This window comes from Pleurodeles waltl, chromosome 5 (assembly GCF_031143425.1).
Source record: "Pleurodeles waltl isolate 20211129_DDA chromosome 5, aPleWal1.hap1.20221129, whole genome shotgun sequence".
NCBI classification, from domain to species: Eukaryota; Metazoa; Chordata; class Amphibia; order Caudata; family Salamandridae; genus Pleurodeles; species Pleurodeles waltl.
This window is the reverse complement of record NC_090444.1, coordinates 1,198,348,450-1,198,925,165: the sequence shown is the minus strand read 5'-3', so window position 1 is coordinate 1,198,925,165 and position 576,716 is coordinate 1,198,348,450. Positions and strand designations below refer to the sequence as shown.

The 576,716-nt window shown below is 44.4% G+C and overlaps 1 protein-coding gene across 1 annotated transcript; it reads right to left on the bottom strand.

Moving 5' to 3' along the window:
* Nucleotides 1–331,959: 331,959 nt before the first annotated feature.
* Nucleotides 331,960–572,842, bottom strand: FOXO3 (forkhead box O3). Its single transcript, XM_069235453.1, has 3 exons — nt 571,141–572,842; nt 407,180–408,607; nt 331,960–339,229 (listed from the first exon to the last, which is right to left on the bottom strand). The coding sequence occupies exons 1-2, from the start codon at nt 571,657–571,659 to the stop codon at nt 407,213–407,215; spliced, it is 1,914 nt and encodes a 637-aa protein (XP_069091554.1). The 5' UTR covers nt 571,660–572,842; the 3' UTR covers nt 331,960–339,229; nt 407,180–407,212.
* Nucleotides 572,843–576,716: the final 3,874 nt, after the last annotated feature.

Sequence of the window (576,716 nt, the reverse complement as noted above, 5' to 3'; positions counted from 1 at the left end):
AGTGTCTCCTTGCCAAAGGCCCTTGGAGAGCTATACCAAGGTACATATATTCTACCATGTCCTGACTAAATTTGTGCAACCTGTGGCAAAAAGTGCTGGAACAGGTGCTGTGAAAACATGTTTGCTACATCCATGTACTGTAGAGAGCCAGCACCTCTGACACATATAGTGACTAACATCAGTGTGTTTGTGGTCATGCAAAACATTTCCTCAGACCCACTAATCCATAGCAGCCCACGTTGGCACCTGTGCAACATTCTATAAATTCCACATCCTCAGCATACCATCAGACATGATGTCGATACCCAAGGATAGATGATGATGTAGAAATTGACACACATGCCATTTGTACATGGCTTAATACATATCAAACCCTCTCAGACACAACACTGTATGTACATATGTGACATACAAGGGGGCATTTAATGGTTGCATTGGGGTCTTCAAAAGTGGAAACCTCTCCAATGGTTTATTTTGGAGGTCCGCCTGCAAGATATGACAGGAAAACATAGTTTTATGATTTGTGAACAAAACTTAGCATGGACAACTGTTACGCATTGCACTTGTTTAGCTGAGTGACCTAGTCAACTTAGTGTTCGGAATGACCTACAGCCATCTACAACATGTCAGTCACACAGACATAGGTAGCACCCAAAACATATATAGCAATGTGATTTACCCACACATACATGTCTCTGATTCATATGTACACTTACGGATGGACAGGACACTATTAATTGTGCAAAGCTTAGGGGCAATTAATAGGGAAGTGTTGCTGCACCCAGTGCAGCGCCACTTTCCTTGCGCTCCTTAGCACCCCCCTACTGCCACCATGTGTGTGCCGTATCTAAGATAAGGCGCACCATGGCACAGGGTAGGGGGTAACGGTGTCATAATTGTTGATGGTATTGATGTACAGTTCAGGGTTAGTGCCAAGAATGTCATGCACCAGCCATTGTGTATGCAAAGGGGGTGTTTGCCCATTAGGGGGAGGCTAAAGAAATAGCACACTGGAATCTAAAGGTACATTTAGCTTCATTTTGTTTTGCACATTTGAACGTCTGCTCAGAACATGTGTTAAAAAGGCGGCACACCATTATATGTTGATGGCCTACTATGTACTGGTCAAGGTTTTAGGCAGATAGACGGGAATGACCCTGAACAGTACATCAATAGCATCTAAAATAATGACGCAAATGCCCCCTACAAAAACAAAAAGAATGCACAGTTCCAGAGGAAAGGCAGGCCCACACTACCAATTAGGGGAGGAGTCAGCTAGTACCTGCAAGCACTATGTACTCAGAACAAGAGCCCTCACTCACCATCCGGGAACATGCTTCATCATTGGGCTCTGCCTGTTGTGTTGTGTTGCCCTAAGGTGCATATTTGCAGCTTCCTAGGCCACATCTCAGTATTGATTTTGCTTCAGGGCTAGGATGTGGGCTCCCTTTAATCCCTCCTTATCAAGTATGCCGGCCTCAAGGGACACAAACTTACATTCAAGAGCCTTCAATTTATCCCTTTTTAGTTGTTGCCCTTGCGCCAACATGGTGAGACCCACCCGCTTGACTAATGTCTCATAGGCCACCCACACCATGAGTGGAGACTCGATTGATGGTCTTTTGCGGCTAACATCCATTCTCTTTTTGGCTCTTTAAGGTACCAAGGCCTCAATATGATGCAGGTGGTGTTTGTACTCTTGCCCCACCCTACACCAGCCACAGGGGAGAATAGGCAGAAATACCCCAGGTTAAGCTAGTGGCTTTAGTGACTTTTAACAGCTGGTGAGTTGGCATGAGAAAGTGGTCAATTCAGGAAGGACTGTCATGTACCCCCAAGTAAAAGGATGAAGTGCTGGCTTGCTGGGTTAAGGGTACACCATGCACATCCCAGTCCCTGGGCAGTGTGGAAGTCTGCTAATGGTCATCTGACTGAGTCCAGGGGCCTGGGGGGATGTTGGTGTATGCTATCACTCGGCGTTGCGTTGAGGTCCCCTCACATGATCACTACTGCATCTGGAAGACTGCGTATCAGAGTAGTCAGGGCTGGTAGTACAGAGTTGTGAAGTCATGTTGTGATATCTACTGAAGGCATATTTAAGTTGCCCCTTCGCAGGTCCAAGAGAGCACCACATAGGGACCCAGCGGATTGGGCCAGCATTCTCCTCACGAACATTACTACTCCTGTAGAGGAGGTGGTATGGCCCACATTAGCAGCCTTATTATTTTCCCAATGGTGAAGGGCATTACACCTATGGCCTAGGAGGTGAGTCTCTTGTAGGAGAACCTTCTCAGGGAAATCTGGTTTGATGTACTGGGGCACCACTCCCCATTTGACTTAGTTGGGTAGGCCCTTGACATCCCAGGATACTATAATTAGGGTTGACGTACTAACTTCAGAGATCCCACTGTATGGTTAAAGGACCACATACAGGGGTGCCAGCCCTAAGCTGTTTGGGGTTCAGACTGTGACAGTGAATATATTGTGTGCCTCAATTATTTGACTGGCCGTATGTATCTTGCTTGAACATTAACTACAAAACTATCCAATTAACCCCCTGCAATCATCACTTTCCCCTCCCTGCTACACTGCGCTGCAGATTCCAAACTGCCCACCTCCCGAACTGAGCATAGCACCTGTTGCCCCAACCAAACATACTGCTAACTAGTATGCATCACTACCACCGTCTGGCCTCCACCCAGCCTCTCGACCCAAAGGCAGAAATTGTGGACAATGGTAACCCAAACTTTACCTATATGCAATGGAGGGGCAGAGCGAGCTGCTTGGTGACTCACGTCCTGGTATCGGACATTTATGAGTCTTGCTATGAAGGGTCAAGGATGTGCTCCAGGCTTCCATGGTGCACCTGGGATGTGGTGGGCTCCCTCCACTTAAAAGATTTTTGGGAGTCCACGTGTTTGCAGCTGTTTCAGGTAGAGATCGTCCCCAAACAGGTCCATGGCTGGACCCTCGGTATTTTGAGGTACCCCTAGAATCCATAGATCATTTCAGCAGGACCAGACCGCCAAGTCTTCCAATGTCTCTCACAACTGTTCTACTGTGGCTTCACGTCATTTTTCATACATGGCCACATGCTCACATTTGCTTTCTACAACCTATGAAACATTCCCACTGAGTGTATTTTGTACTGTGATAACTCATTGCAGCTGAGAGTAGAGGGAAGGTAACAATCAAGCTTTCTATGTCATTCTTCACAACTACAATTTGGGAAGGGTCTGTAACTTGTTAGTACATTGCTTGACTTACATGCAAATTCCTAGTTGATTGGGTGTAATACACCCAGACATTTGTGTGTATTGGTCCCTGTATGTAACTCTCTTCTAATACATGTGAGTGGCACTGAAAAGTTTGTTTTCAGTACTCACATGTGATGTTGTCATTCAGACTTAGCTAGGTTACCTAGCAGACACAAACCTGCCATTGTAGGTAGTTGCTAGCCTTTTCCTACCTAACCTATACATCTGTATATTTCCTGGATTGCTACAGGCATATGTCAAGCCGTGACACTTGTGTGATATGTGTGTTACAATGTAAATTGTATTTGCTAAAGACAATGCCTACATTCCACCAACACATTCATGTGTAGTCAATTATTTAGGTGATGTTTATTGTTCCTGACTATGGGGCAGATTAAAGTAAAGTGGCACAGAAGTCAGTGCAGGGCCTCTTTTCTTTCCACCCTTAGCATCCCCCTACCACAACCACATGTGTGCCGTATTTTACAGACTCCACACCATGGGACAGGGTAGGGGGCAATAGCATATGAGGTATTTGATGCAATTGGTGTACTGCTCAGGCTCCGAGCTAAGATTTAGGCCCTTACCATGAACAGTACTCAGGGTCCCATTGGTACCAATGGTGTGCCCCTTTAAACAGCTACTCTGAGCAGGTATCAAATATGGTACCCATATATGGCACAGTTGTTTTTGTTAGGTTTCACTGCACTATATTGTCCCCCCCTTCCAGCTGTACACCCCCTTACGTACTCAATGTCTGTTATAGGCATTTTGTGGCACAAGGAGTAACAAAGTGGCACAATTCCTGACTTGTGCCACTATGAGTTTCTGCTGCTTAGATAATTGCATTGTTGGGCCACATTAGCGTGAGATGTTTGACACTAATGTTGCACAAGGATGCACTAGGCCCTCTTAAATCACGGTCAGTGTCCCAAAGTTGTTTGCGACTGTTGTGGTGTAGTCATGCTCTCTGAAAAATGTGCAAGTTACAATAGGTATGTGATGGTGTAAAAGAGTACGCCATGTACATTCTGAGTTTAAGTGATTTTATTTGATTATTTACATGGCGATTGTTGGAGTACAGCTCTATGTGAAAACATTTAGCACTATTAGTTCTCTTCTGCGTACTCCAGCAGGAGTATTTTGTTGCTCCCCTTCCTCCAGTTGTACACCATTGTTGTCATCCTTATCATTGAGGACATCTACTTGGTCATCCGATGGGACATGTGTGCATAAACAAATATTGTGCAAAATTGCACACACAAGGATGATTTTGCAGACAAGAGGTGTTGCACATAACTGTCCTCCTCCTATAATATGTAGGCACCTGAACCTTGATTTAAGGAGGCCAAATGCTCGCTCCACCATTTCTGGTCCTTATTTCAGCTTCATCGTAGACCTGCTCTACATCGGTTGTAGGATTTACAAAAGGTGTCATGACCCATGGCTGGATGCCGTAACCTTGGTTAGCTGCCAAGGAATGTGAGAACATGTATCAATCATGCACATTAGGCAATTGCTAGGTGACATGGGCTTATTTATTTTGAGTGGAGTGTTGTATCATACTAACATGTGGTATTGTGTGTGTTCCTGTTTGGATGTATGGTTCATTGGTCTGGGATGGTGCACTTTCCGATCATGGGTTGTGGTGTAGGTACATGATGATTGTAATTGGAATTTGTCTGACAGTTCACCCATGCCAAATGTGTACAGTATTCTTTATGTTTGAGCCAAGGGACCAAAGATACAAGGCCCTGGAACCAACTAGGCAAATGATCACAGTGCCATGTTTAGAAAGTGCCACTAGCCATGCTGTGCAACACTTAGGCCCTCATTACAACCCTGGCGGTAAATGCCACCTACCACCGTGCAGACGGCCACCAACATACCGTGACCACTGCGGTATTCCACTGCAGGTATTATGACCCACACAGAGAAATCCACCACTACACAGACACCCACACAAGTTCACCAGACCAAAGGTCAGTGATAAACTGGTGATAGCAAAACCCACACCGTTACGCCAACAGGAATACGGCAACAGTATCATGACCCATGAATCACCGCGGCGGTCTTTCAACCATGGTAAACCATTGGCGGTACACACTGCCACGCTCAAAATACACACACACTTACAAAACTACACCACATTAGACAATACAAACTACACACACCTGACACACATACACACACCACACCCACACACCCAATCCAACATAAAACACATACCCACATTACCCACAACCCCTTACAGTGAAAAAAAAAGATAGCAAGCAGAGAGAGACAAGCCAGGAGCACCCACTCAATCAGAGGCACAAAACATCATCACCCATATACCACCCACACACCTCACAACACAAACCCCCACACATCACCCCACGCATCCTCACACATATCACTCACACCACATCCATGGCACCCCAAAGACACCCCAGGTTTTCAGAGGAGGAGCTAAGGGTCATGGTGGGGGAAATCATCCGCGTAGAGCCACAGCTATGCGGATCACAGATGCAGCAGACGTCCATTGCAAGGAAGATGGAGCTATGGCGGAGAATCGTGGACAGGGCCAACACTATGGGATAGCACCCCAGAACAAGGGATGACCTCAGGAAGAGGTGGAACGACCTACGGGGGAAGATACGTTCCGTGGTTGTAAGACACCAGGTAGCCGTACAGAGGACTGGCGGTGGACCCCTACCTCCTCCCCCACAACTAACAACAGCGGAGGAGCAAGTCTTGGCAATAATGCATCCTGAGGGCCTTGCAGGAGTAGCAGGAGGACTGGACTCTGGTAAGTGAAATCTTTACCACTATCACCCCCCACCCTGCATGCCATCAGAGACTGTCAGAGTCACCAGATCCTCGGGGTCTGTGCACGTTCCCAACACTTCCACCACAAGACAGCTCCAATACTCTGATTAGATTTATCACAGAGTCTAAGAGAGTCCAAGTGGGGAAAAGGCGATTAGGACGGGAACAGCTGGGAAGGAGACCTGTAGGAAGCAAAAGGTTAAAACACAACATCAAAATTACATCTCATGAATTCAGTACCATGCTACAACTCTAAGCTTCGTCTTTTCCGAAAAAACACGAACAACCCTAGAATAGTCCTAAAACTGACTAGGCTTTAGATGACCGAATACCTGAGGAGGAAACAGTAAAAGTTAAATAGGACTTTCAGATTCAAGTACTTTCTTTAGCATGAGAATCCAGAAGTCTGAGAAGAAGTACCTGGCCAAGACACACCTGTGGGACTTTGTTCTTTCTTCTCAACCTTATTCTGTAACTGACTCACCCTCTCAGCTAGACTATTTGTCAAATCCTTTGATGATACCACTTCTGACTGGAGCTGGGTGATAGCCTTGACTAGCTCGTCCAGTGTGGCCATGCTGAGAACATACACAAACCAGGAGGATAATAATTTGTGGGCTCACTATTCTGTCAGAGTCACCAGATCCTCAGGGTCTGTGCACGTTCCCAACACTTCCACCACAAGACAGCTCCAATACTCTGATTAGATTTATCACAGAGTCTAAGAGAGTCCAAGTGGGGAAAAGGGGATTAGGACGGGAACAGCTGGGAAGGAGACCTGTAGGAAGCAAAAGGTTAAAACACAACATCAAAATTACATCTCATGAAATCAGTACCATGCTACAACTCTAAGCTTCGTCTTTTCCGAAAAACATGAACAACCCTAGAATAGTCCTAAAACTGACTAGGCTTTAGATGAGCGAATGCCTGAGGAGGAAACAGGAAAAGTTAAATAGGACTTTCAGATTCGAGTACTTTCTTTAGCATGAGAATCAGGAAACACTCTGAGCAATTTCTAAACAACCATATGAATCTCCTTTTATGAATACATATCAGGAACACACAGCATTACATCTAAAATTTTGGTATTGTTGTGTTCATCTCAGAAAAAACATTTGGAAGTAAATTGCGCACATTGCAGATTTTTATATGAGTATTAAACACCATAAAGGTTTGTGCACCATGAAATCACACAACGTAGATTCAAGGAATAAATCATGCGACGTGTCAACTTGAAATGCTACCAAGAAAATGTCTTAGAATGGTAGCGCACAGTAACTTACATTATTTATACACGAGGAAAGAATTGCGCGTCTTGCCGATTAAAATGCCACCATACAAATGCCAAGAAATAGAAGCACACAATGAACAACATGAAAAGCACTCAGGGAAAGAATCGCGTGCCTTGTCGATTCAAATGCCACCATACAAATGCCAAGAAATAGTAGCACACAATGAACAACATGAAAAAACACTTAAGGAAAGAATCGCGTGTGTTGCCGATTCGAATGCCACCATGTAAATGCCAGAAAATGATAGCGCACAATGAACAGCATGAATTACACACGAGAAGTGAATCGCGCGTTTCGCCGATTCGAATGCCGCCATGTAAATGTCAAGAAAAGATAGCGCGCAATGAACAAAGTTAAATGCTCATGAAACGAGTTGCAGGTCTTGCCAACTCGTAAAACATCATGTAAATGTCAAGAAATATCAGCGCGCAATGAACAATAATGTAATAACGAAGTCAAATCTTTATGGAATAAATTGCGCGTCCTCCCTATTTGCAAACCACTATACAAATGTCAAAAAATGGCAGCGCACAAGTCATCTGTTATTCATTTAAGAATTAGAAGCAAGAATATGAAGATTCTCAATTACGGTGTTTGGAAATGTCCAAACACCGTCTTACCGCCTGGAAACAGTGATCACCAATGAGAGATGAGTGCAGAAGACTGGAAAATCCAAATAGGCCGCCGGGACAGGAGCTCAGGAAGAAGCTGCTGCTCTGCACCGGGACCTCTGAATAGTGAGCACTGGAAGTTGGGCTGACTCTCTTTTATAGAGTCTTGGCCCAGCCTAGAACAACGCCCAGGCATGTTGCAGGGAAAGTCTCCAGAAGGCCCTGGAAAGGGACCACACCCTAACACACTCTGAATGTCTGCAGCAATACATTGTAAATGTACAGTATTTATAAGCACCTTAAAAATGAATCTTTTGGATGGAATTCTGCAATGCAAAAGGTTAAACAATAACATATCATCACAATGCATAAATTACTTTATCTTGCAAGTGTTGGGTTTTTGCATTCTAGATGCCCGTAGAGCGCGCACTGTCCTGGTGTTGACAGTACTCCCCTCTCCCAGGCGCGCTCTAGAGCCTGGTTTATCTGGATTGAGACGATGAAAGCGTCTCACAAGTACTGGAGCATGAACATCAGATGCGGAAACCCATGAATTACTTTCAGGGCCATAATCTTTCCATGAGATTAAGTACCATAGGTTACGCCCTCTCAGTTTAGAGTCCAACACTTTCTTGACTTCATATTCTTCTTCCCCCTGTACTAGAACAGGAGCTGGATGAGGGCGGACCTTTTGGACTGCCTTTTTTAAGAGGGAAGTATGGAACACTGGATGAATCCGTAATGATTTTGGCAATTGTAGTTTATAGGTCACAGGATTGATTTGCTGAAGAACAGTGTAAGGACCTATAAATTTGGGGTTGAACATGTGCTTCTTCTTGAAGTCTATATGTTTTGTGGAAAGCCACACTTTGTCACCAGGTTGATACTGCGGTCCCTCACAATGTTTCTTGTCATAATGCTTTTTGTATTTTTTTGGGGGCTTTTTCTAAATGTTGTTGAATCAATTTCTGAGTTTGATGCAAATGTTGAATCATTTCTGACACAGCTGGAGTGAGAGAACTTTCTTGAGGAATTGTGATGGGCAAGGTGTCAGGATGATAGCCAAACAAACCAAAGAAGGGTGTAACGCCAGTAGACGTGTGGAAGGAGTTGTTCTAGGCTAACTCAGATAACCAGAGCATAGATGTACATGAATTAAGTGCTTTTTCAGCGTAAGCACGTAGGTATTGCTTCAAAGTCTGATTTAGTCTCTCCGTTTGACCATCAGATTGAGGATGGTGGCTACTAGATAGGGTAGATGTCACTTGGAGTGTTTTACACCATGTCTTCCAGAAGTTGGAGGCAAATTGCGATCCCCGATCGGAGAGGATCACTTTTGGCAGTCCATGATAACGAACCACTCTATTCAGTAAGATAGTTGCCAGTTCACTAGAGGTGGCTAATTTCTTACAGGCAAGGAAATGTCCATATTCCGTGAGACTATCTACTACCACCAGAATTACTGAATGCTGTTGAACCACTGGCAGACTTGTAATAAAGTCTAAAGAGATGTGTTCCCACGGACAACTTGGGGTTGGGAGTGGGTGTAACAACCCTTTCGGTTTTGAATGACTTGTTTTAGTGAGAGCACAGACTTCGCAGTTGTTTACCATTGTTTTTACATCCTTTGTTAAGGTAGGCCACCAAAAATAGCGTTGGATTAATTCAAGAGTTTTAGGAGTATCAGGGTGACCTGCTGTAGGTATAACATGCAACCAATGAAACACTATCTTGCGAAGTTTGGTAGTGGGCACGAACAAACGAGCATCGTGAAAGGGTAATCCTTGCTTGATTGATCTTTTCGGATCTGCTTGGGCCCACGCCTGCCATTTTTCAACAGTGAATGAATTGCGGATGTCTTCAAAGAAATCTTCTGTTTTTATGATACATAGGGCCTTGTCAGGAGCAATGATAGCTCTGGAGGTTTGAACTGCAGGCAATGTGGTAGACTCTTGGCGGGACAAGGCGTCAGCTTTGCGATTATCTTTACCAGGCCGGAAGGTTACCACAAAATCAAACTCGGCAAAAAACAGCATCCAGCGTAATTGCTGAGGAGTCAAAAGTCTGGCAGAACTCATGAATTGAAGATTGCGATGATCAGTATATACTGTGACTGTATATTTAGCTCCCAACAAATTATGTTTCCATTCCTTAAAGGCGTCACGAATCGCCAGATGCTCTTTTTCAGCAATGACATAGTTCTGTTCGGCTTCGTTCAACTTCCGAGACATGTAAGCTACAGGATGAAGCTGACCAGTGTCTTTGTTTTGTTGTGACAAGACTGCTCCTATTGCCACATCTGAAGCTTCAGCTTCCACTATGAAAGGTCGATTCGCATCTGGATGAGTCAAGACTGGGGCAGTGGAGAAAGCTTCCTTCAAAGTTGAAAAGGCTTGGTCTGCTTCTGGGGACCATACAAATTTTTCTTTCTTTCTTAATAACTTAGTAATTGGAGCCACTGTCTGGGAGAAATGATTGATGAACCTCCGGTAAAAATTTGCAAAGCCCAGGAAACATTGTACATCACGAACAGTCTTTGGGATGGGCCATTCAGATACAGCTTTTACTTTCCTTTCTGCCATCACCATACCTTGAGGGGTAAGGATAACCCCTAAAAACTCAACTGTGGTAACATGAAACTCACACTTGGTTAGTTTGCAATATAAATGGTGTTTACGAAGGGCTGCCAAAATTTTCTTGACATGTTGAACATGTTCATTCTCATTGTCTGAGTAGATCAAAATGTCATCAATGTAAACTATGGCAAAGATAACGAGGTACTCTCTAAGAACGTCATTTAAGAAAAATTGAAATGCTGCTGGAGCATTGCACAGACCAAAAGGCATGACGGTGTATTAAAAAAGGCCATATCTTGTTTTGAATGCCGTTTTCCATTTGTCACCCTCTCTCATTCTGACCAAATGGTAAGCACCTCGAAGATCAAGCTTCGTGTAGAGTTTTGCTTTCTTTACTTGTTCCAGTAAGACCGGAATTAGAGGCAAAGGATATTTGTTCTTGATGGTGATTTTATTCAAGCCCCTATAGTCGATACAAGTTCGAAGCTCTCGGTTCGCTTTTGGAACAAAAAACAAAGGAGAAGCTGTGGGAGACTTAGAGGGGCGGATGAAACCATTCTCTAAGAATTGATCCAAGTATTTTCGTAAATGTTGATTTTCATGTTCTGACAGGGCATACACACGACAGTTGGGAAGTATCCGCCCTGGGACTAGATCAGTTTGACAGTCATAAGATCTATGAGGAGGTAAGTTCTCTGCTTCCTTCTCATCAAATACATCTTCATAAGACGAATACTGTTTGGGCAACTGAACTTCTTTCTCTGCGGCGGTAGCTATGTGAGAATGGCGAACTTCCGATTCTTGAGTCCTTTGGAGACAATGTTCTTTACATAGCACTGATGAGAACACGATCTTTCGTTCTGCCCAATTAATCTCTGGATTGTGATGAGTTAACCATGGCAAGCCAAGGATGATCCCATACTAGGGAGCATGGATCACGTCAAGGATGAGTTTCTCTTTATGTTTCTTTCTTTGATTTTTACCTTCACAAATTATTGTCAAGGGGACAGTCTGAAGAGTTATCGGACCTCCAGTCAAGAGTTTTCCATCAACTGCCTGGATGGTTTCTGGGGTCTTCTTTTCAATACATGGGATCCCCCATGCACGAACCAATTGGGCGTCAACAAAGTTTCCGGTAGCCCCAGAGTCGACTAGAGCCTTCTTGAAATAGGTCTTTTTCATGACCTGAACTCTTATTCCCAATTTTAGATGTTTGGATTGTGAAGGATCCACGGTGACACCCAAGAGCAACCCTTCTCTGCAACTTGGGTGCTTTAGATTTCCCGACTCGACTGATGCATTGGTTGCAACTTTCTGAACTGGGCCTCGCTTGCTCTTTGTTTTGATTGGACAATCTTTGGCGAAATTACCTTTCCGCCCACAATACAGACATTGCCCATTTTTTCTGCGTAGGTCCTTTTCATCTTTGGTCAAAGGTCTCCTGATGGTTCCAATTTCCATCGGTTCCAGCGTTCTTTCTCTCGGAGTTCTTGAGTCTTTGTTATCATGAGCATGCCAAGAATGTTTTTCAGTCTTTTTACGCGTTCCTTTTCGTTCATTTAAACGATGATCAAGCCTCAAGACAAGGTTTATTAAATCTTGACAGTTTGCAGGTTGTGGGTCGATTTGCGCTAAGATGTCTTTTAGCTCCTCTTTGAGTCCCCTGTAAAACAAGGCTGCTTGTTTTTCTTCAGGCCAGGAAGTCTCAGCGACCAGCCGATTAAAGTTGGCTAAATATGACACTAAGTCCTGATTCCCTTGGCGTAAGTCTAATCATTCACGATCTGCTGACTGTGTTACAGTTCTACGATCGAAAACTCTCTCAAATTCACGAACAAAAGTTTTCCAGTTGTACAACAGGGGACTATTTTTACGCACAAGAGGAATAGCCCAGGTAGCTGCATCTCCAGGCAGATATGACAACAAGAAAGCTACTTTAGACTGGGCATTGGGGAAGCTATGTGGTCTGCAGGTGAAGTGAAGTTCCACTTGAACCAGAAAAGATTGCGCTTTCAAGGGATCACCTGAGAAGCGTTCTGGGGGAGCTAATGGAATGGCTGAAGGAACATTGAGGGAAATGTTAGTCGGATTACCTCCAGAAGTCTGAGAAGAAGTACCTGGCCAAGACACACCTGTGGGACTTTGTTCTTTCTTCTCAACCTTATTCTGTAACTGACTCACCCTCTCAGCTAGACTATTTGTCAAATCCTTTGATGATACCACTTCTGACTGGAGCTGGGTGATAGCCTTGACTAGCTCGTCCAGTGTGGCCATGCTGAGAACATACACAAACCAGGAGGATAATAATTCGTGGGCTCACTATTCTGTCAGAGTCACCAGATCCTCAGGGTCTGTGCACGTTCCCAACACTTCCACCACAAGACAGCTCCAATACTCTGATTAGATTTATCACAGAGTCTAAGAGAGTCCAAGTGGGGAAAAGGGGATTAGGACGGGAACAGCTGGGAAGGAGACCTGTAGGAAGCAAAAGGTTAAAACACAACATCAAAATTACATCTCATGAAATCAGTACCATGCTACAACTCTAAGCTTCGTCTTTTCCGAAAAACATGAACAACCCTAGAATAGTCCTAAAACTGACTAGGCTTTAGATGAGCGAATGCCTGAGGAGGAAACAGGAAAAGTTAAATAGGACTTTCAGATTCGAGTACTTTCTTTAGCATGAGAATCAGGAAACACTCTGAGCAATTTCTAAACAACCATATGAATCTCCTTTTAAGAATATATATCAGGAACACACAGCATTACATCTAGAACTCTGGTATTGTTGTGTTCATCTCAGAAAAAACATTGGGAAGTGAATTGTGCACATTGCAGATTTTTATATGAGTATTAAACACCATAAATGATTGTGCACCATGAAATCACACAACGTAGATTCAAGGAATAAATCACGCAACGTGTCAACTTGAAATGCTACCAAGAAAATGTCTTAGAATAGTAGCGCACAGTAATTTACATTATTTATACACAAGGAAAGAATTGCGCGTCTTGCCGATTCAAATGCCACCATACAAATGCCAAGAAATGGTAGCGCACAATGAACAACATGAAAAGCACTCAGGGAAAGAATCGCGCGTCTTGTCGATTCAAATGCCACCATGCAAATGCCAAGAAATGGTAGCGCACAATGAATAACATGAAAAAACACTCAAGGAAAGAATCGCGCGTGTTGCCGATTCGAATGCCACCATGTAAATGCCAGAAAATGGTAGCGCACAATGAACAGCATGAATTACACACGAGAAGTGAATCGCGCTTTTCGCCGATTCGAATGCCACCATGTAAATGTCAAGAAAAGGTAGCGTGCGTGCAATGAACAACAAAGTTAAATGCTCATGAAACGAGTTGCACGTCTTGCCAACTCGTAAAACATCATGTAAATGTCAAGAAATTTCAGCGCGCAATGAACAACAATGTAATAACGAAGTCAAATCTTTATGGAATAAATTGCGCGTCCTCCCTATTTGCAAACCACCATACAAATGTCAAAAAATGGCAGCACACAAGTAATCTGTTATTCATTTAAGAATTAAAATCAAGAATATGAAAATTCTCAATTACGGTGTTGGGAAATGTCCAAACACCGTCTTACCGCCTGGAACCAGTGATCACCAATGAGAGATGAGTGCAGAAGACTGGAAAATCCAAATAGGCCGCCGGGACAGGAGCTCAGGAAGAAGCTGCTGCTCTGCACCGGGACCTCTGAATAGTGAGCACTGGAAGTTGGGCTGACTCTCTTTTATAGAGTCTTGGCCCAGCCTAGAACCACGCCCAGGCATGTTGCAGGGAAAGTCTCTAGAAGGCCCTGGAAAGGGACCACACCCTAACACACTCTGAATGTCTGAAGCAATACATTGCAAATGTACAGTATTTATAAGCACCTTAAAAATGAATCTTTTGGATGGAATTCTGCAATGCAAAAGGTTAAACAAGAACATATCATCACGATGCATAAATTACATTATCTTGCGAGTGTTGGGTTTTTGCATTCTAGATGCCCGTAGAGCGCGCACTGTCCTGGTGTTGACAGAGACCCCCACTCTCACCCTCACTCCCATCACTCCACCACCTCACACATACCCCAGTATCACAACCCACCCATCCCAATACCAAGCCCTGCATGAAACACCAATCCATGCACCCCCATCACAGACCTGCATGGACACCCATCAACCCAGCATGCCCAGTAGAGAGAATCACCCAGCCCACAAAATCACCACGCACACAAAGCAAAACTGACAGGGAAATCACAATCATACAGGGAAACACACCTATGGACAAGATGGCACACGCAGATACAATAACACTGCATTTGCATCCCCTCAGGACCCCTACTCAACGTCACCGGAGAGGAGGTGCCAGCTACATCCATTCCCCCCAGAAGAGGCCCACAGTGACGACAGCAGCTCTGCACTCCTGGATCAGGATGACCAACCTGGCCCATCAGGGACCTCTGGACAGTCAGTTACCCTGCCACAGCCCCAACCCACCACAGAGCCTCCCTCCTCAGGAAACACCACTACAGCACCCACCCAGCGGGCCCATGCCACTGTCCCCAGGACACATCAGTCAGCAGTGTATCCACCACTACAGGGACCCCAGGCAACCTCACAAACCCAGGACGATCAGGGACCTGGGGTCAGTGGCAGTGGGCACACGGTTCAGGGCACAGAGGCACAGGACAACAGGGAAGCTGGGAGGACTGCTGTGCGACAGGGGGAGGACAGACCCAGGGAACTGACTCTCCAGGAGGCACTCCCCAACATCCTGGAAGCATACCACCATTCCCAGGAGACCATGGGCCAGATACTGCCCAAGTAGCAGGAGACCCAGCAGCTGCAGGAGGGACAGTACCTGGGGATCAGAGAGGATCTCAAACACATCTACACCATCCTGGTCACCATTGCAGGGGTGCTGGCTGACATGGCCAACACCATGAGGGAGGCAGTGGTACACCAGCGGGCCCCTGACACTAGCCACACCCAAGACCAGCCCTCCACCTCTGCCGGCGCTAGTGGACAGGAGGCCCCACCACTGGAACAACAGGCCACCAGCACCCCACCCCCTGCAGAAGGATAACCACCACGCAAACTGTCCCTGCGATCCAGGCAGGAGCCAGAGAACATTGCCAAGACCCCCACCAGGAAATAAGACTCTCCTGATTGTCACCCTTCTGTCCCACTCTGTCACCCTGTCCACCATTAACTGCTATGACTCCCCTTCCTATGCCCCCTTGGACAAGGTATCTGTAATCCCAAAAGACTGGACTCTAACTCGACAGTCCTCCACCACCACCCCAGCCCATTGCACATCCCCCTCTACTTATGAGCACTTAAATAAACACCCTTGGAACAAAGAATAATCTGGAGTCTGTCAAATGATTCACTTATGTATTAGTACAACATTATCAAAGCATTGCAAGTCATATGTACAGTTACATTTACATTGGAATGACCTTTAGTGGGCAGCAGTACACATACCAGGAGCCAGAGTGGGCTACAGAGATCTGAAAATAGAGATGCCAAAGGGTACAGTAAGTGGCCATAGACATAGGGAAATCAGGCTGCCATGTACAATGTCCAACACAAAACTGAAAAGTGAAGTGAAGTTACAGTGTCTTACCTGTGTGTCACTGGAAGTACTGCTGTATTATATTTCTTCTGTTTTCAACATCTTCTTACGCATCCTCCTCTTCCTCACTGTCCACAGGCTCCACAGCTGCCACAAGACCATCTCCAGGCACATCCTCCCGCAGAAAAGGCACCTGGCGTCTCAAGGTCAAGTTGTGCAACATGCAACATGCAACAATCATCTGGCACACCTTCTTGGGTGAGTAGTACAGGGATCCAGATGTAGGCACCGGAACCTGGCCTTCAGGAGGCCGACGGTTCTTTAAATAATCCTCCTTGTACGCCCATGTGCCTCATTGTAACGTTCCTCTGCCCTTGTCCTGGCATTCCTCACTGGGGTCAGTAGCCATGAGAGGTTGGGTTAACCAGAGTCATCTGCAAATATCGAGGGACAACTGTTAGACACACGCTAACCCTTAGGGACAACCCCATACCCAGACACCTACTTATACTGGATTGGGACCTTGTGCTCACCTATTAGCCACACCCAGTGACTCTGGAGTTGGACCATGACATATGGGATGCTGCTATTCCTCAAGATAAAGGTGTCATGCACAGAGCCAGGATACTTGGCATTCACATGGGACATGTACTGGTCCGCCAAACACACCATTTGCACATTCATAGAGTGATAGCTTTTTCTATTCCTGAAAACTTGTTAATTTCTCGGGGGGGGACAAATGCTGCATGTGTACCATCAATGGCACCAATGATGTTGGGGATATGCCCCAGGGCATAAAAGTCAGCTTTTACTGTGGCCAAATCCTCCACCTGGGGGAATACAATGTAGCTGCACATGTGTTTCAGCAGGGCTGACAACATTCTGGTCAACACGTTGAAGAACATTGGCTGAGACATCCCTGATGCCATGGCCACTGTAGTTTGGAAGGAACCACTTGCCAGGAAATGGAGCACTGATAGGACCTGCACTAGAGGGAGGATACCTGTGGGCTGGCGGATAGCTGACATCAAGTCTGGCTCCAATTGGGCACACAGTTCTTGGATTGTGGCCCGATCAAGTCTGTATGTTATGCTAATGTGTCTGTCCTCCATTGTCGCTAGGTCCACCAGGGGTCTGTACACAGGAGGATGTCGCCATCTCATATTCAACCTTAGTGGTTGAAGCCTATGGAAGAAAACGGTGATCAGAGGGTCAATATTCACACATGTATTGCACTAATTATGCATATTTTCCTTTACAGAACCAGTATGTGAATCCGAGAGTCAGTTGCTGTGCTGCAGTTAGCCATGCCTTGTGCCCCCCTGAAATGGCGACTGCCTAACCTGTGAGGAGGGACAAGTGAAAATGAGGTAATTCCGCTGGCATTGTGCGCCGTTGCGGTAGGCGGTCAAAGACCGCCGCGCAACTTCGCATTGGTTAGCATTGGGCCCTGTGGGTTCCAGGAGCCAATGGCGATGTACGCCGGCGGTGGCGGTACACACCGCCGCGAACGTGACTGCCATTTTCTATTTGGTAACTCACTTGCTACCTGACCTTCAACAGGAAAGGACCTACACTGCAAGTGCTGCTGTGTCCTGTGTCTGGAAGCGACAATGGCTCATGTGTTTGGGGAAAGGGCCTCTGAATTCACTGCGGAGGAGTTGGAGAAACCTATCCCAGTACACGTTACTATACGGTCCTCCAGACAAACAGGTGAGTACCCAGTGAGCATGATGCGTGGGCCATGAATATATGGATTGCTTTGTGTGTAAGCCACATGTAGTGGGGGGCTGAGGCATCCTGGCCAGAGTGCTACATGTATGGTGTTCAATGTATGTGCGTCAGAGGATGAGAGGGATCTGGTGGGCCATGAGTGTGACGGTCCGGACGGTTGACTAATTCCCTTTTCTGCTGTCTTTTCCATGCAGGTCAGAGCCCACCAGAAAAAGGGTATTTGGAGTGCCATCGCCAAGGAGGTGTGGACCCTGGGGGTCTTTGACAAGCGGAGCACCCCTGCCGCAAACGGTGTGAGGACCTGCGCCGCTGGGCAAAGAAGTCGGCGGAGGCCCAGCTGGGGGTGGCCTCCCAACGAGGAAGGGGTGCCCGTCGTACCCTGACCCCCTGATGTTTCGCATCCTGGCGGTGGCCTATCCAGAGTTGGATGGGCGCTTGAAGGTATCACAGCAGCCACAAGGGAGTGAGTACAGATTCAGAATCATGACTGTGCGCGCGTTAAGGTTTACCTGGGTGGCAGATGTGGGCTGTGGGTGGCCCTAGGCCAGGGCGAACATGGCAGGATAGGTTCCTTGTTGGGCAGGATCTGAAGCACTCCTACCCCCAATAGTGTTAGTGGGCATCTACTACTGGGCAGGGTCCTGTGTGTTTCAGGTGCGCAGCTAATGGCGGTAGGCATTGTACCCCATGGACTGGTGACTATCTTAGTAACTGGTAGTGCATGGCCTAGTGCATAGGGCTGCTCCCTGTGTGTTTTGTATGCCAATGGTAGTGATGTTGCTGACATTGACCAAGTGTATCCTCTGTCTCTCACCCCCCTTTTTGTTTTGTCACCCTGTCATTGTGTGCATTAGCATCATCTGGCGGAGGAGCAGAGGCACCAGCGACGGAGGGAGCTGCATTCCACATGGGCCTGGAGGCCAAATCCACTGACGGTGAGGGCACCAGTGGGATGGAGGGCGAGGGGAGCACCACGACGGGGACAGGAGGGGAGACCACAGACAGCGACTCCTCCTCCGATGGAAGCTCCCTGGCGGTGGCAGACACCTCTGTGCCCACCCCAACAACAGGTACAGCCGCCACTCCCCATACCAGCACCGCCCTCCCAGCAGCCCCTCAGTGTGTTTCCTATGCCCGCTCACCCAGGAGGGTGGGCATCTCTTTTGCCCCAGGCACCTCAGGCCCTGCCCCAGTCAGCCCTGCTGCCCTCAGTGAGGAGGCCATTGACCTCCTGAGATCCCTCACTGTTGGGCAGTCAACCATTCTGAATGCCATGCAGGGTGTCGAGAGGCATTTGCAACAAACAAATGCATACCTGGAGGGCATTCACTCTGGCGTGGCGGCCCAACGGAGAGCATTTCCAGGCTCTGGCCTCCTTCCAGATGGCAGCCCTTGTCCCTGTCTCTAGCCTGACTCCTCCGACTTCCTCTACCCATTCCCAATCCCCTCAACCCCAGCCTATCCCAAGCACACCTTCAGACCAGAATTCACCCAAATCAACACACAAAAGTGGCTCAGGCAAACACAAGCACCACACTTTATCTCACAGGTACTCACACAAGCACAATCCCCATGCAGACACACCAACATCCACTGCCTCCACTGTGTCCCCCTCCTCCTCGTCATCCACCTCCCTCCCAGTAGCGTCTCCACTCACACCTGCATGCACTACATCCTCATCCACTACCTCCATCACCAGCACGCCAATCACAACACACCCCTCACTGGCAGTCACCACCCCCACATCCATGCACACATCCCCTGTGTCCTCTCCCACTGTGTCTGTGACCACCTCCTCCCAAAGTACACAAACGCAAGCACCCACCCACCCAACAGCCATCCACCTCCCAACAGCATCCAGACCATGCACCTGCCCCCAAACTCAGCAGACAGACACCTCCTACAACCACTCCCTCTTCCTCCTCTCCCAAACCATCTCCCTCTTCCCGCCCCAGTGTCTCTAAGAAGCTTTCCCTGGCAAACATTGACCTCGTCCCTACCCCTTCTCCCCATCCTTACCCTCAGGCCAGGGTGGCCAGAACCCAGCCCAGCACCTCAGCCACCAAGTTGACGTCCGCTGTGGTTCCTGCAGCTAACAGAGGCTCAAAGGGGGCAACCGTCAGCCCAGCCAGTGTGCCACCAACCCCTGCCATGGCCAAAACCATTCCCCCACCTGCCAAGGTGAAGAGGGGGACAGCATGCAGCAAGGGGAAGGAGCACCAACCACCCAGCAAGGCCACCTCAAAGACTCCAGCTGCCAGACCCAAGGTCACTCCACCATCTGCCAAGGTGAGGAAGGGGCACAAGACACCAGGCAAGGCACTTCAGCGGTCTGAGGCTGCAGATGAAGGCCTGGTGGCTACCAGCACAACCGCCAGCACCACCACCTGCACCGTGGCCAGCACCGCCAGCAGCCCCGCCGCTAGCACTGCCGCAAGCACCGCCACCTGCACTGCCGCAAGCACCACTACTGTCACCAGCAGCAGCCCCAGTGGGCAGCTGTCCGAGGCTGCAGGAGAAGGGCTTCCCCCGCCACTGGCAGCACCGGCACCTGCACCACGGCCAGCACCGCCACCTGCACCGCCGCTAACACTGTCACAGGCACCGCCGCAAGCATCGCCACCTGCACCGCTGACAGTAGCCCACTACCAGCAGCTGCAGCTCCAGTGGGCAGCCGTCCGAGGCTGCAGGAGAAGGGCTGGAGCCTCCCACCACCACTGGCAGCACCCCCACCAGCATCGGCACTACCACCAGTTTGCAGCCTTAGCCGCCGAGGGATGGAGTCTAGCCCTGCCTCCATGGACTCTCCTGCAACCTGGTCCCTGCAAATCTCGTGCCTCAGACACCCAGGTGAGGGACTGTGAACTGCCACACCACAAGTGTTGCATCACTGGGCTCAAGGCCCCCTCCAGAACCAGTGGAGATATGCATCCACTCACCCGATCCTTGGCAGGATGAAGCACACTGGGCAGAAGGCCCCCTCTAGAACCAGTGGGCAGACAACCCACTTGAGAGACTGTGGCTTTGCACTCCCAGGAGCGAGCAGTGGGCAAACCACCCACTTGAGAGACTTGAGAGACTGTGGCTTTGCACTCCCCAGGAGCAAGCAGTGGGCAAACCACCAACGTGAGAGACTTGAGACACTGGCTTTGCACTCCCCAGGACCAAGCAGTGGGCAAACCACCCACTTCAGAGACTGTGGCTTTGCACTCCCCAGGACCAAGCAGTGGGCATACCACCCACATCAGAGACTGTGGCTTTGCACTCCCCAGGACATCGCTGTGGGCATGGAGCTCCCTCGAGGAGCAATGGCGTTGTCCCATCTTCCGGCTGAGGTGCCTGTGTGTTTTCGACCTGATGCCCCTGCAGTGTTCTCTCCGCATTGAGGCAGGAGTCAAATGTGGCCTTGGCCCATGATTTATGGCCCAGTGCCCCACGGACATTTTGAATGGACAATGTACCACCTTATGTACATATTGTATATTTTTTTAAATACTGTTTTTCTATTTATTACATATAGCCGCCTATTTCTAAAATATCACTGACTTAACTCTATTCCATTTGTCCTTGCGTTCTTCCAGGGGGTTATGGGGTATAAATGTAATGTTGATGCATGTGTTTGTGTGTATGGTGTTGTGGGTGAGGGTGTTTGTGGGGGTGTTGCTTGTTGTGTGTTGAGTGTGTGTGTCACTCTCTTTTTCCTCTCCCTCTCCCCTGTGTATTAGGTGCAGTACTCACCATGGTCGTCGCCGTCGCCTTTTGTATTTCTGGTTGATGAGGTGTTAGACCAGCATGGGCAGGACCTGCAGCTTGGGCTCCATGGCGTCCTGGTTCTTCGTTTGTGTCGAGCGGTTAGTGGTTTCCCTTCCAAGTCCTGTTTCCGCCGTGCTTTTGATGGCGTTGGTACCTCCCTGGAAAAGCTGGCGGATAGGCGGGTTATGATAGGGTGGGCGGTACATTGTCTTCCGCCTGTCTGTTGGCGTTTACCGCTGCGGTGTTTGTTGCTACCGCCGTGGTGGTCGGAGTGTTAAAGTGGCTGGCTGTGCTGGCGGTTTCCGCTGTGGTCGTGATCCCATTTTTTTTTACTGGCGGCCTGTTGCCAGTATTACCACTGCTTTAACACCGACCGCCAGGGTTGTATTGAGGGCCTAAGTGTACCTTAACAATACATTATGCCTGTGCAAACCATCATGTATGCACAGGGTGTGATCCCCCATTGGACTAAAGCTAAAATGGTGCAGAGGTATAGAAGATGTTCCAATAAATATATTTTATCTGTTACTTTTGACGCATGCACAGAGCAAGTATTAAAATGGGGCACACCATTGCTTTAAATGTGAGCCTATGTACTGTGCAGGATTTGCACCATACATTTGGCATTTATCCTACATAGTCCATCGATTGCATCCATCATGTTGACACTATTGCACCTAATATGCACCATGGTCTGCCATATATTGACTACGGCACACACCTGTTGGGTGTAGGTGGGCGCTAAGGTATCCAAGTGAGGTAGCACTGCTTTAGATGCTGTCCTTCTTTTCTGACATGTTGCCTTCACTTTAGACCTACAGAAGAATGATGTAGTAGACGTGTTCCTATTTTGTGTGTTGTGTGCCATGTAACAGGTGCATGACCCTGTGTGTTGCATGTGAATCCCACCCCTTTGCCCTAGGAATACCTCCCTTGAACAAAGTTTTGTTGCTGGCAATTGCTGGCTGGCATACATTTGTGCTTGAGATTCATATACCTACTGTGGGACAGTTATATGGGATGTATTGGGATGTATGCATGATTTTTCAGACAGCTGTGGGAAACGACAGGGCATGCTGTGCTTTTCAGCAGTGCACCGCATCAGGAGTCCAGCCCTGCAATGTTCCCTGTATCCTCATTCATGTGCATTTCTGCCCTCTCACCGGACATTGTCAGTGGTACATCTGGCACAGTCCATTGTTGATACCCTTGTTTCATGGTCTAGAGATGTGGGATTTACCGGTGTGTTTGTTGGTGTGCTATTAGATGTCCATTCCTGCACATGGTGATGTTGTATTTCAATGTGTGCTGCTATTGTACCACACGAGGGAAAGTTGTACACAATGAGTAGACCTATCATATTTAGGTGATATGTAGATGGTGATGGGACCACCCGGGTGGCAATAGATATCAGTGCTGCTTGAGACTTCTACAGCATAGTAAATGTGGGGAAGTGCCAAAATGTGAGTTGTTTGAATGCCCAATACAAATCACAAAGCAGAGTGACTCCTTGATAAGTGTTTTATGTGTGTAGGATATGTGTTTTGTTGTGAACCTGTGGACACGTATTTGTTTGAGTCCAGCTTTTGTATTCATAGGGGACATTGCTCCACCTCTCTGCTCAGCGCTGTGTCAGTCAGGTGGTGCCAGGGACTTGTAGATATGGGTGTATATGAGGGTGATGTGTATTGCGTGTAGTGTGGCATGTGGCTTATGTGTTGTGGTCTATACATCTGTGTTTCCCTGTCCGTGTATGTTTGATGCTGTGTTTGTATTTTTTGTACTACAAGTTTGTTGTGTTGTGTTGTGTATGTTATGATTTGTATGGTATCTTACCTACAAGTAAGGCCATTGCCATATTGCCCATCCTGGAATTGTTGGTTTATAGTGCAGTGGCTGAAGATGTAAACATCATGGACGCTTCAGGAATATTTAGCAAGGGTGTTTGTGATAATTCCACGGTGTTCCATGATGGTCCACATATTCATGAAGTGGGTATGTTTGTGGTTCCTGTAGAGGTGTTCGGTTGCTACAGGAGGGACAAGTTGGACACGGGTGAAGTCCATAGCACCCAGCACATGCAGGAAGCCAGCAATCTGGTAGAAACCTTGCTTGGTCTCCTAATGCATTTCCTGGGTGTTGGGGAAGCTGATGTGGTAGGGTGTGAGTCCGATGATGGAATCCAGAACCTTTCTAAGGAAGGCAGAGAGGGACGGTTGTGAGATCCCACCCACTTGTGCAGCAGTTGTCTGGAATGAACCTGATGCCAGCAAGTGGAGGACAGACAGAAGTTTGGTCATGGGTGAAATTGCTGTGTGACTCCGCACTCTTGCTGTGATGTCTGGCGCTATGTGGTGGAGCAGGTATATAATGGACTCTCACCTCAGACGGTAGAGTCCGATCACCTCTTCTTTCCTGAGGGCCAGAATGCTTTTACATTGCGAAAGATCCTCTCCTGTCTTCTACGCTGCATTTGTGGCTGCTGTGGTGGTGTTTGCTGTTGCTGCAGTGGTGCTAGTAGCACTTGGCGTCGTCGCTGTCGTCTTCTACGGGTGTCAAGCTGTAGGATTAATGCTTCCATAGTGTCCTGTTACTTTCCAATGCTCCTTCTATGTGTTTCCCTTATGTAGTAGTGCAGGGGTTTCATTTTAAACCAGGTCTGACCAGGCATTAACATTTTTATGCTAATCAGACTTAGCGTCATTTTTTTGGAGCCGGTCCTTTGCGTGCATAGTTTTTCCATCAGGTTGCAAATTTGGCACTAGTGGCCTGGCGTAATTTTTTAGGAGGGGACACCTACCTTGCATATCATTATCATTAAACAACGCAGGGTGGGGGGCACTCCCACAAAATTACACTAAGTCAAAAACTTTGATGCTAGACTGCTCTAACATCAAAATCTAAATATGCTGTTACGTTAGTGCCACTTTTGTGTCAAACAAATGGCGCAAACACAGCACTCACTTTTCTTAAATCTGGGCCTTATTGTTTAAAAAAATATTGTTGATTTTCGGAGCTTCATGATAAGCTTTGGTTTTAGTCTCGACAAGAGAATGGCATATAGCTAGTGTTGCACAATTATACATCTGATCACCCTATTAGTGATGCTAATAATCTTAGCTGGCTTGCTATTGTACTTCCTTTCTCCAGTAGGATATGACACCACAAATGTTGAATTAACTACAGTACATCATAATTCTAGAAATAATATACTGACACACAGGAAATGTTTAGCTAATTAATTTTTATGATAATATTTACACAAAAATGTTAAAAGAATTTGTGAACATGATAGAAGTTATAAATTCCTATGTTTGTATCTTTGTTCCTTCTTCTGCAGGTGAGTGAGTTACTTACTTACAGCTACCAATATCTTATGGCCTGTTGTGAAGTAAGATTGTTAGAATTTTTAACAAACTTGAATTTTATCTCTCTACCTGTCGGATTTCAATGTCTCACTGGAAGTTCTTCTTTTTTCTGAGAATAAAAATTCTAATAAATGTCTTAAGTATGGTACCTATTTTAAAATAATTGTGCAAACTAAGCAGAACATTTGAATTACTAACTGATGTGAGTAGTGTAAGTAATGAAGAGCTTGAGTTAGTTAAGGAAGACAATGAAAGAAGAGTTAAGATTTGGAGTGATTCCATGGATATACTATAATAAAAGCACATATTAAGGATGATGAAGAATTTAGATTGTCAAATTTGCATTCTGGACTGTGAATGAAGCATAACTGAAATGGTGAGTAGTGCATGGTGTGCCATGAACCTACAAAGATTGGGACAATTGAGTATGTAGTTGAAAGTTACGTTATAAATGGTGATTTTTCTAATTGACAAAGTGCCAATTCTGGGTGGGAAATATAATGTAGGTGGTAAGAATACTTACTTCGATTTGCCAGGCTATTATGTTGGATGTTCTTGTATTCCTTTAGTGTTCCTTTAAGATTATCACTTGACTAGAGTGGATGACGTAGTTAGTTTGAAGAGAGTAAAACGTATGTTCAAACAAATAGTTTTAGATATATTAAGAACCATTATTCAACCTATAGGTGTAGCTACGAAGGCTGTGAAAGTTAGACCTTTGGAAACACGTGTGTCAGCTTGCTTCTAATGGAGCTGGTGCATCAACTCAAAATAATTCTGAAGTAACTGCAATGAAGGCAATGATTATGCAAAACCGCTTAGCGCTGAATATCCTTCTTGTGAAGAAAGGTGGTGTTTGCAAGGTACAGAGAGTAAAAGAATGCTCTACCTTCATACCTACAGTGGGGGTACTAATACATATGTATAACATATTACTAATGTTATCCATGAAGTTCAAGGTTTGGAAGAGCATGGTGTATGACAAGTTTTAGGTTCCTAGTTTAATGAGATAGAAAAAAGTTTTAACAAGGTTGGTGAATGGATTGCTAATTTGGGAGGAGGAACATTGAGACTAATGCTAACCCCTGCAACAATGGTAATGATTAGTTGAGTTGTCCTGTTTCTCTTGTTAAACTTTTCTGGGTGTTTACTTCAAGGTGTAAGGGCAAAGGAGAAGGTGATTCATTTAAATAAAATTGAGATGAACTTGTGACAGAAGGTATTAAAGATTGTGTTTACAGCCAGGTAAAGCTGATGGAGGAGTCAACATGGAAGAAACAAAAAGTGATCAGACTGTGTCATAATTTTGACTACTCAACCATTATTGTGTGTTCAGTGATTATAAAATGATCACAGGGGATTTGTGAAAGATTTTTATGTGTTTATATTTTTGTGCATCAACAGTTAACAGAACATATTTCCCCACTTGATTATGCATTTAAACACTGATATAGTATTGTTGTTTTTTAAACAAATTATGATGTGTTTTTCTAACATGTGCCATCTAGACCTCAGATTAGACATAAACACCATTTTGGCCAAGATGGAAGTCACCCCGCCACTCATGTTTCTTTCCCCCTGCACACTTTACTCCCCACAAACCTTGCAGCATTCAGTGCAGCTGAGATGTACTAGTTTATTTCCACTGCTATTGTTATTCTACTCTTGATGAACTTTCATTCACAACATAACACATTGCCAAAGTCCTTCCACTGGTTCTTTGTGCCTATTCATTCAAATAACATGTTATTGTTCATGTATCTAGTTTTGTTCTAGCTTCTCCAGTCGACATTTACATAGAGGGTGCTGAATAACTAATCGTGTTGTGGGACAGTGCTTGAGTGTTAAGGCAATGTGACATATTGCTGAATTTGCTCACACCACAGTGAGTCTACAGATTCCGTCATTTTATATGCAAAATTCATGTTTTAAAAATCCTTGTTTTTCACGGTGAGTCAGAAGATTTCCCTGTTCTACTAGGGATGCTGTCTTTTTTTCCCCAATTTTGCTACCCAGGTAGGATTTTGGATATTTTTTAATTCTCTGGATGATTTCATTGAGAAACTTAATTGCATTGATTTTGTAACTCTAGTTTTTGAATTCTGTAATAAAACTGTGAGGAAATGGGGTGTATTATGTGGTGTGATTGTGCAGCCTCACCGTGTAATGCACTTACCAGCCCCTTTAGGTCTAGTAGGTTTTGTCTGTAAAACTCTCAGCTGGACCCTGGGTAGCTATGGCCCTGAGCCACAAGACTTACATAGAGGAACAAGGGTTAAGCATTTAAACAGCTCCAAACAATTGAAGAAGAAATTGACACAACACTCAAGAAATCCAACACCAATTTATACAAATAAGCTGTATTTTTATAAGAATTTAGGGCCAGATGTAGGAACATTCTGAATTGCACCCGCAAATTGCAAGTCAGACCGACTCGCAATTTGCGAGTCGCAATTCAGAATGTTGGATGGTGTCCCTAACACCATCTGCGATTCGCAGGGGGGTCGCAAAGGCCCACCTCATGAATATTCATGAGGTGGGTCGCAATTTGCGACCCCCTTGCGAATGGCGGCCCTCACAGGGATGGTGGCCGGCTGCGGACAGCAGACCACCATGTCTGTGACAGCTTTTTAATAAAGCAGTTATTTTTTTTGTAATGCAGCCCGTTTTCCTCAAAGGACCACTGCCTGCTCTGAAAAAATGTTTGCAGTGCCATTCTCAACGGGGAAGGGGTCCCATGGGGGTGTCCAGCACCCTCGAAAGCTCACTGGCTTTCCATCAGCCTTTTCATGGCGGGGTCACCGCCATGGAAGGCTGGCAGAACGTGGGGTTGTAGTCAGCCAGGTGACGCTAAGTTCAGTGCCATGGCTGGTTACAAGCCCGACCGCTGTCACCCTGTCGGGATCTATGATTCTATGATCTGGAGGGGATGACAGTCTTTAGGCGGTTCCGCCCGCTAAAGTTATAATGTGAAAAATTGATTTCTTTACTTGGCATGAGAGCTCCATTTTGTCTAACAATTCAGTTCCATTTGTTCTGTGCTACGAACAAAATAGTATGCCTCAGCCCTGCTCAATTTTTCTTTCTTGCAAATGTGCTGGTTTCTTAGAGTTGCTTCCGAAACGTTGCAGATGGGCTAATCACCCCATGTTCTAGAAATGTTATCTCTGTGTTTGAACATCCTGTTCTTGTGGTTCAAAGGTGTTACAAGAAATGTTGCTTGAAAGTGTTTTGGAAATTATGACGCTTGTATAGTGTGGTAAAGTGGGGGGGTTTTGCAATAAAAGACATCAAAGGCTGAGGGAAAGGCCAGTTGCTTTAGCCAGAGTGTGTCCTTTTTGACACTCTTTGGAGGTGACCCGCTGCAGTGAATAAAATGCTATCTTGAAGTATAATCCGAACCATTGTATTCTATCTTTTAGAAATTCAGCCTCTTACAAGAAGAGACTCTTAAATTTATTTCACAGTAATTTGGCAGTCAGACTGCCTGGAGGGCAGCAGTCCGAATGTCAATGTGAGTGTGGCAGTCCTCGGACTGCCACACTTGTAATGAGGCCCTGAGCCCTAGAGCAGGTATACCCTATGTGTAGTGAACCTATTGTTAAATATGTGTATTTGAAGGTGACCCGAAAAGGGAAAAATGTGGAGAAATGAAAGCCACTAAACAGGTCAAGTATTCTGACTGCATTTTACTCCTGTAAGGTACTGGAGGAGGTTACGTCAAGAGATATTGAAAACGTAGCCTTCATCCAGTCCAAAGCAGGTAGAGAAGTAACAAAAATCAATTTTAGTTCTACAGTTTTTGTAGATTTGGTATGAAAGGCTAGTGATGCTCTTAATAAATTAGGATTAAGAATATTGCAGGCAAATGAGGTAGAACCTCGCCGCCCAGAACTTCCTCTGTTGGCAAACCACACTGGCTTAAATAAGGAACAGCTCAATTTGGTGATAAGGGAAGAGGCAAGTCTCTCCTGATCCCGGGTGGTGGGGTATAATCATGGTACCCTAAAGGTAACAATTCCTTCCAGCCAAGAGGGAGAGTGATAGATCTGATCCCTCTACACAATAGGTTTTCACATCTAAGCGTTGATAGGAAGAGTGAACCTCTCTTGGGGAGGAGAAGTAGACTAGGTAGTTGCTGCATCCGCCAGCTTGGGGGTTGTTTTTTGGAATGTACATGGGTTGGGGAACTTAATAAGATGAACAGATCTCACACAACTATGGGAAGGAAATGAGATAATTTGGTTTCAGTAGACCCGGTTGGCTGGTGATTCATTTCACCAGAGTGGTTATATGCAGTTTGTAAATGAAGGAACTAAAATAGGGTTTGGGTAGTGAAGAGGTGGACTAATGACACCGGTCTAAACTAAATGCAGTAGAGGGGCAAGAACCATTGAGACAAGTAGTGATTGGCTACCTGCTTGTTTCATTGTATCTTTATGAGGGTTGCCTATGCAAAGTAATCTAATAGTTGCAAATGTCAACATAAATAAAGAGAAGTACCGGAAAGAGGCGTGGGAGGTGTTCCAGAGGGATCTGATAGGATTGACAGAGCTCCCAGGTTGCCCCTGATTCGCCTTTTAGGTGACTTCAATCTTCGTCTTGACCCGGGGCAGGCTGAAGCTGGGGCTTTAGATATGTTAGAGAGCTATGGAATTCCCAACACAATTTTCCCAAAATATGTTCAATCTAAGTTTGAAGGTAAATTACATACTTTGTCCTTGAGTCAGGGTTTTAAGGCCACCTTTAGTGGGACTTACCAGCTGCCCAAAGGTTTTTGTATAGGGCTGTAGGTCAACCAATCTGGTATAGTATTCAAAAACCATTGCTGAAGTAACTAACCGCTTGGTACCAGCAGTAAGGCTATGCACTAAGAAAGTAAAAAAGGATTTATCTTGCCAGCCTTCTAAGAAGCAGTGGTTTGATAAAGTGCGTGTATTCGCTATGGACTCCATAAATGCAAATAGGGCCTATACTTGTAAGAAAAGGGAGTATGATGCCATGATTAAGACAAAGAAGCAGGCCTTCTTCTAGTCGAATCGGGACCTTATGATTAGGACCCTACAGGAAAAGGATATGAGGAAGTTCTGCAAGTTGGTCCAAAAGGTATGTGGTAATGCTCCCACCCCTCCTCAGCAAGATGCATGGTGCCAGAAACTGCCTGGGTAACCTTTTTAAGTGATATTTAAACGGGCAGGGAGGTAATGTCTTCAGCGTTGATCAATCAGTTGGCTGGCTGTGTTTTTATGCTGGAATCATGTGAAATCAAAATGAATGTCTTTTATTATCCGAAGATTGGAAATCAAAAAAGGAGAAGCAGTACATTGGACAGTGTTTGATTGATCAATGTTGAACACATTTGACGGTGCATCATTACTTTTGTGTTTTTGCATTTGGTACAACAACTTGGAGCAGCAGGTGTATGCATAGTATGCACATCACTTTCTACAGCAATAATTGGGGAGGCAGAGTAGAGGTGCGGGTTAAAGCTCACTGCTTGCCTTGATGGTCAGCAGTAATCTTAGGACAAACTTCCATTTCAGCACCCTGGATTAACTCTGCCCCTATGAAAATCATATCTATCGTTGAGTATTATTTGTGAAGTGAGGACTAGAAATTGTACCCTGGATTTACAGGATGTAAACCCTCCACACATCAATCATCCCATGTAAACGGTTAACTTCCAAAATGGATACTCTTGTTTTAGCCATACGTAGGTGTGCTTGATAATTAGAAGAGTCTATCTCTTAGCTAATCATGCAATTAAAATTACCCATCAAAATTAAACCCACTGCCCAATCTAATAATTCCAACCAATAGAATAGTACATAGACCAGACCTAAAAAGGGTAATTTCTGTGCGACATTACTGCCGTGACTGACATGTGAGCAGCTGTAGTGCCTGCCTCTTCTATTTACTGACAAAGACAAACAACCATGTGGGAGAATGTCCAAAGTATGTACAACAGCTACCAGTACTATAAAGTAATAAGTGAGAGTAATATTGTCTAGTTCTTAGTACATTGTTACTTTCTAAGTGGCTCACCTAGAGGCATGAGTTTCCATGTGCAAGACTTTCTGTGCAAATGTCAATAAATATCTAACGTTCATCCTAGAAGAAAGCAATCCAGTGAAGCAGTATGTAAAGCATCTCAAACATATCTGTTATCTGGGCTTGTATTCTGTCCCAACTCCAGGACCCCACAGTTCCTATATTTTCTACTTTGTGCACTGTGAATTTATGGCTGAAAAGCACTTAGGAGGATATTGGGAGGGAAACAAGGACAGGATAGCGTGTCAATTTTGCAAGTAAAATCCACTAAGAACATGTGCAGTGATGCCTCTAATAGGCCAGCATATGTCACATGGTGACTGGGTGGAAGTGGTTGCACAACAGAAAGAGTCATGGACAACTCAGCTTTTGGAACATGTTATGTGCTTGGAGAGCCTAGGCCCTTGCCATTCTATTCTGAAATCTTCAATGAAGCTGACAGAATTTTAAGTGGAATGTCAGAAGGCTGTGTATTAAGCAGCTATAATGATCTGAGCTACTTATCTGCTGTGACCTAGGATCTCCAGACAATAAAGTGCCTTGATCTTTCCGTACCATGTCTACAAATTGGTGACAAGCTGTCTGGAGCTCGAACCCATTTGTGAACCTATTTCTTCACTTTGCTGCCAGACTGGTGAAATTTATATTCTCTGGATAAACTCTTATTTAAATATTTACCTCATTGATATGCTGGTTGCATGGGGCAATAAGTGTTGTCTCTTATCATTGTTCTGAGTTGCGGTTGGCTGATACGCTGAATGATATTGGGCTGCGATTTTTGGGAATTTGCTGCTGTTGCCACACAAGCCGTTCCTTCCTTTCGCATCTTTTGAAAATTCCAGGAGTCGCAGCTGCGAGTTACCTGCTGCTAGCCAGGCAAGTCTCTTCAGGAAGCCATGTGGACCACGTACTCTATGAGGTAACGCTGGCCGACCTAATCTGGGGATTATCTTGGATTGGTACAATTGCAAGGGAAGTGCAGATCGGAGCATGTTGTAATATGATGTGCCTTTTTAAGAGAATTTTGAGTGTTGTCATGGGAGCCGAGACATTCTGCCTCAGACGGTTGTAAGGAGCTGGCTGAGGTAGAGGTCACATTTATTTTACCGGCTTATTAAACCATGCTGTTAACAAAGATACAGCGTTGGTGTGTCCTTCACAACAGAGCAAAATCTCCATGTTCATAGGAGAGCGCTCATCGGAGTGGGAGCAGTTATTTAATTGAGCAAGTTAAGTAGCACTCAGTCAATAACCACAAAGGAACATTATCTACATAAATTCAGGTGGGATAATACGGTTTCATCCCATTGCCATTACTTTGGTTGCATTGGATTACAAGTGAGAACATTCTGAATCATGCAGTTTTGTGAGTAACATATGCTGTTAATAATTTTGCCAATGTTTCACTCTACCCTATTCTTCTGTGTGCATTTAAATAGAGAAGTGGGGACATTGACCTAGACCTAATGGTGAAGAGTGGATACTGAACAATTCTGTTATGAGTACACAGAATTTCAGTATTAGTCCACTGCAAGTTTTCCCGATTTAAGGTGCTGAACCTTTGTTTAAATGGCCAGAATTGAAAGAATATTTTTTTATTACATTGCTGCTGTGGATGATGACGGGAGGATGTCTTCAGATCAGAAGAAGAGGATCTTACTAAACTCATTGGGTCATCAAGGATTTATAGTGTGTATTGATATGTTCAAGGCACTAGTTGTGGGTGATATTAATGTATTTGACACAGCAATTCTTGATTTTGATGCCTATTTTGCACCTAAAGTGTGAATTAGCATTAATAGATACAGCATAAACAAAGTAAAAGGGTAAACAGTGGATGAGTATGTACTGGACATGAAGAAATTGGCCATTGATTGCATGTTTGGAACTTTACATGGTGACTTAATCTGGGACCAAGTGTTAATGCATGCCCGTAATCCTGCCATTCTGGAATGTTTATGGGTGAATGGTGATTCTACCTTAGAAGATGTGTTAGCAGTTGTCCCAAAGGCAGAAATTTCTAGAAGGTGTCCCGCTGCATTAATAAATGGAGAGAGAAGGGGAATCAGTGAATAAAATTTGTAGTGCTAGCAATAATGATGATTTGAGAAGAAACTCTATTCAGTTCAAAGAGAACCTGGCGGTGAAGAAAAAAAACAAATGCTATTGTTGTGATAGTAAGGATCATCTGGCTTGCAGAGTGAGCGGTCCAGCCCTTGTCCTGAAGTGCAGTAATTGCTCTGTACTGGGGCACTATGCAAGGGTGTGTAGGAAAAAGAAAAGTCGGGTCAGGTGTATCTGTGAAGAAACTAAACATTCAGAGGCAGTTGAGTCCAAGGATGAAATGTCAGGATTTAGCAGTGTTATGAGATCACGCCACTGGTTTTGAATGTCAATGATATAATCTGTAAAGGTAAAACAGAGTGTTGGATGAGAATTGGAGGTGTTTCGCTGAAAATTTTCACTGATTCTGGTTCAATTTACACTAAAGTAAATGGATATTTATGGAAAGAGAAGTTTGTTCACCATACTGGTGATAGATTATTTGAGCCGGACATACAACCTGAAAGGAATTGCAGGGAAAAATTGATATGCTGGGTTTCAGATGGCTGACATTTAAATTCAAGAACAGGTACATGCAAGGTAAATTGTATGTAACCAAAAAAGGGCCATCTGTACTCAGTTGGTTTGATTAAATTAATTTGCAGATTGTCTTGGACCCTAATAGCAAGGATCAAGTTTTAATTATTGATGAAGAAGTGAATGTAGGGAATTCCTTGTTAATGAATTTTCAGAACGTTTTCAACAAAGCACTGGGTAATCTGATTGGTTGCAAGCACAAGATTATTTGGAAATGTAAAGCTTATCCAAAAGTTCACAGAGTAAGGGACATCCCTATGATGATAAGAGAGGAGGTCTCCAAGAAACAGAAAAAATTGGTTGCCTTTGATGCAATTGAACCAATAGAGGTGTCTGAATGGATTTATCCAGTTGAGGTGGCACGGTGTACTAATGGAAAAATAAGGTTGTGAGTGAATTTACACCACTTACATAATATTGTTATTGAGAAATTTTAATTGCTAAACATCAGTGAAATGGTAACATGCTTGAAAGGTGCAAAGTGGTTTTCAACCATAGACTTGTCATTCACTTTTCACCAGATTTCATTTGTGCCTGAATCCAGGAAACTCACAGCAGATATCACATCTGATAGTTGTTTTCAATTTAAATAAATGCTGTTTGGTTTAGCCTCGGCAGTCGCTGTCTTTCAGAGACTAATGTTTAAGCAATTTGGTAAGAATGATGGTATAATGTTCTTCCAGATCGATATTCTCGTATTTGGTGAAGATAGAAACAAGCATGACGTCAGATTGGAAAAAGTCTTGAGGATCTTGAATTGAATGATTTGACAGAGGAATTCTGCTGAGAATAGTGTAACATACTTAGGACTCGTCATTGAGGAGGATGGTGTTAAACCCCAACCATCTTTCGTGAGTGCAATTAAAGAAGCATCAATAGTATATATAACAGTGGTAAGCCATAAAACCACAGGGACATAGGGAAAATTTGTATGTCATTACAATGCCCCTAGGGGCATCATTAAAGACAGCAATTTGTTCAATCGCATAATACTTTAAGTAATGTATTACAATTACAAATGAATTATAAAACAGGAGATATGACCTACAATAAATAAATAATGTATCTACTACCAATTCTTTAGTAGCAGCAGTTATGATTTATAAACAAAAAGTGCTCAATGTGCAAAGTGAACACACAGTGCTCATGAGGTTTGAGTTGACGGTGCAAGATAAAAATATATAAGTACAAAAAGTGTGAAAAGTCAGGATATTTGAATATCGTGCATGAGTAGATGAGAAGGAGCTAAAAAAGAATTGATTGCTTCTTTGAGAAAAAGCACAAAAAATGAACATTTATAATGAAAAGAAAATCAATATCAATAAAATAACCGCTAAACAGGTGCCATTTCTCAAGTACCTGTGTGAGTTCCAAAAGGATACTGTAAGAGAAAAGAGAAAAGGAAGTTGGGCATTAAAAGAAGAGGTTAGCTCAAAAGACTATTCGTTCTCAGCTAATACTAGATTTTAATGCTGGTGTGCGAGCCACATTCTATCTTCAAGTGAAGCCTCGAATTATTCTGCTGAATATATCAACAAACTCATTAGTGGTCCATCTGTGCTAACACACACTGTGACCTCTGCCTTTACCACAACAGATTCCCCACAAGCTCTTTTAGACAAATTAGAGAAACTGAAGAAAAAACAGATTAGGACTGTATAACCCGTATTACACATTTATAGGTTATCAGAAAGCAGTTGTTATCCCTTTGGGCATTCAAATTAAAAACACAGCAGCCATCTTCACTGACAACCCCAAGCTCAGCTGTAGGTTTAGTCATTTAGCCACCACGTTTTCCTGGAGCTGGATGTCCTGATGGGATTAAATATTGAATCCTTATACACAAACATTCCACACTGTGAGGGTGTTGAAAAAATCCAAAAACTATTGGATACAAGGCCATGACCTATACACATTCCTACAGATTTCATCATTTAACTCATAAAAATTACCATTATGCAGATGTATTTTCTGTATTCTGATACATTTTACCTCCAAAGGAAGGGAATATCGATGGGCGCTTGTTTCATGCCTACGTTTGCAAGTTATTATGTTGATGACTTCGAGACCACCCACGTTCTGACACCTAATAATCCCAATATGAAAAAGATACAGTGATGACATTTTACTGATTTGGAGGGGAGATGTTGAAACTCTAGTCAACTTTGTGAACTGGTTGAATGGTACCAATCCACATTTAATCTTTACGTTTGAAGCAAGCAATTTGCCATTCCTTGATCTATCAATACTGGCACACAATGGACAAACTAGCACACCTTTATATTGTAAACCAGCTGAGAGAAACACCTTAATGTTATATACCAGTAACCTTGTACATGGCTTGTGAGATGGTCTACCCTGAGAACAATTTCTATGTATCTGTAGAAATTGCAAGTTGCAAAAAGACTATTTTCGTGAAGCTGACATTTTAGCCGCAAAAATAGCAGTAAGGGACTACCCCAAATGCTTATTTTCAAAATCCTTGACGTGTGCATGGTATTGTCCTAGGGACAAACTCTTTACCCCCAGGGAACAAAGACCCAATAAACATACTCTTTTTGTGTTTAACTATTGCCCATCTAGTAATAAAGTTAGCAAAATAACCAAGAAAAATTGGAATATACTCTGGTTCCATAATTTATTTTCTGACCCTGCTGTTTTCAAACAGAAGAGGATATAACCTGGGTGACTATTTGGTCCATGCCATGGCATGGATTCCTAAAGACAAGACTAATCAGCAATTGATCACCACTAGTTGGGGGTTTCCCCCATTTTTGGGCCACTACAAATTCCAAAAATGTTCAATTTGTGCACAAACTATGAATAACAAGGAATTTAAACATGATTCAATAAATTTTTCTCCCAAACAGCTCACCAACTGCAGGTCCACTAACATGATATACTCCATTTGGTGCCCATGTGGACTGCTTTATATATGCAAAACATGCAAATAATTAAAACTTGCATAATTCAATACAAAAGCTGTATTTATTGTGGCACTTAAAATGCTCGAGTGGTTTCTGACTTTTTGACACATAACCATTCTGAAAAATACTTTCTATGTCAGGAACAACCCTGCCTCCCAATACGGAGTGGCAACTTGTTGCAATTGCTTACACATTGTGAATGCCACTGGATTTCCAAATGCAACACAGTAAATAATGGTTTGAACACTTTGGATGAATGTAACAGCATGACCACCTTATAAGAATTATGGACTCCTTGATAATTTTTCACAATTGTTATTTTGCTGACACATGCTGACACATGCTGTCTTGTTTGGCTTCCTTAATACGCTTAGCCCTACATCACACAATACAATTAATACAGCCCTTTAGAAACCTTGGCATCTAACTTTGGTATTATTGTAGTATTGGTTGTTGCATCCTTAGTCTGTAAGCCCTACTTAGATGGGATAGCTAATTTTCCACTTTCACTATTTATGAAGTTTTCTTTGTTCCTTTCTCTGACTCTCTTTTGTTGTAATGATTTACTCCATGATTTATTTATCCGGTTCCCCCCTCCTTTTTTTCCTCTGATATGTTTATGTGTTACTGTGTTTTGTGGTTTCTTTTACCTTGTTGACACTTGAGGAGCAGGGCGATGTACATTCTAGTTATTTATTTGGGGTACCATAGACTGCTCTCTATGACCCTCATACAGTATGGTGAGAACTCTAGTTCTTTTCTTGTCACACTGTATGCCGTATACTGTGTCGCCCGCCATGCTTTTTATGCCTGTTTGGGACTTCAATCAAGCTTCCCCTGATTTCTACAGAACAGACTATGAATTATTTCCTGAGTAACAATATTGGTCAAAGTCCAGACACTCCACTGTACCCAGCATCCATTATGAGTAGTTGCATGGTCTCCACATAATGGGTAGATTCTTGTTCTCTTTTAAACTATATAATTAAGTCTCAGTGCCCATCTTTTTTACCTTTTCTGCCCTATAAGGTCCTGTTTCCATAAGTGCATAAATAAATTTCACTTTGGTGTGACACTACTTGTGCACCTTTTCCTCCTTTTAATTCACAATTTCCCTTTTTCTTTTCCCTTTATCTGTTTGGAACTCACACAAGTACTTGAGATATGCCCTCTTTTTTAGCTTTTAATGACTTGTTTGAGGTAAATACTTTTCATTAGAAATTCATAAGGCAATCAGTGTAAAAAATGATGAACGTGTATCTAAATACATAATAAATGGATTGCATATAAAAGTGAATAATATGACAAGGAGAGGAATTTTTGATTTCATATAAAAAGAGAAACAAGAAAAAAGAAAAACTGGAAAGAAAATAGAGGGATAAGTGGAGAGGAGAGAAGGAAAGAGGGGAGGCGGAAAGTGGAAAGAGATTAAATTAAGAAATAGAAGAGTGCACGAAGAGGAGAGTAGTAAAGGGTAACCAATACAACTTTCACATTTTACATAAAGTAGAAGACGATACTGTAAGTATTCAATATTCATCACATACAAAATTCCACCATGAAAATGCAGATTATTTAGAGAAGTCTTTCCAACAAGAAAGGGTTACTTTAAACACTAGTGCATTGAAAAGATCCAACAATAGAGGTCTAGTAGGCAAATTATCAATACTAGGTGGTAGAGAGCCTAGGAAAATATTCTATATTGTAAGTGGAATATTACATGGAGTATTTTTTAATCATTTCAACCAAACAAAATTCCATAAATCTTTAACACAGCAACAATTGTATAACATGTGAATTAATGAACCATCATATTTAGCACAAGACCAGCACAGAGGCGAAACAGAGGGGTCAAATTTAGCAACCTGTTCTGGTACAATAACAGCTCTGTGGTAAATAAAAAAAGAGTGATTGTGTAATACCAAGAGCTTTAGACGTTGTAAATAGTTTAAACCATATTCAGTCCCAAAATTGGTAAGCAAATGAGATAGATGAGTCATCTAGATGAGTCATCTTCCCATAACAATTCCAAAACACTTTTGTTTCTAATCGAGGTTGGAGATAGTACGTTTTTATAAATAAGAGCAGCTCTGGGAATAGGACCATGTAGAACATTACAGAAGGGCTATGACTGGTACTAGTAACAAGGAACTAGGATCTATGTGATGCTTGGAGAAAATGTATGTAATGAAAGTTTGCAATAGAATCATCTTTCACAAATTGATGTACATAAATAATACCCTTTTCTCTTCAATGTTTAAAATAGAAAGATCTATAATGTATCTTAAGACCTTTATTTTACCAAACTGAGGAATACAGGAACCATTGCTGGAATGAAAACTGACCAAAAAATATTCTTTTTAATAAAACGCCAGTATTTTAAGATGGGAATTTTGGAAATATTGATACAATTTGACATATGAATAATATCTTCGAAAGAAAAATCCTTTAGTAAAGACTGTTAAAAAATAATCTACATTGGTGTGTTGCTCTTAAAAATCATTAATCATAGCACAAACGTGTCTGATTAACAATGAAGAATGGTATAATTTAAAATCTGGGACTCTGACACCTCCCTCAAGCTTTGGGTATTTAAGTTTAGAGGGAGCAATATGTGGAGGGGTTATTATTCCATAAAGGTATTAAACAAATGGAGTCAAATTGTTTAAAATATGTGGCACAATCATAATTTTGATAGTATCAAACCTTCCATACCATGATAAACATAACAGAGACCAAGCCAAGAATAAGGCTTATATTTTGGATTTCAACATACCAAAATATGACAAAGTGTTTTTAGAATAGTTGGAGCAAAATAACTACCAAGATATTTAATGTTTGAGGGCCACCAGGCAAAGTTAGTGTTGGCAAACATGTATTGATAACACTGAAGATTCAAGAGTAAAATCTCAGTCTTATTAAAATTGAGGGCCTCATTTACAAGGTCACTGGGAAAGGGCAGAAATGCTCCATATCTACAAGATACAGCACATTTATTTTCTCTCCCCTCGCGCTGGCACACAAACTGCTGCCTAGCGCCAACACAGGAACCCTTGCACCATGGTACAAGGATGCCTGCATTGCGGGATGATTGATTTTGTGCAGGAAGGCACACCTTCCTGCATAGAAACAATCCCAAGAGGAAAAAACGAGGAGAAATAAAGATATTTCTCCACATTGCTTCATTATTATACCACCCCTGAGGTGGCGTAGGAATCTGAAGCAGTCCCATATTTGTAAATATGGGAATGCATCAGATTCCTTCAGGTTTCATGGGTGTTGCCTGGGACCATCCCAAGCAACACCCATGGAACGCCCCTTTCACGCAATGTTATGCATGAAAGGGGTCCATATTTACAAGGCCATGAAAAGCCACGCAAGATGGCCGTGCATGGCCATGTAAATATGGGCTGGCACACTGTGCCACTAGAGCATAAGAAAAACTATGCTCCGGTGGCGCAGTGTGCCTCTAGGGCCTCGTAAATGAGGTCCTGAGTTTGTAGCCAGAAACATTAGAGTACAGGGACATTTCTTGTAAAATGGATCTAGAGACGTGAGAGGATTGAACATATACACTAGGATAACATCCACATATGCAGATATCTTAACCTCTAGAGAAACATGTATGAAGCCAGATAAGGTTCCAAACATAGGACAAATAACAAAGGAGGGAGAGGGCAACCTTGCCTGGTGCCACCATGTAAATCAAAACAGGGGGGAAAACAAACATTAACATAAACAGTAGCCCAGGGTTTAGAGTATAATAATTTGATAAAGGAAATGAATGGTTCCCAACCTTTCGACTTTTGTGGACCCTCACTTTCTCATGACAGGAACCCAGGGACCCCCACTAAATCATTATTGGAATTTAGGGACCCCCCACTGAGTCGTTCGTGAAGGCTGGTGACCTAATCTGTTAATATTATTAAATTTTCTAAGCAGTCGTGGACCCCCTGAAGAAGCTTTGCGGACCCACAGGGGTCCCAGGACTGCAGGTTGGGAACCACTGTACTACGTCATAGCCAAAACAATGAAGGTAGTGAACATGAATTACCATTTAATATGGTCAAAGGCTTTTTCAGCATCAAGTGAGAGGGCAGCAAGTGGTAATTAAAATTTTCCAGCCAGGTACCTTGAGAAACCTAGCAAACCTGTACATCTTTGAAAACTAGACACCTAGGGGTATCTAGGCTGGGCTGACTTGCATGGCTCTCACCAGTTTTTTTTTAACCAGAATCCTTTGCAAACCTCAAACTTTGACTAAAAAATACATTTTCCTCACATTTCTGGGATGGAAAGTTCTGGGATACGTGGGGAGCCACAAACATCTGTACACCTGGCAATTCCCGAGGTCTCCTGATAAAAATGGTGCCTCACTTGTGTGTGTATGCCTAGTGTCCATGACAGGAAACAATCCAAAACACGACATGGATGCATCGCATTTTCCCACTAAAAACTGACCCTATTTTCCCAACGTGGGTAGCAGTAGATTTTGCACCCTAGCTTAGCCAGCACCTAGGAAAACCCAATAAGCCTGCAGATTTTTGAAAACTAGCCACCTAGGGGTATCCAGGGTGAGCTGACTTGTGAGGCTCTCATCAGTTTTTTTTTAACTAGAATCCCTTGCAAACCTCTTACTTTGACAAAAAACACATTTTGCTTACATTTCTGGGATGGAAAGTTCTGGAATCTGCGGACAGCCAACATCTTCCTTTCACACGGCATTCCCCCGAGTCTCCTGATAACCATGATGCCTCATTTGTGTGGCTATGGCTAGTGCCTGTGACGGAAAAGGATCACAGCAAGGTCAATGGGAGTTCCCTGGCGTAGGCTCCTATTGACCTTGGTTTGACCCGTTCCTGTAGTGGGCACTAGTCCCAGCCACACAAGAGGGGCAGCATTTTTATTAGCACAAGTGGAGTAATGCAGAGTGGTAGGAAATGGAAGGAGAATGTGTGATTTCAGTCAGAACTTGAAGTTACAGAGCATTGTCAGTAAGAAAACCTGGTGGGATCCACACAAGGCACACCACCCCAGGTTCCCCTATTTGTCTAGTGTTCAAAAATGTCTGTGGTTCATAGGCTAGCATGGGTGGTGCCATAGCAAGGCCCTAAATACAGCACCTACCGCTATAGCTTCTCTGTCAACATAGCGATTTATAGCCTTTTTTGTCATTTTCCCTTGGGCCATCCACACCAGTGGGGTACCGATATTATCGGGAGATGTGTGGCAACTCACGGTGGTAGCAAACCTGTGGCTACCCACAGATTCCATGTCTTTCCGTCACAGAAATGTGATGAAAATGTTTGTTTCTTACCAAAGTTTGACGTTTGCAAGGGCTTCTGGGTTAACTTACATAGTGAGAGGCACACAAGTCATGCCCCCTTGGACTTCCCTGGTTGTCTAGTTTTCAAAAAATGTGCAGGTTTTCCTAGGTGCAGGCTTAGCTAGGGCCCAACATCCACAGCTAACCACATTGAAAAAAAAGAACAAAAGTGTTCTTAGTAAGGGTCATCTTCACTTTTTTGCTGGTAAAGAAGACTCTGTCACCCTGGTGGTGTACTTAATGTCTGCCATGCTGAGACTACTCCACCTGCCAAAGTTAAAATTTACCCCCAAGCTGGCGGTCAGTTCAAAAACATTGACAGGAGCTGACAAAATGGCGGTTCTTGTCAATGCCATTTTACGTTTGATGCACTACTCCATCATAATTACTGAGCCGTCCTTCAATTATTTAAAATAATTTTTAAAAACCAAATTCCAATGTTGGGTTTATTTTTGGAAAAACAAATGCCCCCTCACCTTGGATCCTGGAAGTTATGTCCCATGGCAAGGTGGGCATTAGACCGTTATCACTGCCTCTTACCACCATGGTTTTCCAGGTGGTGACCAGCAGTGACAACTGACCTGTATGTCTGCACATCTACATTGAGTAGGCAGACACACAAGGTCAGCCGCAGATGGCCCTCACACAGTCAGATATGGGAGGGATGCAACCATGCTACAGTTGGAGTAGTCTTCCCTACGGTTATACCAATGCACTGTCCACATATGTATCATACGGCCAGACCATTATCTTCATGGCAAGGATACTCTTTTGCCATTACCACCACAGATATAAATCTGTTACTAATTTTTTTTAAGTAAATCCACCACTTACACTGGTTGGTTTTAGCACCTCCAGAAATATTAGCTTCAAAGCACAAATACTTATTAAAATATCCGAATATTGAAACGAAGTCTACTGAAGGTGAGCCATAAAGCTGCGTCAAGACACCAACCTCTTTATGGTCCATTCACATGCCATTCAGGCAACACAGACAAGACTTTCGTGCCACTGACCACAGGCCCAATCCAACAGATTAGTGCACTCATATCAACATTCCGCTGCCATGCAATGGCCCATCACATTCATACGCCACAGGTCAGACATGTTCACAGTTGATGCAGCCACAACCTTCACAAATTAAAAAATAGTTTGACTATATTTTTACCACCTGTCAAGTAACCGCCTCCATTCTGAACATTAACGATCGCATGACTAGTGAACCTTTACTAATAGCTCCCATGACAGCCACATGAAGTTCAGAAAGACATGTCTTATGTGCGTCTTTAGTGCACTCACTGTGGTAGATCCTAGTCTTTCATTTTGTGGATGCAAGTTGTGGGTGTCCAAGTAGGCCTCCGAGGCTTCATTCCTTGAAATGAGTGAGCATATCTACCTGAAACTAAGGCAAATATGCTGGGTAATACTGCCTAAGGTCACTAAAGTAACAAGCCAAACAAAGGTCTCGTATGACTCATTCACTAACACTTCTGCTTGCTTTGAAAGTGTGCAAACTCAATTAGCAATTTGTATCATAACCACTGCCATTGAAAAAAGGGTACAAGACACAATGGCCCTTATTATGACCCTGGCGGCTGGTGATAAAGTGGTGGTAATACCGCCAATGGGCTGGCGGTAAGTACTGCACAGTTATGACCATGGCGGTGATATCTCCCATAGACAGCCAATGTACCACACCAACCACCAGGGCGGAAACAACAGCCACTACGGCGGTAGCCGCCAACAGCCAGGTGGAAGTCAAAGTTCTGCCCACCATATTTTGACCCTGCAAACCGCCACCTTTTCCGGGGCGGTACCAACGCCAACAAAAGCCTGGCAGAAACAGAGCACAGAAGTGAAAGGACTCACCATTGGAGACACAGGGAAGAACCACGCCACCATGGAACCCGAACTGCAAGTTTTCCCGATGATCTTCTACATCATGCTCCACCACGAACACCAACGCCGGCGAAGACGACGACGGTGAGTAAAGCCGCCTGACACACAAGGGAGGGTGGGAGGAAATGAGAGTGACACACACACACCCAACACACACCATATACACAACCAGCTGCACTACAAAAATAATTTGACCCCGAAAATCGTCAGAATAATGCAAGGACAACAAGAATTGACAAAAGTGATTGTAATCAGTTCAACATCAAAATTAATAATCCGATTAAGCAATGAAACAGATATGTACACATGTATAATAAAGGGACACTGCCCAGTCCAAAGTTCTAAGGGCCCACATGGCCATAGGGCACAGTCGAAGGCCCAACTCGAATCCTGACCACATCCGGATAAAACACTGCAGGGGCATCAGTTTGCAAATAGACAGGCACCTCAGGGCCCGACCCCTCCTGAGGTGCACCTCAGCCGGATGCGGGAACAAGCCCACTGGTTCTGGGGGGGCAACATGCCCATTGCTCTTTGTCCTGGGGAGTGCAAGGCCACAGTCTCTTGTGTGGGTGTCTTGCCCACTGGTTCTGAAGGGGGCAACATGCACATTGCTCTTTGTCCTGGGGAGTGCAAGGCCACAGTCTCTCGAGTGGGTGTCCTGCCCACTGGTTCTGGAGGGGGCAACATGCCTATTGCTTTTTGTCCTCGGGAGCGCAAGGCAACAGTCTCTTGAGAGGGTGTCTTGCCCACTGGTTCTGGAGGGGGCAACATGCCCCTTGCTTTGTCCTGGGGAGTGCAAGGCCACAGTCTCTAGAGTGGGTGTCTTGCCCACTGGTTCTGGAGGGGGCAACCCGCACAGTAGCCCCTGGAAGGTGAACTACATGGCGTCCACCAGTGGTGCTGGCTGCATGCTGGTGGTGGTTGGGGGAGGCTCCTGGGCAGCCCCTGCACTCACTGATGGCTGCATGCTGGTGGTGGTTGGGGGAGGCTCCTGGGCAGCCCCTGCACTCACTGATGGCTGCATGCTGGTGGTGGTTGGGGAGGCACTTGGCCATCCCCTGCAATCACTGATGGCTGCCCATCCGCGGCTGGCAGTAGGGGTCCCATGGCAGCTGGTGGTGGTGGCAGTGTTTGCCTGGCAGCTTCTGCTGGTGTGGAGTGCCTCTTGTCCTCCTGGTCATGGTTTGGGATCGATTACCCTTCCTGGCAGGGTTGGATGAACTCTTCCCCCCTCTGCCTGTTGGTGCAGGCTCCTTCCCCTTCCTCACAGCTCATGCAGGCTCCTTCTCCTTCCTCACAACTGGTGCGGGACTCTTCCCTTTCATCCCAGGTGGTGCAGGCTCCTTCCCCTTCCTCACAGCTGGTGCCAGACTCTTCCCTTTCATCCCAGGTGGTGCAGGCTCCTTCTCCTTCAGTGTTGTTGGTCTTGTATCCCTGCCACTACAAGTAGGTGGTGCTACCACTGTCCTCGTGGACTGTTTGGCTGAGGTGCTGGGCTGTGTCTTTGGCACCCTGCCCATACATGCAGGACGGGGGTAGGAAAGACGTCAATCTGGGAAATGAAAAGCTTTTTAGGGACGTTGGGGCAGGAGGAGGGTGGAGTAAAGGGAGTGGAGGATGAAGGAGTGGTTGTTGAAGGAGTATATCTGCTGGATTTGGGTGCAGGTGCATGGGCTGTATGCTGTTGTGAGGTGGATAGCTGTTGAGTGTCTGAGTGCTTGCGTTTGTGTCCTTTAGGAGTGGGAGACAGACATGGTGGGAGAGGACACAGGGGATGCATGCATGGATATTGTGGAGGTGTCTGCCAGTGAGATGTGTGTTCTGCTTGGTGTGGAGATGATGCTGTTAGTGGAAATTGATGTAGTGCATGCAGGTGTGTGGCCGTAACCTGGTGGGAGGTAGAGAAGGAGGAGGAGGGGGAGACAGTGGAGGCAGTGGATGTTGTCATGTCTGCAACTGTATGGTGTTTGTGTGAGTGCCTGTGGGATGAAGTGTGGTGCTTATGTTTGCCTGTGCCACTCTTGTGTGTTGTCTTGTGTGCATGTTCATCTGCCTGTGTGCTTGGGATGGGTTGGGGTTGAGGAGAATTGGACTGGGAAGTGGAAGTTGGAGGGGGGACGGATGAAACAGGGACAATAGCTGCCACCAGAGAGGAAGCCAGAGCCTGAATCGATCTCTGTTGGGCCGCCATTCCACTGTGAATGCCCTCCAGGAAATGCATTGCATTGCTGCATCTGGGCTGCCAGCCCCTGGCATTCACAATGGTTGATTGCCCTACAGAGATGGTTCTCAGGAGGTCAATAGCCTCCTCACTCAGGGCAGCAGGGCTCACTGGGGTAGGGCCTAAGGTGCCTGGGGCGAAGAAGATGTTCACCGTCCTGGGTGAGCGGGCACGGGCAACTCGCTGAGGGGCTACTGGGCGGGCGTTGCTGGTATGGGGGTGGCAGCTGTACCTGCAGCTGGGGTGGTCACAGAGGTGTCCACCACCACCGGGGAGCTCCCATCGGAGGAGGTATCAGAGTCTGTGTTGTCCCTCCAGTCTCTGCCTTGGTGCTCCCCTCGCCCTCCGTCCAACTGGTTCCCTTGGCATCGGTGGACTGTGCCTCCAGGGTCCTGTGGGATGCAGCTCCCTCTGTCGCCGGTGCCTCTGCTCCTCTGCCAGATGATGCTAATGCACATAAGGACAGGATGACAAAACAAGAAAGGGGGGAGGAGACAAAGGATACACTGGGTCAATGACTGCACCAACACCACAGTTGGAGTACACAGCACCCTCACACACAGGGAACAGGCCTACACACTATGCCTTGCACTACCAGTGAAATGGCTAGTCACCAAGGCATGAGGAAGGGCACACACAGCCACCTGCAGCACACCTGGGACCCACGCAGCCCAGCCTAGAAGTGAATACTAACAAGCTAGGTAACCAGTATTTTCCATTCAACCTTTAGCCTCCAGAGGACCTACTCTGCTATGTCTGGCCTGGCCTTAGGGGCACCCACTAACATACAACCACCACCTGGATACCACCCCACCAGCCATAAGTTGTAATGATAGCCACTGTACTCACCCCTTTGTGGCTGCTGTGATGCCCTGTAGCGCCCATCCAGTTCAGGGTAGGCCACCGCCAGTATGTGGGCCATCAGGGGGGTCAGGGTCTGAAGGGCACCCCTTCCTTGTTGGGAGGCCATCCCCAGCTGGGCCTCCGTGGTCTTCCGTGCCCAGCGTCTCAGGTCCTACCACCGTTTCCAACAGTGGGTGCTCCGCTTGCCATAGATCCTCAGGGTCCGCACGTCCTTGGCGATGGCACGCCATATTCTCTTCTTTTGATAGGCGCTGACCTGTAGAGGCAATACAGACAGGAGAACACCAGTAGACTTACAGTCCACCCTGTCACACAAGTGGCCCACCATACCCGTTTCCATCACCATTGGAACACACATAGCCCAGCGCACACCATGTACACCACCAAGAGGAAATCCACCCCCCCTTACACGATGCCTTCACACACAACTCCATGCATTCATGCCACATGCATTGTGCACACAGTGTACTCACCTGTTGGTCTGGAGGCCCATACAGCTGTCCGTACTTGGGTAGGACCCCATCCACCAGTCGCTCCAACTCCTCCGAAGTGAAGGCTGTGGCCCTTTCCCCGGACACACGGGCCATGGTAGGTTCCAGACACAGGTCAGAGCAGCACATGCAGTGTATGTCCTCTCCTATGGAAGGTCAGGAAACAAGTGAGGAATGTGAAATAAAATGGCCGCCCCATCCGTGGCGGTGTATACCGTCACTGCAGACGTAGATCCCCATTGGCCCCTGTACCCCATAGGGCCCAATATAAACCAATGAGGAATTGCCCAGTGGTTCACATCCGCCTACCGCCACGGTGCACAATGTCGGCGCATTACCTCACTTCCACCTGTCCCTCCACACAGGACAGGCAGTCGCCATTTCAAGGAGGGTGAACAGGCCTATCGATAATTTCTGCATCACAGGATATATAGGCACATACTTTTAAATTACACTGTCCCAAAACATGATTGCACGATGTGGACTGCTGTTGTGATATAGCTGTTCAAACTGTGACAGCCTACTCACTCTTGTATCCCTTAGATACCTACCGCTGCGGATGAATAGGAGATGGAGACATACCCCCGTGTACAGACCCCTAGTGGACTTGGCTACACTGGAGGGCAGGCACATTATACTCACTTATAGACTGGACAGGGCCACAATCACAGAGCTGCGTGCCCAGTTGGAACCTGACCTGATCTCAGCTATCCGTCATCCCACTGGGATCCCCCCTCTTGTGCAAGTTCTATCAGTGCTCCCTTTCCTGGAAACTGGTTCTTTCCAAGTGACAGTGGGCTTGGCAGCAGGAATGCCACAGCCAATGTTCTCAATAGTGCTGGCAAGAGTCTTGTCTGCCCTGATAAAACACATGTGCAGCTACATTGCTTTCCCCCAGGTGGAGGATTTGGCCACTGTAAAGGCCGGGTTTTATGCAATGGGACATATCCCCAATATAATTGGGGTGATTGACTGAACACATATTGGGTTTGCCCCCCCCCCCTCAGCAAAATGAACAGCTGTACAGGAATCGTAAGAGTTTCCACTCTATGAATGTGCAGATGTTGTGCCTGGTGGACCAGTACATCTCCCACGTCAATGCTAAGTATCCTGGGTCGGTGCATGATGCCTTTGTCCTAAGGAATAGCAGCATCCCAAATGTGGTGTCCCGACTACAGAGTCACAGGGTGTGGCTAATAGGTGAGCCTTTGTCCCCACCCAGTGTATGTTGGTGTATGCCTATGCTGTTGGCCAAATAGGATAGTGTGTTGCTAAATGTTGGCCCTCAATATTTGGAGGTGACTCTGGTTACCCAAACCTGTTGTGGGTGCAGACCCCTGTGAGGAATGTCATGGCAAGGGCAGAAGAACATTAGAATGAGGCAATTGGGCGAACCAGAAGGATCATTGAGAGGACCTTCAGCGTCCTGAAAGCCAGGTTCAGGTGCCTCCATCTGACGGGTGGATCCCTGTGCTACTCACCTAAGAAGGTCTGCCAGATAGTATTGGCATGCTGCATGTTGCACAACCTGGCCCTCAGACTCCATGTACCTTTTCTGCAGAAGGAGGAGACTGGAGATGCCCCTGTGGCTGTGGACAACAGAACATTAGTGATCCGTCAGTACTTCCAATGACACACAGGTGAGACAGTGCAACTTCACATTTCTATGACTATTAGTGTATTCTGTGTGGCATTGTCATGCTGGTATTACCCACTTCTTTCCCCTAGTTACTGTTAACTATGGATATTCATTTTACAGATGTTGGTGATATGACAACAATGTCCTGATGTGATCACAACAGCCAGCATCGGGTCATTCATTCTATGCTCACACGATGTACATTTCATTTGCAATGGTTGTAGCTGTTTCAATCAAAACAAATTTGCAATACATGAAATACTAGTAGTCGAGTTTTATCCAAGGGTGTTTATTGTTGTGCTAAAATTTAGAGAGGGAAGTGCAATGGAATGGGATGATGATGGAAGAAAGTCCAGGGTATTGTTCCAGTCTGTTTGTAGCACAGGTGCAGTGTCCATGGGGACATAGGAAGGGGAGCAATGGCAGTTCAAGGTGGACAAGGTGACTGAGTGGGATACAAGGGGGACAATTAGGAGAGTCTCATTTCCTAGCGGTGGTCTTGGCAAGTGTCTCTGGCTTCTGTCTGGTTTGCAGGAAACTTTTCGGGTGGTTCACCTTCTACAGGGGGATGGATTCTGGTGGCCTGTGGGACCTGTGGCGAGGCCTCCAGCCCACTAGCGGCAGCAGAAGTGGAGGGCTGTTAAGATGACTGGCTAGTGGTAGGTGCCAGCTGGTGTGCTGTTGCCTCCCTCATGATGTTGGCCATGTCTGCCAGAACCCCCGCCATGGAGATCAGGGTGGTGTTGAAGACCTGCAAGTCCTCCCTGATCCCCTGATACTGTCCCTCCTGCAGCCCCTTGTTCTTCTACATGTTGTCTAGGATCTGGCCCATCGTGTCCTGGGAATGTTGGTAGGCTCCCAGGATCTCAGTGAGTGCCTTCTGGAGAGTCGGTACCCTGGCCCTGTCCTCCCCCTGATGCACAGCAGTCCTCCCAGTGTCCCTGTTGGCCTGTGCCTCTGTCCCCTGAATGGTGTGCCCACTGCCACTGACTCCAAGTCTCTGATTGTCTTGTGGGCGAGTTGTGGCCTGGGGTCCCTGTACAGATGGGCACACTGCTGATTGACGTGTCCTGGGGACAGAGGCGTGGATACGCTGGGGGGTGCTGTGGTGTTGGGTCCTGATGGGGGAGACTTTGTGGTGGTCTTTGAGTGGGCTTGGGTGATCGGCTGTGCAGTGGTCCCTGATGGGCCAGGTAGGTCCTCCAGATCCAGAAGTCCAGTGTTACTGTCATCACTGGGGGCCTCTTCTTTTGGGGGATTAGATTGTGGTGGCACCTCCTCTCCATTGACATTGGCTGGGGTACCTGTGGGGATGTAAATGATGTATTGTGCTTCAAGTGTATGACATGTGTACTTCCGTAGCTTCCCCTCTATGGTTGGTGTTACCCTGACAGCTTTTGCTTGTGTATGTTGGTGCATTGTGGGATTGTTAGTTTCCCTATGCTGTGCATGCTTAAGTGATGGTCGTCCGTGCAGGGCTGGGAGGGGTGTCCACGCATTGGTGCAGCATGCAGGGCCTGACAATGGGATTAGTGAGATGTGTTGGTGGAGTGTTTGGGATGTGGTGGAGTGGCAGGAGTGCGGGTGAGGGTGTGTGATGGCATGCAGGTATGGGGGGTGATAGTTGTTAAATGATGACTTACCAGTGTCCAGTCCTCCGGCAACTCCAGCGAGTCCCTCAGGATGCAGTAATGCCAAGACACGCTCCGCCCATGCTGTGGGGGAGTAGGTGGGGGTCCACCGCCAGACCTCTGTATGGTGAGCTGGTGTCTTGCTGCTATGGAATGTACCTTCTCCCGCAGGTCGTTCCACCTCTTCCTGATGTCGTCCCTTGTTTTTGGGTGCTGTCTCACGGCATTCACCCTGTCCACGATTCTCCACCATAGTTCCATCTTCCTTGCTATAGATATTTGCTATTCCTGTGCTCCAAAGAGTTGTGGCCCTACCCTGACGATTTCCTCCACCATGACCCTTAACTCCTCCTCAGTGAAACGTGGGTGCCTTGGTGGTGCTATGAGTGTTGTGTGATGTGTGTTGGTGAGGGTGTGTTGGGTAATGTGGTGGGGTGTGTGATGTGGAGTGCGTGAGGGGTGTATGGTTGTATGTGTCTAGTTGGCTTTGTGCTCTTCATCTCAGTCTCCTGGTGGCAATTGCTGTTCGTAAGGGGTTGTGGGTAATATGGGTGTGTGTTTTATAGTGGTGTGGGTGTGGTATGTGTATGAATGTAAGGTGTGTGTATTTGGTATTGTCCAAAGTAGTGTTGTTTTGTATGTTGGTGTCCATTCTGAGCGTAGCAGTGTGTACCGCCAATGGTTTACGGCCGTTGAATGCCCGTCGTGGTGATTCATGGGTCATAATGTGATGGGCATTGTTTTGTTGGCGTGACGGTATGGGTTTTGGGACCGCCACTTTATCACTGACCTTTGGACTGGCAGATTTGTGTATGTGGCTGCATTCTGTCGGATTGGTGTGTGTGTGCGTCATAATATGGTGAACAGATATTCACCAGCGAGGCGGTAAGTTGGCGGCCGTCAGCGTGGTAGTAAGCGGCATTCACCGCCAATGTCATAATGTTATGTTATGTTATGTTATTTGCACTTGTAAAGCGCCTGACTACCCGGAGGCCTCGCAGCGCTAAAGGACAACAGGAGCAAGAGAAGGGAACTAAAGTTTAAAAAGCCAGGTTTTAATCGCCTTTTGAAAATTACGTTTGTGGCTAGTTAGTCGAATACTAAGAGGGAGGGAGTTCCATAATTTGGCACCCCGATATTCCATCGTCGCACCACCCCATCTAGCTTTTTTGACTTTAGGAAGTAAAGCTAAAGCTGTAGATGCAGAATTAAGAGCTCTTACGGGTTTGTAAAAGGTAGCTAAAGTTTTTAACACATGAGGTCCTCTATTATGTAGTGATCTAGTGATAATGAGGGCCAATATCTTGTGTGATGTCTGTTTTCACATCTTTAGTATAAGGACAATACACATTTCATTATAAACCCAAATTAGTGCAGGTCTCAGACAGTGAACAAGTATTTATAAACAACAAAATAGATCCAGGATTTGTAAGCCGTGAGGTATCAAGGTGCTGAAGTGTAGGCATGGGAAGATTAAGTGATTAACCAGAATCGCAGGATGTTGAGCCACTGATGCCGAGATTCGGACCGGGTTCCCTCAGCTCTGACGTCGGCAGCTCAGGCTGTTACGCCACATCTTCTCCCTCTTAATGCAACAACATAGAACAAGACACTGAACAAATCCCAAGGTTGCACAGGATTTAATATCAAACAAACATAAGCAGAGATCCCCTTTGTTCAGTTATGGTATTTCCTGGTGAATTATAACATGTTTTGAAAGTAACATAGGGAGGCATGTTGTCTTTTCAACGCATAATTAGTCTTCAGGTCTCATCTGAACAAAAGTCATCTGACTAAACTTCCCTAGAAACCGTGGAATCTGGCGACCTTCTGTAAGGCATCCTGTAAGCAATACGTCCAAGAATGCTTCAAGACAGAGTCTACAATGTATATATATACATACTTACATACATAGGGAAAACACACATTACCCAAAACAATGGCCCAACAGCGGAGGTCAACCGATTTGTCAGGACTCCTGACAATTTCACTTTGTTTGTCTGTTTTTAATAAAAACATATTTTTTCACCCTCCCCTGGAGGCGTGATCACATTCCCCAGGGGAAAACACACGTTGCACATAAAAGATAAGGGCCCAACATGGGGTCGGCCCATTTGTCAGGAGGGCCAACCCACTGACAATTTCATTAATCTTTACCTTTTTTTTTATGTAACCTTCCCTGACGGTGCAATTGCACCTCCCAAGATAAAAAAACACATTTAAAAAATATATATACCTCCATAGGGGAGGTGGGCCCGTTCACCACGAGAGCTGACCCCTCCCCCCTTTTCCCCAAGAACGGGTCCCTAGTTTCCTGGAGGGTTTTCCTGATTGTCGATTGTGGTGCGATCCACAGTCATGAAGTCGTTTCAAGGCGTCCCCCTTCTAATGAGGCTTCCCAGAAATGCGAAGAGGCCATTTACAGCCCTTTTTCCACACTAAAGCAAGAGGAAAACACCTGCCTCTGTCTTCTCGCTGCTCCACTGGGGAATCTGTGATGTCAGAGCAAGTCACAGATGGGCGGGATGGGGTTCAGGGGCAGACGCCGAAGCGTTGTTGGAAAAAAAAGGAATCCAAGGGAGGATGCTTTTTGACCCTCCCCGGTGTCAGTCAGTGGCCAACAAGCACACCAGAGAGGGTATGCGGGTGTCGGCCATGGCAACACCTGACTGAAAGGGGTTAATAATGCCCCTTGGGGCATTGTTGTGAGATACAATTAGAGAAGCTTCAGCACCAAAGAATGATGTTAGGTCATATTTGGGGCACACCAAGTATTGAGCCAAATATTTCCTGAGATTTGCTAAGAAAACCTATGATATCAGGCAGTTATTGAGAAACACGAATACATTTGAGTGGACCCCGCAACGTGAGGAGGATTTTCACAATATCAAGCATGAAACTGTTAATGCTGCTGATATTTTACCCTAAAGATGAAAACATTATCACAGATGCTAGTTATGTACTTTTGGGTGCCATGCTGACATACAAAGACACTGACGGAAGAGTCTCCTACTGAAAAAGTACCCAATTATAGAGATGGAAGCCCTAGCCTGCTCTTGGGCTGTTGATTGTTTTATAGCTTTTGTGTGGGGGTAAGCTCCTTAGTATTTGGTGTGTTCATAAGACACTTGTTAAGTTAATAAGGACTGAGGGTATAGTTATTGTGTCTGCAAGAATAGCCAGGTTATCAATTAGGATGCAGGATTTTGTTTACAACATTGTTTATGTGCCAATTTCCTGTCCAGAATGCGTGCACAATTGGAGAAATATGAGAATGATGTATGGAATGATTTGCAGATTTCTTTGACTCAGGACTATGGGGCACTACTGTTAAAAAGGGGGATTCTAGGAAGGATGTTTTTTCGTAAAATATCTCTTAGGTCATTTGTGACAAATGGTAGAAGAAGGAGTCAATGAATGCAGTAGTTAGGCCCTTTAGGGATGTTAGATCAGAGCTGTCAATGAAGAATGGCATTACAGGGAGTGCAGAATTATTAGGCAAATTAGTATTTTGACCACATCATCCTCTTTATGCATGTTGTCTTACTCCAAGCTGTATAGGCTCGAAAGCCTACTACCAATTAAGCATATTAGGTGCTGTGCATCTCTGTAATGAGAAGGGGTGTGGTCTAATGACATCAACACCCTATATCAGGTGTGCATAATTATTAGGCAACTTCCTTTCCTTTGGCAAAATGGGTCAAAAGAAGGACTTGACAGGCTCAGAAAAGTCAAAAATAGTGAGATATCTTGCAGAGGGATGCAGCACTCTTAAAATTGCAAAGCTTCTGAAGCGTGATCATCGAACAATCAAGCGTTTCATTCAAAATAGTCAACAGGGTCGCAAGAAGCGTGTGGAAAAACCAAGGCGCAAAATAACTGCCCATGAACTGAGAAAAGTCAAGCGTGCAGCTGCCACGATGCCACTTGCCACCAGTTTGGCAATATTTCAGAGCTGCAACATCACTGGAGTGCCCAAAAGCACAAGGTGTGCAATACTCAGAGACATGGCCAAGGTAAGAAAGGCTGAAAGACGACCACCACTGAACAAGACACACAAGCTGAAACGTCAAGACTGGGCCAAGAAATATCTCAAGACTGATTTTTCTAAGGTTTTATGGACTGATGAAATGAGAGTGAGTCTTGATGGGCCAGATGGATGGGCCCGTGGCTGGATTGGTAAAGGGCAGAGAGCTCCAGTCCGACTCAGACGCCAGCAAGGTGGAGGTGGAGTACTGGTTTGGGCTGGTATCATCAAAGATGAGCTTGTGGGGCCTTTTCGGGTTGAGGATGGAGTCAAGCTCAACTCCCAGTCCTACTCTGCCAGTTCCTGGAAGACACCTTCTTCAAGCAGTGGTACAGGAAGAAGTCTGCATCCTTCAAGAAAAACATGATTTTCATGCAGGACAATGCTCCATCACACGCGTCCAAGTACTCCACAGCGTGGCTGGCAAGAAAGGGTATAAAAGAAGGAAATCTAATGACATGGCCTCCTTGTTCACCTGATCTGAACCCCATTGAGAACCTGTGGTCCATCATCAAATGTGAGATTTACAAGGAGGGAAAACAGTACACCTCTCTGAACAGTGTCTGGGAGGCTGTGGTTGCTGCTGCACGCAATGTTGATGGTGAACAGATCAAAACACTGACAGAATCCATGGATGGCAGGCTTTTGAGTGTCCTTGCAAAGAAAGGTGGCTATATTGGTCACTGATTTGTTTTTGTTTTGTTTTTGAATGTCAGAAATGTATATTTGTGAATGTTGAGATGTTATATTGGTTTCACTGGTAATGATAAATAATTGAAATGGGTATATATTTTTTTTTGTTAAGTTGCCTAATAATTATGCACAGTGATAGTCACCTGCACACACAGATATCCCCCTAACATAGCTAAAACTAAAAACAAACTAAAAACTACTTCCAAAAATATTCAGTTTTGATATTAATGAGTTTTTTGGGTTCATTGAGAACATAGTTGTTGTTCAATAATAAAATTAATCCTCAAAAATACAACTTGCCTAATAATTCTGCACTCCCTGTATTTCCGGGAGTAACAGGATTTTTCTTCCTAGTGGGTTACGAAAAATGATTTTGAAATTGTGTCACGAGGGTGACTTTGGCATTGTCAGGACAAAATCAGTGATCAAGAAATTGTTTTGGTGTCCAGGTGTGGATTTAGCTGTGAAAAGACACCTAAGGGAATGCATGGGCGCTGATAACTCTCTCCGCACATTGAGACCCCCTATGAATGATGGCTTTACTCCCAGACATTTTGGGAATCTGTTTTTGTGGCCACACCACAGAGATATTTTATCGCCCTTATGGATCTCTTTCTGAGGTGCCGGTTGCAGAAGTTGTTGGGAAGGCTGATACTGATTCATTTTTGTGTTTCTTGGATAAGGGTTTTGTGCATGGAGGAATTCCTGCTACAGCTTTGACTGACAGTGGCATGCAGTTCTTGTCTAATGCGTCCAGAAAATACTTTGATAAAAGTGGAGTGAAGCATAGGAGTACACCTTTATACAATCCTAGTAGAACTGTATTGGTTGAGAGATTTAATTGTGTGATCAAAGGCGTTATTCATTCATCTATGGCCAACAATGCTGATTAGATTATAAAGCTAAATTAGGCAGTGTAGGCATATAGACTAACAAGTAATGAAGCAACAGGTATTTCCCCTTTCCTTGTGATGAAAGGAAGGAATCCCAGAAACAAGTATAATCCGGGGTGATGTTAAGTACTGGTGTGAAGCAAAGAAATGGTGAAATGTCACCAGAAAAATAAAGAGTATTTTGATAATAAACACAGTGCCAAACCTGCACACATTAGATTTGGTGATTGGGTTTGCATAAAGGAACCTGGGAAGGTAACAAAAGTTAATAGTCAATTTTATGAGCCAGAAGATGTAGTGGAAGTATTGCATAAAGCGGTTCGTCTGAGTAATGGCAAGGTGCGGAACCTCAAACGAGTGTCTGTGGGGTCAAATGATGTATGGAAGAGTGTTCATTGGAGTTCGCAGCATGATGGTTGGCTGGTTGATGAAGAGGAGGAGTCTGAGTTGCTTGGGTCAGAGGAAGGTGATGGAGTGGAAGAATCCTATTTTGGGCCTGAAAATGTTTCTGAGTGGAACTGTCCCTGAAACCAGTGGAGCTAATGCTTGGTCCAGTGTTGGGTCTGGGTGTTCTGGGGTCGAGTCCGTTACAGTGTTGGATGGTGGTGTAAAGAAAGTGGCAGGTGAGTCTGAAGACACACAAACTTATCAACTAGTGGTAAAAGGGACAGGAGACCTCCCAAGTGGGTGGCGGATTATAAATATATATAGGTATATATATATATATATATATTTATATATATATATATTTCTTCCATACACATGCTCACAAACGAGCTCCAAGCGGCCCAAGAGGGGTGGTGCAGCAAAAGACCGGCAGAGCACTCCGGTTAATCTTTTCTCAACCACAAAATTATTTTATAATAGCAGCACTCTCAGGTCAAAAAGAAGTAAGTTTATTAAACACAACGCGTTTCGGCTGACTAGCAGCCTTGGTCATGTGACTTGGTCATTATTATAAAACAATTTTGTGGTTGAGATATATATATATATATATATATATATATATATGGTGAATGTATATAAACAATATTTGTTTATCTTGTTTGCGTTTGGTTAGTTTGGTTAATACTGTTATAGATGATGGAAAATGTAATTTGTGCATATTAAGTTTTATTTTTGTTATTCCTGTGACTCATTGTTAATGGAGATTTTTCAGTTGTTATGGAAGAAAGGGGAAGCGTTGTGTGTTTAGAGTGTCTGGGGGATTTGTCATTCCATTCTGGAATCTCTAGTAAAGCTGACAGCATTCTAAGTGGATTGTTGGAAGGGTGTTGGTTGAGGAGCTCTAAGGATCTGAGGGCTGTATCTGCTGTAACCTGGGATCCCCAGACTATGAAGTGTCTTGATCTGTCCTGTGTGTATCGTGAATTTCTCACACTACGGAACAACTGTAGAGATGCAAAATGCAGTGACACTGTCATGAAGCAGGGGGAGTTATGCCCCAAAGCCTTTAATACAGTCATAGGCGGTCATAACAACATTGGCAGAAAAAGCCACGTACCGCCGTGCAGAAGACCACCAACACACCGCCGTGGAAATCCGCCACAGCTATTATGACCCACAGCTCGGAATCTGCCAAAATTCAGACACCCACACAAGTCCGCCACACCAAAGGTCAGTGATAAACTGGCGAAAACAAAACCTCCACCGTCACGCCAACAGATATACGCCCACACTATCACGACACACAAATCCACGCGGCGGTCTTTCAACCGCGGTATTCCATTGGCGGTACACACCTCCGTGCTCAAAATACACACACATTTACAAAACACAGCCACATTGGACAATTCGAAATACACACACCTGATACACATACACACACCACTCCCACACAACCAATACAATATAAAACACCCACCCACATCACCCACAAACCCTTATGACAACAAATCACGAACGAAGGCCAGAGAGAAACACCACCATCAACAACACTAGCATCCACAGGCACACAACACCATCACCCACTTAACTTCCACACACCGCACACTACACACCACTACATATCAGCACACTTATCACCCCACACACCACCCCACACATCACTTACACCACCCCATGGCACGGCAAAGACACCCCAGGTTCTCGGAGGAGGAGCTCAGGGTCATGGTGGAGGAAATCGTCCGGGTAGAGCCACAGCTATTCGGAGCACAGGTGCAGCACACCTCAATTGCGAGATAGATGGAGCTATGGCAAAGAATAGTGGACAGGGTCAATGCAGTGGGACAGCACCCAAGAAATCGGGATGACATCAGGAAGAGGTGGAACGACCTACGGGGAAGGTGCGTTCCGTGGTCTTAAGACACCACCTGGCGGTTCAGCGGACTGGCGGCGGAGCCCCACCTCCTCCCCCACAACTAACAACATGGGAGGAGCAGGTCTTGCCGATTCTGCATCCTGAGGGCCTCGCAGGAGTAGGTGGAGGAATGGACTCTGGTAAGTCAAATCTTAACTATTACATCCCCCACCCTACCTGCATGCCAGCACATACCCCCACCCTCACCCTCACCCCCATCACTCTAACTCCTCACAAATGTCCCAACATCACAAACCACACATCCTAACACCAAGCCCTGCATGCAACAACAAAGCATGGACACCCATCACCAAAGCATGCCGACTGCACATACCCATACACCCCCCTAAACCATCATCACACGATGTCCCACACAGGAATGGAAGCACTGGGGTACACAGTCACCCACCCATTGCACACCATGACACACACAGATGTAATAACCATCCTTTTATACCCCTTCAGGACCCCTACCCAATGTCACCGGACAGGAGGGTCCACACATGTCCACACCACCAACAGAAGAGGCCCACAGTGATGACAGCACCTCTGTCCAACTGGATCTAGATGACCAGCCCGGCCCATCGGGGACCTCGGGACAGTCGGTTCCCAACACCCAGTCACAGGCCACCACAGAGCTTCCCCCCTCTGGAAACACCAGCACAGCACCCACCCAGCGGGCCCATACCTCCGTCCCCAGGACACGTCAATCAGCTGTGTGTCCATCACTACAGGGAACCCAGGCTAGCTAGCCCACCACCCCAACAACAACAGGGACCTGGGGGCAGTGGTAGTGGGCACACGGTCCAGGGGACGGAGGCCCAGGAACACAGGGAAACTGGGAGGGCTGCTGTGCGACAGGGGGAGGACAGGCCAAGGGAACCCACTCTCCACGAGGCCCTCTCCTCCATCATGGGAGCCTACCACCACTCCCAGGAGACGATGGCAGAGGTACTGGCCAAGTTTCAGGAGACCCAGCGCCTGCAGGAGGAACAGTATATGGGCTTCAGGGAGGAACTCAGAACCATCAATTCCACCCTGGACACCATCGTAGGGATGCTGAAGGAAGTACTCAACATCAGGAGGGACACTGTGGCACTACAAGGGGCCCCTGACACTAGCCTGGACGATGAACTGCCCACCACCTCCGCCGGCGCTAGTGGACAGGAGGCACCGCCACAGGACCACCACACCAGCACCCTACCCCCTGCAGAGGGAGAACCACCTCGCAAACGGTCCCTGAGATCCAGGAACAAGACAGAGAACAATGCCAAGACCCCGCCAAGAAATGAGACCACCCTGATTGTCATCCTACTGTCCCACTTTGTCACCCTGTCCATCCTTAAACTGCCTCAGCTCCACTTCCTATGCCCATGTGGGCAATGCACCTGTGAGACTAATAGACTGGACTCTGCCATGGACATTCCTCCGCCATCACCCCTCACCATTTTACAACCCCCTCCAATATTGAGCACTTAAATAAACACCCTTAAAGCACAAAACAATCTGGAGTCTGTCTGTGATTTCGGAATACTGTATTAGCAATAACTGTGTCAAAAAGCTTTTTCATTGGTAATGTCAACATACCTATGTCACACAGCTCTAGTCCATGAGGAATCAAAGCAGATGTCACACAGTGGGACCCACATCTGTGAAATCGTAAGGGAAAGTGACAACTCAGTGACCATACACTGGGTGAAAACGACAGACAGTAGAGAGGCAGTAGTGTTTAAGTACATGTAGTATGCAGGTCTGTATTCTTACCTGTGTGTCACTGAAAAGATTGCTGGATCACTGAGTCCCTGTTGTCCATGTCTTCTTCCTCTGCTTCCTCGTCTTCACTATCCACAGGCTCCACAGCTGCCACAACACCGCCATCTGGACCATCCTCCTGCAGAAAAGGCACCTGTCGTCGCAAAGCCAAGTTGTGAAGCATACAGCAGGCCACGATGATCTGGCACACTTTATTTGGTGAGTAGAATAGGGATCCACCTGTCATATGGAGGCACCTGAACCTGGCCTTCAGGAGGCCGAAGGTCCGCTCAATCACCATCCTAGTTCGCCCATGGGCCTCATTGTAGCGTTCCTCTGCCCTTGTCCTGGGATCCCTCACTGGGGTCAGTAGCCATGACAGGTTGGGGTAACCAGAGTCACCTGCAAATGGCGAGGGACAACTGTTAGACACACACTAACCTGGAGGGATAACCCTAGACCCACACAACCATTCCCACTGACTAGCTTCCAGGTGCTCACCTAATAGCCACACACGGTGCCTCTGGAGTTGACCCATCACATAAGGGATGCTGCTATTCCGTAGGATGTAGGCGTCATGCACTGAGCCAGGAAACATGGCATTCACATGGGAGATGTACTGGTCTGCCAAACATACCATCTGTACATTCATCGAATGATAACTCTTCCGGTTTCTGTACACCTGTTCACTCCTGGGGGGGGGTACCAAAGCCACATGTGTCCCATCAATGGCACCTATGATGTTGGGGATATGTCTCAGGTCATAGAAATCACCTTTCATTGTAGGCAAATCCTCCACCTGAGGGAAAACGATGTAGCTTTGCATGTGTTTCAGCAGGGCAGACAACACTCTGGACAACACGTTGGAAAACATAGGCTGGGACATCCGTGATGCTATGGCCACTGTTGTTTGAAATGACCCACTTGCAAGGAAATTGAGCACTGACAGCACCTGCACTTGAGGTGGGATTCCTGTGGGATGGCGGATAGCTGACATCAGGTCTGGCTCCAACTGGGTACACAGTTCCTGGATTGTGGCACGGTCAAGCCTGTATGTGATTATCACATGTCTTTCCTCCGTTGTCGACAGGACCACCAATGGTCGGTACACCGGAGGATGCCGCCATCTCCTCACATGTCTCAGCGGATGGTCCCTATGAAGGACAATAGCGAGCACAGAGCCAAACAACTCAGAGGTACGTACCCACAGCTTACACAGAACACCATTCATAATCTAAAAAGTGGCCTTTATGTGTGTTGACTCTAGGCCTAGGTATGTGTGACGCAGTTGAAATTGGAGGCATGTGGGCCCCTGAAATGGCGGCTGCCTGACCTGTAAAGTGGGACAATGGGATGTGAGGTAACTGCGCTGGCGTTGTACACCGTCGCGGTAGGCGTCGAAGACCGCAGCGCAATGCTGCATTGGTTAACATTGGACCCTATGGGTCCCAGGATCCAATGACGATGTACGCCGGCGGTACGCACCGCCGCGGATGTGACCGCCATTTTCTATCTGTTCAATCACTCGATACCTGATCTTCGACAGGAGAGGACCTACACTGCAAGTGCTGATGTGACCTCGGTCTGGAAGAAACAATGGATCGAGTGTCTGGGGAAAGGGCCCCTGCCTTCACATCGAGGGGTTGGAGAAACTCGTGGACTGGGTCCTCCCCCAGTACACGCTACTCTGCAGTCCTCCAGACAAACAGGTAAGTACACTGGGAGCATGCTGTATGGGCTATGCCTGTGTGGCTAGGGGTGGATGTAAGAAGGAAGGGGGTAGAGTGCGGCGTGCATGAAACGACGGTGAGTGCATGTGCCACATGGCAATGGTAGGGATGGGGGCCAATCACTTTGACGGTGCAGTTGGTAATAACTTTCTCTTCCCCTTGTACAAATCATGTAGGTCAGCGCCCACCAGAAAAAAGATATTTGGCGTGCCATTGCCAAGGACGTCCGGACCCTGGGGGTCTACCACAGACGGAGCACCCACTGCCGGAAAAGATGGGAGGACATTTGCCGCTGGAGCAAGAAGACGGCGGAGGCTCAGCTGGGGATGGCATCCCAACGTGGGAGGGGTGCCCGTCGCACCATGACCCCCCTGATGTTCAGGATCCTGGTGGTGGCGTACCCAGAGTTGGATGGGCGCTTGAGGGCATCACAGCAGCCACAAGGGGGTGAGTACACTCACATTCTGCTGATTTTGCGCGCAGTGGAGGTGTCTGGGTGGGGGAGGTTGGCTGTGGGTTTCCTTAGGCCAGGGCGAGTTCCGTAGGCAAGGTCCCTCCGTAAGGCAGGCCATGTGACACCCCACCGCACCTCTGTAGAGTGCCGACTACACCTAGTCATGCCCCTGTGTCATCCATGTGTGCAGATGTCGTCCATAGCCTAGTAGGCCATTTCCCAGGAACTGAACAGTGGAGCCCAAGAGCACGGCGTAGTGCAGGGGGCTTCTGTGTCTGTCATGTCCGGCAACGGTAGCGGTAATGCATGCACTCAACATGTCTTTCTTCTGTCATCCCCCCCCTTTTTGTGGTCTCGCAGTTCTTGTGTGCATTAGCATCATCAGATGGAGGAGCAGTGGCACCGGAGCACGAGGGTGCTGCATCCCACATGGCCATGGAGGGCCACACTACGGAATTGGACTTCACCAGTGGGACGGAGGGCGAGGGGAGCTCCACGGCGGGGACAGGAGCTGAGACCAGTGACACGGACTCGTCCTCTGATGGGAGCTCCCTTGTGGTGGCGGCAACATCTGTGCCCCCCCCATCTACAGCCGCCACCCACCCCTTCCAGCACCACCCTCCCAGTAGCCCCTCAGCCTTCGCCCCGTGCCGCTCACCCGGGAGGGTGGGCATCACCTTCGCCCCAGGCACCTCAGGCCCTGCCCCAGTCACCCCTGCTGCCCTCAGTGAGGAGGCCATTAACCTCCTCAGGTCCCTCACTGTTGGGCAGTCTACCATTTTGAATGCCATCCAGGGTGTAGAAAGGCAGTTGCAACAAACAAATGCATTCCTGGAGGGCATTCATTCTGGTCAGGCGGCCCTTCAGTGAGCTTTTCAGACTCTGGCCTCAGCACTGATGGCAGCCATTGTCCCTGTGTCTAGCCTCCCCCCTCCAACTTCCTCCACCCAGACCCAATCCCCTGTACCTCAGCCTATCCCAAGCACACCTACAGACCAGCATGCACACACGTCAACACACAAGGTAAGCTCAGGCAAACATAAGCACCACACATCCCACATGCACTCACACAAGCATCACACACATGCAGACACACCAACATCCACTGCCTCCACTGTTTCCCCCTCCTCCTCGTCTCCCTCCTCCCTCCCTGTCTCGTCTACACTCACACCTGCATGGACTACCTCTACAGCCACTACTACCATCACCAGCACACCCCCCACCACACCCCGCTCATGTGCAGTCACCACCCCCACTACCATTCACACGTCCCCTGTGTCCTCTCCCAAGAGGGTGTCTGTGACACCCCCTCCCAAGATACACAAAAGCAGGCACACACCCACCCAACAGCCTTCCACCTCACGACAGCCTCCAGCGCATGCACCTTCACCCAAAGCCAGCAAACAAACACCTCCTACAACCACAACCTCTTCCTCCACTCCCAAACCCCCTCCAGCTACCCATCCCAGTAAGTCCAAAAATCTTTTCCTGTCCAACCTTGACCTCTTTCCCACAACTCCCCCACCCCGTCCGTCTCCTAGGTCCTGAACTAGCACCTCAACCACAACATCTCCGGGACCAGTGGTGCCTGTAATCACCGGAATCTGGAGTGCACCGGCCACCAGGGCCGCCAGTGTGGCACGGAGCCACAGCACAGACAGTCCCCCACCTGTGAAGCATCAGAAGTTGGCCAGTGCTCGGCGGGAGAGGGAGAAGACTCCAGCCACCAAAGCCGCTCCCAGAGGTACAGGTGGGAGTGTGGAGTCAGCTGCAACACCTTCCAAGGTGGGGAAGGGGCACAAGAAAGTCAGCAAGTCTCGGAAGAGCAGCATGGCGGAGAAGACCACCATCATCCCAGCTGCCCAGGAGGCCACCGCCAGCACCAGCCCAGCTGCCCAGGAGGCCACCGCCAGCACCAACCCAGCTGCCCAGGAGGCCACCGCCAGCACCAACCCAGCTGCCCAGGAGGCCACCGCCAGCACCAGCCCAGCTGCCCAGGAGGCCACCGCCAGAACCAGCCCAGCTGGGCCATGAAGGACCGCCAGCAAAAGCCCCGCTGGGCCATGAGGGACCGCCAGCAAAAGCCCCACTGGGCCATGAAGGACCGCCAACAGCTGAGTCACTGCAATGGACACCGCTGCTCCAAGCACCACTGAACAGGGCACCGCTGTCTCAAGAACCGCTGAACAGGGCACCGCTGCCTCAAGAACCGCTGAACAGGGCACCGCCGCCTCAAGCACCGCTCAACAGGGCACCGCCGCCTCAAGAACCGCTGAACAGGGCACTGCCAGCTCATGCACTGCTGAACAGAGCACCGCCGTCTCATGCACCGCTGAACAGGGCACCGCCACCTCAAGCACCGCTGGTCCATGAGCGCCAAGGGCACTGACGCTACTAAGTCCATCACGGGCAGAATGAAGCACTCTGGGCACCATGCCCCCTCCAGAACCAGTGGAGATATCCATCCTCTACCTCTGTCCTTAGCAGGATGAAGCACTCTGGGCACAATGCCCCCTCCAGAACCAGCGGAGAGATCCATCCACTACCCCAGTCCTTAGCAGGATGAAGCACTCTGGGCACCATGCCCCCTCCAGAACCAGTGGAGAGATCCATCCACAACCTCTGTCCTTAGCAGGATGAAGCACTCTGGGCTCAATGCCCCCTCCAGAACCAGTGGAGAGATCCATCCACTACCTCTGTCCTTAGCAGGATGAGGCACTCTGGGCACCATGCCCCCTCCAGAACCAGTGGAGGCTGTTATCCACTTGAAAGACTGTGGCTTTGCACTCCACAGGATGGAACAGTGGGCAGCCCACCCACTGTAGAGACTTGAGAGACTGTGGCTTTGCACTCCCCAGGATGGAACAGTGGGCAACCCACCCACTGCATGGACTTGAAAGACTGTGGCTTTGCACTCCCCAGGATGGAACAGTGGGCAACCCACCCACTGTAGAGTCTTGAGAGATTGTGGCGTTGCACTCCCCAGGATGGAACAGTGGGCAACCCACCCACTGCATGGACTTGAGAGACTGTGGCTTTGCACTCCCCAGGATGGAACAGTGGGCAACCCACCCACTGTAGAGTCTTGAGAGATTGTGGCGTTGCACTCCCCAGGATGGAACAGTGGGCAACCCACACACTGTAGAGACTTGAGAGACTGTGGCTTTGCACTCCCCAGGACTGGACAGTGGGCATGTGGCCCCCTCGTGGATTTGGCTTTGTGAACTCAACCGGGTGAGGTGCCCCCCCTTTCCCTTCCCCTGAGGTGCCTGTTTTGTTGCTCTCTGATGCCCCTGCAGTGTTCTCTCCGTCATGGTCGGGGATCTTGTGTGGGCCTCGCCCATACCGTGTGGGCCCAGTGTTCCACTGACTTAATTGGAGCACTACCTGGACTACTATGCTTGGTATATATTTTATACATGGTGTATATCTATATTTTTGCCTACTTGATTTTAATATATTACAATGGTTACACTAATTTTCTATTGTCTTTGCATTGTTCCGGGGGGGTTGGGGGTGTAACTGTGATGTATCAATATGCATTAGTGTGTGTGTTGTAGTGGGTGAGGGTGGGGGTGGGGGTGTTGCGTGTGTGTGCCCCTGTTTTTTCCCTCCCCCCTCCCCTGTGTCGTAGGTGCAGTACTCACCGTGGTCTTCGCTGCCGCCGTTCGTGTTCCTGGTAGAGGAGCAGGAAGACTATCGCAGGGAGAATTTGGAGTTCCGGGTCCATGGTGTCCTCGTTCCTCATGGGGTGTGTAGAGGTGAGCGTTTTCCCTTCGGAATCCTGTTTCTGACGTGTTTTTATCCACGGTGAGTCCACCCCGGAAAAGGTGGCGGATTGGTGGGTTGTAATAGTGTGGGCGGCACATTGTCTCCCGCCTGTCTGTTGGCGGTGACCGCCGCGTTGTTTGTTTGTACCGCCGTGGCGGTCGGAGTGTTATAGTGGCTGTGTTTGTTGGCGGTTTCCGCCACGGTTGTAATTGCAAAATTGTTACCGCCGGCCTGTTGGCGGTCTTACCGACACTTTAACACGTCCGCTATGGTTGTAATGACCACCATAGTCCTGTATTAGCCTCAAGGTTTAATGGCGAGACCCATGCAAATAATAACCTGAGAACCCTCTTGTAAACTAGAATAATAAGTATTGCAAAAGTTGGTGTATGTAGAAAAATTGACAGTTCTAAAACTTGGAATCCAGGTCTAGCACTGGGATTTATTACCACTTTCGTACCTGTGCATATCTTTATTGACATAATGTAAGAGCAAAGGCAGAACTTGAGAGCAAATAGTATGTTATTGCGTTTTATCACTCAATTACTCTAGGTCGGTCATTGGTTGTCAACTATACCAATGTAATCAGGCAAATATGATACAATCATAAATGTGTGCATGAAAACTGTGCTGGGGCCTATTCTGGGAATAAATCATTGTCTTTATTTAATACTTAGAGACTGTTTCACACTGGTGCAGGTAATTTATCGGAGGTGTAGGGAGAGCAAGAATTGCCCATGAACAAACAGTTTGGTAAATTAGAACCAACACAGCAGCACAGGACTGCTTGGTTGAAGGCATTATCTCACCCACTATTGCACGTTTGGATAATCAAGACATGAGACCTGGCTCCGTCTACCTTGAGGTAATATCCAAGATGAATTGGGTTTCAGTTCACTTTTCATATCACATACTTTTTTGTCTCGATCCTCTCAATCTTGGCAAAAACAGGACCAGAGAAACAAGTACAAAAAATGTTTGCCCAAGCACACATTATTTGGTCACATGAACAGGCCAGTATTAAAAGTTATGGCTTTGATTATAACTTGTGCAGTAGATGTCAACTGAGATGGGGTAGTTATGATAGTGAAGCCCAAGAATACCCACCCAGGGAAGTGTCACTGTATTGGGACCCTGCCTGTTTTTTTTTTAAATGCAGTGGTTATTACCAGGATTTGTAAAGCGAAAAAGCCAAAACAAGATGCCTTGTTTCCTAATTCTTGGCTAAACCTATGAAATGGACCACAAGTAGGTATGGGACGAATGATATCTGCCCACCAAAAGAGTACTGCTCACCTTAGTGAGTATCCTTGCATTTGCTGGAGAGCTCATTGAATTGAAGACTTACTCTTGCAGGTGGTTACGTTTTTGGAACTTGTATATAGTGTGACCCAGTATTCACAACCTGATGTTGGATCAAATCTAAATCTAAATCTTTCATAGAAGCGAGGGACCTTAGATAGAGAAGGACAGTATGGAATGAAACCACAAAAATATTTATGGTCATTTTACATTTATGGTCATCATACTTATATTGCACATTCTGCTAACTGTTAAGGCTTCTAGGCAGGGACATCGTAAGGATTTTGGGGTCCATGGGCCGATCATATTTTTGGGGCCCCTGTTCGGATCAGCTTTGAATTTATTATTCAATTTCAGCTATTGAATGCCGTCTTCGACCAGGTCGCTGACAGTGCACAGGTGCACTTGTTCACATTCTAAATGTGTTTGCGTCTTATATTTAAGGATAGTGACCTGTGTTTTCAATATTGTAACACAGCAGCAGCTCACTGATATTACTGTAAATAATCTCTGTAACACCCTCCCAGTTGACATATATGAGGTCCTATTGGGATCTAAAAGGCACTTTTTTTATGGATGTTGCATGGACCATAAACACATTTCTCTGCGAATTATCTGTAGTAGACTCACACATCACCCACATAAAAAATAAATTAAGGGAAAACGGTATTTAAAACAGTTTAGGAATTATACAAGGTCATCAGGGAAAGGCTCTCACAGAACAGAGCCGACTCTATTGTGCCTCTTAAAAGGCTGGGATCCTGGGCCACAGCCCACTGCCCATGCTTTAAAACTTCTCTATTCTAGGCACACAGTAAATGAGTTGGAATGCATTGCTACATGGCGATAGTACAGTGATTGACTTTGGCTTTTAGAATGCCCAGAGAGGTGGTTCACCAACTGTTACATAATTCATGACATGTTTCTTAGATCAGGTTACATAGTTGCATAGCTAATGTAGTCGAGTCGCATATTTACATTACACAGTGCATGCATAGTTCAGTACTTCTGATGTCAATGTCTGGGCTGTAGTGGTTAGAACGACCGTGACAGTAGGCATTTGTGAAGCTTAAAATATATCATATAGGGGCGACATAAAAAGAAATATATATTATAAAAGCAAGCAGTAACAATAAGTGGCTAATGTACATATGCGATACATAAGTCAGTAGTATGTATGAGGATACAAGTGAAGGAAACATGGGTGGAGTGGGGTCGATTATATCACTTTGTAAAAATAAGTCGAGAGCCTTTTCATCCAATGAGATTAAAGTAAGGTGCATTCACAGCGGCCCTCATTATAAGTGGCCTTTTAATTCTGATTGTGCCGATAACACCAGTTACAATCCTCATCGGATTTTTTTTAGAGATCCACGGGAACACTGTTAAAACTATCTTAAATCTGGGAGTGAAATCTGGCCCATAATGAGGAATTACAGGGGAGAATCAGACACGGAATTAACAATTACCCCTGTAATTCCAAATTTCTTAGTGGGCCCTCAGGGTCCAACTCGCAATGTGCTGGATTATTAACTCCTCCAGAGTTACTGGTACTCGCCGTATCAGTACCTCAAGGGGTAGGAAAAATCTGGCCCATTGCCAAGCCACTCATAATGAGGGCCTTAACAAAGTCTTAGAATCTAGGCATTTACTTTAATGAAGGTTTTAGGTGTTTGTCCTTTTTAGGTTGAGCATAGCAGCTCGCAGCGTTGCTCTTCTCAACATGTTGTAATCTATTCTGTGGGTTTAACAACATGCATCACTTTCATTTATTCCTTGGCCTGTCTTTCAAAAATCCCTTGATGTTGTTAATAAATGCTTTACGTTTGTCCCACCTAGAGGCTGTTTTGTTACCGCCTTGGAGACTGACCCTCTTACATGTATTATTGCACGATCGGGCATACACCTTAGTTTGGGCACAATTCTTTCCTTTTATCTCGCCCCTTCTTTCTCATGGTGGTATGTTGTTTCTTTCTCTTCCTTCTTTTGAGCCATCTTGCTGTTTCTTTGCAAAGTTTGCGGGGTCTTTTTTATTTATTTATTTTTTCTTGCAGTTTTATGTAGCGTGAACTCAACACTAAGGCCCTCATTCTGACCCTGGTGGTTCTCTACCGCCAGGGCCAACGGGGGCGGGAGCACCGCCGACAGGCCGGCGGTGCTCCCTTGGTCATTCTGACCGCGGCGCTTTGGCCGCGGTCAGAACGGGAAAACCGGCGGTCTCCCGCCGGTTTTCCACTGCCCCTTAGAATCCTTCAAGGCGGCACAGCTCGCTGCGCCGCCGAGGGGATTCTGACCCCCCCTACCGCCATCCTGTTCATGGCGGGAAAGCCGCCATGAACAGGATGGCGGTAGGGGGGGTCGCGGGGCCCCCTAACAGGGCCCAACTAGGCTTTTCAGTGTCTGCGATGCAGACACTGAAAATCGCGACGGGTGCTGCTGCACCCGTCGCACGCCTTCCACTCCGCCGGCTCGATTCCGAGCCGGCTTCCTTGTGGAAGGCACTTTCCCGCTGGGCCGGCGGGCGATCTGAATCAGATCGCCCGCCGGCCCAGCGGGAAAGTCAGAATACCCCTCGCGGTCTATTGACCGCGGGGCGGTATTCAGGCGGCTTCCGACGGGCGGGCGGCAACCGCCGCCCGCCTAGGTCGGAATGACCACCTAAGTTATTAGAGCACTTTATTCATATTTTTGCAGTTTTATATAGCACAAACTCAATACAAAGGTATTACAGCACTTTACATGAGCACCGGCTACATTACACAATAACACATTCATTTTTGGTAGCAAGGGGAGATTAAGGGCCTGATTACGACCTTGGCGGATGGGATACTCCGTCACAAATGTGACAGATATCCCACCTGCTGTATTATAAGTTCTATTACATCCTATGAGATAACGGTGGGCGGGATATCTATCACGTTTGTGACGGAGTATCCCATCCGCCAAGGTCATAATCAGGCCCTAAGTGATTCGCCCAAAATTACAGGATGTTGAGCCAGCACCGAGACACAAACCGTGTTCCCCAGCTCCAAAGTCAGCAGCTCTGGCCCTTTCACCACATCCTCTCCCCCAGCATTCTTTGTCTGGCATATGTTGGGGCAGTGTGGGAATAACTCGTTTTTTTAGGTTTCGTCTGCATGCGCGCTTGCGCGCATGCTTGCAAAATCTTTTGTTAGTGAAAAAAAAAACTCAAAAGGGGCTTGGATTCAGCCCCTGACTTACCTGAACTTACCATTGGCTTACTCCAATGTTTCTCTGATTTACCTGCTTCGGATTGGCCAGCACTTCGTCTTCACGTCACTTCCTGTTGTCGTCTTTGTCTTCTGCACCGATCTTGCCGTCGACTTGCCTTTGGACCACGTACTCTTCCGGTCACTTCTTATTGGACACTGGCCGGTGGTCTTCCCCTGGGCACGACACTGTAGGTACTTCTTTTTTCTCCTTGCATGCCGTCTTCTTTCTTCGCTGACGTCTTTTTTCTTCGCTGACATCTTCTCTGTCTTTTTTCTTGTTTGCTGTCTTCTTTTTTCTTCCAGCATGCCACCTTCTTACTTTGCTGACGTCTTCTTTCTTCTAAGTCTTCTTTCTTCATTGCCGTCCATCTTCTTCTTTCTTTCTGCATCCCGTCTTCTGTCTTCTATCTTTGCTGTCTTCTTTACCACATGCCATCTTCTGTCTTCTGCACTCTTTTCACATCTGCACTCTTCTCACGTTTTCTGTCTTCTCACGTCTTCTGTCGTCTCACGCCTTCTGTCTTCTCTCTTATCCTGTCATCTCTCTTCTCCCGTCTTCTCTCTTCTCCTGCCTTCTCTCGTCTCACGTCTTCTGTCTTCTTGTGTCTTCCAACTTCTGTCTTCTTCCATCTACTGACTTCTTCTGTCTTCTGTCTTCTGCCATCTTCTGTCTTCTTCCGCCTGTGAGATAGCATGTGCTCCTAATAACCTCTGAGGATCACCAACCAAGCACATAGGTTAGTTCTAGGCAAGAAGCAGGCGAAAGGTGTTGTCTCCAAAATGGTAGAAAAGGAGTCATGACTCCAGACCCAAGCAATTCACTCCTCATGCTTGATAGCAAAAAACATCTAGCCTTTGGATGTAAATTGGACCTCCTCAAATATAGTTCAGTTAGAGCAAACTTGTTACAAATGTATTACAGCGCATTCCATGAGAACAGGTTACATTACACAAGAACACATTCATTTTAGGTAGCAAGGGTTTTGCCCAAACTAAGGCAGAGCCAAGATTCAAGCCGTGTTCCCGAGCTCCAAAGTCGGAAGCTCTGGCCCTTATGCCACATCCTCTCCCCTAGGGTTCTTTGTCTGGTGCGTGCTGGGGCAGTCTTAATGACTTTTTTTTATGTAGCGCTTGGTAATACAGGTTCTGCCTTTCATAGCACTGCAAAGCAGGTGCCATTCTTAACAAAATCGCTATCATTCATTTGCATCCACTTTGCAGAGATGAAGAGGTGAAAAAGCTATGTCAGGATTGTAATCTGTGACGTTCTCATTCTGTCAAGACCTCTGCAGTGGGTGCATTAACCAACTGACTTGAGAAGAGGTTAACACTAGGCGATAGCATGTGCTCTTGATAACCTTTGGAGGTTCGCCAGCAAAGCACATAGGTTAATTCTAGGTAAAAAGATGGAGAAAGGTATTGTCTCGGAAATGGTGGAAAAGAATTAGTGGCTCCAGACGAATGTAAGATGGAACAACGAATGCTGGAACCACGCATGCCTGAACAATGTGGTTGTAACAACAACCGTGTTGTTACCACGAATGCCTTTACCACGCAAGCCTTTACAAAGATTTTTCGTTGTACAAGCATGCCTAGTAAAGGGATGTGTGTTAACGGCATGTGCGGTTCTAACTTGCGACCCCCCACCTGCCATAAGGCTCAGAAGTACCCCACCCCAATAATAAAACTACCCAATCCCTAAAACAAAACTACCCCGGATACCTCCCATCCACCCTGAGGCCTAAACCCTTCCCTCACCTCCCCCACCCGCCCTAAAAACAACCGACCCCGCCCCAAAAAACAAAACTAACCTGATCACCCTACCCGCAAAAACCAAATTACCCTGATCCACCCACCCCACCCCTAAAAACAAAAGTACCCCGAGCCCCCAACCCCGCCCCTAAAAACCTGACTACCCCAATCCCACACCCCCAAAAACCAAACTACCCCAACCCCCACCCCAAAAACCAAACTACCTCGAACCTCTCAACCCCCCAAAAAAACAAACTACCCAGAACCCCCACCCACAAAAACAAAAGTACCCCAATACCTCACCCCATCCCCAAAAAACCAAACTACCCCAATCCCCTCACCCCCACCCCCAAAAACCAATCTACCCTGACCTCCCCACCCCCAAAAACCAAACTACCCTGATCCCCCACCCCCCCAAAAAAATTACCCCACCCCCACCCCAAAAACAAAAGTACCCCGACCCCCCACCCCAAAACAAACATACCACAATCCCCCACCCCAAAAACCAAACTACCCCGATCCCCCACACCCAAAAACCAAATGACCCCACCCCACCAACAAAAGTACCCTGATCCCCCACCCCTAAAACAAAACTTCCCCGATCCCCCACCCCTAAAAACTAGAACTACCCCGATCCCCCACTCCACCCCTAAAAAAACAATCTACCCCAAACCCCCACCCCTAAAAACAATCCCCAAGCCTGCCCCACTTACCTGACCACGTCCTCTCCTGAAGCACTCTCCCTTTTTCTCTGCCTTAACCACGCATATGCGTTGTTCAGCACATGCATGGTTAAGGCAGAGAAAAAGGGAGTTATTGTTAACGCAAGCGTGGTTCTGCTTTGGTTAACAACGTATTCGCTGTTCTGGAGTCATTGTTCTGCACATTTCCTCTCCAGACCCAAGCACCTTCACAGCTTTAAGCTTGCTAGCACAACACATCTAGCATTTGGATGTAATTTGGGCCTTTTCAAATAGAGTTCAGTTAGTAGAGGCAGCCATTATCCTAACCCTGTAGTGCAAAGAAGCTAACACAAGGGTGCCATAGTGAGAGGAGCAGCGTATTATAGGGCAAAGACTAGGCCAATATTTCACATTTTGAGTAGCCAACCCAACAGAGATAATTCTCACTTCAAAACCGTCAGCCAGTGCACACATGTATGCACCGAAAAGGTACTGTTAAGGCCCAGGAGATTCAGATACATGTATTTGTTCTACAGAGTCCAGTACTGAGCAGAGGGCTGTCATTAGACTATTAACCCAAGGCAGTGCTTTAAATGAATACAGAGTACCAGCCCTTCTGTATTTGCATTTAAAACACTGACCTAAGGTCACAGATGTTGCACCTCTGGAATCTATCCTGTAGGCCCATCTATCACTAAAGCTCTGTTTCACCAATCTGTTCACATTTGAAGCCTCCTCTTCAGTTAAGCTGCCTCTTCTGTTATTCTCTTTGTATACAGTCAATGTTTTTAAAAGTTAGGCTGGTATTGCCAATGTAGAAGAATAATTAATTTAAAAGTTTAACACAGAGAAATATATGGCTGCCCTCTTTTCTTTGCTCCTAACTCTTTTGACCCCCTCATTCTCTGGGTTAAATGCCATGAAGGTGCCTCTTTGTGGCTTGTTTGGTGCTATAAAAGTTTAGATAAACACACTAGAAAGGGTTGCATCTCTGGGGTATCACAGACAGTCTGTAGGAATGAGGCACAAGCACCCCCAAGATGGCGGCCTTGTTCTGTCCTCTTTTCTGCAGTGACAGGTCCAGCAGGTTTGCTGTGGCACCTAGCATACATCCACTACACTCCAAACCAGAACACATGGTAAAAACACATCTACAACACCAATAGCTCCAACTCTCACAAAATGCAAGACCTATTGCATTGCAAATGCTTGTTTCTGATATTTCTACCAGCTTGGCACGTCACTTCAATAATGCCAAAGAGGATGCACTGTCAAGGAATGTCACTTCCTATGATGTTAGGTTTTGAGCACATTAGACGGACTTTGGCCCATATTTATACTTTTTGACACAAACCATTGACGGCGCTGGTTTGCGTCAAAAAGTTTACCACGGGCTAACCCCATTCCTACATGCCATGCGGGCGCCTTATTTAAGGAATGACGTTAGCCGGCGCTGCGGACTGGTCAGAGTAAAAAAAAAATGACTCAAACCTGGCAGCGCCGGCATAAGGGAAAATGGGGGTTGTGCATCAAAAAAAGGTGCAAGTCAGGTTTGAGGCATGATTTTTGCCTCAAACTGGACTTGCGCCATTTTTTGACGCACAGCCCCCATTGAAATGACTCCTGTCATGCCAGGAGTCATGCCCCCTTGCCCAATGGCCATGCCCAGGGGACTTCTATCCCCTGGGCATGGTCATTGGCCACAGTGGCATGTTAGGCCCCCCTGTGCCACTTTAAAAAATTTTTAAAAAATACTTACCTCAACTTACCTGTACTTACCTGGGATGGGTCCCCCCATCCATGGGTGTCCTCCAGGGGTGGGCGAGGGTGGCAGGGGGTGTCCCTAGGGGCAAGGAAGGGCACCTATGGACTCCTTCCATGGTCAGAGACCATGGAAGTGAGCCCACAGGTCCCTTAACGCCTGCCCTGACCCAGGCATTAAAAAACGTTTTTTAAGGCCCACCCCCTCCTGTGTGTCAAAATGACGCTGGAGTATAAATAAGGCGCACAGGCCTTAAAGTCATTTTTTGGGCGGGAACGCCTACCTTGCATGTCATTAACGCAAGGCAGTTTCCCGCATCCAAAAAATTACGCACACAGAGGAATTTTAACGTCCGCTAGCTCGGTCATCAAAGTTTAAATATGGTGCACGGTTTGCGCCGAATGTGTGTCAAAATATTTGACGTTCATTCGGCGCAAACAGAGTATAAATATGCCCCTTTGTACTTTCTCCCCTCTGCCCAGAGCCCTACAAATACTATCACTGTCCCTGCACACAATGTGGGGCCAGACTCTACCTCTGTACTTCCAAATTCATGAACTTGTTTACTCATCTAATGCAACTCTATATAATGTCTTCTTTTTGACATTCATACTTTATACCTAGTAAATTGTATGAAAGGCGGAATTATTAATTAAACTCTATCCTCTTTAAGGGTAGACAGACTGTTTTCATCATGTTTAGTTTATATTTTTGAGGTACTTAAAGCGTGCCTGTGCCACTGACATTTCTTTGCCATTTGTTTTCAGCTGTCAAGTCCTTCGACTGACTCCCAGTGCAGAAAGTTCACTTCTAAAGCTACACAATAAATTTTATAAAAATAACTGTTCTAGCATTTTTATAAAATGGACAGTATTTGGCTCATGTTGAGGTTTCCTCCTGCTCTCAGTTAAACAAGAGCTCCTGTGTGAAACCTTGGCGCTTTGCCAGGTATTTCTTTTGTTTCTACTTTGCTAGAGTGCCATTGTGCCTATCTTGATCTACTCGCAAATAAAGGACTTTTTCCTGAAAGCCTGTAAAGCTTTTCATGAAATCTTGTTTGTCCCATAACTGTTAGAATTCATGGCCACTGCATCATGGGAGCCTACCACCACTCCCAGGAGACGATGGCAGAGGTACTGGCCAAGTTTCAGGAGACCCAGCGCCTGCAGGAGGAACAGTATATGGGCTTCAGGGAGGAACTCAGAACCATCAATTCCACCCTGGACACCATCGTAGGGATGCTGAAGGAAGTACTCAACATCAGGAGGGACACTGTGGCACTACAAGGGGCCCCTGACACTAGCCTGGACGATGAACTGCCCACCACCTCCGCCGGCGCTAGTGGACAGGAGGCACCGCCACAGGACCACCACACCAGCACCCTACCCCCTGCAGAGGGAGAACCACCTCGCAAACGGTCCCTGAGATCCAGGAACAAGACAGAGAACAATGCCAAGACCCCCGCCAAGAAATGAGACCACCCTGATTGTCATCCTACTGTCCCACTTTGTCACCCTGTCCATCCTTAAACTGCCTCAGCTCCACTTCCTATGCCCATGTGGGCAATGCACCTGTGAGACTAATAGACTGGACTCTGCCATGGACATTCCTCCGCCATCACCCCTCACCATTTTACAACCCCCTCCAATATTGAGCACTTAAATAAACACCCTTAAAGCACAAAACAATCTGGAGTCTGTCTGTGATTTCGGAATACTGTATTAGCAATAACTGTGTCAAAAAGCTTTTTCATTGGTAATGTCAACATACCTATGTCACACAGCTCTAGTCCATGAGGAATCAAAGCAGATGTCACACAGTGGGACCCACATCTGTGAAATCGTAAGGGAAAGTGACAACTCAGTGACCATACACTGGGTGAAAACGACAGACAGTAGAGAGGCAGTAGTGTTTAAGTACATGTAGTATGCAGGTCTGTATTCTTACCTGTGTGTCACTGAAAAGATTGCTGGATCACTGAGTCCCTGTTGTCCATGTCTTCTTCCTCTGCTTCCTCGTCTTCACTATCCACAGGCTCCACAGCTGCCACAACACCGCCATCTGGACCATCCTCCTGCAGAAAAGGCACCTGTCGTCGCAAAGCCAAGTTGTGAAGCATACAGCAGGCCACGATGATCTGGCACACTTTATTTGGTGAGTAGAATAGGGATCCACCTGTCATATGGAGGCACCTGAACCTGGCCTTCAGGAGGCCGAAGGTCCGCTCAATCACCATCCTAGTTCGCCCATGGGCCTCATTGTAGCGTTCCTCTGCCCTTGTCCTGGGATCCCTCACTGGGGTCAGTAGCCATGACAGGTTGGGGTAACCAGAGTCACCTGCAAATGGCGAGGGACAACTGTTAGACACACACTAACCTGGAGGGATAACCCTAGACCCACACAACCATTCCCACTGACTAGCTTCCAGGTGCTCACCTAATAGCCACACACGGTGCCTCTGGAGTTGACCCATCACATAAGGGATGCTGCTATTCCGTAGGATGTAGGCGTCATGCACTGAGCCAGGAAACATGGCATTCACATGGGAGATGTACTGGTCTGCCAAACATACCATCTGTACATTCATCGAATGATAACTCTTCCGGTTTCTGTACACCTGTTCACTCCTGGGGGGGGGTACCAAAGCCACATGTGTCCCATCAATGGCACCTATGATGTTGGGGATATGTCTCAGGGCATAGAAATCACCTTTCATTGTAGGCAAATCCTCCACCTGAGGGAAAACGATGTAGCTTTGCATGTGTTTCAGCAGGGCAGACAACACTCTGGACAACACGTTGGAAAACATAGGCTGGGACATCCGTGATGCTATGGCCACTGTTGTTTGAAATGACCCACTTGCAAGGAAATTGAGCACTGACAGCACCTGCACTTGAGGTGGGATTCCTGTGGGATGGCGGATAGCTGACATCAGGTCTGGCTCCAACTGGGTACACAGTTCCTGGATTGTGGCACGGTCAAGCCTGTATGTGATTATCACATGTCTTTCCTCCGTTGTCGACAGGACCACCAATGGTCGGTACACCGGAGGATGCCGCCATCTCCTCACATGTCTCAGCGGATGGTCCCTATGAAGGACAATAGCGAGCACAGAGCCAAACAACTCAGAGGTACGTACCCACAGCTTACACAGAACACCATTCATAATCTAAAAAGTGGCCTTTATGTGTGTTGACTCTAGGCCTAGGTATGTGTGACGCAGTTGAAATTGGAGGCATGTGGGCCCCTGAAATGGCGGCTGCCTGACCTGTAAAGTGGGACAATGGGATGTGAGGTAACTGCGCTGGCGTTGTACACCGTCGCGGTAGGCGTCGAAGACCGCAGCGCAATGCTGCATTGGTTAACATTGGACCCTATGGGTCCCAGGATCCAATGACGATGTACGCCGGCGGTACGCACCGCCGCGGACGTGACCGCCATTTTCTATCTGTTCAATCACTCGATACCTGATCTTCGACAGGAGAGGACCTACACTGCAAGTGCTGATGTGACCTCGGTCTGGAAGAAACAATGGATCGAGTGTCTGGGGAAAGGGCCCCTGCCTTCACATCGAGGGGTTGGAGAAACTCGTGGACTGGGTCCTCCCCCAGTACACGCTACTCTGCAGTCCTCCAGACAAACAGGTAAGTACACTGGGAGCATGCTGTATGGGCTATGCCTGTGTGGCTAGGGGTGGATGTAAGAAGGAAGGGGGTAGAGTGCGGCGTGCATGAAACGACGGTGAGTGCATGTGCCACATGGCAATGGTAGGGATGGGGGCCAATCACTTTGACGGTGCAGTTGGTAATAACTTTCTCTTCCCCTTGTACAAATCATGTAGGTCAGCGCCCACCAGAAAAAAGATATTTGGCGTGCCATTGCCAAGGACGTCCGGACCCTGGGGGTCTACCACAGACGGAGCACCCACTGCCGGAAAAGATGGGAGGACATTTGCCGCTGGAGCAAGAAGACGGCGGAGGCTCAGCTGGGGATGGCATCCCAACGTGGGAGGGGTGCCCGTCGCACCATGACCCCCCTGATGTTCAGGATCCTGGTGGTGGCGTACCCAGAGTTGGATGGGCGCTTGAGGGCATCACAGCAGCCACAAGGGGGTGAGTACACTCACATTCTGCTGATTTTGCGCGCAGTGGAGGTGTCTGGGTGGGGGAGGTTGGCTGTGGGTTTCCTTAGGCCAGGGCGAGTTCCGTAGGCAAGGTCCCTCCGTAAGGCAGGCCATGTGACACCCCACCGCACCTCTGTAGAGTGCCGACTACACCTAGTCATGCCCCTGTGTCATCCATGTGTGCAGATGTCGTCCATAGCCTAGTAGGCCATTTCCCAGGAACTGAACAGTGGAGCCCAAGAGCACGGCGTAGTGCAGGGGGCTTCTGTGTCTGTCATGTCCGGCAACGGTAGCGGTAATGCATGCACTCAACATGTCTTTCTTCTGTCATCCCCCCCCTTTTTGTGGTCTCGCAGTTCTTGTGTGCATTAGCATCATCAGATGGAGGAGCAGTGGCACCGGAGCACGAGGGGGCTGCATCCCACATGGCCATGGAGGGCCACACTACGGAATTGGACTTCACCAGTGGGACGGAGGGCGAGGGGAGCTCCACGGCGGGGACAGGAGCTGAGACCAGTGACACGGACTCGTCCTCTGATGGGAGCTCCCTTGTGGTGGCGGCAACATCTGTGCCCCCCCCATCTACAGCCGCCACCCACCCCTTCCAGCACCACCCTCCCAGTAGCCCCTCAGCCTTCGCCCCGTGCCGCTCACCCGGGAGGGTGGGCATCACCTTCGCCCCAGGCACCTCAGGCCCTGCCCCAGTCACCCCTGCTGCCCTCAGTGAGGAGGCCATTAACCTCCTCAGGTCCCTCACTGTTGGGCAGTCTACCATTTTGAATGCCATCCAGGGTGTAGAAAGGCAGTTGCAACAAACAAATGCATTCCTGGAGGGCATTCATTCTGGTCAGGCGGCCCTTCAGTGAGCTTTTCAGACTCTGGCCTCAGCACTGATGGCAGCCATTGTCCCTGTGTCTAGCCTCCCCCCTCCAACTTCCTCCACCCAGACCCAATCCCCTGTACCTCAGCCTATCCCAAGCACACCTACAGACCAGCATGCACACACGTCAACACACAAGGTAAGCTCAGGCAAACATAAGCACCACACATCCCACATGCACTCACACAAGCATCACACACATGCAGACACACCAACATCCACTGCCTCCACTGTTTCCCCCTCCTCCTCGTCTCCCTCCTCCCTCCCTGTCTCGTCTACACTCACACCTGCATGGACTACCTCTACAGCCACTACTACCATCACCAGCACACCCCCCACCACACCCCGCTCATGTGCAGTCACCACCCCCACTACCATTCACACGTCCCCTGTGTCCTCTCCCAAGAGGGTGTCTGTGACACCCCCTCCCAAGATACACAAAAGCAGGCACACACCCACCCAACAGCCTTCCACCTCACGACAGCCTCCAGCGCATGCACCTTCACCCAAAGCCAGCAAACAAACACCTCCTACAACCACAACCTCTTCCTCCACTCCCAAACCCCCTCCAGCTACCCATCCCAGTAAGTCCAAAAATCTTTTCCTGTCCAACCTTGACCTCTTTCCCACAACTCCCCCACCCCGTCCGTCTCCTAGGTCCTGAACTAGCACCTCAACCACAACATCTCCGGGACCAGTGGTGCCTGTAATCACCGGAATCTGGAGTGCACCGGCCACCAGGGCCGCCAGTGTGGCACGGAGCCACAGCACAGACAGTCCCCCACCTGTGAAGCATCAGAAGTTGGCCAGTGCCCGGCGGGAGAGGGAGAAGACTCCAGCCACCAAAGCCGCTCCCAGAGGTACAGGTGGGAGTGTGGAGTCAGCTGCAACACCTTCCAAGGTGGGGAAGGGGCACAAGAAAGTCAGCAAGTCTCGGAAGAGCAGCACGGCGGAGAAGACCACCATCATCCCAGCTGCCCAGGAGGCCACCGCCAGCACCAGCCCAGCTGCCCAGGAGGCCACCGCCAGCACCAACCCAGCTGCCCAGGAGGCCACCGCCAGCACCAACCCAGCTGCCCAGGAGGCCACCGCCAGCACCAGCCCAGCTGCCCAGGAGGCCACCGCCAGAACCAGCCCAGCTGGGCCATGAAGGACCGCCAGCAAAAGCCCCGCTGGGCCATGAGGGACCGCCAGCAAAAGCCCCACTGGGCCATGAAGGACCGCCAACAGCTGAGTCACTGCAATGGACACCGCTGCTCCAAGCACCACTGAACAGGGCACCGCTGTCTCAAGAACCGCTGAACAGGGCACCGCGGCCTCAAGAACCGCTGAACAGGGCACCGCCGCCTCAAGCACCGCTCAACAGGGCACCGCCGCCTCAAGAACCGCTGAACAGGGCACTGCCAGCTCATGCACTGCTGAACAGAGCACCGCCGTCTCATGCACCGCTGAACAGGGCACCGCCACCTCAAGCACCGCTGGTCCATGAGCGCCAAGGGCACTGACGCTACTAAGTCCATCACGGGCAGAATGAAGCACTCTGGGCACCATGCCCCCTCCAGAACCAGTGGAGAGATCCATCCTCTACCTCTGTCCTTAGCAGGATGAAGCACTCTGGGCACAATGCCCCCTCCAGAACCAGCGGAGAGATCCATCCACTACCCCAGTCCTTAGCAGGATGAAGCACTCTGGGCACCATGCCCCCTCCAGAACCAGTGGAGAGATCCATCCACAACCTCTGTCCTTAGCAGGATGAAGCACTCTGGGCTCAATGCCCCCTCCAGAACCAGTGGAGAGATCCATCCACTACCTCTGTCCTTAGCAGGATGAGGCACTCTGGGCACCATGCCCCCTCCAGAACCAGTGGAGGCTGTTATCCACTTGAAAGACTGTGGCTTTGCACTCCACAGGATGGAACAGTGGGCAGCCCACCCACTGTAGAGACTTGAGAGACTGTGGCTTTGCACTCCCCAGGATGGAACAGTGGGCAACCCACCCACTGCATGGACTTGAAAGACTGTGGCTTTGCACTCCCCAGGATGGAACAGTGGGCAACCCACCCACTGTAGAGTCTTGAGAGATTGTGGCGTTGCACTCCCCAGGATGGAACAGTGGGCAACCCACCCACTGCATGGACTTGAGAGACTGTGGCTTTGCACTCCCCAGGATGGAACAGTGGGCAACCCACCCACTGTAGAGTCTTGAGAGATTGTGGCGTTGCACTCCCCAGGATGGAACAGTGGGCAACCCACACACTGTAGAGACTTGAGAGACTGTGGCTTTGCACTCCCCAGGACTGGACAGTGGGCATGTGGCCCCCTCGTGGATTTGGCTTTGTGAACTCAACCAGGTGAGGTGCCCCCCCTTTCCCTTCCCCTGAGGTGCCTGTTTTGTTGCTCTCTGATGCCCCTGCAGTGTTCTCTCCGTCATGGTCGGGGATCTTGTGTGGGCCTCGCCCATACCGTGTGGGCCCAGTGTTCCACTGACTTAATTGGAGCACTACCTGGACTACTATGCTTGGTATATATTTTATACATGGTGTATATCTATATTTTTGCCTACTTGATTTTAATATATTACAATGGTTACACTAATTTTCTATTGTCTTTGCATTGTTCCGGGGGGGTTGGGGGTGTAACTGTGATGTATCAATATGCATTAGTGTGTGTGTTGTAGTGGGTGAGGGTGGGGGTGGGGGTGTTGCGTGTGTGTGCCCCTGTTTTTTCCCTCCCCCCTCCCCTGTGTCGTAGGTGCAGTACTCACCGTGGTCTTCGCTGCCGCCGTTCGTGTTCCTGGTAGAGGAGCAGGAAGACTATCGCAGGGAGAATTTGGAGTTCCGGGTCCATGGTGTCCTCGTTCCTCATGGGGTGTGTAGAGGTGAGCGTTTTCCCTTCGGAATCCTGTTTCTGACGTGTTTTTATCCACGGTGAGTCCACCCCGGAAAAGGTGGCGGATTGGTGGGTTGTAATAGTGTGGGCGGCACATTGTCTCCCGCCTGTCTGTTGGCGGTGACCGCCGCGTTGTTTGTTTGTACCGCCGTGGCGGTCGGAGTGTTATAGTGGCTGTGTTTGTTGGCGGTTTCCGCCACGGTTGTAATTGCAAAATTGTTACCGCCGGCCTGTTGGCGGTCTTACCGACACTTTAACACGTCCGCTATGGTTGTAATGACCACCATAGTCCTGTATTAGCCTCAAGGTTTAATGGCGAGACCCATGCAAATAATAACCTGAGAACCCTCTTGTAAACTAGAATAATAAGTATTGCAAAAGTTGGTGTATGTAGAAAAATTGACAGTTCTAAAACTTGGAATCCAGGTCTAGCACTGGGATTTATTACCACTTTCGTACCTGTGCATATCTTTATTGACATAATGTAAGAGCAAAGGCAGAACTTGAGAGCAAATAGTATGTTATTGCGTTTTATCACTCAATTACTCTAGGTCGGTCATTGGTTGTCAACTATACCAATGTAATCAGGCAAATATGATACAATCATAAATGTGTGCATGAAAACTGTGCTGGGGCCTATTCTGGGAATAAATCATTGTCTTTATTTAATACTTAGAGACTGTTTCACACTGGTGCAGGTAATTTATCGGAGGTGTAGGGAGAGCAAGAATTGCCCATGAACAAACAGTTTGGTAAATTAGAACCAACACAGCAGCACAGGACTGCTTGGTTGAAGGCATTATCTCACCCACTATTGCACGTTTGGATAATCAAGACATGAGACCTGGCTCCGTCTACCTTGAGGTAATATCCAAGATGAATTGGGTTTCAGTTCACTTTTCATATCACATACTTTTTTGTCTCGATCCTCTCAATCTTGGCAAAAACAGGACCAGAGAAACAAGTACAAAAAATGTTTGCCCAAGCACACATTATTTGGTCACATGAACAGGCCAGTATTAAAAGTTATGGCTTTGATTATAACTTGTGCAGTAGATGTCAACTGAGATGGGGTAGTTATGATAGTGAAGCCCAAGAATACCCACCCAGGGAAGTGTCACTGTATTGGGACCCTGCCTGTTTTTTTTTTAAATGCAGTGGTTATTACCAGGATTTGTAAAGCGAAAAAGCCAAAACAAGATGCCTTGTTTCCTAATTCTTGGCTAAACCTATGAAATGGACCACAAGTAGGTATGGGACGAATGATATCTGCCCACCAAAAGAGTACTGCTCACCTTAGTGAGTATCCTTGCATTTGCTGGAGAGCTCATTGAATTGAAGACTTACTCTTGCAGGTGGTTACGTTTTTGGAACTTGTATATAGTGTGACCCAGTATTCACAACCTGATGTTGGATCAAATCTAAATCTAAATCTTTCATAGAAGCGAGGGACCTTAGATAGAGAAGGACAGTATGGAATGAAACCACAAAAATATTTATGGTCATTTTACATTTATGGTCATCATACTTATATTGCACATTCTGCTAACTGTTAAGGCTTCTAGGCAGGGACATCGTAAGGATTTTGGGGTCCATGGGCCGATCATATTTTTGGGGCCCCTGTTCGGATCAGCTTTGAATTTATTATTCAATTTCAGCTATTGAATGCCGTCTTCGACCAGGTCGCTGACAGTGCACAGGTGCACTTGTTCACATTCTAAATGTGTTTGCGTCTTATATTTAAGGATAGTGACCTGTGTTTTCAATATTGTAACACAGCAGCAGCTCACTGATATTACTGTAAATAATCTCTGTAACACCCTCCCAGTTGACATATATGAGGTCCTATTGGGATCTAAAAGGCACTTTTTTTATGGATGTTGCATGGACCATAAACACATTTCTCTGCGAATTATCTGTAGTAGACTCACACATCACCCACATAAAAAATAAATTAAGGGAAAACGGTATTTAAAACAGTTTAGGAATTATACAAGGTCATCAGGGAAAGGCTCTCACAGAACAGAGCCGACTCTATTGTGCCTCTTAAAAGGCTGGGATCCTGGGCCACAGCCCACTGCCCATGCTTTAAAACTTCTCTATTCTAGGCACACAGTAAATGAGTTGGAATGCATTGCTACATGGCGATAGTACAGTGATTGACTTTGGCTTTTAGAATGCCCAGAGAGGTGGTTCACCAACTGTTACATAATTCATGACATGTTTCTTAGATCAGGTTACATAGTTGCATAGCTAATGTAGTCGAGTCGCATATTTACATTACACAGTGCATGCATAGTTCAGTACTTCTGATGTCAATGTCTGGGCTGTAGTGGTTAGAACGACCGTGACAGTAGGCATTTGTGAAGCTTAAAATATATCATATAGGGGCGACATAAAAAGAAATATATATTATAAAAGCAAGCAGTAACAATAAGTGGCTAATGTACATATGCGATACATAAGTCAGTAGTATATATGAGGATACAAGTGAAGGAAACATGGGTGGAGTGGGGTCGATTATATCACTTTGTAAAAATAAGTCGAGAGCCTTTTCATCCAATGAGATTAAAGTAAGGTGCATTCACAGCGGCCCTCATTATAAGTGGCCTTTTAATTCTGATTGTGCCGATAACACCAGTTACAATCCTCATCGGATTTTTTTTAGAGATCCACGGGAACACTGTTAAAACTATCTTAAATCTGGGAGTGAAATCTGGCCCATAATGAGGAATTACAGGGGAGAATCAGACACGGAATTAACAATTACCCCTGTAATTCCAAATTTCTTAGTGGGCCCTCAGGGTCCAACTCGCAATGTGCTGGATTATTAACTCCTCCAGAGTTACTGGTACTCGCCGTATCAGTACCTCAAGGGGTAGGAAAAATCTGGCCCATTGCCAAGCCACTCATAATGAGGGCCTTAACAAAGTCTTAGAATCTAGGCATTTACTTTAATGAAGGTTTTAGGTGTTTGTCCTTTTTAGGTTGAGCATAGCAGCTCGCAGCGTTGCTCTTCTCAACATGTTGTAATCTATTCTGTGGGTTTAACAACATGCATCACTTTCATTTATTCCTTGGCCTGTCTTTCAAAAATCCCTTGATGTTGTTAATAAATGCTTTACGTTTGTCCCACCTAGAGGCTGTTTTGTTACCGCCTTGGAGACTGACCCTCTTACATGTATTATTGCACGATCGGGCATACACCTTAGTTTGGGCACAATTCTTTCCTTTTATCTCGCCCCTTCTTTCTCATGGTGGTATGTTGTTTCTTTCTCTTCCTTCTTTTGAGCCATCTTGCTGTTTCTTTGCAAAGTTTGCGGGGTCTTTTTTATTTATTTATTTTTTCTTGCAGTTTTATGTAGCGTGAACTCAACACTAAGGCCCTCATTCTGACCCTGGCGGTTCTCTACCGCCAGGGCCAACGGGGGCGGGAGCACCGCCGACAGGCCGGCGGTGCTCCCTTGGTCATTCTGACCGCGGCGCTTTGACCGCGGTCAGAACGGGAAAACCGGCGGTCTCCCGCCGGTTTTCCACTGCCCCTTAGAATCCTTCAAGGCGGCACAGCTCGCTGCGCCGCCGAGGGGATTCTGACCCCCCCTACCGCCATCCTGTTCATGGCGGGAAAGCCGCCATGAACAGGATGGCGGTAGGGGGGGTCGCGGGGCCCCCTAACAGGGCCCAACTAGGCTTTTCAGTGTCTGCGATGCAGACACTGAAAATCGCGACGGGTGCTGCTGCACCCGTCGCACGCCTTCCACTCCGCCGGCTCGATTCCGAGCCGGCTTCCTTGTGGAAGGCACTTTCCCGCTGGGCCGGCGGGCGATCTGAATCAGATCGCCCGCCGGCCCAGCGGGAAAGTCAGAATACCCCTCGCGGTCTATTGACCGCGGGGCGGTATTCAGGCGGCTTCCGACGGGCGGGCGGCAACCGCCGCCCGCCTAGGTCGGAATGACCACCTAAGTTATTAGAGCACTTTATTCATATTTTTGCAGTTTTATATAGCACAAACTCAATACAAAGGTATTACAGCACTTTACATGAACACCGGCTACATTACACTATAACACATTCATTTTTGGTAGCAATGGGAGATTAAGGGCCTGATTACGACCTTGGCGGATGGGATACTCCGTCACAAATGTGACAGATATCCCACCTGCTGTATTATAAGTTCTATTACATCCTATGAGATAACGGTGGGCGGGATATCTATCACGTTTGTGACGGAGTATCCCATCCGCCAAGGTCATAATCAGGCCCTAAGTGATTCGCCCAAAATTACAGGATGTTGAGCCAGCACCGAGACACAAACCGTGTTCCCCAGCTCCAAAGTCAGCAGCTCTGGCCCTTTCACCACATCCTCTCCCCCAGCATTCTTTGTCTGGCATATGTTGGGGCAGTGTGGGAATAACTCGTTTTTTTAGGTTTCGTCTGCATGCCCGCTTGCGCGCATGCTTGCAAAATCTTTTGTTAGTGAAAAAAAAAACTCAAAAGGGGCTTGGATTCAGCCCCTGACTTACCTGAACTTACCATTGGCTTACTCCAATGTTTCTCTGATTTACCTGCTTCGGATTGGCCAGCACTTCGTCTTCACGTCACTTCCTGTTGTCGTCTTTGTCTTCTGCACCGATCTTGCCGTCGACTTGCCTTTGGACCACGTACTCTTCCGGTCACTTCTTATTGGACACTGGCCGGTGGTCTTCCCCTGGGCACGACACTGTAGGTACTTCTTTTTTCTCCTTGCATGCCGTCTTCTTTCTTCGCTGACGTCTTTTTTCTTCGCTGACATCTTCTCTGTCTTTTTTCTTGTTTGCTGTCTTCTTTTTTCTTCCAGCATGCCACCTTCTTACTTTGCTGACGTCTTCTTTCTTCTAAGTCTTCTTTCTTCATTGCCGTCCATCTTCTTCTTTCTTTCTGCATCCCGTCTTCTGTCTTCTATCTTTGCTGTCTTCTTTACCACATGCCATCTTCTGTCTTCTGCACTCTTTTCACATCTGCACTCTTCTCACGTTTTCTGTCTTCTCACGTCTTCTGTCGTCTCACGCCTTCTGTCTTCTCTCTTATCCTGTCATCTCTCTTCTCCCGTCTTCTCTCTTCTCCTGCCTTCTCTCGTCTCACGTCTTCTGTCTTCTTGTGTCTTCCAACTTCTGTCTTCTTCCATCTACTGACTTCTTCTGTCTTCTGTCTTCTGCCATCTTCTGTCTTCTTCCGCCTGTGAGATAGCATGTGCTCCTAATAACCTCTGAGGATCACCAACCAAGCACATAGGTTAGTTCTAGGCAAGAAGCAGGCGAAAGGTGTTGTCTCCAAAATGATAGAAAAGGAGTCATGACTCCAGACCCAAGCAATTCACTCCTCATGCTTGATAGCAAAAAACATCTAGCCTTTGGATGTAAATTGGACCTCCTCAAATATAGTTCAGTTAGAGCAAACTTGTTACAAATGTATTACAGCGCTTTCCATGAGAACAGGTTACATTACACAAGAACACATTCATTTTAGGTAGCAAGGGTTTTGCCCAAACTAAGGCAGAGCCAAGATTCAAGCCGTGTTCCCGAGCTCCAAAGTCGGAAGCTCTGGCCCTTATGCCACATCCTCTCCCCTAGGGTTCTTTGTCTGGTGCGTGCTGGGGCAGTCTTAATGACTTTTTTTTATGTAGCGCTTGGTAATACAGGTTCTGCCTTTCATAGCACTGCAAAGCAGGTGCCATTCTTAACAAAATCGCTATCATTCATTTGCATCCACTTTGCAGAGATGAAGAGGTGAAAAAGCTATGTCAGGATTGTAATCTGTGACGTTCTCATTCTGTCAAGACCTCTGCAGTGGGTGCATTAACCAACTGACTTGAGAAGAGGTTAACACTAGGCGATAGCATGTGCTCTTGATAACCTTTGGAGGTTCGCCAGCAAAGCACATAGGTTAGTTCTAGGTAAAAAGATGGAGAAAGGTATTGTCTCGGAAATGGTGGAAAAGAATTAGTGGCTCCAGACGAATGTAAGATGGAACAACGAATGCTGGAACCACGCATGCCTGAACAATGTGGTTGTAACAACAACCGTGTTGTTACCACGAATGCCTTTACCACGCAAGCCTTTACAAAGATTTTTCGTTGTACAAGCATGCCTAGTAAAGGGATGTGTGTTAACGGCATGTGCGGTTCTAACATGCGACCCCCCACCTGCCATAAGGCTCAGAAGTACCCCACCCCAATAATAAAACTACCCAATCCCTAAAACAAAACTACCCCGGATACCTCCCATCCACCCTGAGGCCTAAACCCTTCCCTCACCTCCCCCACCCGCCCTAAAAACAACCGACCCCGCCCCAAAAAACAAAACTAACCTGATCACCCTACCCGCAAAAACCAAATTACCCTGATCCACCCACCCCACCCCTAAAAACAAAAGTACCCCGAGCCCCCAACCCCGCCCCTAAAAACCTGACTACCCCAATCCCACACCCCCAAAAACCAAACTACCCCAACCCCCACCCCAAAAACCAAACTACCTCGAACCTCTCAACCCCCCAAAAAAACAAACTACCCAGAACCCCCACCCACAAAAACAAAAGTACCCCAATACCTCACCCCATCCCCAAAAAACCAAACTACCCCAATCCCCTCACCCCCACCCCCAAAAACCAATCTACCCTGACCTCCCCACCCCCAAAAACCAAACTACCCTGATCCCCCACCCCCCCAAAAAAATTACCCCACCCCCACCCCAAAAACAAAAGTACCCCGACCCCCCACCCCAAAACAAACATACCACAATCCCCCACCCCAAAAACCAAACTACCCCGATCCCCCACACCCAAATACCAAATGACCCCACCCCACCAACAAAAGTACCCTGATCCCCCACCCCTAAAACAAAACTTCCCCGATCCCCCACCCCTAAAAACTAAAACTACCCCGATCCCCCACTCCACCCCTAAAAAAACAATCTACCCCAAACCCCCACCCCTAAAAACAATCCCCAAGCCTGCCCCACTTACCTGACCACGTCCTCTCCTGAAGCACTCTCCCTTTTTCTCTGCCTTAACCACGCATATGCGTTGTTCAGCACATGCATGGTTAAGGCAGAGAAAAAGGGAGTTATTGTTAACGCAAGCGTGGTTCTGCTTTGGTTAACAACGTATTCGCTGTTCTGGAGTCATTGTTCTGCACATTTCCTCTCCAGACCCAAGCACCTTCACAGCTTTAAGCTTGCTAGCACAACACATCTAGCATTTGGATGTAATTTGGGCCTTTTCAAATAGAGTTCAGTTAGTAGAGGCAGCCATTATCCTAACCCTGTAGTGCAAAGAAGCTAACACAAGGGTGCCATAGTGAGAGGAGCAGCGTATTATAGGGCAAAGACTAGGCCAATATTTCACATTTTGAGTAGCCAACCCAACAGAGATAATTCTCACTTCAAAACCGTCAGCCAGTGCACACATGTATGCACCGAAAAGGTACTGTTAAGGCCCAGGAGATTCAGATACATGTATTTGTTCTACAGAGTCCAGTCCTGAGCAGAGGGCTGTCATTAGACTATTAACCCAAGGCAGTGCTTTAAATGAATACAGAGTACCAGCCCTTCTGTATTTGCATTTAAAACACTGACCTAAGGTCACAGATGTTGCACCTCTGGAATCTATCCTGTAGGCCCATCTATCACTAAAGCTCTGTTTCACCAATCTGTTCACATTTGAAGCCTCCTGTTCAGTTAAGCTGCCTCTTCTGTTATTCTCTTTGTATACAGTCAATGTTTTTAAAAGTTAGGCTGGTATTGCCAATGTAGAAGAATAATTAATTTAAAAGTTTAACACAGAGAAATATATGGCTGCCCTCTTTTCTTTGCTCCTAACTCTTTTGACCCCCTCATTCTCTGGGTTAAATGCCATGAAGGTGCCTCTTTGTGGCTTGTTTGGTGCTATAAAAGTTTAGATAAACACACTAGAAAGGGTTGCATCTCTGGGGTATCACAGACAGTCTGTAGGAATGAGGCACAAGCACCCCCAAGATGGCGGCCTTGTTCTGTCCTCTTTTCTGCAGTGACAGGTCCAGCAGGTTTGCTGTGGCACCTAGCATACATCCACTACACTCCAAACCAGAACACATGGTAAAAACACATCTACAACACCAATAGCTCCAACTCTCACAAAATGCAAGACCTATTGCATTGCAAATGCTTGTTTCTGATATTTCTACCAGCTTGGCACGTCACTTCAATAATGCCAAAGAGGATGCACTGTCAAGGAATGTCACTTCCTATGATGTTAGGTTTTGAGCACATTAGACGGACTTTGGCCCATATTTATACTTTTTGACACAAAACATTGACGGCGCTGGTTTGCGTCAAAAAGTTTACCACGGGCTAACCCCATTCCTACATGCCATGCGGGCGCCTTATTTAAGGAATGACGTTAGCCGGCGCTGCGGACTGGTCAGAGTAAAAAAAAAATGACTCAAACCTGGCAGCGCCGGCATAAGGGAAAATGGGGGTTGTGCGTCAAAAAAAGGTGCAAGTCAGGTTTGAGGCATGATTTTTGCCTCAAACTGGACTTGCGCCATTTTTTGACGCACAGCCCCCATTGAAATGACTCCTGTCATGCCAGGAGTCATGCCCCCTTGCCCAATGGCCATGCCCAGGGGACTTCTATCCCCTGGGCATGGTCATTGGCCACAGTGGCATGTTAGGCCCCCGTGTGCCACTTTAAAAATTTTTTAAAAAATACTTACCTCAACTTACCTGTACTTACCTGGGATGGGTCCCCCCATCCATGGGTGTCCTCCAGGGGTGGGCGAGGGTGGCAGGGGGTGTCCCTAGGGGCAAGGAAGGGCACCTATGGACTCCTTCCATGGTCAGAGACCATGGAAGTGAGCCCACAGGTCCCTTAACGCCTGCCCTGACCCAGGCATTAAAAAACGTTTTTTAAGGCCCACCCCCTCCTGTGTGTCAAAATGACGCTGGAGTATAAATAAGGCGCACAGGCCTTAAAGTCATTTTTTGGGCGGGAACGCCTACCTTGCATGTCATTAACGCAAGGCAGTTTCCCGCATCCAAAAAATTACGCACACAGAGGAATTTTAACGTCCGCTAGCTCGGTCATCAAAGTTTAAATATGGTGCACGGTTTGCGCCGAATGTGTGTCAAAATATTTGACGTTCATTCGGCGCAAACAGAGTATAAATATGCCCCTTTGTACTTTCTCCCCTCTGCCCAGAGCCCTACAAATACTATCACTGTCCCTGCACACAATGTGGGGCCAGACTCTACCTCTGTACTTCCAAATTCATGAACTTGTTTACTCATCTAATGCAACTCTATATAATGTCTTCTTTTTGACATTCATACTTTATACCTAGTAAATTGTATGAAAGGCGGAATTATTAATTAAACTCTATCCTCTTTAAGGGTAGACAGACTGTTTTCATCATGTTTAGTTTATATTTTTGAGGTACTTAAAGCGTGCCTGTGCCACTGACATTTCTTTGCCATTTGTTTTCAGCTGTCAAGTCCTTCGACTGACTCCCAGTGCAGAAAGTTCACTTCTAAAGCTACACAATAAATTTTATAAAAATAACTGTTCTAGCATTTTTATAAAATGGACAGTATTTGGCTCATGTTGAGGTTTCCTCCTGCTCTCAGTTAAACAAGAGCTCCTGTGTGAAACCTTGGCGCTTTGCCAGGTATTTCTTTTGTTTCTACTTTGCTAGAGTGCCATTGTGCCTATCTTGATCTACTCGCAAATAAAGGACTTTTTCCTGAAAGCCTGTAAAGCTTTTCATGAAATCTTGTTTGTCCCATAACTGTTAGAATTCATGGCCACTGCATGCATGACAACTGTTGCTAATTTAGAATAACCACCTCTGACTTCTCTTAACAATTTTTCACTGTTTCACTGTAAAGATCTTCTGTTCCAGTCAGTTTCATTGATCACAAACAAATGATAAATCATATATTTTTCTTTCTAATTATTGTCATCCCTACGTTGAAACAGCTACTTATTTCATTGAGTCTGGCTTATGTAACATCTCTCTGAAATGTTCCTGGTACCAGGAAATTGTTTTTTCTTGACAAAGTCCTTGAATTAATGCTGCACAATAATCTGCACACAATAACTGGGTGTAAAGTGCTGCTTGGGATACTGCCAATGAAGTCCATGGATCAATGAATTATTATGCCCACGAAATAAACGAAAGAATGACTAGAGCACCCCTTTCAAGAGAAAATCATTGAGCAAAATAATAAAAGAAACCTTTCAACTGGAGAAAATAAATCTCTTTGTCAAGACTAATTGGGCAATTTCTGTTTTCCCCTCCATGATGAGAAAACTTGTATTTACATATAGGCCCTAGTTCTAAACTTGCTGGGAAATGTGTGGAGCAGAAAAATGTTAATTAAGTAATGTTTATTTTTTTGCTATGCGCAGATATAAGCACCTCTAAAAATACTGGGAGTGCAGCGGTTGAAACTGGATTGATAATAGCAAGCATTGCCCTGTGATTTTCAGAGATGTCTTTGGGAGCTCATAACTCCCAGATGGACTATTAGTGAAACAATGGGGCCTATTCCCGAAGCATGTTTAAGTATGGAAGGTAGTACTCTAGTCAGTGCTTAATTTGTAAATACAGAGGTGCTGGTGCCCAAAGTCCTCCTCTTAAACATGCGGCTGCTGTAATTAAATGTGTGAACATGGAATACTGAGGCGGTGTAATCCTGAAGCCATCTCGGGCCTCTTCAATCCATGTAAAGCCACTCCCTGCCCACTCAACTCACTCTAGCAACTTTTCACTTTCTCCCTTTGTGACGCTTTTTCGTTTTTCCCTTCATCCGTCTTTCCTATATGTGTCTTTTGCTCGCAGCAAATGCTTGAGGCATACCAATAAGCCACGGCCCAAAAATAAGTGCCGGTGCTCAGCACCGGAAACAACAACCACAAATTAAGCACTGACTCCAGTGCTATTAATTTACATACTCACAAATCATCTTTCATAATCACCAGCTGGAAATCTCTGTCTACGCCTACCCTATCTTGTATGTGCGGAGTTCTCTGCCATAAGTGCAGAGAATGTCTTAATGGAAATATACATTTTTTAGATGAATGTGGGAGGTGCAGGGGGATTGGTAGGAAAATGGAGAATATTTACTTTAAATAGGTGGGGTGAGGTGGTTTTCAGATAAAATTAAGGAGTGACATGAGAAGGCGTAATTCCACTGAGAGGATGACTGGACGCTGCTCCGTGTCTCATGTGTTCAAGGCTCGAACAAAGTTAAACAAATAACATTACTATTTATTATTCTGAACTGAACTGTCCAACATACAGTGCCTGAAATTTCTTTTTGATTTTTTGATGTGGGTTCGTAACATATAAAAATGGTTTCCATGCAACATATAATGGTAAGTATCAGTCTATGGTCTATTTCCTCTGAGTTTATTGATGGTGTGTACAAAGCTAATTCTGCTACTGCCTTGTGTAATACAGGATGTAGTTCTCAATGTGTTTGGAAAACCACATCAAAGTGCAAGCTGTCCACTATCCAAACCACCGTTTTTATGATGTATGCCTTTCCTGTGGGGTGCACACAACAGAATGGACAAAACTTAGGGATCGGACATGTGACATCTGGCTTTGAGATGTGACCTCTGACCGCAAACGTGACAAAATCAGTGTCAAGAAGGGAAGTTAAATAGGGCCCCGAAGAGCACTGTTACTTTTCTGCAGCTCTCACTGGGACATAAAACTTTGGCAAAATACATGCATTTGGCAGTGTTGCCCTTGGTAGAATCCATCATAAAATTAAACAAATGAAAAAATACACATTTTATTAAACTTGTTCCTACTTTTTATTATTGTGAATATTTTGAAAAAAGCGTTGATAAAGTCACTAGATGTGTACGTAACCTGTAGACACGTTTATTTTTTATGATATGCATAATTTGACTCAAAAATAAAAAAGAAACCAAGATGTCTAAATGTGGCTCCATGCGATTGCAATATCATTTTTTTTTTAAATAGCAGTTGCATACACTCTTAATAGAAAAATATGGGTTTTTCTAGCCATTCAACTGTACTTATAACAAGTAAAGGAACTATTTTTGAATGTTAATGAATAACACATTGCGCAAAGGCAATGTACTTTTGGCTCTGAAACACTGTAACCTGAAGACATAGGGGGTCATTCTGACCTTGGCGGTCCATGACCGCCATGGCGGAGTGCGGCGGAAGCACCGCCAACAGGCTGGCGGTGCTTCCTGGGCGATTCTGACCGCGGCGGTAAAGCCGCGGTCGGAAAAGGGGAGCCGGTGGTTTCCCGCCGGTTTCCCGCTGGCCCAGGGAACCCGCCATGGCGGCGCTGCAAGGAGCACCGCCATGGGGATTCCGACCGCCTTCCCGCCAGCCTGTTTCTGGCGGTGTCCACCGCCAGAACCAGGATGGCGGGAACGGGTGCCGTGGGGCCCCTGGGGGCCTCTGCACTGCCCATGCCACTGGCATGGGCAGTGCAGGGGCCCCCTAACAGGGCCCCACAAAGATTTTCACTGTCTGCTTAGCAGACAGTGAAAATCGCAACGGGTGCCACTGCACCCGTCGCACCCCTTCAACTCCGCCGGCTCCATTCCGAGCCGGCTTCATTGTTGAAGGGGCTGTCCCGCTGGGCCGGCCGGCGGTCTTCTGGCGGTCGCCCGCCGGCACAGCGGGAAAGCCGGAATGGCCGCCGCAGTCTTATGACCGCGGTGCGGTCTTTCGGCGGGAACCGCTTGGCGGGCGGCGACCGCCGTCCGCCGCGGTCAGAATGACCGCCATGGTTTAATCACACAAGGATGAATTAAAAGATACAAAAGGTTAAAGAATGAAAAAAAAAGCTTTGGAAAATTAAAGTATTAGCCCCCCATTCCTAGTACTGAAGAGAACTACTTTTCAAGTGGATGTGTATATGTGATTAGGACAAAAGGCCACCACCCACAACACAAGGAAGCTAATAGATGAATTGAGCTGAACTATTGTTCTATGCCATATGCTGCTGTGAATGAATTGAACTATTTTCATTTTTAGGTCGAGTGCGCAAGCCCTCTGACGTGTTGTAATCTATCTGTGGGCTTTTAACCATGTACACCGCATACCCATCACCGTCACTTGTTCATGGGCTTGTCTTTCAAAAATCCTTTGTTATGATTGGTAAATGCTTTACGTTTGTCCCTCCATGGAGCAGTTTTGTTACCGCCTTGGCCATCGACCCTGTTACATGGATAATTGCACATTTGCCAGTACGTTTGATTGGGAGTGAACATTTTTTTCTGTTGTGTTTCTCCTTCCTGCTCATACTCATGGCGGCCGTGGCGCTTTGAATCAGCTTGCTTATGTCAACTGTTTTCCTTTTCATTTTCAATTTATGTGGCAAGAAAAGTCCAGTTAGACATTTACAACGCTAATAGCTCGAACTCGAGCAAACGCAACACCCAATGCATTGTAAATGCTTGTTTTATTTATGATTTGGTTTCAATAGATGAGGGTGGCCAAAGAGATAGCTGTCACTAGTCAATACCTAATGATTCTTTTGAACAAAGCACTGAGTGACCCCTATGCTTTGCAAGTGTGATAGTTCCTTTTCAAATTATCATAAATCAAAACGTGTTAAAATGTTAGTGAATGCATTAAGTCAATAACATACTTCACACTCCAAATATTTTTCCACAGGAATTGATAGTGGTGAGCAAGACCACTATTGTTTTTTAAATCTATCTTTTGTGAATCCTCCTTTGATTTACCAATACATTTTCTCTTGGTGCTAATCACTAGGCTTCGGTAACATCTATTAATTTGATGTCATCAGGATCAAGGTCCAATGCATCACTTCCTAAGATTCAGGATCAAAAGTCATACGATGTGACTTCCTGTTATGTTGTTGAAGTCAAATGATGAGCAATGTAATGTCCACTACCCATGGCATATGTGTTGAAGTGTGCACCCAACTAATTGCCTCACATTTCATCCAAAATGCAGATTTGGTTGCTGCATCATCGTGATTGGATTAGTTAAGTGAGACACCACAGTTGCACTACAATGATGCCACAACAAAATTTGTTACTCTCAGCTGGATATGCATCAACTAAAACATCACTCACGTATTCATCCCAATAGGACATTTATAACCATATTATTTACAAACTTGCAATTGTAACTCACATCATGTCATCCCTCATGTAGAGTACATACAATAACATATGACATGTAGGATAACATGTACACTTCTTCATATTCAAATCCAACTGCTTCTATGTAGCAAGCATTTGCAATACAATGGGTCTTGCATTTGCTCGAGTTAGAGCTATTAGCATTGTAAACTCCTATCCGGACTTTTCTTGCCACATAAATGTAAAATGAAAAATAAAACAGTTTCACATAAGCAAGCCATTCACAGCGCCATGGCTGCTATGAGCATCAGTATGAAGAGACACTCAAAAGGAAAAAGAAGTTTGCTCACAGTCAAACTTATCAGCAAAAGTGCAATTAGCCATGTAACAGGGGCGATGGCCAAGGCGGTAACAAAACCTCCCCAAGGAGGGACAAACATAAACCATTTACCAATGTCACCAAAGGATGTTTGAAGAGCAAGCCCACGAACGAGTGGTAGTGATGGGCGTGAAGTGGCCATTGCTAAAAGCCCAGATACATATCATCACGTCGGGAAAGCAGCGCTTGTGCGCTGCTATGCTCAAGCTAAAAATAACTCATGACATTTGTTTGACATTTTTTTAAAGTTCCAAAAGGGAAAAGAAATTTGTAACAGCAGAAATTGTATCCTTTTATTTTTCAGTCACATCTATTTGATCTTCCTGGGTAGCGCAATTCTCCACCACCACTGTGTAGATAGAGAACTCCGTAGCAGATGGACGAAATTTGTCAGGGGAGTCTTCTTTGGAGTTTTAGTGTCCACTTCAGTAGTGGTTTCCTTAGGTCACTCTGTGTCCTCTTCTTTGCGCTGGGGCTAGAGTTCAGGTCCTGCTATTGGCTCAGATGTCTCTTTGTGTTTCCTTCTTCTTTTCCAGGTAAGAAATCCTGGTTTAGGCAGCATTTAATAGTGTGGGAGACAGTGGCCAATGGGCTACTAGTCCCTGCGGCTAACCCGCTCCTGCTCTGATGACTTCCTGTGGGAGTATATCACTTTCTACCCAGAATCCACTATTCTTAGGGTCTGCTAAGATGGCAGAACACTCCCTCAGCTGTGCAGATTTCCTAGCCCAACCTCAAGATGTGGTGAGTCCTTTGGAGGCACACCCCCTCTTGGATAGCTATTTTCCTGCCTGCCTTGCGTGGCAAGGTGGGAAGGGCTTTGTCCTCCACTGAGGCGGGGGCAGCTACTTACATATCAAAGGCGTGCGAAGCCTTTAAGGCTCACCGCCCTGATGGTTATCTCATTAGCCAGCCTGGGTGGGAGGAGGTGTGACCTCCTTCCTGCTTAGGCCCTTTGTCTTACATTCTGTCAAGGTGCTAGTACCACCAGAAAGGAGGTCAGACTCTTGTCTGTGGTGGCAGCAGCTCAGGAGAGCCCGTCAAAACAGTACAGGACTTGCTAACTTGGTGGGCACTCTCTAAGGGTGCCACCTGGGCATCAGTTTTTTAATCCTAGACATGGGCATCATGTTCAAGGTTTAAAAGCACAGTGTTGATACCCAGCACAATGGGATTTGGCTCCGCCAAGGCAGAGCTGGACATCTGAGCAGTGGTCAGATGTCAGCAAATGTTATCCAATGGACCGCTGGTTACTCAGGCCAGCATTGTGTTTTAAATGTCAGCATGGGGGCATATGTGCTCCTGCATATATGTCCTCCCTCATGGCACAGTGCACCCCGCCCTGTGCGCTAGAGTGGGCTTGCTTTGGGGGTGATTGACCTGTCCATGGGCAATAACAAAGACTCTGTCTGGACCTGGTGTGGGCAGAGTCTCACTGACATGGCAGTTCTGCAGGGTGGCACAATCAGTGCTGCAGCCCTGGTAACCCCCTTTACCAACCTTGCCCTGGGTACCCTTTACTGGGTACTTATGTGGGTGGTAAAGACCTTGCCAATTGGCCTATGCAATTCGACATACAATTTAGGGGAAAGAGCATTGGTTAGCAGGCCTCAGTACACTGACAGGTCAAAATTAACAGCATCCGACAGCAAAAAATGGGGGGTGACTATCCATAAAGGGACACTTCACACAAAGGTTGCATACCTCTGTCAACCAGAAACCCTCTAATAAATAACAATGTTTAACTGAAATAATGTGTGTTTCAACCATTTCTTTGATAACCCGATTTATCCACTTTTACAAAGGGGCTTATACCCTGGCATTGCAAAGGGGAGGTGACTTAATCATTTTTGTCACCTTTAATACTATTATATTGAAAGATATTTATGTATGTACTTGAAGGAGTAGACATATACACTTATGAGTCTTTTATATTCTTGCCTTTCCTTTTCAGGGGGTAGCTAGGACAAAGCAGGGAATAGCTGGAGCAGGAGCAAAGTATAAGGAGGACCACAGCCGCTAGGTAGACAAAGGAACTTGATACCACTACTACAGAGGAGAGCCAGCATCTGCCAGCACAAAGGTTACACCCGCCCGGAGAGTCCTTTGCTCGCAATCTAAGAAACGCCAGGCAGATACTGTTAGGCCCACTGGGAGGGTGGTTCACCTGGACACCACATGCCAGGAAGAAGCAGATGACAGCGATGCTCCTGGACAACAACAAGTTACATCTGTGGCATCTCAGGAGAAGGCTTCTCCATCACTAGTGCTTGAAGCCTCCACTTACTGCAGTCTACAGACCCCCACAACAAAAGGGCCTTCAGCTGCATCCCCTTACTCCTCCTCCTACTGTGAGTGCTCGCCCAGAAGATTAGCGGACAAGGCTTAGATTTACCCCTCACACCCATACATCTCTATCTAGTGCCCATCCAAGACTTCCAAGTATGTGACAATGGCTGCTCTTTAAGAGGCCATGAGGCAACTGATTGCTGGTCAGCAGACATTCTGTCCACATTTCAAGGAGGTGGTGGCAAAGGTTATCGGGCACATAAGTGAGCAAACTGGCCAGAATCAAATGTTCAGCTGCCTTTTGTCCTTTTGGACTATAGCTATTTACACTTAGCAAAGAGAAATAAGGGTAGTAAGGGTAAGAGGCGCTGCACCTCTAAAAAGTTTTCACAAAGTAAAGAAGTACAAGCAAAGTCCGGTGCAGAGCGGCCTGGTGCTTTACTACCCAGTAGGCACCAAAAAAGGGTACTGAGGAGTACCCTAGGCAAACATGGGACAAGAAGGCCACAGCACACAGAATGTAATGTCCAACAGTAAAGCAAGGATAGGTATTCCTGATGTCGTGATGCACGTTGGAAGAAGTATGAAGTTGAAACGAGTCATGGATCCTGTTTGCAGATAGTATCTTTATTTACAGTTGCTAGAGACCATTGAGTCATCATGGAGATACAGCCAACACGTGTTTCGTCACACAGGTGACTTCATCAAGGCTGTGGTAGGTAGCCGATGTGGGTAAGTGGTGATGCTATGTAGCAAAGAAACTCAGTAATCGGTAGAGTGGGCTTAGTGTAATGGTAACACTGTCAGTAGTAATGCTGCGTCTGGCAGCTGCAGAAGCGTAAGGTAGAGAGCTACTGTGATAATGCAGGAGTAAGAGGCCCTGATACGCCTGTGATCATAACCAAAAAATGGAGTAGCGGTGAGCTTCCCGTAGTCGCGAGATCGTCTAATGGTCCTCTTTTACCAGTGTTGTTGTGTCTCCATCTATCCCTAAATCCACCCCTTTATGTCCAGATCCACAGGTGGTCTCTCATCTAGCCCTGCAACCTCAAGTGACTTGGCCTTTGGTGGCACTCCTATGTCCTTCTGTGCAACATTGTTGGGGAAGTTGCATTTCACCTTTTCTTTGACTTTGGGTGTTTATTTGAATTTGAACATTAGCCTGGGTGTCCAGCTATGCAGCACTGGTTCCATGTTAGGTTGCATTGTGGTTGTGTAGTGGGAGTGGGTGGGTTTGTGGTGGGTGCAGGTGGGCTAGTAGGGTTTGCAGGAGGGGTGGGGCTTGCAGGTTGGTATTGTGTGATACAGCCTGTGTCACCTGCATGGTCAAGGCATGATGCCTTTCATCATCCTACTTCAACATATGAGGATGTGCCTGCTGCAACTTCACCATACCTTCAACATTTCTCACTGTCCTCCTAGACAGTTTTCTCAGTCAATTTTGGGACCTGTTCCTGGTGGGGTCAGTGTTGCACAGGATTCCACCCATTTGAACAAAATTACACACACTTCAGAGTGGTCAGCAATGACAAATATTTACGCTACAAAAAAAGATTTTCAAATGGTAAAGGAAGCTACTCAAACATTAACACAGATGAAACTGCTGGTCGCTGTCTTTCGGTTGAGCACGAAAGTGCTCTGACGTATTGTAATCTATCTGTGCGCTTTGAACCACACCCACCACACACCCATCACTATCACTCGCTCATGGGCTTGCCTTTCAAACATCCTTTGTTATCATTGGTAACTGCTTTACGTTTATCCCTCCTTGGAGCAGTTTTGTTACCGCCTTGACCATCGACCCAATTACATGGATAATTGCACTTTTTCAGATATGTTTGACTGCGAGCAAACTTATTTTTCCTTTTGTGTTTCCCCTTTGCGCTCACCCTCCTGGCAACCATGGCGCTTTGAACTGGCTTGCTTATGTCAACTGTTTTACTTTTCGTTTCAATTTATGTGCCAATAAAAGTCCAGTTAGTAATTTACAACACTAATAGCTATAAGTCGAGCAAATGTGAGACCCATTGCATTGCAAATGCTTGTTTTCTCTTTCATTTACCACCACCGGTTCACTCTGAGATGTGCATTGATACCAGCCATAATCATTTCGAACTTTGTGGTTGATATTGCTCTAATTCATATCACCCAGAGCTCTTCTCTTATCACTGACAGCTTTGTTCTTGTTAATGCAGACTCACTCAGAGCACTCATTTCGCTAACACCCAGTTTCACTCGGCGTTCTTCATTTGAGAATGCTTGCTTACTCCAAACATTAGGATTAAAATACCACAAAAATGTTCTTACATAATCACTCAAAGATGATTCCATTTTACAATACTCACAGTCAGTATGTAGCAGGCTGAACCTTGTTGGCAGGGAGACCAGTGCCAACAAGCAAAGGCTTTTGCCCTACAGCATTTAAAATATCACACACTAATGGGTACAATTACATTGACTGAGAAAGCCCTCAGAGTACAGCCCTCTCCAAGAAAAGCCCTTGGCAGGATTCGATCGCTAACCATTTCCATTGTGCGAATAAGTCAGAGAGACAAGTTTTTGAATGCCCCCAAACATGTACCTTTGGAGAGTGTGCATAACTTTCATGCCATGCCAGCCTTCAATGGGCCCATCTACCTCGTCCCCATCCCTGGAAGTAGATTAATTCATAAGAAAATATTCATGGGAGTAAATCCTCTTACAGGTGCAAAACTAACTTTTGTAAATTCTGAAAGTGGGATTCCACTCCTAAAAATCTATTTGAGCCTGTAAAATGAACCGAGTTACTCGTATAGGTTTGTCAATTGGGCGTTGATGTATTTTACCTTCTGAGGAACTAACTACTCTGACCCACGTATGATGAGAATTGCACTTCATTGAATTGTTACCAAATCCCGTCCCTTACATTGTAAATATGTATAATGAAGAAATGCAATGGTGTGTTGTGTGGTTAGGGGTATTTTTATTTTAGTGGCACGCGTATAATTTTCTACTGCATGGACCAAGCCTCGGCAGTATTGGAGGTATGCACTAACAAAAAAGAACGAGTATTGCAGAGCAAATATGTGCAGTGCAAACACATATTCAGTCAGTCGTGCAGCACATTATATGACGCTGCAAGCATTAGAGGAAACATTCAAGCATATAATGAAAGACTTGCCGTGCAAGACTGGGTGGTAGGTCTTGAAGGAGAAAAGGATAAGATATGATTGTAAAACACATGTTCACAATTCTTGCATACAGTAAGTACATGCAATGAGCCTTTCAGTATCAGCCAAAATGAAGAAAAAAAAACCACACAACTCTGGACTTATTGAAGGTTGGCCCGAATATTTAACACACATAACGAATTTGGAATTTGTGCAATGAACACCGCACCCCTGCATTTTTCCCCAAGTAAATCTGGCGCGAAAAGGCCCGGAAAGTAATGGGGCATGCAGATTTTGGTGGAATATGCACCAAAAACCCACATTATTGTGAACGTTAGTGATGGGCGTTACTTAATCCACCCGATCAATTCTCTGCACTGTCGATGTATCTTGGGTGTGATAAATATCTCACCCGTTTCCCAGCTGCCATAATCAGCACCTGGCAGTGTTAAGAGTCAAAAAGTTTATGATTAACAGGAAATGATGAAGTTGAAATAAGTCACCATCAAATATCAAAACAGATACGCAAATTATTTTTCAGCATCACGAGGAGGAATTGAATATCAAGGTACATCCCTGGTGAAATTCTACAAAAAGTGTTCTCCCGTTGACCACCAGTTGCCCTCCCCAGCTCTACCTATAAACCTTCTGCCTGCAAAGACCTGCTGTACAGCCACGATACGACAACCGAGGATGTGGACGGTGTGCTGGTGGAAAATACAGAAGGGACTTGCCTGTATGTGAAATTCGAGGGTGGGTTCTTAATTCTTCTGTGAGTGGGCGAACCCCACTCCCCGCCCGCGCCACTAGCCGGGAAAAGGACATATCCACCCGTAAGACAGCCACAGTCATTTTGAAATCTCAGGAATGTCCCTCTTCACAATAGCCATATTTGTAAGGGATATTCAAAATTCATCGTGCTGAGCACAATAGTGAAAAAACAACGTACGCGTTGTTAAGGGATGAAAGAATGATGCACTCATTCATTCATATTCCTCCCACAAAGTCATAAATATATAAAACTACCACCACGCAGCGACGGCCATGATTCTGTTTTACATATTTAGTCAGAGTATTAAATGAAATCGAGCTAGAGTGTGCCAAGTTCTTAAGATGTGACATTTTGACCAGGGACGCGAACAAGGCCACAGGGACGTATCTATCATTAGAGAAGCAGGCGGGGTGGCACTAGGGCCAGGGGTGCGAGTGGCCAACTGTACACCAATTATGGCGCTCTTTTCCTGCCACCAGCCCAGCGGAGGCCCCATTTCCCTTGCTTGTGTTAGAGGCCATGGCACTCCGGCGACGTCTATGCGCTGCTCACGTTCAACTATTTATGGCTCACGTTCTGACCGTACAGTAACATATATGGGAACAAGGAAAGGACAGTGGGATTTATTGATGCCGTGTGGGCCTCTCAGCAAAACACGGACGCTGAAGGGTGGATAGCTTATGGTGTTGCACGCCGACCCATCTACCAGGTGCCCAAGTACTAAGGCAGAGAGGTACTGCATTTGTGAGATGATGCTGTCTTTTGATTGGCAGCTGCAGAGGTGAGAGGGTGTGCACATAGCTGTGGTTTGGTTAAGACCAGACCCGAAGCAACTAAAGACTATTGTCACCGCTGTTGCGAGTAAACTTCCTAAACACAGGGCCAGATTTATCATATGTGTTGCGTCAGCCTTGAGTCGTGCAAGGGGGCGCAAGGGCAATGCAACACTAAAGTCAGATTTATCAAGCCATGCACGGCCATCTTGCATGGCCCTGCACAGCTTGATAAATCTGGAGTCATGCAAGGCAGCTCAAATCGCTGCATTACGTTACTCAGCCCCAGCGAGGAGTTCCATGGGTGGAGCATAGGTGATACCGTGCATCAACCCATGGATTTTGGTGCATTCCCATATTTGCCATTAGTGAAAGAAATGGGGATGCATCAAAATGCTATGCCTTCCCTGGCGTATTGAGGAGAAATATCTTTATTTCTCCTCTGAGGATTGTTTTTGTGCAGGAAGGTGTCCTTACCTGCACAAAAACAAACCTGCCTCCAACAAAGGCATTCTTGCACCACGACACAAGGGTGTCTGCATTGGTGCTTGGCAGCCAAATGTGTGTCATCGCTAGAAAAGGACAGGAATGTATCATATAATACTAAATATGGCGCATTCCTGCCCTTTCCCTTTCAAGTAGCGCATCAAGGTGGCTTGCTGCATTGCGCTGCGTGAAGGTATGATAAATCTGTGCCACAGTGTGCAGACCATCAGCAGAAGGTGCCCTTCACAAGAGATGTTTCTGATGTAATCATTTTTAAATGTCGACAACATAAATATTCAATTTCAGGTCCACCGGTTTAGATGTTACCTGTACTTCTTACATCCCCTCTGAGTGATTTTAGACTTTATAGTGGTTTAAATAATGCATACACAAATAAAGTGTTTTAACTAACTTTTCATTTGTTTGACATGGTTTTTGTTTTATTTGTCTGGTTCTCAGAGCAGACAGGTTTCTTTAAAATATTTAGGAAAGCTTTCTGATTAGTTGATGTACCCTGGTTTGCTAAAAGCCTCACAAATTGTTTTCAGTTTTTTAAACTAGATATCCGCATACAACAAATATGACACTTCAAATAGAAAAAGATTAGCAAAACATAACAGTGCAGGATTAAAGACAACTGTTTCTCAAAAATCAAAGGACACATTGCTTATAGGTCTAGTCTACCAGTCGACTCAAGCTGTCTGCTTGCGCAAAGACCTATTGTTTACTTACAGTGAGCATAGGGCGCGCCCATTGCATACAATTATTTGGCTTTATTTTTACTCTCATTTGCTTGGTTTTAATTTGTTAACTTCTGTTCAGGCTTTCCTTTCTCTTTTTCTGTTTGCCTCCCCTTTGGAGAGACACACATTAACTTGTGTCCTTCCTCTGCTTAATTTTCAGGCATTACTTTTTAGGTCAAGCTTACGAACTCTTGTATACTTTGGTATACTTCTTTGTGGGCTTAAAGCCATCCCCTGTTTTTCATTTTTTTTTCAGCCTCCTTTACAAATCCTTGCTTGCTAGGGGCCAGTCCTGCCTCTTTGTTCCTCCTCGTTTCTCCCACGGAGCCGGGGCCAAATACTGTATCATTCTGCTTTGTCTCTTTATCTAGTCTTTTGGGGTTTCCAGCTCCTGTTACTGTTTTTCTGTGTTCAACTTCGACACTGTAGATGCTTACATTCCTCCCTCCCACCTCCTCTTAATGCTACAGTTCTTTTAGTGCTGTGCTCTCTCAGCCCCTTGAGCACGGTGTGGTGGCAACCTTCTTTCCTCCGGCAAGCTCACTTGGCTTCCGTTTACTCACCGCACAGGCCTCATGCTGCCACATCTTCCCCCCGACCAAACACATGTCCAGCCTGCTGCAGGGGTGACGTCAAATGTTAATTAATATGCTTATTTCTGGTGTGCTCATTGGAAGGGTTAATTTACACTGCCCTCAGCACCCTTTTCTTTGGATGCGTCCTTGAGGCGACGTGTCTTTCCTGTCAGCTTTCCTGGCAACCCATGCGTGATAGACATCCCTCATTCTCCTTTGCCGGGAGACCATGCGGATGTCAGAGGGGTGCAGTTTCATGTCTTCATAGCCCATGTGATCCGTGAGCAAGGCTTGCCCATGTAATTAATGCATCAATGGTGCTGCGATGCACTCAGTTGGAGTAGGTTAAACTCTGAGAGCCTAAGTGTCCTCCTCCTAGTTCAACCACGTTCCTAAGTAAGGGTTTGCATTATTTTGGTTTTGCCTTTTACTGTAAAACTAGTCTGTTCTCTACTTTTCCTTTTTCAAGAAGTGTATTCTGTTTGCTATGACTTCGCCTCTGTAGTCCATTTTCTGTTTTCATTGGCTAACCGCCCACAGCTCTTTCCTTGATGATGGGCGATAAAAATTGGGAAATGATATTTGGCAATGAGAATGGTCCTTTAGTAGAGCCTGACATTAACCCAGTGAGTTATGGGGGGACCAAAATTGATGTAGTGGGCTATAAGGTCATGAAGATCCAATTTCGAGACAGGACAACTGTAGGCAAGGTTTATGTAGCGAAGCAAGGGGATAACCTTTTGGGTTGGCGCCATCAGCTGGACATGGGCATCGAATTGGATCCTAACTCCACCTGTCAGGTCATGGTTGTAAGCGATCAAGATGCTAATCTGGATATTTTCCACAGTTTTTACTGATGAACTGGGGTGTTTGAATAACTTTGAGCACAAAATTATTCTCAAGAGTAATGCTATTCCTTCTGTACACAAAGTAAGGAAAGTTCCTAGACTAATGTTGGAACCCCTTAGAAAAGAACTCAATAGACTACTGGATTTGAAGGTAATTGAAGAAATTGAATCTTCTGAATGGTTGGCTCCAAATGTTTTGGCACCCAAGGAGGGTGGGAAACAAATTTGTATGTGTGTGGACCTTAGAGACCTCAACAGACACATATGGGTGGATCACCAACCCTTGCCAAATATTTCGGAAGAGCTATCTGGTTAGGAGGTTCAAGATTCTTTAGTGTTTTAGATTTATCGTCAGCTTACCACCAGGTTGTTCTGCATCCCGATTCCAGACATCTACCTTCTTTTGGGATGCCGTTGGGAGCGTACCAGTTTTGAAGAATGCTGTTTGGGCTAGCCTCAGCAGCCGCTTGTTTCCAATGCATAATGAAGAGGGTATTAGGGGGAATTTCTGGTATTTTATTTTTCCAGGATGACATAGTGGTACATGGGAAGACGTTGAGTGACCATGACAGGATTTTAAGGGAAGTGCTGAATAAATTGGCTTCATCAGTGTTGACTGTGAAGAAAGAAAAGTGCAAATTGCGGGTTACCGCTGTGACCTATTTAGGCCATACCATTTCAGGTGAGGGTATCAAACCCAAATTAGAGCTGGTTGATTCTATTATTCAGGCACCCGAACCAAGGGACAAAGACAGTGTCGTATCCTTTTTAGGCCTGGCTGAGTATTACTCTAAATTCATTGCTAATTTTTCAACATAGGTCAACCCTTGAGATCTCTTTTAAAGAAAGGAACTGAATTCAATTGGCCGAGTGAGTGTAGATCTGCTTTCATCTTTATTAAGGACAGTATTGGCAAAATGCTCACTTTGGGACATTTTGATTTATTTGCTAAGACCATATTGTACACGGATGCGAGCATTAATGGGTTAGGGGCTGTTTTGACCCAGAAGGTGAAGGATGAAGAGAAGGTAATTGCTTTTGCTTCTCGCTCTCATAAAGGTGCAGAACAGAACTATTCTATTATTGAAAGAAAATCTCTTGCGTGCTCTTGGGCAATCAGGCATTTTACGTTCTAGTTGTGGGGTTTACCTTTTGTAGTGAGAACAGATCAGAGGCCCCTCATTCAGATTTTTTCTTCAAGGAAAAGTGAAGATTTAAAGCCCAGAATAAAAAGGTGGGTAGAAGGTTTGATGGAGTATAATTTCCAGGTGGACTATATACCTGGCACAAGATATAGTGTAGCAGATTTTTTATCACGTGCTTCCATTGATTGTGAAGATGAAGGGAAAGATGTTTTTGGTGTGATCAGTTGGGTGAGAGAGTTGGCCATTTCTGAGGAGGAGTGGAGGTGTGCAAAAGAGCAGGATGTTGACAGGAGGATTCTTGTGGAATTTATTGTGAAGGGATGGACAGATTTTAAAGATGTCCCTGATTCTTTGAAGGGGTTTTGGAATCTGCGTGATGAACTTTGTTGTGGCAAGGATGAGTTATTCAGAGGAACCAAGACTATCCTTCCAATAGGTATGAGAGAAAAGACGGTCAATTTGGCTCATGAAGGTCACATGGGCAGGAATTTAACCAAGTCAAGGTTGAGAGAGTTGTACTGGTGGCCGGGCCTAGATCATGATGTGGAGGTTGTGGTGAAGGCCTGAGTGTCCTGTGCGCACAGTGATAAGTGCAAATCTGTAGTTAAGGCTCCACTTTCCCCTGTCGAGGTACCAGAAAAACCTTGGATGAAGTTGGGACTTGATTTTATGGGCCTGTTCCACTTGTTACCTGCAAATGAACGTTATGTTATACTTCTAGTTGATTATACCTCAAAATGGGTAGTGACAAAATGTGTGGGCTCAATGGACACCAAGACTGTAATTGAATTTCTAAAAGAGGAGTTTTCTCGTGAGGGTATACCTTGTCATTTAGTAACTGACAATGGAGTGCAGATTACATCTCAAGAGATGCTGGACTTTTTGAAGTCGTTAGCTGTGGTGCATATGAGGAATGCCCGGTACTTGCCCCAAGCTAATGGCCTTGCTGAAAGGATGAATAGGATGGTGAAGTTTTGTGTTCAGGAGGCTTTTGAAACTAGGACACCATTGTCTGACCTCCTTAGAGAGATGTGGTTGGCACATCGCAATACTCCTAATGCTGTCACTGCGATTTCCCCTTTTGAGTATTTAAAAGGCAGGGTTGGGTGTACCAAAATGAATCCAGCATGGATGAGAGGGATGTTGTTGCAGTCGGAGCAATTGAGTGAAAAGCTGAACAAGGGGTATGAACGTAGAAGAACTTATCAACAAAAATACAAATCTAGATATGATTCTAAACATAGTGTCTCTGACGTTCATTGGGTTGTGGGTGATATGGTGTTGGTAAAGAAACCTGATTTTGGGAGGGAAGGGAGATCAGGATTCATGGGCCCTTTCTGCATCAAAGAAGTAAGAAGGAATGTGGTGGTCTTGGACAACAATGATGTGGGGGACATGTCCCGGATTGTGAAATGGAAGAATCCAATTGGCAGCCTGGATTCACCTCAATTGCCTATTGGACTCGATGGAACAATGCATCAATTGCCTAATGTACTTGATTGGACAATGCATCACTCTGACATTCCAACTTCTGATGGATTTAATGTGTCTATGCATTGGCCCGACAAGTTGTCTGACAAGTCCAAGGTTTCAACTAGGTTTGAGAGGATATCTAGAGCTTGTTGCAAGCCATGAGGGTTGAAGGACTATGGCCGCCAAAGTTCCCCCACCAAAATACCGCTCCGCGGTCGAAAGACCGCTGAGGGTATTTTGGGATTTGCCCTGGGCTGGCGGGCGGCCGCCAAAAGGCCGCCCGCCAGCCCAGGGCAAATCAACCTTCCCACGAGGACGCCGGCTCAGAATTGAGCCGGCGTAGTGGGAAGGTGCGACGGGTGCAGTGGCACCCGTCGTGTATTTCAGTGTCTGCATAGCAGACACTGAAATACTTTGTGGGGCCCTCTTATGGGGGCCCCTGCAGTGCCCATGCCATTGGCATGGGCACTGCAGGGGCCCCCAGGGGCCCCGCGGCACCCCCTACCGCCATCCTGTTCCTGGCGGGAGACCCGCCAGGAACAGGATGGTGGTAGGGGGTGTCAGAATCCCCATGGCGGTGGAGCGCGCTCCGCCGCCATGGAGGATTCTGCAGGGCAGCGGGAAACCGGCGGGAGACCGCCGGTTTCCCGCATCTGACCGCGGCCGAACCGCCGCGGTCAGAATGCCCTGCGGGGCACCGCCGGTCTGTCGGCGGTGCTCCCGCCGACCCTGGCCCCGGTGGTCTCTGACCGCCGGGGTCAGAATGACCCCCTATGTGTCTTGAGCTCTGCAATGTCTTTGTTATATCTAGTTGAAATCTTAGTATTTGCTTTTCTTATTCTCTTTTGTTTGTTTCAAGTTCCTATTCTTGTAATAATATGGGTAAGGGGGGTGTGTTATGTCTTACTTTGCAATAAGCTGACAGAGTCCTTGGTGTTCCACTAAGAACTCTGCCAGTTGTAAGGTTCTTTGGAATGTGATGGGAGCTCTGCGAGATAAGGTTCTGTGTCAGTTGGTTTAGACCTGGGAGACTTGTGGCCTGTTCGGTTCGTCCCTCCTTAATAAACGTCTTCCCATCAAACCTGGATGTGTAAGCGTCATTATAACGGTATTACCACTCTGCTTGATCTCAAAGAGCCAACTGCTCATTTCTGTCATCGTCTTTACAACAACGAAAAAATCAAACAGATTGTAACTCTTACACTCTGGAATGTCAGAGATTTTACGATATTACTGTCTCCTGACACACCGCCTTTTATTTTCACTTTTCTGTTTTAGGGTCCCCGGTTCGTTTCCTAGGGTTGTGAGTTATTTTAATGCCCAAGGAAAGCAAACATGAAAAACCCCTGAAAGCTCCCTGCCTTACAGCCAGCTGCAAGGACACACCTCCTCCTCTTGTTTTCCATCACAGACACAATTCATTGTAATAATGTTTTTAATTATTATTTCCTAACATTGCATTACCGTTTGTAATAACATTGCATATTTGCAGCACTTTCAGCCAGAGGTTGGGACCTTGTAGCACTATAAATACATGTGGCGCTATTTCCTGTTGCATCCACCAGCATTCAACTCTGTGGCCACACATTTTTTTACTGTTTTATATTGCGCCAATTTAGTGCAAACTCAGCTCAAAGATATTTGAGCACTTTACGAGAGCACTTGTTAGCATTATCTCAGCTCTTTCCTTCGTTCCACCTACCGCTTCCAAGGAAGGGTCAGACCTGCACAAAACTCTAAATAGGTATTTTCGGGACATACATACGTGACACTCTTGTTGGTGTAAAAGGTCATTTATTAGAACAGGATTTAACACAACAATATTTCAAAACATTAACTGTATATCTTTTAAAGCAAACTTTAACTTTTTAGAACTCCCTCTCCTTCATTTTCTCCACAAATGTCTCCCTTCAATTTTCCTGCCGTATATGCTCCCCTATTCCGCCCATGCCTTCCTTGCCTGTAGCCTACCCCTCCCTGCTCGGATGCTTCACCTCCTTGTTTTCCCCCTGGAAGGGTGGACAAACCCGCACCTGGCTCTCCACCCTCCCCCATCTCCTGCTACCTCTTCACAACTCACCTGTCCTAAATGACTGTTGACCCCAAACCTACCTGACCTATCTAACCTACCTGAATAAACCTTTCCTCCCCCTGTCTTCCTAAGCTGGGTGGGTGGGTGGTCCTAAAATAAAATCCTTCCCTCTCCTAAGTCGGCGCGCAAAGAGGCCCGACCCCACCCTCCACCCCCCTTATAAACTACTCTAACCCCCACCCCCACTTATCCTTAACCAATCAGGCGCCTAGTGCGCCACTTCCCCTGTCCCGAATCCCCCCGCGGAGAGACTAGACTGTGTCTCTCTCTCCGCGGGTCCCTTCATCGGGACATACATACGTGACACTCTTGTTGGTGTAAAAGGTCATTTATTAGAACAGGATTTAACACAACAATATTTCAAAACATTAACTGTATATCTTTTAAAGCAAACTTTAACTTTTTAGAACTCCCTCTCCTTCATTTTCTCCACAAATGTCTCCCTTCAATTTTCCTGCCGTATATGCTCCCCTATTCCGCCCATGCCTTCCTTGCCTGTAGCCTACCCCTCCCTGCTCGGATGCTTCACCTCCTTGTTTTCCCCCTGGAAGGGTGGACAAACCCGCACCTGGCTCTCCACCCTCCCCCATCTCCTGCCACCCAGGGAAACCCGTGAGGCGTTTCGCTGCCCCACCCCTTTCATTTTCGGGTACACAAGTTCGTACCCCATATGCTTTCCAGCATTAATCTCAGTTCTGTGATATAGAACGCGTTACCTATCTGTGACAGATGCACCCCGTCATCGCGGAATAAGGCTTGCTCCTGGTCTTTTATGTCCCCATGTCTTAAAACCTTGATCCCTTGAGCCCAACAAAACACTCTCATGGCTCTGTTCAATTTCTTTCTAGCCCGCTCAATGGCTCCATGGTTGATCGCCCCTCTCCATGCCCTTCTTGGCACAAATTCTGTCCAAACCAAACTTGTCCCGCATAGCTTCCGTTTCAGGAGCTCCAGATCCCTCTGCATCAATTGTATCAGAGTGAGTCCCGATAGCTTCACTAAGTCATTCTCTCCCAAGTGAATCAATAAAAGATCTGGGCATCCCCATTGCGGCAAGTTACCCGTGATAAAAGGGAGCAGGCTCCCCCACCTCATACCACTCTTGCCCCACCAACGCACTTCATGGCTTCTGCTGGGCAGTCCCAACGATCTGCCGTAAATTTGCTTCTCCGCAAATTTCGCCGCCCAATGGACGAACGAATGGCCGACCAACCACGTCGTCATCTTTTCCTTCTCTGGCCCGGCCACACAGCCTGCAAAGAAAAAACATTGTAACCTCTGCCTTGGCAAACTCACTGTCCCTCACCCCCCCCGATTGTTCTGCCTTTATCACGGCCTGACATAACGCTCACAGCATCTAGACTTCCATCTCCCTATGGATTTGATCTTAGCCCAATCCCAACCTATATGTGCTGCCTCTGTTGCTGCGCCAATTCTGAATGAGTGTGTTCCATAATCTCCTGCGCGCCGCCCTATCCTTATAAGAGTCATCCTCATCACTTGTAGCAACTGGTAACTAGTTAACTTTTTCCCTGACTCATGCATAAAAACCCCTGATTCTCCTGCTCCTGGCCACCTCGCCTTGAAACTGACCCATTCCTTTACCGGGCAAGCCTCTTCCACGCCCCCTTTCTCTAGCCATATCCACTTTCCCTTACCCAGCTGATCCGTTTTGGACCGTCTTAGCCATATTCCCAACCTTTCTTTGTGTATACACACCTCTTTTCTCCTTACTCCAACATCCTTACCCACTCCCAACAACTCCGATACTCTGAACGCCCCAAAAAACATCCACAACATGCATAAACAAAATAAACCCACCTCGTCTTGATCCCTACAACAACTTGGTAACACCTGTATCATCTCAACTAACATTTCGAAAGTGATGGGCTCTCTTGCTGGTCTGTCCCCACTCGTTCTGACCCTGCTCCAACCTTTCAGCATTTTACCCAATAAATCACTATGTGCTGGATCATAACCGAAAAACAGTTTCCCGTAAAAAGACACTCCAGCCAGCTTTCCGCCAATTGTTGCCGGAGATAAACCCTCCCTGATCAGAAACAGCACAAAACGTCTGGTCCGTGCCTCCAATACCGACAAGCTTTGCTCCCAAAAGTTGCCCACAAACTGTTCAAAAGATTGAAACTCCAACCATGCCAGTCTGTAATTACGCCGCGTGGATACCGCTAACGACATCTCCACCAGCCCTGTGATCGTCATGCCCCCCAATCCCAGATGTCTGCCGGGACCACAGTCTTGTTCTGCTCTGCTCCTGGGGCCAATTCGCGGAAACGCTGCCACTGTGAACGAGATAGGGAGTCTGCAATCTCGTTGTAAATCCCTGGTATATGTGTAGCTTTAAATATGACATTCAAGGATAAGCATAGAAGCATAAACTGCCGCAACAAGCGCAAAACTCTGATGTCCTTAGCTCTCTGTCTATTCACCAACTCTACCACCGCCATGTTGTCTATTTGAAAAATCACTGTCCTGTTGGCTAATTCCTGTCCCCACACTGCTAGTGCCACTAAAAGGGGAAAAAACTCCAAGAACGCTATGCTTCTCCCTTGCTGTCTCCAGGATGTTGGCCAGGATTCCGCACACCACCTCCCATCCCAGTATAAACCAAACCCTGACGCTCCTGCCGCGTCCGAGAAAATTTGTACTTGCCATATTGTGTCTGACTCTCCAAAAGACATCGGTACTCCGTTGAACTTTGTCAGAAAAATCTCCCATATTCTAATGTCTTCTCGTAATGCCAATGACACTCGTATCCTGTAGTGCGGAAGTACGGCACCTGACATGGAAAGTCCTAAACGCCTGCAAAAGGTCCTACCTACCCTAACTACCCTACAAGCAAAATTGAGGTAACCTAAAAGCTTTTGAGCTGTTCGCAACTCCATCCTGCGCAGAGTGCGCACCATTGCCAAGAACTCCAGTATCTCCCTCACTTTCGCCGCTGGCAACCTGGCGACCAGCATCCTTGTGTCTAGTTCGATGCCTAAGAATGTTAAGATCCGCGCGGGGCCCTCTGTTTTTTCTGGGGCCAGGGGCACTCCTGCCTGCTGTGCGAGCTTCTGAAACGTGTCCAGTGCCCGCCCACAGGCCCCCGTTGCCGCCGTTCCTACGAATAAAAAGTCGTCCAAGTAATGTGTCACCCATCTATGCCCGCTTGTCTTCACAAAAACCCACTGCAAAAAGGTGCTGAATGTCTCAAATAGGGCGCATGATATCGAGCAACCCATGGGCAGAACTCTATCCACATAGATGTTGCCCTCTAACTGCATGCCCAAGAGGTCGAAATCTGTTGGATGGATAGGAAGCAATCTAAAAGCTGATTGAATATCACATTTCGCCATTTCCGCCATCCTACCGCACCTTAAAACCAGCCTTATCGCATCATCTACTGACGCGTAAACTACTTTAGAGTCCTCTTGGGCAATAAAATCATTTACTGACGTCCCTTCCGGCCATGACAGGTGGTGAATCAAACGAAATTCTCCCTGCGCTTTCTTGGGCACTACTCCCAATGGTGATATCATCAGCGCATCACTTGGCCACTCGTAAAATGGGCCTGCTATTCTGCCTAAAGCTACCTCCTTTGTTATTTTATCGCGCACAATCTGCGGGTGCTCCTTGGCTGACCGCAAATTGTCAGCCCATCTCCTTTGTCGTGGGCCTTGGTAGCCTAATCTAAAACCTTCTCTAAAGCCCCATTCCAAAAGCCGTGCCTTATCCCTATCCGGGTATAAGCGCAACCATGGCCGCAGAAATTCCAGTTTAACTGGTGTAGGCCCCTTTTGTCGCAGGCACGCCATGAGCCCCTCTCCCCCTAGAGGCCCTCCACTGTTCCGCTGGGCTGGATAATGAGAAACATTGTGTGACTGGATGACGGCCCCCGCACTTGGAGCAGTCATGCTTGAACCTACATTGCGCTCTGGAACAAAAACCTTTGTTAAAGTTCCAGCAAGCTCCCGTGTTTGCCCCCGCTGTTTTAGCTGCAGTGCCCGCCCCTCCATGGGCGGGGCGCGCTTGAAAGGGCCTGTAGGTCACCGGCAGTCCGCTCGCCGTATGAGTGGACGCCGCTGTCTGTGCTGATGCCATCCATTGCATCCACAGTTCTGAGTCTACGTCGCCCCATGGTTTTTCTGGGTTAACACTTACACTGGCCCTGAATTCTTCATCGTAACTTAACCACGCGAAACCCCCAAAATGCATTTGAGCCTTTCTAATTATATCCATGTATTTAAAAAGGGCGATAGCCCTGTCTGGGTATTTTTCACAGTATATGCTTGCGAATATCAAAAAGGCCGACGTCCAGTTATCCATTGTTATGGGTACCCTGGGCCTGCGTGCCAACTCCCATTCTTCCTCCTTAGACCCTTCCTTCGCCTGTATGTCTCTATGTAATAGTTTAAACACATCCACGTATTCATGTTTCCATATCTTACTCTTTGTCTTCTCGGCCACATGTGAACCCAGCGGCATGGCCAAACCCATGTACGGCAGCCTTTTCTTGTGACTTCCCCCCTCCTTGTCCTCTACCACCTTGTCCCCTTTATCCCCCTTTCCTGCTGTTGCCGTATCTATCGAGGCGGTACCCTCTTTCTCTTTGTTCTCGCACACCTTTTGCGTAATGTTATTGCCTGTTATCTCCAGCACCGACCCTTCGCCTACTCCGATGGACCTACTGGTGGTAGCCTCCCGTATTGTCCCCCCCCCCTCACCCCACACTGACCACCATTTCTTACCTCCAGCGGTGTCCCCCAGGTTCCTTGGTACTCCTTTCCAGCTCCTGCCATGCTGCATGCTTTGTCTACTCCCCGTGGGGCCTTCCAAAGGTGCTGTAACCTGTAACACAGAGCACGAAGAAGAGGTTGCGCCGCTCTTGCGCCCTCGTCCCCCACCCTTTCTCACAGCGCTCACCTCCCAATCGCGTACTTCGCCATCCTCCCATTCGTCCCCTTCCTCCTCATAAACCACTTCCAAGACATCATCTCCTTCCCACTGGCCCTTGTGTTGGCCCACATCTCTCACATTGTTTGATGTACCCTCGTTGGCATCCCTGCCCGCATAAGGCAGGTCCATGTGACGGCGTCCTTGGTCCCTCGGTGTGGAGAGGGCCGCCATAGACCCCTCCAGTGCTTCGTGCCAACGTGTTTGGGCCGTCTTGCGCCCAGTCGGCGTGCACCGCCTCTTGCCAACCTCTGTTGTTGACATTGTCGCCCTGTTGTCCCCATGACCGTCTGCGTCACTGGGTCTCCCTGCGCCGACTAACCCCTCGGCCGCTCTAGCCTCTTGTCCCTGCTCTCCTCTTACCCGTGGTACCCATACCCAGGATCCGTTCTCTTGACCTGCCTGTTGTGTCCCTGGTTGCCCTCTGGCCTCTCTGATTGTAGGCGTTGCTTCGCTGTGTGTGCTCGCCTCTTCCCTATCTTTGCACAGCTGTGCCCACCTGGCCTCCGTCTCTAATACCACCCTGCGCTGTTCCTTGATTCTAGCCTCCAAATCCCATGTATCTGCCTGTTCCCAGTTCCCCTGTGTGTGCGAAACCTGGCTCGTCCCAGCCCTAGTTTCTTGCGGTGCCTTGACTTTCCCCCCCCTGGCCTGGCGGGGCGCCGTCTTGGCCCTCCCTGTCCCCCCCCTGTTCTTCCCGACGTACTTGCCTCTTTTCTTCAGTGGCGACCCCAACCAACTTGGATTGGGTGCCTCCCCTCTGTGATATGACAAATCTAGGGGGGCGCAAACCCCGCTAGTCCCCGGTGCATGTTGCTCTGTTTCCTTGCCTAGTCCTTCCCCCCCGGCCTCCCCCGCCGCCTGGCCGCCCGTGCCTGCGGAGTCGGGACTCGCCTGTGCGCTGTCTGTGCCCCTGCCCTGAGAGGCTTGTGTCTCCTCGCCGAACATCAGAGGGCTCTGAGCCCCGTACCTTAATCGGGCCGCAGTGCCTTGCCCAGGGGGAATGGGCCCCTCATCCTTCTCCCCGTCAGACTCCTGCGACTCGCAGGCCGCTACTGCGGCCGCGACCCGGCCAGATGCCGCCCTGGTGGGGCGTGTCATCCCGACCCAAGCCTGGTCTAAAACCCCTGGCCTGAGCAGATCTGCCCTGCCCGCTTCGCCCAAAACGCGTAGTGCGGCCCTCACCGCCTCAGCGTCGTGGCCTGTGGCCATACTGCCGGCCTGCCCTAACAGCCTGTCCGATGCCACACTCGGTCCCCCTTTTGCCTGGCTCTAGGTGCCTGTGTGTCTATCTATATCCGGGGCCTGGGCGTGCACTTAACCTGCTGGCAATGTTTTTTTTTTTTTTTTTTTTTAATTAATTTTTTTATTTATTTATTTTTTTTTTTATACAGGGGGCCCTCACCGCCCCGTGCGGTTCACCGTTGGTCTTTGCGCCCCCCCCCGCGGGGAAATGTGCTCGCCGCCCGCCGTAATTGACTCCTAATAAAAAACCCGGCGCTCCCTGTTGTCCGCGATCTGGGGGGCCGGCTTGCTCCTCTGTGCGCGCGTGCTCCGCGCGCTGTCAAAAATACAAATGCCCGCGGGGCCGGCTCCACGAGCGCAGCGCCGCCCTTATGGGCTTCCCCGGCCTCTCGCTCCACACGCCTTTGCTTGCGTCGCTTGCCCCGGGGCCGCACTCCCTACCCTCCTCTGCCTGCCTCGCTACCCCTGCCCGCGTCCCGGTGTCCTGACAACCGGGTGAGAACCTTCCCTGAAAAGGAGGCCTAACCTGGCTTCTAAATACTCCTTACCTCACCTTCCTAAAATAAAATCCTTCCCTCTCCTAAGTCGGCGCGCAAAGAGGCCCGACCCCACCCTCCACCCCCCTTATAAACTACTCTAACCCCCACCCCACTTATCCTTAACCAATCAGGCGCCTAGTGCGCCACTTCCCCTGTCCCGAATCCCCCCGCGGAGAGACTAGACTGTGTCTCTCTCTCCGCGGGTCCCTTCATTGTGGGTGCCTAGCATTCTAACCACCATCTCACTGTACCCTATAGCATCACCTGCCTACACTTGTCCTTTCTTATTCATGTACCAACCGACAGTAAGGAGAAAGGTGCGTGATCATTCATCATAAGCCATGGCTTCGCATGTAAACACATAGGTTGTATATTGGTATTTAATGTAGTCTGAGGCAACTAATTCATTATTTAAATTTATTTTACAAACACATGTTTGCCTAAATGTATTGTGACATTGAGGAAAGATGTAGAGAAGAGTTTAAAAAAATAGAATGTTTCCTTTAAAATGAAATGCAGTCACCGATCAATATTTTATTTAAAGCCGTTTTAAAAAAAAAATATTTGAAGCTGACCCCTGCAAATGAGGAAGGCTTGGAAGACGAGCAGCACAAAATTAGACTGCAATTTCAAGGGTCTTCAGAAGGGGAGCACTGCTTCAAACCAGCTTCACGTGCTAATTTTAATGCCAAGACCTTTGACATTTGGGATCACCAGGTTTGGAACTGAGAAAAACAAGCATTGGCAAAGACAATAGGTCGTCCTGACACATGATATAGGCTTTGTCAGTTTTTCATCCATATGATATGATGCGGCCAGGGCCATAGCGATTTCATTTTTAAATTTTAGCACTGCTGTACAACATGGTTAAAATAAAGACAAAACCGATCCCTAATGTAGGCAAGACCTATTGGCTTTGCCAATGCTTGCTTCTTTTGGTTATTGGCTAAGTGCTCCATGAGAGTGCATATATTTTCCAGCTCTTTTCCATGTACTTTTCCCTTCCTCCCTCTGCTGTGCACCGTATTGTTCTTGCTCACCCATGTGTTTCCCCCGACCCATCTGTGTTGCACTTGCTCCCATGTCCTTCGCTGTCCGTGTTACTTTCTTGCTTGTGTGCTCCTCCCCTGCCCTACATTGCTGTCTCTTGCCGTATGCTTCTCTTCACCCTTGCGCTCCATATTGCTCTCTCTCATCCATGTTGTGTACTTCTTCCTCACCCGAAGTATTCCTTTCGCCCTCCATAATGCTCCACCTCATGTCCTTCTTGGTGCTTCCCACACCTTATATATTCTCACTCACTTTTGAAATAAAATTATGCATTTGTGCTATAAGATTACTGATCCAATTTGCATTGGTAAATAAGAAGAAAAAAACACACCATCATTTTGAAGGTGTGCGCATGTGTGGAGCTCTTCTTTGCAAAATGTCACTATCGTGTCATATCACCATTTTATTTTTGGTTTCCTCTTTAGCCATACTGCACAGCATCAGGGATGCCATACCGGGTCACCAAAAACCATTGGCAGAGCCACTAGGTACCAAAAGCGCGACCTATTGGCTTTGCCAATGCTTGTTAGCAAACCCATGAGAACACAGGCACACAGTAATGTCAGTTCAGTAGTGACAAATTATCTAAATCATCTGCTGCTTATACTTTCTCAAATCTGAGACATTAATTGATGGTGATGATGAGCTATTGTTTCCTTTATATTGTTTTACATTTATCTACAGTTTTAGAGACTTTTAAATCTGTGTAACCATTTAATGATGGTTTTGTTAACCAATAACATACGTGATGTAGATACCTCCTAATTTTACCTGGATATGTGACTAACAGCATTTTAATTTATTGAGATAGGACCAAGGATACAGTATGATTGTTGTATTTGTCTTATATTGTAATTATTTTAATTAAATGAACAATAAACTACTGCAGCTAACTACTGTGGTCACTACGAATACTACAAGTAGTACTACTGCTAGTACTACTACGGCTAACTACTATGATTACTACCAGCAGTAGTACTACTACCTGTAGTAGTATTATCACTATTACTACATATATCACAACTTCTATTACTAAGACAGTTAGGTAGTTAACAAAATTATCATCTTAAAGTTACAAAAAAGTTACTCTGATGTAGAGTTGTCACCTGGCAGGAGTTTATCCAGGGTGACCAGATTGTTTAAACCACTGGCTCTGGGCTATAGGTTTTCGGCTCTTTTAGTCTGGCTTTTATTAATCCGACCCACAATAAATAATTTGCGATCTTCAGGCCTCATGTATCAAAGTATTTTCCCAATTGCGCTTCTAAAGAGAAATGCATTTTGTAAGGAAATGGGTTACTGGTTGAGGGGTGAAGAATCCTACTCAAACACCACCTACAATCCCTCTCAGGGTGAAGTCACAAGCAAACCTGAAATTAACCTTTACTTAAGTCTCTGGTAGCTTGGCACAAGCAGTCAGGCTTAACTTAGAGGCAATGTGTAAAGTATTTATGCAGCACTTCAAACAGGAATAAAGTAAAAAACAAGATATATAGAAAAATCTAATACTAAAGTAGACAAATAGAATAAAAGTTAATAAATGATCTAAGACCAACATGACACAAATCAGTAGAACCGGATTTATGCAATTTAAAAAAGTTAAGTGAAAATAGCGCCAAAAAGCATAAAACGCTAACTGTGGTCATCTGGTCATGCCGGACTGGGACAAAGTCAAAAGTTCACGCCAACTGCGATGGAGCACGTGCCGACTACAGGGATCAAATTAGGCCCACTGTACAAAAGTACTTTAAAGAATGGTTGCAGAGTGTCACGCAGCCTAAGCAATGTGAGGTCCTGGTGTGGAGATACGCTGCACAGCATCAGGTCCAGGATGCTGGGAGGCTGCAAAGCAAAGTCGTGCGTCATCATTGAGGATGCCATTGACGAGGGGCTTGAGATGTGAACCAGCAGTGCTTCCAAGGCGGCTTCGGGCTGTGATACGAGGTCGGGTGGGACCACAGTTGGACTGGCAGAGCACTTTCAGGCCCCTTCCAAGAGACTAAGACTGGGTTTTCCCCTCTTAGGAGGGTGGGACTCACAAATGACAGATGTCAGGTGCTGGGTTCAATTTAGTTGGAGACTTCTGTCCTTGAGGTTATGATCATGAGGCCAACTAGTCCTTGGAGTCACTCTTGTGGTCCTGGGTCCAAGATGCAGGTCTAGTCCTTCACTCAGGCAGGAGGGCAGAAGGGCAGCATAGTGGCAGTTCTTCTTGCAGTAAGGCAGTGGAGCAGTCCTTTTTCTGAGTCTTCTACAAGTCAGATGTGTACTGAAGAGTTGGGGTACTGCAGTCCAATTTTCATGCCTGGTACCACTTTGAAGTAGGAGAGGTTTCTCGAGGTTTCCACCCACCAGAGGTGCTTTCCTACCACCCTGCTCTGGCTCCAGGTTGTGTGGGGTCACAATAGACTAGAGTCGAACCCTTTGTGAGTGTGCTCAGGCAGAGCCTTTGTCGAGTGTGGTAGGTGACAGCTCCTCCTCCTCATCATGTTAGAGATGGCCCATCCTGCCAACATCCATGGTCCATTGTTTTCCTATCTGGGAGCAGTACACAAAGACCAGCTGCCAGACACACCTAGTCATGTGACCGAGGGACAGGCTGTAGGCACCAAATGGTCAGGACAAATAAATTCAACCTTTCTAAAAGTGACAATTTCGGAATTGTGACTAAAAATCGGACTTTACCATTAAAGAGAGCTTTAAATTACAATTCTTTAGATAACAAACTTGATGTGTTGACCTGGGCTCAATTGAAAGTAATCACTTATTAAATGTGATAGGGTAACCCACTGTTATCCCCTGGGAGAGGAATGCCTTGCAGTAGAGAAAGACGATTTTAGGAGTCTTTAGCTACCAGGACACATATTACTTAAAGTACATGTCCAACATTTTTAAATACACTGCACACTGCCCTAGTCAGGATCCTATCCCTATCACCCCAACCTTACTTCATTGACCTAGTCGGCCACAAACCCTGCAACGCATGCTGTTTCTGTGAGTGCAGAACCAGGAATTTTGTTTATATAAAAAATAGGTACGTAGACATCTCTCAAACCAGAGCTCATGCATGCTTGTTTGTCAAATGTGTAAGACGTAGTTATAGCTGTATTTACTATTGTGCCCAATATCACTCCTTGTGAACACTTGTATTTGTTACCTTGTTTTTATTGTTTCATTTTGTTTACCATACATCCAGAAGTAAAAATACCTACAAAATGCCCAAGAGAACTGAAATGCCATGTGTAAAAAAAACTGCATTGTAATGCCACGTGTAAACAAGACTGCAGTGAAGGGCCCCATGCTGAGCACACACAAAGTCTTCCTACCAAGGGGTCATATGCTGAACACACGCAGAGTCCTCCTGCTGAGATCTTCAGTGTTGTCAGTTGTTATGTAATTACACCACCCCAGCTCTAGAGGCATGCTTTGCCTCAAGACTCTTCAGTACCTACAGTGGTTTCCAGCTTGCAGCAGCAAAGCCATTCTTGTCACTGCCAACGTGCAAAGACAGGAGCATTGCATCGCGCCTGAAGCATCACATTGCGCCAAGAACCTGACGGTGTAGAAGATCACGAAAAACCACTTGCCTTGTGGTGATCTGTTTCTGGCCCACATTATGGCACTGCCTGTTTCCTGCTTGCATCACAGGTACCTGCAACAAACAAAGAGAAAGGAAAGCAGATAAGGTACATGAAATTAAATGAAAATAATATGTGTAAAGTGCTTTACTGCTCAAAGGCATCTAAATGCTGCCAGAAACTGAAGGACCAGAAAGAGAAGAGGACTTTGGAAAGGATAAAAAACAACACAGAATGAGAACAGCATAAGACTAATTATAGACTAAAAAGCTTTCCTAAAAGGAAGAAGTCCTGTAATATGCTTCAGACCAAAGGGAAGAGTATTCCAGAGTTGGGCTGTGCAGACCATAAAACTTCTGCCACCTTAGTTGTGTTTCCTGTACCTTTGAATGACAACATTGTTTGCCGAGGATGAGCGAAGTGGCCTGGAAGGAACATACCACGAGAAGCAACATTTGTTATAGTCTGGTCTGGCACCATGTAGTGTTCTAAACGCAAACCAGAGTGCTTTAAAGTCAATGTGCTTCTTTACCGGAAGCCAGTGGAGTTGGATTAGGGCTTGTTGGGCTGACTGACATATAGGAATTTCTACCACTAACTGGGCAGCTGAATTTTGTAGTCTGTAGTTTAAGAAGTTTTTTTTTTAATATTCAGAAAAAAGCTCATTGCAATTATCAAGTATGGCCAGCACACGTGCTGATACAAGGGTCTTTTGCAATTCTTGAAGAATGAAAGCAAACACCTTTGTTTAAAATCCTTAGAGTGAGAAAGGAGAATGAGGATAGGGCATTGATCTGTTTTTTCAAAGGAAGGTTTATCATCAAATAGAATTCCTAAATTCTTAGCTTTGGTCACAGCTGTAGATAAAGGGCCAATGTCCTGTGGCCATCAGCTATTTGACCAAAAGGCAGAAATCTTTCCAAACAGCAAGACTTTGGTTTTCCTGGAATTTAATTTCAAACAGTTGTCACTCATCCACTTGCCAATGTGAGCCATGCAGTTGTGGAATCTATTTGTAGTGTCTTCAGGGTTTCTGGCCAATGAAACACCAATCTGCATATCATCACCATAGGAGGCTACAGAAAAACCAAAGCATTTCATAAGAGAGGCTAGCTGGGTAACATATATTAAAAAGGGTGGGACTTAAAGAAGACCCCTACAGCACTCTGCACGGGAGTGAAAAAGGGGATGACGTGAACTCGTCAAGAGTAAAAAAAAATTCAAAATTGGTACAAAAGGAAAGAACAAGAAGAGCAAGTGCCTTGCTCTTAATGCCAATGGAGAAGAGACGTTCTACTAACAAGTTATGATTAATGGTAGGAAAGGCCACCAAAAGATATAATAAGATCAGTACTGCGTTTCCTTCTTTATCCTTGGCCTGCCTAATCTCTTCAGTAGCTGTAATGAGAACCAACTCCGTATTGTGCTCACTTCTAAATCCAAACTGAGTCGAGTCAAGGGGCTGTTCTCCTTGATAAAAGTGGTGAGTTCTTGATTAATGACTTTTTCTTCAATCTTTGCTGGGAAAGGAAGGCGAGAGATAGGTCTATAGCTACTAGGGTCTGAGCCATCAAGATTGAGTTTTTCTGGGAGAGGCAGGACTGATGCTCTTTTCTATTCTCTGGGGAAGTGGTCAGAGTTAAACATCTGATTGGAAATGATACTTCAATGTATAGATACCACCTCTGGGCTCAAATGAATGATTTCAGCTGGACAAGGATCCAACGGGTAGCTGGATTTAATGGTAGTGAGTAATTTTGGAACTTGTTCCAGCGTAAGATAGGAAAAAGACAACAGTAATGCAGAGTTACTTGATGAAGAGGAAGTAGCCTGAGGAATAGGACTTGTCCTTAATTTATCAGCTTGAAAAAAAGATGCAAGAGTGTTACAGAATGCTTGACTAGCACAAGAGGTCTTTTTCCAGGAGATTAGCTAGCTCTTTCACAGTAGTGACCAGCTCTTTCAAAGAGTTTTTGGATGCTTTAATATTTAGTATAATATTCAAATTTTTCTTTATGTATGAGAGCTTTGTAGTTTTTAAATCTATAAATCTCTTTTTCAGTATCATCATAGTTAGTTCTCCACTTACGTTCTAGCTTAGGGCACATTTGTTTTTTAATTCTAACACTGTCATAGAACCAGGGTTTCAATGGAATGGTTCTGCTGGTCTTATAGACTTTTTCTGGCACTTGTTGATATTGGTGGTAGTCAAACGTAGCAGTCTCTAGATCATTAGATGCCAAGGGCAAAGCTCGAGTTAGAGAAATTATTAGCGCATTGACATCAATTTTATACCAAGAGCGGCAAGTTTGGTTGAGTGGACTAAATTGACTAGCGGAGGATTAACCAGTATTCTCAATTCAAACATAACAGCTCTGTGATCCGGCCAAGTGAGTGGAAGTAATACCGTTAGGTATAGATATGGATTGTCTGAGAAAATCCCACGAGCAGATGACCGGCTGCATGCGTTGGCACTACCACCTAAAGGGTGAGACCTAATCTCGCCATTATATCTATGAAAGATTTGGTATCTGTGTCTAGTCTGCTTCCCAGATGAAAATTAAAATCCCCAAGGACGGTACAGTGAAAAATTCACTCTGTTTTCCATTAACTGACTAAAAGCCCGGACAAAAGAGGCTCTGGGACCTGGAGGGCAGTAAACAAGTCGTCTGTTTAATGCGCAGTTTTTATTGAGCTCTATTATAAAAGAGAGGGCTTCACATTCAAAAGACGGTGGTACAGCTGAAAAGGAAACTTTCAGCACGACCCAATAGATTTTCCCACCTCTTTTGGCTGTGCGGTCCAACCTAGAAATGGAAAAACCCAAAGGAATTGCAGCAGCTAAGTCCGGGCCCAAGGCAGCATCAGCCCAAGTTTCTCTTTTAAACACTAGGACCCATATATATACTTTGTTAGCGCCGCATTTGAGCCGCTTTTTAACACAAAAGCGGCGCAAACTCACAAAATACAATTGTATTTTGTAAGTTTGCGCCGCTTTTGCGTCAAAAAAATGGCGCAAATGTGACGCTAAAAAAGTATAAGTATGGGCTTAGGTCTGTTGAGTGGGATTCCAAGAACTCAGAAAATTCAAGCTTTATTTTTAACCTGTGACCTGGCACTGATTAAAGTGCAGAGGATAGATCGCACGGGGCTGGCTGTACCAGAGGCAGGTGGTCTAGACACCTATTATCCCCAAGTTTAGTGTTAATTAAAGCAAGTTTACAGAGCATACATTCAGGGTTTTTAGCAGATCATGAGGGGCAAGAGAGTCACCAGGAGATTCCTTACCTGAAGGGGTGTACTTGAGAAGTTCTTCCCTAGTGTATTTCAAAGCGTTGCTCTCACAGGGAGCGAAACTGGCAGGAGGGCTGGCGCCGAGTGGGGTCCGAGCATGGACAGGCGCAGACGGGCTTGCCCTTGTGGCTTCTTTTCAAACCCTGCATCCAGGGGCGAGTCGGGGCATGATGGAAGCACTAGTCAGCGCAATCTAACAATAAACAGTATGGGAAATGAAAAAACAAACGTGGGTCCAGCAACTCCTCCCACAGCACCACAACTTCCCTTGTGGGGTGTGAAAACTGGTAAAATAAATCTAAAATAAAAGGGTGAAAAAGTAAGTGCACATAAAATGAATAAAATAGGCAAGAGTCTTTCAGGATGGCGCTAAATTTAAAACAAATACATCATGCCCTTTATTTTTGGATGCAAAAACTGACTTGTTTTTTTTATATTTAAACGCTCAGTTGTGCATTTTTAAGCCCACAATTATTTCTAGCCAAACAAAGAAAAGAACAAAAGTCAACCAGTTTGAGTATAGAAGTCTTATAAAGGCATCAAGATATTAATGTGAAGGAACATTAAGATCTCCTTGTGCAGCAACATTCCAGAACCCTATCAGGTATAAAAAAGGGCACAATACAACATACTTTTGGATAATAAAAACTGTGGTTACTAAGACAGCAAATGCATGTCTATGCTATGATGCTATGCATGTAACACTTTGGGGGTCATTACGACCCTGGTGGTCTGAGACCGCCAGGGCTAAACTGGCGTCCGTACCGGCAACAGGCTGGCGGTACGGAGACCCATATTATGACCGTGGCGGTAGCGCCGCAGTCGCACCGCTTGGGCCGGCGGTTTCCCGCCGTTTTAGCCCCGGCAGTGATAATCCACCAGGGCAGCGCTGCAAGCAGCACTGCCCTGGGGATTATGACTCCCCTACCGCCAGCCTGTTTCTGGCGGTTTGCACCGCCAGGAAGAGGCTGGCGGTAAGGGGAGTCCTGGGGCCCCTGGGGGCCCCTGCACTGCCCATGCCACTGGCATGAGCAGTGCAGGGGCCCCCTAACAGGGCTCCGTGCAGCTTTTCACTGTCTGCTTAGCAGACAGTGAAAAGCGTGACGGGTGCTACTGCACCCGTTGCACGGGCGCAACACCGCCGGCTCCTTTAGGAGCCGGCTCCTATGTTGCGGCCGCATCCCCGCTGGGCTGGCGGGCGTAAACTAGGTTTGCGCCCGCCGGCCCAGCGGGGATGTTGTAATGGGGACCGCGGGAGTGCGGCCGCATTGGCGGCCGCACGGCGACCGCCGCCCGCCAAGCTTGTAATGACCCCCTTTGTTTCTTACATCAAAATTGAAACCTTTGTTCTGATGCTCAACGCTGGCAAGAGTCCTTGTGTTGTTGACTCATCTTGCAGACGAATCACTTCTTCAACCACATCTTCTGGTACCACAACAACCTTCCTGGTTCAAGATTACTCAAGTTGACTCACAGGGATTTAGGGGACAAGGGGGCTGATTTGGGTGGTTGGTAGAGAACAAAAACAGCTGTCAGAGTAGGACATAATTCTCAAAGGTGTTTCAATAGTTTTGTATCACTTCAGGTCGACAGCTTGACATTTGAACAACGCACCAAACCCCTAGGGTCCATCTCCCCTTTTTTTATCAGACCTCTAGTTGTGCAACTATATACTAACTGGGAGGTGCGGTCATGAGGAGGGATTTTGTTTCCTTATTATCTCTGCAAGGCCATCGAACCTCTTAAGGTAAGAGACTGTGACAACACCTTTAACAGCTCTACGAGCTGTTCAGGGCCTACACTAGAGGTGACATGTGTAATAAAAAAGAAGGCTTGAGCCTGGTAAAAGGTTTACTTTGCCAGGTCGAAATGGCAGGTTACAACTCCACACACAGGCTGCAATGGCAGGTATGAGATATGTTTGCAGGGCTACTTAAGTGGGTGGCACAATCAGTGCTGCAGGCCCACTAGTAGTATTGAATGTAAATGCCCTGCTGGGATTAATTAAAGCATTCCATCCATCACCTTGTTGCTTTTGCACTTGATCCCCTAAGTGCGCCAGGAATGCCCAGATGTGAGTAGCCGGCTCACTGTGCCACTAAACCAAGCTATACCCGGCTGAAGAGCCCGTAACAAGGGTGAAACCGAACCTGGGGTGCTTTTGTTTTGGTTCTGGGAGGACATGGCCTGGCTTGTTCGGGCTGGGTTGTTTCCATAAGGAACACAATACCGATTTGCATATGGCTGAGTCCAAACTGAGGTAGAATGGTGGGCAAAGAACAATGGATTGGGATGCTGCCTGAGCGATTGCCTGTGACTGAGATTAATTCAAGCATTCCATCCATCACCTTGTTAATTTTTTCCTTTGATGTGGAACTGTGGCAGACCCCACCAGCTGTGTTATTCAGTTAAGTTGGAGTTCAAATTTCGTGCTGCTGTGCACTAAAATACCACCTGAAATCATTGAAAAAACGACTTTCTTGCAAATAACCAGACAATGCTTTGTCAAATTGATCCTGATCGTTGTTGCACACAAAGGCACTTTCATGCAGCCTAGCTGTGCTAAGAAACCCTCAAAAAGATCAAAGTCCTGCAACTAGAATCCAGATTCTCTAAGATGTACTAGTGTTTTCACACATTTTAGTGAAACACCCCAATTTCGGGTGCTGCATTGTGCAAGGGGGAAAACACAATTTAGCACCATATCTACAAAGTTTGGCCTGCGGTTGTCATTCCTTGCAGCGGTGCTCGAACAAGGCTCCTCGGCACGATGCACATCCTCTCACCATGTCACAGAGATGAGTGTGCACTGTCTAGCACAGGATTTGTACTGAATGCAGAATGTTCCCATGCATTTCATGTGCACTTTGTACTGCAACACAAAGGCAATGCATTGTTTTGAGAAGTGAACACATTTCCCCTTGTTTGCGCCCACTTCAAGATGGTATCAGTCTTTTTACTCAAAGCACAGTCTGGCTAGCTCAGTAGATTGAATTTTGTAATTTTGTATCAAAATCTATGGACGTTTGCTGAAAAAACCTGGCACAGAAAGTAATAGAAAGCGTATTTTATTGCTGTGAAAAGCACAAAAACTAAGTTTTTCACTGGATTGTAAATGGCAATGCCCCACTTTTTGTCGTTTCGCCTCGTTTTCCATCATGGTGACACCGGAGTACAGCCCTAGTAAAAATGGTCGTGGATGATTTTGCCTTGTTCCTTGGATTTATGACTGTATCTCCTGTAAATTAGACTGGATCTTACCCCTGAAATGAATATTAGGTTAACCTCTTTTCTTACACCTCTACACTCAACCCATATGTTCTCTTTTTGGTTCCAATTCAAAAAATCACTTAAGTGCATAAAAGTGCAATTTGCAGCTCGAAATTCTGCATTTGTATATCTGTTGTACGGAAACCCCATGTTTCATATGGCTATAGAGAAGGTCGTTCCTCCAGAAGTTAACATGTAACATATTTTAATGCAGAGAAAAAAATCAAAAGTAACGTGCAAATTGTTTTGCATTTCTACGTAATTGATTTACTTGCATGTTCTACTTTGAAGAAAATCCGGGAGTACATTTGGTTCAGTATACGTACTCCTAGAAATTTGGAAATGTCTTAATTTGAAGAAATACTACATGGAATGATGGTTCCCCAAAAATGTGGAACTCTGCTTCTAATGTAGGCAGAAAACTACAACGGCTGATTTTAAGCTCTTCTGGCCCATTCTCACCTTTCTTCTTGATAGTCAATAGTCCTTGTTAAGAAATGAATTGTCCGTGAGGTTGTGTTTGCGCTGTATCTACATAATACCATTAATTAAAATGAATACTTGACTATTAAATTAAGTGAAAAGGTGAATTAAAGTTGTGATATAACCTTAACCAAAGTAGTCACCCATGATTATTAATTGAACTTTAAATTAACATAGGACCTAAATGTCAGCAAATAAAATATTGGTCATCAAAATTGAAAAGCACAGTTCCTCTTCCAGCTTTTTATGCAGAAAATTACGACAGTAAACCGATGAAAAACATAGATATTGATGTTCGAAATCGTGCCCAGGTGCTATCATCATTAATAACAAAACATGGAAATTAACAAACCGTACAAATTATTATTCTGAAGGGCATATTCAACAGATATAACTTAACCAAGCAAGGCACAGGTCATATCGACCTAAAGCAAAAATGTTTAACTGCAGAAAAATCCACAGTAAACGCGGTAAATTAGAGTGTTGAATACCAAACGATGCATCGAAGTGTAATTAGTGGGGCTGGGAGGAGATGGGAGTGGTGAATCTGAGATTTCCAGATAATTACAGTGAAGGGCCTAACTAAATAGGACTTTGCTGTGTGTGGTGGTGGGTGTGGAGGGGCATTGGGGATTGGGGAGGCTCAAGGTTTTCAGCATATGCCATAGCAATGTGCATGCCCTCGGGTCATATGTTCTAAGACCAGGAAACTAGCTTGATGGGAGAGAAAAAGCAGATAGCTCAGAGGGGAAGAGCAAGTACATTGGAGAGAAAGCGCTGATAGCTGAAAGAGAAAGAGAGAGAGAGATGATAGCTTGGAGAAAGAAAGTGATAAAGAGAGCAAATAGCCTAGCGAGGGAAAAACAGAGTGGGAGATAGAAAGATAGATATTTCTACATATATACATAGGTATTTCTACATAAATACATATAAATATATTTGTATAGCATTATTGAGCACAAGGTATTGTACTTTACTAAAGTAATAGTAAAGTAATAGACAATATATATAATTAAATCAGACATTAGCACACTCACTATCATAAATCCAAACTAATATCAGACTCCAACATATCCACTATAATATGGCAACAATCCAACTTACATACTTCCCATAGTACAGACATAAGACACCATCCCACCATCATATCAATATATCACACACATCCTAAACCTATCAATGTAGCATCATATGGCACAGCACCAAGCGTCATGTACCTAGCCAGTCCCATTTACCAGAGTTCCCCACTGCCACTCCAAGAACGTATGCAGGTCAAGCTTCGACCTTTTAAATATTCAGAAACATAGTTAATGACTCTCAAACGCATCTCATTTCAAGTTTTGTCATATAATAACAGGGGTCAGTCAGCCAACATCATATAACCGCACACCCACAGTTATTTTCCAGCACACCTACCATCTTACTCCCAGACACCCCATCACACATGTCACATTATACATAGACACACACTATTGTATGTCAACAGACTGACAGTCATGCACCCACTAAGCCACCATTTAGCATAGCTGTACAGTGATAGTCCAAAGACATAGTGACACCAATATGCATTTTATAAACTAATAAACGTAATTAGTTATTCCCTAAAGCACATTTAATTTTGAGTGTTCTTAAGTAATTGCAGTATTGAAGGGTTTGGAAATAAGCTGAAGGAAGTCCCTCAAACTTGTGAATTTCGTAAGTTTTCAGTTTTTACAGAGAAGCTACACTTCACATATAAGTGAAACGTAACTCTCTTTCAACTTTAGGGGCATATTTAAGAAAAGTAGCGCTGCTCTGTGTGCAGTGGCACTTTTCTTCTGCTATTTACTGCCCCCCCTACCACCACCATGTGTGCACCGTATTTAAAATACGGCACACCATGGCGCAGTGTAGGGGGCAATGGCCTCATTTTTCATGACGCTACTGATGTACTCTGCAGGAGTAGCGCCAGTAAATTGGCATATTGGCAGAGTACTTAGTGAGGGGCCCATTATAAATAATGGAAGCCTCCTTTTAACCCCTGCTCTGAGCAGGCGTTAAAAGTGCCATACAAAATGACGCAAGGAAATCTGTTAGATTTCCTTGTGCCATTTTTTTGGCCCTCCTAACGGGGGAACGCCCCCTTTGCATACATTATGCCTGGCGCAGGCATAATGTAGCACAAAAGGTTACAAAGTGGTGCAATGCATGCATTGTGCCACTTTGTAAATGTGGCACGAGGATTTTGGCCTCTTTGGGCCCTTTAGCGTAAAAATAAATCACACTAATGTGGCACAGGTGGCCCTTGGGGCTTATAAATATGCCCCTTAGTTTTTTCAGTGAGCGTTCATTTATTTTTTATTGAAAGTAATAAAAGAATGCTTATTTTTTCGAAAGTTACAAATGCAATATTTTTATGGTTTTTATGTGGCAAGGGTTTGAAGTTTTATTCACCACCTGTACTGATATAACATATTTCTACCGAAACGTTAAAATACAGGACATTTATAGCAAGTGATATTTTTTGCATCATTTTTAAAACATATTGAATTTTTTCATACCCATTCCCCTTACATCTTGTAGTTCTATGTATTCCTTGATATTTTAGGTTGAATGCAATCATCTTCAAAACAGAAGTTTTAAAACATGTAATATATGAGACGCGAGAATTATATTTTTCTATCTCTTTTTGCTTTGTTATATGCTTTAGTAAGTGATTTCTTAAAGGTTAATTTTAACGTGAAGGAATTCTGTTTTCTAATTTTCTACTCTTGGTACATATGTGCATATTCAAGAGTAAGTGTTTTTAAAGTGGTTTTGGTTGAAATGTTAATTCTGTTTCCATATTTCTTTGAATTATTTTGACAGTTTTGCATTCTTGCTTTTGAAGTGATCCTATAAAACATGAATTTTCTCTACATGTGTGCATAGTGAAGTGTAAATGTATTTCTATTTTGTAGTCAGTTTGCTTATTGCACTTGACACACATTTTTGTTTACTTTGAAGTTTTACTGTAACTATTTTAAGGATTTTCTTTTCTGATTTCATAAAGACCTTTCTTTGTTATTTTTGACATTGCATTTCCCTCATACCAATAAGTTCTTCTTCTATATGTTGTTTGCAGTTCAATATGATATAAAATTGCTGTTGCTGTATATTTTTCCTTACTTACAGAAATTCGTATGACTTTAAAATAAGTTATGGGTTTTCACATTTTTGTGTCATTTTCACTATGTGTTAGTAACTTTAATATGATAGAAGCTTTAGAAGAGTTTAATTTTAGAGTCTTTTGTTGTTTCACGACATTCCGTTGCACTTTCATTTTCACTTGCATAATGTATTATATTTTTGAATGGATTCAACGTTTGCATGACATTGCCAAAGAATTAAATTATTCAGAGTTATAGGGTCCATCCAGTGTAAAGAAAAAAGTTTTTTTTTTTTACCATGCCCACATCTCTAACAATCACCAACAGTAAGGCAATCTAAACTGTTGCTTAGCCTGAAATATCAGCAGAGGTTTTGAGATGTATTGTGACACTACTCACCGAATGGCCCCTTTAATAAGCTGTGTAAATGAATGGTGTCATTTTTACAATTTAGGTTTTCAACTGTAGTTAGCATTAATCTATTCATTAACATTTATTTGCTCTTGTATTAAATACTGATATAAACACTAACAATTCAAGTGCATCTTCTTGAGTTTTATTTTGATTTATTATGGTTTGTCGCAATGTTCAGTAGTTTCACTACTGATGATGTATCTTAAGAAGAGACATTTAAATAGAAAACTTCGGCACACTGGTTTTTGTTCCACACATGCTGTGGTTGAGGTGATTCAAATGCTTTCCCATCCTGGTTTTGGTGTTCTCTGCAACCTTCAGTTACCTGTAGACGGATTTAATGAGGAATGCTGTCACGACGGAATGTTGGACATGCCTTAACATCGTACTAGAGCAAAGGTGTAGTTTGTTATGGTTGAGGACATCCGCACATTCTTGCAAGATAACCACTGTTAGAAACTAGGTTACTGGTTGACTGGGGTGTGAGCCTTAGTCAAGCAACAACTACATACGTTGTCAGGGTAAGACACAAGTAAATCCCAAATTAACTAGTCCTCAATCCGCAGTGGTGCTAGGAAGTCAATGCATGCCTGCAGAGGGAAACAGGAAGCCCCTGCAGCAGATATCCCAAGGGCACGATGGAACGGTCAACTGATGCTCAAGGAGTCTCCCAGGACACACCCTCTGAGACCTTCATGACTGCTCATTGGAAAGGAGAGCAGATCTTGGAGGCATGCAAGGAGAAGCCGAAGAAGGAGGATGCCAATGAGAAACACCGAAAGAGAAGGATGCCATGAAGGAGAATTCAATGGAGAAGGCGTCAGAAGGAAGCCAGGATCGAGGAAAGGGCAACAGAGGAAACGGACCGTCAGGAGGCCACCGTCACCATGAGGCACCTTGCCACGTTCCCTGGAGGAATGTGGCTTGCTCCGGTACGCGCTCGCATACATGGACCATACAGGAGTTTGGGTGGAGGAACCGGTGAGACAGGGTAGAGGGGGATGGCGCAAGGAAATTATGGGGTGGCCCTCAGGCCTTGTGGAAATAGACACATATGGCAGTGACTGGTTAGGAGTAAGGACAGCGTTGCAGAAGGTGGTCGGCCTGGTGTAAAGAGCAGGCGGGGGGATCGGTGCTTGCTGTTTGAAGAGATGGGCTGGTGACAGCTTGTGCTGAATTTTAGTGCAAGTGGTGCAGTTCCAGTGTGAACAAGCCTAAACATTTGATTTTAAGAATGCTGAGCCACATCAAGGGTCCTGGACCTGAGAGGCACCACTTGGGGGTAGGACCTCACTGCAGCTGGGTCGAAGGGCTGATTAGGGATCCTTTTATGTCTGTGAGACTAAGATCAGGAGTGCAACAGACCAGCCCTTTGAGTCACTCTTGGGTCCTGGGTTCAAGATGAAGTTGCAGGTCAGCTCTTCTTTCCCAGGCAAGAGGGCAGCAGGTCAGCACAGCAGGGCAGCAGTTCCTTCAGAGGAACAGTCCAGCAGAGTGGCAGTCTTTGTAGCAGCACAACAATCCTTCCTGACAGAGTATCCAGAGGTCCACAAGTACAATGAGGAGTTGGTGTCTGAGATCCTTCTTTTAAACACAGTCGTGCCTTTGTAATGTGGAGAAGCTTCTACAGGCATGCCTTGCCTTCCTGGCCTTGCCTCCAGACTAACTATGGGGGGTATGCGGCCCTTTGTGTGGAGGAAGGACACAGCCTATTCAAGTGTAAGTAGGGCTGTGCCCACCTCCTGCCTCCCATCGTGCCAGTGATAGCCTATCCAGTCACACCTAAGCTCCCACTGTGTGTGTCTGTCAAGGAGGAATACAGAAAGCCCAACTGTCACCCACACCCAGCCATGTGGCCCAGAGACAGGCTGTAGGCACCAAATGGCTAAGACAAGAAAATACCAACTTTGTAAAAGTAGAATTTTCAAAATTGCAGTTTAAAATACAACATCACCACAAGTTAGTACTTTAAAATGTGATTCCAGAGTCACCAAACTTGAACTGATGATCTCTCCCATTTGGAAATCACACTATAAGATGTAATAAGATAATTCCAATGTTTTCCTATAGGATAGATAGACCTTGCAGTAGTGAACAAATGAATTTAAGAGTTTTTCACTACCAGGACATGTAAAACTTAAACATACATGTCTTGCTTTGTAAATACATTGCACCCTGCCCCCTGCGATGCTGGGGCCTACCTTATGGGCGATTTTTATGTATTGAAAAGGAAGGTTTGGGCCTGTCAAAAGGTTTCTTTTGTCAGGTCAAAATGGCAGTTTAAAACTGCACACACAGGCTGCAATTACAGGCCTAAGTCATGTTTAAAGTGCTACTTAAGTGGGTGGCACAACCAATGCCGCAGGCCCACTAGTAGCATTTTAATGTACAGGATGTACAGGCCCTGGCAGTGCCACTTTACTCGAGACTTAAAGTAAATTAAACATGTCAGCTGGATATAAGCCACATTCTACCATGTTTTAAGGAGAGAACACAAGTATTTTAGCACTGTAATTGCACAGACTACTAAAAGCCAATAGAAATGGGTTCAGAAAACATGAAGGCGAAGGCAAAAAGTTTGGAGATGACCCTGCAGGAGGGGTAAGTCCAATACCCACGTATGCATATTTATGTTGTAACTATCCTTCCGTTAAAAAACACTCATCCACAGGAATCTGGAGATCGAGGCCGGCTAACCACCTATACTTGGATGGGTTCTTTGCTGTCCAATTGAACAGGTAATTAAGATGATAATTTTTAAAGGTCCCACTTTTAGTTGCCTGATGTTTATACCTTTACCATCATGTGATGTGATGTAATGCCATGCTTAGATCCAGGTTCAGGTGAACCTTCCAGGTCTTTACATCAATCTGTGACAGGATTGAAGGCAGTGATTCATCTGTGAGAGAGGAACAGAAAATGTTCTAAAGTAAAAACAGTTATGTCTAAATGTGAACCAGAAGTGAATTTCTGGTGGCACATTATGTTACCTTGGTTTAGTGTCTGAGAAAAAGATATATAATTTGAAGCGGTAGTCTGGAGCGTGTGTTAACATTTCAAATCGTAACTAGTATGTTAAGAAACGTAAACAGGAATTTGTTTTCTCAATTGTATATAACCTGCTACCAAATTATATTTTTCGTTTCAATTTTTTTTTTTTTGCTTTAATCGTGGTTTAGTTTAGAAACAAATTAGTCCACAAACACTTGGTTATCTTTCATTTCTAAATACATGTTAGTATCCTAAAAGTAAATATGGAATGCTGGTTTTCATGGTGATGGAACTCTTTCAAAAGGTAATATTATGCACATGCCTGGTGAAGGGTAGGGTGATTATTGGAAGACAGTTTCCAAACTCATTATTTAACACTTTACTTGTTTAATTTTCCAATATGTGATGGAAATGATACTGTGTTGTATGCATTTCTGTATGTGTTGTATACATGCAAAATTAGGAATGTGTCCCATATTACTTTTGAGTTAATTCCTGGTTCTGCATTTCAGTTTTGTATGCCTGTATAAAGCAGACACATATTGTGGCTTTATTATTCTCATTATTTTAAATACTTGCTTCTTAGGTGAAATTATTTTGTGGGCATGACAGCCAAAGTAACTTCATACATATTTAGTGAACTTTAGTTCTGTACTACATTGCTGGATAGTTATTACATTGAGCAGGTTCATGAACACTGCAGAGGCAGATTCAGTGTGTATGCGCTTTGCACATTGACCAAGCCTATGTATTGAGTGGGTCCTTGAAATCCTTGAGTTGTGAGTAAGATGGATGTAAAGCTCCTCTAACTGCAGACAAAGCTACCTAATAAACAGCACCAAATACTTTTGCCAGTGGCAGTGACAAAGCATGGCAGAAGTGATTTGGAACCACAAGTACCATTCCAATAAAGTGACATAATATGCTGTGGTTGCATTTAATACCCTTGGCAAATGCTGAACTGACCTCATGGAATGTATCACTGGCAATGATTATGGTGATGAGTTGAACCGTGGTACATTGTTTAGAGGCCATGTAGGCACAACAACAATGCTCCAACAGATGCATTCACATTATTGGGAGAATATTCCTTGCTGTATTCGTCAACAGATGCAAAGTGGTGGGAGACGAGTCCATACCTGTAGGATTGGTCAGGTTGGCCTTGACTAATCACACATACTATGGAGGGACATGATAAACCTTCCTCTTCTGCTGTACAGATGATTGACCAGCCTGAAGAGCCTACTTCAGCCTCTAAGGACACATGTGCAGACAACTTTGATGTCACTGCACTAAGGTGGTGATTACTGATTTTTGTGAGTCAAAAGGGATGAACTGCAGTATCTTTTTCAGTGTTCTAAGAAGATAAAAGCAGGATGGAGTTTGTTTTATTTATCTGGTCTGAAAAAGTAAGTTTACTGTCAAAGATGATTCTTAGATTTCACACCTTAGAGATGGGGAAAGAAGAGGCCCTAATTCCTGAAGCCACCAAATAGGATTCCAGAAGGTTGTGACTTTCCAGAACAGTAGGACCTCTGCCTATTCCATTTTAAATTTATGACAGTTATTTTTCATCCAGCTCACAACTTCACACATACATGCTCTGAATTTATTTGCAACTTCTAATGGATCTCCAGAGATTGAAACTACAATCTGCGTATCATCGGCATATAATACGGTCGAAAAACCAAAGGATCTGATCAGTCTGGCCAAAGGTGCTACATATATATAAAGAGGGTCGGACTTAGGGAAGATCTCTGAGCAACCCCACAAGGCAGCATAAAAAGAAAATATTTCAACAATTTGGTACCGATCCACCGACACCTTTACTTTCCTGCTGTTTGGTAAGCAGTGTATGGGAGACAGTGTCAAAAGCGGCATATAGATCTAATTAGATTAACACCGCTTTCCCTCCTCTGTCCATGATCATTCTGATTTCTTCCACCACCGCACCCAGTGGTGACTCTGTACTGTGATTTTTCCTGAAAGCGTACTGAGCACCATCAAAGGTTTCATTTGCATCCAAAAAAGAATGAGAATCTAGAATTAAGATGTTTTTCCAATAATTTTGCTAAAAAAGAAAGCCAAGAGATGGGCCTGTAGCTTTTTACCTCATTGGGGTCAAGTGAGGGCTTTTTCAATAGAGGAAGGATAGACGCTTTCTTCCAATCAGTTGGAAAGATTCCTACTTGGATTATTGAGTTTAGAAGTGAAGTGAAGTGACCTGAAATTATATTTCTTGCTAATTGTAAAATAGTTGGTGGACAAGGGTCTGACGCAGAGCCAGATTTAGGTTCAATAAACAACTTAACTCTATCCTCCGTACGCAAGGGGAAACCGTGCTGGGTTCTGGGATGTCTGTGAACCATCCAGACAATCACTTGAAGTATTAATGTTCTGGCTAGGTATTAACTTACAATATATATCCTTGATTTTGTCTTGAAAACAATTGCTATCTTGTTACACATAGTTTTATCCGGTACAAGAGTGATAGGGGTATCCAGGCTGGCAAATATTTTGACTGTATTAAATAATTACTTCATAGAGTTATTTGCCATTTTGATATAATCTGTAAAACATTTAAATGTATTCTCTGATAAATATTTTATATTCCAATAAAAGTTGTTTGTATTTAGATTTTTCTGTCTCACAATACTTTTCTGAGAGCGTACACTTTTGCTTGGAAAGTCTCAATGCTTTTGAAAACCAGGGGACAGTGGGATTGCTTCTGCATTTTTAAGAATTGTTTATGGGACTGTTAGGGATACTGCAGCATTAATCCAGTCCATATAATTAGAAGCTGCTGAATCCGAATCCAAGTCTACAGTAGGCCGAGTGTTAGCCAAAGTCTGAATAAAATTAGTAGTGTCAATATATTCAAGGCTTTCATTTTGACACACTGCTGAGTGTTCTTTGCTGAGGTCATTTAAAAAAAATATTTAGTGTAAACATTATAGCTTTATGATCAGTTCACGTCAGTGGTAGTACAGATTTGGCTTGTAATTCTTCATTGTTAGAAAACATGCCATCTAATGTGTGGCCTCAAATATGAGTGGTTTGATCAAAGGATTGTAAATTATCAATCAATTGCTCTGTGTCTGCATTATTGGAGTCTTCTGGTTGAAAATTAAAATCCCCTAAGATTGTAAAATTGGGGTACTGCATGCAGGACTCAATATTTTTATTTAATGTCAATAAACAAATTTTAAGGTCTGGTGGTCTGTAGATGAGGAGACCATTGAACACTTCCTTATTGTTAATTTTACATTTAAACATAAATGCCTTGCAATCAGCTTGGGATACTTCCTCACACATGATTTTTAGGTGGTCGCTATAAATAATAGCAATCCCATCTCCGTGTTTATCCTTGTGGTCTACTCTAAAGGAAGTATATCCATTGGGTACTGCAACCACTAATTATGGGTTGCAAGTCTGATCTGCCCATGTTTTAGGAATAAACACTAGGTCCGTTGAATAATTATCCAGTAAATCACTGGACTCGTAACATTGCTTAACAAGCGATCAAATGTTTAAAAGAATGAATAGTAGTTCATCTACACCTCCTGAAGCTATTGCAGGTATGCCTTTTTTAGTGTATTTGGTGCAACTAGTGAGGGAATTCAATATTTTGTACATACAAACCAACAGTGTTTACATTCAGCATGATCGATCCCATTATTTAAATTCAAAGTGTTACACAGATCTCTCTTACCCATTGCGTAGAACTTCATAAGTTGTTCCTTATTATAACATTTGAGGGGGGGAAGGCAGATGTTCTGGTGCCGGGTGCCACCCAGGCGCTGACGGGCTTGCCTATGGTTCGCCTTTGGCGCCCCACTGGCACACCCGCTGCTTGTCCACGCTTCCAACTGCCTAATATAGGCTTTGGTACTGGACTGCAAGCACTAGACCGACAACCACCCCAAAATGTGGCGCTGTATGTGCTTGTAAATAAACCATGACGTGGTGGCTTGAAGGTAAAAAAAAACCTCTCTGTAGACTCAGCATGCTGAGGCGGACCAGAGGGCTAAAAACACAAATAAGGACCCCCCAACAGACTCCCTAAACAGGTAATTAAAAATTTACGATAGGTACTGCACATGGAGGCACAGGATGGACACCGTTAGCTTTGGAGTTGGCTTTGTGAAAATAATGAATCCATCAGAATGCACTTAACAAATAACATATTGACACTGATTGAAATAACCCAGGTTATTGAAAGTTGGCAAGCTATTCTTATGGGATTATTCCTATGTTTGGAGTACATTTCAAAATTTTGAGGAATTCATAAAGAGTCCCGGGTGTTCTCCTAGAAACCTGAAGATTTCTAAGGGAAAGGCATTGACTCTTTTCCTTAAGAGCTATACATTTGCAAGCATTTCTATGGGGGGAAGTAGAAGCAAAAAAGCATGATTCACAATAAAAGTGTAAAAGTACTTAAAGAGGTTTATAACTCCTGCTCCTACAGCTACTCTTAAACTTTTTTACAATTCACAACCATCCCCAGTAGTACATATGGAAAGCTTCACCAGGTGAATGTTTCCAGGAATGAATATTTGGAATGTTATGTGACATCTTTTAGAACTACCCTTTTGTCCAGTCCATAACTGTACAGTGTTCAATTAGAAACTTTTGGCATCCAGCCTAGTGTGCAAATGCACATGTTTTTCCATTTTTCTTTTTTTCATGGGGAAAACATTTTAGTTGTGGAGAAACCGCTTCTCCTATACCACCCACCAGGTATGGCGGTGATCCACTCACCTCCAATCCTTGAAGGCGAGTCACTCCAGCAAGTGCTGGAGCAAAACTTTGACTGTTGGGAAAGGATCGGATAGGTATTTGTGAAAGGCCACAAAGTCAAGTCTGTAGCATTCACAAACTTACAAGGCAAACCGTTCCTTGTCCGTCCACTGAGAAAAAAAGGGAGGTAATGAAGGAACCAATCAAAATAAAGAAAATACTTCTACGGTGCCGATATCATGATGTATTAATCATCCACTATATTTATTTGTCAATTCTGTATATACAAACTCAGAACCCACTTCTTAAATTGCTCATCCCTGGAGATATTACACATAAACATAAATAGGTACAATGATAAACAAAAGGGCACAATTAAAGAAACCTAACATATTGAATAAAAGGCTTATCTGGGGTCTTCCATCTCTTTTATGTGGCTTTTCACAATTTATATACGAAGTCCACAATCAAAGGTAGTCCGAATCAAAAAAGTATACAAATAGAAGACACCCTTGTCTTCTGTTTCATTGATCTGTGTACAGGTCACTTTCCAAAGACATTCAACTTTGTATTAGCTTCTCCAGATCAAAAGGTTGGCGTGTTTCGGCCCTCTTGACTATGGGCCTCCTCAGGACCATGGAAGAAAACAATTGCCTAAATAAAATAAATACAGATATTTCTAAATATACTAATAGCACCCACCTCTTCATAAAAGCACTATGACCACTCCAGATGTGTTAGCCACTCTTACCAAATGCATTTCCATCGAGGTCAGTGGGAAAAGCAACCACTGGTGCATGTGTGATTGTAACAGGCCAGAAAAAGTCCACCACCAAAAGGGAAGGAAAGTGACTGTAAGAAACCAAATATAGCCACTTAGTACTACTATGATAGTGCATCTTGTTTGTAATAAAGATCTTCCCACCAATGCAGATAAGTTGATGCATGGCCATTCTCTCATGTGTGTGGTAAAGGTCTGATCGACACTGCAACACAGATGTTTACCTTGCAAGCCTTGTGCCCGGGAGAAGCTATACTCTTCAAAAAAGGCTGTACAATTCAATGCATGCTTTCAAGAACACCAAAGACCATCTATTCTGTGGTCCTGGTACCCAACCACAATCTGATGGTCCGTCCACTTCACAACTCTTGTGTGCATTTTCACAGCTGTGTGTTTGCACAGACTCTTGACAAATAATTACACAGTAGGAACACCATTTATGCCTGATGGATATATTTTAGTAGAAAGTTGTGAGCAGCAAACGACTTAAACAATCATAAAAAGCTGTGAATGTAGCCTAAAATATTTGCGCATAAGCACAAACTTAAGATTTGTGGGATGGTCACCGGAATTTACAGGGCCATCCCTGTGGACCATGTACATTTCCTTCCACGTGCTTACATGATAAACATAATTAGGCATGTTGATAAAATGCAAGTGATGTGACAAGCTGTCACCCATGAGCATGGCACATAGGTGATAGGAAGTGCCATGCAAGTGTACATGATGGCAGCAGTAAAACGCTGGTGCACAATGATATGTGGCATTCACATACAATTCCAGTCATGTATGCTGTAAAGACCTTACCTATGTCACTAAGGCACGATATTGTCCCCGCAATGGCGTGCCAGCTGCTGCAACGACATGGCAGGTGACTGTGCACACATATTTGAGAATTGCATGCGTCAGTACTTCTACACCAGGAAACTGACACAAAAAAGACAGCAGCACCATCTGAGTAAAACCTTTAATGACTCTACACTGCAATTGGGCATACCAGTGAGTCAAGAGGACCTAATCTTCGTTAGAGGAGTCTTAACTAAATTCTAAGCTAATTCTAAAGCAATGTATCATTACAGCGCCAGGTGATATTGCATTTTACAAATACTCTTAACCTAGAACTGGCCTCTGGGCGCTAAACTAGCTAACCAAGGTTACAGATGTACTCTGTCATGCATCATTTGAGATTCCTTAGGGTGCGTCTTTGTAGAATACTGCAGAGGGGACCCCTGGAAGCTGAGTCGCACCTATCCATCAAACTACAGCCGCCTATCGCCACCACCCATCCTACCTTTTCCCTATTGCGCCCCGCAGTAGAAGCGCTTTAGGGCCACAGACTAGGCAACATCTACAGCCCTTGATGCATGCCCAAAGTGGAAAGGCTTGGGAGAAATGCAAACAGACAAGCTCACACAGGCTGCCCGCATTGTAAGAAATCATATTTTGGCTATGGCACAGGCAATAAAACCTCGAGGCACCCACAGAAAGACTGCAAGGCTGCAATATGAGCTGAAAATAAAATATTTAGTGAGGTGTCGATGAACTAAAGTTGGTGTCATCTGCAGGTTGGATTTCACAGTATGCTGCATTAGTCTACTCATTTCTTTTTGCGAGTTTTTTTTTATAGACTTCTTAAGATCTCTGGACAAGAAATAAATATCCTGAAGACGTTTCGCTTTTATTTGTATCTCCTCTGAAGTGTACCATGCACCTAACCTTGAGAGCCACCACACGCCTGCCAACACCTGCATAAATAAAACAGCAAAATAAATATTGTAGTTAATGCAGAGCCAACCTAGTGCTACCGCAATAGAAAAATGTGCTCATTAAAAAAGCGCTTGTCCCAGATGTTCAGTGAAGCAATGTAAGTTCTTGCTCTTCCCCCACGCCTTGCTTGCCACAGTATGCCAGCCTGCTGACACCACAGTGATTTGAAGCCTTATAAAAATTCAAAAATAAATAAATATTCACTAGCTCCTTCAAAAGCTTCAGTGAGTGAATCCAAGGTAATGTCACCGGCTTTTAGACTTCCAGAAGCCCAGGAACCTTAAAACGACAGAGTGCAGATTTATTAGTGGGTGGAATCCACTACAACGAGTGGCAAACAGCCATGAGTGCCATTTCACCTGTGTTGCAATGCCAACCTCTGCCTGTGTCCACGAATAGGACCCCTCTCACAACAATCCTTGCTCCCCGATGAACTATTCAGCTGCCATCAATTCAAAGTGGTTTTAACAGGGCTCTTCAACAGCACTGATGAGCTTTGGGGAGAGTTGTTTTTTGGCTTTTTAAAGGAGGGCCAGTTTTTGTCGCTGAAGCCATGGATTTCCTCCTAAAGGCCCAATTTACCCACCCTTCAGCCAAATGGCTTCCAAACAGCACTGCCCAGGATGAAACATTTTTACCATTCCTAGTAATTTCTCATATACACCCACTGTAAATGATCCCTCTTTCGATGAAAGTGGCATGGCCTGAGACCCTAGTTTGTATGTTAAGAAGTCCCCTCACCGGATTTTCACAGCATGATCACTCACAGGGCACAGTGGCAACATTAAGCCAGCTATATTTGAAATGCACTTTAGTGGGATTTCTCCTTTACTTAAAGACGTTTAAATACCACAACTTGCAAACATTTCATACTGACAACAACAACAAAACACAATCTTATCTTCATTTGTATTTTCTTGTGAAAGAAACTCACATAATCACACATTAAAGCTTAACTGCTTAAACTCCAACAACCAGCTCGATTTCTTTGCTTCTTTAACTTACATTCCTTATCCTATAAAAAAAATTGCTAAGGCGAGCTATTTTGATCAATTTCCTGAAATCGAACAATCCTGGTCTCACTACCACCTTAAGGTGTCTTCTTATCTCCCACTTCTAATCAGATCCTAGCATTTGGGTTTTTCAGGGTTCCAAGCAGAAATCTCAGAATATCACTTTTATATAACATTCTGACATCCAGTTCTGCTTGAAATACTTTCACTATTTTCTTCAGATTGTCTGCCTCATGCAAGGAGCTAAATCATCTGATTTATCTAATCCTTGCATGTTGTCTATTATTTGTTACCTCAAGTGCTGCTCCTGTTTAGAGATAGTAGCAGACCAGACATTCATAAAAGCCCATATGTGGCCACTTTCTCGTTTAAATCGGACCCTACTATTTCTCGTGTACTCCCCAGAAAGGACAATATTATGTTTCATATATATTTAGATTTACATTCGACAGGCGATTCCTTGTGACCACCGATCCCCATCTAATGCGCAATTTCTTCTAACTTGAACTGACTTAGCATATGAATATAAGAGATGCCAAACGTCCTTTCTCACTTTTATGGTGTTGTTGGCATACTCCAACAAAATGGACAGCAACAGCCACCTTTGCCTTGCTCTTATTTTAGTAAGGATATTTTCAGACAAACCTGGTTGCCTGCATGTAGAATAAATACAGACTATCTACTGTCAAAATAAACGGTCAATTATGCAAGTCTGTAATTTGTTGCACAAAATCGTGTAATCACTTTGATATGATATACTCAATACTGGCTAAAGGTCAAAATGAAGCAAGCCAGAAATTAGTGCACAATTAGTGCGCTGTCATAAGTATTTCGTGACCCACTAATGACAGTTAATTTTAATGAGATATGGTTCACGGGAAAAAAAAGAAAAAATATATTCTCTGTCTTAATTCATCACTCTCGTCCAGATGGATTTTCTCTGGTTTGTCTTGCCATTCGCAACATCTTGAAAACCAGCCACATCATCTACAAAGCTATCGCGATTGGTACCCTGCCGATCTGGCTGACAGGCCACATCGCTAGTGGCTCTCAACACACCCGCAGTCATGACACATTCAGACCGGATGTGGAAAAGTGGGAAAAAAAGTAAAAACAAGGCAAAGCTCATCTCCATCACCCAGGATGCAGAAGAACATCCCTGTCTCCACCAGGAACCTTGCTCCAATACAGTAAAGAGCTGTAGACAAACCGCTAGCAACCAACTATCCCTCCAATTGGACAATCTCTATTTCTCTGCCTTACGCCCTGTAGAGCACGCCACTGCCTTTCAGCGAGGTTTGAATAATACAAATGCCACCTACATACTTAGACAAAGACAATCATCTCGTTCATATAGGCCAATACCCTTTCCGGTTGAGTGCCAAATAAATCATGCAAACAGGAAGCAAGGAATTGTGGGTAGTTCCCAAGTTTAGGGGGAGTGCAACTCCTTTATATACAGTACCCTAGTGTCATGATCTCTATCATATGTAACATTATTATTCAAACACAATCATATTAAAAAGGCTGCTTGATCTCCTAAACCCATTAGTGTTTTCAACAGTGTGATGCTGATCTAAAAAGAGCACTACTTGAAGATCTAGTAAAATGTCAGTCAAGTAATCTTTTAACGCTTAGTTATCAAGATGGACGGACTGACTTAATAATGAGCTCAGTCCCTGAAATGATATGGAGAATGAGCTAAATTTGCATGTAGAGCTATCCATAGCTCAAAGTGGGCAGTAGTTACAATTTCTATTTTCTGTTTTCATTGTTTTTCAGCGAACACTTTAAGATATGATTTGAGGCAACTCCAGAAAAACACTGCAAAAGACTGATTGAAGCGGAAATCACTTTAAAATACATGAGTTTAATTTCTCAAGAGCACCATCAGCAGAAGCTTTTTTTTGATGTTTGAATACTTATACTTCTTTTCTTGTGAAAATACATATAGGGTTTAAGGCCAGTAACCATTTGTGGTGCGTTTCCTTTGTGGTCCAAATACAAGCGAATTCTTCTTTTGCACTTTTGTCTTTTTATGTTCTTCTTATTTCTAAAGCAAGCAGTCGATCCATATTAATACAGCGAATTCATTAGTATTGTACCGCCCACGTTAGGCAGCTTATCTCTACCCGTAGATTTATGAGAAAAGAAATGGTGACTATTAACACCTGGAATCTGACCGGGTTTAGGATTGGTGATTATTTTAGATGGCATACTTTCAGTGATGTCACTCATCCCTAATTCTGAATATTCTAATTTCATGCTGAAGCGATTAACTCATTTTGAAACGAATTCCTCCCAAGAAGAGCCATTATATGAAATCTTTGTTATCATATACATGTTATCTTTGTTATATTAAAGTTCCCCAAACTATCCCCCAATTTCCAATTGGTCAGTTAATCGTATGTTATTACTCTGCCCAATGATGTCAATATACCAAATCTATGAATTCTAATATTTCACAGTTCACATGTCTTTGATTGGTTCGCTTTACGATGTTCTCATCATCTGGCTCGTCAGGTATCAATTTTGTTGCATCTTCGTCTCCACTCAGTCTCTTCATTGTTCGCGTCCTGGGAAAGAACCCTTTGCACATTTTACACATGAATTGTTACTTTGCAAGAGGTCTCTTCTCCTGTCTGTCGGTTCCCATAGAAAGTTTCTGCTAAGCATTTTATTAAAACAATGAGCATTTCACAGTTAGTTCACTCTGTCAGCATTTTGTATTAAACGCTAAGAAATACAGCTTCTGCATGATGCCTGTCAACTAGGCCAAGACACTCGCTAAGTTAAGGCCTACAGTTAATAAGCAATAACATAATTCATAACCCTTAATATGACATATTACCACATTAACCTAATACATTTTCAATATTTCATGTGGATTGATTATATTTTAGTACATTTCGTAAATACTGGTGTCCATTCTTCGAGGTCACATTTTCAAACGTGAACATTATTCCTTTTTCTACATAGGTCATTATTCAAAATACATAAACTCTCATTAATATTTCTAATTAAGACATCTGCTTCACCAACCCCTCCTCTGATTACTAAATGTGTCATTACACCGTATTTATTACCCAAAAATGTTCATTTCAATTTCTACCACAGTCTGTCTTTTCTTCGAATTTCCCCTATAAATTCTTTTCCTTTTCTTTTCTTCCCTCCTTTGATTATTTTTAGACCTTTTCAATGTAATTCTTTTGCATAATGTTCATTATCCCTACATTCCTAATAAACAACTTATGACAATAAATATTCCCTGTATGATTTTCAATAGTACCCCATTCCAAATGCTATTAAGCCAATTTCCCACTGAAGCAAACCCCTTACCAACCTTTTCCCAAACACCTGGTTCTTTCAGCTCCTTCAAATCACTACTTGCGTTAGTCAGATTAGTAAGTAAGTCTCTTATTTCTTTACTGTTGTTAGGAATATACAAGCAGCAATGCCTAGAGTTAATCATTTTACAGACTCTGCTATTTTTCACTAAAAGAATATCTAAAGCAAGACGTTTTTGAAGAGTCATACTCTATACGCAGCCGATTCAGTATCTATCAGGAGTATAGCGCCTGAAAAATTTGTCAGCATGTTATCCACAATAGTAGACAACTTTCACATCTTGATTGAATTCAGGATGACTCCCACTGAAGGAATCACCGCACCAAATATATCTCCCACTATCGCAGAAGAAGTTTCCCTCCTCTGTCTCTTACGATGTAATTCTGTCAATTTCTGGAAACTTTTTCAAATCCACCATCTGGTAAATCTTTGGGAATACTATCCCCAAATGACATGTCCCATACCATCCTCTTGGAAGACGGTAATAAGCATTAAGTGCACAAATATAATAGATCACCGGAATTGCAGGCTCCTGCCCATTCAACATAAATGTCCATTTACTCTGAAACAAAAACAAATGCCTACATTCACTCACGCCCACAAATAAAGTGTCAGTGCACGACTTAGGCCTATATATACAAAGCTTCCCTACGTGTAATGCATCTAAAACTCATTTCCCTTGCGTTTAAATTGCAGTGTAAGCATAATCATTTTGATAAGTCCTTTTCTCTAAGCCTTTTTCTAATTTCTCTTTCAATGCCTTTCTCCTATCATCAGTATGATCTAAGAAGCGTTTCTCTAAGGGTGTAAGCAAGCATGTGAGATTATTTTTATGAGCATAAACTGTCCCAAATGTTAGTGTAGGTTCAAAGAATCCTCTAACTAGTTCTATGTCATTATCCTTAGCTACTTTACTCAAATACTTAATAATAGGAACAAACGAAAATACGAGGTCATGATTGCAGTAGAAATACTGGATGTACTCCTGATTATAGTAACAGACTACAACTAATCCCATAAATTAATGGAAGACTCCTTCCTTGACTATTAAAGGAATCTGCGTACACACAAGACAATCCTTTGCATCCATCCTCTCAACATACTCACTCAGCAAGCGATAGAAAATATTAGAAGAAAGTTCTGCATGAACATTAGTAAAGTCATGCAAATACTTCTTGTCTAACTTAAATCTTTCTAAGGCCGTTAATGTAGTAGTCTCTAAAGCAGAAGTACGGTTGGCTCCTTTCGCATCAATAACAGACATTTCCACTATTAATACTATAAACAATATCCCACACATAATTGCCAAAACAATGCTCATATATTTACAGCGCCTCACATCCCTAATTTGCTTATCTACATCAGCCATGATCTGTAAAAAATCAGAAAGCAGAAGTAACTTAGGAAAGTGCAGCAAGAATCAAAAATAGACAATTCTTTCAGTAGATCAGTTTCACTTCCAGGAACCCTTCTCCTTGTCAAATTCAGTTAGCAGGTTTGTCAAAATCAATGTCTTTTCCGGTTATTTCATCAGACTCTTTCTCAAAAGTTTTTTCTCAGATTGGTTCAATAATTCAGTTCATCAATCTTCTTCAGGTCACTTCAAAATACTGACTCGGAACTTCCCTATCAAAACAAAAAGACATAAACTCTTTTTGCCATTTATTTGTAGTTGCATGTGCCCATTCAGGACCTGCGTATCTTCGACTTGCTATTCTCTTTCTTTTCAACTTTCGATCACCATTCAACTCTCCTTCACTTAGGGCCAGATGTAGCATTTTCCGATTTTGCGAATCGGAAAATGCGAGTTGGTACGACTCGCAATTTACAATTCGAAAAATCGGATGCAGAACGGTGTCTCAGACACCGTCTGCGAGTCGCTATGGGGTCTCAAAGACCCACCTCATTAATATTAATGAGGTGGGTCGCATTTTGCGACCCCATAGCGAGTCCCTGCACTCACAGGGATGGTGGCCTGCTGAAGACACCAGACCTCCATGTCTGTGACTGCTTTTTAAATAAAGCAGTTTTATTTTTTTTATTTTGCAGCCCGTTTTCCTTAAAGGAAAACGAGTTGCAAAATAAAAAAAATAACGAAACCATTTGGTATCGTTTTTTCAGAGCAGGCAGTGGTCCATTGGACCACTGTCTGCTCTGAAAAAACCTTTTTGGCAACATTCACAAAGGGGAAGGGGTCCCCACAGGACCCCTTCCCTTTTGCGAATGGGTTACCACCAGTGTGATACTGGTGGTAACTGCTAATTGCTTTGCGACCGCATTCGCAGTCACAAAGCAATTTAGCATAGCGATGTGAGTTGCAAATAAGAAGGGGACACCCCTTCCTATTTGCGAGTCGCATTCACAATTTGCGAGTCGGTACCGACTCGCAAATTGTGAATGAGCATCGCAATCAGCATTTAGCATGGCACAAACTGCGATTTTCGCAGTTTGCACCATGCAAAATGCTTGCTACATCTGGCCCTTAATTCCTTCTTTCTCGTAGTATCAACTTCTTCCTCTATTGTTGGTTCAACAATCACCTATTTCCTTTTCTCCACTTGCAAATTCGGCCACTTATCTCCTTTTCGTGTACCCTCTGTTAGTATTCTCTTCAGGATTGAACTTGAACACTTTTCTTTCTCTGTGGTGTTTTCTCTTGATGGACCTGCAACAGGTTTAGGAGTCAGATCACTTTGACTTTGATCCAGTTCGACTCCTTCTCCTTCTTGGTCTGACACTTGCTCTGTTTGTCTCTCAGAATTGCCTGCTTCTGGGAGAGCTCTCTCAGCACTTGGCTCTCCTGCTGGTTCAGTTTCAATAGGCTCCTCAGCACCCTCCTGAAGATCTTCACCTTCGTCTCTCACAGGGGTGATAGAACCGTCCTCAACGAGCTTAGGTTCAGCTTCAGTTCTTCCTTCGTGTGACTCGTGTGAATCCAGTTCGGGATCCCAGCACACTTCACAGCTGTCGTAGTCATTAGAACCACTTGGTATGGTCCCTTCCAAAGAGGTTCCAGGCACGTCTTGCAAATATGTTTTCAGACAACAATCCAATCGCCAGCTCTCAGGTTGTGCCCTGGATCATGGATCGGTGGCAGTGTGGTGGCCTCCACCTGCTGAGAGAAAGAGCGGACTACATCAGCCAGACCCTTGCAGTAATCCAACACCATGTCATCTGTAATGTTGACAAGTGCATTTGCTGGAACTGCTGGTAACCTCATTGTTCTGCCCCTGAGAATCTCATGGGGCGATAATCCTGTCTTCCTGTCAGGCGTGTTTCTCATTGACACTAAAGGCAATGCATCTGACCATTTCAGATTTGTAGCTGCACACATCTTTGCAATTTGTGACTTCAAGGTACCATTCATCTGCTCCACTAGTCCTGATGCTTCAGGGCGGTAACTACAATGCAGCTTCTGCTTGATGTTTAATGCTGCACACAACAGTTTAATCACCTCATTATTGAAGTGAGTTCCCCTCTCTGATTTTAAAGAGATCGGGAATCCGAAACGTGGTATCAGTTCCCTAAGCAACAATTATGCTACTGTGAGGCTATCATTTCTCCGTGTAGGGTACACTTCAATCCAATGACTAAAAATGCACACAATTACCAACACATATCTCATAAAATGCACACAATTACCAACACATATCTCAAACCTCCACATGCAGGAATCTCAATGAAATCCAACTGCATTCTGCTGAATTGACCTCCTGCTCTTCCAATGTGGCTCAAATTAACCACTGTCCCTTTCCCCGCATTTAAATGCTGACAAATGACACTTAGATGTCGTACTGCTTCAGCTGCTTGTCTAAACTAAACCAGTCAATTTTGAACAGACGAACTATGGCATCCCTCCCAATGTGTGCCTGACCATGATAGTAACTTGCCATCTGAGACAACAGACTATTTGGCAATACCATCTGACCCTCCTCAGATACCCACAACTCATCCTGTCTTTGAACACATTTCATTTTGCTCCATGACCGTTTCTCTTCTTTGTCAACATTACTATGCAGAGTTTTTAACTCCTCTAATGTTTCGATCACTTTTAATGCAAAGCTCACACATGTAGTGTCTTCTTCAGGTAACAATTCCCACTTGTCTTTGAACGATATACAGTTCAATGTGCATAACCTTGCGACTTGATCCGCATATCCATTCCCTAGTGACACGTAGTCCTGTCACTTTAGATGGGCACTGCATTTCACCCCGGCAGTTTCTTCAGATAGTTGAATTCCATATAACAACTCCTTTATTCTCTCACCATTTCCCACTGGTGATCCAGTAGAGGTCAGGAAACCTCTCTGCGACCACAAATGACCAAAATCATGAACTATTCCAAATCCATATTGACTATCTGTGTAGATAGTGACTCTCAATCGAGCAGAAACATGGCACGCCCTAGTAAGAGCGACCAATTCTGCTCCCTGAGCAGAATACACTCCTCGAAGCCAGGAAGCTTCTAAGGGGTCTATAATTGTGCACACTGCATATCATGCTCTCAGTGGCCCTGTACTGTCTCTCAGACAAGAACCGTCGACAAAAACAATTTGGTCATTTTCTTCCAATCATGGATCTCTAATGTCAGCTCTCGGTTTCATGCATAACTCAGTTACTTCAAGACAATCATGTTCAACATGTTCCTCTTTCTCAATTTCAGTAGTATCACTTGGTAGTAAAGTTGTCGGGTTCAGCACTGTACATCTTTACAGTGTCACATTTGGAGCACCCAAAATACTCGTCTCATATCTAGTCAACCTAGCACCAGTCAAGTATTGGGTTTTCATCCTTGTCAGTAAAATCTCAATCGTGTGCGGGATCATTAGAGTCAGGGGATATCCCATCACTACTCCTTCACACTGTGAAAGACTCTCACCGACTGCGGCAACTGCACGCAAACAACCTGGTAAGGCTGCTGCAACTGGGTCCAAAGTAGCTGAAAAATATGCTACTGGGCGATGAGCACCTCCATGGACCTGAGACAAGACAGACAATGAACATGCGTGATGCTCATTACAAAATAATGTGAATGGCTTTGTGTAGTCAGGCATTCCCAACGCTGGAGCTCTGCACAAACTCTCTCTCAGTTCAGTGAACACTGTCAGCTGATCTTCATCTAATACAATGGGAATTGTGACATCCTTATGGGTCAATTTCTGCAATAGTTTTGAGAATTCTGAACAATTCTGAATACATTGGCGACAATAACCCACCATTCCAAGGAACATCCTGACATCTCTCTGTGAAGTCAGGGGTTTATCTGCAGTATCATTATGATCCTTTCTCTGGATATTTTCCTTGACCCTTTCTCAATCTGGTGACCCAAGTACTTCACTACCTTCTGAAAGTACTGCAACTTCAATGGTGACACTTTATGACCAAACTTTCCCAAATGATTCAATAGGGTAATGAGTCGTACTTACACTCGTCCCTTGTCCTTGATGCGATCAATAAGTCATCATTGTACTGCACCAGAGTCGATTGGAAAGGCAATTCTAGTGAATCCAAATTCTTTTTCAGGATCTGATTAAGCAAGGATGGTGACTCTGTGTACCCTTGAGGAAGTCTACACCAGCAGTAGACTCGATCTAGGAATTTGAAACTGAAGAGAAATTGACTATCCTCATGAGGGGGACAGAAAAGAATGCTTGTGACAAATCAACCACCGTGAACCACTCTGCATCACATGGAATCTGAAACATTATGACAGCTGGGTTGGGCACTACAGGACAACACTTGACCACAATGTCATTTATTTTTCTTAAATCCTGAACAATTCAGACTTTTCCACATGGCTTCCTCAAATCCATTATTGGTGAATTACACGGGCTGCTTAACACCTCCTTCAAAACTCTCTGTTTCACAAAATCTGCAATTATCTGAGCCACTTTCATCGGGACTTCTTGCGTCATATTATACTGGGGAAGCTGCGGGAACACTGCATTCAGCTTTAAGGTGACCTTAATCGGCTCCACTCCTTTGATCAAACCCACTTCTTTCCCTGTCAGGTCCCACACGTTATCTTGCACTGTTCCCTGCAAATCGCAATGAGGCTCTCTCAGAGTTAACATCGGATAAAATTCAATCAAGGGGTACTCCTCATTTGTAGTTTCACACTCGGGTTCTGGGGCTGGGTCTTCCTCATCATCACTATTTGTCTGGATCTCAATTCCGTCAGTTGAATAACTAATCAAACACACTTTGTCTTACACAGCAAGTCCCTTCCCAGTAAGGATACCGGGCTTGAATCACAGACTTCGGACTTTTGCAGTCCCTAAAAATTGCCAATCTCAACTTCCACTGGATCTGTAATTGGGTTTGTCAAATACTGATTTGCTACTCCTACAACTTGAACTGTTCGACCTGAAAGGGGCAAATTTGGAACTCTTGCACTTCTCACAGTAGAGCGTGTAGCTCCTGTGTCTACCAGAAATGAGAATCTGTGACCCATAACCTTTCCTCTCACATAGGGTCCTCTCTGATCTCCTTCTAAAGAAGTCGCAAGCACACATGGCTCCTCATCAAAGCTATCACTCATCCAGTCACCATTTATTTCATTCTCACTAAGTAACAGGAATTGGTGCACTGCATTACTACTTCTGTCTTGTCTTTGACCTGTGAGCTGTTGAGAAAGCATCATCTGTTGCTGCTCCATCTGGGCTTGAGGTATCTGCATTTGCTGTCTAGGTACCATGGGAACCTGCTGCTGCATCGGCTGCAACTGTGACACTTGTGCACGGGGTATTTACACCTGTTGCATGGGCTGAAAATTCTGCATTTGATTCACATTATTCTGGAAATTTGGATTAGGACCCCTTAATCTCGGTCCTCTCATAATCTGAAATGCATTGACGTTGTTACTTTGCTGAACAACACCCTCTTGCACCATCATCGAACACTCCCACTTCCAGTGTCCCACGGCCCCGCAAATGTGACACAGCAATAGCTTCTTCATTCCCTGCACATCACTCTGAACCACTATGGTATTCAAATCCGGACCACGCTTCATTTTGCCTTCGCGACCTCTACCTCTCATCTGAGGCTGGAACATGACATTTCCCTGCGATATTGGCATCTGTTGCACAGAAGTCCTCTGTACTCCTGTTTGAGCTGGCGTAATCTGCATCACCATCGCCTTCTCTTTCCACCTTTTCTACTTCTATTCAATCTCATCACTACAGTATTTCGCATACTGCAACACCTCATCTATCGGCTTTACTTGCCAGCAAATCAAATGACTCCTAATCATCTGACCTATCTCAGGTCTCAGTCTCTCCAAAAACCTAAACACAAAATGCAGCATGTCTGTTGGCTCAATCGCCTCCTTGTCACTGTACTCCTTGAAAGCCTTCAACAATCTCTCATAATACGCATGTATCGATTCCTTCACCTCCTGCACTGTCCTGTCAATTCTCTGCTGATCAATGTTTTTGGGTGAAATCCTCATCTTCAGGAACTCAATCACCTTATAATAATGTTTCATTTCCTCAGGGGATGGTGCACCTGTACTTTAATCCCTTTCTGGCTCACTTGTCGGCCAATCTATGGCTCTCTTACACTCGACCCACAAATCTGCCGGAACCACTATTTCCAGTAAAGTATTCAAGTCTTCCCACAAACATTTTGAGAGCTTCACGAATCTGTCTGTCTGCTGACACCACTCTACCAGCCTTTCCCTCAGCTTTGGATAATCATTTGTAAACAACAGAATATTACTCCTATGCCAAGGGACATGAACAAACTGTCCCCCTGGGATCTCTCTCATCTGCAAAATCTTTACTGGATCCTTGCCCTGTTGTACATTCTCATGTACCTCTAGAGAATCCCATTTCTTTTAATCCTTCTTCTTTGCCCATTTGCCTTCCCACTTCTCTAATGCTCCCCAATCCTGAGCACTCTGCAGTAATTCCTTAAGGTGTGCCTTCATTCCGGCTGACCTCATGTGTTCAAAATCTTTTGCTTTGAAATCCAATCTGTAGCTTCTCTTCAAATGCTTTGTTTTCTCAATTTCTCTGTCATGCTTCTCTGCCAAATCTGCTAATCTCTGATGTACCTTGTTCACCTCTCTTGTAATTCTCAGGCATAAGTATCTCAACTCTGCCTCTGTGTAGGACTCTAATCTATTCACCCCCATTGTTCCCTCAACCAGTTCACTTGCTTCCATGCTTAGTCTGGCACAATTGATCTGCTCTTCATCCTTGGAAGCATTCTGTGGAGTATTCAGCTTGTCCAACCATGCGGTCAACTGCTGTGCTGTCAGTCCCTGTAACGAATTGTTACTTGCGTTCACCGGTGGCACCTGTTGTACCACTGCACTTGATGCCTGCGGTGTCAATGATTTCAAGCTCTGACCTGTACTAGGTCCATTCACAGCATCTGGAAATGCAACGAGTGGACTGAGATCCAACAATGATCTTGACCCATCAAAGGTCTGACCCATAGAAGAGACTACCTGAACTTGCTAATTTGGTCCCCTCCTCACTAGACTCTGGGACATCTCTCCTTGCTCACTCACGCCTGGTTTCCTCTGTGCACATAATGGTACCGATGGACCAACAGTAATCGGCAGGATATTGCATCTGGGGCTGCTCTAGCCCCCGAACATTGTGGGAGAGTAACTCCCATGCTCTGATTCATAATCGGTGTCAAGTCTGATTGTGTCCCTGTCATTGGGGTAAACCTCGGCATTCCCTGCAGCTGTACCTGGGGTAACAAAATCGGAGTCGGCTTAGTCTGAACCAACAGTGGTCTTGGAACCGCTTGCTCCACAGGTACCAATAAATTCAAAGTCGTCTCTAAAACAGGCACATCTGGATAGATTCTCTGTATGGGTGGCGGATGCATCTGTACCTGAACTACTGGAGTAGTCAACACATTAGGTCCTTGCACCACACCCTGTGTCTGGCTAGTATTATCCTGTATCAGACTCACTGTCCCCATTGCCTGTGCAGGGGCTGTTGGATCAGCACTAGTACTCGGACCATCGTCATGCACCGCATACGGTGGTGGTCTGTCTCTCAATATTTGAGTAAAAAGATCCTAAGCATCAGAATCCTCCTCCACTATGGAAGACTTTCTTGCTTCCTTACTCTCAGTCGATCCCTTATTAGACTTTCTAGTGGCTTTCTTTCCTTCTGTCTCATCTTCCTCCGTAATTGCCGGAAACAACTTAACATCCTGCAATGTTAATGCTCTCCATTTCTTTTGTTCCCAATCCCATCTTGCATCTGCTAATGACTTTTCTACCTTTTTTACTCTCTTTTCAAATTTCATTTGCTGTTGCTGTCTAGCTACCAGCTCCCAAACTGCTGATGCCTCAAACTGTGCTGGTCTCGGAAGGGGCTTTGATTCATTTAGCGCCATCTGCAATTGTTCCAAAATTCTCAAATTGAACGTCCCATTGTCAGGAAATGCTAAGCTCCCATTTTTCTCTGTCAGCTTGCACCACTGCTTCAACCAAAGACATGGCGCGACACCTTGCTCCTCCATTACAATGTAAGCCGGAGTATTCTCTGGTGGTGTAGGCTCTCCTGTGCTCGCTTTAATGTAAGAATCTCCCTTTAGGGCACTTTTTAATGCCTTGAAAAACTTAGGGGGTCATTATGACCACGTCGATCGGTGTTATAGTGGTGGTAGTACCGCCAACAGGCTGGCGGTACATACCGCCATATTATGACATTGGCAGTTTGGCAAAAGCCAAACCGCCACCGTACCACACCGACCACCACTGCGGTAATGGCTGCCGGGCTGGAGACTACAGTCTCCAGCCCGGCGGCTGTCACTAGGCCACCCACGGTAATATGACCCCACCCACTGCTATCGGTTCCGTGGCTTTTTACCGCCATGAAAACCATGGCAGTAGGCACTGATAGGGGTCTCCCCTGCCCCTCTCCCCCTCTCCAGGCTCCTCACCCACTCCCCTCCCCTTCTGACACCCCCAACATACACACACCTACACACACAGACATACACACGCATACACACATGCATATCTACATTCACCCACGCATGCATACATCCATGCACTCACACATCCACAGACACTGACATACATACATGCACACACGCATTCACACATCACAACATACACGCACACTCACATCCATCCATGCACACACGCATTCCAAATGCACCACACCGCATGCACGCACACAGAAACATACACACACCCCCACACACACACAACACACCCCCCTCTCCTGTCAGAGCACCCAACTTACCTGCTTGCAGGGGGTCTTCCGGCAGGAGAAGGGACACGGTGCTGCTGCCAGCAGCAGCGTCCGCCAGTAGAACACCACTAGGCCATATCATGATACGGATGGCGACGATGTACTGGCGTGGCACTGCTTCTGGCAGCAGCGCCTCCTTACCACCGCCATGACCATAGCCGTAATTCCAGCAGCCTTATGGCGGAATTCCAGCTATGCTCATAATATGGGGGGCGGTAGGTAGGCACTGTGACGGTCTCGTGGGAGCCGTGGCGGTAGGCATCATTTACCCCGTATGTCATATTGAGGGCCTTAATATTTTCTACTTTTTGTTTATTCAAATTCAGATCAGGAAACGACTTTTACTCCCAAGATTCATTTCACCCACGTTCTTAATCAATTGCCTCTCACAGACAGCTGCAAATCTGTGCGCGACCCTTCTCACTAACCGACCTATCCCAGCACTGCTCCGATGACGTCACACTCACACACACTGCAGCTGACGAAGTCTTGCGGCTTGTCCTCCTAAACTCCAATTCACACAAAACTAATGCAAATTATTGCGAGCACTAACCAAAAACCAAAAACCCAAAAGAAAAATCTGCTGATTTACTACAGGAAGGTAATACAATCGCTTCAGAAACCTTACGGAAGTACACTAATGGCCATTTCACTCATACAGCTATTCCACTTTCTCGGTCTCCCAGATTCGCAAGCAAAATTCGACATGCAAATTTTACTCTCAATCGATCAATAGGTCTGTCCTGGTGCACATAGGACTCACCAAATCTCAGTCTAAATTTTCCTCTCGCTCACTTTAACTCACACACTGACTTGTTGACCACGCCCGATCAACCTACTAAACCAGACAGATTACAACATATAACCAAGTGTCTCATACACTTTTCAATATACTCCAGAGTCTTAGACATGCAGGGTCTGCACATCAACAACCACGTGGACAATTTTTGAGCACAAAGTGCCACACACATATGAAGTTCGACAACTTCCTTACTCTCATACTGCGGAGTACTCACACTCCTACTAAAACTTCACCTGGAGTATGCAGACTCCATAAATTCCCTCACGTACATCACAATTCACCTGGAATTTGCATAAACTTGTGCCAGCGCAACCTATCTCTCTCACTCTATCACTGGAACACCGGGAACATACCCAACACTACCAGCAGGATCCAGGATCTGGGAAAGTCATTTCTGGGCTTAAGGGAACATCATTCTCTCTACAAATGCCATTTCGAAAAACAAAATCAAAATCTCAATAATACTGAATTCTCGTACGGATCAATCTTTAAACTATTACCATAACTAGGAGCACATGTTCATCAGTCTCCTAGCACAAGTGTCAACACCTGTCACTCTATATCGAACACCTACGGCAAGCCCCTATAGAAACTAACCATCAGTCTGCTACCATAACTGATAGCCCATCGGTCCTTAACAAGTAAACTTACAAGGGGACGCGTATAGGTCAATGAACCTTTTAATTCGTATAGAGTGTTCTTACTATAGTTTCAGTACAAAATCAATAATTGACACACAATAATCAATAACTATTAGTCAAATTCAGTAATCAATGGAGTCAGTAAAATTCGCACACCATGACTATTCAGCCATGAATAACCACACCTTTAAGTATAAGATTAGTAAGTTTATTTTCCTTTCGTTAACAATACTAAGTCATGGATCTTAATCATCAACCCACATCAAACTATTTTAATATTGCTTGTTAATCATCCAGATGTAGAAAACATGATCCAATCAAAGCTTGATTCAGAAGACATTCTAAGACATCCCATTTCAGCAAAACTATGATGTCCATCAAGTTCAGCAAAATAGTCTGGCAACCATTTGTCTCTACAATTTGTCAGTCGTCATGTGAGTAACCTCAACTAACACAGATTAGCATCAGTATGTGGGGCTTCATGCAAAACAATTTAGAACACAAATTTGGAGAAACATCTACCTAAAGAAAAGTATTAAGCTAGCGCAGTTGGTACCTAGAAAGAAAAGGCATAAAAATGCAATTCAGTCATTGTCATATCTACCTATCCACGGTATGGGTCAGCAAGCAGAATCACTCTTCGTCCTCAGGTCATCAATTGATCAGCAAAACATCAGGCTCTCAGTCAGAGAGTCTGAGCCCAATGACAGAATCTCTAATCTCTTCTTCTCAATATTGCAGTAAATCTGAATCTCTCCAAAAGTCTTGCCCGTCACATTGTTATATCAAAGTTCCCCAAACTATCCCCCAATTTCCAATTGGTCAATTAATCATATGTTATTACTCTGCCCATTGATGTCCATATACCAAATCTATGAATTCTAATATTTCACAGTTCACATGTCGTTGATTGGTTTGTTTTACGATGTTCTCATCATCCGGCTCTTTAGGTATCAATTTTGTTGCATCTTCATCTCCAGTCAGTATCTTCATTGTTTGCGTCCTGGGAAAGAACCCATTGCACATTTTACACATGAATTGTTACTTTAGGAGAGGTCTCATCTCATAGGTTCTCATAGAAAGTTTCTGCTGTGCATGTTATTAAAACAATGAGCATTTCACAGTTAGTTCACTCTGTCAGCATTTTGTATTAAACGCTAAAAAATACAGCTTCTCCTAGGAGGCCTCAAAATACATAAACACTCTTTAAACATTTCTAATTAAGACATCTGCTTCAGCATTACCAATACAAGGAAACAAGCACAAATTAATATTTCTCATCATCAGGCTACCTGCCTTTCACAGGTTTCCTTTTTTCTGGTTAGATGTGTATATGAGTATGCTGGGTCTCTTTTGGAACTTTAGGTATGAATTATGTATGTGATATTGCCTAATCTTTATATAAGTATTCCTGCTCTACTAAACAATTAACAAATAAATAAATTAATTGTACTTGAAATTCTTAAAAGTTTGTAAGTGTTCTGGCAATGCAGAAGAGATAAAAATTTCATTAGATGACCAAGTTTCCTGTAGGCAAATAATCTCATGTCATTTAACCTTGTTTTCTTTATAACTCTTCAAAGTGATTGAGTCAATTCCTACAATATTCATGAAGACACGTTTTATAATATGATTGTCTCTGTCCTTTACATTGTCAATTAATTTGTATAACATGGGTGTGTTAATAATTTTACACTCTCTTCCTGTTTGGAGCTGACAAAAGCCAGCTTCATTCCTTTCGTTTCAAGTTGAAGTTTATTTTCAGGTATAATCTTATCCATTTGTGTAACTCGATTTTATTTCTGGTCCAGTCGAACATGATAGTTATTGACTTGGTGTAAACTGGTATCTGGATTCTTTGTCCTTTATCCCTTTCAAAAGGCTAGAACTTTGATTACTTGACTTTAAGTTAGCCTTTTGACTGAATCAATTTAGCAGCAGGTCTGGATACTCCATTACCTCTGGAAATTCAATCTGTTCCCCATTTCAGGAAAATCACAATGTTATTTTGCAACAGCTTTTGGCACAAATAATTAGTTCCTGTCATTTGAGTAGGGTCAAAGTCAGTGAATTAGCTAGGAATTCTGTTGCTTGAATATCTGCAGATGCCAGGGTAGAAAAAAGCAGGATGTGTTTTTAAAAAACACAATTCATGATATTCTGCTTACTACAAGAGGTATAGAGTGTCATGCACACCGTTATGTTATTTCCGACTCTTTTATATCAGAAGTCATTTTTAATAAACATGGATTTTCCTGTAATGGCACATTCTGTTTTGTTGTTTCGTCTTACATGAATTAAATATTGTGTATATATATATGTATATATATATATATATATATATATATATATATATATATATATATATATATATATATATATATATATGTGTGTGTGTATATATATATATATATATATATATAAATACATATATATATTAGAGCCTCGTTGGATTTTTGCTTCATAATCTGATGAGTTCCTTATACGTAATGAATTTTAAAGTAACTGTGTTTAAATTTGTTTAGTTGAAATCTCCATCAGAGATTTAACAAGGACGCCATAATTACCAATTCCTACTTTCATGTTTGAGGTTAAATTTGTAAGAGGACCAATATGAGAGATGGCTAGTAATAGGCCAGTGCCCATGGTCACTCACAGGTCTGTGATCCAGGTCCCAGGGGTCAGATGGGGTTAATTTTCCACTGTCCCAAAGTTTTTTTATGAGATAAATGTCAGGCAGTTATCACTATCCTTTGCAGATGGTTCGGATGCAGTGGTCTCAGCCGAGGAGAGTAGGTCAGGTTTGTGAACTTCAAGATGCATTGGGTGTCATCTGCATAGTTGTAACAGGTTTGATTGAAGGGCACGATGAGTTCCAGTAGCTGGCTGAGGTGTGAAGAGATGATGGACTATTGCTGGACTTCTAGGTCATTGTAAAAGGAGTTGAAGAGTACGGTGGTTGCAAGATGATGCTTTAACTTTTGGAGAGGTAAAAGGAGATCCATTCTAGGAAGGTTCATTGTATATCGAGATATTATACCCTAAGAACCCATGTGGTAGAATATAGTGAATTAAAGGAAGCTCACCTGTTTCTGTCAAACTGATCCTCTGGCTATTCCAGAAAGGTGTTTGATGATCTAGGGAAGGTTATGGTTGAAACCTGCTCCGTTGATGAGTTTTTCAAGACTGTCCTTTTGCAGATTGGGTGCTAGTTAGCAGTTATTCTGGACTAAGGTTTTGTTTGTTTATGATCGGCTCGATGTAGGTGGCCATAAGTAATTGGGACAGATGCCTGCTGTTTGGTGCCTGCTTTAAAATGTGACACAATCTTCTGCATATTCATATAGTAAGAATTTAAAATGCATAGCCAAAAAATGAAAATTTAGCAAAACCCAGACCTTGTTACAATGCGTTTTTCCGGAGAGTAAATGCATGTAGTACTTGTTCCAATCCTTCTGTCCGAAGGACTTTCTTCCTCTATTTAGAGAATCATTTTTTGCTATTATTTCTAATAGTTGTTTACTACAGTTGAATATGCACATGTTACGTGCATATATCGAAGTCCTGATTCGGAAATACGTAGCTTAAGCCAGTTTATTCTGTTGTGGAAGCCCCGCTATACATACAGAGCACCAGCCTCTTATACATGCACAGTATGCAGGCATCTGATGCTTATAATGTGGAAACCTCACATACCCGGCCGATATGATGGTTAATGCTCAGGTGTTTGATTTATCATAATAATAATTTCTTACTTTTATATGATGTTTCCTATTCTATTTCTAAAGTGGCTAGTTGCTGTAAATAACAGGTGTTTCTATCACCCAGCCTACTGGCCTTCACTTGACTGACCTTGGAAGGATGGGGGACTGACTTGACCTTGCTGGATTCATAGTTGTCACCAGTAGATAACAAGAGATGTGAGGAGTGAGCCTTAACTCGCTGAGCCATTTTACTCGCTGTATACATAATATTCAGACGTAGTCTGAGGCACGAACAACGCATTTTTTAGAGATTGCCACATTGCAGATATCAGACAACCGGTACACATTAGAGGCCTGCATACTGTCTATCAGCTAAAGGCTGTGCACCTTTTGCAAATATCACAAACCTACAAAATATAATGGTCATATCAAAAGCTTGAAAGTGTGTGTTTACCAGAGACCGACACACTTGCATAAATCTGCAGCAAGTTTACCATTCATGTATTAGAGACCTTCCTGCATAATCTACACAACTGGCTGTGTGACCTATACATATGTTGCATATTAATATAGTTACAGCTCGAGACTTATTAGTGACAACAACGCTATCACCTCTATGCCTAGAGCATGCTTGGGCTTTTTTAACTTGTCAATGAACATGCATTTAGAAGACAAAATATAGGCCATTTCGGAAATTTCAAGTGCGACTTTTTGAGTGTGAAAGAATGTGAACTGTATTTGTCCAGAAAGTTCGAATGGGGGGGAGGGCCATTTTAAGAGATAAATAATAAAATAAACATTGCAGATATCTTTGATGAAGCACGGATATATCTGTCGTGAGCAGTGGTGGGCTTTGCAATGAACGTTTTTATGAAGCAGAGTTTTTTATGTGGTATGCTACGTCTGTTTGTTTAGTGAGCTAATCACTCCTGGGGGTATCCAGATGCTTTGCAAGTTGGTTTTAGGCTGTCTCTCAGGTGAGAATATTCAAAAAGCCCGGTCTTCATCTTCCTGTGGAACTCAAGAAGAGATGAGAGGCTCTGATGTGATGTGGGAGGTTGTTCCATGCTTTTGGGAGGTGTACAACAAAGCTCAACCCCGTCTTTGTTTTTCTGTATGCAAGGTACATATGTTAATAAGAGTATGGCTGTACAGAGGTACCTCGTAGGTTGGTGGAAGTGAACGCATCTGTTGCGGTAAGCGCGGCCTATGTTGTGTAGTGCTATGTACTTGTGTGAAGAGTTTGAAGCAAGTGTTTTTGTATACGGGGAGCCAGTGAAGCTCCTTGAGGCCATGAACATCAATTCACCAAAACGCCAGGCGTAGCAGAAGTGATATCACACACACACATGCTTACACATACACACACATTCACATATAAACACTCTCACATAAACACACTCACCTGCAAGCATACACACAACCTACATTTAAAGGCATATTTTTTACTTATCTCAGCCGTCAGGGAAGGCCATATTCTAGTTAATAGTGCATCACTTTTATTACACTTACAGTGAATAAAATACTATTATTCACTATTAGTGTAAGAACAAATTGACAGAAAACAAGGGAGGATGGAGCCCCAAACTGATGTCCAAAAGGACCAGCTGCCGCTGTGTTCCAGGCACTGATTTTGCCACCTTTGAGGCCATTGGATGCAAAGGCAGTGCCAGGGGGCGCAAGGGTGGGTGCTTGGATGCCTATTTCATGTAGCCTTCTGATCAATATGGACTGAGAGGTCAAGCAGGATGAGGGCTGCTATTTGTCCTTGGTCTAAGGTCATCCTCATGTCATCCATGGCTTCAACGAGGGCAGTCTTGATGCTTTGGCTGGATCTGAAGCCCGATTGAGTGGCGTCTAGGAGTTGGTGTGTGTCGAGGTAGTGGGTGAGTTGCTTGTTAATGGCTTTATCTCTGACCTTGGCTGGGTATGGTAGCAGGCCATATTGAGCAGTAGTTTGTTAGCTGGGTGGGGGCCGAAGGTTTCTTTAGAAATGAGTTGACTGCTATGTGTTTCCAGGCCTCCAGGAATGTACTTCATTGACTGGGGAGATACCCATTCTGTAGATGTAGGGGGGGCTGGTTTTTCTCAGTACCCCAGAGTGGATGGTTCCCATGATGTTCGCTATTTCTTCCATGTTGATAGTTTCCCAAGTTGTCAGGGTGCATCTACAAAATGAGGCCCTGTACATAGACCAGTGTTTGGGGGCAAAAGGAGACAAGATTATATAGGCCAGACGGTTGTGATAGAGCGAAAGAAATGAGAGCACTGTAATTTAGACAGTACTATGTGTAACTCCTATTTTTAAACTTTCAGTTACCCATTTGCATATATGTACAATTGAACTTACTGGAAGAAAAGGTGACTGTCCCAGAAACATGCAGTGTGTTGGTTAAGCACAGAATTGGGAAGCTTAAAGCCACTCCAACTCTTTTGCCATTAAAATGCATTGCATTCATATTTGACAAATGTGCTGAAAATGCTATATTTAGCATGAGCTCACCCAACCATCTGCAGGAGAGAAGAATTTCTAATCCAATAAATATAATAGAAAATAACTTGGTCATGTTAACCCTCAGCCACAGTTGCCCCACATTTTTCTAAACAATCTCCACAGGAGAATACTACCACAATTAATGTATGCAGTAGAACATCAAATGCTTTTCAGTATATCTTAACCTGTATATCTTAGAAAATATCACTTTGTGTTGGTGAAGCAGAGAATAGAGAAGCCCAAAGCAACTCAAACTTACTTTTGTCTTGAAAAGGCATTTAATGAGTGATGAGTTCCTGCAAAAAAAAGTGAGTCTCCCAGAAACTCACAATGTGTTGACCAAGCAGAGAATTGAGAAGCTCCAATGCAACTCCAACTCACTTTCTCAAATAGAGTATAGAAAATTGTATGCTTACCTGTTTATGTTAAGAATATCACTGCATGTTGAGTCCCAGGAAGAAAAAGTGACTCTCCAAGAAACACACAGCGTGTTAGTCAACCAGAGAATCAAGAGGCCCTGGAAGAAAAAGTATACAATAGAACATCTAATGCTTACCAATAATTCTTAAAAAATAGCACTGTGCTGAGTCCCTGGAAGAAAAATTGACTGTCCCAGAAACACACAGCGTATTGGCCAAGCAGAGAATTGAGAAGCCCAAAGACACCTAACTCACTTTTGTCTTTGAGATGCATTAAATGCTTGTTGAGTTCAAAACTACCACAACTCACATTGATTTTAAAAATGCATTAAATTGATATTTGACAAAATGCAATAACTGGCTGCTTACACAAAACATTTGCAGGTGAGAAAAATATATAAATCTATTAATATAATGGAAAATAATTTGTGCATGTTAAACCTTGGCCACAATTTCCACACTTTTTTCAGAACAATCTCCACAGGAGAATAATGCCACAATGTAACTAAACATCAGAAAATTGAATGCTTAGCAGTATATCTTAAAAAACATCACTATGGGCCTCATTCTAGGTTTGGCTGGCGGCGGGTGCCGCAAGCCAAACGGGAACCGCCAAATGGCCGCTCCGCGGTCAGAAGACCGCGGATGCCATTCTGGCTTTCTGGCTGGGCCGGCAGGCGACCGCCAAAAGGGCGCCCACCGGCCCAGCGGGAAAGACCCTGCAACAAGGAAGCCGGCTCCGAATGGAGCCGGCGGAGTTGCAGGGGTGCGACGGGTGCAGTGGCACCAGTCGCGATTTTCACTGTCTGCAAAGCAGACAGTGAAAATCTTTATGGGGCCCTGTTAGGGGGCCCCTGCACTGCCCATGCCAGTGGCATGGGCAGTGCAGGGGCCCCCAGGGGCCCCACGACACCCGTTCCCGCCATCCTGTTTCTGGCGGTTTGGCTGGCGGGAAGGGGGTCGGAATCCCCATGGCGGCGCTGCAAGCAGCGCCGCCATGGAGGATTCCCTGGGTCAGGGGAAAACCGGCGGGAAACCGCTGGTTCCCCTTTTCTGAATGGCCCTGGAAGCACCGCCAGCCTGTTGGCGGTGCTTCCGTTGCCCTCCACCCTGGCGGTCATAGACCGCCAGGGTTGGAATGAGGGCCTATGTGTGGAAGACTAAGACTCTATGACCCCGATGGGCCCTGCTTGTGAACCTCTAATTTACTTCTTTTATGTTGTTTTCATTATGGTTGTCAGCTCCCTAAAATCTATGCTTCTGGTTACAACCATAGGGACTTCTTCCAATAGCCAAGGTGCCACCTGTACTTAACAATACAAGCAAAAGGTGACAATTATCTTCTAAAGAAAGTTCTAATTAGGAGAAAAATTCACAAAGGCAAAAAAAAACACCTTGGCAATCTTGCAACACTTCATTGAAAATGAGGATTAATACAGAAATAGAGAAGCAAGGTACCTAACACAGGAAAGGGAAAGAGCCAAGCTAGAACATCCAGTAGAAGATGAAAAGGGCATTCTTGCAGCAAAGAGCAATAACCAGGGACAAAAAAGATTTGTAAAAGAGAACACATGCGTTGTGATGCATCCATAACTCATTAATGACTCCTTTATACATGATTCAACAGGAACTGACAACACAGGAAAATATTCAACTTCATCTTTGGGATACTTACACAGTAATCCCTATATACACCACTGTTTTGGAAAGGTTATTTTATAAGGCTTAGCCATGCCACTTTCTTCCACTCACGAAAACGGTGAGGCACACAAAGAAGACCAGGTTTGGCATCTTTTGTCTGATGCTGAACTCTACAGCCCAGCTGCTTCTCTTCCTGACCAGTGCTCCCCAGCGCTACTTGCGCATTGCAGAGCATCACCCTGGATGACTGCGACCATGATTGACTGGTCATGCAATAAGAGTATCCCCTACATACTCACCACCTCAGATAAGCTCCTGTATCAGTTGTAACCAAAACTCAACATTCTGGTACTATACCTTAACATATGTGCGACAAGTTGATTTTTTAACTCATTGCTATGTTGGCTGTTTCTTCCATGTTGATAGTTTACCAAGTTGTCAGGGTGCATCTACAAAATGAGTTTACTTCTTTTCTGGCTGTGGAGGTTTCTATGTCCTACTTCACAATGTGCTGTGAGTGACTTTGCCTTTTCATGAAATAGACTTGCTTGGATTATTCTGCACCAATGAAACATACATGATTTAAACAGATCTGTTTTACAGACTATCTAGGGTCCGTTGTGGGTTTCCATGTGTTGCTGTGAAGCTACCAATCTTTTAGTATGAGCCTGCATGATACTCTGAACTGGGCTTTCTTCTCCTGCCAAAAAGAAAGAAAAAACGAAGGAGGTATATTTTTAAAACTGTTACTTCAAAATTGCCTGAATTGACTTGGTAAACTTTAAAATCATGTTTCTCACACGACCTGAGGTACCGAGTCTTGCAGTCATGTTTTTTATATTCATCACCACATACCATTTATGAATCGATGAGGCTTTCAGCTATGTCTTTATTCAAGTCTGTGAATAACTAGCGCTCCAATGAAGGACCATATACAGACAGACATGGCACCAACAAAATATTTACAGATGATTACAACCCTCCAAACCAGGTTTAAGGAGGTGTGGCCAGGTTTTGTGTGTGGAACGTTGAAAATTCTGGCTTCCTGTATGGGGAAATTGAACTGTTGACCGGTATTATGAATGGCTTGGGGATCCTGACTCCTTCCCTCTTTTGGAGACAGGAATGTCTTCAACAGTTAAACCTGATTCCTTTGCTCCCCTAATCCTCTAAAGTTCCTTTTTACCTGCTTGCAAACTCTATGTTGAGACGCACAAAATAGAATTCAAGATATCCCCCAAGAAGTCAGCTGAGACCTCATTAATTTAAAGAACCTCAACATTATACTTAACCAATTACTAAAAAGTGTAATCAACTTGTAATGCTCTCTTAAATGCTTATCAGAAAAAGAATGGTTCGAAATTGGTTCAACCTCTTTGATTTTTTTTCTTGTGCTTCATTGTAAAGCTAGGGAAACGAGGTGTCATGTGGCTCCGACAGGTTATGGGGCTAAATCATGCGTCTTCTCTGTCGGGGTACAAAAGTGGCAGGCCATCACATATAGGGGCAGAGTCAAACCTCCCTCAAATGAAACCCTGACAAATTAGGGAAATAAAAAGAAAACAAAAACATAGCTCATCTCCCAGGTACCTATCAAAAAGGGGGTGGTCCCATCTCAAAGGGGCAAGCCTTTGCGAAGGGCTCTCTGTATGCAGCACCCACTTGCTTCAGCCAAAGAGGAGCAGCTGGGCAGGCAGGAGGAGTGCTCAACTAGTTCCCTCCACAGCTAAGTGGGCAGATTCCCTGGGGAGGTCTGGAAAGGGTGTTCATAGGGAAGGAGGGGCAGCTGAGCAGACAGTAGGAGTGCTTAACAAATGTTTGTTTCTCTACAGGGAGAATAGAAACAGAAACCTGCTCCCATTACTAATGAAATACAATGTGATGACCAATGAATATGGTGTAACATTCACACTGAAGCATCAGGACAAAAACCATCCAACCTTCTAATAAACCAGGAAGGGAGCATGCAATGTTCCTCCTGTTAGCACAGAAGGGTCTGCCCTTCCTCCCTGACACCCTACTCATCATACACTCTTGTACCCCACCTCCCTGTGCCCTTACTCAGATTTACTAGGTAGACAGAGCAGGTGGTAAATATGACCGGATTTGTACCAGGATAATGGTGCAGAAAAGGGCCTGGTATCCCCAGGTCAGCAGGATTATCTATCTATCTATCTATCTATCTATCTATCTATCTATCTATCTATCTATCTATCTATCTATCTATCTATCTATCTATAAAAAAAACAAAGGTTAAAGGTTAGTTAAAGTTAGGAAAACGTATTTTCCTCTATACAAACCAAGTTTAAACTACACAAACTGAAAATTCTGAAGTTATAGTTAGAACTTTAATTTACAATTTATCCACCACTTTCAAATTATTATAAGTAGCAGACCTGATACACACTCTTTTCAGCTTGCTAACCAAACAACACCAACTATCTCTCACCACTCTCCCATGCATTGTGTTGTGACAAATAATGTCATTTGAGAAGTTGTATCTGTTGTGAATGCCATGATTTCATATGCTGTAAGTGATGTGGTATGCAAAGGTATACCTGCCCCCGCGACAGGAACTGATCAACCCTAGGTCAATGGGAGCCCTTGTGTGGGGACTCCTATTGACCTCGGTTTGATCCGTTCTTGTTGTGAGCACTGGGCCTAACCACACTAGTGGCGCAGCTTTTCATCAGCAGAAGTTGGGCAATGACGGATGTTAGGAATTATATTGATTACTTTGGATTTCGGAAGTTTCCATTACAGAAACATAAGGAATATTGTCAATTTCTGCAAAGTTTGAGGTTTGCAGAGCATTGTGGGTGAGAAAAACGAATGGGATTCACACAAGGCACACCACCCAGGCATTCACTGTTTGTTTTTTATTATTAAAAAATGTCTGTGGTTGGTAGGTTTCAATGGGTGACAGCTGAGCATGGCCACAAATCACGTAGCACTTTTGGTCCTTTCGTGTCAAGGTCTTTTGGCCCAGTCGCACAAGTGAGGTACCATTTTTATTGAATGAGAGGCTTGGCGGAAAATTGTGTGGTAGGACATTTGTGGTTCCCTGCAGATTTCAGAAAGTTTCCTCACAGCAATGTTTTTTTTTTAGTCAAAGTTTGAGGTTTGCAATGGATTCTGGGTGCAAATACCTGGTGAGAGCCATGCAAGTCGCCCCACCCTGGATTTCACCAGGTGTCCAGTTTTCAAAAATGTACAGGATTGCTATGTTTTCCTGGGTGCAGGCTGGGCTCGGGCCCAAATTCCACAGCTGCCCACTTTGCCAAAAATGTGTCCATTTTGAGTGGAAAAATGTGATCTGAACCTGCTGTGTTTTGGGTTGGTCTCTTTTGCGGGCACTAGGCCTACCCACACTAGTGAGGTACCATTTTTATCATGAGACTTGGGGGAGTGCTGGGAAGAAGCAAGTTTGTGGCTCCCCACAGAGTCCAGAGCTTTCCATCACAGAAATATGATGAAAAATAGTTTTTCTGTCAAAGTTTGAAGTTTGGTAGGAATTTTGAGTAAAATAAAACCTGCTGAGAGCCATGAAACTCACCCCATCATGGATTCCTCCAGGTGTACAGTTTTCAAATTTTTACAGGTTTGCTAGGTTTCCGTAGTTGCAGGCTGAACTAGGGCCCAAAATCCACAACAACCCACTTTATAAAAAAAGGGTTAGTTTTGAGTGGAAAAATGTGAAGTATCATGTTGTGTTTTGGGCCATTTCCTGTCACAGGCACCAGGGCTAACCACACAAGTGAGGTACCATTTTTATCGGGCGACTTGGGGGAATCCTGGGTGGAAGAAAGTCTGTGGCACCCTGAAGATTCTAGACATTTCCATTACAGAAATGTGAGGAAAATGTGTGTTTCTAGTCAAAGTTTGAGGTTTGCAGTGGATTTTGGGTAAAAAAAACCTGGTTAAAGCCATGCAAGTCACCCCACCCTGGTTTCGAAGGTATTTAGTTTTAAAAAATGGACAGGATTGCTAGGTTCCTCTAGGTGCTGGCTGATCTAGGTCCCAAAATCAACAGGTACCCACTTTGCAAAAAAAGGGTCAGTTGTGAGTGGAAAATGTGATGTATCTATGTTGGGTTTTGCGCTGTTTCCTATTGCGGGAACTAGGGCTACCCACACAAGTGAGGTACAATTTCTATCAGGAGACTTGGGGGAAAGCTTGGTGAAAAGGAGTTTGTAACTCCCCATAGATTCCCCCAAGTGTCTAGTTTTCAAAAATGTGCAGGTTTGCTGGCTTTCCCTAGGTGCCAGCTCAGCTAGGGCCCAAAATCCCCAGCTACCCACATTGGAACAAAGGGACAGTTTTCAGTGGAACAATGGGATGCGTCCATATTGTGTTTTGGCCTATTTCCTGTCGCGGGCACTACGCCTACCTACACAAGTGAGGAAGCATTTTTATAAGAAGACATGTGAGAGCACAGAATAGTAGTACATTTGTTATTACTAGTTGGATTTCATTGCATTTATGCTTTCCAAAGGTAAGCCATTGTGTAAAAAAGAAGACATTTTGAAAAATACCCTCTAAATTATATGCTAGTATGGGCACACACTAATTGAGATGTACAAAAACCCACTGCTGCTATCCTCCTTACCCTGTACCCATTTCAGAAGTATGTAGGTTTCCTTAATTTCCATTTTTTCATGTTACATATTTCACAATATGTGTTGGTCTGTACTTGGTTCACAATTAAAAACCATTCTATGGTGCAGCTTAGTTGTTGGCTCTGAGTACCTTGGGTTCTTGGAGCACCTACAAACCCTATATATATTCCCGTAATGAGAAGGGTCTAGCGGACGTAATGGTATATTGCTTCTGTAAATCGGCCATCTTGACAAAAAGTTACAGATGAAAACTTTGTCACAAATGGCTATTTTTTCATACTCATTTTCAGTATTTCTTTTTTCAACAGTTAGTTTCCTTAGGAAAACCTGGAGGAATCTACACATATGTAGTGTGGAGTAAAGTACAATAGAGTGTATTGGTATGTTGTAGAGTAGAGTGGCATGTAGTGGAGTGTACTGGCATGGCATAGGTAGTAAACTGTTATAAATGGGAGTCGGGTCTCATACAGTAGAGTGGAGTGCTGTGTTGTAGTGGTTGCTGCCATGCGTCCCGATATTGGGAACACAGTGCAGCCGACATGGCTTCTAAAGTGGGGTGGGCCAATGCAGAGAACCTACTGTAGTGCTCCTCAGCCTTCTGCATCAGCCCCTCCTCCCTAGGATGTGGCGCTAGACATGCTAAGTGCTCCCTAGGGCAAGATAAAAAGTGGGCTCCTGAGCCTGTATTTTGGCCTGCAATAAGAACAAATCATAAAGAAGGTTGGATAATTTATACTTACCTTTTCTCTCCTGCGTTTCCAAGCTGCTTTCTCAGCATTGCCAAGCTGACTTCCTGTTTCTGGCTGTTCTTCATGAAAAAGAATACTCTGTGTTTTGTGACAGCAACCTCAGTCCTGTCAAGAAGTTTCCTGGGTGCAGTCCCCTATAAAAGAAGTAAGAGAGAAATTACCAACAGAAATTAATCCTTTCACTTTATGGTAAAACACATGCTTCAGAATATCTCAGAAAATCACTTACCGTCCTCTTTCTGAGCCCATGTTGGAATTCCAAATTGATTCTCCAGTCAGTTTTAATTTGATGCTTAGGAGACTGCTAACCCATGCAGCGACTTTGAGGACATCCAGTGTGGATCCAGATCCTTCTTTGTATGTTTTGTTTTCTTCAGTTCCTCTTTGCGCACAGTCTGTTTTAACTTGGAGAATGGATACTAGTTATTGGTGGCATTAGCGGTGACAGAATTGCATGCCCAAGAATACTATTCTTGTTAGTGCAAGATGGAGTCCCAGAATCCCCCATTGTCTGATGTGATTGCAGTATTAGTTGTGTTACAAAATGAGACGAAGGACGTGAGACAGGCAGTTCAAAAATCTCAAAGTGAAACTAAAAAATTAACTCAGCAGTTAGATGAACTCCAAGGGGGGATAAGTGATCCTGGTGCACAACTTAAAATGTAGTCCTCTGAATAGGGATCCAAAAATCTCTTGTTAAAACCTCCCACTTTTGTTTCTGCTGAGTCACAATGGTCAGATGTAGATAAGGGAGCTTCTGGTGGGCACGTATCAGTGAGTCCGGTGGTCCAAGCAGTTACACCTCAAAGTGTTCCACTGGCTCCACCTGAAAGTTTCTTTGGGGAGCCAACTAAATTTGCTAATTTTCTTAATCAATGCTTGTTGCACTTCATATGCTAACCTAATTGTTTCCCCAGTGATCAATTGAAGGTGCCATTTGTGCTTTCCTATTTGGGGAAACCGCAGTAATTTGGTTTATACCACTTGTGGAGAGAAATGATCCAGTGGTATATGTTTATTACAAGTCTCAGTCAGAAATGTGAAGGTTGTCTGACAGACATGTGTAGATCAGTAGGAAGCATAGACAGGTCTTGATTTTGTAGAGAAGGTTTATTTCAAGCTCAATTATTACATCCCATCCAGCTCCTTCTTTTACCTTCAACTGTGTTCTCTACTTCAAACCCAACATTCTTAGACTCCCCAGTCCCTATTACAGAATGCTACCATTTGCCTGAATTCCATGCACAGTCCTGGAACTTACATTAAGATACCACACATCTTCCCCTCTAAACAATGACAATCAACACTTATACACAGTTCTTATACATAAATACTATTACAGCAACCTAAGACATACAAATTGAACATACATTACATTTATTATTTTTCTTATTCAGGTAAACACCACATATAACTAAGTTGTTGCAAAGTCCTTCAAATAAGTCGCTACAACCACTTTTCTTGAGCTCCTTCTCACTCCTTCATTGTCTCCCTCACACTTCACATTTGTGTAATACTTTGCTTGATCCATTTCCTCATTCTTTTTGCACTACCTTGCAACTATATTCAAATTCCACACTTTGTTGTCTTGTGTATTAATCACATTTCTAAACAGCTTAATCACTTTCATAGCAACTTTGCATCTCGACCCATTTGAATCCCCTCCACCCCAATCACCCACTTTTACAAGAGTTGCTTTCACTCTCTTCCGGTTATCAAACTCTTTTTTCATCTTCACCATTTTGTCTTTAACCCTTTAATACCATCCTGACTCAATAACCATACTTCCCTTACCATTGTCTTTCTTCAACATCATCCAACTAAGACACATCAAACTACTGGGTCTTCTTTCCCTAAATAACTCAAATGGTGTCACACCCATGGTGGAATGGTGAGTTAGTCTATATACTTTTACTTTATCACTCACTTCCTCCTTCTATGATCTGCCACCCACCCTAGAACACTGCATGGTTTCTTTCAAACTTTATTGAACCTCTCAATAATACCATTGCATTAAGGATGACATAATGTAGGTTTTTTATGCACTTTACCCCTTTCTTTAAGAAAACTCTCCATCTCTCTCAAAGTTCACTGTACTCAATTGTCAGTAAGATGGACTGAGGGATATCCTTCACAATCAAATAGTGTCTTTAAAAATTGTATCACCACACTAAACTCTACCGATGTCACAATCGCAACTTCGGGCCACCTAGAGTAAACATCCATACAACTTATCAAGAAGTGATGAACACTCAAGACATGAATGGGACCCACAATGTCCAGCATAATTTCCTCTTATGGACCAGTAGCCAATTTTCTAATAACCATTGGCTGTGCCCTACACTTAAATATTGTATCACTTTCCAGACATTCAATGCATTCCTTACCTTTCTTTCCACCATCAAATCTACTCCAAGCCACCATTAGTCAGATTGAACTTGCATCTTAGTCTTTGAAATCCCAAGGTGACTCTTGTGAGCTAGAGAAACAATTAATTCTTTCAAAGCAACCGGGGGCAATCAACCTACTTCCTTTTAAGAGAAGACCACCCCTCACAGTTAATTCTCCTCTTACCTCCCAGTAACTTCTAATCACACCCTCATCTTCTTGCTTTCTTGGCTATTTAAAATTTACCAACTTCATTACTTGCTATAATTCCACATCCTTTTCTGGTTCCTCTATCCATTCATCTTCCAGAATAGCTCCACCTGTCACCTCATACACATTGAGATCCTCATGGTAAGACTCACCCCCAAAATATCACTCAAATCTTTCTCACAGCACAAACAAGACACACAATCAACTACAATGTTCTTAGCCCCAGGAACGTGAACCACCTTATAATCATATTCTTGTAGAGAAATCACCCATTTGCATATCCTGCTGGAAATGGCGTTGATACTTTCAGACATAAAAACTTCCCTCATGGACTTATGATCAATCTTAATCACAAAACCGGAACCCCATAGGAACTTCCTCAATTTTCTTACAGCCCAGTATACTCCCAACGCCTCCTTCCCAATAGCAGAATAGTCTATTTCTGCTCCCTTCAGACTCCTAGAAATTAACAAAATACCACTTGTTTAAGCACCGCACCTAAACCTTTCTAGCTAGCATCAGTCATCAACAATGTATCCTAATCTGGCTCAAAACTAGACACACTAGGAGCCTCCTTCAACCCCACTTTCAATGATTTGAACTCTTCATCAATTCTTTATTCCAAGAAAACTCCACACTCTTTTTAGTAGCATTTGCATACTCTTACTTTTTTCAGCAAAATTCACTATAAATGTTCCATAATGCTCTGCCATACCGAGGAATTTCACTAGCTCATCCTTGGTGGTTGGGGAAGGCATTTCGCTAATAGAACCTACCAAATCTTTTTTGGGCGAATGCCTTCTGCAATGATGGCCGAAGTATTCTATGCTATCTGCCTGAAACTTGCATTTGTCTACTCTTAGCCAGAGTTCACATAAGTCTAATTTTCTTAGAACTATACACAATCATTCACCATGCTCCGCAACCCAAACTCCTAAACACCAATATATAATCCTGATATATCTTAACTCCTGGAACACCCTTCAAAACATGTTCCATCACCCTCTGAAATACTGAAGAGGCAGAAACTAGAGCAAATGGTATCCGTACAGTTCTGAACGTGCCATTAGGAGTAATAAAAGATGTTAATTCCTGCGACAAGGGTAGAGTTTGTCAAGTCCAATGAAGAAAAATACTTGGCATCTCCCATTTAGGTAATGGATACCTATCAACTAATAGACATCAATTCAACTCTCTCAAATTGACACATAGCCTTACACCTCCATTTTGTTTCTTTGCCATGACCACCGGAGACAGCTACTCAGATCCTTCCACTTTCTCAATTATTCCCCCACATTCAAATCTATCCAACTCACAGGCCATCATATCCCTCACTCTTGACGGAACACTCCTCACTTTGGAAGTCTTCGGTATTGATCCTGGTTTGGTTTTTATAAAATGAGAGTAATGCTTTAAATATTCCAGCTCTTTTCTAAATATATAGGGAAACAGCTCCTTATATTTGGTACTGCACGGATTTGACTCCCGATCGTGTGATTATATTTTAGAGGCAACTTGAACTGACTCATTTATCTTTACTTCCTTTATTGTTTCTTTCAACCTGACAGATGAAGATTCATTAGGGTCAAGGTACACTCCCAACTCCCTCTGATGGATCCAGCTAATGAGAGAATCGCCCCTTATTGGTACATATATCTTTCCAGCTGTAATACTCCCACCAAATTCTATTTCACCTTCAACATATTCAAGGAGTTCAATGAGTTCAGCCCTATAACCACTAGGCCTTATGTCAGGCTTGAACAGCTTTACCTTTCTTTTTATTTCCTTGTCATAGAATCATTTAAGTATTAGTGCAATTTTGTCACCCGAATCAAACAACATCCTCACCCTCGCACCCACTACACATAATCCTTCCATTGGCCCAGCATTGTGTTTGGCCTTGACTAGTAAAATGACTATTTTGCAATCACCCTCTTAGTCGTACTCCACCTATATCACTTTTCCTTTATTGCTACCAGATCTGCAATTTGTAGTAAAATGCCCCTTTTTACCACATACTTTGCCAGTTGACTTCCATGCCAGCCAACCTTCACAAATGGCTAAATTCAAAACACTATTGCACCAAAAGCATCTAAGTATTTTTTTTATTCTTCCTAATCATCCTTCTTTGTGAAATCCTTGATACTATCCTTTGTTAGCATTTTTACCTTATCATGTAAGACAGAATCTTTCTTTAAAGTGTCAACACACACCTAAGAATGCTCTACTGTTTTTGCAAAACTCAACACTTCATCCAAAGAAGGATTATCTTTTTGCCATAGCGATTCGCTTGCAGTATCATTACCACAATCCAACATAAATTGGTCTCTTAAGTGTTCATCATTTGAAGCCCCAAAATTGCAGATGCTAGTTTACATAACAATGTTATGTACAACTCAACAGATTCCCCTGACTTCTGCATCCATGTTCCAAAGTGCTAACATTCAAGAACTGTACTGATTTTAGGAAGGTAATGCAAATCAAGTTTTTTCATACAAATTTCTAATTCATTTAAGTTAGATGCCTCACTATCTGACAAATCTGGTAAATGCTTGCATACTGACTGGCCTTCAGGACCTAGGCAATGCAACAAAAGAGACGTTTTTCTTTTGGCGCCCAAGGAGGTGCCACAAACCCTAGGATAATGGTTGAACACTTTTTTCCATTTAGACCAATGCAGCACCAGTTACCCAAAGGACGAAAGGAAAAATGGAGGTGGGCTTACATTCTGCATGGTGGCAGTAACAGATACTACCAGATACGTTAAATATGTCAAAACACTAAATTAGCCTAGATTTAATTACGCACCGGTATTCAATGAATACCTGCGATCCAGGCCTGCAGGGAAGCAAAAGTTTCTATAACACCTAAAGTAGTGTCAAACTCCATGATAAATACTTAAATTATGGAATCCAGTCTTGAAAATTATGTTATAGTAAACCCCAATGTGCTAAACAGAAAAATGTCCCTTGCAAAGTTTGTCACTTACTATTGAATAATGAGCTTGCAATTGCATAAAACACTTTCTGAACTTGTCGAGAAGGACGCTTCCACAAGTGATGACAATTTATTCACAATAGTTACACATAAAGCATTTCCAGTGAAACAGACCGAGATACTATTCCCCAAGCAAAAAGGAGTTTCCAAACATAGCTGCCCAAGTAATTATGGCCACCTTGAATACGTTACCTGTTGTTGCTCAGATTTCTCCAGCGATGAAAACTTCCTTACAATGGTCATCCAAAAAGAACTTCTTGTTTTATTATCCACAAAGTAACTTCTAGTTGAAACAGGTTGAGATATTGCACTTTTATGCAATCAATTGACATAGAATTATTCAACTTGAAACAAGGTAATAAAGACCTATTACTTACTTGTCCACCTTCAGTAGGCTGGTAACTGAGTCTGGTTGCCCTAGGGGCATCTCGGTTTTGTAGTGGCCTGCAAGCTAAAAGATTTAGTAGCTCAGGTCGTGGATCCACCCAAGGATTGTGACAAATTGATTTGGTGGTGCGCTTAGACTATAGATTAGGTGAAATAGAGTCTGGTAAGGGGAGAAGTGAGCACAGACTAATAGTGTCTAGAGTGAGACACACTGAATTAAAATATTGGATGAGCAGATAGGACATCTTTGTTGTTTCCTTTCCTCTGAAGAGCATCAACAGCGAAGGGATAAGAGATTGTGTTTGAATTGTGGAAAACTCAGCCACTTTTTTTGAAGACTGTCCTAACAAACCCCAAATCCTCCCCTTTTAAGCCATCGGGAAACACATACACCCGGTAATTGAGGAGACCAAATTGTTGGGTTCTGCTGATAGGAAGGTCTTTTTTGATTTAGGTAATATCAACGGGGAATACCCCATTAAGCATTTTCACATTCGTGTGAGTTTGGAAAGGAAACTTAATTCTAAGGTCTCCATTGATGTTTTGATTGACACTGGTGCTACAGGTAATTTTTTGGATCCTGTTTTTGCTTGTAAATTGGGTGTTCCTATTATTTCTAGACACACCCTGGACACGCCTTGTTGATGGAAGGGAAATACTGTCTGCTCCTGTGAACTATTGTACAGCCCCATTAATATGGATAACGGACATCATGAATTGATTAGCATTGATATTATAACTGGCCCTCAATTTTAGACCATTCTGGGAGGAGCATGGTTGTACCCACATGGTTGTACCATAATGGTTCTCTTACCTTTTCTTCTTCCTATTGTCAGCAACACTGGGTAAGGCCTCTTCCTGGATTTTTAGAACAAAAATTAGGTGCTCTAGGTGATTTGAATGTAATGGTTCCAAAAGAATAGAGTTTTTTGGATGAGTTTGACAAAAAAGAGCTAATGTGTTGCCCCCGCATAGACCCTATGACTGTAGAATAGATTTACAACAAGGGGCTCAACAAATCTGCAGTAGAATTTGTGCTCTGACAGGAAAAAGATATGTAGTTGAGACAGTATTGGAATTAACTATTGGAGATTCGGTTCATTCATCCATCTCGTTTCCCAGTTTCTTCACCTGTTTTTTGTCCCAAGGAAGGGGTTCCAGCTACAGACTTGCATAAATCATAGAGCTCTTAATTGTGTGACAATAAAGACCAGGTAGCCTCTACCCCTCACTTATTGGATCATTTAAAAAATGCCACTGTTTTCACCAAGCTTGAGCTTAGAGGGGAATACCATTTGGTACAGGTTAGAGAAGGGGACTAATTGAAGACCGCTTTCTGTACTAAGTTTGATTTATTTGAATATTTGGTGATGCCATTTGGCCTCTGTAATGCTCCTGCTGCCTTTCAATTATTTATTGATGAGGTATTACGTGAATACATTGATATATGTGCAGTGGTGTATATTGACAATATTCTCATTTTATCAAGGACCATGGAAGAACATATAGGCCATGTTAAAAACATCTTGGCGAAATGAAGGACCCATTAGTTGTCTGCACAGCTAGAAAAGTGCATCTTCCATTTGGATGAGGTTGAATTTCTGGGGTTCACTTTCTCTGCAAAAGGCATACAAACGGATCCCAGGAAGGTAGATACTATTCAAGAGTGGACATCACCTCAATCAAAAGTCAAAGATGTTCAGAGTTTGTTAGGTTTTTCTAACTTCTATACGAGATTTATTGGTCAGTGTTCAGCTTTGGTCTCTCTAATTACTGGGCTTGTGAAAAATGGGGTGTGTTTCCACTGTACGGAGGAGGCTGAAAAGGCTTTTCAGACCCTGATGGTTCATCACAGCCCCAATCCTTAGACATCCATATATCTCCTAATCTTTTATTGTTGAGGCAGATGGATCACTGACAGCTGTTGGAGAAATAAAAACCCAGGACATTCTGTTACGGGTCAGATGCATCCAGTGGCTTATTACTCTTGAAAATTGAGTCCAGCTAAATCTAATTATACCATAGCTGACAGAGAAATATTGGCAATCAAGTATGCCAATGAAGAGACACTATTTGTTGTGGGCACAATATAGTGTAACCATTCTTACTGATCATCACAATCTTCAATTCCTCAGATCTGCCCAAGCTTTATCAGCTCATCAGTTATGATTAACTTAATTTTTTGCAGAGTTTAAATTTGAAATAACGTTCCAATCAGGCAGAAAAAATGGAAAGGCAGCGTTTTCTCAAGGTATGGTTATGAGCCACAAAAAGACCTCAGGATCCTCCTCATATCTTACAAACAGAGAAAATGCTGGGACTAATAGTACCCATAGATTTTTAACAAGGGTACAGCAGCAATAAGGAACATAGAACAGTAAAAAGATACTACAAACACAAAACAAAGAAATAAAAAAAAAGTTACACTACATAAATGGGGGATTATAATTACCAACTCAAGATCAAGCACTAGAGTGGTGTCATAATAGTAAGGTAGCTGGCCATCCAGGGGAAAAAAGACACAAGAATGATGCTACCTTTGCTATCTATGGCTAGAATAAACAAAGCCATGCTGCACCAGCAGGGTTATTGATGCCTATTCTAGTTCCTCCCCAGCCATGGCATACTGTATCCCTAGATTTTATTGTTGATTTATCCCACAGGGTTCAATACAGTCCTAGTCATTGTAGACCATTTTGACTAAAATGTCATTTTTCATCCTGTTGAAGGGACTTCAATCAGCTAAAAAAATAACTGAGGTTTTCTCACACACAGTAGTGTGCATACATGGAGTTCCATTTGTGCTTATCTGAGATTGGGGATAGAAATTTCCTTCCCATTTCTAGAGGGGAGTATGTGAACTTATGGGAATTGAATATGCTTGTTATCTAGTCACCATCCTCAGACTGATGGTCAGACGGAAAGAGTGAATCAGTTTTTATAGGAATATTTTCAGTGCAAAGCGTTACATGGCAGTTTGCTTTGGAGTGAAGTGTTGTGGATCTCTGAGTTTACTGAATCTTTAGGGTTTTCTCCTTTCTTTTCTTCTTATGGTTTTCACCCTAAAATGTTGGATTGTGAGAAGTATACACCTCAAATTGTTCCAGCAGCTCATGAATGTCAAGAGCATGTGAGTTGGACACACCAAAAGGCACAAGAAAACCTACAATATGCTAAGGATAGATATAAAAGATACATCAATAAACACAGAACCCCTGAAAAGGTTTATGCCATTGGTGATTCACTGTGGTTACCCACTAAATATTTGTGTTTGAAAGGAAAGAATAAATTCCAGACAAAGTATGAGAAACCATTCAAAGTTTGTAAAGTGGTTAATCCAGTAGCCCTGAAACTAGACTTACCATCATCTCTAAAAGTACATCCTGTTTTCCATGTTTCTTTGTTGAAGCCAGTGGTAGAAGGAACTAGAGTGCACATTGTTTCACCACCTATTGCCATTGGGGACAATTTAGAGTATGAGTTGAGAGCAATTTTGGATTTGAAGAGGGTATAAGGACATATTTACTACCTTATTGATTGGAAATGATACAGACCTAAAAGCAGATTATAGACAAAAGCTGGTCATATGCATGCTCCCGGATTATTGATGAGATTTCAATTATGTTATCTGGACAAACCCAAGCCGGTAGCAGGACTTTTGGGAGGGGTGTACTGTAGCAGTTGCTGCTGCATGTAACAATATCGGTTGTGCGGCGCAGCCGTCATGGCCCCAGAGTGGGATGGGTCGATACAGAGGATGCGCTGTAGCGCTCCTCAGCCTTCTGCATTGGCCTCTCACCCCAAGGAAGTGCTAGACCTGCTACAGGCTCTCGAGAGCAAGATAAAAAGTGTGCTATCGAGTCCATGTTTTTGCCGGCAATTAGGACAAATCATAAAGAAAGTTGAATAAGATTTAATTACATTTGTTCTCCTGCGCTTTTCTGCATTTCCAAACTACCTACCTGCTTCTGGTTGTCAAAGGGATTGGAAATAGTAACAGTTTTAATGTGTATTTTCCAGACTTCTTAATGCGTAGGAGATTCCGAACCCATTCAGGCCCTTAGAGGATGTCAACTGTGCAACCCTGTGTGTCTTCATTTGTAAGTTTGTTTCCTCTAATTCTCCTTTACCCCATGGTCTGTTGTGACTTGAAGAGTGTATATTCATCCAGTGCTGACAGGTTGGGAGACATGGAAAGTTAACTTCTGGATACTCTTCTTGCTCCTACAAGATTTAGTGTATCATTAGTTATTGGTGGCGCTAGCCATGACAATTGTATAGAAAAGTGTTGTATAGTGGAATAGATTATTGTACATTGGAGTGTACGGGCATAGAGTAAAGTATACTGTTGGACAGTGGAGTATACGGGGATAGAATGGATTAGAATGACGTAGAGTGCCATAAAGTGTGGTAGACTTTTATATAGAGGAGTTCTATAGAGTGGAGGAGAGTGTCATACAGTGAAGTGGAGTAGAGTGGAGTAGTGTACACTGTAGTGGCATACAGTGGATTACTGTAAAGTGGAGTAGCATACAGAGTGAAGTGGCATAGAGTGGAATAACATAGAGTGGAGTGGTGTTCAGTGGAGTGGCCTAGAGTGGATGAGGGAGTAGGGTACAGTGAATTAGTGTAGAGTGAGGTAGCATACATTGAAGTGGCACAGAGTAGAGTCAAGGAAACATAAATTGGGGTGTTGTCTCATACAGTAGAGTGTAGTGCTGTGTTGTTAAGTGTTGGAAACTGTCACAGAATAGACAGTGGCATGTATACGGATAGAGTGGATTAGAGTCTAGTAGAGTGGCATAGAGGGCAGGAGAGTTTTGTAGAGTAGAGTTATACAGATTGGAGGACAGTACGCTGGAGTGGCATAGAGTGGAGTAGCCTATAGTGGAGTACCATAAAGTGGAATAGCATAGAGAGGAATAGCAAAGACGAGAGGCATACAGTGGAGTGGGTGGGTGGCGTAGAGTGTAATAGCGTAGAGTGCAGTAGTGGAAATTATAATAATGTGTAGTGGAGTAGCGTATAATGAAGTGGAGTACAGTGAAGTGGTGCAGTCTGGAGTGATATATTGTGGGGTGGGGTACAGTGGAATACCATACAAAGAGAGGGACAAAGATTGAAGTTACATAGAGTGTAATAGAGTAAGGTGGAGTGGTGCACAGTGGAATAGCATAGACTGGAGTACAGTGGTGTGGCATAGAGTTTATTAGTGTAGAGTGGAATAGCATAGAGTAGAATAGCAGTGAGTGGAATGGCATACAGTGGAGTGGTGTAACTGGAGTGGTGTACAGTGGACTGGGGTAGAGTGAAATAGCATATAGTAGAGTGTCATAGAGTGGAGTGGCGTCCAATGGACTAGCATAGAATGGAGCAGTGTAGACTGGAGTGGTGTACACTGGAATGGTGTACAGTGGAGTAGCATTTAGCGGCATGACAGATAATGAAATTGCGTAGAGTGGAGTGGTGTACAGTAGAGTGCCATGGACTGGAACAGACTTTAGTGGAGTAGCATGCAGTGCAGTGACGTACAGTGACGTACAGTAAAGTGGTGTATGCTGGAGTGGCGTACACTGGAATGGGGTAGACTGTAGCAGCATACAGTGGAGTGGCATCCAATGGAATAGCGTGAAATTGTGTGGGGTAAAGTGAAATGGCATAGATTGGAGTGGTGTAGAGTGGCATAGCATAAAGTGGAGTGGCATACAGTAGAATAGCAAAGAGTGGAGTGGCATACAGTGGAATGGCGTAGAGTGGAGTAGCACATACTGGAGTAGCATATAGCTGAGTTGCATGCAGTGGAGTGGCGTACACTGAAGAAGCGTAGAGTGAAGTTACATACAGTAAAATAGCATAGAGTGGACTGTTGTAGAGAGGAGTTGTGTAACCGTGTACGAGTGTAGAGTTGAGTGGCCTAGAGCAGAGTGTTGTACAGTGGACTGACGCAGCGTGTAATAATGTATAGAGGAGTAGCATACAATGGAGTAGCATATAATGGAGTGGTGCAGACTGGAGTGGCGTACAGTGGCGTGGGGTAGAGTGTATTACATAGGTACGTGCAAACATATTCCCAGTGGGCGAAAAATGTGGTCTGACGTGTGACCAAGGGTCACACTTTTGCCTCTAGGGTGATGGTCAGGCAGTGGGGAGGGTGGGGCAGGTTTAGGGGAAGTGACACATGTACATCTGGTGACTGAATGTAATTGCACAATGTGGAACCAGGTAACCTTTGATTAATCCTGGCTTCTCCACTTGAACAAATGTTGTGCTCCTAGTCAATTGTTTTATTCCACTTTCCCTTCTTTTGCTTCATCATGACATATAAGAAGCCCTCGAAATACATGTTGTTCATACATAATAGCAACTGAGGCCACCCAAAGACTGCATATAACAACTGACTTGCCTCTTAGGTCACTACTTGCATTGTTGTCAAGGTTGGGGGGATGAATGATTCTAAATTCACTATTACTTCAAAAAATACATCTCAGTGCACTTATATAGTATGATTTACTAAGGTGAAAAGATTCTGCATGTTAATGAAATACACTTTTTGAATTTTGAAGAGACTTTAGGCCTGATTTAGAGTTTGGCGGACAGGTTACTCGGTCACACATGTGACGGATATCCCGTCCGCCGTATTATGATCTCCAAAAGCTATTATGGGATTGTAATATGGCAGGCGGGGTATCCATCACATTTTTGATGGAGCAACTCCCTCTGCCAAACTCTAAATCAGGCCCTGAATCATATTTTCACACATTTGCTCTAAGAATTATTTAAAAGTGAAGGTGATCCTAAAGTTAAGTGGTGTAGGAATGCCCATTTATTTAATATCTTTTTAATGTTAGTGCTGAGTCGAGTAAACAGCAGCCCACTGCTGCTGTTGACTGTGGGGCCACATGTAAAGGTCAAGAAGGCCACATGCGGCCCTTGGTCCATACTTTGAATACCACCAGCGTTATAGCATACAGAGAAGTGACGTGCATTGGAGTAGGGTCCAGTTGAATAGTGTAGCATTAAGTGGCGTAGAGTGGCATACCATACTCGAGTGGCATTGTGTGGAGCAGCTTTTAGTGGAGTGGCATACAGAGAAGTAGTCACAGTGGAGTGTTGTAGAGTGGAGTGCCATACAGTGGAACAGAGTAGCGTACAGTAGAATGAAGTAGAGTGGAATAGCGTCCAGTAGAGTAGTGTACAGTGGAGTGACGTAGACTGGAGTCATGTGAACTGGAGGTGTGTATAGTGTAAAAGCATAGAGTGTAGTGGAATAAAGTGGCATTGTGTACAGTGTAACAGCATTTAGTGAGTGGCCTAGTGCAGAGTCTCATACAGTGGAGAGGTGTAGAGTGGAGTGGTGTATAGTGTAATAGCATACAGTGGATTGGCTACAGTTGTGTAGCATACAGATTTATGTGACATTTAGCAGCAATGTAGATTATGGTGAGCAGAGCATTGCAAAACTGTGAATTGTTCTGCTTTGTGTTTCTACAGATTTAACACTCCACGCAGGGCCACACATGGTAGCCTTGCATTCCTTTGTAAATCCTACTTCAGTATTGTATTGCCCATGCAACACCACATGTAACGCGAGGGTAGTGCAATCCAATAATGCAGCTAGAGCTTAGTTATAATTTGAGCATTGGAATACTGTGATAACTTTGCAGTATACCGTGGTACATGGCGATGACAAGCCACTATATAATTGGGTAATGGCTGTTTTAGAGAATAAAAAAAGCATCCGTATTGTTTTTACTATACGATGGGTGTGTTCAGTTTTAGGTTCTTAGAAACAGGTAACTAGTAGGTCCCTGCCTATTACCACTTCATTAAAATGGTAACAATTAGGGATATGTATTTATTGTTTTATATATAATATGAAATAAGTTTAAATCTATCTACTGCAGTAGCTTCATAGTATTTTGTGAAATTCTGCAAAAGTACAGAGGTGACAGATATCACTAGGTTTAAATGCCTTTTAACTTAAAAAATACTTTCCCTACTTAACTGCATTACCCAAAAAAGCATTATCTCTGCACCATAATGTAGAATCCTGCCCAGTTTCATGTGTATACAGTCAGACATTTTCGCTCTATGTCAAATACAATAGTCTATGGTAAATGCATTGGTGGAAAAACACATTTTGGGACCTCCTTTTACCTTTGCACCCCCTTAATTATTCACCACAAAAAGTTACATTATCTCAAATTGTAGAAAATGCTATAGGTGTGGGTAGTTTTGTGGGTATTCATCAAACAGGTGGAAAGTCATGATGAAGCTAATATCCAAGGTATTCCTATCTTTGGGAATACTAACTATAAGTACAAAGCAGCAATCAGATGTCATGTTATTTCTTTTCTTTAGCTATTGTATTTGTTTATTGGTTTACATAATCAAGTGACCATAAATGTGTTTTTGTTGTTCATGTAGTAATTCTTAAACTTTAGATATGTAGTCTACTTTATTTGTTGGGCTTTCTTGCTACTTTTAGTAGGATTGTGCTATGTTTGAAGCCCAAAGTGAATAAAAGCCAATCGTTGTTATAAAAATTAAGATGATTCTTTTTTTCCTAATGGCCAATTATCACATCCTCCATATAGTAGCTTATGTAGCTCACTGCTAGGTCACGTTTTGCATTTTGTTGCCCAGAGGTACATAAGGAAGATGGTTTTTGTACGGTTTGTTGGGCACAGTGTTACTTTGTAAGTCAGAGAGCTTGCAAAGAAAATGTATGTAGATTAAGGTGTATTTTATTTGTTATTTATTTGTTTATAGGTTTCCATTAGCATGTGACCATATATGGGTCTTCCAGTTGTTCATGTAGTAAAACTGAAACTTCACATTTGCAGTCTAGTTTATTCTTTGGGCTTCCTTGCTACTTTTAGTAGGATTTTGCTACAGATGAATGCCGAAGAAAACCAAAGGCAATCACTGTTATTGCTATAAAAATTGAGATTTTTATTTTTCCTAGTGGTCATTTATCATGTCCTCCGAACAGTAGTTTGTGTGGCTCACTGCTAGGGCAATTGTTCCTTTTGATGCACAGTGGTGCATATGAAAGATGATCTTTTTTTTGGCTTGCTGGGACAGTTTTATTTTGTGAGCCAGAGAGCAGGCAAAGAAAACTTATATAGATTAAGATGTATTCTATTTGTTATGTATTTGCTTATAGGTTTCAAATAGCATGAGGCCATAAATAGGTCTTTCAGTTGTACATTCAATAAATCTGAAACTACATAAGCAGTTTAGTTTATTTTTGGGGCTTTCTTGCTACCTTTAGTAGTAGTATGGTGCTACAAGATATTACTAAGTTGTTGGACCGTATAACTTCATAACCACTTCATAACATCACTTATAATAGCAAAAATAATCATCTACATAGTATAATGTACATTGTTGTGAAGTTTCATTGCAATCCATTCAGCCATTTTGCCTCTATGTGAAATACAAAAATCTATGTACAATACATTGGATTTCAAGTGTGCTCTGGGACCATCCTTTTTTCTTTGCACCCCCCTTGACCAAACGCTGCAAAACTTTCAATCCTCTGACAATGTAAAAGGTGCAACAGGTCTTCAAAGTTTTGTGGAGATTCTTCAAATAGGTGCAAAGTTCTTAAGGGACAAATATTCAAGAGATCTCCTATAACATGAACAAATATACACACATATATATGTCTTAAGAAATAAAAGCGATATGTAAACAATTAAAAATAATTATAGTAACATTAATAATTGTAATATATTTCGAAAATTAAAAAGTATATATAAAATATATATCAGATTTATTTAGAAATAAAATGAATACAAAAACAACAACAAAAATATTCATAACAATTACACTTTTTTTTAAAAACTATTGTAAAAACTAAAAACATTAAAAATAAAATAAATAATAACTACACAACCTAAACAATAGTAGAAAAAGTGATGGACTTTGGGGAGGTTAGATTTAGTATTTCCACTCCAATGTGAGCAACAGTAAGGATAGTGTTGGACTTTTGAGGGATTTGATTTACTATTCCCACACCAACGTGAGCAAAAACAGGGAAAGCATTGGACTTTGGAGGGGTAGATTTACTGTTCCCTCTTTAATCGTAGCAACAGTAGGAAAAGTGTTGGTATTTATTCCTATTTTAACATAAGCAAAAGCAGGGAACATATTGGACTTTGTAGAGGTTAGAGTTACTATTCCCATTCCAATCCAAACAACAGTAGGGAAACTCTTACATGCTAGAAGGGTTAGATATACTATTCCAACTCCTACATTTTAATTAAAAAAATTAAATGCACAAGCAAAATATTTGAACATTGTTAAAACAAATATAGTCATAGTAGATAACTAAAACTAAATTAAATTGAAAAATACATTTACATATTACAAAACAGAATAAAAATAATATATCACACATTTTAAACATTCAACATAACTACACTTCTGTCCATCCTGCGCAAAACAATTTCAAAATAATTAAAATTAATTAAAAATACATTTAATATTGAAACATTATTAAGATTAGTGTAATTATTAAATAAAAACAATTAAAATGCAAACAAATAGTCTATATAAAACTCTTTTGGAAATGTTTGCAACTAAATAAATGGAACAATTGGTTAGCAAAAACAACAACTAACTAAAATAACAATCAATCATTTGAATAATTTACATAATTATCAATGAATTTAATTAACATAAAACATTAAAAAACAATAATACATATTTTAAATAACTTCCAACTCCCAATCCACTACAAACCGAACAGCCCAGAACTAATTTACATATTACTTATTACATTTTTTTAAAATCACATAAAAAATTATAACCTATACTAAACTTATTTAAACAACTAATAAATGAAATAATCTACATAATTAATGATAAATAATTTAACATAAAAATAATAAAAAATACAATATGAATATTTAAATTTTACATAACTTTTCACCCTAACCCAATGCAACCCCAACGACTTAGTATTGTGATCATCTTTTTTACTTTCTGTAGTCTGTAAATTTTAGTTTTAAAATATAATTTTTATTATCAATTTAAATTAGTAGTAATACCTTATAGTGATAAAATAACCAGTGTCCATAATAGTCATTAGGATATTTATTTTAAACAACTATATTAAAGAAAACAATTTGTGTATTATGTACATTAATATTTAAAAAACGATGTTATTTGGCTAAAAAAGGTATTCTTGCCTCTGAAATCTGTTCCACAATATTTTTGAGTTCACAGTATTTTTGGCACAATATTCTTGTATCAGAGTAGTTTTTCTTCGATATGTTCATGCAATATCAGTTTAATATTACTGACTGTATCGAAGCATGTATTAAGATGTTTTTGACTAATTTAGTGATGGTGACAATTTTGCAAGGTAACATAGGTATGTATTTAGATTCCAATCATTTTTATTGAAGTTGCAAACACAAAACAAAGACAATTGAGACATGCTTTGAAGTACCAGTATCACACAACTCCCTAAGAACATCTTTGTTACCAATGAAATGCACATTTTTTTGACAGTCTCTAGAACCTCCTGCAATAAATTGGGAAGGATGAAGAAGTGAAGGGAGAAAAAGGAGCAATACATTAACCTCTCCACAAGTTCACAACATGGTATATCACTCACAACCCCACCCAATCCCAGTTGCAAACACCATTGTGCACAGCTACTTCATGCCAGACAGTATCAACTATTTAGTCAGCCGCACACTGCACATAACTTAATTTTTTTATTTCGAGGATCCATTCCCGGTTGACTCTGACTGCATTCATTGTGCCTCCAAATAACCCTTTGCATCATCCCCCTGGGTATAGACATGCTGCCAGGAGTTTCTCTGTAATACACTGCATGGTGTCAAAACCCATTCTCAATAGCTCCTTTGTTAGGGTTGAACCTGCAAGAGCATGCGCTAGCGCATGCATCTTGCTTGCGAGACACTCTTGTAAACAGAAAAGGGCTTTGAGCCGCCTGTTGAGTACAATTTGTTGGCTTGCATGACACTCTTCTTTACAGCCTCGTAATTGGTCACTGCAGGCATATAATAATTTCTGTTCCTATCCGTGGAGCAGGGACCAAGCACTGATTGATTCAACTTAATCAGTGCCCGTCCATTGCTCTGGACATGACTCAGGTACTTCTTTTTAACTTTTAGGGCCCTGTAAACAGAAGTCGTGTGACTCTGATGCTGTGCACCGCAGTCGGGCCGCCGCTCTGAGTATCGGAGTGCAGGCATCGCTGCGGCCTGCGTTTCTGCCTGTCTTTTTTTCAGCGCGGCCGGAAAAGCACATTTTGTGCTCCCGGTCACGCCGCCCTTCCAGCCTGCCTACCTGAAACACTTTCCCCTTCTTACCTGGTGGGAATCCTATTCTTTCTTTCTTTTTTCTTCTTCTTGTTTTCCACCTTTACTTCTTTTCTTGTTCTGGTGTCCATGTTCCTTTTTCCCAGCATGCCTTCCTTCTTTTTTCCTTTTATACTGCTACTTTTTTCCTATTCTTTCCTATGTGGCTTTCCCAATCCAAGATGGTGTCGCTCTTTCCTCCTGTTTAGTCACTTCCTTTCTCCTAGTATATAGGCCTTTTAGTTCTGATCTCCTTTGTGTTGCAAACACTTCCACTTGGTGGTGATCTCCGCTCCTGTTCGTCGTGTTTTCTCCAGTTCCTGTTGCTCTGATTGAGACTTTCCAATTTTTTCCTCTCTTGTTTTTTTTTCTCTTTTTTAGGAGTTCCTGTTTTGAGGTTTTTCTCACATTTTGGTTTTTTTCCCTCTGGGACTCCTTCTGGAGGGTACGGTTTGCCTAGGCGTATCCTGTCAAGCAGCACTGTGGCTACTAGAAAGCGGCGCCCTTATCTTGGTCAGTCCAGAACCAGCACAAGACCGGGTGCTCTTTCAAATCCTTCAGTCAAAGGTGAGAAGCATCGTGCAGACCGTGACAGTGACTGGCAAAAAAGTGCCAAGCAGGACAAACACAATTGCAAAGTTTTATTTTCTATAGTTAACACTATTCTTTGAGTTTGCCAGGTCTGAATTTCTCATTTTGCACTCATGTTTTCTATTGTACCCGCTCATGGGCACGGCTCTCAAAAGCTGATGATTATCTTGTTCTAGATATTGCAAAGTGACATTTTCTTCTTTCCTATGTGTAATTTCCTCAATTATTCTTTTCCACATAATTGTGCAGTATGCCACAGTTCACCCCACTCCAATCCAGTCCGTCCCACTCAAATCCACGCCAATCAGATCCACCCCATCTCACCCCACACCAATCCACCCACTCAATCCAACCCACCCCACTCAACCCAATCCACCCCAGCTCCATCCAATCCCCCCTCTCAAATCCAAACAATTCCAATCCAAACCAGTCAGCCCAATACAACCCACCATAATCCAGCTCTCTGAGCCCACCCCACTGCATTCTGCCTCACTCCAATCCAAAGCAATCTGCCCCATTCCAATCAAAAACAATCTGCCACACTCGAATTTACAAGAATCTGCCCCACTCCAATACAAAACAATCTGCCCCACTCCAACCTGGCCACAGCTATCTGCCCCATTCCAATCTGCCCCATTCCAATCCAAAGCAATCTGTCCCAATCCAGTCTGCCCCACTAAAATCTACCTCACTCCTATCCAAAACTTTCTGCTCCACTCCAATCTGCCCCATTCCAATCCAAAACAGTCTGCCCCATTCCAATCTTCCCCACTCCAATCCACCTCACCCCAATCTAATCCACCTCAGCTCATTCCAATTCACCCACTCCGATCCACCACAACCCACCCCACTCAATGCAATCTACACCATACCAATCCAATCCACTACTATCCAATCTACCCTACTCCAAACCAATACCCCTCACCCCCATCCAATCCACAGCAATACACCCCATTCCATTCCAAAACAATCTGCCAAACTCCAATCTGCCCCACACCTATCGGCCTCACTCCAATCTGCCCCACTCCAATCCAAAACAATCTGCTCTATTCCAATCCAAAGCAATCTGCCCCACTTCAGTCCAAAACAATCTGCCCCACTCCAATCCCAAACAATCTCCCACACTGCAATCCACTACACTCTATCCCACTCCAATCCACAACAATCTGCCCCACTCTACTCCACAACAATCTGCCTCTCTCCAGTCTGCCCGACTCTAATCCAAAACAATCTGCCCCACTCCAATCTGCCCCATTCCAATCCAAAGCAATCTGCCCCACACCAAGCTTTCTGACTCCAATCCAAAACAATCTGCCCCACTCTAATCCAAAACAATCTACTCCACTCCAATCCAAAACAATTTCCCCCACCCCAATCTACCTCATTCTAATCCAAAGCAATCTGCCGCACTCCAATCTGCCCCACTCCAAACCAAAACAATCTGCCCCACTCAATCCAAAACTATCTGCCTCACTCCAATCCGCCCACTATAAATCCAAAACAATCTGCTCCAGTTCTATTCAAAACAATCTGTACTGCTCTAATCTGCCCCACTCCAATCCAAAACAATCTGGCCCACTCCAACGGGCCCCACTTCAATCTAAAACAATCTGCCCCAATTCAATCTGCCCCACTCCAATCCAAAACAATCTGCTCCACTCCAATCGGCCCAACTCAATCTAAAACAAACTTCCCCACTTCAATCGGCCCCACTTCAATCCAAAACAATCTACCCCACTCCAATCCGCCCCATTCCAAAGCAATCCACCTCACTCCAAGCCACCCCACTTCATCCCAATTCACCCCACTATAATCCACCACAATCAACCCCACTCCAATCCAATCCACCTCATACCAATCAAATTCAACCCACAGCAATCACTTTCAACCCAAATCTAGCCCAATCCTATCAATCCCTCTCCATTTCAATCCACCTCAGTCCACACCAATTCACCCCGCTATAATGCAATTAAATCTGCCCCACTCCAATCCAAAGAATCTGCCTGACTCAAATCCAAAACAATCTGCCCTACTCCAGTCAACCCCACTATAATCCACCCCACTTCAATCCAATCCACCCCACTCCAATCCAATCCACCCTACCCCACTCCAATCCAGTCCACCCGACATCAATCCAATCCACCTCAATCCAGTCTACCAAACTCCAATCCAATCCACTCCAATACTCCAATCCACCACAATCATACCACTCCAATCCAATCCACCCCACTCCAGTCTAGTCCAACCCACTCCAGTTCAAACCCTCCCCAGTCCAGTCCACCCCACGCCAATCCAAGCCATTCCAGTCCAATTCACCCCAACCCATTCCCATCCAACCACACCCACTCCAGTCCAATTCAACCCATTCCAATCCAACTCATCCCACTCCAATCCAAACCATTCCAGTCCAATCCACTCCACTGCAACCCAATCCACCCCACTCCAATCCAGTCCATCACAATCCAACCCATTCCAATCCAAAACAATCTGTACTGCTCCAATGTGCCCCACTGCAATCCAAAACAATCTGCCCCACTCCAATCGTAACGAATCGGCCCCACTCCAATCCAAAAGAATCTGCCCAACTCCAATCCAATAGAATCCGCCTTACTCCAATCCAAAAGATTCCGACCCACTCCAATCCAAAAGATTTGGCCCCACTCCAATCTAAAACAATCTGCCCCAGTTCAATCCAAAACAATCTGCCCCACTTCAATCCAAAACAATCTGCCCCACTCCAATCCAAAACAACCCGCCCCACTCCAATCCAAAACACTCTGCCCCACTCTAAAACACTCTGCCCCACTCCATTCTGCTCCACTCCAATCAAAAACAATCTGTCCCACTCCAATCCAAAATAATCTGCCCCATTCTAGTCCAAAACAATCTACCCCACTCTAATATGCCCCACACCAAGCCAAAACAACCTGTCCACTCCAATTTGCCCCACTCCCATCCAAAACAATCTGCCCGCTCCAGTCCAAAACAATCTGCCCCACTCCAGTCCAAAACAACCTGCCCACTCCAATCTGCCCTACTCCAATCCAAAACAATCTGCCTTATTCCAGTCTTCCCCACTCTAATCCAAAGCAGTCTGCCCCACTCCAACTCACCCCACTCCAATCCACCTCACCCCAATCCAGTCCACCCCACTCCATCCCAATTCACCCCACTCCAAACCACTCCAACCAACCGCAATCAACCCCACCTCAATCCACACCACACCAATCTAGTCCAATACAATCTACATCACTCCAATCCAGTCCACCTCACTCCAATCCACTCCACTAGAATCCTCTCCACCCCACTCCAATCCAATCCACCCCATTCAGGTCTAATCCAACTCACTCCAGTCCAATCTACCCCACTCTGCTCCAGTCCAATCTACCCCACACCAATCCAAACCATTCCAGTCCAACCCACTCCAGTCCAATCCAACCCACCCAACCCCAATGCAATCCACCTCATTTCAATGCAACCCGCCCCACTCCAATCCGATCCACCCATTCCATTCCAGTCCAATCCAACCCAGCCCACTTCAATCGAACCCAGCCCACTCCAATCCAATCCATTCTAATCCAAACCAGCCCACTCCAAACCAATCCACCACAACCCAATCCACCCCACTCCAATCCAATCCACCCACCAACTCCAATCCATCCCATGCCAATCCAATCCACCTTAATCCACCCTACTTCAATCCAATCTAGTTCACCCTAATCCACCTCATTCCAATCCAGTCCACCTCACTCCAATACATTCCACCCAACACCAATCCAATTCAATTCACCCACACCAATCCACGTCACCCACTCTAATCCACCCTAGCCCACTCCAGTCCAATCCACCCACTCCAATCCAATCCACCCCAATCCAATCCAATCCAATCCAATCCACCCACTTACCCCACCCCACTCCATTCCAATACACCCCACACCAATCCAATTCACCCATTCCAATCCACCCCACTTCATTCTAGTCCACTCCACTACAAACCATCCCACTCAAATCTAGTCCATTCAGATCCACTCCACTCCAATCCACCCCAATCCAATTCCACCCCACTGAAATCCAAACCACTCCATTCCTGTCCACCCCCACCCGCACTCCAATCCTATTCACCCCACTCCATTCCATCGTGCCCCAGTCCATTCCACACCACTCCAGTCCACTCCACCTTACTTCAGTCCACCCCACTCCAGTTCATCTCACTCCAGTCCAAACCACTGCACCACTGCAGTCCAATATACCCCATATAATCCACCCCATTCAATCCAATCCACCCCACTCAATCCAATTCACCAAACTCCAATCCACCCCAACCCACTCCAATGCACCCACCCCAATCTACCTCACTCCAATATACCCCACTCCAATCCACCCCACCCTGCACCTATCCACCTCAATTCAACCCACTTCACCCCAATCCAATCCAACCCATGTCACCCCATTTCAATCCACCCCATCCTCTTCACCCCACTCCACTCCAATCCACCCCACTTCACTCTAATCCAATCAACTCCGATCCACCTAGCTCTACCCCAATTCAATCCTTCCCACCCCAGTTGAGTCTACCTCACTCCAATCCAATCTACGCAGCGCACCCCACTCCAATCCAGCCCACCCCGTTCCAGTCTACTCCAATACAATCCACCCCACTCCAGTCAAGTCCACCACAATCCACCCCACTCCAATCTAATCCACCCCACTTCAGTCCAGTCCAATCCTCCCCACTTCTGGCCAATCTAATCCACCCCCACTTTAATCCACCGCACCCCAATGTAATCTACTTCTTCCCAGTCATATCACTCCAATACAAACCAACCACCTCAATCCAATCTAATCTACCCCACTTCACCCCACTCTATTCCACCTCAATCCAATCCACCTCACCCCATTTTAATCCAAAGCACTCCAATCCAGCCCACCCCTTCCAGTCAACCCAATCCAATCCACCCAACTCCTCTCCTCTCAATCCATACCACTCTAAACGAATCCGATCCACCTCATTCTGCTCCAAACAATCCAACCCACTACCTCAATCCACTCTAACCCACTCCACCCTATTCCACTATACTCCATGACAGTGCACTCTATGACACTCAGCCTCAGAATTCTACTTCCTTCTACTCAACTCTACAACACTCTGCTCCCCCTACTCCACTCTACTCCAACAAATCCACTCTCTAACATTCTGCTCCACTCTACAACACCCCACACCATTAACTTTTAGCCATGCTGAAGAGCATGGCTAAGACACATTTCCAAAGCCTATAGCTCTTGTATAGGCGAGATCTTTTGGCTTTGTCAATGCCTGTTACCTGCTGTAATTCCTGCCTTCTGTTTTATGTGGAGTCAATTGTAGCCAGGAGAAATCAAAATTATACATTTTCCAATTGATGTTTCATGATGAATAGCTTCAGCTCTGTGGATGAACTCTTGTTCAAAGGGTACCCAGTTCATCAATAACCATACCTCTGAGGTCTCTTTTTCTCTTGGCACCTTTCGTCTCAGCATGTAATCTCTGTGCATTGCTGTTTTGAGATCTAGTGAGAACTTCCTCTCACAGAAACCTTGTACCACAGAAATTACAATTTGTATTTCCTCAGTGTTCGCTAGTACCCTATGGAGACAAATGTTTGCCATACATGTCCTGTCCTCCAGGGCTCAATCAGCGACACAGATATGGAGCAGAACAGACACCACACACATCCAAAACTTGCCATGTACCTTACGTCCTTCAATAATGACCACTATTATTAACTTAAGTTAGGAGACCCTTTTTGTGAGGTACTTTGTGACCCCACCTCTGTCTTAGACTGGCGCTTACCTAAATATACATTTGTGGCATCAATTGAGGCTTCTACCTTCGTAAAAACGTCAGTGGTACATTGCATGTCCTGTAAGGCTTCCATAATGTCATGACTTGCAAGCTGATGGGCCTTCAAGATCCTCTTTGAATGGCTAATCACTCACACAGGCCTTACTTGTGCACACTGACAGACCCGCCTGTGGCTCCCACCTCACTAGCACTCGAGGGTGATAGGCACCATCTAATGATTTTCACCAGGTTCACGACTGCAGCTTTTTGAGGGTTGGGGAAGAAATTTATTTTCGTTCCAGTCCCCAAACAAAACTCCAAAGCCTCCTACACCTTGACACTGAGCTCCACAAGTGACTGAGCTCCACTAGCGCCTTGGGACCCCTGGGTGATAAGTCATGATTTATAAAAACGGATTGATTGGCGTCTGCTGCGACTACCTCACAAGCCCCCAGAGATCATGCTGTGCCAGAATTCCAAAGAAGTACATCCGTCCGGAGCTCTGCTGACTCCACCTCTTGGTACATATTTAGAGGTAAAGATACAAATCATCTGTTTCCTCAATTTCTTAAATGGACCCTCGCAAAATAAATTTCCTCATCTCACAAATTCAGGAAATACTTTTCATACTGGCATTTAACCAGAAGTCCGTTTAGGAGAATGTATTTTCTTACATGTTTAGGCCCGATATTTGCAAGGAAACGCAGAATAAGAAGTGGCCTTTAGGCCTGGTATCCAATTTTACAGCATTGAAGATATTAATAAAAATACATTCACCGTGAAAAACGGATCGTGTTGAGAAATGTTTTGTCAAACATTTTAACAGTGAAGGATTTTTCATGAGTACAAATTTTACAGATGAAAATCCATGACATTTTAGTAACAAATGCAGAAAGTAATTTCCTGAGCAGGTCACGAGGGGCAAGGAAACCTGGGGAGGCAGCATAGGTAGCTCATTTTGTTTTATGAAAATCTATAGTAAGCAAACTAAGAGACTGTTTACACTCAGTGATTTCAGGGTTCCTTAATTGCAGAATAGTGTAAGGCAGAGTGGTGGGACATGGACAGGGTAGCAACAGATGTTTAATCAAAAACTTGTGATGGGACACTTGAGGATACATGAAGTTACAGAACAAGGGGTATGGACACCAGCATCTAATTTGTAAGAATTTCTTATTGGTTTAGAAGACATCCGTAAGTTTAAGGCTGGTGAGACTATTTGCATACTAAATGGGGCCCACATTAGGAAACCCTAAAATATTTGGGCAAAAACAAACTTATTTAAATGTATATTCTTTTCTTTGTTCGGTTCCCCGAAGGTAACAATCGCCTGGATACTTCTAACTTTGGGGACTCTATAACACACCATGGTATAAAATCACGCTTATTGTCTGACAGCTGGCCCAACTTTTACATCTAAAATGACTGTGGCAAGCATGCATGAACTTCAGCTGCCACATCAGACAGGCTAAAAAATCTACACAATTGCATACAATATGTTAGATTGGCACAACATACCTATTTGTATTGGTAACAAGGAGAGTCTGAGATGTATTCAATCAGTGCAGAAAGGGATATAGGCCCTCATTCTGACCCTGGCGGTCTTTGACCGCCAGGGCGGAGGACCGCGGGAGCACCGCCGACAAGCCGGCGGTGCTTCAATGGGGATTCCGACCGCGGCGGTAAAGCCGCGGTCGGACCGGCACCACTGGCGGGGTCCCGCCAGTGTACCGCGGCCCCATTGAATCCTCCGCGGCGGCGCAGCTTGCTGCACCGCCGCGGGGATTCTGACCCCCCCTACCGCCATCCAGATCCCGGCGGTCGGACCGCCGAGATCCGGATGGCGGTAGGGGGGGTCGCGGGGCCCCTGGGGGCCCCTGCAGTGCCCATGCCACTGGCATGGGCATTGCAGGGGCCCCCGTAAGAGGGCCCCTAAATGTATTTCACTGTCTGCTGCGCAGACAGTGAAATACGCGACGGGTGCAACTGCACCCGTCGCACAGCTTCCACTCCGCCGGCTCGATTCCGAGCCGGCTTCATCGTGGAAGCCTCTTTCCCGCTGGGCTGGCTGGCGGTCTGAAGGAGACCGCCCGCCAGCCCAGCGGGAAAGTCAGAATTACCGCCGCGGTCTTTCGACCGCGGAACGGTAACCTGACGGCGGGACTTTGGCGGGCGGCCTCCGCCGCCCGCCAAGGTCAGAATGAGGGCCATAATGTTATGTTGCAACCAGCTTTTTCAGCCTGCACCAATCTTTGTTGCATACATCTTTCCCCTTTCCAATTTGCTATCAGAAGATGTTTTTGTGTCTTTAGTACACACTAATGCCATCAATGTGGTGTTCAAGCTTCAGAAAGGATTGGTAGACAGTTCAAGGATCACGGGTACCATGATCATTTGCAAGCTGTGTATTGCTGTGTAGCAGACAGCTAGGCATTATGTCAAAACCAGAGCGAAACTGCGACCACACCAAGAATCTAAGGGACTGCGCGGTCGTGCTGCTGTCGGTTGTATACAGACATCAGGAACATTGTGGCAATGTAATGTCCATGACGGAACAGAAACGATACAAATCCAGCTCATGTGTGACAGGGATGTTATGCTGGCCTGTTGGCTTCATTAAGAATAGGTTCATTCCTTTGACAGATATTGTAGTTCAGGGACAAACACAGCCTGAGATTGTCACTGTTCCTGTCCTAGATCAAGGGGAATAACCTAAGTGGAAAAAATGTGCAGCCTGGGAGTCTAGTTCCAGCGGTGCCTCCTCTTTACCCCGATGTTAGGAGTTTTCTCACGTTTACCTAGCTCTTCCCCCCCCCAAAAAAAAACACTGCAAGCTAGAAGAGGGCGGGAAGGATAATTTACAGTCTTAAGTACTGCCAGCATATTGCGGATACCAAAAAGAAGAGAACTGAACAGGCCAACCACACCAACTGCAACCTAAATTGCTTTGCCACCACACAAAGATTGTCCAGGTTAAATGCCCCCTCATGATACAGCAATCGCATTGTGATCGGATAATTTAAACAAAAGTGGCCTGCTGCAGTCTGTAGATTGGCCTTATTGAAAGAAGGTATGACCTCTTGATCAACCTATTCCAGATGGGGTTACAAAACACCCATAACAGCGGTCTTTGACATGTTATGTCATACCGGTGGAAATAATTTCTGATGAACACATTTCTTTGCTTAATTACTGTATATGGTATGCTTGTTTCTGTAATTATATGTTTGAAACTACTTATCACTACTGTTTGAGCAATGGCCTGGATGGGCCTAGCCTTGAATTAAGAAAACTTGGTGGAGAGTTTAAAAAAAGTATGAGCCTAGTCTTTTGCAAAAGCATTTGTTTTATATTTCATCTTCAGCCTGTACCTGAGAATAAACTTGGTTCACAGGTCAAAAAAAGTATGTCTAACCTTTTGCATAAACTGCTGGTCCTGGACAGTATGAATGTTCTTAATAAAGGAAACAACTTGAATTCCAGTTGTGTTACTTAAAGTACAATCATATTAAATCATGTAAGCTTATGCTAAATTATGCAAAAATGTGGGGCTTCATTAACGAGAAAATGTATTGGGTGAACAATCTACAGAGAGTATTTGTGGAGGGGGCCGCTGCACCTGCTCCTGCCGCACCAATGAAAGCTACGCCCCGCGCACGAGGGTGGTAAAGATGGTGCCCAGAAGCCGCCTCGGTCTGCTTCAGGGCTGTTAATATTCACATTTTAATACAAACCAGATTGCCTGATTATGATTCAAAGCTTTACACCTTTTTAGGCACAGTACTTTGATTATTTTCTGGCACAAAAAGTGGCAGAAAATCAGCCTCCTCTTCAACCTGACACGCTTTTAACTTAAAATAGAAAACCAAGTGGCAGGCAACAGACTACTGGGATGCGGCCCAAAAGCCACTCAGTCCCATCAGTGGAAACATAATGTGCCGGAAGTCTCTGTCTCAGAGAAGCACTTCCGTCTAACAGTATGAGCTTTCCCAACCCCTGCTGCATGTGCTGGTGCTAGGGCTTAACAGTGCCTGCCCCTTTAAATTACTGGTGCTACTGATACTTATCACATACTACATTATGTAGAAATGTTACTTATTGGATTTAAAAAACAGGGTATTGTTGCAACATCTAAAAGTGGGTCACATGTTGAGAAGTTTACCTGTGCTATGTGCCCTTCAGTTCGTACAATGCTTCAGGTTCTTGGTTTCACTTTAGCCTCTTCCAAGAACATTAGAGGCCTAAATACAAAAGAGCTGGATAACTGCGATTCCTACACGAATACCTGTTTTAAGAAGGGATCGCAGTAAGAATTGGCACGATGTTTACCCTTCCCTGTTAAATGTTGGCCAGTAGAAAGGTTGTTACTGTTATGAGACAGAACGTAACCTCTACCTGTTATGGTGTGCAATGCAGTTTTAGCTCCCTCAGCTTCAATTCACTGTTTCCAGCTCACACACGTGCAGATTTATTAATATTTAGTGCAATGCAAAGCAGCAAAACAACTTGCTGTGCTGCATCAAATGGTGAGGGCAGGAATGCACAATATCTACTAAGCTTGTGTGGATGCCAAGTGCCAACACAGACAACCTTGCACCATGGCGCAAGGGTGCCTGCATTACAGGCAGGATTGTTTTCTGCAGCAAGGGACACCTTCCTGCCCAAAAACAATCCTCTGAGGCTTTTTTCTACTTGTGCTGCAGAATATAGCACACATAGAAAGAGGAAAACAACAAGGAGGAATAAACATATTTCTCCTCTTTACACCTCCCTTGAGAATGCATAGCATCTTGACCCACTCCCAGGTTTACTATTGTTTGTAAATCTGGGAATGCACCAAAAACCATGGGTGGATGTGTGGGAACACTTATGATCCACCAATGGGATGCCTTCCCAGGACAAGGTAATGCCAGGCAGTCTTTTGCACTGCCTTGCGTTACTCAAGATTTACTATGGCACGCAAGGTGGCTCTGCGTGGCATAGTAAATCTCACTTAAGGGCTTGCATTGCCCTTGTGCACACAAGGTAACACAAGGGCAACACAAGCCCTTGACAAATATGACCCTGAATGTGAAAGATTGCTGAAACCAGAGCCCACTTAAACACTAACCAGCGTGATATGAGTTCAGGACCTTGTCTCCAGTAAAGCCATGCCTCACCGCTTCCACAAGAGTTATCTGGGCATGGTCTCTGGCTATGCTTACTGTACTTTGAGTGTAGGGCCTGGACTTTGACCAGGCCTTGCAGTTTCTTTCTGAGTGTGCTATGCATCATGGGCCCATTACTAAACACATATATCCTACAATGAATGCACTGCACTTTCGGACAATCCTAGCATGCTCTAGGTCACTGTCAAGCCTTTAGGCAGGACACTTCCCATATCAGTATCGTTTATGAACTTATGTTATCTGTGACCTCATGTGCAAGGTCATGATCGGTACTTTAGGGAGTTATAACAGCGCTGTTACCATACCTGGTGAATTTCAATTTTCTTTTAGGTTTTGTATTATAACAAGAACTGTTCAACTATACATGTATCACTCACTGTGTTTTTTATGACAAACGCTATTTCGTTTTGAGTAAAAAACACATTGTTTCCATTTAACTAAGTGTTTGTCATTATTTACTTTGCCTCCTGGCTAAAGCAATGAAAGTGCTGTGCATGGCACTAGGTCATGCTCAGCATTTTTGGGCACCCAAATGAGCACTCGGCCTGGGTGAATTCTCTTCTCTCTCAGTGGCCTTTTTAGCAATGCGGGTTGTTAGAAATGGGGTCTTTGGTTGGCAGTCAGTTTACCCCCTGTCCAAGCAAGGACCCTCACTCTAGTCAGGGTAAGTCACACACAATCCAAAGGATCCTGTGCCCACCCTCTGGTAGCTTGGCATTGAGCAGTCAGACTTAACTTAGAAGGCAATGTGTAAAGTGTTTGTGCAATAAATCATGCAATAATACAGTGGGAACACTACAAAAAGACACCACACAGGTTTAGAAAAATATGTAATATTTATCTGACTAGATTAAGGTCAAAACGATCAAGGTTTGGTAAATACGAGTTGGAATATCACTTTTGTAATGATAAGATGAGTTTTAAGTTCTTTAAAGCAACAATGGTCTCTTGCAAGCAAAAAGTACCTGGTTTGCGTCAAAATTACACACATGAAGACTGCAGAGGAGGAGATGTGTTGAAAAAGGTAGGTGTGCGTCGGATTTTCAGGGTGCACACAGACGATGCATCGATTCTTTTCCACACGACAAGGGCTTTGCGTCGAATTCTGGCGCGCAGGCTTGAATCCTCTTTGCTATGCAGGGTCTTTTGACGCCCAGGGACGATGCAGAGAAATCCTGGGCGTGCAGGGCGAAGTCACAGGGACTTCATCAATTCGGTGGGCCGTGCATTGAAGTTCTGGTCGCAATGCTGGTGCTGTGTCTATCTCCACTCGGGGAGCTGGGGTGCGTCATTCCGGTTCGGCAGGAAGTGATTTTCTCACCGCAGGCAGGCTGTGCGTCGATTTTCGCCACACAAGCAGTTCTTTGCAGAGATGAAGTCTTTTTGGCCCTGAGACTTCAGGAAATTGGATGCAAGCTCAATCCAAGCCCTTGGAGAGCACTTCTCATTAGAGCCAGAAGCCAGCAAGCCAGCAGGGCAACAGCAAGGCAGTAGTCCTTTTCAGCACAGCAGTCAGGTGATTCCTTTGGGCAGCCAGGCAGCTTCTCTTAGCAGGTTGCAGGTTCTGGTTCAGAGTTTCTTTCCCAGGAGGTATCTTGTCAAGAAGTGTGTGAGTTGGTAGGGCCAGGGACCCAGTTTATATTCCCAACAGTGCCTTTGAAGTGGGGGAGACTTCAAAGAGTGGATTAGAAGTGCACAAGGGCCCCTTTTAGTAAAATCCTGTCTGCCAGGATCCCTGTAGGGGGTTTGGCAGTCCATTGTGTGAGGGAAGGCCACTGTCCTTTGAAATGTAAGTGTCAGGCCCTCCACCCTTCCAGCCCAGGAAGACCCATTCAGTATGCAGATGTGTGCCGGTGCGACTGAGCATCCTGTGTTTGTGGCTGTCTGGGTGAAATGAACACGGGAGCTGTCAACCAGCCCAGCCCAAACGTGGATTGTAAGGCACAGAAGGATTTAAGTGCAGAGAAATGCTCACTTTCTAAAAGTGGCATTTCTGAAATAGTAATATAAAATCCAAGTTCACCAGTCAGCAGGATTTTGTATTAGCATTCTGGCCATACTAAATATGACCTGTTTACCCCTTTCTAAACAGAATCTACCACTCAAACAGTTTATGAGGGTAGCCTTAATGTTAGCCTATGAAAGGAGCAGGCCTCAGAGCAGTGGCAAATGAATTTAGGAGTTTTCCACTACCAGGACATATAAAACACACAGATATATGCCGTGCCTTTTACCTACACAGCACCCTGACTTCTGGGTTACCTAGGGCCTACCTTATGGGTGACATATGTAGAAAAAAGGGATTTTAAGGCTTGGGAAGTACATTTAAATGCCAAGTCCAAGTGGCAGTGGAACTGCACACACAGGCCTTGTAATGGCAAGCCTGAGGCATGGTTAAGGGGCTACTTATGTGGGTGGCACAATCAGTGCTGCAGGTCCACTAGTAGCATTTAATGTACAGGCCCCGGGCACATGTAGTGCACTTTACTGGGGACTTACAAGTAAATTAAATAAGCCAATTGGGTATGAGCCAATGTCACCATGTTTTAAGGGAGAGAGCATATGCACTTTGTCACTGGTTCGCAGTGATAAAGTGTGCAAAGTCCTACAACTCGCAAAAACAGTGGCATAAATGGGGTGAGGCAGGCAGAAAGTTAGGGGTGACCACCTGAAGACTGTCAAGTCTTACACAGGTTTACGTTTTTTAATCAATCTGTGGATCTTAATAGGCTTCCACAGAGGCCATACCTATTTTTCGGGAATGCAGGGTCCAAGTATCCAATTGAGGAATTGAGGATTTCATGACACTGCAATTGTTTACTTTATTTTATTTTATGGGCTACTTACATAGCTCTTTTATCCGGTCTGCACTTCAATTCTGAGTGCTCCATCCCCCATGGGCACAGGCCTTGTCTTCAACCATGTCCTTTTCCAAGCATCTCTAGCCCTGGTATTGACTAGACATGCCCTCTGGCCAAGCCCAGTGTACTTTGTGAAAACTTCTGGCCTTAGTGCCCCATATCTCACAGAAGCTTCATGATGTAATCAATGTTATTAGTGATGTTATCACTGGTATTATGTGTGAGGTAAGGAGCGGTATTTAGGGGTACTATGGTTGAATTGCTTATGCAATTGTATTTTTTAAAGGTTTTCCTGAACAAGCATTACTTTACTTCTCAGTAAATAACAAACCTCAATTTAAAGATATAATGTAGCACTTTGCCTAAGCAATGAAGCGCTGAACATGGGTCTTAGCCCTCCACAAGCTTCATGATCCCAGATAGGCACAGAGTTTGTCAGAAGACTTTCTCCCACTAGTATACACATTAACCCAATTGACTTTTTTACCTTTAAATCCATGAATCTCAATCAGGGGCTGCAGATTCAAGATGGTGACAATATCCATTTCTTGGATTGGGGGGACTTGGGTGGTGTCAGAAAGTACTCAGGCTTCATCGGGAGCAATGCATTTTTTCATCCCTCACTGCTTCCACCACTAACCAAATAAAATATGAATACGTTGGCCAATAGTAGAAAGAGGAAACGGGAATGGGATGAAAAAGAAAACAGAGACAATAAATGTCACCACTCCGACCCGCCACTCTTATGGCCTCTAACTTCTCCAGTTCGAAGTGGATATTAAAAAGAAAATATTGTAAATAATCTGCCATGAAAGTCCTGTATCTAACCTTAACAGTCAAAGGATATACCCAAACAGTATTCCCATGTAACCAACTCTCTGTGTTCTAGTATTACCTGATATTCGAGTTGAGTAATTTTACAGACACTCATCAAACCGCTTCTTCTTTTGACAAGGTAACTACTTTGTGTTTTGTAACTATGGATCCTTTGATGAAATAAGCTTAGCTTTTACTTGACTCTTGTACAACTGAAAAATAATTATCAGGCATTAACATTCTGCGATTCCTATCATTAGCAATACACGTATCACTCACTAAAAAAAAACTTGCACCATAACGCTTAATCATGTATATGTATTGTCTCCAACCATAAACTTTACTCTAGAACTGTGGTTCCCAACCTTTTGACTTCTGTGGACCCCCACTTTATCATTACTGGAACCCGGGGCCCCCCACTGAATCATTATTGGAATCCAGGGACCCCCACAAAGTCATTACTGAAAGCAGGGGACGTAATCTGTTAATATTATTTAATTTTCTAACTATTCGCGGACCCCCTGAGGAGGCTTCGCGGACCCCCAGTGGTCCCCAGACAACAAGTTGGGAACCACTGCTCTAGAATGTCTCCTGTTCCTTCACAAGAATAACCCCAAACTTCAAATGCACAAAAGCCCTACATAACATAAGTACCAAAAGTACAAGTCATATCATTAAAGAATTTAAAGTTTGCTTTCCAACACTCCTTAATTGTTACAATAGTTTTCTGTATTCACAAAACTGACCTTCTGCAAACTCTCAGGTAAGCAACTGTTATCCGGAAAATAAAATTAATTAACCCAAAATGGCCATAATCTCCAAACAACATGAGAATTCAGCAGCTACTGGTAAATCAAGCTCATTGTCAGGATGATATTGCCTAGTGCGTTCTCCACTGACACAAAGCCTAAGACCAGGCAGTGCCGAAACTCTGTAAACACCACCATCGTTTCCTTCTTTGAAAAGGCTGGGAATACTGCACCCCTGCACCCACTGATCCATAAGTGCTAAGCCATGCTGCCTGACAGGTGGGTTGTCAGGATCTTGTAAACGTGAATTTGAAATCAAAGATCTTGTGCACTCCAATACATTTTTTCTTTTTTTAAGTCGGAGTTAGGTTGCCTCTTTTTGTGGCCCCACAAAACCCCTATAGGGCGGGTGGCTGCTTCCCTAACCTCCTTACACCCAGTTGCCTTTGTTAGCTGATAGGTATCTGCAGATTCAGGGTGTGTCAAAATGTCAGCTGGTATATCCTTGGGTCCTTCACGACAATATGTGTAAAGTGTATGAAAAAATAAACAATGTTTTAAGCTTTTGAGGACAGAGTCATTTATTGCCATTTCCCCAACATACCCCCTGTGATATGAGGATACTCAACCAACCCCCTTAAAACTCACAAATTAGTTTTCTATGACACAGAATTTGTGAATATTTGTGAATGTCTTGAATTGTGTAATAGAGTGAGTACCTTACATTCCAGTTGCAGCCAGTCAATCAATCGGATATTGTCTGAAAAACATGCTCCCTTTTTCAACAAGATCTGAATAACTTACCTAATATTTACACTTGTTTGCTCCTTTGATCTGGATCCACAAATCATTCTGAAATTATTGGTCAATATACACATACATGTAACCCATCAAAATCCACCTGCCACCTTTTGTAATACTAATATCTCAGAAACTAGTATGTGGGTTGTTAGAAATGGGTTCTTTGGTTGGCAGTCAGGTTACCCCCTGTCCAAGCAATGACCCTCACTCTAGTCAGGGTAAAAGAGAATCACCCTCAGCGAACCCCTGCTTACCCCCTTGGTAGCTTGGCACGAGCAGTAGGCTTAACTTCAGAGTGCTAGGTGTAAAGTATTTGTACCAACACACATAGGGCCTGATTCTTACCTTGGCGGTCGGCGGAGAGGCGGCGGTCGGACCGCGAACAGACCGGCGGTCCAAAAAATGGCATTCTGACCGCGGCGGTCACCGCCGCGATCGACCGCCACTTCCCCACTCCGACCGCCACGGCAGTCATGACCGACGGGCTGGAGTTCGCACACTCCGGCCCGGCGGTCGACCCAAGACCGCCAACCGTATCATGACCCTGCTTACCGCCGCGGTTTTTGGCGGTCGGGAACCGCCATGCGAACCATGGCGGTAGGCACTATCGGGGCCAGGGAATTCCTTCCCTGGCACTGATAGGGGTCTCCCCCACCCCCCACTGCCCCCCACGAGTCCTCCCCCCACACCCTCCACCCCCCTGCCACCCCCCAGAGGTGGTACGAACCCCCTGCCCCCCCCCACCCCGACATGCACATACACGCACCCCGACATGCACGCACCCCCAACATGCACATATGCACACCCCCTACACACACACATACACAACGGGGGCACATACCCGCACACATACATGCCGACATGCGCACCCGCCGAACTACACACATTGCCCAAAGGCACAGCAGCACCCCCCACCCGCATGCACGCACTCACACACCCCCTCTACACACCCCCATGCACGCACACATCACACAACACCCCCCCACCCCCTCCCCTCACGGACGATCAACTTACCTTGTGCGTTGGTCCTCCGGGAGGCGACGGGAGCCATAGGGACGTGACCGCCAACAGAAGACCGCCAACAGAAGACCGCCACACAGAAATGTGGGTCGTAATTCTGGGGGCGGTGTTCTGCTGGCGTGGCGGTGGAGGTTGACCAGTCTCCACTTTCCCGCCGACCGCCAGTGTGGCTGCTGGCGGTATTCCGGCGGAACGCTCCCAGCGGTCGGAATACGCGCAGTGGCATACCGCCGCGGTCGGCGGTCTTTACCGCGGCGGTAACTCGGCGGTCTTGCGAAAAGACCGCCAAGGTCAGAATCAGGCCCATAGTAACTTAATGAAAACACTACAAAATGACACAACACATGTTTAGGGAAATAGAAAATATTTATCTAAACAAAACAAGACCAAAACGACACAAATCCACAATACACAAGTCAAGTTAACACTTAAAATGCAAAAAGAGTTTTCATGTAATTTTAAACACACTGTTAGCGTGAAAATGTACCTTGGGTGCATCAAAAATAACCCTGCACGGGCAAGTGTGCATCAAAAAGGGCTTGCGATGCGGCGATATCACTCACGAGCCAGAGCTTGCGTCATTTCTACTTTAATTGGGTCTGCATGCGTCGTTTCTTCTCTCCACTGGAAAGCGCTGCATCAATCCGATCAGCACTCTCAGGTCCGGGCAGGCCATGCATCGTTTTTACACACCCAGCAGTGTTTGCGTCAGAAATCCAGCCGCACGATGATCCGAAAACCACGCAGCGTGGGTTGTGAACTCACCAGCCTCCACCAGCGATGCTCTGCGTCGTTTCTCCAGCCCCGGGTGTCGATCTTCTGGTCACATTGCAGATGAGCATCAATTTTCAGCCACGAAGCCGCCGCCGTGTCGATTTTTCAGCCACAGATCGGAATTGCATTGATCTTTTCCCTGCACGGGGGTCGTGCGCAGCTTTGTCACTCTTGGGCTGCCAGCTTCTCCTTTCAGGGTCCCTGGAACTGGATGGGCACCACTTGGCAGGGTAGGAGTCTCTCCAGAGACTCCAGGTGCTGGCAGAGAGAAGTCTTTGCTGTTCCTGACACTTCAAATAACTGGAGGCAAGCTCTAAATCAAGCCCTTGGAGATCTTCACAAGAAGGAAGGCAACACAAAGTCCAGTCTTTGTCTTATAGCACAGGCAGAAGCAGCAACTGCTGGACAGCTCTACAAAACACAGTCACAGGCAGGGCAGCTCTTCTTCCTCAGCTCTTCAGCTCTTCTCCAGGTAGAGGTTCCTCTTGGTTTCCAGAAGTGTTCTAAAGTCTGTGGTTTTGGGTGCCTTTCTTATACCCATTTTCCCCTTTGAAGTAGGCTTACTTCAAAGGAAAGTTTCTCTTGATTGTGAAATCCTGCCGTGCCCAGTCCAGGCCGCAGCCACACACCAGGGGGTTGGAGACTGCATTGTGTGGGGGCAGGCACAGCCCTTTCAGGTGTGAGTGACCACTCCTCCCCTCCACCTAGCACAGATGGCTCATCAGAAAATGCAGACTACACCCCAGCTCCCTTTGTGTCAATGTCTAGTGAGAGGTGCAACCAGCCACACTGTCAAACTGACCTAGATAGGGAATCTACAAACAAGCAGAGTCATAGAAATGGTTTAAGCAAGAAAATGCTCACTTTCTAAAAATGGCATTTTCAAACACACAATCTTAAAATCAACTTTACTAAAAGATGTATTTTTAAATTGTCAGCTCAGAGACCCCAAACTCCACGTCTGTCCGCTCCCAAAGGGAATCTACACTTTAATCACATTTAACCTATGAGGGGGATAGGCCTTGCAACAGTGAAAAACAAATTTAGCAATATTTCACTGTCAGGACACATAAAACACATTACTATATGTCCTACCTTAACCATACACTGCACCCTGCCCTTAGGGCTACCTAGGGCCTACCTTAGCGGTGTCTTACATGTAAGAAAAGGGAAGGTTTAGGCCTGGCAAGTGGGTACACTTGCCAAGTTGAATTTACAGTGAAAACTGCACACACAGACACTGCAGTGGCAGGTCTGAGACATGATTACAGAGCTACGTAGGTGGGTGGCACAACCAGTGCTGCAGGCCCACTAGTAGCATTTGATTTACAGGCCCTGGGCAACTCTAGTGCACTGTACTAGGGACTTACTATTAAATCAAATATGCCAATCATGGATAAACCAATTACTTATACATTTTGTATAGGAGCACTTGCACTTTAGCACCGGTTAGCAGTGGTAAAGTGCCCAGAGTAACAGAAACAGCAAAAACAGAGTCCAGCACACATCAACAACCTGGGAAACAGAGGCAAAAAGTTAAGGGAGACCACGCCAGGGATGAAAAGTCTAACACGGGTTATCACCAGCAAAGCTCTGTTGTCGTCCCAAATTTTTTGTAACTGTTCAGAGGTTTTAGTTTAACCTGAGAGTAAATCTTCATAGACGATGTAAAATAGAAACCTTACATGTATTTTGTCTCATTAACGTACACCCACCCTTTGTGCGAAAAAGTGCATATGAAAAATCTGGACAGTGCTTGACATTGTTATGACTGCCACATTTTGTGAAGGGTTGGGTCAGTCATTAGCCAATCTAAACATCAATTTCTTATAGAAAATGCAATTCAACTATAACTACTCGTTTGCTAGCACTAACTCTGTGATTGATAGGATATATGAATAGGTGTAATATGCATGTATTAGCATTGCTGAGTGTGTGGAGGGGTCATAACTCATAAGAGGTGAAGCCTCTCTGAGCCAGCACAAGGACATCAGTTTGTGTTATTTTTCAAATATATACTTAACTTATTGAGTGCAAACTCTAAAGTATTGGAATGGAACAAGGGTGCCACAAGTTAAAGTCCACAAAGGTTAGTCAAAGTTGCCAATATTTATGTCAGGCTCCATGCGGGAACCTGCCACCTCCTCATGCTTCAGGGTGTAAAGTAAGCCTATTGTATCTCAGCACGATTGTGGGTACCTGTGATTCACTAGATCCCTCTCTACTAACCTCTTAGCCACTAGACTACATCACATCCACATCAGTGAGGTAGTTGATCTAAGGTAAGGAGTTGGTTTGGGAGGTTTAATTGTTATTGTGCCAGTTTAAGAAGCTGTTCATCCAATTGGCTTTTTGGCACTGAATAAAAAATGTTTATTGTTACCAAACCCAATGATATTCAGTTTGTGAGCCAGAGAATGTTGAAGTATGGGTCTCCTTGCATTCAAACAGGTGACTATGAGTTCAGATACAGAATGCTGCATTAGAAGAATTAGTCAACTGAGGCACTATGGAGCTTTTGATGCCATAGCACTTTAAATGAATTGGTGGTTTTCATCCTCCTGCTTTCTCCATCAAGCGCATTCAAACAATTTCATATAGTGGGTGCCTATGTTATCATGTGTCTTTGCGGAGAGCTGTGAAGGGTCAGATGGAAATATGGCTTCAGAGGCTTGTTTGGTTTTCTAATGGTGATGTTTATTTTAAGAAACAAATATATATATTGAAGTTCAAAACATAAAAGGGTAGTTCCAGTCCATTTTGGTTATTCACAGTGCTTTGAATGGTCCAACAGTCGCAAGGACGTCTCAGTTCTGATCTTCTTATCCTTTCTTCCTAGGTTCCTGGACCAGATGCTGCCAACACCCTTAGAAGAACTGGAGTGTAATAGGGTCGCAAGGAAGACACAAAGTAGTGGGTATATAGTATACGTATAGTCTTTTATTGTCAGACTACAGGCCACTGTTAGTTCTTTGTTTTGGTTTCTTTTATTGAGGATGCGTTCATTGGTCACTCTTCCTCTAGGGTTAATTTCTGGTCTTCTTCCTTTCCAGGGCGACTCCCAGGAGGCACATGTGAAAAGAAAAAGAAACGGTAAGTGGCCTAAATGTGTTTTTTCACGTTTAGTTTTCTCCGTTTTCCGGTTTTCTCTCTATTGCTCTCTCTCTCCCTGTTTTCTTTCCTATTATCTTCTCTGCACTTGTCTTCTGTCTCTCTTTCTTTTTCCTTTCTTTTCTTCTACTGGTAGTTCTTTGTCCCTCACTTCTCTTGTCTCCTTCTTCTTCTGCCCCTTTTTCTGTCTTTCTGCGTTTTGTTTTTTCTCTCGCTTTGTTTTTTTCCTTTGGCCGAGGCTATACCTGACCGTCCTGTATTGTTTTGGAGCTGTAGTGGGAAGAGGTACTCTAAGCTACTCCTGAGGGGTTTTTGTCTTTTCCCCTCTCCTTGCCTGGTAGCCCCCCAGGACCCCACAGTAAACACTACCCAAAAAAAAATAAAGCAAACAACAAATGAAAGAAAATAGAATAAAAAAAAAATTAGTAACCAGAAGGATCGCGCCACCAAACAAAGCAAAGGGATAACACACCAAACAAAACCCAGTTTTCCCTCCCCACATTTTTCCTCCCCTCCTTGCTTACCGCCCCCCCCTTTTTGATCGTGTTTAACCCTGCCCACACACCTGTGAAGGTCACGCTCTTCCCAGAGCGTAGCTGGGGTTTTGGAGTATTGCCTCCTGGTCCTCCCCTCCTTCGGATGGCGACTGGTGGCCCCAATGTCTTCCTGCTCCTGCGCCGTCCTCTGGTCCGTCCTCGTCTTCTCCTCCATTTCTGTCATCTTGTTTGGCGTTCCCTTCATCTTTGGTTCCTCCTCCTACTTCCCTGGGTCTGAGGGAAGAGTCACTTTTCTGCCCATCTTTACCTGGAAGTTCCTCAGGATTGGTTCCTGTCTTGAGGACTTCCGGGTTAGGAAGCTCCGCAAGTCCGGTGCCCCAGGGGTATGGCGGGTCCGACGCCAGTGTCGGCCCGTCACATGGAGTAAAGGAGGGGTAGGCAGTACTGTTTCCCATCACCAGTGAGGGTGGGAGAGAACTGAATTTCAGAGTGAGAGAACCGTCACCCGAGAGTAGAAAGAAAAAGTCTTCTGTGGGAAGTCCCTACCAGACATGCCCTATTTCACCAAGAAGGTCCCTTTATGGTGTGTTATTTTGCCTTCTTCTGTTCCATAGAAATAGCCGAAAGTAAAGGTAGAATGGGAAAAAGCACCAAACCGAAACAAACAAATAACAAACAGAAGCCCCAACTAAAGGGTAGCGTGTAAAATCAATAATGCTCAGGAGAGGACCAAAGTGTTTTCTCTCATTTAGAGTGGCAGTAGATGTGAGTTGCTCACCCAAGCTGTCACCTATCTCCAGAGCTGTGGCGGGTGATTAGGCCAGGGCTGGTGGCATCCACCAGTCTTCACCTCACTGGTCCAGGTCCGGTCCAATTTCCTTATCATCTTTAGCCAAGTCACTTGCCAGCTTTCCAGGGTTCACAGGTGTGTTTCCTCACTCGAGTTCCCTCTGCTGTCCGGTGACAATCTCTCTCGTGCTACACTCCTGTGGTCCAGTGTTGGGGTCCCTTATATCACTCTCCTGCACTCCTTTGTTTTGGTCGGCATCTTCCTGCTCGAAAGGGACTGCCCCTTTTATGATGTGCTGTCCTTTTGTTGGTGAATTCTCTTCCTGCAATACAGAGTCCATCTTCACTGTTGTTGGTATTTGGCACAATGTTAGTCTCTCCTCCCCTCTGACACCTTGTTTCTTTTTCTTTTCTAGGTAATGTTGATGTGGTGACCAATTCTCGGGTAGTCTGATGGTCTCTGGTTCAGGTGACTTCATAAAAGGGTCAGGTGGTCTATTACATTCTCCACCCCTCAAAATCGTCCTTGGAAGCACTGTTTGTTGAGGAAATCAAGATAGAAAATCTGCATTAATTTGTTTGCTTCGTTTTCGGTGATAGGTTTTAAACATAAAGGGATGGAGGGCCAAAAACCATCACAACACCCGAGCATTGTTTGCTTTGTTACTAGACATCCATTCCAAGAGAGCATGGTAGATGTAAAAATCAAATTCTCTCCCTTCTAAGTAGTATCTAAGGGTTTCTATGGCCAATTTTATAGCTAATTCTTCTTTCCCTATGGTGGCACACTTCTTTTCTCATGGGAACAGTTTCCAGCTGATATACATTATGGGCCTTTCTATACCTCTCTCATCTTTTTGGGAAAGAACAGCCCCTAACCCTACTGCTTGGGCATCTGTTTGCAATATAAAGTGCTTGGTATGGTCTGCAATCGCAAGAACTGGACTGGTGGTAACTATGGTTTGATGATGTCTAAAGGAATTTAGTAATTCAGGGTTAGGGTTCTTCTGCTCTAGGTTGGCTTTTCTATCAGTTTTTAATAAATCCGTAAGCGGGTTCAGCTACATGGGAGAATCTGGGAATGAATCGCTGATAATAGCTTACTAACCCAAAGGATGGTCATCAAATCTTTTTTTGTCTTTGGAAAGGGGACTTGTAAAATAGCTGCAACCCTTTCCTCCTGCGGTTGAATCACTCTTTTTCCTAAGAGTAACCCAAGAATTTAACTTGTTTAGCAGCCAAATTACTTTTCCCCGGTTTACCCTAAGCCCTTCCTGATCTAGGGCCCGTAGAACAGCTTTTAGATGTTCCAGATCCTTAACCCAGGTAGGGATGTAAATGAATTTAAAATCATATGCATCATTTGTTGGAAGGTGGAGGGTGCCCCTCTGTAACCCGAAAGGTAAGACAGTAAAATGTTATAGACCCCTGGGGACAGAGAAAACTGTCTTTTCTTTGTCTTTTGAAATAAAGGGTATTTGCCAATACCCTTTACTCGAATCCAGGGTACTGATATATTGAACTTGTGGCAGTTTTTCTATCATCTCATCAACATGAAATGAGGTATAGAAGTCAAATTTGAACATTTTGTTCACTTCCCTAAAATCTATGCAAAATCGTATGCTACAAACCGGTTTTGGCATTAATACTATTGGCGAATTCCACTCACTTTTGGATGGTTCTATAACTCCCAAGTGGAGTATTTTGCGTAGTTCTTCCTCAACAGTTTGCCTCCGGGCATCAGGTATGCAATACGGTTTAAAACATACCTGTTTTTTCTGTTTAGTTGCTATTGAATGTTGCATCCTTTGGATTTATCCTGGGACTGCATAAAATTCTCACAGTAAGGGGCGGAGCTGTTCCTTTAAACCTTTTCTTTTTATGAAATAATAATTGTGGCACCCGTTGTTCTAAAGTAAAATTAATTAGAATAAAAAATCAAATTATATCACATATACATGATTCTTCGAATATATCAAAACAACCACTAGCTATAATCTATAATTATTTAATATTTACATCTTAGTAAATTCTTAGTTTGAATTTCCTATTGTTTACATCATCCAATTAAACAATCAATCCTTAATATATTTCACAAGTCCCAATTATATCAGTCCATATAATTCCTAGTGCGCTTCATACACTGAGGTTGTTATATTAGTTTCCAAAGTCCATTTAATTCAAAACTGATGTTCCTATGAAATTTATTTTCACCTCCGATTTGAATAAGAATCCACAGTGGAATCAAAAATTGTCCAAGTTCCTTGAAACAACCTCTCAGCCAACACGTGTTTCGTCATTTGACTTCCTCAGGGCTGGGATATAGTTGCTCCTTATAGTATAATAATCTGGAACCCAAGAGTCATCACAAACACATTATTTAAACTCTATTTGACTTGAATAAATTTATATATGGATGAATCAATAGCTAGTACCAGCATAAAAACCTATAACCAAGAGTGATTCAAAATGTTGAATAAGTGTCAATATCCAAATCAGACCCCAACTCATTTAGGTTTTAATTTAATTTAAACAGACCACCATAGAGTGACTGCCTCAACATGCATACCCAACCATAGTGTCACCAGAGTACAAGAGAAACAGTGTGCAACCCTGTATAAAAAAGTTAATTTAAGAACCAAAGAAAAAGACGTTATCCTTATATAAACATACCCTTATTTGTCACAAAATAAATAGACAACACGTCTTCCTATATAAGCCAATGGTCACCCCAAGAAAAACTCCAATGATAAATATATATATAATAATAAAATACCTTCCAACTTGCCACCAGTATATGCACATTATGTGTATCAACCAGTTGACTCCCCTGTCATCTGGAAAGTTCTATAGGTCATCTTTCATTTGCCTCATACATAATTCCAAAAGGAGTAGCCTGTGTGAAAAAGGACATGTACAAATCTTCACTCGCTTTCCACATATTACCGTTCCCCCGATAGTACTACAAGTCTACTCCAATAAACTTGTCAAGTTATATAACCTCCTGCCATGCCATTTTCTTTTTATGGTATCCAGCACAGGTTCTATGCAGTTTAGTCCTCATTCACCCCTAAACTGGAAAAAAACAGGCAAAGGACCCTCCCATTTTATAACATGTTTATGTGATAAATTTGGGACTTTTCTGCTGTTGGTTTCTATTAGTTGAGTCACAAGAGTTATTGGTTCCATTATTTTAAAGTAGCCTTGCCATTGACTTAATAGTTTTTGGTCAGATGAAGGTAGTAGAAGTAGGACATAATCACCCTTTGAAAATGCTGCAGGCTTGGCCTTTTTATCTTATTGTTTCCTTCGTTTTTGTTGTTCTTGTTCTACATGATGTTTCATTATTTCCTGACTTTCATTTAAGCGGGACTTCGAATTGTGCATTCATTCTAGTAGGGTTTTAGAGTTGTCTTTTTCCTGTTCCCACACCTCTCGGGCCATCTCTAAGAATGTACGTGGTTTACAGACAAATAATAGCCAAAAGGGAGAGAACCAGCACTAGTTTGTTCCTTACATCTTATGGCAAAGACGCTAAGGGCAACATTTGGTCCCATTTTCTAGCCTCCAAGTCTCAATGTTTCTTTAGGGTAATTTTGAATGTGAGATTATAGCGTTCCACCAAACCGTCAGTTTGGGGATGATCAGGAGCAGTTCTTATTTGTTTGATTCTCAAATCTTCACAGACTTGTTTCTTGAGTTTGAACATGAAGGGTGTGCTTTGACCTCTTAATATTTCCAGTGGAAACTCGACTTGAGAAAAGATTTTGATCATTACTTGAGGGATATTGTGAAGTTAAGTGACACCGCTTCAGGGTAACGGGTGGCTTAGTCCACCACAACTAATATATATCCATACTCCCTACGAGAAGGTAGTAACGGACCAATAATAGCCATTCCTACAAGAGAAAAGGGCTTTTCAATGATAGGAAGAGGTCTTAAAGGAGCTTTTGGGGGTTGATATCTGCTATTTTGTGATTTAGGGGGCACCCTCAACAATATTGATTAATCTGCTTACATATACCAGGCCAATAAGATTTGTCAAGGATAGTTTTTTCCGTTTTCTCCCTTCCAAATTGTCACCCTACTAAATGGCTATTGGGTAGGTAGAAAAACTTTTCACAAATGGGTTCAGAGAATAACAGCTGAATAGGTTGAATTTTTCCTCCCATAAGATATACTAACCAGTCTTGTTTGAAGAATTGGGGATCTACTGCCTAGGTTTCTTTCTCTTCATTAGCCTGGGCCCAGGCTTCTTGGATGATAGGTCTTCTCATTGTGCGGCTCTAAAACTTCTGTCAGACTCCTAAATGCATGCATCCTTATGTAAGGACAAGACTTTCAACTCCCAGTGTTCGGCTTCTTGACTTTGCTTTTGATTTTCTTGGATTTAGGGGCGGAATGTCCTCCCACCAGGAATCCCACCAGGTGTTCCTTTCTGAGTTCTTTAATCAGACTTTCTAAGTCAGAACGATCAGAACCAACAATAGGGGATTCTGGTAAAGTAAGAACCAATCCTACTTTAAGGGGTATGTGATCCCTCCCTTTAGGCTGGAATTTCACTTCCACCACAGGGTAAGTCTTCTTATCCCGATTAACCACTCCTGTTTGTGCCATGTTCTCCTTAAAAAGGATATGGGGTATCATCAAACTCTGCTTAAACCCTGTATCTAGTAAGGCAGTTACCAGCTAGCTATTGTCTTTCATCACACGATGATAAAGAGTTGAAGACCCTTGGTTCATGTATATAGGTTTAGTTCCACCTTCTGTGGGCAACGGTGGGTGATGTGGCCAAATCCACCACAATTGAAGAATTGTAGTCCAGGGCTTCCCCCTCTGACTCCTAGGGGAAGCGGAAGAGTATTGGTTTTCTTACCGGCCCCTACTTTGGTCAGTTTCCCCATATTCAGAGTTGTTCCTCTGGAGAGTGTCTCCTCTTGACCTCCTTGAAACTCTTGGGCTTGACTAAAGGCACTAGCAATTTCTATTGTTTTCTCAACAGTCAACTGTGCAATCTAACCCACTTTTGTGACAGGCCTGGACCACTCACCTGAAATCCAGGTTTCCTTGGAAATAAAGAGCAAGACCCACACCAATGTGGACTAGACCTTCACTGCTGAGGTTACAAGCAGTGAGCAAAGTGTCCCGAGGGGTGAGGGGTGCATCGAATAGCGAGACACGAAGTAAGTGTATGAGACTACAGGTCCTACGATGCCTCGATTCTGCAGTGCTCGCTAGTGGGATGCTTTCAGTCTTGTGAGTAAAGGACTCTGGGCAAAAGACATAAATAGTATTAACCTTAAGCATTAATTCACCCTACTGCCCTGGTTAGTATATGTTTAGATGATTAACCATTAACAAAATACACACCAATAAATATCTTGCTCTGAAACTTTCAGCAGACATAGCAACAATGTTCAAGTAACACAAAACGTCTTTTACAATGCTTGTTACACAATATCCCAGTGTTCCTATACCACAATATGCAGAATACTAAATGGAGTCAAAGTTCCTTAACAGGTGAAGTATCAGTATTTAGAAACATTCTCAAATACCTATTCCAGCATAGATGTCACTTGGGAGTAAACATGCCACAGTGTTTCAAACAAAATAATATTCTGGATTGCTATCAGTTTTCAGTAAACAAAGTCATTCAGCAGGATACAATGCTAAGTGTTGTTATCAGTTTTCACCAAGCCGCTTTACCAAATTAGTTCTCAAAGTCCAGTCTTGTTGATCTTTTTAGAAATGCCCCTATAAAACTAAACATATTTTTAAGTTTGTATCTCTGTTGAGCCTTTCTTTAATGAAACGAGAAGGCCTGCGTAGAGTCAAGCCAGTCTTTCACTCGGTTTTGTCAGTAATATAATAATCACTAACCTTTAAATCTCAGGGGTGCGGGGCGCTATAATATTCTTATTATGAAATGCTTCTTTTCTCTTTCTCCTTTTCTTTTGCAGGAGTTCCGCTAAAGGAGGACTTGGTTCAAAGAAAAGCTGCTGGGAACCAGGAAATAGGAGCGGAATCAGAAGACTGCAAACTGATCGGGACCTGGAACCACACAGGTAAGGATCTTGAAGCCAAGCGATGAGAGGGACCATGGGTGTGGTTTGAATAGGAAGCCTCTCACATGGCTTGACATGGGGAGCTGGGGGAATGAGTCATTGTGTTCTCCCACAGGTGCAGGGGAATGAGTCATTGTTCTCCCTCAGGTGCTGGGAGCAGGCAATGTGCAAGGAGATGAGTCATAGACAGCACATTTTGAAGACGTGCAAAAACACACAAACACACATTGAAGTAATAACATTGTACACTTGTTCTGGGTTACAATATACATGAAATCTGAAGATTATATAGAGAATACACAAAACATAAGTGTTCACTAGACTAATATAGAAATGTTCACCAGACTTATAAAGAAATGTGCAGGCCCTGGAATCAATTATGGGTACCTAGAGAGTTGCAAATAGCGCAAGATGAGTGCGTGGTAACAGTACCTCCTCCCAAAGGCCTACTCGACAGGACGTGGTTTTGAGGGGAAGCGAGCATGGAAGAGTCACATTAACCGTAGGGCATGAACGTGAGCTGCAGGCTCCCATGAGCATTCTTCTGGGGGCTATCTCTTCCCATCTATCAAGTAAAACAATCACCCTTGATGCCTGCATGAGTCTAGGATATGATGGACTTCAAACTCTGCAGGATTATTTACCATTATTGGAGGCGGGATGGTACAGGTTGAAGGTTGGGAGAAAAGGCTTAATGAAAGAGACATGAAAGACAGGGTGAATATGGTACTCATCAGGGAGAGTCAGTTTAACGGCTACTGGATTGATTATCTTTACAATGGGGAAAGAGCGAATGAACCTGGGTTGTAACTTCCTTGGTCCTGGTAATGACAAATGTCTGGTGCTTAACCATACCTGATCTCCCTCAACATAGTTGGGGGCAAGGGTATGATGCTTGTCTGCCTGTTTTTTCATTTGTGCTTTAGTGTCTTGTAATGCTTGTTTGGCCTTTTGCCAGATGTCTTATAAGTCAGTGACATGTGAGTGCACTGCTGGTACTTTTGGTGACAACTGGAAAGGTGAAAATCGTGGGTGGTAACCCTGATTACAGTAAAATGGTGACATGTTATGTGCGGAGTGACCGTTATTAGTGTTTGCAAACTCTGCCAAGGGTAAGGCCAAGAGCCAGCTACTGGTTAACATGACTAGGAAGCAACTGAGAAATGGCTCCATAGTCTGATTGGTTTGCTCCGTTTGACCATCTGTTTGAGGGTGAGGTGCTGAAGACAAACGACGATCAATGTGGAGGTTAGCACAGAGTTCTTGCCAAAATTTGGGTACCAATTGCGTGCCCAAATCCGAAATAATGGTAGAGGGCCAAGCATGTAGACCAACTACATGTGCGATAAAAGGTTTGACTAATTCTTTAGCAGATAGGAGCTTTGAGAGTAGGATGAAGTGAGACATATTTGATAACAAATCTACTACCACCATGGTCTTTCCATGGACTTTTGGCAAATCGGTTACAAAATCCATGCTAATGGTATGCCATGGGACCGGTGGTATTGAGAGAGGGACTAACTGTAATGCTGGGGCTTTGTGAGAAGATTTACTACTATTATACACAGGACAAGTTTGTACAAAGGCTAAAACGTATTTGTCTAAGGATTCCCATCAAAACCATCAACTACATATTTCCTTCTTGTGTTTTTCCTTGGTGACCATTCAGGGATAACGAATGACACCACTGTAGTATCGGATCTCTTAGACTTATGTGAATGAATAATCTTCGATTGTGGTAGAATATCGCATTAGACATGGAGTGGCATGGATGCGTAAGCAATAAGTGTGAATCTTCCTTTTGTAAGGCACTTCCTAGCTGATCTAAAAACAAGGGGTCTGAACAAGAGCCCGTTGTGCGTTCTGGTGGAATCATGGGAATGGACTCCAGAGATTTTTGATCTTTTGGAGTGTGTATGCATGAAAGTGAATCTGCTTTCAATTGTTGGTCCCCTGAGTTATCCCAAAGTCAAACTGGTTAAAAATAGACACCCACCTCATTTGCTGTGTGTTAAGATCTCTGGCTGACCTAAAAAAATGAACATTTTTATAGTTCGAGTAGATGGTTTTGGGTAATGTGCTCCCCACAAGTGGTGACGCCATTCCTGGAAAGCCAGTTTAATAACCAACAGCTCTCTCACTGCAACTGTATGAGTTTGTTCCACTGGTAAGAGCTTCTTGGAGAAGAAGGGTATGGGATGCATGTTTCCAGTTTGTGGGTCACGTTGAGCAAGGACTCTGCCAACAGCTACTTGAGAGGCATCGGCCTCCACATAAAAGGGTAGAGATGGATCAAGATGTTTCAGGCTATGGGCTGTAGTGAAAATTGTTTTCAATTGATCAAAAGCTTGTTTTGGTTCTTGAGACTAATGGAAAGGGGCCCTTTTTCACAACAAATGGGTGATTAGGGCTACTGTGTCAGAAAGGTGTGTGATGAATTGTCGGCAAAAGTTGGCGAAGCCTAACACAGTTTGCACTTCTTTCCCATTAGTAGGAGCTGGCCATTGTACAATTGCCTCGGTCTTCTTGGTATCCATGTGAACTCCCTGGGAAGACAGTATAAAGCCTAAAAATATTATCTGGGAAGCATGGAATTGACACCTGTCAAGCTTCGCACTGTGTTGGTGTTCCCGCAGTTTCTGAAGGACTACTGAAATATGTTGTTCGTGGTCACATTCATTGTCAGAGTAAATTAAAATGTCATCTATATAGACAATTACAAAACAGTCAAGGAACTCATTCAGAACCTCATTGATAAAAAAGTGAAATGACATTGGAGCATTGCATAAGCCAAACTGCATTACGCAATATTCAAAAAGAATATATTTTGTACAAAAGGCAGTTTTACACTCATTGCCTTCACTGACCCATATGACGGGATAAGCCCTGCGGAGATCGAGCTTGGGAAAGATGGAAGCCCTCTGCACTTGCTCTAACAAGACTGGAATAAGTGGAAGAGGATATTTATCCTCGATGGTCACTTTGTTAAGTGCCTTGCTGTCAATACATGCCCTAAGCTCCCTGTTCTCAGTAGGAACAAATAATAAAGGGGACAATACAGGAGATTTGGAATGCTGTATAAAACCAATGGCCAATAATTCATCTAACAACTGCTTGAGTTGTTGAGTCCCAGGTTTTGATAAATCGTAAATCCTGCTGCAAGGTAAGGTAGCACCAAGTACCAGATCTATACAGTAGTCAAAACTGGGATGAGGGGGCAGACTGCTTACCTGAATTTTATCAAAGACGTCAACATAAGCCTTTTGTTGACTAGGGAGCTGAACGGACTCCAAGGCGTATGAAGTTGCACACAACAACGGTGAGTTCCTCCAGGAAGTCTCTTGATAGCAATATTGTAAACAAAAGGTGGAGTTAATGGTGGCAGTACAAGCTTCCTAAACTATTCTTGGGTTGTGCTGTTGAAGTCATGGCACCCCCAGGATAGCTCCAAAAGTAGGGGATACGATCGAAGTTAATGGACTCTGAGTGGCCATTGTCGCATAAATAGATTGAACCTTCCTCACCTGATTCTGTAAAATCATAGTCACAATGATTGTAAAATGCTGCAGAGGCCTAGGAAGTGTGTGTCTTGAAACTATAGAGGTCTGTAGGTTCTTGCCCAGTGAATCGACCCCCATGCTTCTTTGGGCAACTTAGGGGCATATTTATAATGCCCTAGCGCCACCCTGCGCCACTTTCCATAAATCTTCTCCTTAGTTTTCTGAATGCTCGGTAGGGTGATTTACTAAAGCCAATGTCTTTTTGACTGCTGGGACCTTGGTCTTGGTTCTAACAGGGCATTCATGTGCGAAATGGCCTGCCTTGCCACAGTAAAAACAAAGATTATGAGAACGGCGCCTCTCCTTCTCTTCATTAGAAAGAGGCGAACTAAACCTCCTATGTGCATCGGTTCACTGGCATTCTATTTTTTTGAGTTGCCTTTCTTTTCGGTGTGCATTACCAGGAGGTGAGTTGAATCACCTTTAAACTTTTCTCATTTTCGCTTGCTTAAGCGATGATCACTTTTAAGTACTAGATCAAAAAAGTCAGTGCGATGCTCCGGGGGGGGGGGGGGGTCCCCTATTTGAGATAACAAATCTTTCAAGTAATCTCGGAGTTCTTGACAGAACAGTGATGTGCGCTTATCTTCAGGCCAGTGTGTCTCAGAAATCAGTCTGTTAAAATTGGTAACATAAGTTAACAGGTCCTTGTTACTCTGTTTGAGATTTAGTAATTCGGTGTCACTTGCTTGCATAAAGGTGTGCTTGGAAAACAGCTTTTAAATTTTGGCCTTGAAGGCCGCAAAATCATACAAGAAGGGGTCGTCGTTTTGAACCAAGGGAATAGATCTGTTAGCCACATTGCCTGCTAGCTAAGAGAGAACAAAAGCCTCTTTGGCTGTGTCGTCAGGGAGAGCAGTTGACCAGCTAAGAAAATGAAAGTGATACTGATTCAAAAAGATGTCATATTTATTGTAATCCCCTGTGAACCTTTCTGGGGATGATAAGGTAACAGGGACGGGGTAAAAAAAACACACATTGAAGGAATAACATTGTACAGTCCTTCTGGGTTACAATATATGTGAAATCCAAAGATTATACAGAGAATATACAAAACATAAATGTTCACTAGACTAATATAAAAATGTTCACCAGACTCATACAGAAATGTGTGGGCCCTGGGTTCACTTAGGGGTGCCTAGAAGTTGCAAATAGCGCAGGATGAGCGCATTGTAACATTTTGTATAGAGGAATGTAACAAGGCTAGAAGTTGTTCCAGTTAAATCTTCTCCAGAATCTCGTCTTTAGTAGCTTCTTCTGATTTTAGCCATCTATCAGCCATATCTTTTACTGTATAATACAAGACCCAGGGGGGCTCATGGAGTCCTTCCTTAATCTGTCTCAATCTTTTCTGTAGGTTTCTTCTTCAATCCCAGGTGCTCTAAGGCACTTTTCTTAATGTCTCTATAGGGAGTGGTTCCTCGAGGTTAACAGCTTGGTATGTGGCATGTAGATCACCAGTTAACAACGGCCCTAAATATTGTTCCCTGCTCTTCTGCCAATCCTGATGCCTGAGCTAACCGCTCATAATTGCTTAAGAAAAAGTCAAGGTCTTCTTCTGTCACATACTTCTAGAAAACACCTGAGGGTAAAGAGTTTGGACCTCTTTGGTGCACAACTGCTTCAGCCAGCTTATGAATGACAGTATCCTGGGATGGGAAACCTTGTCAATAGGCTCTGTCTGTTTCTGAAGGGTCTGCTGGAAGGTCTCTCGATCTTCAGCGGTGACATTCTTTAACTTTTCCAAAGCTTTCTCTAGCCTTTTCTGTCCCTCAGCCAATTTAGCAACAACCTCCTCCATTTCCTCCAATACTATATTATTACATAATAACATTTATATGTTGCCACCAACATATACATTAGGGCCTTAGTCTGATCAGACTTGCCTGCTTTCTAGTCTCTTGGTCTGCCTGGCTCAGCAACTCTTCATCCACAATGCCAAGTTCCCCATACATCACTTGATGACTGACCTTGTAAGGTAGTCAGCCTCTCTTGCCACATGCCACTGCAGAGTCTGCTCTGTCCTGTGCTTAGCAAAAAAAAGCAGCCCATATGCTCACTGGCCCAACACTAACCACATTGAGTCAATTAGCTGCTGGGCCTTTGGAGGAATTGGGCACAAGGTGTTTACTTCCACATTCAGAGCTCTGTGCAGATATAGGTAGGGTAGAACCAAAGGGTGGCAGCCACAGTAGGACTGGTGACAACTGATTTCTTTCCAAAGAACAGCTGCACCTCGTGCTGTCAACCACCCCATATGAAATGATGCAGCCCCATCCATACTGTCACCTGCACAGTGCTGACTGCTGCTTCATCCTAATAATTATCTAAAGATATTCACAGCTTCAGCCCACACAGCCACAAAACCGACCACTAGATCGCAAATTTGCCCCACGTGCAACCACAAAACAAGCCCCCACACTTATCTCTCAAACCAATCTTTGTGGCACTGCCATAAAGTCAATCCTGTCCCCACTTAGTGAGATTTGTACCATAATAGTGAACTGAGGTTCATTATTGTAAATTACATTTGACATTTGAAGTTTGTTAAATTTCTTCCCCAGGCCGAATAAACAATCCATTCCTCTCTGCTGCCTTTTTTTGATGAAGCTGTTCTGCATTCGCAAACCAGTTTTTAACTTGTGTTGCTGTGGAACAGCATTAGCAAAGCCAAAATGTTGGATAACACCATTAAAAGGAAAGGCCTACTGGCTTTGTCAATGCGTGTGTCTTTGTGAATCCATCAGTTTGATGCAATATTTGGTCAACACCCCCAGTAGATCCAAAGACTTTGCGTATCTTAGATGTGTTGAGTGAACCTGAGTGGCATCCAAGATATATGCACGCCAGACGATGGAGAACACACGTTCTTGTGAAATGCAGCCCCCCCAAATGGATACGAGAGATTTCTTGGAAATCATAGGCTCATGACTCTTCATAAGGCTGCTTCCTTTTAATAAGGAAGGAAAGCATTGCATGTAAAACGCGGACTTCTTGACTTTGGGTCTACCCACGTAGGGTCTCCTGCTTGCTGTAGTTGTCATGGGGACAGCATCCATTTCCATTTCAAACAGGGCTATTAATAGGAAAGTGAAATTTGTTGTTACGGCAATCTGTTCGGTCATCGAGTTGCTACAATTGCTATAAGCATGAATGAAGGGGAAGTATGATAATTTCCCTAGTTCTTATACTTGTGCATTGCAGTACTTCCACAAAGGTGATGCTACTAACAACGATGGTCATGGTAATGAAATAATAACAATAAAAACAACAACTTGTTTTATATAACACTTTATAACTCACTTCTGCTTTTCTAAGCGCTGAAATGGCAATTATTGATAGTAACTAGTTTACTGATAACTTTAGGCTTTCCTTAAAATCTGTATGTCTCTTGAAAAGGACCAGAAAGAAACACAGAGCCTTAGAGGTCGATGGGCGGTATACTCAGTCACAGATGTGGTGAATACCTTGTCCGTCGTATTACAAATTAATTATAGCCAATGGCACTTGTTAAACATTGACGTGATATCGGTCACATTTTGACAGAATAGCCAAGCCGCAGAGCTCTAAGTAAGGCCCACAGTTAGATGAACAGGAGTAAATATGTTTGAGCCAGCTCACGAGCTGACGGATATTGCACAGCCACGCATGTAGCGAAGGCTGCCGGGAGGGGCGAAGGGACATAGTGGGGCCACAGGAGTTGGATCGCTATCCTTCTGTAATTTTCACGGCCGTCCCTTATTTGGATGTCACGTCCATTATCCTCTTTAATAACACCTTTTGTCCGTAATTCTGGGGACTGTAGAGAGCTGTTCTGCCCCCTGCGAGAAGCTCCACAATTGTGCAGAATTCACTGTTGGGGCCAGCTCACCCTCCTCTGAATTCAAGCGGCTGCGGCAGCCCCTCCCTGAACTCAGACTGACTGTGGATTGGCCCATTGTCATTCTGTTGGCTAGCTGATTGGCACATACACGATGACAGTGAACCAGTCTGAGCAGTTACAGCATGTGGTAACCACATTCTGCTTTTAAGCAGAGGCCTGTGACTCAGCACCAGCAGCCAAGTTCAGGGACCGGGGCAGGAGAAGGGTAAGGGGGTTGCATTTTGAAATATATTACAGGGTTGAAGAAACAGACTTCAGAGTTCCTGGTGACCCAGCAATTTTTGGCGATAATTAAAATGTCAGTTTAACTTTGGTGAATAAGGCATCTGTTGGAGAGACCTGTGTTTTGCGTAGTCACAGTTTTTAATCATCACACAGTAACACATAGGGATAGTGTGCCTCCTGCAAAGCACAATGTATAACATGCAGGTCAAAGAATTGTTTTTTTATATAGATAGCTCAGTGGGTTACTGCTGTTGTCACAGAGTACCTTTTGTTACTTGCAGTTCATAAGATGCAACCCTAATATAACACAGGGAGGTATGAATCAAAATACAAAAGCAGCATGGAAACTACAAGTCATGGGTTTACAACTGCTAGAAATTGGGTCTCTAGTTGGCAGAGGTATACCCCCTGTCCAAGTAGAGACCACAATCCTAGTCAGAGTAAGTTAAAACACAACCTAAATTATCCTGTGCTCACCCTCCGGTAGCTTGGCACAGATCAGTCAGGCTTAACGTAGAAGGCACTGTGTAAAGTATTTGTGCAATAAGTCATACAGCGACACATCGAAAACACCACAAAAAGTACTCCATATCAGTTTAGTAAATAGATTATATTTATCTGAAAAAATAAGACCAGAATGACAAAAATCCAATATGCACAAGTCAAGATATCATTGTTTGTGGTTGATCCTTATTAGAGATTTTTAGTACAAACTTTAACAAATTATCAAGGTGTGAAGACGGTACATATAACAGAACTGTGAACAGTTCTCGGAATTTGTGGGATAAGAGTGAAATTAATGGTTTCCATACCTCCTCATAAGAGTCACTCTGTGATTTCAGGACCAAAGAGAGGCTTTCCATCCCCAAGATGTTCCAGATTCTATGGAACCAGGTCAGTTGTGTATGTACTGTTGCTAAGGCTGTCTGATGGGCCGCTCCCAAAGCTAATCCAAAACCACTCATATTCATCTTCCCCTGCAGGATTTAAGCGGGTATGTCAGCTGGTTGGGGAGGGCCAAAATGGTGTAAACCAGAAACCGGGGCAGTTAGGTCGCTAAGTGAGTGTCGATATCTTGTAACACTTAGTCCCAGAAATGGACAATCTCAGGACGATCCCACAAAATGTGTAGCAATGTGCCGACTTTGCCACACTGTCTCCAACACTCTGCCGAGCAAGCAGGGCAGCATTTGTGTAGGCGCTGTGGGGTGTGGTACCAGTAGGTGATAATTTTAACCACCATTCCAATGTTCGCCACTTTACAGGCTGTGTGTCATACTCTAAAATGTATGTCAGTCCAGTCCTTGGAGTTTAATTCCTTCCTCAGTTCCTTTTCCCATCTCGCCTGCCCGGGGGTTTCGGCTGTGGGAGAGAACGGAGTATGAAATAATAGAGACCTGAAATTATTCCTTTGTCAGTATGCTTATTAAGGAGCCATTGTTCAAATGCTGTTAAAGGCCTCTGGGTGTCTGCTTGTTTTGTGGGGTGTTTCACCCAGTGCCTGACCTGGAGGTAGGTAGACGTTCGTCTTCCAGCAATCTGAAATCCTCTCGAAGCTGCTCGAAAGAGAGGACACTGTCATCCCTGAAGAGATGGCCAATCGATTTGTACCCATTCTCCTGCCACCTGCCCTGTGGTCTAACCCGGGTGTAAAGTCTGAATTGCCAAGGATAGGCATATGGGGGGATGGAAGGGTAGTAAGGCCTGAGGTCGTCAGTATTGCATCACAGGCCTCCAGTAAAGGTTTGGTAACCAGGGAGGAGTACAGGCCCCAGGGTCTCTGTGTTTGGTACAGAAAGGGCACTTTCCACAGGTGCATGGCCGCTATCGCTCTGTCCATAAAAAGCCGTGGCTAATCACACTCTGTCTGTGACATTCCACCAAGTGCCAAATCTGGGTAGCTTGAAAATATAGCTTAAGGTTTGGAATACCCAGTCCTCCCTCCCCGAGGGCCAAGTGCTCTGGGTGCTCATCTAACCAGACAAAGCGAGTTAATGCCTGTTGGAGGGCTTTGAGAACTCATGGCAGGGAATCCACGGGAAGCGCCTGGAAAACAAAAAGCAAGTGACATTGGCCACCCCTGTCAGGTCCCCTTGCCAACAAGGAAGGGAGCAGAGGTCGTCCCATTCACTTTGACGTCGCTTGCAGGTGTGCGTGATTGCATAAAACCTAGTTGCAGAACCGAGGCCCAAAGCTGTAGTGTAGCAGTGTGCCAGCCAAGTAGGGCCAGTGCACCCGATCTAATGCCTTTTCGGCATCAACTGCCAGGAGGAGCACCTCGCTGTTTGAACAGCCCTGCCTTGTTGATGATAAGGAGGATGCGCTTGGTGTCATCACAGCACTGTCTCAACGGGATAAATCCTGCCTGGTCTGGGCTAATAAGTCCATGCATCAGCTGATTAAGGCACGGCGCCAAAATACCCATCAGCAATTTGGTATCCATATTGAGGAGAGAAATCAGTCTATAGGATGCACAATTCTGTGGATCCTTGCTGGGTTTGGGGATTACAGAGATGAAAGCCTCCTTCAGAGATGGCAGCAACATAATCTGACCCTCTATAGAGTTAAAGACTCTAGTCAAATTGGGCGCGAATGCATGACAGAAAGTCTTGTAAAAACCAGCAAGGAAGCCATCTGGCCCAGTGATTTATGGAGCTTAAGGCGAACTATAGCAGCAATGATCTCCTCAGTGCGGATGGGCTGATCCGATTCTTCGGCCTGGGACCCAACACATGAGTGATGTTAGTGGCTTGGAGGTAACCCTCCACAGCTTCCCGGTTTGTGGGTTGTACAGAGTATAGGTCACAGTAGATATCCCCAAACTGGGCTGCAATTTCGTCATCTCTCTATATCTCAAAGCTATTTTTTGTTGTGAGTCATTTGATGCCTGAGGCTAAGCATTGGGCCCACAATCTATTGGCCAGGAACCGCCCTGTTGCACCTGTTGCCTTCTACATAGAAGGTGTGTTTAAGGCAGAGAAGGGAGTATTCCGCTCTATCCAGGCCTAAATGGGCAAGCTGCTCCCGCGCAGCCTCCAGCCACCTCCATATCGTAGGGGAACATGTGCGTTGGTGTATGCGCTCAAGTTCAGTGACTTGTTGCGACAGTTGGGCTCTTTCCTCTTGGCAAAGGCTTTTATCACTTTAGGAAAGTACCCTCTTTCTTGGCATGGTTACCCCCTTTTTGTGCCTGATGTCAGTGTGCTTGACTGTGTTTACTGGGATCCTGCTAACCAGGACCCCAGTGATTATGCTCTTTCTCCCAAAACTCTATATCTCATCCCACAGTTGGCACACTGGTGCCCCATTATAAGTCCTTAGTATATGGTTCCTAGGTTCCCAGGGCATTGGGGTTTCAGAAGACCCCTATGGGCTGCAGCATATATTTTCCTACCCATAAGGAGCCCCAGCAAAGGGTTCTGCAGGACTGCCATTGCAGCCTGCGTGAAAAGGTGCAAGCACCCTTTCACTGCCACTTTGCACTGCACCAGGTCACTTATAAGTCACCCCTATAGCAGGCTTTCTAGCCCAGAGGGCAGGGTACAAAGTATCTGTGTGTGAGGGCACCCTTGCACTAGCAGAGGTGGCCCCACAAACTCCAGGCCCATATTCCCAAACTTCGTGAGTGCAGGGACACCATTTTACACGTGTACCGGGCATAGGTCAATACCTATGTCTAGTTACATAATGGTAACTCCGAACATTGTATTGTATTGTATTGTAATAGTATTTATATAGCGCTTAGAATGGATTTGGGATGAGTCAGAGTGGGAATGGAGGATATATTGATAGAGACATGACATATGGTGATGGGTAGATAAGGGTGATATAAGATGAGAGCTATGATTCATAGATATCTAGTATAACAACCCACCCAGGAGCCATGCAATGACCCACGAACATGCCAAGCACAGAACAACATACACACATACATATTTATATATATATATATATATATATATATATATATATATATATATATACACACATACATACATACACACATGAATACACACAGATATGCACACATATATGCACATACATATACATATTTAAAAACCATGAGTAAATATACTTAGTTAAACAGGTTTAAAGAGTGTGTGTGTAGTTTATTGTTATGACATAGTAGTGATACATATTTTCTAAAGAACTATACACAACTAGAATATACACATAATCAGAAAAAATATTTATCAACATAGGCATATGCAGTTCATAGTTGTTTGGTTATGAAGGAAAGAGCCAACTCTTGAGTAGTTTTCTGAAGACAAGAAAGTTATCTTTGGCTCTAATAGTTGGGGGTAATGAATTCCATAGTTTAGCTGCTTGAACGGAGAAGGATGTACCACCGTTAGGGCCTCATTTCAACCTCGGCGGTCTTTTAGCAAGACCGCCGAGGTACCGCCGTGCTGAAGACCGCCAGTGCAGGCAGTTTTCGGCACAGCGTATCATGACTGTTGGCAGCCCTCTGCCCTTTTTCAGACGGAGAGCCGCCAGCAGCCATACTGGCGGTTGGCGGTGAAGTGGAGGCTGCTCCACCTCCACCGCCACGTCATCAGAACACCGCCCACCGAATCACAACCCATGATTTGGTGTGGCGGTGTCCTGGTGACGGGGAGCTGGCGGCGGAGCAGCCCCCATGGATCCTGTTCCCTCCTGGAGGATCACCGGACCAGGTAAGGTGACCGTCCATTAGGGGAGGTGGCGGGGGTGTTTTGTGTTGTGTGCCTGCATGGCGGTGTGCGTGTGAGTGTGTAGAGGGGGTGTGCGAGTGCATGTTTGCATGCGGGGTGTGTTGTGTGTATGGAAAATGTCTGTGTCTGTGTGTATGTCTGTGTGTATGTGTGTGTGTATGTCTGTGTGGATGTCCGTGTGGATGTGTGCGTGTATGTCTGTGTGTATGTGTAGTTGTGTGAGTGTGCGTGTGTAAATGTTGGGGGGACGAGGGGAGGGGGGTCCTACCACCTTTGGGGGGTTGCTGGGGGGTCGTAGGTTTGGGGGGAGGACTCTGGAGAGGGGGGTGGGGGAGACCCCTATCAGTGCTAGGGAACGTATTCCCTGGCACTGATAGTGCCTACCGCCATGGATTTCGTGGTGGCACAGAACCCCACGAAATCCATGGCGGTATGCGGGGTCGTGATACTGCCGGCGGTATAGTGACGGCCGCCGGGCTGGAGACCAAAGTCTCCAGCCCAGCGGTCTTTACCACCCTGGCGGTCAGAGTGGAGAAGTGGCGGTTTTGCATGGCTGTCTCTGCCATGCTTGTAATTCCATTTTTTTACCGCCGCCCTGTGTGCGGTATTACCACCACTTCTCCACTGACCGCGAGGGTTGTAATGAGGGCCATAGTCTTTTTCTTGTATGGTGGTGTTCTAAGGCGGGGTGCCAATCTTGAGCGGAGGTTTCTTTGTTGAATGTATTTGGTTATTTTGTTTCTGATAAAAAGGTCCTGTTCCATGTATAGCTTTGTGGGTGATACAAAGCAGCTTGAAAGTGCATCTTCTGGCAACGGGTAACCAGTGTACTGCTCTCAATGCACGGGAGATGTGGGCTTGTGGCTTTACATGTAATGGTAGCCTGGCTGCGGAGTTCTGAAAACGTTGTACTTTTTTCATAATAGATAGAGATGATCCATGGTAGAGGCCATTGGCATAATCCAGTTTGGATAGTACAAGTGAGATAGTAGCTTGCACCTTGTGTGGAAATCCGAAGTTGGGGAAGATGCATCGTAGAGTCTTCAAGGTGATGAAGCTTGTTCGTGCTAATTTGTCCACTTGGGCATTCATAGTTAACTTGGGGTCCATGGTGATTCCAAGGTTTTTAACTTCCTTAGAGGATTGAGGAGGTGGTCCGAGATTGTCAGGCCAGGCGCACTGTGGGTCATAACTTTTCCAGTCACCACATATGAGTATTTCTGTTTTTGAGGTATTTTGATTGAGATGGCTCCAGGTCATCCAATGATCAACGGCTCTGAGGCAACTGAAGATTTCTGAGTTTTCAATGTTTTTGGGGCATTCTAATTTAAGTAGTATTTGTGTGTCATATGCATAGTTGTAGCATGTGAGATGAAAATCATTGATCAGTTCTGGTAATGATATCATGTAGATGTTGAAAAGCAAAGGTGAGATGATTGATCCTTGGGGGACCCCTGCTTTTGTGAGGTAGGGTTTGGACGAGAAGGGGGGCAAATAGATGATATTAGATCTTTTTTGAAGATAGGATGTAATCCAGTCGAGAGCAGTCCCTTCTATGCCGGCTTCGTGGAGTCTTTGAATTAGGGTGTCATGGTCAACTGTGTCAAAGGCAGCTGAGAGGTCCAAGAGAAGTAATGCAGCAACTCCATTGCGGTCAACTGTGTTTTTAAGATCATCCCAGATTGCTATGAGTGACGATTCAGTGCCTCTTCCTGGGCAGAAACCTGTATGGAAGTCTGAAAGTATAGAATTGTCTTCAATGAGTTGTGACATCTGGGTGAATGCTGCTCTTTTTATCAGTTTGCCCAGGAAAGGTCCATTTGTGATTGGTCTGTAGTTGTTGGGGTCTGCGGGTCTAGGTTTGTTTTCTTTAATAACGGTCGTATGTATGCCTTTTTCAGGTCTACAGGAAAAGTTCCTGTAGTTTAAGAGTTGTTGATGATTCTTCCTACAGGTGTGGCAGCAGAAGTAGATAAAAGAATGTTCTTGAAGATTTGTGGTGGACAAGGGTCAGAAGGGCAACCGGAAGGCCTGCTTGCTTTGACCAAATCCATAAATTCAGCTTGGGTTATTTGTTGGAAGGGCTGTAGAGGCTGGGTTGGTTTATTCTTAGAGGGTATTTTAGGAAAGGGATTGGTTCTGATGGTTTTCTTCTGTTTTAAATAGGAGTACAATGTGTCTGCATTGGTTGTGTAATGAGTTGCCAGTTTGTTTGTGAAATATTGAGTAGTGGGGTGACTTCCTTCCATGCATGTAGGTTTTCAAAATTCATTCAGAATTTTATAAAATTCCTTGATTGTAGATTTAGCATTTTTAATTCTGTCGGATTAGTACCTTTTTTTTTTTAGCTTTTTTGATAGATGATTTGTATATTCTGTTAAGTTTGTGTAGCTGCAGTTTGTCTTGACTGTTGTTTGTTTTGAGCCAGGTCCGCTGCAATTTTCTGATTTGTTGCTTTATCTTTTTAAGTTCTGTGTTTCTCCAAGGTGTTCCTTTTCTTTTGTTGTGTTAAATTTTTCTGAGTGATATTAGGATATCAAAAGCTTCCTGTAGCCACTCATAAAGTTTTGGAATAGAATTAATTGTATCTAGATCTGTGTTGGCTGTTAGTTGTGTTTCTAAGTCATCCAAATTGAGTTTGCTCCATGGTCGATAGGTGCATGTATGTAAGTAGTTGTGGGGTGTGTTGATTTGTGGAGTTTTATGTCGGAAAGTTATTAAATGGTGGCGTGATGCTATGAACAGTAACTAGTTCATGCTTAGCAAAAATGACATCTAGCGATGTGTGTGGGATTGTGTACAATCTGATGTAGGTTCAATGCGACTAGGCCAGTGGTGATAGCATTTGGATGGGGCATATTGGGTTTGTCAAACCAAATGTTTAGGTCCCCAAGAATGCATAGGTTGGAGTATAGTGTAATAAGGTTTGAGACTATGGGGGTCATTACAACATTGGTGGTAAAAGCCGCTTACCGCCGTGCAGAAGACCACCAATACACCGCCGCGGCCGAGGAATTCCGCCACAGCTATTATGACCCACATCTCGGAATCCGCCGAAATTCAGACACCCACACAAGTCCACCACACCAAAGGTCAGTGATAAACTGGCGAAAACAAAACCTCTACCGTCACGCCAACAGAAACACGCCCATGCTATCACGACAGACGAATCCACGCGGCGGACTTTCAACCGTGGTATTCCATTGGCGGTACACACCGCCGCGCTCAAAATACACACACATCTCCAAAACACCGCCACATTGGACAATTCCAAATACACACACCTGATACACATACACACACCACTCCCACACACCCATTACAATATAAAACAAACACCCACATCACCCACAAACCCCTACAAGCAAAAAATCTGAAAGAAGGCCAGAGAGAGACTACAGCAATAGACAACCCCACCACACAGAGGCACACAACACCATCACCCATACAACATCCATGCTCAAAACACCCCACACCACCACACATCATCACACTCATCAACACATACACCACCCCACACATCACCTACACCACCCCATGTCACGCAAAAGACACCTCAGGTTTTCCGAGGAGGAGCTCAGGGTCATGGTGGAGGAAATCCTACGGGTAGAGCTACAGCTATTTGGAGCACAGGTGCAGCACACCTCCATAGCCAGGAAGATGGAGCTATGGCGAAGAATCGTCGACAGGGTTAACGCTGTGGGACAGCATCCAAGAAATCGGGAGGACATCCAGAAGAGGTTGAACGACCTACGGGGGAAGGTGCATTCAGTGGTCTTCAGGCACAACATCGCGATTCAGCGGACTGGCGGCGGACCCCCACCTCCTCCCACACAACTAACAACATGAGAGGAGCAGGTCTTGACCATCATGCATCCAGAGGGCCTCGGAGGAGTCAGTGGAGGAATGGACACTGGTAAGTCAAATCTTAACTATCATATCCCCCACCCCACCTGCATGCTATCACACACACCCACCCTCACCCCCTCCCCTATCACTCCAACTCCTCACTAATGTACTAATAACACAAACCACACATCCCAACACCAAGCCCTGCATGACACAACTAAGCATGGACACCCAGCACTAAAGCATGCTCACTGCATACACCCATAACAACCCCCCAACCATCATCATACAAGCCCCCACACAGGAATGCTTGCACTGGGGTACACGCACACCCACCCATTGCACACCATGACACACAGAGATGCAATAATCATGCTCTTATACCCCTGCAGGACCACTACGTAGTGTCACCACACAGGAGGGTCCTGACATCTCCACTCCACCCACAGAAGAGGCCCACAGTGACGACAGCAGCTCTGGCCAACTGGATCCAGATGACCAGCCCGGACCATCGTGGGCCTCGGGACAGTCGGTTCCCCTTGCACAGGCACAGCCCAACACTGACCTTCCACCCTCTGGTAACACCAGCACAGGACCCACCCAGCGGGCCCATACCTCCGTACCTAGGACACGTCAATCAGCGGTGTGTCCACCACTACAGGAAACCCAGGCTAACTCACCACCCCAACAACAACAGGGACCTGGGGGCATTGGTAGTGGGCACACGGTCCAGGGGACGGAGGCACAGGAACACAGGGGAACTGGGAGGGCTGCTGTGCGACAGGGGGCGGACAGGCCAAGGGAACCCACTCTCCACGAGGTCCTCTCCTCCATCATGGGAGCATACCACCACTCCCAGGAGACAATGGCTACGGTCCTGGCCAAGTTTCAGGAGGCCCAGCGCCTGCAGGACGAACAGTATTTGGGGTTCAGGGAGGAGCTCAGAACCATCAGCTCCGCCCTGGGCACCATCGTAGGGGTGCTGAAGGACATACAAAAGACCATGAGGGACACCGTGGCACTCCAAGGGGCCCCTGACACTAGCATGGACGATGAACTGCCCACCACCTCTGCCGGTGCTAGTGGACAGGACGCCCCGCCACAGGACCACCACACCAGCACCCCACCCCCTGCAGACGGAGAACCACCCCGCAAGCGGTCCCTGAGATCCAGATCCAGATCCCTGAGAGCAAGATAGCAAGACCCCCGCCAGGAAATGAGACCACCCTGATTGTCCTCCCACTGTCTCACTTTGTTACCCTGTCCAGATTGGTACTGCCCTAGCTCCACTTCCTATGCCCATATGGGCAGTGCACCTGTGAGACTAATAGACTGGACTCTGCCATGGACATTCCTCCACCATCACCCATCAACATTTTGCCACCCCCTCCAATAATTAGCACTTCAATAAACACCCTTGAACCACAAAACAATCTGGAGTCAGTCTGTGATTTTGAAAATGTGTATTAGCAATGACAGTGACAAAATGCGTTTTCAAATGTAATGCCAACATACCTATGTCACACATCACAAGTCCATGAAGGATGCAACAGATGACACACGTTGGTAACCACACCTGTGAAACCGTAATGGAAATGTACAACTCAGTTACCAAATACTGCTACTAATTGACAGACAGGATAGAGGTAGAAGTGTGAAATTGTTCTCACCTGTGTGTCACTGGAAATATTGCTGTATGACTGACTCCCTGTTGTCTATGTCTTCTTCCTCAGCTTCCTCCTCATCACTGTCCACGGGCTCCACAGGCTCCACAGCTGCCACAACACCGTCATCTGGACCATCCTCCTGCAGAAAAGGCACCTGGCGTCGCAAAGCAAGATTGTGAAGCATTGAGCAGGCGATGATGATCTGGCACACCTTCCTTGGTGAGTAGAATAGGGAACCACCTGTCATATGGAGGCACCTGAACCTGGCCTTCAGGAGGCCGAAGGTGCGTTCGATCACCCTCCTAGTCCGGCCATGGGCCTCATTGTAGCGTTCCTCTGCCCTGGTCCTCGGATTCCTCACTGGGGTCAATAGCCATGACAGGTTGGGGTAACCAGAGTCCCCTAATAGCCACACCCGGTGCCTCTGGAGTTGACCCATCACATATGGGATGCTACTATTCTGCAGGATGTAGGCGTCATGCACTGAGCCAGGGAACATAGCATTTACCTGGGAGATGTACTGGTCTGCCAAACATACCATCTGTACATTCATGGAATGATAACTCTTCCGGTTCCTGTACACCTGTTCACTCCTGCGTGGGGGGACCAGAGCTACGTGGGTGCCATCAATAGCACCTATGATGTTGGGGATATGTCCCAGGGCATAGAAGTCACCTTTCACTGTAGCCAAATCCTCCACCTGAGGGAAAACGATGTAGCTCCTTACGTGTTTGAGCAGGGCAGACAACACTCTGGACAACACGTTGGAAAACGTAGGCTGGGACATCCCTGATGCCATGGCCACTGTTGTTTGAAATGATCCACTTGCCAGGAAATGGAGCACTGATAGCACCTGCACTTCAGGGGGTATTCCTGTGGGATGGCGGATTGGTGAGATCAGGTCTGGCTCCAACTGGGTACACAGTTCCTGGATTGTGGCACGGTCAAACCTGTAGGTGATGATCAAATGTCGCTCCTCCATTGTTAACAGGTCCACCAGGGGTCGGTACACCGGAGGATTCCGGCATCTCCTCAAAAGTCCCAGCTGACGGTGCCTAAGAAGGACAACAGCGACCACAGAGTCAACAAATTCCCAGGTATGTACCCACAGCTACACAGAACACGACACCAAATACAAAACTCTTCCTGTATGTGTGTTGAGTGTAGGCCTAGGTATGTGTGATGCAGTAGTAAATGCCCCTGAAATGGCGGCTGCCTGACCTCTAAAGTGGGACAATGGGATGTGAGGTATCTGCGCTGGCGTTGTACACCGTCGCGGTAGGCGGTCGTAGACCGCGGCGCAATGCTGCATTGGTTAACATTGGACCCTATGGGTCCCAGGAGCCAATGATGAAGTGCACCGGCGGTGATGATATGCACCGCCGGCGACGTGACCGCCATTTTTTATCTGTTCAATCACTCGATACCTGATCTTCGACAGGAGAGGACCTACACTGCAAGTGCTGCTGTGACCTCGGTCTGGAAGAGACAATGGCGGCTGCGTCTGGGGAAAGGGCCCCTGCCTTCACTGCTCAGGAGTTGGAGAAGCTAGTCGACGGGGTCCTCCCCCAGTACATGCTACTCTACGGTCCTCCAGACCAACAGGTAAGTACACAGGGAGCACGTTGTATGGGCTATGCTGGGTGGAGAGGGCTGGATGTCAGTAGGAAGGGGGCAGAGGTCAGCAGCCATGAAGGACTGTGAATGCATGTGCCACATGGCAAGGGTAGAGATGGGGGCCACTCACTTCGACGGTGCAGTTGGTAATGACTTCTCTTCTTCCCCTGTACATGTCATGTAGGTCAGCGCCCACCAGAAGAAGGACATTTGGCGTGCCATCGCCAAGGACGTCCGGACCCTGGGGGTCCACCAGAGACGGGGCACCCACTGGCAGAAAAGATGGGAGGACATTCGCCGCTGGAGCAAGAAGACAGCGGAGGCTCAGCTGGGGATGGCCTCCCAACGTGGGAGGGGTGCCCGTCGCACCATGACCCCCCTGATGTTCTGGATCCTGGCGGTGGCCTACCCTGAGTTGGATGGGCACTTGAGGGCATCACAGCAGACGCATGGGGGTGAGTACAACATCATTCAGCAGACTTTGCACGCAGTGGAGGGGTCTGGGTGGGGGAGGAGGGCTGTGGGTTTCCCTAGGCCAGGGCGAGTTACGTAGGCTAGGCCCCTCCGGGAATGCAGGCCATGTGGCACTTCACCCCACCTCTGTAGAGTGCCAAGTACAGGTATACATGCCCCTGTGTCATCTATGTGTGCAGATGTCCACCACAGCCATGTAGGCCAGATCCCAGGAATTGCATCTGTAGAGGCCAAGAGCACGGCGTAGTGCAGGGGGCTGCTGTGTCTGTATTGTCCACCAACGGTAGCGGTAAGCCATGCACTCAACCTGTCTTTCTTCTGTCGTCCTCCCCCCCCCCTTTTTGTGCCCTCCCTGTTCTTTTGTGCATCAGCATCATCAGGCGGAGGTACAGTGGCACCGGAGCACGAGGGAGCTGCATCCCACATGGCCATGGAGGGCCACACCACAGACTCTGAATACACCAGTGGGACGGAGGGCGAGGGGAGCTTCACGTCGGTCAACGGATCACCAAACAGCAACACGGACTTGTCCGCCGACGGGAGCTCCCTTGTGGTGGCGGCACCATCTGTGCCCCCCACTTCCACAGGTACAGCCGCCACCCCCCCCTACCAGCACCGCCCTCCCAGCAGCCCTTCAGCCTTCGCTCTGTGCCCACTCACCCAGGAGGGTGGGCATCACCTTCGCCCCAGGCACCTCAGGCCATGCTCCAGTCACCCCTGCTGCCCTCAGTGAGGAGGCCATTGACCTCCTCAGGTCACTCACTGTTGGACAGTCTACCATTGTGAATGCCATCCAGGGTGTAGAAAGGGAGTTGCAACACAATAATGCATTCCTGGAGGGCATTCATTCTGGTCAGGCTGCCCTTCATCAAACCCTGCAATCTCTGGCCTCAGCACTGATGGCAGCCATTGTCCCTGTGTCTAGCCTCCCCCCTCCAACTTCCTCCACCCATACCCAGTCCCCTGTACCCCAGCCTATCCCAAGCACAACATAAGACAAGCATGTACACACCTCAACACACAAAAGTAGCTCAGGCAAACATAAGTACCACACAACCCACAGGCACTCACACAAGCATCACCCACATACAGACACAGCAACATCCACTGCCTCCACTGTGTCCCCCTCCTCCTCGTCTCCCTCCTCCCTCCCAGTCTCGTCTACACTCTCACCTGCATGCACTACATCTACAGGCACTAGGACTCACACCAGAACACCCAGCACCACACCCGCTCACCTGCACTCACCACCCCCACTACCATTTACACGTCCCCTGTGTCCACTCCCAGTGTGTCTGTGACGCCCCCTCCCAAAGTACACAAACGCGGGCACCCACACACCCAACATCCATCCACCTGATGACAGCCTCCAGTACCTGCACCTGCACCCAAATCACCTAAAGTTACACCTCCTACAACCACCTCCTCTTCCTCCACTCCCAGACCCCCTCCACCTACCCATCCCAGTGTTCGTCAGCAACTCTTCCTCAGCAACGTTGACCTCTTTCCCACCACCCCACCCCTCAAATTCATAGGTCCCGTAGTAGCACCTCAGCCAAAAAAAGTCCAGTACCAGTGGTGCGTGTTAAAGGTGTGTGGAGTGCACCAGCCACCAGGGCAGCCAGTGTGACATGGAGCCAAAGCACTGCCAGTCCACCCCCTGTAAAGCACCTTAAGTTGGAAAGTGGCCGACGGGAGAGGGTGAAGACTCCTGGTGGCAAAACAGCTCACAAGGGTCCCAGGGGGAGTGCCGAGTCAGCTGTGACTCCTCCCAAGGTGGTGAAGGGGCAGAAGAAGTCTCCAAAGTCTGGGAAGAGCAGCACGGCGGAGAAGGCCGCCATCCTCCCCACCGGCTGGGACGCCACCGCCAGCACTGTCGTCACTGGTCTGGAGACCACCGCCAGAGTCAGTGCCCTGAAGGGCACCAGTATCGTCACTGGTCCGGAGACCAATGCCAGAGTCAGTGCCCTGGAGGGCACCAGTATCGTCACTGGTCCGGAGACCACCGCCAGCGTCAGTGACCTGGAGGGCCCCGGCAGCCACAGCCCCGCTGGGCACTGAGGGACCGTAATGCCACACACCGCTGCACACGTCAGAGACAGCAAAGGCAAGCACCGCTGAACAGGGCAAAGACCGCCATGGTGAAGACCGCTGAACAGGGCAAAGCACTGCTGAACAGGCCAAAGACTGCCATGGCAAAGCACCGCTGAACAGAGCAAAGACCGCCATGGTGAAGACCGCTGAACAGGGCAAAGACCGCCATATCAAGCATCGTTAGCCCATGTGCAGCTGGGACAGTGACGGAACTCGGACCGTCACGGGGAGCGTGATGCACTCTGGGCACCAGTCCCCTTCTAGAACCAGTGGAGACCTGCATCCACTCTGTCTGTCCTTCACAGGATGAAGCACTCTGGGCACCAGTCCCCCTCCAGAACCAGTGGAGACCTGCATCCACTTGAGAGACTGTGGCTTTGCACTCCCCAGGATGGTACAGTGGGCAAACCACCCACTGTAGAGACTTGAGAGACTGTGGCTTTGCACTCCCCAGGATAAAGCAGTGGGCAAACCACCCACTGTAGAGACTTGAGAGACTGTGGCTTTGCACTCCCCAGGATGGTACAGTGGGCAAACAACCCACTGTAGAGACTTGAGATATTGTGGCTTTGCACTCCCCAGGATAAAGCAGTGGGCAAACCACCCACTGTAGAGACTTGAGAGACTGTGGCTTTGCACTCCCCAGGATGGTACAGTGGGCAAACCACCCACTGTAGAGACTTGAGAGACTGTGGCTTTGCGCTCCCAGGATACATCAATAGGCATGGAGCCCCGTCGTGGATCTGGCGTAGTGCTGTAATCCGGCTGAGGTGCCCCCCCCCTTCCCTTCCCCCTGAGGTGCCTGTTGTATTTCTATCTGATGCCCCTGCAGTGTTCTCTCCGTTTGTGGACAGGTATCTAGTGTGGGCCTCGCCCATGCATTTTGGGCCCAGTGGTCCACGGACATTGATATGTGCATACCTGCAGTACTACTCGTGATGTATGATTTTCGATTGTTTCTATATATCTGTATATAGTTGGTTACTGTATTTTGATACACTGCAATGTTTGAACTGATTTCCTTTTGTCTTTGCATTCTTCCGGGGGGGTTGTGGGTTGTTACTGTGCTGTTTGGAAATGCATTGGTGTGTGTGTTGTAGTGGGTGAGGGTCGGGTTGAGGGTGGGGGTGTTGCGTGTGTGTCCCCCTGACTTTTTGCTCCTACGTTGCTGGTGATCGTAGAGGAGCAGGAAGACAAGCGCAGGGAGTATTTGTAGTTCGGGCTCCATGGTGGGCTCCTTCGTCGTGGAGTGTGTTAAGGTGAGCGTTTTCCCATTGCAAAAGCTGTTTCTGCCGTGTTTTTATCCACGGTGAATCCGCCTCGGAAAAGGTGGCAGATTGGCGGGTTGTGATACTGTGGGTGGTACATTGTCTCCCGCCTGTCTATTGGCGGTGACCGCCGCGATGCTTGTCTCTACCAACATGGCGGTCGGAGTGTTAAAATGGCTGTCTATAATGGCGGTTTCCGCCACTGTCATAATTCCCTTTTTTTGTCCGCCGGCCTGTTTGCGGTATTACCGCAGCTTTAACACCGTCCACCAGGGTTGTAATGACCACCTATATGTAGAAAAGCATCTGGGGATGTTGAGTTGTTAGGTGGAGGTCTGTAAAGGAGGAGAAAGTTATGAGGGAAGTTGGAGTAGGGTGGCATCTGGTGAGGAGGACTTCACAACCTTGTATGGAAAAGTTGTCTGTTTTACTGAGATTTATTGCCTGTTTGAATATAAAAGCTAGTCAACCTCCTCTCTTGCTTATACAGTTTTGTGTGATGGTTTGATAGCCCAGAGGAAGGGCTTCGTGCAACACTGGGGCCATGTCATCTCCTAACCATGATTCTGCAATGAATAGTAAGTCAGGTTGTGTGTCTGTGAGCAGGTCGTAGATGTGGTGTTTGTTTTTTGAGAGTGATCGAGCATTTATGAGCTGGCAGTTTAGAAAAGGTGTGTTAGTGGCAGTGTTGTTTTGTTTAGGAGAAGGGTAAGCAGTATAATTTGAGCTTGAAGCAGGTGTGTTGTTAGTTGTGATAACTGTGTAAGGCTCACAATAATCTTGATTTTCAATATAGTGTCCCTCTTCCAGCAGGTGAAAGAGGCATTTTGTTGGGTCTGTGTGTGTGGGTGGTGGACTTGATGGTTGAGAGAAACATGAAGTGTACTCCTTTTTTTAGGGTGGTCTTATTATGTAATAGACAAGGGGATGCAAGGTTGTTAAGAGTGGCATGTTGTTTATTTTTTTTGTGTATGTTTAGTGTGGATGGAGTATGGGTTAGGGGTGGTGGAGGAGCATGTGGATCATGATGTAATGCTCTAAATTGTGCATTGGAGGAGAGGCAAGTGAATGAAAGTTGCTGGGTTGGGGTGCTTGTGGTAGGTGTTTGTGAAGAGTGAGAATGTAGGGGTAAAGGTAGGACGGGACTTGTATTCTTTGTGTAGTCCTGAGGGTGGGAGTGGGTGTGGCGACAAGTGTAATGAAAGTTTGTGTTGATTTGATGTGCTGATGTGTGTGGTCTGTTTTGTCTTTGTGGAATAGTGAGAGGGGATATTGATGTAGTTGTTTTTGGTGAGGGATTTGTATGTGAGTTAGTGCTGGTGAGATGAATTAGAGTGTTACAGGGGGTGTTGATGTGTTTTGGAGATGAATGTATGAGTTGTGTAAGAGGGGATGGATGTGTGTCAGGGGAGTTTGTGTTAGTTGTGATGACTGGAAGAGGTAATATATGTGGTGGAGTGAAGTGTGGGGATTGTATGGCTGTGTGTAATTGGTGAAGAGAGGGGAAGGGTGTTTGTAGATGGTGTGTTGGAAGGCTGGGTTTCGGTATTGTCATGATGAAAGGTGGTCTATGTGGAGCAAACAGAGGATAGTGTTGTTGGTTTGTATGAACAGGGAGTGTGTATCTGGAAGGCTGAAAGTAATGTATAGTGTGGTTTTGTGTTGTGTGGGCGATGGCAGGTTGTGTTAGTGGGACTGGACAGAGTAGTGTTTGTTGTCAGAATGCAGGTGTTTGACTGTTGTAGTTGTGGAGGATATGTGTATATGTGTTGTATAATGGGTATTGGGTTGGATGACAGGACATTGCAATCTGTGTGCGGTCAGTTTGTGATGCATGAGGTGGATGTCTTTGCAGATAACGTGTTTGCATTTGGATGGATGTGCAGGGAGTGAAATCATTTCTGGTTAAATGAGAATTGGACAGCATTTCTGGCTCTAGGCCTTATCAGTCCCGAACAGGCCCAAACAGGCAACTGCCCTTGTCCTCTCCGCCCTTTGCCTCGACGCCCGGGCTGAGACGCCCTTAGTCCTAGGCTTAAATAGCCCCACCAGCCAATAGAAACCTACTCCCAACCCTAACCAATCAGATGTGTAACCCTGATTCTACCAATTAATGGGAGACCTGCCCTAATCACCATTCATACCCCTAATCCTGCCAACCAATCACAACCCCAGCCCTAGAACCAGCAACCAATCAGATTTTCAGCCCTATCCACCAATCACAGCCCCAGCCCTAGTCCCTAAACCAATGGAAAGACCACCCCCAACAATCTATCACAAAAACATATGCAACAACCAATAGGAACTTATATAAGGGGCAAGTTAACTGAAGTCCAGTCCCTGTGCGCAGGGAGGAGGCAGCTGCTGCTCTATTCAGAAATCTCCTTGGATACAGACAGGCTGAATCCACATTTCCCTGCCTCTTCCTCGAAAGGGTTGACATCCCTGCTGCTGATATTGTGCAGCCTTATTGTGACGATGCAGACTGATTGCTGCTTTGAAAGTTTGGGAACTCCCACCCCCCCCGAAAACTCCCTCTAGAAGGCTGTTTTCTTTGTACAAAGGTGTCTCTTTGCATGCCACCCCGAGATTTTAGTGCCCTTACAAACTATGCTGTTTCATTGTCTTTCTTCCACTGATTAAGACTTTTGTCTTCGGTGCTCCCAAATAACTGCTCCTCTTTGAAGGGGGTGTTTAGGATGTTAGTCTGGACTTCCTGTTTCAATCTAGAAATGCTTAGCCATAAAAGGAGCTTTAAGGTAACTACCATCACCAGTTGCCTACTTAATGTGTCTGCTGCATCTAAGGCTGATTTTAAACCGGTGTTAATAATGTTCTTACTGCTTTTGGCCAGATGTGCTGCCCTCTCTTCCGATACTTCTCAGGGAGGTGTTTTATGAGTTTCCCCCATCTCTTCCCAGTGTTGGTGTGTGCCTATTTAGTAGTGCATTGGAGTTTGCAGTACTGCATTCCATTCTGCGACCCATGAGCTACATTCTCTTGCTCTCCTTATCTGGTGGATTGCCTGAGGTTGAGAGAATGTTTACCCTCTTCCGGGCTGTAGATGTTATTATGGAATCTGCTGGAACATTTCCCTTGATGCATGCCGGATCCTTTGATGAGTGTTTTCAGCTCTTGGAATAATAGCTCTGCACATGGCTGGTCCTTTAAAAGCCTCCTTACTCTGATGAAATATGCTATGGAGCATAGGTGAAAACTGATTCCTTTGCCTGACTGGGCAGTAAGTGTTTCCAGCAGGAAGCTTGACAGGGGTTTTTCCTCTTCCAGTTGCAACCTACATTTTTCAGCGGCCTGTTTGATGACTTGATTACACATCCCAATGTCATCCAGGGGTGAAGTCCTCGATGGATGACAGTCGACCTCTTCCTTGGGTGAATCTGTCTCGAGATCTTGCCATTGAGATGCAACAAATTCAGCCTCCTCCAAACTCTGGTATATTTCTGACGGTTTCTCTTCTTCCTCTTCATAGAAGAGTTTCACCTCTTCTTCCCAATGTTCAGGAGTTAGGGGTTAGGTGTACATCATCAACCCCCTTTTTCAGTTCTCTCTTTCAGAGTCAAAGCCTTTTTGTGGGATTCTGAATGTCCTCAGAGAGGCGTCATACTCTCTTCTTTTGAGGAAGGGCAGAAATTTCGGCCTTCAATCTCTTACACTTTCTTTCGATCTCAGCGACCTTTTCTCTGGGTTGAGATTCGGAGTCTCTCTCTTGTGTGAAGTCTTTCAATGATATATTGGTTGTCGAGCTTCTGTGCTCTGCTCATGGCCCTTCTTTTTGGATTTCAAAGCATCTTTTTCCCTTGACGCCTTGGGCTTTTCAGGTGTCTCTCCTCCTCTTGAGGGATCTCTGGGGCTCCTTCTCGCGAGGTGTGCCTGTGGTTGGCAAGAGTTTCGACACTGAGGCCACCTTTGATGTCCGCAGGTCAGATTTCCTTGACTGGGAAGATTTTTTCAGGACAAAATTGTCCTTTACCTTATACCTTTTCTTTTTCCTCACCTGTTCCCCGACGTCAATGATCTTTACCTCTGCATCAGGTGTCTCTCCTGTTGCTTCTTTGGGGAGATTGTCTTTCTCCTCACTGGAGAGGCCTAGGTCCCGCAAGGATGGTGGCATCCCTTACTTTCAGTGCCTTTGACGTGAAGGTTGAGCAGGTGTTGCAGTCTTCACTTCGATGTTCGACGGGGATGCAAAGGTTGCAGACTCAATGCTTATCTTTTTTGGACAACATGTGATGGCAGATCCGGCACAACTGAAAAGGTGTTTTCTCCATCAGGCCCCTCAGGGAGCCCCCTGAATGGTCATTCTCCGAAGTTCTCCCCATATTCAACCTTCCTTCACCTAATCTTCCTCCTGCAATTCTCCATCAGAAGTGAAAATCTAATCCGGTGAACTTTTCAGCGATTTCTGTAACTTTTTCATCGTGAACTACTTCCCTGTGCTGGAGATCCTTCGGTGTGCTTCCAGACCCAATGGCAGAAAAAAATAATTTGAAGATAATGACCAAAGGTGGGAGCGCCGGAGGAAGTAGGACCACGTCACAACAGACACCAAATGGAGCTGATGTCGACACCCACCACAAACAAAAAACTTAAAAGAGAAGGACTACTAAATAGTCGAGAATTCCAGACTCAAACACCAGATGGCGGAATAATGCACAGCATGTGAATCCAGAAACGATTCAGGCTGCATTTCAAGAACAGCAAAGCTTAGGCTTCCGAAAATCAGTCTGCTCATAAACCAACTCATCAATTTATTTAAAAGGAGCAAAGAATGATGTAGACTACAAGCGAAAGCTTGTTTTACTAGCTAATGTCTCAAGAAGTGCGAGGCAAATCCGGAGTTACTAGCAAACCCTAACCCAATTCGTATCTCCCCTCTTTAGTAAAAGCTCTTGAACCAGTGCTAAAAAGGCAAAAAAAATTCCAACTCAAAAGCCCTGGTCTAAAGTAGTGTACCAATGTACGGGGACACTATGCAGATAGTCCAGGGCGACCCTTATTAGCTCACAGGTAGTGTGGGCGAGCAGTTGGGCATATCAGAGGACAGTGTTAAGTACTTGCTGTACACACAGAGCCAGTAAGCGTGACACAGTCAAAGAAATCAAACACCTAATTAGAAAAATAACACAGATTTTTTATATTAATTTAGATACCATAATCATCGTAATCGGGTAAGTACTTTTCGTGCTATCAATTTTTAAGTCACAGTAAACTACATTTATACTGTGGCTTCAAGCTGTAATGTTATCTTTAGGGGAATAAACATACTGCATAGGGTCACTTAGCAATGACCTACTGGACTGTTATCCTGGACTTAAGGTGAGTATGGGACAAGGACCAATACAACACTAACAGGTCACCTCGGGGGGCATCCGGGTGCAGAGGTGTGTTTCAGTGTCGGATGTCCCGTTTGCTTTAACAGGAAACGGTCCTTGGACAAAGAGGCTGCAAGCAGGGACTTGGGGGGCTAGTCTGGGTGAGCCCACAGAGAGGCTTAGGACCTGGGCACGCAGGGACGTCAGTCCACTCGAACTAGGGCTGTGGGACAGCACCACTGTGTGCAGTGGTACTTTGAGGCTTTAAGTTGCGGTGGTCAGAGTCTCACTCTGTGACTTGGTGACCTGGTGAAGAGGGGAAACAGGACAGTGGGGGCAATCTCCTGATTGGACTTGTGGATCCAAACAATCTTCTCCTGGCTCGTTGTTCCCTTTGTGGGCACGAAGGCCAACGGGACAGTACTGGGCTTTGCGAGCGGTGTCTGCAGATGCAAGGAAGCAGCTCCTCTGCTCCAATGGAGATCATTCCCTGTTGTTGAGGTTCTGGGCAGTCCTCCAGCGTTTTTGAGAAGGGTATTCAGCTCTTTGCAAAGTCGGTCCTAGCAACTTTAGAAGTGTAAGTAGCCTGGCAGGGTCTTGCACCAATCATTGGTGCAGGTCTTCAGTTCTTGCTCTCTTTGTTTTTTCTTCTTTCTTTCTCGGTTCCCAATAGTGAAATCTTGACATGATTTGTTTTCTGAATACTCAATTAAGGGTATTAAGGGGAGTGAAAAGTAGCCAATGGGCCACTTACCTTTGGGGACAATACACCCCCTAGATAACTACTCCCTGTGAGGAGTGGACATCATCCTGCCCCAGGGTTCCTAATTCCACCACAGTCAAGATGGTGGAGTTCTCCTTTTCGTGTTCACTACAGACTGCCCACCTTAGGGGTGTGCTTAGCCTGTAGGTGTGACACACCTCCTGACTAATTTCCTCACCTGTCTTGGTGTCAGATGGGCCTCAGGGCAGAGAGTTGCCTCTCCCAGGTCTGGGGTAAGCTGGGGTTGCATTATCAAAGGTGACAGGGACTTTGAAGTCCCTGGCCTAGGTATGCAGATTTACAGGCCATCCTGCTGGAGGAGGTGATTACACCTCCTGTCAGAGCAGGCAATGTTTCTGACCTCAGAGTGTGGGCTCTCACCTCCAGAGGGTCAGAAACTAGTCTGTGGTTGCTGTCAGGCAGACAGCACACTAGAGGACAAGTATGTTTCAGAGGGTATCTCTAATGTACCTTCTGGGTGCATGTTTTAATAAGCCCAACACTGGCATCAGCGTGGGTTTATTTAGAGGAGGTGCTTGATACAGACACCACTATTTTCTCTGCAGTTATGTAGCTGATTCACTCGTGATGACCAGTGTCCAGTACATGACCTAAGATGGCTGCTGACACTTACAATTTCCAGGAATAGAACTAAACATCGCAGAGGCATTTCTGCTTGTGCAGATATGTCCTCATATGTATAAGAATGCACCCTGCCTTAGGCTCCTAAGGCTTTCTGTAGGGATGAGTTACATATAGTACACACAGTGACTTTGGCATGGCAAACAATGAGTGTGCCATGTGCTGTTTTCTCTCAGGGCCAGCACCCTGACACAGTCTGCGGTGGCAGGCTCTGTGCAATTTGTGTGTGGGTTTCTTAGAGAGCCATTAAATATGCTGCAGGCCTTAAGGACCCTCTTTAATACCCATGCCTGGGGTACCATTTACTGGGAACTTACAGGGGTGCTAAAGTCCTGTGCCAACTGTAGAATAATCAGACATAGCCTGTTTTAAAGGAAAGAGCACTGACCCCGAGTTCTGGTTAGCAGGCCTCAGTGCACTGTCAGTCAAAACCAGCATCTAGTAGTTCTAAAGGTGGCACAAATTGTGGGGACATCTGCAAAGGAGTCCGCTTTCCTACAAACACAGTGAGTGCAAGGCCCTAATATGTATATAAAGGTCCAGCTCCTACCTACAGCACCAATAGTTTTACAAACACCCGGTTGACCAGATTCAACCTCCCAAACAAAGTGGACATCTGTTGGCCAAATACAAAAGATTGAGAAGATTCCTTCATTTGTATTGCTCCTGATACTGGAACAGATGAAGACTAAAAAGTAACCTATTACACTTAACATTGAGATCCTCAGCTCAGTCAATCATACTTCTCCAGACAGTTCATTACTCTGTATATTTAATTGTCCTACTTCCTGTTCCTTTTGCAGGCACTCAGAAGCAGCCACCCAGCAACAGTAGCCTCATCAAGAACCCATAACAAACCAACAACAAAAAACAAACCAAGTGTGGAAGGTGGTCATATATGTTACACCAATATTTCAATTTAACAACATTATAAAAGGACTTACTATAGGTAAAGACCTAATTTATATGATCCCCTTCCTAGCCTACACACATACTTACTTTTTGGAATCACTGTACAGCTGAAGTGTATGTGCTATGACCCCAGAAGTATGTGTACATTGGCTAATACCTGCTTTGCTTACTTAACTTACCTATAAGACCCGAGTATATGATACAAAGGGTAGCCTGGACAAGCAAGTTGCACATCACTAGTGGACTGCAGCACTTAATTATACCACCGCTACAGTGATAAAGGTTAAAACGGGAGTATGGCTTGTCACTGCAGCCTAGTGGGGCAGCGTTAAACCTGCCAACTCGACCCAAACAATAAACATATTAGCCGGGTGAAAAACCACATGTTTAATACTAAAAAGCTTCCCTCAGGGAAGGCCTTGGTAGCACACCAGGCAGCGTGCCAAACATTAAAAGGAAGGGCATGTTACTTTTGTGTTTAACATGTCCTGACAGTGAATACAAAATTGCTGTTTTCACTATAATATCAAATTAATCATTACAATAAATCAGACCTACTGCTGAGATCGTATTTAAGGTAACTTTTGAAAGAAAGGTGGCTTTAGAAAGTCACCATTTTGTTGCTCAAACCTCCAGTAGTCTTTCCTGTCTATCTGCAACGTTTGTCTCCTGATGCAACATTCTGTCCCGCCTCTAGGATGTTTCTTCCCTGTTCTTGTGAGCGCTTCAAAAGGGAACTGCTGGTTTGGTATCAAACATGTTGGAATCATAACCCAAGGCTTTTGCAAGCATTGATTATATTATCCCATTAACTCTGGGGGCTCCTTAGAGGACTCCCAGTATTGTCATTACAGCCTAGGCAGCCTAAGCTGCTACCACCTCCCAGACAGGTTTCTACCCTCCTATTGCTTGAGAAGCTCAAGCCCGGGAAGGCAGAACAAAGGATTTTCTTTGAGAGATGAGTGTTACACCCTCTCCCTTTGGAAATAGGTGTTACAGGCTTGGGGGTGGTTGCCTCTCCAAGCCACTGGTAATGGTTTGAAGGGCACATTTTGTGCCCTCCTTGCATAAACTATTCTACACCAGTTCAGAGATCCCCATCTTGAATTCCAGGTTGGCAGGGAACTCTGGGAGCAACTGAGTGGCCAGTGCCAGTGCCAGCAGATGATGCCAGAGCCTCCTCCTGATAGGTCTTCACCCAGCTAGGTCACCAATCCCCCTTTCAGGGCTATTTAGGGTCTATAGCTTGGGTGGTTCCTCAGATTCGGAATCCAAGACTCCAGCAGGATTCCTCTGCAACTTTCACTTCGACTTCTGACTGAAGAAACTGCATCTGGATGCTCCAGGACCCGACAAGCTGCAACAAAGAAGCAAGACACCTCCTGCAACATTGTATCTATGGTTCCGTCCATCAACTGCAACATTTCCCAGTCGTGCATCCTCTGAGGTCAGCCCATTTTCAGTCTGCATCAGAATGAAGAAGGAATCTCCCTTGGAGTGAAGGAGTCACTCCCCTGCTTTTGCAGGCACCAACTATGACGACGAACGGCTGCATGGATCCCTTCTCCTACTGAGCTGCTTGGATCTTGCATCACGGTTGGTGGACTGAAGTGGTCCTGATGGTCCTCTCTTCCAGCTGTACAACTTGGGTGGAGGTGAGCTCTTGCCTGCCCATGCAGGACAGTACCCCCTTGCACTGCGCCCTTTGCAGCTGCCAAGGCTTGTTGGCATCCTTTCCATGAGATCTTCAGGCACCCTGAAGATCTAGTTTCCAGCACTCCATCCTGCGATGCACAGCTCCCTGAGTGGGTTTCTGGCGGCGTGGGGGCCCTTTTCGTAGTGGTGCGTGGGCCTCTTCCTCAACTTTTGTGTCCCCGCCCTGTGGGACTCCTGTGGGTGCTGCCTGGGCATCTGTGGGCTCTGTCCCCTCTGACTCCCCCTCCTGGGTAGAGTCCACCTGGTCCTTCCTGGTCCCCGGCAGCACCACTTTCCACTAACAGCAAGTTTTGCATGTGCCAAGGCTTGTTTGCAGAATCCGAAGACACAAACCACACTGCAATCCTCCTTCCAGCATGGGACATCACCTGCATTCTCCAGGCCAGGAACTTGACTTCATCTTCTTGGGTGCAGTGCTGACTGTCCTTCTTCATCGTCGACTCACCTCTTGCACCTTCAGCCTGGTGGGTAAGGGCTCCTGCCCTTCCTGGACTCTGCTGTGCTACTTGGACTTGGTCCCCTTCTTCCACAGGTTCTCTTATCCAGGAATCCACTGTTGGTGTCTTGCAGTCTCTTCTGGGTTTTGCATTATTCTTCTTTTCCTCTAAGTGGGTGTTCTGGGAAATTTACTGTGATTTACTCCTGCTTTCCTGGTAACTGGGGTGGGTTGTGGTACTTACCTTTGGGCTTTCCCCTCTACACACTCCACCTACCTAGGTGGGGGACCGACTTTCACATTCCACTTTTTAGGATATGGTTTGGTCCCCTCTGGCTATTTCTCTCTATTGTGATTTTCACTATTTGCACTGCTTTTTAACAGTTTTTATGCCTATTTCTGCATACTAGTGTATATAATTTGTGTATTACTTACCTCCTAGTGGAGTATAGCCTCTATGGTATTTTTGGTATTTGTGTCACCAAAATAAAGTACCTTTATTTTTTGCAACACTGAGTATTTTCTTTCATGTGTGTAAAGTACTGTGTGACTACAGTGGTATTGCATGAGCTTCGGAAATGTCTTCCAGATAAGCCTTGGCTGCTCATCCACAGCTACCTCTAGAGAGCCTGGCTTCTAGACACTGACTACACTAATAAGGGATAACTGGACCTGGTATAAGTTGTAAGTACCATAGGTAACCACCAAACACCAGACCAGCCTCCTACAATCGCTGGCAGGAATTGCGATGAAGGTGCCCCGAACCACCGCCTTCAAAGCATCCCACAGTACTGATACTGATGTACCGGCTATGTCTTTGGTCAATAAGTAGGAGCAGATATTCTGCTCAACCTGTTTGACCACCTTGTGTCTATGGTGGAGGGTCTACTTGAGGCGCCATGTCAGGTGCCGAATGGTCAGACAGGGATCCAGGTTCAATCTCGATATTAACCAGGATACTCTGTATTCCCTGGATTCCCAGAAAATGATTGAGTCTGGCGTAGGTTTTGTGTGCATGGGAATAAAAGGTGTAACCCCTGCTACCAGGATGGACCTCCCTCCAGGAGCATGTGTAGTCTTGGAAATGTGTAGGCTTTGCCATGTCCCCTCCCCAGTGTGGTAAAGGCTCTCCGTATGCATTAGACGTTCAGGTTCGCTGATAGTGGGTCCATGCCCCATAAGGCCCCAGTACGTCTCGTCAGAATATCCCAGAGTGAGAGGTCTTTCTTGCCTTGGGCTGCAGCCATAGTGGCTGCCTGCCACTGTGGTGGATAGGTAGACTTCATTCTGGGGAGTAGCAAGATCCCTGTATTTCGTGCTCCAAGGCAGCCTCAGGTGGGCCCCAGCGGGGGCGGCTCAAAGTACCCAGGGAGGCAGCACACTCTAAGCCCTCAATCCCAGTGAGACCAGTGTCTGATTCATCCACTAGCTCCCAAGAGGCCCCCATTATAGGATCCTACAGCTGACGGCACACATGCTGTCAGAAAGACGTGAGAAGCCGTGCATATTGTCTAAACAGAGGTTAGGGAGACAAGGATATAGTTCAGGTGGGCGTACCGGCCGGGTATGGACGGAGGCTGTGTGCACAGGAAGCATTGGAGAGATGTTCAGCCCACGTCCCCAACCTTGCAGGCTCCCCCCGCCCCAATCCAGAACTTTAATGCAACAGTCAGGAGAATCAGGGGGGAGTGAATCGGTCGTCCTACCATGTTGCCCAGCTGTTGAGGAGCTGGGGTTTGTCCTAGGCAGGTGCTATCCATGCTGTCTGCCGCTGGTGTGTGTGCTCGGCCCTTATGTCATGCGAGCTCCAAGTGGGTGTCTATACTCAGCCCCTGCCATGTGGTCATGGCCCGCAGATCAGGCATCTCTGGAGCCCAAGTTTATAAGTGTCTGTTATTCGGGGCCCAGGGCCTTCACAGTGAGATTGGTGGTGGGCGCTGTCACAACAGGGGGCTGCCTCAAGGCACATAGCCCACTATTGTGCTCCAAAGCTGGTGTTGCAGCGAGGCAAGTCAGGCGGCCTCAAGGGGAGCTGTCACCCACTGCGGCACGGTTCGGACAATGTCTTCCTTCCCGATGGTTCTACTCCAGGTGGAACAGGCCCCAGATCGCTGATGCCTCTTGTGTGAGACCCAGGGCCATGGCTGTGAGGTTGGGGCCGGCGCGGCCAAGTGTGGGCACCCGCAGCCTTTCCTCCGTGACGGGAGGCCACCTCAAGGCACCCGGACTTGCTGCTGTGTGCAGAGGCTGGAGTCTCAGTGAAGGCTGGGCTAGTGGCCACAGGGGGTGCATCACTCACCGCAGCCCGGTTCCAAGTGGTAGACAAGGTTGCTCCCTCAGATGAGATCGCTCCAGGTGGCACAGACCCCCGGTTCAGGGCCCCGCGCTACAGGCAGCTTGCCCGACCGCCATCTTGCTCTGAGCTGAGATGCTGCCTTCTTCCGGGGTGGTAGGAGTGTTGGTGGGTTCGGTGGGCATCCGCAGCGTCCCAACAGTCCGGGAGATGCTGCACTGGGCGCCACAACTGGAGGAAGGGTGCTAGTTGTTGCTGTGGGTGGTGGGGGGTCAGAGAGAGATGGGAAAGCTCGTCTTATCCTCCTGCCATCAAAATATAATTTTTTTAATGGTTTAACTGAGTCTCAATCCTTAAGAATCAGTGGTGTTATCCTTTTAACACACAGCACCTCAAATTTGTCAAAAATAACAACGCAGAGGAGTCGCAGAGGTGGAGATGCTTTGACAAGTAAAGCAATGCATTGATTTTTCTGGTGCGAGAAAGGCAATGCGTTGTTTCTTTCCATGCTGAAAGGTGATGCATCTGTTTCCAAGAACGCAGCCTTGGTTCCTTACTGCAATGCAGGGATATTTTAGCACCCAGGGATGATGCGTGGAAAACCCAGAACGCGTTGAGCACAAGCAACAGGCACTGCGGCGATCCGGCAGGCAATGCGCAGATTTTTCAGCTGTGAAACAGGTGCTGCATCAATCCGGCAGGCGTTGCGTCAAATTTTGCAAGTGCTGCTTCGATTTTCCGACACACTGGAATTTCTCGTCTTTGATAGCCTTGAGATTTCAGAACAAGAGGAACGTTTGGTCCAAGCCCTTGGGGAGCACTTGATGAGGAAGGCAGAGTACTTCCAGCAGAGTCAAAGGGGAGCAGACAGCAGGGCAACAAGCATGCCAGCAATCATTCCAGCTAAGCTGTCCAGATGAGTCTTTTTGGCAGTCAGGCAGTCCCTCTGACAGAGTCAAGTTGTAGGTCCAGAAGTGTCTGATTTGGTGGGGTCACAGACCCAGTTTATAGACCCACAAGTGCCTCTGAAGTGTGGTTTTGAAGTGCACAAGTTCACCTTTCAACCCAGCCTATCTGCCAGGAGCCCTGTGGAGGATTATTAGTCCTATGTGTGAGGGCAGGCCACTGGTCTTTGAAGGTATGAGAGAGCCCCTTCATCCTTTCTGCCCAGCAATACCCATCAGTATTCAGATTAATACAGATGCAGCTGAGTGTCCTGTGTTTATGGCTGTCTGGGTGAAATGCACTTGGGGTGCTGTCAACCAGCACAGACAATATGTGGATTGGAGACAGGCTGCAAGGCACAGATGGCACTAAAGGCAGAGAAATGCATACTTTCTAAAAGTGGCATTTCAAAAAAACAATAATGTAAAATCCAACTTCACCAGTAAGCATATTTTTCACTATTATTCCAACCATACCAAATATGACAAGGCTACTCCTCCTAGATCAGAAATTACCATTTAAATGCATATAAGTGAATTTCTAATGCTGGCCTATGAGAGGAGCAGGCTTCACGGTAGTGAAAAACGACTTTGGACTTTTTCACTACCAGGACATGTAAAACTTAAAAGTACATGTCCTGTCTTTTTCTTACATAGCACACAGCCCTACAGGTTACCTAGGGCCTACCTTAGGTGTGACGTATGTATAAGAAATGGGGACTTTAAGGCTTGGGAAGTACTTTTAAATGCCAAATCAATGTGGTAGTGAAACTGCACACACAGGCATAGCAATGGCAGACCTGAGACATGGTTAAGGGGCTACTAATGTGGGTGCAGGCTCACTAGTAGCATTTAATTTACAGGCCATGAACACATCTAGTGCATTGTACAAAGGACTTAAAGGTAAATTAAATATGCCAAATGGGTAGAGGCCAATGTTACCATGTTTTAGGGTGAGATCACATGCACTTTAGCACTGGTTAGTAGTGGTAAGGTGCCCAGAGTACTAAAGCCAACAAAAGCGAGGTCAAAAAATGAGAAGTAGGGTAAAACGTTTGGGGTGACCCTTCAGAGAGGGCCATTTTCCAACAACAACCTTATTGTTTTTCCCCAGTTTTTCATTGTTTTACTGTTGTTAAATAAGGTTCCATGTGGATAATAATGAATACATATTAGGAAAAACAACCCCAACCACTATGATATGTTTTAAATTCTGAGTTTATATTTCTCCAGACCAAGCACTCATAACATATAACCCTTAACATATAATGCCAACCAATGCAGATGACATGTGACTCACACAACTTGTAGTTCTCATTGTCTTAAGAAACATTTCTTATACATTGACTTATACAAATCATTGTCTCTGTATAATGTGTGTGTGATGTAACCCACTCCAGCACCCTACACGCTTGGGATGAGTAGTGCTATAAAAAAAATTAAATATGCATGAGAAAGGGTCTATGTAGAGATGAGGGGTAGCACTGGAGAAGGCAGTGAGGGAATCCATGGAGAAGGAGATCTCATGGGGGTGCCAGGCAAACAAACAAATAAATATATAAATAAATAAACTGTAAAGTTCATTGGCAGAAATGATAGTACTGGCTTTTGGTGTAAAGCAGGATATGGGGTGACTGGACAGCTATGATCATGGAATCTGCTGGTACCATGGAACGAGGAGAGCAGAGAGCCATTAGCTGAAAGGGGGCATTCCACTAGGATGTTTACCAGAAGCCTGTGTTTTGAATGGGGGCTTTTGTTATTCTCTGGTCCTTTTAACATTGATAACTACCATCTTGACATTCAGACCTTGATACAATAAATGGCATGAAGCTGCGATTTGATAGCTGTGAAGTATAAATCGTAATACCTGCACCCCCAGTTAGGGAGAGGCCAGACAGACTCTCACTGTTAATTCTGTATGTTATGCCAGGCCCTCGCATTTCCTTTAAGAAGGTGTGTGAGGGGTGCTTGTGTACATAGGATGTGGTGTATTCCAGTATGGTGATCCACCTGCACTTACGTAACTCTAGGTATGTAGGGTGTTGCATAGGGAGAACTCTAGTTCATAAAGTTTTGTGCCACTTTTCATTCAGTATCCTGTGTCGTTCTATTTTCTCACTATCCCTGCACCAACCACTGTAAGCCAGGTATTGTATCCGGTCCTCAATTCACGTAAGCCTAAATGGAGAAGGAACATGTATTTGTATTGATCTTCCAAGAACTAAGTCAGTTCTTGAAAGTCATTGTGTGGTCGAGAGAAGGAACACAATAACTGTGGCCAAGATCATAGCCCCCACCAAACACCTCAACAAAGAAAACAGACAGCCTGCCCATCCCCTGCATCCTGTTTCCAGACCTGGCAAGAAAAAATGAGTACAGCAAAAGTTACTGCTAGGTTGAAGGAGTTTCTGGACACATGCACAAGCTGAGTGGAGATTATGGGATGCCTGTAAGCACCATGGAGCCACAGCGACTGTGTATATTATGACATCGGTTTCCATGGTACTCATGTATGCCTACAGGAAGATGTATTTTGAATTGATCCCTCCAACTTGACTCCAACTTCCAATACTTCTGGATATAAGTTGGCACCGCAAGCGAGGAAGGAAAGTTTATCTTTTAATTTCAAGGTGCTGTGAAGCAGGAAGTTTGGTTGGCTCTCTTGAAGGTGTAAGGACCATACTCCACGATAATGGAACAGTTCTGCTGTTGCTACAGTCTGACTGAGAAAGAAGTACACTGCCTGTGATGCTTAGAACCAGCCTTCCTTTGCTTTAGAATTGCAAGCATAGCTGCTGTGAATGATGCCATGAGAACTCACTGCCTGAGACCAAGTAACTGCTTCCAAGGGAGGCTATCACTACCACAGTCCAGTCCGACAGTTAAGAACGTATCACACCAACCGGTCTGTGGTGCCTGTGTTCCCTTCTGGAGGGGCCCTTACCTGGAAGTTCAGGATGGACCATTCACATTAGGAGTACGGTCACTACTGATCTGCGTAAGAGAAGCCTCTCTCCCTAAAGGAACATTGTGTGAAAAACAATGGGTTAGAACGCTACTCAGAGCAATGTTCAGTGGCTTGAACTATTTGCAAGCATTACTCACATCACCTTTTGCGTGTTTGTCTTACCATACCAGCAACCACAATGGTTCCACTTTCTACCCATAACCCCTTTGACACAGAAAAGGCATTATTTCATCCCATTGTTATCGAAGTGAGAAAGGGAAAGCTCCAGAAGCCATTAGGATATGGCGCTAACTTTTGCCTGTTCATCCCACCAGGCTTTTCGTCCCCCCAGATAGCTGCCTTTCATTGCTGTGCAAGGGCAGACGGGGAACCCAGACTTTTTACACTGTCTGTCCCTCTAGTTGTCTATGCATGTCAATAAAATCCATACGCGGTGATATACCTCAGTGAGTTATGCATCTGATTCAAACAACACCATATAACCTACAAGGTATAAACTAGAAATCTTGCAGATTTTAACTTAATCTTTCGTTATTTTAAGGCTGACAAAATGGGTTCCTACGGGTAGTAGTACAAACGTTTTAGTGAACGCCAAAAAATCAGTTTTTATGGTGTGCTATGAAAGATAATTATTAATATAATTATAAACACATGCAGGCATGCCTGCAATTCCTTTTTGATCCTCATTATCTTGATTAACCTGCCTTTTTCTTGTTGGACAGTGTCAGAACACATCCAAGTTACCAATTCTTAAACTCTAACCATATTTCAATGAAACATCATACTAGTTTCAGCCACGTCTTCACAAAATACGCAATATCTTTATATGACGTACAATAAATATCCTAAGATATAAATGTACTTGTTGATCTACATAAACCTGCACTTCTTACAGAGGCAGTTTTAATGAGAAAATTAAAAAGTTAAAATCTTCTTTATCTTTGGAAATTTGTGAACGGACACTGCACAGATTATTGTTTCCAGTGTTGGGTTGGCAGCTGTGACGCCATGTCGGAGGTTCTTGCTGTGAGTTTCGACTGCTCCCAAACAAGCCACCGCTTTGATCATATTGACAACAGAAAGGAATTCTTCAGGTTTGATACATTGTGGTGATGTCACTGGAGGAGCATGGAAGGCAGTGACCTCAATAGGCTGTGTGATGCAGGTGCGCTGCATAGAACACACCTACATCACACAGCCTATTGATGCCACTACCTTCTATGCTCCTCAAGTGACATCACCACACTCATGCGTACGTCAAATGCTAAATAACGTAGAAGTCTGCAACTCTGTGGGATATTTCGTAATATCTGCAGTTAGCGGAAGTCAATATTTTTTCAACATGCTTCGTTGTATTTATTTTATGATGCTATGTATTTTAATTGTTGTTCTTTTATGGTTATTTTTATAATACATGAATAAAGATTGAATTGACAAAACGATTTATATCAGCCTGAAGCACTATGCAACTGGACGATCTGAAAAGGAAAATAGGAATCTGTGAAACCCAACCTCAATCATTTTCTGAACACCAATATTTTAGGCACCTCGATTTTTACCTTAGGCAGTTCAGCTCTGAGATCCCTCATTGATATAGCGGCAATAAACTACCCTCTCTATCAACAACTCATTAATTTAGTAGAGTAGAATTCAAAATAGAAACTGCAACCTTTTATTATTTGAGTTCCAGATCAAAATACAGTGTAAAAAATTGTTTAAAGAATTAATATAAACGATACAAAAAATACATAGCTTGCCATGAAGTCTCACATACAGAACACAGAATCATAAAATTATAATACTAATCCCTAACTTTTAAACTAGGGGCTTTTATACACAATTTATGCATAATAATTAGCAAAACTGCAGATTCAGCATGGTATTATCATGGTTAGCTCACATTGGCAAATCAAAAGCAGCCTCATAATATAAACCTTCTTAATACTAGCGCATTTCTTAAGGTAAGAGAAATCTTTTGCCTGCTTCCTCAGTAACTGCACATTTCTCAAATAATTGCTCATAGAATTATGTTCTTCTGCAGGCCTCCATCAGAACTTCCAGCGGAAATCCTTACAAAGATGCTACATATGTTTGTATTACACACAAAATGTAGGGCAGGCTTCTGTTTCACACCCTTAAGTCCTAAAGTTGGTGTTCCCCTGTCTCCAAACCTTTGACTTCTACCCCTTAGATGAACATATATTATTTGACAGAAAAGCCTCACCAACATAATTGTGGCATGCGTCATCCTTGGCCAGTCCGCCTTGTCGGGTCAAGATAGTACCAACCCCGCGGTCTCAACCTTAACCCAAAAACAAAAATCTTTTGTTGGGAAAGGGAGCTCAGAATAAAGTATGTCCTGGTATGCAGGGAACAAGTTCTTAATAGAAATAAATGCCTCTGTGCATATCTGTGATATCTCCTTTATTATGGATTGCGCAGTGTAGGATTAAAATTTAGTTGCTCCCAACCTGTGAAGCAACCAAAGATGGGTGTTGGGGGTTTTTAAGGAATCAACACACCCACACTACTATCAATGCCAACATGTTTTGGCCTAAGGGGTAGAAGACAGAAGTTCTGAGACAGGGGAGCACAAACGTTAGGACTTAGGGGTGTGAGTCAGACGCATGTTCTAACTTTTGTGTATAATTGTAGTGTCAAGTTAGGAGATAATAGGGCTAGTGCATTTCTCCTACCTCTCTTTCTGTGAATTTATATATGTTTGTATGGCATGTGTGACCTGACTGAATTGAAATTAGGTTGACAGATAACTTAGTTTGATATACACTGGGGCAGCAAGTTTATTTAGTCCTAATGAAAGCCCTGAACCCTTTTGGTGTATTGCTTAGGGCTGAAATATTTCAACTTCTATATAGGTTGTAAGACCATAATTTCCACTGGCACCCCTTTCTTACTTTTAAATCATACCAGGGACACCAAGAAGAAAGGGATTTCTAGGTGTTCCAAGGTATTTTTATTGCAGAGACCCCGGCAGGAAATTATCCAAAGTGCTCGCTGGAATATGGTTGAGCCTATCCTGGTTTTTAGGGACCAGGATGAATTCCAATGATGAAGCATGACACCAGTAGGGTGTGTGAGGATATAACAAACAAAATAAAATAGATTGTGGACTTGTGATAAGTAATCTCCTCCTTCCACTTAGGGTACCTTGTTGCAATATTTGATTAAGACGGGAGGAGGTATCCTAGGTTTCCCTCTTTTCCTCTTTTGTAGCACTAGAGTGACCCTCTGTTTTCTCCTTTGCTATGTATTTGTGTGTGGTACACTTCAGTTATCTGCCTGGTGGAAATGGTTACACATTTCTATGCTGGCAATCATCCTAGATGCTTACTTGTGTTTGATCTGAATTGTGAAAAGTATCCCTGCTATATTGTCCTATTCACAGGACCTTTGTCTTAGGTATATATTCCTAGTTTAATTTTATCCAGTTTGGAAAGGGGTTTCTAGTCTTTTCTAGTTCTTTCCTTGTTTCACATGAGCCAGTTTGTTTGTGTTCATCTCTAGTTCCTTAACCCCTGTCGTGTTTCCCTAAGTAATATGTTGCATTCTTTCTCCTGTGAGAGGTTTCAACAATTAGAACACCTTGCATTACTGCCTTTAACATACCACATGCCAATAATGCATTCACCTCCCATCTTATGTGTTTGAAATCCAAGTGTTCTTGAATGTTTTTTTCCGTCATTTGATTACCATCAGGACAACTGTTAGACCATTTTTAAATTGCCACATGGGGTCTTTCTCTCTGCCCTGTTTCTGGTGCATGTTCTCATAGTTCAGCTTGTTATACCTGGGCCTCCCTACAAAAGTGAACACCTGTTTTTCTGATGAAGATCATGTCACCAGTGGAAACTATTGTGGGTTGCTCAAAAGTGTGTATTAATTCTCTGTGCTGGTGAGTATGCCGGAGAGTGTCTATCAGACTCACTTTCAGGACCCGGAAGGACACTGCTGAGGCAAGCAGCTCTGGTCTGTCACCAATCTATTCCCACATTGAAGGCACTTCTGCATATGAACTTGTAGAGTGGGTCTGAGGTTATCTACTTTCTTAAAGAAGACTGATTGATTGATTCTTTATTGCTGGGCATTCTCTGACCTCGTTGTCAGGACAGGACGCTCCCCACGCCGCGCAGCGCACCCTGCAGGTGCCCTGTTCCCTGACTGCCGCTGCTGCCCGCGATTGAGGCCCTCCTCCACCCGCAGGCCCCCGCCTGCGCCTCATCCCTGGTGGCCCAGTGGTGGGCAGTAACGTTTGCTTCTGTCGTGTCTCTGTATTCTCCTCGTCTGTCTCTTTCGTTTCTGTCTCTGTTGTGTTGCTGTTGTTGTTGTCCCTATTGTGCCCACTGTGTTCATTAGTATCTGTACTCTGTAGCTGTATTGCCCAGTAGTGACTCTTTTGCTATTGCCTTTTCTGTGCGCTCGATCCCGCTCTTTCCCCTGCGCATCTCCCTCCACCTCTGAACCCCCCACCCCCAATCCATCGCCATCCGCCCACTTCCCTGATTTTTTCCCCTTCTCTACACCCCCTGCCCTCCCACCTCCCCCTCCCCTCTAGCTACCCAGTGCTATTTCCAACTCCCCTCCACACTCGCCGCTCCCTCGCCTGTTTTTCTCGCCGCTTCGGCCCCGCCCCCCTCCCGCCCCCAGCTCCTCCTCCCTCCACCCCCTCTTAATGCAGGTCGCTGTGCTCCGAGGGTTCGTTCTCTGACCTCGTTGTCAGGACAGGACGCTCCCCCCGCCGCCCAGCACACCCTGAAGGTGCCCTGTTCCCTGACTGCCGCTGCTGCCCGTGTTCGAGGCCCTCCTCCACCCACAGGCCCCCGCCTGCGCCTCATCCCTGGTGGCCCAGTGGTGGGCAGTAAGGTTTGCTTCTGTCGTGTCTCTGTATTCTCCTCGTCTGTCTCTTTCGTTTCGGTCTCTGTTGTGTTGCTGTTGTTGTTGTCCCTATTGTGCCCACTGTGTTCATTAGTATCTGTACTCTGTAGCTGTATTGCCCAGTAGTGACTCTTTTGCTATTGCCTTTTCTGTGCGCTCGATCCCGCTCTTTCCCCTGCGCGTCTCCCTCCTCCTCTGACCCCCCCACCCCCAATCCATCGCCATCCGCCCGCTTCCCTGATTTTTTCCCCTTCTCTACACCCCCTGCCCTCCCACCTTCCCCTCCCCTCTAGCTACCCAGTGCTGTTTCCAACCCCCCTCCACACTCGCCGCTCCCTCGCCCGTTTTTCTCGCCGCTTCGGCCCCGCCCCCAGCTCCTCCTCCCTCCCTCACCCCCGCTTAATGCAGGTCAGAGGCAAGCCCGTCTGCGCCCGTCCGCGCCCGGACCGCGTCCAGCGCCAGAACCCCTGGCCCTCGCCCCCCGCTCCACACCCCGCCCAGGCTCAGCTACGACGCTACCGCCCTCCACGCACTCAACAACGGCCGAAACCAAAACCAACACTGCTACCTAGCCGCACCGAAGCACACACACGGACCGTTCGCCTGTCGCACCTGCCACTTCGCCTGCGACCGAACCTCCAAACCAATGACCGCCAGACCGAACCTCCTCCGCTGCATACTCCTCAACACCCGCTCCGCACGCAAACACGCCGTAGAACTCTGGGACCTGCTCGACAGCACCACCCCGGACGTAGCCTTCCTGACAGAGACATGGTGGAACGAATCATCCGCGCCAGACATCGCCATCGCCATCGCAGACGGATACAAGATCTCCCGCAGGGACCGCACCAACGGCTACGGAGGAGACCTCGCCATCGTCCACAAATCCTCCCTCAAGATCACCACCCACACCGACAACCATTTCAACACCGCAGAGCTTCTACACTTCCGGATCCACACCGACCCCAACACCACCCTCAGAGGAACACTCGTCTACAGGCCCCCCGGACCACGGGCCCAGTTCTGCGACTCCATCGCTGACCTCGCAAGCACCCATGCACTCGCCTCCACGGACTACATACTCCTCGGGGACCTCAACTTTCACCTCGAGAACAACAACGACCACAACTCCACCACGTTGATCAACAACTTCGCAAACCTCGGACTCAGACAACTTGTCACGTCAACAACCCACGCCGCCGGACACACACTGGACGCCATCTTCTCCACCAGCGACCACGTTACCTTCAACGACACCACCGACCCTACTGGACCGACCACCACTGCGTCCACTTCACCTACAACAAAACCACCACACACCACCACAGACGCCAACTCCCCCACCGCAACTGGGGCAAAGTCACCAAAGAACAACTTCTCAGCACCCTCTCCCAGAACCCACCAAACGAGCCCACCGACCCAGACACCGCGGCCTGCAACTTCAGTCAATGGATCAACAACTGCGCCAAAATCCTCGCCCCACTGAAGAAACCCCCCAACAACCCCACCAGCAAGAAAGCCTCCTTGTTCACCGACGAACTCCTGGCCTCCAAACGCGCCTGCAGGAAACTGGAAAAGAAATGGCTCCAAGAACGCACACCAGACAATCACGCTGTCCTCAAAGACGCAACCCGCCGACACCACCACCTCATCAGGACCACCAAGAGGTCCTCCTTCAAAGACCGCCTAGACAACAACGCACATGACAGCAAAGAGCTTTTCCGCATCGTGAAGGAACTATCCACCCCCAGCACCAACGTCAACGACATCCCGCCATCTCAGGAACTTTGCGACTCCCTCGCCGCCTTTTTCCACAGCAAGATCGCCGACATCCACAGCAGCTTCAACACCCCTACCTCACCCACCTCCGCCACCACCTCGTACCCTAGCATCACCAACCCCATCACCGCCTGATCCAACATCGACGACGACGCAACACGCAAAACCATGAACTCCATCCACTCCGAATCACCGACTGCCCCCTGCCCCCACCACATCTTCAACAAAGCTGACTATCATCGCGCCCCAACTCTGCAAGATCATCAACGCCTCCTTCGAAACAGGCACCTTCCCAGAAAGCTGGAAACACGCAGACATCAACGCCCTTCTCAAGAAACCAAAAGCCGACCCCAAGGACCTCAAGAATTTCCACCCCATCTCCCTCCTCCCCTACCCAGCTAAAGTCGCAGAAAAGATCGTCAGCCTTCAGCTGACACGCCACATCGAAGACAACAACGTCCTCGACTCCTCACAAACCGGATTTAGACGCAACCACAGCACCGAGACCGTCCTCATCACCGCAACAGATGACATCAGACGCCAACTCGACCGCGGCGAGACCTCCGCCCTCCTTCTCCTAGACCTCTCCGCGGCCTTCGACACAGTCTGCCACCACACCCTACTGTCACGCCTCCAAGAAGCCGGAATCCAGGAAAAAGCCCTAGCCTGGACCTCACCCTTCCTCTCCGGCAGAACACAGACTGTACGCCTCCCACCCTTCCGATCAGAAGCCAACAACATCATCTGCGGCGTCCCCCAGGGCTCCTCCCTGAGCCCTACGCTGTTCAACATTTACATGGCCCCCCTTGCACAAGTGGCCCGCCGTTTCGACCTCAACATCATCACCTACGCCGACGACACCCAGCTCATCCTCTCCCTCACCAACGACCCTGCCACCGCCAAAGCCAACCTCCACGAGGGAATGAAAGCAGTCGCCGACTGGATGAGAAATAGCCGCCTAAAGCTCAACACCGACAAGACAGAAATCCTCATCCTCGGGACATCCCCCTCCGCCTGGAACGACTCTTGGTGGCCCACCACCCTCGGAACCCCCCCCCGACGTCCACCGACCACGCCCGCAACTTGGGATTCATCCTCTCCATGAACAGACAAGTCAGCGCCGTCACCTCCTCCTGCTACAACACCCTCCGCACCCTCCGCAGGATCTACAAGTGGATCCCGACCGACACCAGGAAGACAGTGACCCACGCCCTCGTCAGCAGCAGACTGGACTACGGCAACGCACTCTATGCAGGAATCCCAGCGAAACACCTACAGCGACTCCAACGCATCCAAAACGCCTCAGCCCGACTCATCACCAACGCACCCCGCCACAGCCACATCACCCCTCACCTCAAAGGACTCCACTGGCTCCCCGTCAACAAAAGGGTCACCTTCAAGCTCCTCACCCACGCACACAAAGCACTCCACAACGCCGGCCCCTCCTACCTCAACAACAGACTCAACTTCTACACCCCAACCTGCCATCTACGATCCGCAAGCCTCGCCCTCGCCACCGTCCCCCGCATCCAACGAGCCTCCTCCGGCGGCAGATCCTTCACCTACCTCGCCGCCAAGACCTGGAACACGCTCCCTACCTACCTCCGACAGACTCAAGACCTACTCGCCTTCAGAAGACTCCTCATGACCTGGCTCTTCGAGCAGTAGCAGTCCCCCCCGCACCCCCCATCGCCTTGGAACCCTAACGGGTAAGTAGTGCGCTCTATAAATTTCTGTGATTGATTGATGGATTGACTGGGCACAGAAGTGTCCAGCACCACTTCTGTTCTGTTGCTGCAAATTGGGAGGCCACATAGCTCTCGTTTTAATTGAAAACAACTTTCTATTATATGTCCTTCAATCATTTGTGACACAGCCTTCCCACACCTTCAGTAGGTCCTCACTACTTCAGCACAGTATACCTTGCCTTCCCAGCTACTCTCTAGCTTGTTATGTTGTAGTTGGATAAATGGTTGTGAAAACTATTGTTTGAGGAAGGGATTTGGTAGATCAAATGAAGGCAGTAATACTATGGATATTGAGAAGGGAACATTAACACCACTAATGTTGACTTAAGTACACTCAGCAGTGATGAACAAATGTGAACCCAACAAGGCTCAAACTACGTTGATGAAACCAATAAAAGGGGTGTGTGCCAAGTTCACATCAGGAGTTAAGAAGACCATTAAAGAGGCCCTCACCACCTTGCTCAGAAATACCAGAAAATTATCACTATCATTATCTGCATAAGCTATTTAATAGAATGACATCCATAATGTTAGGTATGTCAAACAGCCTAATCAAAAGATACCACGTCTCTGCCATGCACTTGACTTCTCCATTCCCTCTCTCTCTTTCCTTCCAAAGCCTAACTTGAGAGACAGTGAGAGTTGTATGGTTCACTAAGATCATGCACATGCAATCTTTTCTCATGGGCTTGGGAATTGAAATTGACTTGAAAAGTTCAGTAGAAATTACGATGATTTGGAGTCATCACTGTTCTTGCTTGATTTTATTGAAAATTGAAAATCGATTTGTTGCGGTTGATGTCTGTCAGCAGGTAAGCTTATGCAGAGGTCTTCCAGTGTGTTTGCGGCTTCCTCGTAATTCTGTTTGCCATCTACTCAAACTTGGAATCTGGCAAGAAGGGCATTGTCAATTTTACGTTATATCTTTTCATTTGATGTCTGGCTTCTGTGAAGTACATACAATATATTTGAATGGTAAGAGTGTACCTATTTGTCCACATAAATGCATTGCTTTGATCTCTCGGCTTCCCCCCAGTTTCCATGTTGTGTTTAACATCTTTTGTTTTGGGCAGTAGTTGAGGAGACATGCAAGGATGATGATCTGAGGGTTTGTCTCTTTTAAGGAGGCAGGCCGAACAGTGTGTTCACTATGACAACAAGGAACCGAGGGCCAGATGTACTAAGCATTTTTGAGAATCAAGCCATTTGCAACCACAAAAAAGATTTTTTGAAATGTGCAAACACCTATTTGTGATTTGGTAACCTGTTACCAAATTGTAATTTGCGTTTGCGACCCTATTCAGATTCTGTATTTGAAAGGGGTGTCCCTTCCAAATACAGAATTGCCGTGGTATGTATTCGTATTTTGCAACTGACTTCCGGTCGCAAAACATTCATATTTTACTACCTCCTAAAAGGAAGTGGTAATCCTTTTGCAAATGGGAGAATGTTAAAAATATATATTTTTAAGACCAGGCACTGTCTACTCTTAAAATATGAAAGTTAATCATTCATTTTTTTTTTTTAAACACATCCCGTTTTACTTTAAGGAAAATTGGCTGCATTTAAAAAAAATCATTTGTTTAAAAGGAATCACGGACATGTTGGTCTGCTGACCCTGCAGGCCACCATCTGTGTGAATGCTATCATTCCCAATGGATTGCAAACTGCAACCTACCTCATTAATATGCAAGAGATAGGTTTATTTGCAACCTACTAGGAATCTCTATTTTAAAACAGAAATGTCATACATTAGGAATAGCGATTTTCTAAATGTGATTCGGAGATAATCTGAATTAGGATATCACTGTTTCTAATGTTAGTCAATCTGTGCCCTGGTGTCTTACTGCAAGCCAAGAGAATTGTGTGGGGGGCTAAACAAACATCTCCATCAAAACTCCAGACTTCTTCCTTTTGTACAATACAGGTTTCTTTTTTTGTTCCGAACATTTTATTAATTTTCAGAGCACAAAAGAAATAATAAAAACACCACAAAAATAACATATATAGCATGAAGAGACAGGACTCGAACAATAATAACACATTGTAGCAATAAACAAAGATGCAACTAGTATGTAGAACAAAGCTATTAAAGAGGAGTATTAACATATGAGGTAACGAAAAGAGAAGAGACGCTCAACAGTCCATTAAGATCATGGCTAAAATTAACTATATATATTTATATCTGTGAAATCACTAATCTAATCAAATAACACTAGTTTAGTAACAATATAAAAAAATAGACTATATGAAGAAACTGTATATAGGTCTCAAAGGTAAGTATTATCAAGAAGACAACACACAGGAAAAGAAGAAAAGAAAGAGGAGAAAAAGAGACAGGAGAAAGACAGGAAGAAAAGAAGAAGAAAAAAGTTGGAAATTGGTTATAGTACTTAAAAATGTAAATGGATATCACCATTAGAAAATAGAGTAAACGAATAATAGAAAATATCAAATGATGATGTGGCCATAAAAACATCGAACGTATTCCAAAACGACCGTGAATGGGCAGGTGTCCTTGGGGAACAAGCTAAGCTTTCATGTATGCTCCTTAGGTAGGTAATTCATGCCCACCATATATGAAATGATACATTATTTAAGGCTTTCCATTCTAACAAAATAACCTTGACTGCTATTGTTAAAAGAAGGTCTAAAAAATGCATATCAACATCAGACAGATTTGGTCTTGAACATCTGACCAATAGTCAGAAAGGTATTTACATATAAGGAACATATGATCAAGAGTACCAGCGGCCTCCTTACAGGACAAAACAAAGATCAGATTCAAGAAGACGTAACTTAAACATAGATGGTGTCTGTTAGAAATGGGGTCTTTGGTTGGCAGTCAGGTTACTTCTGTCCAAGCAAGGACCCTCACTCTAGTCAGGGTAAGTCACACACAATCCAAATTATCCTGTGCGCACCCTCTGGTAGCTTGGCACTGAGCAGTCAGGCTTAACTTAGAAGGCAATGTGTAAAGTATTTGTGCAATAAATCATACAATGACACAATATAGCACCACAAAAATACACCACACAGTGTTTAGAAAAATATATAATATTTATCTGGATATTTGCAGGTCAAAACAATAAAAGATGCAATATGAAATTGTAGACATATCACTGAAAAGTGATATAAAGTGTCTTAAGTCTTTCAAAAGCAAACAAAGTCTCTTTCAAGCACAAAGTACCTGGTTTGGAGTGGAAAATCTCAGCAAAGGGCCGCAGAGGAGGAGATGCGTGTAAAAAAATGGTGTGTGCGTCAGTTTCGCCCCTTCACACACGGACTTGCGTCGTTATTTTTCACGCGGGGAAGATGTTGCATCGATTTCCGGCGCGCGGACAGTCTCCTCTGTGGATTGCGGGGTTTTCAGACGCCCCGGGGTCTGTGCGTGGATTCCTGGGCTTGTTGTCCGGCTGCGTGTCGTCCGGTGGGCTGTGCGTGGAATTTTCTCCCTCACCGCAGACATTGCATCAATTTCCTCTCTGGAAGTCGGGCGGCGTTGTCCAGGCGGGCCGTGCGTCGAAGTTCCGGTCGCACCGCAGGCGTCGCGTCGATCTTTTCCTTGCGGGGTCGAGCAGTGTCTTTCCGGATCGGCGTGCAGTGAATTTTTTACCACGGAACAAGCAGTGCATCGACTTTTTCGGCACACAAGGAGTCCAGTTGAAAGATGGAAGTCTTTTTGGTCCTGAGACTTCAGGGAACAGGAGGCAAGCTCTATCCAAGCCCTTGGAGAGCACTTCTGCAGCAAGGCAAGAGTTCAGCAAGGCAGCAGGCCAACAGCAAGGCAGCAGTCCTCTGAGGAAAGCAGTCAGGTGAGTCCTTTGAGCAGCCAGTCGGTTCTTCTTGGCAGGATGCAGATTCTGGTTCAGGTTTTTCCTCCAGCAAATGTCTGAGGTGGTAGGGCAGAGGCCCTGTTTTATACCCAAATGTGCCTTTGAAGTGGGGGAGACCTCAAAGAGTGGCTTAGAAGTGCACCAGGTCCCCTTTCAGTTCAATCCTGTCTGCCAGGGTCCCAGTAGGGGGTGTGGAAGTCCTTTGTGTGAGGGCAGGACCTCCACCCTCCCAGCCCAGGAAGACCCATTCAAAATGCAGATGTATGCAAGTGAGGCTGTGTACCCTGTGTTTGGGGTGTGTCTGAGTGAATGCACAAGGAGCTGTCAACTAAACCCAGCCAGACGTGGATTGTAAGGCACAGAAAGATTTAAGTGCAAAGAAATGCTCACTTTCTAAAAGTGGCATTTCTAGAATAGTAATATTAAATCCAACTTCACCAGTCAGCAGGATTTTGTATTACCATTATGGCCATACTAAATATGACCTTCCTACTCCTTTCAGATCAGCAGCTACCACTGCAATAATGTATGAGGGCAGCCCCAATGTCAGCCTATGAAGGGAGCAGGCCTCACAGTAGTGTAAAAACGATTTTAGGAGTTTTACACTACCAGGACATGTAAACTACACAGGTACATGTCCTTCCTTTCACCCACACAGCACCCTGCTTTAGGGGTTACCTAGGGCACACATTAGAGGTGATGTCTATGTAGAGAAAGGGGAGGTTTAGGCTTGGCAAGTACTTTTAATTGCCAAGTCGAAGTGGCAGTGAAACTGCACACACAGGCCTTGCAATGGCAGGCCTGAGACAAAGTAAAGGGGCTACTGGAGTGGGTGGCACAACCAGTGCTGTAGGCCCACTAGTAGCATTTAATCTACAGGCCCTAGGTACTTACAGTGCACATTACTAGGGACTTATAAGTAAATTAAATAGTCCAATTGGGTATGATCCAAAGTTACCATGTTTAAAGGGAGAGAGCATATGCACTTTAGCACTGGTTAGTAGTGGTAAAGTGCGCAGAGTCTAAAAGCCAGCAAAAACAGAGTCCAAAAAGTGGAGGGAGGCAGGCAAAAAGTTAGGGGTGACCACCCTAAGGCTGTCAGGTCTAACAGTGTCCAATAAAGAAAATGAGCAGTGTAGAAACACATTTGGAAAAATGTAGGGAGCAATTTATTATTAAGAAGTTTAGAAGAGCATCAACAAGGGGGCGTGGCTTCGGGCGTCAAGATGGCGGTCGCACTCTAAGAGTGCTCTGGACCCCTCCGTCATCCGCCCTACGAAGCTGCCGCTATTCACACTACTGGCGCTGCCCTGGGGGTGCCCATCGGCTCCTGGACCCCAGAGATCCCCCCTGGAACCACCTACGGCATATTTGAGCCGTAATAGCACCAGCCGCGGCTGACTCGAAAAATTCAAGATGGCGGCCGGGACCGCGGCGCTCGGCCGAACTCGAGGTGGGAGGCTCCCCTGCTGAGGCGGCCGCTCGGTGGAGGACGCCGCAGATGCCGGCCCTGCGATCCGGGGCCCGGGCCCCTTGTGGGCCGATGTGAGGCGAAACGTGTCTGCGGTGAGGAGAGAGGCTCCTGGCGGCCTGGACCCCGCTGCGCATCTGCGCGGGGGCCCGGGAGAAGTGGGGGATATCCCGAGACGCGAGGAGGTCTCCTCCGTCCGGATTGAACGAGGCCCGGGAGTCAAGGAGGGGCCGTGAACGCGACTCCGGCCGCGCTCCTGAGGGGAGCTGGCTCGCCCGGCGGCCATCCCGAGTGGAGGGATTGGCGCCGGGGACACCGACGCTGTGCCCCAGGATCCGGGCCCCGGTGGATTGGACCGTGAGCACACGAGCGGCGGCTGAAGGACTCTTGGGGGTCGGAACCTCTGTGCAGGTATGCGGGGCCCCGAAAGATAAAACTGATCTCAACAAAGAGGCTGCCAAGTGAGACATTCCTGCTCCCAGTCATTGACTTTGAGCGCCTGGGGCAGAGTAGGTGGCCCCCCAGAGATCGCTGGCGTTGGGCCCTGGAAGGCGAGGGAAATCCCCCCCCTCTCGGAAGAAAACAAAGGCACCCCAGCACGAGCTTGGCGGGGAGGGAACTCCCGATCAATACAATACAATACAACACATCACAATGGGCGCTTGAATCCAGGAAAGGACTAACCCCACCATCCTGACTGATACCGAGAGACCTCTCTGGCCCCCTGGGGGCGCAGTGCAGGCAACACTTTTTGACTGGCCCCGGACGAGGGGGAGCCGCCGGAGACGCCCTGGACTGCAGGGAGGGCAAGGAGTCCTGCGAGCCCCCGATGACCTGGAGGCACGAGGCGAGACCCGACGCAATGCTGGGCAGTCGCCTGACGGTGTGAGTTAACGGAGTGGAGAGGATCGGTTCCCGTTGGACCCCGGGGGGGTGATTGGGCTGTGCCCACCAGCGTGTGCTCTGATACCCCGCCGGTAGACCCCCTCTGAGGCGGTCCCCTGTCGAAACGGCCAGGACGCAGGAACCTGGACGAGGTGGATCTGGGTGACAACCGGACACCCCCAACTTCCTGAGACAGAATGGGAAAGGACAAACCAAACAAACAACCCCCGACCTCCCAGCAAAAGATCGACCAGTTCACGATGCCAGCGGGCCCCAGAAGAGAAGGGGAAACCGCCAGTGGAGGCCCAGCGCTTGACGGAGTGAGCGCCATCCTCCAAGCAATTCAATCGTCGCAATCGGCTGTGGAGACCAAAATTGGGGAAGTGCGTGAGGACATGGGCCTTATCAGACAGGACCTCAGAAATGCAGTGAGCAGAATTACTGAGGTGGAGGGCCGGGTCTCCCAGACCGAAGACGAGCTGGCCGATCTTAAAACGAAAGTGGCCCAGCTACAAACACGTACCAGCGAGCTACACCGCCGTGCCGAGGATGCAGAAAATCGATCGAGACGCAACAATCTGCGTTTTATCGGATTCCCGGAGGGCGCGGAGGAGGATAAAGTATCAGAATTTTTGGAGCGCTGGATCAAGACCTGGATACCAGACCAGGCCCTCTCACCCTGGTTTGCAATTGAACGCGCTCACAGAGCCCTTGCACCGCGCCCCCCTCCGGGCGGCCCGAAGCGCCCAATGATCGCACGTTTTTTTAACTTTAAAGATCGAGACAACATCCTTAAAGAGGCGAGACGCTTGGAAGATCTTAAATGGGAGAACCACAAGATCCTGATATTCCCAGACTACACACGGGAGGTTCAGACCCGCCGCCGATCGTATGAGCAAGTCAAACAGAAACTCAGAGCAATGCAACTCTCATACATGCTCCTCTTCCCGGCACGGCTTAAGGTCATCATGGCTGGTAGGGCGCATTTCTTTGAATCTCCAGAGGAGGCATGGGACTGGCTGACCGAGGAGGGCGTTGGAGCCCGAAAGGGAGCCCTGAAACAAGGAGGAGAGCCCGCTCGGGATAGACCCCCCCTTTTGGGGGGACCTCGAAGGAGCCGGAGGCGCACCAGATCTCGGAAAGGGATGCGAGATGGTCTGGCCGCTCCTGGAGGTGGAGGGATGGCTGGAGACTCTGGCTCCCGGGTGGGGGAGATCTCCATCGAGTCCCCAGAAGGGCTGGAACAGATACAAGCCGAGGATGATAGACGTCTGAGCCAGTCCCCGGTGCTTGGCTGAACTGTTACACGGAGTTTTTGCTGTGACACATGGAGGGGATCAGGGAGAACGATCCGCCCTTGCGGGGCCCCTGGGGCGCGTCGTCGGATGACTCGGCGGCCCCCCGGGGTTCGCCAAACAAGATTTGAAGACTTTTCACTTACGATTGCAGAATGATCCGACTGAATGGAGGGGTCCACCACTCCACTCCCAAGACAGTCTCACTGGCTGTTATGTTCTGGTTGGGGTTAGGGGCGACAGATGCTTCCGGGGTGGGAGTATGGGGTGGGGGGCAGTTGGGGGGTGAGAAGTTTGAGTTGGGGTTAGATAGTAGCACTCGGTACAGGTTTAGTACCTCAATGTTATGTTTTAAGCGGTCATCCCTGTTTCCACTGACAGCCACCCAACAAGATATGATACCCGCGCAGCCCACGCCTGGTCCTCACTGACACAAATCATCTCCTGGAATGTAAACGGGCTCTTAGATAAGATCAAACGATCTGCAGTTTTCAACACCCTCCGCAGATACTCCCCCTCAGTGGTCCTACTGCAGGAAACTCATCTCCTGGGAACTAAATGCCCTATGCTCACACGGGGAGGATTTGATAGGGTTTACCACGCAGGTTTCTCCAGGGGATCCAGGGGAGTGGCCATTCTACTCAGCCACTCTCTACCTATGGTGATAACATCTACGCTGTCTGACCCACAGGGCAGATTCGTAATTGCTTCAGGGATGCTTCACGGTACACCGCTGAACCTTGTATGCGCATACGCCCCCCCAGCGGGATTCGACGCCTTCCTACTCTCACTCCGCCAGGTGGTAGCGGGACTCCCCCAGGGAACCACATTGATAGGAGGGGATTTTAATGCTGTTCTGGACCCCAGACTGGATATATCCGGGGACATTACCACTGGTAGGGCCTCTCGGGCTGCGAGTCTTAACAGATGGGTGGAGAGCCTCGGCCTCTGCGAGGTATGGAGAACCTGGCACCCTAAAGAACGTCAATACACACACACATCAGCCGCCCACTGGACACATTCCAGAATTGATTTAATATTTATGCCTGCACTAGACGTCATCGGTGTCACGGGGGCTGATATACTGCCACGAGGGGTCTCAGACCACGCACCTGTACGAGTCCGACTGGGTGGGACGGACCCCACCAGGCGCCCATTATGGCGCCTGAATGCATGGTGCTTACAAGACAACGAATATACCCTTGAAATAAGAGACCGCCTTGCTCAATATTTTGAGTTGAATTTGGGAACGGTCCAGTCCCCAGGTATAATATGGGCTGCCGGCAAAGCCACACTAAGAGGGCATGCCAAGTGTCTTCTTCGTGCACGTGAACGCGCTCGGGACTCAAGAGTGTCTGAGTTGGAGGCTGAGGCGCTGAATCTGGAGCGCCAACAAACGACCTTATCCTCGGCCTCTATTCTGAGGCAACTTACTAGGACCCGAGAGGAAATCAGACATTTGGTCCTTGAGTCAGCAAAACACATTTGGAGAGCATCGGCCGCCCGAATATATGGCTGGGGGGACAAGAATGGAAAACTCTTGCATTGGCTAGCCACACGCCCCCTGGCCAATAGAATCATACCTGAGATTAGAGACGACTCAGGTGCTCTTTCCAAAGCGCCCATCGAGATAGCTCAGAGCTTTGCCTCTTACTATGCACGCCTATACGCAGAGCACCCTCGGCCCACCATTGAAAGGGAATCCCCCCTCCTGAACGACATAACTCTTTCCAGAGTCTCCCAGACGGCCAGGAGCAGTATGGATGAGGCAATTAGCCTCACAGAAATAACCAGAGCAATTGCCAACTTGGCATCAGGCAAGACCCCAGGTCCTGATGGATTCCCACCAGAGTTATATAAGAAATGCAGCGATATTCTGGCTCCACATCTGCTCAACATGTACGAAGAAGCTGAGCGGAAGGGCCACTTCCCTCCTGGGATTGATCTAGCGACAATAGTAGTGATCCCCAAGACACAACCCCCGTCGCAACACTGCTCGGCATACCGACCCATTTCACTCCTGAACACTGAAGTCAAGGTCCTAGCCTCAATCCTCGCCTCAAGACTAAGAGACGCCATACCCACACTGGTGCATCCTGACCAATGTGGCTTTATGCCTGCCCGTAGCACTAGACACTGTATTAGGAGATTACACCTAGCGTTGGCGCATCAAAAGACCCTGTCTCGAGCCCCTCTGGCTTTGCTTCTACTCGACTTCGAGAAAGCCTTTGACACGGTAGACTGGTCTTACCTCGAAAACGTCCTACAAAGCAACGGCCTTGGGCCCAGATTCCGAGGATTGGTGAAGCTACTTTATTCTAATCCCACAGCACATGTCCAAGTAAACAGAGTAATCTCAGACCCATTCCCTATCGGCCGTGGCACCAGGCAGGGATGTCCATTATCCCCCTTGCTTTTTGCATTAACAATAGAGCCTCTGGCGAAAATGTTAAGGGAAGATCCGCTGATAGAGGGCTGGTCCAGGCCCGTCTGCCAAGAGGACCGCGTGGCACTGTACGCGGATGACGTCCTGCTGTACATCTCAAACCCAGCCAAAAGTGGCCCCCGCATTCTACAAATTCTAGATCTCTTCTCGGATGCCTCAGGGCTGACCCTGAACCCTAGTAAGTCCTTGCTGGTCCCTCTCCATCAATCTCGAGACTGCATAGACTGGCAGCAAAACATTCCAATACGAAGAAATAGTTTTAAATACCTGGGCGTGCATGTCTCCTTGCTCCCTGAACTAACATGGGAGCTTAACATCACACCATTAACCAAAAGAATAAAAAATGACCTCCACCGTTGGAGTGACCTCCCCCTTAACTTGTATGGGAGAATCGCTCTTTACAAGATGATGGTTCTCCCCAGACTTCTTTACCTCCTCCAGAACTTCCCTTACCCTATCCCCATGAGATGGTTCAGGGAAATGGACTCACAGGCACGCCAATTTTTATGGAATGGCTCCCGTCCTCGATTGGCGCTTAAAACATGCCAGAGGGACGTTTCTGAGGGGGGATTGGGAATGTCCAACATCCATTACTACCACCTAGCAACGCAAATACTAGTGATAAATGACTGGGTAGGGGGTGGATGGACAGATCCGGCGTATCGATTAGAACTTCAGACCATGAGTTATCCAAAGATCTTTGATGCTCTGTATGGAGGCCCGATCTCGCGTGGGACCCCGGAGGTGACCGGAGTGGTACTGCGGGGTTGGCGGACGGCTCAAAAGGTGACAGGGTGGTGGGGACGCCTCACCCATCAGACTCCACTATGGCAGGGAATACACTTAAGAGAGATAGCGAGATTGGAGGGATTCCAGAAGTGGGACAACATTGGTATTTCTACACTAGGCGATGTATGGGATGGCTCACATATGCGCTCTTTTGAAGACCTCCAGAAAATGTTCTCACTAAATAAGACGCAATTCCATAAGTATCTCCAGATCCGCCACGCCTTGCTGACAGAAATCCGGACAGGGGATAACATACCTGAACATAGCCCTATGGAGGCGAAAGCCCTGATGGGGAGCCTAGGTAGAGGAGGTGTCTCCCAGATATATCGCTCGTTGATTGCCACCACTGGTGCTGCCATGGAGGGACTCCGTCAGAGATGGGAAGGGTGGGTGGGTCCTATGGAAGAGGTAGACTGGAACGAAGCATTGGCAGCTCCACACACTTTAACGATGACGACTCGTCTCCGTCTAATACAGACTTACTATCTCCATACTGCTTACCTAACACCCGTCAGGTTGTACAGGGCAGGTCTCCGTGACGCAGCTGACTGTCCACGATGTGGGGACCCAGACGCTGACTTTTTCCACATGGTATGGTCCTGCCCAATTATTAAAGCTTACTGGGGGGCTGTTATCATGGAGATCTCAACGGCCTTACAATCTGACATCGAGTTGACGCCAATGCTGCTCCTATTGGGGATCATGGGTGACACTGGACTGAGGAGAGCAGAACGGACCTTTCTGGGGGTGGCATGCTTAGTGGCCAAAAGAGACATAATGACGGACTGGAAAGCCCAAAACGCACCAGCTTTGACTAAATGGAAAAGAGGAGTGGATTGGTGTGCTCAACGTGAAAAACTCGTTTACGAGGCCAGAGGGTGTCCGAATAAATATGATAAGGTTTGGGGGAAATGGGATGCCACTACACTCAACCTCCCTGCATTGTCGACTGGCCCAGCACCAGAAAGAACCTAAACGGGCTTCCCCCTCCCCCCTTTAAAGGGTGGTAACAAGCATGGGATACTTTGCAGAGAGATGCATAATCTTCACACACAGTGTACTGTCTGAGACTAGGGATTGACCATTGTTTGGTGCCCATTGGCACCCAGTTTTTCATTCATTAGCTTTATTTCGGTAAATATAAATACCATAAAAGCGCATCACACAAAAAAGGAACGGCAAGCTACATGATAAACAATTTAAGTCATAAAAAATTGAAAAGGAGAAAAAAAAGAAAAGAGAAATATTTACACATAAGCAGTTCCCTCATGGAAAATCGCACCTTATAGTTATGTAAAAACGCATTATAGGTAAAAGAATAAAATACAAGCCTGGCAAACCATATCAGATAAAAAGGACATTTCGATTTAAAAAATGTCTAAGAAAAATAAAAACAGCAGGTAGGGGATGCATCTGAAGCAATAAAAGTGATATGTGCATGCAATGATAAATCCATCAATTGTTGTTTACCACATTCATTGTTAAATTTCCCTCTGCTTTTTTAAGCGTGTTCAATCTGATACGCCAGATTGAGTCTAAATATTTTGACAAACAACAAACCACTAAAACCGATGAATCAGATTTAAAAATTCTCAAAGCTAGCAAGCAGTTTTTAAAACCCTTACTTCTGCACAGAGGAATGATCCAACGGGCTCTTTGTTTGGAGTATGCGGGGCATTGGAAGAGAATATGAGTTACTCATTCTTCTCTAGCACAGCCCATCGGACACATCTTAGAAGAACAACTAAAATTAGGCCATTTATAAGTGAGGGAACGCAAAGGAAGAGAGCCCACCCTGAATCTAATGTATAATGAACGAGCAAACGGGGAAGATACTATATCCATATATTGTGCAAATTCATAATGACATTTAAAATATAAAAAGTTTCCCGTCATGGATGATGACGAGACAGCGGACAGTTGGGAAAGTTGAACATGGAGCCAGAAAGCATCCTTTAGAGTCTGGGTTGCGTTCTTAGGGATAGATAATGGTTCCTTCCAATAGGACCCCAAACCAAGAAGCGAGAGGGTCCTTTCTACATATGCACACCACTTGATTTTGGAGCTAGTGTTGTTGGCCATCAAGTTAGCTAGCGCACATCTATAATGGACAAGAGAATCTGATGACCATAGGCGAATCCAGTACAACAGGGGCTTGAGTGCAACAATCTGGCTGATAGAAGGGAGATTTAGGTCCATGCGTATTGGGAGCATTGGGGTACTGGAAGGAACTCTTAGCAATGACCTTAAGAAAGAGTTCTCCACTTTTATCAAATCATCCAGGCAACAGTGGCCCCACAGTTCAGCTCCATAGATTGCTCCCCCTCTTGCTTGTAGTTTGTAAATTTCTACTGCGGGCGTCATGGCAAAGCTAGGAGATCTAGCTGCAAATCTTGCAATGCCACTCGCTCGCTGTTGCAATCGTAAAGTTGCCTTCTGGATGTGGCGCTGCCACTTGTGCGAGTCTTCTAGTTTCAGGCCTAAATAATCAAAATCGCTGACTCTTTCCAGCGCGGCACCCTCTAAATAGATAGGTCGTCTCATTCTGCCTTTCCTATCGCCAAACACCATGCACTTGGTTTTTAATCGGTTGATTTCGAGCCCATAATCATTGCAATAGTCAATGAATCTTGAAAGCAGGGTTGATAGGCCTGTGGCTGTTTGAGAAACCAGCAGGGTGTCATCGGCAAAAAGAAGGCAGGGGATCTTCTGCCCTCCTATTTTAGGCGAGTCGTTAGAGCACTCCATAAGATAAGGGATGCATGCGTTTATGAAGAGAAGGAATAAGGTAGGGGCAAGAACACAACCTTGTCTTACACCTCGGGCAGTAAGGAATTTTTCTGTTAATTCACCTTGTGGGCCCCATCTAATTCTGCCATAGTTGCCAGTGTAAAGATCCCTGATAATATTTAAAATAGAACACGGGACTCCTATTTTAGACAGAACTTCCCACAGTTTGTGGCGGGGTACTAGATCAAAGGCCGATTTTAGATCTACAAATGCTACATATAGATGGCCTAAGTCAACATCGACAACTTTCCATTTAATAGAAGTAAAACGAAATATCTGATCTAATGTGCTAGTTTTTTCTCTGAAGCCCGCTTGTAGATGATTTAAGATTTGATTTTCAACTAGCCACTTGTTCAGCCTGCTCAACAACTGATAACAGAAAATTTTTTGAAGGTTGTCGAGGAGGCTGATGGGTCTATAATTACCCGGGTTGTTCCTCTCTCCTTTCTTATGGATGGGCACTATAATCGCCTCTTTCCATGAGTCAGGATAAATTCTGCTAGTCAAGATGGCATTAGAAAGTCTGTTAATATATGGGCCCCAGGTGTTCTGGTCCACTTTAAACATATCAGAGGGGATCCCGTCCATCCCAGGGGCTTTTGCTGCTTTCTGGGCTGCAATGGCCGACACAGTTTCGTTCAGTGTAAAAGGGGGCAAGAAAGCCAAAGGCTCGTCAAAAGTTGTTGGCTCCTCCGAAATTATGTCAGAAGTATGACTTGCCGACAATGGTCCATACAATTCCTTAAAGTAGGAGAGCCAGATGTCAGGAGAAATATATCCAGGTGAGATGCGCGGTTCTGATCACCACAGGAAACTAGGAGCCAGAACCGTTTTGAATCATGGACGGTAGCTGCCTCGAGTAAATTGCTCCATAGCCCCTCTTCGTACTCGAATTTACTTTTGTTGCAAATGGAAGCATAATGACGTCTAGCAGTGATGATGCCTGATCTGTCTTTGGTCTTTAGCGCGATGGCCAAAGTATTTTTGGCCTCCCTACACCTCTTGTTGAACCATTTAGTATGTGGTCGAATAGAGGAAATAGTCAGTGGCCTTGGACGTTTAGTAAACAGCTCTTTCAGAGTAGAAAAAAGGTCCAAATGAAGAGGCAATATTTCTAATGGAGCCAGAATAAGGTTGGTATCAAATAACTGGTGAGAAGAGGTTAGGGCACGCAATTTTCCTTGAAGCTTATTTGATTGCACAAAGGAGTCCCACCTTACTGTACGCTTATTACTGGACAGCTCCATAGCAGTAGAGGAGACAGGGGGAAGTGCGACCCCTACTAGGAGAGAACTCTTGTATGTGATCTGGAGGGGAGCATGATCACTAGTATGGGGAAGACCCACCTCTAAGTCTAGAATATGGTGCCATAGTCTTAAATCAAAAAGGATATAATCCAATTTGTTGCTATATGAGCCCCTGAAGAAGGTTGGTCTGGCCGGAGTGTCCGCTGGAAAGCGGCCATTACCCAAACGAAGGCCATGGGATATCATGAGGTCCACTATCTGTGAGGCCCTAGCGCTTGGTTTATATGAATTTTGCTGGGTAGAATGAAAAGTCACAGGAGGAGGGATATTCCATACACTATCTTCAGACTGCATGACCTCTATGTGATCTGCATTAAGTTCAAGTAGAACGTTAAAGTCACCAGCTATTATGATATGATATTTGAGGCGAAGGTCTGGGATTAAGATATTCAGTAGCTCGACAATGGGAGATCGGTGATTTGAGGGTCCCGGTCTGCTATAAATATTTAGACAAAGGACAGGAGTGCCTGAGGCTGGGTAGATAGCAACGGCCAAAATATCATGAGAATCCACATATATCTCCTTTGTACCACTCCCCTCTATAGATTTTACCCATGTGATTAAACCCCCTGCCGCCCTGCCAGCTAAAGATGGCTTAGCAGGCTTGAAAAAGGAACTATACCCTTGTTTGTATGTACAATGCGTTGCCCATGTTTCCTGGAACATGCAGACGTTAAAATTTCCAACGAGTGCTCCCCACTCAGTGTCAACAAGTTTGCTGTTAATGCCAGCCACATTCCAGGATAAAAGTTTTGCTGTGTGCTGGACACAAGAAATGTTTGAGTTCGTGGTAGTATCAACTTGGACGTAACTGGCAACGGGATTCGCCTTGAATAAACTTGTGGTGTTATTAATGTTTCCAGGTTGTGAGTCCGATAAAAGAAGAGAGGCTGGGCAGGGTGAATTAGATGGAAAGTTCATGGCTGCTGTGGCTGTGCAAAGATTGGTGAGACATAGTCAGTCAATATCCGAGGTAGCCCCAGGATCGTGGGTTAGTTGGGCCCTTGAAGCAGGGCCAAAACAGAACTTAGGGGCCAAATCAGGGAGTGGATCTCTCTGGACCTGATGGCCTGTTGGTCTTATGTCTTGAGTAGTTGTAAAATGGTTCGGGGCCAAATTGGCTGATCTAGTGGAAGGATTCGCACGCATATAGCTAGCAATAGGACAGCTAGCTGAAAGAGTAATTGCTGAGGACTTCCTGCGTATAGACCGTGCTTCCATTTCCATAAGGCCTACTGCCAAATGTGGGCTTTTAAGACTAAGTGTTATAAAGTCACTAGGACCAGAGAGACCAGGGGAACCATTAGATCGCTTGACAGAAACAATGTCATCATGGATGATTGAGCCACAACCCCTGGTGTGTCTCACCCAGTGCAAGACCTTGTTTGTTAGTGAGGCTTTGTCTTCTCTCACGTTTGGGGGCAAAGGTGGAACATTGCACATGTATATGTAGTTGTTGCTAATTAATTTATGATTGTGGTATAAAGCTTTGGTAGTATCCCATTTGAAGGGAACATTAGGAAGGAGCGGGGTAGTTCTTCCAAAAGAGGACGTAAGCTGTTTTGCAGGACACTGATCGTCTATGGGACCTGCAGCACAAGCTAGTGGCAGAAGAGGCCCGTTTGGAAAAACGCCTTTTGCAGGTGGATGCTTAGTAGGCAAAAGGTTTGAGTTAGGCTCACTAGTAGGGGAAGGATATTTGCTTTTAAGAAGGGTGGTGATCTCAAGCAATAATGCTCTCAACTCGCTAACTTCAGTCTTAAGGCTACACACCAATGTGAACAAATCATTTTGTAGAGGAGGACTCGCTATACATGGCAGAGCTAAGACGGCTGGTTGCTGATTGTCCGAGTCAATGGATGCCAGCGGAGAAAAACGATTAGAGCATAAAATTGAAGGGTGAGGTGTGCAAGCTCTAAGAGCATCTACATCGGAATAGGGTGTAGGGAGGGCAATAGGGTCTTGACAAGGCAACAACTGTTGGAGTGGTTGGTGAGATGAGGCGACAGAATGAGAGTTAACAGCAGTATGTGAACTAGATGTTAGAAATGGAATAAGCGTGCCAGATTTTGAGCCCTTTCGACTAGGCTTCTCCTTGTTGTTTAGAATCTGTTCTACCTCTTCTATTAAATCATCTATTTCCTTGGCGACATGGCTAGTGTGGGGTAACATGGTCTTATTGATTTTAAGTATTTTGGATTTGCCAGAGCCTAAAGTCGGGCTGTCTTTGGCCTTACGCTTCCCCATTGGCGAATGGTACTATGTCACAAAGTATAGGAGAGGTTGGAGTACTTCCCTATGCAGGAGGGACAATTGCCGTGCCTTAGGACCAAGAGAGGTGGCCCAGCCCGGCCTCCTTCGGCCTCAGACGGGCACGGACGGGCCCGCCCTTGGCCCGGGCTTCGCCCGGGCACGCCCGCGCGCGTCCCGCGAGGCGGGAGCGCTTTGAAGTTTTTAAAGGGCTCCTGCCCGATTGCAGCTTCCTGCGGCACCACCAGCAACACAGCGCGTCCCGCGAGGCGGGAGCGCTTTGAAGTTTTTAAAGGGCTCCTGCCCGATTGCAGCTTCCTGCGGCACCACCAGCAACACAGCGCGTCCCGCGAGGCGGGAGCGCTTTGAAGTTTTTAAAGGGCTCCTGCCCGATTGCAGCTTCCTGCGGCACCACCAGCAACACAGCGCGTCCCGCGAGGCGGGAGCGCTTTGAAGTTTTTAAAGGGCTCCTGCCCGATTGCAGCTTCCTGCGGCACCACCAGCAACACAGCGCAACCCAGTTACATGTATGTATTTCGCCTTTTTTTTGTTTTTTTTGTTGCAAAAACCAATAAAAATGTCTTTATAAAAACAAAAAAAAAAAAGAAGTTTAGAAGAAATATTAGGACAATTCTCATCAGGAATCAGAGAGAGGTTCGAGTTTTGAAGACATGTCGACCAACGTTTTTGAATAGGTGAGGGAGAGGTCACCAACACATCCCACAAGACTTCATATATTTTTGAAGCTACATGACCCCCCCTGTTCAACTGTTGAAAGAAAGAAAGAAAGTTTGAAGGAGGATGACCCAAGTTTAGAAATTATTGCTTTAATTTTTAGGAAATTATAGAAATCCATATTTACAAAGAAATATTTAGTCTGTAATAAGGCAAAAATAGAGGTAAAGTATCCTCTGTCAAATCAGACACCTTTCGAGGCCCAAATAGGACCTATAATCACTGAAGCATTGATAGATAATTTAGAATTTCTCCATAAAGAAATGGCTGAGGATGTAGACATTTTAGGTGTTAAAGTCTTATCTACGGGCTAAAAAGTTGGATTGTGTCGTAAAAAATATGAGAGGATAAGGTAAATCAAAAGAGTTCATAGCCAAAGCTGAGAACAAAGAGCACCAGGATAAGAGGTGATGCTTAATTAGAAGCTATGGAGGAACCATGATAGGTGAGAAATCGGGCCAGTAAACGCCTCCCGCTATAATGAGAGCTGTTTGATAGTTATACCTGTTAGGGAAGTCACATCCTCCCATAGATTGCGGGAGTCTAAGGACCAGATTTAAGAAGGCCTAGAACCTCCTTGCGCCACATTAGCATCATTTTTTATGACGCTAATGTGGCTCAACAAGGCCAAATTCACTGCTCCAGAAATGCATGCATTGCGCCACTTTGTAACCCCCTGCACCCCATTATTCCTGCACCAGGCATAATGTATGCAAGGAGGGGCATTCCCCTGAGAGGGGGACCACAAAAATAGGGCAGTGGAATCTTCGAGATTCCACTGCACCATTTTTAGTGGCTATTTTTAACTCCTGCACACAGCAGGCGATAAAATGGGTCACGCCATTATTCTTAATGGGCCCCTATGTACGTTGCAGGATTAGCGCCAAACTTTTTCTAATCCTACAATGTACTACAATAACATAAAAAATTATGATGCTATTGTCTCTAACCTGTGCCATAGTGCACAGTATGTTTAATACAGTGCACACATGGTGGCTTTAGGGGGGCGCTAAGGGGCGCAAGAAAAGTGGCGCTGCATAAAATGCAGCGCCACTTTTCTTAAATTTGGGCCTCCGTTTTTCAAGATTCATACTAGATTTTCCACTAGACCACAAAAAGCTAGATGTTAACTTATCTAGATTTGAAAAAAAGTAGAAGACAGGTCTACAGGAAGCATCATACACAAAAAATGTATAAAAGGAGTTGCCATCATTTTTATAGTTTCCAATCTTCCCCACCAAGATATAAATTTGGGTGACCAAGAAGATAACTGGTCTTTGATCTTATCCAGAATTTTCTGTTCATTAACTACAACTGATTGTGTTAAGTTCTGAGAAAACCATATATCAAGATATTTATTCATTTTTGGTTGTTATTAGACACCTGATTGTCCAATTCAAGACGAGTGACAATGGACGTTTAGAGGCATAACCTCTGTCTTATCTTTACCTAACTAGTAGCCGGAATATTCCGCGTAAGGCTGAATCAAAGAAAGTAGAGTAGAAATTGCTAAATCGGGAATTTCAGAAACAATTACAATTTCATCAGCATATACAGCTGTATTAACTTTATACAGTCCAAAAATAACACCATTAATCTCAGAGGAATTGTTAATCATAGCTAATAATGGGCCAATCACCAAAATAAATAATAATGGAGACAATGGGCAACCTTGATGGATACCTTAAAATAAAAAGAATGAAGAAGAGAGAGAGACATTAACCCTCATCCTTGCAGTAGGGTTTGCATAAAGAGACATAACCATCGAAGAAAACCTTTCACCTAATTTATATTGTTTCAAGTAGCTTTGAGAAAAGGCCAGTAAACCTTGTTGAAGGCCTTTTCGGCATCTAAGGCTTTAGCAACAGTAGCTGGGGAATTAACAAGGGATACCTTTTCAATCACATGGCAGAACAAGTGAGAGTTTTCACATGCCAATCTACTCCTAATAAATCCAGATTGCGAATGAAGGATTAATTTAGTCATCGGGGTTCCAGGTGTTTTGCCAAAATCTTTGCCTCCATATTTAACGGGGAGGTAGCTTAATAATTTTTAGGGTTAAGATGATTCTTCCCTTCCTTGGGAAGCACTACTATGGTGGCTTCACCTGATGAGTCTGAAACAGCTCCAGACGTAACAAAGTGTTGAAATAAGGATTCTAAAGAAGGTATAACAGTATCAGATATAGACTTAAATAATTCAATTGGGAAACTGTCAGGCCTGGGAGCCTTAACTCTGGCAATGAGTTTAATTGCTTGCAATATTTCTTCTCTCTCAGTCGGTTTATTCTGAGGAGTATTTTCATCCTTTGAGAGGGATGGGAACATGACTCAAGAAATGTATACATGCATTAGCCGAAGCTCCAATCTTCGGGGTGTAGAGAGAAGCATAAACATTTTTAAGTTCTCCAATATGTCTGCTATTTTAGTTTTAGCAGTTCCTTGAGAATCTTTAAGTGCCATTATAAGAGAATTATTATGTTTAAATGTAAGAAATGCAGCCAAAGACTCAAGTCGAAAGGTTTCTTACTTTTTTGGGCTTGTACTGCTAAATGAGCTCTTATACTAGCAATAGAGTTATATTCGTATTTAATATCTGCCCATAAAAAACAGTCTTTGGAGTGTCTATGAGAGGCTGTCTTATCATTAATTGTCCTATCAAGAAACAAAAAAGAAGCCTTAATAGCTTTATTCTTTTTGGACATCCGACTAATACAAAGCCCTCTAACTGTACATTTTAAAGCATCCCATAGAGTTACTGGAGAGCTTATCAAGTCAGCATTTTCTTTAAAAAATTGAGAAATCTCCTAACTCAGACATAATCTATCATTTTCAGAGTCCATAAATTCTATATTCTTTCTCCAGGAGCTCTGTTCAGGGTGTGTGGGTGAAAATATGAAAGAAACACTAATGTGAGCATGATCAGATATTAGAATCTGTTCTATTGAAGAATATCTTGAGCCAGCCCAGAATTCACCAAGCTATAATTAATCCTTGAAAAGGAATTATACAGAGAAGAAAAGAACGTAAAATCACTACCTGTGGGATTCTCTAATCTCCATACATTTAGGAAGCTTTGAGTAGTGCAGAAGTTGAGCATCGCCTAGTGGGTCCTTGGGGGCACCTAGCAAAAAGCAGATCATCTATGAAGAAATATATCCACTGGAAGATTGAAATCACCCACTACAAAACGTTTTGCAGAATGAGGTAAAGCACTACGTTTAGAACTGATGATATGCCAAAATTGTGAATCATCAATGTTTGGCACATAAATATTCACTGCATATAATTCACCATTCCCAGGTGAGAGTCTAACTGTGGTCCGCCTTCCTTCATTGTCATGATCAACAGATATAATTGAGAGACCAAATTGTTTTGCAATAAGTGTAATGACATTGTTTTTTTTTTAATAAGCTGGAGATCAAGCTAAATTGGATATTGAGCCAGCGCACAAAGAGAGGGCATGCTTATGACCTCTCTTTGTTTCTTGCAAAAAGGTTATGCCACCTTTAAAGCCAATACAGTAGTCTAATATCTTGTTACGCTTAACTGGGTGATTCAGGCCCTTAACATTGAGAGAGGCAACCTTTAAATCAGGCACATTAAAAATAGTAATGGGTCCAAGCATTGCACTGGACTTAGTCGCCCCAGACAAAGGGCCAAACATAGGAAGCATCCAATCCAAAAGGAACAAACCCCAATGTCTAAAAACTAAAGAAAAAGAGTGAGAAACAGAAAGCAATGTAGGTAACAAAATCGAAAGAGAGAGCACAAACAAAACACACAGCCATAAGTCATCTCTGAAAAATGAGATGGCTGGTCCAGAGGGACGAAGCATACACCTAGGGCGCTGTGGGAGCATCCACGCAACAGATGGAACCGCAAGAGGTCCACAGTGCAAAAAGTCTATTGAAAGGCACCAGGAAATAAATCAAAGACTCCGAGAGATGGAGGGGAATATATACGGTCAATATTAAACATCATAAAAACAAATATGAGGCATATCAAGTAAAACACCCTAATACCAAAGAGTAAACCAATGATAAGGGGAGAGTAAGCAGTACAGACAGAGGTAATCAAGTAGGGTTGTCAAGTTGTCTCTCAGTATCCTAATGAGGCTGCTGGATTCGGGTGGCAACATCACCTGAATTGTGGGTAACTGAGTCCAATCCCACATCATGTGACAACTGTCGGCCTAATCCAAACCTGGCCAGCTAACAGCACCTCATCTCCGCCCAAAAGCGTGGATGATTAGTGGCATCTGGGCGCATGACAAGATCAATTCTTAGGAAAATCATGGAAAATCAGATCTCATCCTTTCCTCTCAGTTACATTAGTCTCACACATGCAAAGACAAACAGAGGAAGGAAATGGTTCAATAAGATTTATTGAATCAGCTACGTCTTAGATAAAATGCATGTAATGCAATAATTAGAATGATGAAACATAATAGAAGCAAAATGGTGACAAGAAACGTGAAACACAAGAAAAGTCCCACCATATTGTCACTATGCTATATATATGCGATTCCTACCGAAGCTATGTTAGAGCAAAGCACGATAATCCGTAATCAGCCCTTTAGGGTTCCCCCCTGGGAAGACACCATCCCCCACACCTGAGCAAGGAAGTTTGTTGTCTGTAGAGACACCATTCCCATGTAGGCCAGGGAACTCAGCAAGCGGCACTACCAAGGTCAATCAGCATACGGTTGCGGTCATCTGGGTGGAATCTCCCTCTAACGTGCATTGGACAGAGAATTGTTTTTATAATAAAACAACTGATGTTCTGAAAAAATGTCCCTACAAAGGATATGTTTGTGTTTCTGTGAACGTTAGAAACGCGGTGTACCACTTGTGCCGGCAACCCTATCTCGCTACAGCCCTGAGGAAAGCACAAAGTGAAAAGAATGTCTTGCTAAGAAATGTAATGCTTTCCCAAGTGAAAGAACAACTAGATAAAGAAAATAAAACACCACCTGTGGCCTATGCTAAAATAATAAAAATTAAGCAAAATAAAATGTAACTGGGCTAAAGGGCAGAAGTGGCAGGCCTAGTTACTAAAATAACATGCCCAGAGAAATCACTAAATTGGCTATACAACACCCTCCCCCTGCCGGTTCAGAAGTGATTAAGGAGCCTAATATTTAAAATATAAAAGCAACTAAACTGCTATTCTCTAAAACATGTATACATAAATGTCAATAATGACAAGCTAGAACACACATGAGCATGTGAAGGGGTCAATTTAAAATGGTAGAAGTGGCACCAATAAAACCACATTTAGGGCCAGATGTAGGAAGGAAGCAATTTGCGAGTTGCAAATTGCGAGTCCTTCCGACTCGCAATTTGCAACTCGCAAATTGCTATGCAGTACGGTGTCTCAGACACCGACTGCAACTCGCTATGGGGTCGCAATGACCCACCTCATGAAAATTCATGAGGTGGGTCGCAAATTGCGGCCCCATAGCGAGTATAGGCACTCGCTAACATGGAGGCCTGCTGTAGTCAGCAGGCCTCCATGTTAGCGACCTGCTTTTCAATAAAGCAGTTTTTTTTTTTTTTTAATTTTTTTAAATGTAGCCCTAATGGAAAACGAGCTGCATTTCAAAAAATCCGAAACCTTTTGTTTTGGTTTTTTCAGGGCAGGGAGTGGTCCCTTGGACCACTCCCTGCCCTGAAAAAATATTTTGGGGTCCATTCACAAAGGCGAAGGGGTCCCATGGGGACCCCTTCCCGTTTGCGAATGGGTTACCATCCACTTCAAGTGGATGGTAACTGCGACTCCATTTGCGACCGCATAAGCGGTCACAAATGGAATTGCATACCATTGCGAATCGCAAATAGGAAGGGAACACCCCTTCCTATTTGCGATTCGGAAATGCATTTTGCGAGTCGGTAACGACTCGCAAAATGCATTTCTGCATAGGAAACACGCATTTGCGAGTCGCAAACGGCAAATTTTGCCGTTTGCGACTCGCAAAGTGCTTCCTACATCTGGCCCTTAAAACTGCAATTTTTTAAATCTCCAATTACAGCCGGGACAATTGAAGCAAGGAAATGTTCCACTCCGGCAGGTGGTAATGTGACCATATCAGTGCCAAGGAAAACCAAAGAGCACTCATGTTCCAAAGCCAGAGCTCCAGCTGAGCAGCATTCCGTGTTGTGCCCAATTTTGAGTAGTCAAGAGCTGCATGAACCATGAAGGGCAGCTCATAGCTGGTTTCCCATAGCAAACTCACCCTCAACGCGCATGTCTGGTAATGAGTCCTCAGCGAGAACATCAACAGATCAGCATCCAATGGAAGTAAGCATTGCTTAGAAAGACAATCTTTCGGTGCACATTCAAAAAGGGACCAAATGCATCGAAACAGGGGCTGCACACAATCCAAAACTGGCCTGAATGACAGAGGCCATTTGCACTCCAGTTATTCCAGGAGTGGTGCTCTGAAATACTGCATGATGCGTTCATGACACAGTTGCGCTGGTGGAAGCACTTTTAGTCCTCCTTGTTGTGAAGGGACAGCCATTGCGAATAAAAAATAGCAACAGCAAGATGCCACCTATTATAGCCAAAGTAATCAGAAATACCCCGAAAATACTCAAAAATATTGAGTGTATGGCTGAAGGTATTAGGCCAAGGAGAAGAGGAGAAGATGTGAACGTAACCAGAACCAACAGCCTTAAAGTACTGGATGGGTTAAATATTCACCCCATGACTTCACCAAAGAATCTCGGAAAGTTTGTATTGAAAAGAGACTGTATTTCTGCAGATGACCTCGCCACTTGGAGAGTAAAGGTCTTGTGTGCAGATGTCAGTGCCACATGTTCTGGAAACAATAAAGCCTTTAGTCTTCTCAACTTGTCAAAATTCACATATGAAGCAGCAATGTGAGGCCAAATATCTGCTACTTTTGTCGGATGTGTAGGAGGGAAAAGAACATTTCCCCAACAGTCACAATTTGGGAGACCGAAACAACATAAGCTATTCCAGCTCACATCCCACGAAAGCTCTCACTGTTAAGAAGCACATAGCTTCCATTAGAGAGCACCTGGAACGCAGGACTAATCAAGGAGACTGGAACTCCCTTCAGACGCCCCCTGCAAAGTTAGTGGCTTACAAATCATTGAATGGCTCACAGAAGTCCTGCATTCACTGCCGCTAAGTAAGACCTCTTTCATGCCATTGAAACATTTGTGCGAAAAAGGAAGCTCCCACACCTCATGGATGTAACTTTCTCCTAGCCTTTAATTTCTGCCTACTGAAATGTGTTTCAAGCAGGACGTGAATTGCAGTGTTGAAATAGGAGTTTACAAAATGTGCATGACAACCATTTGTGTCCACTGGCCACAATAACCACCTGCCAGGACGTGAAAGTGATGTGTTAAATGTTCCATTTTGGTCCCATTCATCAAGTTGATCTTCAGTTGCATTAATGTATTTTTGTCATTTGGAGAATTTAGCAGGGGCAAGGATACTGGGTGCATTCAAATCCTTAATTATTGCCAAGCTTAAACAACTTGTCTGTTGTACAGTTTCATTTAAAAATATAATTTGAGCAGGTATCAGGCATGCTCTAAATAAAGCTTTCTTCCCCCTTATTTGCCAATTTTAAGTTCCCCATACACTTTTTAAGTCAATCAACTTCAGCCAATATTCTTAGCCTTCTATAGGCAACCGGGAAACAAAGGATTCAGAATAAATCATTTTTGTATCAGTCATTAAGATATGTTGCATTTCCATTACTGAGAATTTAAATTAATACGACGCAGCATTTTTAACATTGTACCAACAAAAATATGCAAACTTTTCAGATTAAATTTTTTAACTCATATATAACAAAAGTATACTGTTCCAAAACTGTCTGCCTACGTTAATTATCACGGGCAGGTAATGTCGTTAGGAGTACCCTCAAGCATCAATTCCGACGCTAGGCATCATCATCGGGCTGACTCCTCGCCAGACCGGCACTGCAATATCTGACGGGCCACCACTCAAAGGGTGGTAGGCTCTTTGACCGAAAATGATGTTACTAATCAAGTAGAATCGGTAGAATGTGATACTGTAGGTGAAAAAAGGAGAGTAAGAGGTGTATTAAAATTGGCTCTGGACACCAAATGTCTTTAATACAATATATAGGAGTCAGGCCAAGATTAAAAATAAATCAAGGAGTCTAAAGGGGAGTAATGTGCCCTATACTCCTTAACATAGAGTGAGGAAAGAAGGAGAAATACTCGATCCTAACACTGAGAGGTCGACATGTTTCACGCCTGAATGGTCTAAAAAAGATCCAGCGGCGTTTCTTCAGGACCTTACAAAAAACAACTTCTCCTTGAAAACAGATAACAATAAGTGCTGGAAGGTCACTTACAGTGTATGGACTAAATAGTCACAGTCAGTCATCTATTAGGTCGCCCATCCCATTTCGAGATAAGGCATCATGAGGACGCTCAAACCTCCAACCAGAGACGGAACCGAGTGTATGGACTAAATAGTCACAGTCAGTCATCTATTAGGTCGCCCATCCCATTTCGAGATAAGGCATCATGAGGACGCTCAAACCTCCGACCAGAGACGGAACCGTTCCGTATATTCACTGATCCGCACGGAACCTACCCTCGGGCACGTCCCCGAAGACCATTGGCAGAGTTGAACAATGTTCCCATTGTGTATAATTAAAAATGGTCTTTGGAGCACTTTCTCTGTGAATGTCATGATGTCCATAATAATTATAACAGAACATATCTCCATAATTTTCTTTTGATTGATAAAAATCTTCACTTTCACACACAGTAAAATATTCAAATTCCTATAGCATGGAATTAACTTTTTTTACATCCCAATCATCGGAAACAACTCCAGGTGCTATCACATCATTTATGGAAAGTTTAAATACATATGGAATTTCAGCAACTTCCGTCGGACAATATATATCAAAGGATACTTTATCCCAAACAATTCCATCAGGAATTGGAATAGCTGAAATGTTCACTAGGGACAAGTCTCTGCAGACCTTATGGGAGGAAAAATGTGGTTTTAGGCCCTCATCCATCAGTTCAGCTGTTGAGCGTTCAGGAAGGTAATGACCATGTATTAGTAGGAAAAAAGACAATGACACACCCAATCCAAAGAAGAAAAGCAAATACAGTTAATAAAAAACACATTTAGGTGGTCATTCCGACCTAGGCGGGCGGCGGTTGCCGCCCGCCCGTCGGAAGCCGCCTGAATACCGCCCCGCGGTCAAAATTCTGACTTTCCCGCTGGGCCGGCGGGCGATCTGATTCAGATCGCCCGCCGGCCCAGCGGGAAAGCGCCTTCCACAAGGAAGCCGGCTCGGAATCGAGCCGGCGGAGTGGAAGGCGTGCGACGGGTGCAGCAGCACCCGTCGCGCTTTTCAGTGTCTGCATCGCAGACACTGAAAAGCCTAGTTGGGCCCTGTTAGGGGGCCCCTGCCGTGCCCATGCCATGGGCACGGCAGGGGCCCCCAGGGGCCCCGCGACCCCCCCTACCGCCATCCTGTTCATGGCGGCTTTCCCGCCATGAACAGGATGGCGGTAGGGGGGGTCAGAATCCCCTCGGCGGCGCAGCGAGCTGCGCCGCCTTGGAGGATTCTAAGGGTCAGTGGAAAACCGGCGGGAGACCGCCGGTTTTCCCGTTCTGACCGCGGCCAAAGCGCCGCGGTCAGAATGACCAAGGGAGCACCGCCGGCCTGTCGGCGGTGCTCCCGCCCCCGTTGGCCCTGGCGGTAGAGAACCGCCAGGGTCAGAATGAGGGCCATAGTTCCATGGATGAACGAGATAATTATCTTTAAGCCAAGTTATCAGCTATGGTGCTGTTGTCGGTAGTGTTGCAGAAGTATTGGATGAATCAAAGGAGAAATCATCTTGATCGGATCCCCTGCTGCACTGACATGACCCGGGGCCCCAGGACAACTCGAAAACCCCTATGCTCCACTAACGGACACTCATCCAAGGTAGAGAGTGGCTATTGGGGACCCCGCTTGGAGATCACCAGTGAAAGTCTGTGCATGCTGGAGTAGTGCCCTCCCAGTGTGGGTGCCATGCTTCCATCTATGTGCCAAATGCCCATCAGTCAGATCTGTGACAAGTGTTGTGGCCCTAAACTGGCCCACCCAGGGGTTTAGTTTATCAATCACACAGGTGTATTGTGCACCCTGGGCCTGGTGTGCTTTGGAGACCTTGCAGGAATCCCTTGCACACAAGTGACCTGGCTCCGAGGCCTGGAGATGGGGGCTTTTGCCCCACTCCGAGCTTGTCAAGTGACTGTACCTCACCTGGTTCTGTGCAGGCTTTCAGGGGCCCCCAGAACTGTATGATTGCTCCTCTCTCCAGGACATTGGAGACTGACCGGTTTCACTAACCTGCTGTGTCTGATCTATGTGTGCCTGAAGCTGGCTGACCAAGACCCTGCTGGGAGGAATGGCCTAGTCGCGTAAATAGGGAAGCCAAGGACCCGGCCAGCGGGCAAACTTTCTGGAATGGGGAAACTTCTCAACCCCCAATGGTGGAGACTGAAGGGCTTGAGCCCACTGTGAATCCTATACACCTCCAGCTGGGCAAGTTTCTAGCTGCCATAGTAGACACTAAGACCACCCTTCAAAAAGACAATAGATCTGTGTCAGGGGGCCTGGGCCTCTTACAAGCTGAGCATTGCAAGCTAGATGACTGAGTTAAAGATGTGGGAACCACAGTGGCCGATCTACAGTTGGAACATCAGACACTGACCCGCCAAGTGGCAGCCCTAACCGAGAGGGTGCAGATACTGGAGCATTGTGTAGAAGATGCGAAGGGCCCTAATCGCAGAAACAACATCCGCACAATGGAACTCCCTCCAATGGAGGTTGCCCCAAATCATCTCACTCCCTTCTTCACCTTGGAACGAGCCCACAGAGTGCCAGCTCGACCACTGGCACTAGAGCGCTCACCACGCCTTCGACAACGGCAGAGATATAATACTCCGAAAGGCATGATTGGGTGATCCTTTCATGGTGGGCAATAGTAAAGTGTTGGGTTCCCAGATTTCACAGCCAATGTACAAGCCAAACATGCTTCTTTCCTGGAAGTGTAGAAGGCCCTCTGTGATGTACTCGCTGATGTTCCCTGCCAAACTCAGGATAATATTAACTGGAAATGCAAATTTCTGTGAGGACCCAGGAGTGGCATGGGACTGGTTGGAGGCCTACCAAGTGTGGTAAGCCCTACCAGTCACCCGGCCCAAAGCAGGCATCCCTAGCAAATGTCCAGGAAATGCTCACTTGGGTTCCACTTGGAAGGTCCCTAAAGAAACCACCCCATCGCACACTGAAAGGGAGTGCCAGACCATGACTGGGATTGTGATGCCACAAATGTTGGACCTGGAGTCTGGTACCCCTTCAGACAGCCAGTCAGAGATTTCAGTGCTGGATAAGGCTGGCCTACCTACAGTCACCCCTCTATTGGTGGATGACTTTATACAAAGTGTGCTGGAACTTTGCAAGATGGTGATGATGGTTGGGGGATAGAGCCCATGCCCCGTGGCTGAGGATGTGTGAGCACAGGGGAGACTGCTCGCATAATTGTCTGATGTACATCATGGTGCCCTGGAGTGAGGGCACTCCAGCGGCCGGGTGTGGGCTGGGGCATTTTCCTGGATGGTGAGAGAATACTAAGTCTGTGTGAACCTGGATGAACCAGCAAACAGTAGCCCACCCTTCATTGATTGGCTCCTGCCAGGAGACTGGAGGAGGCATTCTATTGACAGTGCCTTTACGTTTTGAGTTTGGGACTCAACATTTTGCCCCAGGAGAATGCCTGCTTTAGGGACTCACTGGGGAGGCTGTCACTGGGTATTTTGAACTTAATAAGGGTTCAGCGTCCTCTGGCCCGGTTGAATGGGAAGCTTTAAAAGAAGTGGTCACTGTCTGGGACACTTTGGAGGGAGCTGAACAGGTAACTTTGATCTCTAGATAGCACCTTGCATAAATTAGATAATGAACTGGGCACAGACGAGGATGCATTGCCAAAACTTCGGAAAGCCCGGAAACAATATAATACTACCCTTGAATGCCTACGCTGTCACGACTACAAAAACTATATTACTATGGCACACAATGAAGAGGGACGGCCGGGTAGACTCCTAGCTTGCCTCATTAGACTGAATCCTGAGGGGGCTCCTATCAGGCAACTCCAAACAGGGGACAATGAGATGCTCTATTGACCAGGGGCGGCATTAATAAAATGTTCAGTGAATATTTGAAACACTACATAGGATCTTGATACCACCCCCCACCAGGGTCTAGGACTGCCTTCCTGGAAAGGCTACCGATGCAAGAGCTTGCTCAGGAGGCCCAGGAGGACCTGAGGAGCCCAGTGACAATACAGGAGATCCGGTTTGCTATCAAGGGAATGACTACGGCTAAAACCCCAGGCCCAGATGGCCTGCTGTAGAATTCTATTCTACTTTCGTGGAGACCCTAGCTCCGAAACTGGAGGTGTCTATGCTGAATCCCTAAGATTGGGAACACTACCTGAATCCACCCAGGATACAGTTGTGATCCCACTTGCCAAGACCAAGCCTCCAGGAGCCCGCACTCAGCATTTCATCCCGTGTTCATGCTCAACATGGACTACTAAAGGCTTAGCAAGATTCTGGTCCTACTCCCCATATGCCCACACTGATCCACAATGACCAGAACAGTTTAATCCCAGCTCGCAGTGCTTCCCTCAATCTTAGGGGCTTATACCACATCCTCTACCATCCTGAAGTGCAATCTTGACTGGGGGCTATGCTCATGTCAGTGGACCTTGAAAAGATATTCAGCACTGTGAGTTGGGACTTCCTGTTTGAGGTTATGGGACGGATGGAACTCGGGGAATGTTGGATGAATTGGATTTAAGTACCTTACTCTACTCCGACCACGTGGGTAGAACGGATACTACTATCTCCCAACAATACACCATATACAGAGGCACCAGACAAGGTTGCCCCTTATCTCCCATTCTGTTCCCTTTGGTCATCAAGCCACTGGAGGAGCGCTTTCAGCAGGAAGGTGCTGGCACTGGTATAGTGGTAGAGGGCCAGGACCACATTATCTCTCTTTATGTGGACGACCTCCTATTCTATTTGGCTAATGGCCCATCTGGCACTGCAGCCGCACTGTGCTTTCTGAAGAAGCTCTGGAATCACTTGGGGCTCTAGGTCAATAAAACCAAGACCTGCCTATTCCCCAGGTCACCGGGTGTCAGGCAGCCACCAGATTTTCCACCGGGCTTGACTTGGTCCGCTACTTCCTTTCTGTGCCTGGGTGTTCAGGTGTTCCACACTCATAGGGGTACTTGCAGGAGGGTAATCTGGGGAAGGCCCTTAGTTCGCTTAAGATCTGCGTCCCCTTTTGAAGATCTCTTAAATAGACAATTATGGCCCAGATATCTGTGTCTAAAATTATTATGCTCCAGAGATTGCTTTTGGTTCTAACAGATCGACACTCTGCTTCTGGAACTGATATGGGACGGAGGCCTTCACAGGGTGGCCCTGGAGGTACTTAGACACCCTCCCCCATCCCCCAACAAGGGAGGCCTGGGTGCTGTGGACTTTGAGATACTTCCTAGTAGCATAGCTATAAATGGGTCACTCAGTGGAGGGACTAACCAGGAGGAGTTATGCCCAGTTGAGTTCCTAGTCTGTTAGAACCTGTTCTCTAGTCACAGCCATCTCCCCTTCAGAGGGTAAAGTCTAGTGAGTTCTCGGTCTAAGTTAGACTACTTTTTGCAATAAAAACTAGCTTCATTAGAGGTAACCAGTATCTCCTCCTATAGGACCAAAAACTATACACAGGAAAAGAAAATCCACACAAGAGGCGATCTCTGGGTCCGTAGTGGCTAACCTGGCGCACACCCACCTCATCAGTGCTCTGCTAGATGCTTCCAGCACCGGTTTCTAATGAAGAGTTTCTACGAAAAAGGGTCCTGGAAACACAGAGTCCATCATACTTAGTATAATGATAAAGCTGACTAATATTGTATGCACGCTTAGAGGCCGATTATTTAATGTTAAAAGTACATAAATTGTTATGCTATTTGATGTTCTTACTACACAGTGGTAGTTTTCTCATATTTTCCATCTTGAGAATTCTCAATATTTCAAGGGCTGTGTTGAGGTTGAAACAGTCATTTTAGGCATGCTGTGCTGCTGATCACTTGAAGACAAAACTGGACAAAGACTAATTTGAACAATGCTGCTTCCTAATGAGCAGGGCACCTAAGGGTTCATTTTAAGGTGCTTGTTGAGCGAGTTCAACTATTTAATATGTCTCTCTGTTTGGGGGATAGATACCATCTTTGCCCAGCACAAAAGGGGTTAAGGAGAAGCCCACGAGCATACACATGGTAAACCACACTCAGAAACAGAACAGAATCACAAAGATTACTGCTGGATCATTCCCGCCCTCAGGATCATTACAGATGCTTGTGAATTGCCCATTCTGTGGTTTTCGGTAAGGTGTTACACTGTTTAGGAGTCTAGAACCTTTCCACTACTTTGCTTACCTCCATTTATGTTCAAGGTTTTTCCTGCAGGTCTTCAGGGATGTTCTCTCTGAACACCAGTTGCTCTCTCTAGGGGAGTAATGTAACATAAGCTGGATTTGTAGAGAGCTGCTTGTTACCCATGAGAGTTTCTAGGTGCTGAGTAGGTAAGTGTTAATGTGAGGTAAGGCTGGACCTGAATGCAGGCAATCTAAATGGTCCTGCAAGAAAATTAATTAAATAGCCAGGTCATCAGCTTCTTGTGGAATTCAAGCAGTGAGGAGGAGGCAGCATTGATGTGTTTGGGGAGGTGGTTGCAGGATTTGGTAGCTTGGTAGGAGAATGATCGACCTCCCATTCTGCTTCTGTGGATATGGGATGTATGTGTGCATGAGTGATGCAGGACAAGCTTGTCTCATGGGTTGGTGGAAGTGAATCCAGTGATTGAGGTATGTGTGTACCATGTTATGTAATGACTTGAATGCAGTTGTAAAAGGTTTGATCTGGCAGTCCTTATCTGGATGGAGAACCAGTTGAGGTGTCTGAGACGTGGTGTGGTGTGGGTTTGGAGCAGGAGGTCAAGGACGAGTCTGGCAACAGCATTTTGCCAGCATAGACCGCATTGCCATATTCCAATCTGCTTGTGATTGGGACCTGCGTGATGGTATGTCTGGTGTCCCGTAGTGTAGTGAATCCTAGTTTGTTTTTAATGGGATAACAGGAGTTAGCTTAGCCTCTGGCTTGCAGACTCGTGCCCCCGTCACCTAGTGACTTTTAACCTACTTAGCTTGCTCTGTCTTAGCCTATTTATTTATTTAATTCTTCTAAGATGGCGGCCTTGTTTATAGTTAGGCCACTTGTTATGAGTTACATTATCAGTGTCACCGCGCTAAGGCGTCAAGATCGAGCAACAAAGACAAACAAACAGTAGGTGTTCACACTTAGGGATTTTCCCTCTCTATACTTTTGAGGGATTGTTTATATTAATTGCCGTCCCAAGCATGCCTGTTATCTATTGTTTGGGAACACACCTACGTCAGGGGTCCTTGTAGATCTGTATAAATACATCACACTTTAGACAGATAATCAGAGGGATTCCGACCAGAGGGCATCATCACCATCGCTATCGATGCTGCAGTCGTCTTGACGCTGACCCAGTCTTCGTGTCCCTGCGGAGTCTGAGATAGAGACCTAATTCCAAGGTAATGAGGGTTGGGGACTCTTCTCACGGACATGGCATTGGCAGATTAGGTTTAACAAACCCAGCTCTCCTTTAGGTAGGAGGTTAGGCCTTTCACATTAGGGTATTAGGGCATTGTACATCTCATATGTCTTTCCTATGCATTGCAAGATGGCGGGGGTCTTTGTAATAATGACTCTGGTCTTCACAATTCTGTTTCTTGCATTATTCATTATCCTAATCACTGCAGCCTATGCAACCTATCGCAAATTGCAGTTATGTTAAATAAAAACTATTGAAACTCTACTGCATCTTTGTCATTGCCTGTGTTTGTATAAGACATGATATATCTGTGAGAAAGGGGTAATCTCCGTTTAACCACGACACTCCCTGAGATGTCTTATTCTCGAGTCCACGCGTAAAGGCTGCCACAAATCACCTTTTACTATTGTGTTTCTGGTGTGTTGCTGCTAGTGAGCCGACAAGGTTGGGACAACTGTGGCGACTTGTTGTAGGAAAGGCATAGTCCTCTACAAGCAAAAGTACTGTCATCCTTTAACCAGCAGTCTTGCCCAGAGCAAGAGTCCAAACTACGACATGGCGCCACCAACGATGGTGTTTAGGCACTAATTTACGGATACCCCGACTATCACTGTCTTAAAGACAAAAGGTACCCTAAGTACCATTATATGGAGACATCCGTGGTCTTTGGGAAAATCCTCCTCAGCCGAAAAGGTAACACCTGATTAAGCTGTAGGTTGTTCGAGCTTGAACTCATAAAAGGACTTTTGCTCCCCATTCGTAGTGTTCCGTTTTTCTAAACAAATATGGCTAACACCATAGACGTTCCTGAAAATGCTAGACAAGCACTAACACAACATTTATTAATCCACGGCCTTACAGATGAGGGCGGGGATGTTACTCTTAATAGAAGCTAATGAAGCATACCAAACAGAAACATTTTACTGTTGGGTCACCTTTCCTGAGGTCGACCAAAGAACACATACGTTCCACACATATGAAATTGTGAACGTACCTCAACGGTACCGAGCATACCAGTATCATGAAATATCGCTCACATACCAAGAGCATCAGAACTGGTTCGAAGGCGCCCTACCACATGTACTACAAAGAGTGAGGTTAGGTCCCTTAAGTAATGACGTACCTACATGGCCTATGTTTGCCACATACACACCTCACCCAGGCATACAGAATATGCAAATAGCAGATCTGCGAAATTTATATAATGAATTAGTGACATTATATAGATGATTAGTTCAGTTCGTAATGCGAACATTGAACACAACACCAGCGCGTCCAGCACCGCCAGTAACTGGTGGTTATCAATTGGCTACTGGGATTAATCCACAAACAGTACATACTATTATGGGTAAAGTGCCCGCGGAACGGGAAAAAATACCTTTCTGGATTGCCCAGAAAACTAACCAGCTGGAAGCTGTGTTTCCCCATACAGGACCACAGGAAAAACACCACTATGTGCCTGCCCTATGGGATGGTTCCCTCAGTGGATGACTGTGCCACATGGGGTACAGTCTTTGCTGCCATATATACTACCACACATGGTACCCCGACACTTGCCAATTTACCGGAAGTGTTAAAACAAATACAAAATGAGCATGGGGCTGCACCAGCCCTGGATTTGGGGATGAAATTAATGCGTAACTTTGACGTAGTTTCCTCAGTAATACTCAGTAATATTAAAGGGGAAGCGGTAGCACTGGCAATTCGCCGGCATCTCCAGGAAACTCCACACCAGGAACAAGAGAGACAGCTACCGAAAATTATTTCCGGTACCTATACTAGTATAGGAAGAGATAGTTTGGGAGCCAAACCAAAGAAATTGGAGTTACAAGGTACCGCCCATAAGGAGGGTACAAAGCAGACACAGGAGGGCTCTAAAAAGCGCTGGGACAAACAAAAATATTTCAAAGAAATAAGAAATAAGACAGCTGATTCTCCACACCCAGAGAACTCCGAAAGGAGATATAATCTCAGAAATAGGGAGAACATTAAAACTCCAGACAGATATACTGATTCACGTCCCTCCTGTTCCTTTCAGGATGCACCGGATAGATGTAGCGAGAGAGGGGGCCATCAAGATCGACGTCCTGAATACGTGAAAGAAAATAAAGACTCACCGCAGTCTACCATTTGAAAAGAAGAAAAGACTCCTCAGCAAAAGGCACAGTTTAAAAAGAAGAAGGTGGCAGCACTGACAGCTAAAAATGCCAGTATACTTGAGAACACTGTTGAGGAACAAGACGTGGGCAGTGACTCTGTTAGACAGCGCTGTAGAGGTCACGATATGTCGCCAGAGTCTGAAAGATCATCTGGATGCGACAGCAACTAGCGATTTCATCGCAGTTGAAACAGCGGACGGTCGCGTTCTTCCCCCCCGATAGGGTTTATGATTTGAAAATTCAGATAGAGGGAGTCATGGAACGCACTATTATTGTAATATTTTGGGATGAACTTACTAGTGATATCTTATTGGCCGAAAGAGACTGGCCACCTGAACACGTCCGCAAGCTCCCGCATGGGGAAGATGTCATTTTGCCTTCTTTCTCCGATCTTGTTCCAGAAGCAGACAAAGAAGCCTATGCCTGCGCTATATCGCAATCATGTAGGTTGGGACAAGGAGTCTCCTTGTCATGTTATTCCTGCAGCCACAATATCCTGTTAAACAAAAAAGCAAAAGCTCTGGTGAGGGAGTTCCTCGCCCAACTTGAGTATCAGGGAGTGATTGAGCCCTGTACATCTGCAATGAATAATCTGTTATTCCCCGTTGCAAAACCAGACCATTCTTATAGAATAGTCATTGATTATAGACACTTAAATAGTTATACACGCACATATGCCATACAAAATTCACACAGCACGGCATTAATAAACAATATAGTGCGTAAAAAATATAAAACAACAGTAGACATTTCTAATCGATTCTTCTGCCAGAATTTAGCACATGAAAGTCGGGACCTGAGTGCATTCTCATTTGGCTCTCAGAAACGCTTTTGTCGTTTACCTCAAGAGCTATTTTCAGCCCGTGTAACATCAATATTACACACTATTGATTCCAAGGCGTTATCCTATGTGGATGACATATATCTCACAGACGACGTCCTCGACATTCATCTTGCGAGGGTCGATCGGATCATTTTGGGATTTGCAGGCCTCGGTTATAAGTTTATTTTCAAGAAAAGCAAGATAGCCTTTCTTAGCGTATTATTCCTGGGATATGAGCTATCAAACGAGGGGAAGAGTCTGTCCCCCCACTTTCTAGAAAAATGTGCTCAACTGCACCCTCCAAACACACTAAAGAAACTCCAGTCATTACTAGGTTTCTTTAATTTTGGCAGAACATACATTCCAGAATATGCACAACGGATCAAGCTGCTTTATGACTTGGTTCAGCCCAATTTTTTTAGCAGACATTGGACGGTTGAACACACACGCATCCTTAGGGAAATGCAACAGGACCTGCTAGAAGCTAAACACTTGCACACATGTGACAATAAAACAAATTTGGTCATCAGAATAATTGCTGGTGCCATTGGATTTACTTATGTCACCTTCAATGAGGGTGATACGGTACCAATAGCGTAAAAATCACATTTATACTCCAATGCTGAACAGCGTTTTGCACCTACAGAAAAGATTCTGATGGCAGTTCAGATGGCCGTCATAAAAGAGAGGCCACTTGCCCAGGGGAAACGTATTATTGTTGTCTCCCCGGTGCCAGCCTTAGAGGCTGTCACCAAAGCAAGCATTCCTAACGCTAAAGCATTACATCCACGTTGGATTCAATGGGCAATGTCTCTGACCACCACTGATGTCGTTTATATATTTGATCCAAAACTTCAGACACAAGAGTTTCTCCAGTACGAACAAGAGTACCCCGCTCCTCTAAATATCTTGCCATTAGACAACTACAATACTGTCATATACACTGATGGTTCAGCACAACCGGCTGTAGGTACTAAACATCAATACTCGGCAGCTTGCGCAGCCGTGAGCGGAGTATTGATGGAAGATGGAGTTTTCCACCCTCACAATACCTACACGCAGACCTTAGGGGACTGCACAGCCCAGTTGGCTGAGCTTAAAGGTCTTATTCTAGCGCTAGAACATACTGAGCCAGGATGCCAGACTTTAATAGTCTGTGACTCTTATTACTGCGTCCAGTCATACAATGACTATCTCAATCATTGGAAACTCAACCAGTTTAGAGATTCTAAAGGGAACACCATTAAACACAAAATACTGTTGGGGAGGGTGGCGGATCTTAAAGATAAGCTGCCGTGTGTCCATGTAGTCCATACATTGGGACACCAACGTGTAGGAGTGCACGTTACCGGTAATACATTGGCTGATGAAGCGGCCAAAGCAGCAGTAGCTACGGCTTCTGTGGCTGCAGTGACTCGTTCTCAGATGAGATTGGATAATGAAATATTGACTGCCGTTAAAGCTTCGGCTGCAGGCAAGCCCCTTCCGAAAGGATACCCTACAAACTATACTTACCATATCAGTGCGCAGAATGTTGCTTACACAACAATTCCTGGGGTTGGAGATCGAGTGATCCCCAATGAAGACCAGAGATTAGATCTAATTAAAGCAGCGCATGAGGGTGTCGTTTCTGCACATGCTGGTATACAGGCCAGGACAACACTCTTACAGAAACGCTTCTGGTGGCCTGGTCTATGCAGACAAACAAAGCAGTATGTTCTTTACTGTGACATTTGCCAGCAGATCAAGGGCTCTAATATCAAACGCCCACCGCAGACATCCCTTAGTGTCCAATAGGCCACTACAGTGGGAACCATTGTGGTCCCTTACAGCCTGATGATGCATACAAATACATTTTAGTCGCTGTAGATTCTTGTTCTAGATTCCTGTGGGTATGGCCACAGCGGTCGGCTGACACCCGGACTGTTATAAAAGACTTGCTGATCTTTAGCAGAACATATGCGGTTGCAGCATTCCATTTGGTCCAGGGCCCTGCATTTGCCTCTAAGGCATTCAGGGCCACCATGGGGAGGATGGGTGTTGAACTCCATTACTCCTCACCATACCATCCCGAGGGAAATTTGGTCGTGGAGAGGCGGAATCGTGATCTAAAGCAGTCCTTAACAGCTCGAGTTTTAGGTTCAGGCCGCAGTTGGTTACAACACCTATATGTGGTCCAGAGAGCACTGAATAATCTGCCAAGACGGTCCTTGGGGGGACGCACTCCATATGAGGCTCTCTTTGGGATACCTATGTATGTCCCAGATCTTGATGCCCATGGTATGGTGGCAGCAGAAACACCATTTGACATAAATGAACGTCTCGCTGTTATGCAGGAGCTTCAGCAATTTCTTGATGATAAACCATCTGCAAGTGCTGCCACCTTAGGAATAAGGGATTTAGTGAAAACTTCGACTGGCTGGATTCCTAAAGTTGGGGATCTGGTTCGTGAGAAGATGGCAGTGAAGGAGGAGTTGGGTCCATCATACAGAGCACCTGTACTGGTCTTGGGAATTCAAGGCACCAGGACTGTCATCAAACCACCACTGTCTGGTTCTAAAACTAACAGATTAATCTCCATTGATGACATCAAACTACACCATGTGGCCGATCCTTCACAGTAGACCAAGAGGTCCCTTGGGTGGTTCCCGATCCCCTCTCACTACCCAACAGGACATACATCTACAAAGTAGGATGAACATCACTACTACAGACTATGCAACAATGTCAGCTACTGTTCCAGACACCTCCTTGACCATGGGGAGGGCAGAAAATGAACTCTTGCTGGTTCCAGTCACTTCTTCAGTGACCACCCTGGTTCAAGATTTAGCTGTTTTTACACAAACACATCACAGACTAATGACACTGTCTACCAAGAGCCCCCACGTGAAGTGGACCAAAGTACAGATGGTGCACTGGCTCCCGTGTTTGCAGAGACTGCCTCTGGCTATTTCATTGACATTGATGATTTTTCTTTAGACACATCCACTACTGTGATTGACAATGTTTCAAAAAGTAGTAAGCTGTATCAATCGCTTAAAAAGAACTATTTGAAATACCCATGGAACTACTTATGGTTCTGTTTGACATGTTCTGCATTATTTTTATGGATTGGTTTTCTGACTGTTTTCTTTTTACTTCTAAATGGTCACTATATTGCTGATCGCTCTTCTGCGGAGCCTGTTGATGAAGTTTTAACTCTACATCATTCTTCACATAAGGTCCAAAGAGACTTGCCCCTGTAAATATTACAGCAATACCGATTTCTGATGGGATTGTGGGGGACAAAGTTCCATTCAATATATACAGGCCTACTGAAATTATTCAAATACCGTACGTGTTCAAAGTTTCAATGACTGATGTAATTACACCTGATGTTGTCTCTGATGATTGGGATGTCCAAACAGTTGATTCCATGCTAATTGAAAGGAAGGACTATTCCGCTTTTGAAAGTGGGACATTACTACCTACACCGTGCCACTAGATACAGGCCAGTATTAAACTGCACACAGTGGGAACACTGTTCTACACCACCGGTGGGGAGCCCAAAGTACTATAGTGATAAATTTACATACTTTTCTGGGCATGACACAAGAAAAGCAGAGTTGTATAATTTTAAAATACCTCTGGCACAAATTGCTACAAAACTGATTTATTCAGATCCCTTTGTTTCCTGGCTTGCAGTTGAAGGTTACGAATACTGGAAGAACACTATTGATTTGAAAAGTGTATGGGGAACACAAGATTGGCAGATACAAGGTAGAAAGGCTTTATTTCGAGCATGCCTGATTCCTGTGCAAATCATTTTCTTAAATGACACTATTCAGCAGACATCCTGTCTGGGGTTAGCAAAAATTAAAGACTTGAACACGCCCAGTATCCCCACCCTGGCAAGGTTTAAAGATTGGCAATACTTTCTCAATATCACCGAGGACAAGCTAGATGCAATGGTTAAGGCTGGTACTTATAATTCTTCACTTTCTAGTCCCGGTGGGTGGTTAATCTGGCCTACTGACACTAATGAGTGTCAAGTGCGTTTTTTTTTTAACTCTTCAGGGGTTTTTTCAATTAACAGGCCAGACCCTCGCTTTGTATCGGGTCAGCATATAGGTATAGTTACAACATACAGTGTGGGTAAGCTGTGCCAGCAATGGGTACAGACCAACATGTTAGCTGCAGTTCAGAAACACCTGAACACTCTTTCTGAAGATGTAGACTTGCAGGATTTCCTGCTGGGTTCTAGGAAACAGCGCTCATAAAGGTTTTTATATGCTAAGTACAATGAAATTTGGAAACTCTCCCAGATTGAGGCTGCTTCACGATTAAGGCAATTGGATAAAGAAAATTTAGAAAAGGCATTAGCTGTTGTGGACAATGGCATGAATACACTGTCCAACAGGATTTATTCACTATCGAATGTAGTGTTGTCTGCTATTGATATCACTCAGACAGACCTGTCTTGGTTATATCATGGGCAAACACAGCTACGTTCCATCATGCAGCTGGGTTGGACTTTACAGACACTGAAAAATGGCCACATTCCATGGAAGTATATTAATGGGAGTGAATTCTTCAATGCTTTTAATTTTTCCAAGGATCAACAGACAATGCCTAAAAGGGAGGCTAGTTTCACCATGCTTCGCGTAGAAAAATTAGATAAGTTGCCCTTCACGGTAGCAGAGAGCCCTTCAACTATCTGGCTCTTACATGGCATAATTAATTTACCCATTTCAACCTTTCGTTTCTGTAGCTGCCTGAAACATCTTGCAGTGGGAAGATACGAGCAACTAGGAAATAGCTATATTAAGGAAGAGTGTGAGTTGCCCTTTGACTACAAATGTCTGAACGGCAAAACAGAGGTCTTTCTTAGCAGAAGCGAATGTGAGACTGCTGTTTGCCATTCCATGATATGCAAGCAGGAGTCTCTTCACGGTCTTTGCAATGCGGGGGTCGCGAATTTGGCCTGTTTGCTGAAGGGTACTCCTGTCCCTTTGATTCGCCCGGTATTTCATGTACTTTCCAATGGAAGTTATGTGGTACTGAACGATCAAAGTTGTTGCGGCATGCGACCAGGAATTGCCTATGCAATCTTGGTCTCAAAGGTCGTTACGTGTTGTGGACATGTTTTGTTCCCCCCCACACGAGAGATAAAAGTATCTGACATGTGGCACACATAGATACTATTAATGTGAACTATGACAAGCTGAGCAGGCTAAAAGCGCTATTGTTTCAAAAACAGGTCACCTTGACATCCGCAAAGGAGACGTATGCTCTCCAGATTGCGAGATCATCAGTCGAGATACAATCCCTATTAAATACCAACTTCCCCAAGCACTTTGGAGAACTGGTATCCAGAATATTCAATGCTTCAAGCACCACTGGGATTGTTCACTTCTTTAAGGCTGTCAGGTCTGGTTTTGTGTCCATCTTCCAGACTGTCTTCGGAGTCATCCCGTCAGCCATCCATTTGCTCTTTTCAAGTGTGTTTGGTGGCTTTCCAATTATTTTAGCTTTGATTGGCGGACGCTTCTACTGCTATTTCTTCTGATTCGCAGTGGTTGTTTCTTTCCAGCTACGCAGAGCAATGGAGCCGCTCCCACCAACTCCACTGTGCCATGAGCGCATGGTTCGGATCTTCTGTGCATCCTTGCTGGTGGAACTGGAGCATGACTGGTCATTGTCATTTCAGCCCCTTCTCTGGTGCGTACAACCAGTCTTATGAACATCTGCCTATGGTCTGTCTTGCTGTTGCACCGACATCTCCTGTGAACCGCAAACTGCTGATGTCCCCGATGAGGGTTCATACACGGTCATGCCCCTTGAGACTGAGGTTGCTCCGTGAGGCCACCTATGAGCCTTCCATTTTGAGATCCACTGCGGATGAGGACACTGCAATGAATAACGTTACACCAGGAAATACTGCTCTCTGTGGATCTGTTTGTCCGCCCAGCACTCGATTTGACTTCAGATGATGTTGACTCATTTTTGAGGTCCTTGGTTGGTGACTGCGATGACACTCTTCAAGATCATGCGTACAGCAAATAATTGATGAATTGACTTGCCATTCCCGATTCAATATTATGCATTTACATTAACTTGCTTTGGCACGCTGTGCTTGTCATGGTTGACATTAACATCTCTGTATGTGTTTTAGCAGATTCGTTTTTAATATCTTTTTAACATATTTTAAATATTGTTTTTAGCTTGTTTTAATGCTTTTAGCTTTTAGTTCAGAGCAATTTTAGCACTTGGGTTCCTGTTACCTTCGTCATACCTGTAACGGCAATGGGGAGAGAGTAGTGAATCCTAGTTCGTTTTTAATGGAATAACAGGAATTAGCTTAGCCTCTGGCTTGCAGACTCATGCCCCCGTCACCTAGTGACTTTTAACCTACTTAGCTTGCTCTGTCTTAGCCTATTTAATTCTTCTAAGATGGCTGCCTTGTTTATAGTTAGGCCACTTGTTATGAGTTACATTATCAGTGTCACCGCGCTGAGACGTCAAGATCAAGCAACAAAGACAAACAAACAGTAGGTGTTCATACTTAGGGATTTTCCCTCTCTATACTTTCGAGGGATTGTTTATATTAATTGCCGTCCCAAGCATGTTTGTTATCTATTGCTTGGGAACACACCTACATCAGGGGTCCTTCTAGATCTGTATAAATACATTGCACTTTAGACAGATAATCAGAGGGATTCCGACCAGAGGGCATCGCCTGCATCGCTGATATCGATGCTGCAGTTGTCTTGACGCTGACCCATTCTTCGGGTCCTGCGGAGTCTGAGATAGAGACCTCATTCCAAGGTAATGAGGGTTGGGGACTCCTCTCATGGACATGGCATTGGCAGATTAGGTTTAACAAACCCAGCTCTCCTTTAGGTAGGAGGTTAGGCCTTTCACATTAGGGTATTAGGGCATTGTACATCTCATATGTCTTTCCTATACATTGTAAGATGGTGGGGGTCTTTGTAATAATGACTCTTCTTCACAATTCTGTTTCTTGCATTAGTCATTATCCTAATCATTGCAGCCCATGCAACTTATCGCAAATTGCAGTTATTTTAAATAAAAACAATTGAAACTCTACTGCATCTTTGTCATTGCCTGTGTTTGTATAAGACATGATATATCTGTGAGAAAGGGGTAATCTCCGTTTAACCACGACACTCCCTGAGATGTCTTATTCTCGAGTCCATGCGTAAAGGCTGCCACAAATCACCTTTTACTATTGTGTTTCTGGTGAGGTGCTGCTAGTGAGCCGGTAAGGTTGGGAGAACAGTTGCGACTTGTAGGAAAGGTGTAGTCGCCTACAAGCAAAAGTACTGTCATCCTTTAACCAGCAGTCTTGCCCAGAGCAAGAGTCCAAACTACGACAGTAGGAGCCACTTGAAGTTTTACTTAACATGTGGAGGATGTGGAAGCATGAGGAGATGATGGCATTGACCTGGGACTTCATGGTGAGGCTGGTGTCCAGGATGAGGCCTAGGCTCGTAGTGCAGTCGGGTGGGGTGGGTGTGGGTCCAAGATCGGGGTCCACCAGGAGGAGTCCAAAAGTGAGCTTTTATTCCTGAAGATCAGCACTGTAGTTTTATCAGTGTTAAACTTGAGGCAGTTTTCTTTCATCCAATTGGCCACACTGTCCATGCACTGTTTGAAGTTTGTCTTGGTGGTGATGGTGTCGTTTGAGAGGGAAAAAATGAGTTAGGTGTTGTCAGCTTAGGAAATGATGTTAATTCCTTGGGATCGGATGATGTTTGCCAGAGAAGTCATGTATATGTTGAAAATTGTTGGACCGAGTCATGATCCCTGTGGGGCTCTGCAGATGAGGTCCTTGGGTTCTGATGTGAACAGATAGAGCCTTCCTCATTGTGTTCTTCCGGAGAGGAAGGAAGCTATCCATTTGACTGGTCCTTTTATTCCAAAAGTGTGTTGTCTGGTGATGAGTGAGTGATGGGAGACGGTGTTGAAAGAAGCAAAGAGGTTGAGGAGGATGAGGTCTACCTACAGTCTTGGAAGGTGTGCATGTCATCTGTGGCAGCCATGAGGGATATTTCGGTGTTGTGGTTGTTTTGAAATCCTGTTTATGAGTCGTCCAGGGGTTTGTGGCTTTCTAGGTGGACAGAGGGCTGTCTGTTAATGGTCTTCTCAATGACTTTGGTTGAGAAGGGGAGCAGCAAGATGAGTTCTAGTTGCTGAGTACTTTGGGGTTGGCTGAAGGTTTTTTAGGGGAGATGGTGACTTTGGCGTGTTTCCAGCTATCTGGGAAGTTAGCAGTCTTGAGGGAGGTGTAGATGATGGAAGTGAGTGCAGCTGTGATTGTGGCTCTTCCTTGGTTGTAGATATAGTGAGGGTAGGGGTATGTGGGAGCCCCTAAGTGGACTGTCTTCATTATTTCTGCAGGGTTCAATGCTGTTGGTAGTGTGAAAGTGTGAATTTTCTAATATGTTTATTAATGATTTTCATATTAAAAATGTGTAATGAATTCATGTGTACAGCGAGAAACTTCTGAAATGTCTGTTTTTCTGTTCTTGGCTAAACAAAATTATATTCAAACACTGTGGTTATTTTCTATGATTCAAAGCTTTCATAATAAGTGTTTTCGAAGCCTGTGTAGACGTACCCGCAGCTACCCCTAGTAGGTTGCAGCATTATGTTTTACAAGGTCGTGTATTACCCAAGCATTGCATAAGTTGAAATGTCCTATTGTTTGAGAATGTTACTAATATTTGGTCTTTCATCGAGGATGGAAGTAGAAGATACTGTAAAAGTTCCTTCTTGAGAACAAGATACTCGAGAGGCGATGAGACAATGGAGTTACAGACGAGATGGAAGAAGGAAAGATACATCGAAAGAAAATGTTATATTTAGCATAGATTTGTTAAGTTTAGGACATCACTTTAGTTTTCGATTGGCTGAAATTAAACCACCCCATACATTGACCAATCACTAGTTAATTAGAATTTAGTATAACAACTTGGGTAGAATGATTAGAGAGGTCGTAGTTGTTGGCTTTTTCCTTCTAGAGTGATTCTTGGAGAGCAGACGAGATTCGAGACTAGCTGTCGTTAGGCCTAAATATTCAGATGATAAAACTGATGGTGTCCTCAAGCTGAAGCTGATCGTTTGCTGTTACTACCTTTGTGGTAATATATCTTACTAAATGTGAATTGTGTCTCTCTTGCTTTTCAGGTACCAGCTGCAACTAATGATCTTATTGCTGCACATTAATAGTTTTTCTATAAATAATTAAGTTAGGAGATTTTTCTAAATTTGTGTTACTAAAATATTTTTAAATGAAGTCTAACATGTCAATGCTAATTAGTGGTTAGTTAGGGAATTAATGTTGATATGCCTATGGTTTGTTCTGAGATCATTTGATGCTGAACTAATGTATACTCTACCATTACCACTTTTTGTATTATTAAGTGTAATTCTTTTGGAGATCATTTGTTTAATGGTATTAATCAAATTGAGATATATACGTTGCTTTAACCAACCTCTATTGATCTTATATGCTTATCATCTGTGCTTGAGAGTTATTTTCATGACATTAGCATTGTTAATATAGGCAAATGTTGTCAGCCTTCACAGCCGGTACAACAAATGCAAAATGTGCAACCCCAGGTACAACAAGTACAAATGCCACAAATGCAGCCACAGGTGCAGATGGTGCCTGTACAGCAAATGCAAATACCGAGACAGGTTCAATTAATAAAAAGCCCAATGGAACAGCAACAGGTTATGCTTTCGCAGGTGGTCACGAATCAGAGGAAAAACAATTCTGTAACCACAGTAGAGCAATTTCCTTTACAAATTGAGAGTGAAATAAATGCTGAATGGCCGTTGAGTAGTTCGGATGAGAAGGAGTTCATGATGGGTACATCATCAGATGTGGATCAGAGAGGTCCTTATGTGCAGGGTTAAGTACTTGGCCCTGAGGTAAATTTTTTGGTTGACACAGGAGCAACAAGCTCAACGATAAGGACAGTGGAAGTACCAGACATACCTGTTTCTGAGAGGACAGTGCAGATAGTAGGTGTTGCAAATAAACAGTTGGTTAATGCCCTTACAGAACCAGTCCTTGTGAAAACTGGAAATTTCAGACTATCATAGTTTTGTTGTTTGTGATTCCAGTCCAGTATCGCTATTGGGAAGAAATGTATTGTGCAAAATAAATTGTTCAATCATGTGTTCCAGAAAGGGAATTACAATGGAGACCATTAGTGTTGATGAGGAAGATTTGTCAGCCGATGAAGGATAAAGAATGAAAGTTTGTGAACTAGCTTTGTTGAATGTGAAGGAGGACCAGGCAGTTGATGAGGATGACACAAACAAAGAACACAATTTGGAGGACCTAATGAGTTTCTTTCCAGTGTTTGTAAAGAAAGACTTGCCGAGTGATCTGCAGGAAAGGGTTAAACCAAAGGTTTGGGATTTTTCAGGAAAAGGCATTGGTTTGATTAGAGGAGTTGAGGGAGTCAAGGTGGCAGTGAAAGAGAATGTGTTGTTTCCACAAACAGCTCAATACCCGATGACAAATTAAATTATAGAAGGAATAGGACCGCTGATAGAGCAGTGTTTGGAACAAGGAGTTTTGAAAGAAGTGATGAGCAGTCCCTGTAATTTAGCAATCATGGGTTTGAAGAAGCCGAATGAGAAAATACCTTTGGTTCAGGATTTAAGGAAAATAAATGACATTGAAGTGAAGTGTTGTCCAGCGGTACCAAATCCAGCAGTAATAATGTTTCAGATTCCATGTGAAACAGAATGGTTTACAGTCATTGATTTGTGTCAAGCATTCTTCTCAGTACCTCTTCATGAGGACAGTAGATACCTCTTTTGTTTCAAATTCCCGACTAGAGTCTACTGTTGGTGCAGGATTCCTCAAGGGTTTTCAGAATCACCATTGATTTTCAATCAGATTCAGAAAAAGCACTTGGAGTCGTTGGTAATGCCCTATAAGTCGACCTTAGTACAGTACATTGATGACTTACTAATTGCTTCAAAGACAAAGGAAGGCTGTAGGGAGGATACAATTGCATTGTTGAATTTCCTGTGAGACAATGGTCATAAAGTTTCTCCCGCTAAGTTGCAATACTGTCAGCAAGAGGTGAAGTATTTGGGACATTTGATTGAGCAAGGGTCAAGGACAATTTCCAGAGAGACAGTGGCAATAATGAAAATGAAAATGCCAAGTTCCCAAAAGGAGTTGAGAACGTTTTTGGGAATGGCGGGTTATTGTCAACAGTGGATCCTGAAATTTTCAACGGTTTCAAAGCCATTGCAAAGATTGACACATAAGGATGTTTCAGATCCTATAATGATGGATGAGGAGTGTGTGAGAGCTTTTACTGAGCTGCAAGAAAGTCTGTGTCTAGCACCAGCTTTAGGTATGCCTGACTACACAAAACCTTTTCTATTGTTTTGTCGTGAGAGAGATATGTTCTTTGTCTGTCTTAACACAAAAACATGGTGGTGTAAATCGCCCGGTAGCATATTTTTCAGCTACCCTGGATAATGTTGCAGCAGCCCTACCTGGATGCCAGCGAGCTGTCGCAGCTGTTGAGCAGAGTATAATTCAAAGTGAAAATATTGTGATGGGTTATCCTTTGACAGTGATGGTACCTCATTCAATAGAAATCCTATTGACAAGGTCAAAGACACAATATTTAACAAATGCAAGATTGACACATTATGAAACAGTTATTCTAGGGGCACCAAATGTAACAATAAAAAGGTGCACAGTGCTCAACCCGGCAGCATTATTACCAAATGAGGGAGAAGATCTGTCTAACATAGATGATCTTGAAAATGATTGTTTGGAAGTGACAGAATTTTGTACCAAACCAGGAGAGGACATTAAAGATACTTGTTTAAAAGACAATGATCAAATTATTTTTGTTGATGGTTCTTGCTTGCAAGACAACAGGGGTGCATTGAGAGCGGGTTATGCAGTGTGTACAGTCACACTGGAAGCTTCATGGCTTAAAGGAGTAATATCTGCACAAGTTTCAGAGCTGGTGGCTCTTACCAGAGCATGTCAATTATCAGATCAAATGAAGGTCACAATCTATACTGATAGTCCGTACGGATTTGGTATTGTGCATGATTTTGGGCAAATTAGGTCACAGAGAGGGTTCTTAACTTCCTCATGATCACCTGTAAGAAATGGGGAAAAGATACATGATTTGTTACAAACAGTGCAGAAACATGAGAAAATTGCCGTGGTTAAATGCAGTGCACACCAAAGAGGGCAGGATTATGTGACTTTGGGAAATGCTTATGCAGACCAAGTTGCAAAATCTTGTACTCTAAATGGAATTTCATTCAAAGGAAATTGGGAATGGATGTCTGAAAATGAAGACATCTATGCCAATTTCACTGTACAGATAGTGGAAACACCAGATGAATTGAAAGCAATACAGAACAATGTGCCAGAAGAGGAAATGAGAGATTGGATTAGACATCGATGCATACAGAAGTAGGATGAGTTTTGGATGACAATAGAAGGAAAGGTAGTCTTGCCAAACAGTTTACTAATGCAAATGGCGAGATACTCCCATGGTCAAACACACATTGGAAGGGATGCAATGATCACAAGTTTTAATCAATTCTGGTGCAATCCAAAATTCAGGCAAGTGGCAGATCCTGGTGTGCCATAGGTGTATAATATGCCAGCAGATGAACGTCAGCAAAGGAACAATTGTCAACATGGGTCACATAGGTATGGCAGGAGTTCCATTCAGTAGAATGCAAATTGATTTCATTCAGATGCCTGCATGTGCCGGTTTGAAATATGTGTTGGGGATTGTGTGCATTTTCAATCATTGGATTAAGGCTTACCCGACAAGGAGAAATGACAGTTTCACTGTGGCTAAATTGCTTCTGCGAGAATGAATTCCACATTTTGGTCTTCCGGTCTGAATTGAACCAGAGAGGGGTACACATTTCAATAATGAGGTGATAAAATTGCTTTGTTTCAGCATTAAACATTCAGCAAAGATTGCATTGCAGTTATCTCCCAGAAGCTTCAGGTGTGGTAGAACAAATGAATGGAACACTGAAATCACGATTGGCAAAAGTGTGTGCATCCACAAATTTAAAATGGTCAGACGCTCTACCTCTAGTACTAATGTCAATGAGAAGTAACCTGACAAAAAAGACTGGGTTATCTCCGCATGAGTTATGGATGGGAAGAGCTATGAGATTAACAGCAATACCTGCAAACGCACTTGTGAATATTACAAATGATATGGTGCTAGGTTACTGCAAAAGCCTGGCTGATGTGGTTCGGTCTTTTTCTCATCACGTGGAAGTTGCAACAGCTCAACAAACACAAGGTCACGGACAAAGTCTGAGAGCAGGAGACTGGGTGCTTATACGGAAGCACGTCCGAACATCTTGCCTTGAACCATGCTGGAAGGGACCATATCAAATCGTGCCCACTAGAACAACTGCTGTGAAGTGTGCTGGTTTGCCGAATTGGGTGCATGCGAACCATACGAGAAAAGTGCATGATTGAACAGAAAGAAAAAGGAACTGTTGAGATTACCAAAACAAAACACAAAACTAAACTGGAGCAGCCTGGATGGCAAAAAAAACGATGCATTTAGGCCCAGATCTCAGTACTGGGGGTGAATGTTTGACATTGTTCAGCATTCCGTCCATCACTTGTTCTTTTTGCATTTGTCGCCCCAAGTGGGATGGGTATGCCCAGACGTGGGTCCCGTGCTCCCCATGCCACTGGAATCAAGCTAGCCTGGCTGATGAAGGGTGATACCCTGAAACTGGTCCTAGGATGCTTGTTTCCAGTTCGGGCTGTACTGTTCCCATGGGGAACAGGGTCAAGACTGATTTGCATATAGCTGGGTCCAAACTGGTGCGGCATGGGTGGCAAAAAGAAACTATGGATTTAGGCTCAGATCTCTGTATTGGGGGTGAATGTTTGACATTGTTCAGCATTCCGTCCATCACTTGTTCTTTTTGCATTTTACTGTTGAGATTACCAACAGCTGAGAATACCGGAAACAAAGAAAAAGAGAGTGAACAAAATATTGAGAATGACAGATGTACCTACTCCTATAACAGATGAAAGAGAACAAAACAGAGAAGAGGTTGAGCAAGCTATAAAAGGAGTAGAAAGAAGTGAGGTTGTCCTCGAATGAGAACGGAAAACAGGGAACAACAGAAGAAAGATCTGCTCAGAGGAGGGTGACATCAGTAGAAGGTGGTTTGTCAAACAAAACCGAAGACGAGACAGACCCCATTGGGAAAGGAATTGAGAATAGTCCCGCCCCAGTGCATTATACTTTTCTAGAACCAATTGGGGGAACGTCTGAGGAAAAAGGTTCAAAGGCAAATGAAGATTCAATACTGGGAAGACTACTGACAAAAGGAACATTAAAAGGAGACAATTGGCTGGAGAAAACTGCGAAAAAGGGAAAGACTGATGTGATATCATCAATACCAGAAGAGAGAGAGTTACCTAGAGAAGAACAAATGAGTGGAGAAGATAGTGAAAGTGGAAGGCGACCAAAGCGGAAAAGAGTTGCAAGTAGGAGATATGCAGGTCCTGAGTGGGCATATTTAAATACATGTGACTAGCAAGATGAATTTGTGAGTTATTGTTTTGACAGAGACTTAGAAAATTCTGATTTCGGGACATGAACATTCACAAGAAAGAGACAGTGGGTTAAAATAAAATGAAAATTGAGTATTAAAAACTTATGCTGCAAAGACGGAAATAGAAAACTAGTGGAAAAGACAAATGAACAACTGACAGTAGACAAGCTGCTATACCGAACTTGACAAAGGAACTGTCCACGAGTGAATTAATTCATTATAGATCTAAAAACATTTAAAAAATAGGAGGGATTTTTGAAGTTTTTTGAAATTTTGGGATTTTTAATTTTTTTATTTTTCCTTAGCATAGAAAAAGAGTGATTCACACAACCAAAACTGTAGAATTAGTTGTTGCAAAGTGCCTGGTATTGGTTTAGCGGTAACAAGTGTGTTGATGTGTTTATTGTTATTTGTGGGTGTGCCTGTTTATGAGATTGATGGAGCAAATCAAACTGCGAAAATGAGTTCTCTAGACTTGACTGATAAGCCATTAACCAAAGATAGATTTAGGATAGATGTAAAATACTTACATGAGAAAAAAAAGAACTTTCTTCTAATCTTTTCTATCGCTTATTGGATGAGTATGTTGAAGTGATGGATGCGACTGATTGTTATATATGTACGCAGATTCCAACTTCAGTTGAAGGAGGACCTACGTATCACAGCTTACCTGTGACTGATGCTAAAAGCTGCAGTCTCTTGCTAACACGTTCTATAATCAAGAATATATTCAATATTTTTATTCAAACTATGATATGGTATTATCTTTTGTACCTGTCATAGGATATTTAAATAAAATATCTAAAGAAAATAACATAGTAATTATGAGAGATTTCTTTGAGCCTACTTTTGGAACTGCCTTTGCTTATTATAATAACTTGACTTGTTTACTAATGCCAGTAGAGAATAATTTTTTAGATAATACAGAAGATAGGAGAGAGATAAAGGGTAAAATGGATAAGGGGATTATGAGTAGAAAGCCTGGAATAGATTATGCTGATAATGACATCACTAAACAGGGTAAACTAACAATAGATACTGAGCATGTAGGAACACTTTGTATACAAAGGCCTTGGAGTAAGTATGTTGGAAAGAGTGAATGTAGACATGTCTTTATGTTTAAGACTAAGTGGGATTTTATGATGAATGGACAAGATCTTCCGATACCTGGAATTTACTATATGTGTGGAAGAAATGCATATTACCGCCTTCCTAGAGGGTGGTATGGGACATGTTATTTGGGAATAGTCTTTCCAAAAATATATCTTTTGGAAGACTTGAGTAAGATTCCTGATTCAATGAAATTTCAAACGAGACAAGCGAGAATCAATTTCTAGCATTGTGGGAGACCTATTTGGGGCTATAATTCCTTCAGTGGGAGTAGTCTTAAATTTGATCAAGATTCAAAAGTTGTCCACAATAGTGTCCAACAAGATATCATAGTTGTCCACAAGATATTCCGGAGCTATTATGCTTCTGGACACAGAGTTGGCTGCTACAAGAGATATGGCACTTCAGAATCGCCTTGCGTTTGATATTCTTGTGGCGAAAGAGGGCAGAGTTTGTAAATTGTCAGGTTCTAATCATTGTTGTTCCTTTATTCCTGATAACTCAGGGAAAGTTAAAGAATTAATCACTAATGTGACTAATGCTAATAATAAAGATTTGAAAGAACAGAAACTACAATTTGGGAAAAGGCTGGAAAAGGAATTGAAGCTGTGGGAAATTGGTTTAGCAATGTGGGAATAAATGTTATTCTGACAATAGCAAAATGGATGTCAATAATTGTGTTTTGTTTAATGGGAATTGGGGAATTTATAAAATAATAAAACGTGTTAAGAGAAAATTAGAAAGGAATAAACACAATTTTGAAATAGAAATGAATACGTTTTACAGAGAAAAGAAGAGAAAAAGAAATAATTCAGAATCAAATGAGAAAAGGTTTGAATCTGATGATAATAAATACATTTATTAAAGAGTAATGTGATGACATGAATAGTCATCAGAGGAGGGATTGTGAGGGTGTGAATTTTCTAATATGTTTATTAATGATTTTCATATTAAAAATGTATAATGAATTAACGTTTACAACTAGAAACTTCTGAAATGTCAGTTTTTCTGTTGTTGGCTAAGCAAAATTATATTCAAACGCTGTGGTTATTTTCTATGATTCAAAGCTTTCATAATAAGTGTTTTCGAAGCCTGTGTAGATGTACCCGCAGCTACCCCTAGTGGGTTGCAGCATTATGTTTTACAAGGTTGTGTATTACCCAAGCATTGCATAAGTTGAAATGTCCTATTGTTTGAGCATGTTACTAATATCTGGTCTTTCTTCGAGGATGGAAGTAGAAGATACTGCAAAAGTTTCTTCCTGAGAACAAGATACTTGAGAGGCGATGAGACAATGGAGTTACAGAAGAGACGGAAGAAGGAAAGATACAGCGAAAGAAAATGTTATAGTTAGCATAGATTTGTTAAGTTTAGGTCATCACTTTAGTTTTCGATTGGCTGAAATGAAACCACCCCATAGATTGACCAATCAGGAGTTAATTAGAATTTAGTATAACAACTTGGGTAGAATGATTAGAGGGGTCATAGTTGTTGGCTTGTTCCTTCTAGAGTGATTCTTGGAGAGCGGACGAGATTCAAGACTAGCTGTTGTTAGGCCTAAATATTCTGATGATAAAACTGCTCGTTTGCTGTTACTACCTTTGTGGTAATGTATGTTATTAAATGTGAATTATGTCTCTCTTGCTTTTCAGGTACCAGCTGCAACTAAAGGATCTTATTACTGCACATTAATAGTTTTTCTATAAATAATTAAGTTAGGAGATTTTTCTAAATTTGTGTAACTAAATTCTTTTTACGTGAAGTCCAACATGTCAATGCTAATTCGTGGCTAGTTAGATAATTAATTTTGATATGCTCATGGTTTGTTCCGAGATCATTTAATGCTGAACAAATGTATACACTACCATTATTACCAGTTTTTGTATTATTAAGAAGTGTGATTCATGTGGAGATAATATGTTTAATTGTATTAAACAAATTGAGATATATACGTTGTTTTAACCAACCGGTATTGATCTTATATGCTTATCATATGTGCCTGAGAGTTATTTTCGTGACATTAGCATTGTTAACATAGGAAAATAAAACTATGACCTTTAATTACTAAACTGGTGTAGTTATTGACTGAAGTTATATTATACTGAATGTTGTTGTTATTGATGGTCCTCACATATCACATTGGTGACATCCGCTCAAACCTATGTCACTTCAATCCATCATCCTCGTGCGATGAGTTAACTATTCAGTATTGATAATAGCTAGGATTCTGTGGCGCATTAGCAGTAGTCTTTGGCTGATGAGGTTAGCAGGCTGGAAAGGTCGATGGGGGGTGGCTGGGGTTCAAAGTTGCTGTAGGTCTTGGTGATTTGTTCGTGGAAGAGGTTGTTGTAGAGTTTTTGTGTAGGGGGTGATGGTTTGGGTTGTGGCTGTTGGGTTGGTGGATTCCTTGCTATTCTTGGAACTAGATTTGATTCACAGAGTCAGAACCTTTTTGTTGGTCTCTTTTACTTGAAGGTGATAGTGTCTAAGTGCGACCTTGTAGGTGTTTCTTGCGGTGGTTCCTCAGGTGGTTCTCGGTTTCCTTTTGAGTTGTTTGCAAACTCTCTTGGATCCTCTGAGGTCAATATTGTACCAGCTAGCTGGTTTGTTGGATCTTTTAAGTTTGGTGTTTTTTAGGGGCGCCAGGATATTGGAGCAGGTGGTGCTCCAGTTGTTGAAGTTATTTTTGCCAACAATGAGGTCATTGGTGGGGTCTGGGTAGTTCAGATGGAGGGCGCCAAGACATTCTGTAACTTTCTTCCAGCAGCTGCTTGGGGCGTTGCTAGACTCCGAAGTGGTGGTTGGTGGCACTGTTATGTGGAAGTGGACGATGGAGTAGTCTGCCTAAGTGAATGGATTGATGTGGCTGACTAACATTTTTGCTGGAGAAGACGATGGGGTCCAGCGTATGTCTGTCGATGTCGGCAGTGCCTTGTATGAGCTGGGTGAGGCTGATGTTTTGTAGACTTTTGAGCAAGTCCGTGGGGTCCTCAAGATGAAATTTTTGATTGCCTACAGTGGTATTACTGTCTGTGGCTTGAAGTTCATGTGTTCCATGAAAGTGGCTTCTGATCACTATAAGAGGTACACTTGGTGGTGTCTCTGTGGATGACAACGAGTCCTCCTCCTGGTTTTTAGGGTTGGTATGGGTGCAGGATTGTGTATCCAGTAGGGATGGCTGCAGTGATGTCCAGGGCCAATGTGGGGTTGAGCCAGGTTTCAGTGAGGAAGAGCAGGTTTGGTGCATTGGAGTCAATGAAGTCCCAAATCTCGGTGGAGTGCTTGCTGCGTGAGTCTGTGTGTGTTGCTGTGCGAATGGGGAGAGTCTTGATTTCTGGCTTGGCAAGGGGTTTGGTGCATGTGTGTGTGCGAGCGATGGGAGCAGGTGTGTGGAAGCAGGTGTCATGGCAATGCAAGCAAGCAAGCAAGCAAAGAGGCCCACCATGGATTGAAGTATAGCCTAGCAGCAGCATTCGTGACAGCATCCAAAGTTGGGTAGATGGAGTGAGATAGCAATGTAGCTGGGGAGGTGTTTGGACCAGGAGTCCTGGCACTGGGCAAGACCCAAACAAGGACAGGCAAAGACAGGCTTCCCTTTGCCGTGCTGCAGCCTCCATTAAGTAGGGCCTTGGAGAATGGGAGGAGCGTGGGGACGGTGGGTGGGCTCAGCAAAAGCAGGAATGTCCAGCAGCAAGGTGTGAAAACACGATCAGTGAGTAAGTCAGGGGGGCAAAAACAGACAGAAGTGACTAAGATGCAAAACGGAGCATTAAGAGGAGCAAAAGATGTAAAAAAGGTGCAGTTAAACAGACACAAGGGGCAGATAGAAAATACAGCACAAACAACAAAAAGCAGTTGGTGAGTCAGATGGGCAAGGAGAGCTCAAGGTCACACTGGAGTAAAAGAGATGCATGGGAATCTACTCCTTTGTGCTATGAGCTATTTAGAGGTATGCCCAGATCACCTGGCCCATGAGGTCTCATATATCCCTTGGAGATGGGTACTGGTTTTAATTCATGGCCATAACTATCTCAAACACTTTTGTTGACCCCTATTTCTGGATCACTCCGATGTAATTCTTGTCAAAGGTCAGAAGGCCTGAATGACATCTGAGGCATGCTCTTCTTAAAACTGAGGCCTACATCTCGTATCATATCCTTGCTCCATTCTGGAAATCCCTTAGGGACTTTCCGCTATGTTCTCATGATGAGTTCTTGCACAAACAGATTTTCCTGTGGTGAACTGCACTTTGGTCCTCAGTATTCTTGGTGTTAACCTTCACCCCTGTGATGTCAAAGTTTAGTCCCTCCAACAGTTGTCTGTGGACTTGCTGCTGGCCTTTTTTAACACCCCGAGCTTTTAATCGTGTGGCTGAAGTTTAAATTACACAGGGTCCCTGGACTCTGCTTCACTTGGGATTGCTACAATAATTATAATTGATGATTCTACTATGTACTACTCTTATCTTCTTTTCTGGGAGATACATCTATAACACAGGCCAGGTTGCTACATTAATCCTATAGACCCTCTCTAAGTCTCATCTTTAGGGTCAAAACATGAATCTAATTTCAACCACATGTTCATATCTTGGAAGGACTACTAATTTGTGCAATTACATGACTTCAAATATCGTTTACACATTTGTTTTTGTCCTGTTAGTTGATTATTTTCCCTTTTCAGTTTATCTTTTTGCGTGTTGTGCACTGTACATAGCCATTCACCTTATTACACTCGATCACTTTTGCACTGCGCCGCCACAAGTAGCACCACATTACTGATTGAAACTGTCATATTAGGAGTTTGTGAATATAATCGATTCAATGATTAAGTTATATATCATGTTTGTAATTCTTTGTGTCACATCCTCTTTGTGAATTGCGGAACTTGCTTTTCCCAAATAATTGCCTTGGGAACATTTTCTAAAATATTAGCTGCAGTACCAAATATCAAGCATTACTTCGTCACCCTTTACACCTGGAGTCATTATATCAAGTTAAGTCTATGGGAGGTACCTTATATCGCATTTTTTTTTTTTTTTTTTTTTACATCTGATGTACTTTTACTTTGCAGGTAAGATTGCATGTATTATTTCTAACTACATATATGGATAAGTATTCCAAAAAGTTAATTTAACTATGAGATTTTATTTAATTTAAAAAAATACAACATGAAAAATTACTGAAAATACAACGTGTATATATGTGTATATATAAAATGCGCAATATGGAGATATATAAATAACTATATGTATAATTATGATTCAATGTATTTATTTACTTAATATACTGTAAATTAAGTTACTCTTCTCTGAACCCTAAAAATCCTTACAACTGCTTAAGGCTACCGGTCCCTTAACCCTAAAATCTGCTTAATACCCCTGAATACTATCCATCTCTGAACCCTAAAAACCTCTCACTACCCCTTGACACTACACATTCCTGAGTACTAAAAAATCCCACTACCCAATAATGCTACCCTTACCTGAACCCTACAAACTACATGCTACCCTTTAATGCAAACCATCCCTGAAACCAAAAACAAAACCTTACTACCAATGAATGCTACACAACCCTGAACCCTAAAAAAGGGTTACTAGAGCTACCCTGAAAACCTCTAAACACCCCTCAACACTTAAATCTAAAACCATAGACATATTGAATCTATTTTAATTAAAATTAATTCATATTTAGGAATCATTAATATTCATATTTTGTTTATATATGTAATTTATCAAATTAACAGTATATATTTGCTTAAACACACACACACCCCTACATAAACACATATAATGTTAATGTCTGGTTATTTAAGTAGGCAAAAAATATAACTTGTCTGTGAAGTAGAAGATTGAAAACGTACCTGTGATGTTAAGACTCACAATGTATCTTGTAGGAAATGTGCCTTTTCTGTGTGGTCATCTCAGGTTTTTCACATTTTGCTGAACCCAATATTTTTGCTGGTTTTAGAACTCTATCCATTTTACCCTGCTAACCAGTAGTAGGGCATGTGCATCCCCTTTGAATATCATTGAACTGCCATATTCACAATTGGTATACTTAACTTACATACAAATAGGAACTTGTATGTAAGTTATATGGTGTATATGGTACAAAATGTATCCCGGGCCTTTAAGTTAAATGTCACTAGAGGACTGCAGCACCTACTGTGCCATTCCTTACAGTCAAAGTGTTAGACACAGCTTCAGGGCCTACCATTATAGCCTGACTGTGGCAGTTTAAACATTGCAATGCAATCTGTCACCCCATATTTTACAGGTCTAAGTCCACCTTTTAAACAATTAAAGTAATACTAAGTCACCACCCCTTTACATGTCTTGTAGTCCACAAGGCAGATATCATGGTATTGAAAAGTAGGGCATGTAGAAATGTATTGTTAAAATATTTTTACAATGACTGGCCCCCAAAAGCTTTTTTCACTGTGGCAGATCTAGCTGTCCTATGTAGAACACCAGAGTATATTTTACAATTGTCATACTGAATCTCTGGAATAGGACTAGCTAGAAAACTTATTAAACAACTATTTTTTGTAGTTATTAAAATCCAATTCAATAGAGTAGTCGAATTTTAATAAATATTAATGACAAGTAAAATTTTTGAAAGTTACATTTTCGATGCCTGAGGGTTCTGGAGGCTAAGGGCCTGATTTGTTGGCGGTCGCACCGCCTGGTCCCGTCGGCCAAGGACCGAGGTTTTCACCCTCTTTCCCCCCATTCTGCCAAATCAGACATGAAGGTCGGACTGCCACTTTTTTTTTTGGTGGTAAGGCACTTCCAAATCTGCACTGGTGGGAGGGGTGGGTGGAGTCCCACCGGCATCCCCCTTTACCTCTCCCGCTGTTGAAGTGGGTGGTATAGCTTAGCAGAGACGGTGGTTCGAATGTGTGCTTTCAGCTATGGGAACGCCAATATCTAAATGTGGCGAGCTGAACTTCGACAGCGGATGGGTTTCCAGTCGAAAAGTCGACTGCGGGACTGTTACTGCCAACATCTAAACCAGGCCCTAAGTTTGCATTTGTTCTCTTACTTCTGCCAGCCAGTAATTCAAATTTGAATAAGTGTGAAAAAGGTGCAAAGTGCCTTTCTAGAAGCAAACAAGAGGCTGATCTGAATAGGCAGAGATGACTCCTCTGATCATGACAGCAAAAGCAGAGAATGGCTGTGAGCATTCTTTTTGACATTATACTGTCAAGTCCTGCTTGAATGTCACAACCTGTTTGAAAAGTCTGCCGGGTTTTTACAGAAATAAAAGGTAAGAGAAAAAAAGATAACAAAACAAGTCTTTGGTATCCACTGTCTAGTTGCTGAAAAACCTGTTTTTGTTCTACCAGACTACTATCTCTGGGTGCAGTGACTGTCCTCAACTACATTGTAGTGTTAGATGTGGGAAGATGTTAGGATTATTATAATACAACCTCCCCCCATACGCACACCCAGCCCTTAGAATCTACCTTTAGTGTGGCTGACGACTTTAGCCACCATGAAAATCCTCAAAGTGAGAGGAGTGGCCGTGGAACTGTTACCTCTTTGGTTAGGGTGTGCCCAGGAGTCATTCCCATCCACTAGCTTGTGTTAAGCATATATGCGTCACCTCAAGGAAACCACCTCAGAACACCCCAGGACCTGAGGAAGCTCAAAAGAGGGTGACACCTGTCTGGGAACTGAGAAAAGCCCTGAAGGACTAGATATGCTCTCTCTTGTACCCAGGACACAAATGTGGACTCCAACAGTCATAAGGCTGACCACCTGATAAAGCTGCACGGACACAACAAGCTACAAGAGGACTTTTCCTGCAGCTGACAATTGACAACTGGACCTGGCCTAGAACCTGCTGTTTGGCTTCTACTTGTTACCCTTTGAGTCTCAAAGTGCCTGAGAGAAAGGCTTTAGATGCGTACTGTCAGAAGATGAAATCTTTGACTAATATAAACTTGGTTGGTATATCCAACCGGTGCTCCATTGCGGTCAGCCACAAATTGCTCCTGGGTCCTGTTTTAGGGCAACAATTGACTATCATTGGGACTTTATGCTTCTTGGTGCTATTCCTACTTAAAACCTGAAAAATGTATATGCCCCTTATTGAATATTTGGCATATAAGAGCTATTTTGTTTATTAAATTGTACTCTATTATTCTAATTGTTTTGGATTTTATTGTGTTGCATTTTGACTTTATTACTCTTTTGGCACTGCAAAAATATTTTACACATTGCCCTAAGCCAAGCCTGTCTGCTCTATGACACAGCTGCCAACGGATTGCGCTCAGGCTAATTTAGTGACTTTGAGGGTTCAACCAGATTGTGATTATAACATGAGGTAGGTAGTCATCCACTCTAATAATCCAATTTCTTACTTATCGCCTGTGATATGACTACTCTATGTTCTGATGTTAAACCTGTGGAGTAAAGGTCACATACCTTAGTAACACGTTTCTGCCAATGCTGTAGTGATGGGTCTTCCTAGAACTTTCTTTAACCTGTAACCCACACACCAGATGTACTGCGAGTCAATTTGGAACTCATCCATTGTAGTTTACGTAATTTTGGCCCTTAATATCTCTGGGTTTGTTGCTTCTGTGGGCTACCCGTCCAGTCACTCTATGACAGCTCTTGTGATTCCGTGGTGGCAATGATAAGTGTATCAGGGGAGGGAAGCAGGACGTTGTGTGTGCAATAGCAGATGACGGGTCAAGAGGAATACATGGGAGCGGCTGTCTGGGTGATCTTAATGGAAACATAATCTCACTTGAAAGCCCTGTGATCCATGCTGGTATTGCATAGGTTGTGAGGACTTGAGGGCAGTGTAGAACTATTATAATATTCTCCAGTCACAGAAACCAAAACTATTTTTTAATTTGGTGGAGACACCCAGGGGCAGCTCTTTAAAAGTGCATCAGAGCACTTTTATCCAGACTACTACATTGTTCAAATATGTTGCAAGGATTTGATGACAAACCTGTAACACTTACTGTTCAGGCCAGGCAAAGTCTGCTAGCTCATGTCCGGAGGTTTCTCTCTGTTGTACAAATCTTGCTAGTAAGGTACACAGATTTCCATTTTTAGAAATGGCACAAGAATTAGAGGCTGTGTCGGGCTCAACAGCCCCCCACTTTAGGTTCTGTCTTTTGAAAAGCAGAAGGGCTTCTGAGAGGGCATGGAACTATGGACAACTGTAAGTCTGAGTCCTCTGAAAGATTCTCCGGCTGTCCCTCTACTAACTTTCCCTTCAAGGCTTCCATTCTGGCATTCCGGGAGAGTCACATCTGGCCCTCCTGGCATAAACCCACGATGGCTTGTCTGCCACAGGGTTTTCAAGTGATAGTCACCATGTCCTAAATAGGATATAGCGATTATCACTGTTACATATTTTCCCTACCTGGTACTGCCAAGCAAGACATGGCAGGCCCGAGTACAGAGGACACAATGATCCTCACAAACATCTGCCATTTCCTAGCCAGAGAGGAACATTAAAGTTTTACTCTAGTCCCTAGTGTCACTTAATGTGTGAGCGTGGTCCTGGCAAATTACTCAGTTCTTTGTTTATGCCAGTTAAATTGGGTGTCACTCTAAACAACTGTGTTTGCACTTTGTGGGTGTCACTTGGTCTTCTGGGTGAATGCAGTTTTCTGGAAACTCCTGACATTAAAACTTCTTGAATGCTCTCAGTAATTTAAAGGACACAAGCTCCTAAGGTTTCTGAACTAATTTAGGTGCCAAGAAAAAAATGACTTACTTTTTTAACAATACTTCTGGTCGAAAATCTTCTAGCCAACTCCTTTCCTTGTCTTATGCATATTCTGTCTATGTTTCAGACTGCCTCAAAAACGTTTTCCTGGCAATGACTCTCCACCGCCACAGGTGAGGCCACCTGACTCCACCCTAGACATTTCTTCTGGACATGAAGTCACCAGACTGCATCGGGCACCAAACTTCATCCTTACATTGGTTCATATTTTTTCAGCCCCAAATGCATGGTCTGGGGCTCTATCTATGTCTCACAACAAATTCTTCAGCTTTTGACAGCTGCACCTACAAAGACAAGACCAGAGCATCCCAGTTCTTCAATCGACCCCACACATATTAGAGCCTTCAGGTTAGTAATGCTAGATAAGTTCAAGATGGCCTGCAACTCTTTGGATTGTTCCCCAAGGGCAGGTGCATTCCTGCGATCCCTGCGGCTCTGAGCTGGATGCTTCCATACACTGCACCTCCACATGCATTGGTCCTGTCAGCAATGAGATGAAATTGGCCACGATGCCATCCCCTTTCATTCGGGACCTCCAGCTTGGATTTTGAAGCAGAGGATGATGCCGCCGCCCACTGAGCAAACTATGTAAGTGGCCAAAGGGGTAAATAGGGTAAAGAATTATGGGTGTGTCAGAGAAGACCATCAGGGCTAATTTCAAAGATGAACTCTATTGTGAAAACCTTCCCAAAGCCCAAAGTTTGCCTGCTTGGAGGAGATTTTCAGTTCTGATTCAGATCCCTTATCTATGGAGGATCAGTAAAAGGATCACTCATTAGTAAAAACCAAACAGACTTGTACTTTCCCTTGAAATACCATTATTTCCCAGGGATTTAATATACTTTTCATAATTTTGCTTTTCTCATAACCAAATTGATTTACATTTTAATGACTATCTTCATTTCTTTGCATACCAGGGCTGACAAAATGAATCTTTTCTGATATCACTGCTTTACATGATTCTGGTGACAAATTAACAAACATTAACTCTTCTACAAACTAATGCCTGGTTTGAAGGTGTGAAGAACTGAGCTCCACTTTGTTAACCTCGGTTTTCACCACCGCACGCACATAAGGTGGAAGAAATTTAGACAGACATCGTCACACATTAAATGCAGAGATCCATTATGCTTTATTTACATGCTTCACTATCTGTTTTACAAAGTAGATTACAATTCAAAGTTGAATACACAAGGCAATTTCTACTAACACCAAGTAGAGAAAAGCACTGCATCTCTATCACAACTGGAAGGGGAGGAGAGAGCTGGACATCACACCCATGTTGTAGAGAGCAAAGTAGTGCACACCTTCGTCAAGGCTCCTGGGTGTCGATGCTCTTCGGAGTATGTGAATACAGCATGATAGTGCACCGCTTTAAAAGAAAGTACCAGGCAGTTCATATGCAAACCCATAAACTACACACAGATGAAGCGTGTAAACTCTTTCAAACAAGGCAGTGGTGTGGAAGGTTCTGCTCGCAAAGATGGAAGGAAAGCAGTGTGTGCAGGTAATGTGTGGACTGGTGCCTCACCCATCATATTTTTGTTCATGTACTACAGGAAACTGAAATGACCATCTCTTTTGTAACTGGTATAAGAATAAATTCATCTGGTCCTGCGTACTGGATCACGAGTAGGAGACTGTGGGGGCGAATACTGTAAATGTTCTTCCATCCCTTCCTTTCATTGGGGGTAGCGGTGGCTGCTTTTCCTTAGCCATGCTGCCCACTACCAAACAACTTGACCCGGAAGGACTTGATAGGGACAAAAGCTACTGGGCGAACATGAATACAAAACAGAAACAATATACACATGATAAAATATGGGCGGCGGAATCTTCCCTTTCGGGTTCCACAGAGAACACATTTCACACATTATATAATGAGCAGAAAGAAGTAAACCTAGCGACATACAGCCATTTGTTTGTAGTGCAGATGCGGTATGGAAACTAGGGAAGAGAGTAACAGGTTTAGTGTAACAATGAACTTTCTCAATGGACCTCTGCATCTGGGTGTCACTAAATGGACAAGTTTTCACAAGCTGTCCCTACTTGTCATGTTATGCCTGGCATTGCCTTGTCCGTGAAACGGGCGGACTAAGATGGAGGACAACATCTCAAGTGCCACTGTGTACACATGTACATTGGTTTTACAAACCTACACTAAGAAAAAGGTATGTTCGATTCGGCAAGGTACTGTTTTCAAAACACCTTGGGCACCACGGCGCTGGAGCTGATCTAGGCTGGTGCAATATTAGTTTTCAAACTCCTAGTATATAGCACTTGTGAGCAAATTTAAACTTTAACCCAGGATCATTAAAAATAATAAGAAGTGGGTGTTTTCTAGTGAAAATGTGCTTCCACCAGGGTTGTGGGGTGCAATCCTTTAACAAAAGGTCACAAAGGGTGGCAAGCAGATACTCGTGTGACATGCACCTTTTCTACTGCACAAGTCTACGGATTGTTCTCATTTCTTTGTGCTTGCTATATGACTAAGGTCATTTAACCACAGGAAATACACAAAGAATAAGAAGTGGAGGTTCCCCCCTCATTTCTTTCTGTAGATGGCTTGGGTTTTGCCCTTTCCACTTTTTATCTCTGGTTTCTAATGCTTGCTTTTATCTTACTTATGACATTTTTTGCCCGAGTTCATTGTGTCTTGTGCCTGGTTCCTCCCAGATTCAGAGCACTGGCACGTACAACCAGTGCATTTCTCACAGAATGCAAACGTAGCCTCTGAACTACATGATCTTATGGAACGCAACCTACTGGGCACCAACTGGCACTGGTGATTTAGTAAAAGAAATAGTTAACAAAGTTCTATGCTCTAATTTCATAAAATTATGGGAAAAGTCGATTGGAATTACTGAAAGGCTGTCTTCATTCTATCAATATAGTGGTGACTTGGGATAAAATGAAGCTTCTCGCCCCAACTGTAAGTATTCAGTGCTCGTATAGCCCTTGCTCTGTGTCGTGTGCTGTACCCCAATGTCCTGCGAGAAAACTAGCGTGTTTCTCCAAGTGAGCAGACATTTCAAAGCAGTTACAGGACACTAGGATGGGTTAGCGCGTAGCATCCGACTGGGCAGATTAAACAGCATAGTACAAAGCACCTTCTTATCAGGACGAACAGCACCATGCATTTTACACAAGAATGATTTTGCAGAATAAGACAGACTTCAATAACGCACAAGCCTGACCAAACAAGTCCTTCATAAAGCGGAGAATGCCTAGAAAATATGGTTGTAGGAGAGAATTCAAGCTTGAGGAGTGAAATAAGCTTAATGGTGTACAGTGCCTTGCAACTGCTATCGGTAAATGTCTGCCAAAGTTTGCAGACTGGGCAAAGCACAGGGCAGCTAGGGAAGTCTGGACTGGGCAGAACAATGTCATATTAAAAACAATTACCAAAACATCAGCTCACGTTCTCAAAGCACAAATTAAGCCTAAGCTGTGGCAAGGGTCAATTCAGGAGAATGTTTCGGATACAGAGAGCTAAGAAATGCCACCGTCCTCTTTGATCGACAGGAAGCCTAAGAAATAAGTAGGGAAAGGAAGAATGGATCCAACCTCACAGAGGATGACAGGGAATCCACAAACATCAACTTACATTGCGAGTCGTTAAACAGAAGTAGAGCTACCCTTCCATGTAAATCCCAGTACAAGGCTTCATGGCCAAGAGCGTCAAATGATGCTCGAGGGGCACTGACAGCACTGGTGAGCTATGGCTGCACTTACTGCACGTGAGAGCACACTATTCATCCAAAGCGAAGACAGTCATGTTAAAAACTGTCAAAAAAGTATGACTGACAGCAAAACTAGTCAATAAATGTAATCGGAGGCACCGTCCAGTGTTATGGGCTCTGAGCCGAAGTCGCGGACGCATTAGAAATAGAAGGGATGCTGACAGGCTACCTACTGGCCTGCTACAAGATCCAGAATGCCAGCAGTCGCCCTAGCCTCGCTCCAACAATTTCTCCTCGGCTCGTTTGCCTTACTGATCGGTTCTGAAGGGCATTCTAGAACCTTCCTACACCAGCAGTTGGGGGCAACCTTTGGAGGAATCACATTGGCTTTCCCCTTCTCACATTTAATCTAATGTGTTCGTTGTGGCTGCACCCCATAAGGTTTAAGCACTGAGGACAGTCTCATCAATGAACTCCTTTTGGTGCTATTGGGGCCTATAAAAAACGTGCCGATAGGCACATTAGTGTTCTGAGATTTAATCTCACTACATGAACTTAGTGCCTTTTACTCAAATGCTACTATTTAATTACCATTCCGCTGGATCAATGTGCTACAAGAATTTTGCCTAAACTAGGCCCAGTTTGTTCTAAGCATTCAAACAGCACCGAACCCCAGAGGTGTGTCGGGGACTTAGCCCCCCACTGTGCAATCCTCAGGCAGCGCCAGTTGACACTTGGACGCTTTGAATCCAATAAATGGGCCACCGTCAAGGCCCATGCATTCAAAGAAGACGCTGTGGTGGATAAGTTATTTTATCCTGATCAAAGCCAACTTAATAAAGAAGTAAGCATATAGGAGATTTATCAGGGTGACATATTTTCAGCCTCTGTGCTCCACATGAACCGGTGACCTGCACAAAAGAATCCCTCGAGAGAGGAGAGGGGGTGCGCTGTTACTTCATTGATGGCCAAAAGCAGATAAAATAAAGATTCAAATACAATGCAGTAGTGCTCAAACACATTTATGGCAGACAAGACAGCCAAAAAAATCAGCAGGCCAATTGCAGGCAATGTTCTGACAAATTTCAGCACTGCCATTGAAGTGAATGGAGGAATAAAACAGACGTTGTTAAGAAACAAATCTCACCAGCTTATACCAAGTAACCTCTGTTGAGGGCAGACATGGTGGTGACACATGATGAACAGAAACTAATCTAATGGACAACAACACATGTATTAGTAAATTCGTATAGAATTATATCTGTTGTAAAAATGGATGAGTTTGGGTTAGTTACCATGTGTGTAATCAAGTACAATACACTCTGTTGCACGGATTACTACGCGTTTAAAGCAAATAGTGGCTTGTGAAACATAGTACTCATTATTAGGCTGTGATGGAGTTGAGGATATCAACTATTCCTTTGTGATCCAGCAGTTTCCCAAATATTTCATCCAGCAAGTTAGCCTTGCCTTTATGCTGCAAAGTTTCCATCAAGAAAGTTGTGTAAACTAGCACTGTGTTGCCTCATCCACAGGAGAGGTGAGTGGACAAAAGTAAACTAAGCTCCTCCTACTCCTTTACAGTGAGAATTAATAAATGCATTATTTTTTTGCAGCACAACTACCACTTGGTTGTCTTTGAGGGAGCTAAGGGCATAGGTGACAATCCTGCAATGTGGCATCAGTAGTTTTGTTTGGCGGCCAAGGGAGTCTCAAGGGAAAGGACTATTACTCAAAGCATAACCTAAAGGTCAGTGCCCCTGAAGACTGTTCTTCCCCATAGAGACCTCTCTAGAAGTAAAGCCGTATAAATATTGGTCGAAAATATAGTGAGCAGCTTCAGTTTCTCAGTGAGGTAGATTGTGCCTTTGGCAGGGACAGGCTTTTGTATGCAGCAAATGAATTAAACTCAAGTCTGGTTTTGTCTCAGTGTCAAAGAAAGGTTTTCTGGACTGTGGCTATGCAATGAGGTTTACAGAGATTGGGTAAATACTAAATAGGAGTACAGCAAAAGATGGTCCAGGCCTTTCCATAGTCCACTTTTAGCAAGATTAAGTGTGTTGAAGATTACAGTCAACATGAACTTTCTGAAAAGGAGCAGAATTGTCTTTAGAAAGGATCTTTCTGATCTCGAATTTGGAATTACCAATTGTGTTTTTTTGAAGGGTTGTGTAGAAAACACTGTTAACAACCAGTGGGAACCCATGTGTTTAAACAGGTCTTTGGCAGTGATGGTTAAAATTGATTGGCTGGACTTTAAGTTGGGTTTCACGTTATTCCAGACTGCCAGCATCCCCTTTGCCTTCTCACTTTTTGGTTTCAGGTATGATGCTGATATTCTTCAAAGCTGTTACTGGTTATGTGGACCATGAATTGCTCCTGTATCATAGTGACCTAGTAATGGGGGACTTCTTCTGTCAGAGGTTGAAGGTTAACTGGATTGAGGGCAGCAAGACACATCAAACTGAGTGGCAGTGAAAGAGTCAATAACTGTGGGAAAATGGAGATCTTACTGACACTCAAGTCTTAATTTTGGCCCCCAACAGTCAAGAGCACTGCACTAAGAGGCTTGGGGGGAAAAACACATTTACCCCAAGCACAGCCATCCATTATATTATTTGAAACTTACTATTACAGGTATTTACATAAACATAATTCATAAAACATCCAACTGCAGACACAGAAAATTAATTTAGCATGTGCAGTGGAATAGCTAACATCATGAAGTGGACATTTTGTTTCTGACAGGCATCTAACAAAGTCTGCCTCCTATAGGTACCCAGCCTATGGCCAACAAATGATCTTTGAAACTTCTCTTAGAAGGACAGTTTTGATAAATACACATTTTTTTAATGTGGTGTGATTTTTTTAGCCTTGGCGTTACCTGATTTTGAAAATGCTACAAATTAATTTCATTGTTAGTAAAGGTTAAATAAACAGATTAATTAAATAGGAGGTTTTGAGGAAAAATATTTATGGGTCCCACACGTGAATCGTTACCACAGCCAACAAGACCTAACATAGCACTCAAAATAACACATGTAATGCATCTACCACAACCTCAAATTGGAGGGAGTCTTACCAAAGCACTAAGAAGATGGACAAACTGAAAAGTAGGACTGTTAAAATGGAACACAGAAAGTATCAAGCGTTTACAATTTAAAGCGCCCATCTTTGAACAGGAGGCTACTGGAATTCAGGGCGGCAGGCAGATGATCTGTGGATGTATGCTAGTGCACAGAGGCTGCATAGGAGACAAGACACTCATGCGCTGACACGTTTGGTTGAAATGTTAGTTTGTTTTCCTTACACCCATGCACCGTAGTAATCTATTTCTGTACATAATAAAATATATTTATATATTTATATGCATAATGCAGTTTTGCAAAGAAAACACGTCTTCATATATCACTCTGGAGAAGAATACATACGCTGTATTTTTCAAATATTGTAACTTCATAGCATGTTCTACTGTACCAATAGAGGCATCACCCAACTCCCCACCCATTCCTGCCCCTCCCTCTGACCTCCCAGAAATAATTAAACAAAATTAGCAAAATGCACAATAAAGACAGGACACGTAAAAGCACCAATTTTCCATAATAACACCCCTAAAGTGGTATAAATTAATTCTTCACTGGCCTTTGAGAGCATTGCACCATTTTCTTTTTGACCACAGTTTAGGTTCAGCTAACGGGTACCCAAAACCGATAACTGAGTCTGCATTGGTTAATAGGGGGTAGCAAGACACCAATCTCTGACCTACAGGACATGATGCACCTTCAATGAATTATCATCCCCACGCGGCCAACCACCATGTGGATGCTCAGACTGAACTATTAAACAAAAACAATATTCCAAAAAAGACAGGCAGACTATTATGCCTGGTTTCCTTTTAGCCTAGCCTACCTACCACATTACTACTCAGTAACTCTCAATTTATTAAGGGTGGCTGACACAAAGTAACGGGTATCTGGGAGAGAAAACTAGGCTACCACACTTGTAAACAAAAGGGACATCCCAATGTAGAGAATACAAACCCCATTTTTCCTACAAGGTGATCAACTCTGCTACTGTGTGAGACAGGAGTTACAAGAAAAGACAGAGTGGTAGTGAGAACAAGATAAAGAGAGCAAGGCAACAACGTCCGTTGCTTGCAGACAGCCTCATGCCACAGAGAATGAAATCTGTTGGGTAGTACAGCCTTTCCTTAGCATGTGTTTTTGGGCACGCATGGAAGGTTCTGCCAACAAGGACAGAAAAAGAAAATTGCAGAACAAAAAGTAATCCACTGAAGAATACATCGTAGGAAAATCACGCTAGTCACAAAGCTCTTCACACGCCACATACACAGTTACAAACACCATGGTTAGACTACACAGTGCTCTTCACAGGATGGCAATGACCATTTTCTCCAGAGCAGGTGGGTTCTCTCCTCCAGATGATCTTGCATACTTTTAAAACGGGTTCGACTCCAAAGATGATCTTCAGCTAGGGTGGAGGTGCAGGGTTTTCAGGGCTGGTGAGAGAAAGCTAGAGGTGGGCGGGTGGGGTGAGGTTCTTTAACAGTCTCTGCTTCATGAGGAAAAGGGATGCAGGGTTAACAAATGTCATATGCTGTAAACTGTATCACTGTCCACTTGCATGACAGCAAATTTGGCAAAAGGGCTAGAGTTCCGTACTCTTGTCAGTTGATGGACCTGAGTTGAAAAAAGGAGAAAGAAAACATGAGTAATTTCACTGAGCAAAACGACGATTTGAACTATTATTTGAATCAGTGTTACACATTTTGGTGCTAAGATTAAAGGGTTAGGCTGCATGGCAATGAAATTTGTCAGATGTACTTGCTAGAGAGTATGGCTTTAAGTTGGCAGGGTATCAAGAGCAGAGTAACACAAATGAATAAATATCAGTGAGTATCCCAGCCTTTCACCAACTGGCTTCATAGTGCACTCTAAAAACACACTGCAGCAACTTTATATATGCATAGGAGATTTTTAAAATTGTCTTGTGCAAATAAAATTCACAAAGATTTGCTCGAGTGCAGCTCATAGATTGTCATAGAAATATCTTCACAGCCCTTGAGAAAGCGTTACAAGATGGCTGTGGTAAATCTAAAATGATCAATTCAATAATATTCTTCTGAGCAAATTCATGTGAAGCATGCCTTCATTTTCTGTTTTAGCAAAAATCATTGCAATCCATTCACTTCACTAAGTAGCCGTCCTTTATTACTTGTCATAGACTATACTCAGTTTTCCGATGACCTGTAAGGCATTTTCATTACAGTGAAAATCAACTGCAAAACCGAGCAGCGAATACATTTCCTTGATCAAATGAACATGTGTTGCTTCTTCGTATTTTTAAGACTCGTTCTGGGCATACATTATGAGGCGGTTCTGCTGGTTACCTGTCGCAGTTACTGTCTGCTTTAGCATCTTCTCACTGCCTACCCGTATGGGAGACTCTCCAAGGTCAAGCTGCATATCATTATGAAACCAAGACGGCAAAACCAAAACGTCTGGTTGTTAAAGTACTACCATACTTGAAAACAGGCATTCACAAATGCCGTTTACATGCGTTGCTTGCACGGGTGATGTTTATTAGGTTAAAGCCCGTGCAACTGGGTTTCAACACTGCTGGCGGAAAAATGTAGCAAAAAGGGCTGCTTTTAGTGGAGAATGCATGTACGGAAAGAGGTAAATGCGAGATACTGCTTGATGACTGGGTGTACTTTTCATATAAAATCATCCCACATTAGAGTGACCATATTTTGAGAGCAAAAACCGGGACAGGTCAGACATAAAAGAAGGACTAAAGACTTTACTCTCACTTTTATATCTGGCCTATCCCGGTTTTTTGCGTAGCTTTGTGAATGTGTGCCTATACATGTGTGTGTGTTTGCTTATTATATATATATATATATATATATATATATATATATACACACACACACATACACACACACACACCTTCAAAACCACATATATAAAATTAGCTATGGCTTGACCTCCCACCCAGCACCCCCCATCCGCCACCACCCACCTCTCTCTGCTGGGATCAGACAGGGGACTGACTGTGTTGCCTCACAATAACAGATAAATTAAATTAATTATTTCATACTTTGTAGGTGTCTGTTAAAGGAGAGCAAACATTTAACTTATGCTTCCCTAGATGATCTGTCCTTTGTCCCAAAAACAGGGACATTTATTTAAAATTAAGAGAAGCGTCGGGACACCGGGACAGTCCTCTAAAGGGACAGTCCTCTAAAAGACCGGGACTGTCTGTGGAAATCCGGGCCATCTGGTCACCCTATCCCTCATGCATTCCAAAGCAAGCACTTCCGGGAAAGCCCAATGATCCATCAAATAGCCAATAGTGTCAGGTGAAATAGTGATGCTGCTGTGGGAAGAGCCTAAGCCGCTATGTATATCTTAAGGAATTGGTAACAATACGTCAATTAGACAGCTATGGTGTGAAGCCACAGCTACAAATTAGATACCAAATGCTATTCTCTGTCTAGTTTTTCATTGTGCAGTGAAAGAAGAAAGTTGAGCCTTTTCAATACACAGGTGTATATATCTTACTATGAAATCGATTTCATATATTTCCTTACTTCCTCACTTCTGCAAATGTGCTAGTCTTCATATTTAGACTTAACCAGTTCAAATGTCCTCCCTCGCCGGTCGTGTCTCCTTATGGGCCCCTGCCAGGAGGCTGTGGAGTTCATGTTCTGCACTTGAGTTTAGAAGACAGGCATACGTCATACTTTTAGCTATACATAATTAGTTTTGCAGTACTTTGCTTTTGCAACTAGCTTCTGCAATCAAGGCGTGGAAACCTTGAGGGACAACCCAGTTAATTTCACCAGGGTTACACTTTAATTGTTTTGACCATACAATCTTTAATATCAAAATCCATAACGTTCCTATAGAGCCAGTTTTATTCATCCATTCAAAGGAAATGACCATCTTCACTGACCTGTATCTACACCTTCCTGCTAATGTCCCAGGGCCCAGCATACTATGGGCCCGTAGCAACTGGACCAAGTGCTCCTTCTGTACTTGATTCTCAGTGGTAGCTGTGGTCGAGCAGTCAAGGCTGCCTCGGGTGGGTATGTAGATACAGGACTCATAAGTCACAACGCAAACAGCACACATCCTAAATCAACGTCCAGTCCAATACTCCTTTGTCTAAGGAAAGCAGCATTTTATTTTTAACTCTACATATGCAAAGGTATACGACATTCAAGAGCAATAACACAATCCTTTGTTGAGGTCAGGGCACTAGTATTTATAAAGCACATCCCTTTCTCACCCTCCTCCGTGAAGGTGTTCGGGGTTATTCCCCTTGCATTGGTAGCCACGTCTTAGCAATGCAAACCATTGGGCTGTACTCAAGAGCACTCCCTTTGACTCTTTAGGAATTAGTCAGAAGTGTCTATGGTGCCACAGCACTGTTACTTGCAAGTTGCCCAAAGGCTCAGGTTTCAGTGTTACCCGCTCTGGCTGTATGGAAGTATTTAACAGAGCAGTGTGTGCCCTCTCCTCGGGCTCACCCAAGCCTGGATCCTGTATGGTGAAATCAGGCCATCCGCAATCGGTGCAGCAGCATGTCAAGCAGTGCTGTTGGTCAATTTCCAGTAATCGGAGTTGCTCCCACTCGGCAGACACAGAAGGTAAGTTGCTCTTCCTCTTAGCAGAGCAAGCCGTGGGTGTTGGTGTGATCCTCCAGCGCCTGAACTGAGCTTCAACAAGGGTGTTACATCCTCGGTGGCATCATGGCGAACCTCAGGGACTGTCAGGCACAGATCACAACATGCGGGCTTCGGTCCGGGCAAAGACCTAGGCCAAAGTGGTGCTGAATACAGAAACTCCTTAAGAGATTGCCATCCGCATGGTGGCTCCTCCTGGCATACGGGGTCGTCAAATTTGGCAGTCACAAGCCCTGTACACCTTAGCCTAAAATCAGTTAATCAGTGACCTCTCCTGGCATATGGGGCACCACGGTGCAGCAATGCGGCTTTGTGCTTCCCACCCAGCGCTTCAGAGACAGCTCAAAACAATGCGGCCCTCTTCTGGCATATGTTGATTGTAGAGCCGATATTGAACATGGGCAATGACCAAATCAGTGCACAGCCTCACACCTCGCTCACTAAATCCTTGTGCAGGCTGCTTCACTGGACCTCGCTCCCTCCAATGCTCTCCTCTTCATCACAGGGCACATTGGTCTTGGTAAGCAGGCAGGCAATGGTGCTCCAGAGGAAGTGATATCTGTGTCCAGGATGATGTCCCCTCACCCAGCAGGGAGACTACCAGGCCTTTGCACCAAGTCCCAGTCAGACGTCTTGCAGAGATTCTCCTTTTCAAACAGCCTGTCTGGCTGCTTGGCAGATGACACATTTTTGAGGACTCAACCCTTCCTTCTTATAGTCCTTTTCCAGACACCAAATGTGATTTAGAGACTGATTCTTTGAAGTTTTATGTTGGGGGATGTGCTTCCTTTCAAGTGCACACTTCTCTATTTCTTATTTTCTCATTAAAGAGGTTTGTCAAAGCAGACAGAATTCCGAAGTTGACTGGCCCTAAACAATTAATGGTAGTGACCAGAGTTCACACCTGGCAGTCAGCCACATTCATATGTGCTCAAAAGGTTAATCCCAGGCTCTTAGCCCTACTCTTTATGATTCCCTTATCAGCCTCATTTCCCTTCTTAAAATATGACCAGGCACCTTCCTTGTGATCTATTATTGGATCAAACAGCAACCTCTTTAAGTGCAAAGAAAGATTTTCTCCTCCCTCCAGTGTTTGTCCCTTCCAGCTCACAGGAAAGAAGCAATCCACAAATCTGTCTGAGCAGGATTTCTCTCCTCCTCATGTCTTCACCAGACAGGCCTGGGCTTCCCAAAATGTAACCAAGTGCCCTGCATATAATGCATCCTTTCAGGCACACCCACAGCAAGCACAGTTACTATCCAGCACTAATACCTCTAAACATTGTACCTTTGCATGTATACATGCATTCAGCTCCCACATTGAGTCTGTGCGCACTGTTCAGTACTGAAGCTTTCCTCTCAGGCATACATATACTCAAGTACATTTACTAACCACTCATGCACTCCACAGTACTGCCTCATCCTTGTACTGTACCCTTCTCAGGCACACAAGCGACTAAAGTAGTGTCACAATTAGTTCGCTGCGCAGCACTCCACATCTAAGCACACATCAGCTGAACTTTTTAAAAGGTAAGTGAGCTTGTAGGACTCACTCCAGTGACACAGGATAAAAAGGACCTGTTCACTACTACTGATCACTACACGGTATGCAGCCACCACCTTGCCCATTCTCCCTAACTCCTCGTAAAGGAGGTAGCCTTCCACCATTATGAGGTTAGCACTTTGGGTGACCAACAAGATCACAATCCATGAGACAGGCCTATGTCATCACACACACGCATGATCTGTGCTCTCCTAGGACAAAGAAATTCAGCATTAGGGATCCAGACAACAGTACAGTAGGGCACTCAAGCAGGGATACACATCTTTACCATGCAGAGTACTATTCAGTCCCAACAACGTGCTCACATCTCACACTGGGGACACACAGTTATGATTACAGAGACCAGGCTTCTCCAATGAGCTCTCTAAGTACCTGTAAATAGCTCTGGTGTACATCTCAACCTACTTAATTAGAACCTTCTGCTTACTGGATTAGTGTATACATGCCAAACATGTGTATCCAAGACAAAATGTATTTATTTTCAGAACTCTTTGGCTGATGTTTGGAGAAAAATTGAATTTTCCAAAACAGATTTATAGCTGTTTTTTGCGTGATAAATCACATGGGCTTACTTATTACTAAAGTTACTACTTTCATGTCAGGGGCATTGCAGCTGTGAGTGTTGTATATTACCTATGTAGAGGCATTCCAAATTGGCAAAGCCTTTTAATATAACTGCTGGCAACCCTGGATGATGCACTGAGGTGATCGCTGGTTGTAATCTTACATATGGTGACCACTAATGTAAACATGTGTGATGCGGTCACTATTATAACACTAATAATATCAGTAGCTTGCAATGATTTTCATTGAACATAAGTAGCTCTTGGTACACAAGAGGTTTGAGACTGCTGACATAGATACTCCACATTTATATACAATTTATTTACAGAGGGGTTAGACTTTTCATCCTTGGCGTGGTCTCCCTTAACTTTTTGCCTCTGTTCCCCAGGTTGTTGATGTGTGCTGGACTCTGATTTTACTGTTTTTGTTACTCTGGGCACTTTACCACTGCTAACCAGTGCTAAAGTGCAAGTGCTCCTTTACAAAATGTGTATGTAATTGGCTTATCCATGATTGGCATATTTGATTTACTAGTAAGTCCCTAGTAAAGTGCACTGAAGGTGCCAGGGCCTGTAAATCAAATGCTACTATTGGGCCTGCAGCACGGGTTGTGCCACCCACATAAGTGGCTCTGTAATCAGGTCTCAGACCTGCAACTGCAGTGTCTGCGTGTGCAGTGTTAACTGTAAATTTGACTTGGCAAGTGTACCCACATGCCAGGCCTAAACCTATTTTCTTACATGTCAGACACCCCTAAGGTAGGCCCTAGGTAACCCCAAGGGCAGGGTGCAGTGTATGGTTAAGGTAGGACATATAGTAATGTGTTTTATATGTCCTGACAGTGAAATATTACTAAATTTGTTTTTCACTGTTGCAAGGCCTGTCCCTCTCATAGGTTAACATGGGGGCTACCTTTAAATCTGATTAAAGTGAAGATTCCCTTTGGGAGCGGATGGACATGTGGAGTTTGGGGGCTCACCATTTAAAAATACATCTTTTAGTAAAGTTGACTTTAAGATTCTGTGTTTGAAAATGCCACTTTTAGAAAGTGAGCATTTTCTTGCTTATACCAATTCTGTGACTCCGCCTGTTTGCGGATTCCCTGTCTGGGTCAGTTTGACAATTTGGCTGGTTGCACCTCACACTAGACAGTGACACAAAGGGAGCTGGGGTGTAGCCTGCATATCCTGATGAGCCATCTGTGCTAGGAGGGAGGGAAGGAGTGGTCACTCACACCTGAGAGGGCTGTGTCTGCCCTCACACAATGCAGTCTCTAACCCCCTGGTGAGTGTCTGGGTCCTGGCCTGGGCAAGGCAGGATTTCACATTCAAAAGAGACTTTACTTTGAAGTAGGCCTACGTCAAAGGAGAAATTTGGTATAAGGAGGGCACTCAAAACCACAGACTTAAGAACACTTCTGGAAACAAGAGGAATCTCTGCCTGGAGAATAGCTGAAGAGCTGAGGAAGAAGAGCTGCCCTGCCTGTGACTGTGCTTTGATGAGCTATCTTGCAGTTGCTGCTTCTGCCAGAGTAAGAGGGTAAAGACTGGACTTTATGTGCCTTCCATCTTGAGACCAAATATCCAAGGGCTTGATTTAGAACTTGCCTCCTGTTATTTGAAGACTCAGGGACAGCAAAGACTTCTCTCTGCCAGCACCTGGAGTCTCTAGAGAGACTCCTACTCTGCCCTGTGGTGCCCATCCAGTTCCTGGGACCCTGAAAGGAGAAGCTGGCAGCCTAAGAGGAGGAAATCCACACACAGAGCACCGTGTGGGAAAAAGATCGAAGCAACTCCGATCTGCGGCTGAAGCAACGACGCAATGCCGTCTTTGCAGCTGTAAAATGACACTCGCCTGCAACATGACCGGAAGATCGATGCCCGGGGCAGGAGAAACGATGCACAGCATCGCTGATGGAGGCTGGTGAGATCGCAACCCGCGCTGCATGTTTTTTTAATCACCATGCGGCTGGATTTCTGACGCAAATACCGCTGGGCGTGCAAAAACAATGCAAGGCCTGCCCGGACCCGAGAGTGCTGACCAGATCGACGCATCGCTCTCCTGCAGAGAAGGAACAACGCGCCCTGAATCGACGAAAGGAGAAGCAACGCAAGGTCCCGCTCGTGAGTGGAATCGACGCATCGCAAGCCCTTTTTGACGCACACTCGCTCGTGCGGGGCTATTTTTTTACAAACCCAAAGTTTTGTTTAGATAAATATTTTCTATTTTTCAAAACCTGTGTTGTGTCATTTTGTAGTGGTTTCATTAAGTTACCGTGTGTGTGTGTACAAATACTTTACATCTAGCACTCTGAAGTTTAGCCTACTGCTCTGCCAAGTTACCAAGGGGGTAAGCAGAGGTTAGCTGAGGGTGATTCTATTTTACCCTGACTAGAATGAGGGTCCTTGCCTGAACAGGGGGTAACTTGACTGTCAACCAAAGACCCCATTTCTAACAAGAGGTCTACAGTTTACAGTAATTTTACTGCACATCTTTAATGAAACATATTCGAGTTCCAGGCATTCAAGAAGTTGAAATGTCCACACAGTCTCTCACTTTTTGTTATTCCACCTTGCTATTCTATTGTCAGTAACAAATTTCAAAGACAAAATTTGTGTGGGATTTCCCAAGCATTACAGCATTAAGAAGGCATAGTAAACAAATGACATAATCAACAGGTAATCCCTCATGCCCGGTCTCAAAGTCACTTCCATCATGTAACCTACTGAGCTGATTAGTGATATAGGATTTTCCGTCCACATGTTCAAGGTCCCAACTGAGTTAATTAAGATACGTCAGAAAAGTGTTGTTAATGGAAAAGTGATGCCCTGAAGAGGGTTCCTAAAGTTACACCACAACTACAGCTCTGCACCTATATTATTTGCAGCTATCATGTTGTCTCACTGCAGCACATTTCGAAGAAAACCATTTTGATGAAAACATCTAATTGAAAAACAATATCACTGATAAACAGAATCGAAGAAATACAAATCAGCAAATGTATGACAGAAAAGCAAAGATTATGATAAATGTTAGGTTTAAGGACAACTTTTTTTAAATCTGTGATTCACATTTTGAATGTGCAATTAGTAAGGTACATATAATGATAAGTAAGAACACTTCGGTTTAGGACAATCCCTAAGAAAACATGAAGGTCACTGAACAAAACTGCAGCATCACAGTACATCGCCCCACTCGGGACATCAGTGAGGGGAGAGGAGTGAGATCCAATCCCCAAGGTGGAGGGGGATCGACAGTATGTAGGGGCGGGAGGGTGAGGGCAAGGAGGAGACCACAGACACCCACAAGCACAGGAGCAAGACCATCCACATCATACCCTGGTGTGAGACAAAATGGAGGAGTGGGGGTATTAGCCCCTGCAGTGCTGCAATGTCCAGCTATCACACTTTCCAGCACATCTTTCATCCAACTAGGCTTGAGGTTCGTCTGACCTAAACAGAAGGGACACCGAGGAGGAGGGCAGGGGTAGGGGGGAGAATCTTGGTTTGGGGACAACATAAGATTGGAAAGCATAAAAAGAAAATTAGCATCAAAGTAGGGGTTAGTCTAGGTTTAGGGTAACCGTTAGGGTCAGGTTAGGATCAAGATTGGGGATAGGATACAAATTAATGTGTGGTTCATGGCTAGCTTAATGTCACAGCAAGACTAGGTGTCGAGATTCCAGATAGTGATAGGTTACAACCAGGGCAACACAAAACGTTTCGGCCAGATTTGTGTTGGATTAAGCACAGGGTTAAATTTGCAACCAAGTCAAGGGCAGGTTTTGGGTGAGGTAATAATTAGATAAGGGGTATGATCTGGACTATGAATTTTTTTTACAGTAAATATGAGAGATAGATGCAGAGTTAGGTTTTCGTGTGTCTTTAAAAAAGATCCTTTTCTAAGAAAAATATGAGGGTTGCAACAAAACATGTTTCTGTAAAATAGTATGCTTCTTAAAATGCAATGAAGTGGGTGGAGACGGATCCCATCTGCATCGTATTAACTACACATAGTGAATGGGACAATCAACTTTAACAAGATACATTCAAAGTCTTTTTCCTCACGTTAAAACATGCATGAAGCAAGTATGTAAATAAAGAACACAAGATGAAATACAGTAGATGGTATACTCAGATCTGCCAATGGAAGCTAAGTGCAGGTAGGCATACACCTGGGTTAAAATTGTATGACAACTTTTAAATTACCAATCAGAAGGAAAAATGGTCATATTTTTGAATTGTCATATTTTTTTCTGTAATTATAAATACTCAGACAGTTTCTGCAATCTTGGGATCAGATAAAATACTGAATAAACCGAAATGTGTATGATTATAGCAGTGTCATCTTTTACAGTGTTTGAAATATTTTTCCTACAACAATAGGCTAGCATTGGCTGCCACCCTGCTTTTTGACTCTGTCAATGCTGGTTTTGCTTTGTCATGGCTTTTGAAAAACTTTATTGTTGAGGGGAGCTACCAGTCTCCGTCGATATAGAAAACAATTGTCTAAAGGGACATATATTTCACCTCAAAAGGCACACATGGCCATACTAATCCCTGGCATTGAAGGGAACTACGTTCTGTGCGGATGGGCTCCAGGTGAAAGAGCAGAATGCCATCACTCACAGCAGTTAGCCAATGGCTGAAGTGGGCTAACCCGCTGCCTCATGATGTATGATGTACTAGGCAGAAGGGAGATGTGATGGTAACAACTAACGGATGTCAAGGGCTGACTGAAAGCCCCTATAAGTCTGACATATATTATTTTAGTTAACTCAAAGGTCTTGGCTAACACCAACCTAAAATGATAGATGTCAAAAGAACCATTCCCTCTAGAGCAGATCATCCACCATTCCCTAAAAAACTAATGAAGAGCAAGTGAAACGTCATTTTATGTTGCCTGAACAATAATGTCTGCATTGGCTTTCTAGGATTCAAAACTCCTACAGTGGACTAACTAAATGGAATTAGAATGCATGTTTTCAGATTTAAAAGAAATACCCAAGTTGGGAACAATGGTTCTCTACCTGAATGGGTTTAAATTTCGCCTGAAGGTGCAAACGTTGCAGCCATACTACTTTTCTTTCGCATGTTTAATTAATCTCAAAATGCAGTTTGTTGTCACAGAATGATATAGGCAGTACAACTGTTTGCAATACTATTAATATTTTAATACATACGCCTCTAAGTCTACATTATGTTTTTTTCTCCGTAATTGTGTGAGTGGTTAGATTTGCGTTCCTGGTTTTCTCACCCGTACCAAATCCTGAACAAAATACCTAGAGTAACTAAGACAGCTTTCAATGCAAACTAGGCAAGTTTGCTTTTAAACACAAACCCTTTTCAAAATATGTCCCAGAGGCAGGGATAACGGAGATAGTAACTCTGATACTACAGTTATCGCACACTACACATACTTGTGACACTCACCAACCTGTTACACGTTTTCCAAAAGAAAATGTATTTTGCCTAAGTCAGACCATTCAACAGTTGGGGGCGGGGGAGGGAGGGTGCATGCTAAGAGTGGATCCTAAACCAGACTGTGGTGTTTTCTTACAACAGCTACATAAAAAAAGACACATGGAACGGAAAATCTTTAAAGTGGCATGTATATAGAGGCCAAGAAGTTCTTTGGGTGCTTCTTTCGTTGGTGTGAATCAGTTGTGTGGCTGATTTCAGTTTTGCAAAAGAAGTGGATCTAAAAATGATTGTTTTCTGTGCTGTAAAATTCCCTGAGTAAGCAGACTTCACGCTTTGAACTTGAAAGTGCTATCTTTTTGGCTGTTCACAGACAAACATTATGGTGAATTGCTATAATATGTAATTGGGCATGCTTTTTTGTATACAGTATATTATTCTTTCTTAGAGAAACCTTGCTGTTGCACTTGATCACAAATTTTATCAGCAGGTACCTGTTGATCATCCTTCAGTAATATTCTGTATTAAAAACCAACAGGACCTCCTCTTAATAAACTAGTTTTATTTACTGCTTACTTCTTATTTTTATACGGCATGGATTATATCCCAAACAGGGTACATACCAACTTTACAACCTATTGACAATGCAGAACATATTATGGGTGCTACACAAATAGAGCAAGTAGAACAATATCAATTAGTCTTTTCTCAGTGTACCATTTCAGTACTTTGAAACAGATAGTGAAAGAATAGCAAAAATAAGGAAACATAACTTTCGTCAACAGCACCAAAAATACAAAGAAAGTTGTAGCTGGTCCAAACCTGTTCAAGAGTCTAGAGGCTGTTGAGATAATGAAGTCAACATATGGCGGATTCAAAGGCTATCTCTTTCGCCAAACTCAAATTCACTCTTATTTTACTCTGTTCTATAACATCTAGGAGTTATATAAAACTATCTAGATTCCAATTTCCCCAACTCTTCAGGAACCGGCATATCACATCATGCTGATGTAGGGTTGGGTGATGAGCGACCGGAGACTTTTAATGAGGTCAGAAGGTTTCTAATCTGAGGTATATGGGTATGGTGTCTGTAAAATCCAGGAAGAGGCAAATTTGGAATGACCAGCTACAGATTCTGCACCTATAGACATGAAGGAAGTCTTTAAGGTGGTGATGCCTGTATCGATCAGAATCTTGCTAAATGTATATCACTTTTAAAAGTCAGAAAGGTTGACAACAAACAAAAAAACTACATGATGCATTAGAAAACTTCCATACAATATTTTTAAAGCTCTTATGTGTGAAACCCTGTTTCCTCTAATCTCCCGCCCCCCCTTTCAGACACTACTTGCTCTACCACATGTTCTTACAATCAAACAGGACTTCCTCTCCATGGTGTGAAGAAGTCAAATATTAACCAGCAACATGCAGATAAAGCAGGGAAAAACACAATAAAAACATAATTCCTCAGTTTCAAATCCATAAGAGATGTCATATGCTTCAGCTTTATGCATTCACCACAAATATTCCATTTCAACAAGGAATTAGAAATACTCCATTTATCATAATATAATGTGCATATTTCGCTGGACAAGACAAACAAAGATATGAGTGCCTAACGTGTTTCTGCTGGTCTTTCTCAAAGGGCAAAATGCTGGTGCTATACTGGAGAAAAGACTTAAATAGGGCACAAACAGATGTCTATGTAACATCATAGAAACTAACAATGGAAGCATTAAGGAAATTCATTACAAAATTATATGATCATCATAATATATTGGTTATTATATTCTTGCCCTAATTTGAAAATGTTCCCTGCCTAAGTAAGACTGACCCTTTGGCCTGTGGTATTTAGACAAAATATTGGAAACAAAAATATCATGGGACAAAATATTGTGTCAAGAATATACAGGACTAAAATATTGTGAAGGTAAGTTTCTATAGGTAAGCAAAGTTTTACTATATATAGCTCCACATATATGTACCTTAACAATTTATACATCTTCAAGGTACATGAACGTGGAGTTAAGAATAATAAATCTATACTTACAAATTTGCACTTACCCTCTCAATATTTAGGTCCTCAATATTTGTGACACAATGATCTGTCCACATAATATTATTGTTTCCGATATTCCGTCAGTGATCCTGACCTGTCAAGGTTGCAATCTTAGCCAGGGTAGTAATCATGCAATTTCATTACCACGTAGTGATATATTGTTGTATTGTATAATTGCATACATACGTATTGTATTGATATTTGTGGGTGGTTCATGATTCTGGAATGGATCGCTCACTGACACGGAGCTGCAATAATGTCAGCTGCAGCTGGCATACTAGGTGATTGGTCTGTCTCTGGTCATGAGCGGTTTCAATATAACTAGTATATCTTTTAATAAACATTTGCGGTGCCGCCTTCATTTCATGTTGGCAATGAGGAAGATCACACTGTGGTCCTTGATGCGGTCCTGCACACCGACTATTTCAAGAGAATCACCTTTTATGTTGATTGGAGCACCATTTGGAACCTGACAATGTGGTGTGTAGAGAGGCACACAAGGACTCAGAACTACGGGGACAGTCCCTGTTTTTTGGGGTGAGTGTTCCTGTTGCAGTCTGCCACACACAGAAGGCATGTTGTCCATGAGTACAACACATGCAGTGGGTGCATGGTGCAAACTGGATCATTGTTGAATATTTGCCCTCACATAGCGTCACATGCACCAACGCAAGAGCAGCATCTCCTCGGGGCATGTGTCAGGCACTGGTCTGTGCACGAGGATCACCACGTGCACTAACAAACTATTATCCATCGTATGCTAGCAAGCAAATAAAGATGTATATAGTGCAACATTAAGGTAATTTTTAAACAATTTTCATCAAGAGACTTTATCTACACAACATAACAAGCTGGATGGAGCAACGTTAGGGTCATTTATTACAGTTTTCACCAGGAATTAATTTGTGGTTCAACTGTGACCACAGTGACAGTTACACTTCACTTCAACATGGATGCATTATCAGAGTATAAAGCTGCATAATCATGTATTTGCCAACTGTTAAATGTATATAAATCAGTTACTATTTATATCAGCATATTCAGCAGGAATGGCTTCTATACATCAATTTGTTCAACCTCCTCCTTTCTTACAATAACCAAGAAACCCCAAATTAAGTGGAAACAGTGGTTATGTATGTTTAAGAATTACTTAGTAGCTATTGATGCTAGGGTATCTGCAACCAAGTGCAAGTTGGCATTATTGTTTGAGGCACTAGACCAGGCAGCGCAAGACGTTTTTGACAAGTTACCAGAAACACAAAACACCAGTGTCACCAAGTAGCGAGTTAGACATGTTGTGAGGAGCAAGAACCTAGCATTATGTTAGAACAATGACATTTTGTTAAGCATAAACAATCCATGGCAGTAAATACTGAAGAGTATGTTTCAGTACTAAGAAATCTAGCCGCAATTTGCAATGTGGTGCCATTGGGGACACGTACATTTGTGACCATTTTTTTTTTGTTATTCCAGTAAAATCCAAGCAAGAATCTTGAGATGTACGAATCTGTCATTAACAGGAGTTTTAGACTTAGTAAAATTAACTGAAAGGTCCATGGTGTGGTAAAAGTATTAAACGCTGATGTTGCTATTAATGCAGTTTCTGATGCAGATCTGAATGCAATTGATGAGTCTGTGTGCATGGTAAAGTCAGCTGCAAAGTATGGCAAAACTATCAAGAAGAAAACAACTTATGCATGTTATAGATGAGGGTCAAAAACACATGTAAGTAATAACCCAAACTGTCCTGCCATTTGCAAATTCTGTTTAACTTGCAAGAAAGTGGCACATTTCCAAGCTAGTGTAGTGAAAATAAATAAGGTAGATGTTAATGAGGAGATGTGTGCAGAAAAATTGAGCAACGTTGTATTAACAATTGAATGTGATGCAATATCCCTTTCACAGGAGGTAAAAGGTCCTTTGTGCACAGCTAGAGTGGGTAATGTCAGTCTCCAAGTTATGGCAGGTTCAGGTTCGCTCATTACTATTTTAAGAGATACAACCTTTTATAAGAATTGGGGAAACAGCTTTACCCTCACACTAATGGATATCAATCCTAAAGCACTTGAGGAAAACAATGTCAATATGTTGGGCTATTTTGAATGGGGAATTGAATGTTTGGGCAGAACTAAATCCACAAAAGTGTATGTTGCAATTAAAGGCAAAGATATACTGGGTTAGAGAGACTTGGTCAAAACGGGACTGCATTTCAAACCCAGAGGTGGAAATCTTGTGGGGTTAGGAGAATTACCTATTGCTCATGTGGAGTATAAGTCTTAGAATGCAAAAGTAGAAGTCATATTGGTCATATTGGAAAGCTGTGGTGAAGCTTTTGCTTAGACAAAGATTTTGAACATCAGATTCATTTAAATCCGAATGCTCAACCAGTTGTCTACAAAGTATAGTCAGTACCTTTAAGCATTAAAGCATTAAGGGGGAACTTCAACAAACATTTAAAAAGTTATGTGAGAAAGACATAATTCTGCCACGTGAGTAGTCACAATGGGTCTACTGTGGTGGTAGCACGCAAAAAGGCAGGCGAGGTTAGACTTTGTGCAAACTTACGTTCCTTAAACGAGAACATAAATTTTGATTGTCGCCCCCTACCCATGATACATGACCTCTTGTCCAATTTAGGAACGCAAAGGTGGTTTCAATCATTGGCCTACGCTTGGTGTATCAACAGGTACCCTTGATAAAGGGGTTGCAGGAGTTAACCACATTTGTTACACCCTCTGGTGTTAACAAACATGTAAGACTACGGTTTGGACTTGTGTCAGTGGCTATCGCCTTTCAGAGACTGACTGAAAATCTTTTCAAAGATATACATGGGGTTGAGGCATACCAAGATCATATCTTTTTTTGTTTTGCAGAGAATACAGAAAAGCACAATGAAATATTAAGGGAAATGTTGACTATGTTGGCTAAAACGGGCATTACAGTAAGAAGTGACAAGTGTAAATTTGGCACAAATTAATTGGAATACCTAGGGCACACTTATTTCAAATAATAGAATTAAAAGTACATTTTGTCTTACCAAAGCTGTGAGAGATGCTGAGCCACCTAAAACTAAAGATGCCCTTCACTCTTTCTTAAGGTTGGCGGAGTATTACGGATTTCCCCAAGTGGTGGAACCGTTAAGAGCCTTGCTAAAAAAGGGAACTACATTTGAATGGTCTTCTAATTTAGATGAAGTATTCAATAGTGTAAAGAAAATGATTGAGCAGCCTCCTGTATTAAGAGCTTTTCACCCAAGTTACAAATGTTTAATACCAGTCTCACAGGGCTTGGAGCTATTTTGACTCACATAGTTGCAAGCAGAGAGAAAATTATGGCATTCACCTCCAGCATGTTTAAACAGTTAGAGACTCACTATCGTACCATTGAGACTCTAGCGTGTACTTGGGCAGTACAAAGGTTCAAGACATATATATGGGGTTAAAAATTCGAACTAGTACGGGTCACAAACCTATAGTCCATTTACTTCAGAGTAGTAATCTGTACAAATTACCAAGCATCTGCCACGTTTATAAGGTTGCGGTCACAACTTCACGAGTACACCTTTGACAAACAGGTTTCTAGGTGGGGGGGAGAGAACTACAGAGCAGATTGCTGGTGAAGAGTGGCCCTGGATGATTCTGAAGAGAATGTTGAGCTAGGTACAGATAAAGAAAGTGTAGCATTGGTAATAGATTAATTGGACTCATGTACACTGAAAATTACAGAAGCAGAGTGAAGCAAGGCCTGTGTGAATGATGAGAAGTTGTCACAGGAAAAAAATGAATTGTTGATGGGTAACCAGAAAGTAGGAACTTTAGGTAGAAGTAGTTCACGTTTAGAAGCCAGGGTGCTAATAAAGAAACCCAAAATAGTAGAAAAGGGTAAGTCCAAATTTTCTTGTCCTATTCAAGGGATGAAAGTTAGGAAAGGAGCAGCATTACTGGGCGAGGGGGAGAGGGCTGGTGGAACAAACGCAGCTAGGTGTGGGTGACTCAGAAACAAGCTGAGAAGATACAAAAATGTTATCACGGAAAATGACATTAAAGAATGTGATTGATCCGCTTGGTTGCAAGACAAAGATATGAACACAGGTAGTAATTGTTACAATCACTCAACTTTTAGTAGGAACAGGCTTGCCAAAATGGAACTGCAAGAATTTCAGTTGCAGCAGGCGTGTTTGGTGATCGGTCCATCTCAGGTTGTGGGCGGTTTCCATATAACTAATAAATCTTTTAATGAACATTTGCGGTGCTGCCTTCATCACAAATATACAACAGCCAGATATTGATGTTCGTAACATAGCACTCAAGTGTTACTATACAGGAATACACAATCACCATTTGTGTTCTTGTTGCCTGTAGATAGGTAAAAAACATATTAGAAGCCTGTTGTACGCAGTGACTTGCACATGCCCATTTTTTGGCATGGGGGTATTGGAAAGTAAAAGAAGCAGGCATCAGAATACTTATGAGGCACTCTGTTCTAAAAATACTATAGCATCATGTCATCTGGCAAGAGTACAGCATGCTGTAATCTGCTGAGAAGGTAAGTCTCAGACTAATTATCCCAGCAGAATCACAAAACAAAACAAGATGGTAGGCCTTCAGGGAACATTCAGTAGCAGTCACTCTGGAAAAAAAAAATGAAGAAAGTGAAGGACCCGGAGCATCTCGAACCTCTTGAACAGACTACAAACAACAGGCTCTCAACATAGAAGTTTATACCGGACCAAAAAAGGATGCTTATATTTACACTTGACTATTTAATACGTAAACTAACAAACAGTCACATCTCACTGAGGAGAGAGAGACAGATTAAGATCTAAATTGTGAATTAGCAATTTAGTCCCAAAACTCCATCCAACCTTCCTTTTCTAGTAATAAATGTGGCACCAAACCCTGCATACTTCATTAGGAATGTGATGCTCAATCGTGGGTGGTATTTGTGCACCAGGTAAATATAGATACCACTGGATGTGGTAATCACTTGGTGTGCAATCATGACACCATTCTATGTTTCATACGTCGGAAGGGGAACAATTACCATTCACCTTAAAATCTCAATTCTGATACACAGGACTTTACGCTTGAATTAGGATTTGTGAGGCATAGAGAATAAGGCCCCTACAACTACACTGCATAAATCCATACTGCCCTTACCATGTCCAACCTTAAAATGTGCTTCTCCTCACTTACTTCTTGACGACGGTTTGTCAGGCTGAAGTTGATTTTGCTTTAACGGGGATAACTTGTAATTTGTTCTTCATAGCTAAATCCTAAAGAATATTGGAACAGGCAGTCCTTGTAAAAGGAAAATATTCTAGAAATTGTTTATGACCGAGTTACACGTCACAAACTGTAACAAGTTTCCAAATGAACAAGACTGTTACAGCTTTTTAAAGAGCTGGTCCTGGGAATAGGAAGTGGTGTCCAGTGATGAAGGTGGACCCTGGGAGTATTGCTGCAGGGTGACAGTTTAAATGACACAAAATTCAGCAGCACAGCTCTAAGTGAGTTTTTGTCAACATCCATAGAAATATGACAATATACCCCACCCGCATGATGTAGGGGGTTTGCTGCTCTTCATACTGCAGATGCAGGGAAGAAAAAAAGTCAACCAAAATTGGCTGCCTATTGCTCTGTTTACTGTGATTCTTCTCTTTGCACTTTCGCAGAGACTCATACTCTTATCTTTCAGGCAACCACGGATACACCCTAGGTTCTGCAAGTCTGCCTCAATGTTCACCTAATGTAAACTTGGTGCCTTGATACACGACCTGACACTTCAGCGACAGTTTTCCACAGCGTTACAATCCCACATGCAGCTCCGTTTTGTGAATCTGTTTTGCCACCATGGACGAGCCTGCTGACAGTTCCACCTTCCTCAGGTGGCAAATCTCACTGACTGGGATTGAAAACCTGTTGCATAAACAGCTAACACTTTCTCCAGTGGGAGGTTTCTCGTCATAAAGTGACCCTAACGATTTGAGAATTTGTTGGAGCTCGAATGATCTCTCGCCAGGTTTGCTGCTGGTCGGTCAGCTCTCATTTTTAAAGGAGATTTATGAAATATCCTCAGGGACAAGACATGGTCTAGTGGCTAAGCTACAGTCTTGAAATCAGGGGTTCTGGGTTCTCATCTCAGGTACAGCAAACCACTTAATCTCTCTATGCCTAAAACTATAAATATGTAAGAAATGTAACACAATTGTAATTATGTGAAAGGTAAACATTTAAACCCCCAAATGATGTATATCATGTCGCTGCTATCCTGCTAGATTTTAAATACACACATCTGTATGTACATACACCTTTCCGAGTATTGCACGGAACCAAAGATGACAGGGTAAAAGGCACTTGCCAGGAAAGCTTGTCTCCAAAGCTCCATGAGCTATATAAAAGGTTACAGTGGTGAATCAGATGAACTATGTAATTTGCAAATTCAGCACTGGCAGTGCTAGATCCTGAGGTGAAGTCCAATTCTTGGGCTTTGGGATACACCAGTTCATTCACTGCAGCCAGCGTGCTCCAGAATCATTGAACCAGCTGTTTGACACCATCCGGTGTGTCCCGCTTTCTTCCTTCATACTTTTGCCTTCCTTCTTAGGACTCAATTGGCGTGAGAACTGTGGGTGAGCTTTATTTTTTAATTTTAAATATTGCAAATAGTATTTAGGTGGTGTACAAAGAACATTAACTTATGTGAGGTATCCGGGTGAAACCAGATTACTGGAATTTGATTGCCAATGAGAGCCGGAGAAGGAAGGTGAACACGAGGAAATACACTGTACAGTTAATCTTTTTCAATTACACGTTTTCATATTCACACTGCGGGCATTAATTTGTTGACGTTTGGGGAGATAACCTGACTTGACTCAGAAGCACACAATTCTTGGTCATGCGCAAAGGCAGGCATTTGAAATAAAGCCAGAAATTTAGCTTCTAAAACAAATCACCCCATCCTCTTTGGTGTTCGGAACTCCAGCTACTGGGCACAGGGCTAAGAACTAGCGCGGTAAGCATAGTTCATCAATTTCCAGAGCACTCTGCCACCCACTACATCCATTCTTTATGTCTCTCTCATTTCCAGTCCATTTGAGGTTGTGTATGAGACCTTGAATGTCAATTTGGAAGATGACAGGAATGAAACAGGGTGGCATTAAAGCTTGAGCAAAGAATAGGTTATGTTTGTAGTATTTTTATAACACAAATGAGAAATTCAACCAAATCTGGTCTATAACTCCCTTTGAAATGTTATATTAACACATTAAATATGCAAATTAATCACTTCAAAATTATTTTAGAGCTGTCCTTCTGCTAAACATTTATTTATGGAAAAATTGATGCTTAACTGCCATGCTAAAAAGTAATAGAGAATTTAATATATTACCTTATTCAAGGACCAGCTCCTAGACTTTTAGAATCCAACAACATGCACATGTTTTTCACAGAAAAAAGTGGCAACCTTACTCATAAGCATCCGTATGTGCATCCGAAACAGACAGCCCCTCACCAGGACACAAAGATCACTGTGCCATGAGGACTTCATATGAAACAGAGGCAATGGACACAGAAACAAGGAAGAGAAGGAAAATGCACATACAGCAGAGAGATGGCCATTTTCCCTTTTAGGACAAATGCTTTGAGACGTCTGCGTTGTCTTTGCCAATAACGGCCCTGTGAAGGCACCCATCCATATGTGGAATATCAGAGGCAGAATTGTGGTTTCCAAGTGGCCCACCAAGAGGAACCAATGTCGGATTGCTAAGCATATCTGCTTGCACAGACCTGGCAGTAAGCGGTTGGGGGGCTGACCCTCCAATGTTTGGGTCTAGCTACTACTTCCACAGCTCCGTAGCTAGCTAAGACATTTTGGTGATTAAAACACTGCTGTGGTTTTATCTTTGTACTTCACAACTCTGCTGTTTATCATTGTATATAAAAACACTGAACGCCAAGACTACCCTCAACTCTATGATATTCATCTGACTGATTTTATCCACAGAAAACCAAATACTGCGCACACTCTGATCTTTGTACTTACCCCTGGAACATACTCAAGATGGAATTCTGCAGACAGAAGATCTAAGAGGCTAAAGGAATTCAAAGAGAGGTCTGGACCTGCAGCCCCCTCCTTCATTGTTTGGGATCCTGATCATCGTTGACAGCATAGTGGAAAAAACAAAAACAGGAAACTACAGGACCAGCTTCCTAATAATACAGTAAGTCGTTGTATTAACAGCAGCGCCAGAATAATCCTAAAGTGATCAATGAGCAGTAAAAAACCTGCTAGCCGCAAAAGTCCATCAAAGTGCCTGGAAAAAATGTATGAGCCTAGACCCAGGCAAACAATATCTGAAATCCTCCGTTTCCGAAGAGATGCTGATTATGGAGGAAAAAGGTGTCGTGGGTAAGGGTGTGCTGAGGGGTCATGGAGACGTTTCATAGCGGTATTTGCTTATTTTGTGCCGACGGCTCCAGTCCTCACCTTACAATGCAGACGTCACAAGAGTCTGACAAAATGGATTGTGAAAGTGTTATTCAGACGTACAGGGCAGTGCGTCTTGTGTACCTCCATTGTGCAGAGTAAATACCTTTCAGCAAGCTGCAATGCTGATCCTCGACTACCTTGCCCTTCAGGAAAGAAGGCGCTGAATCTGAAACCAAATGACAGGTTGTCTCGAATTCTGCTTTAAAGCGCTGTAGTGGCAGGGTGAGCTCAGGTTCTATTCTGTGAAGATAGAATGTCTTCTGTGAACACATTCTTGCAGTTTTAATTAGAATATTATCCCTTGGAGGATATGGACAAAACAGGTGGAATTGGAATTTCATATTGACTATACATCCTATCACCAAACACTTCTGTAATGCAGTTTCACAAAGGAAAAGCGCTAGTGCTTGGTAAAGGAATATACAAATAGTAAACTCTATCACCGATTTTAAGTGGTGCCTTTTTACTCTGTGTAACTACACATTCATTTCTAGGATAAGATTTGCCACAATGGCTAAATCACATTGCACTTAAGACCATATAGTTTATTGTAGTGGATGGATTTGGTGCTAAAAGGTCTGGGCCATACAGCACCCGTTTTTACTCATATGTGTGGATGTACTCCTAAAGCACAAATCTAATACATATATACCAACTGAAAAACCTACAGTTAAATGTCCGACATAATTCCGTGAAAAAAAAGCTCTGTTATTCACGAGTTATGCACAATGCCCAGCATAAGTTTGTCAGGTTAGGCTGATTTTTTAACTGGATGGGCAGTTTATTCCAAAGTCTACGTGTTCAAAAGAAAACATTCTCACAGCCTCACCCCCGCCGGAAACTTTATTACATTTGGCCATAATCACCATTCTGGATGGCATGGAACGAAGGGTTCCCCTGGGCATAATCTAAACCTTTTTTGGGGATAATTTTATGTTAGGTAATATGCGCTCTTCACTGTTCAAACTCAATATTTGCCTAACAAGTGGTGCCTACTCTCTAGGAAACCCCCCTGTAACCCAGACAAATAACTTAATTGCTATTACAATACTAAAAATCAGCGGCACTTCACCATAATCCTATCTCAAAGCAATACATTATTTTCTGTTCAATAGCAATTAAGGTCCATAAATCACATGTTGTTCCATAAGTTCAACATTAATATTCTTTATTCTTCCTTGAAATTCTTTTGTCCAAATTGTTCACAACATTGTCCCAGTCAACACATGTTTCGTCTAGGGAGTACCCATTGACTTCATCAGGACTTTCTACAACAAATAATACTTAATCAGTACTACATCAAAACCAATATATACGCTTAAATAAACCATCACCAATCTGTGTAACAGAAAAGAATTGTGCGTGAAAACCGTGAATTTAAAATCATGATTTGAAATTTATTGATCATCACCGAGATCCAAGTTACCCCCTCTCTTAACCTTTTTAAGCACCATCCAATTCAAATAAAACCAACTTAAGACCTTATTTCACACACGTCCTCTACCTTTTATACATAAAATCGTCCCTTCGTGAAAGGCATGCTTAGTTATATTACATGCATTTCGAAAAATAAATTTGACGAAGCTTCAAATCCAATTTTTTTTTTTTACCTCATTTTAAAGTAAACCTTCTCCAATAAATAAATGTATTCTTAACTGGCGGTCAATCTGGAAAGATACATATTTAATAAATTACTGTTACTATTATTCACCTCTAATTCCTACACCACTCAGTGAGGTCACCTATAAGGCTTACCTTCCTCTTATTATGTATTAAAAATTTCAGTTCCTCCTGTTGTAAACAGAGCGTATCCTAAAAGAAAATGTACGAATTACTCATTACCCACTTATTGACAAAAAGCCACTTCTCCATATAGCCCGTGTTTCTGTATTTTGTTTGTTCCTTTTCCAGGAACCTCATACCTGTTATCCGTAACGGTTCGCGCTGCGTGTGTTTCGGCATACTCTATTAATGGAAAAACGCGAACTGTTTCTGCATTTATATGCCCGCCCCCTAGAACCATAAACATAGAGGACGGATTTCCCTTGAAAAGTCCTCTTATATCGCCTCCATACACGCTCGTTGTAGTGTACAATCGCTAATTCAATGTTCTAAATGGTCAGAGTAGTTAGTATATATTTCGCATAAAAGCACAGGGAATCTAAAATTCGTATATTTCTGCATTGTTTAGCAAATATGTCCATGTTCCCCTGGGCATATACCGGGAGAAAGACTTCCTCAGGTACTTTGTGCCTGTATCATGCAGAGATTTGTAGGCCAGACTGAGTGCCTTAAAAGCGCCTTGATTTCTGATCGGCAGCCAGTGGAGCTTCCTAACTTAAAAGAAACCGATCTGACCCTAGATACTCTCAAAAGAAGAGCAGCAGCATTCTGTAGAACTTGTAGTCTAGTCAAAAGGCAATGCTGAATGCCCAAATAGAGAGCATTACAATAATCTAACCTAGATTGCATCAATGCCGTGACAACTGTTTTCTGCAAATCAAAAGAACTGAAGGGAAAATCTTCCTCAGCATGCTTAGAAGACAAAAACAGGTAGAAGAAAGCTTATTGATCTGATCAGAGAAGGTGAGAGCGGAGTAAAACAATCGCTCCCAAATTCTTAGGTTTCTGAACAGAAAAATTAAAGGGACCCAAGTGTTGCGGTCACCAATCAGAATTCCAAAAGGAAGAATCCTTACCAAAAAGAAGGACCTAGTTTTTTAAAAATTTAGCTTAAGGGTATTATGTCTCATCCAACAACCACTTCACTCATACAGCTGTTGAAGCACCGTGAGACATTCTCCACATCAGTGGAAATTAACACCACAATTTGGGTCAGACTAGGAAGCAGTCGAAAAGCCAAAAGAGCAAATTGATCTTGCCAAGTGTGCCACATAAACATTAAAAAACGTGGGGCTCTGTGATGAACCCTCAGGAACACCGCATGACAGTGAAAATGGCCCAGGGTAAGCTCTCCTAGGGTGGCAGACTGCTCCCTGTTAGTTATAAAAGAGTGAAAGAGATCCATCGCTGTTCCACAAATTCCTATGCCCTTAAAATGATCCAAGAGGACAGGGTGACTTACCATGTCAAAGGCTGAAGATAGGTCCAAGAGGATCATCAGTCTTCCCTCCCCTGTCCAAAATAGATTTGATCTCCTCAGAGACTGCCACCAGAGCAGATTCTGTACAGCGATTTTTCCTAAAAGCATACTGGGCACAGTCTAAGATTTTGTTTGCCTCTGAGTGATCAGAAAGAACCGTATTAAGATGCTGTTCAAGAATTTTCGCTACCATCAGCAAGTGTGAGATTGCGCGAAAATTATTGTTATCCTTGGGATTGGGATTAGATTTTTTTAAATATAGGGAGTATTGAGGACTTTTTCCAGAGAGCCAGAGTGGGAAAGTGTCTAGAATGAATAATATTGTTCAACAAGGAGGTAAGGGGGCCGGCCACTGTCCCAGCAACTTCTTGAAGGAGTTTTTTGGGGGAGGGGGATGCAAGCAAGGGTCAGAAAGGACCTCCCAACTTGGTGTCAAGTATGAGTTTAATCACCCCCTCATCTCACCACAGGGAAATTCGAGAGTTTGGTGTAGGAAAGTAGCCTCTTTCTAGCATGGTTACCCCCACTTTTGGCCTGTTTGTCACTGTGCCTACTGGGATCCTGCTAATCAGGACCCCAGTAATTATGCTCTCTCCCTTAAATTATGGTTATAGGATACTGGTAATCCAGTATGCTACCCACAATTGCCATACTTCTAAGTCCCTAGTATATGGTACTGAGGTACCCAGGGCATTGGGGTTCCAGGGGATCCCTATGGGTTGCATTTCTTTTGCCACCCATAGGGAGCCCATGCAAAGGCTTCTACAGGACTGCCACTGCAGCCTTTGTGAAATGGTCCATGCACCCTTTCACTACATTTACACTGCACCAGGCCAGTTATAAGTCGCCCATATAGCAGGCCTTCCAACTCTGAAGGCTGGGTGCAGAGTACTTGTGTGTGAGGGTACCCTTGCACTAGCAGAGGTGCCCCCACGACCTCCAGAACCATTTCCCCAGACTTCGTGAGTGCGGGGACGCCATTTTACGTGTGCACTGGACATAGGTCACCACCTATGTCCAGCTTCCAATGGTAACTCCGAATATGGCCATGTTTGGTACCAAACATTTTGGAATCATACCCCAAGGCTTTTGCAAGCATTGGTTCTATGATTCAATGCACTCTGGGGGCTCCTAGTACTAGGAACCCATAGTACTGCCACTACAGCCTTCTGAGGTTTTCCAGGCAGCCCCAGCTGCTGCCACCTCACAGACAGTTTTCTGCCCTCCTGTTGCTTGAGCAGCTCAAGCCCAAGAAGGCAGAACAAAGGATTTCCTTTGGGAGAGGGATGTTACACCCTCTCCCCTTGGAAATAGGTGTTTCGGGCAGGGGAGGGATAGCTTCCCAGAGCCTCTGGAAATGCTTTGAAGGGCACAGATGGTGCCCTCCTTGCATAATCCAGTCTACACCAGTTCAGAAACCCCCAGTACCTGATCTGGTCCGGAACTGGACAAAGGAAAGGGAAGTGACCACTCCTGTGTCCATCACCACTCCAGGGGTGGTACTCAGAGTTCCTCCAGTGGGTCCCTGGGCTTTGCCATCTTGGATTCCAAGGTGACAGGGAACTCTGCAAACATCTGAGTGGCCAGTGCCAGCAGGATACATCAGAACCCTCACCTGATACGTGCTTACCTGTGTAGCTGACCAATCCCCCTTTCAGGGCTATTTAGGGTCTCTCTCTTTGGTGGTTCTTCAGATTCAGATTGCAAGACTCCAGCAGGAATCCTCTACATCCTTTACATCACCTTCTTACCAAAGAAACTATATCTGGACCCTCCAGGAACTCTACAAACTGCAACAGAGAAGCAAAGACGACTTCTGCAACATTGCATCTTCAGCTCCTGCCAGCAACTGCAACTGTTTCCAGGTCGTGCAGAGGACTGCCCGTCTTCAGCCTGCACCAGAAGAACGAAGGAATCTCCCTTGAAGTGAAGGCGTCACTTCATTGCTTCAGCAGGCATCCCTCTGCAGAGACGACTGGTGGCTTGGGCCCATTCTCCTGAAGCTCGTGGATCCAGCAACACAGTTGGTGGACTGAAGTAGTCCCGACATCAAACTGTCCAACTTTGGTGGAGGTAAGAGCTTGCCTCCCCACGCAAGGCAGTACCCCTGAGCACCACGTGTTTTGCAATTGCCAAGGCTTGTTAGCATCCTTCCATGAAGTTCTTTATGCACCTCAAGCCCCCAGCACTCCTTACTGCTATGCACAGCCTCCTGCGTGGTTCTCCGGCAGCGTGGGATCCTTTTGTGTAGTGCTCCTTGGGCGTCCTTTTGCACCTTCTTTGTCCCCATGCTGTGGGACTCCTGTGCGTGATGCCTGGTCTTCTGAGGCATCTCCGACTTGCTGAGAGCCCCTCCACTCCCCCCCTGCCTCCCGGGTATAGGCCACCAGGTTCTTCCTGGTCCCAGGCAGCACCAATTTCCACTATCCGCAATCTTTGCATGTGCCAAGTATTGTTGGCGGAATGCAACAACACAAACCAGACTGCAATCATCCATCCGGCGTGGGAGATCATCTGCACCAACCAGAAACCTGCATCCGTCTTCTTGGGTGCAGTACTGACTGTTGTTCTTCACCAGTTCTTCTTTTGCACCTTCATCCAGGTTAAAAGGGGCTACTGTTCTCCCTGGACTCTTCAGTGCTTTTTGGACTTGGTCCTCTTCTTCCAAAGCTCTTCAGGTCCAGGAATCCACTGTTGGTGTCTTGCAGTCTCTTCTAGTTCTTGCATAATCTTCTGTCTCGTGTTCTTGTGTGTTCTAGAAAGTTCCTATTATTTACTCCTGCTTTCCTGGGCTCTGGGGTGGGTTCTATTACTTACCTTTGGTGTTTAATATTCCCTGCACCCCTCTACACCCTACACTTGCTTAGGTGGGAAACCGACTTTCGCATTCCACTTTCCTAGTATATGGTTAGTGTTCCTCCTATGCCCATTTCTAATTATTGTGATTTTCACTAACTGTACTGTTTTCTAACTGTTACTGCAGCTATTTCTGCATATTAATGTATGTAATTTGTGTATTACCTACCGCCTAAGGGAGTATAGTCTATGGTTTTTTGGCATTTGTGTCACCAAAATAAAGTACCTTTTTTTTTTTGTAACACTGAGTATTTTCTTTCATGTGTGAGTACTGTGTGACTACAGTGGTATAGCATGAGCTTTGCATGTCTTCTAGTTAGGCCTTGGCTGCTCACCCACACTACCCCTAGAGAGCCTTGCTTCTAGACACTGACTACATTTCACTAATACGGGATAACTGGACCTGGTATAAAGTGTAAGTACTCTAGGTACCCACTACAAACCAGGCCAGCCTCCTACATTCTTGCTATACCTGGATGCTGGATTTCCAGCACTAAAGCCAGAACCATTAGCAACACAACTAATGTCAAATTCCTCACAGACCGCCTCAACTTTATTTTGAAAGTAGTAGGCTAGTTTGTCACAACAGGGTTGACTAGACATCAGAGCATTAGTTTAGTTAGTACTAGTGAGGATTTTCAGTCCTGAAAAGTTCTTTTGCCAAATGTTTGGCTGAATTGATTTTCTCTTTGAAGAAAATCTTCTTCATTGCAAGAATAATCAAGTCCTTATACTTATACTCTTGAATGAGCAGTTTATATTTAGCTCTTTCCGCTGGGCTACAGTGTTCTCTCTACTTTTTCTCCTGTCAACAACACTTTTGTTTGAAGGCTTTGAGGCTGAGAGGAGCCACTTTAGTAACTGCCGAAAAGATCCAGTTTGAGTAATTAACTGAAAATATATAAGGATCATTCGGGAGGAGAGGCATGGTCACAGTTAAAATACAAGTAAATCCATTTTTGTTGATCTTATTAGAGGCCCGGTACAGAGTGACCTGCAAACTTTTATAAATTGACTATTTAGCCATTGGGAGATTTAACCTTAAGTTAATAGCTTTGTGGTCTGACTAAATTAAATCGAACACTCTGGATCTGAACAAAATCTGAAATACCTGCACTGGGTGTAACTTGTCTACAGTACAAACCTCCAACGTAGCAGTTCACAAAAGTCTCAGTGAATAAACGATTGGTTATATATATTTTTTTAATGTAATGTAATTTTAATTACTATATATTAATCCAGCCAACGCCACTCTGCTGCCAACTACCTATAACCACCTAACCCCGTGGCACGCACGGCTATGGCTGTGCATGGCAGTGGTTGACTGCAGGGCCTGGCGTGTAGCCAACCCCCTGTAAACACACAAACCCCACACCAGGCACATCGACTGGGGTTGGCTGCAGGCTGCCAACTGCACTGCAGTCATGAAGTGCTTCTTTGGTGGAGGTCTGATCATATAACTGTTCATCAAGAACAGATCTCCAAAATCGGTGGGAAATGCGTTTGGGGGGGGGGGTCCTTTTAGTAAGTTATCCATCTTCCTTGGAAAAGAGATAACATGTCCCTGGGGATGGAGGGGGAGGGCCACACCACCCCCAATATATTATACTTATAGCCCTAGGGAGGTGGCAGTCCCTGGGATGGCCACACAGGCCTGCCCGCATAGTTAGTAGTCCACTGCCCCAGGAAGGAGGTGGTCCCCGGGGAACAGGGGGGATGCACTACCCCCCCCACATTAATTTTAAATCATTTGCCCTGGTGCCGTGGCGGTCCCCGGAGTTGGCCCAGAGAGTCCACCAGCATATGTTTCAGTGCCCCAGGGAGGTGGTGCTCCTTTGATAAGCCCAAGTAGGGGGTGGAGTGGGGGGCCTATGTGCCCCCTCCTATTTTCTGGCAATGCCCCTGGGACCTCGCCCCACCCAGGGGCATAAATAAAAGCATGCTTGGGAGGTTGTTTTCTTTTTTTTATTGAGGCGAAGTTCACAAATAGTCACAATTTTTGCCACTTTGGGACAGTACCTGGAGGACTCCTACACCAAGGCTAGTGGCGTAGGGTAAAGGTTCCCTCTCCCCTTTCCTTTTTGTTTAATTTTTATTTTTGAGACTTGGCTGGAGTGTTGGCAGCCAATCAGATGTTAGCATAAGATTGTCAGTATTCGCTAAATTGTTGTAACCCTAGATATCTAATTTTGGACTTTCTTAATTTCTCAAACTACTGAATGGATTTACACCAAATAAGAAAAAAGGCTCATCTGAGGACCAAGAGCTACCTTTCTGCCACATCTTGTGTAATTCTATCCAGCTGTTCGGGCTGCAGGTGTGTCTAAAGAGTCTATGAGAATTAACATGGCCAACATGTTTTTTGACCCACTTTTTTCTCAGCCCCCGCTTCAGGGATCACCCCCAATCTTTGCATGTACAAGATTCTAGGGAGCACTTTCTTGGGAAAATTTCGAGAAGATTTGTCAAGTGGTGCTAAAGATATAGGCATGTCAAAAAACACTTTTTCAATGGAAACTTGGTCCTAACTGTAATTTAAAAAAAAAAAGAAAAAAAAAAAAAAAGAAGGTTACAGGGACGTTATAGTTAGGTTCTGAATTTACTCGCACAAAACCATAGAAATTCAGCAGTTACAGTTGGAGTTATTTATATTAACTAACTCGCTCTCGAAGGTAACTGTAACTCTTGTGCCCCAGTCATGCACAGTTTTCTCTTCAATAATTTGATGGCTAATGTTTCATTGATATTTGTATTGATGTCATGAGTCCTGTAGTAACTGGGGTAATTAGCAGTGCATGGCGAGGGCGCGAGTGGAAATGGCTGGATGAATGATTGAGTAGGTATGTGAGTGATGCATGACTGAGTGGGTCTGTGAGTAGATTTGTGATCGTCTGAGTGGGTCTGTAATTGGGTCCATGAGTGTCTGAGTGGGTCTGTCAAGGGGTGCATGAGGGTCTGAGTGGGTCTGTGAATGGGTTTGCGAGGGTCTGAGCGGGTGCTTGAGGGTCTGAGTGGGTCTGTGAGTGACAGTACATGTCTGAGTGGATGCATGAGTGTATGAGCGAGTGTCTAAGTGCATCTGTTCATGGGTATGTGAGTGTCTATGTGGGTGTCAGCAGCTGCGAGTGTCTCAGCCACAAAAAGAAGCTCACCTGCCCTTTTATCCAACAAGAGCCCAAAGTTATGCACAAAATATATACCCAAGTATAGTTCTTTCTGCCTCCTTGGGTAAATGTCCAGTATGTATTTTACACTACAGCTGCGTAGTGGACCATGAAGAAATGTCTCCAGTGACATTGAGTACGTTTGGCAATGTAACTGTGACTCGTGCGTTTTCTCCAAAATTCTGTTATAATATAAATCCTCATATAGAGACCCTAAAAAGACTACTAAGACGTACAACTCCACCAAACCAGAGTCCTTCCTCTTATTTATATGGTGTAAGTGCGTCTTTGTTTTGTGGAGATGCCCTCATATCCCTCTGCATCAAGAACATGCCAACAAAATCAGCGGCAAATGCACTGGAGGCCCTTTGGTAAGCTGTCCATCATCTTGGCAAAAGGCAGGAAAAGGATTTATTATTTATAGACATGGGGGAGGGAGTCACGGGGGCCCACTGCCAGGCCGATTATAGCCCTGGGGACCGTATCCCCGGGGGCCTGTCCATGTCTCCCTGGGTCTCCTGGAGCCTACCCAGGGCACCAAGTGTGGAATGGGACTGCAAGGGGAGCCTCAAGGCCCCAGCGGTCCCAGTCGGTTCCCCGTTTCCTGTGGAAGTCGGCATTGCTATTGCACATATGGAGCTGCTAAACATGCAGCTCACTGTGCGCAAAAGAAATAATTTCATCTGCGGGCAGGGAATGAAACCTCCGCTTTATGCGGGCAGGAGCACTTTTATAACTCCCGCCTGGTGGAACCGGAGTGTTTGCTTTTGCTTGGTGGGAGCTGTCACCTCCCACCAAGCAAAAGCAGACAGCTAGGTCCCAGGTGTGGGCACCGCGGGACACAGCAGGAGCTGGCTCTGGGCACCAAGGCTAGTGGCTCAGGGTGTCCCTACCCTTGCTCCATTTATTATTTTCCTTTTTTTTTTAATAATTTTTTGTGTGAGTCCCAAAATGGCTGCCAACACTACCTTGATTAAGTGTTGGCAGCCAATCAGATATCAGCCTGGGGACAGCTGGATCCGTGGAAGATCCGCGTCCCTAGATATCTATATTTTTTTAACCCTTATATCAAAATCTACTGAACGAATTTACACCAAACCACAAAAATCAGTCTGTGGCATAGAATCTACCTTCCTGGCAAACATGGTGTAATTCGGTTCTGCAGCTTAGGCTTAGAGAAAACGTGTTTTGGGGCCCCTCTTTTTCACGTCCCCCTTCCTTGATGGATCACCCTGAAACTTTCAAGATCGCAGCTGAACCGACTAAAGTATATGTTTTGAAAATCTAGTGAAGATTTGTCAAGCGGTGCATTAGTTATTGGCAAAACAATAAAAGCTCTTCCTATGGAAACTAGGTAATAACTAAATGAACTACCTCGGGTTTCTTACCTACTTTTTGGCATAATTTATGCAGCACCCTAAGCCTAAAAGGGCAGTACTTTCACTTATACTGGGTGTTCCCTTGTGTCTGGACAAAGTTATGTCTCTCCGAGGACCTCCAATTAGAGCTAAATGCATGTGTCCAAAACTGCTTTTATTCTTTCTATGATAGTTTGGATTTTAATTTACCAATCCAAAGCTACATTACTGTGCCTAGAGCGGTAAAAGGCTTTTGTAATTTTTCAGCTCAGCGTGGATGGCATTAGTTAATCCTGTGCTCAAAGACTTTGCTGGTAATATGCAAACTACTTTTCTAGCGTGGCGTGAACTGCACTATTCGAAGCCTATGCCTAAAAACTCTTCTAGAAAAACAGACATTTGAGATGAGCAGTTTTTGAGTGTTGGTGGTGTTTTAGAATGCTCCATATAAAAGGAACTACTTTAGGAGAAAATGGGAGATTTTCCCCCATTAAAGAATAAAAAAAATACTAAAAAATGAGAGATAGAGAGACAGAGACAGTGAGTGAGTGAGTGAGTGAGTGAGTGAGTGAGTGAGTGTGTGTGTGTGTGTGTGTAAAACACAATCCTCATTTTTTCTTTTTTATTCCTTGATGGGAAAAATCTCTGATATCTCCTATTTGTGTGAGTGTACTCCACGGCTTACTGCATGCAGCTTCAGGACATTCTTCACAGTACAAGACTGGTTGATAAACATAAGATGCCAAATACCAATATCTGTTTGTGTAGCAATATTTAACAGCATGGTATAGAGTTTGATGAAGGATGAGTTGAAAAATAGACAAAAAGACAGTGAAATACTTGTCAATATTAGTTTACGCACCACACAATACTTAAGCGTGGCACTGGAGCCAGCTTGACTGCCAACGTTGCTGGGTGTAGCTGCAGGTTGATGCATGCGATCAAAATGCAGGGGTGGGTGGGGGGTCAGTGACTGCGCTTCTCAAGTGTCAGGTTATGAGTTTTAATGGCAATCTTGTAAGAAGAGAACGAAGAGGAGGCTTAAAAGCCAGGGAATAGCTCTTAGAAGGCAAAGAGGCCATGTCCTAGACATTGCTTAGGGGGAGATATTAGGAAATGTAGGAATGGTCAGAACTTAAGAGATTATAGTTTGCTGAATAGAGTTTCAGGGCAGGATGTAAGGGCTAACATAGAAAGTGATAAGACAGAGCAGTGCCATGGTTTTTAAGAACAGCATGACTATTTTTCATCTGGTCGCAGTAAGAGGCAGCGAGTGTGTCCTTAGGAATATTGTACAGAGTTCATGTGGCAAACGTAACACTTTTTTTCTAGACTGATAACGAGTACTGTGACAGATCTATCAAGTATCAGTTACACTAGTCATCGCATCATGACTAGTTGTGTTCAGTATATTGATGGAATGTGAATTTATTTTATGTGTATTCAGCATCAACAGAAAATAATCAGCAGATAACTTGAAACGTCATCACATTCTCGACTGCGTTAGACAGAAATGACTCAAGCTGCGTGCTTGTGTTGAGAAGTGCTACACGATGGCACTATCACCAGATAATTGAATTTTAAGGGACTGGCCTGGAAGAACAGAACTTGTATCCCAAAAATAAAGGAAGTAAAGGCTAAACTTCACATTAAACAAACGGGTCTAATCCGGACAAAAACCATATAGCGCCCTCCCTCCTCCTCTAGGTTCACCGACACGACACACTTTGATAAAGTACATCTGGCAACCGCCTCCTCATTGTGAAATACTAAGGTACAGCCAGCATCACAATCATTCTGATCTGAGTCAACAAACATGTCCAACCACAGTGCTGAATAAATGTTTTCTCTTTAGAAACGCTCATGCCTGTGGCAACTCAGCATGCAAATCAGACACGGAGAGCAAACAGAGAACACAACAACCTCATCAGCAGATGAAGCTGGATAAAGAATGAAGGAAAACTACACTATGCAGAGTAAAGGGTAGTATGAGAAAAATACAAATTAAACAAACAGCTGATTAACTTTTGAAACCTATTTAGGAAACTTCAGGCTCAATTAAGCAAGGATTTGCGTTTCGATGATTGAAATTAAAGCAGCTTTTCAAGTAAAGATTTAACTAGAATTGTACTCTGAACATTAGAATTAGCCAAGCCTTGCTAAAAAAACAGCTAGAACCCTCTTCAAACAAAGCGAGGCACTTCTCGGTCAATTGCGGCAATTCTGTTACAGAAGGTCTGACCACACACCAACACGGAGTCTGCAAAGTGTTTATTGACAAAATAAAATAAATCTGTGAATCAGAGAAATGAGCGACAAGGGAATCTCCGGGATCCCACGAATTACAACAGTGCCATTTGTGTACATGCAATATCAAAGAGCAGATCATACTCGGTGCATCATTACATTATGAGCCAATCTGGCAAAACTAGGGCTTGTCTAACTGGTACTCATCCATCTTTGGCAGCCACAGAGTGGATTAGGGTGCGAACCCCTGATCTAAATCTTGGCCTTGTTTTACCTAGCAGTAGGTGGAATTAAGTGGTTTCGGCTAAGCTTGAGAATTTTGAATTCGTGATGGCTGGTAATCTTTTAAAGTGATGAGACCCAATTATTTTCCTGAAATCCAGTGAGTGAGCAAGCCCTATAACTTCCAGGCAGGTTCAAGGGAGAGGGGTCGGGGGTAGGGGAGGGACGGGGTTTCTCGCCAGGACGAAACTGAGAAAAAAGTGATATAGTGCATTTTAATAAAACATTTCACATAAATTGTAAAAGCCATAGGATCTGAAAGGACAGTGGTGAAATATTCAAGTACTTTATTGATGTGCCAAGCCAAAGACGCCGAATGCTTCCAAATTTTTAAAAATGTGCAGTTGCATCGTTCGACAGATATGTGCATGTATCAAAATGCAGACCCGCACCAAAGAAAGGACTGGATACAAAGGTGGCATTCCCTTTAAATATATATTGACAGATCCAAGATGGCAGACACCACTCGGCTCAGCAAAAAATAAATGAATTTAGCATGAAGATGCCAATTAAAAAAATAAAAACGGACTGTGATGTTGAGGTATTAGAGGTCAATGGAGTAGCAGGTGTGGGGAGGAAGTGCAGAGTGGAGAAAAGCACAGTTGAGAGAGTAGCGCTCTAGGAGAGAAGCTCAGAAACAAGAGAAAGAAACAGAGTGGGAGGGGAAAGAAGCACACAAAAGGAGACAACTATAAAACATATGCACTTATGTAATTCCTAATCAAAAAAGAAAGAGCGCAACACAGAGTAGGAGGTGGAGAGGAGCACGTGAATGAGACAACTGGAAAAACAAGCACACTCGTGGTCTGCTTAACCAAAAAGAAAAAAGTAGTTCCCTAAAAGAGAGCAGTAGAAGAGCACAAGTTAAGAGGTAACCTCCCACAGGAGGGTCAAACACAGGACAGACGAGGCAAGGCATCAAATAAGAAGCAAGCAGATGAGTGACAAAGCCAACAAATGGTAAACCTTTTAAGCTCACTGTAAGTTCCTGGTCAGCAGACTGTAGGTCTTTGGCAACCAGACACCCAGGCTGTTTGGTGTATGCGACCTAAAACAAAAGGGGGCATAAAAAAAGGAGGGCATAGCTTAAAAGTCCATAAGGTTGAACCTCTGGTGCTTCCACTTCTTTCCTCACTCATGACGTGTATTTGTATAGCAAAAGGTGTTATCCGTGTAAATGAAAAAGGAAAATTGGCTACTGATCATATCCCCAACTCCCATTCTTAGGCATCTGAGTGAGTGAGAAAATGCCAACAAAACAGAATCAGGGGCTAAATGTACTTTAAGGATAATCTGTACTTTAGGAACAGAGCATACATACCCTGTCATTTTACAGTGTTCAAGCTGATTACTCACAAGTACCACCTTAGGTTCCACTCTTAAATTTAAATGTCATTGAGCTAATGCGGCCTATGAACTGGCATTTTCCGTAGTAAAATCTAGGTGCTGCTTTAGCTTTATCGCCCTGTTGATCATGATGCCAAATATATCCTAGCTCCTCCGTCCATCACTGTAAAAAAAAAAAAAAAAACGTTTTATAACTGCTGTCCCTGAAGTGTTGTGTTCACTGTGGTCTAGATTCTCCTTGAGTTTTAAGGAGTATTGCAAATTGTAGGGATTGTGTACCCGTTTGCTATTCTCTTGGGTCAGAGCACTGCAGGAGGTGAGTAAGCCCTCAATCGCACCCTAACAATGTTGCACTCTATCAACGCTTTGATGTGTGCAAAGATTCAATAGCATATTTTATGCTGTGCCAGTGTAATTGTGACTTGGGGGCCTGATTACAATCTTTGCTGACGGGATACTCTGTCACAAACGTGACGGTTATCCCGTCCACTGTCTTACAAATTGCATAGGATACAATGGAGCTTGTAATATGAGGGACGGGATATCCGTTCCATTTGTGATGGAGTATCCCATCCGCCAAGATCGTAATCAGGCCCATGGTCTCTGGAAAAGTGACTTGTGGTTCACTAGCTGGATTCCTGCCCTCACGTGCTCCATGTATATGAGCTCCTCATTGCGATGTTTCTCCTTCTAGTCTGTTGGCATAGTTTAGGCATGGTTACCCATGAAGAGTGGAGGACTATACACCTGAAGGTGTATCACTGTGTTCTCACACCTGTTGTTTGGGCCGTCTTGTTCCTTACGGCCTTGGGGCCATTGTTAAGGATGACCGTCCTGCTGATGGGCAGCTTTATTATCCTAAGATATCATCTTAATGTGACAGTTTTCTTTGGTCATGGATCTGAGGGATCTGACTGTTCTTAGTCTTCCCAAATGGTGTAAAGAGCTCTGACTTACGGCAACTGCCGAGGGCTTTTTGTCACACAGCTAGTAGTGACTGGTTTATCCTTATAAAATAACGTGAAGGGGCAAAGGGACAAAGTGGGAATTTTAGCAATAATTCTAAATACAGGGAGTCCTAATTTCCTCATTGCACATCTATACTCGGTCTAATCCTGTTGAAGACAATTAAATCAAGGTCATTCATGGTTGACATTGTATATTCATGGATAAGCAGAGTTTGTGCATTAACTTCTCCCCTCCTGTGCAATCTGCCTTCATTTGAGGATCACAGAAAAGACTGTCCAAGTGTATAGTGAAGCTTTCAAGTCCAAATGGCAAGAGAGTGAGGACAAAGACTTGTACTAAATTATGTACTAAATTACCTTAATAGTAAAAACACCAGCATTGGACTGCGAATCACACGCAACCCTAACAAATGCTCAAACCAGACGCTCACACCTGTCCCTACCACCACACTATCTTATTATTCCTTTCCCATCTCTCTCCATCAGTCCCTTTTTTTGTTTTTTGTTTTTCTCTCTCTCTCTTTCTTTGGTAATTAATCTCAGTCCTGGAGAAGGTGTCAGAGCTATTAGTGGCAGTCCTGGGCCTTCAGAAACTGGCCTCCAATGGCCCCAGCCCACAGGGGAAATGCCCAATGGGATAAATAGCCAGTCCAGCCCTGCTGAAGACTGTACAAGAAAGAGGGGACTCACTCAATGAAGAATTTCAACAGGATTCATTAAAATGAGAAGTAATCAGAGCACTTCCAATAGGACCTACTCAAACAATGCATACTTGACCTTGTTGTGGCACTAATATTATTATGTGTGGGTCACAGCTCATTTTATTTAATTCGCTGTTATGTCTCTTTGGTTGGGTAGCTGTTCTGAGCGTTTACTATCTCTCCCAAGAAACTGAATTGTCTGTATCAAACTTTATACCCTTGTCCCCGACAATGCTTTATTTTTACGGCTGCTTTTCTAAGAAACGTCTGCCTCCACTGTACTGTTTATTTCTGAATTTAAATAATACATTTTACCCTAATCCTCCGAGGTAACTACACGTTCTTTACTTAAGTGAGTGAATTTTCAGTTTTGCCAAGTGCAACACTACCCACACGTTCTTTGTCACACTTTACGTGTCTATCAATTCTGGAACAATTGTTTAACTAGAGACCTGGCAATCCAATATGTCCAACTCCTCAAATCTATGATCCGGGTGACACGTTGTACAAATGTGCAGGCTGGATTATGTGCAACTGTCCAAGGACTACGTTCTCAACTAGGCGTACGGCCACAAGCACAACCGTTAGATGATTCAGTGGGTCCACCTCATCAGACGCACAAGTCAGTGTGCGACCTGAGGAACACAGGTCTAAATACCAGCAAGGTAGACAGACACTGCCTGACATTTGTCATATCAACAGAATCACTGCCACTGTGATTGATAACAAAACAGGTATTCAGAGCTACAATGCTGTACACGTCTGCGGCAGTTAGTGCTATACAAACTTCGCGTTAATACTGTAAGTGATAAAGAATGACCTAGTACACACACTACAAGTGGTGCTGAACACTTCTGCCCTCAACCCGAGAATAGCTCTAGAGAAGCAGGCATCAAATGATTCTTTGTAGCAAAAATCTAACTGTTGGAAAGATTCACTTGGAAGGAATGTAAAAGAAGGCACCACTTCAATACTTTGACTGCTGTACTCAAAATTCATTGAGTCCTGGGCAGGCATTGAGTCATCAGAACTTATTGCAACAACTTACTATGGGCTAGGCCTGCTGACACAAGCATCCAATCTTCTGATTAGAAAAAACAAGATCGTCACAAAGAAGGAGCAGCTGGGGCTCTTCGCCCTAGGCCCTGCTTTTGCCGGGTCCAATGCTATAGCTAAATGCACTTACATGTCACAAAAGACGGCTTCGCCTGCGCTTGTCATATACTCAGCACAGGGAACAACATTTGACACTATACAGCACCATATTCTGGTTCTTCTTAGATTTATGTTCCAGGCTATTGCTTTCCTGTTGGACGAGGTCCTCGTGCACTAGAGCGGGACACCTGAAGGCACTCGGGATCCATAAAAGCTTTTGCCAGGGTTGAGGAAATGTGTGCACTATGCACAGCATAAATGCACCCATTTTAAAAATAGTGTTTGTAGACCATGCACATTAAGTCGGGTTGTTTTCCCCAATCATTGTTTGGCCAAGGTGTCCATGGGCTGCACTCAAAAGGTCTGCAGGTCAGAATAATCCTTTCTTTCATTTAGGAGAATTCTCTCTTAGAAAGTGCACTACAAAGATAGGTAAATAAAACTGTGTCTCACAGCCCTCTGAAAGAGGGCCAATCTCTGCATGCCCAGCTCTGGGAAACAGACCTCTCTCTTTCAGCTTCCTGGACACTAATAGACATGCCTTCTGCTTGTACTTATTGCACTATTATATCTCTAGATACATCTATATCTACTGACTTAATAGTTAGGTCAGTTAAAAAATACAATTTTGAACTAAAACAATACTGAAATTCACCAGCTATAATCTACTGAGCTTACTATAAAACTTGTGCCCTCACTGTGCACTGCTTATGACCTCAAATATTAGATCACTCATGACATGTTCAATAACATCGTTTATGACATCAGTGATGACACCTCAAATGGCATCACTAATGACATCATTGATGCCATCACTGATTTTATGGGTGCATAAGATTCTATCAAGAAATATTACTGGGCAAACCTTTTACGCGTATGGGCAAAGGGAGTAATTGGTACCACACTTTTTTCAGTAACGTGAGATTTCATGTTACACAATACATTTCTGCAGGATCTAACACTGTATTAATTAAACCTGGTCAAAATTTAAATTACGCTGGCGTAATTCACATAATTTCTGGATGTACGCATTATTCTTGTTATGTCAGATTCTCAAAATCACACTACTTTGCGTAATTACTCTCCATTGGCAGTAAGAATGTACAGAGAATGCACAGAACGCAAGAGAACCTGAGCACATGTTGCTCGCAGTGCTTTTGTTATTGTGGCACAATTTTATTACCACAAAATGAGTCCTCGAATAAAAAATTTACAAGATGTTTTCGTACTATACTGGAATTTGCATTTTCTGTAATTACACAAAATTTACCCTAATTTTACCAACATTTTGGATAATTGCACAAAAGTAAATTATGTAAATTCAAACCACCCCTTCCATCCTTAAACATGTATTGGCTTTAACATATGATTTTCATAATAAAAAAAATCTGGTATACTGCCTTAGTCATAACATTTTATAATAAAAAGATATAACCTGTGGCATCTAAAATAATGCACCAAATGATACAAGCAGGCCTATTGCCTTAATCATTGGCTTGTTATCATAACCATGCCAGACCTGCAGTAATGAGCATAAACTTCCCCACAAGGCAACCGTCAGGTATACTTAAATAAAATGACAAAAATGTTTAAAAAATACACTGGTCAAAACAATATAAAAATCCTTCCTCAGACGGCCTCACGTGAACTACCATAGTGCATATCCTCTACCACAAGGTTTGCTTGAGTGGGTCGGTTAACACCAAAACACTTGCAGACTTTGATGATCTGCGAGACTCCATGTAGTGAAATATCTGCCAAGAGGATTCAGCACCACGTAATAAGAATTCACTATTAAAAGCCTATTGCCTTTAACACACACTTTTTACTATAACAGATCAAACCTATGGAATATGGCACAGCTTCCGTAAAAGAACCAATAACGCCTATAGCCTTTATAGTTCGCTTGACGCCATAACCAACACAGTCCTACCAAAGCATGCATAAACTGGCAACTATCATGCATACAGTTATCAAATTAAAAATATGTACAAAAAATAGTTGCCAAAGCAATATACAACCCCTTTCAAAGGACCTAACAAGTATTATGATGGTGCAAATCTACTGTCAGGGTTTGTCAAAGGTAGAGGCCAACACCAAACCCCTTGTCTACTATTCTAATCTGTTAGATTCCATGTATCAAAATACCTCGCTACAGCCTGTAAAGAATGTGATAACAATCCACCTCTAAAGACCTGTAGGCTTGAACAAATGTTATTCCTAATAAATTAACCAGGATGATTTATTTTGTCATAACTTGTCATAATGAACAGATCCAACCTAGGACGTTGGACATAGCTCTTGCAAGTGACCAATCAGGACTATAGCATGTATCATTGGCTTTTTCATCATAAGCAACTCAAACCTACTGTACTGAGCGTAAGCCTTCACACGGGGTGACTATCTAGCATAAATTAATAAAATTACAAATGTCTCCAAAATTACAGATGGAAAGCAAAACAATATTGTTCCTAAGAAGTCCTAACAAAGATTGTTACAGTGCATGTGGAAAAATAACAGTTTACAGGCTTTTTAGCACAGTGTAATAACTATACGCCCTACAATGCCTACTGCTTATAATATATGTTTTTGACAATAAAAACTACTGCCTTTGTTGTACTTTTTCATGAAAAACATATCAGGCCAATAGCCTTGGTTACTGGCTTGTTACCATAACCAAGTCAGTCCTGCTGTATTAAGCATAAACTTTCTCACAAAGACATACAGCAATACAAGTACTCTTTTCAACAGCAACATACATTTTTGCCCAATCAAGTAATGTGCATAGGGATGGATGTGGGTGGAGCCCAAGCCCCTTTTTCAGTATACTTCTGAAAGGTATTTTTCTGATGATCATATATGTTCTAGCGACAACTGCACTGCTGACCCTTGAAAGCAGACCCTGTTCTGTGAAGGATCTGCTTTCAAATATAAAAGCAGTCATTCAATAAAAGTGTGAGATGGAGGGAAGGAAGCATACAGTGGTTCCCTGGTCCAAAAAAAGATAAGAACAGATTAGGTTTTTCTGTGTGAGAACACCCAGATACATAACCACCAGTGATGCCTACGGTCAGCTGTAACTAAATACTTATGTTTCAAGAAACACTCCTCTTCACCAGGTTTTTATTTCTCTGAAAGTAAAGTAATAAAAAATTCAGAAGCATCACGTGCCTAGTCAGATTGGTGCACTAGTTGGCCAACAAAAAATGAAGGTTTAGCTACACATCAGCTTTGTTGAGATTTGTGGAACCCGCCTGCAGTTTACCTATCCGCAATCAGCTGCCCACTGTCGATTATATGTAAAAATAAATCAAAGTTGGAGAGCACCAAAAATATCCTGCTAAACATCTTCCATCCCTTGTGAGGCCCATATTCAATATTCAAAACCAAAGTGGACAAATCAGTAATTATTAGGCTCCATAATTGTGCCTTATACTCTCAAAACAAAGTGTGGACGTGGCGCCATGAATCACGATGTGTGTAGCAGAAAGTCACAAATTACAGAGAAAAAAAAACATAAAAAGGAGGGGACAGATTAACTGTCTCCTAAGAGCGCTTCCATTGTTAGGCCCTTTACGCAAGCCCTTAGCTGCTAAAACAATACAGTGCTCTAATACCTCAAAGCACCCTGCCAGGTGCGCACACCTGTTTGCAGTACCCTGCTCGGGTGCTTGGTATTCGGAACAGCCAGCGAGGTTTCGATCAAGAAGCCTTAAAAGAAATCTTCGGAGTACTGCTGTATCGGGGTTGTTGAAGACAGATCTCAATAGCTTTCACATAGTGCTTGTTGGCACAGCTTAGTGGATTCATGGCACGTTTTACTATTACCCAACTAAAAGGGATTGAAGGATGAGTCACCCCCTCTGGGATTCAAACCCTGTTCCAAAGCAAGAAAACTGGTTCAATTGTTTTGCAACAGATGGATTAATCTATCAGGTTGCCTTACGTATTCTGCACCATATTAATCCTGAGGAATTCAAGGTTTTTGTCAGTCAATCAACATAGCTACATTATACTGCTAGTAAACGTATTATTTTGAAATAACACGAATTTTATGCAAATACCCCGAATCCTTACAGAGTAATATAATGAACAAAGACAACTCAAACAATTATTCCCTTGCTGTAACCAAAGAAAACTATCATTTATAGCATGAACAGGTCCGATATTGAATAGAATGTTTTCTCGTGTGATTTGTAAAGACTGGGTGGTTCTCTATGCCATGGGGGTGCTCGTTGTGTCAGGAACCAACCCATCACTGAGGTTGATAGGACTGGTTCAGGTTAGTTTTTCACTTCTGTTATGCATGCAACAGACCTAAACCTCACACAGTTATCCATCAAGTTATAGACTCCAGACAATACTATGATACTAGTAGGATGTAAACACATTTCCAGCATAATTTCCACATTTCCCTGAAGTATGTAACGTAAATTTGTCATTTGAGAATAGAGACTGCCCAAACATTTAACATGCCTCCGGCAAAACAGTAAACAAATGTCCCCTCAGTCCACAGAGATTCTAGTAAGTCACACTGCCATCACGTTGCAGAGCACCACAGCTTAGCCAGCTTATCCACAGTAGTCCCCGTATGTAAAGCACCGTAGCCATGCTAGTAGAATGGACTCGGAACTTTAAGATGACAATTGTCAGCATATATAGGTAGGTGTGGACTATGCTGAAATCATCTAGCAGACAGCAGTATATAGACAATCTCTCTGGAAACAGCAAGCCTCCTCGGTTATTTAGTGAATGGTTACTGCGGATCGGCTGATTACATCCACTCATATGGGCAACATTGAGATTGTACAGTTGAAGGCGGCAAGTTATTTTAGCTAATTTTTAGTTGGTGAAGAAAGGGTGCCTCTGGAACAGATGGTTTAGCTGTATTTGTCACCACGTTTTCGGCCAGTGTTGGCTGCAGGGTGCCATGATTAGGGTGGCAGTAGATTCAATGCATGCCCGTTTTCCAAGACCAGTTTAGGAGTTATTTTGGAAACAGACAGGTTTTGTGACTTCTTCTCTTAAATCCTTGTGATTATGAATTCTCCGTATTTTGTATGGCAAGACGTTCCAAGGTTTTTCTGCATGGACTGAAAACGTAGTGCTGCCTATGGATTTCTATTTTTAAGGAGGTAAAAAAATCTGAGATTCTACTCTGGGGCATAGTGACTTGTTTGATGTGTACTGTATGCATCTTTTACAGGACCTCTAAAGGGAAACAACCTTATATTTACACTTGAAATGCAGAGTGCTTTAAACATAGATCACCTGTCTAGTTGTAACAAAAGGTTTTTAAGGTTTGTGTTGTGTTCCCTTGGGTGCAGGTGCAAATGAAGCCTTACCAAGGCATTCTCGGTTTGTTGTCATTTGTGTATTAGGAAGCAGGAGGCCCCAAGGAATAGGCTGTCATCATATTTGATAGCCAGATGCTTTGTTGATACCTAAAGTATTACAAAATGTATGTAAGTGTGGAAGATGTTCTTATGATTCTATTGAAATATGGGATGTGACAGGTCTGAGTCTACGGTTAGTGCCAAGTTCCTCCATCTCTTGCCATGGCTGGTGTGGCATCAAGGTTTTGGGCCTATCGTTTACAGAATGGTACTTGTGACCAATGTTCCCTGTAAGGCGCGCGCGCACCTTTCCTTCCCCCATCGCGCAGGCCCCTTTGGCAAGCGCGCACGTTAATAAATAAGCCTTTTAGAGCGATATACGTGCTCCGCTAAGGCAGATAATGCTCATATTTTAATCTGGATTGAAGTGAATGAAAACAGTGTTTAAATGCCGCGGGGAGTGTTTTAAACATCATTTGGCGTACTTTAACATACAAGCGAGCAAGTGATATTTATGTTGAAAATTAATGGTTAATGAGCTAGGAAATGCTTCAGAACAGTAGGAAATGTGCTGTTATCAACTTTTCCATCATTGTCATACTTCATAGTTGTTTATATGCATTATCACTTTCTCAGCTCAAATAAGCCTTTTAGAGTGGGCAATGTTCCTCTGGTTTCTCTAACTGGGGTGTAGGTGGCAATTAACAGGTCATGTCCTTGGGGTGTGCAACCAGGTCACAAAACTGCCTTGATGCCCTATTGCATGGAGCAATGATATCCCTTTTTTGCTTTAGTGGCATGGAGAGGCTAATGTCAAAGATCTTGGCTAGTTAAGCGCTGCGCGCGCGTGAATGGTCAATTTCTTGGCGCACGTATCCTTGGCTGCAGCGCACAGACACTGCACACTGCCGCACACAGAGGAAAAAAATTAGAGGGAACTTTGCTTGTGACACTGCCCCAAGTTAAAAAAATCTATGCTTTTGCACTGCTGAGTTATACGTGGTTGTTCAAAATCCAGACATCTGTGGCATACAGGCAGTCTTCACGTTTTGACTTACAGAGGCCTTCCAGACTGCATATTTTGAGGGTGATTTGTGTGTCATCCGCATTACTGTATCATGCCAAGTTGAAGGAAGTAACCAGGTCTGGCAAGTAGGTTGAGTATATATTGCATAAACACGAGAAGATGATGGATCCCTGTGGGACACTGCAGTGCAGAATTCGGGGGTCTAGTCTGAAAGGCGGTAGGAACACTAGGTTTAGTCTGTCATTGAGAGAGGAGGCAGGGCATTGTGCCATATGCCAAGATGTTGCATCCTGAGGTAGACAGTGTTGGAAGCTGCAGATAGATTCTAGAGTTGTAGGGGAGCTGTACTGTTTTATTCAACAGTAAGTTTTAGGTCGTCCAATATGGATATGATAATAGATTCTGTGTTTCTGTCGGTTCTGAACCCACTCTGCTGATCTGACAATAGGTTGTTTTCTTCCGTGAAATTGAAGTGCTGGGTAAAAGCTGCTCAAACAAAGAGCCCCTGGAAATTATTTTGTACTTTCATGGATAGGATGAGCCAAAATTCTTCCTTTTGAAATATGATCCTGGTAATGAGCGCAGATGGATACTTCCTTGCTGCATTGATTTATTTAACAAGGTTATAGCTACTTTCCCAGTATGGGTTGTGAGGAGGATATCTTTAAAAATTATTCAGAAGGGCAGGCAGGGACTGACTGGAACCCAGAGGTTTGTTTGCCTCTATAGGTTTATGGAATTCTTACTCTGAAAGAACATTGAATGTGTCAAGAGAAGGCAGACCGACTGTGCCTTCCTTTCTGGCAGTAGTTGTTTGTGGAAGAGTGTTGTTGGGTTCATTCTTCTCAGCCAAAAGCATGCATAGAAAAATAAAACAGCTGGCATAAAGCCGCTTCTCTAGTGCACGCACTATGTAAGTACAATTACTGGGCTTTTTTTCTTTGTCAGAGGATCTTGAATTTAAAATGAAAGGAAGAATGCTTTCCTAGATATGTGGACATGGACTCAATGTCATTTGTTGATTTTAGTGGATTTACACTTTATGGTCTACGGCAAGTGGAAAATAAACTTCATCACTGACTTTTGTTTCACGTGCTCTGCACACATCTCAAAGAAAAGCATGCAGTGGCAAAGCCAACAGGTCTATCTTGGATTTTGAGTGCTGAATAAAACATTAGTTAAAGCCCGCTGCAATGAAAAAGAAAAAAAAGGTGCTTTCTTTCTATATACAATGCATCTGTGTGGTTGAGAATGTAATCAATACACTGAATGAATAATACATTGATAAGCGTGCTTCCTCCCAATGGTATCTTGGTGTTCTGACTTATTTGCGAGAGGTCAGGGAAGGGGGGAATCACGGGGCTAATGGAAACAAAAAAATAATTCAGAGCTTTACAAAAGCAAGTGTTAGTAAGGGATAGCAGTATGTTCCCCAGCTTTGGAGCAAGGACAGAAAAAGTTCTGCCTCTTAGATGTGTTTGCCTAAAAACAAGGAACCGTTGCCCCCCCACCCCTCCCCAAGTAAGAGGCCGAACGGAGTGAGCACAAAGAAAGACTGCAACATTCAGTCTTGGAAGGCAGGAGCGCCAGTGCTATGGACAGTCCAATGTACTGAACATGCGGATGTTAAGAATGATACAGCTGGATACAGGCAATGGCTTGAGGTGAGAAAGTAATACAGGAAGCCATTTTGTCAAGCCAGTCCTAAAATAAAGTACCCTGGCCAGACTCAAGGAATCCTCACACCCCACTTCTCCACGGGGGGCTGAAGGAACCTGGAGGCTGTGCTAGGGCGGTGCGTACAGGGGACACTGGGTGCAGGGCAGACAATGTCCATGCGGGACAATGCACGTCGTTGCATCCAGTTATGGTAGTGTCACTGAAGCAACCTGTGCTTCCTGTGTCTACATGGCCCACTAACACCACCAGAGGGGGCCTAACTTAACCACATAAATTCCCATCCTCTCGGTGGCACACACCATCCTGCTGGATGGCCACTGAAGAGTACAGCTCAAAGTCAAGCAGTTACCTCTTTGTTGTGAAAAAGCATCATTCGCTAAATGTGCCTACAGGCATGTTAAACTAGGACACGATCTCACCCTGGTCTTCAGAGGTGTCGCTTAGGGGCAGTGCTGGCTATGGAGTGGGTCTGCACTGCTTTCAATGCACGGCTTTTCACAGAGGGCTCGTTGGCCCTGCCCTTGGAGGGGAATCAAGAACATTCCTCTGAGGAGACATCCTGTCCGGGAAACGGGCATCTCTGCACCAAGTTTGCAGCTTCCTTTTATGTTTCCCTCCCACTGTCACTTGCTTTCTAGTGCAGAGAAGAAATATGACAAAAAGATCACCTGATGCAGAAAAGCTCTGCTACTATAGCAATGTGCTAACTCTTGTCAGCCTTTTAACACCCGATAGCACAACTGCATCAAAACCTGCACATTCCAGCGTACTGATAATGTGCAATAGAGAAGAAAAAAAAAAACTTAAAATGCAAAGTTGTAGTTCTTGTTTATTTTTAGGTTACACAGACAAAAGTCTGAGTCATATCCAAATGTCTGGGGATCCAGTTTCTTTGTTGACATGACATTTTCAGGGCTGATGTCTGCTCTGGCTGCCAGTCATGTGGTCACTTGTGCTGTCTTTTCAGACACCAACTGTGCAGTGCACCAGAAGAGCGTGTACCTAGAACTACTGCCTCAGCAAACAAACAGTGTCCATACACAGCTGCTCATGTCCGAAAACAATGTTACTATAGATCTAAATACAACTTCACCGGCTTCCCCACGGATCTGCAGGGCATGTAATGCACTTATATTATGGCAACCTTTAATAAACCTGTGCAACAGGGAATAGAGGTGGGCAAGTTAGGAAATTCACACAGAGAGCAGAACCAGGGGGGGTCTGTCCTCTATGTAAGAGCTAAGGGTCAAGCCGAGCCATCAAAATAATCACTGTGTAAATGATACACAGACAGTTGTGAAAAAATTTGCTAAGCACTCCCTTCAGTTAAAAAAAATAGTTGTTGAACGTTGGAGATTTACTTTGTATCACCATCACCATCCCTTAAAAGTAATAAGCTTTTAAACATGAACTTTTCACCCCCCCACTGCCATAAGCGTAGAATGGCGCTGGAAAACTTTGCATGGTGGGGTCCTGCCATGAATGTTAAGTCACTGAAGTCATAGGGATTTGTGAAAAATTCAAGCATCACACACGAACAAGTGTAGCAAATGAGCCACGCCCGTTAAGCAGGAGAGCGGTAAGTAGTACGGAGCTGGTGGTGCATGTGGGACACTTTCACACATATATCACTAAAGCATGGTGTGGTAGTAGACTGTCATTTACAGACAGCACAGTTTTCATTGGAATGGCCAGTAAATTTGCACAGACATGCAGTTTTACTGATAAAGATGTACACTATTCAAATGATAATATGCGGGATTCCGGCTTCCTAAATATTTAACATTTGCGCATGACCAATTAAATTGCCTTGATTTGTTTTGATCGTATTAAAATCTAGGTTTAACTCACCTATCTGTCAGTATGCATTAGCAATCAAGGTTGGCATCTTAAAATGTTTTTTAAATCAACCTATAACAAAACTCATTGCAAAATGGCCACCACTGCGTGCATTCTCTTTTTTAGGATCGAGCGCACAAGCACTTCGTCCCTGTTGTAATCTCTCGTTGGGCTTGTAACCACGCCCATCTCACGCCTGTCACTTTCATTGGTTCGTGGGCTTGCCTTTTAAAATCTGCTGGCTTTCATTAGTGAAAGGCATGCATACGTCATGCCTTTTCTGGTGCTTAGCCCTCCTCGTGTGCACCGACCAACTACTGAAAACGTACGAGGCTCGATGTTTTCAGCCCAATATCTGCACTACTTTATCTTTTCCATGCAGCGCGATTGCGCTAGCTTTTTTTGTTTTCAGTTTCAGCGCGATCGCGCCTCGTTTTACATAGCGAGATCGCGCTTGTTTCTTTTCTTTTTATTTGTGTGGCAAGAAAAGACTGGTTAGGAATTTACAATGCTAATAGCTGTAACTCGAGCAAATCCGATTCCTGTTGCATTGCAAATGCTCGTTTTCCACAGTGGCCATCTTGACATTTTGTGTTTTATTTATTCTTTAGTTATCGTGGCAATAAGGGCAACATTTTTATAACCGTTTATTAAGACATGAGGTAAGTACAAAATACCATGCAAATGAGCACAAGATTGAGGCCAGATAGCAGTGCCAGATGACAAGCCACTGCAATAATAATAAAAATAATAATAAGATTTTTTTTTAAAAGCAAATAAGGGTTGGATGAGGGAAGGTCCTATTTAAACAGTCAGAAGCAAGCAAGCGAGCAAGGAATGAGGTCCCACAGAATGCAAAAAGAGAAAAAAAAATAGTCCATCAGATCAGCACAGGAAGCATAAAACTCAACCAATCAGAAATAATATAAAGACAAAATCCTTGAAGAGCAAGACAAATATAGAGAGAAAATCCGTAGAATGCGAAGAAGGGCTTGAGACAGACAAGAAAGCCATCAGATCATGACCATGGGCTAACACAAAGCATGTCTACACGGATACATTAGGTCTGTCACCAGCAGTCCTAGACTAAACCTACAAAAAGATTACATAGCAAGGACATCAACCCACTCAATGAAATAGTGCTACAATTAGCACACATCTCTCCATAAGTGGTAAATGACAGCAAAACCAAACTCATAAGGACGGCAACCCCACTTTGTTTTAAAGTAGAATTGAGGCAAGGGAACAAAACAGGAATACAAGGCCCAGAATTCAAAGCAAAAAACCTGGACTGGAGCAGCACATCTAACGTTGACTTGGAAAACTTGTCAGCTATGGATTTCTAGATATTTCCACCAAATATTTTATTCTTAAAAAGCGCACCCTCTCCACATCTACCTACAGCCTGCTTCAAACGAGGTCACTGAACTTGTTGAGTGTTTTTATGTGCTTAATGAACTAAAGAATGCAGTGGCACGGTGAAAGCCAACAGGATCTCCGATAACGATATGGTTAATTTGATCCTGCCAGTGTAAATCGCTTTTGTGCTCAGCGCTGCTTGGACTGCATTTTAAGTTTGGCAAAACATGCGTCACAACCACTGCATCCAGACTGAAGGTGAGCAGGTAACAGCGAAGATAAAGGGGACTTACAGTCTACTTTTGGAGTTAATTCACAATTTTTAAAAAAACAACACTGATTGCACTATAGAGCTTATCAGAAGAGAGTCAACATTCACTGTAATTCAAAGATGCTACACAGCGCTACAAGGCAGTCATGTCGTCCTTTGGATTTAGATGGGCAGAATATTTTTCCAGTTCTATTATAGATTCCATGGTTTCCAAGTTCAACATATTTTTGAGTAATGTTTGGGAAATACAACAGAGGTTTACTTGCGTTATTTTGAAGGGGGCGCTTCAGGTTCATACAGTGGTTCAATACATTGTTTTAATGCAGCCGAGTCCATATCTGGTCATAAATCAGATTTCAAGCTGCATTTTTAATATTCCTTAACAAATAAGCAGTAATGTTCCCATTTCTTGGTTTGATAAGCTAAGTAAATATTTCCTAATTACACAGACATCGGTTGTCACTTTTTTAAACGAAAACCAAACTGACTCTGTGAAAGTTAGATATCCATATATTTGAGCTAACCTAAATGTGTTCCCTGCCATTTTGAGCTTCAACAAATATTGTTTCCATTATTTATATTGTCTGCTTTAAATACCTGACTTCCAAATGTTATCCGCTGCAAACATTTTACAATTACAATTCTCTCTACATATGAAAGCACCTTTGCACTCCCCATAGTCAAGGACAGAGAACCTTCCTCAATAAACCGATTATATTGTAGCTATCATACTCCAAACTATGAAAGATAATACCACGAGGCAAAGACCAGGGTGTGGTTCAGAGTCACAGCCAATATCTACATCCCAAGCTCTAAATCAACAAACGATTAAGCAGCCTATAACAATTCAACTCCGAAAGATAGACAAAGTGAAAGCCATTTATACTTTAGCATTAAGCTACCAGATCAGTTCTTTCTCGTTTAGTGGTTTGTATTTGACTTGTGCTTCAAGCTCCTTAAAAGTCCTATGGGTCATGACATGTAACATATTTCCAGACGTCAAAGCTCTGGGTCAAGAGGCTGTGGCCAGATTAGTGGTACATCAAGGAGACACCCATCGTCAGGGTGCATGCAAGGGTGAAGGCGAGCTAGGACCACGTAGGACGAGAACATGTTAACAACCATACAAAAGGTGTCAATTTCCTTGCAACACAACTTCACCAGGCTGAAATTTTTTTTATTCTTTTTATTAGTGAAGCCCTGCGAAATTCCATGTCTGCTGCAGTACCATGTGAGGGCAAGATCTGCCACAGCGAACAGGTCTTGTTTATAACAGAAAGTGCCTCGAGTCACAGGTGAGCGAGTTTAGGCACTCAACTCCTACATGTGTTCCACCACTCATCCTTACACACATGCATCCTTTCATCCACTGCAATAAAATGCACACGCTCTACAAGCATATGCAACATAAATCGAAAAAACATAAAAGTAAAATAGAAATATAAGAATAAAAAAAATAAAAAAAACATGAAATCTAGCAGAGGGTAGCCATCATCCTGTACTGTATTGCACAAAAATAAGCCTCCATTTTATTAACTTCCATCGATTTGAGATACTTTATGTTTCGTTTGGTGATGGTGTTTTTTTTTTTTCCAGTGACTCGTTTTGCTTCACTTCCCCACTTATTATGAGCCTGAAATGATTCAGTGTAGTGTATTTTTTATTCGCTAATGCTTTTGCCCAGGACAGTATTTGTACTGTAAAATCTTTACAATGAGGAGAAAACACGCTCAATTTTCTCTACATTGAAAGTCACGTGGCCATATCTGTTTCCATGATGCAATATAAGCCATGAAATGTGTTCCTTGTGTTTGGAAGAGCCCACCTAGGCTTGATGGACAACCTGGGTTTTCACATTCCCTCAATGTTCAAAATCAACTTTCACGCCAAGATACTGGAGTCAAAAAATAACTCCCTTCTCTCATGTGTTAATAGAATGGGATATGGCGCAGCTACCTTGGCGGAAGAGTACAGTAGTCGCAGTGATCATGTGCCAGTGCTTGCTGGGTTGCTTCTCTTCACTTTTGGAAACACCAATAAGTGCGGGGGATTTTCATGGCCACAAAATTCACTGCTTGAAGCGGTCTGTCTAACAAAAAAAAAAAAAGTACAAGCTTTCTATTTAAGGTGACAACTTGTTTCTTCTTTTACGTTTTTGCAGGTGAATCCATTTCAGTGAATTAAAAGAAGTGTACAAAAGTGGCTATGCGATAAAGAACTTTAAAAATAAATGTGTACTTTCTGCAGCATTGTATAACGCGGATCATACATCCAGCTCTGTCAGAAAATGCTTCATCTTCAAAAAGGCAATAGAGAATACCAATCTGAACTGTTTTCCTCGCCCTAATGAATGTCCCAAAATGTGCCCCGTCCTCTCTCTGTTCCTCCCTGTTCAGATACATCGGAAACTTCTGTTCATCCAAAAACAAGGTATCAATGAAGACAACACTCGTATCTTCCTGAAATTTACAAAGCAACACAAAGGAACACCATAATGTCAAATTGGTCCAATAAACCAAACTTGAATGGGTGAAGACAAAGGGTCTCCTGTTTCGGTTGAAAGAGCTCGTACGAAATCCAGTAGTGCAGAGGCAAAAAGATTCTGGTTTCACTGGTGACTGAACTTGTTTTGCAAGGAACTAAGGGTCAGATGTAGCAAAGGTTTTTACCCATTCTGTGTCTATGGGAAAAAGTGTTCGTACATATGGCCCTAGATCCAGACAGAGATGGAAATCTGCCCTCTGGCACAGCTTGGGTATGATAGCTGTATATGCAGAGAAACCGCTGGAAGAGACAACAGTGGTTGATTCGAAAATGATTGTGTGTGTCTTAGATTTGCTCATACTTAAAAAAAAAAAAAAAAAAAAAGTTGATTTCACTGGCATATACTCTGCACTCACCAACCATGTCAGATCACCTTACGTGGATATCTCCAGGTTCTTCCACTGGTGGTTAGGTTTCCAGGCGAGGTCATTCTTTGCCCAGGGCTCTTCCCATCCTCTCAGTGATGCCGGCTTGCCAGCAATTGCATTAACACTACTTTACAGACATGTCCCTTTGGATATTTCTATCGAAACTTGGGTACGAAAACACTCTACAACATACAAGCCCCCATGCCCTAGAACCCTGCCCTGGTGCACCTTTGGATTATAGCACTAATGGCTCAGACAACTGTCTACTGGACTCTATGGTGTGCCTGCAGTATCCACTTATATCATAAGCTAGACTCTGCACAGTTACAATCACAAATCCTAGCAAATGCCCCGATGAGGCCGCTGGAATCATTTATGGACCAAATGTGTTGACTCTTCTAGGAAGCCCTCCTACTGCCTGATTAAAAAGTATACTGTGCTGATTGAGACCAACTTTGGGATAAATCACTATTTCCCTTGGAATGATTTATCCTGCTTCTTCCTAAATGGCCCAAATTACGAGCATGGACTTCATTATGAATTATGAGCTCAAGGACACCAAGTTATAATAAGACGGTTGAGATATTTTAGCTATTTTGAAATCTGATTTACATATTTTCCAATGAATGCATTTTTTCCTCATCAATTGGTTTGTATCAATAAATCTATATTATTTGACATAGCTTTGGTTGCACAATATGGTATGCATAAACAATTAATCAATTACCCTATTGTGATTAACTCCATAGTGCACTGCTAACAATCCACCCCAAGTAAGTTTATTCTATAATTCCCCTTGAGATTATTTTTTTCCTTTTCGTTTTGTGCATGCATGATAGCAGTCTGAGAAGTAGGGACTATACTTAAATGATTTGGGGAACAAATATGGGAAATAACTTTAGATCAAGGGTCTCCAGAAGGTAGCTCGAGAGCTGTTGGTAGTTCACCAGTAACCTGGAAGAAGCTCTTTACGTGCAGCCCAGCACTGTACCTAATGTTTTAGCGATATTGAAGAAGGTACTGCATCATATGTCCAAAACCTTGGAATGGCAGCCAGACAAAGCAATTGCAGGGCCACATGCTTACACACAAACACAAGAGCACACTGTGACAGCTTGTAGGACGTGCACAATGACAACTACGCAAAGTGTACAAATAATCCAATAAGAAAAGTTGATCAGAATATTTCTTATCGTTCAAAATCTTTAGTATTTTTCGTACACGAACAAGAGGGAGGACAACAGGTTTCAATAGAAATAGAGTTTCATCAGGGCATAGTTTCTAAGAACGATCCGAACCACGAAAAGTCCAACAGAATTATTGTAGTAGAATGAAAAACGCAGCCATCCATGTAAAACACTCATGAAGGCTGCAGACCACCGACGATCACTAGATTTCCTACAAATGGTACATGCAGTGTGTAGACAGTCCCCACAGTATAGACACTCAGGAGAGGTAAATTTGGGTTTTTGAGGTAAGTATTTATTAGTAATTTGAAATAAGAACTGATGAAAAGTCAGTACGACGTTTAGCGCCAGTTTCTTCTCTGGAGTGGTGAATATCTTCCTTCTAATCTGTGTCCCTTTTCTTCCTTTTCTCTAGGTGGCGTACCGGATCGTCCTCATCAGGTCCCGGATGTGACATACAAGAAAAAGGGAACACATACCGCTGGTGAGTGGAACGGACGCCTTATACCACGTCTTCTACTTATATGTTTTACTGGGGAAAAGGTTTAAGGAGGGGGGGGGTTTTATGTGTGATATAGGTGCCAGTGAGGACTTCAGGGCTTGTGTATATTCCGTACTTTACCCTTTTGTGCTCTCCCGGTGCTCTCTAAAGTGCCCTTCTCTCCTCCCTCCCCTCACCCTGCCTCCCTCCCTTCCCCAGCGTTTCTCCCCTTTTATTGTGCCCCTCGGTTTGTCCAGAAGGACCGTACCTTGTAGAGCCACGACCCTCCAGGGTCGTGGCTGGCTCTGTGGAGGTCCTCTCGTCGGTCTGGGCTGGTCTCCCCTGCTTCCGGTCGGGCGCTGTTCCTCTGGGTTCGGGTTCCGCCGCTTCCAGGCCACTGGGGTCCTCCTCCGATGTCCTTGTCGCCGTCTCTCTCTTCCTCCTTAGGTTCGCCGTCGCCGCCGTCGTTCTCCTTCCTCTCTTCCTTCCCGGCTCTCCTCCTCTCGACCGGAGCTTCCGTCTTTTGGCCGCCTGGTGGCCAATCCGGAGCCTCCTCGTCACCGGAGGTTGCCGAGGCAACCTCAGGACGCTGGCCTCGTTGCGGACGCGTTTCCAGGGGAACCTGGGAACGCGGCCGTAGCGGTTCCGTTTCTGCCGGTTCCCCGCTGTTGCCCGGGGCGACCCGGTCACACACCCTTCCCCAAGAACTGTCCTGCTCCAGGACAGGCGAAGACAGAGGAAATCGGGACAGATAATCAGCGGGGGCCTGGTGAGATCCAGGGACGTGCCGAACCTGAAAGGAGAATGGTTGCAGTTCAAGGAACCATCGCAGTATCCTGGAGTTAGAATCTTTATGCGCAGCCAGCCACGTAAGAGGAGCGTGATCCGTGAATAGTATAAACGGCCGCCCTAGGAGATAGTACTGCAAACAGTCAATGGCCCACTTGATAGCCAAGCACTCTCTCTCTATAATTGGATAGCTACGTTCCCGGGAAAACAGTTTTCTACTGATGTAGACCACCGGATGGTCAAGCCCCTCGCTATCTGGCTGAGTCAGAACCCCTCCAAGCCCAACATCCGATGCGTCAGTGTAGAGGTGAAACGGCTTCGTAAAATCTGGGCAGTGCAGGATGGGATCGGAGGTTAAGGAAACTCTCAACTGTTCAAAACTCGCGTTTTGCGTCTCCGAAAAAGGCAAAAGTCGATTGGGATATCGTTTAGTGAGTAGGTCCGTAAGAGGTGCTGCTAAGGTGAAGTAATGTGGAATGAAGCGCCGATAATAGCCCACTAATCCTAAAAAGGAGCGTAATTCCTTTTTCGTGTGTGGAAGAGGGGCATGTAAAATGGCATCCACCTTCCCATTTTGAGGTTGTAGTGTACCCTGATTAATCCGATATCCCAAATAGGAGATGTCGGTTTTACCTATCACACATTTCTTGGGATTGGCCGTCAAACCAGCAGTTTGAAGGGCTTTGAATATTCTCTGTAGGTGTATTAAGTGGTCCTCCCATGTTTCACTAAATACGACTACATCATCTAGATACGCAGCGGAGAATGCAGGATAGGGTTTTAGAATCCTATCCATCAACCTCTGAAAGGTTGCAGGGGCTCCATGAAGCCCAAAAGGCAGTACTGTGAATTGATATAACCCGGACTGGGTAGAAAAAGCTGTTTTTTCTCTATCTGGAGGAGCTAAGGGAATCTGCCAATACCCTTTAGTTAGGTCGATAGTAGACATGTATTTTGCTTTCCCTAGTTTTTCGAGAACATCGTCCACCCTAGGGATGGGATAGGTGTCGAATAGGGAGTTTGAGTTAAGTTTGCGGAAATCTATGCAAAACCTGACGCTACCATCAGGCTTCGGTACTAGGACAACCGTTGAACACCAGGGACTAGTGGACGGTTCGATGACCCCTAGGGATAACATTGTTTTGATTTCTTCTTCGATTATGTGTTTTCTAGCTTCTGGAATACGATACGGGCGTTCTCTGGTGATCTGCCCGGAGCTTGTGCGTATATTATGGTGAATTAAAAACGTCTTTCCTGGTTTCTCTGAAAAGAGTGGTTGCCATTGTTTTAAAACCTTAAGGGCTTGTTGCTTTTGCCCTTCAGGTAAAGTATCGTCTACTATGGGTAGGGTACTTTCAGTATCGGGGTTGGTAGGGTAGAACTCGATATCTAGGGTCTTGTCGGGACACACAAACTGACCCATTTCTACGGAACGTTCAGGTTGTGCGGGGGTCTCCCATTTTTTTAGCAGGTTTACATGATATATTTGTGTTTTTATTGGACGGGAGGATATTTCGATAAGGTAGGTGACAGGGGAAACTGCTTTGATTACTCGATATGGGCCCTGCCATTTGGCCAGGAGTTTATGGTCGGAGGTGGGTCTCATTATTAGGACCTGGTCCTCGGGTTGGAAAACCCGTAGTTTACTTCCTTTGTCATAATAGGACTTTTGTGTTTGTTGGGCCTGTTCCAGGTTTGCGTGTACGTCGGTCCATAAGCTGTGTAGGTGGTTCCTCAATTTTTCCGCATATTCTAACAAAGGAGTCCCTGCTTCCTCAGCCTCGGCCTCCCAGGATTCTACCGCCATGTCTAAAAGGGACCGAGGTTGGCGTCCGAAGACCAACTCAAAGGGGCTATGCCCCGTGGATGCTTGCTCATGTGTCCGTATGGCGTACAACACTAGGGGTAACTTTTGATCCCAATCCTTCCCTGTCTCATTGATAGTCTTTCTCAGCAGGGTTTTAATGGTTCGATTATATCTTTCGACTAATCCGTCCGTTTGAGGATGGTAAACGGAGGTTCTGATCTGAGCTATCCCCAATGTTTTACACACTTGTTTCATTAAGGTGGACATAAAAGGGGTCCCCTGGTCCGTGAGGATTTCATGTGGAAACCCAAGACGAGAAAATACGTTAATCATAGCTTGGGCCACTGTCTTGGTTGTCATACTAGTCAGGGGAATGGCCTCTGGGTATCGTGTAGCATAATCTACAATGACTAAGATGTAGGTGTGTCCTTTTGACGAAGGAATCAAAGGTCCCACTAGATCCATCCCTATTCTTTTGAACGGGATATCGATGATGGGAAGGGGTAGGAGAGGCGCCTTCCTAGGCCGACTAGGTTCGGTTAACTGACAACGGGGACATTGGGCGCAATACCTACGTATGTGGGCGTACACTCCAGGCCAATAAAACCTTCTGAGCAAATATTCCTCGGTGTTTTCTCTCCCAAAGTGTCCTCCCCCTGGGTGATTATGAGCTAGTGTAAGAACATGTTCCCGATAGTGGGTAGGTACCAGAAGTTGGCGTTTACGTTCTCCCCGTCGTGTGGTAGTAACCCGATATAATAAGTTTTTTTGCACTATAAAGTAGGGACCCACCTCTTCTGTCTCCTCTGTTACTGCCGACCTCCAGGCATTGTTAAGGGAGGGGTCCTCTCTCTGTTGTTGGACAAAAGTACTAGGAACTTCATGAATTTCTGCCACTATCTCTCCATAGGTGTTGTCACCTTTCGTCTTCCGATAGTCCCCTTTTCCCTGTCGTTTCTCTCTTCGTGACAACTTTCTACGATATAGCGGACACTCAATATCACTCTCTGAAAAAGGTGCCTCTCCCCACCAATCCTTAGTTTGTTTGCTATCTCTGACGTAGTCTAATAGTTCTTGGAAGTGGATGTAGTCTGTCCCAATGATACATTCCTCGATTAACCGGGGCATTATCCCCACTGGGAGGAAGTCCTGATAGGGTCCCCACCTGATCTGGAGTACCTGTATAGGATACTGGGCCTTGTCCCCGTGTATGCAACATATAGATACCCATTGTTTCTCTTCTATATCATTATTTATCAAGTCTTTCCTAATTACTGATTGGCTGCAGCCGGAGTCAACCAGGGCATATACACTTTTCCCGTCCACTTGTATCATCATTTTAAATTTTAGGGCGCCCTTCCCAGTACATAACACCCTTCGCCTTGTCATCCCTATCTCCATTGGTTCTCCCATTTCTTGTTTCTGGGGACACATACGTGCGATGTGTCCCCATTCGCCACAACTATAACATTGGGGTCCCATGGTAGGCGGGCCTTCAGGAATCCTTCGTGGTACTAGATAGTCGGGTGGACTTTTTACAAATGTCTTTGGGGTCGGTAGAACTGGTTTAATGATACTTCGCGTGGGACAGTTTCTGACATCGGTGGATCGATGAAAAGCACAGGCCAGATCGATGGCCGTCTCAGTATCCACTTTTGGGTGTTGTCTTATCCAGTGTTTTGTGGATGGAGGTAGACCATCTAGATATTGTTCCAGTATAATGGTTTTGATGACTTCCTCCCGACTATCTCCAATATGACCTAACCATTTTAATGCTAGATCCTTCACACGAAAATAAAAGGTTCTAGGATCTTCGTTGGTGCCCCATTTGACTTTACGAAATCTCATCCTGTAATATTCTGTGTCGTGACCCACCCTTTCTAGTATACTTGTTTTTATGTCTTGATAGGGGTTGACACCACCTGGGTTAGCGGCTTGATATGCTGATTGTAAGAGACCGGTGAGCAGGGGGGCCACATATTGTCCCCATTTATCTTCTGGCCATAGGGCGGAGGAGGCTACCCGTTCAAAGTTGGTGAAAAAGGATTCCGGATCCTCTCCCTCCTGATACTTCTGTAATACGGAACTAGGTACATTCGGATGTACCTTACTAGCGGCGATAGTCTCCGTTAGTTTTTTCATCGCACTTTCATGGACTAACTGGTTGTTCGCCAGTATGGTCGCCTGGCTCTTCAGAGCAGATTGTAAGGTTTCTCGGTCTTCTTTGGCCTCTCTCTGTTGGGCCTCCCATACTAGTTGTAAGTGTCTTTGCCCTTCCGCTAGTTGCTTAATCACGGTCTCTAACGATGGACTCTCACTCATTGTGTATACTGTCTGGACTGTTTTATGGAGAGGGATTAGAAACAAGATCCCACTTCTGACACCTCTGTAGACAGTCCCCACAGTATAGACACTCAGGAGAGGTAAATTTGGGTTTTTGAGGTAAGTATTTATTAGTAATTTGAAATAAGAACTGATGAAAAGTCAGTACGACGTTTAGCGCCAGTTTCTTCTCTGGAGTGGTGAATATCTTCCTTCTAATCTGTGTCCCTTTTCTTCCTTTTCTCTAGGTGGCGTACCGGATCGTCCTCATCAGGTCCCGGATGTGACATACAGGAAAAAGGGAACACATACCGCTGGTGAGTGGAACGGACGCCTTATACCACGTCTTCTACTTATATGTTTTACTGGGGAAAAGGTTTAAGGAGGGGGGGGGGTTTATGTGTGATATAGGTGCCAGTGAGGACTTCAGGGCTTGTGTATATTCCGTACTTTACCCTTTTGTGCTCTCCCGGTGCTCTCTAAAGTGCCCTTCTCTCCTCCCTCCCCTCACCCTGCCTCCCTCCCTTCCCCAGCGTTTCACCCCTTTTATTGTGCCCCTCGGTTTGTCCAGAAGGACCGTACCTTGTAGAGCCACGACCCTCCAGGGTCGTGGCTGGCTCTGTGGAGGTCCTCTCGTCGGTCTGGGCTGGTCTCCCCTGCTTCCGGTCGGGCGCTGTTCCTCTGGGTTCGGGTTCCGCCGCTTCCAGGCCACTGGGGTCCTCCTCCGATGTCCTTGTCGCCGTCTCTCTCTTCCTCCTTAGGTTCGCCGTCGCCGCCGTCGTTCTCCTTCCTCTCTTCCTTCCCGGCTCTCCTCCTCTCGACCGGAGCTTCCGTCTTTTGGCCGCCTGGTGGCCAATCCGGAGCCTCCTCGTCACCGGAGGTTGCCGAGGCAACCTCAGGACGCTGGCCTCGTTGCGGACGCGTTTCCAGGGGAACCTGGGAACGCGGCCGTAGCGGTTCCGTTTCTGCCGGTTCCCCGCTGTTGCCCGGGGCGGCCCGGTCACACAGTGCTTCCTTAATTTAAAGAGATCACAAAGTCGGTAGTTCAAGCCAGAGCGTCCGCCCCTCAAAGGAATCGCAGTACCAGCAGTCCTCCAGTGAATGAGTTAGTGTAACTTCTGAGGCACGATCTCTAGCGACCCTGAGATATCAAACATAACATGGTCCGCATACTTGGGGCGAAACGCGTTGGCTGCGCTCTTGTTTGTGTATGAAGAATGAAGAATTTAAACAATAAGAACTCTTCTGATCAAAGTTGCTTATTTGATTATTAGTACATTTTATTTTTTTGCGTTGCCTCTCTACAGCATAAAAATTACAAATGTATTTTACCTAGAATGTAGAAAAACTGCACTATACTCTGCTGTGATACTGTGTGTCAATTTGTAAACACATACATCAATAATTTAGTTTTACGATTTTTTACACTATCTGAATGTGACTGTATTTGAAGAAAACTAGAATCTAGAAGAATTTTTATTTTATGACAGCAAACAGGTTTATAATCAGAGATTCATTTTTTAAAGGAAGAATTGTTGGATCCTAACATGCTCAACTTGAAAATTAAAAAAAAAAATCAAACGCACATTCACTTAAGAATCCGAGCATAAAACTATTATAGAGCCTAAACATAGTATTAATATTTGCTTCACAGATAGTTTAAAATCGACTCTTAGTGAAATTTGCCTTTGTAACAGGACAGGAATTCTGGCAAGGAGGGACGATAATGATAGAGCTGTTTTACATAACCAAAGTGTAAGTCTCACAACACCTAGCAATAAAAAGCTAAACTATCTTGTTAGGTACTTTATTTTTCAGTGTACAGTGCATTAGACAACAAAAAAATGGAAACGTGGTGGGTATTACATTTGTTCCCAAATTGTGTGTTTAACAAGTGTTATAAACCGTTGCTAAAGAGAGAAGGAATGGTGGTTTTCCAGAGGCCATCAGGTGAATGATGTCACAATATATGTCAAATCCTAAGCAGAGATCATGACACAAAGACACTTTCTAGAATGCATCTTGTTGGTGATTGTTAGCGACATAAGGCTGGGCAAGGTGTACTGTTTTTCCCTCTCCAGTTAATAGTCACTCTAAAGCTTGAAGTTGGAGCTTACACAGCCTAAACTGGACCAATGATTGCATCCCAGTGATAAAGGCGACTTGGGTGGCCTGCACCAGATCTCAGTACAGAGGTTAAAGAAATGTTTGGGTCTCGCCTACCAGACAGTGCAAGCTGCCTATTTATGAAAGACCTATAGTGAACCTACAGTGCTTACAGCCTGACCACTGCCTACCACTGGTTAGCTTTACTGTCATTCAATGAATTGACTTCACTGGTTTGTCCCTTCCCTGTAGTGTAGCCTCTTTATAATCCTTTTGATTGGCTGCCTGAATTGTATCTTTCCACTGCTCACATTTAAGGAACAATTTTTTCTTTTTCATTCAGCACTCCATGAGTGTGTGTGTTTTCTAACTCTCTCCTGCATGTGCTGCATTCTCCCTAAAAATAACACTACTTTGATTCTTACTCCCCACTCCTGGGTTGTCTGTAAATGCACAGCAAGAGGGATGTTTTTGCTGGGATACTGCTGAAGAGAAGACCTTAAGTTTGTTTTTGTTTTATCTCCTGCAGTCCACATTTTGCAAGAAAGCACAAGCTTTGGTATTCAAAGGTTTTTATAGTGCTGGGGAGGGCCATCTGCTGCACTCACTCAGCTGGCATCTGCAGCAGAAGGTGCACTTAGCATGACACTTCTCCCGGAGGCCTGTAAATCTGCTCCATGGGCTACTGCATGGGACCAAATGGTTGAATCCTGTTGAAAATAATTTAGGCCTTTGCAAGCATTCTGCTTTACATTATGGCACCTTCTTATTCTTTTTATATTCTATTAAGAGTTTCCTGAGTGAAAAGGTATTTGAAAATTATTTCATGCCATTTATAAATATTAAATACATTGGATTCGATGTATAGATTTGAGATAACATAAGATAGGTGTTTGCTTTTACTCTAGTATTTTACATATTTTATTTTTTTAAACAATACTTTAGAAACATTGCTGAAGCCAGCAGCTCAGGAGTCTTTGTTTTCATGGTGATACATATTGATTTTTACACTGCTGGTTTTATAGGATAATACAAGGAAGATTTGTTTTCTACAAAGCTATCTGACATGTCATGTTGGTGACTTTTTGCACGTATTTTCCTCTGCAACCTATTCCAGACAGCTGTGTGATATGTATACTGTTTTGGCACTGCTGTCCAAAGCAACTTTGAACCTGTGCCGACTAGTTACTATTTTCATTTGTAATAATATCCCCTTGCCAGCAGACCGAATTGTAAAGCAATCTTAGCTTCTGAAAAATCGACTTATTTTAAGAAACATATGTTGCCAATTCAGACAGATCTTTTATTCCTTCTTACCACAAGAAAATCAGTTTCCCTAATTAATAAAGAGCTACATTTCATTAATTATTTCCTAACATTTGTTTTAGAACAATCGTCACAATCTGGGAACTGAGCACCAGACCCCTTCCCTCTGATTCGCTTACACCAAATATTTGAATTACTTGCTCCTAATTAAATCGTGCAGAGATATGCCTGTAATTCGGGCAAGTTTGTGTTGGGGTTCTTTTTTTTAGTGAGATCTTCATCCCATGGGATTCCTTACATTTTCTTGGTATGGTTCCTCAAATACGGGCAATCACTCTTTTAAGCTTCTTTTTCAGGTGGCGCTGGAGATGAAAAAAAAAAACCACTTTCTTACCCATATTTATATTTTCTTACTTATAAACTTCGCTGTACTAGTGAAAACGGGGGGTTTCGAGCTATCACCTTTTCCCAACCCTCAGCAGAGGCTCCAGCCACACACTTCTTTCGTCCCTGCCGCACTGGTGTGTGGAGGTTTCCTTCACCTCTCGACTGCTTCCGCCATCGTTCGGAACGAGGCTCAGGGTAGCCCCTGTCTCTGGTAATGGGAGTTCAGGAGGGTGGCCGTCCAGGCCTCTGCTTTGTCACCGCAGGGGGAGCCGCAGTGGAGGCTGTGATGCAAGACAGATTCGCTGTAATTCCTTGAGCTGCTGCCAGGTTTCCAGTTCCACGTCACTCACCCTGTCCAGTCACAATGATAAGGACTAGGTAAACGAGTGCATCAGGCCCCTAGGCCACAGGGCTAGTGGGGGTCATTACTAAACTAGAACGCTAACGAAAGCACAACCAGTCAATGAAAATCCTACAACCCTTGCGGAAAGATCGCCCGATTTAAAAAGTGCTTAGTGGCATGCCAATACAAAAAGGTAATGCAAAATACTGATGACATAAGTTTTATACATGGGTGACGGGTGGTTTTCATCCTGGCATGTGATATCACTTTCCAACAACAAGGGCCAGGCCAGTAAGCTCCGATTGCATCCCCCACCCTCTGCTCCAAGGCAGGCGATAGTAGTTAGGGGACACAAAAACCTCCAAATTATCGTAATTACAACAAAATGGCAATATGTTCCTTTCAGACGGCCAGGGATTTCACTCAACAAAATATTGTGTATAGCTTGTATCCTACGCTGCAGGGTTGGGAGAAAAAAAGCAAGAGCCACATCCATGCAAGGTGCCATGCTGCTTCATGAGGTCTGCTGCTCCCTTGGGGCCGGTGTAACAGGAGGCCTTAGTGGGTGTGAACTTTCTAGCCACTGAAAAAAAAAAATGTGCCTGAAAATGTTATTGGTTGTGTCACTGACTACCTTGTGGTGATATTCCTGACATACTGGTGATCGTGTATTACAACTGCGTAGCTGGTAAGCAGAAATTTGTTTACGCCTTCCTACCACAAGGTTAAAGAAGGATACAGAGGCCTGTCAAAGCCTAAATTCTATTTGTCATATTTCTGTCCCATTTTTAAGCCTGCTAAATTCGGGGCATTCCTCAGGTATTAGACCCCTCTGAGGTACTCCAGTGGTATCCTCTACAGTGTTGTCCTGTGCTTTGGGAAGTGGAGAGGGGCAAACATCACATGTTGGCAGTAAGAAGATTTCGGCGCCTACCTCAGTTTAGAAATCGAGTCAAGGATACAGTTTCTTTGGGCCAACAGCAGGGAGGACTCAGAGAAGGCGCACCGTTCTCTATTTAGTTCGTGCCGGTGCCAAAGCCCTCCACTTAAACACGCGGCTGCTGCAACTAAATGCGGAAACACGGAATATTGAGGCAGCGTAATCCTGAAGCCATCTCAGGCCTCTTCAATCCATTTAAAGCCACTCCCCCGCCCCTTCAGATCATTCCTGCAACTTTCTGTAATCTCTTTGAGACGCTTTTTCGTATTCCCTTCCTCTGTCTTTCCCATAAGTGTCTTTTGCTCACAGCAAATGCTCGAGGCAGAAGAATAAACGCATGCCCTCAAAAATAGGTGCCGGTGCTCAGCACCGGAAACAACAAGCACAAATTAAGCCCTGAGTTCCTCCCAACAACACTGGCATATACCTCAACAGTCCCAAAAGACAGATCTTCCTCTGCTAGTGCAAAGGAAAATATGGCACTAACAGGGGATGGTTGTGGGCCTGGATGTAGCTCATTTAACCAAGTTCTTGTAAATTTCACATTCATGTAATTTTGATATTGTTGGAGGCACTCATGTGGAGGATCTATTCAGACATGAAAGAAGAGAAGGCGCACAATGTGCATGGAATGTACTGAGGTCACTTATAATGGCATGTCTCATACTGCCTTAGGAACAGAAGTGAATTTTGTGAATATTTACTCTCATGTATGTGTCTGAAATTCTGCAGAAATCCGTTACAAAAGAATACAAAATGGTCATGCCTTTGTTCAGGGACAGGAACAGTAACACACGTGTGGCTGATATACATATTTTCGTAAAATTCCTTTAAGTCTAATATTTAATCTTGTCCATCTATGACCTCTCTCGAAAGAAATCAAACAAAATTATGTATTTCAGAAGTACGTAAACTCAGTGGCTTCCGGGTGTTAAAGGGGACAGGACAAGGCGCCGCACGCGAGGCGAAGCAGAGAGGGTGGTGCGGGAAGAAAATATTAAGAACATTTTAAAATATAAAATAAACGTACCTGAACGCCACACCCCGCTCCTCTGCTGACTGCAGGCAGGCCGGCACAGACTCCCAGCCTGCCCTGCGGCCAATCCTCATGCTGCTCAGCCTGTGCGCTCTCTCCAGCCCAGCAACTGTGTTTCTAGAAGATGGAGCCCTGTGCAGCATTTGTGTGTTTGGCTGACACAAGATGGCCATCTAAACACACATGCGCTCTGAAGGGGGTGCGGAGCACTCCCCCACACTCTCCTCACCCCGCCCCTTTACAAGGAAACAATTATAAACACTGTTTATCATTTCCTTGTAAAGGTTTTGCAGCTGCCGCTGTTGGTGGGGGCGACGCTCCTCCGCCCTCATGGAGGAGCCGCCCATGTGTAAATTAATCAACTCACAGGGTGCAGTGCGCATGTGTCACTCTTGAAACGTTATTATGAACACAATCCAAGTTAGGTATCAGAATATTGTACACACATGCCACCATATATTTGCTGCTAACAAAGATCACAATTTCTTCTAGTAAATAGTATTTATTATGCCTTTGAGCGGGTATACTTCTTGAGGAGAGCGAAAACTACAGATAAAACAACTGTGGTGGATGTAACGTTTGTAGGTGCACATAACATGCTGTACCGATCTTAAGGGCCTGATGGGACCTAATGTGATCAGTTGGGCCAGTTACAATGTTGAAAGCGGCAAGTTTTCCACACTACGCTTTTTATGGCCTAGCTTGATGAGCTTAGCCATCGCCAGATAGCTATGTGAGAACACCAGGAGAGAGGCTTTGGCTCCGCCCACGTTAGGAGTACATGTTTTGATGAGGTAGAATGTGTGTGCTACATCAAAAAAGTGATTGCTCTCTACACAGTTGTGATCATTGTGTTTATTTATCCAGCTGCCTGAGGTTGACCTTTCCAGGGCACGCACATGCTATTAAATTGTCTTAGATAACTGGATAATTTATGGTATTATCTCTGTCAGCTGTACAGATGGAAGGAGAGCAGTCACTACCTACGTGGATTTTTATGTCTGGCTTGACAGTGCAACTGTCACCTGACCTTTTAACCTACATCAATATTTTTCTATAGTTCTTTGCTTCTACACAAATATCCATTTCCACACTATCCACTTGTAATACTTCACACTGCCATACAACATTCTTTTAAAGTCAGACCTGCTGGCATTTCCAATGCTTGTTTTTCATTTAATTTATCAAGTCACTTCCTCAGCTGTGATCATTTTCCTTCTCTGCCCCAGTGGGTTCACTGGTCCGAAGATCTTGCCTTGATGGGGTGACAACATCTGATAATGATCTTCACCTTACATTTAGTGGAAAAGGACTACACCAGCTCACAAGTGTATATGTAGGATGTCGTGGTGGGGTCCTTAGTTCTATGATATTCCTTGGTTGCGGTAAAACCTTTATCTGTATGAAGACTCGATTTTCTTTTTAGCCATGATTTCATGGCCAATGGCACTTTGCAGTCACAGGCCTTCCTTTAGGTTAGAACCAGGGCCATTGGAATCATGCGATAGGGGAGCACCAAATTAAGCGGCAGGGATGACTAAATTATGCAGCATAGTGTGGCACATTTTTTGATAGAGTTACTTCATTAGTTTGTAATTTTTACACATGATAATACTGTCTGGGCAAATATTTAGTCTCATTAGTACCAGTTTAACAACCAACAGAAATTAGCAACTGAAAGGTGACCAGTTAACCTTTGCAAAGGGCTCCCCAACTGCACACGAACAAATGTTGGCACATTTGAGTAACTTTTAATCCATTTGCACTAGAAACAAACTTTCTTTGTTGAAATCTGCAGATTATGCAGCAGATGATGGATTATGTGGCAAATTCAGCTGATCGATAATGATGCGAAAAAAGCTGCGGAATTGCATAGCTCCAGTGGCCCTGGTTATAACATTTTGGCCTTGGTGGGTAATGGAAACATTTTATCTAGAGCAAATATACAGGTTTACTTACACCTTAAACTATTTAGCTGGGTTGCTCAGCTAAGAAAAGATAATTTATAACTTGGTTAACCAATGGGTGGCAACATGGTGTGGTAAGCAAATCTGACACTTCAGATGTTCTGTGGGAAGCTCAATCCCGAAAAAGAACACAGAGATCTAGGTTTGGTCTTGTTTGAACATTAGTTCTGTCAATTTACAAGCATACTTATTTATGAAGCCAACTGTTCCGTCATCAGGATGTTTAAATGTATTTATGAAGAAGGCAGTCATTCTATGTACCACCTGCCCATCACCACTTTATCAACCATTTCACTATGACAAAATTCCATATAATAACAAAAGCCAGATTACTGGCTAGGGTCGGAATTACATGAACGTGTGTCACAGGCATCCCTTCACATTCTGAAAATGATTTTCATTGTGTAAAGTATTAATCCCTTATTGCACCTCATTTCCGGAATTCTTCTATCACCCTAATATACTTTATTGTGAAGTAAGCACCAGTGTATGAAATCAGAAACACTTCAGAATATGACAAAACCATTCTGCAATCATCATACAGCCTGTTATCCTAGATACAGTTTTTACAGAAAATTGAAGGAAATAATAGTAGCTACTGACCTGTTTGCCCATTAGACCCTTTCCAATAATTCTTCAGCCCGGCACCCAACTCTGTGATGACGTTTGCTTAGCACCCGTGAAGCTTCCCACATTCAGCGAAACCACGTTCTGGGCTGAGATGAGGGAATCAAAGTTAAAATCCAGCCCATCGGCGTCCATCAGTTCATTGCGGATGATGGATTCCATGTCACATTCTAAGCTCCCACTGAAAATATCCAGGTCTAGGTCAGTTGGAAACTTTTCGTGGCCCAGATTTGGAAGGTTCACACTTGTGGAGTACAAAGAGCCAGAGACAGAGTCGGAAAGTGTTTGCATAGACAGATTGACCGGCGTCTGTTGCTGGTGCTTCGGAGAATCTAGGCTGCTGGAATCATGCAGGCCAATGCTGCCTAAAGAGTTTGACAGGGCACGGCTGCCACCAAGTGAGGAATTCTGTGAGGAATGCTGGTGTTGTAGCAAGTTTTGAATGATCAAGTTTTCTTGGCTGGACTGAGCAGCAAATGACATCATTGGGTCATTCCGTAGCATGATATTCCTCCGTGCATTTTGAGCAGACATGGCCGTGCTGGCCTGGGACATAAGCGGGTCAGACTGTGTCATCAGGACATCGCTGTGGCTAAGAGAGTCAGTTGCTAGCATATCCTGCAAGTTTGGATTGCCATAAAGATTCATGGAAGAAAAGGTAGCTTGCTTGTTCTCTTGGATGGTTTGCATGGGAGACTGACGCAAAGATGTCAGGGCAGATGCTCCAAACATAGTAGTGTTGAAGCTAGCAGCTGTGGAACTGAGGCCAGCAGCTTTGGAACCATAAGTAAAGCTAGAGCTTCGCTGAACGAGGCCACTTGGAGGTGATTGCTGGGAAGAGGTGAGAGTGATATTGTCCAAGAGATCGCCCATGAGGTTCTCTGTCAGACCATCATTCAAGTTCATTGTCTCTGCCATGTCAGTCAACCTAGGCAGCTCAACAGTGCTAGGTTTGGAGGGGGACATGCTTCCTGGACTACCATATAACATAGGGGACAGTGGCGAGTGATCATCCTGCACCTCGTCTAGCTCAGTTGTGGCCAATATAGGGGACAAACGTCCGCTTATAGTACTGGCATTAGAGTTTGTACGCGAGCGAAAATCTGTCCATGCTTCTAACTCATCGCTGCTGCGGGAGGTGGGGCTGCCTGGCCACTTGGAGAGCTGGGAAGGGCTATCCTCAGAAGCCTCCTGGGACACTTGGCTGGCTGCCTTCTTCTTTGCAGCTCTTCCACGGCTCTTTGTGTACTTGTTGCTATTGTCCATTGAAACGGCACGTCTCCGTGGCGCTTTTCCACCTTTTCCACCTTCAGGATTGATCGTCCACCATGAGCTTTTCCCGGTGCTGTCATTCAGCACCCTGATGAATCTGCTGTGAAGTGACAAGTTGTGCCTGATTGAGTTCTGTGGGAAGACAAAAGAATAAACTTAAAACTGGGCATCACACATGAGACAGCAAGAACAAACATAAAATACACATAGTTAAAACACTTGCAAATCCATGGAACCCCACTACTAAATAGTCTATTGCTTGACCAGTTTGAAAAATCAATGCAGTACGCTTGGGTCGCAGCACATTTTAAATAAAGAGCCACTTGTATTTAGCGAACTTAAATTGATCATTATGCTAACCACCTCAGAATGACAGAATAATGCTCATTCAGCAGAGAGTTGAACCTGCAGGTTTCCAGAATCCTGATACAAGTTCCTTCAAACCTCAGAGTAACAAAAGAGTCTGTAGAGCAATTTCCTTTTCGGCTATCAGATAACCCTGGATCACAACCTCAAAATGGTGCAAAGAAAGTGGAAGGCTGGTTGGGGGATGCCCCCAAACAGATGTGCCCTTTGGGTGGTCCTTAATCATTATAGTTTAAAAATGAAAGAGATGAAGGCTCGTCTTTCCACCCCTCAGGGACCTTATGGTCAATGTAGGAAAGTACCATCTTGCCTGGCATGTTACCCCCATTTTTCACTGTATATATGTTGTTTTAGTTGTATGTGTCACTGGGACCCTGGTAACCCAGGGCCCCAGTGCTCATAAGTGTGCCTGAATGTGTTACCTGTGTAGTGACTAACTGTCTCACTGAGGCTCTGCTAATCAGAACCTCAGTGGTTATGCTCTCTCATTTCTTTCCAAATTGTCACTGACAGGCTAGTGACCATTTTTACCAATTTACATTGGCTTACTGGAACACCCTTATAATTCCCTAGTATATGGTACTGAGGTACCCAGGGTATTGGGGTTCCAGGAGATCCCTATGGGCTGCAGCATTTCTTTTGCCACCCATAGGGAGCTCTGACAATTCTTACACAGGCCTGCCACTGCAGCCTGAGTGAAATAACGTCCACGTTATTTCACAGCCATTTTACACTGCACTTAAGTAACTTATAAGTCACCTATATGTCTAACCTTTACCTGGTAAAGGTTAGGTGCAAAGTTACTTAGTGTGAGGGCACCCTGGCACTAGCCAAGGTGCCCCCACATTGTTCAGAGCCAATTCACTGAACTTTGTGAGTGCGGGGACACCATTACACGCGTGCACTACATATAGGTCACTACCTATATGTGGCTTCACCATGGTAACTCCGAATATGGCCATGTAACATGTCTATGATCATGGAATTGCCCCCTCTATGCCATCCTGGCATTGTTGGTACAATTCCATGATCCCAGTGGTCTGTAGCACAGACCCTGGTACTGCCAGACTGCCCTTCCTGGGGTTTCTCTGCAGCTGCTGCTGCTGCCAACCCCTCAGACAGGCAGCTGCCCTCCTGGGGTCCAGCCAGGCCTGGCCCAGGATGGCAGAACAAAGAACTTCCTCTGAGAGAGGGTGTGACACCCTCTCCCTTTGGAAAATGGTGTGAAGGCAGGGGAGGAGTAGCCTCCCCCAGCCTCTGGAAATGCTTTGTTGGGCACAGATGTGCCCAATTCTGCATAAGCCAGTCTACACCGGTTCAGGGACCCCTTAGCCCCTGCTCTGGCGCGAAACTGGACAAAGGAAAGGGGAGTGACCACTCCCCTGACCTGCACCTCCCCTGGGAGGTGTCCAGAGCTCCTCCAGTGTGCTCCAGACCTCTGCCATCTTGGAAACAGAGGTGCTGCTGGCACACTGGACTGCTCTGAGTGGCCAGTGCCACCAGGTGACGTCAGAGACTCCTTGTGATAGGCTCCTTCAGGTGTTAGTAGCCTTTCCTCTCTCCTAGGTAGCCAAACCCTCTTTTCTGGCTATTTAGGGTCTCTGTCTCTGGGGAAACTTTAGATAACGAATGCATGAGCTCAGCCGAGTTCCTCTGCATCTCCCTCTTCACCTTCTGATAAGGAATCGACCGCTGACCGCGCTGGAAGCCTGCAAACCTGCAACATAGTAGCGAAGACGACTACTGCAACTCTGTAACGCTGATCCTGCCGCCTTCTCGACTGTTTTCCTGCTTGTGCATGCTGTGGGGGTAGTCTGCCTCCTCTCTGCACCAGAAGCTCCGAAGAAATCTCCCGTGGGTCAACGGAATCTTCCCCCTGCAACCGCAGGCACCAAAAAGCTGCATTACCGGTCCCTTGGGTCTCCTCTCAGCACGACGAGCGAGGTCCCTCGAATCCAGCGACTCTGTCCAAGTGACCCCCACAGTCCAGTGACTCTTCAGTCCAAGTTTGGTGGAGGTAAGTCCTTGCCTCACCTCGCTGGGCTGCATTGCTGGGAACCGCGACTTTGCAAGCTACTCCGGCCCCTGTGCACTTCCGGTGGAAATCCTTCGTGCACAGCCAAGCCTGGGTCCACGGCACTCTAACCTGCATTGCACGACTTTCTAAGTTGGTCTCCGGCGACGTGGGACTCCTTTGTGCAACTTCGGCGAGCACCGTTTCACGCATCCGCATAGTGCCTGTTTCTGGCACTTCTCCGGGTGCTACCTGCTTCAGTGAGGGCTCTTTGTCTTGCTCGACGTCCCCTCTCTCTGCAGGTCCAATTTGCGACCTCCTGGTCCCTCCTGGGCCCCAGCAGCATCCAAAAACGCCAAACGCACGATTTGCGTGTAGCAAGGCTTGTTGGCGTCCATCCGGCGGGAAAACACTTCTGCACGACTCTCCAAGGCGTGGGGGATCCATCCTCCAAAGGGGAAGTCTCTAGCCCTTGTCGTTCCTGCGGTATTCACAGTTCTTCAGCCTAGTAAGAGCTTCTTTGCACCAACAGCTGGCATTTCTTGGGCATCTGCCCATCTCCGACTTGCTTGTGACTTTTGGACTTGGTCCCCTTGTTCCACAGGTACCCTCAGTCAGGAATCCATCGTTGTTGCATTGCTGATTTGTGTTTTCCTTGCATTTCCCCTCTAACACGACTCTTTTGTCCTTAGGGGAACTTTAGTGCACTTTGCACTCACTTTTCAGGGTCTTGGGGAGGGTTATTTTTCTAACTCTCACTATTTTCTAATAGTCCCAGCGACCCTCTACAAGGTCACATAGGTTTGGGGTCCATTCGTGGTTCACATTCCACTTTTGGAGTATATGGTTTGTGTTGCCCCTATCCCTATGTTTCCCCATTGCATCCTATTGTAACTATACATTGTTTGCACTGTTTTCTAAGACTATACTGCATATTTTTGCTATTGTGTATATATATCTTGTGTATATTTCCTATCCTCTCACTGAGGGTACACTCTAAGATACTTTGGCATATTGTCATAAAAATAAAGTACCTTTATTTTTAGTATAATTGTGTATTGTGTTTTCTTATGATATTGTGCATATGACACTAGGTGTACTGTAGTAGCTTCACACGTCTCCTAGTTCAGCCTAAGCTGCTCTGCTAAGCTACCATTATCTATCAGCCTAAGCTGCTAGACACCCTATACACTAATAAGGGATAACTGGGCCTGGTGCAAGGTGCAAGTACCCCTTGGTACTCACTACAAGCCAGTCCAGCCTCCTACAGTCAATGTTAATTTAATCTCCATGCACCTGGCCGAAAGCCGCAAGTACACATCAGCCCATGTTTTCTGGCCACTCGGCTGCCAACAGCTGCCTCCAGCAGTGCCACATCTGGCTGGAAAGTTGGAGGAGTAGGATGAGGAGAAGAAGAACAAGTGTAACCCATTGTTCCCCAATAGCAAGTAATCTGTTGTCGTAGCGTGACCACCCGGCTCCAGGGGAGTCAGCGCAGATATACTGTGTACTGGAAGTCTGACCCAGATGGGTCTACAAGAAATGAGAAATTACTAGGGAAACAGTAATTGTGACTCCGATTCCATTTTGTATTCCTCGTTTCATTCCAGACATTTCACTTGGACATAATTCTATAGGTAGAAAGCACAGGACCTGCAACCTGGTTACCTACTCCGTGGGAATCACAACGGCGCCTGTCAGAGTTCTAGGCACACTTTTTTATGTCCCCGTTTGCGTTCACTCCTCTCACTGTGGTAGCGATCCGTCTCTGGTGCTACGTGCACAGTCGGCGTACACTACAGGCCTGTATGTTTACATGTAGAATGACGTGATCTGGCGCAACGCAATTTCAAGGGCACCCAATCAGCTACGCTGGTCTAGAAACCACCTTCTTCTATCTTACAATAAAACATTCACAAAATGGCCATCTCCCACACATAAAAGTTAATTTGCAAAATCCCATGTGACAGAAGGGGATAATTAAACAACACCACAGGCTCTGTGGAAAGTGAGGTAAACACACACACACCGTGTACATATACTCAGTCATTCCTGACATCACTCTCATATCATGGACTCTCACACACTAGGAAGGAGTCTGATCTCCCTTCACACCATCTCTCAGACAGTGGCGCCTTACATGGCAGTGTCTTTCGTGAACCTTAAACTGCGGCGTGGATTACAGCACCACAAATATGATGCAACGTTTCCAGGTCGACGGACGACAACTGACTCTGGTGTGGCTAGAGGAGCGAACTTCGGGCACAAACACAAAGGTTGAAGTGGAAACATTGAGAAAGACAGGCCAAACCCAATGCCCCGTTTTCCTGTATTACCTTATTACAATTTGAAAATAACTTCCTGACTTTTGACACCGCCTTCCCCTTCTCGACAAATGAATGCGTCCTTTACAATGGGCTGTAGAAAAAATAATTCGCAACAAAGGGTCGATTTATAATAAAATACATACAAAGATTAACAAAACTCACTCAAAATGCCTTGGGAATAGAAATCCTCTAGCGTGGAAAATGTTTCCTGCTTGCACACACAGAGGCAAAAATTGTGCAGTTCGGAGCCGAGGGTCACTCAAGGGTCAAAGTACTTCCAAAACGAAAGGACTTCTCATGCCGAGCAAAGACTTATCTTTGCTTGAGCTTCCAAAATCAGGTCTTTCCCCACCCAAAAAAAGTGGCAACGTTTTACAACGCAAATATAGCACCCCAAAGTTAAATTAACGTTTTCACCTAAACTACGTCCCAGAAACAAACTGATGGACTCCGAGCAAGTCCAGGTCTGCAACACATTCGAGGACACAAACCAGGACTGCTGCTCAACAGTAATTTTACGAAGCATATGGCAGGGTTTTGATGTGGGTCGTTACCATTGTGGTTTTACAGTTTTGACTTTTATATAAATGCTGATTGAAAGCTAGTGATTGTTAAAAGCACTGGCTAATTCTATAAAACATTTCTGGGGGAGTAAGCACCTCAAGCTGTATGATACGGAAGTCTTGACGTCAGCACTACACATGCCCTTCACAAAAGCCTGCTCCGCCCCTTCACGTGGACGCGTCTTCATCTCGAGGATTTAGGAGTGGCGCGGGGGAGGACGAGGGATTCTGGCAGGAAGTGGATGACGCAATCAAATGTTGACAGACCTAGGTGCAGTGGGTCCTAAACGGCGTTACATAAATCTTAGCAGTATTAAGGACTAAATAATTAAACCCCGATGTCGGGAATGTCCGCTTCGTTTGGACTTAATTTCCCAGTTTAATAAAATTTAAATAGCAATCCAGAGGTACCCCTTTCACAAACGGCAACAACTGATTAGCCGTGTTATACTCTTAAAAGTTCTTCTGTAGCTGGCAGAAGAGAGAGACTGTAACTGGACAGAGCTTCCAGATTTAAACAGTTTTTATGTCTGGCCTGCAACAGCGCATGAGCTACTTGTATTGTTTACAGCAAAGGGCTTGCAGCCCGCCCCCTGCTTGCCATTTGTTGGCTTCTTTGTCACTCTTATTTGCTAGTCATTGGTTCCCAACCTTTTGACTTGTGTGGACCCTCACGTTTTCATTACTGGAACCCGGTGACTCCCAAGGAATGATTATTGGAGTCCGGGGACCTACCCCCCAACTGAGTCATTACGTAAAGATGGGAACCTAATCTGTTAAGATTATTTATTTAATTTTCTAAGCAGTCGCAGACCCCCAGGGGTCCCTGGACCACAGGCAGGGAACCACTGTGCTACGTTGTAACTGTGCATCACGTGCCGGCCCGAGTATGGACCAAGTGCAGACTGCTTCAGCTTAATTGTTGTCCTTCCGCTGACCAAGGTACTATTTTTATTTATTCTTCATGTTGCTTCTTCTTCTGAAAGACCCACCCCTCTAACCCTCCGCCCCTCCACAATCCCACCTCCTCCCCCCAGCAAGACCTAACAAACGCTATGGCAGTTTTTTGATTTAACTGTCCCACTGCCAATTCCCCCTGCCCCTCCCTCCTGTTGTTCATGTTGTTGCTTCCCTCCCACCCTCCTTCCGTTGCTCCTGTTGTCCGTCCCACTAGCCAGAGGGGGGTAAAAAACACTATGACATGGCCATCGCTGGAAGCGTCATAGCGCTTCCCCCTCCCCCCCCCCCCCAAAACAGGTTTTCTTTATAACTTTTAACGATGCAGCACAGCAGCAGCACTGCAAAATAACACCGCTAAAAGACAATGACAAAACCTATTGCTCTCACATGGGCGCAACCTCTTGCATTTGACAATGCTTTTTTTTTTTTTTTTAATTTCCCCAGTAGGGTCCACACTTGCCTCTGATATTCTTGGATGTAATACATTTCACAAAAGAGTTGCTCAAATTCTGCAAAAAGTGACAATTAACAGTGAAGCCCAAACACTCTACCTTGGGTGATGTCCAAGTCGGACTCAGGCCTCACATAAGTACTGAAGCAGTTGTGGTCGTTGTAATGGGCGATGCCTACCTTGCTGCAGATGCCAGGAATGTCAGTACCTGGTACTACTGGATCTTATAGTGGCGTTAGACATTGCCTTCCTCTAGACTACACTCTCTGGGATCATAGGCTTGGTTCTTTTTTTGAGTAGTGAATACAGAGGGTGTAACTTCTACAAGACAATCTCACCTAAAGATACCTTTGTGTACAACAGCAATAGTCACAGTGGTTCTGGATCAGCCCTCTGCATACCATTGGTTGGCTTTTACTGTCAGTCATTTGCTTGCTTCCATTCAATGGCTTGCCTTCCGCGTCTTTTGTTTGCCCCTCCCCTGGACCACAGCTCCTTTACCATACTTTTAGTTAGATGACTGGTGTCTGTCCACTGCTTACAATCACGCTACATCTTTTGTTTCTTTTGCTTTCAGCCCTTCTTAGGAGTGCATGTGTTTTCTTGCTCTCTGCTACTCTCACCCATTTGCTACTTGCACCTTAACTTCCCCACCCCTGCGCTACTTTATCACTCCCCAGTTCAGCCACTGTTTTTCCCCCACCTAATCCTTCTCAGCTTTTTTTGTTTGTATTAGCACCCACTGTTGCTCACAACCCTCTCAGCTCACTGTCGCTTGTCAGGCTTTTCTTACTTCCCCACCCACCACTCTATTGCTCCTCTTTCTCGTTTATTTTTTAACTACATTTTTTTGTTTTTTTTAAAAGGGACTGCTTGCTGTAATTTGCTATGAAACCACTCCTTTCTGTACAAGTTATTTCAACATTATTTTCTTAGTTAACTGCTTCAATATTGTAAACCATCATCTTGAAAGACTAAAATAATAGGCCAAAATGTCCCCATCATCATGACGTACGTGCATAAATAGTGAAGTGTGCATGCATTGTGACATGTGTGCTCATGTCATCACACAGACCAAAAGCCAAAATTCCTACATGCACATGTATACATCATGATGCAGTGGCCATTGTAATGCACATGTTCACATACATAATCAAGCAGGTTCTGGATTTTGGCCTTTTTGTCCATGCTATTCAGTATCAGCAACAAGCATTTTAAGGGGCGAGCGCAAAGAGCTTCGTCCATTTTCTAATCTCTCTTTAGGGGGATTTTAACCACGCCCATGCTACGTCAGTCACTTTCATTGGGTCGTGGGCTTGCCTTTTAAAATCTGCATGTTTTCATTTGTGAAAGGCATGCATAGGTCATGACTTTTCTGGTGTTCAGCCCTCCTCGAGAGCACCGGTAAACTACTGAAAACATACGAGGCTCCATGTTTTCCATATGGTTTCTGGACTACTTGTTCTCTTTATTTTGCTGCGCAATCGCACCTTGTTTTACACAGCGCGATTGTGCTAGGTTTTTTTTCTTCGATTTAATGCACCAAGAAAAGTCCGGTTAGGAATTTACAACGCTAATAGCTCTAACTCGACGTAATGCTAGACCAGTTGCATTGCAAATGCTTGGGGTTTTTTGCCACTGCTGTTCAGTATTAGCATTAACCACTGGCAAAGCCAAAAGGCAGGTGAATGTGTTTCAAATGTGAGGCCTAGTAGACTTGGCAAAGGTTTTTCTCCAATGGCTTCCAACTTTATGTGCTAATCTACCTCTTGCCCTTTGTAGTAACGATAAACCCTTTGGGTGATTTGTGCGCTCAGTATAACTTTTTTAACATACAGCAACAAACAGTGTAGGCCCAAGTGAGAAAATACCTTTTCCAGACTCCACTATCTGAGTCAGAGACAACAAGTCGCTCCCTGTATTTCGTCAGGGCAGTAAGATTTTACCCCTCCACAAAGAGGTCTAAAGGCAAGTTAAACATCTGTTAGTTAACCTCCAACTCTTCTATTGCTACTGTCAGAATGTTGGAGAAAACAGTAACTGCCCTGAAACACAAACAAGCATGCAGGACATTAACAGGAGCTGATCAAAGGTTCTCCAGCCAATGGAATGGCTGCACTATGGGCACAGTTTTGTGGTGTTATGATTTCAGATATTTGAGGGGCAGCGGAGTGTTATTATAAGTGGGGGGTACACTGGGGCTTATGCGAAATTTAGATTGCGCCGGCATAATTAGTGTAATTTCAGGTTCTGATGGTTTACGCGAAACTACCAAATTTACGCCATTACAGTACGTTGTGTAATTGTTTGCCGTTTGATGTAAAAATGAACTCTGAAAGCGCTATTCGTAGTAAACGATTTACAAGCGCAAAAGCTTGCAGCTGTCGGTTGTTCGCAGTGTTTTTTCTTTTTTCTTTTTTTTAGTACAAAATGCATTCTCATAACAAAAACTTATGCGAGGACGTATTTCGCACTCAAATATATTGTGCTAAACGACGTATTTGCAGTTTGCTTAATTAAACAAAAACAATTTAGGACAATGTTGCATACCCCTAGAATACAAGGCACAAATCACCCGGAGGGGCACGTGCCAAGGAGGAAACACACAAGCTGGGGTGTAGCATTATCCAAGAATGGAACTCTGTGCAATAGCTGGCAGACATTACACACTCTTGTGTGCACAAAGTCCTATCAGACGTAGTGGAAACCGTGGTCTCTGAATAAGGTGACAGTGTTGTGCCCTCGGTGCAGTCTGTATAAGAAAATTTGCACATTAGCATCAAATACCACACAGCATATGAATTGCCGAAAATGTGGGGTTAACTCACACTCTGGCGAGTTTCAAGCTATTTAGTTACATTTTAAAAACACTGTAAATCCAGTTGACTCACGGATGTTCCTTCTCGCGAAGGTATATACTACGGTGGGACAAAATTATTGCTGAAATGGCAGATTCTCCAGCCTCTCACATAGAAGAAAGTATACCCTCCTCGCCCCTCCCCCTCTCGGCCCACTCCACTCTCTCCAGACTCTTTCAGGCTTCGTTTACGTTGCAGGGTCCGACCACTAACGCAGACACCAGCTGCAGCAGAAGCGTCCACTGGAGCACAGAGCCTCCGCTGTCTGGAAGCAACATGTGGTTTCAATTTATCATTCCGGGCAAGAATTCTACACACTTTCGAAAACATGTAGTAGTACGGTTTAACCCTTCGAGCTACCTCTCAAGAGAATGGGAGTGATGAAGTCCAGTCGGCCTGCAACTCGCTCGTTCTGACTTCGGAGGGAGCGTGGTCTTACTTGTGCATGCATCTGCACCCCGAGGTTTAGTAACATAATTGCAAAGCACGCTAAAGCATTTTCTGGACTCCGTTTCTGCCATCCTCTCCCAGCCCCAAAAACAAAATAAACACTTGAAGACAATCTAAAAACAGTTACATCGTTTGTTACAAAATGTCTGTACAATGCTCAAAGGAAGAGTAAGGTAACTGTGCGAGTCTCAGAAAACGTTCTCGCACGGCAGACTGACAGAGAGGGTCACCAATCAAACCAGCCCACTGATTGATGTCACGGGGGGATTTACCTATCACAGAGAGAGGGTTAAGAAGGAGCTAGTCTACAGTCCAACCCAAGAATTTGTGACGGCGATGTCAGCTTCCTTCTGCCCTGCCAGCCCCTGCTCTAGCTGCCCCAGCCCAGCGGGCACAGAATCATTTTTAATTGAGATTGTGATAGGGCTGGAATGGAGTTTCACATCCTAAGATTTCTGCCTCTGGAGAACCGAGGAAACCCACCACCCGCCCGGAGCCGCTTAGATCTGGTTCTTGGTTATAAAACTTAGCCGGCGTACCCGCTCTGCAAATTTAAAAAAAGCTTGTCTGAGAGGTACACCGAGGCGGAGGGCGGGAAGACAACGCCCTGTCTCCCTCCAGGGGGTATGGCTGTGGATGAACCATGGCATGAATACCGGCAAAGATTTTCTCGGGGCCAAAATTTTGGTCTGTGATATATTCGAGGGCCGCATTGAAATGCCATCTGAGTGGTGTCGTGTTTGGGGTGTGTGGTTCAGGGGTATGTTGGAGGTAAGGTGAATGTTTAGGGAAAGTGAAGCGCATATATCTAGTGGCTGAACTGCACAATGTGAAACCATAAAACCTGAAATTAATTCAGCTTCCCTACTTAGCAAAACTGTGTGATCCTAGTCAATTGTTTTATGGTATTTTCTCTCCATTATCACATATAAGAGGACTACAAATAGGGGACTTCAGGCTGCACAGTATATGAAACTTTCTCCAGAGTTTAATTTAGTAATTTAAATAAAAAAGTTGTTCATGTATAACAACTGACTTCCCTCTTCTTAGTTCACTTTTGGAATTGTTGCCAGATTCGGGGGGCAAAATAAATGTTTTTTAATTCATGTTTAATGAGTTGGAACTTAAAAAAATAAAACACACAAATACACTGATACAATCTGATTTACTAAGGTGAAGTAGTTCTGCATGTTAATGAAATCTAGTTTTTGAATTGTGAAGGGTCATTACCATATTTTTACACTTTTCCTGCAAGATGTCTAAACTTGAAAGTGTTCCTAAAGTTAAGTGGTGCTGGAAAACCTAGCTATTTTCTTTAACGTTAATTAATCTGTAAATAACTGCTATCCTGTTTATGTGACTTTTTAGGGTCGAGCCTGCTTTGCATGCGCTTGCGCATGCGTATAGCAGGGAGACTCTTTTGGATTTAGAAAAGGGCACCGAGCACTGTCAACTTCACGTCAGTGCTTTTTATTGGTTCGTGGGCTTCCCTAATTAAATCGGCTTGCTTTCATTAGTCGAGGCACGCATATGGCATGCCTTGTCCGGTGGCAAGCCCTCCTCGAGCGCAGCGACCAAGTACAGAAAACATGCGAGGCTCGCTGTTTTCCATCGGGCTTGTGGACTTTTTTTTAAAACTAATTTACGAGCCCGATCTCGCTTGGCAGAAGTCGAGCGCTTTACCTACTTGATTTCACTTTTTCGGGTTACGTGCATAAATGCACTTTTGCCCGATAGGTGAAAAGTCGGGTTAGGAGTTTACAACGCGATCGGCTCTAACACGAGCAAACGCGAGACCCGATGCATTGTAAATGCTTGTTTTTTATGTTAGTGTTGAGTCGAGTAAAAAGCAGCCCATTGCTGCTGTTACGTCAGGAGACCTGCAGACGGCCCCCAGGATGTACTTTATCAATGAACCATGGGCTGAATGGGCTGCAGAATTGAGGGGTGGAGTTTTCACTACAGATGTGTTTGTAGGAGGAGGGTGGGTCTTCTGGCCTGCCATCCAAACTGTTGAGGACTATGTGTACGTTTGTGTTGTCTCTGCACAGTGTTGGGCGTAAGACTTTTGACATTCTGCCCAACAAGATTAAACTTTGGGAGTGCTGTCCTAAATTTGGCTTCCCCTAAACTCTATAGTGCATGAAGTAACTGCAGTTTACTTGTGTGTGGCTCAAGCAGATGTGCTTTTAACAGGGTGATGATAACATCGGTGTATATTATTTTCACCTGTACTTGGAACTAGGTAGTTAATAGGATTGTCTGTTCTTTCCCAAGTGTGGAGAATAATTGTGTTCTCTGGCTGTAGCTTTGTAGAGTGACACAGAATGACATTTTATCTAACTGATCCCATTTCGCCATGGCCTGCTATTTTCTGGACCATATGACTTCAGCCAGTTTTGGACTTTTTTTTATTAAATACCGTTCAGCTGCGGCACACGCTTCAAGGGTTCGCTGGTCATTTCAATGAGAGCACAATGGTGCACGTGTAATATATTTGTTTTCTTTTCCAGAATCTTGCACTGCAAAAGATGACGTGAAAGTAGTCATTCTTTGTAGTTCTACTCCGTATGACTTCTCTCTTTAGTTTACAATTTCCTACCCTTTGATTGGGAACGTTGGCCTCTATCTCTGTACCATCTCCATCTGCACTCCTGCCCATGTTTCCAACTCTCTGTGCCACTGAAAACCAGAAGATGGTGGTCATTATTATACGTATCTGTGGTTCTCTGCCGGTGGCAGCCAAACACAACAATCCGCCACTGACCAAATTTCTCCGTTACCACAAACACATTTAAGTCTACTTTAAGTTTACAGTTTTCTTTTGTCAAGCATCTTATGCTGATGTTGAGTCTGTAAACTCTAGCATCTTTGGAGTATTACAGGAATTATGTACCAGAAGATAGACTCAACTATACAGCCTATCAACACACAATCTGGCCAGTGTCTGGCTTTATATGGATTTACCTCATAGTAATGCATTAAAATCTCAAACAAAATGTTTTTTTTACTTAAAAATTTTAATCAGCTGTCCTGATAAGATAACCACACTCTGCACTATTAAGAGTTGATTAACTGCCATCTCTGCAGGAGTCTTCCGACATAGAATCCAAATAAGGGAGCCCACTTACACTCTTGCTCAGTCGGACAACTCTTGTCCGCATACTCAATATAGCATGCCTCAGCTACGGCAATGCTATTTACACCGGGCTCTGGTCCAAAACTATTAGCCAACTGCAAAGGGCCCAGAATCAAAGCACCAGCAATGACTTGATATTGCATTGCGCTAAAGACATTGCTCTATGCAGATAGCTTTACACTTGGGTACCTTTCGAAGAAAGATGCTAGTATTCAAGGCAGTGGTTAAATTATGATAGATAAGCTCACCACCATCTTCCACACTTACAGGTTAAAGAGATGCACAAGGATGCCCTCCCTAAACCAATTAGCCTGTCAATCTGCTATATGCAAAGATTTCTCTAGAGATCTCGTCATACACCAGGCCCCAACCAAAAATGCAGCTGCCTTTGATCTCGAACTCAAAGAAAAGCAGCCATTGATGTCCCAGAGGGCTTAAGACCTAACTCTTCACCGACATTTGGGGAAGGAAGAATACTCTAAAGTAGATACAATAAAAAATCTGACCAAAAGAGTACTTAGCAAGTAGATGATTGTTGGTCTCCAGATACATAACTCTACATGTTACCTGAAGGAAGCCATAACATGCCTATGTCAAGCAAAACCTACAGTTCCAATACAAAATCACGGCATTCACACAGAGTATTATTTATTTATTTATTTATTGTTTATTCCATTTACTGAGCATTGCTCCTAGGTGGATGGCGCACACACATCACTTATCTCATATGCAGAAGAGGAACAAAGGAGCTGGACACGAGTTCGGTGCAACCAAGAAACAGTGACAAGTCCATGTAGGCATCAACAATCAGCTCACTTCGTCGACTTGGAAACAGGTGCACCCAAGAAGGCACTTGCATAAATTAAATTAAATGTGAGGTTGGAAAGGTACTGGCTAGTACTCAGAAATCTGCAAACTCCTTTCTAGTAAGGATGTGAGTTTGCTTTTATAAAATGTTCTAATTTGTTTCTTTGTAATGAAACAAAGCGCACAGTAAAATCAATCCAAAATAGCTGTTTTTGTGCCACTGCATTCCGTGGAGGGAGCAACTAGTAAACAGAAATGACCATATTTTTGTCTAGGTTTCTGCTAACCTCTGTGCTGTATGTCAGACAGAATGGAGACCCGATTCAAATGCTCTTTTCAGGGCATAAAATGCACCTCTTTTAATATTAAAAGGTTTGCAGAATGTTCAGATTTTATTAAACACTGTAAGGGCTGAAGTCAGACTGTTTCATCAATGTGTGCTGCTCACAACACACTGTTTAAGTTCTAAAAATATCCATGCCTTATCGACCATCAACCGAGTAGTTATCTGTCTAGATGGTGAATAATGAGATGGAAGGCAAACAGCCAAAAGTGTTAACCTTGCAGAAAGAGTAACTTTACTCAGTGGAATGCAGCAGGCAAAGAACTCAATGCAGCTGTGAATCTACAGCAGTCATTTTCAAGGATGGTGATTAGAGGTGCACAATAGTGTACAATTTAGGTAAGAGCTAGAGTGATACGAGAACATCTGACAGCTTCTTAATTTGGCAAAACAAGATCAGGACTGACTTTCTGCCCTGATGATGCAACAGCACTGCTGTCCAACGCCACGCAGAGAGCTCTGGCTCAATCCCCTGAGAAATTCAACCAGTCTAAACAAATTCTGGTAGGCAAAGAGAGAAGGCGGAAGGAGCAAAATCTATTGAGCTCCATTCTACTCCGATTAGAATTAGCGGGCATGCTGCTCATTTGGAAGTGGGGATAGCAAAACACGAAACAGCGAATAGCTATGCTAGACACCATGTAGTTTACAGATTATCTACCAATATTCCAGATAAATTGGAAGACGATTCCCATGTAAAGCCTCTGGATACCAAACATCCACGTCCACCAGTTGGCCAGTTCTGGAGAAGCAAAGCCAAAAGGAGCTGTCTGCATGACATCTGGAGCCAGACAGTGGTCTCAACTAAAATATGGCATTCCTGTGTCAATACCCAGACTGACCCTACAATCAGTCAATGGAAGAAAGAGAACCTGAGCTTCTGAACTTTTTTGGGATGCACACTTACTCCCACTGTAAAAACATCTGAAATAGTCTTTGTTGCCACAATACAGCTACACCAGTCATCTGAGTGTCTGCCTCCTTTGACAGCAGTAATAAAGAAAACATGTTTGAAAAATTTGAGTCATTTTTTCTCGCACCCAAGATCCTAATGGTCTTCTCAGCTCTTTCACCTATGTATGCATCATGGTTTCCTAATTCCCAGAAGTCATGATAGGGACTCAACAGCCTTACTTTCACAGAGTCTCTCAACAAGGTACCTACATGCTGTTGCCTTCAAAAGTCATACCTCACTGCACACTGTGGGTCACTTCTGCCTGTTGCTGGTTCAATTCTAATATAGGGAGAGTAATGTTGAGTTTTGAATTACCAATAATTTGTCCCACCAGTCTAATGCCCCCCCCCCCACTCTATGCAATGTATATTTTATCCAAATTTACATGGTTTATAATATTACGTTATTTAAACTGTTTAAAAAAAAAAGTTCCTTAGTATTTCGATGGCGACTAAATTAAGAACCATGTTTATGCATGAATATCGTTGAACTCCATCCAGACACTACCTCTTACTTCTCTCCGAGTCTGTATTTGCTCTTGTGTGTTCATAGCACATGACTCCATTAAACATATTAAGGGCCTGATTTAGATTTTGATGACATGTTACTCCATCACAATGGTGAAGGATAGCCCGTCCGCTGAAATATACATCCCATTAAACCCTATGGGATTGAGATTTCGGCGGACGGGCTATCCATCACTGTTGTGACTGAGTAACCTATCCGCCATAATCTAAATCAGGCCCCAAGTCACATGTACACCACTGTTTATCAGTTATGACTGATATGTCAATCTGTGTCCAAACTAAGGCATTGTGGCATTTACAGGCCATGGAGGAGCAAGACTAACATGTAACTGGTGCATCACATAGTATCATATTTATTTATTTTAGTAATTTCCATAAATATTCCTATATTTTGACTGAAATATTAATAACTGTTTTTATATTGTGCGTATTACTGTAATTTTTCACTACATAGCACTGCATTAAACAAGTATTACTATGACTGAACTGAACGATACTCATTTTTTTATGTCTTGGAAGGATGACTGGCAGGGTTCGAGACTGGCCTGCAGGTTGCTCTCTCTGACTTTCCCGCTGTGACATATAACACACAGGTGTAAGAAAGACGCTCTCAAAGGTGACAGTTCGAGTGGATTCTTTATTAAACAAATATCCCATCCACACCAGCAGATCCAACAAGTTTCACCACCTCCAACGGCTTCCTTCTCCTCCACTCCAGTATCCCTGAGGAATGTAGAATCCTCTTCCATGCTAACCCTCCAATGATGCAATACATTCCATCATTCCAGCTACCACGACAGACATGGTTAATAATAGGGTCGAAGTGAGTTTGGGGAGAAATTCAATGACCTCCTTTAAATTAAATGACGAAACCACAAAGAGGGTGACTACTCACTGCAGCTTTTGAGCCATGAAAGATAACCACATGTGAACGAAAACGGAGAATACAAAAAGTCTTTCACATCCACTTTGTATCCAACTTCCCCCTGAACACAGAGTTGTGTATTAAATATGTAACCTTCTAACCTGTGGAGCATTAACTAGGTCTACTCTGCACCAGGTAACAGCTACTGAATCTCCGGCTATAGCATTACTATGCAGGCTCTCTAGGTCTGGCTACTGTGCCTTAGTAGGAGCAAATGGACACCATTTTGATGCTGTAGAGCTATAGTAGGTATTGTTCGCAACCGAGCTTGAGGTGCAAATCATCTTAGGAGTCGAAAGAGTTCACGTTTTGCTTTTTTGATCAATGCCAACACTTTTAGAACAATGCAAAACACCTATTCAACAAACCAAAATCTTGAAGGGAAAGATCACTGCCAACTGGCAAACAATCAATAGGTATAAGCATGGTTATCAGTGATGTTAGAAATAACCACAGACTGAACCTCACAGATCATTTTCAGAACTAGATTTTAGTTTGGGTTCAGAAGCGCAAGTGAGGAAATGAGACGCTTCCTTTGAAGAAAGTAGTCGCTCCCAACCAAGACCAGAGGGACAAGACTGCAGTTCATTGCCTTCCTCTCAGTTGGAGCTTGCCCAGCAGCAACGCTTGCCGGAAGTGCGTATTATTGGAAGAAGCCTACTTACGACCACTATGAGAAAAACGAAATGTTTCTTTTATAATAAGCATGAAACTACCACGACTACCGCAGTAGTCAAAGACAGACTTACTGGGTGGATTTCCAACTCTGAAGGGCGACATCAGGTTGAAATCAAAGGAGGAAAGCACGGTCAACGGGCTCTGGAGAGCGGGGGGAAGTGAAGACGGGACAACTGCGGCCTGACCATCCCATCCATGTAAAAGTAATGCTAAGCATAGAGTACCCTGATTGATTTCACATTTTCTGCTCACAGAGGTTGAGCAGAGCTGAAGTTGGCCTCTGCAGGTAAGGATGCTAGGGAATTGGTGCACATGCTTGAAGTGGTCAAAATCCAGCAGGCCTGGGAGGAACCGTTTTTTTCTTTAGCCTCAGAACGTATAAAACTCATTAAAAGGAAAACACTTTTTTTTTTTTTTTTTTTTTTAATTTTTCCAAAGTATTTTTGATTTCAATATACTTGCATGAAGTTGCCATCTTCCATTTTTTCAGGGTGTCCTGTCTTCCTGTAGATGACCTCACCAGAAAAGACAAAGTACACTTCGTTGCATAATTTCTAACATAATGCAAGCTGTAGTTCTCCTCTGACAGTGAATTGGCCCAAGTTAACTGAAATTCACTTTCGCAGGGCCAGGATTTCATGACACGCTAAAACTGCGAGCTGAGCGAGGTATCTACACAACGCTGGCCAGCAGTCTCCTCACGATAGCAGTTTCCTGTACTTGGTCTGTATTTAAGAAGTCTTCATAAAGGAATGATTCTGTGCCACAGAGGCAATGAGCCACCCCCTCCTCCGTGTCCTTCCCATGGCTTCAGCCACATTCCCTCACAGGGAACACTGGTGGTATAAATGAGCTGTACAACGCCTGGTGAAGATCTATGTGGCACTGGTGGTCAGTAATAAATACTAAGGCTTATTATCAAAACTGCATAGCGCGGGTGCACAATTATTTATTTTTCTTTTTTTGGCTCAATATTTATACATTTATCCAGTTACATAAGTTGTTGCCGTTTCTGTGTATTTGTCCATGGGCCAGTCACGTCGGCGTGGTTGGATTTCATCATTCTGGCCTCTTCTGGTGTTTCCGGACAAGTCCAGAGGCGCTTCCGCTTCCGTTTTGTGAAGGGGACTTCGCGTTCACCCAGAGACGGTAAGTGGGTGTGAAGACACCGCACCGGGGTCCTTATTCCTCCTACTTTCACTTTCACCAAGCACTACTTAACCCCTCGTGTGCGGGTGAGAATTTCACAGGGACTCCTTTCAGGTATAACTCTTCATCAAACACACTGATGGAGGAAAAAAATATATACGTTTTTAATTTAAATGAGGGCAGTTTGGATGTGCAAAAAAAGGGCTGCAGATTTGAGAAACGAATCAGTAAGTACCGCATGTCTTCCATGTGACGCTAGTCTGTCAGTACTGGTACTGGACGCACTAGTGCAGAGACAGTAAGAAAACCAAAAAACTGCCACGTGTGCCGTGCGCAAGAGAACGTTAAACCAATGTCTTACAACCGGGCAGAATAGACTTTTCACTACTTCACTTGGCCATAGGTCACATCCAAAAATGCACTTCGCCCGGGACCAGTCCGCTGTTGCCAGCCAGAGACAGCGCATTATTTAGTATCTTAAAGCCTTTTTACCGCACATTTTCTTTTACTGTATGTATATCTTGTGTGTAAGGTATATTGTAAAGGTTTCAATTAATGGAATGATAAAGAATTCATTCATTGTGACTGTATTACTTACTTATCTTGTTATTTCTACACGTTAAAACACTATGCAAATATTTCAGCTAATTAATGTAAGTTTAACATTTAAGTATAGCAATCAGCAATTGAAAGGTGGGAGTTAACCTTTGCAAAGGACCGGTCATTGCGTAGCAACATGCCTGGCAGCACTTTCGATCAATTTTAGCTAGTTACAATTTGTTTAATAAACTTTGCAAATTATGCAGTAGATTTTGGATCGTGTGGCAAGTGTGATAAACCCATCATTACAAGGAAAACGCTGGGGCCACAATTCCAGTGACCCTGTCTATAATCACCGTGAAACCTGTGCGTGCGCGCGTGTGTACGTGTGTGCGTGCGCGTACCTGCCTGCTTGCCTGTCTGCTTCTCGGGTGTTCAAGCCTCACACAGAAGCCGAAGATGACCTTGAGGGCCTTGCTGCCAACTGTTATCAAGACTGTGGAAATTCACTGAGTGCATCTGTTTGCATCCATTCTGCCAGCTTAATCATTCGCACGCCAACCCGTCTGTATGTGGCTGTCCTCGGATATAAAAGATTACTTTGCGAAACATCTGGACGGCATTACTGCTGAGTCACGCCCTCCTTTGCAATCGTTCGCTTACAGGGCATTTGGAGTTTCCACTCTCGGCTAGGTAAAAAGTGGGTTGTTCCATTCAGCGCACTTCAGTGCAAGGGGCGGCTTATGCGGTGAGAGTGACATGCTAAGAAGGGTTTGCACGGTGAACTAGGGTTTCTGCGGTTTTTTGCCCCCATGTTTTTATTTTTTTTATTTTTAAAATTCGGAGGGAATGGCTGAAATGAATCCCTGTCCTAAGCCAAGGCACGCCAGGATGGCATTGTGCAAACTGCAAAAGTCTCATAAGCAGACAAATCATTAAAAGTAATAAAACACTTTAAACCAGAGGTGAGATGGTTCGTCGCATTATCAGTGCAAGCCTACAAAACTTAATTTGTCTGGAGTACATTCGCATTTTTTAATATAAAGCCAAACAAAGGCGTAATCAGGGCGGTTGTGGCTGGCACGCGAGCTCCAGCTGGGCACGGTGATCTAATCCAGGAAAAAAGTGCTTGTGCAAAAAACAGTTTTAAAGAAGTAGTTGAAGATGATGGTCTTGTGGGAGAGCGATGTATAATGATAGTTCACCTGGAATTCTCAGTCTCGGATATAAGATCTTTACTTAGCTTGATTCCTGGGTTTCTGTTATGCCCTTTTCAAGAATGGGAAAGGGAGGGGAGTGGGGCAAAGGGGTGTGGCGGCGGGGGGTGGAGCACATAAAATCCATTTGAGCAAACACAGAGGGCCCCTAAATTGTTATCTGATGCATCTAGATTGGTCTCTGGGCAGAGGACTCTCCCTCTTTGCTTGATTGGGGAGTTTTATTCGGAGTTTGGTGTCACTGGTTTGGCCTGGGGGTGGAGTTATCTCCCTAATTCCTTAAATAGGGTGAAGATTTAGGATGGGTGATTTTGTCCAGTCTGTTAAGGTGCCTTCGTTAGGGCCCTTTCTGCCTCCTTGAGATACTTCACTGTTCAGAAAAAATTAATTAAGGATCACCTGAATTGATGCAGGCCAGTATGGCTCGTCTGCAGGAGCGCACCCCTGCCCGTCTCCAGAAAGGCTGCAGCCAGTGGTGCCGGAGGCTTAGGGTAGACTTGCAAAGGCAGACAGTGTGAATCGCATCCTTCTTTGGGGACCGCACAACCTGTAGGCCACTTCCCCTTCTGCCCTCCACCATGGGGTGGCATGGGAATTTGACGGAAGGACCACTAGCTGGTATTTCAGGAATTGACCTTTAACCCTACTGCTAAAGTCCACTTCCAGGTATAGCTGTGGCATCAGGGATGTGCGGCTTCAGGCACGTGAACGTTTCTCTAGGGTTCCCCTGTCAAATGATGCTAATATTTTAGACATTTTTCGGACAGCTCTTTTGAAGCTATTGTAATTTGGTAGTGCAGAACACAGTTCTGCTAGTCCAAACAAGTTGATAGTTGCATTGAGGTAATCTCTGGCTGCTGAGAGATCTATTGGTTATTTCTAGCCATGCGTTGTAATTTATAGCGTTCTTCTCGGAGAACTTGAGTCTATAGCAGATGATGGCAAATGCTGCACACCTCGCACCCGACTGTTTAGCTAAACCAACCTCCAACCTAATCTGGGCAGGTGATATGTAGCTGGGGAGTTGAAAGGTTTCCCTATCTATTCTTACAATGGTCGTGTCCAAAATATTTGAGTCTCTGCCTCTTAGGGCTTCGCTTCCAAGAGCCAGGATAGGCACCACCTTTGCCCTGGCAATTTCCAGGAAAGGACTATGGAACAGTCAGTTTAGGTTTCTAAACAAGGTCCTTAGCCTTCCTGGCAGGGTGATCCCTTTTCTTTTTTTATCCTCCTTCTACACCTTGTTGAAGGGTTACTTAAAGTCACAAACATGTTGACCCATAAGACATAGCCAGGGATATGTATATGTTTCCCTGCCCCACTCTGCTTGTTTTAATACTATCCCTAACAGACACAAATTAAGGCGTCAGTTTTAGTTTCACTTTATTGCATATTTTTACACTCTGCTCATCTCACCCACACAATCTGCATGTATATGGTAGGACATAAAACATCCAAGAGCTCCTCCTATTTTAGGAGTTGTAGCCAACACTACAATTACTGTTGTGGTGTGAGGGGGAACCCTATGATGAAGCATGCCACCTTATGGGTGAGGGTTCTCGTCCTAAAAAAGGAAGTTTTCCTATTGTGGATTTGTCAGAAACACTGACTGTCAGCCAAACTCTTATAGTTGAACCATAATTTGCAGACCTAGGTATACTGTTGTGTTTATTTTGTATTATTTCTCTAGGAATCTGTACCTGTTGGTCTTCAAGTATCACTTGGCCTTTTTGTATTTTGTACGGTCTAAAGTTCATACATACAACATGGGATTTCTCAGAGTTAATGCATGACATTTAGACCCCCCCCCCGACGCAAAAAAACAAAAACCAGGCGGTATCTCGTACAGCTCACCAGTTAAGGCCCTTGAGTCCATTCGATGACACATTCACAATGGCTAGGCTCTGTCACACATATCTAGTGAGTAACCGGTCTGACCTGCGCATGAAACACTGAAACAATTAACTCCCGTTTCTATAACCACTCACCTCCACCTTTTTCTAATGACATTACCGGATTCACAGGTTTTCTCCTCATCACAGGATAACAATGCATCTAAGAGCAGACAATGAGGGAGGTGACACTTGCAAAGCCAACAATGACTCATGAAGGCATCCCTACCGCGTCAATCAAAGTCCACCAAAGACGACTATAGAGACTATGATGTAAAAGAAAAAAAGCCCTGTTAACCAGACCGCTATTGACAAAGCAGTTAGACAAGTATTATTGAGAAGATAGTAAAAAGGGACTTGTGGCAGCAAAACTGATGGCCCTCAGAAGAGGATGTGCAAATACCTGCAACACATTATTAATGAAGCGCCTTACTCGGGGTTCTGTATGGTCACGATGGAATTAACCTGCAGCTACTACTCGTAATGCATTAGATGCTGCAAGCCAGAACTCGCCACGCCAAAAATCACAATGCAAAGAGTAAACTTATTTTCAGCAATACAGAATGAGCCACATCAGAACATGCGGCAGCAGGCAGTTGACAGCTTAACGTTCAGAGGACCTGCTCATCCACTTGAGATTTAGTATCTTAAGACGATCTTCCGTGTTGTGGCTCTTACAAAAATAAGTTTATGTTCCATCCTAGCCGTCCTCTTCGGATCAGATTAAGCCTGAGCGGCTTTCCCACCAGTACAGCCTCTCATCTCTATAAACATCACAACCATAATAAAGCAGAAATCCAGGCAGAATAAAGCTCACAGGAGCTGGAAAAAAAAAACACACCTCCAGGAGGATCAAAGAATAATCTACCAACAAGGCGGCCACCAGTGACTAGAGGAAAAATACTTTTTAGATGAGAAAGGTAAAAGAGTGCGAGATTAAGAGAGCCATGTTAAATCCCGCTTAGTTTCATCTGTCTTAAATAATGTTTCTTAATCAAGCAAAACATTCTCACAAAGATATTCTACCTGCTAGATCATTTAATATGCACTTTGGCACAAATAAACCTTATGGATCCTTTGTCACTTTGTGTACAATTATAGTTTCTGCTGGAGATTTTCCAAAAGTGTGCAGGGGGTAGAAAAACACTAGTACAGTCAAGCAAGAGTTGATTACTATAGTAAACGAGGATCTCTGCAAAATAAAAGCACTACCACCCGAAGGTCTACCTAAAGGGAATGAGGTGGGAAAGGAAAGCAACAGACATGGGTGAGCCATAAATTGGCCTCCACCTCAACAGAGTACGGACTTAATTTCAGTGAACAAGAAATGTGCCATATTAGTTGTGATTAAAGGAACTAACTCTGTAAAATGCATGGAGGATACAGCATGGATAACTATTTAGTCACTCACATGGAAAATAAGATAAATCAAGATTACATACTGGAGAAGAGGATTTAATACTATGAAAATACCCTGATCAATCAATAATGTTGTTTACTGCTATGGACAAATGATGGAATTAATAAGGCTTTTGATAAAATATGTAGAGAAAAGATTGATGGAACAGTTTTATTTTATAAATAAAAGCAGAACAATCTTATAGTGCGTCTTTGAGATTAGTGCCACTGAAGTTCGAATGAACTGGTATCACTTTGGGAGACTCGTTTCCGGTTCTAGAGAGGTGGAATGCACCGTGTAGAAAGGGTGAGATGAACATGGCAAGAACAAAATAGAGCAATCAATTAATTGAATTACAAAATGGAAAAAAGCAGCAAGGGAGCAGGTTCTGGTATATAGCTCTACCTCAAAGAAGCAATAGTACATCTTCGGAAACCTCAAGTAGTGCAGCATTGCAGCTAAAACCATTTAAATTGGTTGTCATCGCTCTAAAATCCATCAAGTAGAACTAGCATAGCGAAGGTTGTTTTTCAGGTTTTGCATCATAACCACCATGGCCCTTGAAACTAAGTCTTTTTCAGAGAATATTTAATGTTAGTTTTAGTACAAGGATTAAGTAATTATTTTGAGGTTTTGTAGAGTATGCAAATAACCAAAGGAGTGCTGGCACAAAACCAAGATCTGTTGGGGTAGATGATAAGGGAGAAAAGATCTGTATGGATCTGACAGAGATAGGAAGACAATTCCAAGTTTTGGCAGCAAGGTAGGAGAAATATCTTACCCATTGTCTGCTACAGTAAATTTTAGGCACTGCTGCCCTAAACCTTGTGGCAAAGTGAAGATCACCAACACAGTTTCGGACAGATATAGGTGGGATCATAAAGTGGTTTGTGGGAAGGGCAGAGGTCTAGCAAATGTAGTGTTCCTAAATGGGTAGCCAATGCAGTGGGGGCAGATGTTTTTTGGTGGGTTCATGAAACAGTAGGTTGAGCAGGTGTCCGGCAGTGGTATTCTGCACTAGCTGAAGCCAGTTAGTAGAGTAAGCAGTCAGACTAAGTTATAGAGTTGCCAAAATCGAGATGGGAAGTAACCAAGGTCTGAATCACAGTTTTACTCAATGAAATAGGAAACAGAAAGAATTTTGAGAAGCAGATGCAACGCGTAGAAGTAGGTTGCTGCCATTTTAGTGATGTGTGTGACAAAGTTTAGTTTGCAGCCGGAGAAGACAGATAACTAGCTGAGTTAACAGATATGGGAGTCAGCCACAGTTCAGTCCAGCAGGCTGGAGACTAGAAGGTGAAAATAATACTGAAAATGAGAATCAATCTTATCACCATTTCCTTTGAGAAGGTTATGAAGCATCCTGGCTGGAAATGAGGGCATACAATTGTTGGAAGTTGGACTGTGCACTAACAGTATCTTCTGTGATGAAACAACAAACAGGGTGTCATATGCATAGGAAGTGATACAGAAACCATAAGATCCTACCAGATCTGTCAGAGAGCCCATATAGATGTTAAAAAAAAGATGTGCTTTGAGAGGAGCCCTGTGGTACCATGCACTGTGTGAAAAATTCAGAAGATTGATAAGGACGGGCAGATAACTACTTGGCTTCTGGTACTAAGGAAGGAGCCGAACCACATTAAGGCCAACTTTTCTATACATAGTACCATAAGCCGGGTGAGCAAGATATGGTGAGAGACCATACTCAATACTGTGGACAGGGTGAAAGGTAATAACTGATGTGGTAGACAGGCTTGACTTTCCTTAAAAGGTTTTTATTTATTTCTGGGGTTTTGGAATGACATGCTTTGCCAACTACCAACAGGTTGTATGTACCGGAGAGAAGGGCACAGGGAGTGCCCTTCAAACACAGCATGCCAACTATCCCCGGACCCTGGCTGGAAATTATTTTTTGCCATGCCCATAAAATAGTAACTGAGGGGAGCAGTCCTGCCATACCGATATGTACCATCACCAACTAGCACAAGGGACACATCATAGTCCATGGCTTACAGTGCATGCTGATACCAGTGTACCGTTATGGTCAATCCGTAAGTCTAAAGGAAATGGATATCAATGCCTCTCTTACCCTTAATCTGGTCTGAAAGGAGGCTAAAATCTGCACATCGGTTTATGTTTAGTTTACAGACAGCTTTAACAGACTTAATTGTCTGCTCCGTGGAAAAAAAATGACCTATTCCACTCCTGTGGGAATCACCTCAACTTTCCCTCAACCCACCCAGTCCCCATGTTTGAACTTCTTTTAGCCAACAAGATTTCAAACTCAAACTGGCAAGGTGGCTATCGTTTTTTAAAAAGAAATCCCCAAAACAACTAAATTGACTCACACTAAAGCAGACAACGGTACTTTGTAACCACAACTACTGTCTCCATTCTTGATACGTTGCAATTCTGATATATTTTGCTGCACGGGATGGCAGCACTTCTTATGTGAGCTTGGATGGGATTTTCAATGTTAACGTTCCCTTTCCCCTTGGCCGATCAACAAAAAACGTTACAGGGTGAAACTTGTTTGCAAATATGTATCTTATTGTACGTTTATGCAGATTTCTGGTTTCTAAAACACTATAAACACACACCACAAGAATTTCTGCCGACACAAGGGATAAGTACAAGGTGGAAAAGAGGTCACCCGGAAAGTCATAATTATATGTTGTGACTAAGGGAGGGAGATGGACAGATAATGATGAAGACAGAAGGTACATGAGCCCTACCCTGCAAGAAGGGAGATCTGATAGCAAGGCCTGTTCTACCAAGGGATCAAAGAGACAGAACTGCAGTATTGGAAGCTGCCATCTAATGCAGCTCTATAGGATAGTGAAAGAAAATATGCTAGGGAAAGGCAGAAATGTTGACCCCAGGTGCCACAAGTTTGTGTGATGATGCACTGTTCGGGGTAATTAGGAGAGATAGGGGATGGGGGTGGTAACTGAATGGCAGACATTGAGTTACAAATAAGCAAGATCCAACAAGGGGGTTGTTATTCCACTGAAGGGTTCCGAGTGACATCAAAGACAAGAGAGAGTGAAACACAAATTGTCTGCGTCAATCCGAGCGATGTCCCCCATGAATTGTCCATGTCTCTCACAGTGACATTCCAGGATCCATCCCACATTTTAATGTCCTCCTTGGTGGGAATAAAGGGAGATCATATGAGTCAAGTGGGAGCCAAGAATATCACACTTGTCCGCTCGCCCCGATCTTACAAAGGAATACCAAGGTATCCTAGCCCCAACTCCGCCCCTGTGACGTATCACCTTACACCCCTCAAAAACAATACGCGCAAGAAGGCCTGGCCGCTTTCCAGCCACACCTTCCTCGCCGAGTGTCTTTCATGCCCCCTTTGACACAACCGCACACTGTACCCGGTTACAGTTCACCGCCCCCATCTGAGTTATCACGTCCTCTCAAAGTGCTAACGACTCCCATTTTCAGAGAGCGCCACGCTCGTCAGCACCTTTGTCAGAGTGACAGATTTCATCAACCCACCCACCTCAGGTCGCTACAGACCCGTGGGAGGCAGAGGAAGCAACGCCAGGCCCCACCCTGGATGGAGCATACAGCCGCTCGTGTGCCTTCTGTAAAGGGCCCCCCTCACATGCACTCCATGACCCGCCCCTCCCTCACAAAGCGGACATGGGAACACGAGCAGTGCCGGGGTGTCACCGGACACAGTTCAATTTTAGCCCTGCTCAGTAGGCCGCGGTTACCAGACGGTTCACTTTCACTCTCGGGGGCAGTTCAGAAATCCATGCTGTAGTTCAGATCACAACACGACTGGAAGCGAAGAACTGCGCAGGTCATTGAGGTCAACCGGCCCTGAGAGCCGTGAACATGGCTTGACAGCTGAACCATTAATGCCGAGGGAAGGGGGTGGGGCGAGGAGGCCGGTGCGTTCCCCTGGAGACGGACATCGGTAATATTTGCACAGCGCTTGGTACCACTCGTCCTCTGGCTCTAAGCACTCCGAATAACAGGTTTTAATATTATCCACTTTATATTACACAATTTACCAACTTCCGAATGACGCAAGGCTGAATCGGGATGTCTACTCACGGGTGAGTAGTGCGCTTTACAAAGTCCTGATTAATTGGGATTTGAACTCGTCATTTACCAATCACCGTGTGTCAACAGCAACCTTTAAGCTGTAATTCAGTTCACGTTCAGCAATTTGTTTATTAGGTTCTTGATCACAAAAGACTGAAAGCACTAAGATATCAAGTATTAATTTGACTTACTCGTTGACACTCGTTCCTTCGCCCGTTGGTAAGGTGAAATGCTACATAGACAGGATATTAACGGGTGACATGTTATTTACGGATATCTGCAGTTGGTGCAAGTGCCCACTGAGCTGCCCAGTGGTGTAACGCAAAACGATGCCCCCAACCTTACAGGATGGGATGAGGGGCCACTGAGTCACCCATATATCAGTGCAATTCATTGCTCTTAGGCTAATACGGGAGTTCAATGAAGAGATGGGGGCCTAGGATGACGCAGGCTTATGGAAAGCGCTTGCATGAGACCAATTAGCAAAACTACTGGAAACGGTTCTAACTACAACAAAAGATAAGGAACACACTTAAAATTCTACTACTGCGGTGGCTGGATATGAAAAACATGCAACCGAGTAGCGCCCCTGCAGATCCGTATCGGTTATTGTCTCCTCTGTCTTTCCGTACTGCCCCCCCCCTCGATTATGACGTCATATTTTGCGGTTCAGAAAAACACTGGATCAGCTCAAATGTGTATTCTGTTCCAATTTACCACCTGCCCGGACTGGAAGCTACACAGCTGTCACAGCCTAGGTGACTAAGTAGAATACAGTTATTCTAAACCGAACTCAAACTCCTCTGCTACCAAGGGTCGCTCAGTAAATATGGCTACATTTGCAAAAAATAAGTTCCACTTTTTGGCTGCTTTATGTAACCACCGTCCGCTCTTTAATATCGCAGGGCAATAGGCTTCCTGATTGAGGCAGCTGCAGAGCATGACACTGGAAACTGTGCTCCTTCTGCGCCCCTGGATGACTTGGAAGGCTGAGGATACACCTAGAACAGGTGGAATTTACGTTTTGTTCTAAAGGTAGCCCTTGCAGGCCTTATTTGGGGGCAAGGCATCCAGATCTTCAACCATGCTTTCAGGATGTGTCGAAGTGCACCCACAGTCTGCGGTGGACAGCATCCCAGACCAGGGTCGGACTGGCCTAAGGGGCAACCAGTCAGTCCTCGACGGGCTGGTCGGACAGATCACTCCTTGGCGGGTTTTATTGCATTTAATGGGCTTTACGTTGATGTCCCTGATATCACCAGTTCTTATCTATCTGCTTCACTAACTGGGGACACTCTTACTTTGAGACCCGGGCTTAGTTTTACCCCGGTCCGACCCTGTCTCAGAGCCCTTGTCTGGACGACAATGCAGAGCACTTATAACTGGTTCTTCAAACCCATTACTCAATTCACACTGTGGAAAGGATCGTGGCGCTACATTTGGAAACTAATAATTGTAGGCAACTCCGACAAATTAGTTAGTATGCAAGACTGCAGTGAAGTCACAGGAAGAAAAAGCTTGACTCTGAAAGTAGGTGTTGGTCATAAACGACCTATCCTGAAACCACTAAAAACGAGCTAAAAATGTCTTCTCTTCGTACACAGTAATTCTTTAACCGAACAACCCCTCCCCTAACCTATTGTCCATGTTCTTTTCAGTGTGCCTGGGCCTAATTCCCTCTTGCCCAATCATAGCTGCCTCCACCCTAAGAGCACGACCGGCCGGCTGACGTCAGCAGGCAGCTACTGATGCAGAGGGCAGACCCAGGCCTTACAACAGCGGCTACTACAATGTCTTTCACCTCGGCTCTTATTACTGTACATCATGTTCTTTCGATTGCCGTGTAAGAACAAAAAAAAAGTGACTTGGACCAATCACAAGAGAAACAGAATGTGCTAATCGCAGAATCCAAAGGGCAGAGACCGAGTTACGTCTTTCCAAAACACAGAATCAAACCGGATGAATTTCCAAGAATCGCGAAACCCAGGCTGGAAATCCAAACACGAGTGCACAGTAATGTTATACTAATACTGCACACAATGCATTCTAACCCGCGGAGGACGGGTCCGAAACCGGACACTCTACAAGGCCTGGCGCTGAGGGGGTGTGATCTGTGCAAATAGATCTGATGTGGCGTTTCAGGATATCAAAATGGTCTTCTGGCTGTAAAATTCACGTATGATGTAATAAAAGGTTTAATTGACGTTTCAGACACGTTTATATCTCGCCTACAAACGGCGTAAGAAGTCTTGTTGAAGGCCCAATGACTACAATACAGTAGGCAACGCAAGGGTTCTGAGTCAGACCCTCGTTTCTGATTGGATGGCTTTCTTGCCTATCTCAGTTCCCCAATAGTTATTTAATGGCTCTCCTGCCTATTATTATCCCATCCCTCGGCCATTTGTTCATTACATTGTTTCTGACTGGACGACTAGTAATCTCCCACTGCAGACGTGAGGGACCATTTTTAATAAATCCTACCCAGCTAGTCTTATGTGAAATCCCTCCCCTTCCTATCCCATGGTTCATTATTTAAAAAAAAAAACATTTGATCAATTACTTATTAGAGTCCCCAACAGCTGCACACTGCTAGTGTGTCGCCCACTTCCTAGTCCATTGCTCTCTGCACCTCTGTTTGCAACCCGTTTTTTTATTTCTTTTACTTGTGCGAGGCCCGCTGCTACTGGGCCGCTGAGCTCTTTCTTTTGGAGCACAGACAAATACTGTTCGCAAATTGTCAGCAGCCATCTAATAATGGTAAATAAAATGGTAAAATACACTGCAGTGCATCACCACCCATACACACGTGCATTGGAATGCATTTTATTTGAGAAAAAAACATCCAAGAGAGTTGTCCAGTGTAAGCACCGATGGAGATACACCGCCAGCCACGTTGGAACCATTTTCTCAAAGGAAAAAAACATTCCAAGATGGCCAGCTATACATGCACCTGCATCTTGATGCCTTTGCAGCCCTTTTTTAGGGGCGAGCCTGCACGTGCACGTGCTAGCGCATGCAAGACTCTGTTGTGTACAGTAAAAGGTCTTGGACTCTGCCTGTGACTTACCATTTGTTGGCTTGTATGGCACTCTTCTTTACAGCCATGTAATTTGTCGCTGCAGGGCAAGCATCATTTCTGTTCCTCTCTGTGGAGCAGGGACCAAGCACTGATTGATTCATCTTAATCAGTGCCCGTCAACTTCTCCCAACGTGATTGAGGTACTATTTTGTTTTTTTAACTTCTAGAGCCCTGCAAACAGAAGGCTTGTGACCAGCAAAAACATGCCCTGCAGGACAAACAAAATTGCAAAGTTTTATGTTTTATAGCTAACTTTTTTTATTTTGCCAAGTCATCTTTTATGGCTTTCCACTGATGTTTACTTTTGTTTTTTGCTTTTGGACACTCTTCTCAAAAGATGACAATTATCTTGATCGAAATATTGCAAAGCAACATTGTTTCTTTATTATGTGTAACTTCTGAAATGATGCTTTAACACATAATTGTGCAGCACACACCAATCCACCTCATACCAATCCACCCCACAACATTCAACGCCAATCCACCCCACACCAATCCAAACCACTCCAACCCACCCCACACCAATACTCCCAACAGACCCTAATCTAATCTGCCCCACTCCAATTCGCTACACTCTTATTCAAAAGAATCTGCCTTACTCCAATCCTAAACGAGATGTCCCACTCCCCTCGACCCCACTCCAGTCTGCTCCAGTCCAAAACAATCTGCCCCACTCCAATCTGCCCCACTTCAATCCAAAACTACCTGCCCCACCCCAATCCATTTCAATTTCTCCCACTGCAATCTGCCCCACTGCAATCCAAAACAATCTACCCCACTCCCATCTGCCCTAATCCAATCCAAAACAATCTATCCCATTCAAACTGGTCCACTCCAGTCTGCCCCACTCCTATCCAAAACAATCTGTCCCTCTCCAATCCACCTCACCCAAAACCAATCCACCCCATCCCATCCCAATTTACTCCACTCCAATCCATCCCACTCCTATTCAATCCCCCACATCAATCCAATCTGCCCTACTACAATCTTCCCCATTCCAATTTGCCCTACTTCAGTCTGCTCCACTGTAATCCAAAACAATGTGTCCAACTCCAATCTTCCCCACTACAATCCAGAACAATCTGCCTAACTCAAAACTGCCCCACTTCAATCCAAAACAACCTGTCGCACTCCAATTCATTGCGATCTGCCCCTGTCCATTCTGACCCACTTTAATCCAAAACAACCTGCCCACTCCCCCTTGCCCCACTTCAATCCCGAACAACCCACTCCAATCTAAAATAATCTGCCCCACTCCAATCCACCTCACCCCAATCCAACCTACTCCATCCCAATTCACCCCATTCCAATCCAGTCCACCCCACACCAATCCACAGCAATCAAGCCCAGTCCAATCCAGCCCCCTCCAACCCACTCCAGTCCAATCCAGCCTACTTACTCCATTCCAACCCACTCACTCACTCCAATCCACCAAACCCTACTCCAATCCACCAACTCTATTCCAATCTAATACACCCCATCCCAGCCAACCCCACTCCAATCCATCCCACCCCAATTCACTACACCTCACTCCAGTTGTAACAGTAATAATTATTTAGTCATTTTTACACTTAACATTGTCTGGGCATTAGTTGTACCTCTTTAGTACCAGTTTACTATCCAAATATAGAAATAAGCTACAGAAAGGTGACCAGTCAACCTCTGCATAGAGGCCTTCACTGCACTGTGCTGCTGCGTTTTTACTAACTTTTGAACTGTCTGAGCTAGAAACAAATTATTTTTTGTTAAAATCTGCAGATTATGCGGTAGGTGATGGATTATGTGGCAAATGTGCATAATCTACAATTATGGGAAAATCGGCTGCACAATAGGATATTTCCAGCGGCCCTGACTATACTCAAACGTAAGGGGAGAGGCATCTGAGTTGCAAACAATGTTGCTGGGTGGCCATGCTTCCAAGGGAATTTTTACTCCCTAGAGCATGGAAATTCCATTAGCTGCTCTCTGAAAGGTTAGGTGAGCTGGGGTGGCTTTTTTTATGGTTAGGGTCAGAGTTCTTCTCACCTTCTTTAAGTGCTACTTTTTAAAGGACCGGATCCTTCCACATTTTTTTTGTTTATTTTCTTTTTATTTAGAAGCTACAGCTTTTAGAGGTCGGAAACGGAACAGCTCCTTGCCAGTACTATACTCCTTAAGTAGTTTGCTATTTTGGGGGGGACCACTGTGCAAGTGAAATAAATATACTGCAGTACGATAGGGAGTAATGCTCTTTTAATGGTCACTGGAAGCAAATTATGTCAGAAGTTATAGGACAAAGGAAGTGTCACCCCCAAAACATCAGCAAACACAATGTCCGGAGCGTTGCTTAAAGAGTCAAACTGTATGCTGACCCAAATATATCAGTAGTTACTTCACGACTACAATCATATGATAGTAAATAGGTACAATGAATGTAAATGTGTGATGCCTGTCTTTGCCTGAAATCTAAGGATCCATCTAATTCAGACTCTTTGCACTGATGTGAAGATAGCCAGAAGCCATCTGTCCAACAATTCAGCTTCGAAAGATGGGCTACAATAAGGCGAACAGATTGCCTACTCATCAGAAACAACTATATATTTGCAGAATGGGAGAAGCATCAGTGAGGAGGACCATTGAGACTAAAGAAAAATTAGACTATTCACAGCGCGAAAATCAACTACCCGGGAATGGGTCCGCAAGGTATTTGGTATTTTTTTTCTTTTGGAAAAAAAAAAAAAACATGTATACATACTGGTAAAAATAAACATAACTACAGGTCAAATAACAGGCCAAGCAGAAAGCCGCTGAACCAGATAAAGAGAAGTGGGCATAGCTACTTCGGTAAATATAAACAATTTACTCCTGCTGTCTGGTTAATGGAATGGAAGCACATACTTCATGTATGTCTAAAGAAGCCAAATTAATTCCAAAGAAAGCAGATGCGAACATCTCTCTACATCTGTCAGCTGAGATTATGCGAACATCTTCTCTTTTGTATTTTAACAGTAGAAATCGTTCAATGTTTTTCCCAATGAGCCTTCTAATCCCTTTTGAAAAAGCACACCTGTATTTGAACGACTCTCCTCCACGCTCCAAGAACGCCCCTGAAATATTTGACGATGTCACCCTTATTAAGTGGTGGGGCACCTATATCTCCCCACCTTTGGGAAGTTCCCAAATTTAGATGGAGAGCAGCTCCAGTAAGGCACACCCTGCAACACCAGCAACACTCTAGATTTGCTCACCTCAAAGGTCTGTTCATCTAGCAAAGTTTTTAAGCAAAGGATTAGCACAGTGCTATCCATGCTTAGCTAGATAAGGACAAAGTATTTTACCATCTGTACAGCTAAATCTTCAAGGGAGAACCTAGTATGGTGTTGCAGGGTGCTCCTTATTGGAGCTGCTCTCCACCTACATTTGGGAACTACCCAGAGTTCGCTCTTCTTTTTTGCATAACTTATGTGTCACTCTAACCTTGAAAGGGTTTGGTTTTGACTTATACTGGGTGCACCCTTGTGTCTGGACAAAGCTAAACCTCTCTGAAGAACTAGAATGCACTCTGCGCCCCTCTACTCAACTGCACTCTATGCCAGTGGTTCCCAACCTTTTGACTTCTGTGGACCCCCATTTTATCAATACTGGAGCCCGGGGACCCCCACTGACTCATTATTGGACTCCGTGGACCCCCACTGAGCCATTACTGATAGTTGGAACCTAATATTATTACATTTTCTAAGCAGGCGCGGACCCCCTAAGGAGGCTTCGCGGACCCCCTTGGTCCCCGCCCCACAGGTTGGGAACAACTGCTCTATGCCAATGCACTCCATCCCACTGTACTGTGCACTACTGAATTCTATGTCAATGCACTCTACGCCACTGCACTCTATGGTGCTATACTCTACATTCCTCTGTGTCACTGCACTCTATGCCACTCTACTCTGCACCACTACACTCTACTTTATCCACTCTATTCTATACCACTACACTCTACTCTGCAACACACTAATCTAGGCCACTGCATTCTATGATGCTGCATTGTATGCCACTCCACTCTAAGCCACTAAACTCTGCAACACTCTACACCAGTTCACTCTACTATATGCCACTCCAATGCATGACGCTTTCCCACTGCACTCTACGACACTACTCCACTCCTCGTCATTCCACTCTATGACTCTCCATGCCACTCTCCTCTATGCCACTAACTTTTAGCCATGCTGAACATCAGCCACGCTGGCGTAGGGTGTACAACATTGCTAGAACAAATTGACAAAGCCAACAGTTTTTTCCATAGGAGAGACCTATTTGCTTTGCCAATGCTGGTCTTAAACAGCATCGAACCTTCTGAAGCAGGACACATGTGTTTTTCACTCTTGAATTGCAGAGCGTGAACCTACCATGCCTTCACTTATATGAGAGGACCATTTTCATTTTTCATGTGTGCTCAAAAAGTGCCCAACCTAAATACATTAATCCTGGTGAGGCTTTTTTTAAATGCTGCTTCTTTATAAGGTAAAAATGTTTCAGTGGAACTTCCATTCACATCCACTTGGCGTCGCTTGGTTGAGTTCATGTCTTTGTGGCAGTGGGAGATGAAGGAAGGAGGGCTAGGAGGGCTAGAGATGATCACCATGACAATCACTGTATCAACTCAACCAGGAGCTAAATGTCTCGTGCCATAAGCAGAGCACAGACTTCATACAGGCTTATTTCTCCTAAAGTCAAGCAACTTAAAACGGAAGTACATTAAAATTCTCGTGCTCAGTCTTTCCAGCTGCTTACAGTATTGTAATGAAGAATATTCAGCTACCAGAGAATGATTCGCTCACTCAGATAGGAGCGAACCATCTGCCTCGGCCTTTAGAACATCAGAGAGCAACTCCACAGCACCAGGCCAACAATGGAGCGCACTCCACAGCATCACATCAAAAATGGAGCGCACTCCACAGCATCACAACAATGGAGCGCACACCACAGCATCACAACAATGGAGCGCACTCCACAGCATCACAACAATGGAGCGCATTCCACAGCATCACAACAATGGAGCGCATTCCACAGCATCACAACAATGGAGCGCATTCCACAGCATCACAACAATGGAGCGCATTCCACAGCATCACAACAATGGAGCGCATTCCACAGCACCAACAATGGAGCGCATTCCACAGCACCAACAATGGAGCGCATTCCAAAGCACCAACAATGGAGCGCATTCCACAGCACCAACAATGGAGAGCACTCCACAGCACCAACAATGGAGAGCACTCCACAGCACCGCACAAACAATGGAGAGCACTACACAGCATCACATCAACAATGGAGCGCATTCCACAGCACCAACAATGGAGAGCACTCCACAGCACCGCATCAACAATGGAGAGCGCTCCACAGCACCGAGCCAACAATGGAGAGCGCTCCACAGCATCACATCAACAATGGAGCGCATTCCACAGCATCACATCAACAATGGAGCGCATTCCACAGCACCAACAATGGAGAGCACTCCACAGCACCGCATCAACAATGGAGAGCGCTCCACAGCACCGAGCCAACAATGGAGAGCACTCCACAGCATCACATCAATAATGGAGCGCATTCCACAGCTCCAACAATGGAGAGCACTCCACAGCATCACATCAACAATGGAGAGCACTCCACAGCATCACATCAACAATGGAGCACATTCCACAGCACCAACAACGGAGAGCACTCCACAGCACCGCATCAACAACGGAGAGCACTCCACAGCACCACATCAACAATGGAGAGCACTCCACAGCACTGAGCCAACAATGGAGAGTGCGCTCCACAGCACCGAGCCAACAATGGAGAGCGCTCCATAGCACCGAGCCAACAATGGAGCGCGCTCCACAGTACCGTGCCAACAATGGAGAGCGCTCCATAGTACCGTGCCAACAATGGAGAGCGCTCCACAGTACCATGGCAAGCACTCCACAGCACCGCGCCAACAATAGAGAGTACTCCACGACACCAACAATGGAGTGCACTCCACCGCACTGTACCAACAATGGAGTGCACTCCACAGCACCGTACTAAAAATGGAGTGCACTCCACAGCACCAACAATGGAGTGCACTCCACAGCACTGTACCACCAATGGAGTGCACTCCACAGCACTGTACCACCAATGGAGTGCACTCCACAGCACCGTACCAACAATGGAGTGCACTCCACAGCACCGTACCAACAATGGAGTGCACTCCACAGCACCGTACCAACAATGGAGTGCACTCCACAGCACCAACAATGGAGTGCACTCCACAGCACCAACAATGGAGTGCACTCCACAGCACCAACAATGGAGTGCACTCCACAGCACCAACAATGGAGTGCACTCCACAGCACCAACAATGGAGTGCACTCCACAGCACCAACAGCAATGGACTGAACCAACAGCAATGGACTGCACTCCAGAGCACCAACAATGGACTGCACTCAACAATGGATTGCACTCCACAGCACCAACAATGGAATGAACTCCACACCACAATGTGCGTACTCACACAGTCTGCAACACAAAATGAAGGAAGTTTGGATAAAAACACAAAACATCACCTACCTGTTACACCAAATACGCAGAGCACTATCAATAAGGGAGTATGTGTGAACTGTGATGCTGTGAATGTACAGAGATTGCATTGTTTAATGACATGTTCTGACAAAAAGCGAATAAAAAACAAATAAAAAAGGGAGTATGTGTAAACACCAAAAAGAACAAAAGAAAAACATTAATTACAACAAATCCACAACACAATATCAGTGCTTAATTTTTAAATAAAAAGGTGCCGGTGCCCAAAGCCCACCTCTTAAACACGCGTCTGCTGCAATTAAATGTGTGAACATGAAATACTAAGGAGGCGTAATCATGAAGCCATCTAGGGCCTCTTTAATCCATTTACAGCTACTCCCTGCCCATTCAGCTCACTCTTGCAGCTTTCTACTTTTTCCCTTTGTGACGATTTTTTGTTTTTCCCTTCATCCATCTTCCCCATATGAGGCTTTTGTTCGCAGCAAATGCTTGAGGCCGAAGAATGAGCACCGGCCCTCAAAAATAAGTGCTGGTGGCTCAGCACCGGAAACAACAAGCACAAATTAAGCACTGCACAATATAGATCGGGGAGTACATAACTACAGGGAGTGCAGAATTATTAAGCAAGTTGTATTTTTGAGGATTCATTTTATTATTGAACAACAACCATGTTCTCAATGAACCCAAAAAACTCATTAATATCAAAACTGAATATTTTTGGAAGTAGTTTTTAGTTTGTTTTTAGTTTTAGCTATGTTAGGGGGATATCTGTGTGTGCAGGTGACTATTACTGTGCATAATTATTAGGCAACTTAACAAAAAAAAATATATACCCATTTCAATTATTTATTATTACCAGTGAAACCAATATAACATCTCAACATTCACAAATATACATTTCTGACATTCAAAAACAAAACAAAAACAAATCAGTGACCAATATAGCCACCTTTCTTTGCAAGGACACTCAAAAGCCTGCCATCCATGGATTCTGTCAGTGTTTTGATCTGTTCACCATCAACATTGTGTGCAGCAGCAACCACAGCCTCCCAGACACTGTTCAGAGAGGTGTACTGTTTTCCCTCCTTGTAAATCTCACATTTGATGATGGACCACAGGTTCTCAATGGGGTTCAGATCAGGTGAACAAGGAGGCCATGTCATTAGATTTCCTTCTTTTATACCCTTTCTTGCCAGCCACGCTGTGGAGTACTTGGACGCGTGTGATGGAGCATTGTCCTGCATGAAAATCATGTTTTTCTTGAAGGATGCAGACTTCTTCCTGTACCACTGCTTGAAGAAGGTGTCTTCCAGGAACTGGCAGTAGGACTGGGAGTTGAGCTTGACTCCATCCTCAACCCGAAAAGGCCCCACAAGCTCATCTTTGATGATACCAGCCCAAACCAGTACTCCACCTCCACCTTGCTGGCGTCTGAGTCGGACTGGAGCTCTCTGCCCTTTACCAATCCAGCCACGGGCCCATCCATCTGGCCCATCAAGACTCACTCTCATTTCATCAGTCCATAAAACCTTAGAAAAATCAGTCTTGAGATATTTCTTGGCCCAGTCTTGACGTTTCAGCTTGTGTGTCTTGTTCAGTGGTGGTTGTCTTTCAGCCTTTCTTACCTTGGCCATGTCTCTGAGTATTGCACACCTTGTGCTTTTGGGCACTCCAGTGATGTTGCAGCTCTGAAATATGGCCAAACTGGTGGCAAGTGGCATCGTGGCAGCTGCACGCTTGACTTTTCTCAGTTCATGGGCAGTTATTTTGCGCCTTGGTTTTTCCACACGCTTCTTGCGACCCTGTTGACTATTTTGAATGAAACGCTTGATTGTTCGATGATCACGCTTCAGAAGCTTTGCAATTTTAAGAGTGCTGCATCCCTCTGCAAGATATCTCACTATTTTTGACTTTTCTGAGCCTGTCAAGTCCTTCTTTTGACCCATTTTGCCAAAGGAAAGGAAGTTGCCTAATTATTATGCACACCTGATATAGGGTGTTGATGTCATTAGACCACACCCCTTCTCATTACAGAGATGCACATCACCTAATATGCTTAATTGGTAGTAGGCTTTCGAGCCTATACAGCTTGGAGTAAGACAACATGCATAAAGAGGATGATGTGGTCAAAATACTCATTTGCCTAATAATTCTGCACTCCCTGTATACATAAAGCACCATGTACATTTAGAAAATTTACAACAATGTAAATATACTTATTACATCAACTATTCTACTTAACATACAGGAGTAACATACCTGAACAAAAGCAAACGGTACTCATGACACCAAATGTACAACTAAGGTTACACAAGATAGCACAGGTCTACCCTAAAGAAGGCATGTTCACTACACCGAAGCCCTCCACAACACCACGAGAGAAAGGGCTGAAGGGGTTGAAAGCCACACACAAATGTATCTCCAGGTTGTCATTAATTCTGCCCCTGCGCACACTGCCCATGTATTTCATTCATACATACCAGAGCAGGGTGAAATAACCAGTCCACGTGAAAACCTATGCCTAATAACGCAGCAGTTCAGTTTGCCTTGAGGTCAAATGGGGCCTCGTACGACACATTCCAAGTCTGCATACCTCGTGTAATATCACATATATTCTTATACGACAGCAAGAAGTTCTGCATTGTGTTCATGCTGTGCATTGCGTGCTGTCTGCCCTTTGTACCACTTGAAGGCCAGTCAGGAACTACCCTTGAGCAGACCTACCGGTTAGCCCGGCTGAGGTAAAAAAATAAAAAAAAGAAAAAAAAAAAAAGAAGTCTCGCGGGACTGGAAGGGCAACACAACGCGCGAGCACTACCCCGAAAGGCTAATGTCAAGTTCAACGTTAAGTAACAGTAAGAAAGTCGTTTCTTCCATTGCCTTCAGCCAACTGACGGACGAACAACTTTCTTGGCAAATTCAAGAACCGCTTGCTGTGTCACTTGGAAGATTTGCTAGTCGTTGCCTCACTCCTGAGTGCCTAGAAGGGGCTGGGAATGGCTGAAAGCATATGTTGATGAATAAACAAACCTTCAGAGGCTATATTTAGCTTGCCTCCTCACAGCTAAATAAATAGGCCGCACTGAGGAGAAAGAAAATTGTTGTTTCTCGGCGCACCACTTCGAGGTATTAAAATCGGTGCCCTTTTCACCGGCTCACCAGTAGATACACCGGCTCTGCCGCCTGCGTAGCAAAAGGCCATTGAGTGCGGGGAGGATGAGGGAGGAGGCCTGCCTGGGCATTTGGTGGTCATGTTTTTCCTCTAACAGGAGGAACAAGTTTTGTGAGATCGTTTGTATAATCGTGAACAAAATGGCTGCTTTGATATAAAAGGTACATGGAAGGGCGAAACTGAAATTATCAAAATGCATCAAGTTTTAGTATTCAGCAAGGATTTTGTACATGGTAAGACGTCTACTCAAGAGTTCTACAAGTGAGACTGACTGCTCAGCGACTCTAATGGCCGCCAAACTAGGCCCTCGTTTGGAGTGGGCTGATTAACTGTGCTATAATTATTGCACAGGCTAAAATCCGTCCCCAAGATATTTTGATTTTATCAGGTACGATACCTATGTTTTGCCAGCAAAATGGGGGTAATTGCATAAAAATCTGCATTTACCTGCACTTTCCCCTCCCCCAGTAAAAATCCCGGTAATTTATCGGGGGAGGAGAGGGACTTGATCACACCCAGTATTAACCAGACAAAACAGGCACAGCTCATAATTCCAATCTGTGTGCTAACATTTGTTTTTGGACATGTCGGCATAATATGGGTCTCTCATAATGAGGGCCTTCTACTTAGTTCTGACAAATCATATCAGAAAACATAACTCCAAAAAAATCGTTATACCTTTTCATTTTTTCTAGTCAAATGAAATATATCACCACAGAAGTACTGCCTTGCAAATGTCATTAAGGAAAGAACAGACATATAGCCAATTAGAGCGGGGTACACTGAACAAAACAAAATCAGTTCCTGTTTCTAAAAGGAACATAAAGAGGAACACTGCACGATCTGCACTGGCAAAGCCAATAGGTCAAGCGTTGGCTGGAGAGCTACTGGGATGGCCAACGCTGGCTTCCTTTTGAATGTTTTTGTAAAACGTAATTACAGAAACATTTAGAGATGGCTGCCCGCGCGAGCACATGCATTCACACACTTATGTGATGCACCAGGGGATGTATTTGAAAGGTTTTTGTAATGACGTTTTACATCATTAGTTTAAATATTGTCACCTGCACATGCATACGTAGCTGTCTTGGAATATTTTTGATTAATTGAAACACAAAACTTTTGCAAGATGGTTTACAAAGCCAGATTGCAGAAAGGCAGCTAGTAGCAGTGAACGAGATTCTACAAGCGGCACAAAGGGCCTGGTAGCAATGTTTGGGGAGCCACTGGGCCCTCGTCCAAAAGAAAAACATGTTTGGAAAGGGAAAAATATTCAACAACAAAAAAAAGAAAGACAATAAAAAGCAGTCCCTGGCATTGAAGTGAAAAACTTTCAGGATGGGTGACAACATTGTACCTGGTCAGGATGTCATCAGTCGCATCGAATGGAACTAATAGCTGATGTAAACTAACCAATTGCCTCGCGTTGTGGTGAATGGACACAAAAAGGAATGACTCTATAACATACCAATGGATGAAAAGGGCTAAACGAAAGCCAATGTATATAGCAGGCATGCATGTGCCAGTATTTTAAATGAATTGTATTCTCTAAAAACAGATGTTCATTTATGTTCAGAAAAAAAAGCAAGGGGAAGGAACCACAGCGAGATAAAAAGGGGGCCAATGTGGGTTTTTGGATGGCACCCGTTGTAGCATCCCAGGGCTGTTTGTAGTCCTCTCTGAAGAGACAGAGGGCTCACACTTGTAGATTGCTCTTCTAGGTACCCTAGGGTAGCAAGAGTTCAGGAGCACTAATGCAAGCTAGAAAGTGGGCCCAATGGTTTTCTGATTTCGCGGTAAAATAAATTATTGGGGCGCAATGGACCCCTCCTTCCTGAGCTCTTGTGCCTTTGCACCTGCTGCAACAATGAAAGGGGTCTGAAGTGCTTTATGAGGACTGTAATGCGATGATAGCTACGCCCCTGTTCAGTAAAGGGCACAACAAACTTTGCAGTGATCGTGGAACCAGCAAACACAATGAAAGTTACCACTGCAATAATAGCTTTTGCCCATTTTCATTTGATTATCTCAGCCTTTGCAAGTGGAAAAATAGCATAAGCATGGTTCCTAACCAGCCTCAAGCACAACCCAGCCTGAAATTAAAGACAAAGCCCCCCCAAACAAAGGGAATATATATATATATATATATATATATATATATATATATATATATATATATATATGCACACACACACACACACACACACACATATATATATATACACTCATGACAGCATTTTAGACTCTTTAGAGTAAGTAGACAGTGGTGGCAAAAGGGTGGTGGGAAGAGTGTGGTGGCTGCTCTTTAGAGCTGGTCTATTGAATAACAGAGCCCAACACTTAGGGAGAGGCTGGTGGCATCAACTTAAGACCAGCACCCCCAATTCGAGGGGGGAAAAAAAACGATGACCACCGGGGCATGTGTTGTCAAAGAGACACTCTGCAGCCCTAGGCCATTTTTAGGGTCGAGCGCACAAAGCGCTCGGTCCCTGATGTAATCTCTCTGTGGGCTTTTAACCACGCCATGTCAAGTCCATCAGTTTGGTTGGTTCATGGGCTTGCCTTTTAAAATTAGCTTGATTTCATTAGTGAAAGGCATGCCTTTTCCGGTGTTTAGCCCGCCTCAAGCGCACCGGCCATGAGGCTCCATGTTTTCCGTAGGGTTTCTGGACTACTATTTCTTTTTATTTCATAGGCAGTGCGATCTCGCTGGGCAGTAGTCATGCGCTTTGCATGACATCAACCCTGCTACATGGATAATGGCTCTGTCTCGAGCAAACGTGAGACCCATTGCAATGCTTGTTTTATTTAGCACAATAAGCTATTGGAGGTAGCCCGAGAGAACTATCTAACAACAAGTGCTGGGAAGATGGGTACCTTGGCTCAGCCCGTACTATTGGTTTTCTCAAAGAAGCCAACATCTGAGATTTGGCCATTCTGACAGAAGGTTCCTTGTTTTTCACACGTTTGGATGCACCAGCTCAAGACCATCAATGCAGAGGGTTGGTGCTGTTGACACTAATGTGACTTTTGGAAAGAGGGTGCAAGAGCTGAAGAAATTCCTAAACACAATTAAAGCAGGAAACATTGCACCGCTAGGACTTGCATAAAAGTTAAGCACTGCACGCTCCAGAAACCACATGGAGCTCTGACAACATCCTCAAAGTTCTGCTGGAGGAACCACCATACCTTCACATCATGCTTTGTAGCCTAGACATTAGCAGCACCAGCCCCACTCAGATATTTTATTTTCATCAACAAAAATTTTGAAATATGAATGTGAACATTCAATGTACATAGGCACCTTGCAGATTCAATGCCCTCGCACCACAGCTCAGCCAACTTCAGAAACCTAAGGTTTCTTTTATAAGAAAATATAAATCACAATTTTATTAGCAATTGTTCCCCCACACTTGTCAGACAAAAATTGAGTTTGTCAGCTAAGCACGTGAATGTTACCGCTTTAAATTTCTACAAAGACATCTGGCTGTTTTTATGAACTTTAGGAAAGTCTTTGTTCTGAGACATTTTTCAAATGCTGAATGTACTTTTATCCAACTCGAAAATAAAAAGAGATTCAAATAGCTTAGAATGTGATAATCTTTGGCCGTTAGCTTTTTTGTTAAGAATTTTCGACAGCTGAAGAGGGATTTTTTAAAATTATTCCTTTGGTAACTTGTGGTTAATACATCCTTGCTAATTTTGCAGTGCCTTTGAGGGGCAATAGCGTTCTTCCTCTTGCGAAACCTGTGAACAAGCCCTTAAGTTGTGACAAGTTATTAATAGCCCCAGTACTGTTTTTTAAGTAATTCCGATGAGGCAGATAACTCCTGTTTCCTGGCCCATCAGAATTACAAACGACAACAGTTGACCACGTCCTCTTACATTTCATCAAGAGATTTTGGCTGCAGAAACAAGATTACAATACTGTGTGAAATTCCGGGGGATGGTGGTTGGGGGTGGGGGGGCGTTGAGGGATAATTTCAGTAATCCGGTCCAGAATTACCAGTTCCCACAATAATTCATTATTTCTAATGGGAATCTCCGTGTTCATCTTGCAATCTCCAGCAAGTGTGCCTTCGGAGTTACCAGTATTATTTCAATCTCTGACGCCAGGAAAGCTGGAAAAATCCAGGGCACTGTTAATGTGCCAAGAAAAACCTCAAGGAATGTAGTTTTACACCTTTGGGTGTGTTCCCTGTGGAGGGAGACGGAGTTTGGGACACAATCACTATTGCCATCTTTCCTCCAATACTAAGCCAATGGGAGTCTCAACAACCTGCTTTCAAACAAAGATGGCCGACCGGGCTGGCCTTATATTCTACTGGGCATTTCCCCGGAGGGCTGGAGCCAGTTGAGGCTGGTTTAGAAGCCGTGGGCCACTGCGGGTACCTTTATCACATTGCCCAGTCACCAACGTTAACTGCAACAGGCACAGGGAGCATCTAAGAGAGAGAGACAGGATCAAGGAAGAGCAAGAGATCAGAGAGGGAGATAAGAGATGTGAGAATGGATGGGCTGATGGAGACAGACAGTGAGGCGAGGAAGTCAGCAGGGCCAGCTTAATTTTTGCCAGGGCTGACCTTGGTCCCCAGTCCAGCCATGGTGGACTTTCATATCCCTCTCACTCCCCACCTGCCTTCCACAAACTCTGCCCTGCTGCAGTTTCTGGGTGAGATGGTATCATGCTCTCCCCTAATCTCGAAGACTGGGCTGGGGGCGCTGGTGCCTCAAAAGTTCAGTGTTCAAATGAGAAATTCTGTTTTTGCAAGCACCAGAAATTCAATCACTTGAATGTGTGTGCGACACCTAGCATTGTGACAAGCCTCGTTGAGGGTTACCAAAAATGCTACATGGGATAATATTGTTCCACCATTTTTCAGAGCCGCATGCTCCAGTGGGGCCTGGTTACCACTTGCAAAAGCACATTTCCATTGAAGCAACTTTCAGTGAACTTTAAAAATGATACCGGAGGCTCTAGATACGCACACTGCTCCCCTTCTGCATTTTATGATGGTTATAGGGATTTTGATAATTATTTTGAACAAAGCAGTAATCTGCAAGATGTAATTAGAAGCCGGCAGTAATCGACATGTGAACGTCCATGTTATAAGTATAGGTTTTATGAACCTGTGTGGGGGGGGGGAAGAAGCTCATACAGCAAAACAGAAACAAATGAGGCCATGTGGCTGTCAACAGAATTGTCAATGGGTTGTTCGAATAGGAGGTTGAGCGGTAGTTTTCACAACCAGTGTCAATCTGGGGCCTGACACAACACACTCAGGAATTACCAGAAACTATACCATACCACCTACATACAAACATAAGGGTTGCTTTCCCAGAAGGTGTTAATTTTTGTAGCCTATAAAATGAACTCTCACTTAATATAAATCTTTTAAGTGGCTGAAGGGCTGCACATCGCGAGCCTCTAAGGTCTTTTAACTACCAATCTTCCTTATGTATCGATTTTTTTTTGTTGGGGGGGTGAGAAGGGACAGGCGTTTTTTTTCTATTTTGCACGTTAATCTCAGTGGAATCATTATTATTTGGATCATGACACAATCTAAGTCCTGCCGGAGCTAAAAGGCAGAGGAGTGTTTCCTCACCGCCAGCAGTAGCAGCTGCAAACCTTTTCCACAAAAACAATAATAAAAACTTTGTTTATTATTGTTTTTGGGGAAAAGGAACGGGGCCACGGGGCTGACGAGCAATGAGCGGGAGTCCTCATCACTCACTCTCAGAGCACATGTATGTTTAGCCAGCCGTCTCTGGCCGGCCAAACACACATGCGCACAGGGCTCTCTCCAGCCCAGCAACACAGTTGCTGGGCTGAAGAGAGTCTGCACAGGCTCCCAGTCTGCCTGGGAGCGCCCTGGCTGGGCGCTACCAGCCAATCCTGACGCTGCTCTGAGCAGCGTCAGGATTGGCGCAGAGCAGGCTGGGAGCCTGTGCCTGCAGGCAGAGAAGAGGAGCTGCGCGGTCATGAAGGCGACGGCACAGTTATGTGTTTTTTTTTTTTTTTTTTTAAATGTAATCCCCACTCTCCCTCCCCCGTTAATGCCCACCATCAATCTCCCCTGAGAGCCGTCCTTCAGCATCGTGCAAGCTGCTACTGTGGTACACACATGCTGAGATCATTATGCACAAGATTTTTATTTTTATATACTGGAGGTTAGAAACAGATGTGCTACGTAAATTCACATTTGTATAGTGCAAAGCAGCAGTATTTTGGCATTGTAGTATATACCCTATCTGGATGCCCTTTCATGCAGATCTGGGAATGAGATCAAGTGTAGTGAACAAACCTGATTTGACAGTGCTTTTTCTTTTGTTGGTGTTTGGGTTTGCTTGTGTAGAGAGTTCATGCAGTGTTTAGATTCTAAATCGTTTGTGACTTCATCAAAAAGTAAACCGAGTGATTTATGAAGATCTTCATGCTGTTTCCGTGTATAGCTGTTTGTGCTGAAGGACTTTCCATTTTTTCCCTCGAATGGGGAGGTCAATCATCCGTAGTTGAGATACAATGTATTGTGTTACATTAGCATCACAAGCCAGATCAGTGCTTTATGAAGAGAAGCTGGTGCAGTTGCTGACCTTACTTTTGGAAGGCTTGTGTTTTTTGATGTCTTGGGTGCACTAGAAACACAAAAAATACGTTTTACACAAAACTATGCAAGATTTTGTGAGTATAAAGCCGATATGCAGATGAGAATGACTCAATCTTCATTTACAGAACCTAAGGTAATTTGAGCATGTGTACAGATTTACTCCATTGGTGAGTTAATCAACCAATGTTGCGGCTGGTGCTTCGGATTAAATGTTCCACCAGGGTTTGGATGGGTGTGCTTCTGGGTTGACGAACACCCTCAACCTTACCAGTTTGTTGTTATTCACACAGCCTTTGCCGCTCCAAACAATCTGGAACGTTACTCCTGTAAACATCTAGCTTAAGTCCTTTTCCAATGCGGTTAAGGAATGGACACACCCCCTCATCTGATGGGAGAATATAGAAAGGGGCTTGCCTACGGGAGAAATGCTTCTCGGAGGAGAAAAGAAAGCTATTAAAAAATGCTTTTGCACTTTTCTGCCATCCTTACGCCTAAGGACTGTTTGCCAACTGGATAATAGCGTGGCAAGAGTATCAATGAAAATCTAAGAGTCCCACAGCGTACGAACTGGTATTCTGTGAATCTCTGAAATTGCTTACTATTACACAAATTGAATACGATGGACAGATGTTGGTATTATTTGTCTACTGAATCCTGTGTCTAATTGTGTACTGCATAAACCACACAACTTTGTTTGCTTTTTTTTTTTTCTTTTTTTTTTTTTTAATGATTTGTCTCATTTCTTCACCTTTTGGAAGTAAGGGGTTGTGCTCCCCTAAGTTTCCTCTGGCGACTCTCCCTACAATGAAACGAGCTCTCTTGTGCAGGAATCTTCTTGCGTCTTTTCTCCTTGTGCTTTTCATAATGTTAAGAGCCTGCAGAAGTTACACACTCAAAATCTTTCTGACCACACCTCTGGTGCCAAACTGTAAAGATGATTTGTGGGAGCATTACAGAAATTTTTTAATGTTTTAGGTTTCCTTTAACAGAAGATTTTCTAACTTGCAAACAGAGATAAACCTGGATCTTTCTTCGAGGTGTGCGTTTTAAGCATCTCAGCCTGCTCCGGTGTCAGACTCTTTGTTGCACACCCCGGTGGTTTGTCTGCAGAATTCACCTGGTTGTAGAATGCTCCCTGGCTTTGTCAATATATTTCCTTTTCGTCTGGTATCGACTTTTGTGCGATTAAAAGTAAATATTTGCAATGTTACTATGTGTAATGTAAACATGCATCGTGTAAATATGGGAGAGGTAAAAAAGAAAAAAATAGAACTACAAAGTGCGTGGCGTAGTATTGTGCTAATTACCTGTTCCCACCCAACTCCCCATCACATCCTGGATTATGTGACCTGGTCTCAACCAGACTTCTCTCATACACATTCTGCACAGCTCCTCATGGTCGGGTGCTTCTGCTGCACACATTTAAAAAACAAAACAAAAAAAGTATTGCACGGCTCCTTGGAGCTAGGCTGGTGCATAAATCAAACAGCAGAAAAAAACTGTAAGTGTAAACTTAAAAACAACATGTGTAACTTCATCAAAAACACAAAAAGGGTGCACTTGGGCGCCATCTTTATGCTACACTTCTTCCCAAACATTTGACACACATTTTTTGCCTCTTGCATTTGGAAATACGCCCATGCATGCTCAGTCTACATACATACTATATACTCCAGCTTTGTATGGTTACTGAATGTCTGTGTATGCAGTCTGCCTTTGGGGTGGGAAATGACAATGTCGAGATGGAAAAAGTCTTTCGCTTTTCTGGAGGTGTGTACCTGCCCTCCCTGAATGGACGAAGAGCATCCTTGGTGATTGGAAATTCGACTAGAGAATTTTCGTGTCAGTTCTTGGTTTGCATGTTTATACCTTTGCAGCAAGCTGAATACGGCTTTTTGGAGATCACATCTGAATTAAATGACTATCTTAAAATTCACTGGTTGTGAGGAAACAGTGTTGTGCAGGATTCCCTCTTCTTTAGTGCTGGGTGTCTCAGCCTGGGAGATTCCTTCATTCCTTTTGTTTATAAGTTTTGTATACCCCGGCGTATGCAAGGAGGAGCTCCCCTTATGACACTGATTGGTTAAGACTGTCCCATTGACCTTTGTAGACTGTGTTGATGGTTTATCTGTAGATGGAAAGGAGGGTTGTTTGTTTCTTCACCAAGAGCCTACATACCCTTGGAAGATTTAGAAATGTATTTTCCCTAGTACAAAGAGCAACAGGTCATTTTTAGGTCAAGCGTACAAGCGCTCTTGCCTGTTGTAATCTATCTGTGGGGTTTTAACCACGCCCACCACTATCACTCGTTTGTGGGCTTGCCTTTCAAAAATCCTTTATCACCATTGGTAAGTGCTTTACATTTGTCCCTCCTTGGGGCAGGTTTGTTACCGCCTTGGCCATTAACCCTGTTACATGGATAATTGCATGTTTGCTGATACGTTGGACTGTGAGCAAACTTATTTTTCCTTGTGCCTCTCCTTCGCGCTCACAGCAGTCGTGGCGCTTTGAATTGTTTGCTTATGTCAACTGTTTTACTTTTCATTTTAAATTTATGTGGCAAGAAAAATCCAGTTAGTAATTTCAACAAGAATATGAAAAGAAAACATTCTGTAAGATTTTCAGTTTCTTCATTGTATTGGGCATTGCAGGGATTTTCAATTAACACATCGGTGGTGTGTGGGGATCTGCCTGCAGAGGTTTCTTCTTACTGAGATGAAAGATTCTGATTGTTCACTACAAATAACCACAGTAAAGTGGAGGCATTTTTATTTTATTGTTCGCCATCACTGGTGCTCACTGTCAGCGCTCTGCAGGAGCATGTTCAAAGCAAAATTGAGTTGCCCAGAAACCCTCAAGAAAGGAAGGATCAGGTCTCTTATCTTGATGCTAAGCGGAGAAACGCACTACAAGAGGGTCTTGAGGGGTGAGGCAAAGATTAGACCGGACCACAAAAATCTGGGCTAGGATTTGGTGTGCAGTGTTACTGTCCAAGGACCGTCCCACTACCCTCAAAGGCTGGAACCTGCATACAAGATAGTCACACGAGGAGGAAGTGTTTAGATTCAAGGGACGGCAGATCTGACCTGAAGTGTGCTTGGCCTTAACAGTTCCCATCCTTCTCTCTGCGTTGCGATGAGTCAACAAATTTCTGCCACAATATTCAAAAGTTGTAATGCTAGCTGAACCCTGATGGGTTGTCTAGTGTCTAAGAATCAGCTACATCACTCAGATATATAGTCATTCTGAATATTCTGGCAAGGTCATTTCTAGGGCACAATAACTTTCTGTGAATTTAAGCTGAAGGTAATACCTGCCGAACACCGTTGCTCAATCAAAACCTTTTGACAGATGGAAGGGCTATCTGGGACGTTTTAAAGAAAAGTCAAGAATGCTTTCAGAAGTCCTATACTAAAGTATTTTGCTATTCTTTGAGTAATTATCTGATTCTAGCCAGAGTTTGCATGCATTCTAAAATAGATAGAATCCATATTTAAATTGTGTGGAATAAATCGCAACATTTATCTAACGTTCTGGAAAGACACTCCTGGCCAACTAACAAAAAAGGGAGGCACTTCATTTTTGTACGATTCTTTAAGAAATATGTTGGGGTGTCAGTCGATTTTTCGAAGTTGTTTGCATCTTAAGATGAAGTGTAACATTCATTGTATGTGTTCATTCATTATCACGAGTATCAAGAGTCACCACAAATAAAACTTGCAATGTAGGAAAAACACATAATTGCCTCTGACAGTTGCTTATGTTTGCAAGTAGTATTCACTTGTTTACTTGGATAAGGCCGCGTGTCAAGCGCACTTTTAAAGAAATGAAAAGCAACAACAGGTTTCAAACCAGGAAGATTTTTTTAAGACTTGAAATGCAAGTTTTCAGGCATCCAGCGTGGTTGTAATTCAAACACAGGAGCGTGTTATTGTTTTAGACTAGTTAATTGCATTCATTGGGCGCCTTACCTTTACTTACTGACAAAGGTTTTGCAATCCATCAGCTTGTTTCCAAGAGCCCCAAACTCCTCTGCAGAGGAGGCTTTCCTCGTGGTGTTTGAAAAATAGTCAAATGACCTCTTGAAGAATATTGTTTTTAATGCCTTCTTGAAAGTGGGGAGAGGCTTTAGGAGGCAGACATGGGGGTTCCAGTTACTGGAAATCATTACCCTGTGGATTTTGCTTCCACAAATCTTCCAACAAAATTGAAATCGGGCGACTAACTTAGCATTGCTGGGCCAGAGGTTTCAGGTATTGGGAAATTTCTGCAGGTTATCGGTGCACCTCTACCCCAAAGGACTGCCTTACAAACGGAGAAGGACATTGAAATTGGTTATATATTCCACACATAGCCTGTGGATGTCTAGCACAGCAAGTTCGGTGCATTGGTGAAATTGTTAATTTCCCTTTTAATCGAGCAAAGTCTGGCAACTCGGCCTTGAGGGTTTGTACAGTCTCTTTGTGGTGCTGTTGTAGACTACGTGGCACTGTTTCTCTCGGGAAATCTAGGCCCTCGTTGTTATCTCGATTCTGTAATCCATTTATAGCTGTGTGAGATGTGTACATTTTCTGACATTGCGAATGGTGGTTGGTATTTTTATTTTAACAATTGAGTGAACTGGAAGTCTGACTCAAACAAAGCGCCAAGATTCTTCACCATCTCAATGGACATAGGAGATGCCCTCACCTCCTGTGGGCAGTCAAACAACAAACTGTTCTCCAGTGCATCCCAGGTCACTATTAACTATTTTGGTCCCATTCCGGCAAAGGCAAACCATCAAGAAGCAGATGTGCCTCTGGTGTACATTGATTTTTTTTGTTTTTTGTTTTTTTAACAACAACGGCAAGTGCCTAGCCGAAAGTGGCCGGATGCTTCACTGGCATAAATCTATCTGCTAATGTAACTGTGGAACACAATCCTCTCAGTGGAAGGCTACATTTCAATGTAGAACAGTGGACCGTTGGGGAACCCCCACAGATGGAAGTTCCTATCGGATGAGATGGTGATTTGATTGGTACCAGCTCACTGAGAAAGGACTGCGCCAATTTAAGGGATTTTGCAGTCACTAAAACTCACCTGTCAAAGCAGTCAAGCAAAATCCAGTGGCCTACTGTTCTGAACACTGCCAACCGGTCAGGTGGTATCAGTATTATCTGGTGTCTGAACATTAAGTACGATAGATGGATGTGAAAGTCTGTCAGCGCTGTTTCCCTGACTGAGTTTCCCTGTGTTCCTCTGCCTAGCTGAAACCATAGTGTTGCTTATTGAGGAATGTTTGGGATCCTACTCAATTGTACATCTCTGCGACCTTTCTTGTATGATACTTCTTGGGAGAGTTGGGGTTAGAGTTAGGACTGTTGTTTACACTCCGTTGGGTCCACTTTGTCTTTTTTATTAACAGTGGGGTTATGTTTGTATCAGGGGCACAAGTACTGGGACTTGACGAAGAGTGGTGTTTAACATGTCTGTGGTGTGTTAAGCAACAGACAGATTCTCCCACATGGCTCTTCGAGATGGGGACTTGCTTTGATATGGTACGCCACAAAAGGCACGGTTCAGAAAGTTGTTTCGAATTATTGAAAGATGTAATCATGAAAACTTTCTATCCAAGGTCACTTACCACCACCATGAAAAAAAGCTCCACTGAATGTGTGAGTGCAGAGAGGCCAGCAAGCGAAGGAGGAGACATTGTCCTTCACAGGCCTCTTGACAACCACCACATCACTTCGATTTACTGTAAACTTGAGTATTCTTTCACTTTCCCCAAAACGAAGGTTATTTAAAACCACCTCTGGTGTTGAGGGCCTCCTGCTCGGAACAAGCAAAATGTGGCCTTAAAAAAAATAATAATATTAATAGCGCTTCCTGGCTGCCTTCACGGAAACATTTTAGTGAACATCCAGGTGTTCCATAGTGCTTTCCGTTTTTGTCAATTTTATAAACCATGGTCTGCGGTTTCATCTCACCACTACCCTTTTTTAAGCAACAACTTCACTCAAAAAAGTCCATCAACTGCTAAACGTAAATGTTACTGGAATTCGTATAAAGAGCTAGATTAACACACTTCAAAGCTTCTATTTTTGTTCTTCTGAAGAATATGAACAAAATGTAGAATGTTCAGCTTCTTCATTGTTTTGGGCATCGCAGGGATTTCCGCTGCCACCTTGTGATAAGCAGCTAACATGCACTGGTCAGGAATCCTGGGTCATTCTTCAGTGACAACCTAAAAGGTTTTTAGCACATCTGTCCCATTCTGTCATCACGTAAGAATCGCCACCAACAGTAAAGTGCAGTTCGGTAAAGCTCACTGCTCTGTTGACCCTAGTCCAGCTGTTCTTATAAAGTGCTGCAACAGCTCGGAACAACAAGTAGGGGAACGTACTGGTAAAGAATACAGATGGTGAAAAACATTGTAAAGCTTTTAATAGCGTCAGGGGTTAACATTGCTACCAACTGGCAATAATACATGTAGCCCAAAATATATTTGGAAAAGGTTATGGCACAGGCAGGACAAGATAAATAGATCATTAGGGACAAAAAAATGCCAAAAGTCCAACACACACAAATTAAGCTGCGCTCCAATTTAATGTTATTTGGGAGAGGACACTTCAATATTGTTGAGCTTTAATGTGTGCTTTAATGGGGGTTACAGGCTTCAAATCAATTGCAGCTCTTGAGAATGCATTCATTGGCCACAGGACAAAGTCCGGAGCAGATTTCATTACTGGGCAGTATTATTCTTTTCTATAATCAGAGCCGTTGGAATTATGCGATTCTGCGGTAATTTTCGCATAATAATGTGTTGGGAGCACTTGCCACTTAATCCATCATCTGCTGCATAATCTGCAGATTTTAACAAAAAAAAGTTTCGGATAAATTTTAAAAAAAAAATATAGCGCCTGATTTCAGCGCACCAGAATGCTTTTTGCAAAGTCTGACTGGTCATCTTTAAGTTACTGATTATTGTGTTTGGGTGGTAAATTGAAACTAATAATGTAAAACTCTATTACAGACACTATTACCAGGCGTACAAATGACAAAAAAATGAAGTAATACTATCCCAAAATGTGCCAAATTATGCCACATAATTTTCATTTTCTTGCTGCATATTTTTTTCAATCCTGTTGCATAATTTGGTCCTCTTCTGCTGCATAATTCCAGTGGCCCGACTATAATGGGTGGTATTTACTGCACAATAGAAATGATCACTTAACAACAATTAAATTACTATGTCCTGTTCTGTAACATGGCCCAAGCAATTCATCAGCCTGCCACTCTAAATCCAACTAATATGACATTTCTTCTTGCACCCACACACACAGGCCACCCTTGCTAATAAAGTGGTCCTGGCAAAGATGGCCACCAGGTTATGAATAGCCCAGAAACTCGAAAAGTCGCACAGAGGAATTCATTTTATCTACTTGCATAATTATCAAAGACTTGGTTTTAACATTAAGTTGTATAAAGTACAGAGGAAAGTTGATTACAACAATTTATGATCACGTGGTGAACACCCCCTCCCCAACCCCCCCTCCCAAAAAAAAAAAAAAAAAAATCGGGTTCACGTTTCCATGCCTGATTATTCAAGTGAAATCCTGCAATATTTCTGCAACAGAACTGGAAACTAACCCATGTTGTCTGATCAAGCAGAAGGGTGAGTTGAAGGGTTGTGTGGTTCTACAAGCTAGATATCTGACTTTGGGCTGCTCAGGAAACGTTTCAATATTTCTTACAATATGGCTTACTACTAACATTTGGTAAGAAACTAGTCTTCCTAATACATTTGGATTACTTATGAATCCACGTCAGTACCCAAAGGAGAGAAGATACAGGCTATTTAATCACCGGTGAAAGGGTTTTTTCCAGCACGGCCTGGGCACACAAAGCTTTAGGCCCAGTATTGGCAAAAGAGTGTTGTAAGAAGAACGTGCTGAAGCACCGTATAGTTCAGAAATGGCAGAAGTCTCAAAAGTAATAAAAATGACCTTCCATGAAAGAAGATTCACGTGAGAAAGATCACCTGTTAGATCTTTCTTCAATACATTTTATCAGTCAACAGACTAAAGTCATCATGGAGCTTGTAAATTCCAAATCTTGACTACTACAAATTACAACTAACTGTTGAATGTTTCCTTGAACGTTACTCTAGATTACATAGTTCCTGCAACATTCAATAAAGCTTCTTTTCAGACAGGATGCCTGAGTCCATAGGACAAATTTACCTCACTAGTCAGTTGATAATCTTGAATAACCTTAGGCCAAAAAAGAAGAGGGGTAATGAGCACAAGCTTGAAATGGTAAAAAGTAAGCACCAACATATCCAGCAGACCGAGCATGTGCATGAACATAACTGCTTCTTATAAGAAATCAATGAAGATTGGCTCAAAGGTGTTGGTAGGAACGCTTAACCCATCACCATTTCACTATCCATAATGACTCTTACATGGCTAGAAAGGGCTGACTAAGTGATCACATATAGAATAAGAATACATATGGAATTTAGCAATTAAGCCCATGTAGTATGGCAAGCAAGGGCATAGGGAAAGAGAATCCACACACTTAACGGGATAGTTGTTAGAGAATGTCATTCTTGCTACTCTACCCTGTCTGGTTAGCGCCTCGGATGCTAACAAGATCTGCCAGAAAGTTTCAAAACCCAGCTCTTACTCTGTAGCATCCAACACTTCAAAGAGTGAAAAGCTGGCAGTAACTCTACGGAACCTGTGGGTCACGAGATCCCTTTCATGAGGCAGAAGAAAGCCTCAGCCTCAAAATTTGTCAATCACACATGGGAAGTCGATGTATGGACATTTCATATGGCTAGGTCTTGCCACTTACAGGAGATTGAGATTAAAGTTTTTTTCCAGAAGAATGTCTATGATTTTTTCCAGCAAAGCTGTAGGGTTCCATATAGTCATTAATGAAATCATTCTTCTACAACAAATAATTTTTACAAATCTGGCAAACGTCAGAGCTAGGTGGTTGAGCAAACTTCCAAGAGGACTTAATGTACAGAATTGAAGTGGGTTTTTTGATTTATCAATTGAGTTCTTTCTAGGCTGCTCAAATTTGGTCTCAATTTCTGCAACTGTGTACAAGATAGCAGAAAAGGTTTCAACGGTACTATTGGTTGTAGATAATTCGATTTGTAAAAATTATTGGGATAGCCCAATAATTCTGTTAAATTTGGTACATTGATAAGATATGAGAAATTCAAAAGCCCATTTTTGTCCATGTCATTCTAAGCACGTCTTGAAATTTCAATACTTCAATACTTTTTTTTTTACCAGTCCTTCACTGCCAACGGTAACTAAAAATAATACAATTTAAATATTCTGCTTTATTTGAGGTTGTCTAGTCGGGTTTTGCAACGTATTGTGACATCCTCGCTGGAAGGCTCCTTTAAAAAACTGAAGACTTCAGCCACAAGACTTTTTTCCTGCATGCTTCTGCCAAAACACATCCCACTGGAGCATGGAAGACAGACATAACCCTAAAACAAAACATGTGGCTAGAAAACACGGTGTTTAAAAATAGAAAATTTAGCAGGAGGCCGGGGGAGGGAATTGAGGGTGGAGTGGGGTGAAATCATAGCTCAATTTGACCTAAATGTGGGACCATATGTCTCAAAAAGACTAGGAAGAAGAAGCAGGTATTGCACTCATTTACAACTTCTGTGGAGGGACCTAGCAGTTTGTTTTTCATTTGCACGAATTTCTTCTTTGGTTGACTGTCCATGGACTTGAATCAACCATGTTGGTTTGCTATTCGATTTTCAGAAACAGCTTTAGGAGGTTGTTTAGTGTAAGTGGGTTATAAGCAGCTGGCTGGCTGATATCCCGCTCTGGCAAAGCAGTGGTACCCCTGCCTCTTTTAGAGTTGGAAGAATGGCAAGGTTTCTAGTCGCAGAGCCTCAGCTAGGTCCCTCGATGAAAGCCTTTGACCGCAACATACCAGCCCCAAGGTAGGATAAAGCAGAAGTGTTCCCCAACACACAGAAAGAAAAAGGGAATCTTTGATTTTTTTTTTAAACACCTCTGCATTTGGGGTGTTCTTAAAACCAGAAAATGCCAGCAAGGCAGCCAAGATATGGCGGCCTGTACAATATTGACATTTTATGAAAAGCGCTCTTGCCACATTGGTACAGCCAAAGCAGTGGAGAATTCTCAAACTGGCTGCGGGTTGTTGTTGTAGGGGCAGTGGAAGAAGGGCCCCTGCAATCCAAGCAATTCGGCAGCCCCCTTACCTAACCGTGTATGACCCTTATAGTCTGTTTTCAGGGACGAGTGGGTATAAAGTAGACAGTTCTGTGGTGCCAAACATAAGAGATCTCAAAACACCACTGGAGACTACAACATACCACTGAAGAGAGCAACAACAACATGTGCAGAGGGGTAGATAATTTAACGTTTTTTTCTTTTTTTTTAACCTAATCTCTGGTCTGGGAAAGACTGTAGGAGTGAAATAGATGGCAACCACAACTCACACTGCTTAGAAGTAATACCCTGAAATGTAGAAAATGAAAAAAAAAAAAAACATGCTTAAAGAGAACTACCAAAAGTAACCCTATTCACCACCCAAAGTAGAGATGTTGAGTGAACCTACCTATTCCCCGGATTATTTGCGCCTCTCCACCCCTTTTTAGGGGACTGGCGATCTGAATGGCAGCCATCCCTCCACTTAAGCCTTCCAGGCTGAACAAGTGCAATGGGAAAAGCGCCCGCCCCGCAGTGGGGGGGCGCGTCCCGTTAGGAGACGGGGCCTCCAAGGCCCTGGGGCACTCCCCCCCTTTCCTTCTGCCGGGGTGCCGGAGTTCGGCCGGATTTCCGCCCTGGCGCCTCGCGAGGCGTTAGGGCGGAAGTCAATCCTGCAGGGGGCATGACGTGGGGCCGGCGTTCGCCGGTTCCGGCCGGCGCATACTGGTGGGGGGCTATTTAAAGGCCCCCCCAAGAGGGCTAGACCTTCTTTTCCTGTGTGCGGCGGCGGGACCTGGCGTGCGGCCCGCGATTGTCCCACCCACCCTCTCCTTTATGTTTAGTAGTTTGGAAAGAAGTTGGGAAATTGAGATAAAAAATGTGACTAGAAACAATAGGAGGGGTTCCCCAAGGTGGGGCCCCCAGGAGGACATCTGGGATAGGATCCTGAAGTTCTGAGCCAACCAGCGGATGTACACACCAGATCAGGGGGTAAGAGACCTCAGATCGCTGGGGGAGAACATGGGGCTCCAGCTCTTGGCTCCCCCCATTACACCCCAGGGCTGATTGGTGTTTGGAGGGGGGGCGGAACCCGAAACTGGAGGACAAGGTACCGTGTAGTCGGGGTAACCGTCCCTCCTGGGATACAGGTGACACATGGGTCACCTGTGTGGTCCAAATGGTGGTTCAGGACAGGAAGGGATCCTGTCAGATTGGTTATGGTCACAAGAATTTCTCAGTAACATGTAGATAAAAACTGTTTTTCCTGTTGACTAACCTTGCCATGCTTGCTATTTGATGTTTGGCCTATTGAAGTTATGAGTCATTTTGAATTATGTCTTTTGAAATAAAAGATACTTCTTCCAACGAGTAAAGCTTGTCGTCTCGTGTATTCCTGGCGGGGGGAGTATGGGCCGTTTTGGAGGCCTCCGGATCCTAGGGCGCTGTACGGAACGCTCCCACATCGTTATCTGTGGATAGCTACTGTACGTGGTACACACGATTCATGCGTGTTTGAACTGCAAGGTTAACAACACTTCTGAGGCAGTTATGAGACACATTTTGTCCGGTGCCTAGCACGTTAAAACAAATCACTAACGGCGTCAAGAGAATGATTTAAAACAATATGCATTCAATAGCTGAACAAGAGCTGGCATTTTTCCTCCCCTGGTACACTGCTAACACCTACCCACATTCCAACACCAACGCAAACAAAAACATGAAGATAAGTTTCACATATCTACAAGGAGTCTCTGTTAAACACAAACAATTCCGAAGGCATTATTAAAGGGACAACAACCTTTCAAACAAAAAGGCACGCATTTCTAAAGCCCTGTAGTGGGAAAAACGCTAACAATTGATCTCATTTAGTACATTCCTTCTTTCACTGCTTATTTGCTGCTTTCATCCAGTTGCACACAATGCATGACACTTTTGTTGCGCCTCCTTGTGTTACACGCTTGGGTAGTGTAATATTCTTGGCCCACCCCAACCTTTCGCTCGGAGTCTGGGCCATGCCTGGCAGCATAGTAAGATTGCCGCCCAGTCTGGGCTTTGAATGACCCACTCCGGGCTTCCGCATTTACAACCTGCGTTTACCAGAGACTGAAGCTCAGCTGGACAATATCTTGTAGGCACCATGGTCTTCACATCCTCTGTTTAAAAGTGTTATCAATGGACCCTAGACTTAAAAGCAGTGACCAAACTTTACAATGACTCATGCAATAAATCAAATATAAAGGACGGATTTTCTGGTCAACTATAAACCATCCAAACAGATGCTTCTCCGCCTCCAAGCAACATAGGTGTCCTAAACCAAGCTGGTGATGCAACATGGTTTCACCGCCATTTGTTAAGTCCAAATGGTGTGCAAATATTCATCCAGTTCGACGGCAAATATAACATTCGCCCTGGGGGCCAAAGCCAATCCGATGGAATTAATCGAGCACGTAACCGAGGAAATCCCAGTCGTTAGGCCTCCTTCATCCCTCTTGAATTCTGACAGCGACAACCCTAGCGACACTTCTGGGATAAACGCACAGGCCCTCGTGGCTTATTATCTAATTAAGGGCTGTAATCGGACGATTACGCAGGTCTCAGATGCACGGAGTGGCACCCGGTGAAAGGCAAAGGATCTTCAACCGCCATCAAAAGGGCTAAAATCATGTGGAAGACAGGGGGCAGTCTGCGTTTTTTTTTTTTTTTTTATAATTTAGCAGTAGCCACATTTACGATTATGGTTGTATTTCTGCTCTCAGTTCTGGATTTTCTAAAGAGGGCATTTAGCAGGTTTTTTTTGTTTGTAATTTAGCTGTGGCTACATGTATGTTCATTGTTGCATTTCTACGTGCACTTCCGATTTTGATACACGGGGCATTTATCGTTTTTGGTTATGTCCCCGTTGTCACATGCATGTTCATGGTTGTATTACCGTTTACACTTGTGTGTTTTCCCAAACAGGGCACGCTGCGTTTGTTGTAAATTAAATGTTTTATGTTCATGCAGTGGTTGAATTTGTGCATGCACTTACGATTTAAAACGTGCAAGCGCTTTGACCGGTTGTAAGTATTGTGGGCTTTTAACCATGCACATCACCTTCATTCGTTCCAGGGCTTGCCTTTCAAAAATCACTTGGTGACATTGGTAAATGCTTTACGTTTGTCCCACCTTGAGGCTGTTTTGTCACACCTTGCAGACTGCCCTTTACATGGATTATTGCAGGATTGCCGATGTACTTTAGAGTGGGCAAACTATTTTTTCTTTTGTCACTCCCCTTCGTGGTGCATGGCGGCCATGGCGCTCACAACAAGAACAGACACAACAGTGTGAACTTGACCAACAGTATTGGAGCGCGGGTCACACTGTTGACAGTTACCTAATTAAGAGTCATTTCTTGGTGCTCTCCCCTTAAAACAGTTGAAATTGGTAAATTCTTTATGTAAAACATAAATCCTCAAAGCGAAACAGCCTCTCCCGCACAGCGGCAGGGGCGGCTCCTCCACTATGGCAGAGGAGCGTTGCACCCCACTTGTAGCAGGAGCTGTAAACCTTTAAAAATAAAACAATAATAGATTATGTTTATTATCATTCTATTTTTAAAGGGGCTGGTCCATTGGGGGTGACTAGTACTGAGGAGAGTGCGCAGAGCACTCCCCTCAGTGCGCATGTATGTTTGGCCGGCTGTCTCGGGCCAGCCAAACACACATGCACACAAGGGCTCCCTGCAACCTGGCACTGTGTTGCTGGGTTGGAGAGAGCAAGCTCAGGGTCCCAGTATGCGTTGGAACGCCGAGCCAGGGCGTTCAGCCAATCATAAAGCTGCTCTGAGCAGTGTCATGATTGGCCCCTGGGCAGGCTGGGCATCTGGAGTGCCACAGAGAGCGGAGGTGAAGTTGAGGTAAGTTTTTTTTTTTTGTTGTTTAAATATATTTTCCTCTATTTTTGTTTTATGACCTCCTCCCTAGAACCCTATCACAGTCGCCAGCTGCCACTGCACAGCAGAAGAGCCGATACTAAAATATTTACTGCACTCTGGAAATTCCCCTTATTTGTAATATCATTGCTACAGGTCTGCTACCCCTGAAAATGTCTAATGCACTATGCCCTCTCTAAGGTCTAAATATTTGGTTCTACTTGCATTATTTATTGCCATGTTTTTGTATACTATATAAATGGATTATAAACATTAAAAAAAGGTTATAATAATGTTTGTTTGAAATTTGATAAACCGTTAATAGTTGTTTAAGTTGTTGATTAATTCAACAAACATCACAAACAAACAACTATGAATGGTTTATCAAATTTAAAACAAACGTTATAATAACCTTTTTGTAAAATGTATACTCCAGTTAGATAGTAAGATACAATGCAAAAGTGCCCCCATCTCTCCATAGCCCCTTTCTCACATGCATTTCATTTGTTTTATATTACTACTCATACCAATGTAGGCTGTCAGTGCACTTCACAAAAAACACACATTTTACAGATACAATTAGTAATGTATGTGTAGATCAGTCTATAGGAAATGTTACACAGGGAAGAATAAAAGGTGTAGGAATCCCATGTCATCCATAGTATATATTATAAGTGTTTGGCCTAGAGAAGCACAAACTCAGGATTTACCACTGAGGTTTGGTTGTATTAATAAGAATGTATTTCTACCCCAACTAACCTTTTAGCAACATTAGGACAATGAAAGACTGGGGGAAAAATAAAAAGGATAACTTTATAGCCTATACCATGCAGGTTGCATTTAGCTCTTTGATAAAAGCCCATGACTCACTGTGCTAGAATAGAATTGTAATTTGTGAACTTCATGTAACAATAGGACCTTTGTGACATGAGCTAACCATATAAAATACCACTCTGTAATCTGTACAGTGCACGTTCTTTGCAGCAGGCACATTTACCCTAAAAGCTACTTTATGATGAGAATAAAACTTCCAAGACAAAACTCAATCGCTCTCCAGCAGGAACAATAATCACCAGAGTTATCTAGACATTTTTATTGTTGCTTGAAACTGCTAGAATTCTGCAGCATGAGTTTTTAATCCCAAATGTTATTACTAAACACAGCGCCCCCAAGCTTAGCCCAGGTGCGGCTGCACGAATCGCACCGCTCTAAAGCCGGTCCCGGTGATGACCATAGGCTGAAAAGACAAATAGTAAAAAAACTGCCCTGATTTACTTTGTTTTGTGGACTTATCATTTGCCCTGGACAATATCAATCTGGGCAAATCAATGGAACGTATATGGAAGAAATTAAAAGCAGGGAAGTTTCCAGCTGGTCTTCTTCACTGATCCAGAATAGTTCAAATTAGCTATTCTAGTGATGGGCGACTCAATAACAATGGGTTCCAAAAATGTTGGGATAATGGCATCACTCCTACTTAACCCACATGTAGTAAAACCTGCCTTTATTCCTGCAGGATGTTTGCATGTTTACTCCAGAGTTGGGTGATCATGCTGCCCAATTCTTTTTATGCGAATGATACCTCTGGTAGACCATGTGCTTATTGCATGTATAGGGTTTTTGTAAGACTATCGCAGTGTTTTAGTTTGATCAGGCAATGAAAATCAAATATGATTTTTGTGACAGCTACTCTAAATTCATTTGAAAGCTGGACTCTGGAAAAATCGAAGTGTTAAGGAAATTAAATGTCTGCACAGTCACAGATGAGCCACTAACTGCTCACACACTGAAAAAGGATGAGAGCAAATAGAAAAACATCAGTGCTAAAATGCTTGCATATTGGTCTGGACGATTCATCTTCTAACTCGACAACTGTTGTGAAAAGGATTCATCCATTTACAGGGCAATTTTGGAGTGTTATTCTCGGGGTTGATGACACGGACTTCAATAGAGCTGGTCCAGTTAGAGTTACACCACCAGCGAGTGATGATGCCGGTCCCCCAAATCACATTTCTTGTCTGCTGATCAACTCTCAAATCCGAATACCAAACTTTACAAACTGTAGATCAGGACGAGTATTCACAAATTGCAGTAGTACGTCGGGCATTGTATTTTTCCTATACATTTTAATTAGATTTTTTACAAATAAAATAAATATCTTGCACCAGCGCATTTATAGCAAGTCAACATCATCTATGCCTTCCTTGCGCTACAAGAGGCGCAGCCTCTAAATGGATGAACGGGGCAATAACGCTGTAAGAGCAACAAGAATTTAGGCATATAGGCAGCTCCCCTCACCCACCCTTATTATACATTTTGTTTTTCTTTATCCCTTTTCTACTCATCCACTCCATGGATGCACTCCATGCCCATCCATCTATATGATGTCAACAGAGTAGGATTCTGAGCAGCTTGTTTATTCAATAAGTGTCCATAAGTCTTGTCCGTAGACTACGCGAGATCCCGCTAATCAGATTTACCTAATGTCATATTATGCAGTGATCTGGCTCCTTACCTAATCATGCATCAACACTCTTCCGGACCCTCCCGTTTTCTAGCTCAATCTAGAATATATTTCTCTATGATTAAGATGATATTCCCCCTCCCCACCCCAGCAGTGTGTTATTCCTACGTAGCCAGCCTCACTTGGACCTTGAATTTGATGTAAATACTCTCCCCAAAGTTGGTTATACACCGATGGACTTAATGGGAGTTACAACCCACACTTAGGTTAGTTACCAATCAGACTGACAGAAGATTGTTTCTGAGGGCCTGAGGGAACAGGGAGGTTTTTACACACCACAGGATTGTTAAGCTGTAGTGATAATGGTCTGGCTATCTTACCTGTACAAGCAGCTTCGAAGGTATCGTCTACTTACTATATTTTACGCCAATATGCCTGACTGTATAACAAAAGTGACATGTTTTCCTCGAAATGCCAATAAAGTTTGTTAAAAAAAAAAAGATGGTATTCCCCATCTTTATTCATGCAGTTCTAGTTCCCATCAGGACAAATGGAGAGTGGATCATCTCAGCCCATTCCATCAGATCTTCTGCAAGCTTATAATACCTTATCACTTTCATCATTTGGTTTTCCTCTGCCATGGCCAATTCTATCATATCCTAAACCCAGGTATCAAAAGGCAGGGGTCTAGGGATAAATAATGTATAGCAATCCTACTCTTAACCAATAATGTTCCAAGTAAATGAAATGTGCACTCCATATTTAGATGGCCAACGTGAACAGTGGTCATTTCAAAACAGTCATAACCACTCTGTCCCAGTCCACACATCTGCCCGATTATATAGGCAAGATAAACTGGATCTAAGTGGCTCTTATTAGCAAGTTCAGCAAAAGCTCACCACTATATGATCCCTCCAGAAGCCTCTCATCCCAGCCAATGCACTGAGTGTTGGCGTTGTTCAACTACGTAATGGAAGTCCACGTATGGTACCTCTAACCCGCCCCAGTTGGGGGATTGTATGTCAGAATATTGGTAACAAAAATATCACCTGACGTCAATGTTGTACCTTAAATATCATGTATAAAAATATTGCTTGACTGTGTGTAGATGTCATTAATAAGTCAAATGAGGTGATATTTTTGTAACGTATATTTAGGGTCCAAATCTTTTTGTCGGACAATATGTAGGCAATGATATTCTGACTGTATGCAGTGTCCGGTAATGCATACATGATTTCTGTGCAAAGACAGGATGTGCGTAGTTATTAGGAAAGATGATTTGTTTGAAGGCACGACTGCGGCTGCCTTACTGATAAAGGAGAAGCTGTCAAATACAACAGTGAAAGGATTTCCAAAATCGCTTAAAAAAGCAACTGAATTACTGCTATACTGGGGCATTAAAAATCCACTGAATATGCACCCTTAATACAGAGATTACAAGTACTCATGAGGGCGATTCCTATTTTGATGGGACTAGGGATCTTTCTTCAAAGCAAGAGCTTGGGCTCCTTACTAAAGTCTATCCATCGTAACTTGGGATAGGGATCTGACTGGAGCGTTAAACACAACTATATTTTGAAAAAAGGGACCAATAAACAGATCACTATGGATGAGTGAAATAGTTTCCTTAATGTTATAGCATGCAAACTGGAAAACTGGTGTTTTTTACATTAATAAAGTGTGCAGTTGTTCAGATTTGTATAAACTTGTATGATTTCCATAGTTTGGAGAACCTTTTTATTTGATGAATTAGTGACATGCCTTATAATTTGCTGCAAGTGTGACAAGACAGTTGTTGATGTGGCTTACTTCTACTTCTCAGATGTTGCTTCCCAGTCGGGCAGACACCCTGAAGGATGGTCACTGGCGTGCTGGGCTGCACCTGCACTTGGGTGACTCACAGGGGCTGAACGAGGGTGGATGAAGCACATACAGTCTCATCCCTTTGTTACAGTCTCATTATACATACCACTGGTATGACACAGATGACAAGGACATGCAATGAATGGGTGGACTGATGCAACAATGTTCCTCCGACAAACATCGCCACAGAATAATCACTTCCCTTATGAACTTCCTGTAAAAGAAGAGCTTTAAACATTGAAGGACATCTTCAGGATAACATTTATGCCTTCAAAGAGTTAGCAACTATGAAAGGGTAAATTCCACTGTTAAAAATATTTACGAGATTAAAACACTTCACAGGTTTGCCAAGCTGGCCACACGACCCGCACCTACCCAAACTTCTATACAGCAGAAACAAAAATCACTAAAGGGAACTCAAACAATCATTGCCAAAGCGAACAGGTCTGACCTTTGCAAGCCTATTATTCTTTCACATTTTTGCTAACATTTGCAACTGACCTTTAAAGTTTAAAGGTAATAAAACTAAAAATGTTGCCACCTAAAAGTGGTGTGCATAGTTTCATAAAAATATTAAAAATTCACCTAATACCAAAATACATTTAAAAATTGAAAGCAAAGATTGGCCCATCAGCCTTGACACTGAAGTATTAGGTGGAACAACCAAAATCCGATCACTCACAGTGAAGATAAACAGCTGAAGTGGACCAACCCACTGCTACATGCGGCGTTAGGTGAAACCAAAATGTGAATGATGCTTGAACAGGCCAGTGGATCAAGAGCGGTTACTGAAAGCCCAATCCTACTCTGAAAAGCGAGGCAAAAAAAATGAAGCTGTAAGTTGTGCGTATGCAGGGGATTTGTACAGTGCGGAACTAGCCACCACCCAATGCAGTACTGTGCAATAGCAGTGGCAGATCAGTGTTGTAACAAAGGCCCCCAAAACCCTAGCGGTGCGGGGGGGGGGGGGCGAGCTCCGGGGGCCCCCCTTCGGTCAGTACCCTGGCCTGAGAGCTCCTCAGTGGCCTTGGAAGGGGCCCCTTACCATGTACCTTGGAGGGGGCCCCTTACCATGTACCTTGGAGGGGGGGGCAATCCATGTACTTTGTAGAGGGGCCCCCTCAAGCGTCCTTACCTACTGTGTCAGATATGTATCGAGGGACAGACAGGAAGGTCGCAGGTCGGACCGGGGAATGACAACATTTTGCTTGAAGAAAGTCTTCAGCTCCTTCCGGGATTGGAGTCGGGCAGGCGTCCCAGGATCTTTACTGTACACATTTCCTGGCCGAGAAGCACTTCTCAGGCAGTTTAGAAGTGTAGAGTGTTGGGTCATACTTCGGGCCAACAATGTATTACTCGGTATCTACCCCAAACCTGTGGATGCTTCTTAGAGAATGAGAGTGTGGACTGTTCAATGTGTGGACTATTATCTCCCTTCGGCTACAGACAAACCATACAGAAATTATGACTTGTGACAACTCCACGAATGTACTGTGCTCTCCGATAGTGGATTAACTAGGTTATTTGAAGAACTTCCAGAATAGAGATTAGATTGCCATTTAATATTTACAAAAAAAAAAAAGTTTTAAAAAATTGCGTTTTCACATTAACCAAGCGAGTGACTGAAAAGGCCGATGTAGCAATTCAAATGCCCTACTGCTGTAAACTATCTGGCACCTAAAACTCAATTTTCAATTGTCACAGAGGCAAGAGAACGACAACGCGTGGGGAATCCTGCGGTAGGACTGTCCAACTGGCTGTGGTGCCAATCTCAAAGCATGTGACAAGTTTCCGCGCGTTGGGAATGCGGTCTGCTAAAAGTGACACCGGAAGAAAGAGGGAGGGATACAGGTGACCCGAATGGAAGAAATGCAGCTGACCCTGCAAACCTCTAACAAAGAACAAAAGCTGCGAATGTACAAGGGACGTGAGTTGGACGCATAATGGTAAACAGGTGTCAGCCTCTAACCCAGAGAAACCTGGGCTACACAGATAACGAGGAAAGTTTCCCAGAAGATGACAACTTTATTGTAGCTACTCGCTGTGCGGAGAGCTGCCGGTGTAGAGAGCCGGGCTCCAGTTTGGGTTCAGGGAGGGGATGGTAAGTGGCATCTTCTGTTTGCACCCGCTGAGGTGCGCAGATCTGGTCTGTCATGGGGCTGACAAGCCAATGCCTGAATTTGCTCCGATTGTGTCAGGCAGAGCATAGCGAGGTGGCGTAGCGTGGGGGGTGCAGGGGGGGCCGGCCGCACCGGGCGCAACATCTGGGGGGGGGGGCGCGCTCGCACTCGCGAGTGCTAAAATCCACGGGTTAGGGGGCGCAAATTACTTGCCTTGCCCGGGTGCTGACAACCCACGCTACGCCACTGTCTCTACCCAACCTTCAGCCTGACTTCGGTCATGAAATATCCCTGTGGAGTAAGAATGGAGTGCACAGCGCCTGGGGGGGCTAAAAGCGCTGGCTGAGTCAACACAGGCAATGTCATCCTTTGACCAGATGAATGTACACAATGTGCGCCTGTTAACTAGTGACCTGATCGTTGTGACCAGTTGTGCTGTTAAAAGGTCCTCTAAGGTTTTAATGGATGTGCTCAGGGTAATGCAATCAAGTTGATGCACGAGTCAAAAGGATAGGGTGGAACCCTTACGGTGGAGGTTGGACGAGTACCACTAAAATGGTAACAGCATCATTTCTTTCATCAGTTATAACTTTGGTCTACTCTGTGGTGTACGTTGGTTGTGCAGATGGTTTGTGTTACACAATAGAGCTGAGCATTGTGTGCCTCTGGAGACCAGGAAACCATGATTGTACTTCTTGCCCTTGTAACACAAAGGGACTCTTGTGTTTTTTGAGGCAGGATTGCATGTTCATTGTTCCTACAGTGAAGAATGTGGCACAAGAAGGGCCGAGCCCATTACCAGGTCAATGCCTACACCCATTATAGTGTGGTTGTTTTTTTCTATGTTACTGAGTAGTCACCAATTCTCATGTGTCACAGACATGCAGAGTGATGCTGTGCAGTGCTTTAATATGTCAGAGAAGTGATCTTGGGTTTGTTCTGTGGGTGTTCAGGGACTCCATGACATGATGCTCTTTGCTCAGTTGCACGGCCGGTTTGAAGTAGTGTTCTGCAGGACTGCTGAATGTTAATGCTCTGAGGGGTGTTGGTCTGCTCCTGTTGCCCAATCCTGTAACACAGCAAGTCTTAAGAGATTCTGTGTGGGAGCAGTGCACATTTGTGTCATGTCAATGGTATTAATCCATCCAGTACCAAGATAGTCTCATGGAACCATTCACCAGCAGACTGTACAGCATGGAATTAAGGACACCGATGGACCACACAGACCCATCTTATCTGGCCCACTTGTAGTTCATCTGTGGGCGAGGCTGCATGAGGGTATAGATGGAAAGGGAAACTGATTTGGCGCGGGGGAAGCCGAGGAACACCTTGAATGGCATGTTAATCCCCAGAGGCTCTGCATAGCTTTCAATAAACTTTTATCAGACCAATAAAAAAACTAACACTGTGGTACAGTGTATCGTAATTTTTGGGAGTCAATTGACTCCTTCATAGCAGACTGAAGCGTCATATTTCCGTTGGGCGAGTGACAAGGCTGTGTGGGTGACCTTTTTAACAGCAGCTTTCCTACTCTAGAAGGTATTGCTTTGTGGGGAGGCTTGGCTGTTGGCCCTTTGAAGGGTACTACTTTTCAGCATTTTTGTGAGAGTTACTCTATCCTTCGACTGTTTCAACCTCCCATTAGCAAATTGCTCCCTTCAGATGCGCTGGATTTATTTTTAATTACAGTTGCTCTGAAGAGAGATGTTTAACACCCACCACGAAAGTGCTTCCTGCAAGATTATATGATTTTGCAACATTTTTGTCACATGGGACTATAAGGTTGGGGGCCATTGTACCACTCGGGAAAAGTTTGCACTGGTTCAAAGACTATTTTAGAAGATGGAGCAGGACTTTGCACCAGCTGGACGACTTGCAGGTGGGATGGCACTGACACCCCATGCAGTGGTTGGGACACATGCTGACAGTGGGTAGCAGTAGTGAAGGTATGCGTTTGCTTACTTGGAGAAGGTTTTACGCCTGGCACTTTTTTTCCTTTTTAGTATTATTATTATTATTACTTTTTTTTACAACTTAAGCAATGGGTAAGTTTATAAAGGATGCACCCAGAATCGTGAGCACAGCTGCCATGCATAAATAACTCCTGACGATAGAGCAACTTCAAATTTGGCTTGCAGGCAGATCTCGGTTTCTTCCGTGTGCATTCCCATATTTAGTGTAGATTGATTGAACTAGACTTAAAACAAGAAACTTAAAAGATAATCAGTTCTCTTGCTAACCCACCCCTTCACGAAGTTACAAACTCCCTAGGAATTCATCCGAGATTGGGCACACAGTCATCAACTGTAGTGACATGAAAAGGACCTAGGGCTGGCGGGCAGACTCTCACAGATTACTTTGATTAATAAAAGGGTATTTTTGAAGAGCCTCTGCAGTACAGCACTTGAAAGGACATTTACAGAAAGTTGGCTTTCAAGCTGCAGCGCTCAGAAAGGACTAGTGGACTGTTAACAATACATAGAGGTAAAAGCTGACGAACAGCAACACTAAAAGGAACTAATGGGACTGTAAGCCTGGAAGCAGTACTGCGTCTTCGCCATCTTGACATCCAAAATGGGAGGGAGACGGGCACACAACCCAGTTCTCTTCCATACTCGCTCTGCTGCCGTTTATGAATCCAAATGTCTTAAGGAATGGCAGGGTATTTGTATCCATCATTTGCTTTGATTTCATGCACCAATTTCTTCCTGCCAACACACTCCATTATTTGCGCTGTTTTTCGACACAGAAAAGTAGAAAGCCTGCACTCTGCAAATAGACTGCTTGGGTTCACCAACCATTTAAGGCAATGCCAACAATAGCAGTGCTTAGGGCTAATCCATTCAGACAGATTACCTATTTGACGTCACCTTCTTAAGAAAATGTCAGAACAGAACTGTGCCAGGCTTCGAAGCTTCTGTTCACTTACCCGAGGTAATGTTTCATTCACTTTGCAGGTTTGGAAGGTGTATTTCTGCACTAAGACATAGATGATAGAATGCTGCCAGCTATCTATGTATCTATCTGTACATGCATACTTGTAATTGTGAAATCCTATACTTCGACATTCCAGGAACCTACATGAGCAGATACTACATCTTTGGGGTTGATAAATGACTATGCAAAAAGGAATATGGTTACTGTGATACACAAGAGCTTCTAGGTAATATTACATAATGTGATTTGTTTATACAGTGCTGTGTGAAGATGCACGAGATGTACTTTAGGGCTCCTGGCACCTTGTTAGCAGTCTGCAAATAGACGAGGAGAAGGTTCTAAGTATTATGATCCATAACCCTTAAAGTAGAAACTTCATTACCTAATCTGAATTTGTAGTTGTATTTCTCTTTTCAGGCTGCGTATATGGCTACTTTTAAAGTACTAATTGTAGCACTGGAAGAGAGAAAAATATGTATTCATAACCTTTACAGTCATTAACGCTTCTCACGCAATTAGTTGAAATCATGCACAAACCATCATAGCCTGTTTCCTTGATAGAAATACCAAAGGTCTTTGCGTATTTTGTAGTTTTTCCGACTGAAAACGTAGGAGGTGATTGAACTTGTTTTATAATTTGTGCACACCCCAGGGAAGGAAGTCATACGGATAAGCAAGATCCTTGGGCCTGAGAAGTCCTAAGGATTCCCACCAGCAATGGATCTCCACTGTTCCGGAAGTTGTAGGCAGCCCGGAAGTGACGTCTGCTCTCTGTGTTCCACCAGACAGCCTTGCGAGTCACCGGCGATGCAACTATATCAGCACGTGGAGCCCATGTCATCCCCCGGCCAACATTCTCTTCCCGCTGTGGCTGGGATACCTACCTATGCTGCAGTCCAACTGGCGGCCACTACAGAAGGACTGTGGCGCGGTTTAGACCTTGGAAACGATGCCTGTGCCCAAGTCTACACTGGGGTGCTAGGGGCTTAGCATGTGTTCCTCTATGAGGGGAAAACATTCAAACAGAAAAGTCCCCTCAAGAACAACTCGAATTTAACAGACACTACATTTCGTGGCAAAACTGCAAAATAGAGAACTGTTATACAAAACTTAGAGCGTACAATGATTTGCTTTTTGTCCACATCGGCCATAGTAAGATTTCCAGAAGAAGAAAAAAACGACATTGCTTCTGCAAAGCCCGCATTAAACGAGGACCCCTCATCTTTTTCAAAATGGTGGCCGGTCGCTCATAGTATGAGCCGTGCGCATGATTTAGCAGGGAGGGGGAGCGCACGGGGGAGGGGTGGAGGAGAGGGAGATTTTTTTTTTGTCCTTTTGGAAAGCACGCACCCAGTCAGGAGGATCATATGACACTAGTTGTGCAGTGTATCTCCGAGCTCTGCTGGAACCGGGCCAGGGCCTACACAAGTGCTGCCATTCGGACAACAAAGGGCGCTTTATTGAAGCAGGCAGGCTCCGTCTCAATTCTGGCACTGCTGAATGGGGAGTACACACTGGCCCGGGAACAATGAGGCAGGAAAAGAGTTACAAATCTCCAGTGACAGCTGCGAGCGAAGAAAAGCAGGCGATGCCTTTACCCAGCAGCGTCTGGGGCGCTCCACCTGAAGACGTGTTTCCCACAAAAGGTCTTTCGCCGTCCTCGTGACAAAAGTGAAAAATTAATCTCAGTAAATCTTCTTTGCGGGAGCTTTCAAGGGGGCCTCATCGGGGAAGCCACGTGACTTCTCTCCTTTGGCCTCGATGGATAAATCTCTCGTCAGCCGTCGACCTCTGCTATTCCACAAGGTCCCCTACTTATTCGGAACCGTGAGAAGGGGCCTCAAGCGGTGGGCCCCACATTTCTTTGGGATCATGGTACCACACAAACCACTGTTGGGAACATTTATCAAGGCCCATAACATTTTAACACACAGGGAACTCTTCCCTTTATTTCCCACCCAACGTGTTTTCCTTTCTCTCTTTCAAATTATGTTTCCAATTTGGAATTTCTGGGCACAGAATACATGGCCAGTGTTGTGCTTTGTTTTACGGTCACGCAGAGGGTCCCTCTTCCGTCATAACTTCAAACCTTCTCTTAGGCCGACATTGCGAGTTACCAGGATTTAGCTGTGGCACGGAATCTTTGGGCTGGTAACCCCACATCTAACCTCAAATATTATGATTTTTTTTTCTTCAGTAGAATGGGGAATAACAATGGAGACCCGGAACTACCTGGTCCTTTTCTGCTGGTTTTTCCCATCTACAGGGGTAAAGCCATTGACTTTTTCCGCATGCTTTGAATAGGAGAGTGGGGACGCTAGATGGGTGCTGAAGGTGGAGTTGGGGTGTGGGGGTGGGTGTGGGAGGAGTAGGGTATGTGCCAGGTTGCATGAACATCTGCCCACAGCCGATTCACTTCTCCAGCGGTTTTACTAGGTGCGGGACCACTCCCACGCAAACAGAGTCCAGTCTTTCCAGACCCAAGAATTTCAAATACGGAACCAGGGACTCTGCGCCATGCTCGAAATGAGTGTTCCATGGCGAGCACCGCATGCGAGCCTCGTTTGTCCGTTAGGCATGGCCCTTTTGGGTGGTAGGTCAGGAAAATCCAGAGTTCTGTGAAGGGGGCAGAGCCAGCTTAGAGATAATCTCTTTCGATCTGCAGGGTTTGTGGTGCAGGGTTCTCCTTGTTGGTGGCTAGGGCTAGCGAGTCTGTCAGCCACTGGCTCAGTAGTTCCTCTCACTAGCACCCCAAATACACCCACTTGGAAAAGGTAGAAGCCTAGGGCTACAGTGCCATCAACGCAGAGCTGGAAAATTGACAAAGTCTTTTGCCATCTTTGCAGCAAATCTATATGCATAGTATTAAGCTATTGCCATCCACACTGTGAAAATGACAAAAGCCTTTTACCATTCCAGACTCAGCATTACACCTTTGGATTGATAAAATACCACCCATGCCAGCCTGGAATGTATAAAGACAGCCCCCGGGATAAGTGTATTAGAGCTCCTCGGCAGCAAAAACGGCAAAAGGCATTGCCACTTTTCTAGCTTGGAGTGGAAAGCACTGTGGCAATCCTATGCTTAAAAACTCTGCTCGAAAAACAGACATTTGAGGTGAGCAGATTTAGTGTGTTGATGGTGTGGAGTGCTCCATATCACAAGCATTTGCAATACAATGCAATCGGTCTCACATTTGTGCTAGAGTTAGAGCTATTGGAGTTGTAAATGATTGTGTTACAAATGGTTGAGATGTGTTGTAAATGGTTGTGTTGCGTTGGGTTATGTTATGCTGTCATATGTTATGCCATGTTGTCTCATGTTATGCCATTTTGTGTTACGTTATGTTAGGTTGTGTTATGCTATGCTGTGTTGTATGTTATACTGTGCTATATTGTGTTATGCTATGTTGTGTTATACTGTTATGTTATGCTGTGTTATGTTATGCTATGTTGTGTTATGCTATGCATTGTTGTGTTATATTGTGTTATGTTATGCTATGTTGTGTTATGCTGTGTTATGTTATGCTATGCTATGTAGTGTAATATTCTGTTATGTTATGCTGTGCTGTATTATGTTGTGCTATGCTATGTTGTGTTATGTTTTGTTGTGTTATACTGTGTTTTGTGTGCTATGTTATATTGTGTTATGTTCTGCTACGTTATGTTGTGTTGTGTTCTGCTATGCTATGTTATATTGTGTTATGTTAAGCTGTGTTATGTTGTGCTATGCTATGTTGTGTTATGTTATGCTATGCATTGTGTCAGCTGAAGGGATAGGAAACTGAATCTGCCAAACTAGGACGGAATAAACACCAGGCAGCAAGGCCGCAGGCACTTTATTTTTGATTATTTTGTGAGCCTCTATTAAGTGCTCAAGGCCCCCCAAGGGCAGTATACAAGGGGCACGACAGCATAAAAAAAAAATACAGATTAAAAAGGCCTATCTTATTTTCACAAAGATGGAAGGAAAGTAAAAAGTGCGTTGTAGCCATTCAAAATATTCTGAATAAACAGGTATTACTTATACAACAAGTTCACACTGTTGTGCATGTTCGTGCTGAGAGAAGCAACAAGACAAAAGAAAAAAAAATAGTTTGCCCACACTGAAGTATATTGGCCATCGCGCAATCATCGTGTAAAAGGGGCAGCCTGCAAGGCATGTTAAAACAGCCTCAAGGTGGGACACACAAAGCATTTATCAATGGCATGAAGCAAGTTCTGAAAGGCAAGCTCACGAACAAGGGAAAGTGATGGCGTGAGATGGGTATAGTTAAAAGCCTATAGTACTAACAACAGGTCAAAGGCTTGTGCACTCGACCTAAAAAGGTGCTGCTCTCCGCTTAAAATTTGGGCACGATCCCGATTCCCTACCTCCATTTTTATACTTTCTTCCTCTTTTTTTCTCTCTCTCTGTTGTTTGCAGATGTATGCACTACCCCTTTACACAGCAGCATTTTGCCTTTTTATTACTTTAACAATTTTAACCACTATTACATGTGTTTGTCAAAAAATAAATAAAACATCACAGGCTAGCCAACATCAGACTTAGTGGCTTTGTCAATGCTTGTTTCTATAGCTGCACACCAGCACCACATACAGTGCAACTCACTCATGTTGCTTATTTGCTAGCAAAAGAAAAGCATAGGAGGTAAACAGAGGAACGCTAAAGTGGCAAAGGGAAGCCATGGGTCAATCGAAGAAAAACACTTCTCTCCAGACATTGCTGCCATAGGGTCCTAGGGATTACAAAGGCTGGCAGACCACACTGTTCTCCCACATTTCCATGCTCACTGCTGGGATGTTATGTCACCTTACTGGAATCTGTGTAGTGCCCTCCAGCCATTGGCATAATCTTGTAGTGCAATAGTGTGAACTCGGAGCAAAAAGCTTGAGTAGCGCTGCCTGCCACTCCACAGGTAGGGTAACCCTGCTCCTTTTCTTTCATCACAAATTTTATTGCGTTTTTCCTGGAAAGCAGCACTCTGAAGATATCAAAAGGAAACAGACAAACAAAATATCCATAAAGTATAGCATAAATTGCACACAGCGAGCCCCCACCCTCCAGCGAAAGCTCATATATTTCACAGTGAGCAGTAGTCTAAAGTAGTTACCCAGGACCATTCGTCTGACCATCATACGTTTGAATCTTTTCTGCAATACTTGTGCTAATAGTGCGGATTGGTTCTAAAGTAATCCCCCTTTAGCCAGCCCACCTCGGCCAGAATTTGCTGTGTTTCTGGGGGCATTCCCGTACCTGGTATACAGCAATTTCAAATGCCATAGAGAGATCCAAACCACATTTTCACACCACCAGGGAACGGGGTGTTCAGCCTTCCACGCCTGGGCAATGCCTCTCTTTGCCAGCGTTAGCCCCAGGAACAGAAGTATCTTTTTATATTGATTACCCCCAAGCCCATCGGTGACATGCAGGAGGATCAGTCTAGGGTTCAGTGGAATCATCGAGGAGAGAACTTCACGAAGGCAGGAGGTCACCCCCTCCAAAATCGGTTTAATACTGTGCAGCCCCACACCGTGTGTACGAATGTACCGTCCTCCACCAGGGGCGGCTACTGTGTTAGAAGCATCACCCCACTCACAAAAATGCCACCAGACACTGCCCAGAGATAAAAAATAAAATGGTAATAAAATTAATTTATAGCTATTTTATTTTTCATCACCTGTCCCGAACAGTGTCAGGACGAGGCGGGGGTAGCCGAGTGCCATAAGCAGGGAGGAGTGATGGACTGCCTGTTTACTTGTTTAAACTTTGCATGTCTCTTTGGCCGGCAGTCTTGCGACGGGCAGCCATAAGTGCGTGCTTTAAACCTCTCAACCCGGCTGTCTCTAACAGCCTGTTGAGAGCAAGCGCAGGACTCCAGTCCCCTCGGGAGCGCCGAGAGAGGCCGCTCCCTCCAAACCTGGTGCTTCTCTCATGCTGGTTAACAGCATGACAGCAGCGCCAGGATTGGATTAATGTAGTTCGATGTGGCCCGCCCTGGAGCTTGGAGGGAAGAAAACTGATGCAAAGAGGAAGTGTCCGTTATTAACTCTGCAGGTAAGTTATTTTAAATGTTATTTATTGTATGTACCCCTGCACATGTGCATGCACCTGCCCCTACCCATTTTCTTGCCCACCACTCTCTGTAGTTGCCTGCCGCCCCGTCCTTCATTCGACATCACAGGCACAATGGTGAGTTCAAAATTCCCATACACCATAGAGGATACCTCAGGTAATAAGACCTATGTAAACATTTGAGCTGTATAAGTCGGAGGTGTGACGATATGGCTGCCTCGCGCGGTGCTCCCAGGGCGTCAACCCAGCCATCGGCATCAAGGGTGTTAAGATTAGTCTCCCATGCAGACCTAAGGGTGGTCTGCGTACAAGGGTTATGTATAATTAACATGCAAAATATTTTAACAATTCTATGGCCTCCCAGATTGCCCAAGAGGAGCTTACGCACCAGTGGATTGAAACCCTGCTCCTTTTAATCCTTTCTGGCTAAGCAGTTTGCCGTGATCTGAAAGGTCATTCAAAAAGTCAAGTCAAAGCTTAGATATGGAGAACAGAGTGTGCAATTGGTTACGAATAAAACATGCAATGAGAAATATATTGAAACCTGCATGGTACATAAGGGATAGTAAAAAGTTTGTAAAAGCAACAGGTTGAAGAAATTTGTTTTGTCCAACGTAGAAAATCTTGATGCAAATTGACTAGTGCAATGGAAGATCTTTTAAAATGCCAACTGGATAGTATCCTGGCTTGTGAAATCAATAAACTGTGGGTGCAGGAAATGGATGGACTACTACTGTGTGCAACTGATGAGCTATTGAACAGAAATGTTTGGATAAGTGCAATGAAATGGTTTGGGGTTTTGGAAATGTCTAGGCTACGGACCAGGGTGACCAGGCGTCCCGGATTTGCCAGGACAGTCCCGGGTTTTCACCAGCTGTCCTGGCAGATTTCGGGAAATTTAGCTCATGTCCCAGTTTTTTCAGAGGGTCGCCTGAAAACTGTAGGGTGTGATTTTTTTGTTTTGCAAAGAAGAGATAGCAGATGTAACCAGAAAGCTATTTAATTAACAAGCATTATGCTGGCTTTAAAAATTGCATTTTATTTATGTTCTTACTGCCTTTTCCGTAATTCAACGCTGATGGGCATTGTCATTCTGTGCGCTCGGTTGAAGTAAAATTGTAGTCCTCCTATGTTTGTGAAATGTCCTGGGTTTTGGCTTTAAAATTCTGGTCACCCTACAACGTATACAAATGTAAGACCACTGATGCAAGTAAGGGATAGGCTACAGAAACGTGTAATCTAAATGTTCTTGGTATCTGAAACAGATAAGCTATTGCCACTTATCCATTATCAGTACTTAAGTTTAGATAATGCAACAATAAAGGACTTTTTACACTCTGAAAGAGAGATGTTGGAAACAGTGAGCAGACGGAGCAGCCAAGGCAGATTTAACCTGAAGCTGTTGAATGAGGTCTCCAATAGCGACTCAACTTTTTGCCCTATCAGCAGTGTCCCGGCCCCATGATTTCTTGTCTGATCTTGGACCAGGTAGAAGTGAAGTGTTGGAGGTTGAGAAGGACGTCGGGGCGTCATCCCCGCGTGTATTTTCGGACACTAATCCTGGAATTCAGAAATACTTTATTTTATTTCGAGTATTTCTAGGTGGGATATCTGTGGGGAGAGGGGTGCAGCAGGTAACACATGGCCTGTACAGATCATAGAAATGCAGAAAGTTCACCGGGGATGCTCTCTAATACTACTGTTCCCTCCCCTCCTCTAGTGAAGATTCACTTTCGATGATATGCAATCATGTAAATATTTAACAGCACAGGGAACAAACCTTACAGCCTCAATGGTCCCATCTGAACCCTCATTTACATTTGTGCTTGTGTGATGCCTGGAGTCGGCTTCTTCAATGTGCCGAATTAAGTTAGCACTCTGAGCTCTGTTAATAGGACCAGGGCCGGGTTCCAGTTGGTTTTCATTCCTGAGATCTATAAATATTTCTCCTGGGTTGGCCTGTATTACATGACACATCCCTCCTCAACCTCACACATGCCGCCCACACCCACTGGCTGGTCACTCGAGCTGTGCCAAAACCCACACCCCGGCCTCCTCAGGGATAGCAAGGTTCTGCTTTCACAACGTTCATGTCACCCAACTCGATTCCCCCGTGCGAAGACCTGCAGAAAAATTCTGATAGGCACCATTTAGACACATTGTTTGTAGACATTCTCTGCCTTCTTCGATCAAATGGCGTTGGGCTTGCTGGCTTTACTCCAATCAACTCGATTCCGGCAGCGGCCGCTGACCCAAAGCGCATCACCAGGGTAAAGAGAGTGTGAAAGGGGTGATCTGACCGTACAGTCCGAAAAAAACGGAAGTATTCAGTAAACAGAGTCCGGATAAATCAAGCCCTTCGAATCTGCTGAAGTCGGTTTTACAATGTTACAAAATGCATGAAACAAAGTTAATTTTCTGGTGCCAGCACCATGTGTCATATGAAACCTCGGAGGGTCTGCGTATGCCCAAATGCGGCATCCGGAATGCAGAACTTCTCTTAACTTTCTTCTGTGTCAGCAAACCTGCGATGACAACAATGCACGGCGCGGCGCGTGTGATTAGTAAAAAGTAGGCCAAGTGCCCATCCCCCCACGTGCACTTCCCCCATACCACAGTGGGTCTATAAAAAGGCCGATATGAAGCGGAAACAAGTCCCCTGTTTCTTTCACTTCAGGGGCAGCTTTGTGATTTGCTACAACACCAAGGCAGATTTTGCTGGCTGAGTTGGCAGCAGTGTCCCGGCTTCAGTTCAACTCCCAGTTGGCAATGAGTATGAAAGTCGGTGTTTAAAGACGTAGAGTCGGGGCCTTCACTCACCCAGGAAGTGCAGGAACTGCACCAGTGTACAGTGTCCGTGACAATGTGGAGTCGGTGTCCTGTGCACCCCATTTAACAACGTGCACATAGGCGCTAGTTGAATCACCGCTGTAAATGGCGGAAGTTACCACCGCTATTGGTACTCATTTCATCAACCTGGCTCGGTGAAAAGCATTTGAACCAGTGTTTTCTGCAGTGCTTAGTATCACAGCTTTGTCTTTTTGTAAGGGCCACTGGAAAAAATAATCTGTAGCTGTGGCATTTTCCCCCATAATTATGGATTTGCCGCATGTGCCACATTATCTGCAGATTTTAACCAGTTTCTATCTCAAACGGATTAAAAATTACAAAAAAAAGTGCAGACGTCTCCGCGCACATTAGGAGGCCCTCCGAAAAGGTCAACTTTCAGTTATTTCTGTATTTGGGGATAAAACTGGTATTAGCAAAGTGAAACCTGTGCCCAGACAATTTTCATGTGTAAAAAGTACAAAATAATTATGTAAGTCTATCCAAAAGCGTGCCGCGTTATGCTGCATAATTTGCCATTTCTCGCCGCATGAGTGTCAACCCTACGGCATAATTTCAGTGGCCCTGCTCGTAGTGTCCTACAAAACAGGCGTTACGGTTACCCAGTTTCGGTGACTTGCTGTAGTCTGGTGGTGGTTGAATGACATTAGGACACCAATTTCGATTGTAAGAATTAAAAACCTGCAACTCCCAGAAAGCATCGTTAGCTCAACAAAAGTCCATCAGTGGGACCCGCCACCCTTCCCCCAAACGAGGGAATGAGCAACCTAAAATGTTGAAAAGCTGAGTCGACCTATCAAAGTTTGGAGTCTGGGCCTTGCACGCAGACTGTGCGGTAGATGCACTGAGCCACCGAGATGTCTTCGCGCGCCACACCCACATGTTCTTATCTTAAACTTTAAACCAGAGGGTACATATGCCACGCCCGCACCCCCGCCCTCCCCCCACCAGCCCCAGAAAACACTATTATGCTGAAATCGTCGCCGGTGTAATCTAAACAAACATAGTGCTCAACTCCCGAAATCCTCCCTAGAATCCCAACCTATTAAAAGATGTTTTAAATAACTCGAAAATACACAACCGCCGGCGCGAATTTAATTAAAAAAAAGCAGGAGTTCGGTAAACGCTGCCTGGCCTATTCCTGTCACGCTGCATGCTCTGCCAGCGTTAGCGGTGTTTAGCAAGGGCTGGGCGGGCGCCAGATTAAACAAAGCTGGATGCAGGAAAGGGAACAGCCAGTCGATTCCACGTAGCAGGCCTGACCCACATTAGCAGGCAGTCAGTCAGTCAGCTGAGGGAGCCCGGCCAATGTGGGCTGGGGGCGGGGCGCCGCCGCGGCCTATGGCGCAGGGACGCGGGCAGCACGCACTTCAAAATGTCTATGAAGCTGGCGCATCTGGTGCACAGCCCGGGAAACCCGATGCCTTACTACCAAGGGAGACCAGAAAAACTAACAAGCATTCGGCAAAGCCAATAGGTCTCGGCAATCCGAGAGCTATAGGAGTTGGCAATGTTAATTCATGTGTGTACATCAATTAAAAAATAGCCTCAGAGCCGTACACAAATGCATTAACATTGCCAACGTCTATAGTTTTCGGGTTAATGAGACCTATTGGCTATTTGATGGACTATTTTATAACTGAAAAATTCTATCAATCATTGCACTGTTTGCCACATTCAGTTTTTAATCTGAAACACGCACTGTATAAACTATGCATTTTTTCCTTATCTTCTTCAGCAGTGACAAAGATATAGGTCTGTATTTAATGAACTAAATATCATTTATGCATGCAATGAGCATTTTGAGTACCAATATTCAAAAGATTAGGTACATTAAAGCTAGACCTCCTGGATTTGCCATAGTTTTAGAGTAAAAGAGCGTGGCGTATCAGCAAAAACAATGCGTGCATGTATGAATGTATGCATGCTTGAGTGTATGTATGTGTATGTATGTATTTATGGGATGTCTGCAAAGTGCTGACCTCACAGAAAGGCAACAGAGTGCATACAGGGTCAGAGGCAAAGATAGAGCCAAGGAGTGACAGGCGGGCAAAGCTGGGCCCAGCAAGAGGGAGGTGTAAGCAGACCCAGCGGGGGCTCCATGCTTACCAGGCACACACAGGGATGTGACATAGTGGTTTTAGTGCCCGTCCTGGGATCTTCAGAATCCTAAAATAGGGACTAAGTGTTTGACAGCGGTCATCTCTTTAAGTGACTTTATACTGCTGTAGGTGTACATGGCATCAGGACATTAAGTGGGCCAGGTATCTCTGAGCCTTAAACCCAGCAATAATTAAAAAGAGACATTGAAACGGGTCCCACCGGGCCCTATGTTTATGTCATTAACTTTACAGGCAAAATCACACTAATCAAATTCTGAACAATTAATGTAAAACATGTTAAAGTAGTTTGTGTCAGTGATAAGATTCCAGTTTATTTTTAACATTGTTAACATGATCTTGCATTCCTAAACAGTGCTAGTTTTTTTCCTGAATGTTGGGTTTATATATTTTTTTGTTTGTGCAGATTTTTTACTCTTGTATAGTGCGTACTTTGAACTGATTTGCTTCCGGGTATGTATAGCAGGCCACCAGCTCTGAACTGAAAATAACGGCAGGGCGGGCATCCGACAGTGCCTTTCGGTGGATGAACATGGTGTTCAGAACACATGGACACCAAATTCTTGGCCTCTCTGCAGAGCTATAGTCACATGCAATTGTGACTGTATGCAAATGTGTGTGGAGGTACACAGTTATCAAAATACTGAGAACCCAAAAGTAAAAGAAAATGCAGTGCAGTGAGTGTTGTGCGTTTGTGGTGAGGGGGTGAAGTGAACGAGATATGAGAAAGTTCAGGCAGCAGAGGGTGGAAAGTGGGTGATGAACAGGAAAAAGATGAGATATGCCGAAGGAAAATGTCAGTAAGATGTGGGGAGAAAGAAGGTGAAAGTGTGAAGCATAGACTGCAGAGAAAGTGGTGTGAAGGCAAGAACCAGGGTGTGAGACACTCTACCACTGTAAGACCACTACCCCGTTCACAGACCTTTGTAATGTTTAAATCAGAGGCTCGTACTGTTAGAATTGAAGCATTTTCAATAATATTTAAAAAATCATCAATGTCATTCATTTATCTCAAACAGCTAACAACCTTTGAAAAGGCCAATAGCCCTGGCTTGTTTTAGGTTTATGTCAGTTGTTCTGTTATATATTTGAATGCAATAGAAAGCTTAGCGAGCTCCATGTACCTGTCGGGTGGCACCCTATGGGAAGCACAGAAGTTTAATTTATATGTAGAAGCCACACCTTTAAACACATAGAGCATGTTTCTTGGAAATAATTAGCCCACTCCCCTTTGAGAGACTATCGATTTTTTATTTATTTCACCAAAGCCCTGGACAGCATCCTCCTACAGGCAGCAATACTACTGGCACAAAGATACTAATCATTCATGCACAATCGCTCACACATACAAACATATATATATGTATACACACACACACGAAGGGCACAACGCGGTGCTCAGAAATTAAAACATAGCCATGCCAAACCGAGAGTGAAATATTTAGAAGGGGGATGGTCCCGTGTGAGTGGTGCGGGGTGCGTGGTGCCCCTGAGGGCCTTCGTTATGGGAGCACTTGAAAAGGAATGGGCTTCCTGCTGGGCTGGTGCCTACTCAGGCCGGGGAGGGTGGTGATTGTCATCACTGGGGGCTTTTTAGATCTTTCCAAGGTCTGTCTCGGTCACAAGTGTAAAAAAAAAAAAAAAAAAAAACTAGCTATAAAGATCCACAGAGGAGCACAGAGCTTACTGTAACTGTTAAGGTAAATGCAAAGTTCTTCCCAACTTGTAAAGCATAGACGAGGGTAGGAGGATTTATGTGAAATATGGAAATAAATACAAACAAGGCTATGGCTGCCGGAGGCCTGGAGCGGTGGGGATCATGTAGGAGTAGGGGCACTATCATAGGATCAAATAAGCTGCTGGGAGAGAACAAGGGGAGGAGGACGGGCAGGGAGGGTGCAACAGGCAGACTGTCTGAAAGCTGCAAGGAGAGAGCTCTGCAACTAAATCAAGCTGGTGAAGCGGAATGTTGGTATCTATTTTATTATTTGTTTAAATAATGAAATATCACAAGCAAGTTACAGAATGGAACAGAAACAGCAAAGAGGACATTAATATGAAATCCGATCTGTGAAGGAAAAGAAGCCAAAGGGTTATGGCGGGTGGGAGGTAGCTTGTAAAAAAACAGGAGCACTTGATTTGAGTGCCCAAACACAAAGAAAAACGTAGCTCCTAAGGTGGGAGGGGTGGAAGGACACAAGTACTTGGGCCAATCTCTGGGGGGGGGGGGGGGGTTAACACGAGAAGAGGCATGACCATGCATTCCATGGACAAATGGCCACAAAGGATACAAGAGCAACGATGGAGCGAGCAAACAGTAAGTCGAAAAAGTACATGTCTCTTTGAGACAGCGCATGCGCTGTCTAGCCGTGACCTAAAAAACATGACATTTCACAAAAATAGGACTACAATTTGACTTCAACCAAGCACACAAAATGACAGCGCTCATCAGCATTGAATTACACCAGAGGCACTAAGAACATACATAAAATGCAATTTTTAATATACCTGTTAATTATATTGCTTTCTTATAACAACTGCTAACTAGCCTTGCTTAGGAAAACACAAAAAGATATCTCCAACTGTTTTGAGGCAACCCTCTCTAAAAACCAGGACATGAACTACATTTCCCAAAATCTCCTGGGACAGACACCTGGTGAAAAACCAGGACTCTCCCGACAAACCCAAGAAGCCTGATCACCCTATTACTGCCAGAAGAGAAGAAAGAAACAAAACAATATGTCTCTCTGCTTCGCACAACACTTGCTCCAGTAGCATTGTATAACGTGGCATAAATAAAGTCATGACAGGCCAATGGCACACGCAGAATCTCAGCATGGTGGGGATTGAAATGTTTATTAAAGGTTGGGGCGGAGAAAATTAGGTTGTGATGCTGTAATAATGAGGTGCATTTTGCTGGTAGTGTTTTCTTAGACACATTGGAATAACACAAGCCCAGGGCCTGCAGGCGACCTGCAAAGAGAAGTTCCAGGCAGCACACTTTCGATTAAGATTACAGATAGGGGTTAGAAACCCTAGGACTGGAGTAATGCTTGAGGATTGTACTAGTAGCACAGGGGTACTAAAGAATTGTGCGGGGCATTGCAGCACATTCTCTAGTTATGTGTGTATTATTTCACTATTTTGTCATTTTTACACATGAGTGTTCAGGCAAAGATTTCACCTTGTTAGTACCTGTTTAATACCCACACACAGCAATAAGCAATTCAAAGATGACCAGTCAACCTTTACAAAGGGCTTTCCACTGCGAGAAAACATGTTGCCACATTTTTTGGAACTTTTGATTAGTTTGAACTAAAATATTTTTTTGTGTTAAAATCTGCAGATTATGCAGTGGATGATGTATTAAATGGCAGAAGCAGCAAACCCAGTATTATGCAGAAAATGTGGCTAAATTACATGATTCCAGTGGTCCTGTTTTAAGGTCAGGTTTCCGTTAGAGGCACTCAGCAAAGTGTGGGGTCTTGCATGAAGGGTGGGATGACAGTCACCGCCTAGGTTCTGGTCTGGAACTCAGCTTGCTTTTCTTCTACCCATCCACTAACTGTTCCAGGCACCTCCCTGAAACAAATGACAAAAACAACTTGTCCTGCCAAACTTTGTTTATTTATGGTCTCTAAAGCACCACAGCCACCAAAGGTGCCAAAGGTGCTTCAGAAAACTAGCAGATAGGACCTTTAATAAACCACATGCATCTGAGTAACATGACTTAATGCGCACCAAGCACAGCTTGTAGTCAAAGGCTTCTTAGAAGCAGTTTTCGGAGGTCGAACAGAGCACAATAACTTCCATCACAGATTCAAGAAACTAGATTAATATTTTGAAGTGCCTCGGTAGATAACCTCCCATTTTGTGGTAAAAATAAAATCTGGAAAAAAAACAAAAAAAAAAAAACACACACACACACCACAACAACGGTTGTGCACTACTATAAAAAAAAAAAAAATCTTAAGAATCCCACCCCCTTTTTTTTTTTTTTTTTAAACTTCAGTGGAATAATGATTGGGCTGCAAGGCCCACTTGTAGGTAAACAACTTTTACCTTTTCTCTTCTACGTCTCAAACTGTTCAGTGCTCTAATAAAGACTGCATTTGCACAATAGAGCAGAGAACCTCAAGACACGAACTGAGCAGGTTATACCTTCGTTTTTTAACATTTGCCGGCAAAAATTTAAATGAACTCAGCACAAAAGAAGTGTGTGCCTTCCTAACATTTCTCTATTTATGGACAGTTATGAAGGATGGGTTTATGGAGAATTCCTTGAAGAAAACATAAAAGCAACGAGGTTTTCAAGGCATGCGTGCATAATTGAAAAACAGTTCTGATCTACATCGCACTGTGTATAATTATCTCCCATTTATTTCGCAATTCTAGTAACACAAACGTAAATAAGAAGATAGGCTTTGCAGAAGTGCATCGGTACCAAACTGGGAATCAGAGACAGTAAGAGCCTCATTACGAGGCTGGGAGTCTTGACACTGCCAGGCTCGCAGTGGCGGTCGGACCGCCGCACTCCGGGCGGTCCAACCGCCACATTACGACCCTGGCGGCTGGACCGCTAGGGGACAGCTGTCTCCGCCAGGAACATGGTTCTCGATGGACTGACGGCGGTCGGACTCATGGTCAGCCACAGCGGCACGGAGTTCAGCACCCCGTGCTGATCACAAGTCACCTTTCCACCAGCTTTTTCATGGTGGTTTAACCGCCAAGAAAAGGCTGGCAGAAAGGAGGTGCTGGGGGCCAAAGGGGGGGGCCTCTGCACTGCCCATGACCAAATGGTGGGTAGGGCAGAGGCATCCCTGCCCAACACCCTCAGAATGTGCACTGTCTGCTTTGCAGGCAGTGCGAACTCCGAGGGTGCTGTTCTGCTGCCGTATTGGCCTCAGCTCCCTTAAGAGAGCTGAGACCAATACCATAGCACTGTTCCTACCGGGCTGACCGACGGGAACATTGTAATATGATGTTCTCGCCAGTCAGCCCTGTGGGAACATCGTAATTTGACTAGGGGTGAGACCGCTAGGTTGACAGCGTTCTCATCCCCAGAGTTTGGCGGTCGGCTCGTCCAACCGCCAAACTCATAATGAGGCTCCAAGTCTCCAATATTTAGGGAGATTTAGTGAAATTAAAATCGAAAGGAGCTCACAAAAAAGTAGAAGTACAAATGCTCCACAAAATTTAAGAAGGACATAGCTTAGCTTATGAAAGTCCTAATGGCGATTTTACTAGGGGGAAAAAAGAAAGTCAGTCATCGGACTGTCTAAAGCAGGCTTCTCTAAAGCAGGCTTCTCTAACGAGTAGCTCTCCAACAACCTGTCAATAGCTTTCCTGTGTTCAGACTAGCTTACTAAATTAGAAGCTTTTGCTTGTTTAAATTAATATATGTATATCAAAATTGAAAAGCAGCGAAAATATGTGTACTTTTAAAACTCAAGCTGATGTTTGGAGGAAAATGGCTGAATTTCCAAAATGTATATCTAAAGGTGATAAATCAAGCATGTGAGATTAGATAGACTTATTACTAATATTATTTCAATGATGCCAGGGGCGTTGCAACTATGGCAGTTGTGTTTTACCTATTTTGGGAAGGAGATCACCTCCAGTCCAAATTCAAAAATACCTTTTCACGTTACTAATGGCAACCCTAACTGATGCACTAGGATGACCAGTGGTGATAATCTTGCATATTGTGACCACTAAATGTAATCTTGCCCGATGTGGTCACAAATACAACACTAATGTTTCTGGAAGCTCAGAATGATTTTCACTGAAGAGTAGCTCTTATTACCGAAAAGTCTGTAGACCCCAGCAAAGCAGCCTGAAGACCATTGTCGGCCTTTAGAAAACCTTTGCAAATCAAGACCATATTTGTCATAGAGTTACTTATGCCAAGCTGTTCACAAAGAAAAAAGTAGCAACCTAAGGGATTTTGTAAAACGAGCCTCTTTAAGGATTAAAAATCATATGGGCTACTACTGAAATTGCAGATTTCCTTTGGACTTAGATTTTATATTAGTAGAAAGTGTGCTACTTTGCCGTGAGTTTCGAGGTGCACGCTCACTTATTTATTTTTCTCCAGAAGAAACTACTTTTCCTTGTATGTAGCTCTTCTGACAATGTAGAAACCCATTCGTAAATATGTTATAAGCAAAGGTCTGCTGGAATCATTTCGAATAAGGGGCCTATTGAACGCATCACGCTATAAACATGTTTTGTATCTCATCGGATCCTACCCTCAGTCTAGCCATCAATATCTTGACTCAAACTTGTAAGCTAAAGTAAGACAAGAAAAAAAAATAAGATTTTGTTTACTATATAGCTCCACTGAAGCAGTTCGAATGTGTCTGGAACTTCACGACACCTGGGACAAAGTGCAGGCTCTGTAATTATTCTAAAGGAACTTTACAGCACATTGTGTGTCTCTGTCCTGGATAGAATATATGCACAGGAAATATCTGCTACTGTCTTTCGGGAAGTTTTCAATGTAAAACCTTAAAAAGAAGCAACCATGGCATTTTTCTCTTTACAAAGCAATGACTTTAACGGGAAACTGATCAGGTTTCTGGACACAGCATGCGCATGAGTTATCGTACGTTCATTTCATGACCGTGACATATAATGTGGTCTAATGTTTCTTTAGAATATGATTTCATGAGTGAAACAGTGAAGTCAAATTAGGTGGTGAAAGAAAAATGTTCTCCATTTCCAGAAAACACAAAGACTCGCAGCGGTATCACTGGTAAGAAATACTTATTTGACACCTGTACCAGAGGGTGTGTTGGATAATGCATGCACATTTTTTAAAAAAAAAGGCTCTATGAAAAACCGGATGTACTCATGGCTTTGGAAGGGTATTTTGCCGGGGTAGACATTCCATTTTCTGGAACGTTCTTTTGTTGGTATGCAGCAGGGTTGTGGTATCTAAACCACAAAGTGGAAATAAATAAAAGCCCTTCTCGCTTTCTTTTTCAAGTCAGGTTGAAAATAGTCAAGGATGCATTCATTCCAGACCGAATGAATTGGTTGAGCAGTCAAGGAATGACCTGCTATATAAACCTACCATGCATCGCCCACACCTTCCCTCACTGCTCCATGTATGTTCGCATCTAGCACAGAAGACATACTTGGGTGTATAAGGGCAGCTACACTCAGAACCGAATTAGTTCTAGAAGTGTTCAGGGTGTGGCTTTCAGAACAATGTCCATGGGAAAGGACGGATTACAAGAGGTGAGTTTTGAGATGTCTGCAAAAATGCCAAATGTTGCTCCTTTTCTCAAAGGTGACCTCAGGACATGCATCAGCCTAATAACTTGAGCTGCTACCTTTGGAACCTGAGGGATATAGCAATCTTTGTCTTCCATTGACCCCCCCTAAAAGGAAAGCTGGAAGATTTCACATATTTGGAGACTACTTTGGCAATATATCCTAAAAGGGTGTTTGAAACTATCAGGAACATCGTCAGGCAATTTCAGGGTTTTCACAGTCTGAGTGCAATGGAATGAACACCCAAATATTCAGCAGTCTTTCATTTAAATTTGAATACTGGCAATTGGTTGGTAGATTTTCAATTCAGTAGGCTTTCAAGAAGGGTTATCGATAATGGTTATACTTTTGTTGGGAGGATTGGAATGTTAGCAGAGCTAGAGAGACATAGGGTAATGTATCTGGGTTTTTTTGGGGGGTGGGTGGGGAAGTGTATTGACAAACCGTGTTAAAGCCTTTAACTGAATTAAGGTCAATAGGATTGGAACCACCTTGCAGTTTCATACAGTATTTATTCTACATCTTATTTCATTGTTGAGGTATACAAGGTCGCTTTGGTTAGCATAGGTAGGATGTTTGACAAATGTTTTTGCTTCTACAGTTTCATTTTAGATGGTTCCTACCATGAATAAGGATTGTACTATTTTGTCAGAGATGCTTTGGGGTACCTACAGGATTCCTCAGCAGACCGCAGGATGGCCAAGAGCAACTCTTTAAGATAGTCATATGCCAGAGGTATCATTCAGGAAAAATAATTCTGTTATGTAAAGATTAACTGGTGATGCAGCTTATCTGGATTCATGCTCATGTATTTGTCTCATTAAGGATTTCCTCCATTGGGCACTAATTTATGACACAACTGATTGGCGAGAAAGAAATCAACACAGCATCTTCTAAATTCTGGATGACTGCATTTTCTAGGTGTGATGGCTTAAGGCACTGGTGTACCAGTTAAGGCCTTGAAGAATCAGTCTAGTTAAACCACTACAGGAGGATGATGTCCATGTGATGTCTAGCAAGCGCTATAATTAGGAGCCGGACTGGCAGGTACTTGCTTTCTTTTATTCCTTTATAGGGTAAATGATTCAACCTGTCAGATGCCTACGGGGCTCTTCTTGGGGGCATTGGAGTAATTTGGTGTCAATCCATAATGCTGTCAAGAGTGATTAAATGAAAGGCAATTACGAACGAATCAGTTAAAGATTACCAAAAATGTGAGTGAGTGACATCTCGGTCAAATCAATTAGCTCAGTTCAGCTGGTAAAGGCGTAAACATGGTGATCTTCAGGTGAGCAAGCCGACAAATCGAAGTCATCTTCAAGGATTATTTTATCCAAGTTTAAACAGAAGGATGGAAACCCCTTCAGGAATGAAGAAATAAACGGGTTTGGCAACAAGGGGCAGTATTACAATAGGGTTGTAATGCAGGTGGTCGAGCCTTGGAGAAAGTCTGGGCACAAACTATAGCTTGGCGATATGCAGAGGTGGATTAAATGAAAGTTTTAGACAGGACTTGAAATAAAAGTAAACTCCACCTCCACAATGCAGCGGTCAGTTGAAATGGAGAATAAAGACCAAAGGTGGCAACGCATTGTTAAAAATAAGGTGGAGAAATCAAACTGTTCTCAGCGGGGAACAATAAAGTGAATTTTCTTTCAGTTAGTAACATGTCTTGCTTTCCGTCGGCTGGCTGGATAGGAATCGAGGATGGCGCAATATATGACCTTACTGCTAAAACTGGTATGTCCAATATGACTGTAGTTACTAACAGTTAGTAGGACAAGCAGTGAAAAAGGTTTAAAAATGTGTTTGTCTTCGGATGAAAAATGTGTAGGGAACTTGGAGCTACTAGAATCTTTGTCTCCTATGATGTGCTACATGTGTGTGCAGTTCTGCTGGGAGAAGTGGTGTAGGATAGAGTATGGAATATAGGTTCTCTGCGAGTAGAGGATGCACATGCAGAGCATGTGAACGGAAATCGGAAAAACATCATGAAAGGAACATATACATTATAAATGTTATCCTGTTGAGGCACCCCAAACACAACTTATCTGAAAAAAATATTATTCCAACGAATCCCTTAGGGACTGTGCGACTAGAATCACACAGGCTGTAGGTTGTTTTTGTTTTTTTACGTTTTTCTGGGAAGGATACCCTGTCAATGTATTATACATAAATAGAAGACCTTTCTGCTTAAGAATCAGACCATCCAAACAGAATAGATTAAAGAATTTCCACCAGTAGATGCTCAAATGTCAAGATAGCTCTAAAAAGTCTTTAGTACTATTAGGAAATCTTAACAAGCAATTTCGGGTTATGTGGCACCTTGAAAATAGGTCATGGCTTGGGGTTTCAATTTCTCCCTTATTCCCATTTAAAAAATGTCATGAGCTCAACTGATCCGCAGAGGATGCTACTCGCCAACAGCTTTCTTCCTCACAGGCCATTACATTAATGAATTCCTCTATCGTACGTCAAATATCGGAATACCTATGTCCCTTGAACATCATCATCAGGGGAAGGATGAATAACACTTCTTCCCTTCAAGGCTTCTAATCTACTGCACAAAAAGATTTTCAAAGCTTTGGCAATCTTGTTACCTACCACTCCCCCTTAAATGTACTTATGAGCTGCTTTGGAACAAGTTGTTCCACTCCCTGTTCCTGTGCCATTCACAGCACAGGTAATGCACATGAACTACTTAGGGTACAGCAATCATTTTCACTTGAACATTTCGTTTATTAGTTATTCTAAGGCAAGAGGGTGCATTTCAAGGCTATTTCTTCTCAAATGGCCTTCGAACGAGGAAGGCTGAAAGCCATTTTCTCTTGTACTCCCTCCTCCGACCGCCATCAATGATAGTCAGCCTACGGTATGTACAACAAAGCAGAAACTACAGGAACCGCCGGCAGCAAAGTAGCAGACTGAACTCCATCACCTACACTGGCGTAGCAGGTGCATGTGTACCAGCGGCGGGTGCTGTCTGGAAGCTCTTCAAGTGCCCTTCTGTCTGGGCGCATTCAGTGCCCAGTGTAATCAACTTACAATAGCAGGGCCGGGTTACAGTTCTGCAAGCAACTTCAATGACCTTACCTCTAAAATAGTTCAGCACCACTGCTTCAGGTAAAAAAGCAAGCTAAGAGGAACGAGCGGGTAACTGCCGCTGGAGACGCCTGCAGCCGAAGGCAGCGCTACTCAAGGGTAACATGGACGTCAATTCACCAAAATGTCACGGGTAGCGGAAGTGACATCATACGCCATTTTACCTTTACCTTCACTCACACACACACACACGCTTACACACTGCATTCACGTGCTCTCTCTCTCACATAAACAAACTTTTACCCGCAAGCATACATACAACATGCATTTAAAATTATTTTTACTTACCTCAGCTGCACCATAGGGTCCAATTGCAGCTAACTTTACTCAATTTTTTCTTAATTTTATATTCACTATTTGCGCAATAAAAAAGTTACAGAAAGCCAAGAAAATGGAGCCGCAACCAACGACAGTTTGGACAAAACGCCCATGTGTTCCAGTCAATAATTTTGCCACCTCTGATGTCAGGGGTCACAAATGCAGTGGCAAGGGTTGCATGGGTTAAGCCAGGAGTCACAGCTGCGACCCCTGCCTACTCTGGGTAAGCAGGTGATTCCGACTTCCGTGACGAGTAGCATGAAAAAGCATGATGCTTTCCTTCTCTATGTGGAGAGACACTGTGCAATACGTATAGCTCTCGCGCTGTGGCATGCGCTTGGAACGCTGAGGGGAGAAGGAATGATCAAAAAATTTTCATGCGAGGACAACAGCTCTCAAACAACGTGGTCAGATGGCCTTCACAGAGGCAATGCAAACTCCATCAAATTGCATGCCTCAGCCCCCCCCTATATGTCTCAAACATGGCACTTATGTAATCTGCCCTAATGCAAGTGACTTAGGATAAAATGCACTTGTAATAGGATGAGGAGGATATCAGTCACGTTTGTGAAGAGGTAACCTGCCTATCAGGCCCTTATTCTATCATCGATATGAAGGAGACAAACAATAACATAGGTAACACAACTGTTAACTTAAATGTGAAATTCGAAAGATTGAAAGAAAAAAAAAAAAAAAAAAGAGAGAGAAAATCGCTCAAAGGAGATAAAGCATCCTTGGAAAGATAGCAATCCCTTAACTCTTTGGGCTACAAGCTGGCAAAATATAACAAAGAAAATCAAGTTAAAACGGTAATAAAAAAAGGCAGTGTTTCTGAGATTAACATTATATAACAACTTCTAAGCAGTGTAAGATTGAGATGCGAGAAATGTTCAGCCCCTTATACGGTCTGGTCTTAGCTCGCTGACATCCTCTTGCGGAACGTTTGTTAGCACTGGCTGGAAGGACTAGAGGGGTGCCATTAACCTTTTGCAGTGGGTGCCAGCTCACCAGTGGTGTTTTGGTAGTCATTGTAGTAACAGTACTTCCTAAAGTAAGCTTCAGAAACACTAAAAAACTTTGTTCATAAATTGTAACCCATTTTGGTACATCTACTGGGCAACAACAAACTGAACTTGTAGGTCCAGGTCACGTTAAAGATCAGGCCTCAAGAAGCACAGCATATTCTGAGCAGGTGCGGTTCGTGGGAGGGAAAAGGGGTGGGGCAGCACGTGGCAGGGAATGGGGGCCGCCCCCCAAAACAAAATAAATAATAATAATAAAAAAACGTACCTTTTTTCCAAACTGCGTCGCTCCATCCGCTCTGCTCCATCTTGTATTGCAGGCACAGGCTCCGAGCCTGCCCTGTGTCCAACCCTACCGCTGCTTTCATGCTGCTGGCAGCATAAAAGCTGCAGTAGGATTGGATGGAGTGCCCAGCCATGGCACTCCAAGACAGAGTGGGAGCCTCTGCCTGCTCTCTCCTACCTGGCAACACACTGCCGGGCCAGAGAGAGCCCAGTGCGCATGTATTTTTGGCAAGCCTGTGATGGCCGGCCAAACATACATACTGAGGAGGAGTGCTGTGTACTCACCCCTCTGTCCCTGTCACTTATGTGGCCCCACCCCTTTTATAGTAAAAACATAATGAACAAAGTTTATTATGTTTTTACTATAAAGTTTTTGCAGCTGCAGCTGCTTTTTGGGGGCAGGGGGTGAGTCGCCTCTGAATCTGAGTCTTGGGGTAGCATGCAGCTTCCAGGCAGGCACACTTTGTTTTGGGTAGAAAACAGCAAGTAGGCAGGACACAGCAGACCAGTGCTTAATTTGTGCTTGTTGTTTCCGGTGCAGAGCACGGGCACTTATTTTTGAGGGCCGGGGATTATTCTTCTGCCTCAAGCATTTGATGCGAGCAAAAGACACATATGGGAAAGAAGGATGAAGGTAACAATGAAAAAGCCTCACAAAGGGAGAAAGACTTAAGCTGCAACAGTGAGCTGGAGGGGCAGGGAGTGGCTTTATATGGATTAAAGAGGCCCAAGATGGCTCCAGGATTACGCCGCCTCAGTATTCCATGTTCACACATTTAATTGCAGCAGACGCGTGTTTGAGAGGAGGGCTTTGAGCACCGGCACCTTTTTATTTACAAATTAATCACTGCAGCAGACCCATGTCTCCACTCGACCCAGGAGTCATTAAAGGCACTGTCTCGTCCTGCTTAGGTATCAGTCTCCATTTAGGGAGGCATAGGCTAGACAGTGACTGCTGGGCTCCAACCACAGTGATTGAGGTTGTTTGCCACTAGAATCCCGGGGTCTGATCGATCATGGGGCTGCAAACTAGGCCAAGTGCAAACCCGTTTCTGCACCTGATGCTCAGGGTAGTGAGGGCGAGCAGTCACAGGCTTCTAAAGGAATGGAGGGGGGTGGGGGGAAACATGCTTAGAACTCTATAGTCAACCAACAAACAAAGTCTACAGCCCAATTCTCCCCTTTTATGTAAAAGAAAGTTTAGTTACAGAGTATAACTAAATACTACAATTCAATGGAAACAACATACTGGGTTGCAAATTAAGTTGCAATGAACAGTGAGGTGCTATACCCCTACTTGGCAGTATACCCATTTCTCCTGCTATGGCGGAGATCTCGTATCTGCAGGTCCCAATGCATTATTAATTTAGACAGGATTAAGGCAGGTACACGTCTCAAATACTTTCACAAGTGTAATGTGTATCTCAGTTGCACTGCCACCACCAGTGCTTTGTGTGATGCACACAGGGCATAGACCGTCATCAAATGCCCACTATGAGGGCACGCTTTGTGGACACTTCTGGCCACAGAACAGGTTCTGGACTTCTCAGTATCAGGGATAGGCCTAGGCCCCTGCCAACATGCATGCAAGGACCAAAATAAGAAGTTAGGATAACGGTTTCAAATGCAGTTGGTCACTCAGGGCAGGAGTATAACCCATTAACCCTGCACTGGTCTTTCCAAAGCCAATATCTGGTATCAAATCTTCAGTCCAAAATGGCTGTGGAGAAGGGAGAACAGGTGTTCTTTTATCCACCATCTTTTAACAATCGTTGTACAAAAGAGAGGGAGCCCAAAAAGACTAAGGCAGGCGAGGGAAGGAAGTGAATGCTGCAGCTGAGTGAAAAGGGAAATCAGGGAGGTGCAGGAGAGCAATGGATGGGTGGGGGGTTATATGGAAAGAAACACTGACTGAGACGGGGAATGGTGGGGGGGTAATGACGAGCTGGGCGTATGACAGCAACATGGAGAGCACTAGGGTGGGGTGTGAAGGAGGAAGCAGCACACAGGGGGCAAGGGTCAGAAAACACATGCACTCCCATGGAGTGCTAAAAGCAATTGTAACAATCATTGGCAAAGCCAACAGGTCTTGCCTATGCAAAAGCTATTGGCTTTGCCAATGTCTTTTAGCCCTGCTGTACTGCACCATGGCTGTGCAGCATGGCTAAAAGTAAAGTTACAAAAGAAAAAAGCGCTATGACACAGCAAGCATTTGTTTTTTATACCTTTACTTTTAGTCATGCTGCACAGCAACACTGCTGTACAGCACTCTCCAATGCAGCAAAAAAAGGCAAATTATACAGCGTTCCACAGGAAATTCTGTGGCAGTGTTAACATCACTATTGTATCATTTGAACACCTACCGATATAAATTAGGTGTGCAATTTAGAATTAGGTGCAAATTACACACATGTATATTACCTCTCCTCACACTAGAAGAATATAGCAGGCGCCCAATTAAATGTGATAGATTGTCACTTTTAATTGTGCTATAGTATGAGTATTGCTGCCTAGAATAGAAAAGCGGCCTGAATACAATTGCTCCTTGGCAAAATAAGTTAATGCACTAAGGGCCACCTTCTCCTCCCCACACCAGCACTCAAACTCAGCGAGGGGAGCACTGGGGTGGTGGAGAAAGATGGAGAAGCACTGTCACTGCCTGCCAGTGAGGGAGAATCCAATTACAACAAGTAGGGACATCATCGGCTCAACATCCTGCAATTCTGGGGAAATCACTTAATCGCGCCATGCTGATTTGCGCTGTATATAAAAACAATCAACACCGTAACAACAATAAAAGAAATGAATCTGAGCTTATCAAATTAATCTGACCTCATCCGGCACTCATGTAAAGCACTTCAACGTCCTTAAGCTGATTTTGTGATATATGTAAAAAATATGCAACATGGGCGATGTATGTAAAAAAAATATGCACCATGGGTGAGGGGGGCTGGTGAGGAACACAATGCTGGAGGGGGTATGAACGACAGGGCAAGAAGAAACAACAGGGGTCGACAAAAAGAAAGAAGAAAAAACAATAGCACTATGGAGGGAGCCACAGGCAACAGAAGTGGGAGGGGAAGAAATAGTACCTGAATCATATCGGGAGCAGCGGACAGACACTGATTAAGTTGAATCAAACTGTGCATGGGTCCTGCTCCACTGAAAAGTTGGGAAGTGATGGTTGGCCAGTTCTGGCCAATTAAGGAGGCTGCAAAGAAGAGGGACACTGCAGCAAACAAATGCTAGGCAATGGGCAGGCTCCAAGCCCTTTTTCTAAACAATACTGTCTCGCAAGCGAGACGCATGCACTAGTACATGCTCTTGCAGGATGGTAAGGAAGCTATACTCCAGGGAAGGGACAATCACAAGTGCATAATGCTGTGCACAGATCCGCAACAGGATCCAGCTGGCCAGTGTCCAATATCATCCACCACGACATAATGCACAAGTCTATTCTAATCTCGTCAGCTATTATACAAAATGATTCTTCTCTAAACAAAACAAAACACAGCGTTAAACAATGTCATTAGACCCTTTCCACTCCAGTCAACAAAAACTCCAGGATCATAATAGCCACTCGCTTCCAAAAGCGCACTGGTACCAACAAATGCTAAAAAGGACTATACCGATAACCAGCTACCCCTTCTATTGCTTGTTGACTAGATGGTTGTCTTGACCCTATACGCAATCCAGTGCTTTTTAGGGTTGAGCCTGCGTAGCATGCGCTTGTGAAACGGTGTAGTAGTTCTAAACGGGCTCGGAGCCCCACCCATGTTACGTCAGTGTCTTTCATTGGTTCGTGGGCTTGCCTTTTAAAATATGCTTGCTTTCATTAGTGGAAGTCATGCATACGTCATGCCTTTTCCGGTGATTAGCCCTCCTCGAGCGCAGCGACCAAGTACTGAAAACATACAAGGCTCTCTGTTTCCATCCAGTTTGTGGACTACTTTTTGTCTTTTTTCGCAGCGCGATCTCGCTTGGCAGAAGTCGAGCGCTTTGCATGTCATCGACCTTTTACATAGATAATTGCACTTTTGCCGATTATGTAGATAATTGCACTTTTGCACATAGGTTTCACTACGAGTGAACTGTTATTTCCGTTTGTGTGTCAATTTCCATTTTTTAGCAGCGCAATCGTTTTTCTCCATTTAATGAGGCAAGAAAAGTCCGGTGGTTGGGAGTTTACAACTGCTAATAGCTCTAATTTGGAGAAATGCAAGACCCATTGCATTGCAAATGCTTGTTTGACTGGGTTTTCACTATACAAATAGCGCATAAAATCCTTACATACACATACATGCACACAAGTACACAAGACATAACACCATGAGGGTGTTATCAGAGAAAGAAAAACACTAACTCAAATAGAACTAAAACACACTAGGTACATAGCTGCCAAATCTTACCGATGCTTATGAATGGCATTTTCATGGTTTCAGTGCATTTATGAGTGACATTCCGGTGTCAAACGAGTGACACTTTGACAGGAGTAAAACAAGCAATGACTTTCACATAAATAGAAAAAAACCTAAATTGTCCTTCCTTTCAGCTATTTTTATGCATCTCAATGTTAAATACAAATTGAGATAACCATGCCTTGGGTAAGTTAACTGAAACTGCAGCCTAGGGTGGTTAAAGCACATGGGTGACAGGTAACCTTCACACTAGTAAATCACTACAATTACAGCATGAGTTGTACAATGCCATTTGACTGTTCACAAAGAATGTGTAATGATGCTGTTTTATACAGTGTAATTCAGGGCAAAATTAAAAATAATCTGTCAAATCTGGCCATTAAAAGAGAGTCGTCCCGCTGGCAGTGAAACATGTAGTCTTTCTTTCCACAAGGAAGAGGGGTGGCACCAGTTGCTGGAAAAATATGCGGCCACAGGGAAAGTGCCCCGATTACTTCTCTTTTAACACTGATGCAAACATACTACAGGCCACGTGAGCGCTGGCAGCAGTATTGAGGGGTCAGGTCTCGGCTCCTTTTTATTAATCAATACTAACCCTGCTGCCTCGGCACCAGCCCACAGTTTTACTTGAAGGCTCAGGCTTTAAATGTCATGCAACAAAGTTAAATCATATCAATATAATGCAGTTACAAAAAAATCAACATCATCATGATGTCAGTCATGAATTATCACACAGTGGCAGACCTGAGCGGCCGATAAGTGGGCAGTCTCCCCTAACTCCACGGTAGCAGAGGCAGTCAGATCTTTTGAGACCCTGCCTTCACAATCCTGCTGCCTCTACAGCGATGACTGCAACCACCTCTCATCTCCCAATGGTGTCATGGCACATGTTGATCTGAGGCAGAAAACTGGTGGCACGCCTGCAGCAGAGAAACCTAACTGCTGCTTGCCATGTCCCGCCAGCCGCCGCCTTAATCAGTGACTTCAGCAAATGAACACAGTCCCACTATGAGGTGCAGTCATGTTATGCCTCCGCGGCCGCCCCGGGCTGAGTGAGTCTTAGCAGCCGGCAGCTGTGATCAACTTTCACAGAAGATAAGAATGGAGCACACATCTATATGTTACATGGGCTATCAATGGTACTGTATTCATAAACCCCTAAACTATGATGTAAAAATGAGCTAAGGTGCATAATGTAATTAAATATGTAATATAAATGTGGTATGTGGTAGATTTAAATAAAATAATTATTTGATTATCAAATTTTATGTACACAGCACAAATTGTAGTCTGTAACAAATTCACAATAATATACAAAAAGTACAAAAGAGCTAGAATAGTTTAAAAAATGACTTAATGGCACACTCCGTATTATGAAAGTTTAACAAATTACACAATTGAATAAAAAAAAAAACAATTTATCCCTGAACAGTCGTATTTCTGAAAGCAAAAATCAATCAATTGTGTAAACGGAATTCAGCCACTCTAATAACTTGATGTGGAAAAATTTTCATCCAACAGTGGAATTGCTTGCAAAGTTCAACCAAGTTCAACCGACACGTGTTTCATCCTGTGAGGGACTTTATCAAGGCTGACAATGACAATAAACAATATAATCATTTATTACAAAATATATTTACACTAAAGTCCAACAAAATAAAAACAAAACATTAAAAAACACAATATATCGGCACATAAGTGACAATATAAGTGTCATTCCAATAGTTAGTATTGTTTAAGTGATAAAACACACCACATACCACAACAATCACCAAATTGTGTACAAATTTAGGACAAACAAAACCATCATGCTGAGTGTCCCTATTGATGTTAGCAGTGTTCAAGACCAGAGAAGAAATAAGAGTAATACAACAGAATCATCAAGCTGAGTGTCCCCATCTAAGTTAGCGGTGGTCAGGACCAGAAAGAAAAAATTTAAAATAGTACAACAAAAATCGAAGATAATCTATAGTTTTAATATGTGTCCGGATAATCAAGTTTGCACACTGACAAAGTATATTGTAATATGTACCTTTTTTACTCAAGATAAGAATCCGCAATTTCTTTTAAAGTCACTAAAATTCTATAAGACAAAGAGCCATAAGTATCCCAAATCAAATAAGTGAAATTCGAATCTCTACATATTGCTCAATCTCAAAGTGCAACCAACCTGTAAGAGTTAACCTCCATTTGGGATATCAAATCTTGTATTGACATCTAAAGTCACAAGGTAATTTGTGTATACCAGGTGTTGTTCATGTATCCAAAGTGCAAAGCATCTGTAGAAAACCAAATAGGAAAAATATCGGTGTGTAATCCAAATCGGGTAATTAGCCTAATAGACTCCCCCCGTAATATTTTAAGTGTCCAAAAAAACAAAAGATTACATACGGACCCGTTAGCATATATACTGGAAATATAGTTATATCCCATATTGTTTGGTTACCTCAGTGTCTTGTTCAAAGGAATCCCGACGGACCCATACTCCTTCGATACCGGCATCAAGCAACTGAGTGTTCCCAAAATTCATCCTCTTATGAGCAATAAAAATTGAAAAAGGACACTATTTTTGTGACGGGCAAAAGTCCATAGCGGCGTTTCCAATACGACCGCCATCTTTGAACTGTGAATCGGCATCAAATAAATGTGCCGAAATACATTATGCTCATAAGAAAGAAAGGAGAAACTTAACCCTTATGAGGGCCAAGCTGGGTGTCCCTAAGTTGTTGTAGAAATGAGATTTTTAAGTAGTGGAAATATGGTAAGTTGTGCCACGAACAGTGTACACAGGACAGCATATTGATTACGGGCGCCATCTTTGAATGGTCAACTGTGTTCTTATAGATGTCAAGATACTTTAAATCGATGAGAGTATCCTTATCTATATTAGAGATTCCCTTAAATTACCATTATCTGATATTAATACTATATTCATTAGGAACCAACCATATTGCCTTATTAATTAAGAAAGAAAGTTTATTATATCCTAACGCAAAAAGGCCCCAACTGGCCATATTGAAGTATACTAGAACATTACCCTTCAAATGAAGCGGCCATTTTGGAACAGGGATTTCCTGAGCAAAGCGCTTGCATGCGAAGATATCAATCTGACATAATTTGTAAGTGAGTATATCCCAGTATACATTGCTGACAATGTTGTAAAATTGTTTTCTTCATATAGTAATTTATTGAAAGTCACCCAATCAGTTGGATTGAAAAGTATACACAACGGGAAGCACTGAAAATATCTTCAATCAATTTATCAGTGAAGGAACTTGATAAGAAATTAACATAAGGATACCAAAAATCCTTGTGTGTTAATGTCTGTTAGTATGCTTTTATAGATATCTTATTCATCATATAGTAATAATGTGTTGTGTATGGAAATAGAATTAGAAAACAGTATGTCATGCAAAGATTGTGTTGCATATAAATGTACTTAGATATGTAGATGTATATTTTGTTAGTTATTTCCCACATGCACTATCAGCATACACCATAATACAATGACATGGTCTTCATATAGAGACAAATTGCTGCAATCATGTAGAATCATAAAAAATTGTGCATTTCATGATCTAAATTCATACCCAGTTGTATGCTCTTAAGCCTGAGTATCCATTTTGCCTCATTTCTTCTAAGTTCCAACTCACGATTCCCACCTCTAGGATGTGCCTGAGTCTGGCTGATACCCATGTATTTGAACCTAGGGATCTCTATTGTGGGATGTTCCCCATTGACATGACGTACTATAGGTGATAGTGGGTCGTTGTTCCTCAGGGCACGCATGTGTTCTTGGATCCTCTCCTTTAGAGGTCTAATGGTGCTCCCTACATAGATCTTGCTGCAATAACACATCAGTATGTACACTACATATCTTGTATTGCAATTGATGAAATCTTGAATCTTATATGTTTTAGTGCCATTAAAGTTAAAAGTAAAGGTCTTATGTAAAGCTAAATTACATATATTGCATTTGCTGCAGTTGAAAAAGCCAATAGGCTTGGCAGGTAGCTAATTTATCGGTTTTTCCTTGAAAGATGGTAAAAAGCTTTTACATACTAAATCTCTAATGGTGGTATCTTTTTTATGAATAATTGTGGGTTTGACAGATAGTATTTGTTTCAAAGTGCTATCAGTATGAAGACATCCCAATGTTTAGAAAGAGTTTTGTAAATGTCCTGACTGTTTTGACTGTATGAAGTACAGAATGATACAGGTCTTTGTAGTGTCCGGTTCTTTTTCCCACGATTTTTCAAAAGAGATGATCTTGGCAGCCTGTTAATTCTATTTCTAGCATTGCTTATGGTTTGCTTAGAATACCCCCTTTGGATGAATCGGTTTTCTAGCTTATTTAGTTCCAGTTCACAGAGCTTAATGTTACTGCAGTTTCTTTTCACCCGAATCATTTCCCCAAAGGGGATAGCGTTCTTTTGTGTATTGGGGTGAGAACTTTTAGCATGCAGCAGTGCATTGCAAGCGGTGGGTTTACGATATAGATTTGAGTGGACATGGCTGTTTTCCACAAATATTTCCAAATCCAGAAAATTAATCCGATTCTTATTATATTCATGTGTCATCTTGATATTGAAATCATTCATATTGATGTAATTTATGAATTCCAACAACTGTGACTCATTACCAGTCCAAACCATTAATATATCGTCAATATACCTTCCCCAAAAGAAAACATGTTCTGTTAGATTAGAGGGACCATTCAACCAAACGTGTGTTTTCTCAAAAAGACCCATATATAAATTTGCGTATGATGGCGAAAAGCGTGAGCCCATAGAGACTCTTTGTGCCTTTTTATACCATCCCCCTTCATGAATAAATACATTATTTTCAAGTATGAACTCAATCATTTCCAGTAACATATTTGTATGTTCCAAATATGAGGCAGATCGATTTGCAAGAAAATGTCGACTAGCTTGGGTATGCACGTATACAGGGAACTGACGTCTAAGGTTACCTAAATCATTTCAGGAAACCATGTGATGTCTTCTAATTTCATCAGGACCTCCCGTGTATCTTGCAGATAAGAAGGGAGATTTCTTACAAACGGTTGCAGATAGCGGTCTATATACTTTGAGAGTGTTTCGGTGGGCAAGCCTATACCTGATATGATGGGTCTTCCTGGTGGTGATGCCTTATGTTTGTGGATCTTTGGAAGTATATAAATGCATGGAGTCTTAGGATACGCATTGAAAATGTATTTGTATTCCAAGTCAGAAATTAGACACTGCTCTAACGAGCCATGTAATAATGCATCTAAGTCACGGACTATCCCAGATAATGGATTGTCCTTCAATTTCGTGTATGATGTGTTTTCCGCCAGTTGGCGGTTGATTTCATTAATATAGTCTAATCTATTTAAGATGACTATATTGCCTCCTTTATCAGCTTCTTTTATAACTATAGTCTGATTTTCACTCAGGTCTTGATCAATGGCTGTGATCAATATGCACACTGAGTAAAACCTTTCAACTGTTAGTACCAGCCAGGCAGCACTGCAGAATGCCATCTCCTCTTCCTGCTACAACACCCTCCGCTTGCTCTGCAAAATCTTCAAGTGGATTCCTGTCGAAACCAAGAAAACTGTCACCCACGCCTTGGTCAGCAGTCGATTGGACTACGGAAATGCCCTATATGCAGGAATACCAAACAAACTCCAAACAAAGCTGCAAAGAATCCAGAATGCGTCCACCCGCCTCATTAGACGTCCCACGCCGCAACCACATACCACCCCACCTCAGAGACCTACACTGGTTACCAGTATCAAAGAGGATCACCTTCAAAATCCTCATCCACGCACACAAAGCCCTCCACAACACAGGTCCTGCCTACCTCAACGACAGACTCACCTTTCACACCCCCACCCGCAACCTTTGATACACCAACCTCGCCCTCGCCTATATCCCGTGCATTTGCCGCACCACCGCCGGAGAAAGATCCTTCTCTCACCTAGCCGCCAAGACCTGGAACTCCCTTCCGCTCCACCACTGCCTGACCCAAGATCTCCTCTCATTCAGGAAACGCCTCAAGACTTGGCTTTTCGAACAGAAGCTTGAGACCCTAATGGGCGAGTAGCGCGCTTTATAAATCCTTGATTGATTGATTGCAGTCAGTACAGCGCTGCAATCTTTCAGCCCAACTCGCATCAGACTGTCCACGCTGCTTGCTTAAGAGTGCTTCATAGAGGGCAGCACTCCTATCTCACTAGCCTGTCTCAGGAAGGCGCTATAAATGCATGACTAAGCATCTTAGTGCAGTGATACAGACTACCACACTAAAATGTGTTAGTCTCACCCCTGATGCGTGGTACTTGGAAGTGTTGTACATACTTTAGTGCGGATGTCCTTGTTTCAACTAGAAGAATACTATAAGAACAACAGTGCAAACAACATTACACCCTGGTTTCTACGTGTACGCATGCAAACAAAACAAGCATTTGCAAAGCAATAGGTCTCAAATTTACTTGATTTGGAGCTATTGGCATTGTAAATGCATAACTGGACTTTTTTGCCACATTAAGTGGTCAACCCTGCCACATATTTTGGTCCTTTCTGCCACATAATTCCAGTGGCCCTCAACATAACTAAAGGGCTAGTAGGCCTACTGGAATATTTTTTTTTAACAAGGCCCTTAAAACACAAACTACTCCTAGGTGGAAAACATGTTTACTTGGCAATTAGTACAGGGGACACTGCCCGAGAGGCAATGAATAAATAATTGGTCTTTAAGAATGTGTGCTCACAAAACGCCCATGATTTTTCACAATGCTTGCGTAGAGCCACCTCACATGATATTAATGATCCTCAGTGAGTCTTGAACTGAAATATTAGTCATAAAATATTGACCATTGTACATCATAATCAACTGTAAGCTCTCCTCGAGGTTGATTTTATAAATACACGCACACACAGCTCAAGTTTCACAGACTCAAACATGTGTAGTTTGGTCCAGTCAGGTTTCTGCTTTGTATTCGCAGCTTGTATCACATTATAAAAATAAAACTGTAAGTCCCAGATTGCAAAGCTGAAACAAACTAAATGAGCGAATCACAAATCGAACTAGGGAGCTGGACAATTCTATGAATGCTACTCCAAGGGCTGGTTTCCAGCTTGTATCATGTTATAAAAATACAATTACAAGTCCCAGAATGAATGTGTGTGCTGCAAAGAATGTGTACTTAGCAGGTCAGATTGCATATAATGTAAAAATGTAAAAATAAATCTGGCATTTAATGTTCTTTTTGGAGAGAGGACGTACTTTATTCTAGTGGAAGTTTGGAGTCACCATAAGGTAGCACACAGGGTTAATATGCCTGCTGCAAAGAACGTGTACTAAGCAGATCAGAGTGCATATAATGTAAAAACAATACTGCCAATCGAGTTCGCTCTGAGTGCTCTGAGCGCCATGGCAGCCAACAGAACATACTTTTGTCTAGTGGAAGCTTAGAGTCATCATAAGGTAGTGCACATGGTTGATATGCTTGCTACAAGGAACATGTACTAGGAGGATCAGAGTGCCTATAATGTAAAAAATGATAACGGTAATCAAGTTTGCACTCTGAGCACCATGGCAGCCATGAAGCGCAGACAAAAGAAAAAAGTAGTTTCCCCACGCTGAAGTACATTGGCAACCATGCAATTATCCCTTTAACAGGGTCAGTGTCCAAGGTGGTGACCAAACCAGCCCAAGGCGGGACAAACGTAAAGCATTTACCAACTACATCAAGTGATTTTTTAAAGGGAAGCCCAGGAACGAATGAGAGTGATGGGTGTGAGGTGTGCGTCGTTAAAAGCACATAATACTTACAACAGGTCAAAGCACTTGCAAGCTCGACCTAAAATACATCAAAAATCACATGCCCAACTCAAACCGGAGTGTCTCTTTCAATGCAGGGAACACCTGTTTAGTTGAAATAAGAGTTTAAGGCCAAAGTAGAACTAGTGCCGACAGAGAAAGCCTATACCAAGAGCTATGCCAAAATAAATAAATGTTGGGATCCTGATGGCTTTGCCCAAATGAAAGATAGGAACAAAAATTAACTTAAGTTTCCACATTTAAGAAGAGTGTTTCTTCATTCACAAAATGCTATTGCTTCCAGTTATACAACCGTCGCAGTCTGCCCCCCAAACTCCCCCAATACTGTGCGGGCCCCACTCTAAAGCATAAATATTATATATGCTCCCTGAAATCATGTATAGCCCTCATTACAGCTGTTTTTATCCTTGGCAACAAGTATTTTGCTTTTTCTTGAAAACACGTACAATAAACACAAACTATTGTGAAAAAAAAGAAAAATAGCGGGGACAAAATAAGTAAAGGCCCACCAGCAGGATAAGTGGGCTGATAAAAACGAGGGCCTCGGAGGGATAATGCACAATCAGGAAAATCCTCCCTTCCTTGCATATCTGCCGAACAACATTGGTTCAACAAAAGCTGGAGCGGATTAGTTTTCTCAGTTGTTTCATATTATTACTGTCATTTTCCCTATTCTTCCACCTGTTTGCAGCTTTTTTCCTGGCCTCTGTATATTTAAAAGTGGGTTAGATTATACATTTCTGGTGTATTTTTTCCACTTTGTGAATATACAAACATTAATTTGATTGCAGAAGGTAGGAAAATCCCTCGATAAATAACAAAAAAAAGACCTGCGGTTTGAGGGGGTTCAGTGAAGGGAATAATCTGTAATAGCTCAGTACAGTCAACTCTAGTCATCAAAAATTATTTGGTCATCTGTAGAGACCTACAGCTGACCGTTACATGAGGACCCTTAAATACGAATTTTAGTTCAAATCGAGCTGGTAATCCCCCAAGTCAATAGCATGCTCGTAAAGTGAGAACATGGGTGGCTAGTCATTAGTACTAACCAGTGCGGGGAATATAGTCCTTTGTTGCTCTCTTTAGTCAAGCCACACAGATACCTCTTTTACCTGGTATCAGACATGGGTGATGGTCTGAAGCACCGGCAAAACCCAATATGTTTGGCCTAGGTAAACATGCATTTATTTATTTGTTTATTTATTTTATAAACATACAATAAGGAATAAATACAAAAAAAAAATTGATATAAAAGGAAAGCCCATGAGCTCAGGTACATCAGCCAAGGATCAGGCAAAACGCTATCACTCGATGCAAGACAGCAAGTGGATGAAGTGGGTGGACTCACTGCGCTATGCTGTAGTTGGCAGAAGCAAAATATGAATTACACTTTAACAGACCAAATGATGACATCAACAAAGAATTTAAGGCATGTTGGACACATACATTATACCACTTCTGCTTAACCCCTTCGCTGCCAGGCCTTTTCCCCCTCCTGTGCCAGGCCTTTTTTTGCCTATTTGGGGCAGTTCGCGCTTAGGCCCTCATAACTTTTTGTCCACATAAGCTAACCAAGCCAAATTTGCGTCCTTTTTTCCCAACATCCTAGGGATTCTAGAGGTACCCAGACTTTGTGGGTTCCCTTGAAGGAGGCCAAGAAATTGGCCAAAATACAGTGAAAATTTCGTTTTTTTCAAAAAAAAATTGGAAAAAGTGGCTGCAGAAGAAGGCTTGTGGATTTCCCCCTGAAAATGGCATCAACAAAGGGTTTGCAGTGCTAAACTCAGCAGCTTCCTAGCTTTCAGGAACAGGCAGACTTGAATCAGAAAACCCAATTTTTCAACACAATTTTGGCATTTTACTGGGGCATACCCCATTTTTGCAATTTTTTGTGCTTTCAGCCTCCTTCCAGTCAGTGACAGGAATGGGCATGAAACCAATGCTGGATCCCAGAAACCTAACCATTTCTGAAAAGTAGACAAAATTCTGAATTCAGCAAGGGGTCATTTGTGTATATCCTACAAGGGTTTCCTACAGAAACTAACAGCTGAAAAAGAAAAATATTGAAATTGAGGTGAAAAAAACATCAATTTTTCTCTACGTTTTACTCTGTAACTTTTCCCTGCAATGTCAGATTATGGAAAGCAATATACTGTTACGTCTGCTGGACTCCTCTGGTTGCGTGGATATATAGGGCTTGTAGGTTCATCAAGAACCCGAGGAACCCAGAGCCAATAAATGAGCTGCACCCTGCAGTGCGTTTTCATTCTATACCGGGTATACAGCAATTCATTTGCTGAAATATAAAGAGTAAAAAATCGCTATCAAGAAAACCTTTGCATTTCCAAAAAGGGCACAAGATAAGGTGCTGAGGAGCAGTGGTTATTTGCACATCTCTGAATTCCGGGGTGACCATACTAGCATGTGAATTATAGGGAATTTCTCAAATAGATGTCTTTTTTACACACTCTCCTATATTTGGAAGGAAAAAATGTAGAGAAAGACAAGGGGCAATAGCACTTGTTTTGCTAATCTATGTTCCCCCAAGTCTCCCGATAAAAATGATACCTCACTTGTGTGGGTTGGCCTAGCGCCCGCAACAGGAAAGGCCCCAAAACGCAACGTGGACACATCCCATTTTTTTTTAAAGAAAGCAGAGGTGTTTTTTGCGAAGTGTCTACCTGTAGATTTTGGCCTCTAGCTCAGCCGGCACCTAGGGAAACCTACCAAACCTGTGCATTTCTGAAAACTAGAGACCTAGGGGAATCCAAGGAGGGGTGACTTGCGGGGCTCGGACCAGGTTCTGTTACCCAGAATCCTTTTGCAAACCTCAAAATTTGGCTAAAAAAAACACATGTTCCTCACATTTCTGTGGCAGAAAGTTCTGGAATCTGAGAGGAGCCACAAATGTCCTTCCACCCAGCATTCCCCCAAGTCTCCCGATAAAAATGATACCTCACTTGCGTGGGTAGGCCTAGCGCCCGCGACAGGAAACACCCCAAAGCGCAACGTGGACACATCAAAAGTTTTGGAAGAAAACAGAGGTGTTTTTTGCGAAGTGCCTACCTGTAGATTTTGGCCTCTAGCTCAGCCGGCACCTAGGGAAACCTACCAAACCTGTGCATTTCTGAAAACTCGAGACCTAGGGGAATCCAAGGAGGGGTGACTTGCGGGGCTCGGACCAGGTTCTGTTACCCAGAATCCTTTGCAAACCTCAAAATTTGGCTAAAAAAACACATGTTCCTCACATTTCTGTGGCAGAAAGTTCTGAAATCTGGGAGGAGCTACGAATTTCCTGCCACCCAGCGTTCCCCCAAGTCTCCCGATAAAAATGATACCTCACTTGCGTGGGTAGGCCTAGCGCCCGCGACAGGAAACACCCCAAAGCGCAACGTGGACACATCCAAAATTTTGGAAGAAAACAGAGGTGTTTTTTGCGAAGTGCCTACCTGTAGATTTTGGCCTCTAGCTCAGCCGGCACCTAGGGAAACCTACCAAACCTGTGCATTGCTGAAAACTAGAGACCTAGGGGAATCCAAGGAGGGGTGACTTGCGGGGCTCGGACCAGGTTCTGTTACCCAGAATCCTTTGCAAACCTCAAAATTTGGCTAAAAAAAACACATGTTCCTCACATTTCTGTGGCAGAAAGTTCTGGAATCTGAGAGGAGCCACGAATTTCCTTCCACCCAGCGTTCCCCCAAGTCTCACGATAAAAATGATACCTCACTTGCGTGGGTAGGCCTAGCGCCCGCGACAGGAAACACCCCAAAGCGCAACGTGGACACATCAAAAGTTTTGGAAGAAAACAGAGGTGTTTTTTGCGAAGTGCCTACCTCTAGATTTTGGCCTCTAGCTCAGCCGGCACCTAGGGAAACCTACCAAACCTGTGCATTTCTGAAAACTAGAGACCTAGGGGAATCCAAGGAGGGGTGACTTGCGGGGCTCGGACCAGGTTCTGTTACCCAGAATCCTTTGCAAACCTCAAAATTTGGCTAAAAAAACACATGTTCCTCACATTTCTGTGGCAGAAAGTTCTGGAATCTGAGAGGAGCCACAAATTTCCTTCCACCCAGCATTCCCCTAAGTCTCTCGATAAAAATGGTACCTCACTTCTGTGGGTAGGCCTAGCGCCCACGAAAGGAAATGGCCCAAAACACAACTTGGACAGAACATATTTTTTCACAGAAAACAGGTGTTTTTTGCAAAGTGCCTACCTGTGGAGTTTGGTCTCTAGCTCAGCCGGCCCCGGGAGGGGGGGGGCAGAAATGCCCTAAAATAAATTTGACCCCCCCAACCCCCCCCTGCCCCTGCCCGGGAACAACCCCTGCCTACGGGGTCGCTCCCCCTGCGTGACATTGGCGCCAAAAAACAAATCCCAGGTGCCTAGTGGTTTCTGCCCCCTTGGGGGCAGATTGACCTAAAATCGGCCAATCTGCCCCAAGGGGGGCAGAAATGGCCTAAATACAATTTGCCCCCCAGGGGAGCGACCCTTGCCTGACGGGTCGCTCCCCACCTCGAAAAAAACAAACAAACAAAAAAAAACACAACAAAAAAATTTGCCCTGGTGCCCTGAGGGTTCTGCCCCCCCCCTGGGGGCAGTTCGGCCTAATAATAGGCCGAACTGCCCCCAGGGGGGGCAGAAATGGCCTAAAATAAATTTGCCCCCCCAGCCCCCACCCCCGCCTCCGGGAGCGACCCTTGCCTACGGGGTCGCTCCCCCTGCGTGACATTGGCACCAAAAAACAAATCCCCGGTGCCTAGTTGGGGCAGATTGACCTAAAATCGGCAGAAATGGTCTAAATACCATTTGCCCCCCAGGGGGGGGAGCGACCCTTGCCTGATGGGTCGCTCCCCATCTCTAAAAAAAGAAACAACAAAAAAAAAAAACACACAAAAAAAAAATTTGCCCTGGCGCCTAGAGGGTTCTGCCCCCCCCCCTGGGGGCAGTTCGGCCTAATAATAGGCCGAACTGCCCCCAGGGGGGGCAGAAATGGCCTAAAATAAATTGCCCTCCCCCCAGGGAGCGACCCTTGCCTAAGGGGACACTCCCTTTGCGTGAAATTCACGCAAAGAAAAAACTCCCTGGTGTCTAGTGGTTTCTACCCCCCTTGGGGGCAGATTGGCCTCATCAAAATAGGGGGGCAGAAATGGCCAAAATATAATTTTCCCCAAGGGAAGCGACCCTTGCCTAAGGGGTTGCTCCCCACCAAAAAAAAAAAAAATGAAACAAAAAAAAAAATGTGCCTAGAGGCTAATAGTAGGCCTTCCCGAAAATATGCCCCCCCTGGGAGCGACCCTTGCCCAAGGGGTCGCTCCCTTTTGTCAATAACAATACAAAAAATAAAAAAAAAACTGGTGTCTAGTGGTTTCTACCCCCCTTGGGGGCAGACTGGCCTCATCAAAATAGGCCAATCTGCCCCCAAGGGGGGCAGAAATGGCCAAAATATAATTTTCCCCCAAGGGGAGCGACCCTTGCCTAAGGGGTCGCTCCCCACCAAAAAAAAAAAGAAATGAAACATAAAAAAAGAAAAAAAAAAAAAAATGGTCCCTGGTGCCTAGAGGTTTCTGCCCCCCCTGGGGGCAGAAAAGGCCTTCTCAAAAAAATGCCCCCCCTGGGAGCGACCCTTGCCCAAGGGGTCGCTCCCTTTTGTCAGTTTCAATAAAAAAAAAAAAATCCCTGGTGTCTAGTGGGGTTTCAAAAGCCTCGGAGGGACTTCAAAGGGAAGGAAATACTTTTCCTTCCCTTTGAAGCCCCACCGGGCCTCCCAAGTGATTGAAAAAGAAATGCTTTTGCATTTCTTTTTCAATCGCGCTGGAAGCAGAGCTTCCAGCGCGACTAGGGAGGCCCCTGTGACAAATCAGCACGCGCTCGCGCGCTGATGTCACAGGGAGGGGTGGGGGGGTCGGGGGTGGAAGGGGAAGGTCTTCCCCTTCCATCCCGACTTGGGGGGGGGGGGGAAGGGGGGTGCACGGGGGCGCGCTAGCGCGCCCCCAAGTTCCCCTGTGCCATGGACGAGATGATCTCGTCCAAGGCACAGGGGAACTGTAGCCTTGGACGAGATCATCTCGTCCAAGGCACAGAACCGGTTAAAGAGACCTGTGTTCCACGAAAGAAGGCAGGACCAGCAATTTTCTGGGTAGTGTCAAAGCCTGATGTGACACGAAGAATGAAAGAAGGATGGGATGCAAAATGGGGTTCCAACAAGGTTTTGCTTTTGGCTTAAGTTTCAATTTAAGGGATAGTTCACAGAACACACACAACCTGTACAGTCATTACAAATATTGTATATTTGGCCTGTGAGAATTTGGCTGTGGGGCCTTTTTGTGGGATACACTCACAAAAACTGTCTTGGGGCCAATCAGGCTCATTTGTATCACCTTGAGCTCAACCCTGGGTAGCTGTGGCTTCGAGCAGCAAGTCTTTACAAAGGAAGTTAGTGTAAAGCATTCAACAGTATCAAACACTGAAATAAAAGTCACACAACACAAAAGAACCCGGACCTCATTTTATATAAAAATAGAGTATATTTCTATGAACGTTTGGAGACCTTGATTACCAAAATCAAACAGAGGATTCCGGAGATACAGATTTTAGAAGAATAGTCTTAAATGAAACAAAAAACAAGCATTAGTCAAAAAAAAGTTTGTAAACTTTTGAAAAGTTTGAAAGAGTTAGTTTGGCTACTTCGGGCCCAGTTTAGGCAAGTAGGCTGGGGTGTGCTATGACTGCAAAGAGCCAGGGAACAAGAGCAGTGATTCTGCATGCACCAAAAAGTCACCCAATATTGACACTCGCAAGGGTTTTGCCACTGTAGGGATTGGGGTGGAAGTTGTCCCTGGCGATTGCAGGGGTTTTCGCAGAAGCTACACTAGTTTCGTCGGCAGGGAGGAAATTTAATCCTTAACCCACTGGCCTTCCGGTATGTTAAAATACAGGCAGTAGCCAAGAATTGATGGGGTTGAAGTCCAGGCCTTGAGGGATATACCAGCATCGCCATGGTTATGTCCAAGATGGCTTCCCCAAGTCATATTCTTCCTGTTGAAGGGCATCGGATAGTTGACTCTGACAATGTTATAAAGTCACATCCCATACCTGTGGGAGACTTTGAATGGGGAGGGGTTACTGGTCCCAACAAAGCAGCTGTGTCCCCTGCCATCCCTGTTGAGTGTCTATTGGGCAATGACCTTGGAGCTTCTGCCTGGGCAGAGGTGGAGAGAAGGACTCATGCAGCATGCAGGGTCTCCCTGAGTGGGTCTGTGTCTTCACTAGAACACAAAAGGACTTAAAAGAATGTCAAGGGATCCTGAAATAGTGGACCAAAGCCCTAATACAAAGTGGAGAGGAAGGAAGCCTGGCAAGACCACCTACAAAAGTCCACAGAGCCAGACAAAGCGTAACCCTCAGGAGGAGGGCCTGGTCTCTGAACAGGAGAGTGCTGCCTTGAAAGACTTGCCTGACCTGGCAGAGCTTCAAAGAGCAGATGGTCCATCCAGAGGGGACATAGGTCAGTGACAAAAGACATGCCCCACTCTTAAGGGTCTGACGCAGTGTGCTGTCAAACAGAGGGGAAGATGATGCCAGTGGTACCCATAATGTATACAGAGAGGACCCCAGTCAGGGGCAACCAAGAGAGTGGTGGTCCCCCAACAGTACAGAGAATTCCCGATTAACCCCACCCATGACATCCGCTTAGCTGGACATCTGGGGCAGACCGAAACCTGGGATAGGTTGGCGAAACATTTTTACTGGACTTGGATGTCAGAAAAATTGAAGGAGTTTTGTCACTCCTGTGTTACGTGCCAGACCAGTGGCAAATCGGGTAACAAATCAAAGGCTCCCCTGATACCACTACCTGTGGTAGGGACTCACTTTGAGAGGGCGAGGATTGACGTTGTTGGTTCCCTAGACTCACCTAAGGCATCTGGGCATAGGTTTATCCTGGTAGTGGTGGAGCATGCCACAAAATATACAGAAGCAATTCCCCTTAGGACAGTCACTGCCCGTGCAGTGGCTAGAGCCCTACTGTTTTTTTATTTTGTTTTTTTACCAGGGTTGGATTACCTAAGGAGGGAATCTCAAATAGGGACACAAAGATCATGTCAGCCGTTCTGAAAGCAATGTGGGATTAGTGTGGAGTGACTTATAAATTCACTACCCCTTAGAATCCTCCAAGGCAATGGACTTGCTGAAATATTTAACAAGGCTATGAAAGACATGATTATGGGTTTACCAGAGAAACTCCGAAGGAGATGGGAGACTTTCCTCCCATGCCTACTACAGGTAGGTTTCTCAGAACGGAGTAGATTTCAGTCCCTTTGAACTATGCTTTGGACACCATGTGAGAGGTCCCCCAAGTCTGGTAAGAGAAGGTTGGGAGATACCTCTCAAAGAGAGAAACAGGATATACTGGACTATGTACTAGGCCTTCGCGCAAGGATAGCTGAGCAAATGAAAAAAGGCAAACAAAAACTTAGAGGGCAGCCAGAAGCTTGTCAAGCACTGGTATGAGAAGATGTCTTTCATGGTGGAATACCAGGCTGGACAACTGGTGTGGGAGTTAGAGCCTGCAGCTCCCAGAGCCCTCCAAGACAAATGGATTGGGCCTTACCCTGTCATGGAAAACAAGGGGAAAGTCACATACTTGGTGGATTTGGGAACCCCAATGAATCCTTTTAAGGCGATGAAGGTGAACATGCTCAAGTTACACCATGACAAAGCAAATATCACAATGCTCATGGTGACAGATGGCGGAGAGGAGGAAGAAAGTGAGCCTCTCCCAAACCTATTATCCACCAATGTCAAAGATTGATCAGTGGAGGGAGTAGTTTTCTCTTCCACCTTGACAGATCAGCAACAAAAGAAACATTACCCCCTGCTTAGGCAGTTTTCTGATATCTTTTCCTTGACCCCCAGTTTGACAACATGATGTACCCATGATGTGGACACAGGTGACAGTTTATACTAAACAAAATGGGCTTAAGAGATAACAGGTCCAGCTCTACTTCTTCCAGGACCGATCTGCACGGTCCGAGTTCACGTTAGTAGACACTAGAGAAGTTTTGGGCTTCTTCAGCTTTTATGTCCCTGGAGCTGGTTCTAGGGGATCCATCAAATGATCCTTGGAGTCACTGCTCTGACCTGGAGCCGGGAATCAACTTTTCTCTGAGCCAGGACAGCTGGGTTGTCCTTTCTCAAAATCCAACGTGATCTGGGGCAGGATGCCAGGGGTGCCATATTTATCCTAGGAAAGTGCCCTGAGAGGACCATGTGGTCCCTAGTCAATGAGCTATTAGGTCCCCATCCCTTCCGGTGATGTATTTCCTGCAATGTGTGGCATCTGGCTGTCTCAGAGTGCACTATTCTAGCCTTTCTCAAGATGTGTGGTCCCTTCTTCAGTCAGCAGGAGCTTAGTACAAAAGGCTGCCTGCCTGGGAGTGTTATCACCATTTGCCCATCAAAGGTGCCTTTTAGGCTAATACCCTGAGGGGCCTTCCTAGAAGAGGAGGTCACACCTTGCTTTGTGACAACTGCCTTTGTTCCTAAGCCTGGGAGTTGTTTGCTCCTCTACCCAGGTGGACAGAAAGCGGTCTGTGGACCAGGACCTTTGTGAGCCAATGGACTAGCTGGGGTACGGAGTGGCAACTTTCTAACATTTAACTTTAATTGTGACATCAAATTCGACTTCCGCATCAGATTGGGTTTAATGCCACGATTAATCTGATACTTTACAGTACCTAGTTAGGTAGTCCCATTCAGAAGTTAGCCAGGCTGCAGTGCCAGTCGCTAACTACGTCAGACAATGGGGCTACTAATTTTACACCAGCAAAATGACAATTTTGAAGTTTTGTTGTTAAGACATGAAAAGTACATATCTTACTTAAAAATAAATAGCTACCTGCCATACGGCTCCATAGGCCTTCCTTAGAGGAGACTTATATCTAGGGTTAAGGGAAGTGGTGGCTTTGCCATTAGTTTAACTGGCAAAGTCAAACTAGCAGTTTAAACACTGCTCTTCCAGTCTGCAGTGGCAGGCTGGCGGCCAGAGTGTCCTTTGTCACACTCGAGGAAGCACAAACAGTACTGCAGCTCTGGCTGGATACTCTGTCTTACATGACCTGGGTACCCAGGATACCGTATGCTAGGGACTTATAAGTAAGTCAGCACTTACCAATTAAGTATAGCCAATTCAACATGTACTCTGTAAGGGGTTGGAACAATGACACTGAGGTCTGGTTAGCAGGCCTCAGTGCACTCTCGGAGTCAGAAAAGCACCACCAGTCCAAAAATGTGGTGGTGAGAAAGCAAAAAAAAAAAAAAAGGCATTCCCTTACAAGGCCAAACTATAACATTCGGTAAAAGGGATTAAAAGAATATTATTTTTCAAATAAAAAAAAAATTGCAATGTATGGAGTTTCTAATTTCTGTTTCTCTCTATAACATCTTCCTTCTGTGCCAAAAAAATTCAAAACCCATAACACTTGACTGATCATGCGGCAATTATACGTCTACCCCTGTACCACAAGATTCACCCAGCCTCTCACCTCTCTTCCACAAAGCACCAACTCTCCAATACTAAACAGTGTAAAGCTTCCAAGGAAACAATGTGTCTCCACATGACTCTTGATTCACAGACAAAATATTACAAAATATAATAGTTAATTGAACGGCAAAAGCATGGCTCTAAGAAGACAGTTGGGATCTCCTGGAAAAATGCGCTTGCCAACTGGTGTGTTAAGGTATTCGTGCTAACACTACCATATCTGTAAAGACCAAGCCAGCCAAGCTCGGGGACTGGATATTGGTGGCAAAAGAATAATAGTTTTTATGGAGCTTTGCATCCATTCTGTCACGTAAAGGAGCAAGCACCCTTAAGCAATCTTAGAGGATGCGGAGGCCTTGTTATATGTGGAGGCATGAGGCTAGAAACCTTCACTGATTTTACAGCATGTTTTGGGTAAAAGCCACAACCTGGTTACCAGACAAGAGCATTCATTTATGCCTGGAAGCCAATCATCTTGGACCCATCTGGCAAAGCCAGGCCTCTGCAGTTAGTGCCCAAATCTCTCTCTAGCTCTCAGCCCTTTGCCCTTGTTACATTTGCAAATCCCTGATATTTCATCTGAAAAAGGCAATGGGTGCAAAAGGACAATAAACATAACAATGAACCTTGGGCCTGGGAACAAAACAAAGGGGGTAAATTTAAATATTTGCACATGTGGCACACTGATGAAAAAGGAAGAAAATCAACAGAAGCACTGTGTGTAATCCTGTGATTCTGTCACTTAATTTAGAGGTGGGGGGAAACACTGGACTTCCTACAGCGGTGGCTCAGTTATTGAAAACCTTTAGCTGGCAGTTCATCCGCAACAGGGTCACTAGCTTTAGTGTGGGTGATGGAGGTCCCATTAAGGACAGGCCTTCCATGCTCTTGTGTCTGTTTGCAACAGCCATGTAAAACGCAGCAGATGCACACAAGGAAAAAAACATAAGGACCACCACCATACAGAGAGAAAACTCCTAGTGTTTCATGGCCATTTGCTCACTTTACAGAAACAAACTGCAGCTTTGGGGGATTATCTCTACAATATGAAAAAACAACAAAAAAGGTTGCTGCATTCCATCATTAGGGGCCTGATTATGACCTTGGCGGATGAGATACTCCATCACAAACGTGACGGATATCCCGTCCGCTGTATTACAAGTTCCATTATATCCTATGGAACTTGTGAATCCTCAACCGGGATACCTGCCAAATCTGTGATGGAGTATCCCATCCGCCAAGAACGTAATCAGGCCCTAAGTGTTCTCCTAAAGTCCTGCTATCCCCCAATCCAGCAGGGATGTCTCACTATGGCTGGTGGTTCACTGCTGGGTCAACAGGGGCTGGGCCGTCCTTCTGGGACAGCAGACTGCACACCAAACTCTACATAATGCTTTAAGTCTCTTCAATTCACTCAACCATCACCAACACAAGAAAAACAAGCACTAGCAAATTAGCAATCCATCTGAACTAAAGAGACAGCAAGTACTACTAGGATGGAAAATGTCCCTGCATGTTAATTGACTTGTACCCCTACCTTGAGTGCACCAGCTGCATGGATATCTGGACCACGGGTACTGATTTTTAATCATGGGCAGGGCCACTGGAATTATGCGGCAGTGGAGGGCAAAATTATGCGTCAGGGTAACTAAATTATGTGGGAAGAAAAGATAAATTATGCCATATAATGTAGCACATTTTGTCATACTATTACCTCGTTATTTTGTCTTTTTTACATCTAGTGACAGTGTTTGAGAAAAGAGTTCACCTTAATTATTACTAATTTAACAACTAAATACCACTATCAGCAACCAAAAGATGACCAGTCAACCTTTGCAAAAAGCCTTCTGGTGCGCAGGAACAGGAGTTGCCATAATTGTTTGTAACTTTTGGTCCATTTGAGCTAGAAACATTTTTTTTATTAAAATCTGCAGATCATACAGCAGATGATGGATGATGTGGCGAATGCAGCAACACCATAATTATACGAAAATCGCTGCAGCATAATTCTAGTGGCACTGGTCATGTGTGAACACAGATCATGCCGGTGGCCCATGATCTAGGTCTCTCTCATGGTAATGTCGTCTTGTTAGAAAAGTAGGGGAGTACCAAATGCTACCCACATAGTGGTAAAGGTTTACTGCTCTTGCTAGGATTTAAGTGACATACGCGTAGTGGAGGCAGTACATTCGTTTTGTGTTCCAATGGAGTCAGCAGTTTGAACAGGCCTTTTTACCTGAGTCACTGGAGTGGCATCTACTGGCCCACTCATGTAAAGTTTACCGCTGTATACTTAACTCATCCTTGGTCTGCCTGATAACTGTACGTGGCACTGGGCAGCATTTGACAATTGCATGAGCGTGCTATGTTGTATCTCTGTCTCTGTGTGATATATAACATGGAGTCCTGTGGGCTCCATTTTGGAAGCCTGGGCCCAGAATAGGGTAGTTGGAGGGGAGGACTGAGAACCCAGGCAGGAGATTCCCACGGGCTGGGGTGAGAACACCTACACTGGAGGAAAGGGAGCAGAACATCCTCTGTACACATCAAAAGTCTCTTTGATTCAAGGAAAAGGTACTGGTCAGTGGCGCATTGATTCACTGTCAGACAAGAGGGTGGGTTTGAGAAGGCTGGCACTGTAGGACCAGGGAATCATACCAAAGGGGAGGCTTAGGCCTCAGAATCCTTGTGAGGCACACTTCAGCGGAGGCCGACAGGTGTGATATCCGGTTACTCCCGGAGACGGTGTTGTGGGTCAGCCGGGACCTTCCTGCAGTGGTAGACTGTAACTCTGACAAGGGACTGGACAGAAGATAGAGCATTTCAAAGGAATCAACACCCATGACACAGGCGCTATATCACATCTGTGTTTGGATATGTACAATAAAAGTGGGAGCACAAGTTCCACAAGCTGTTCATCAATGTGGAAATAAGATCACCAAGTCTCAGAGCTGCTGCAACCACAGCTGGGGATCAGGGTCTGCTAGCCACCCTGCTAGGTGAGGGGCCATCACCCAAAATCATTTGCCCCGAGCCTGGAACACTAGTTTTTTGCCTCCCTTCTAAGAACAGCGGAGCCTATGAGGAGGAGGAGAGCGCCTGAGGGAGAAAAACCCAGCAGCCATTCTGTCAAGTGGATTCTGGTGAGGTATGTGCAAGACATCCGGTAGGGACCATAGCAAGAGTGCTGGCAAACTGCCCCTCTTGTGGAAAGTTGGCAACCCCCATATGCCAAATAGGGGCCATGGTGAAGATTAAGGCAGCTGTCCTTCCTGTTAAAAGTCAGCAACATTCGGGTTTGTGGATGGGAGCATGTGATAGTGGAGACTCCAGAACTGGCAAACAGATAAAAGGGAGTCTTTTCATCTGTGCATAGCCAGGGGGGGTCTGACCAACTTGATAACCAGGTCACATGTATAAGGAGACAACCTCTAAAAATAGGGGCTTACCCTACCTTCATTAGTAAATAATCCTACTCGGGCACCTTACAGTAGGCATCATTTCAATACTTTGGGTTGGCCATACTAGTAGGATTAGGCATTTTTATTTTTAGTCCTGATGAATTGACTTTTGACCTCCCACAAGACACTTTGAGGCAAGAAACATGTCGACCAAAGACTTTACGCCAGGAGCATTGACATTCTAGGAAGTATACCTGTTGGTTTTTAACCTTAGCAAGAACATCCAAGAAGAATAACATTGATTTGGGTGTCCTTATTCATTTTTTTATTAACAACCAACATCCTGGTCTACACCTCTTAGCTGCCCACAAAGGACAGTAGAGCAACTGTCTTCTGTCTGAATAGCATCATTCAAAACGACAAGAAACGATCTCCAGCCAAGAGCCCCCTCGCGGTCACCTAACAAGAATCATGACCTGATGAAGCGTGTCACCTTGGGTTGTTGTGCATTCCACAAGGGATGCTCCTGTAGATTTGAAAGGGCCTGCTTACCACAGTTTGGTCAACTGGATCGTTTTCCCTGAACTGCACATCTTTTGTAAACTCAGTTATTTCATTGGGAGGACGTGTGCTGGTTCGAAATTCTCCCTCATTCCCCTTCAATACATTATTTCTGATACTTTCAAACTCTATCTCAGTATTCTCCAAGAACAGCAAAACAATGTTTGGTCAATGCATGCCAATAAGGACCGTCAGAGTAACTTCATCCGTATGAAACAACTATTCCTCAGACCTGTTTGCTTTTCAAATCGTATATTTGCTGGTGCCAATTATTCGGCGAAGCATTGTAGCACGGTCGCTCCAATATAATATTCTGGAACCTCAACAATAGAGCAATGGAAGTTTACCAGCTACGTTTTTATTTTTAGTATGGAAGAAACAGCGTACTTGTAGCAAAATGTCACTGGCAGGGAGAGAAGTGTTCAGGAACATTAAAACACATCAGCAAAATCAACTTCCTTTTCCGACAGCGCTCACTGTCATTTACAACACTGGAGAATAAAAATACCAGTGTTCTCGTGGCCTTCTGAATAAAACATTCATTCTTTGTTGCATGCACCAAAATTCTGTATCTTTCGGGAATCACAAGCACAGCATTTTGTGGCAGAAGTTTGTAATGCTGTACCCATCAAACAGAAATGTGCAGGGGAGTAAAATAGACAGTGACCTTGGAAAGCCAGAGTCCCAAAGATTAACCCAGGCTCTCCTGTAGACATCTGGAAAAGGAAGGAAGGTCTGCTTGAAGGAAGCAGTCCAGAGGCTAGAGAAGAGACTGAGTTCCAAAATATTGTCTTTTCGAAAAATTGATGCGTCGCAAAAGCACCGTTGCCTGCACACTCTTCACTACCTGCTAAGGACTCTTAGGACAGAGGTGCCAGCGGCCTTTGTTACAATTTTTAAAGTCGCTTTACAATCTTCTCGCATGGAGCCACCTACAGGTGTGTGCACTATATACCACCGTCCTGACCATCACTTATCTGTTTTCTTGGACCCCGATTATTCCCTCACGTTGAAGAGACAACTCTGCTTGATCTTCCATTTACCTGCAGTATCCCAATCCCAGCCCCAGTTACATCAACACTTTAGGAACTTTGTAACATTTCACTTCAAATCAGAAGAATGTTCACCTCTTTCAAAAGACCACCAGCAAATTCAGGGATTCAGCAACACCTCTATTTCAAAACTGCTACAGCCAACCAAGCTGCTTGAATGTGAATAGAACTGATCGGGCTGGTCAATGATACGTGCCAAGTCGTGGTTGCTTTCAAAACGATGGATCCACCAAGACCAGCAAAAAGAAACAGCAGTTCTGGGACTGTAATACACTGAGTTACCTGCGTGTGCGACAGGGACTTGCAACCGCTTCTTGTTCCCCCTAACTCGCCTTCATAGACTCCAACTCCTCCCCCGAGCATTTTGGTATTATAGAAGCAAGCCACAGATTATTATGTAGAGATCACACATGCGCTAAGGTGAGTGACCTTCCCCTCAGGTGTGGCTCCATGCAAATGAGGCAACATTTTGCCTTTGCACTCGCGCTGTACTACGGATGCGTCAGCTGCTGAGGCACACAGCCAATCAGGAGTCACACTGGTTGTTTGTCACATAAAGGTGGTACACAGCTACTGCAATGTTTGGGGGTCCCCCTTGGGAGGGACATAGAGGAGATGGGTCCTTAAGACTGCGCAGGAAGCACCTTGCAAGCCGGTGCAATCATTAACTGTACCTGCGTGAGTGGTCTCTCGGCGCTCCTCTGGAAGACAAGCCAAGCTTGTTTACACAGCTGGTCCGCCTTTCACTAAAGCTTTCCCAAGTGCAGGTGCCAACTTACAGCTTCACTAGCAACAGAGAATGTACCATAACAGGACATACTATGGCAGTCTGCGCAATGGCACTCAGTTAAAGGCATGTCACAACACAAATAGGAGCTGTTCACACTATACATAATATAAACTTGGGGTTGACATGGATAACAGCCTTCTTATAAAGAAAGTGCCTCTCTATGACGCACGTATTGACTCAAGATGTTTGGTGGACAACTTTAAGTCCACATTTTAAACTTCTGTCTAGCACACTTACATATTACATAGCTTTTTGGCGCAAACAAAAAGCATCACTATTAACTTGCACAATAGTACTCTTTATCACAGTGGCAGGATAAAATGCAGTCAAACCTGTGACCAACAGGTTATACACAGATTTCTGCAATATGTGGATTAACATAACACACTGAACATGTTTTCATAACCTTCTCAAATGAAAAAAACAGGAGCATTAAACTGTAATTACCATTCTGCTTGATGTTCAGGAGAATAAGGTGAACAAACTCCAAGCGTTCAGAACAAAGCAACACATTTCTTCGTCCGACTCCGAAAATAGCACAATAATACCCTCTGTATAGCTGTGGTGAGTTGAAGTTACATCAGTGTAAACCCTACTCAATATTTCTATTCAGCGCACAGGCGTTTTTAACTAGTGGACAACGTGGTTCAGCAACTAGTACGCTCACCGAAGAAACGTGCAAAAACACCTGAAACTCAAAATTTGGAATCCTAGCCTTTCATCGTTTAGCGGCTGTTTGGAGTACAGTTTGCACTACTCACGATGATGGCTCTCTTTCAGCCATTTTATTTATTCAATTAATCTTTTATTGATAACAAACTCGGACACTAATCCTACCCCCCTGGCCGCACATTGTACACCTCTGATGCAAAGGAATATCTCAAGTACCAGCTACATAGCCACACACGTTCTCTTTTGTCCAGTTTTCTGTCGTCTTTTATCAGCTGCAGAAACCACTCTTGCATGACTGGTGGTGGCTGCCTTCTAGTAAACACTTCCACGTTAAAAGGATGCAAGGGACGTGCTGTGGAGTCAAAAGAAGGCACAATCATGGAGTGTTAAAACGGTTCAGAACTTGCGTTCTGGAGCATTTGGGGGGGGGAAGGTTTGGCACCCTCACCATCCTCCTCCCATTTGAGGAGCACCCCGATTATCTCCACAACTTCTTTAATTAAGTTTAGGTTAGAACAGGTGAAGAGAAGCAGGGGCTGTGGGTCTCCCACTTTGCTTGTAAATGGGAAGCGCAATGTCGGTTCCAAAAACAACACCGAGCCTCCTCCAGCACCACGCTAGGTTCAGATGAAAAGGTCATCTTCTCCATGGAGAAATGCGGCCTGTACTAGAGTTTCTGCCGAGATGAGGGAGCTGGAAATGGTGCCACGACTGAGAACACGAGCTCGGCTCAACAGTTTACAACTTCAGCAGAAAGATAGTATCCAAGAACAAAATGTGAGCAAGAGCCACCCGTTTCTCCGAAAACGGAAGGCCATGACGGGCCAAGACTTGGCTGGCGCGTATTTACGCAGGCTGCACACTTCGTACTGAATGTACCAGAACGCGCGGCCTGCGGAAGTAAACAGTGCGCGGGCTTGGTTTGGGAGCGGGTGCAAGGGTGAACTCCTGACTCCTGGCTCGCGGACTGCCGCCAGATCGGAGCTCTTGAGCACGTGGGTCGGAGGTCTCCTGTTGTGGGACGCCGCCGACGTCCAGCCAGGAGCACGGAAGCACATACCGGCAGGCCCAGGAGGAGGCCTCGTACTTAGTATTCCAAGGACTCTGTCGCCAGTGGGGAATGCTGGTGTAGGAGTGGAGGCAGAGAAAAAGGAAGAGAATGCAAACATTTCAATTAGCCGACTATGTTGTAAATACAATTAAAAAAACTCCAATTAACTACCACCTAGCAATTTCAACGAGGCGTGCTGTAGTTTACCTCGCATAGTTGGGCATCTTCAGTCTTTTTCAGCACCAGCACAAACAGCAACTCAAGAAACTGCAGCCAGAGATGTCATCCATAGGGGCGAGTCGCAAATTTGTGCAGGAGGTGAGTATCGCTATTCTTTTTTGGGAAAACAGACTTCTTTTTCATTATCAGACTTTGGATGGGAGAAAAAGAAAAAAAATAAGGAAAGGGAGAAAGGAAAAGGAGAGAAAAGAGAGGAAAAAGAAACTAGAAGAGGGCGATAACGAGACAGAATTGCAGGATGGTAGTAAGAAACAGGCAAGGGGCTTAACCAAGACTAGGCAGCTTGGGTATTCGTTAACCCTGGCGTTAGGCGATGTTGTTTTGATGGGATGAGAAACCCGGTGAATTCCAAATCGCGCGCAGCACACAATGACCGACACTACTCGTCAGTTACCCTGTTAATCTAACTTCCTGGCGGGAAGTTCGATACTTTTTATTTACTCGGTCCTGATGTCATGGGTCAGGACCAACAGGTTGTAAAGAGTAGGGGACTTTAATTGACAAATTCCTACAGGGATCAAGGCACTCGTGAATTACAAGTATAAAGTCAATAATTCATAAATATTATATTAGCAAATCAATAGTAATATTCAGATAAAACGTGTAAGTGAACAAAATTTCCAATGGAGTCCTTTGGATGAAGAGTTCATCTTTAATGGAACACCAAACAGCCAACACGTGTTTCGTCTGGGGAGGAAATACTCCCCGTGACTTCCTCGGGGCTCAAATAGGTATAGCACGAGAAAACTTAATATCAAAAGTTTCAAAACCAAATGAACCATCTGGTGTATATAGAGTAAACAATAGATGGCTCTGTGTGTGTGTAAGTCCATATGAGGCATTTATGAATTATTGACTTTATACTTGTAATTCACGAGTGCCTTGGTCTCTGTAGGAATTTGTTTGTGTCTTTGTTGATACATTATTGGAGGAAGGGGAAGATCCTTCCAGGCCTAGAGCACTGTGCCTTAAATTGGTTACATTGTTTACTACCAAAGAGGGGAACGCCGAGAGTGCTTTTTTTCCCTTAATTTTCTTCCCATTTTGTTTAGACTTTAATTGACAATCCCTCAGGCACATCAGGTAGTGGAATAACACACTGGCGTCAACATAGCAGTGAAGAGCTCCTTAAAAAAAAAAAAAAAAAAAAATCGTTGGGCTATTGTATTTATTATTGCTCCCCTGCTGCATGTCTCTCGGTTACTACCATTAAGTAGCGGTACCAGCCTCTGCCTCCCACTCCATGATGTCACAAGGGTTTGAATGAACAGTCTATTTAAGGGGAACCAGGAGACATCTGCCCTATTTTTCAGCCTTGGTTGCACTACATTTTAATGTGTCTCAGAAATAAGCTATGAGGAATGATCATACTAAGAGCAGCACATCCTCAGTGGTACTGCCACGTGCTGTGCCATATATGTCCCATGAGGTATTTGCAGACTAGGGTGAACATCTCCCTCCAGGTCATTACAGTTACGTGTCCTGGACATTTGTGGGATGGTCTAGCACGCCCTTGGTCTTGAGGGCTTATTTTGTTTCCACTCAACTGATTAGACAAACATACCCCTAATCAACAATTTGAAAGTGAGATGTTAAGCACTAAAGACAGTGTTCGTAATGACCCAGAGTAAGATGGTCATCCAGCGCAGACACCAGAACAGTAGAGCTGTGTTCTTAAGTTTGATGAATGCACTTAAGGGATAGTGTCAGTGCTACTCAGACCATTTGAAAAGATGAATTTATCATGAAAGGAAATATTATGTGGCTGTTTTAACCACAAAATGAGAACGATGCCCTGACTTCCCCACACTTCTGTTTTTTAAAGCTCCAACCCTAAGCTTGTACTTTATTTTCAAAGAGAGCAACACTTCCTGGCTGAAAACTGAAATCACAATCTAGGATCTATCAAGCGAATACCAGCCACCTGGCTCTCAATTTGCTTGTAATTAAGTGCTTCTCCACATAAAAAAAAACTGCTTAATCTATCTTGGTTTTACTGTCTTCTTACAGTCTGAAATCTACAATTCAGATCTAAGTGTATTTCTTATTTTTTCTGTTTATGTGGCGCGAGTGCTATGAGCACCCATATTACTATGGAGATAAGGACAGTCAGTACCAGAAACATAGGGATATCCTCATCCTCTGTGAATTATCAACGCCCCCTTTAAGACTGTCAAATCAAATAGTTTCTTAAAGAATTTTGCAGCACCATTGTTCATAATTGATTTTCCTGGCCCTGAACACTTTTTAGAAAACTGGAAAATCTTCAATTTTTCTTCCTTTCAATCCTTCTCACATAAGGCAATAGCAATTTCACACCCAACGCTCATCCCATTAAACCCAAAGGCCGGAAGCCCGCTTGGATGTTCACAGAATCTTGTATTCTTCTGTGATCAGAAATGTTATACATCAGTCAATGGAGAAGTCTCCGGTGACACCATTCGACAACTGAGAGGAATGGTGCAGAGACCATGCTGCTGATATTTTGTTGGTCTGCCACAGGACACACCGCTGTGTGGTATCTTTTCATCACTGACATTGCTATCCAACTACAGTAGGAAGTAGGAGTTGTCCACCACTCAGCAAACGTCTAACAGCGTCTATTAGCACAACAATTTTAACTAGTAGTGTTTGATTATAACCCTTCTCAAACATGCTAAAAGACCACCTCCCCTCCCACCCATTCCACAGATTACCCTTATTTAGTTCGCCCTCCATCACTCTTTGCAGCACAAATATAAGGGAGATGTCTGGGGGATAAAAACGGCTGCAGTTTATTAACTTGCACATCATCAACACAAACGCATCGCAATATTGATGTTATCCTTAAAATCAACATCAACAGGTTTCTTTATCCTTCATGTTGCCCTGTGGTCCGCATGTTGTGTCCCTGAATGCCAGTGTTCCGGCACAGGCTTTCCTCCTGAGAGTTCTTTGGCTTTAGTTAGGTAGTCAACTCTTTGCGGCTAGCCTTCCCTTGCTACCAAATCACAGTGGGCAGCCCCTTGGCTTTGCCCAGGCTGCAAGTGCTGTGTCCGCCCACTGCTAAACCCTTTTTTGGCTTTTTTGCCTGCTCCACTCGTGTCCCAGCCATAAGGCATCCCAAGGACAGTCCCTTAGCAGCCCTCTTTCTTTAGGTAATTGTGCTCTCTATCCGGCTGTGTTCATCTCTGCCTCGTTCCTAGCCTTATAGATCTGCGGCTGCAACTCCCGCTCTTAAGGTGTGGGTGGGTGGAGCAAAGGTGGAGAGGTCGCTTGTGTCTGGATCTATCCTGTGCTCCTTTTTAACTATTGAGGAGCGATTGGCTGGTTTGAAGGTCCCCGGCCAATCCGCTCCCACCTTTTTTTCCCCCATGGTCTTGGGCCTTCTGCAGCCCAATGGTCCCGCCCTTGGGAGAAGTTTCTCGTAGGCCTCTAGTAGGTCCACTGCGCCTACCATCCTGCCATCTAACCCCTCCCAAACGTGCTAAAGGACCATCTCCCCTTCCAGCCGTTCCATCAGTTACCCTTATTTCGTACACCACCTACTCATTCTTTGCAACACACACATAAGGGAGAAGTAATTGGGATAAAAACGGCTACAATTTATTAACTTATAAATAATCAGCACGAACACATCACAATACTGGTCCATAACATAAATGTACAACAGATTCCTTTGTCGTTCACTCTGCCCTGACCTCCGCATGTTATTTTGAGTGCCAGTGTTCCGGCACTGCCTTCCCTCCTGAGAGTCCTTTGGCTTTGGTTAGGTTGTTAGCGTTTTGCGGCTAGGCTTCCCTTTCTACTAAATCACAGTGGTCAGCCCCTTGGCCTTGCCTGGGCTGCAAGTGCTGTGTCCGCCCACTGCTAACCCCTTGTGGGCTTTTCTTGCTGCTCCCCCCCATGTCCTGACCGTGAGGCATCCCAAGGACACTGCCTGAGCAGCTCTCGTTCTTTAGGCTATTGTGCTTTCCGTTCAGCTGTATTTATCTCCACCACGCTACATGTGGTTACCCGACCACAGGTGGCTCCCCTCTTATTCCCCGCTTTACTGGAAACCTATTAGCTCGAACAATCCCATGATGTTCAACAAAAACATGTCCATGCCTACCCCTGTAAGGTGGACGCCACCTGACTTATAAAACCTTGGTGTCCTAAGGATGATGAACCCCTGCCCCACGAACCCCAGGAGTTAGCCTTGCATGACTTGGTCATGGCAATGTTCAACTTCCTTCTGGACCTCTCAACCGCCCAATGATCCTTGGCCCTCCACTGTGATCGTGCTATAATTTCTGACCATGAGATATCTGCGGGGCGTAGCATTCATGCTACTGCTGTAAGTCCTGATACCACTGCACCCAGCAAGTCCTTCCTACCCAGGAAAAGACAGATTGTGTGCCCCCCACCAAGTATATTACCACTGCATTGGGTCTGCCTTCCCTCTGCACGGTAGGGAGCAATTGGGTCCATCTCATCACCAGCTGGCTCAGTCACAACACTGCTCTGTTCATCAGCCCAGGTCCTCAGACATTCTTCCGTGCCTCCCACTGCTGCGCCCATGATACGTACGAGTGGCCAATTATCCATACTCTGTGCCCGGTGCTAGGGGGGTGGGGTGGAGGCCTGTTGAGGAGAAAAAAAAAAATGGAGGGGTATAGGAGGGGTTTCTGTTTTAGGCTTGGTGGTGGGGCAGTGAGTGGTGATGTTCGGATGTAATCCTTAAATGTGCCAGACGTCCTACGGGCCAGCTTTTTTTCTGGCTCTCACTCAAACCTCGAACTGCTGTCGTCCTAGCTGCGCCTATGCGGAAAGAGTAGGATCCAAATCGGGCATCAGAGAGCCCAGCTTTTGCAGTGGCCATCTTGAGCACTGTTACAAACTGGAAGCGGTTGGGACAGGAACCGTACTCATGCCAGAACTGCAGTACGCCCCTTTGGAGGCCTGACCCAAACGGGCCTGCAACCCTCCCTAAAGACAGTTACTTAGCCACTTTCTGCCTAGCTACTGCTGGGTTGTCCCTGACGACTTTAGGTTCCTGCACATCTGGTGTCCCTGTGAGCCATTGTATGGGATGATAAATCCTGTTGCGAAGCCCTCTGTTAATAGCTGCTCTTCTGTCCTTTTTGGATACCCACTGAATACGCATGACAGGCATTGGAAAAGGCAGTGACGCAGGACTTCCCAGGCCCCTTCATCGGCCGATCTACTTCTTGATGCCACTGTCCTTCTGGTCACCTGCTTCTCTATACTCAACTGCTTGGTGAGCAGCCCCCTAACCACAATCGCTGCAGCTATGCCTACATTTGCAGGCCCGTCCCCCACCTGCATTCATCTTTGTCGTACTTCAGCAGACTTGTTGCTTGCTCCCCGCGTGATACTTTGCCTTGTTGATGTGGGTGAACACTTCCTGTTTACTTCCCCCCCCCCCCCCCGAGGGACAAAAATTATGATCCTGTGTGCTCCCCCCTCCCTGGCTGCAACCATGTGATTTGCATCCTGCTAGTGCCACTCAATGACGGGCCACGTTTGCATATTCTCACAGAACCTTTCGGCATAGCACAGCGATGCGTCACCCTGGTACTTCAACTGAGCTGCATGCAACCTCTGTTCATGAAGAAACAGCTCTGCTGCACTCTGGAAATGTTTCTATGAACACGCAGGCTAGGGTGCAGAACACTCGTAACCTGTTCTCTATTGATCTCTCTATCCTTGGTTGGTGCATCACCTTTCTGTCCTCTTCTTTCTTATCATGTGTCATCAAGTCCAGTCTCCCTTGCCACACCTCAAGGAGGGAGAATATGTCTATAATTCCTTCCTCCGTATCTTTTCCCTGTACCACCAGTGGGATTAAATTAGGAAGCCCGGTTTCCCTGGCCATTATGTGTGGGTCCCCAGGAGATGGTATGATGTATTCAATTACTGATTTCCCTGGGCCGCTCCCTTGGGTTGCTCCACCCACCCAGGCCTTTGTCATGTCAGTCTCTTTTGCTGGAGATTCCTCCTGCCTTGCCACTTGCCCCCCTTGTTTGCCGTCATCCTTAGCCTTATCCTGTTTATCCCTGGGTCCCTGCCCTTCCTTCTCCGAAGCCCCACCAGCTCTGCAACCAGGAGCATCCAGTTTTCGGGTGCCTGCCCTGTGGTAGCCCTCCCCGTGGCCTGGTTCTGCCAGGGGACCATGCCCGGCCAACTGCATGCCGTCACTCTCTGATTAACCAAGGGTGTTGCACCTGGCCATGCCCATCACTGACCGCCTTCGGGAGGTGCTAAAGGGTATGGTTGCTGTGGCCACAGCTCCAACCTCCCCGCTATCCACGGGCCCGACTGGCAGACTGGGGTATGACTAAAGGTCCTCTGCTGCCCTGTAGGGTGGTGCTGTGTACTACCCCAACTTGTGTGCCAAAGTTTGCAATGTTCCAATTACTTGACCCCCGCCCTGCACTGCATGCATGCTTCACACTGCACTGAATGCTCACCTTCCTGTGTTGTCTGATGCTATTGAACTGGTTCTGTGGATGCTGCCTTACTGACCCCGGCACCCTGCTCTGCCTCTTAGTCCTCGTCTCTGTCCCCTTCCCTGGCCCCCCCACTCTGTGGGGAGGCAGAAGGGTCCTCCCTCCAGTTCGGTCCGCTGGACCAACTTTCACAGCAATGTCCGGTGACGCTGGTCACCAATTCCCGCTGCAAGTTCCGGCCACAACGATGCAGAGAGACAACGAGGCATTACCACAAAGCCGGAGAGGTCACTCGTGTCTGGGGTCCATCCTGTGTCCTTTTTCAACTATTGCGGAGCCCGCTGACCATCGGGCTAATTGGCAGTTATGAAGGACTCCAGCCAATCCGCACACTCCTTTTTTTGCAGGCTTGGTCCTCCCACGACCCGATGCTCCCACCCTTGGGAGTCGTTTGTCGCGGGCCTCTAACAGGTCCATTGCGCTGGCCGGCATGTCATCTAATCTCAGGTCACCTCACCAGAGTGAAATTCACCGTACACTGAAGACTGTTGCTTACCCCGTCGCACTCTGACTCTTTCTGTATGCAGATAATGATTTCAGGGCCCGTATACCCCTTACCAGTGCCTTAATATCTTCTTAGGTCGAGCTTGAAGGCAGTGCAAATGCGCTGCTGCTATAGCGACAAGCTGTCATATCTAAAAAGGGGCTTTTAGCCTGTCCATTATAACCATTCGTTGGCATCATTATCACTCTTTGCTGCTTTCTAATTCAGCAGCGCATACAATGCCATCACTTCCTGCTCTTTGTGTGGAGCCTGGGCCAAGTACAGATTGATATTCTTTAGTGTCCACCCACTGTGACTGATACACTATTTCTTTTTGCATTTTTAGGGCTCTTAACACGAGCACCAGTTACATTACACAAGTTAACTTTTTTCTTTTTTTTTTCTTTTTTTTTTTTTAAAGGCACAAGGAAATTAATATTGATTTGCCCAGAATCACAGGGACTTGAACCTGGTTCTTCAGTTTGGAAGTCGGCATCTTTGTCCAAAGCACCACAACCTTTTTCCTTCTCCCAACCATGCCTTTATTTAGGTTTTATGTCGTATGAGACAGTTTCAGATTCTACACAATTAATAATTAGTCATTCCTACAGCATGCTCTATCATTATGTGGCACGTCGTATGCATTGTACTTGCCATGCTTAAGATCCCAGTGGGTACATGCATATAGCCCCTACTTGGAACCAGAGTTGCCTTGGTGTGCTGGAGCGCTTGTACAAAATGTTCTCCATTTGTGCCTTATCATGGAAACAGCAAGGGGTTATAAACTAGGCCAGCTTCAAAAACACATTGTATTATAGTATGTTGTTTGTGAAGGAGAGCCTCCCTGCTTCACTTGGTTTTGGCCCCTTCCCCCTCCACAAGTAAATTTAGCATACTTCAGCTCCTCACCTAAGATCCCTGGTTGGATATCAAGCCATGATCAGCAGTTGTGATAGCGCTCACGTATTCCATTAATGAAGCAGCGTCAAGATCTCAGAGTCTGTGAGGTATCGGAATCAGGACAGGGGACTGGGGTACTTATCTAAAAGTCCTGGCTCCCATTCATTTCACTAAACAGAGCGTTTGGCTGTGGTAGGAGGCTTAAACATGTGCTGCTCAATAACGTATCTATCCCATGTCTTTCATAGCTGACACGATGTTTTCATGCCTCGAGATATTAGTTTCTTATATTATTTTATTTTTTTCATAAGGTACCCGGGTCCACAACCAAGGTTGGCATGGGTCTCTTCAACAAGCATGACCTATTTTGGGGTGCCTGGCGTTTTGGTGCGCTGTTAATGACACAGCTGTTATGGACCAACAATTCAGAAGGATGAGGACCTGTGAAACAAACCTCTCCTGCAGGCGCACAAGTTTCTCAACATATCTAATGCACTGCTAGAATTTAGAAAAGTTGGCTTTTAAGATATGAAAAGCCCCCCCACCACCACCCTCCAAGCGCCTTGAGAGCCTCACGGGTGAGTAGCCGTGCTTTACAAATATTGATTGATTGAGTATATATTTCTTTTCCTTCTGAAGGGGGCCATGGCTTTAAGTGAAGCTTGCATTGCAAAGGCATGGTGTGCTACCTATGCAAATGACTGGGAGCCCTGGGCTGGAGGATGAAGTGCAAAAATCGCCGGTGCTCACCAACGGCACAAGTATGAGAGCAGGGCAGCACACGCATAAATGGAAGGTATCAGTCCCACAGCATTCATCCTGCAGGCATTGACCAACTGGACCCTGAAATGGCAAAAAGTGTAGGAGATCTTATCACATGATTTTTTGCTGGCTCTGAAAATGCTGTTTCTAGCTCTCTACATACTAGCTTTTTTTAGCTATATTCTACAGCAGCCCACATGCTGTGCACCATGGCTTAACGTTTTTATTTTTTATTTTTTAAGTGCTATGAAGCAATCAACACTGGCTGCATCACAGCACTTTTTTAGGGTCGAGCGAGCAAAGCGCTCAATCTCTGTTGTAATCTCTCTGTGGGATTTTAACCATGCCCACCGCACGCCAATCTGTTTCGTTGGTTCGTGGGCTTGCCTTTTACAAATCACTTGATTTGATAAGAGAAAGGCATGCATGCGTCATGCCTTTTCCAGTGTTTAGCCCTCCTCGAGTGCACCAGTCAACTACTGAAAACATACGAAGGTCAATGTTTTCAGCATGGTTTCTGGACTACTTTTTCTCTTTATTTCGCAGGCAGCGTAATCTCGCTGGACAGTAGTCGAGCACTTTGCATGACACGCCCCTGTTACATGAATAATTGCACTTTTGCTGGTTACATGGATAGTTACACTTCTGCCGGTTACATGGATAAATGCACTTTTGTCAATACGTTTCACTGCGAGCGAACTTCTGTTTCATTTTGTGTGTCTGCTTCCCGCTCATGGCGGCTGTTGGCTCGCTTAGGTGAAACTGGATGTGGTAAGAAAAGTCTTGTTAGGAGTTTACATGCTGTACAACATGGCTAAACAAGCATTTGCAATGGAATAGGTCTCACATTTGCTTGAGTTAGAGCTATTAACATTTAAATTCATAACTAGAATTTTCTTGCCACATAAAATTAGTCAATCCTGCCTCATAATTCTGTCTTTTCCCGACATGATTCAAGTGGCCCTGCATTTAACTAAAACACTTCCATTTACCTTCTTCCTCTATCTGAAGTAAAAAATGAAAAATGTTGCCATTTAGCATCCTAATTTAAATCTGCAATGCTAATTCCAATAGAATACTACTTTCACCGCCCCACCATCAGAGTTGCTGGCTGGCTAACACAATTCCCCCCCAAAAAACACAAGGCAGCCACAGAGGAGAAATAAACTAGAAGGGATCAAGAGTGTTCAAACAGTCACACTGTAATATGGATTTTAAGATGGCCTGAATCGTGGTCAAAATTATAATAAGGCGAGATTATTACAAACATATACAATTATCATATAAACATTTATCAGAAATAAACTTTTGTCATTGGACTGTAATGCTCAAAACAGCCCCAAGAGGGCACCATAACAAAAATATCATTTGTAAGAAACATGGTCATGTAACCATATTTTGAGCCCCTAGAGGGCATAACCCCATGAAAAAAAAATGAAAAAAAAAACTGGAGAAAGGAACGCAGTGTAACCGTATATTTTTTTAGAGCTAGCAGGCCTACTGAAATAATATTATAAACAGGGCCTTTAAAACAAACTTCTCCCATCTGTAAAACAAACAAACGTAGCCATAAGAAAGCGTAAATGACACTGAATGGTGGGAGGAGTTATAATTTTGGGGTCCCCCTAACCTAGAGTGGAGACCCAGAGATGATGTAGACAGAAGAAGCATTTTGAAGGTGGTCCCACTGTCCTAGGACCACCACAGGCTGAGTTATGAACAACAATGTTTTGTAAAAGTAATGTCCTGCAAAGCATTATATGGGGTATGCTTTCATGCTGCAAATATTAAAGTATGTTGACTGCAATGCTCAGTACAGCCCCTAGACGACACCACAATAAAAAAAGTATTTGGAAGAAACACGGTCATGTAACCATACAGTCAAGACTTAGAGAGCATAACCATATGAAAAAAAGAATGGGATAAAGTAATGCTTGTTACCATATATAGAGCCCCTAGAGGGAGTGGTGCATTACACATTTTCAAGGCTAGAAGGCCTATTGTATTGATATTACAAACGGGCCCATAAAACATAACTTCTCCCAGCTGTAAAACAAAAGTTCCAGTCATATGAGAGCTTAAAAAGATAATGAATGGTGGTAGGGTTATTATATTGTAGTCCCCACTAAAATAGTGTGGGGACCCAGAGATGATGAAGATGGAAAGAGCGCATTTTGGTGAGGATTTTGAAGGTGGTCCCATTGTCCTTGGACCACCACAGGCTGAGTTATGGACAAAACTGTTTGCCCTGCAAAGAATTATGGGGCAAGATTCCCTGCCACGAATATTTTTGTATGTTGATATAACTGTAATACTTAGAACAGTCCCTAGAGAACATAACAATGGAAATAACATTTGTAAGAAACATGGTTATGTAGCTATATAGTTAGCCCATAGAGGGCATAACCATACAGAAAAGAAAACGGCAATAAATAATGCTGTATAACCATGTATTTAGCCTCTAGAGCAGTGGTTACCAACCTGTGGTCTGGGGACCCCTGGGGGTCCGTAAAGCCTTCCCAGGGGGTCCGCGACTGCTTAGAAAATTTTAAAATATTAACAGATTAGGTCTCCAGCTTTCAGTAATAACTCCGTGGGAAGTCCTCGAATTCCAATAATGATTCAGTGGGGATCCCGGATTCTAGTAATGATAAACTGGAGGTCCACTGAAGTCAAAAGGTTAGGAAACACTAGTAGGATACACATTTACAGGAGTAACAGGCCTATAACAATGATATTACAAACAAGGCCCTTAAAACACAAGCTATTACCAGCTGTAAAAACAAAAGTTCCAATCATGAGAGTGCTTAGAATAACACTGCATGGTGGGAGGGGTTATTATTTTGAGGTCCTTACTAATCTAGTGTGGGGACCCAGAGATGACAGACAGACAGAGTGCAGTGTGCTGATCAATTTGATGGTGGTACCATTGTCCTAGTAACACTACAGGCTGAGTTATGAGCAAAATTGTTTTGTAAAAGTAATGCCCTGCAAAGCATTATGGGGCGAGTTTCCAGAATGCAGTGAATATTGTAGTATTGTCTTTCCCGCTGTGCTGGGAGAGACGCTTTTGCTTTGAAGATTTCTGTTTTACATAAAGCATTTACCAATTTCAAGTTTTTTAAGGGGAGAGCCACAAAAGTGACTCTTATTAGGTAACTGTTAACAATGTGACCAGTGCTTCAATACCAACGATCGAGTTCACACTGCTGTGCCTGTTCGTGCTGTGAGCGCCATGGCCACCTTGCAGCATGAAGGGTAAAGACAAAAGAAAAAAATTGTTCGTCCCTGCTGAAGTATAGCGGCAAACGTGCAATAATCCACGTAACGGGGCAGTCTACAAGGCGTGACAAAAACAGTCTCAAGGCAGGACAAACATAAAGCATTTACCAATGATATCAAGTGATGTTTGAAAGGCAAGCCCAGGAACGAATTAAAGTGATGGGCATGAGGTGAGAGTGGTTAAAACCCCACAATACTTACAAACAGGTCAAAGAGCATTACGGCCTTAAAAAAAAAAAAAAAAAAAAAAAAAAAAAACCACACACTGACTAATCTACTAGATTCGTGCAGAGGTAAGCCCTATTAGCTTTGCCACTGCTTCTTTCTGTATCCCAACACCGCAATTCCCACAGACATGGTTGTTCGCTGACCGTTCCTAGGTTCATTCTGGCTCCTTGTTCTGTGCTCCTACCTCCTGCAGTCTTCGTTTGCTTTCTCCTCTCACTCTGCTCTCCCATTGTCTTCCTCCACTAGTGATAACCCTCCTACATCCAAACAACCAATTGTGGTTTGGGACATGTGTTCAAAGAGTAGCCCAGCAGACTGGACCGGATTCCGTTCTTTCTTTTCTGGAGTAAGCATACTTCAAGAGGGGGAGTAAGAGTACACCATCCAGTAACATGACTCGATACGATGGGCAGAGAAGAACTAGGTTACAGGAAATTTTCAGAACCCAGAGAGGATGCCAGCAGAGACAAGCGACAGGTCTGTTGCAGCGCCCTCCTTGGTTTTATTTTTAAAAAGACCTGTATCCATCCATCCATTCATTCTAGCCTCCTTAATTTTGTTTGTCACACGCGCAGGCTGATGGAATTTACACCTAACTGGTTGGCACAAATCAGTTATCAGAGACTCTCGTCAGAAATTCTAGAGACTGTTCAGAATACAATGAGGAGTGGATGAACAAAAGGTTTCCCGCATTTACTAAATCAAAACTATCTTGCCAGTCCATCTCATCTCACATCTATTCGCAGTTTTCTAGTTAGGCAAACATCCCAACAGTCCTGCTGGATACCAGTAGCAAGAAGAACCACTTTACCTCACTGTCTAAAGACAGCTTTAGTGGTCTGCTACCAACATCTTTTAAAAAATTACCTAATAAAAATAAATATAAACAGCGGCTTTTGTTCAGCACTTTTCTTCTATTGGTCTATTCTGGTGTTATTCCATTTTCCTTCCACCCACCACAGCATACAGCATTGAGCAGTGGGACAAGCCACTTCATACCCTAGCTGTCTTGCACGATTAGTGACCACATGTATAATAACCAGAGATGGAGTGCAGTTCGGCTCCACTGATGGCGTGCCTGAACTGCTTGCCTTGCCTTACTTTTTTTATTTTTGTCAATTTTCTGCATATTGCTTTTTTACAAAAATAAAACTATGTAAAAATCTGATGCTTGTCAAGACTATCTAGTGGCTTTGCCAGTGCTTGTTAATAGAAGTAACTGCTTAAGCTAACTCTTACTCTTGTGAGGCTACTACATATCTAAGAAACACAATTTCATTATAAACGCAGCCCATAAACTACAAAGACCTTTTCCTCCAGATTCACTTCGTTCTCCAGGTTTCGCCTCGCCTGGCAGAGGAGAGATATTTTAGGTCGTCTGGAGTCCATCAATCAATCAAAAAAATTTGTAGAGCGCGCTACTCACCCGTGAGGTTCTCAAGGCGCTGGGGAGGGGGAAATGTCAATTTATCGAATCAAAATAGCTCACCGGCCAAATAGGTCACAATGAAAGTTTGGAAACCAAAAGTTCACTACAGGATATTGGTTTGGTGTGCAAACAAGCTATTGTTCGCCGCGGTTGACAGCTCAGAGAAGATCCGATCGGTCTGTAAGTTTGTGATGTTTCCCCATTACTCCCTAACCTGATAAACGTGTTTGCTATATAGTTTTCGTATTCCAAATGCTATTTTCCATGTTATTACATCTATAATAGCGGCCTGTGGCAATAAAGCCTTTAATATCCTTTTTTACGTGAACTGAAAAGATTAACACTTTCTGCCTTGGTAAATTCCTCACTCAATGAAAGTAGCTAGGGTACGTTGATATAATGTAGATGTTAAAAGCTAAATCTCAGATATTCAACTTGTACACAATGTTTGAGGTTTTTAGATCTTGTCACCCACCGAGAGTTGCCGTTAAAAACAAATACTCCTTAAGCCAAAGTAGATCCGACTTAAAGACTAACGCGACAAACGATGCACCTTGCCACCCACGCAAGATTTGCGGAGCGGGATCAATGACGCGTTCCATTAGAAGCAAACATCCCACGAGCCCCGGGGCGGCGCAGCTGCAGGCCTGGTTACGTATTCCGTACTTGGGATACGCCAGATATCCTTCTCATTCTAGCGTGTGGTTCTCGCATTAAACTCGCGGTAATACAATCCCGGCACGCTAGTATCCCAGGGATCACAACGGGGTAACCTCCACGCCCGTTCTCACTGCGGCGCTGTGACTGCTGCTGTTCGGAATTTAACTGTTCTATGGGCCTGTGCAATAAAAAACATGAGTTGATGAGCAACACCACTCGCTAATTCAGTGGCAGATAGGCACATCCCAATTCAGGTTTGGTAATTAAAATAAAAAATAAAAAAACTGTAGAAAATTGATAAGCAACAACAAAATCAGTACAAGAAAGCAGACCCCCACCCTCCGACCCCATCCTTGATGCATTTATTTACATCGTTTGAAAATAGAGTAGCGAAACCATCCTATAGCGATGTACCAGAAAAGTAACTTGTTGAGCTGCGATATATATCCAGGTAAAGCGAGATGTGGCTCTAAAAGGAGCAGCTTGTCCTGGGCCAACATTAGGGCTTGGTACTGGCAATAGGGGCGGGTGGATTTACACGGGACCACTTCTGTTATCAAAGGACTACTGTGAGACAAATGGGTGTGGAAGAGAAAAGATGGCAAAGGATAGTGTTTAATGACAACCAACTTGTCCCCTACGTTCCTGTTGTGATGTACAGGCCTTTCCCAGTCACCTGCATGATACTCTCAAAACATGAACAAGGCATGAAGAGGGAAGAGAGGCGCTATGTTCAGCCCAAGTAATGTCCCAAGATCACAAAGCTAACAAGAAGTTGGCTGGGCCCGTCTTTGACTCAAGGTCTCGGAAATGGAGCCCTCACTAGACTTTACAAACAGGTCCCCCTGTGCTGGACTGCTCCTGTAAAAGGTGTTCACTTCGGAAAGCTTAAGAAAATCCACATGTGCAGGTTTCTCACCAACAGGGCCACTCAGAGCCCTGGTGAGACTCAGCACGCAACCAGGACTCAGACTCTCAGCGCAGACACTCCCGGCTCCTCTGCATGGCCTCTGCTGCAAGGAGTACCAGTCCCAATACAGCAGTGGGTGTGCAGCCGAATCCCACGGTTCACAGAGTGCAAAACTGGGGCATCTGAACTCCCAATATGATCAGCCCTCAACTATTCAACGGCAAGTGGGAGGCCTAGAAATACCAGTGACTGGTTTTGCTGCTCAGCCTCTTACTAAGTATGTAACATAACAGCTGCATTTAAAAATCATAACACCCTGAATGAATCGTCACACTTCAGTCTGTGACAGAAACACTGGAATTACGTGGGTGGCAACCAGACAACCAAGAGCACAATGAGGCCATACAATATCAGGAGGTTTGATATATGGGCACCAATAATCATAATAATACAATGCCTCCCTTCATTACAACATGATAAGTAGAGACCCTTCATTAATGTCCCAGAAACTCCTCAGGAATCTTCTACTTACTGTTGGTTACATTACTGGGCAATAAAACTCTAACTACAGAATGCCATTCGGTGCTTACCAGGAATTTCAGGTGACCTTACAGACACCGGACCAGAGTTTAGGTCTCCCCTCCTATATCTTTAGTCAGAAGATGCGGAGGTTAAATATTTTAGGACTTTTACAAAACGAACACTAGCTTAAGTTTTTAATAGCCAGACTGACTGCATGCTTTGAGTTCTGTAATAAAGTATTCACAGAGCTCCCCACAAAAAATGAACCAACAGTCTGGAAATGGGGTAGAACCCGATACAAGAAGGTGCCTGAATTGTTAGATAAACAATCATGTGAAAGCACCTTTAAAGAGCCCCTACATGTATTCAAAGTTCAAAATCCTTGAAACTCTTCATATGGTCTACAACAGCACAGAGACACAACTAATGCCAGTTACTCACCGAAATGTAATATAAGGTCAGCCACACTTCATGAGTTTTCAAGCAAAAAACTGAGGAAGGTCTTTTGGAGTTCAGAGCCCCACACTTTGAAACTCTGGGATCCCAAACCTGAGGCCGTAACCCTACTGTCTGAGAATCATGTAACTCCTGTAAACTGAACTATTCACATTGCTTTTAGACTGGGGCACCGCTAATGCTTGGTTGGTGGCTAATTATGGTGGACAGGGGTGCCACATTATATCTGTTTGGAGTCTTCTGGTGGCTGGAGACAGCATACAGACCCTCAAGCTCATTTGGCTTTGCCATTTTCTGGCTGTTCGAAAGCACACAGACAACATTTAGGGCCTCATTTTGAGTTTGGCGAACGGGTATCTCCTGACAGGGTGGCCTCCAGCGTAGTGGCGACCACTGCGCGGATCCTACAAGGCTGACGAGCGGAAACTGAGGTGCCCAGCAGACAGTGAACATTGTGATGGTGCTGGGCAGGGGAACCCCTGTATTGCCCATGCCAAGTGTATGTGCAGTGCAGGCACCCGACCCCCCCATACCCTCCTGCACCTGTTCTCCGCCATCCTTTCCATGGAGGTAAAACCGCTGTGAAACGGCTGGCAGAGAATGAGGTCATAATCATCAGAGCGGTTGTGATCTCCGCCACCGCCAGTCCGTCAGGATCATGTATCCCAGCGGTGCTGGTGGACCGCCAGGGTCTTAATGTAGCTGTCGGACCGCCACGCGTAAGGAGGCCCTTAGTCTCTAGTGTACTCATATTGAAATTACTTCCATTTGCCGGTGTAATAAATAAAGCTCAAGAGAACTGTCCCAAAAAATCCAAAAAGCTTACTTTTTCCCAGTTTTTAGCACTGTCCAGTTTTCCTCTGTACTACCACTTCTCACTTGGCATTAAAGAAAGATTTCAATCCCTACTCTTTGAAAAGCGTTAACAACTTAGATCTTCCTAATGCGGTACTGCCAGATGCACCATTTGCCCTCGTCTAAACCTTGAAGGACTGCACTTCTATCCTTGTCAACGCTTTGCTCATTATATACATTTGTATTTTATCCTTTTTCTGGTGCCCATATCGTAGCGTAACATGTCTAATATGGTGGATGCAGTCAGTAACCTTGACGTCTATCAGTTATACAAATCTATCCAACTGTGGAATTCTGGATGTAGTACTGCATCTTCTACATATTTTTCAATTGTAACGTAATGTTGAATTGTACAGCACTCATGATCAATATTAGCGGTGTCGAAAACCACTAAAATATATTGCTGTTTTCAGATGTAAATCCTATCTTATGTATTTAATGTTTAAACGGAAAAACATTGCGTTATGTAACCTGATCTTGAGCCTTATCTCATCTAATAAACGGATACCAAAGGCAGAAAAGGTACACTTGTCATGGTTTGAATACAAGTATTGGACGGAGGTCCATAGAAAGCAGAGAGGGCCGAGGCCCATGCGGACACCTATTGGAAGTATGAGGCAGAGCGAGGGGTATCCGGAAAGGGAAATGATGACAACCAGCAGTGGAACTCTCCAATAGGGGCAGCATTAGGAGCTACTTCAGAGGGCTTGGGCCAATGTGCAGTGCTGGCAACAGAGGGGGTGGGGAAGCACAGGCAAAACCAATAACTTTCATTTATCATTTATGAGTCATAACTAATACAGCAATGAAAAGACCGCGGAAGTGAAAAAAAAAAAAACAACTAATAACCAGTGCAAAGGGGTATACAAAAGAACAAGTGATTTATCTGATTTACCATCCTGTTTACAGTTATCCTATAAAACACTCTGTTTCCCTATTCTCACACTACAAAAGAACTAGAAGTGGCCAAGCCTGAAAGATTGAGCTAGGCTCGAGCTTGAAGCCTGGATCAGCTGAAGATCCTGTTGATACCTCGAGCCCATAACGAACCAAGCATTTGTGTTGCTTCTGCCTACTACTCTTGATACGGTGTTACGGCTGCCGACTGTGGAACTGGTGAACCAGAGTCGAGTCTTGTCATCCACTCAACATCCTGTGATTCTAAGCCAATCACTTAATCTCCCCATGCCAATAATCAATGCATGTCACCTTGCATAAGTTACCAGTGCTCATTTAGCTCACTCCAAAGCCTTCAAGTCGAGTTTGTGCTGGATTTCAAAAACTGCAGAAAAAATACACTAAGATGGTAAAAACAAAACCTTAACATAAGGAAAGACAAATACCCATTAACTGGCTGATTTAACAAAAGGAAACCAGAAAACCTGGATAAATCATGGCTTACCCACTCAAATTGTGTGATCGTAGGCAAATATTTTGTCTTATCAAAGCTCTTTTTTTCTTCATTATCACCCAGGAAAGCATGATGAAATATGCGAATTCTGACAACTATCACTTTTAATAAGTATTTCTCGGTGCAGTGCTATAACGTGCCCTATTGATGTCAGAGCTACCACGTGTTAAAGAAATAAACTCTCTTCAACATTCAAAAATGTGTATCATATTTTTCTGAGGTTTGCTGTATGATTTACAAAGCAAAATATTTTCAGGGTTCGGCTCTCAGAAGATGCACGCCAGACCCTTTGCTCGGCTCTGGCTCGGCTCTCCCTGTTAAATCGTGGTCTGCCTACCTACCTCAAAACAGACCACATTTCCAAAAGCCGTGCTGGCTTCTGCTCTCATGAACGTGGCGGAGTCAACCTTCATTCAGCAAAACTTGCAACTGAGTGACACTTCACAAAAAGAGCTAGTGCGCTCCACTCGGGCCTTATCACTACACCCGCTGAATTCACACCACGCTTATCTGAAGCTTACAATATGGCCCCCACTGTGGCCATCACCCCACAATGGCGGGCCTTTGTCCTCCCCCGCCGCGTGCCCCGAGTTACAAGCTGCAGGCGGTGCAGGGGAATGCGCGGGAGACAATGCAGCAGTGCGTGCTGCTCACGCCTTTCTTTCTAGCTCAGCTGCACAAATAGTGGAACGACTTACAAACATGTCCTCGGGTACTTTCGTTTTCAGGGAGCATGGAACAAAAGGTGTAATCCCTCAAGCCTGCACTCCTCCTTGCAATACTACAAAAGATTTACACAGCGGGAAAATACACAGAGAACAACTCCATATTTGCGGGTGAACTCGATTTATCGACTGACATCACATGTTGCTATAACAGACGTGCTACAATGTTACCGTCACGTTTGTGTTAAACACACGATTGCCACTGCAACCAGCCCACAGCGTAGGCCACAAAATCTATATACTAAACATGTTTTAAGGTCTTGCTATTATTGGTCTGCTTATCGGATAGCCAGAGCACAAACCAAGTCTTTGGTCATTAACAGAGCCACTGTCTCAACAGTAGTAACTGAGACACAAAAACACGGTTGGGCTTGAATCATCAGTAACAGAGCGAGTAAAACGTGCTTTGAACAAGAACAGCTTTCGCGAAGATAAAGGGGTACCATGTTTCACTAGTACACGGCAGTGGTTCAGCACAGAGATTCTTACTTCTATACAACAGCAGAACTTCAAACCAGAACAACAGAAAGACAAACAGGGTCAGTGCACGGACAGCAGGGACGCGTGCACCTCTCAAATGCACAAAACAGTCACATTACAGCAGAGCCACCGGAATTATGCAGCCGGGGAGGGCCAAATTATGCTGCAGGGTTAAGTAAATTATGCAGCAAGAAAAGGAAAGGTATGTGGCGAAACGCAGCATATTTTGCGTGAGTATTACTTCATTATTTTGTCACTTTTACACTTATTAACATTGCTGGGCATTTGCTGCCCTCCTCATTCGTGCCTGTTTAACACCCAAACACAGCAAAAAGTATTAAAACCAGATGACCAGTCAACCTTTGCAAAGGACCTTCCACTGGACGGTAACAGGTGTTGATGCATTTTAACAGTTGTGTTAGAAACAAAATGATTTTTTGGTTAAAATCCGCAGATTATGCAGCAGACTTTAGATTATTTGGCAAATGTGTAAAATCCATAATTTTGTGAAAAGCTCCGCAACCGCACAATTGCACAATTCCAGTGGCCCTGCATTACAGTCACTAGCAGCTACTACAAGGTACAGGTTGGGCAGTGGTTCTACAAAATATGCACACACTAATACACACCTCACCAAATTACAGACTGTGTGCAACACAGGCTTCAGCAGTGCAAGCTTCCTCGGACACACAGAATAGTAGGTACAACACACAGAGCAGAGATAAAAGCTTCAATTTTCCCCAGGCATCTTCGAGTTGTCATGAATTCACAAAAATCTCGAGGAGTGCTTACTGAAATATGAACAAGTAAGACTTCCATGAGTACTCCTGCTTCTCTACCCTTGCTCGAGCGAGGGAAGCATGATCTGTAGGAGTAAGTGTCGCAATAATCTGCACCTGCAAATGAAACCTGTCTTTCCTTCCAAAACAAAAAAAAACATTTTCTTGTGTCCTTTCCTCCACAGTTCCAACTCCGTGGAAAATGGGACTGTTGGGTCTTTTTCACACCAAATTTGCATGCTGACACTAGTCTTTGTTGGCCATGACAAAACTATTAAGTGCTGAAATTTGGTGTGGAAAAACTTAGAGAAGCTTGAACATGTAAAAAGTTACAACTTTTGGAATGTTTACTCGTTCGCAATGGCTACCACTGTGGAAACACGAACACCTCATTACTGTGCACACACATTTAGTGCTGTGGAATGTCCAACATAAAGGCAGAGCTTCTATGTGGGAGGTTATATCCTCTTAAGTAAATTTAGAAAGATCTGCCATTTATACATGCAGTTGGATTTGTTTCTGCACCAAACTGAACTCAGGAGCACAAACATTTTAAAATTCGAATTCTTTTTTTCCGTGGTGTGATGCTGCAAATGAGTGATTGTAAATATCTCTCCTTAGATATTAGGAAAATAAAATTGATCAGCTGTCCACCATGCGTGGAGGTGTGCAAAGCCAGTACTTACTTTAAAACAGGTTCAATATTCACCCTTTTGGGAGTTTCCTCACTCAACACAACTGTAAAATACAGAAAATAGGGATGTGTCTAGAAATCTAAATGTAGGTTGGTAGACTTTCGCCCTTTTGAACATTTGGTTTAACCACAGAAATAAAGCAAGTGAACGTTAGCTCAAAAAGTACCAGTCTCAATAACTGGTAAATCGCCATCCTTCTTCTGACTAGTCATGACATATGGAAACATGCATATGGCAGATGAAAAACAGAAAAGAGCTAAAGACTGTAGAATAAACAGAACTTCACCTGCAGATTAAATTCAAGGCACAATAAGGCTTTAAAATCCTGGTGCTTTCCAAACCTTTTTGGACCACAACCCACTTTTTTGAAAGACAAACAATCGCAACCCACTGAGCTTGAATGGACATGAGGGGAGTGATTTTTTTAGTTTAACTAAAGCATGTTGTGTTACTGCACTGTCATTTAGAGAGATACAGTTTTACTGGTAAAAGTATACTGCACAGAAAAGATGAGTGGAAATCGGGTTTCAGTGAATATTTATGATTTGTTTCTCACCAACAAAAAGTGTCTTGACCTGTTTTGATCCTATTAACATTTTTTCCATCACATGCCAGAATTACAAAACAGTGCTTCATTTTTGCTTTTCCTAACTTCTGAATGTGTACTGTTCTTTTACAGGTATTTACATTTTGCTGTGTTACATGAAAGTATATCCTACAGCCTTTCCTTTCACAAACACTGTATCCCAGCAAGATTGTTACATAATTCACTTAACTTTTCTTCCTCTGATTGGAATGTGAGAGGAGTTTGTAAACACCAATACCCACGTTAAACAAGCATTGGCAAAGCCAATAGGTCTCGCCTGTGTGAGATCTATTGGCTTTGGTAATGTATTATTTTTTATTTTGCCATGCAGTACAGCAGAACGGTGGCTGAGCAGCATGGCTAAAAGAAAAGAAAAAAAACGATATGATGCGGCCAACGCAGACCGTGTCATAGCGCCTTTTCCTGCATTACACCATGGCTAAACAAGTTAGTGTATCACTAAAAACAAAAAACTCTTGAAAGCACTGTAAACATTTACACTACATGTTTTGATTGCATTAATCAACCAAAGAAATGCATTCTCTCAGGTCTTCCCAGGCTCGTGCCCAAGCACTGTTTGTTCAGCCTTTTGACCATGCTCTCCTCACTGGGCTGGCATTGGAGTGGAAGGCTGTGCTGCCTGTGCTCTGATCTCCCAGACATTTGGTGGCATTTCTTAACAAGATCTGACAACTCCTCTGTCTGGGTCAGCTTCCACCAGCACACATGCTCCTGTTATCTCCAGAAAGGGCACTCCTTTGACAGCATCCCCTAGAAGGTAAGACGGATTGTAGCGCGGGCTCCCAAGTTCAAGCACATAGTAGATTTTCCAACCTTTCAAGGAACACTGAGCTTAAGCCCGTTCAAGCTCGGCTGCCACGGATGTAAATCTAACATTAAAGACTGGCACATGAGAGGTGGAGAACAGGAGTCCCGGTGTAGATTTATGGCCCTTCAGATGTGGACGATATCACGGAGTGCAACACACAAAACAAGTTGGAGCTATTGACGTTGTAAATTCCTAACTGGTCTTTTATTGCCACATAAATTGAAAATGAAAAGAAAACCAATTGACATAAGTGAGCCGATTCAAAGCGCCATGGCCGCCGTGAGCTGAAGGAGAGACACAAAAGGAAAACAAGGCTTAACAGTTTAAAAAAAAAAAAAAAAACACCATACCATTGAACATGAAGCATGGCGCAGAGCCACGAGGAGAAAGGATTGCAGCTCTGGTTAAAGGGAAAACTGAAAACAAACAGAAGGAAGGAGGCAGGGCCATCACATGTTGGAGGAAGCGTGACATTGTGATGGCCAACAAAAATGTTCTCATAGTGAATGCTCCCTGGGCGGGAACGGAGCGCACAAAGGAGGGACATTTAGCTAAAAATGCACCAATAAAAGTGAAGCATTTAAGACAATCACAACAAAGAACGAATGGCAAGAGTGGGCATGGCTTAAGCCCCTATACTGAACACAGCATGTCTCGCAGAGACAGCGCATGCGCTGCCTAGGTTTGACCTGAAAATAACAAGCAATTTGTCAGAAGACATAGCCTGATAGTTTACTTCAGTCTTTGGAATGAAGCAAATGTGACAAGACAAATACAGAATTTAAACACATCTTTATTTACTGCTTGGACACATAACCGCCCCCAAAATAAAAAAATAAAATCAAATTGCAGGTGACAGTTTGGGAATCACTGCCTTAAAAAAGAACTGTCTTCCTAAGGATTGTTCCTTGGCATTCTGCACCAACATGATAACCCAGTGGATAGATAAAATGAGCCCTAACCCAGTGCATAGATAAAATGAGCCCTTGCACAGTGACACTACCTTGATTGGAGCTATTATTTGCATACCCATTTCAAGAATATTATTTTCTTCCCCGCCACCATCTTCCTACTATTGTCTCAACTAGGGCTACTTATAGTACAATAATGTCACATTTGTATTGATTTCCTTCCTTTGTCAAAAGGAAGAAATGTATTTGGGAAAGAAATGTACTGGAAGCAGAGCGGGCTCTAGGGCGGTGAAACCGGTACCACCGCACTGGGCTTACACTTTGGATGGGGCACCATGTTTGCAAGTATCTTATGGTTTTAAAAGCACCTGCTGCCTCGTTCATTGCCTCCAGCAGCTTTTAACAACTGAAATGTCAAGATAACTCCAGTGATTAATGGACCTTCTCCAGAGACATCAAATTTTGTGTAGTGGAAGTTTTAACTCATCATAAGGTAGTGCAGAGGGTTAATATGCCTGCTGCAAAGAATGTGTACCATGCAGATCACAAAGTGCACATAATGTAAATAGGTCAGTGGGTTACTGATCCTGTTGGAGATATCCTTTAGTTACTTGCAGTTTATAAGTTAAAATGTTAACGTAGAACAGGATTCTAGAAACTGTCATCAAAGATCTGCTTGGAAACTGCAAGGCATAAGTTAGAGCCTTATGTCCCCCCACTCAAAAAAGTCTTCTATCATCCAAATGTCACAATTTTTTTTATTTTGGGTAGAAAGCAATTCTTATTAGTAAAGACAGCCCCCCCACCCCCCAACTATGGTGAACCTTCAAATTCTAAGTTTGTGATTCTCCAGATCAGGCACTCAAACTATACAGCCTACATGAATGACATGTGACTCCTACACTTTGTAGTCCTCTGTCTTATGTAACATTTCCTAAACCCAGATTTAAACTCATATGATTGATTTGCCTCTGTATTTGTTTGTGATGTAAAGTGCTCTGACACGCTACACTAGTATGAGTGGTGCTATAAAACTAATTCAATACATCAGGGAGAGAGAGTAGTTATGGAGACCTGAGGGCACTGTTAAAGGAAAAGGTGGTAGTGAGGGAATCTGTGGTAAAGATGGTCATGGGGGGGTGGGGAGAAAAGGGGGACATCAACAAACACTATCACACCAGGCATCACCAGCGTTAAAGCTGGCCCCGACTGGAAGCTAATTCCGCATCTGGGCTCAAGTCAAACGTGCAGCAGTGGCTCTAGTAACAACCTTCATGGCCAATCCTGAATCTAACAACGCAAGCAACAATGTGGCTCAGAAATCACCATTTTTCACCCTCTGGTCAGCGATGCTGAACAGAGATCTGTGGAAGCCAACATAGAGCAGTCTGTACAAACGAACAAGCCTCTGATCTAATCGTTATTGCCAAATGCCCACAGCAAACTTAGCAACTGTTCCAGGAGAACCACACCCTGAAATTACTTGCTTAAAAACTGAACCATCTTTTCATCTGTCATGAGCACAATAACTGCGGCAAGTCTATGGCATTTAGCAAGATACAGAAAGCATAAAAGGTATGGGAAAAGCCCTAATTCTATCTGCTCTGTGCACTATTAAATGGGTACCTGGCACAAATTTTACAATCATGAAATACAACCAGCTCATTTTTTTCATGCAAATATATGCACAAGCTGTAGCAAGGACTGTTCGAAGGCCATTTTAGACATGCATGTCTGAAACCAAGAGCGTACGTACTAGGGCAGCTACAGAAACCAATGCCAGATCTCCAGACCCAAAATATCTCCACAAAAACACAAAGATTTATAGCCTTTTGGCACACGAGTAAAGAAAACAAAATAATATGCAGAACAGCAGATCTGCACGACTCTGTGCAGTAGAACCGGCTCAACTAGGATGAGGTGTGGGACTGAGGGGAGTTCGTAGGGATCAGAGCCTAAATGATAACAATGAGTGGATGGTAACAAGATCGATCCCTTTTGTTGTAGGACAGTGGTTCCCAACCTTTTGACTTCTGTGGTTCCCCACTTTGTCAATACTGGAACCCGAGGACCCCCACTGAATCATTATTGAAATCAGAGAATCCCCCACCGAGTAATTTCTGAAAGCTGGGGACCTAATCTGTTAAAATTATTACATTTTCTAAGCAGTCGCAGACCCCCGGAGGAGGCTTCGCAGACCCCCAGGGGTCCTCAGACCACAGGTTAGAAACCACTGTTGTAGGACTTCGCACCTATCATACCCATTTTCCTCCATCAAGCACTCCCCATACACCATTCATGCTCTATACACTAGACAACGTCATCAGCCGAGAGACAGAACTAAGCTAAGCAAATCAAATGATATTCATAGATCAATGGATAATCTGAGCTGATATCAACATCAAACCATCTGCAAGTAAGGAGGTATTTTCAAGCACTTCGATACTAAATTTATGGTCCAGTAGCGTCTGCAGATCTGGGGTCTATTTAGAGCCTCCCACTCACCTTCTATTGTCATCCCATCTAATACCATGCATATGGCTGTTTGTAGCCATGCTGAGAAGCATAAGAATGTTGGCTGACATATGAAGAGACGATATAGCAAAATACCTCTGGTTTATGGAGGTTTTTATCCCTGAAGGCACAATACAACCACCCAAAGAAACTGCGGCTTTTGCTATCCACTGCCATTTGCGATCCTGAAGTCAAGTAAAAGCTGCCACGGGCCATGTGCCGCACCTGCATTGTTCCATGTGAAATAATATCAGTGAAACAAAAACCTCCCTTTTCAAAACCACTGCACTATAAATAGCTGCTAGCAATTACGGCATTGTACCGGGTCTTTGTTAAGTGCATTGAGGAATGGGATCCTGGGCTCCAATGCAGTTCAGTGATCCTCAAGGCAAAGCAATTGATGTAAGCGCAGCACTGCCGCTGTAACAAAAAGCAACTTCAGCCCCGGGGGAGGAAGAATATTTAGCATCAGCAAAATGTCTCTATGCGTCGCTATCTTTTCAGGAAACGCATTTGAAAGATGGGCACCTCACTTTCCCATTCAAACAAGTTTTCAGGTAAACTTCCGCAGTTGAACATCATAACCGAAGCAGCACAATGTACTAACAACAAGGCTGCGGTGTGTGTGCAACCTTCCATTTGTTGCAACACTGACAGCTTCATCACCATCACTGGATCCATGGACGTGGCTTGTTACTGTGGATCAGCGCACTGTAGCTACCACCAAAGGGACAACCTCAAGATTATCATCTAGCCAGCATTAAGATCTTACCAGAAGTGGTTGAAGCCAGTGACTACAGTCACTTGACAGCGCACACAGATACCTGACATTTCATTACTCTACAAGGGAGATTAAGGAAAAATCGAAGGGCATTTAATGTCATTTTGTTTGCTTTGGAGAGGAGGAAGTTTTAAGCAGAACTAGCTAAAAATGTTATCTTCAAACACTGACTGACCTCCATTCAAATCAGGAGTGTTGGCATGTATGCAGGCAAGTAGCATGCGGGACAACACGCCAAGCTCTCTTGCTTCTGCATCACACATGTTGCTTATTTCCAGTTTGCATTTAAAATACAATTTCACTTAAATAAAACAATTAGGGCATTTCAGAAACCAAGTGTAGGCTAGACATATAGAACAGAAATTCATAAAAAAAGAAAAGGAAAAAAGATTGCCTTGGCCCTCACCGCTCTGCCCATGCCTTTTGCTAACTGGTGTTAGAACCAGGCTAACCAGAGTAAGTAGCAGCCACAAGCAGTGTGCCCCACAAGTTTGCACTATTCTGCAAAATCACTAGAATGGCTCAGTAAAACTGCATAAACTTATGGGGTATGGTGCACATGATTACCCCCCCAGAAGTGTTCTGTTACACACCCCACCCCGCCCCCACCGAATTACTAGAGGCCTAGTTTATCCTTTCTATCTGCAAGGGTCTATGCAACACCTCAGATACCCATGGAGCACACACTAGCACTATTTACTGATGGCTCACGCAACCCTAGTCAAGGTTCCAGCCAGGTTTCCAAGATGGCCGCTTTCATATGTATGTTGGTTTGACATGATTATGCACTGCTGTATGCCAATGTAACACCATGAAACTGACCAACACCAGTGAACTTGATTATGCATGAGGAATGGGATAGCTACACAACATGTCTGGGTGAGGTGCACACGTAAAACAATTATGTGCACCCCATGTCACTTGGCACAATTTGAAGTCAGCTTGAAAGTGGCTTTTTTTTTTTTATTTTTTTTTATTCAAGTGCCTTTTCCAGAAACTCAGGGTAAAGGCTTTTTAAATGGAACTTTCTGTAGTTAATAGAAAAATGCTAAGTCTCAGGCCTTTACTGCGGTTGTTATACCTACTTCTTGATCCTTGATACAGACCTAACAGCGCCATCCAAACTCTTTAGGCTTCTATAATCTCTGTTCAAATGGCTGTGTTTATGGGTAGCTGGCCCAAAACAATCACTGCAGTTTGTATTGGTCGATTGACTTTGGGATTAGGAGAGAAGTGAGGTACATCACTTGCAGAGGGTATCACAGAAGACCAAAGTGAATACAGTTTTAAAATACAAATTAGAATTAATTAACAAACTCCAGTCCAAGCACCAACACACAAACAGCAACATCACACTTTGCTTAAAACGAAAAAAGGACAAAGGCAGAGGGTGATAGCAAGATGACGTTCCTCACATGGTATATATTTACTTTGCAGAGGGTTCACGTACATCAGTGGTTCTTAACCTTTTCACTCATGTGGCCCTCACATTTAATCATCATTGTTATCTGGCGACCACCACTGAGTCATTACTGGAAGCAGAGGACCCCGGCTAAAGCACTTACAATGATCTGAACTGCAAAACAGTATGCAAAAAAAATGCAAAAACAAATACACAAATGATAAAATACTTTAAGTCACAAACAAATATGAAAAAAAAATAGAAAGGTTGAAGCTTTTCTAAATTCAATTGAGGCCACTCGTACTATAATTTGCTTAATATATTTCCACTGCTCCCACGAACCAATCTGGGGATACTAATTACATTTTTTGCCTCCAATTTCAAATTCCTTCACATTTACAGAATGGTTTAAAATTTTCAGTTGCACATTTTATTTTTTATTGATATGAATTTTATTCATCTGTAAAAAGTATTTAATTTTTTAAGCAGTCACAGACCCCTTGAGGGGATGTGGAATGCCTATCACTCAAAGCCTGGGACATATTTTTTGGGGGTAAAGGGCAACAAGTTTTCATGTTTATTTTGTCCTTGGGACAAGTAGGCCCAACTCCCGGCTGCTAGTTTACAGGGGAGGGAACTGTCTGCAGTTGAGGTAACATGTGTGCCCATATGTTAACGCTGTTCAAACTGGTATTTATAGTTCACTAATGAAAAGCCTTCATTATTAGGGTGAGTATTTAGTACACATTCATATAGAGGAAGTGGTTAATGCTATTGTCGCACATCTGTAGCCAATCAAGTTCAAAGTCGCGTAGCATGTATTAGTGCACGGTGCCAACCAGGTCGGAGTAACCCAACCACCAAGGGTTTCGAAGATGCACAGATTTTACAAATGGAACCCCAAAGAGGACCACCTATGTACTGTGCTGTGAAATACAAATTGAAAAAGAAACAGGGACCAGGGCACTCAAAAGTCTCTATAAGTAGTATATAATCCAAGACAAGTAGAGTTGCAAAAGTGTTTAATCCAAGATCAGAAAACAGCCAACACGTGTTTCGTCCTAGCGGACTTTTTCAAGGCTCATAAATTTATGCTTGGATGAAGACTAGTCCCACTAGGGCTGTTGTGGCCCCTAGAGTATAGCATTGGCTCCACTATTTATAATCGGTCTTGCCATGAATTCTGGCAAGTACTCCTGTCTTTAACACTATGCAACTTGCCGTGTTCGTGGATATTATTCATGTGGTGTATCCGTAGTTTCATGTAAAAATGGGGTCCCGATGGGCCCAAACTTACTTCTAAGCGTCACTTTACGATTTGTGAAATGTACACCGATGCATGGAGTGTACGGGCAGCGCGTGATAACGCTGTCTTGTGGCCCGTGTATTCAGCTGAGTACGTAAAGTGACGCTTAGAAGTAAGTTTGGGCCCATCGGGACCCCATTTTTACATGAAACTACGGATACACCACATGAATAATATCCACGAACACGGCAAGTTGCATAGTGTTAAAGACAGGAGTACTTGCCAGAATTCATGGCAAGACAGATTATAAATAGTGGAGCCAATGCTATACTCTAGGGGCCACAACAGCCCTAGTGGGACTAGTCTTCATCCAAGCATAAATTTATGAGCCTTGAAAAAGTCCGCTAGGACGAAACACGTGTTGGCTGTTTTCTGATCTTGGATTAAACACTTTTGCAACTCTACTTGTCTTGGACTATATACTTATTATAGAGTCTTTTGAGTGCCCTGGTCCCTGTTTCTTTTTCAATTATTAGGGTGAGTGCTGTAAATAAACATTTTATAGTCACATTGCACTGCTGACAGTGGTTCCAGTTTAAAAAAAAATAATAATAATAATTTACATACATGTTTGAAAGGTTTAACAATATGAGGCTAAATAGAATGCTCCCAGAATGCTCTTTTATTGGGCGCAAATGTTTGTAGAAGTTTGTAAGCAAGAGTGGTGATTCTTTGCTTTCAAAATAAAATGTTCAGAAAAATGTGCAAGTAGGAAAAGAAAGTTTTACTACCATCAAGTTTTAGGTGCTATTCTTTGAAGCATCATTTAGTAAAATGTGTGGATGCATGCTAGTATTTCCCAAAAATATTCCTAATGGAAATCAGGAAAACCATTTTCAACAAGAATATGGGAAGCATGAAAATAAACAAGCACTGGCAAAGCCAACCGATCTGACAATTTTTAGAGTCTTTTGGTTTCGCCAATGCGTGTCTTGTTTTGACATGGCTTCTGTAACCCCTTATTGTTGTGGGAGCTGCCAGGCCCTCACCATTGTAACAAACAATGGCAAAAAGCAAGAAAGGTTTTTTGGTCTCAAAAAGCACACATTGCCACCAGTGGAGTCACAAAGGCCGAGCAGTCCCCCTTTTGCCCCTCCCCCCTCAGCACAGCACCTGCCCTAAGGAAGTCTGGAGGGGTGGGGTTCCCTCTATGTTCTTTGCAGGAGGGTCCCCTCCAGTTTCGTTATGGCACTGATTGCCACAGTAGTTCCTGGCACTGAATAAAAAACGCCTTTGTGTGCCAATATACTCCTTGTGGAAGAGCAGAATGCGATCACTTACAGCAATGCCAGCTGACAGAGAGGGAAATTGAAGTTTAATAAAAACAAAATGTCTTTGTCAACACCAGACCTAATTAGGGACCCAGTTCTTAAAGAAAGTCACAAAAGTGAACCCATGGTATATGTCGTTGAATTTGTGGCTTTTATGAATTCACAAGAACTTACAGAAGTAGACCAGGAAATCATACTCCTAAAACTATTTGTGAACTGTATTTTAGCATGAGCAAATATGTATGTGTAGATTTGCTCATGTGAAAATCTATTGAGTATCTACAAGTTCACTTTCCCTCCAACCTCCTTTTTCCCCCAACTCTGAAAGAACTCCTACTTCTGACATTGTCAGGAGCACATTTTCAACCTTTCTCACTATTGGAAAATATTAGAGAAGAGCTGGTGAAAATCCTTAAACATGCAAGTTAGTAGGTTTGCAGACTCAATGGCATTCCAGCCCTGGCACTATTGCTTACTGCTTCCTCCAGGCCCAGTATGTAGATCTGCCGTAAGGTGGCAAAATATGGACATTGCTATAGTAGGGATTGAAATTGCAAGTATTCAAGCCCTACTATATTAGTAGAGCTGGCATAACCAGGAAGGCTATTATCAGAGCTCTTACATAATGAGACTGCTGCCATAATTTGTCACTGCACTATATGACACCAAAGGCACAAGTAGATTTGTGTACAGGACAAGTAGATTTAAGAAGCACCCTGTCCCATGGGAAAGTAGATATTTTATTGAATACCACACCCCGTACTGCAAAAGTAAAGTACTCACATGCATTTCATACATTAACAATATGCAATGTTCTTCCTTTTGTCACCACTTCCCCCAAAAGACTAAGGATATGGCTTCTAATAGGACTACCTACATAAATAAGAAGAGAGGTAGTTGCATAAACAAGCATGCCATGCTTCATCTGAGTGAATGAACACAGCTTGCACTTTAGGGAGGCTTGCGAAGGTTTCTACTGTAGAGGAGATACTGCAGCAAAAATCAGACCATGGTTTAACAATCCTGTGACATCAACAGCAAGGGCAGTGTAAATGATGAACTCCTCGTTCTGGACGTTTCTCGGGGAATGGAACCATTTCCAGGACCTAACATTCCAATGCATAGCCACTTCCCAATTTGATTGGCCCTCATTTCCTTCACCTATGGCATGCCTGCACATTAACTGTTCTACCGGCAAAGAGAATACTCAATGTAACTATAAATGAAAAATATACTGACCTATTATCTGGGTCAATCATCACATTTCAAGAAATCATAATAACATACACCAGCTTTCAACACATATTTCTCCCCAAAAAAAAGGAAGAAAAAAAAAAAAGACAAGGAAGGTGCTCCAAGTGAAGGTGCAGTGAATAAGTGATGAACAGTGAACCATAACACATATAATATATATACAGAGTTTGTAGTGCACCGGGTGTTCACTCCTCCTCGGTTTACTAGATTCAGGAATTTAAACCAAATAGGATATAAACGCCCTGTATCAAACAATGACGATTGAGGATGGGCGAAAAAATGAAGTTGACGTTTCGACCCATAGTTAGGATAAATCCTTTGGGGTCATCATCAGTACAAAGTAAAGGTAGACACCAAGCCAGAAGAAAACGAAAACAAAAATTCCTGAAAGGAATCCCATATAAATTTATTTAGGTCGGTAACATATAGAGATGCTCTGTAACAAACACTTACTACATCACAATACATTAACAATCCACAAACTACCTACCTCTTCTTGACTTTACGATAGACAAGGGTCATGTTCCCTTATTGCCTTTTGGTTAAGTTTCTGCTACAGAAACCTCACATAAATACATATACTCATTCAGACCCATATGAGCTTTGTCATTATCGAGAAATTACAGCTTGCAGATACAATGAGCAGTGGTTGTTCTCAGGATCAGTTTATGGAATAAGATACCAAGGGCCAGATGTAGGAAGGTTCCCTTTTGCGAGGTGCAAATTGCAAGTCCCTGCGACTTGCAATTTGCACCTCGCAAAAGCGAATGCAGAAAGGTGTCTCAGACACCTTCTGCGACTCGCTATGGGGTCGCAAAGACCCACCTCATAAATATTTATGAGGTGGGTCGCAGTTTGCGGCCCCATACCGACTATGGGCACTCGCAAACATGGAGGCCTGCTGTAGTCAGCAGACCTCCGTGTTCGTGACTGCTTTAAATAAAGCAGTTTCTTTTTTTTTAAGTGTAGCCCGTTTTCCTTAAAGGAAAACGAGCTGCACTTAAAAAAAAAAAACGAAACCTTTAGTTTCGGTATTTTTTCAGGGCAGGGAGTGGTCCCTTGGACCACTCCCTGCCCTGAAAAAATGTTTTTGGGTCCAGTCACAAACTGGAAGGGGTCCCATGGGGACCCCTTCCAATTTGCGAGTGGGTTACCATCCACTTGAAGTGGATGGTAACTGCAACACCATTTGCGACCGCATATGCGGTCGCAAATGGTATTGCATACCACTAGGAATCGCAAATAGGAAGGGAACACCCCTTCCTATTTGCGATTCTGAAATGCATTTTGCGAGTCGGTCCGACTCGCAGAATGCATTTCTGCATAGGAAAATGCGATTTGCAACTCGCAAACGGCAGTTTTTGCCGTTTGCGAGTTGCAAATCCTTTCCTACATCTGGCCCCAAGAGTCAACTCAAGACTAGAACTCAAGCCAGGTCAACTCAAGATTAGAACCCATGTATTTGAGCAAATAAAAACAAGCATTTGCAATGCAATGGGTCTCTTGTTTCCTCGGGTTAGAACTTTTAACATTGTAAATTCCTAACTGGATTTTTCTTGCCACTTAAATTGAAAAAGAAAAGTAAAACAGTTGATATAAGCAAGCCAATTCAAAGTGCCATGGCCGCGAAGGAGACACAAAAGGAAAAAGAAGTTTGCTCGCAATCGAACATTTCAACAATTGAGCAATTATCCATGCAACATGGGCGATTTCCAAGGCGGTAACCAGACCGCCCTAAGGAGGGACAAACAGAAAGCATCTACCAATGAGAACAAAGGATTTTTAAAATGCAAGCCCACGAACGAGTGATAGTGATGGGCGTTGTTAAAAGCCCACAATATTTACAACAGGTCAGAGCGCTTGTGCGCTCAACCTAATGAATACCAAAGACAAATGTATGGTTTGCTAGGCAACTCAAGGCTGTACCTTACTCCAACACAGTAAACAACAAGACAAAAGCTGTGACTGGTTTGAGTCAGTAGAGGCCCAGACTGCAATGAAAGGATGTGTGGAGTGCCACAAACCATAAAGATTCCTGCACTGTCTAGGTTCCAAATATGCCACCTGACTTCTGTAGCTATGTTAGGTCTTGAGCGTTGCAGATGAACTCGAAGTACAACTACTTTGACATGGGTTGTCTACTGTTTCTGAATGACCAGACACACAAGACATGCAAAATCTAGAACAGAGACTCAGCACACAGGGTTAATGTGTGCTACAGATTCACTGCAGGAAAACACAAACGGGTCTTGCTCTTAAAAAAATTAAAACTGATTAGTACCAAACATTCAGCAAAGATCATTTTTTCGTGATGAGGTGTTTCCAGTACATCACTCTGCTTAGAACAATTTGTAGGTAAGAAGATCAGGGGATATGTAGGCAACAACATCGCTGTGTTACCTCACAAAGTAATGAAAATATATCTTGTAATGTACGTCCTTCTGATAAAGCGGCATTTAAGCATGACACCCTACAGGGAAAGTGAAATGGACTGGTTAGTAACTAGGGGACGAGCTTGAAATGTTATATACGGTCTTCTGTGTTGCAGCTACATCCCTGTGCGTCTCCTGAATCCATTAAAAAGCCTGTAATGCACAGCCTTAAGATTAAATGGGTATAGAAGTGACATGGTACAAGGTCGGTTGGCCAAGATCCCCAAGGGTTAATTCACTGGACGAGTTACGAGTGATATGAAGAGCTTGATTTGTTTGTGATCTTCCATCCACTGCGTTACACTTCGAAGCCACCACAGAACACATCACTAACCCAGCAGAAAGAGACGGATATGTTTCAGTGGCAGGCGCAAGACCATCTAGAAGACTTCAATCAGAAATGCCTTTTTTGTTAACACAAAAGGAACTATTATGAGCAATGCATAACAAAAAAGATAAGCCGTGCATTCCTGTCAGTCTAGAACTATCAAAGGAATTAAACCGTGCGGTTTAAGACTCAGCCATCGCTAATCTGACTCCCACATTCACCGCTGAATGCGAAGAGGTCACTTTGGCGAATGATGAAGGCCAGGAGTGAAATTATTTTGGAACAACTGGTCTGCGGTACACGTGCGATAGGAAGATGGTGGCTAATCGTGGAGCTAGATAAATGTCACACACGGTCTACAGACCGAACAACCCTGCGTGGACCGATGAGTCCCAGGAGGAGACGTGTATAGGGTCAGAGGCAGGGCGCGGCCTTCCCGCCGCGCTGGCAGCCGCCTCTAGGAGCCGAGGGCGTCTGTTTACGTCACGCGTCTTCCCAAGCCAGCACGTGCACGGGAAGTTGTGGCAGGGATGCAGGGGGGCGTGCGCGCGCGCTGCACAAACTGCGCACCCCATCGCCCCGTCACACTGCCACGCGCTGCAGAGTTAGGCTATCCATATAAGTCTGTTGACATAACTAGAGTGCGCGTATGAGGATGGTGCTCCCCTGAGGATTGCCGCCAAAATTATTCTGTATAGTATTCACAGTAAGGGCTCTACAACACCAAATTAATTAAGCAAGTTGGCAAAAAAAGGATAAATTGCTGGAGAAGATCACAGAGCGCTTCATTTTCCTAATCGTCAAAAGAAATGTATCATTAAAAGCATTTTACTTCACCGGCAGCGTGTACAAAACTTGCATGGTATTGTACATGAGTTTTCGCAACCTCGGGTCTGAAGGAAATTGATGGGGTCACTTTGGGACCTCGTGACTGCCTCATCTTTCTAAATGCCTCGATGTCTTGCAAGGAGGAGATCTAGCGTAGTGCCGACAAAGCAGGCACAAACATCAACGGGCTCGACCTGCCGGAGCTTTTACACATCATGAAATAACACCGAACATCTCAAAACTGCCATTTTTTGACATAAGAACCAGCTCTGTCTTCCATTAGGAAGTCACAGCTCGTGCTTTTATGAATAAGGTAGAATGTGCAAAGGGATCCTGTTGAACCTCAAGACTCGAGTATATACAGTAGGTCACATTTTATTCGTATTAGTTTAGTAAATTAGGCATGAAAACCACGGACTCCTTTTCGTCACACTTGTTTCTTCCACTGCCTCTTCCTCTGCTGGCTGGAACCACCACCCTTTCTACTACACCAACCACCTCAATGCACCACCACACACGTCCTTCTTGAAGTACCCCTCTCAAAAACAGCAGACCACTTTTTCATGAGGGCATATGACCCTCAGGTCCCATCCCTCAAACCAAAGCCCCCCCCCCCTTTTGCTCCACTATAGTTGTACCCATAAAATAATAACAACCTCACTGTTGCCCTGGTTGAATTGCTGGTGTCACCACGTCCCCAAGAGCAAAGATTATTTTACGGAGATTTGGATAGTGCCTGTCTGCCATCAGTAAAGCTCTGCAGCACTCTCTTGGCTCAGATACCTTCATATCCTAGTCTCAAGGTTTTACATCAACACCCACACTTACACATCATCAGAGTCTTAATTCAGCTACATATTTCAAACACCACTGATTAGACACCCCCATCTGTAGATTCTTTGCACATACTACATCTGTCCACTGCATAGCCTCATTATACGCCTGCACCCATCAGTCATCTCCTGATGTGCCTCCACTACCAGGTATCACTAGATCATGTCTCCCCAGCCCTCACCCTGACATCTAAAATACATGGTTTATCAATTACTCACCTCGATAAAGCAAGCACTTTAGATTAGCGATATCGCTTATATATCTACCTAGCCATACCGCACTCCTTTAACCATGCATTACCTGATTCCAAGTTCCACACCCTCTCACTAGGAGTACATTTATGTTCCACTGCCATATCTACATGCCCGTTCCTCCCTAATACCCCGTTCTTTTTGTCCACGCCATGACCCCTCCCATTGTTTCCCCTCAAAATGTTAAACTGCCGCCACAGTTAGCCCTTCCCCTTCCATATGCTTTTTTATTCTTCTTAATGTCTTTCCATTATGCCCTCCACTAACATGCCATTCGACAATGTCCTCCAATATATCCTCTGCTTCCAGTACACTCCCGACAATGTCAGACTCATTGTCAGTCTGTTGCTGTGTCCCTCACTTATGCCCTGCCCTCATCGCATGCTCTTCCTGTACCTCCTTTCTCCCTCACTCTACAAGCTGTTTCCATCCATTACTAAAAATCCTTCACAATGTTCACCTTCCCTTATGCCGTCCGTGTGCCATTTTCCTTAATGTTGTTCCTTCATTTATGCCCTGCCTTCCATAGGCCCTCCCATGATATTAAAGAAAGAACTACCCTCACAATTAACAGCACATACAGTTATGTACAAATGATACAATAACTAGATGGCTAACAGCATGGCAATGTTACTAATAGTGAGGAGTATCACACTAACTCTGGCTCTGATATATGAGATAAAGTACCCCGCTGTACATTTTATAGGATAAGTCACCAAGGAGTTCTGTGACCATATGGAGGCTTGAGGCTGAAGGATGAGTTTCTTTAGAAGGTCATCAAACTACGAGGTAATTAATGTACACCTGAGGTTATTTTATTCCTTACAGTACTTAGTCACACCATCACGCTAACCACAAGCCACTTAAGCCCTGGGGCTTTGACCTGTCATATGAAAGTTTCCAAGGTTGCCTGCATCAAGATTAAAAGTGAAATCGGAAAGGCAAAATGAAAACACACCAAACAGAAATCTATTTTAAAAGGTTTAGTAAGTCCGATCAAAATAATGCTGTAGTTCAAAACGTGTAGAAACACGGAGAGAGCCTCTCTTTCCCATAATAAACTACAAGATAAAAAAAAAATCATAATAAAAAAAAAAAAAAAAAATCACGTTGCCATTAATGCCTGTTGATCATTGTCCATTTTTTAAAAACAGATCAGACTAAAAACACCAGTTCTGGCATTCAGCTGTAATTATGCTCTGTGACCGGCTTTTCACCTTCGCTGCTGGCAGCTGGCATTATGACATCATAACTTAACTGCAACAATTTACTAAAAGGTGAGAACCCATGTCATTTGTTACCCCAGAGAGACTTTGTAACTCAACTGTAAGAAAGGAAATTAGAAACTGCTGTTATAAAGGGACTGCAGGGTCCATTGTATGGCAGTAACTTCCACAGACATCTGCATACGATTAATACCACTATAAAATGTATGACGTTGGATAGAAACATATTAAAGAACCCTTAGTCTCCCCTAATTCAGTAAACCGGGATTCCATTGAGCTGCGTCCGACCAGTCTCCAAAGCATTTCAGCTCCTCGTCTGAGGTAGTAAGCTATATTTTAATATTATAAAAAATGAACAGTGCTTTAAATGGACACAGAGAAGTGCAGGTACTTATTATTTAGTAATAAGGATTGCACCTTAGAAGTGCAGGAACCCAATTACATGTATTGCAGCACTGCTTTTCAAGTGCAGGTACTTACCTTATCACATTAAAGAAGTGCAGGTACTCTGCTTTTCAAAATTAAGAAGTGCAGGTGCTCCGTATAGGAGAGCACCTGCTCATTATTGCACTGAATATGAAACAACCCTGCCATCAGAAGACTCACCCGTCTCCCTTCTCTCTCCCGTGCACTCTCGCACATAGACCCCGCCCCTTCACTGCGCCCCTCCCCCTCAATTATCCCCCACCGCCCCTCTGCCTCCGGGAGCCCCCTCACCTTCCAGCCGGCCGAGCTGTTGCTGTCGCCCTTGTCCTTGAAGTAGGGCACGCAGCGCACCATCCAGTCGTAGATCTGGGACAGCGCCAGCCGCTTCTCGGGCGAGCTCTCGATGGCGCGGGTGATCAGGTCCGCGTAGGACAGGTTGCCCCAAGCATTGCGGCGGGACGAGCACTTTCTGGGGGGCGCCCCCGTGCCGGCTGCGGGCGGGGACGAGACGGCCGAGGGGGCAGCGGTGGTCGCAGCCCCAGCCTCCCCCGGCAGCAGCCCGGGCCCTACGGCCATGGCGCCTTCTTCCTCCTCCAGCGGCTCCTCGTCGTCCTCCTCCTCGGGGATGATGGTGCTGATGGCCCCGCCGGGCTCGACAGCCACGCCGCCCGCAGCCGGGCTGCCCGGCATGTCGGGCCTCTGCAGGGGCCAGGTGCAGGAGCGCGGCCGGCTCTGGGGCTCGAACTCCGGGTCGATCTCCACCTCCAGCCCCGGGGACAAGGGCGCAGCGGCACCCTCTCCTTCTGCCATCTTTAGAGGCGTTTGGCAGCGCAGAGAACACAAATCCTAAAGTATGAGATTACTCCTTGCAAAAAAATAAAATAAACCCAGGAGTCAGTGGCTCAAACGGGCGAAAATGTCACTTTCCATGAAAGAAACACTTTTCTCTGTACGAGTCGGGGAGCGCAGAGGCGACACAACATGTCACATAAAAGTAAGGGACGGAATTTGATCCTGTTTTGGAGGGTCGCTCCCGTCTTAGGATATCAGTTTATTTTCCTTCAGTGCCAGTGGTTTTGTTCCCCTTGAAGAGAGGCAGTCCTGAAAGGGGTTTTGGGTGCTGTTCTCTTTTCCTACCGATGATCCAACTTGTTTTATCTTTATGGTGGGATGGGGAGCAGTGCTACAGTCTCCCCTGATGCCTGGTTTGTCCTGATCGGCTTTCGTGGAAGGTTCCTTCATATACCCTCTCCGTCCGAGGATCTCCGCAGCACATGGGTTCGCCCTGGCGTGTAGCAGACCTCCATGCTGACCTGTCAGGCTGGGCTCATTCACAGCATGCACCTAATCCCTGCCCCTGCAGCGCCTCCACCCCCACCTGGCTCTACTTTGTCACCCCCAACAGCCACAATCCAACCGTGACGTGCCCTCCTCTACTTGGGGGACAGTGCGGACAGAAAACACTTAAAATAAATGCAAGATTTCCAAGCTGGTCTCTACAGCAAAAAAACGACATAAAATGCAGCGTGTTGTGTTGAAGCCAGAGGAAGATGTCCCAGCAGGTCGTCGCAAACCAAAAAGAATTTAAAAACAACGTGTAAAGATGAAAAAGCCACTGATGAGTTGCAGCACCTATAGTCACAACCTTCTTGCTCTTGCAGCTGCCATCTTGACAGTGGCTTTCCCTTCGCTCAAGTCCTTTAAAAAAAAAAAAAAAAATATCGGGGGTGGGTGGAAGGAGCGGCAGCAATTGTAAATGTGTCTTGGCTGCGCGGACGTCCCGCTCCCTAGGGCCAGAGGCAGGAGCGAAGGAGGGTCCGAGGCGTTCACCTCCTGGCCGGGTGCACTTGCTCCCTCGCGTGCAGAAGGGCAGCGGAGCTCCGCTGCATGCCTAGGCAGCAGCCTGCCGCTGTCACCCTGCTCCTGTCCTCCGCACTGAGCCGCGCATTCCTTCTCCCAACAACCAGCGGCAACAGAAAGTTAAAGGCGCTGCACGCAGGCGGACCGAGGGAGGAGGCGAGGGGGGGAGCCCAGCCTCAACCTAGCCTGACACCGACCGCTCCCGCCCACGGAGGCGGGCCGGGCCTTAAAGGGACACGCAAGCCTAGGTAGGCAGCTGACGTTCCGCTCCTACAAAGTGGGCATGTCGAGGCATGCAAGCCCGGCAGGAAGTGTTTGGGTTTCAGGATTGGGCTGGTCTATAGCTAGAGGGCAGTCGGGCAGTGCCCGAGGGGCTGGTCTCACAGGTCAGGGTGTGGGCTAGACTTTTTTGGCTGTTTATGGGCTTGATATAAGGTCTGTCGTGCGGGATTTTAGTGCTGATTCCTTAGTATCAGAAGACATTGCAGCAAGCTCAGGTGCTTGTAGTTTCCCACACCTTGTAAAACAATTGTACAGCACGACTTTAGAAGATCACAACTGCTTCAATTTGCAAACATAGGCTTTATAGCTATCCCCTAGTGGGGAGGGCAAAATACTATTTCCCCTTGCAATTTTTAGTAGGGATTTTAGACACAACTAAAGCCCAAATTGCTGGATGGAATTACTCAAATTTGGCAGAAAGGTAGCTCTTGGTCCAGAAAGAGCTCTTTTTGTGATTTGGTGTAAATATGTCCAGTCGTTTTGTAGTTATTAATGTAACAAGAAATATAGATATCTAGGGACATGGAACCTCATGCAGAGATCTGATTGGCTGCCAACACTTCAAGCAGGAAGTTTTGGCAGTCATTTTGGGACTCAGCCAAGTGCCCCAAAAAAGCTAAGAAAAGGGGGCAGGGTAGGAATAACCTGGACCTGGTGCTAGGGTCCCCAAGGACCTTGTCTGCATTTTATTTTTTGCAGCAAAATGGAGGAGGATCTGCAAATCTCAGAAACATTTTTAAAAAAACAAGCAAGGTCTCTCACGTTCATTTGTATTTTAGCTTCCGGGTGGGCCAAGTCCCAGAGGCATACTTCTATATAGACTATGGGGAGGGGACACATAGGGTTCCCTCCCCATGTCCAATACTGATCCCAGGGACCACCATCTCCCCAGGTCCAGGCAAATATGCAATTATAAGCAGGGGGGGCTGCACAGTCCCCTCCATAAGCCTTTTATGGTCCCAGGAACCACCACCTCCCCGGGTCTTGGCCCTGATATTAAGAGGGGGCTGCGCAGACCCTCCTCTTTTGCCCTTTAAGAGTCCAGGGGACCACCACCTTCCTGGGCCCACTATCATTTTAACAGGGGGGTTACTACACAGCCCTCCTCCCAAGCCACATGCGCCCTGGGACCACCACCGCCTTTGGCATGGCCAAATTATAAGTGGGAGGGGGGAAGGCAGCCCCCCTTCCAGACCATTTATGCCCATGGGGAACACCACCTCCCCAGGACTGGTCCTACAAACAGAAAGGAAGGGCAGTGTGACTCCCCTCCTTGAGCCATTAATGGTCCTGGGGACCCCCAGGGCTGGCTCCCTATGACAGCACCCACCAAGCACCAGCAATCTGTTAGTCCAGTCCCAGCAGACAGGAAAACAGATGAAACAATTGCTCCTGCATGCAGGAAGCAGCATTTCTTGCTGCTCCTTGCATGCAGAAACAATGGGACCATGGAGGAATTGAGCTCCTCCTACTCCCCATCCTCCGAACGGTCTATAAGATTCAACAATTTTAGGCAAAACTGTGGACTCTTCTTGCATAAATAACTGGGTGAGGATCCTTTCTGGCACCATTGCTCATTTTGCAGAAATTAAACTGCAACAGGAAGCACTTACAAGTGTAACCATATCAGGGGCCCCAGTGAAAGCTTCACTTCTCTAGAGGGCAAATCCTCCAAAGTATTTGAACTTTTCCAAGACAAAGCAAGGGTGTTTTCTCTGGAATTCCACTATCAAAAAACAGAATAAAATACTCGATGCAGGTGAATGTATACTTGCTCTATTGGAGTTCAATCGATTCTGTGGTGACTGTAGCGAGCAGAATCTTTCCTGTGCTCGCCTGGTGTGAGTAGAGTCCATCCTTCATGCTTTTATTTACTAAGCATGAAGCATAAGTTACTGAAAATGCTCAAAATAACCTCGAAGCTGCCCCCGTTTGGCCTGCCCTGTATAAGTAAGTGGTATGCTTCAGTCTTCCTGCTTTTTTCAGCTCGATGGACTGCTTTCCAAAGGCCCCCCAAGCATTCATGATGCGGCGAAATATGAGGACATCTCCACCAAATAAAGAAACACTTACTTGATATCAGTAAGAGGAAGAACCCTTGTTCAGTGGAGTGTCACCTCTTTGTACATTTGCCATCTTCGCTGTACGAGGATTCATGTTACTACATATTGTAATAGGAAAATGATTGAGGAGCAGTCACATTTTCAAAATTACACCAGACCTGGTCATTTGAGGCATTACCTTGTGGTCCTTTACGCACTGAAAAAGTACAATGTGCACTATACATTTACCCAAAGAGGTAGCCCTCGCTAGTTAGCCAATAGAAAGTATTCCAGTTGGATAGGCATTTCACGCAAAACTGTGGACTCTTCTTGGATAAATAAGCAGGTAAGGATCCATTCTGTACTGATGCTTATTTCACAAAAATTAAACCTAAAACAGGAAGCACTTACATATATAAACACAAAGCAGGCGCCCCAGTTGAAGCTCTGCTTCTATAACAGACAAATCCTCTCAACTTGTTGGACTTATCCAAGGCAAAGCAAGGGTGTTTTTATGCATTTCCATGTTGAAAACCATCTGTGGCCAATCCCGCCATGCACAGCCAAAGGGCATGGTTGGGTGTCTACAGGGCCTTGGCTGCAGGCCAGGCCCTGCGGAAAACCCCTTCCCACCTGGCTAAAGGCTGTGTGTGGTGTGGTGTGGCATTGGCTACCGGGGTGATGGCCTGTGGTCAACCCCTGCCGCACACAGCATTGGATGCCTACTGGGGGGCGCAGGACTTGGCCACAGTCCAGGCCTTGTGGCCAGTGCGTGGCAAGGGGTTGGATGCCTTTGGGAGGTTGGCCGCAGGGGCCAAAGGCTGTGCATGGCCAGGGTTGAATGCCTATGGCGGGTTGCCCTTGCATGGCCAAAGGATGTGCATGGTGCAGGGTTGGATGCCTACGGCCAAATCCCACCGGACATAGCTGAAGACCTTGCACGGCAAGAGTTGGACTAACGTAAGGTTACTTAATATTACTTAATATAAAAAAAAACCTTAGACATTCACTGAAAAAACAATGTTTATAGGGACGTTATAGTTAGGAAACTTAATTTAAAAAAACCTTAGAAATTCACTAAAAAAATAAAGGTTAGAGGGACGTTATAGTTAGGTTCACATTTTACAGGCACAAAACCATAGAAATTCAACAGTTATAGTTATACTTATCTCAAGACACTATAACTTGTGGTCTAAGGTAACTATAACGCTTGCCCTCGCCATCCTCTGCTACTTACATCACATATTACGTCAGTAATGACATGTTCTGTGACATCATTCATAATATAACTGCAACATTTGCACTAAAATTAGTGATGAGAAAACTGGGCAATGCGAAGGTTCTACTTATAGTTACTTTGGATCACGGGTTATAGTGTCTTGAGATAAATATAACTCGAACTGTTGAGTTTCTATGGTTTTGTGCATCTAAAATCAGAACCTAACTATAAAGTTCCTCTAATCTTTGATTTTGTAGTGTATGTGTAATATATATATATATTATTAGACATTACAGCCTTAGGGTGATCACCCCCAAACTTTTTGCCTTCCCCCTCCATTTATCTGACACCGTTTTTGCTGGTTTTATGACTTTGCGCACTTTACCACTGCTGTCCAGTGCTAAAGTGCAAATGCTCTCTCCCGCAAACATGATAACATTGGTTCCTACCCAAATGACATATTT

What these genes read in the sequence shown, in the direction of transcription:
- FOXO3 (XM_069235453.1), bottom strand. Translation starts at nt 571,659, where the DNA reads ATGGCAGAAGGAGAGGGTGCCGCTGCGCCCTTGTCCCCGGGGCTGGAG. An exon ending in ACAGCTCGGCCGGCTGGAAG is followed by an intron (nt 408,608 to 571,140) that starts GTGAGGGGGCTC and finishes GTCTTCCCACAG; the next exon opens with AACTCAATCAGGCACAACTT.